Genomic DNA, 576,716 nt, shown 5'->3' on the forward strand with positions numbered 1-576,716 from the left:
GTATGTTGTACAAAAATGGTCAAAAAAGTCATAGGTTAGTATGTCGTCCAAAATCAGTCAAAAAAGTCATAGGTTAGTATGTCGTCTAAATTGAGTCAAAAAAGTCATAGGTTAGTAAGTCGTCCAAAAATGGTCAAAAAAGTCATAGGTTAGTATGTCGTCCAAAAATGGTCAAAAAAGTCATAGGTTAGTATGTCGTCCAAAATCAGTCAAAAAGGTCATAGGTTAGTATGTCGTCCAAAATCAGTCAAAAAGGTCATAGTATAGTATGTCGTCCAAAATCAGTCCAAAAAGTCATAGGTTAGTATGTCGTCCAAAAATGGTCAAAAAAGTCATAGGTTAGTATGTCGTCCAAAATTAGTCAAAAAAGTCATAGTATAGTATGTCGTCCAAAATCAGTCCAAAAAGTCATAGGTTAGTATGTCGTCCAAAAATGGTCCAAAAAGTCATAGGTTAGTATGTCGTCCAAAAATGGTCAAAAAAGTCATAGGTTAGTATGTCGTCCAAAATCAGTCCAAAAAGGTCATAGTATAGTATGTCGTCCAAAATCAGTCCAAAAAGTCATAGGTTAGTATGTCGTCCAAAAATGGTCAAAAAAGTCATAGGTTAGTATGTCGTCTAAATTGAGTCAAAAAAGTCATAGGTTAGTATGTCGTCCAAAATCAGTCAAAAAGGTCATAGTATAGTATGTCGTCCAAAATTAGTCAAAAAAGTCATAGTATAGTATGTCGTCCAAAATCAGTCCAAAAAGTCATAGGTTAGTATGTCGTCCAAAAATGGTCAAAAAAGTCATAGGTTAGTATGTCGTCTAAATTGAGTCAAAAAAGTCATAGGTTAGTATGTCGTCCAAAAATGGTCAAAAAAGTCATAGTATAGTATGTCGTCCAAAAATGGTCAAAAAAGTCTTAGGTTAGTATGTCGTCCAAAATCAGTCAAAAAGGTCATAGTATAGTATGTCGTCCAAAATTAGTCAAAAAAGTCATAGTATAGTATGTCGTCCAAAATCAGTCCAAAAAGTCATAGGTTAGTATGTCGTCCAAAAATGGTCCAAAAAGTCATAGGTTAGTATGTCGTCCAAAAATGGTCAAAAAAGTCATAGGTTAGTATGTCGTCCAAAATCAGTCAAAAAGGTCATAGGTTAGTATGTCGTTCAAAAATGGTCAAAAAAGTCATAGGTTAGTATGTCGTCCAAAATCAGTCAAAAAGGTCATAGGTTAGTATGTCGTCCAAAAATGGTCAAAAAAGTCATAGGTTAGTATGTCGTCCAAAAATGGTCAAAAAAGTCATAGGTTAGTATGTCGTCCAAAATCAGTCCAAAAAGTCATAGGTTAGTATGTCGTCTAAATTGAGTCAAAAAAGTCATAGTATAGTATGTCGTCCAAAATTAGTCAAAAAAGTCATAGGTTAGTTTGTCGTCCAAAATCAGTCAAGAAGGTCATAGTATAGTATGTCGTCCAAAATTAGTCAAAAAAGTCATAGTATAGTATGTCGTCCAAAAATGGTCAAAAAAGTCATAGGTTAGTATGTCGTCCAAATTGAGTCAAAAAAGTCATAGTATAGTATGTCGTCCAAAATCTGTCAAAAAAGTCATAGTATAGTATGTCGTCCAAAATCATTGACATCCTGCAAGGTTTCATTGGACTTTCTAATGATTTAATTAAATATTATAATCAACTTCATTAAACCTAAGTTTCAAAACACAAATTAAACCCATGTCATCAGGATCTCAAAGCAGATCTCGATGAAGCTAATGAGCCACTTGCAGCTTTACAGGTTCTTCAAACATAGGGCCATGTTAAAGACGACTGCTGGAAACACTATGGCTGCACCATGGTGGTAGATGAAGCGATGAGATGGATGCAGCTACTTACTGGTAACTGAGTCTTCAACATGACTCTGCTCAGTTGTCATGGCGATGTTGAAACGTGAAGTCTCTTCAATACAAATGGACACAGTTCCATGTGCTAATGAACATCATGTATTATTATGGTTTAAAGCACTGTCAATGCAGACCCAAGAAATACAGGGCACAGTGGAGAAGAAGCATAAGAGAATGTGAAGCAGTATGATGAGTTTGTCGCTGAAAATGTTGGGGTTAAAAACAGAAAACCCAACATTCAAATCACAGAGCATAGGTCTGAGACCTCAAAGAGAGTACATATTTTGCAAATATCACCTTTAATACATTTCTGTAATAACGTATGTGTGTATGAGTCTCCTTTGAAATGAAATTAAAAACTACGAAGAACACACGGTCGTGTGGTGTTGAAGGTTTCATTTAAAAGTGCAGTGAATTAAACCAACCACTAGATTGAGACAAACACCATCATTACACTCACGCATGTTGAAATCTGATGTTTTATAGTTTTGGGCTCACATGTGACAAGGAGACAATAAATAAAGAAATCTGCCAGGTGAAATACCTGTAAAGGGCTAGTGCCAACCATAACGTGCAGTATTCCGGTTGCCAAAAAGTGATTTTGTGATATAATGTTTTACTTTACAGAGTTAAAGAAAATGAAAGATATAATACAGAACATGTATTTTGTTTGATTAGAGTAATGACACAGTATGGCATACATTTTTACACAGGAAGTATTAGATTTAGTGGCTCTTATTTTATAGAATCAGGTTGATAGGAATTGTTGTATGTAAGATGAACTGAGTGACTGATGTAAAGGAAGACAATAAAGTCTGGTCAGTTGGTTCATGCAAGGAGCAGCTGCGTCTCTTGTTTTTAGTCACTACTCACTTATATTACTAAAACAAAAGACAACAAAACTTTTATTTTCTAATAATAAGTAGGCCTACTAAAACGACATAACAAAACCATGTATTTGTCTGATAGAAGTAACTACTAAAACTAAAAAAATAAGTAAATTGTTAAGACAGGAATTAGACACACATCACACATGCACAGAACAAATCTGGTAACAAATCTGGTAATGACTCTTTTTATATATACTGTATATATATATATATATATATATATATATATAAAAAGTCAATAAAAATAAAAATGTTTTCAGAGGCAATTTGTAAAAAATGTGTGTGTGTGTTTTTAAGGTTCATTTAATCATCTTTTATAATACTTTTATGGCAATTGCAAAATGTATCCTATTCTCTGCAATAAGATGCAGGAAATAATTTGTCCAGCAGGTGGCAATATTTCCCAACATTTCCATTTTATGTTTTTTTTTTTTAAATGTACACTATTTCAGCTGCCATTTTTGATTTGTTCAATTAAGGCGTAGCATTATTAGAGGTGGAGCTACTATTGCACAAAGCAACAATAGTCCATAACTTGCATCTTCAACACAGATGTCTGCGTTACACTGTTAATAAAACAAACAAACAAACAAAAAAGCAGAAATCATCATAATTTGATGCAACAGCACTTAACCAGAAAGGCCTTTACTGAAATTTAATTGAAAAAAGATCAATAAATATTTAAACATGTTTACAAGAGTTGCCGCACGCCCTCTCTTTGCTGTCATACGCACTACACTCACCAAAACGGTTGACTCTTTTAAATCAGTTCAAACTGAATGAACAAACTCTGCTCATAATTGCAGACTAGAAATAGAAAAATGACATATACAATTGCTTCAGCTCCTATTGAGATAACACTGCAAACGGTTAGATTACCACAATATGTGTAAATACAACTCTGTCGTGAGAATACTCTTCTCAAACGTCTACAACATGTTACCAACAGTCTTAAGTAGATGGATTAAGGAGATTATTATTTATAAACCAAAACGTACCTACACAATGGTAGAAATAATGACAGCACCACTCACCTGTTTTCTCGGGCAAGGGCTCGACATGAAAGAGGAAGTCCGTCTGTGTGTGTGTGTGTGTGTGTGTGTGTGAAGATAAAAGCATAATCCATGATCATGTATTGTTTTATCCTAAGACTTACAAATAATGAATGAACACAAGGTAATCATTTCTTAATTGTAACATCTGCATCCCTTCTTCAAATGCTCTCTCATGCACACACACACACACACACACCTATCCATGCACAGACAATTGGCCTGCTTCCTCAAGTGGAAGACATGTGACACAGGGCACAGAGCAGAGAGCTCTGAGTAACAAGGCCCTGTGGGACATAGAAGGCCATGGTAGACCTGCCACCCTGAGTAATGCTCTTCACCTATAACTGTGTGTGTGTGTGTGTGCGCAAGCAGAGGAACACACAAAACATCTGTGTGTGTACAGTACACATACTCTCTCTCTCTCTCTCGCTCTCTCTGCTGCGAACCTCACCTCTCTCCTCTCCTCTCACCCCCTCGTCTCAGGTTTTTGTTTGGGGAACTTATTATTTTGTGACACTATAATGAAGTGAAAACTATTTCATTTGGGGATGAAAGTGCAGCACACACACACACACACACACACACACACACACACACACACACACACACACACACACACACACACACACACACACACACACACACACACACCATATGGCAACGTGTCAGCTCAGACAAAACACATCAGGCAGCTTTACAGGTTATTCAAACATGGCTTCTGCTGGAGAACGAGACAGCTGCAGGCAACATCATGCTTCCTCTGGTTTGTGTTCATACGGCTGCTGCAGAAAATGTTTCCACTCAACCATCAATTGACTATATGCGCGGAGCATAACTTACAACTTCTGCCAAAAAGAGGACTTTTTAAGTTAATGTTACTTAGCAGCAGTATCCTTTGTGCACAGCCACACTTCACCAAACTGAGGAGAATCCGTGCATTGCTGGGCTGGCTTATTGAAAACCAGGATGATGGGAGTCGTGCATAGAGTCAATCCCTCTGCAACCCACCACAGATACTGCAAGAAGCTAGAATGCTGCAGCCTCACCATTATAGATGGACACACTGCTAAAGGATTTCATGTAATATAATATAATATAATATGGTTAAAAGCTCCACAAGAAGTGAGACAAAGAGAAATCACCTGCAGTTGCTCTGCTCTGTTTTGTGTAAAGCAACAGACACTCGACATGTTGCAAAAAACAGTCAAATTGTTACATTTCAGTGCACTATCAAATTTGAATAAACTAAACAAGCACTCAGCTAATCTAAATTGAATTATGGGGAGTTCATTGAGGCTAATTAGCACACACTGATGTTATTTCATGATTCCTGTCTGTGTACTTTCTCTCCAAGGATGTTGCTTTGCAGCAAAACAAGTAAATGGCGACAACGCTTTGAGGCAGAAGAGGGGGAAACAAAATAAAATAAGAGAGGGATTGTTTATGTGCCTGCGAGCGTGCTGGAAGAAAAGAGCTCCTTTTTTTTTTTTTTCCTCTCCGAGACAATAAACATGACAGATTTACTGACACTGAAAAGGCTGTGTACATGAAGTCGACACATGCGACTGATTCACCGCATTCTCCACTTGTGTTCCTGAAACAGCTCGACACTTTCAGACGTTCACGCTGGCGGAATACATTAGACACGGAAAAATCAACGTGGCTAAATGTGAGCTCTAAGATATATTCGGCATGTGCATGATCACAGGAAAAATGAGAAGTGCATCTTGTAAAACACCCACTTCCTGCTCTGCAGCAGCTGCGTGCACCGAGGTCAAACAACGAGGACATGGAGGTTTCTCACTGCACCGACTCACCTGATTTAGTCTTATTTTAAAACAAAGCTGCGCTGATTCAGTCTGTGAGTGGGAAAAAGGCAACATATTGATTGTTGTTTCAAGGTTTTACAGGAGACGGCAGAGTTATGGCGGTTGGGGCCGCATCGGCTCCACGCCAGGAGAGAGAGATCCGGCCATCGTCAGCAATCTGCGCTGCCTCTCCATAAACTAAGTGAGCCAGGTGGTGTTTTCAGCAAGCAAATGCAGAGCTCCCACTCCACACACACACACACACACACATACACACACACAGGATAGAGAAATCACACTACCATGTGGTTTTATTAATAATAACAGTATCTCTTTGACTGAACATTGCAGATACATATTAGAAAATAAATCCGAAACAGGAGAGACGTCTCCAGATTCATGAAAGTGCCTGGAATAACTCTGTGCTATGTATTCATCATTTTCACCATCAAAGCCACTTTGCCAATAATTCATCATGAAACAAAAATGTGAATTCGCCCCATGTTAGAGAACGCAAACATTTGTTTTCACAAAGCAAAAATCAAAGATTGAAGATTTGTCCCGGTAACCTCAGGGGCTTTTTTTTTTATTCTCAGAGAGGCCCTGTGAACGACGACCACTGCTTTCATGAATATGGCTCGATTGTCTTCATCTTAAATCACTTTATTGTCTTGATTATATTTACACAAAGAGCACGAGGCGCTCGTCTGCTCTGAAGCTCCTCTTACGTTTGAAGTGGGTGGAGTGGTGTCTGATCAGAAACAGGCCCGGGCGAAGATCGTTCACTCCACACAATGACCTCGAGTGACCACACCTGCTCGGAAATATCCAAAAAGCAAAAAAAATAAATAAAAAAAAGACAAGATTGCAAGAAGCTAAAAGTAGAAAAGGGAAATAAGTTGTTTTTTATTGTTTACTAATTTAACTTTAATTTGCATATTTTATGGCACTGAATGATTATGACATACATTAGGTGTTGCGTGGCAGATGAATGATTCACTGTAGCTCGCTTTGGTCTGAGTAACTTTTTCTTATTGTGTACTTTTAATATACTCCAGGGTTTAATTTCCTTTTCCTTTTTTTTTAATACATTCTCTCTCTCTCTCTTAATCATTAGTTACATCTTATTTCAAAAGAGTTTAGTTCTAATATATTTTCTCTCTAAAAGTGATGATTATTGGTCAGTCTGTCAAAAAATATAGTTGATTACGTCATCTAAAATATTTGATAAATATTGAAACTGTTGTTAGGTATTTTAAGACTTGTTTGTGGAACGAACCTTTTGGACGCCAAGTGTTCAAAAGTGACACGTGTGTAAGCCCTATTTTATTTTTCTCAGAGCGCAAACACAATAGCAACAAAAAAACAACAACGCAGCTTTCGTTAATTAGGAAATGAGACACAGAGATAACAGTTTAGCCCTGGACAGCCCTGTTTGGTCCTACGGAGGAAAACCTCGGTACAGTAAGTGGATGTTATGTTTTTTTTCCTCTCCTCCGTCTGCACTGACATCATCGATAGTCAAATCAACTGGGAATCGCTGCAATGACAATAAAATCAATGAGCTGCCGAGTTGCCGTCCATTGTTGCAAAACTCTGCATTTAATGATAAAAACACAAACTTTTTTCCCTCTTTAAATGTAAGGATAAGACATTTAGTGAAAAACGGATAGATTTTCTTGAGCTATGCACTTCCATTTAACAAAAAAAATCTTCTTTTCATTACGTCTCCTCAGTTCGTTCTTTCTCAGTCTTTATAACTTTTCGATGCAAATATCCCTCTGTTACAAAAATAGACTTTTCTTTTTTTTCATAAAATAATACACATAACTAAGTTTCAGTGATATAATCATCTGTTAAGGTAAATAACAAGGTTGTTTGTTTTGTTTTTTTTTAAGTAAATGTTAACATGAGAGATGTGAAGCCTAGCACCATATTCTTCATATCCCGCCTTCACAGATACGACTTTTCGAAAATCATTCCGCAACAACTGGTTTGGGAAACAACTCATCTTTTCCTGTCTTTTTCCTGGACTCCAAGTTTTGCATATTCAGGTTAAGTCCAGATCAGATTTTCCAAACCAGCTCATTGTCATCTCACAGAAGCTGCGACATATCAACACCCCCGCACCCCCCCCCCAACCCACCTGAAAAAAACCTAAAAGCTTTATAAACTAAACCAGCCAACATATTAAGATAAAGGTAACACAGTTTTTAACCAACACATCTCACAGGCCATTGCTTCACTTTTTGTACAAACTAAAACGAAAAGAAATAAAAGTGAAAATTAAAACATAAAGAAAAACAAGTCCCAAACACTGATGCTACAAAGAATTAGAAAAACGTATATACAGGACCCTGTATTCCTCGACTCTCCGGGTAAAGTATCATAGGTGTTGGCTTGTGTTACGTAAATGTTTATACAGGCATACAAAAAAGTTCTCCTTGCTTCTTTTTTTTGTTGTTCAGGTTAAATAAAAGCTCTTATTAGACCAAAACTGAAGCAAAAAAATATATATATCTGCCACCACGTCCATTGCCGATGAGTCCAGAGTGTCTCACACCCTGTTGTCCCTCCCCTCCCTCCCCCTGTTGTTTCCTGGATCAAATTCAAACAGCAGCAAGTAGCTTAAGCCTCATTTCCACCAAGCGGAACAATTCAGTTCAGCGTGCCACGGTGTGGTTTGGAACGGTTAAACCCTGATCCGGCAAGTGTATCCAGGGCGGGCTGTGTGGGCCTGATGGTGAGCTTCGTAAATGACCTCATACCAGCGTGACTCAGTGTAGCCCGCCAATAAATTCCACAAAGAAAAACATGATACAGTAAACAATAGTCAACCATAGAGGACATCCAGCATCTCTGTGCTCTTTCTTCTTATCATGTGACAAGCTTTGTCTAAAGCTAGTTTAAAGATGTTAGGTTTTGTGTTTCCACCTACCATCGCGCAGAACTGATGACTCTCTGTCGACCAATCAAAGGACTGCAGTGTGTCTAGCTCCACCTTAGACTGTTATGTAAAAATGGACACAGCATTCAGGTTTGGAAAGTAAAGCCTCCGGGAAGTAGCCACAAGTGTCAGTTAGCCACCAGGGGGGCGACTCCGCTGGTCGCAAAAAGAAATCTACCGCTTGTTTCAGCTCTTCTTCAATTGAACATGTTGTCTATTTTGTAAATTATTTACAAAATTGAGAGGCAAATTTAGCACGGTACAAATGATATTGTCCAATAGGTGACATATCTGAAATGGCGCCGGTCCCATCACAAATGTTGATGCTTAAAATGAAAGTTGATTTGCAACTGAATGTCTACGTCCATCATTACACGCTATCTATTAGCTTTGCCCTTGAGGAGCCATACCACTGTGCTTTAGGGCTGTCACTTTTTATTCCACATTCAATATTATTTGCAATGTGTGATGAAACGTCCAAATTCCAGCTGTAACAACCAGCGTGAAAAGTCTCCTAAGCACCTATTAGAATCCAGCAGAGGGCTTATATAAGGTTTCCTATCCTATCATGGGAAAGGCAGCTGCTGCCCAGGCTCGATGGAGATCATGTTTGGGGACCAATACAAATTGAAACACTTTGGCAAAGGCGGCCACAGCAGCGACAGCATCTTGGAGATGCAGGAGATTCCTCTCTCTGCAAAGAGAAATCCCTCATAAAACCAGTGATTTCCCATTCAAGGATTTTTTTGATCCTTCTGTAATTTGTATAATAATAAAATAATTGGTATTACAGTAATAAAAACTTTGTAGTACTTTGATTTTTGGAAAAAGTGACAGCCCTACTGCGCTCGGTACCCCACAGGAAGGGTGCCAAAACCTGGGACAGTACGGATCGGTTATTTTGGTACCCATTGCAACGGTTGACGATGGAAACACAAATAATTGCATAATGTGCCAAAATGAACCAAACTGTACCACTTGGTGGAAACGGGGCTTTAGTGCCAATCAGGTTCCTCTGGCTCTGGTGTGTTTCGGGGTCTTAGTGCCAGAGGTGAGACCTTCTAGAGTTGGACATCATACAGAACCACAGTCCGCCACAAGTGACCCCATGTCTGTCACCAGATGACGCTGGATATGCTGGTCTCTCGGGGCAGCAGCGGCAGCATGGCGTTGTTGCCGTGGGCCTCCTCCAGACTCTGCTGGCGCGGCGACTTGGACTGTGGCCGCTGTCCGTTGATGAGCGTCATGGGGATGTTGCAGTAGGTGTGCTGGTTGCTTAGCGAGGAGAGCGGTGGGAGCGTGCCGCTGGGTGGCAGGTCGTAGTCGTAGCTACGGTAATAGTGTTTCTGCCTCATCTGAGTGTGGCAAGAGTTGTGGAAGGTGGAGCGCAAGTCTGGGTGTGCCGTCGCCATGGCGGTGGAGGTGGCCGCTGCCATGGAGATGGCCGAGACGGTCTGGAGCTCGCTGAAGGGGCCCTGCTCGCTGACATCCAGCACCTGCTCGTGGGAGATGCTCAGGGGCTCCATGCGCTTGAAGGGCATCTCGTAGAGCAGCTGCTTCCAGAACTTGGAGTTGAGCTTGTTGCTGGGTGCCCCGTGCCACTTGATGACCGTCAGCATCTTGATGGTGTGTTTGAGTGCCTCCACTTCCTGGTAGTTCATGATGCCGCGCAGCTCGGCGCACTCGATCAGAATGACTTTGATCTCGCCGGTCACCAGCATGTTGCGCAGCCGCGTCTCCAGCTCAAAAATGCTCCACCCCCTCCGCACGACATAGCTGGGCGTCATGACAATGATGAGACGCTTGCTTTGGTCCACGCAGCGCGCTACGTCCTCGATGTAGGCTGGACACACAGACACAGACGGACACACAGACCACATTGTATTAATACCACCATGTGAAAAAACACAAGTTGGGTTGGTTCCTATTTGCTAATGGATGATGAAAATGTGATGAAAGGCTATTTGAAGAACTCTCTTGGCCTTGTTGCGTCTGTTTACCAAACTACCACCTTTCATCAAAGTTCCAAACAAACAAAACCAATTAACTTTAGATGAGAAAAGTGGGATTTCTGAGCTTTCCAATTTAGTGGTTCTAAATTAAACATCTGTCAAAGTCCAAAATTCTGCAGTGTCACCACTCATTCAGGGACATGGCCTGAGAAAAATAAAACAATAAAATGTGTTTATATATTCCAACTTAAATAACATCTATAACCTCTGCAGCAATGCACTGTATTTGTACAGAATAATGGGAAAAAAAAGAAACAAGGAGAATAACGTTATCCTTTAAAAACATACAACACTCATCTCTCACCAGCAGGTTTACAATTAATATTTTAAATTCGGCTGCTCAGGTCATTGTTAATATGATTACGTCTTAAACTGTGTGTATATTTTTCTGCTGCTGTTTAAGTAAATATCTCCTCTCTGTCGGCCTCTAGAAGCACAACCTGAGAGTTCATGTTGTTGATAATTGCCTCCCTGCAGCTAAAACTCCGCTGTAGCTTTTCAGTATACGTTAAACCAATCAAGCAAATTTTTATTTTATCACGAGTGAAAAAGAAAGAAAGGAACGAGACTGGATCAACGGACGCTTTATAATTAGCTAATGAGTAGTAGTTTCATTTTATGTTTTGAATTGATTAAACTTGACGTAAATCTGCCCTGCTCTGGCGACACTTTATAGCTTTGTGGATTCCATTCCTCCTCTCAGAGACCTTACAAGTCTTACAATCAAAGTGTAATGGCTGATTCACAAAATCAATGCTAAATTACATGGTACAGGAAAAAAAATCACTCTTGCCCTGATCTAAAAAAAGATGTTGAACCAAAAAAACAAACAACAACAACAAAAAAAAACCATAAAGAAAATGCAATACAGGCATTTTGAGCAGCATTTCTTTGATTTCTCATTTCAAGATAGTTAAGTGAATATACAGTACATACAATTTCTTTTAATAAAAACATCTGAAGTAGCTGCGGGTCTTATTTGTCAGTCAATAAAACGTCGTCTTTACTGTGAGGCTAACATCTACCAGCTAGAAAATCCTTATCTCCAGTTTTCACCCAGCAGAAATCAGCTCAGATTTTCATCAGTGTCAACTTATAACCTTGCATTTTCATCATTTATATATATATATATATATATTTTATATGTGACATTGCTTGGTTTTAAGTTTATTTTCCTGAATACTCCAACGCAAGACCAATAACCACTTGTTGCAAACATGTGGCAGTAAGAAGATAGACAACATATTATTCATATTTCTTTGTCAGCAAAATCTATTCAGCAAATTCTCTGAGTGAAAAAAAAAGTCTATAAGTTGTTTAGGTTGTAGATAATGGCCCTGTTAATGGAAAAATCATAGATCAGTGAAAACTGCTTAGTAATAAAAATACAAATTTAAATGGGCCTGTGAGGCATAAATTCAGAGATTAATATTAACCTATAAATGATGACAGAAAGACAAAGTGTACATAAAATATCGTTTTGTGTTACTGACTTGTTCTGGAAGTAAAAAAAAATCGGGAAAAAAAAAAAGTACCTCTAAGTAGTCGTGTGTCATCCTGGAAATGATCATTGGTGAAACCTGAACATAGATATTTACATTTAACGTAGAATCAAATGTCAAAGTACAATAAAAGCATTTTAAAATAAGAAAACAGTCAAAGTGGGGAGCTGGATCTGGCATAAACTGTATGTGTCCACTGGTGTTTTTGTTCCACGGGCGATTTTTAAACAGTAATCGTCAATACCAGTTTATTCCAGTTTAATATGGGGCATGTAGCATAAAAAGGACAAGGATGTGGCTTTCTATTTCAAGGTGGGTCCTTGTGAGGAGAGTGGTTGTATATGAGGTACTTATACAATCATTTGCGAGTGTGTTAAATGTTAAATGCACTTGGTGAGCATCCTGTGAGGAGAGGCAGCCGAAAGTGGGCAGGTGTGAACTCAATGAAACCTGGCAAATACAACAGGAAAAAAAACAAAACAGGTTTGCCACTTGACTAAAGGGCTCAACCTCATAAAAGCTATGACACTTTCAGTCTAAGCTGTCTTAAAGGTAAAGGTTTCTTTGGTCTTATTAACCAAGATGTCACCAAAACATTACTACGACTACTGTTTACAGCTCTGTTCACAGCCTCACAGCTGAATCTGTAGATTTTGACCAAACACAGCACATATCAGAGAGAGCAGTTGCTCCTATTGGCTGCTCCATTACAACTACTCTGGGCTGCAACAAGTGCGTGTGTTCATGGATGCATCGACGGATCAACAACTCCTTTGCGCACTCATGTACAATTGCTGATTTTCTCTATGGACTTTGGTGTGGTTTTCAAAAAATATTTGGGTTGCTGCCATATTTCTGTCTCATCACTACTGTGTCACACGGCAACAATGGATATAAGTACCCCATAAACACTCCACTTCAAAAATCACAAATTATCCTTTAAACATGTGTTAAATAATCCATCATACTGTGCAATAACTCACAGCTCAAGTGAGGGATTATTGACATAAAAATAACCCTAATGGCCAAAGTGTGTTAATCTATAGCTGAGGATTATGCTTCATCATAACAGCTCCTGAGACACTAACACACTCCCACTGCAAACCAAATGTTTGCACATGGACACAATGCGACAGTGAGCTGCAGTTGAGGAGCACTTTCGTGTCCCCCGATCCTTGAGTTTTTATGCCATTTTCCCATATTACATCAGTCCCCCTGCATCGAGCACATAATCATAGCACGGGATTCAGTTTAAAACCTCGGCACAGCGCCACTGAGGATAATTAGTAATGTCGGCATGTGCAGGAAGACAGGCAGATGCAAGTATCGCAATGACAGCTAATAACATAATGATATTATCAGAGTCATCTGTGTGATTAGTTAATCAAAGATAAGCACGGGGCATGAGGAGAGGCTCCATTAGAAATACACTGGAGCAAAACATGCATTTGGATCCATGCAGGAAGAGCTACGTGATTGTACATCATTACACAGCAGCATGCACAGGTTTGGTGTGTGTTTGTGTGTGTGTGTGTGTGTGTGTGTGGATCCGGAGAAGGACCGTGGATTGTTCTAATGATAGGGCTCCTTCTTTCTGCTAATTATGCTGCACATGTATTAAAAGGCTATTGTGCCTCCCACAGGTTTTTGCACAGTGAAGATAATACACTGCTCATACTTGAGCACATAGAGAAACAACCAGTGACTCCAGACCTCTAGTGAGTATTTCTAAGGAACAATGTATGGTTGTGTTTTTTAACTAAGTTTTACAAAGAAGACAAAGCAGGTCAGTGTAGCTGCAGGAACCAACCCCAGCAGGTATTATTATCCCATTCCCACTGGGCTAAAAAAACGACTCTAATACTGGATTTAAATTGGTTTTTGACCAGGTGTAATGTGTTTAAGCGGCATTAACTGCCAGGTCAAAGTACTCTAATGCAGGTTTTTTTTTTATTAGTCTGGGGTCAGCGTGAGTGACCCAGGTGAACACGCTTATTTCTTTTTCAATTTCTTTATTTTCGGCAGCAATGCGTTATTTCCAGGATAATGCTTAAATGCGTTCAGTATTTTTTAATTTCTTCTTACTTCACTGGTTTTGGTTTCGATGCATTTGTAGCGTCACATTTCACACATGGGTGAAAAACACACCACAGGGCTGACCAACGGGAATGGGAATAGTGTAAATCACCTTTTTTTTTTAGCGAGTACTCTTTTTGTTCTTTCTTCTCATTTTTTTTCTACATTATTTTATTAACTGTGGGGGAAACCACAACTTTTAGAGACCTTAGGGACTTAAAAGGTGTGGAAAATATTTAATTAAAAGTGGTTTATACAATGTAAAAATCCTGTATGAGTATAGGCTAAGTCAGTGTTTCCTAATCCTGGTCCTCAGAATTCCAGGATTGGGAAACATTGGGCTAAGTGATTCTTATTTTGTCTTATTTTCTTATATTTTGGTTGAATGTCCTAACTGAACAACACCTAAATGTCTCCTCTTTGCTTTCTGATGCACGTACGCTCAGCCAATGGTTAGAAAAAGCTCATTTCACAATGACAAACTTAAAAACAATGATGGCCTTGCAGGTCTCGTTATGCCACAACACAGATGCGTGACCAAAAACAACAACAACACAAAAAAGAAGGCAAATCACCACTGCACTGACAACACGAGCAACACCAACTGACAAAACAATTGACACAACGTGACATCGCCGTGAGAGAGAGAGCTTACTTCCTGTGGGGATCAAGTCCCTGTCTGGAATGAAGAGTTTATACCCATAATGCTTCTCCAGAACATCGGGGAGGATCTCCAGTGCAAAGCGCTCCTCCTCACGGGTCTCCTGGCTCCACTGGTCCGGGTCTACTTTGGTGTAGGACAGGTAAGCGTCGTAGTCCTTGTTATCTGTAAGGTAAGGACAGACGTGTGTATTCACTTCAAATCCTTCACATTTTTTTTTTTGAAGTTTATGATCACTGCTATGAAGAAAAAAAAAAAAAAAAAAGCATTTCAATTCCCTTAAATCTTTGCACTACTACATGTGTGAGGATTAGAACGCTCCCAAAACCACTTTGCTTCAATTAAATGTGCATGTTTTATGATTGGAACATAATGTTTCCTGCTTTGGTCAGCACTACTGAACCCCCGATGCTCACAATCTATTTTCATACCGGTGTACAGAGAGCTGTTGGTTTCTGCGGGGAGACTTCACAGAGGCAGAACGCCTCCATTACACTGACTGACCTCTGGGCAACTCTGCCCATCTGAGTGCTTTTCATTACTGCACCGTCCCCGCTGACCAATCATGTTCCCACAACAGCTGCTTCGCCAACTGCGGGCAAAGCAAACCAGACTCCACTCTGAGCTCAACGTCCAACACATCACATAAAGGGCTCTGTCTGAGCAAGGAGACAGACGCCACGACACTGCACACATACTGTTACTGTAGATTTGCTTTTAAAGGGCCATTTTCACCGTCATAGCCATGCAGAGAGACAAAACGGCTAAAAGTAAGCAGACACTCGGTCCGTTTATCATGAAGTTAGGGGGAAAATAAGACTTTTCATTAACATATAATATAATGACGGAGTAAATTAGTATTATTTAACTGGACCCAAACTTGTGTCGGTTCTCTATTCACGCTACACAGTTCCCCTCCAGTCAATGTTTGGACTGACGAAGACATGGAATTGAGCTCTTTCAACTTAAAGGAATACTTCACCGATTTGCATTTAGCTTTGTATTTTTGAAAAATTGTGCTTCCCAACCTCAGTTTCCCCTGAGTTGAGAAATATCTTCACTCTTTTCGTTGTTACGTGCCCACCAGTGACACTTGGTCCTGTTAGCGTAACTGAGTGGGTCTAAAAAGTGTGGTATAAGCGTTGCAGTTTCAAGCCTCAGACCAAGTGTCACAAGTGGGCACGTAACAAAAAAAAAAAAAGGAATGAAGATATTTCTCAACTCAGGGGAACTGAGGTTGGGAAGCCCAATTTTTCAAAAATACTACCCCTATTCTAGTGATACAAAGCTAAATGCAAATCAGTGAAGTATTCCTTTAAAGAATTCAATATTTTGAAGTTAATAGATAGCAGGAAGACATGGAATAGCACTTGGCATTGTACCAACCAGCCACTAGATAAAGTTGTTTTTGTCTGTGATGTAATAGGCCAAGTCTAATATTAACAAGCTATGGGGGGGGGGGGCATGTCACCCAGTGAGACGGAGGCGGACACACTTCACCTTCACTTCGCACCTTTCGCTGGTGCTCGTACACTGGAACAAAAACAGTAGTCCAAGTGAATGATGAGGTCGAACAGATATATTTAAAAACCCTTTAATAAATTATTATATTATTAAACAAAACGTGTGTAATTATTGTTAAATTGTAGCTGAATTTTGTAAATCAACAACCAATCTCTGTGTCTCATGACCTTCCAGTGGGTCCAGACCTGGGGTTTGGAAAATACATGTAAATGCCAGAATTTTGAGACATATGTCCAGCTTTGTACTACAGTTTTATTTATCTGTGTGTGTGTGTGTGTGTGTGTGTGTGTGTGAGAGAGGTATGTCAAACTTTGGGCTATATTGCACAAAAATGAAAAATCTATACTTTTTTTGTTTTTGGTTATCCAAAAAAAAAAGTGTGTCAGAAAAAGACGGGGGGAAAAATTGAAAACTGGGACACATGGTGCTGCAGTGTGAATGCAGCCTGTGAAGTGAACTCATTAGAGACATGAGCACTGTGGGTTCTTGTCTTCATTACGACTCTGGATCGTCTGCTGGAGAAGGAGTTGAGGTTGAAAAAGTTGCTCAGAGAAACAGCAGAAGAAGAGGGATGTCTGCGATAACCCCTCCATTTTGCGCTCGTTCCTTCCTTCCTCCCTCTGGGCTGAGAGACTGTCAACAAGATTCACTCACTTCCCAGTGGGGATATCGCCACTCTTACATGGCACTATGTAATTAATTAAATCTAACTCATTTTTACAACACGCAATTCATTTTTACAACATCAGGGACATGAAAAAATAATTAAAATCTAACCTTACAATCACCTAGTGTTACCAACTCCGAGGCTTATATTCTACTTAATGGGGACATAAATCTGTTTTTCTCTGCACGCTTTTTAAACAAAAGCTGTGTAGGCGGATCAAGAGCTATTTTAGTGGAGCTGATTCACTCGTCTGTAGTGAGAGGGGGAGGGAGAGGCTGAGGGAGGGGAAGGACGGGGTGAATCTTGAAGGTGGAATGACCTTCTTGCATCTTGAAGAGCAACTGCTGTGGCACATTTGAGGATGCACCACACCTACGAAACCGCATGCTGACTTGGGGGTTCACTGATGTTTGCTGCGCGCGAAAGGAGGAGGGTTTCAATGTATGCACACATGAAGAAATCCCACCGTCACATTGTGAACTCTTGATCTTACAGTAAAAAGCAGCGGGAGAGTCGGAGGCGTAATCTCTGGGCTCCGTCACGTTTAATGGCGAGTAGATTGGAACGTAACACGCATACTTAACTCTGAAGCTACAAAAGCACATGGGGCGGACTGCTAATGAGCAGCTGAGCACTTTCATTTTTTTTTTAATCATACCGTTTTGTTTTCCATAATTTAATTCACCCACAAGAATATGGGTTTGCATCTGACAATGGGAAGCAGACTCGTAATTACATTTTGTTTTAAACAATTTGGTCCTTGGTGCTTTGCTTCAGTGATTCTCTGGTTCTGGGGTTTATCATATTTACATGTGTTTGTAAGGTAGTTAAAACAAATCTTCTGCAGTTATTGATATAAATGAAGTACGCTAAATATAAGAAACGCCTCAAGGTGCTGCTGCAGAATTAAGATTTAAGACTAATAAATCACTTCCAGATTAGTCCGGAAAGGGCTGAAACAATTTATCGATTCGTAATCACTGCTAATACTGAATTTAACGCCGACTACTTTGATCACAGATAAAAAAAAAAAAAAAGTAGCTTATGTTCTGGTTTCTTGGCTACACTATGACAGTAAACTGAATATCTGGCATCATGTTTGTGAGGTTTGGAAAAACACAGATTGACTTCTTTTTTTAAGCTTTTGCGGACTTTAACAACAACCTGATTAATCTAGAATGTAATCTACAGATTAATCAACACTGACAATTAGCGCTCTACTCTGAAACAAAAGTTTCCACTGACAAATACATAATGAAACAGGTTTACTTGGATTTAATTTATATTATATATTATTATTTATAATAAGTCGATTCTTAACCTCCTGATCATTTTCGGATATTTACCTGTGAACCTTAAAATGCAGAGGAAAATGGGATCATTACAGTCTCTGTGTATGTGTGTGTGCGTGCGTGACGTGAAAATCATTATTGCTAAGTATTACCAAACTGCACTAAGTGGCAACGGAGCCTCATAATTCCACGCCGTGCTGACAAACGCTGACATCTGTGTTTATGGCGAGCGGCTTGATGAGCTCTCCCACCTCCTCGACAAGCTTGTTGTCATCATGAAGACTATTATTGATCCCACTGACACCCACACAATGTGACAACAGAGTGGTCTTTAACTAAATTGCACTGCTGACAAACGGCTGACAGTCCGTGTTATTGTTATGTAAAGTTTAAAATTGTACATGTGGCAGGCGATGGAGGCGTGCGGGCTGGCGTGCGGGTGGAGAGAGGGCGGTGTTGTTCGAATGGCCGCGATGAAAAGAGAGCACTTTCTTGGCAGCGTGTGCAGAGTTATGCTGCAGAGAGAGAAAAAAAATACATTTCTGTGCATCCAAGGCACTGGCTTCAGGGTGTTACTGATGAAAAATGTGTGTGTGTGCAACTATAACTTACATGCAGCTACTTTCCCCTGTCAGTGCAGTGGTTACCATAGAGATGGGATCTCGGTTTAAAACCTTCTGTCATTGCTTAGCGACTGTTTTGTTTCAACCCTTGGTGCCTTTTTAATACTTCATCCTTTGCTTCATTCCTGCTTTTCATGTTCTTGAGCAAACTATCACTGTGGCCCCATTCAGAACTGATTTTAACATTTCACCCATAGATTGTATAAAAACATGGAGGCTGTCTGTCTTCAAGTTTGAAGGAGCCTAGAAAGTAGGAGAGACATATGAGTCAGCCGCTGAGGGGCGAGGGGAAAATTAGCCTCTATTTCCCCACTTGATTTATATCTTCAGTAAACATTTTCCTGAGGCGTTAATGATCTCAATCACAAATTTTGCTCCCATTTAGAGGGAAATTGATGATAAAAGAAATAAATGAGTGGATACCGGCGCAGTTGACAGCTATTTTTGTCTGTTTGGACGAAATAACCATCTTCAGTCACCCGATTGCAAGGTACAGCTGTTCACACCTGGCATTAAAAAGCATCGTGAATGCGTCTCCTGTGACCGTATGAGATTGGATCTGCCTTCACCCGTGCTGTTTTGAAATATACACCAATGTTGTGTCTGTTTGCGAGACCAAAATGATGATTTTAATGAAGCTGTAATGTGTCTGACGTCAACATGAGAGGAAAAACAGTCTGGAGCTCGAGTCAATTTGCTATAACATTAAACAAGATATAAAAAAAAGAAATCTTGTGTTTATCAAAGTGGTGGGAGCTATAAATTAATCAATGATTGTGCGCATTCAAACCTGTGTTTAGTATAATCTGGATGTGCTTGGCTCTCTCCAGATGGATGTTAATGCCAAGTCTGAAAGGGGCGTGCAACTCATGGCGCAGGTTCTCCACAGTGCACATTTTCCAGAGGCATGTGAGCTGTCTGTGAAGTGCTCTAATCGACTGCGGTGTGGAAGGAAGTATCCGCAGTCTCCTGAGAACTCTGCAGGCAGCCTTCTGTGTCTTATTGAACCTGATCCACTTTATGCTGGAGAACAAATTGAAAATCTGTTCCTATCTTCAAGCAGTCACTTAGGCAACACAATTAAAGAAGACGATTGTTGTTTGGTGTTAAGTTCAAGCCCCCCAACACAAGTGCCTCTGGGTCATCTATTTTGGCAAAGCTTTGGTTTCCAGTGCCAGAAGTCTGGCACAGCCAGAGGTAATGACTTTCATTGAATTGTGTGATGTACAGTAGCAGGTGTCACAGTTAGAGCTGGGGGTGTGCGAGGAGAGAAGCAGCATACGGGACCCCTTTTTTACACTTTTAACACTCATAAGTCTCTCGCTGTCTCCTTTTCCACTACGTACAATCCCTCTGTGTCTCTGAACTAATCTCATTCCCCCTGAATTCATTGCAGTGCCGGTGCTTGAGAGACTCATTACAGAGGAATCAAATTAAAACTTGCTCCTTTGTCTTACTTTGATGCATCCTCAAGCCAAGACTCATCCACCAGGTCCAATCAGGGATGTTTTCTTTTACTGATGGGACCTGAGAGTCGATGCTTGTGTCTGGAGCAGGGAAGGAATGTGTTTTGATTTGTTTTATATGTATGTATATATATATATATACATATATATATGTATATACATACATACAGTATATATATGGAGAGAGAGAGAGAGAGAGCTTGGCACAGTGTATTATCCTTTCCCTCTTAAAGAAGAAACACACAGAGAAGCTTTGACTGTATACCTGCAGAATATCTGTGTCTCTCTCATTTGTATTAGTTTTCATAATATCCATTAAGTTACAGCTTCTCCTCATAGGGTAAATGGTAAATGGTAAGTGAAAGGTAATTGGTTTTTATAAGTATGGATTTATCATTCAAGTCAGTCCTTTGTCCTCCTCATCTGTAAAGGCGTACCTACATTAGATGACACTCACAAATGTTCTAATATAAAATGAACAAGCGGAGCCAAATTAAGCCCACATTTAGTTTGCCTAAATCCAAAGGTTTACACAAGGTTCAACAGAGCTCTCAAAGACAAATTAGACTGTATAAAACCTTTTTAAAAGGCATTGCGGTAAGTGTGTAAGCACTGGTCTTTAATTGCGGTGTTGTTTGTTATACACATACATGGAACATGGTGTGATTTCTGCCTGTGTCCGGTCATTTGATGCCACTGTTACAATTAAAATGTGTCTCATTTTTACTGAGAGTGGCACAGGAATAATTCTATTACACGCTGCACAAGGTAGTTGGGTTTTTTCCATAATAGTGGTGGGGCACAATATTACAACGATGTATCATTGTCCTGATAATCAATACACAACAAATTAGGACCCTCTAAGTCGATTTCCCACAAATTTAAGTCAGCAGTGTCATGACTTCATGACTCACAGTTAACTCGGCTGAAAAAGTTATTGATAGCAGGACAATGGCAGACAAGGGTGAATGGATATCAATGTTACCTTTGAGGATCACTTTGTATACTATAATTGGACAAATATCATCATATATCACTGTATAATTGTCTTGTAATATTTGGCAATATTTCTCATCATCAATCAATCAACACACACACAACACTAAAGAATTAAAATGGTTGAAGCGTTCTCTTTTTTTTTTTTAACTCTGCAGCTTTGTGTCTTTGGGGCTCATAAAAGCAGTTTGTCTTTGTTGAAACTGTTTGAAATTCCAAACTTCACTTCACTACCCATAAGTCACATTTGTGATTAGGTTCCACCAGGACACAGATGTGACTAGTTTAAGAATACTTTGCACGAACTGTTTGATTAAGCTCCTCCAGTGGGTTGTAAGAATTCCAAGGAATTGACTAACTACAGGAGGTTGTTTCTCTATCGCTGACATTTGAACTGATAAATCATACCCATATTTACAGAAAAATAACATTGCCTCACATGCAGGTTTAAGGAATGAAAAACAGCCCAGGTGTTTTGTGAGGAAAAAAAATGTAGCGCAGCACTGATACTGCACAGGTTTGGGATTAAATCCTCAAAAAGAAATCACCGTTTCCACAGTGGCGTTTTGTAAGGTGCTTTACAAATCCCCCACCAGGCAACAACACTGTGGAATCACAGATTATAGGAGATTATGTCTGGCACTTTTTTTTCGTTTTTTACCTCCGTCTATGTCCTCACTGCCAAAGTGGTTCCTATAGAAGAGCATGAGCTCGATTCTGTAGCACTTGTACAGCGTCACCAGACAGATCAGCAGCATGAAGATGGCTCCCAGTCCTCCGGCCAGCTCCACCGTGTACATCAGCTCCGCTACACACAGCAAGAGGGAGACAGAGGGAGACAGAGGGAGACAGAGAGAGACAGAGGAAGACAGAGGGAGAGAAAGAGACAATTACATGCAAAGTTTATATTTAACTTCCAACGAAAAAACAATGTCAAAGCATAAGGTAGCCAAACAAATATGCCATTCACACTGAAAATATGAATTATTTTATGAGTTTCTATACTTTACATTTTCTACTACTATATTTAAATTTCAAAATCATATTGCGGTTTGAGCACAAAACATCAGCACCTGTGAAATAATGCATGATCCCATATGCTGCATTAGTGGCTCCATGTTGTGAAAGGTATTTGCACACATTTGTCTGAAAGTGGCTTTTAATCATCACCCGCAGTTTTATTTGTTTATCCACGTGTCCGTTATTCTTGCTTTTGCTTTCCATTTTTCTTCTTTGCTTATATTGTCAGCGAGTCGGGAAACATAACTCTTACGGGAGTCAAAGCACAACCACTTCTGTAACTGTCACTTAAACGCCTTGGGGCTCAATTGGATAATAAAAACAATCAGATTGAGGCAACTGGCCTGAGAACAGCATGTGACAGATCCAAACTGCTGCACTTATAGAGATCTTGTGTGTGTGTGTGTGTGTGGAGGGGAGGTAAAGCTCCCGGCTGTTTGTCGACACACACTCGGAGCAATCCGTCATCACTGTAGCCTGATGTGAACTCATGAGAAGCATCAGTGGATTCTGAATGCACAGAACGCTGTGAATATATTTCAGGTTTACTACTCATTCTTTTTAACATATTCTGTAGAGGCCAAAGTGGAATTATTCAGGAAGATGTGAGGCGATATTACACCACACGACACTGATCTGAAACATTAGGCTCTATGGTCTGGTGCCTTGCCTTGAAAATCAAGTAATTTGCCATGTTTTTCATGATCTCACCTCCCTCTCAAGGTCTTTCTTTACTTTTTAGTGTGTTTTTTTCATGTCACTCCGTCTTCAGCAGGTTAACATTTCCTCTTGGCTACACCTCACAAAATCAGGGTGGTCAGCCTTCATTGGCTGACTAATGGACAACAGCAAAAGGCCGGACGGCGTTGCCTGGCGCACACATAAACATGGATGGAGAAGTCCTGCGTGCATCGCCATCCATCATCGACGCCCATTTAACCTCGGGGTGCGGGGCGCCCTTCCCACTGCAGCGGCCGTCAGCCTGACAGCACTCATGATAAAGAATGATGTTCTGGAAAGCTAACGAGCGCGGCGCGCACCACTTCATTGTGCCTGTCCAGACTATGACCTTCAGGAAAACTCTCAGATGTACGGACAGACGCAATTATATGCAAAAGTAAGGTGCAAACAAACTGAGCGCAGCAGGAACACAGGCTTCCTCCTCTTGTCTGGCGTTTCTCTTCTCTCCGCGTGAACATCGACCTCACCTAGTTCACTTTTCTCAAACTGGCGCTGCGTCTAACGAGCCGAATCCAAGCTACTCCACTTCTCCTACCTCCCCTCATCACTGTCCATTCTGCCCTCCTGCCTCAGATATCTGAACAGCGTAAATGAGCCAGCTGCTCCTCAAGCAGCAGAGATTACAGTGCAGGGGGCCAATTCTTCTCTGCCTGGCCTCTACATTGTAGCGCCGCTGCAGTGGGACAGATTAAGACAAATTAGCTCCTGACAACTAGAAGGCTGGATTTGATGGAGCCACTTGGCACTGGGTGATTCATCAACCTCTTCTCACCTTCTTTTCCTGAATCTCTGTCCAGGAAAGACAAAAAAAAAGTGAGGGGGGAAAAGGCAGAGAGGGGAATGGATGGTAAACGAAAACACCTGCCTGTTATTTTTAAATAGGAAGTTGGTGTGAGAGTAATACATTGTTGGAGGAAAGTTGGTCACTGGAACCTCTGGACTACAACAGTGTACACACAAGTGAAAACTTATTCTGACTGATGTACCTTAGTGTCATGTCTGCACGTGTGTGTGTGCATGGGACAGAGCGAAATGAGAAAGGAAAAAGCAAAAACATCCTCACGCTGAGACGTCACATCATGTAGCGTTATCTCGACTTCAAGGGACAAGCAAGGTAAAGTGATGTGTGTTGAACACTGGCTCCTTGCACTTTGCCACAAATAACAACATGGAAACAGGTCAGTCTCCCAGAGACATGCACAGCCCTGTGAATCCTAGAGAAATGTTCCCAGAGATTTCATCTATACAGCATAAACCCCTTTAATATAGCAAATGAAGGGGAACTAGGCTGCCATCAAAGCTGGATCCAAAGCTGCAAGCTTAAAAGAGAAGGAAAATATCTAATATGTAAATGTATTCAACATTGACGACGTTAACTCTGCAGAGACCCTCCTCTAGCCTTGCAAAAAAAGAAAAGAAAAAGAGTGTGCGTCGACTTAAAATCATCACAGAAGGAACTTTCAAGCTGTCGTCAGTTGTGAGGTAAAAAGCTCAAACATGTCTGATGGAATAAGGAGACACTGAAAGAAAGCTGGTGATTAAATAAAAGTCTGAGGATGTGTGTGTGTGTGTTTAGTGAGGTCACAGGACAGTTTGTCGGCCATCACCATTAACACCGATGGCTGTCTCTTTCTTTCTCTCATACTAATGCTTCTTAAGGATAAATAGGCTTTCTACTCCATCTATAACAGAGAGGAAAAAACAGGTCTGTTCCCAGAATCCTCCATGTTCTTCGGCTGTGAGTAAAAACCTGTGGTCCATAAATGTTGTTTTTTACCTACGTGAAAATAGACTTTGCAATTAATACGTTAATCAGGTGCTTGTGTGTTTGTGTGCACGTGGGCCCGCTCGCCTTACCTTTCTTTGTGAGCTGGATGTTCGCTTGTCTCCGTCCGTTGCCGTTCTCCACATAGCAAGAATAGTTGCCAAGATCGCTCTCCTCCAAGGAGTCGATGGTCAGAGAGATGGCCACCTCCTGCTCCCCCAGGTGCTCCCGGACTTTCCTGCAGGGGGCGACAGAGAGAGAGATACATCCTTTATTTCCCCTTTAAATGCATTCAGGATTTGATAGACAATATAAAGTAGTAGATTTCAGGAGGTTCTGAATTTAAATAAGACCAGGCACACACTTATATTTTATGGCATTGTGGTGTAAATGAAAGCTACAGATGATGAATTTACAGTGAAGTCAGTTAAAGTTAAAGTCTGCTTCTACACATTTATACACATTTTCAACTCAGAGTTGGTCAAATTAAACCTGCGTGTGGGCTGTTTGATGAAATTTGAACAGCAACAGGACTTCAAATATTTGCCCAAACACAGAGTCCAGCCGCTTTAACACTGACTGTGAGGTGCACGTCAAAGACGCCACCGACAGTCTCCGTTTAAGAAGTCTGTCGGGGAAGAGAATAAACACACAGCAGCGTAAAAACACAACACGAGATGACACGCAGAGCTCAGGGTTGTGTTGTTTGTTTTTTTTAGACCTTGTGTTTGCAGGTATAATCATGTTTGATCAGATGAAACTGTGTTAAAAAAATAACTATGGGTACAGGAGTGAGATCAGAGAGATACGTGGTCATTCCTTTCATGAAAAATATTCCTTTGTTGACATTCTGAGGCTCCTGATGTCAACTGCTTGTGACATGCTGCTATGAGGATAATAGTATGACTGGCACGATGCACTACAGCCTTGACCTATCAGAGAACATTTCGCCACAAGGGTTAGAAAGAGAAAAGAAAGCCCTTCTGATGTTTTTGTAAAACAAGATTCAGCCGTGACACGGAGAAAGACTGGAAGCTGTGACTGTGTGATCACAGCGCATGTAGCATACTGTGGCACTCAGATGCCTCTTTCTCTTCACTGAACACTTGGCAGGATGTTGTCTTCATTAGAAAAAAAAAAATTGGATTTTACCAGCCTCCTCTTCATTATCAGTGTCGTCCTCATTTAAATGGGGTGTGAGAACAGCATCGTGCTGAAGCCAACTGCCTGCCACGAGAAGCAGCAACGCCACTAACAAGCCACGAGGAAAAGCCGGCACACGGGAAAACCCTCGCAACGTCAAGTTGTACCTTTCTCACATTTCAACAAAGTAGGCACTAAGCTGTTCTTCAGCCGAGAACGGAGTACGAGTCTACAGCTGGAGCTCTGTGAAGCATCTGCACATCAGCAGAGATGTAACCTACAAAAACTAAAGCTGTTCCTTCTAATTACTCAGATCCATGAAACATTAAAACATCAGAAAAATTCAAGAAATAGCTACTAATACATTATTGAAAAAAACCTGCACTACCACTTTAAGGTTTAGGATTCAGAGTGGGACAAAATATTGATACATGTTATGGACACACCGGTGCCAAACATGGATATTTTATTGTAAACATATAGCACTTAGCTTAACTTAGCAGCATCACTATGTCATGACTCGTGACAACACGTGAATGAAAGAAAACTGGCTGAAGAGGAACAGCAGGAAAGAAATGGTAAAGAATGGAACTTTTTAGAGGCATTTTTTATTCTATGTACAGTATTTATAGTCATAATTGCAATAAATCAACTGCAGTACTGTAGAAAGGTCTTAGGCCACCATTAGATTTGTTGTTTCAGTGATGGCCTGATTACCATATACAATTATTTCCCAAACTCTTTGTTAGAATACAACCAGAAAGTGCATGAAATATGTATACAGTATTGAAATAACGAAAACTCTATTAGTATTCAGTGCGACCTCCTCTTACATTTGAACAATAGCAGGATCCTGGTTCTTTTAAATGTAAATTGACTGGAAAACTAATGTCATCAGTCAAAAATGGCTGCTGTGAAATAGATATACCATGTCTGGTTTATTCATAACATGTTTGCTGTCATATACAGTATGACCAACTTTCAATCACATCATTCCAAAAATCGAAATGTCTAAGATCTAACATCTAATGTTACATATTTAACTACAGAATCGAAACAGCCACAATTAAAGGTGAAGATGTTTATTCCCTGACTACTTTCACACAATAAATGTGTGAAGGTACACATTGCAAATTTTGCAAAGGTGGCCTTGTGTCAAAAAGGAAGATCTGGAGCAATTCCTGCAGGAAGACTTTTCCCAGGTGTGTTTAAAATGTTCCAGAATGCACTAATGTGAGCAAGGTCGATTCAAAAAAAGTGTAAAATAAATGAGCAGATGGCAAAATAAACCCACTCTTTTGTAAAGAGCCTGGTTAAAGCATTTGTAACAAAAGAACAACAGGACACCTGATGGCTAACGGAGCAGAATCTCTCATGCTGAGCTGCTGTAGAAAAGCAGGAATGATATACGAGCAGATCATCTTTTTAAAGGTAAAAATTGTAGCTATTTCAAACCTGCGTTTAATGATGCATGGGGCTAATAGTGTGAAAAGGTACGCGTGCCACTTGGGCATTCATCTGCTGCCTGCTGCAGGGCATTTGAATATGAAATCTCCTCTAATGCTTGTTGATCAATGAACAGACTAAACAAAGCCGACTGCAAAGTGCAGGCCAGATAAAGACAAAGTATGATACAAGCGCTGCTGCTGCCGCCATGGTAATATCTTACAATAGCTTTACAAAGTGCTGCTAATAACTAGTATCTCACACGGAAAACCGCACGCTCGCGGGGAAATTTATTTTATTGACCATGTAGAATGGGGAACAATTAGAGGTGATCATTTTGAAGATGCATGGAGTAGCCGCTTTATAAAAACATATTAAGAAGTCAGAGTTTTTTAAAACTCATGTTCTGCACACAGAGGCAAACTGATTACTTCATGGAGTAAAACTCGGTCGGCTCAGTATTTTTTAACAGTCATATAAGAAAGTTTATGTTGAAGTGTCATCGGGGGACAATAGCGAGTTACAGATGAGAAAGATGTTTATTCTCTCCTCTCAATGGACGTACTGAGACAATCCAGTCCTTCTAAAGCCTGGTTCACATTGCATGCGTCGCAGATGTGATGCGGCTGCGTTTCACTTGGGTGCCAATGTTAACAAATGACAGTGTTCACGCTGCACGCATGAGATGAGCGTCTATTTTTGAGCTCAGGTGTCTTGCCTATGTCACGCGCACAGTTCCTAGCAATAATAGACAGAGATTGTCAATGATATTGACACTGTAGCAGCAATGTTACATAAAACTGCCCCTTTTACAGTAATATTAGTGTCTAGGCTGAGTCTGAATACACAAAAAACACAAAAACACACTAAACATAGAACATGTCACTAATGTAGTTTGATACAACAGTAGGCCTAATACAACAGTTGTGACTATGGCTTTTACTATTGTACTCTGCTTTTCTATAAAGAATAGAAGTTAATAAAGTAGCTAAATTACACATCTGACATGACACATTCACATCCTGACATGCTCATTTCCACCCTTAACATGTGGATCCCATTACCTGCACCTGTAGATTACACACTTAAAAGAACACACCAGTGTGTGCAGTGTTGACCTTGACTTTGTTTGGATAGGAAATGCAAGAAAAGTCTGTTTGTCTGTTAATTGTGTAACTGTTGAGCAAAACACTAGACAGGCGACTTATCAAGGGTCAGTGTCGACTTTGTTTGGGTAAGAAATTCGAGGGGGCAAGTTTTACTAGTTAGATGAACTTTTGGGGCCTTTACCAGAATGTGAGGAGAAAATTCAAGAAAAGTTAAGTCAAACTTTTTGAGAGGAGGGTGATAAACAGGATCTATGACGCATGAACCCTCCCACAAAAAAACACAGGCAGGTGTTGTGTGTAAAAGTCATACACTGGCAGTAAAAATGCATTGGGATCCTTGGTGCTTTACACAGCAAAGATAGTCCTGACTCACTGAGAGGCTTCGGTAAACAAACACCTCAGAGTCACGTTGAAAACATCTCAGAGTTAAGAATATTAATATCAAACTCCGAAAGAGGAAATACACTCTTATTTAATCACAGGTCTATTACACATGTCAGCATGACTGGGAGGCACGATATTCACTTTTCAATCACGAACAATCAAAAAATGCCTCCCTGTCTGTGTGCTGTGTGAGAGTCGCATAGGATCCTCTCTGCGCATTGTGATTCACTGCAGCTCAGTCTGTTTTATCTCATACAAAGACACCCGGCAGCTGCACTGACACCTGAACTTTTGACCTACACCACATATCACACTTTCTGGCTCTAACTTGTGTTGCTCATCACTTGACAAAACCTCCGAAAGCAGATTTTAATCAGATCATAGAACGATTAGAAGTGTATAATTGTTTATAATAACAGCTCACCCGTCAGGTAGGTTTATATCACACTGTGGTAATAACTTCATAGGAGAAGTGAGAGAGGTGATGCGTCTCACATTGAAATTCCGACTGCAAAACCCACCGAATAAGAAAACATTGGTGTCACATTGGTGTCGCGACGAGAAGAGAGAATCCTGTTCATGCATGTACAAGCGCTAGACAAAAGTTTTCACACAAAATTGATGTATGGACCCTGTGGTTGTGAACCTGACCCGCAAGAAAGCAGATAAATGGAAAATGAGCGTGCTGAGAATTCCTTGCATTTATTGAGGTCAAGGTTCAGCAGAAATGGAGTATACAGTGGAGAAGAGGCAGATGTTAACTTTTAGCAAATAAGTTATACTGCCAAAATACCAGTCGTAATACTGCTTAAAAAACATTTTTGGGATAAATGCTTCTAGTGACATGTCCCCACCAATATTTGGAGAAAGCCATATTATCAAAGAGAGTGTAACGTGTGTGCAAATTCTGTGAGCGAGGAGATTTTACGAGCATCAGTGAATGCATCACAGCCGAGCAGAAATATTGGAGACGAGAGAGTGAGAGCGCAGGTGATGTGCTCTTCTGACAACACAGCGATGAGTTTTTAGGGCCATACATAAAGCACACAGGCTAAGCTTTATGCCTTTCCCTTTCTCTCTGGCCTGCACTTCTTAACACACATATTATTTTATTATTTTAATCACAAACAATGCAGTTTTAAGTTAAGATTATAATTTACAACGAGATAAACAGGCAGAGAGAAACATGGTTTACAACAAAACTAGAATATCAGTGACAATGACTGCACTTTTTTTTTTTTTTTTTTTTTTTAAAATGGTGCAGGAAAAAGGTGAAAATCCAAATCCAAAATCCAAAAAACTGCAGTCACAGTGGATTGACAGTTGGCTATGACCAGCATGAACGACTATCTACGGATACATCAACAACTTTAAAAAAAAGTGCAGTTGAGCGACAACAACAACAACTTGAGCAGCATGTACACACTTTAATACACACACACTTTATTACAGTGCTCCATGCTGCGACTTCACCTCGGAGATCGGTGAAGTCTTGTTCTGCAGCCACAACACTTTACATCTCGGAATCTCAGTGGAGAACACATTGTGCCAAAAGCTCAATTTCATGTATTACAGGCAGCCCTTCAGGGAATACTCCTGCATGATTAATTTCCATTTCAAAGTTAAAAAGCTCACAGGAATGATGTCAGGGAAAAGGGATTGAAGTGGTGCGTGTTCAAATGGGAACAAAAAATAAAATAAATAAAAACACACCAGGGAAGACGTTATCATGTGGCGGCACACCACAAAAATAAACACTTTTATACATATATACTGTGTTCTTTACTTGTCTTTGCACACATGTAGTAGAAACATAAAGCAGCTCAGGGTCGTTGCGATGATCTCATGACTTGTTACCTCATTTGAGAATGATATGAAAGCAGGGTCTCTATCCTCTGTTTTTATTCCCTCTCTCTGATCATTACCATACCGCCTTCCCACTTCCCAATTCCCCCTCACATGCTCCCACCACCACCCACCTAAACCCTCCAGGCACTAATTGGCCTGGTGTCCTTCATAACAGAGTGCGGCTCTGGGAGCTGGATGAAGCGTGCTAGCGGGCTAAGAGAGACATCTTGAAATGCCAGGTCACAGGCTGGGCCACTAACTCTCGTCGCGGCCTTGTCATGCTGTTTACAGTTAACCTTTTCATTAGATGCCATTTGTCGACAACAGGGGATTTTCTGAGTGAATGAGTGCTGCTTCAAAAGATGGGAATAATGCAGGATATGAAAGGGTGAGAGACGCGTGTAGAACAAATTATTCTTTAAACTATAACTCACAGTGTTTTAATTTACATAAATGATTTACCTTGCTAGTAACACTACTGTTATCAACAGTCGTTAATAACAATAAACAATACATGTTAAAGATACTGTTATAATAAAATCTTTCTAATGGAATAACTTCTGTTTCAAAATAAAAGCCTTTTGTTTACACGAGGTGGCTTTTAATGTTAAGCAGTCACAGGACATGCGGTGTGTTTGCAGTTTGACAGATAAAGCAGCTGATGTGTTTTATTTCTTTTTAAAATGATGCTGATCAGAGAGGGTTTCACAAAGACACAAACACCCAGTCAGGTAAACGTTTAAACTTTGACTTTGACGTCCATTCGTCTTTCTTATAGATCAGTCACTCCCAAAGACTGGGTCAGGACTCACGGGTGGGTCGCAGGAGATGTTTTTGGGGCTACCAAATAAATGTGCAAAAACTGTCCAGCATCTTGCAAAAGATTAATTTAAATAACATGGAGTTTTAAGTCATTTATCAAACTTGGGTATCTGGGAAGTGTCTAGTTTACCTATTCAAAATCATAATAGGTGAAATGGCAAAATAGTCAGAAAGTTTATATCATGCTCAAATGTACTCTTGTCATGATATATAAATAAATTGGGTAGCAAAAGTTTGTCTTCTTTAAAAACAGGGACCATGTAAAAAGCTTCAGAAACACTGATGTGGATGAAACTTAACTTTAAAACATTGCCAAATGATGAGATTCCTTACAATTTAGTGTGCCGACCTTGTAAATGTGCCGATGGTGTCGGCAGACTAAACGATCAAACATCAGTGTTCAAACATCTCCCGCTAAATTGTCTTGTGTGTTTAGCTTTTTTATTATTATATTATCTATCCAATATAAGATTTATCCTTTTTTATCAAGCACAGTTCATCAGTCTTGAAAAGGATGATCACAACTGCTCCCCATGTTGTGAGTGATTAGATGAATGAGTGCTTTCCTGAGGAAGTGGATTGATTATTCCTCTACAGAAAGGGTCGTCTCTGAATCAAGATCGGCTCATCATTGTTACAAAAAACGTGGCTGATTACTGTCGGTTCGCCACACTATGACCTCTTTCTACATGTCTGATAATTGGCAGATAATCAATCATCCTGGGAGTTTGGTGACTAATCAAAATTCTCACATTATGTAAAAACTGGTTTGGGTGTCATCTCAACTGTTCCACTGTAAATGTTGAAGGGCATTTACTGTTGCTGATTAAAGGCACCAACTGCAAATAAAGAGACAAAACCTGACAGCTCACTAAATGTAAGGCCAAAATCTGCATTTTAGGTCACAAGCCCCGCCCCCTCCATGTTAGTAGACCGGATAGAGATGAAGACATGTGTTTCAATATGGTTTATGTCGTTTTAGGTCACTGATGATAGAAAAACAGGCTGATATGTCATGATTGATAGCTGAGTGACTCCTGATTAGTCGACAGGAGGTGCATGGGCGGGGCCTTGATGCCACGCTTCACTCCACAGGCACAACTGTACAGACTCTGGCTTCAAAGGAGCTATATAAGTTGCATAACTAAAAAAAAGTCAGCATTGTCTGCTGTGTGTTTCACTTTATATTTCAAGATGACTTTCATGTTCCACTGAACTTACACCGAACAACAAACATCTAAAGCAAGGAGAGCTCCTCCTACCAGCCAATTAGATGGTCATCCAGCTTCAGGCAGTGTGTGTGTGTGTGTGTGTGTGTGTGCGCGCTTGGCTGTCGGTTTCTACCTGCTTTGTGTAGTAAACACGCCACTGTTTCCTGTGATGAGTGCGAGCCAAAAAGATGAAGGTCACCCAAATGGAAAAAAACGGGGCCGACACGGACAGTGGAGATTCCGAGTGCTCTTCACTTCCCCCGTTTATATTTCAGCACAAAGTAATAGCTGATCAGTGATGGAGCAAGGGCTGAACTGTGCATATATATTGTGTATGATAAATAATGCATAGCTGTTTGCATTATTAAACAGCGACATGAAGCATTCATGAATACCATTTAAGTTGTAGCTCGACAGTGAAAGGCTCCTTCACTTCCCAGTTTGTTGAGGTGTGGTCTCACACTTGCGGTGACTGGGTTTAAAGAGGTGTTTACTAGTTCACGATCAATTAGCTCATGAATTGGTGATGTGCTGTGCGAGTTCTGCTCTAATATGAACCAGTTTGAGACAATCCGACGTTAACTCTGCTAATTCGATTTCCTTCTACGCGCAATTGCCAATTTAGAGGGTGCACCCAGATAAAGACTAATGCAGCACAGCCCTGTAATAAATCCTCCCTTAATGACGATTATAATTATAGTTTTTTATTGAATCTGTTCAAGACAATGTTGATTTATTTGAATTGTCATTTTGATGGTTATAATTTGTAACACTGGGTTTCACTCAGGGATATATTTTAGGCATAAATCCTAACAATCATTAACTCAAAACCAGCACGGGTCTAATGTAGAGCTGTATGATATGGTCAAAAAATAATGATGAGATTATTTTTTTACAGATATATGATTAGCACTGCAGAATTTTATCTCGATCAAATAATCGCATCTTATGATTTTGGATATTGTGAGTTTGACTGTTTAGTGATTAACTGTGCAGTAACTAGTCTGATGTTCTTACTTGAGGTCGCTCTCCTGAACCCTCTCCTCGTCCAGATCCTCGATGAACTTCTCTCCTTTCATCCAGTAGATAAGCGGACTGACATCTCCACTGTATCCAAAGAACGCTCGGCAAGTCAGATTGACAGGACTTCCTAGAGAGAGAAAGGAGACAAGACATGAGGTAACACTTGCACGAAATGGCATTTACACTGGACGTATTTCAACTTACAATTCACAATTTATCTCAACATAAATCAAGTGTATGACAGGTATTGGTTTAAGTTAACCAGTCCAGCAAACCTTAGGTATGAACACACAGTCTTACATGTGCATCCTATTATCAAACCCTTTCTTTTTCCTTCATAACAGCCTCCTAAGTACCACAGATCTTCAAGTAGTGCCTCAAACTGCAGGGCCACCATCAGAAACCATCGCAGGCCCACTTTAAATTCTCTGAGGGTAAACTTTAAAACACTCTCTTGAACCCTCATACACATTCTCAACACTTCTGTGCCTCGTTAAAGGCTTTTGTACTCACACTGGCAGTAGCTTAAGTCAGACCCTTAAAGTCTGGCTTCAGCTACTTAAAAACAAAATGACTGCAGACATTCTGAGTGATTTTCACTAAAAAAAAGTATTCACACATCCTATAACACAATTCTTGCTAAATCCATCCTGTTCTCTACATCATTAGCTGGAGTTTCACATTATAAACTCAATTGTACTTGACAAGAAGATAAAAGATGTTTTACAGCAAAGGTCAATGTTTGCTAATTGAAATCCCATGACCCCACATTTTCTAATGCATGTATGTAAAACTAGTTCCTTTTATAAAGGTGCTGTAGCTTCTAGCACACTGTATGTTTTGGATTTACACCATACAAGAGGATCTAAATGCTCCATAGAGTTGAAGGGTTCATAACTAATTCTGAGATACAGTAAAAAACAATGATAAATTCTGCTTTGACATTAGAAAAATAGCAACAGAATAACCATCCGCCTGTTAAAAATTAAAATTGTTAACTCTAGAAAGAGAAAGCCACAGACAGGTGTGTTAGAGTGTTGATCCACTGCAAACTTCAAGACTGAACTCTGAGAACTGCTGATTCACCACCTGCCTCTGTGCATCCTATGCAACTGGAAGAGAGATAAACCCCTTTAAAACTTGCTATTCCTCACTGTCTGAGCCTAGACACATCTCCTTCACTCTTGCACATGCAGCAGCTGGTGGTAAACCAGTGAGTGTGTGTGTGTTCTGTGCTGCGACAGCCTCAACTGGAGTTAAACAAAAAGAACCACATCATTGAAGCTGGGGGAAACAACCACTTTTGCATCAAGGAAGGCAAAAAAAAAAAAAAGAGGGTATTCCGCAGATCTTCATTAACGCTCTTCCTTCCTCATTGGCCCTGTGGCGAGGAATCAGAAGTCTGTGAGATGAGAGATAACTCTGGTGTATAATTGGATACTTGCTAGTTCAGAGATAATGGGCATTTTATTTCACCAAGGCCTGCTCTAATTTGGCCCTCTGGTCAAGTCTAGTGTGCTCAGATGATAGCGAAAGAGAAAATCCAGCTTGGAGATTTGAAAAAAGGCCCCGAGATGGAGAACGTTTTTAAATTTTGTCTTACGAAAAAAAAAAAAAAACAGCCAAACAAAGAACTAGCAAACAAAAAAAGAGTCCACAGCAGTGATAAGGTCTGTGTGTTATGTGTAGGTTTCACTCCTGTTGTGGGGACATAGTATTTGTTTACAGAGTCTTATGGGGTTTATTTATTAGTCTTCTTATCCTTTTGAGGTGAAGACTTGCTTGGATTAAGGTAACTTTAGTTAATTAAAGGGTAAGGTATCAACAATCAATTATTTCAGTGAAAATTCATCAACATTTTCCATAATATCATCAACAAACATCACAAAGACAAACAATGACCCTCAAAGACTACGTCGTACAAAAACAAAGCAAAATAAATGAAATAAATGCTTCTGCAAAAGTGATTTCAGAATCCTCCAAGGAGAAAATCACAAATTCCATAAATCATCTGAGATTTGTCCTGGAGCTGCCACAAATGTACATTCACACAAATGCACACATATTGCTATGCTTCCAAATTCCACCAGGGGTCTCTGTGGTGTTGCAGTGCAGGAAGACTTCCCTGTGCAGGAGGAACGGATAAAACAAAACCAGAAAAGAAAAGACGCATTTTGACAGGTGCAGACAACAGTAAAAGGGAACACGGATCCTTTTGTGTTGCACCTTTGATGTCAAGAGGCATCACCCGTTGATCCAAACAGCATGTGGTATTGTAGCATTGACAGCACCACTACTGCCACTCTCCAAGACTTATTCAGAGGAGCTCTCCCTGCATATGGCTTCATGTTATTCCCCACACGATGGCACAAAGAGCCTTGCAGAGATTTAAGCACAAAGATTCTAACAGTCTAATCCCAACCTGTGGTCTTGGTCAGGGGGGGTAAAGTGAGTCCTAATGTGACCGTCTCCCCACTCTTATCTCCCTGCGCCTCCACAGAATCTCTCTCTGTCACGGTGGGTGCAGGACGGAGACGGCAGTAAAGATTCCTGTGGCTGAGCAGACAGATTGGAGTCTATAAAACCATGAAACCCCGCAGAGCAGGCAGAAACAGTGACAACAGGCATGTATGAATTTCTGCATATGTGTGCAAAGTGACAGTGACAAGAGAGGGAGAGAGAGAGAGATGTGCATGTCAGTGACGATGAGAGTGAGAAAAACCCACGACCTAGACAGAGGAGCAAATCATGTGGGAGAGAACAAACTGTTCTTCGTGGAGGACTAAAACATTTCCCACACGGAGTGAAGAAACCATTATATCACCCTTGTGCACCGAAGATTACATAGATTACACATCAGTACATCCACATGCAGTGTGTGCACCATCCATGTCAGCAATTCCCACTCAGATCAAAACAAGGCAGCTCTCAAATATGAAAACCTGTCTCTCTCTCTCCACTCTCTCTTTACAATGTTGAATAAATTAAACCCTGCAGCTAGTGGGAAAAATATTTCAGATAACATTTCATATCTTTTGGGAGGCGTTTGCAAACTAGCATACACATGTACATGTAATAGCTTCCTGCTTAATGTTTTTAGTGAGCTGGCGATTAATGACAAATAGTGCTGCACGAGAAAGGCACACTTTAGCAATATCTGGTCATCTGCAAGCAGTGTGAACTCACCCACTGTTTCTTATAAGACAATTCAATTGATGCCAATGGTTGAAACACATTGAAAAATAAAGTCAATAAATGAACTTGGATGTGCAGTAACTATGAGGTTTAACAGCAGCTTTTACGATTGAATTTGAACCCTATCAAATGCTTAGGAACACGTCAGTTTGAATTTTAACAACTACATGGTAACTGTGCAAACCCAGTGAGATGAGGAAAACGGTGGGGTATTATCTACAGATACACAACTACTTAGGTGGCCTAGTGGTGATACTGTTTCTGACCATAACCGTTTTTGACCAAGACAAACATAAAATAAAACCATAAAACCATGATTCCAGACTAATATCTCTTCAAAAATGACTCGACTTCCAAAGGTCAAGTACTTTTACGCACCACAAACACGCAGAATCTATTTAAAAAGAGATTTTGTTTCTCCTTTAGTTTCTTCCCAATTTCGACATGTAACAGTAACTCACGCACCCAGTACGCACTCACACATACTTGGCGGAGGCTTCAACCGCAATGTCCATTGAGGGTGTGTCATTTTGCTCAAGCTGTGTGTGGTAGAATTTAAAAAAAAATTCAACTTTCCAAGTGAACACCAGCCAATCAAATCACATAATACAGTGTGTGTTTCAGCCAGAACTAAACATCGATCAATCAGAGCTCCTCCCAGAGTTGGCCATGACAGACGCTGCTCTAATAACTTCCTAAAGCCGCCTCAAGCATCAGGCGTCAGGCCCGACCACTGTCATGAGATAAAAGGAACACGTGTGTGAGGGTGCTGTGTCATATCTAAGCCATTTGAGTCAACAACGCCTTCCGTCTGATTAGGACAAGATAAATAGCCAGAGCTTTTCAAGCATGACCAAAAAAAAAAATCACATTAAAGTTAGAATGACACTCCTGCCACTTCTATAATATCCCTGCCGCTATTTAATTAGTCCTTCCTTTAATGCAAGAGCCTGGGCTTCACATAAAAGCACTTGAAGATTTGCCTTGTGGTTAATGATCAGAAGGATACTGAGCAACTCATCTCGCCTGAGAAATAGCCCAGGAATTAAAATCAGTAGATGTCATGATTGTAGATGGCAAGCGAATGTTTCCCAGATCTGGGCACAAATCAGTTCCTATTATATTTGAATATTTGATCATTTGCTCCAGTAAAACATCCCGACAGTGAAGGGTTAACGCCACTAATTGCAGTGGCTGAGCACCCATTCACATGGCGTCGCCAGATGTGGTGGTTTAATTGTGTCTCTGTTCAGCATTCATTTTGTTTTGTTTATTACAGCCCATGCCTCTCCAATCATAAATTTCAAGGCGGCCATTGACTGAGCTGTGTTCAGTATTCATTTAGCTGCGTCTCCCTTGTGTATGGTCAATCTCCTGTTATTCATATTTGGCATTGCACCTCATTATAGCTAAGCAGGCAAACTGCTACCGCCATTCCCCTTAATTAATGCAGGTAAAGCAGATATCAAGAGACACAATACAATGTTTAAACACTTTTTCTGAATTGTCTAAACAAGTTAACACATGGCAATCATGACAGGAAATGTGTTGTGAATTCACAATTTTTTTTTTTTTTTTTGCCGGGAACAAGCTGTGTCTGGAAATTAAATAAGGTAGCGCTGTTGAATATTACCATGTGTGGGGGGAACAAACAAACAAAGCTGGGGTGGGGTGGGGGGGGTCGGTTGAATTACAAGTCCAATTTGAACATTGTGGATTAGAGCATGACATTTGGAAAGATCAACAGCCACACTTTGCATTGATGTTCCCATAATGCAATGTTCTTTAGGACAAAAATGGCACCTATTGTTGCAGCCAGAGAATAATAACCAATGTTAAAACCTTGTGTTGCTTATAGTCTTGCACAGAGAGTCACAGTTGAATTCTCCTGATGAAAGGCTCATTAGACAATAATGAAACACTTCACAAAGCATTAGATAAATGCCACATGGAAAGGTGTGAAAAAGGTTCGACCACAATTAGACAAGCATCACATTTAGGCAGCAACTACCACATTAGATTTAAAGCAGATAATACGTTCACTATTTGTTTGTGACGCATTCAAAAATGTAAATGTGTACTGTACCCATCGGTTGTTGTCTTGATTAGTCACTTGTAGTTTTTATACAGGCCTCTCTTTGGTATTTTTGTTGATCCAAAAACATTCCTTGCCTTTTCAAAAGAGCCTGCCACTTTATGTTTGAGCAGAAAGTGTTAAAGTATAGAATAAAAAAATAATCTCTGAAATGCTTCTGCTGTTGTTCCCTCACAGTGGGAAAGCAGGGCTTGGATACCAACAGGACCTGAACACTCACAAGGCTTTGGTGCAGGAAAGGGGGACTCCTGTTCAGCTTAACCTGAAAGGAAGAAGCCGTGCAGCGAATCTCTGAGCAGCATCAAGTCCTCTGATAGTAATGGAGGACAAGAGAGCCAGGGAAAATGGAAGAGCGGGAAATAAAAGCTACAATGTTGAGACGAAGAAAACAATGACACTGTAAAAATGATCTGCATCCTGACTAATACTTGTATACATTATCATGTGACCATTCGGTTAGATTGAGCATGTGCACGCTGGTGAAAACAGGAAGTTGATTCTCTCAGTTTCAGAATGTAACTAGTAGCAAGAAACAACAATGGTGAAAAATAAGATTTTTTTTATTTATTAGACTGACAACAATGTGAAAGTCAGTGAAACTGACACTGTCAGTTTTAATGGGAACAGCTGATTGTCAAGTTGTGACCAATAGAAACCAAGCAGTCAGTGAACGTGTGCAACTGCAGTCCCATTTTCTATTTGAAGCGCCACATGGTTAAATACACGGCTTAACTATTGTCCAGAGGATCTAAATGATTTCCTAACTCCAAACAATAACAGATATTTGCTCTGGTGTGCTGCATAACAGCAATCTAAAATATAGTCCTGTGAGACTGCGGTTATTTTGCTAAAAAAAAAACTTGAATTTACTTGTTAATGATGAGATGTTATGACTCACGGCAATTGCAGAGCTGACTCTCAGCAGCTGCCAAATCAATCAAACGCTATTTCCATCTCCAGTGTGGCTCATTCGTGACAAATTACAGCAGGGAAGAATTGTGTTACTCACACCAACACATGCAAATAACAGGTCAAAGGCACACCCACTTAAAAACCTGATGTAAATAAACCGCAAATTATAGAAAATGACCTAGAACAACACACACAGTGTCAGAAACAAAAAATAAGTCTACGGCACAATGATTTGTCAGGTTTTCCAGGGCAGTCTTGCATGATGGAAGACCTGCTCTCTGATTTAAAGGCCCAGGTGGAAAGACAACCACAAGCAGTCACTCACTTTAACCTCACCTGACATGCTTTTGTCACAGCATTGTCATTCAACATTTGTGACCCTCCAAGTGTCTCTGCATCGTCCTACGTGACCAGTTTTGAGATGCTGACCGTGTGGAAATGCAGATCGTATATAGAGACAGTAAAGCTTTAGGCGACTATTAAACATTTTTCTCCAAATTTATGGGTATTAATCATAGACCGACTATAAGTTATGGACATAGAAGTATCTGAGGTTGGAAACTGAAGCCAATGTTGAAGTGCCTCGAACCTGCATTCTCCTGAAAGGCCATCAGTAGTGGACTACATTGGATTTTATGCATGAGAAAAACTTCAGTGCATGACATCCATTTTGTAAATGATGGTCATAAAACCAGGACAAAATAAACTCAAGGCTTCAATGGGTAACATTGCAGTGATGTTTATTTGGTGCCACTCGTCTGCAGAGGCTTTCAGAGCCACAAGCGAATCAGATGCTGAGTTTGGGTTATGAGGTCTGGCTTTACTGCTCCAGTTTGGGTTAAATGGACTTAAGGTGAGGACTTTTCGCAGTTTGTGTCATTATGGATCTGGTTTTGTGCACAGGCGTCATCGCTATGTTCAAATAGCTACAGAACTTTTCCATCATTGTTACAAAGACACAAGCTGTCCTTATGCCCAAGGGTTCATTGATTGAAGGTACCTTGTTGGAGTTGTGGCCTTCATCTCCTAAGCTATCAGTGAAAAGAATCAGTCTCTAAACGGTCCAGTGAAGCCAACTCACCAGGTAAGATCAAGACAGCTTATTGTGCTCAGTGCTCAGAGCAAGAGAGGAAAAGAAAAGAGTGGTGAGCAGAGAGAAAGCAAATGGTGCTATATCTATAACCTCTCCTGGGGAGTCTGTGTAATGAAAACAGGACACAGCAGAGAGGATGGGACCATAGAAGCTGTTCCTAGTGTTTCACGAGACACAATGTTGGATTTCTACAGCGCACGTGAGCTGCATGAACAAAGACAGCTCCTTAACTGAGGCAGCGGTGTGAAGTGAATGAGTAGTGGAGCAGGTCTTGAGGAAAAGCTGCTCCAAGGTATCGTCTCAAATCTGGATGCAGGGGGATGGCAGGAGGGAGAGTGTTAGCGGGGTTTGGAAATCATTGCATCACGTTTCTCCTGAGGCAGCGAGCAAGTAGAGAAGTAAGTTTACATTCAGGGACTGTTGAGTTCAAGTGGAGGAAATACTGAACATGTAGTGAGACACCACTCTCTGAAAATTACATGGGGATCTAATTCATACAAAATATTTGAGAGCCGATATGTGGCTTTCCTTCAAGCTCTAAAATGAGTCTGTTGAGCCCTGCTTCAGTTTGGAATGTTATGTAATTATTCGCATTCCCTTTTTAAAACATTGAGAAGGGCATCTGTACTGTCCTACTAACGTGTTCTCGGAGCACTACATTCTCGTTCAAATCCACATATTTAGATATTTCTGGTTCAAATGGGCTGTGGGGGCGGGGTCTTGTTGCTATACTGATTGGTGTTTAGAGTAATGGGCGTTTCAGATTTCCGCATCTTTGTCCTCCTCCCTCACCTTTCCTTCTTTTCCCTCCTGTCTTGCAGCATTGCCTTGGGAAAGCTTTGTACAAGAGCAGGTTTCTGAAGTGAGTGCCCAGTCAGTACACGACAGACAATGGGACCGTGGCAAAAAAAAAGCCACGAGGAAAGAAAGAGACGGTGCAGGAAGGATGCTGAGGGAAAGGTTTACACTCTGGTGAGAGCAGACATCATCTACACAGTGTCCTGCTGCTTTCTTCCTGTCTGTCATGTTCACACACACACAAAAAAACACAGTATGAGATTCCTGCCTTTGTGGGAGCAAGTGTGTGTTGTGGTGAGATAATTGGGAGTGAGTTGCACCACCTATGCCGATGTTCTTCCAATCTGCATGGACATGTGCGAGCCAGTTAATACATTCATTCAATATTTTGGACACAACTGTCAACAGCATGAAGTGAAAACACGTGGAAAAACTGCTATATGCATCCAACTTGACAAATTACCATAATACTGACACAATCGTCCCTGTGAAAGGAAAATATCTGCTGCGAATGAAATTTACATGAATTCTCCGAGAGGGAACTGACACGGCTGGTTAAATGGTGCCTTTGCAAAAAAAGGCACCAAAAAACGTTGTAAGCTGAGGAAGGTCATCAGGCAGTGATTGCTGAATGTCAAATCGCAATCCGAATACAATCTTATACCAAATAACCTTTGAAGCGTTTACTCCCCAATGACCTGATATAGAGGGCAATCGCATTTAACACCAGTCAATCACAAACCTGCAGAGTCCATCGTTCACCCTGTGATTATTCACACATACATCACAGTTTGAACCGTGGCAAATGTAATTCATTAAGAAGTGACCATACTCTGGATTGGAGGTTGACCACATTCAGAAAGAGTATTATTTTTGGATCACGCCACACAGTCTCTTTTGGAAACCACAGCTAGCAGTGAGGTCATGGTTCTGAACTAACCTTAACTAAAACTCTACCTGATATTAGAAAAGGATGATATTCTTTCCTAAAAGCATCAACATCCTCTCCATACAAAACACACCAGGATGACCTCATTACACCACAACAATAGGCAGCAAATCTGCAAATGTTTGATCTCAAAATGTTGCCTGCTGTTTGGTGGATGTCTTACTCACTATGTTACATGAACAGGCCAGTGTTGGAAATAAGCATTGTAATATCTGAAATTGCACCAGAAATTCAAATGATTGGGCTTTCAATATCCCCATAAAATAGACAGTTAACATTTGCATTTTATATTAAGAGTCATGGAATACTGGTCTCCCATGCAACATAACTTGGTAACTATTTTCCCGGGATCAGAAACCACCCTGATCCTTAACTATATAATTTTAACTGTTATGGCATAACACGTGGGGATTAAAAGGTCTTTAAAAGTCTTACATTTGATTTGGAGAAAACCTGGCAGTGTCATTGGCAATGATCCAAACTGGGCAAAAACCATCTAGCCTGGTAAAGGCCACATAACATTTGCCTCAACATTATAACATATGGCATTTCTATTGGTTTGCAGAGAAGTAAAAACATGTTACAAGTTTTCTGCTCTGAAAGGGCTCCGTGTACTCTCATTTCATAAGACATGAAGAGCGTTGCTACAGTGAGCCTGTTGTGACTCCGTTTTAATTTAAAGTTTTTTTCTTTATCCGTACAGGCATCTCTGTAATCCAAGGCTGTTTCGTCTCTGATCCTCCTCAATGCCAGGCTGAGAATACACCAGCCGGACTGCTGCAGCTGTGAATCTGTGACGTCTCGGATGTCTGTGAAGTTTATTTTTCACGAGTATCCAGCCGTCGCTTTATTGTCGCCACTCCTCCCCTCTAAAGGTGACATTTGCCTAACTGTTCAGTGCAGTTTGGGAAGTATTTAGCTTTATAGTCCCACTTTACAGTAGGTGTGTGCTGAATTTAGAAACCAGATAAGAAAGAGTGTGTCTTGGAACTGCCGGGCACGTAAACCTGCTTGCCATCCACTTAATTAAAAACAATACAATAAATTACAAGCAATGCTATCAAGAGTTGAGAGGGAGGGAGAAGAGGAAGTAACAGGAGGCAAGATAAATTATGACCTTATGCCGGAAAACATTTTAAAGCGGGGATATCATGGTGTGTGCATAAATTCAAGAGTCCAAGTGCTGATCTATCAATCATGCACTGTTCCTTTAGTATACATCCATATTTCATGGTATATATCAAGCTCTAAATACCACACAAATGCAATTTTGTGGATGTTGTGTGCTTTTCTAATACACAGTCATGGATGCGAGACCTTTAACCTAAAGTATTATAGTAGAGATGAAGACATGGTACAGTAAGACAAGAATAATGGCAAGAAAATACACACATACCATTAATAATCTGCAAACCAGCAGGCCTATTCGGAGCTTGTGGGCTTATTCCCTTCATCTACTGTTAAAACTGGCAGCTTCCCCACAGTACCAACTTAAAGCAGCCCTCCCAAAATCCACCGTGTGATCAGACATAATCCACAAACTATCAGCTATTTAAATAATATCAGAAAATGTTGAAATATACTCTGCTCAAGCTCATGTAATCAGTTCACCTGCGGCAGTGCGAGCAAAATGAATGATTAAAAAAATGATTTGTCAGCTTTACTGTGAGGACACTGATATTTGTGAAGACTAGACTTTTTTTCAGATAGGAACTATAGCATGATGTTAAATAAAGTGATAGTATATTACACCAGAGAAAACAAAGCCAACAAACACTGTAGTGTGTAAATACAAATCGAACATTTAGTGACTCAACGCTACAAGTGAAAACTGTGTGCAAATAAAGGGGAGGATCCAGGAATATGTGAGGTCAGTGCAGTGTTACCACAAGTGTGCGTGTGAGAAGCGGGAATGCCGGACTATATGAGAGTGATGGAGAGTTTACATGATTGCATTACTCTGTTATCTGTCCATCTCCATGGCCAACCTTGTGCATCTTGTGTGCTTAAGTGTGTGTGTGTGTGTGTGTCAGGGGTAGGCACACAAACAGCATACTGATGACTTCCTCGCATGCACCGATTCAATTTAACTATACCTACTCTCCTTTTTCCCCCTTCTTCACGAGTGAGTTAATCTCGCCTGTTACCCTGCCTACACTTTGCAATTCCTGATGCATGAAAAGTGGTTATTGACTAATAACCACAGAAAAATGCTGCTTACCACAGCTTTAAATAAACATCCTTCTCTATATTTTGCTCCACCGTCAGGAGTATGATCGACTTGTATCTCTGTGTCTAATTTAGACTTTATTCTTCTGGACGTTTATGGAGGATATTAATCACATTATATTCAGCTGTTGGTGAACAGTCCAGTGATGCACTGATGGGATGAAACGCTAATGTTATTTTTGGGAAAACTTGGCAGTGCACGCTTGTGTTATTTGTCCTTTTCTGGGCTCCACTCTGGCATTTTATTTCCATCTTGGTCATCTCTGTGCTGATATCTATAAAGAGCCAGTAAGTAAAATTAAAAACTCAAAGTGTGTACTTCATAATATCGCTTTTGTTTTTTAGTTCAACAACATCCTGCGCGAGCCTTCTGTCTGGTGGTTAAACTTTACAGCCCAGCTGCTTGTGCCGCTGGCTCACCTCACTCACATCACTTAGACAAATTGACTCCAGGATGATATAAATCAAAACTTTGAAAGAGAGTCGAGTATAAAAAAAGGGACACAAGGAAATGAGACACAGCACTTAGCAGCAAGTATTGCTGTTTTAACACATCTTAATTCAAAGTACTACGGTACTAGTAATATGGTGCTTATCAGGATTCATCTTCTGGGGAACGACAACTGTGTGCGCCAATTGTTGTCCTTATCATCTGGATTTTTTGTACCAATAAAAATGTGCACCTTCCCTTGTTTTAAATGATCAAATATACCAAACTGTCCTAGATAGACCGAAAGTTAATGAGTTAAAGTAATACTATAGATCTAGATACACAGAAACAGGCAACTTGAGAGAGAAGCCATAATAGTTAGGGCTGCAGAATCATTACAATTTGATTGGCGGTCAAGCTTCAGTTGAATATTGATTGTGTTAAAAACTAGATAAAAACATTACATACATTACATTACATAATAATGAACTACTTTACTTGGATGGATGAGAAATTAATGATATGAATTGTGTTTAACATTTATGGACAATTTAGAAAATACGATTAATTGTTCAGCAAATAAAAGTATCCATAAAACATTGATTAAGCTTTTTCAAACTGGTCTAATACCAATGCCCTCCTCTCTGACAACACCAACAACACAAAGGAGCCACTGCTGAGTCTCTGCATGCCCTTGAACCCATAAGTTTGTGTGGAATCAGCAATGATGGCTGCTCTGAATGCAGAGGTCAAACACTTTCATTGGTGAAGCACAGCGAGGTCGATTGACCTGGAGGTCGGTGGAGTGGAGGAGGAGATGAGGTGGAGAAAAGGCACAGAAAGAGAATAAGTGGGCTCAGCTGTTTCCAGTGGGAATTTTAAGAAAAGGAGTGAAAATAATGAGATTATTTGGGCTGCAACAAGTTGCAATTATGTAATCTTTCTATTTTATTTTATTTTATTTAATTTTTATGGGTATACATGAACACAAAACAAAAATGATATATATTTTTAAATCTATGTAAGCCATTTTTAGGGTTTTACCGTTTAAGATTACATAAGAACAATGCACAAATCGCGATATATTGGCGCCCCCCCAATAATAAATAGAAAAGAAAAACACTCAAAGTGAAAATAACAATGGAATATGCATAAAAAAATTCTTCAAATGGCAGAAAGACTGCTGTCAACTTGTGGTCAGCATCTTAACTACATAACAAAACCCAGTGTCAATATTTCCACATTAATACAGTGGTTCAAAGAATTGATGCACCCCATAAAATATTGTGATATTTTAGAGAATCAATATTTTCTTCAACCCCTACGGACCAGGAAGAAACAATTTACTGAACAGCTGGTTGATATGATGTTAGTTAACATTTTCCCGAGGGGTTAATGGACTCAAAGTTTCACATCTCCTTCGGTAGAAGAGGATGTCTATTTTGTAAATTATGATCCCATTTAGAGGAAAACAGATGCTGAGTGGACACCAGTGTGATTGACAGCTGGTATAGTCAAATAGGAGCCTGGTTGAAGGTGACACCTCTGAACTTCCTGTTTCGAAAACAGACATGGTGCCAGTCAAATTGCAAATATAGGAACTTATTGGGAGTTTCCTTTGCAACCGGAAGTTTACGCCCATGTTGCAGCCCAGAGAGAGAGAGAGTGTATGTGTGTGTGCGTGTGTGGAGGGGGTTAATCTGAGGCTGGGATGTGAGGCAGTAATGCCAAGGCTCATGGGGAATTACTGGGGAGATTTGGAGGAAATCTGCTGGCAGCAGTTTCCTTGTCTCTTCTATTAGCCTCGATGTGCAATTTGCTGCTTTAATATCACAGGCTACGTCTTGCTTGTGACTTTAACCCCCATCATCACATAAGGTAGGTGGCGATTCAAGTCCACAGATGCACAGGAACAAAAGGAAATGTGTCACTGTTATGTTTGTTCTGTAATACAACATGTTACTGCCCCTTTAGGAAAATTACTCATTTAAAGGAAGGTTAAAGGTCGTCTGCTGGGACTGAATGTCTCGCTCTTGGGTGTTTGAGCCTTGTGGTCTTCTGCCAATGTCCCTGCTTTGTTTCTGTGCCGCCCTGCTGGCACACAGCTTGTTTGTATGTGTGTGGTGAAGAGCCATATCAGTACAGACCCATATCACCCCTGGGGATGACTGCACATCAAAGCAACCCCCAGGCATGTGCTTTACATGCACCTAAGCACATATTGTCTGTCTTCCTTTCACACTCACATTGTCTCTGTCCAGGCCCACAGGCTCTTTGCTGCTTAGTATGGAAAGCATAAAGAGGTGACTGACTCTGAATATGAAGAGAAGAAGCTCTGGTGTAACTCACAGTTAATTATGAACATCGTGGTTACATTAAAGTGCAAAAGGGTGCCGAAAGGCAGCAGGTTAGAACAGACATGAATGTTTATGGATCATTATTCAAGACGTAAAGCTGCACTGTGTAACGTTTAAATACCAACAAATGTCTGGTACATTTAGACAATTTTCAAATGAGTTCACACAAGATAATTAAGCCTATCAGCTCCACATGACTCCCTCTGTTTTTCTCAGTATAGCAGCGTTAAGAGCTTGTGTTGCCTGGTGACATTCCCGCGCTGCAGACAGGAAGTGATTCATTTTCGAGACAGATGGAGGCACCAGCAACATTATATTAGTAAACTGGTTGAGTATGACTGAAAAGAAATAAGTGCCCAAGAATAGTTTCATAAATGAAATCTATTATGTTTGAGTATTTTGACGCTTCTGGTCCCCATCAGCCCATGCTGCTGCTGCTGTATAGACTGAAACACTCCCTCAGACAGGTCTGATAGTTTTGCGTGAGAGAGCCAGCATACAAATAACGTCACTCTAATTGTTGCTTCTATGTTGAAGTATAAGCTCATGTGTCATTAAACCAGAGGATAAAAAAATGGGTTTCCTTTTCTATATAACTCTCAAGAAAAATGCAACAAAGCAGCAGAGTCACAGCTTATGGCAATAAACATGGCTTTGGCTTCTGATCCTCAGTCAGTTTGAGGTATGGATAGAAATAGGCTATGTCAAAAAGGCATTTACAGTATTAGCTAGAGACACAAACAATACCCTTCTACCTCACCTCTCTTTTAAATCCCAGATCCATCTGCCATTCCACGTTCACAGCACTTTATACACCTTGAAAATCCCATGATCCGCTTGGCAAATTAGCTTTTAGTCTTTTTGCACTAAATAAGTAGAACAAAGCTAAGAACAAATTCAATCTAGACAGAGTTGTGCCTTTAAAACATATTACCTAAGCACTAAGCCTTTTAGACATACACATAGTTTCCACTTGCTAATTTGATTGTTTTTAACTTAAATTATCATTTGTTGATTTAGGCTAAAAATTCCTCTCCTGCATCAGCACTAATTGCCACTTTTATTGGTTTCATACATTTTTTATAATTACCTGGCTTCCCTGTTTGTTATATGTGATTTTTTTGTTGTTTTTGAGTGAAAACTCAGGGTGTTGTTGCTTACATATATATATATATATATATATATATATATATATATGTAAGCAGCAGCAGCGGAAACAGCAGCAGAATGCACATCCATGTGTAGCTCTGAGATAGTGTCAAAATACCGTGCCAGAGGTCTGATTGGCCCCCAGCATCGGGGGGACAGCAGTCGGGCTTCAGTCCAGTGGCTTCGGCTTCTTTTACATTCACATGCATTTTAAAGAAAAGGGCATCCAAATTTGCAGTAAAATGGTGATTTTGTACACACTAGGTTTATAAAACATAGATGAAGTTAGGACTTTTTTTTTTGCCCATTTCTCAGTCAAGCACAGTCAGGTATTTTGTCTCCCTGTGGATCGTACTTCCCTATTCTGAGCTAAAGCCCCCCGAGGGTTCGAGAAAAGTGCATATCTGGCTTTCTTTGGTCAAAATCTTGATGTGAGAGAAAAAGAAAGGTGCCACACCTGAGGGACAAAACTTATGAAGCAGGTGATGAGTGAAGCTGCTTCTTAAAACATCTGGAGCTGTCACTTCACAGCGAGGTGGTGTCTCATCAACCAATATTGGCCAATAAGACAAATAACTGTTTGATCAATGGAAGCAAAGGGAATGCTTCATTATTAAAATGATTATAGACCTTTTTCCTTTTGATCCAAATGGAATAGAAGTCATGATCTTGAAGGCTTGACATGGAATAGTTCAACAAATGTCTGAAGACACGTATCCTTATCCTCCCCTGATCTACGTAGCTTTCGTTTGTCTGTTGACTCCTGCTTTAATGGTTTCTCACACAGGCTGCTATCCATGAACCTGAACGGCTTTAACTGTCACTTTGATGAAGTGACTCATTAAACTGGTGCTAGAAACAAAGAGTTCTCCCTAGTTTATGGATACTCCTTTCCTGTTTAAGCAAGAGTATTCAAATGATATGAACATATTTCAAATGATATCGACTGAACGTGGACATATGTAAATGAACAGGGTTGCAGTGCTTTGCAGAAAAGGATTGTTGGTGTTATACTTCATTTTGTATTGATAAACAATGTGTTTGTGGTATTACACTCAAAACCTGGGGTTGTGCAGCGTATGATTGCTTTTTTCTTCCCATTTCAAAAGTTATGTGAGAGGGATAAAAAAATAAACATGAAGCATCAATACTTTGAGTCAAATTACAACAATGGGAAATCCTAAACTTCCCATAATGCAACTTGGCAGTGGCATTTGTTATACTCTTTGTGAAAATGCTCCCGTCTTGTGATTTAGGTTTGCTGTAATATACGTTACCTCCAAACATCCATCACATCTTTGATTATTTTCTCAGTTCACAAAGTTTATCCAGAGCCAAAGAAGATCTTACACACCTGCGTTCATTGGCTGAAAATGACCATCCAACACCATCCAGTACTACAATCATGCAGTGCATTTATCCACATGCATATTTTCTGTATGCAAAGGGCAATTAACAATCCGTGCAGCTGTCTGAGGGGCGGAGAAACAAGGCAGAGGGGAAAAAGAAACCATGGCGATTCATCACGAGTGAAATGGAGTGGCATGCGGCCTCCCCGCTAACTCAGTGCTGTTGTCCTCTGGTGTCCTGCTGCCACCCTTATGCCCTGATCTGCCTCACCCTCCTGCCCCCTACTGGCCCCTTGTTATGCCCCATCAAGCCGGGGAGACACAGGACAGGCCCTGAGCCCAGGAGACTGTGTGTGTGTGTGAGTGTATAGTGCTAGACCTTGAGGGCGTTTACGCCTCCATCAGCATAGCCCCTGCTGAGGGTGACACCTGCAAATAACAGTTTAATAGCTGAATAATGTCTGTGGCCTCCTCCCCAGCTGTGCCGGGGCAGCCTGTTGGGCCACGAGGCAACTGAAAAGTCGCTGCACTCTTCAGTGTATACATACACATGGACATGTCCATAAACACACATGTATACATGATGTACACATTTTTATGAGCGTACACGCTGATGTGAGCCGATAGCAGTCATGGGGCTGTAAAAAATGGGGCACGAGAATCAAAAGCCGGGCAACAAATGTCTCTAAACATCATTTATCTTTACATTCTCCGTCCATAACACGTGTGTCAGCTCTGGGAATTGTGTCGTAGTGTGCAGTAAAATCTTATGGTTGTAAAACTGTAAAACTCCTGTGAACATTTACTTTGTATTTTTAATCCATACATTTTGTGGGAAATTAGAAAAGGCATCTGCTGGAGGTAAACATTAAATCCTAATTTCCTAATTCCTAATCAAAGCGTTCAATGATTATCCTTGTCAATGCACTCCTATTCAAACAATGCAACTCTTGTTCTTAAGCCTTGAGATTTGTGATTTGACCGTCCTCATGCCAGTTTTTGAAAGCAAAAGTTCACAGACAGCACCTGCAATCAGACTCCAGCTGTCAATCACACTGGTGGCCACTCCTATGTTCCCTATGTATTGTCTATTATCCTCTTAAACATAATTACAGAATCAATATCACGTTCTATTGAAGAAGAGCTAACTTTTTGTTATATAAATCAAGTGGGAATAGTATAGTTCGCCCCCTGGTGATTATTCAATAGATTGTTAACTTCTGGTTAGACTCAGTATGTTTACTTTTCATATAATGTACAGTCTGTGTTGCAGAGGCAGAAAAGGAGCAGGTATGTTCCCCTTCAGGCTTGTGTTTTCTCGCACGGCTGCATTTGTGTCTCTACTTAATCCAATAAAACCAAACTCAAGCATTTATCCCTTATCCTGCGTATGAGGCATATATTTTATCTGCAACAGCACAAAGTTTAAATTACGCTTTCTGTCAGCAGATGAAACTTTGTTGGAAACATTTTTGCTTCGTCCTGACAGGCAGACCAAAACTAAAAGATAACTGCACCTCCAAACGTTCTCGGGTGTAATTGGAAGTGAAGATGTTACAGAGAACCTGCCGGGATTCTGACTGCAAGTAATAAAAAAACTGAACTGCAAGTTATTAAATATATAAAAGCACACCTAATAGCTGTAACAAGAATACACTATTTCCGATAGTTCCACATCTGTGGATGGATAAAGATTGTATAAAACTTTTGAAATTATAATTTCCTGCTGTGCTCCTTTTTCGTTTTTGTTTTTTTTCACAAATACTTTTCCATCATGTTCCTTCCCAATAACGCCCAGCAGCTCATACACAAACCTTAAACACCTGATATTAATCATTACAATATTTAACATTAAAATTACATTTAAGTTGTCATTTGCATTTATAGGATCGAATATAAAACGAATAAACGCAAATGTTGCTCCTTCTTCAGTACGAGGTTGAGTGAATCGGCTCTCTGGCATTTGCATGAATCATTTTTCCATTGTCAAACAGAAACCAGGCTTTAGACTGAGGAGACAAAATGTCAGGTTCACCCATCAAATGCTTTTTGCATAGAGAAAGTCCATTGCGCTAATGGGCAACTTAGCACTAAAACCAGCAATGCACCTCTTTATCTTGATGATTAAACTGAGGAAAGGAAAGAAAGTGGCAGCTGTAAATAATGGGGAAGAGGAGAAAGAACAAACAGAGATAAGGAAAAACATGTCTGACTTCTAGTGAGTGATTTCTACATATCACATGTTAGTGTCTAACATCAGCGGGGGAAAAGGCAGGGAGAAAAGCAATGAGTTAACTGCTGAGGCTGAGTGGCATTCATCCTCTACTCCTCTTTTACTGGTCTGGTCAGTAAATCACTTTCTTTTTTTCCCCCCTTTCTTGCCTTCTGCTGAGGTCAGCGCTGAGCATTCCAGACGTAAGGAGGAGGCATCCATCACTATTTTTACGTCCAAAGCCTCAGCTGCTTAATGCAGCCTGAGATAGAGCAAAAGACAATCCAATCAGCCGGCTGAGATTCACTCCTGCCACGTTCCTGTGATTTGGCTATTTTCGGACTGAAAAGTGCACAGAGCTGCAGAACGGGAGCTTTCGGATAAAAAAGATTCAGGGACGACATTGTGCGCTGCATTCTGTGAGAGTTGGTCCATTTGGGACACACGCGGATAAGTGTAGGCGAGTTACTACAGTGTTTGTTGAGAGGGAAATAATTTCCCAGGAGGCTGCTCTTTTAAAGAGACTGCAATTCAACATAAACACAAAATTGATGAGCACTCTCATCATGTCACTGTAAAGAATTCCCCGAACATTATAAGCTGGAACAAGATAAATTTGGAGCCATTTTCTGGAAACAGCCTCTCGAGACTAATAACACATTCTCAGGGAGAGAATTAAAGTCCACTGCGTCGTCCTCCTTATTGTTCATACCTTCAGACTGTCAAAACAGGAAAAGTGTGCCGGGGTGCTTAAAGGGGTTATTAACCTCAGTTTGAATGCCAGGGAAATGAGAGATAATCTGCAGCCTCACCAATTTTAAACCCTTAATTCCTCAACCAGTTGATGGCTACCAACAATTCCATTTTCCAAAACAGGGGCAGAGCAGCTCCAGCCTGATACCACAGATAAGGAAAAGCTCTGGGAGGATAAACTGGTCCAGGAACTGCAGTTCCCCTACCACTCCTTTAAATGCCTTCTGTATTACCAGGCCAGAAGGTTGTTGCCACGGTATTACCCAAGCTATAAAGGTTGTTACCAAGGCAACCTTCCTCAGGTCGGCTGCCGCCAGTCGATCATGTCAAGTCTTTTTCATGACTGTCAAACAACTCAAAAATCTTTCTTTTACCTTTAAAAATGTGGTCGCTGAGACAGGAAGGACAATTGAATGCTAAACCGATTAGACCCAAACCTAACTGGCCCATGAGTACTATGGAACATGGAGAATTAACATTGATGAAAGTAAAGCAGTGTGGACATGTTAATGAGGAAAACGTCCAGTCAGAGAATGAAATGTGCCATCACATGAAAAAGGAAACAGGTTAGAATTCTTCCTTTAACAATGGCATGGTAACAAATAATAGAAATGCTTTATAAACAGCTCCGTTATTAATGCACTTAAACTTAATAGCTCCATCATTGCTGACACTGTTTACTGGCTTGCACTCTCATAATGCAATGCTAATTGTTTTGAATTTATTGTTTATTTTTACAATGTGCAATTACGAGCGATTTTACGAGCATTAGCTGGCGGATAATTTGTCATCTTCTTTTGCAAAATATTATAACAACCTATTAAATACAGTAAAAAAACTGAAGGTGAATCAGGTGAATGTTAATCAACTTGATCTTCTCTCATCTAAAACACAGCTCAACAGCAGGAATAATATTTTGAAAATGGATTTTATTGATACTGACGAAAATCATATTGTGATAGTTACTGTTATGTTGTTTACTACCCAGCGTTAACAAATAACCACTTAACACATGACTGGAATCAGAGAAAGGTTAAATACAAAATCTTCAAACTAATGTAAGAGCTAAGAGCAGGTGTGGCACAAAAGTCTTTAATTTTATCAAATTAAGCTTAAATAAATGTTGTGGCATCGTGGACCTTTGATGTTATCTTATAGCTATGATAGGCATATATAAATGTTAAAAGTTATGAGGTGATCATGTAATCCCTGACTCACAACGTGTGTGTGCTACACTCACACCAGAGAGAGTTTCTTACTTTGCAGAAACAAGTTACCACACCACATATTGGCGACGAGGATAATGGAGGGGAGAAGTGGCGGTCTGTAGACAGATGTGATTGTGTGTGAGGGGGCGGTGAACAGAGGAAAGGAGTGCTAACGAGGGAGCTTGCAAGAAGAGGATTGACGAAATATGGCAGCGACGATAGGCACCCTGTCGGCATTTGATTCAAAGGAGCAGACCTGGCAAGGGTACTGCGAAATTCAGTTTTTTGAAGCAAAGTGAACTGATATTGGGGGGGAAGCTCAAAAAACATACAATCACTTGACAACACTAATGAAAGAGCACTTTAAACCGAGTCCATTGGTGAATATGTAGCTCGTGGTTGTAACCTCGGCACTACGCTGAAACGTTTTGTGTGCGGATTCAGAGCCTCTTATTGTCTGAAACAGGCATTTGAGAAAGCATTCAGAACTGCGGGGGCCGCGGGAAAACTGCTTGTAAGAATGCCCAAGACCTGCACATGAAAGCACTGTTGACATGGAACAGCATGAAGGTGAAGCAAAAAATGGGAGAGAGTACTCCCGCTGTTTCCATTGTCGCGGCAAACAACGCGGCGCAGCAGAGTATAAGTTTATGGAAGCAAAGTGTCACTGTTGTGGACAAATAGGGCACATTGCCAAGGTAAATTTGGCGAAGGGCAGACACTTTGGGGACCAGACATTCAAATAAAATGAAATCAACATTTACATTTTCACACAAAGCTCAGATTAAAGCTGAATCCTCAGATTAAATTAGCAAAATAATGTTTTTTTTTTTTCTGTCTTTGAAGGTCTACTCACCTTCCTAGTTAGTTGAGTTGATTAGTTTCAAATGTTCAAGGTAAAAAAAAAAAAAAAGTAATACCTAATTTTGCCATACTGTATATTTATGTTGCTTTAGACATTTGAACGGGATTTACAGTTAAGAGTGTTAAATTTGGTTTAGATGTAGATTAAGGTCACTGCATAGTCCTATTTGCAATTATCCAAAAAAGGGTAAAAGAGCAGCATTTTAAGCATATTTAATGTTACATATATGTGGAAGCACAGTTTAACGAAATATTTGAAAAAAGACCACTGATCAAAATTAGAGAACACTTTCAGATAGTGACTGAAACTCTCCGGCAACAGGTTGTCCAGATGAAGGCCGAAGGGATGACCCCATGTGCTACGTTCCTGAATAAACAGTAAAGTGATACTAGAGAGTGTGTCCTGACCAAGTTATCACAAATCTATTAATAAATAACAATATCCATATCTTCCCACATCTCACACAGGACTTCTGCGGAACGACCGTCCAATCACAGACAAGATTGAACAGCGCGTCTCATGTTTCTGACGTCAGCTTCTCAGTACCGTAATTCCTAATATTTGGCAGTTAACTGCCAGATATCGAAATTGAAAACTATCTTGGAAAAAGGGGGAAGAAGCACTCACTCATTGAACATTTTTTGACAATTCTACAGCCATAAAACCAAAATAAATCCAGACAGCCTGATTATCATGATGGTCATAGAAGGGTTAACTTTTCCTCAGTATGACACCTGTTAGTTTGGTCATGTTCGTCGTGTTCTTTTGGTCAGGAATGGTTGCTAAGCAACACTTTAAAAAGAAAGGTGTACGCTGTTGTGATCTAAGTGTTGCTTCTCTCACCACAATACCATCTTTCAGTCAAGTCTGACTCTCGAGCGGGATCTTGAGAGCATTCAGTCGTCAATTCCAAATCATTAATGAAAAGCCCCCCAAAACAAATCAGCACGGAGCAGAGCTGACGTGACGCTTAAACACCATTTCACAACACATTTTATTCTCTTAGCTTAAAAGATCTGCGTTTGCATACCGATGCATACATGCACTTGTTTGTCTGCTGCCACAAGGACGTATTAAGATTCAAATCGTGTCCCCTGCCACTCTTGATAAATAGAAGGAGTCTGCAAAAAACTTCCCTAAATGGCCCTCTGGCATGGCCGGGGAATAAATTGAGCTAATCAAGGGTGGCCTCACAATCACTGCATCCACAAAGTAATCAAAGAGTTGAAAAGGAAACACAGTGTGCATGTAGATGGAGGAGTATGTATGTGTGTTTCCATGATATCTCCTTGCACTAAAAGCCACTTTGCAGCGTTATGATTGGTGCTTTCCCCCCATTAATAGTATATGGGTAACGTCACGTCACATGTAAAAGCCTTTCTGTCACAGCTGTATGGACGCAGTGCCAAGTGTCTGCATTAATAACCACCTCCTTCAGTTGACAGGTCGCTCGGGAAAACACTGCAGAAAAGTAGATGCGTGTTACTGTGGCAGACGCCCAGTAAAACTAAATGTTGACACTCGATAAAAATTAGCTCTTCTACTCAATGACTTCTCTATGCCGGGATCCAAACCACAGCGGAGGCAAACAAATGACTGAGAGGGGGAATGACTTTGCAGAGTCCCAGTTAGCTTAACCCTCCTCCTCCTTCTCCTCCTTCTTCTTCCCCGATACAGTTTTATCCTGTTAATATGAAACAAGGCCAAATAACAATCTGGTCCTCTGGGCCTGATGGCCGTGGAATAAATCCTGGGATTTGGGCAAAACACTGCACCTGCTTTTCTCGCTAATGGGCAAACCCGCACTGCCTCCAAAAAGTGTTTCCTGAAGCCAATTTAGTCACTGGCGGGGATATTCTCAGAGGTGGCAATCGTAGAAAGCAAACAGTATGTGTGTGTGTGTTTCTTTGACCATTTTTCCCCTGTGGAGATAGACCGAAGCGTGATGGATAACCACTTGGCCAAGCTGCTGTTCTTTTCCGTGAGTCTGGGTCCAGTCCCATGAGTCTTGCTGAATAAAACTAGGTTGGAAAAGCAAATTCTACAAATTCAACTTGATAATCTTAAACATTTTGAGCTCCCGACTCTGAATGGTGGTTTATTTCTATCCACAGATGTTTTGCTCATGTAATTTATCTGCAGGCACAGACTAACTTTTAACATTTTGGCATCGTCTGCTGCTGTTTAAAGGCCATATATTAACACTGTCATTGTAAATGCAAAGTGATGCTTATTTCCTCCGAATGAGGCCTTTATGAAACAACACAAGGAACAACAGCCAAAACATTTAAGTGAAAGTGTGCAAAAGTGTATCCAAGTGAGGGTATACCTAAAACTGTAAGGATTGCCAGCAATTTACAAAAATTTACCAATTCTGCATTAAACTCTCTCAAACTCTCAACATGATGAGACATGATGGGACTCATGATTCTGGTCTACCAAAGGACCAGGAGTGATCGTGGAATGTTTACATCCTGTAAACCACAAGGACCTGAGTCTCTGCGGGAAGTATAACAACCCCGAGTGGCCTAAGTGCTCAGTCAGTCTGTAGAAAGCAGCTCTAGCAGCACAGTGGTGTAATGGCTCCATGAAGGGAACATTACTGAGGGGACACAGGGAGGCTTTTTCAAACAACAATGGGCCATAATCCTTCTGTTTGCAACAACAGGGTACAAGTCTGTGTTAGAGCTGCTCTTCTGTCCCCTCCTGTTCTGTGAACTGAATTCTAAATGATTTACACTGATATTCAGGTAGATTCTTAGGAGAAAAACTACATAAATGTTTTGACTTGGCGTGATGATATCCTTTGAATTTGTAGAGCAGTCATGTGTGTGCAGGACGTTCTCACTGGGTTTTAATTCACATTTCACGTAGTAAACACCACAGGACAGAACAACACTAATGGTGTTCATCACCTTTTTTCAGGTTAAAATATCAATATGCATCGAAAGATTTGTCTGTTTACACGAATCAAACAAGTAACTGAATGCATTAGGAAAGGACAAGGGGGTGATTGGCTCTGCAAGTACTAACACTAACACACCTGTGGTATTGGTATTCCTTGCTCTCCCTTGCTTCATCCCTTCTTCAACGACATTCAGTGCATCTTATCTCTATCGACCCATGCCTCCCATGCTCACACACACCACCGCTTCTACTGTTAGGAGGCGGGACCACTGTGAGCGAACAGGCCCTTCCCCTGCACGGTGCTGATAGAGCCTTAATCTGAGGAGCGATGCTGGGGAAGAGGCTGATTAAAGGGGATGGACGAGAAAAGAAGCTGAGCCTTATCATGTCGTCTGAAAGCGTCTCAACTCTCAAGGCTAATTGGCCGGGGAGCGAGTGGCCAGCTGCTGGGCAGAGATTGGGTCACCAGATGGCTTGCCTTTAACACTGTGTCCAGGTGTACTTTTACACATAAGTTTGCTCCCGTTTAATGAACTCAACCTTGTAATCGAATGAGTTCCCTCCAAACTGGGCTGAAAGTGCTCTGGCAAACTTGATCAATCTTTGAAAACCCGAACTCGAAGAGGTTGAGGGGGTGATAGTCCCAGAGCTACAGTACAAGGATGAACTGAGCTTAAAAACAGTGAGCCACTCATTGGTTCTTGTTTACACAATACTGTTTCCTGATAATATTAGAGGAAAACTGCTGAGATAATTTACCAGAATGTGACCAGATCTTCATGCCAGGATAATAAAGAGGGTGAAAATAAAACACCCTCTCTATTATCATCATTATAAATCATGAGGTCCTGGAATGATCAATCATAAGTACTTTGAGTTGGTGAGCTGGGCAGCATTTTCCAATCTTCCCCATTCACATTTATTTCCATGATGGAAATTTACTACAATTCCCATAATGTGTGATTTTTACCATAATATGAAATCAAATCACATTTGTTCCATTTCAATAAGCAACACAACTACAGAGCGGCAAAAAGCCTGCACAGAGAAATAACGAATCCCTAAGATAAAGCACGAGACAGATTGGAGAGTGATTTATCTATGACACTAGCTCATAAAAGTTAAATGTATTATCTAAAATACCCACTTTTTATTCTCAGGAGGAAAGGTTACACTTTAAAATAAAATCCAAAATGCAATGCAAGTTGACTTTAACACGTTAATTAGCATTAATGGTAAATTGACTCCTTACTGCTTTCTTTTCATCTGTTGGAAAGGACATGAGAGCATGTCTCATAATCTCTCCAACCTGTGTACATTCCGTTGTTACTCCATGGCAGCTCATGTATAATTAGGCCTTAAGATGAGCGTTTTGGACATAAAATGAAATAGCTTAAACCGCAAATGAGGCAAGGGGCTCTGCTCTACATGCTACCACTACAAGATGTCTGCCGGATGAATCCCAGTCCCTTGACACTGTTCCTCTCGCCCTCCCTCCCTGTGAACCACTGCATTAGCATAAAACTCTTGTCAGGCAGCGTACGGCTTTCAGAAGGGAAGGCTTTTCAAAAAAAAAAAAGTTTGACGAGGATAGGGGTGTGGGTAGAAAAACTCATTTCCAGATCTGCACCACAAGCACAAGGAATGTGAAGCCTCTTAAATGGGGCGAGTTCAAGCCCATTTCAATATTCGCTCTTCAGCAAATATAACACCTGTGACATTTGCCAGATCCGTGCGTGCTCCAGTGTCTCCAGTGTTAACATCAGCAGGGTGAGGTGACGCCAACAAAGAAAAATTGTCTACAAATGCACAATTCAAATCCACCTGAACGAGAGACCAGGCACTCGACCCTCTTGCTCATACAATTTTGGGCATTAAATTGAAGAAAGAGAGAAGTGATCTCCAAGCTTTTATGCTAATAAAAACACAAAACACTGAGATATGGTGTATGTCAGGGATCACGAGAAAGTGTTTCACTCTCCATAAGTACAGAAAAAAGTCAAAAATAATTTACACATTAACTGCTGAGACAGAATTTCTCCTCGTTATTCTTGTGACATGTTTTAAAATGAAGCCTAACAATCTGCTGGTTGAATCCGAAAAGTGCAAATCAGCAGGAAATACCTGAGGGAGACATCAAAGATGAAACTGTCAGATTCCTCTGATTTAACAAGAGCACCACTGCATGTAGCCTCTCACTAAACTTGAGTGATCGCTGGTTAATAAAAGTGGCGTAAAACACGGGGAGATCCACAGAGGTGTCCAATATGTGTCTGTTCCATATGCACCAAGGAGACTCATCTTCCTCACATTCTAGTTAGACTAGTGCCGGACCGCAGAGCTGCTTTTTTTTTTTACGGTGGAATAATAATCTTTATTAGTCTATAAAGAGAAATGCATCACCTGAAAAGCAGGTAATTATGGTAAACATGACTACTGACACACTCTGCCAGGCTGATAAAAAGTGTTCAAATGTAACCGTTTTGTCAATTTATGCCAAGATGTTGCTGTTAAAACTGTGATTTGTAACTTCTGAATACAGACAAATCTGTCAAATCAGTGACTACATCTCAAACTCAGATGAGTTCACACAACGTGTGCCTTTCAGTTTCTCGGTATAGCAGTGTTTAGATCAACATTACTGCGCTGCAAGCAACATCAACATTGCTCTAGTAAATTGAGATGCAAAAAGGTTGGCGTTTGACTGAAAGCACAGAGAAGCGACTGCGAAAAAGGTCAGGTCAGTTTGATAGCATTGCTTGACAGAGCCTGTTTTCAGATGAAGGAGGCAATATACAAAATAATATGATTTTGTCTCTGTTCACGGAGACCAAACAAAGGCAGAATAATAACTCCAACAACAACAAAAAAAATCACCAAAAGTCAAGAACTGCAGCTTTAGTCTCTTACATTTTCAAATTTCAAGGAACATTTTCTTTAGGAACACCATATTAATTCTGGGTAATTCTGGGTTCAGTAGATTCCTAGCAGCGTGTGAATGCACCACAACAGTATAATCAGCAACAGAGAAAAGCAGAAAATACGATATTAATTAAAATATGTATCCCAAAGCAAGGGGAAACAGTAATCAATGAAATCATGTAAAACTCGATGTGTGTGTCCACATGTGTTCTTCTTCACAGGATTTTGAGAAACAGCCAGCTCAAACTCATACAATCATACTGTCTGACTCTTCCTGATTTATTATTACGTCTCCACTGTGCTGCATGTTCACCTCCAGAACATTAAACAAGGTTTTTTTTTTTTTCAGCATAGATTGAAAAACTGTCCCAGGTCAGAAGTGTGTGGTTTCGTGTATTGTGCGATGAAGGAAGACAAGTGGCAAGAATTACTGGGGCACAGAGACACTGAAAGAAACCGACCTTAAGAGTTAGTGGTACACAGAAACGGAGTGAGAGAGAAAGAAAGGCAGGGAGACAGTGAGAATAAGAGGGAGGCTTTGCATGGTGTAAATCACTAGGCCTGAAGCACGATGCCAGGCCTGCCAAGCAGCTGCTTGGTATGCACTGTGTAAAGCCTGTTCTCTCTTGGAGTTGACGTCCCAGGCAGAGGAATTATGATGAGGGATGATTGTATCATGACTGTAATTGTAAATGTAAATCCAGCAGCGCGGCCACCCTCTTTTTGTGCATAACGATGAGTTGCCCGAACAAAATTTACATTGCACTTCATATGATGCGGTGACTGCATTACTTTTACAAACAATAACCATTGACAAATGAATAACATAAAAGGAGATGATTAACTCCAGGAAAAGCAATCTAGGCAGATAATTTACACTGTGCTCACACGCTGAAGCTTCCCCAGGCGCCACTTGTTTTTTTCTTTACTGTATGTAATGCGTGTGTGGCAGCAGAGATATATATTGCACATTGTTACTGTGTCTGAAAACCCACACACTGTGTCTGTGTGTTGTACGTCAGCTGAAAAAAGTCTAACTTCTTGTGTTATTTAGATGAAATGTCATGTGATGAAACAGCAGCTGATTCTTTAGACCCGTGGTTAACAGACCTGTGATTTACCCGCCATGTATTTAGAGTGAAGCAAAGCTTTCATCACACAGCAGTAACATGAAATCACATTTTAACCATAAGAAAGTTAAATCACATGGCGGTTATTGTGAATGTTGTGGCAGTAGTGGTTAATTGTGTAAGAAAATCTACTCAACATCTGGATCAGATAACGTCACCTGAGTAGGTGGACTCCGGAGGACAGATAGCATTTATGTAGCTCAGGATTGTAGACACACACATCCTCAAAACACCCCTGAATGTGTTTTTTGTGATCAGAACTTAGAACGCATACAGGACAGATAGCATTCAAGCCTGAGGCTGAACTACATCATCTACACTTAAGACTGATGTTAATGCCAGGTATGAAAGGTGTGGTCTATAACCTGCTGGGCAGAACCCATAAGGCATTCATCTTACTAAGGCATGCTGCACTGGTAAGAACCACAATTATCATGCACACGTGCGCTGCTGCTCACTTTCCATTAGCTGAAGAGGTGAACGAGCTAACAGTCGGAGCAAAAATGTGCAGCCAAAACTCATCACTCTTCTTTTCACGTTCTTTGGCAAAGTTTAATCTCGCAGTTTTGTGCCTCTGTAGAGGTCGACTCCGGGCAGCGTCTGATCAGTTACTGAAACGGCAGCCTGCCTGTCTGTTTTTAAATGAAACTTTTAGAAAACAGTGAATTGTATTGGCGTCATTACGATTGCACACACAGCCTCTGCAGCGCTGAGTCAACCTTGTCTCTTTAAACAATTACGTTCAAACAAAAATATTGCATCAGAAATTCTCTGAACTAAAAATGATGGTACTATATACATGTTTCCACACAAGTAAATCAATAAGTTAGAGCTTTATACACATGTGGCATTTTAGGAAAATTACTGGGTTACGGGGTCATTAAAAGAAGAATACATATGAACTAAATCAAACAAATATAATCTGGATGAAAATATGTTCCTTCTAAAACATTATTGAGAATAAAGCTAAAGGTCCAGTCTGTAACGTTTTAAAGAGTTTATATGTTCTTGAAGTGAAGGCCTTGCTTTATGGAGGCTGCTATCTAAGTTTCTACAGCAGCCTGAATGGAAAAAACATAGATGTATTAAAAGAACTTCACAATTTTAACCAATTCTAAAACACTGGCTCTTTAAGTTGTGAGAAGATGTAATTTTACGGCTCTCACTCACTAACTAGCCATGATTCTTGAGTCATGATGCTTCTACTAAAAAGCAAGTCACGCTAAGTCTCAAAATCTCCAACTGCAGATGTGCCACGTCACGTGAAAACCAGACAACACACTCAATTTCTCCACTTTACTTCCTCCCCCATGAAGTGAACGGCAGCCCTGGTTAAATGTGCGACCCACAGTGCAATTACACGGTGGTGGTGTGAAGTATATGAGTCAGATTACGGACCCATCTTCGCAGAAATAAGGACTCTGTCACCACAGAGCTCAGGGCCTCACAGGATCAGCCAACCCTGGCCACAAACCAGAGTGGTATTCTCTCCTCTGTCACTTCTCATTGTTGTGAGGTGGCCACTCGCCATGTGAACAAAGTGACCTGCAAACAGGCGGCATAGCAGAAAATGCAAAGACACAGTCTGGTTTTCTTGCATTGATCACACATACACATACTAAAACATGCTCAGACAGACACATGCACACAAACACAAACACACCTTTTCACTCTCTTTCTCAAGTGACATGCACAAATGCCTATCCAAGCATTTTTTAAGACATTAAGTGGCCTATTTTTAAACGTCAATAACCCAAAATGCAGAGGAGCTCTGTCTCGCATCCCTGAACACAACACCAAGTGAACATATTAATAATGCAGATCCCACTGCAGCAGTTAGTCTTATCTACTCATAGAAAATGAAGCCCTTAGCATACTGCACCAAGAATACTAAATAGCAATTATTGCTCTCAGCTGTGGTGGGCCCCAAATTAATCAAGGAAGAGGGAAACAGCGGTGATTTGGGCAAAAGAAAAAAAAAATCAATTTGTTTACAATGTGTTAGGATAAAAAGTCAACTGTACTCGTGTGGTAAACGCATATACCCAAGTTCGAATATTCTATTTTCAGTAAGGCTACAGCTACAACGTTTTCATTTAAAAATGGCGTTTTCAAATAATGTTGGGGCTAAAATCGTCCTCCAAGTTCCTGGCTCCACTGAGCTCAGGCAGAACACATAATGTTGGGAATGGTGCATATGTGTGAGAGTGTGTTTATGTGGGAAGGATGAGCATTCAAAGGTCAAGGATCAGCCTACATCCTCCTTCAGAGGAAAGAGAGGAGAAGAATGGAGAGCTATACAATGCAGTCGGTGTGGGCGAGTGACTATAAATTCAGCAAACACTGTAACGATATGCTCACTTCCTGTTCACAAACTTCATATTTTGTTATTAACATGTCTTTAATGAAAGTGTGTCCATAGAATGATTACAGCAAATTGACAATTGCAAATCAATGCAACAAAGCCACTGTTCAGACAGTCATATACATTATTATTATTATTATTATTATTATTATTATTATTATTATTATTAATAATCCCAATTCAATGTAATCTGTTTATTTTTGTCAACAGATTGAGTAAAATGTGCCTACCGAAGAACTCAAATTCAGCATTAAATACATCAAACTACACTTGTGATTCCTCCTCATGTCAATGTATGTAAAGCACTTTTTTATTTTGAAAGGGGCTATTCAAATAAAGTTATTATTGTTATTAACAAGTGGGATATTTGTACAACCCCATTCATTTGACAATAAATTGGAAACACGTACTAAACATTTAGAAATTTTAAAATGCTTTTTTATATTAATTTTAATGTTAATACTGTAAAATTATGTGGATTTAGTTGGCGGTATGACATTTATGCTGGAAGTATAAAGAATTATAAACTCATTCTAAATCTCAAATGTTTCGTAGGATAATGTTTTGCCTTACTTTCTATTATGTATTGTGTGTAACTGACTTCATTCTTTCACATTTGGCTTAAACATACAATTTACAACAAACTATAAATAAATAAATAGAGGTTTGTTTACAACAATGAGTCACAGCTTTTGTGTGCGGGTTAATGCTTTAATCCTTAAAAAAAGAAGAAGAAAAAAACTGTTTCCATGTGCTCTGAGCATTATGTGTCCCTGCTGTATTTTGCACCACTGAGATTTAATCCTAATATAATGGATGTGGATAGAAATGTGCAATGGTCCAAATGTTGCTATAAATTATCTGGAGGAAAAATAATATATGCTGCATACTGTAAATATTCATATAATGCATTATGAGAAACTGGCTCTTTACATCAGTAAAAACCTCCGCACACCTGCTACATTGCTTTGCCTCACATCTTCCACCATATTACAATCATTTACCTTCTTATGAGCAAATCGACTGCTCTGTGATCTGTGCAAACCACACTCTTACATCAATGCCACCCTGCATTACCCGGACCCTCAACTGTGCTCTCTTTAAAACATGAAATATAGTCTCATGAAAGTAACACCAGCCAGACGAGTGGGATGTAACAGTTCCACATGAATGCACTTAAAGGCTCATGGTGAGTTTAACAGGTTCAAAGATGTCTGGGAATATTTTTCAGCTGAATCCACGCAACTGGATTCAATAACACATGTCCAAGTAACGTTCAAAGATACATTTAGAGAAGATAAAGGCCCACTTGAATGTAGCAGCTACATACCTATAAGCCTATGCCCAGCTGATGCTTAAGTTTTAGCAAGGAGACCAGAATCCATCCTGCCTCAATTATTTCAGGACGATCAAACAGGTTTTATTAAAAACAGAAAACAATATTAAACACTATTTATACTCCATCTACTCCAGGATCCAGTGAGATTCTTGTCCTACTTGAAGCGGAAAAGGCTTTTGACCATGTGTGGGCTATGTTCTGGCTCTGCCCCAAACTACTTACCTTTTGGAGCTCCATATTTAATTCCATTTCTGAAGCCTTCCACATCACAACTTTTGACCCTTCTCCACTTGACGCCCTTTTTGGCCTATATCCCCTAGGAGTGTTTATCTCTCCAAACGCCAAAAAGATGCCCTAGCCTTTGCCACTTTAATTGCCAAAAAGTCAATCCTTAAAACCTGGAAATCCCCACATCCACCCTCCTCCATACACTGGATGAGGGACCTATTGAGCTGCATACACCAAGAAAAAATCAGGTACACAAAACAAAATAAGGCTCATCAATTCCATTGCTCATATTCTTCCCTATTGTACCCAACCTAATCCTGCTCTGAAATCCACTTTGGAACAAAATACACTTCACACTGGCAAAAACATTAAACTCATACAGTTGGTTGCTATGAGAAGCTGATAGAATTTCAGACAGAATCTCATTTTAACTGACTGTGAGTGGAACGAGGAACGATATCTACCACTGTTAGTGTTGCAATTGAAGTTCACAACGGTTTCAACTGATTTGCAAGTGATGGATGAACTCGGAATGAGCATAAAAGAGGAGAATATCAAGCTAATAAATTGTATTACATTAAAATATATGTGCTGTGGTGGGAGAAGCTATATGTAGGAGAAAAAAGGCTTTTAGGGACAAGAGTTTTCATCTGCTTCGACAAATGATTCACTTGATTTACATGTACTGAAAGAGAAACCTGGTGTTTGTCTGAAACAGCTGCCTGGTTGTGTAACCAAATGGCTCCTGCGTGGTGAGTTTGATAAAGTACAGTTTGTACTGTATACCCAATGATTGAACAAACACACCTGCAAAATCAATAATGCTTTGTTTTTTAATTAGTTGGTCAACTCAGGAGCTCCTTAAACTGTTTGACCAACAACCAATTGACTTTCCTTACAGACATTTATTTCCTGTTAAGTGTTCACAAGCTCCACAAAAGGTTATTACAAGAAGCGTAGGGTAAATTATTGGACTGGTAAAACCCAGTGACCCGTTTGCAACCTGTTTTTCTGTTTGAGCAATGACTGTGTAATCGGCTGCTGAGCAGATTCATTCATTTCCATTTTATCTATCCTCTATGATAAGGCTTTTGGTCAAATTTCATCAAACTGCAGCAGGATTTGTGAACAAGATGGCTGTACCAGAAAAACTGGGTCACTTTGAACTTTTCTAAAGCATTGACAATCTTCTTCAACCATTCTTCAAAACAACACTGGAGGACATGACATTCTCTCTTCTCCTGACAGTGTTGACCCAATGCATGCATCAACATGGATTTTCTTCAAACACTTAATGTCTTAAAAAAAGCTGATCAAGGAAGTGAAACATGTGCATGAGCTTAAGAGCAGGCCAACACTTTGGTGTGGTATTTGAGAGCTATTCCACAAAGACACTCGCGGAAGCTGTTGAGACTTCATCGTATTGATTTAATAAATAATCTTGTGTGAATGCATTCAATTTAGATTGCACTGTTGTTAAAGGATTCAGAGAAAATGTCTCTCAGCCTTCAGCAGCAACTGCACATGCCTCACATCCCTCAACTGCAGCAGTGGAGGTGACCCTGTCTCTAAAAGTCACATTTGAAGGTGTGTAGCTATAAAAAAAAAACAATGAAAGAACCGGCTGAATACAGAGTTGGCCTCACAAATCAATGACATATTTCTGGCCTTACTATTCAGTGAGAGTGAGGAAGAATAACCGCCCAAGGTAAGAAGCTTCAGAAACTTTCATGGAGCTTCTTTTCGGTGATACACGTTCTGTCATATCTGAAGCTGCAGAAAACTACAATTGACTCTTGGTGTAAATGATAGAAAATGTGTAATTTGGTAGAGAACAACTAATAACCTACTAGAACTTATAGAGTGAATCATAACAAACCTCTGTGTTTTTATTTCACAGAAAGAGCCTCGAGTAACAGATCATATTACACACACTTCACAGAGATAGTAGACCAACCTCAGGCTCCGTAGCAGTACTCCTTATCACTATGAATTACTGTGTTGTTATAGTGTAATGCAATTGTAAAGTCTGAACTGCATAAGAGGGGGAAACCATGGATGAGCCATTCCCCTCAGGCTGGAAGATTAACTCTGCTGCTAAACCCGGAGATAATCAAGATTCTCCGTCCATTGCTCCATAGAAAAGTCCCTCATATCCTGCCAATCTCTACCTGTGAGAGACAATTCAGGAGGTTGTGATTAATGGCATTGAATCACCCGGTGACATCTTTGTTTCTTCAGGTGAAATATGGTTGGAAAGAAAATAAAGAGAACCATCGATATTTCCTTTGAACAACACAAACAATTATGTGAACCACAAACGTACACAGGAATGTTTTTATGTCGCTTCAGTGTAACCATGTTAGTGTTGTTTTCAATTCACCCACTGAAAAATGCACACTGGGAAGCGGGTGGGAATGCATGTGTAGATGTTTGACTATGAAAAACATAATAATCAGACCTGCTTTAGAACATCATTTCTCTGAAGTAGGGATTTAAAGATCATCCTCCTGAAACTACAGTTTTTGCTTTGCAAATCTGGATCCGCACTAAAGTAGACCTGATTTTTAAGACTATGATCTTATGAAATTCACTGAAATTTCAAAGTGTGTAATATTGAGGAGGGTTTATTGGCAGAAATTGAATAAAGACTGTTTGGTTTTGGTAGCCTTAGAATAAAGGCCAGCATCTTGTGCTGACATCTATATATATTAGCCCAAACGGACAAACCAGACAGAGACTGTGTTCTGCATTTTGAAGTGGAAGCTTACTGTGAATAAGACCAACCTCCTTTCTGATATACGAAGGTCACCGTAGTTCCCCGACATGGTTGGAAAAGAGTGGTTCCCTGCTCTTCCCTGGAGTTTTATGTAAATCAATTAATTCTGAATGTTGTAAAAGAATTCCTACTAACAAGCAAATAAACAGAGACAGACAGCACTGTTTCTATTACGTACTGTACTGTATATGATGGTAAGCCAGCAGTGACCTTGACCCGAGGCTGGTGACCTGTGGACTGAGCTTCATCTCCCTCTGCTTTACAGGTGCGGCTGGCCTGGAAGCTAAATGGAGAGCTAAATCTGATACAATGTGCATTAACCGTGGTGATGTACACACAGGCAGATACAGAAACCGCTCTGAGGCATCTTTCTCACGCTGATGCCCCCTGGTGATCCGCAAATGTACTGCGAGTTGACTGCATGGGTTTTGATAGAAGTTTTATTTAGAGGTTTTTTTGAAAGTCTCAAATTGTCATGTTCATGTGGATGGATTTGGAGATTTGTGTGATATGTGCTTTGTTTTAAACTTAAACTTAGAAAAGACAATCTAATTAACCTCCCTATTTCTAAGTTGTAAACAGATTTACAAGATTTTCTGACTCTTTATGAAACTAACATCATTTATATAATGTAAGGTTTTGGTAGGGTGTGGCCTTTATATATTGCACATGAAAACAGCACTGCAAATTTTCTGTAGTGCTGAACATTTTTTTTTTTGCTATGATTCACTAAACCAGCTGCAGTTTGTGTCCTACGACATGTGCACCTGCCCAAACACCTTGAATCAATAACCTTGGCAGTGTTTAAGCTAAAGTCACCGAGACTGTAATGATGCTTAACAGCCCATTAAAGTGATGGAGACCTCCAGTATAGTGTTGGTGACAAGTCATGGTTAAGCCGTGACTTTGGGCACCTCTTGTTCAATCCACTGACATATACTTAACATGCTAATACTTTCATGGTCATGTTCTCGCTTTGTTTTGTGATACGTGAACGCTATAACGCCATTGTTACCTTTAAAGCATCTAAATAACAGTAATTATTTTTATTGCAGAGGAGAAAAGGGAATCCTTTCTCTGCAAAGTATATTTAGCAATTCATGAGCACTCCGTGTGTTTCCCTATAGCTGGATTGCCAAACATCTCCTGGCTGAGTTTCTTTTTTATCTCCACTCTATTGTTTCATGACCTCAGTTGTATAAGAGGCTCATTTTCCATTGTTTGCCTCTGCGGTGAAATTGATTAACATTGGGCTGTAATTGCAGCAAAGACTAGGGGCACCAAACATTGGGAGCCATTATCTTTCACACTGTGTGACAAACTAGAGCCGTAATTACCATCAACTGTTTCAGAAAACAACGCAACTAAATCCAGTGGAAGTGCAGTCCATTAAGTTGTACGCACATGTGTAATTGTTGATTGCCCCTCGCTGATCAAAATAGACTTAATGTTGCTGCAGATGGCAATAACACAGGAGGAGGAAGTGATAGAGCCGATGTGTGCTTGTGTGTGTGTGGGTGTGTTTGTGTGAAGCTGCATCAAAACCAAGGAAAGAGTGTGACACTTAAAGAGATAGTTCAGGGTTACTTCTACATAAAGTCAGTGTATTGTCCAGGTGAGGTGTGCTGTGTTGTCTAGATGTTGCCATGTATGAACTTGGATTATCTATTTTAATTTTTGGAGTGATTTATAGTATTAGTACTGTCTTACTACACCACTAAACTTTTTGTGTTTTCTTTTTCCTTCTATTTTCTTTTCTATACGATTTAGTGAATTTCCTCCACATCATAATTCAATGTATTATTATATGTTATTATTATTAATAATGCTTTGTGCCATCGACTGCTTATCCCTGTGAACGTCATTCCCAATATTCGCTTTACAGCTGTGGATGAGAGCAAACATAAAATAATCCATACGTCTCTTAACAGAATCACCTCAATTTAGGTCACACGCACGGATACATTACATACACTACATTGATATACGCAAAACACACACTATGAGATTACACGACACAACGCTTGGCTAATCCCATATGACACCAACAGGCAAATTTCACAGCCTTTCAAAGCTACAGTGATCAGGAGAAACACACACACACACACACACAGACCCAGGATGTTTCTCCGTAGCAGCCAAGCGGCAATATAAATAGCAGCCATTCATTTCAAGTCAACAGACTGTGCATAGCATAAACCAGACGTTACATAAGTGGGGTCTGGATTGTCAGCTGGGAGAGAGGGGAGGGAGTGTTTGCAGAAAATGTCAAACGCATTCCTGCACATGAACACACACACATACACACACACACACGCCAAAAATGAGCTGTAGTGGAGTACCGTGCTGCTCATCATCTTTATACAGGTTGACATACTCGTTTCACTGCTTCAGGCGCTGACCGCATTTTTCGCGACTGCAAATAAAAAATATATACATCTCCATGGCAACAGTTTCCATTCCAGATTGTTGGTTAATGCATGCGTGATGACATCATGAGACAACGCGGATCAGAGAGACCCGCTGGTGTACGTCGTCACACGTCTATCAAAATGTCATTCGCCCTCTCAGACGTGAGAAGAAAAGAAAAAGGAAGAGGAAGCGGAAATCCAACGCTCTGAAGGACGTCAGCCCAAATAGTCAACACTTGTGGGCAACGTATGGTGCATAGTAAATCACATACTGTGTGTTCACCAGTAATCAAGAAAACAAAAGAAATCACAAAGAGCACGCTTGCTGGACAAGAAAAGACTGAGAGGCAAACTCCATTTTCTTATAATAACACTGGGATCCCAGAGGAGTTATATTTGTCACATACAGTACTTATAAAATATAGGTCAAATAGTCAGTGGGCCTGGTTTGATGAAAAAATAAACTGTATCTTGGTCCCTTGGAGAATATTCAAATTTATTTATCCATTATTTACATAATATCTTTATTTTGTCTATACCCACTATACTGTTTGTCGTGACCAGTGTATTTATCTATACATCTTTTGAAAAAAAAGGTGATCTTATTTAATTGCCTTTTATACTTTTATACAGTTGTCTGTGTACTACATTGATTTTTTGTTGTAAATGGTGAATTTCCCTCGTGTTGGGTAAATTAAGCGTATCTTATTTGCCATAAGAAAAACCTTTTATTAACCAGTCTAGTTGCCGAACACTTGATGTACTTGAACCATAGTTTCTTTGCAATAACCATAATTCAAATAAATTAAACATAATTAAGTGTTAGTTTATATCAAAAATAAAATAAATTATCCCGAAATGTGCAGCAATGCACAACTGCATTACCTACTCTATTTTACATGGATCAATAATTTGATTTTCATGTCAGATTATTAGCAGTAACTTGGCTAAAACAGTATTGTATTGCCCTTTAATTTGCAGTCTAGACTGTGCATTATTGTTGACATATGAGAGTTGGGGGTAATTAATGGCTTTGCAGCCAGTGAATGCATTCAACGCCCACTGGTTCAGGATGTTTCCCTGATGACAGAAACCATATTTAGCTTGACCTGGAAAGATCACTTGACACTACAGGTAGACATTAAAGTAATGGTTGTCTAATCTAGGAGGGAAAGTAAAAGAAAAGAAAAAAAGATGAAACTATACAAGGGGGAATGTGGGTAAAATGTAGTGAGAGTGAGAGAAAATAGTGAGAAAGTAGACAGATAGAGAGATGCCATAAGCAGGAACAGATGGCTGAGAGAGTGAGTGAGAGAACGAGACATAGAGAGAGAAAAATCTGGATCAGACTGAAAAAGGCCTTGGGGTCACTTTGGGGAATGCAGTAAGTAGGACAGACAAAACTTTAACTCCAAAAAAAAAAAAAAAAAACAGATCCAAAAATAACCCAAAGGAGAACAAAGCAGTCGAGCCATTGAGCCAGTGGGAGCCTGTGCTGTGTGGTCACTGAAAAACAGGAGAGCTGTTTTCTCTCTCTGATTCATAATCTACCTGAGGAGGAGGAGGAGCAGCACAAAACAGTGGCCAACATCTTAAAGGTAATCAATGCTAATCTGGCGATGATGAACAGGGACTGTCCTTCAAATTAAGCCTTTGATTCATCCCTAAGCAGGTAAACGTGGAGCCATATCATACGGAAGTTTAATTTTATCACGAAAATGATCAATATCAATCGATTTTAAACTTATCAAGATAATGTTTTTGGCCATATCGCAAACCTCTGTCTGTCATACAGCTTCCTGCATCCATTCCAGTTCAGGCAACAGCTCTACTACAATTCCTTCATACCACTTTCATTCCTGTGAACCCAATTAGAACAAAAGAAAGGATGTGAGTCATTAAGTGGGTGAAACCAAAACCATTATACCATGTGCTTAACTCGTCTGTGCGCTGCTCCACTCCATAAACACCACAGGAGGTAGCACACATATTGTTTTTCTCAATCAGACGTGGGACGGGAGGATTGACAGCAGTTGGACTGAGCCAGGGTTGCATTCCCTTTCTATTCTCCAACAAACAGACGTGACAATGTGATGTGTACGAACGCAGCCAACTCCACTACAGCGTGGGTGGGGGAGGGCCCCACAGAGCCCCACAGACACATCTATGCTTGAGAATGGCACGATCCAATTTGATTCAGAGTTTACTGTTCGTGCCTCTGGGGATGCAGTGATTTCGCCTTACACCTGATGAGTCAGCACTTCAGTGGATTTGGAAAAAAAAAAATGAAATGCAGTGGAGTGTTTGACTGTGATGTGGGGTGTGTACACGTCTGATTCTCAGGTTGAAGACAAGACCCAGCGTACGAAGGCTATTCCTGGTTGGTTCGGTGATTGCTTGGTGTTTTATACCATTAAAGTGTGTCACAATCTTGCTGCTCAAAATGTTTTAAAATTGAAAAACAGTCTTACTATAGGGTTTCATTTTGGGCTGTAGAAAATGTGATTGACAAATCATTGCTAACAACAGGTGGTTCATCTGTTCCGCTAGCTTGTGTCGAAACTGTTGAATCAAGAACGGCAGAAGTTTTATTAAAGACCTTGTTTTTGGCAGAAACAACTTAGTAGCCTGCCGTTATTTTTGAGTGAGACCTTCAGTTTGGCATTTCTGGTCAGTAGGTGGATAGCTTTAAAGGGGTTGCTTTAATAGTTGGTTTAGATTTGAATGAAAACGGGAATGTTTTGTTCATCGAATGCAAACAAGAAGCTACTGAGGTGTCCTTTAAACCTATAGAAGGTCATCCAGTATGGAGAAGTGGCTGGTAAAACATTATAATGCTTACTTTTATCAATTTGTTATTTCAGTCCTTCATGTCGTCCTCCAACTCTGTAATATTACACAGATGTGAGACTGACCTGCCTGATTTCCACTTGTAGTTTCGAGTCTTCCCACGACATTAATAAGAAAGCAAACTTTCTAGGTTCTCAGATATGTGAAGGAAACACATACTGAAGAAAAAATAGGAAGTTGGACCCTGATACTTCTGCATTCAAAAATAATGTCTTTCAGGCCTCTGATTAATATTAAACCAAAATTCCAGTTTAAAACAATACTAAACAACTAAAATCCAATCTTACAAATGTTGATGTGTCATGGCCAAGAAAGCTGGTGGTGTGTAGTTGTTGTTCTGTGGTTCCTGTTTTATTTTGAAATTTCTCTCTCCTCTTGTTTCAGGGAACTTGCCACTTCCCCTTGTGTTTTCCTGCCAGTCTGATTGTCTTCCCCGCCCTAATTGTTTCCACCTGTTCCCCATTACCGTGTGTACTTATGGTCTGTGTCTAGTTTTTCCTTTAAAATAGTGTTGTTTTTCTTTTGTTTCTTAGCTTTCTTGCTTTTGTTTTTTCCCTCTTATGAATGTTTTTTTCTTGTTGCTCTTTGAAAATAAGTGTCCGTTTTTTTTCACCTCATCTCCCGAGTCATGCAATTGGGTCCAAGTCCTTGTCTCGGTGTGACAAGATGTGGCTCCATTTTTGTTTTATTTACAGTATATACAGTTCATTTTAATCTTAACTCTGTGCCTGGTAATGGTTCAGATTTCAGTATTTGATTTGAATCGACAGTCATGCATTTGCTGTACATCAAATTCAATTTATTTATTTTCTTTACCCCCAGCATGATGGACGTTTGGCTGACATGAACCACCTTTTAGAAACAAGCAGCAACATTACCGGTAAATGCCAAGTCTAGATGGTAAGAGCCGTCAGAATGTGTCTGTATTGGACGTCCTGTCTGACGGGGGAAAATCAATAACGTAATCAATCATCAGATTCACGGAAAGTAACCAGCTATTGCATGCGTCAGCTGTGACATCCTGCCTTCAGAATACACAACTTTATTTAAAAATTAAAAATGACACAGACTGAGCCATTCACACACACTGGGGTTTATTTGAGTCACCATTGGCTCTTTAGTATTTAACTATAACTAACGGTTGTTGCTGTCGTAACTGGTGAGCTGGAGTCTCCTCACAGTCATTTTTCCTTCTGCACAAGCCATCAGTTTCAGTCAGCATAAGTATAATGTGTCGTTGGTGTTGGTGTGGACAATCCCCCCCCCCAGAAATATCTAAGGCTGCGGACGATGAAAAAAGTCCTTCAAATGTGAGTTTTTAGGTGAAACCTAAGACACAATTCACAACAGACATTTTTTTAACCCAAGTAATTAATACTTTAATTGTGATCAAATTGTGGCTGTGTGTGTGAACAGGGAAACTGATCATAAAAAAACAGATAAATAACCTTAAAAATATGTATCTAATTTCGATCGAGGAGCAGAACTTTGTTTGGAAGTTAAACTGACGGGTGACCTTGAGCTGGAGGTTTTTAACCTCTTTCTCACATCGAGAAGCCGTGCTGGTTGCTGCAATCAAAATTAAATGCAACAGGCCGACCCTTTACCCAGTAATATTGGTCTCCTCATTTATCGTGGAATAATACATATATTAATAAACTTTTTCAATTGTATCTTTCACATATAAAAGTAACCAAAGCATGTGAAAGTATAACATAATAATAATAAATAATAAAAAAACAATAAAAGCTATGAAATAAAAACTAAAAAGATTGATTGAAAACATTAATTCATTAAAGAAATGTGAGGCAGAATGTTGCATATTGGACCAGGAAACTGTGCTGCAATCAACAGCCTGTCTACAAGAAATATTAATATATTTTAGCAAAGTAAAGTTAGTCACATTGTTTCATTGTATCATTGTGAATGGATGTCAGTCAGCTACCAAATACATCAAAACTCTCTCTCTCTCTGTCAGTCTCTGTACAGGTACAGTAATGAAAGCACTACCTCTCCATGGTGCATAACTACTCTTACTCTGTCCTTTGTCTACATTTGTACTCGTGTGAAAAGAAGTGCATGTGGGCACAAGCACACACGTGTGTGTGCACGTGCGCACACACTCTTCACATCCTGCTTTATTAGTTGATGAGTCATAGCTGTGGTCGTTCAAACTGGGACAATACAAACAATACATGCACACAGAGAATGAATACACACACACACACACTCTCTCTCGCTCTCTCACATACACACACACACACACACAGCCGCTGAAGCTCCCTGGTGCTGACAGGTTAGTGCTGTTTTTCTTTCACACCTCCAAAAAAAAAAGGTGTACTGCAAAAAAAGAAAAAAAAATCAGCACCACCTGCCTCCTCCATGAAACAGATTATCAGGGGACAACCTTTTCTCAAAATCACGACCATCACCTGGCATGAGACAAGTTATTGATTGAGCACATATACCTCATAAAGAGGTTTTCATCTAGTATTGATTTTGTTTTGATACTATGAATTCATAATCAATCAGTACAATATGCAACACAACCACAGTCAGGAATGAAAACACAAGAGGTTTGTTGGTGTAACGTTGTGAGTGGAAATGTTTTTTGTGGAAAGCTTCACTACCCATTGTGTCGCTCCGAAAGCCCAAACTGGCACCGGCAAGTTTACATTTCACAGCTAATTTTCTTCCGGAAAATCAGGAAAATTGTGACAGTGATGTTAGGTAGCGATTGTGTTTAGCAATAAGACCGTCACAGTGAGAATAATAAGTGCATGAAAGCACATTGGTTGTCTTTATTTATCTCTAAATATTGGTTTAGAGGGAAGAGAATCTTTTTTTTGCAATATAAAGCCAAACACAGGTGTTACAGGGGGCGACTGTAACCATGACGATCTTTTCCAAATCCTTTTTAATTAGAGTAAAAGAAATAAAATATAAAAGAGAAAGATATCGTGAAAAATCTGTTGGTGTTTTTCCACAGTAGCAGCAGCAGCAGTAGCTAATGGACCAGGGAGCCAGCAATGCACAAGTCATCTGAAAAACACTTTGTCTTAGCTGTGTTGCTGTCATAATTGAAATCGATATCAATACTGTGTCACATTGCATGGAAGGATGTTCAATATCTTCTATCAGATGTATGGTTTGCAGGGAGAGGAAGAAGTCTGGCGCGTATTGGCTAAAAAAGAAAGAAACGGGCTCCTATGTTACGGTTAGCCTGAGTCTCAGAGATTAAACCAAGGTGCTGCCGAGACAGCTGGCAGTACCAGTGATTCCTCTCAGCAAGAAGCAGGAAAAGAAATCAACTTTTTTCTTTCTTTATGCCATTATACATTTTCTGGGCACTTTCGTTTTTATTCTTAGGTACATTTCTGTTCCAATGACTTCAGAAACAAGGTACAATTTCAGGCTGGCAAAGAACATGTCGTGATTCTTACCCAAAATGCTCGAGGTTGCCATGTCCATGTCCCACCTGTACAATACTGCGCTGTGTGCACTGATTGCACTGTGAGCTCAAAACAGCAGTGGAATAAGAAGTGCAGGCAATTACCAGCACTACAAATGCATTTTATAATATTAGCAGAGTATTGAGTATGTTTTAACTGTAACAAATGTGTATGTGTATATTTAACCCTGGATTTAAATGTTTTAGCATAGTATGCTTCCACAAAGTACACATACTGGAAGGGTTTGTTCCTTCTGGCGGCTATAGAAACATGTCAATGCAAGATAGCAGCCATTTTAAAGTGAGGCCCTACCCTTAAGTTTATATAGCAGGTTTATTCTACTATGGAACCCAAGCAATATGATTTTTTTAGACACTTACACAAACATACTCATGGGTAAATTATTCAATTTCTGCCAATGTTACACACAGGAACTTGAAAGTTTGCTGTACTTGTCACCTCCCTTCCATCCTGACCATCAACCTGGCCCTCAAGCTCACTGGCGAGACATCAGAGGATGCTCGCTCTCTCTGTCTCATACACCCTCACTCACAATGACACCAACATAATCAGACCAGCGATGGTACAAAGGGACTGTCGCCCCACCAAGGTCACACTCTGGGTGTAGAGGAGATGCTGTCATCTCCGTCCAACCTGGAAGCACAATCTAATAAATGCAGCCAGAAGGAAACCAACATGGCCACCTGTTTGGCTGGAAACACGGCAAGGGCAATTAGTTCAACCAGACAACACACACTCAGACACACCGACACACACACACCGATACACACACGTGCAGCCAAGTGTTCATCTGGCTTCACAGAGGTTGATCAATTCTTGAGGAATAAAAGAAATGCAAGCTGCACTTTTATTAAACCGGGGGAACTCCACAAACGTCCAGGGATGAAGTAGTACTGTGCATACGAGAGACATTACAATGAAAAGGATCCCCTAGTCACTGGAGCCACAATGTCCTCTTCGCCTGCTCACAATTCAAGTTCTTTAACAAAACAGCAAGGTGAAGAGCTGTGCTGAGGTTAAATTGAGGGCTAATTTAATGGCTGTAAAAACTGTGTGTTTAACTGCGACACTAAAAGGTGCATTTAAATTAAAAGCAGGTGCCTCCTGGGTGCCAAGCTGTCACAGGGCGACGAGTCACAGAGCGAGACCTCCTGCAGTTGGTAATCCATATGCTGTTGTTTAAAAGAGGCGGTTACAGAGGCTACTGTAACCGCTTGATGTGAACTCTGTCAGTGCATGTGCTGTAGAGGCATGTTAGACATGAGTAACAGAACTCCGAATTCAATTATAACTCCGGCGTTGAAACGACCGCTGGACCCAAACTTGGTGGTCCTTCACTGTGTCTGACTAACTCTTCTGGTAACTCGTGTGTTCAAATACTATGAGCCGCGTTACTGGATCCACAGTGGGGCTGGCGCAACCACCAAACCAAAGCAGAAATGTTAATAGTGAATTAACTGGCTCCACCATGTTATCTGGGAAGCCAGAATTTCTATTTCCTTAATCTCTGATGACACGTCAGTCAATTTATGACTTGATATGTATTTCATATAGCACATTTAAACACAAGAAGAGACAAAAACCACCCAGACATGAGGCAGTATTTCTTCACACTCAAGTCCCTCTGACAGCTCTTGTTGCTGTTTTCTGCTTAAGGAGAGCAAATGCCTTCAGCCCTTTTCTCTCAGTTTGCTGAAACAACAAGGCTGCAGGTGGGAGCTGCTGACAGGTAGTAGAGTGGGGAACATTTAAAGTGGGGCAACGGCGCCTTGGCATCAACCTTCTGGTCACACTCCCAATTTCTGCGACTACTGAGTGAAAGTAGCTTCCTTCGGTACAGCGGGCCAATCAGGTGTCACCAAACGCCTGTGCAGAGCGTCGCCTTCATTACCGTACTTATGTAAAACACTAATGGGAGCATTACTTCACTAAGAATCCCATCTGATCACACCTGCTCCCCCCTCCGTCTCTCTCTAATATGACTATCACGATTTATGCCTCTGTGCTGCAGGGCATATTAACCATTTGGGACAGTGTGCCGTCTTGTATCCACTTTCATCTGTAATAACCCAAGGTAAGACACCATCATATTTCATCCACTCTGTGAATCTTAAATGATTTTTTTTTTTCTCCCCTGCTCCAACTCTTTGCCAAAATTCCCCCACCTTCATTTCCTCTTTCATTCAGTTTCCTCCTCTCTCTTTCGCTCTCTCTCTCTCTTCATCTTCATTGTGCTCCGTCTTTTCTTCCCCTCAAGGGCCTGGACTCTTCTGGAGATTTGCCAGGAATGCAAATAGGATCACTTGCAGATGTACAATAACTTGAGGGGAATAAATATGCCCTAATTGAGAGAAATGATGTAATATTGATCTGTGGGCCTCTGAACCTCTGGCATCGATGAAGCGTTCTGCCGAGCCTGTGACATTTAGACGGATGGCTGGTGTGTGTGTGTGTGTGTGTGTGTGTGTGTGTGTGTGTGAGAGAGAGAGAGCGTGTGTATGATATTGGGTATAGGTGTTGCTGAGGATGTGTGAGACTTGAACATTGTTAAAGTGAAAGTGTTGAAGTGTTTTCCTGCCCAACATACAAAGAAAACGTCTTCCACTTCATTATATCAAGTGATGCTTTGAACGGGTGTTTTAGTTAAATCTGCATCTGTACCTGTGCAATTAAACTAGTGAGTATATTTATACTCTACAGCGTGCCAGACTGAGTTTGGAGCAAGACTGAAAACGAGTCTAGTCTGTGAGTCTCTTACTCGTTTCATCGTCGTTATAATTGCAGCATTTATTTCGAAAGTTGTGAAAAATACTGATTGATTTTTCCCAAACCTCAAGATGACGACGTCCTTAAATGTCTTGTTTTGTCCACAACCAAAGACATTCAGTATTTACTGTCACAGATAAGACAATCTGTGACAGTAAATGAGTATAGTATACTCATTTTAAGGTCCAGTCTGTAACAGGTTCGGGGAGTTAATTGAATAAATAAGAAATAGAATATATTACCCATCAGTATGTTTGCATAAGTATTTATCTGCATTAAAATAAAAGTTGCTTGATTTCTGTGTAGCCTTTGAATCAGACCTTGCTTTACAGAGACAGCCATTTTGTGCCGCCACATTTCTACAACACACAAACATGCCAAAACCTATGTATAGTGTTTTGGCACTATAGGGTGTGAAGGCCACTGTAGTTCCCTGGCACATTTTTTGGTGATTGAGGAGTCAGTTGAGTCATTTTGATGACAAACAAAGCAATTCTATTTACATATGTATGAAGGTTAATAAAGTGGTCACATGAATAAGTAACAGCACAACGTACCTGCATGCTGGAGTATCAGCACTTCTGCATCTTCATCTTTTATTGATTTCATTTTTTTTTTAAAGGCTACAAGGTTTTAGACAGGGCATGATTTCTACATCTCAAGTGAGAATAGACAAAAATCAATAACCCATGTGATCATCGTGTCCGTCTGACACTTCCATGTTTACAACCTCTCTCCAGGACCGGTGCTATTTACCTTGAACGTGATCCAGCACATGCTGTGTGCCTCCATCCCACTGGAAATGACCAGCAGGATCATTCACCAAAAAAAACATCATTAACAGTAATTACATACTAAAAACAATGATTCCTGCAATCAATGGTGAGAAGATCCAGAACATGAAGAGGATCAAATCTATACAGCGACAGGGAGGAATGTGTTCCAGGAAAATCAACCCTCATAGACTGATTAAGTCAAGTAAAGGTTATAGATTACATACAAGCATCTGTTGGACTGAGTTTGGCGAGAGCTGACATTTTGTCTGCTGCCTGTCAATGCACTTCATCATGTCTGTCTAATGACATGCCGCGTTACAGATGACGTAAAACACATCGGAACAGGCGAGAATCGGAATTTGTAAGGTTCATGGCAGCTTGACCTGCACATGTTTATCGATGTGGCCAACCTCTTTATTATTAATGAACTGCAAATTCTAATTTCAGGATAATAATGGCTTTCCTCGCACTCTGTTCATGTTATTAGATGATTTAACACCTAAAATCCATGTTGTTAGAAATAATACATTGATTTTATTTTTTAGTTTCTGTATAGACTACTTTGGGGTCAATGTAAGCAGCAATGTTAAAGCATAAATACATTAATCCTGTATACTTAAACATTTGTTTATTCATTGCAAATCATTATATTCAGCAACATTATTGCATTTTTTCCTGATATATTACCAATGGAAGTTTAATTACTCAGACACAAAACGATTGTGGGGATGCAGCATTTATCACAGACTGTCTGAGTCACTATGTCTCAGCAGAAATGTGAATAATTTTTGGCAGATTTTGTGAAAGGCTCAGACACCATCGCTGCTACAATCTCCCACAAGTATGTTGTGGAGTCTTACAGTCAAGTGTCAGGGAATGAAGTGTGACATCCAGACAAATGAGGCAGTTTTAATAGCCAATCAAGATCGCCGGGGGTTTTCCCTGTGACGAATATCACAAACAGAGTGATGTGCAGACAAGTGACATGTCAGAAAAGGGAGCAGGAAAAAGCACAAGGAAATAAGGGAATTAATCAGCTGGTTGTCAGCGTGCTTAGTGTTTACAAATAGGACAAATTAGCACTCGAGCAGTCAATTATTCTGCATGCGCACCGGCTGCAGTTTGCGCTGAACTGTCCGACAGAATCGCAGAGCCACACTGGACATGATCCTTCCCGCAGAGAAAGCAGAGGGAAGTGCACGGCATGTTTTAATCACACGTTTAGAATTCAATCAATTATAACTGGAGAACCGCATCCATTAGCATGAAAGACAAATGGAGCCAACCAAACAGCTTAAGTGTGCACTGATTAAATGGTGGCCATTCATAGATCCCACTGTTCTCCCTGCTCTGTCCTTCGAGTACTACAACGACAAGAGCAGGAAAAGTGTCTCTCCACATTCGCCTCTAACCACTCCTCTCACTTTCTCCCTCTCACCTGCTCAATTAACCGTCAACCGAAGCCATTTAGCTTCTATGTGTCGTTGGAGAGTGAATATTTAAAAATCCACCACAACTAACCGCAGCTCCGAAAGCATCACAGTGGATGAAGAAAAACAACGAAGGAAGGGACGGTCTGTAAAGGCAAATAATCAAATAGCAGCTCTGTGTATGTTCAGTATATATGTACACAGAGGTGGAAGGAGGAACATGAAAGAAATATTACCAATCCTCATCCTCACTGACAATAAAAACACAATCTGACTCACTTTGATAAAGATAGAGAGCAAAACCTGAAAATCCCTGCTTTTTTTTGTACATGCGTGAGGAAAATCATCTGCGGCGATATCACTTAATCGGATGAAAAAAAGCAGCGCTGCTTTTATTCGTCATCAATTCAAAGTGACGGTGATTTGCGCCTATTTTCTCATTGCCACCTTTTACCTCCACAAGCCAGTTGTGTTCATCACCCGTGACAAATCTACTTCAAAGGACGCCTCCATCATGACCCATTTTCTCTTCCACCAACAGCTGAGCTTGCGCCCAATAAGGCACAGCGCAGGAATTTTCCCATGAGGCCCGTGTGCATCAAACACGAGAATACAGCTCTGAGGCAGTAGTAGTGGAGAAAATAGAAAAAGTAATGCTAACATCATACATTTGAAGATAATATGTACAGTTTCTCAGAAGAACAACTTTGATTCATTACTGACTCAATACGTACGGGCAAAAACAAGCCGCATTCACGCTGCTCAAGAGAACCGACGAAAGACGTGACGAGCATGAGCCCAATGAGGAGGCACTCAAGGAGGGAGAGGGAGAATCAGCAGCAGGCACGTCTTTCAAACCCAGTGAGTCACTTTTGTATCATCCACAGATGTTGGGAGTGACTCATCTCTTTTTTCTTCTTCTATCAAGATGAAATGCGAGGTCCCTTCAAGAAAAGAGGAGCTGAGAGAGAGACCTAACTGAAAATCTCTGACTGCACCCAAATGCAACACAGAGGAAACAGCAACAGACTAATTCCTTGAATATGATCTAAACAAGAGTCTGCTCTAGGAAATGTGAATCCTATGTTTGATTGTTTTTTTTTTTAATTTAATTGAAAAGCTTAGATTTTTTGTCTATTATTTCTATCTTGTGTAAAAGCACTTTTTTTTATCATATATTTGTAGCTAACAACCATGTTCATAGACCAATTAAAGCAAAACAGTTTTTTCTTTCATGTTCCTTCTGTCACAGTTGAGCTACTGTCACTTCCTTACATGCAAGTCATCCAACAGCACTTTGTGCATAATCCCTCCTATTAGTGGCAAGCTTTTAACTTGAAATGTGTGACTTTAAACTGACACTGAAGTCATTTTGCATTGTATTTTCTGTTTCTAATTACTTGAGGCAACAGCTTTGTCTTGATTCAAGGTCCCGTTTTAAAGGCTCCTCCAAAATGGTGGATCCTTTGCATCCTTCAAATGAAGCCTTGCAGTCAAGACACAATAAAAAAATGATTCCTATTAATAAAAAAAAAAAAGAAAAAATATTTCTAAAAAGTGTCTCTGAAAATGAAAACTTCATGTTTCATGTTGGACGGTTTTCATGTAAAATATGTGTGGAAGAAGAGACAGCAGCTCAACAGTAACAGAAGGAAACATCAGAGAGAAAAGGTGTTTTGATTTAATTGGTGCATGAATGCAGGATTTCTGGAGTGAGAATGACATTATACGACTGTTACGCTGACAGATCAGCAGTGACTCTCCTCAATTTAACAAGACGACAACGTAAACGTGGAGAAAATGTTGCGTAAACAGCTTCAACAAAGGCTCCTAAATAAATGAAAACACGGAAATTCAAGAGTCGAAACTGTTCTCTTTGCAGTTGTGGTACAACATGAACCACCAACGTACCGTATTTGACAAGAAGGAAGAAATAAAGAAGTTAAATATGCTATATTTTCCTAAAACAAAAGCCGCAGTCGAGAGGAAAAATGTTTGTGTAACACAAGTCTATGACGCCACACGCTCCAGCAACACAAAATACACAATCAGTGTGGGAAATAAATACGTTTTTCTCTTACCTATAGCCATCTCGATGATGCTCATCTGGCTGTCTGAAGGGAAGAGGATTTTTGGCGGCTTGTCTGTTAGTGGCGCTGTGAAAAAACAAACACAGAAAAGGGACATTAAATTCCACATTTTCCCCTACGGAGAGTGGGAGTGTGATTTATTTATTAAAGACCAAGATAAATGGGAACAAATAAATGCAATACTTTAAGCGTAAATATAGACAAAAAAGGGACGAATCATGAATTTCAATTTATACATCAATGCATATCTTCTCAAAGCAGCAGCTGCTTCAACATTAATGCCACTAAGTCTTTGTAGTGTGTAAGAGATGATGTGGCTTTGACGTGGACTGCAGCGCAGAGTGCTGCTGTGTATTGGACAGCTGTGTGACTAGTCAGAGTCATTCATAGCTGCAGTGAGCATGAGATGCTGCAGGGAGAAAGAAAAGCAAAAGCAAAACAGAGCATTCTGAATGAGTATGTGACACACTGTAGGTTGTGAACTGTATCGCATGGAGCTGCCTTCAAATCACCAGCAGCTGCTGAGTAACAAGAGACTTTCACTTAGAAGCTCCTTATTATGATGATTCCCTAATAGCTTGTGGAACCATGGAGGATTTCTGTTTCCACATGATTGGATATACATGAGGCTCGTTTCAGTACGAATCACTTACACATCGACTGGATCGGAACCGGGAAAAATGTGTTGTGTTTTAATGAGGAGCGACTGGACACTGCCGTGCGTTTGCTACACTTCACTTCTCTCACCACAGCATGGTGGCATTTAAATCTCCATTCAGTTTCTCTGCCATAGCTTTGTGATTTGACTTGACTTAATCCTTGACAATGACATTTTCTTTTGATGACTGAGATTGGGCAAGATTCTGCAATTTACATGCATTTTTAAAAATGTGTTGGAATCGCGTTGGTCCGCCTGCCATGATAGTGACACCATATTTTACTTACAGGGTTATTTTAAGTTCATCTTCTCAATCAGGTCGTCTGGATTTGTTTTGATTTTTTGACTGTAGTATTGTTAAAAAATGTTCAAAGAGTGAGTGCTGTGCTGATCTCATCTGTCAAAGGCGGGATCACACCCTGGACAGATCGCAAGTCCTTAGTTTATGAATTTTCTAGTTATCACAGACAGGTCTAGGAGTTACAGTAATGAGAAGTACGCATGTCAAATCCTGTCGGCGACAAAAAAAACCCAAACAAATTTTAACAAAATGTGAAGAAACTAAAAAACCCCACACAGATCTGACATAGTGGGCAGATATGAGTCGCTACCATCCCTTTACACGTGCTAATGAAAAGCTGGTTGATTTTTTTGATGTTCATTCGTTTGACAGAGGGAGAAAAAAGAAACTCATAAAGATCATGCAATTTGTTGAGCACAGTCGGCTGATAAGAAGGAAAAAAGAGCTCATTAATTACATAACCCCCCCATCCCCCCGCAAAAAAAAAAAAAAAAAGGACCACAGCGATTTATGACTTTTTCCTGTGCCTGGTGTGTTTCAAGGCTGTGTAAAGAAATCTCATTACCTTAATTACCTTTCCCTCAGTGAAATATACTCACTGAGCGTTATAGGGGGGAAAAAAAGGAGTCTTTTGCAGTTCTAATGGTTCGTCTTGCATCAAACAGCAGTGAAACTGAAGACAGGAAATAGTTCAGACTGCAAAATGTGACCGCAAGCATTTACATTAGCAGGTACAAAAGCTACAACTTGTACCTTATAGTGATAAAGAAGTAACATAATGTAACCCCCCCAGAAATTAAATTACCTCTATACTGAATATCTATAATGAATCTGATCAAAACCGAATCCATAAAATTGACACCAACTCTCAAGATGAGTACTGTATGAGACATAAAGTCTTTTTGTCATTACTGATCAAAAGTAACCTTTCAGCATAAGAAAAAACTACAGCCACTGCTGATTTTCTGTAGCCATGGTGAAATCTGGCACATATGACGTAAGACTCTGACCAATCACGGGGCAGTTGACACAGAGGCACACGATTGGCTGCAGCTGCATGTTCCTTTAGTGCAGAGGTGTTAAACTGGTGGCCACTTAATATCTCGTTATAAAGATTTTTTTTTTTAATTATCCTCACTGAGTGCACCTTTTAGTTTCTTATAATTTCTTTTTCTCCCCTCTTTGTTTTACCGCTCTATTTAAATGTTTTACAGTCTTTTATTATGCCTTTTCTATCTTTATTCCTGCTGCTGTATTTCCCTTTCTTTTTTATTGTAAAGCACTTGAAATGCCTTGTTGTTGAAATGTGCTATATAAATAAACTTGCCTTGCCCCTTCCTTTAAACACAGTGACGTGACAGAACATAGACAGAATATAACACTCCATATATTTGCTAACAATGTTTTTTTAATACAGTAATAATAAGACAGTGAGTTGTAATTGTCACATTATTAAATGTATTAAATTCAACCTTAAATTAGCTTGTTTGGTGTTTTAATTACAGTTGTCCACATTATTGTTTACTTAGATTTATTTCTCTGTTTTTGATTTTAATATCATAAATATGCTATTATGCATATGCAGTGTACATCATTCCATATAACAAACCTTTACTTTTACTTTGAAATTCAGTGATATTATCATGAATACCTTTATTGAATTATTATTTTAAGGTCATATTGCCTATCAGCTATCGTACAGTTCCCCACAATCTGGCCCCTCTTGAACCAGATTAGATGCTCATTGGCCCCCAGGTCATTTGAGTTTGACACCCCTGCTTTAATGGAACAGTTGATATTTCAGCATTGAGAAAACAACATTAAAAAAAAAAAAATTCACCACAGATGACGTTGGCCCCCTTTTATATTTCTCTAATATTTCCATAGAAAATAGAGTTAGATTTTCTATCAAAATCTTTTGTTATTTCTGAAATTGCTGTATTTTAGGTAAAATTCACATTTTTAATATCTATATTTAAACATGCTCATAAGAGGCTTGTGTTAACATCAGCAGTGATTCATACATTCACATAATGAGCTTATCTGATGATTTAGTCCCACAGATTTGACCTCAAGGTCAATATAGAAAGGAACTTACGAAGATTAACAAAACCTCGCTGAGTCATACTGAACATTTATCCCCACATAATGCAAAAAATAAAACTCTTGTGTGCGTGGGTTATTCAGGGGCTCTGAAAAATATTAATTTGACTGCTTCAGTGGGATCTGTGTGACCAGTCTGTGGGTGTGGACAAACATAAATGGGAAATTCAATAAAAGGCAGAGGACATAAGCACCGCTGGTGAATTATATTTAGTCTCTCCTCCTGCGTCTGTTTAATGTCCTAGCCTGACTTTAAATTTTAATTCTTAAAATAAAACAATGGCACAGTCAAATATACATGCTGACTTGCAGGTTGCACTGAGACAGCTGAAGGTGACAATCCAAACCTGGCAAGGAAACAAAGTTCTGGTGTCTTCTATTTAATAAACACAAAGACTATGAGGTTGATTTTTGGACAATGTGATGTCCTTTTAAAACCAAAGCACACAAAGTATAGGAGAAGGAGCTCAACTCCCAAACTCATGCTATTCCATTGAGTTTATTCCATCTCATAAGATTCACATTAGTTAAACACAAAAAAACGAAACCAACCAAATAGAGCGAAAATATAATAATAAGCATATTGGCTGAATGTTTCAAGGCTTTTACTAAAATTCTCCATTGCATAATATTCCCCAACTATGTTTATATTTCTACGTTTGCTGACGCTGGCTTGCAACTGTTGTTAAAACAGTAATGAAGCCATATCTCATGTTTTATGTGAAATCACAAAATGTTATTATTATTTGTTATTATATGAATCCATTAGATAATAATTTTGAATCCTTTATGGTAAACCCCCCCCCCCCCCCATTAAATGTGAAATTAAATCATTAGATATAGACAACAAAAACATGTATTGAAACAGTAAACATTGATAACCCTCTTTACCTCTTACTTTAAATATGCTTCATCAGTCTGTTGTTTATCCTGTTTACTTCATTCATTTAATATCATGTTTAATTTATTTTTAATTTTTTTAAATAATTGATAAATGATATCTTTCTTTGCATGTTCACCATTAAGGTGCTGTACTGTTGGACCTATACTCTGTTTATAAAAGTAGTAGATACACAAATATGAGACACATTAGTGAAGCGGGCTGATCTTCTTAATATCTGGAGAGGGTTATTGTGAGTGGTGATGGACAGGCTCCTCACTCTGGGGCTACAAACACAACCAGCTTGACCTGCTTCACACACACACACGGACACTACATGACCACACACAAGAATGGTGGAAAGAATTGTGCTGTGTGTAAGCTAGGGAGAAAATCTTTAAGTGTCACTCAGAGGCCATGTGATCTGCTTTCCCTGTGATCACGTGATGATGGATGGGGGGATGGAGCAATGAAAAGGAAAAAAAAAAGGACCTCGTTCTCTCCCATTAACTCTACTAACACCTTCTCTCCATCCCTATCTGTCTGCTGTGTGCTGTGCTTCTCTGTCACTCTGTCTGTCTGTTTCTGTCACTTAAGGGGGTTAAAGCGAGGGAAGATGGAGGGAGGGGATGGAGGGTTTTGGTCCTCTGTTCATACCTCATTAAAGACCAGTCCAGCCGAGATAGCTTAAGCGGATGGAGTGTGTATCTCTGTGTGTAATGGCATTTGTTTGTGAGCAGATATTTTTTTCGAGGAAACCTATTTAAAAACACATACATTAAAGTGGTTTTAGAGCAACATTTGATAGTCATACAAATGCCAAAGAAAAAACACATCATTACTGGACCAAATTGCATAAAGCTAAGTTGATGACAAAATGGTGGTGATGGCGATGCGGTTTTTTGTGCATCGCCATTTTGTGAATCCGAGGGTCTGAAGCCTGAGGGCAGTTTTCCAGTTGAGGATCCAGCTTTAATAAGACCAGACAGGAACATCTTTTGTTTAAACTTTTACCTCCTATTTTCTGCCCTCGGGGTAAGAGTGGCACCATGTACAGCCTCCATAAACTATACTTAAGTTAACAGGAACAGAAACACACTTTTTTTTTTATGTTATTTAAAGGAAGCTAAATTTACTTTTCTTACGTATGGAAGGTCATAATAAAAAGGACTCCTTCCCCAACATAGTTGTGCAAGAATTAAATTAAACTTAAAGATGTTATCGAGAATATACAAGATTTATCGCTTGGATAAATAAATAAGAAAACCAGTAATTGTTGCAGGGTAGATGGTGCGTACTCGACCCAACACTTAAATACAACACATACGTCATTTGTTAGATTTTGGGCAGTAGAACCCAAGATAACATTAGCCTGTCAAAGATGGAGGACATGACAGTGTTGGGCATTGGTCGGGTTTATCCACACTAACTCAGACGCTCCCTTCCAATAGATTTTAAACAAAAAGCAATGTTGCTGGCACAACTTTTCTATCAAAATCTTTTGTTATATCTGAAATGACTGTATTCTAGGGAAGATTCGAATTTTTAACATCTATATTCGAACAGTCACATGCTCATAAGTAAAGAGGCTCGTGTTAAAGTCAGCAGTGATTCATACATTCACATAATGAGCTGATCTGATGATTTAGTCCCACAGATTTGACCTCAAGGCCAATATAGACGGAAACTTACAAAGATTAACAAAACCTCACTGAGTCATACTGAACATTTATCCCCACATAATGCAAAATGCACTCTAAATAACAAATTAATTTGACTGCTTCAGTGGGATGTGTGTGACCAGCCTGTGGGTGTGGACAAACATAAATGGGAGATTCAATAAAAGGCAGAGGACATACGCACCGCTGGTGAATTATATTTAGTCTCTCCTCCTGCGTCTGTTTAATGTCCTAGCCTGACTTTAAATTTTAATTCTTAAAATAAAACAATGGCACAGTCAAATATACATGTACATGCTGACTTGCAGGCTGCACAGACAGCTGAAGGTGACAATCCAAAACTGGCAAGGAAACACAGTTCTGGTGTCTTCTATTTAATAAACACAAAGACTATGAGGTTGATTTTTAAACAATGTGATGTCCTTTTAAAACCAAAGCACACAAAGTATAGGAGAAGGAGCTCAACTCCCGAACTCATGCTATTCCATTTCTTTTATCCACACTCAGACGCTCCCTTCCAATAGATTTTAAACAAAAAGCAATGTTGCTGGTGCAGCTTAAGATAATGAATGTATAATTCAAGGCACAGAAAATGTCTGATGGCTTAAAAAAAAGAATTTCCTGACTTTAAAGCTGACTGACAGCCAACCAAGTGATGCATCTTTTAAGAAAAAACAATATTTCTCATGGTTTATTGGACAGGTAAAAAGTAGCTTGATGTACATCAAGAACAATTATAGTGATGCGGCTTCCACCAAAGGGTAAGGGTTAGGTTTTTTTTTTATATTTATTGATGGAGCTTTTGCATTTGAAGAATTGTGAATTCAAATGTTTTATTGTTGTCATATCAAATACGACCTCCGAATTAGTCTTTTTTTGCATAATTTTACCTTTTAGAATGTAATTAAAATGACAATGCAGCGTTTTCTTTGTGTTTCAAACGGTTTCCTAAAAACTGAACCGAAGGCTGAGGGACCTCCTCAGCACCAGAGGAGAAGAAATTTGTCAGCAGCTGTCAGGGGCTGTTAAAGTTTTGATAAACAAACCGCTGCATACTCGAGGCAGACATGATAAATGCATCAAGTTTCCAGGTGACCAGCCAACTAAAATCCTCAGTTTGTCAAATAATGCTGTTAAATATTACAAGTCCCCCTGATGATCAGAAGAAGAAACACCATTAGTTAAAAATCAAAACAGAAATACAATATTTTCTGCACATTACTGTGCTGTGCTGTGCGTGGAAGTACACAGACGTGGCAAACAAGTACTTACAGGATTTTATTGGTCACTTTTCTATTTTAGTGTTAAATAAATAGGTCAACAGGGTTAATGTGACCTCAGCTGCAGGTAAAGTGCTTTCATTACCACACAATGTACAATTTCTGTTCGACAGAATACAATTTTTCAGCACTGAATGCACAAAATGTGCGGACCAATAAGATTAGTAGGTGTGCCGTAAAGGTGCTGTGTGTATTTTATTTTGCTGGTAAAATAACTGTTATTTTTGACCTTAAACATCACCTGGAAGGTAGTGGGTGAAATGGAGCAGAAGGGAGAAGTGCAGTTCCCTCGATAAGCTCTGTGACAAAGCTTGTGGAGTTCTTCTTCAGCCAGAGAAAAGTGGGGATGCTGTACTTTACTACAAAGGACATATTGGAAACATGAATTAAGATTTATTTAGAAGCTCTACTTTTTAACGGTTTCGCGTGGGACGATTACGATAAATTCTTTTTTTTTTTAAATGGGAGACGCAACAAACTTTATCAATGTTTTAATCCAAAGAAAGACGAAACTAGACGATCCAGTCAAGACGCAGGACCACACACCATTTCAGGGAGGTGATTTAACGTGTGATTTAATGCGCGATGTTTTGTGCTGTGAAACGCAAAAAAAAACTAAGGACCAAGTCAACTTGGCTTGTACAAATTACGGCTTTAAACAAAAGAACACAACATCCATTTCCCAGTCAACTCGCTCTCATTGGTTATTGCAGTTTCTGTTCACGCCCTCTTTGAGCAGAACCCCTGTTTAATAGTTAAATAACAAGGCAATCAGAGATGGCAGACTTCACCCCATTCACGCAACCAGCCTCTGTCGGCCTCTGTTGGTAATTTTTAGTAGTCAATGCTGAGGAAATTATACAGATCTTTTTCCTTATTAGTTTTCTGAGTATTTGGCTGGCACTTGCAAAAAATGACACGCAGAAATGTCCTCAACTTGCACAGATGTTTCATTAAATGATTTGGAGCACAAAATAAAGTTGCTGGATTTGTTGTTGCCTGTCGTTCCTCTTCATCCTCACACCTGGTAGTCCTCCTGCCAACATGTTCTGTTGCCTTCAGGTCTTTATACCGTGCCAGTTATTGGAACAAATTGAATCTACTGTCATGTTCCTGGAGCTACTCTGCGGTGATGAGTGCTTTTTTACATGGCAGGTGATGCCGCTGGAAATATCCACTTACTGTGGCCACAAACTCTCGCTTTCCAATATTATGGGTAAATTGTGGCTTTCAAGTACAGCTCTACTGTTGAATGTACAGTATGGTGTCATCCAAAGCTATGGTTACCTCTCCTCCTCTTTCCTCTCCAATTTTGGTGACGGTGCCAACTATGGTCTTATTTTCTAATTCGGTGGGAACTGTGGAATGTATTGCAATGCTATAGCAGTGTTTTTTAAATGTCTATACTATAATGTTTATCGCTCAACATCTCCACTGTGCTCTTCATTGTTAGTGTACCGACTCCATTTATTTCATGCCACCTCCACCTCTCGACTAAAAAGCACGTGTCAATGAGAACTGAGGTCTGAGGTTTAACAGCACATGTGTTTAAAAAAACAACATACTGTAGTGTATACTGTATAACACCACCAATAATTTTGAGCCATTTTGCACAGCTGTGGCATTAAAACATTTTTGTTTTGCTGCACTTTGTTGAATAGAATTGAGTGGTTCAAAAAAATCTGGCTTGGACTAAATGATGCAGAATAAATGTGTGTCCCAAGGCAGGATCATTTGCAAAAACCCTGTACTAAAGCATGGTTCTGCACACCAGTGTTATAGTATGCTTTCATTAGCACTCTATTATGTTAAACCACCTCTGACCACTTCTACCAATGATTTGAACTTCTGCTAACTGTAAGCACCCCCCTCAGAGACCCCCTCGCCCACTTTGTTTTTACAAAAGAATCAAACCACGCGGCTGAAAGTCTCGTTAAGATGGATATTTTTGAGGTGCAAGAGATAAATCTTTCAAGTGAAAAAAAGATGCTGCTTGTTAAAAACAAACCCAATGCACTGAGAGCCAAAATGTTGGAACTTTGAAAACACTGAAAAAAATGTATTATTGGCAAAAAAAAGAAGAAAGTACCCTAAAGAAATGACGCAGCAACAGTCTCCAAGGATACTTGTTGAAAAATACCAATATAGGAACCCTGCAGGAGTGGAACATAATAAGAGTATATTTCCTTATTGAAAAAGGTGTTGTTTTAGAAGATCCATCAAAACAATTGAATATGAGATGGCTCAAAGGAAGGGACAATACATTCAGGGGAAATCACATAAATCATATAACTGCCAGCACTGGGAATAGCTTCAGCGACTTCACTCGCCACTGAGCGACACTGCACATAATTAGCCACAATGGTCATATATGGTACAGTGTGATTTTTGCTGTAATGAGATGTCTTTTTCAATCTGACACACACGTTGTGAACTCCGTGCCACTGTAATCACTTGCACCACTGAACAAAAAGTGTCAAAACATGGATCATGAGCGGCTAAATTAAACACGGAGGGTTGGGAAAGAGTTGCCTGGTAATTAGAGGCCTGTACTCATTAGTCACTTTTTTTTCTGCAGCAGGGGCCATGCACCCGCCTTGGAAATGTGTTATTCGATAAGAGCGTTGAGAGGAAGGAGAAGAGGGTGATACGTTTCAAGCTGCCAAGCCTAAAATATCCCAGAGGGCAGGAGTTGAGGACAATTCAGTGGTGTTGCTTGAAGTTGCATGAAGAAATGTGTTGTTGTTTGGCTGTAAGGATGTTCAGACTGGTTTAATCATGGTTAACCCACTAAGCTTGTGTCAACGTAGCACAAAATACATTGAAATATGAGCATCTTCCGATAGAAACATACTTATTTTCACATGTTTTCACAATTAAAATTAAGTAAATGAGTGATTGAGAAAAAGAGCAACAGTATCTGTGACGCAAAAAAAGCAGAGAATAACCTTTTGGTGCTGGACATCAATGGTGAGAATGTGATAGACGAAGCATCGCAACACCACAAGACTTTCATGTAGGACGACCAGGCAGAAGGTGTGAGTTTTTTTTTATTAGAAACTGTTTGGCTTTGACGCAAGGCCATGTGACACATGTAACACACGTGACACACTGTAGAAAATCAATCTTTATCTCACAGTACAAACAATAATCTTCACAAAATTGTGATGATTGTCAGAATTACTAGCAGCAGTTTCAGGCAAAAGTGCACTTGCTCACATAAAAAGAAAATCAATGTTATAAAGGCCAAAAATGATCCTTTGTTGCTGCAAAATTTTGATACAAATATTAAGATTCAAATAATCAAAACATTTCAAATGCTAAATTATAGCCCTCAATGAACAGGGCACACATTTTTGCATTGGCTTTCATTTTTTGTTTTATTTTAGAAGAATGTGGTCAGTTTTGGGTGGATTTCACATTTCATATGCACATTAATATTTCTAAGATTTCTAACATGTATGGACACACAAACCAAACCAAAATATGTAACTGTCTAACTGTTATCTTTTCCTGCTTTCCACCATCATCACTATCTTCATGTTCACATTTCTATATTCCCCAGTAACTTCTATGAAGTGGAGTCGACAAAAAATATACTATTGATTCAAAAAAAACCTTCGTTTATATACTGCGTTCTCAGCTGTTTGTCTTAGCTTTAAATCTAACTACTCGACAGGCAGTACCTATGTACTTCCCTGTAATTAAAAAGTGAATTAATCTTGAGCGCTGCCTGTCATAAATCCACCCATTTTTATCCCCTCCCCCCAGATATATTCAGAGAAATCAATAGTGGTATTGCTATGTATATATGGCAGTGGGAATCAGTTTGGCAGGTTGCCTTTGGCAGTGCTACACTTCCTGCTTTGGCCATGTTATTCTCCGCTTCTATATGAGGACTTGGATGTAACGTGTGGGAGTGTTTGAGCAGAGGGCTGTTTCACTGGAATTTAATTTGAAAAAAAAAACTGGAAGACATAAAAATGGCTTGGATTTTCAGCACCTGTTACGCAGAGAGAAGGAGGGAGGAGAAGACATGGGAGAATTACGGTTTATGAGACAAGTTCTTTTGTCTCAAAAAAATTGGAAATGAAGTGAGATAACGTTGCAATTACGCAGATGTGTAAACCAAAGCTGTGTGCTGTAATTAATCATGATTGCTTTAATTACACTTTGTTTTTGCCTTAATGACGACTAAAAAAGGAGACAAACAGCAGAGGAAAATATAGAAAATGATGGATCTTTTGCCAAATGACACTCTGCAGATTTACACTAGCTATGTTGAGATTTCACTGCTGTGGATATTAAAAACGCCAATTCTCTCCCTACGGCAAATAAGTTCTGTCTCATTGCAGTTTCCCCAGAACACTGAATAATTTCTCCGCTCTGTCTGTAAAAACTTGCCTTTAAGTCCATTATTTCCCTATTTTCCATAATCAAAGCCACGTCTGATACAATCTTTTAATTAAGATTTTACAAGTTGCTTCCTCCAGCTAAAAAAATGATTTCTTTTAGTGTTGCCACGTGCTTCACAAGGACAAATTATACAATATCTTGGCAGATCAGTCATCGTGCACATCTTCGCCACAGTGAGGACTTCTTATTTACACTGCGCTGCACGACACAGATGACAGTGAGCATCCAACGTGGACAACATGGTGGAACAGGCAACTTGGCAGCTCTTAATTATCATTTCATTATTATCATTTTTGATTTTATTTTATGTTTTTACACCCTAAGGTACATGCTTTTAAAAGTAACAACTGAGAGGTTGTCATGGCAACAGCTGTTTCATCCACGTTCGCTTTCTAATGTAAGATCACTGCTTATACATGTGCATATCTCTTTTTACATTCATTCAAGGTCATCACTTTTTACTTTGTATTCGAATATATATCTATGTACAGTATATATATATATATATATATATATATATATATATATATATATATACACATATACATATATATACACATATACATATATATGTTTTTTGGTTTTATACCAAGTTTGCTGCAACTTGTTGACCTGCTGTTGCAGCAAATGACAAAGATCTAAGTATAGACTCAACATCAACATATCTACTAGATTAAGTACTATGTTAATGTGTACTACTTTTATTATATATGCCACAGTTACATAATCATATAATTAAATAATTGTGATATGGATGCATTGCACGGTAGCTAAACCAAGCATGGTTTCTGTAGCAAAAACACAAAGGGATTACACGAGCAGACACATAAGCTACATAAAAGCACAAAACAAAAACAAATCTCTACAGCGACCAAGAGACAAAAATCCCACCAAATGAGAAAAGCTGTGTGAGCTTTTCTCGACAAATGTAATGTGTGCGTGAGGAGATTCAAAAAACTGGCAAATATGGCAGTGATAGCGTTTTAAACCGCTCTCATTCAAGGCAAGTGCATAAAAATGTATAAAGCGCTGTCGGGACAGTAAACCTCCTGGGACCTCTGGACAACAGGAGAAGTAATACAGCGCAATGAGCTGCCTTTCACCCAACGACCCACAAGTGAACGTCCATGAAGTTTGCTGCCAGATATAAAAAAAAAAAAAGGTGAGTCTGCAGTCACAGCAGATGCAGTTTGTTTTACAACTGCAACAAAATCCTGCAGCTGCTCCTTTTTGAAATGTCTGTCACAATAACATCGTGTCCTCTAAAAAAAAAAATGGCAGGAGCTCAATCTGGCAGGTGTTTGAAGCAACACTAAACATTTTGTTTCATGATGGAGAAATTAGGTCTGCATTACAGGTTACCAACACTGCTAACCTATAGCACACAATTCATTAATGTCATTAGCCAGCAGCCATCACTGATACTGACACTGACAAATGACGTCAGGAAACTGCCCAATGCAAGAAGTAAAACTGATGTGCACCTCTTCTGATCTGGAGGCCTCTCAGCATAGTTTCCACTTTGATTGCAGCTGTTTATTCACCACCTGTGTTTACTTGAAATCTATACTCCACTTATGGGTTTACTTACAATCGCTGTTTCTCCACAGTCCACAAATACCACCAAACTGCGCTTAAACAAATATGTTTCTTTCTCCTAATGTTCCAGTCAACAAACCGCTCTGATCAAATATTGGCATTTGCCTTTAACTGCCGGGGTTAGATTGGTTGTGTCGGATATTACTGTACCAGATGTTATTGGCTGTAACATCCTGCGGAATATGCACTGAGTGTAGCAAAAAACGCTCTGAATTATTCATCAAAGCTGCCTCCAGCATTCCCCTGGAAAAAAATATGATTAAACCTCTGGGCTTTAGCACTTCCATAAAGAAGGGTATGATCGTCTTTAAAAAATACAAAGCTCTCAAATGGATGTTACATAAGAAAGAACAAATCCCGCGCCAGGCGTATCAGAGGTGGAATAACGTACCCTCACATCTGCCTCCATATGCAGGTAAATCAGAGTTGTATTTATTCCAATTGCAACCTCCATGGTCTCCGACGTGTCACTTTTATAGTGGTATCATATTGCCGTTTTTAAAACTGCATCCTAAATTTATTACACAATTTCTTTAAAGTGTGTGTGTGTGTGTGTGTAAAATATGCTAATACTGTACTAATTCACTTATTTAGATTCACTGCAGCCCCAGCAAATCTAATAAACATCCTCACTTCCAGCCCAAGACACATTTAGAATGAATAAACAAGTAAAACAGTTGCGGATAGAGGCTTTTTAACAAAACTCCTTGTCGTCCTTTCACTGAACTTGCCAACCAAAGTGACCGACTAACCCGGCCAGCCCTCCAAATAAAACGGTGTCTATTTGACTTGAACGCTATTCCAACCTCCTCCTCCTCCTCCTCCTCCGCTTGTTGCCAGCGACCTGTTTAATTCCAGAGCCGCAGCCATTTCTGCACAGTGGGCTCCTATTGCGGAGCTATGACGGCCTCCTCCACTCCCCCCTCTCCTCTCCCACTGCCCACCCCCCACCCCCTCTTCCTTCCTCTCAGCTCTTTCTGCCAGTGGCCCTGCAAATCTCTGGAGGCTGCCAGTGCCAAGCGTTCCAGCTGTTTAAACAGGTCAGTGGTTAGCGTCAGGTGCCAGCGGTGGCTGTGCCATCACATCGCCCCCCCCAACCTCCCCCAGAATCTGTGCCTCAAAGCCCAAACTGTACTGGTGGTGAGGGGCATTTCATCGCCTCACCTTCCTTTGTTTCTGGTGTTTGTGTTCAATGATGCTCAATGACAAAGATCAGAGCTGTGTCATAAAATGGTGGACGACACGTCTGCTCTTTTCCTGAGCAAGGATGATCCAGGTAAAATAATGGTGAATGTAGATGAGAGAGAGAAACCTATGCAAGATTTAAGCCTGTGGAAAACTGGGACGTGACCTCTGCCAAATTTAGTAACTCATTACATGGAAGTCATTTTTAAAATTTAAACAAGACATAGAAAGTGTCAAAAACATTAAAGGTTGAAAGACTCTTGACATAATCTCCGGTCCTTCGTTCTAAAAATGTGTCTTTCAACAAGACGGCAATTCATGAAAACTGAAGGACATGACAAGCGTCTAATTTATTTCAGACTTTAAAATATTAAAAGGACTGTTTCCAGTCATAAAGCTCAAAGTTAAAGTCAGGTTTAATGTTTAGATTACAGCGTCGAGAGCATGGGATGTTTTTAACATGGGTTTGATCATAAGGTATGAACAGTCACGGAGTTAAGATGAAGTGAAATTACACATAATCATTACAGATAATTATCAGCAGGGTGATAAGGAAATAAAAAGATGATTTTTATATTTTCCAGATCACACATGAAAATCTGTTATTCAGACATTTTTATTCCTACAATGCAGAAAATAAACAGGTTCATCTGTTTGGTTCTTCTTAACTTATTGCAATGTGTTTTTATATTATGTAGTTTTTTTCTCATAACAATTAGATTACTAGGAAACATAAAACACCTGAGGCACAAGCTAAGGAAAGCCTGTGGATAAACTCATTGTCTTTGGGAAAAGTTTGTTAAACAACAAAAACAACGTGACTAAACTTCTTAAAGTAGACATTAAAGATCTTATGGAGAACAGGTTAGCGGGTAAATGCCTCTTTAAACATTCAGCAGTAACATTAGCATTCTTTCGGAACATTGATTGAGTCCACTCGATGCATGTTAATTTGAGTTTTTTTTCTTTTTTTTTAGCTTTCTTCTCCGATCCAGCGTGCAAATCTGTTCTACCTGAAGATTATTTGCCATCTCCAATATAGAGTGAAGCTTTGGCCATACTCTAGTTTCCTCCCACAGTCATAAACATGCAGACGTTAATTGAACACTCTAAATTGTAAGTAAGTGAGTAAGTGAGAGTCCGTTTTTTGGAGGAAGGATGCAGCGTGCAAATGATGATAAATCATTTCTGTCCACATCATTTCCTGCCATGAACGTTACAAACTGCCCCTTTAAATGTTCACCATAGTTACGCAAATGTCAGGGAATTATATGTCTATGATGTCACTGATGGGGGCACTTAGTACTAATGACAGGTCTGCCCCTGCATGTAGTCTAAGAAATAGTTCATTGAAATGACTCTCTAATTGCGACTAGCTCCAGATCTGTCACAGACAGAGCTCCGATGGATTAAATCTAGAGAGAGAGAGCTGAATATGAATTAAGCATTATCTGAAGAGCATGAGTGACTCTTTAAGAATGTGGGGGTGGCTCATCTCTCACACACACACACACACACACACACACTTTGCTCTTCTGTCATATCGCTGCACGCAGCAAACACACTTTGCCCACAGATGCAGCTGACCAGCCACCCCTCTCTCCCAGAACCACTCGTCCACAGACATTCCAAATCAAAGTTTATTTCTGGTTCTGTTCAGATGATTGGGCAGAACGTGAGTGAGTTCTTGGCTCTGCTGACCTGTGTGATGAGGCTCACTGTTGCGCACAGTGGACAGTGACGTAGACACGTGCAATCCCCAGAGCTGGGTTGGATGGAGTCTTGAAAATTGTACTCAATTTTACTCAAAAAGTGAAAATATCATTTTTGAAACATTATGTTCTCTCTCATTTTTATGTCAACACAGTCAATAAACCTCCTGTACATTTGTTCCGGCCCATATATGTGTGGATGATAACTGCTGGTGGTCACTGACGGCTGTATCAGCATCAGATTTTAATTGGCTGCTGTAGCTGTCGAGGACAGCAGAGACCTTTTGATTTGGCCAGACTGTCACAGAGCGAGCTTTAATTGGCGTGTGGAGCAAACACATTAGAGCTCAAGTACTCATGCATGCGCCTCTGTAATTTATTACATAGACACTCCAATCTGAAATGTTGATACACCATTAAACTTAACATGAATGAGGTCCTGATTGTGTTATGATGCTATCAAGTGCTAACTGCCTTATGTCTTTTCCTTTGATATAAATTATTTGTTGATTGTATGGCAAACGAGGAGCACAGTCTCACTTGCCGCGTGGACCAAACATCGAAGAATAAATGTCAACAGGCAAAAATACACAATTGCAATTCTTCTGACTGATACTGCGGTGTTATCAAACTTATAAATAAGTTATAAATTTGTAATAAATTTGAAATGTGATGGAGCATTACCACATGGACATATTAACGTCAGTATTAAAATACAAGGATGAAATTCAAAATCCAAAAGCTTAATTTGTTCCAATGGGACAATTGAAAGACTTTAACAACACAATAACATTTAAGAATTATTATGAAAAGTAAAATAACAGATAGAAAACATTTAAGAACAGATATGTATTGTTTCCAACATGTATGTAGTACATTTTCTAAATTTGCATCAAGCACTTTTTGCAATTTTTGAATCTAACTGAATTGTTACAAATTTTAAATTAGGAAACAGATAGAAATAGTCTAGTGTTCAGCACTAGTTGTGACCATTACCTATTGGGATAATTGTGCACATAAATCACAATATTTATGAATCAATATAACCACAAAAACCTCTGAGCTGGCAACACACTGTCTCTGAACAATCATCTCCTTCCCCCACTTGTGAAATTTCCCTCTAAATCTCAATCTTCCCCAACTCAGACTCACATTGTTTACTTTACTTGTGCTTTCTCATAAATAAATTTAAAAAAAGAAAAACGCAAATATGCCCCGAGTCACAGTTCAGCTCCAGCCTTCCTTTTAAAAACTCCAGCATAAGCCTGCTTTAGAGCCATTAAAATAACTTGTCATGACAGTGTAGCCTGGGAGCAATGCAATCAATTTCCATTACATCAAGGCCCAACTGGGCATCACCACTGAACTAAGTGCTGGTAAGCAATCTCCCTTCTCCAGGGAGGTTTGTGTGATGGCGTCTGTGTGTGTGTGTGTGTATTTGTGTGACTGTGCAGCATTAAGAGAATGTGATTCAGTGTGTGAAAAAAGCAATGGTGGCGACATAGTAGGGAGCAGGAGACTTTTCTGCCTAAATAAAAAGCAAGGACTGACAATAATAATGTTTTATTCATGAAGACTCCATGAAAATCAAATTGTAAATAAACGAACAGAAAATTTCCCTCATTAATATCATGTGAAATTGTCGGCAGCTGAACAATTCTGGAGTCATCTCTATGTGGTGAATCTCTCCCTGAAGTGATTTAGAATGCACCTTTTGTAAAAGCCCAATCTGCAACTAATTAACATCAGAGTAATTTATGCCACAAAATTGATTTCTGCTCAGACTAAATTATGCAAAAGCCCTGTCCTGTGTGCCGTCCCACTGTCTTATCTCTGTGGTGGAATCAGTGGATTGACACGTGGCTGAAGTGTCCTTGATGGAACACTTTTTCTGCCAACTGTCAGAGATATCAGAGGCGGGAAAAGATGGCTAGCCTTTGAGGCTAGAGACGTACAGTATCTACTCGTGGCCTTGAGGGGAGTCATGAATATAAAGTCCCTAACACTCCTGTATTGATTCTTAAATGCAGCATTACAGTCATGGAAAATCACTTAAACAACTCTTCTAACGGTTTGCATTGAAGTGGCAAAAACGCGCACGTTATTTTCCTACATCTACAACTCGGATCCTCGGCTCTGCACCAGCGTATGGCGGCGTCACATTAACACAAGTTTAGCACTGATTTTCACATCTCGAAATCTGAGGCACTAAGTGAGCGCTAATTAGCAGAGCGCCATTAATTATGTAACACGTCATCTTAATTAGCAATCCCAGATGTACAGTGTGTCAGAGGAGCATTTGTAAGCACAGTGCACTAATTGATAGATACAGTATTTGACAGGATGTATAACATCAGGCAACCGCAAAGGTGACAGGTTTGGGGATCTTAAATCTCTACCCATAACATTATGAAGGTGTCGAGGGAATATTTAGACGCTTTATGTTAAACATTTGCACGATGAAGTTTGACGACGGACGTGTGAAAAAAGGATAAAGATAAAAGGGGCACAACTGAGAAAGCCATGTGTCAATTCAGTAACTGGACACTATTATGCTCTTAATCCCAGGTTCATATTCTCAGGGATTTTGTCTTTCTTCTTAAAAAGAGCCAGATCAATGCGTGGTAGCAGAAGCAGCAACACAGACATGAGACCACCTGACCTTTTTTTTTGCATTTTTTACACCATCTGTTCAAACCAGCATCACATCTGTTGCTCGGCTTCACCTGCTCCTCGAAGACCTCGTCTCTTAGGCAAAGCTGTTTCTGTAAACATCCACTCCAAACAGCTCTCGGTTCAGATTTCGAAACACAGATTTAATAACATAACACAAAAAAAATGCACAAATGATAAGTTATTAGGGTGAAGAAGGCTTCAACCATGTCCACCTCACAGCCATTTCTGTTGGAATACAGAGTACAGAGGAACATGTGGTGAAAGTCAGTAATATTATTGGTCCAGTAAGTTTAGTTTAACCCAACAACATTTTTAATGCCTTAATCATCCAATCTAGAATCCAGAACGAGTAAAATTGCAAAATCACTTAAACGATTTGATAAATGGAGCAGACATTATTTAGTAACAAGCTTATATAACCAATGTACTGCATAAAAAAGGTACTAATTATGAGTAAATGTCTCAATATCTGGCTGCAACTATAATTGCATAAACAGGATAGTGTTGCTAGGAAAGAAGTTATTTTAAGATGAAGTACATCCATGATCTTTTGATAGATCTATTTATTACAGCCTCCACAGGCTTTTAAAAAAGCCACGTGACATATACAATAAAATATGTTCAGGTGCTTCTTAAGATGGAAATTGTTTATATTTTCGATATGATGAATATCTACACGACATCACGCGCCACATGACATATGAAATGTGGGGGAAAAACAATTTCCATATTTCAAGGTAAAAGGGTGCATAGCTGTGACTAGCAGCCGTCTTGTAGATGAATTAGTGATTGAGTGACTCACTCAATTTTGATTTGACTCCAAAACACTTGCTTGTATGTTAGCACTCTTCCATACATCCTGGCTATCATGTTCTTGTTTTTCATTGCTTATTTTATTGCTATTTGGTATTTGCATTTTATATAGTGTTGAAGTCAAACCTAATTTAATTCAGTCTAATGATAAGTTATTTAACTTGACATTGATTTCCTATTTTGAAGTTAGTAGATACATGAGTAATTGCCGGTATCAAAACAAAAACACTGGGGTTTGTTAAGTCTTATTTTACTTCACGTTCACAGAGATCATGTTTTTTTCGCAGATCTCTTATACTCTGTATAAGGTTTAAAAATACCCTACAAACTTAATACTGTGACAATCTTCCTTCCCATAATTGAATGAATAATGATATGTCTATACAAATACAGTAAATACTGCAGTACACCATTGCCAGTCATCACATGCTACAAAGACAAAACACCACAGGGAGATAAGACCAGTGTTTGCTTAAAACAGCATTTGCGCCCAGAAAGTGCCACCTCATCAAACAAGGGGACGTGGATCAAAGTCATCGTACATTGCGGAGAGCTCGCCAAGTCAAAGTCATTCCTGGAGCTTTTTAGCGCCTATTTGTACATGGGGCTTGTATCTCGGAGGCCAAGGCAAAAGGCAAAAAAACAAAAAAAGCCAATGGCAATTATCTGTCACTGTTTCATGGAAGCAAACAATGTAAACAGTGCAGATGACCTCGGGCTACAAAGGGATTCAAACGCAGGGAGACAGCTTCCTCTGAGCTCTGTAGCTGTGAGTGTTTTTATCTGAGGAATTCATGGTGGAATCATTATGCTGAAGCTTCCCTCTCCCCGCAAGTCTAAAAAACACATTTGACAGTTATACGTGCATTTCAGTAAAATTACAGCCTGTGTCGATGTCCAATAAACACTTCAGTCTGAGGAACACTGCACTCTGATATTTTCTCTCTTGTTTCACCCACTTCCTCCCTGTGCTCCACAATCACATCTCCTGTGTGCTGCTCCTTTGATGGCACCAGCAGGTGGAAGCCCAATGGGATGCTGAGTGTTTAATACAGTACAGCAAACACACAGAGATGCTGACTGATCAGTGTGCAGCATAGAGTTGATAGCGATGGCAGGGGGAATGGGGGATAAAAAAAAAAAGGCCAAACCACAGAGGGAGGAAATGGGGTCATTGCACAAGACAAGGGGTGGTAAGCTACAGCACTGATGGGGGAAAATCTCCTTGATTGACCAATTATTCTGTTATGAGAAGACTAAACCATGTAATATTGATAACCATTTCTGAAATGAGACACACGAAAATTGGCAGGTATACCTGGGACTGTTAAACTCCGGTGAACCGGCAAAAGACGGCGATTATCTTGCTTCCTGTTGAGATTTATTTTGACTCCCGTGTCACTGTGCGTGAAATGTGACGTCACAAGCGACGGAATAAAATTAGCTGGAGGAAGATGAGAACGACAGGAGCATCATAGAGCTCAGCGACAAACTTTGTATCTTGTACTTCAGTCATTATTTGAATTGGTCTTTCATTCGATGCTAATAATGAAATGAAAAATATTATGCGCTTTATTTATATATGAATAATGGTTTGGCTAACGGCTAGAAGATGAATGCATGTCATATTGTTGCACCATAATTTGCATTGATAACAAATATAAAGACAATGAAAAAGAAATCAGTGTGTTTATCTGGATTTTCTGTTCCCAATAATTCTGTGTCGATCACAGCCAAAGCCAATAATGAAGTGAATGCCAATTAAATACATTCCCACTTGTCAAATACCCGTTTATACCTGGGATTTAACCGATGTTTGGACCAGTAGGAATGGATTATGTTGCTATTCTGTTTTTGTAAATACAACTTCTTAAATTCTTTGGTGTTTTCCTATTAATTTAGTTACAAAAACATTTCCTAGTTAAATGCATGTTAGAAAATATGCTCTGTTTTGTTCTAACAGTTTTTTCAGAGACCATGAAAGTATTATTGACTGAACAATGACTTTGTTTCTGTTTTGTTTTGTCTTGCACCTGTTCACAACAAGCTCGATCAAGGACGGCTGAAGGGGCTTTGACCACAAGGCTGACAGGCGAAGGTGGGAGGTATCGGTTGCTTTCTTCACATTTATCCAATTTTTTATTAGGCTTAAGAAAAAAGAAAGAGTCAATTCATATTTTCCCCTTTTTTTTCCTAATACTGTTGCCCATTCCCATAGCAACCAGATGTTTCAGTGACATACTTAATTAATCCAGATGTACTGGGATGCATCCCCAAGTGAGTGCAAGTGAGAATAGCAATCAGTTTCTGGACATGTGAGAGTGTTAAGATAATAATGTATACAGACATTGTGCCACAATGTCTGTGGCACAATCAGTGGCAATTTCTCGGATGAGACTCCCACAAATATATCTCTAATGGCTTTAACTCAAAGATAAACACAAAAGAAAACGTTCAAGAAGTTAACATAACGCTATGGCTACAATAAATAAACTCCTCACTCCTCCAAGACTCAAAGAGTTGAAAAACACAGTCGGCCCCAGCAGGAGATGATGAATTCAAACCACAGCGGACTCACTGAATAATGACACGCTTCATTTTTATTCATAAGTATGTTCTCTAATAGACTGACAAAATATCAAAGGTAATGATATAAAAAGATGCAAAAATTAATAAACCTCATCAAGCACCTGCTGCGTTCACTGTGTATCAAATTCACAAGAAGAAAAGGATTTCTGAATCCATCGAGTGCGTATTCCTCTCTTCTGCAGTGGCACCTTGGCCAGATTAATTATCTTCCATCAATTAAAGGAGCAATTATATTCCAACCTCCTTCATATGCTAATGAGTCAACTCGGAGATTGGAGGGGAAATTGGTAATGGCCACCAAATGGTGCTGGCAGAAGATAAAGTTTGCAGAATAGAGGAGTGAGAGAGGCGGTGGTGTCATATTAAACAGAGGAGGTAAATTGTTTATTAGTATTAGCAGGAACACAGAAGTGTAATGTTCTCTAAATGAGATCAGAGTGGAAATGGACAAGTGGCATTATTTAAACTGTACCTGTTCACTCACAAGCTGCAACTGAAGCAAATGTCACGTTTATTTCTACTCAGCAAAAAACTAAAGTGATTTAGCTGCGCACGGAGAACAATAGAAGTATAAAAAATCAATATGTTTCAGCTGTAACAACATTCATCATGCTGACAGGATTGCATATATTAAAAACAAAACAATGAAGTCAATATTGAAAGGACAACAAACAAAGTTTAGCCCAAAGCCTTTGATGTCCACAGAGGGACTTAAGTTTGTGTTAATGAACGTGTTTGTCGTCTCATCACTACTGTTGTTGATCTCCAAAAACCTAATCTTACTAATACAGCATTGATATGCAGCCTGATTTACATGAACACGCCAAAGGGTGTTTAAGAAAGTAGCACAGGAGACTATAGCCCTTTGCAGTATAATGTATATCTTCTACTATGTCAATATCTCTATATATATCATCAGCTGACATCAGAGGTTTACACCTGGTATTAATGTTTGATTTTTATAACGGTCATTCATTCCAACTGCAGTACGACTCTACAACAACAGTGTATAAATATTATAACGATGTTTATGTCCCTGTTGTTATCACGTTTAATTTTTGGTCTGCCATAACGCCATACATTCATTGTATATTTTTACCACCGAGAGAAACTGCACCTTATTACATATGTATATTTATATTTATATATATATGTAAATAATTTCTTTCCTACTTGTATTACTTACTTGTATATTGTTTATTTGTTTGTTTATTATCTATTGTTGAGCTGCTGTAACGCCGTTTTCTCTACACTGTGAGATAAATAAAAGCTATCTTATCTTATAATTTTCTCTTTAGTCAATAAAGGTCAAGTGTCAGTGTTTCAAGGACACAATCAGACTTCAGACTAGTTTGAAAGACAAAAGCAGAGATATTTTTTTTTTTTTTTTAAATATGATTTGAACAGTTTTTCTTGTTGATTTGAACTTCTCAGGCTGTTTGTTTATTCCTATGCATCCGCCTCCTCTTCATCATCCAGACGCACCTCGCTGCGTGCCGGTACAAAAACAGAAAAGCAGGTTAGCGTCAACAGTCCTGGCTCATTAGCTGCACCGACAGTCTACTCTGCCCACCACAGTTGCTGCTACCTTGTATATCTGTTTTCATCCCTGCTCCTTTAGTCTGTGCTGTTTAATCTAAGACATCAAACGGTGCACATTACAAAGACACCATAAAAGCCCAAATTTCATTTAAAAAAGAATGTCGCCTCCAATCACCCAGCAAGGGAGCTCATTATGATTTTAGCTGCACTCATTATCATGGAATCTGACCTTTTGTCCCATTGCACTGCTTTGAGAGAGCCTGAAGGCTGTTGATAAGAGGGTTTTGATGATGAATTTGAATGATCTGTGGGAGGTTGATAATAAAATTAGACAAAGGTTTATATAATACTTTAAAATTAAGTTCTAAAAAATGAAGATCATGTAGGTGGAAAGGTCAGGCCTGAACCATTTGGAGAACACTTCAAACTGTTTTCCTCAACAGGAATGAGCCTAATTCATGAAGCAAATTCAGTAAATTCCATTCGATTTGTTTATTGATAAGTCTGTTATGAAATGTTAAGAGGAGGATTTCTACGAAATTTAAAAAGACGTAACCTATATGCACAAAAATGCCTAGTCCATGACAGATCTGGAGTTTTTAATAGCATATATTTTAAAATGTTCAAAATGATGTACCAGATATGTACCAAAGATGTAGTAAGATGTAAAGTAAAAGTTTTGTATTAACTTTTAAAAACTTTTCTTCCTATAGAAAGTTTTTAATTTTCAGCTATGTTGCAATGATCTTGTTTAATTGCACATTATTTTCTCACTGGCTGTACAGTGCCTTGTGAAAGTATCCGGCCCCCTTGAACTTTTCAACCTTTTGCCACATTTGAGGCTTCAAACAAAGATATAAAATTGAAATTTTTTGTCAAGAATCAACAACAAGTGGGACACAATCGTGAAGTGGAACGAAATTCATTGGATAATTTATACTTTTTTAACAAATAAAAAACTGAAAAGTGGGGCGTGCAATATTATTCGGCCCCCTTGCGTTAATACTTTGTAGCGCCACCTTTTGCTGCAATTACAGCTGCAAGTCGCTTGGGATATGTCTCTATCAGTTTTGCACATCGAGAGACTGGAATTCTTGCCCATTCTTCCTTGCAAAACAGCTCGAGCTCAGTGAGGTTGGATGGAGAGCGTTTGTGAACAGCAGTCTTCAGCTCTTTCCACAGATTCTCGATTGGATTCAGGTCTGGACTTTGACTGGGCCATTCTAACACCTGGATATGTTTATTTGTGAACCATTCCATTGTAGATTTGGCTTTATGTTTAGGATCATTGTCCTGTTGGAAGATAAATCTCCGTCCCAGTCTCAGGTCTTTTGCAGACTCCAACAGGTTTTCTTCCAGAATGGTCCTGTATTTGGCTCCATCCATCTTCCCATCAATTTTAACCATCTTCCCTGTCCCTGCTGAAGAAAAGCAGGCCCAAACCATGATGCTGCCGCCACCATGTTTGACAGTGGGGATGGTGTGTTCAGGGTGATGAGCTGTGTTGCTTTTACGCCAAACATATCGTTTTGCATTGTGGCCAAAAAGTTCAATTTTGGTTTCATCTGACCAGAGCACCTTCTTCCACATGTTTGGTGTGTCTCCCAGGTGGCTTGTGGCAAACATTAAACAAGACTTTTTATGGATTTCTTTGAGAAATGGCTTTCTTCTTGCCACTCTTCCATTAAGGCCAGATTTGTGCAGTGTACGACTGATTGTTGTCCTATGGACAGACTCTCCCACCTCAGCTGTAGATCTCTGCAGTTCATCCAGAGTGATCATGGGCCTCTTGGCTGCATCTCTGATCAGTCTTCTCCTTGTTCGAGATGAAAGTTTGGAGGGACGGCCGGGTCTTGGTAGATTTGCAGTGGTCTGATACTCCTTCCATTTCAATATGATTGCTTGCACAGTGCTCCTTGCAATGTTTAAAGCTTGGGAAATCTTTTTGTATCCAAATCCAGCTTTAAACTTCTCCACAACAGTATCTCGGACCTGCCTGGTGTGTTCCTTGGTCTTCATGATGCTCTCTGCGCTTTAAACAGAATCCTGAGACTATCACAGAGCAGGTGCATTTATACAGAGACCTGATTACACACAGGTGGATTCTATTTATCATCATCAGTCATTTAGGACAACATTGGATCATTCAGAGATCCTCACTGAACTTCTGGAGTGAGTTTGCTGCACTGAAAGTAAAGGGGCCGAATAATATTGCACGCCCCACTTTTCAGTTTTTTATTTGTTAAAAAAGTTTAAATTATCCAATAAATTTGGTTCCACTTCACGATTGTGTCCCACTTGTTGTTGATTCTTGACAAAAAATTTCAATTTTATATCTTTATGTTTGAAGCCTCAAATGTGGCAAAAGGTTGAAAAGTTCAAGGGGGCCGGATACTTTCACAAGGCACTGTATATAATGGGGATAAATGGCGGGTCATTTCCTGAAGAACTGAACCCTGGAATGCTTGTAATCATGATTAATTGTGAAAATGAATAATAATTGTATGTTTTACAGACAAAAGTAATGAATAATGAGAATCACTGATTAAACATGAGTCATACAGTGATGCAGAAATGTTTATACATTTGGTGGTGTGAACTAGATACAACTTTTTGTCCTGAAACACTATCCTTTCCCTCACAGAATTCCAGTGACAGCATAGATGAAACCACAGCAGCCGTACACACAAATCAACCGCAAACAAAACCCAACAATCCAAAACAGAAATTGCAGAAATCCATGCAAAGCCCAAAGGAAAGAAAATCTTCCTTACAGGAAAGAAACAGAGGCACACATCGGAACAAACACCGTCTTTGAATTCCTGAAGATAAAAGCACTGACATGTTCACACAAAACAATGAGACCTTACATTGCTCTTTGTTGCCTTGAGGCAAAACACACAGTAAAGCCCAGTTCTGAGCTAAACTTATTAGCATCCCAAGTCGTAAATATCCATACACTACAGCAGCACTTCATGTCCCATCACTATCAGACTAACAGCCAATTTCTGAACAACATTGGATATATTGATGGCGGAAACTGTCTTTAATTTAACCTTCAAAGGAACTTACACCATATCCATCATTCATCCATTATCCTTACACTTCGAGAGCCCTTCACAGCATGCAATGAGCATGTTTTACAATGACTGACAGTAAAAATGACGCATAACTTCATCAAGCATCTTCCCCCGTTCTGAAGAGACATTAACAGTATTCTCACTGGCTGACATTTTGAGACATTTCGAGTGTGGTGTGATTTACGACTGAACCCAGCCTTCGCGGGAGTCTGTCTTTGTCTCTTTTAAGGGAAGATAAAGTGTAATCAGGTAGCAGTTAACAACCAACAATTTGTCCGACCCTCAAGACCACAAAACACGGTGGCAGCCGCACTTAAATGTAACAGCGCCTCCCTCCACTTCCAACCTCTTCACTCCTATGTTTCTCTTCAGTCTGCGTCATTGTGCGTTTCTTTGTAGCCTCACACCACTACAAGAAAACGAGCCAGAGAGAGGAGAAGCTACTGTCATTACACTGTGAAATGTGAGGAATATTTTGTAATGGAGCGAATCTTAAAGGACTCTTTGACAAAAGAAAAATGAATTAAAGAGTCTAACAGGCTCAAATAGTAAATAAAACAGAAATAGTAATTTAGTCATTATGAACTCTGTGCTGCTGTTTATTGACTGAAAACTAAAGAAAATGTGTGTAATTAAGTAGTAAATCTCTCGATCCACGGTGCCTGCTGCGTCAACCTTGGCTGTGACAGTGGCAGCAGCGAGCGAACTGTCAGCCGCTTCAGGTGGAGGCTTAAATATTTCAGCAGCCTTAAGAAAAAGTGCTGAATTGGCTCCGCGTGAGTTCCACCACTTAGCAATTAAAGCAGGTGAGCAGTTGCAAAGACAATCGACAAAAAAAGTGCAGGGATCAGCTTTAAAAAGCAGATTTCTTGCAACAACAACCACCAGCCGAGGACATGTTTACAGCACAATCACCAAACGCAGTGCAGGAAAGTGTATGATGAAAACAATGTGTTTTTTTGTTGTTTTTTTAAATTCACAAAACAGTTGTTTATGCTTTAGCAGGGAGTGTAGCGCTCTGCAGCTTTAACGCTGTAAAGAACTAGAGTTGAACGTTTCTTTACCTGTGACTGTCAGCTCCGTCGTTCTCCGCACAACAAAGTTCCCGACCTGCAATTCGCACGTGTAATTCCCAATGTCGTCTTCCCGTACATCCTGGATGGACAGAGTGTCCCTCCGTCTTTCTATGGTTTGTCTCCATTGCTTTGGTTTGCATTCCTTCATTCAGAACAGAGAAAACAAGAACACACAAGAGACAAGAAAAATCTGAATAATCCTCCTTTTGTAATGCTGCAAGAGAGGCGACGTTTCATATTTGAGCTTATCATTAAGCAGAGTGAAGGACAATTTCCTCTGTGACAAAACCATAATGATTCATTATTGAAAACGCAGTCATTATTTGTGCATGAAACGAATCAAATAAGAGCTTACCTTGTACCACACAATCTCAGGCTCCACCCCTGGCTGTATATACTCCTCGACACCTGTGCAGGTAATGTCTTTGCTTTTGCTCAGTTCGGCTTTCTCAAAGAACCTCATTTTGGAGTTGTAGCAAAGGTCTGTGTCGTTCTCCGCCACCGTGAGAGACATGGACACCTTCATGCAGTACGTTGAATTCCTGCCGAGACACAACATTTATGAATTTTGAGATGTTTACCATACTTAAAGTATTTTTCAAACGCAGAGAGAAACAAGAACAGAGACAAACTTTTATCTGGAAAGCAATTCAATTATTTTGTGTTACAAATTGTGTTGCATGTGTGTCAATATGGAATCATAGTCGCTAATATGATCATTGATCTGGACAATTATAGACATTTTTCATTCCATTATTGCAGTTTGAGTATACTTCTAAAATATAAAATGGAAAACTGTTCACACACACACACACACAATATATATTATATGTACAGTGTAAATGTGTGTACAAGAGGCAGGGAGGCGCATGCTAATGTGGAGCGACACCTCTTGAATGTCAACAGAACCTGAAGATTGATTGAGCCTTTTGTTTTCATGTGTTAAGCAGATACAGTGCGAGCTAGCAGAAAATTACTCGCTGCAATTCATGTACTGTAACTGCTCAGGTCATACACATAAAGAACGGAATTTATAACGCAGGGGAACAGAGGTGTAAAATGCAAGATTACTTGTAATCTTTGGAGGCTGCATGCTTCCCTGGGCTCACAGACACTGATGAGCATTCAGCCATGATGGAATAAACATTTCATTTTCTTTCTGCTTGGTACATATCGGTGTATCCCTGCAGTGATTTGTGATGCTCTGGTCTGTTTAAACTAGTCTGGGCTGTGGATCAGAGTGACGCGCCACAGCCACATGAGAGGGACGCACAGCTGCAAAGCTTTTACAGCAATGCTGTTTGGGTCATTAATGAAATGGCGATTTGGAGATTGAATCTGCTGCTTGAATAATTCTTAACAGAACATGGGAATCAATGAACACATTGATTCACGGTGAACGTTGTGCCGTTTGAAAGAGAGGAACTGAAGCAAAGGTCCGTGATGATCAATGAATTCAATGAGAGCAACTTTTCTTTGCCCAAACTGGCTAATAAGACTGTCACAACTGACAAGTGCTGCAGCACGCCTGCAGTAAATCCCTTCTGGTTAAAAGACCAAACAAATTGTCAGTGTTTAGCAAAATCTTATTGCTAATTTTCCAACTAAAGCTGGTTACACAAATTGAGCTGAACCAACAAACAATTACAACCATGTTAAATCCTCACATAATTGCACAGCATTAGCTGCTTCGTGGATTAGCACAACACATGCTGGTCTTCGCTACAGGGTCGAAAACAAACAATGCCTCGCCCCTTCGAACTGGGCAGTGCCGCGTGTGTGTGTGTGTGTGTGTGCGCAGCGTGTGTGCGGCAAGTGTGCCGTTTTCATGAAGGTGGGATGCAAATGTGACATGATGTGGAGATTATCCCAGACAACTTCTACCAGATGGACACCTGTGCAAATGAGATCCCATGGGTGTGCTCTCCTCCCTGTTAAATATTCTGGCCAACGCTGATAAAACTCGCCTGCTGGTGGAAGAGAGGGAGATTCTGTCATCCACTCCGCATGAGTGATCGATGGTGTGGGCCAACACTTTGTCCTACAATGTCTTTCCAACACTTCACATCCATCACAATGCCTTTTGGTGATCTCCTGGCTATTCACTAAGCAGGTATGGCGGATCATGAAACCCATCCGAAGACATACGCAGAAAAGCGATCCTGCTACTGCTGCTCCTCCTGAGACTTAACCCCATGCTACGTACACATTCAATACTCAACTCCACCAGTAATAACAAGTAGGGTGATGCCACGGAATTAATGGAAGAGAATGTCTGTCAAATGTGTCATATTGAAGGGGATGTGCAATGTCAAGAGACTGATACATAGCATCCTGCATACATCAACAGAGAAATGTCAGGATGACAGCTATACCGTATACGACTGGAGGGCTGGCAGCTGCAATATGCAGCCAATGCCGTGAAATTATAGGCAGTGGTCATAGTTAAGCAGACTGCTGACAGGATTATGACCGACACACCATATGGCTAATACATACATTCATGTAGGCAGTCATTGCATCTCCCACAGTTTTTCCTACCTGCCCTTAAACTCAGTAAGCGTTTAGATATTAAATAAGAGGAGGCAGAATTGATTGGGAAAAATCTCCTGAGAGTCGGCGGCACCTGTGGGAAAATTAATGAACTAACTTAATGAGTATCTTAATTAAACCAACTCCTTCGTAATAGAAATTAGATAGCGGAGTAACCACTGATCATTCATTAGAGCTTATGCTCAACTAATTCTTAGAGAATTGTCCCAGTGTAACGGCGATGTCACAAGGTGAAAGGACGTAATGCATAAAAGATTTCATAATTCTAAGTGTTTTGCAACAAAAAAAGAGAGATATAAATTCACAATATAAAAAAGGATTAAAATGCTTTCAATTTACTTTTTTTTTAACTGTCAAAAGTTTGTTCTGTAAAGGTTGTAATTTTTAATAAGGCAACATCCGAATGGTGTCACGAGCATTCATAAAAAAGTTAGAACAAACTTTATCACTGGAGCATTGTTTAAAAAGACAACACAGAAATAGCCTGAACAGAGAGGCTGCTAACATCTGCCACCATTTTTTATATTCAGATTTTGTTTTTACAGCATACAGTTTTGTAATTAAGCATGTAAAATAATGTCAATCCTTTATTTTAGCTTATTGCTAATTCTTTAAATATACTGTAATTTTTAAGAAGTTTTTTCACATCTTTCTTCCCTTTTCTCATTTTAAGTTTTTAAACAGTATTTTTAAGTTTTTGTGGAATTTTAAAAAATGTGTTGTGGGTGGTATATTTTGACTTTGTATTGATTTCTTACAATTCTGGCTCTTTATTGATTTTAAATCAATGTTTAAACATCACCTCAAGTTTTCCTTTGCATATGAAAAGTACTTCATGAATAAAACTGTTTGCTTTTTTTGATTTCTTTTTTTGTTTATTCCCATCTTGATTTTTTGGATAATCGGAACAAGTTTGTGGAAGTGAAAATTTATCTGAAACTGTATTATTCTGCTTGTTACCAGGTACCATTAGCATAATACTCAAGTCGGGATCACAATGTCAGCCGAGTCTATGTCAGGATGTAAAAGGACAGATGTAAAAGTTGCCAAGATTTTTTCCTGAGAGAGCATATCAGACCGATAATGCAGCCAGCCATGATTTGAAGTGATCACGTAGGAGACAGATGAAGCAATGGCTTTAGACAGGCAGGGAAAAATGGGCGACATCCAATAATGGCTGAGACCCAGACAGGTCTGAGTCCAACCTGGCACAAGACAAAGAAAAGGCTGAGAGGGGAGAAAGTTTTTTGGATACTGAGCTTAGAGACTGAAATTAGACTGAAGTATTACAATGTCAACATACATTAAAAGGTCCGCTGCTGTGTCACTGTCCTTTACATCAGTGTTGTACCACCTTACCTGCCCATGCCAATCCAAGATTATCCCAGATAGGACTGGTCCAGTTATCTTAAATCAGTGTTTTATGATCCCTGTTTTATTTATGGCTGGAGCGAAGGTCACAGTCAGCTGTGGGGAGACTGGGTCTCCTACCTGTATCACTCGCTCATAACTCACCTGTCAACTCCTGCACCAAGCCTGGGATGATTAAGCACCACTGCTCCCTAAATCTGAGTGTGGGCCAATGCACTCCTACTTAGCCCCTGTCTGAGAGTGTGGCACTTGTCTGCCATGCTGGAACAACCACCCCTCCTGCCTTATGAACAATGTTTGTCTCCCTGCCTTTCTCTGGACATGGTTCGTCTCTGTCCCTGCCTCCACTCGTCCTTTTCTCTCTCCAGTCATGTAGAACATGATTTCTCAGGGAGGAACACATAGCTCTGCAGGTAATTCAGTTTCTACACTGCACCTGCCCTGACGCATACAGTATGAACTTGGAAATAATGGGAAATACACTCACTTATCAGGCAATTACATGGCATAAACTCAATGCATTTCGGCATGTCGATACTGAAAGGACGCACTGCTGGAGTTCAAACTTCAAAATAACGAAGAAAGATTATTAAAGTGACTTTGAAAACGGCATGGTTGCTGCTGCCAGATGGACTGGTCTGAGCATTTCAGAAAGTGCTGATCTTCTGGGATTTTCACAAACAACCATCTCTAGGGTAAACAGTGAATAGGGCTGTCGAAAAAAAATTGATACTCGGATACTAATCGATACCAACAGTGCCTCTTCTGTGACATTAACAGACAGTGGTATCTAAAAGAAAAACCCAATTGTTGCTATTATATAAAGGGTGAGTCAGCGGATTTGTTTGTTATTTTGCCATCTTTGGTGGACAACCAGCAAATATTTCAGCACATTGCTTTTCAGATGATTTAGTGTCCTGATTGTCTGCTCAGGAGGACGGTCGATTTTCACAGCAAAACAACAACTGTCCTTTCTCTGATCGGCCAAGAGGGCATTCAAAATGGATCTAAGGCCATGTTGCACTCACTGTGCCCTCTTCTGGACCACACGGAAATGATTTCAAAAGGTCTGATGCTCTTCCATTTTGAACTTTAATGCTTGAGTTTGACGTTTCCCCAGTAAGTTTGAAGGATACAGCAGGCACAGCAGCAGATGTCTACAGTGACAAGTGTCTTGTGCACCCAATAAAGTGGTCTATAAGTTTACATTAATACAGCAGGGATTGATTATTTGATTTGATTGTAGACAATGGGTGTCTCTCAAAATCTGTTTACCTGCATTTATCATGTGTATGTGGTGTACCTGAGCTATGCCGGTGTGTTTACGTTTTAGACCCACACACATACTGAAAAGGAAAAAACACAGGAAAAAACAAGTCATATAGTCTAATATTTCACTTAGTGTCTACAGTACAAGCCTGTGGAGGCAGTGTTATGATCTGGAGCTGCCTCAGTCTGTCGGGCCACATTTCAGCAAAATGATGTGTGAGAAAGAGCAGTCCAAGTCTTCCATCATAAATACAAGATCTTGGTGCAAAATCAAATTAAATTAAATGTGACAGTGCATAAGCTTGCTGAAAGGGATCCATGTTGTAATCAAGCTAACAGCAGTTCGATAAAAATATTCAAGTGTGTGACTTTTTTGCCAGAGAGTGTATTATTACCCTTTTGGACAAATAACGCAGTGTCTCCAGGAGACCTTGTTGAGAAATGTCCTGCGCAGCTGTGCAAGATATAACATAGGCAATTTTAAGAACAGGGTCATCGCTCTCTATTCATTCACTGACTTATCTTGTGGGGATCTCAGCTGACACTGGGTTAAAGGCAATACCACAGTCTTGCTGCACTTTACTGTATTTAGCTTAAAAATAAATAAACAAAAAAGAATAATATATATATATATATATATATATATATATATATATATATATATATATACACATATACATATATACATATATACACACATAAAATAAAAAATAAAAAATAATATATATATATATATATATATACAGTATATATTTATATATATAAAAATACCGGTAATAGTTTCCCCCAGTTTAGGAGCAGACTAGCTAACACTGTGCAGAGCAGTCTTGCCACAAAACAGGTGTACAGTACAAAAGATTGTTCAAGGTATTGGCAGACCACAGTCTGTGTTTATGGTGTTTTATATTGTGCCTGAATAATACAGAAGAAAATGGAATAATAAGTTGCTGATTGCTGATTTGGATGCAGAGCTTGCCCTCAGGTGGCAGATTATTCGTTACACTACGTTAGTTAAAACTAATGCTGTCTAATGTAAAAGGCTTGCAATAAATCTTTCCTCATAAATGTTATAGTGTTCAGCCATTGTTGATGTTGACGCAAAGAGGTGTTGATAATAATTTGAATTGAAGTGTGCTGTTACTGCACTGCTGGGAGGTTTTTCTGCTATTGATATAAATTGTGGTGGATAAATGAATAAAACAATTTAACAGCAGCACTACAAGCTGCATCCTAGAGGTAAATCAATCACCATCTATATGGTTTTTGCTGTATTAGTTTCAGCTACATTAATACATTTGCTTTTAAAGCACAGATGATTGGTACAGACACTAGGTTTGATTGTGATAACACCTTGTCAAATCTTTTACAACAAACAGTATCACTAACATTTAAATGAGCTATTCCAGTTTGATGAAATTATAATTAAGTTTTCGGTCTCAAGCCTCAGTCTATTATACTCTCACCCTGAAGATTCAGGCGAGCTGTGAGTTCTCTCCTCTGTAGCACTTTGACTGACAGCTGTGGCACTGCAGATATCTTGCTTGGAGCTGCACTGTTCAAAATCCTGAGGGGAAAGACGGGTGGGGGTGGTTGGGTGAAGGGGGAAGTTGGCTCTGGAGCCAAAGTGATTGTGCTTGGAGAACGGCATTTCTGACATTTGTCTGGCAGATAAAAACCACCATCAGATATGAGGAAGAGAAGGTCAGTGTCTCTGCCATCAGATAGCAATAGTTTGGCATCTTGTTTGATGACTTCTTCAGCTCGGGGGGCCAAGAGGCCGTACATACAGTACGTATGTGCAGGCTCCGCTAAGAATGGAGTTGATGATATCGAAGTATTCGGGGAGATATTCTAGTGTGTTAAATCCAAATTGAAAAAGGTGGAAGCCGAGTGAGAGTGCTGCATGTGTGGGTGAGATTGATAATAAATTGATGTTATGAAAGAAGAAATAAAAGCTGGTCATATATGACCTTCCGCTGGATCGTTCTGGGGATTAATGCAGACTGTGGCAGCTGATTTTACTCAATAGGTCTCTCATAATATAATCTCTGGAGACAACTTCCTCTCCCACTGCTCCTCGAAGCCAGGATCCATTTAAGCTCTGGCTTAATCAAATGGAATCGGGCATGGGACAAATGACCAATCAGAGGGAGCATAAGGGGCATGCAGCGAAATTGGTTGAGACTTTAATGCATGCAAACGGTGGATAAAACTTATATTCCAATTTCTACAAAGACAGCCCTCTGTATTGTATACACATTTATCAAAATAAGCACGTATGGAGCTGCATGTTGGCGGCTTTAACTGCCCCACTGAAAGACTGCAGCCAACTTCCATCCTGCATGACACAAATTATTAATTATATCAATATTTGTTTGCAATATTTGCATGGATTCATTTAAATTACATTTTAAAATACATTTTGGTAACTGTGTGAGGCCTTACTTCAATGCAATTATAGAATGTAGAATGTGAAATAGGGGCGGGAAAAAAAGCAAAGAAGAAAAACAAAAGTAGCACATGCCCCTGACATAATTCCATGTGTGCACTTTTCTCCCACTCTACCATTTTAACATCAGGTTTTCACAGTATCTATCAGGCCACCTTCACACTGGCACCTCACTGCTGAATAAGGCATAGTGTGAAAGGTGGACTGAACCCCAGCAGTAGCCCATACATCATCAGACAATGGCTGCTGGAAAACAGCCCCGGCTAAAGCACACAGAGCCGACTAAAAGCCTGTCCAAACACTGTCTCCACAAAGCAGTCTCTCAGGTGTAAAGAATACTGAATATAGGTGAACATCATCAATGTACTGTGGTGGGTGGTTACAGCAACTTGGCAAATCCATATCACACAATGAACTTAAAAAATAATAAAAAAAACACCTGGGCAATACAAATAACTGCTGCCAGTGATCTGGCATCAACTCTCTTATGAGTAAACTTCTTGAAGGAGTCATGTGAAATTATTCTTTTTAGCTGAACTCTGCTTCAAAGTTTTTTTTGTTGTTGTCAACATGCATCATGTGGACTTTTCTAAACTTTCGAAGAAGCACTCAGATTTTAGGATTGTTCCTGAAAATCATGTACGAACACCAGCAGGTCAATTATTTTGATTTGTTATGTTCTTTGGTTTACAGAAAAATACACACCAAAAAAGAATTACATTTCCATTCACTTACACAAGTAATGGTCATTTTACCATTGGTTAACATTTTACCCTGGGCTGCAAATGAATAATATACATAATGACATATTCTCTGGGTCAGGAAAGCAAAGTGCCTGTATTTTCTAGAATGGCAATCAGGGGGCAACTGATTTGTACAGTAAGTAAGTCAATGAGAAAATGCTTCTCTAAAATGTTTTCTGTGAATTATGTTCCCATTTAGCGTCAAAAAGACGACCTTAAAGGCGGGTATGCTGTAGGGCGTAGGTACAGTGTGATTGACAGCTGATTTCTCACTCTAATGTTCCCCTTGCTTCTTTTTTTCTGGCACTGGACAAACTACGAAACTCATAATCCATGCTTCAATAACTTCAGATTTCTTGGTAAAATGTTGAAAAATGACTATAATAGTAAAGTAAAGAGACAAGGTTGTAAAATAACTAAACATTTCATGTGAAATTCTTTGTACGTTATCTTGACCTTTTGCAAATGACATGGCAGAATAATCTCTGCTATTTGTTAACATTATTGATTAAAAACTCATCGATATATGCCTTGACACGGCACAGGACTTAACTATAAACTCTGTTAACGCACATCCATCAAGGTGTCCCTGTTATAGCACTCGTCTGCAAAGCTTTTGCACAGAGCCACCGCTAACCAACTGTCTCTTGCCAGGTAGCTTTATAAAACAAACACAATCCTTAAATTATAAATCATCCACAGTCCGTGGCAGCACAAGCCGTCTCTGCTGCTCCTTAGTCCAGTGTCTCGCATTGGCTTTGACAGCTGGGCTGGATCAATTGGACAGGCTCTGACTCGGGCTGAATGACAGAGTGTTCCAGACGGCCCATTCTGACTGTCACTTCCCTGAGAGATCACCAGCCACTCCTGCCTACGAATACTAATACAGTCGACATGGCTGCGGTGTGGGAATGCTTTTTAATGCATGTATGAGCTCTCGGTGTGCATGAGTATGCACAGGTGCCAGGTGAGGTGCACTCGCAGCGGTAACTCAGGCAAATGGACGTGCATGCACAGGGACGCACACTCACTCCTTTGTTATCTTCCCCTCCCGTTGTCCTCTGACGGTGACAGTCCAGTCCTGGCAGGGCATGCAGGAAACCCATTAATAAGCCTGGGACAGTGGCAGCCTGCCAACACCGGTGAACAGGGTCAGAGGTGAGACATTAGCTAACTGCCAAGAAGTGGGATCCTCCTGGTGTTGCTACATCTGTCCTTAATCTGACACTGTAATCCCTGCACTTTCCACAGCGATCGATGCATTGTGTGTGGGTGTGTTTGATTAGGAACTCTTGGGTTTAAAGCTTGTTTCTGCCAGTTTGTGTGTTAAAAAGTGTCTATATGTGTGTTAATTTAAAGCCACTCAAGACACAGTATGGCATTTGAAGCAACAGTGTGTTACTTGTGATGATTTTTGATGATGTTGATTATTTTGCAGAGAGCTAACAGTGACTGAGCTGTGCACTGAAAAATAAAATCGAATTTAATGACCTCCCACTTGTGCCTTGTGACATTTCTGCCAGTTTTTAAGCCGTTATTCCTCAAATTCAAACAAGCCATGATGGGGATTAATGGTGTAAACACATTAAAACCTTAATGAGAACTGAAGCAATTAAAATCTGAACACACACACATACACTCAGTCAGGACCACCTGTCACAGACAGAAACTGACAAGGTCCATCTCATCTGATCAGTCCTGAGACCTAAATCATACCTTTTTATAGCTATGAGCATTTGGCATCAGAAGGGAAGTAAAAACCTGATTTATATGCCATCATGTGACACTTTAAGATATAAAAAAATGCAACACTGTCCCGTTATCTCACACACCTGCAGGTTCTTCTCATGTCATGGATATTGTCGTGCAATGTGATTGTTGGTCATGTTCAAATCTCAGACACAGAAGACCCGGGTGATCATGCTTAGTTTGTCTTTATCTGCATGAATTTTGGCAGCAATGCAAATTCTGGCCTCATTTCTAGCAGACCTGCTTTCATCTTCTGGCTGTTACAACCCCATTTCAACATCACTTCTTCTTACTTAATTTTTTTTCCATGTGATTTATAATCATTCGTCATTACGTTTGAAAAGTGTTGTTGTTGTTTTCTTCTTCCTATGAATTGTTTGGTTTCCAGCAGGTCTGTGACTTACACCAGGGGAAAATACACCAGAGGACATTACAACCATTGGCAAAGGGAATAGTGTTAATCGCCTTTGTTTTTGTTGGGATCGCTAGGGTAAAAAACAAACAAACAATCACAGGTGAAAATCCAGCAAATTTTATTGTGAAGGAGGCTATAGATGCAAACCTACCACCAGCGAATCTCCCCCTTTTTTCCATGTTGTTCACCGTGGCAGCTTTTCCTCTATTGTGTCTGCTGTGAGTGAATTAGCAACTCTGTCATGCTAATTGGCTTAGAGACACACTGGCAGCAGTGCTGGGGAGTTAGCGGTATCCTCCAAGTACCAGGGTGGCCCATTTGTGTTCTGTGTTTGTTTTCTGTCACTCTACAGTAAGCGGCCCACTCCACAGCCGCAGATGTTTTTGCTCTGCGTACGACAGAGCTCCTGGGGGTAAAACATCTGAAACAGCTGAGTGCTGACCTGGATTTGACACAGTTGGCAGTGATCACCTCCTTCCCTTCAACCCTGTGACATATGTGGCGTGGGCACTCTCTCGTCATATGTCCGTAATGGGTTTAGATGTGTGTGACTGTGCAGAATTTGTAAGGGAAAAGTTGTGCTGCAACAGTGTGTGTGTGTGTGTGTGTGTGTGTGTGTGTCACAAAAAAACAAGTCCATCAGTTTTAAGGACACTGCTATTGATTACCGAATAACTTTGAAGCGACAGTGTGTAACGTTTGGTGATTTTGTTGTTGACATAATTATTCTGCCTCTGTTTGGTCTCAATAATCAGAGTTGATGTAACATTATTTGTACCTCCGAGTCATCTGAAAACAAGCTTTGTCAAGCAGTACTATCAGATCTGACTGAGGGAGTGTTAGTGTGTATACAGCAGCAGTAAAAATTGTTTATCCCATCAAACTACTGAATGACCATCCGAAATGACCGTTGTTTTAACTCGGCTCAATGTTGCTGTAGCCTTTGTCTGTCTAGACATAAAACAAATCACCGCCTGTGTGGAGTGGGGAAATATGATGATCTGAACACCTTTATACAGAGAAACAGAAAGAGTTATGTGGAGCTGATGGGTTTAATCAGCATTTTGTGGATTAATTTGACTGCGGTTTAAATGTAACAATTGTTTATATTGAAAGTCATGAAGTACAGCTTTGAATTTACTGGTAATAATTGTTTTTAATGTGCCGTAGCCCAATTTTCTTCCTCCCAGCTGTGTATCTAGACTTGAAACTTTGCAAACTGCAAACCTCATTAAGACGTTTGTGTTTTTTCCGCAGTGCAGATGGGTCTCTGTCATCATTTGCATGACGCCACATGGTGACCAAGCTGCTCAAGGAGCATATTTCTAGTATTCTTTACTGTGCTTTCTTTCACAGAGACAATGCACATTGATAAATGTCCCTTGTCTGTGACATTGGTCTTGTTTTGTTTACTTGTAACCCTGCCAATGATGATAGTTTGATTTGAAGACACTAGAGTTGTTTTATTTGCTCACAAAAAGCCTCGATTCTTCTATGAGACCTTGGAATTGCTCTAACCACTTAGTACAACTATGGGTGGGAATTTGATGCATGGCCCAAGACTACAACAATACAATTATTTTTGCAATAATCAATATTACAAGAAATGTCTAATATGTCTCTTATGTCTAATTAAACAATTCAAAATAAATGCCACCGCCAGGAGTCAGGAGATAGTAATGCTGGTGAGGCAAGCAATACATTTTTTGGTATTTTGGTATTAAAACCTCAGTATGTGTTGCCAGTATATCAGTAATCCTATCATTTTGTATTGCGAGGTTCTACAATTGCTTTGACATGACAGTTCTGCATTGCAATAAGACACTGACCTCAATTTTTAAGGAAGCAAGGTAGGAGAAGTTGCCAGTAATGCTGCAGCAGTGTGTGTGTGTGATCACTGGCTGAGGTGAAGCTGTTGTAAAGGTGCCTCATGAATATTCTGCCCACACTCTTCATTTTCGCCTAATGCAAGCACACCTGTTACACACAAGTGGCAGAAATCTCCTCTCTTTATGTGAACACATGGGCTCATATATTGAACACATTTATAGTGAACATATAAAGAGAGGAGCGTCTGTTTCTATATGACTCTAACCATGTTTCCATTCAACTTACGTGGAATTTGAATGGAACGGGAACACTTAATAATAATAATTAAATCAGAATATTCTATTAAAAATACTGTATGTGCTTGTCAGGAGTGGATTAACACTAAATAGAATGTGATGAACTGGTGGCAGTGGTGTCTTCACATTAACAATGGTGTTTAAAATGCATGGCTCAACATAAGAGATCCACATAAATCTTGACAATGGAAATCCACACAATCAATCTGACAGAACTTCTTTGATTGCCCAATAATGTGATGTTTGGTGTCGCGTCACCATAGCAACCTTTTTTTTGTTGAACTATGGCATCACTTAACACATGCTTCTTCTCCTCTATGATGCATATAATATGCTTGTGAAAAAGGTAGAAAGAAAACTTTCTCGAAAGACTTTGAAAACGTGTTTTTAAAGGTGCTGTGTAAATAAAAATGATTATTATTATAATGCATATTACACAATTAAAGATTCATGTGGATGAAGGCCAAAGCTATACATATAAAAGTGATAGCAAAATCATTCTAATAAACTGAGACTTGGATAACTTTATTTGACCTGTGTAAAAGGTACACGACAAACCAAAAGTACTGGTCTGTTTATTTAGATTTCACTGAGACTATAATCAAGGTTTGTATTGACATTATCCCTTTACTTTTGTTAATATCAAAAACTTGACCCTTTTATTAATTTAAATATTCATCAGTTTCATAATAACTCAGTTTTGGTCATCAATTTGATCAATTAGATAATTAGAGTAAATATGTTAATTAGAAGGAAAAGTATCTAAATTGCAGGACAAATTGTTGGTCGTGCATGTAAAGGAAAAAGAAAAAGAAGAATGTGACAAAAGCAAATGTCTTACTGTGGCTATTTAAGATCAAAAGCTTTGTCTTTAAAAGCAGCATTTCAGGCGCTATTACTGCTAAAGTACTTTGGAGTGGCTCCGTTTAATCTCTGACACTGACTCACACAAAGGCAGCACATCACGTGAAAAAAATAATTCAGCATTTTTCATTCTACACCAAATATAAATTCAGTTTTAACCTGAAATATGGAAGCAATATAAAGTTTGTTCCCCAGACACCATTGTCCTGTCAGTCACTGGCACTCATTATAATAACCAAACTCAACAGAACTCACAGTATATGACTCTAAATCATTCTCATTTGACATTTCGATGATTTATTGCTATGCACCGAGTCAAACTTAACATGACACACACCGGTACGATTGCACTGTCCTATCTTTACACAACAGGCTCCGCCCCCATTAAATGCCACATTACAGTATGTCACTGTACAGAGTCAACTAATGAGCCAGTGAAGGGAAAGCAACCTTTACCTACAAGGTTAATAAGTTATGACTAAATAATGAAGCATGTTCAGGTTTTGCGCATGACTCAGCTTTTTTTTTGCCCCTCTCAGCTCAAGTGTTACAAAGCTGACAGTAAACACCTTGTGACAAATTATTCTTATATATTTTTTTTTTTTAGTTCAGTGAATATAATTTAGTGGGCTCATCTATCAACAGAAAAGGATAATAGAATATATATATCTTGTTATTTAAGAAAAAGGCCTTTATAAGACACCAGAGCGGTTCCTGGAATCTGGACCACAATATGAGTTTTGTGTTAAATTTTCATTGGAAAGAGGGATTTTTTTTATTACTTAATGAGATTAAGGAAACAGATTCTGGCTTGTGTATGGGCACGTGGATGAACACCAGGTGTATAGCATTTCAAGAACTTCCTGTGGCAACCAACACTCCCTTTAATTCATAATAAGTAAAATAAAAATGATGGTGTCCTTTATTCCTTAAATTAGGTAAATGTTTTCTCTACAAATAACACACGTCTACATAACGTGGTCCCGCTGTGTTAATCTAAAGAGCAAGATAGTGAAGATTAGAAGTGAACACACCCAGCTGCAATGGAAGCTTTGATTAACAAGAGAAATCAGCAGAGCTGATTCTAGCATCAATGCTGGCAGTTTGAGAATAAAGGTCAGCGTTGTAAATCCATGTCGGAATTGAACAGTGAGTGAGTGGAACACACTTGTCGTGCAAAAACATGGTCACAGCCTGCAGACAGCAGACACAGGTAACAGAGAGAGATCCTGTGCAAATGAAAAGTACTTTGTAATCACAACTTGTGTTATTTATCACCACGATGGCAAAAACAAGTGTTGCTCCTAAATTTGTTTGGGAATGATAAGAGACTGGCGACCGAGCAACTCCGCGTGTCCAAATCAAACCTCATGGTCCTACTTTCTGTTTGATTACACAATAACTCTGAGCTAAGTGATTGTCTACCTCCAGAAAACCATGCCATTGCTGGTGAATAGAGGATTGCTGCCGGTTCAGTGTTAATGGTGTGAAATTATAATCACTAAAACCTCCTAGAACTGAGCTTATTGGGAAACAGGGGAATCTGTGTTGAATGTGACCGCTAAATAGCATATCATTTACCTTGCCGAAAGATGAACGATTCCATGAATTTAGTTTGTAATTTTCACAAGATTACACTCCCGTCTTTCAGTAACATGTGCTTCAAAATCAAAAAAAGAAACACTTATGGGCTCAGTAACAGGAGCTTTGCCTTTCTATCTGGCTGGCCACAGCCAAACCTACATGTTATAATGAAAACTTCTGCCATTATGAGTTTCACAGCCAGAAATTTTGCCCATATTATTGAAGTCATAAATCAAACAATCGTCTCCCCCATCCACCACCTGGCAAGTGGAAAAGAAACAGAGTCCATGGCTTTCTTTTTTACCTTTCCTCTGTCTTGCTGTAATGAATTGCAGTCCGTTCTTTTTCATATCACTCTTACACACTTTTAGAGAAAAGTACTTGCAAAGGCCAGAGAGAAATGGATTGACCAATTGCACCAAATGGCTCACAATCCACCAGAGGAAAATAAAGAAATAATTTAGCAGTTAAAGGCAAGCAGAGGAACCCCATTCGGTTGAATGATGCTCAGTAAATTACCGAGCAGTGCTTTGTCAGAGATGAGTGAAATGAGATTTAGGGCAAAAAGAAATAAAAAAAAAATTATTATGTATACTCAAAAGCAAGAAATACATTATGTGCCCAGGTAACAGTGGCTGAGAGGAGCTTACCTTAATACACAGGAATAGTAGCCTACATCGTCCAGCTCCGCTGGTCGAAACCATATGGCGTCCTCCTCCTTGCTCATCCTTGTGCCATCAAAACTGATGGGTTCTTCAAAGTCCCCGTGTCCCACACTTTTGTACCACATGAGGCTGAGTCCTGCGCTCTGCGCATGGGTGTAGTTAGCCCGGATATATCCATAGAACAAAGCACACTTAATCCGTACCGGTTCCCCCAGAAGAACCTTGTATTTCAAGTAGTCCACCGACCAATCGGTGCAGCCTTCAACTGAAAGAAATGGACAAAGAGAAGGAGAATTAAGCAGAGAAATTATGCTGTGAAAATTGTAAATGGCAACCAGGATAAGACCACTTTCAATCCTGTCATCGGCTCGACTGTTCATGCACTAAGAGCTCTTGTATGATAATCAATCAATCTTTTCCTTCACACTGCACTGATCCGTACAGTGTATCGCTTTTGTGTTTCACAATAAGGCACACATGACACTGTGAGTATTAGCACATACACAGTCTGTATAAGAGCTGGTTATATACGAGGCAAGAGAACAAGCAGGCGTCTTTGTAATGTGTTCATATGTGTTTGACTCATGTGTTACCGTCTCGCAACCCTGCCGAAAATTGATATGCGGCACAATTTCAGTGATGGCACTCATGTACATCCGACATGAGAAAATGAGATACCGCTTGTGTGTCTGTCTTCAATTCTTAAAACTGTCTCAAATAACCTTTCCAGTCATATAAAGATAAATAAACGATAAAGAGGCTTGTGTAATACCGTGCTTGCTGAAGTGTGCACTATTACAGTGGTTCTCAAACATTTTATACAGGGTAACACCAGAGAAAATATTGAGGTCTCCAAGTAACACCATCATCACCAACGTTAAAAGTCATCTTCAGACTTTTCACAGGAGGCAGATTTACTAATTTGCTCTCTCATCATCCTTCTCTTCCTAACATATACTTCAGACGCTGGTATAGAAAAATTAGATGAAGCTGGAGCGAGAGATATGGTGACTAATAGTAATTATTTATTATTAATGTTTAATTTTCAATGCACTCCAGTCAATATTTCCGATTTTCCACCAGAGCAAGCTTCCGCATTACTGGTGGTACACTTACCACAGTTTGAGAACAAAGGCACTATTACATTCATGTGAAACACCAAACATTAAAGCGGAAATCATTACACTTTCTGATCAAACCACTCACTCCCTATGACCAGATAAATTGAAAAAAAACTACATTTATTTTTTTAGCGCACAGTACACAGGAGTTGTTGGTTTTCTTCCACCATCAGTAACTTTGTGTGACTTCAAGTAAATCCAACTCACACAAAACATAAATGAACTTACTGATGGAGGCTGCAGAGGACCAAAAGCTCATATCATTCATTGTCCCGTGTAAAAGCACACAAGGACATGGGGAGAACATGCAAACTCCACACAGTGACTAGTGTATCAATCAATACTATATACAGTCTATGTACATATATATTTATAGAAAGGTTTCATCACATAACCTCGTTGGCTTCAATCGTTTCCTGGTATCACAAAACCAACTCATATTTAATGGGAGTAAATAACCAAGGAAAGCTAAAGAGTGCCGCATGGGACCAGAGGGATGAACAGCAAGTCTGTGGACAAAGGTTTACAATAAAATGACACGGGAGTTAACGTTATTTGCTCCACTTTATAGCCGAGTGAACAGTGATTATAGCTGCAGTATTTGACAGGGACTCTTCAGAGGAAATATACTGTCGCTTCTTTATTGCCTGTCTCTGTCACTGCGATAAAATAAGATTAACATTAGTTGTAGAATGAGCATGACAATCTCATAATAATGGAAAATTCAACATCTAGATTTCAATAACAACTGAGCAGACCTCACTAACACCATGGGTGGAACAAATGAAGGTAATTTGATTTAAAAAAACAAATACTAGATCAACCTTGAAATGAGATCTGTTTTGTTGAACTTGAGTTGTGCGTTCTAACTATAAAGAATTTTGCTTTAATTTTAAAGAACTTTGAATCTTCTGGAAAATAGCACTGAAAATTCTACGTTGCATGTCTACGAAATTAGATAAAAGCTGCTGAGCTTGTGGAGCATTTTAATTAATTAATTAATTAATTAATTAATTAATTATTCAATTCTCCTAGACTCGAAAAACAAGTTGAACTAAAAATGAGTGCTACATCTCCTTTACCTTTCCCATTTTCCCTGTGTTTCTGACATCCTCCTTTCTCTCGCTTCACCTCCCTGCATCACTCTTGCTTTAAAAAACATCTGGCATGCACAGCTGCTGCAGATTCAACAGGCTTCACTAATTGAGCCTCTATAAATGTGTTATTTACCAAAGAAGTGACTTGGCCACCAATCAGTGAGATGCAAAGCATGTGACGGTTGTTGGGGGGGGGGGGGGGGGGGGGGGACGAGTGGTGTTGGCAGGGAAGGATTTAACACGGCTGATTTATGTAAATTCTTTGTGTTTTGGTGTAGCGTGCAAGTCATGCTGACAGAGGAAGCAGCGATGCTACATGCTTGAGGAACAAAGGTGGGGAAAATGCATATGAAGGGCACACTAAATCACTTGAAGAGTGAAAAATGGGGACGCCATAATGTTACAGTGAGATATTGAGAGCAGCTGCAGTGGTGCTTAATTGCCGAAGATCCATCCAAAATCTTGCAGTAACAGATTTTGGTGCCATTCAATCAGAATAACAGAGGAAAGTCCAGTTGTGGGAGGAAATCCATCATTGAGGAGCATGAGAGAGAGAGAGCGAGATCTACCACAGTGTATTGCAGAAATGTTTTGGGGGGGATTTTAATAAAGGCAGTCCATTTTATCCCAAGTGGGAAAACACAGACTTTCTTTCACTTTCTATCACAACCACAACTGGTCTTTTGGGCTGTTTTTGCAGTTCAGCAGCCACACAAGCTGAACTGCAAGCATCAACAGAATTTGACCAATATTAAATCATTTTTTTATTGATTAAAGTTTGGGTCCATCAGTGGCAATAGGGAAAAGTTGGCAATAGCAGGTGAGAATTTGGCTCTGTTCACACCTGGTGTCAACTATTAACATCCGCCCTAAGTGATTCCATTCCATGACTGTTCACACCAGCCATTTAAATGCTTTCTGTGATCACATGACACCAGACCTGGCTTCCCGGGCTTCCCTGTCTTGCACACTCACATCATGTTTGTTTTCAAGAATAAATTATGCAAACTGACTCTCCAGACACGTTCACAGTTGTGTTTGTGTCAGCGCGAGTGATGGAAGGAGAAAGAAAAAAGAGAGGGGATCTTGAACAAATCAAAGCTGTACTCACACTGCTGTAACATGACAGGAGATTAAACAAAAGATGTCATCCTTGAATCCCCGTCCAATATGTTTTTTTCTGATTCAGGATTAATAGGATGCGTTCAGACCTAAACTTAAGTGTGAATGGGATCTTTGACGCCCCAACTCTAACCAACACATCCCACCCATTTCTGTTGGTCCTCTTTTCAAAGCTGCATCCTGAAAACACTGAAAGTCGTTGTCTGTGGCGAAACTGTGAATTTAAGCGGCACGTTCTCTGCCACCTTTCTGTATCAGCCTCACTAACATCTGGCTTTCCTCTCCGCATCAGTGGTTAATGTCTCTCTGGCTTGTTGTGAAGACCCCTTTTCTTTTTTCTTCTTTTTTTTAAGGTGACTTCATGGCTATCAGGACGAGAAGAGGATTTCAACAAATAACATAAAGATATGCTTAAGGAACAAAATACACACCCTCACTGTGATTCAAATGAAAAATATTAATTGTTAAGCCACAAATCATCTAATTTGCCTCCTGTTGTAAAACAGTTCAGCAGATGAAGCAGGTTAAAGAAGAGCACAGCAACAAACAAAATGCTGCAATTCATCCATCACGACACAGATTGTGATAAAAAATACACTATATAGCTTTGGAGTGAGCGGTTTGTGTGTTTTCTTTTTATATTAGTCTTCTGATTTCAGTCTCAGGCAGGTTTGATGGCTCATTTTACTATACACATTATAACAATGTCCGGCCTGTTCACAAGCTCATCCTATAGTTAACAGTAAGTCGTTTTCTTCATTTGATGAGAACAGCATGTTCTGATGCAAAGCTTTGACATGAGCTTGTGCACTCCCTGTTTTATTTCTGCAATTATTTGGGTCTGCCCAGGAGCGAAACAATAAAAAATAATAAAATAAAAAAAACCTACAAAGAGTGAATAACAAGAAACTAAATTAAGCAAATAAAAATGCTGAAGACAGCGTGAGCTCTGCAAGCTACCAAACAGCACAGTCGAAACGACCAGGTCCAAACTGTTACTATGGCAACAATGGGTCAGCCCTTCGCTTATCAAGAACCAGCTAATTAGTTTGTGGACGATAATAACTTGACGATTTAAGGTAAGACTACGACAGCAGAGATGGTTTTATCTTGTAATAATGTGTCCTAATTGAGACTCTGAAGTGTTTTACTCTCACCACTAATAAAAACAGCAGGAGGGTGGAAAAGACCATGCGAGTAGACAGCCACAACAACACAACAATACCTTTAGTTTGGCAAATAAAAACATGAAGCCCAATTTGTTGACATGTCATACCAGACACAAAAACACATGCACAATTAGTCGGTGCTGCTGTGATTTTTACTGCACACGTGTAACAAAGAAAAAACTTTACATTTGTGAGAACATTCACAGATTTAATGTTCTTCTTTCGTGCTGCGCAACATCATTTTTTATTTAAAGCCGTGTGTTAACAAGACTAATGTCCCAATCCAGTGGCTGCCTCATAGCAGGCCACAATTCATCGCTTGACACTTTGGATAATTGTCTCTAGGCAAAGCTTAAAGAGTTGCATAACACTTTAAATGTATGCTCTAGCAGAGGGGTTAAGTCGTCTCTGTGGCAACAAACTACAACCTATTCTCTGGTATGTATCCATATCTTTGCTGTTTTTTCTTTGTTTTGATAATGGACGAGTTTGATGAAGATGTTGACATAATTGTGGGGAAAGATATTTTGAAACAAGAAAAACTGGAGTCTGAGAAACAGACATGGTCAATGTGGAGGTTGAAACAATCATGAGAACTACAGGGATGGAAAATTAAAATGTAATGGTGACCAATTATACTGCGTGACAAAATATTATAGTGGCCACAAAGCAAGGACATTGCTTGTCACACTTAAATACTGCAAACAAATCACATTCCACCTTTACTTGTGGTAAATTCCATTTTCCTCTAATAGTACATGACCCCGTGGGTCTATTTTTTGTATTGCAAGAGAATTCTCCAAGTGCCCGAGACGCCCCGCTAAAATGGTTATTGCAGCCCAAACATCTTCTGCACACACACACACACACAAAAAAGCTAAGGACACATTTACTGAGACATGCTTTCGGTTTGTCAGCACAGACTGGATTTGGTACCAGGAAAAACAAAGTAAATGCATCACCGCCAAACATCAGACAGCCCGGCTCTGTCATTTTCTTTTCCCATCAGTGCTACAAATGAACACTCAGTCCAGTCATTTTTACAGTTGAACATTTTCCCTTTTGCTGAAGAAGAAGAATGTCTCGTGGAACGGCAACAAAGAGTAAACTGCTCTAGACAAGAAATTATGATGTTGTCGCAGGAGCAGGACTTTCTTACCTCAACACAGTAGATGCTATGATGCACATTTTGTTTTTACACAAAACTTTTGGTTCAGCAAAACATAAAATAACAAAAACTTAAATTGGTCTTACAAACTCGGAACTAAATAATTAAATCACATCATATATATCTATAAGTGAACTGTCCATGGTGTACCCCTCCTATCGCCCTATGTCAGCTGAGACTGGCACAGCACCCCTCCTATAGATAATGGATGGATGTTTTTCTGATAAAAACTAAAAATTGAATTGAAAAAAAGTGAAACACACAACATATATATAAATCATATATATAAGACAGTGGAAATAAAAAACGTTTTTGAAGCCACCCTAAGGCAAACAATAAAGATATCCACAGTTTAACTGAGAAAAATAAAAACAGAACAATTCTAAATTAATTTCCCTTCAAGGCTGAACTGCAGCCCAACTGTGGGTTTGCTGTGTTTATCTCATGCCGGCGCCAATATGTGTCATCTTCAACCTATCCTCAAGTCTTCAGACTTTTGACTGAGGGTTATCCTTCATTTCATGAAGTGAGGGTGGGGATTCAACATAATCTCTTGGCTGGAAACAAACCTAATTGAACTCATTAAACATTTCCCTGTTCACCAGATTTTCTTTTTTGCTGGATCACAATTTGTGATGGAATTGGGCAATTTCGCTGAGTGATAATCACATCTCCAAAAGTACTTCAGCCACAGGGACTATCAAGTGTTAGCAGCGTTTGGCAGCTTTGCTGTACATGACTTATAAATAGAAAGGGGGTAATTTCTCGGTCGCCTTCCCCGAGTGTATCTGGCGCCCCAACGATCGCGTTCAGCTGCAAAAATTGTAAAAATTAACTGTCAACTGGCATGTTTTACCGTATGATGGCAGAACAAACGTTTGAACAGCACCGTGTGTGGAAGTCAGGATTTAATAGATACAACACCAAAATGGGGTCCTTTCAATTCCCAATTTTACACCATGCAGTTAAACAAAGACAGGGCTGTTTGTCAGGCCTGCCTTGTTTTTATGTTTGTTATGTTTGTCTCATTTGTGCAACTACATAAAAGAGATTTAGAAAAAAATTCATTTACCTGTGGTTTTATGTGTCTAACCAAATCAAACCATGGACTTGATTCATGTAAGAGATAACAGTTCTGATACCAAATGTAATTGGAGGCATACGTTTATTGTTTTAATATCAAAAAACGTCAGTAAATATCAACCAAAGGCTCATTTATGCTGAATGTTTGACTATGAAACAGTTGGAAACTTCTTCTGTAAGGTTGGGTATTCCCCACAACGTCATGATTTAATATGTACATATATATCTATATGATACATATAGTGATACTTACTTTGGCCATATTTTACACAGAATTAACAACAAAGGCTGCTTAATTAACATTGAACAGCAAGGGCAATGGACATGTTTGACAAAACAGATAACAGATAAAATGGAGCAGCACCCCTGGATGTCACGATGGAAGAAGTAGAGCCAATAAGTGGAGATTTGACTTTTTACAGCCTTTTGCCAAAGATTTATGTGTATATGCTTTAATCAACATGCATACAATTAAGTTGTGATTCATTTATCAAACATATATCTCTTGGAAAACTGTGGTTTACCAATTCAAAAGAATATAAGGTGAGGTAGAGAAGTTGATGTAAACATAATCAAGAAATGTTATAGTATGCATAAATTTACCCATGATTTATGTTGGAGATGGGTCATGATAGCAGCTCCTCTGCAAGTTGTGCTTTATTACGTAATTCACATTAAAATGAGTATAGTTTATAGAAATGTGAGTTTTAGTGCAGGAGCTTGAGCTTGAACAGACACAACAAAGATGCTAGTAAACATGAAAACACAACAATGGTTGTGTTTGTGTTTTAAAGGGCAGCACAATAAACTTTAACAAATGCTAGGTCATTATGCTCCTGGAACATGAAAAACAGGCACTGGCTCTTCCTGCAGAGGAGGTGATGGGCTCATAAACTGGGTTACAGGTCTGCTGAGGGGTAATCGTATGCAGATTGAGTCAAGTCACCATGGACGCTCCCACAGAGCGTCAGTTTTCTCATAAGCACTCAAGGAGATGGTTGGCCACCATTTTTCTCCATAAAAGTGCCAGTGTAATTCAATCAGAAATGTGTGCATACATTAGGGCCTACGCTTGGATTGGACAAACAACACAAGCATTTGTACACACATCAAGACACTCTATGAGGTGACACAATATCAACCTTTACTTGCCCTCAAGGACTGTAGTGTCTTGGCTGCCCTGCATGGCTCAAGTTTCCCCAACGGAACCTATCAACTTCACAGCCCCTTTTGCCAGAGCAGTGAGGGAGGGAGGGAGGAAGGGGAGGAGGTTGGTAGGGAGAAAGATGTCTCAAAATCTTGACCTGCCATTTTCCACCTTGTGAAAACGCTGTTGCAGCAGAGTGGGTCTCAATTAAGAGGAAAATAGCTCTAATGTGTAGGAAAGGTAACCTCTCAGCTGCCGGCGAGCAGGGGGAGATTACAGACGTGACTGAAGTACCTCAAGCAAAAGCAGAATGAGTCATCAGCCGATAAAGAAAATCAGCCGCAGCCCCCCTGCATGTAGGCAAAATACAGTTTGTTCACTCATGCGATAAACAAGACTCAGATCATGTGCTTGAAGAAAATCATCTATTTCTAGAATTATAGCAGGGACAAAAAGGTGCGTATACTGCTGGTGTAATGGCACTGCAACAGGAAGGAAATGCAAACGCTATGGGCCATATGGTGGCATAAAAGAGAGTCTTTAACCACCTGTGTGTGCACAGTGATTTATAAATACCCAGAGATGCAGTGCTGGGGCCCAAATGTTAATAGCCCAACATTTTATGAAATATGCTTATTAAGTATGGAGCTGGAATCAAGAGGTAATTAGCTTAACTTAAAGTTAGCATAAGAACAGGAGGCGAGGGCAAAGAGCTACAGTGAAGAGATGCGTCTGCCAACATCTCTAAAGCTAATTAATCAACTAACCGACACATGAACTCAGATTTTTCTGTTTCGCTCATGGTTTCTGGGGAAACTCGCTGCAGCAGAGACACTGCACAGAAGCCGTGCATGGACTCATCAATTGTTGTTCGGAATCAAACAGCTCCAAGTACATTGTCTCAAATATCAAAAGATGAATGACAAAAATAATGTCTAATTATGTTTTTTATTATCATTACAACTTTTATATAACCGGGGAAGCCTCACAGGCAGCCACAGTACAATTTACAGAGACGCAAGATAATATTCATGAAATATTCATCAATAATTCTGCTTCATATGATTGCTTAAAGGTTAAAAACAAGCCCCGAATCAGTTCATTTCTTTGTGCACGCCATAAATTAACAACTTTATTTAAAGCTTGAAAGCTGCTAATGATAGCTTTTAAGGGATCCAAGCTATAACTTTTAATAAAGAGTCCAACATCCATTCTGCGGTATTCAAATCAAATAAGGAAATGTTATCATTCATTTCTAATCCATGATGTTCAGCTAGTTGAATGACCTAATTTTGATATAGAACCAATCCACTGCTTTTCTTTCAAGGATTTAAGGTTACTGCCCTTCTCATTTTACTATTGGAAAGTCAAAATATGTTAAGACCATTCCATAAAATTTGAAGAAAAGCACCAGCTTCTTGTTGTCAGAAACTAAATGTGATGATTAAATATCGAAGTGAAGCAGATTATTTCATGATTGCAATGACATTTAGCTTTAGTCCTGCTCCATGTTCCTCATGAGAAAAAAAGAGAACAGCTCTGTCTCTCTCTCCACTATACTTCATCTTCATTTGTTGTCTGTCTCTCTCTCTCTATCCCCCAACTCCCTCTCTTCATTGATGGCCACTAGGCTGTCATTTATATGCAAATACTCAAGTGTGAGTGGGAAAAAAAAAAGAAATTGTTTTTTCTTTTTATCGCAAAATAAACATTGCTCACAATCTTGCTGGCTTTCCCTTAACTGTATCAGATTCAGCTCTCCTGATTGGATATGGCCTCCAGAGGGAGCAGTGCCTGCTGCCTCCAATCATAGGTTAAACGCTGACAGGGACAGAAAGCACAGTGAGGAGGCTAATGGGAAGGGGTACATGGCCCACTTCACCAGGTTGGGCCCATGCAGGGAAGAGAATAACGGAAGGGGCATGGGGGGAAATAAAAAAAAACACACACAAAACCAAGGCCAAGTATAAGAACAGGTAGAGCACATGCTGTTATTTCCTATACTGTCACATTTTATGAAGGTATGAATGTCTTCAAATGTGGGCACATTCTTTCAAATTTAAAATAAAGTTCCAGTCTATAAATTATTCAAGGAATGACCCGTTTTGTAACAGCTGTGTCCTTCATGTGAAAACAGACTCCGTCAAGCAAAACTGAATTCCCTCCTGAAATGTTTTCATGGACACTTCTTTGTGTTTTCAGTCATACTCCAACCTGTTTGCAGCCGCCTCGCTTTACTAGCTCAAAGTCACTGTTGCCTCGATCTGTCTCGACACAAAACAAATCACTTCCTGTGCAGGCGGGAAATGTCACCAGGATCTAAACACTGATATACTTGGAAACACAGGGAGAGTCGTGTGGAGGTGAGAGGCTTAAACAACATGGTGTGAACTCATGCGACAATGGTTTGGATGTAATGTGAGATTTAAAAGTTGTGTAAATGCAGTTCAGTCGACTGAAGTATAACGCAACTAAAATACAGATCTGAACAACTGAATGTTTGTGCTACATATTTCACTAAAATATCATGTTTGTGAGATGGTGAAGGATATGCATTCACAGAAAATAGTAGTGACAACAGAAATATTAAAATGTGAGTTATTAAACAAACATTATTATCCAACACTCATCTAGATCCAGTGTCGTCTGTCTTCAGATCACAAGCCTCTGTTGTATCCATATGTTTATTCCCAGTTTGTGCTTATTCCAGGGGAACGTTTGACAGGCAGCAGATGTAAAAGTGATTCTGGCTGTGGTGTCTCATCCACAGAGAGTACTTTATGATCAGAAAATCATCTTTCCTCATCTTCCCCACGGCGCCACTAATCCTCTCATCTAACAAACAGCTTTGGGAGGTGTCGAGAAACACAGCGTCAACAATAGTGACTGGTACTGCATTGCAGACATGACTGCACAAGAGTGTGGCTAAGACTTTCTTTTCCCACTCTCTCACACCTGCCCACACACACACATAGAACGGGCCCCACAATCCATGTTGCCTTCACTGTCAGGCTTGTTATTCTGTGCTGCATCATGGTAGTGTGGGTGTGCAAAGCCGGTGACTCAGGCCCGCTCCACCACAGACACCGACACACCATTTTGGCGTTGTGCTCCGATGCCCACGTGAAATGAGCACTGGTGATGAAAATAGAGCATGCCCAGATGGAGAGAGCAAGAGAGAGAGAGAGAGAAAGAAAAAGAGAGATAAAGAGAGAGAGAACCTCATCACATCAGCTTCTGTCAGCCGTCTGTGAAATGATAAGATGGAAAAATATGTGACAAAGCAAACGGCCATCCTGATGGGCGCCGCTGTCTGCTCTCATACGCCAACTCTGACCTCGTTTTTTTTTGTCTCTCAATTTTTCCCACACTGTTAACTATGAGAGCATCATCACTCTCTCTCGCGCCTTTGTACTCTTCAATCTCTCGACTTTGCATTTCCTCTATCTCCAAGCTATTAAATTCTCATTCAGACGAATGGGAGGGTGAGGTGACGTTCAGCCAGAAGTTCAAAGACAGGAAGAGAATGATGATAAAGATTTGATTCAAGCAGCAAATCTGCAAGGACAGTCAGGTCCCCAACTGCCACACAAGTAAGGTCATGTGCACTCTAACTCACTGGAGGCTTTAACAAATAATTTAGCAGGTGTAGACAATGACACTTTTCTGGTCATAAATGTTTTGAAGGTTGAGATATTTGAAAGGAAGTCAGAGTTACAGTAATCGGCAAAAGTCTTTTGCCACCATATGTTTTGTTTTCCTCTCCATACCACCTGCGCCGAAGGTCATTCAGCTGTTCTGCCCCCCAACTCTGGAATACACTCCCCCACCACAGCCGAAACAATAACGTCACAGTCTACTTTCAAATCCCAACTTAAAGGGATACGTCACCGATTTGCATTTAGCTTTGTATTACTAGAATAGGTTTAGTCTATTTGAAAAATGGTGCTTCCCATCCTCAGTTTCCCTGGAGTTGAGAAATATCTTCATTCTTTTCTTTATTACGTGCCCACCAGTGACACTTGGTCTTGTTAGCGTAACTGTTAGCAAAGATGGCGGACACAGTTTACATTCTGGGAATGAGATCCCATCCCCCTACGAGTGGGTCTAAAAAGTGCGGAATTAGCATTGCAGGTTCAAGCCTCGGACCAAGTGTCACTGGTGGGCAGGTAACAAAAAAAAATGAAGATATTTCTCGACTCATGGGAAACTGAGGTTGGGAAGCACAATTTTTCAAAAAAACTCCTGCTATTCTATAGTAATACAAAGCTAAATGCAAAATGGTGTAAGTATTCTTTTAAAAATTACTTATTCAGATTAGCCTATTCATGGACAGATTCATAATATATAAGACCAACTTTCAGTCACATCATTCCAATCCAAATGTCATTAAAGATAGATAGACAGACAGGCAGGTAGACAGACGGATAGACTATTTCAAACATGTTCAAAATTTACAATGACAACACATTTACATTTCCAATGAAATAAAATAACAAAGCTGCCGCTTCTCTAATCATTTTGTGCAGTGTAAGTGCCAAGAAAAACACAACCAGAACACATTTGCAGACACATAAAAACACAGGCACACAATGCAGCAGGCACAATAAAGTATACACACACACACATACTGCACACACTACAGTCACACACAAGCAGTCAGGAATCTGGGGAAACCCACTGGCCTGGAACAAGAGTAGAGCCAGAGCTTCCCATTAGAGGACATTACTGTCAAACAGTGGAACGAAAACTACCTGCTGTACACTGATTACCAACCAACCTCCAGCTACAATTCAATTACAAACTAGATAATATGAAGCACTGCACTCATTTTCAGTGACAACGAGCCAGTGACATTGAAGTGAGGACAGCAGGAGGGGGTGCTCTGTTCCTTATGTATTCCTGAATCACAACTTTAGTTCTTTTGGGCTCAGTTTACCAACATGTCTTTGCACAACGCAAAGGTCAAGTGCTCAACTCCATCATTCGGATGCTACATAACAAACAGGGTCATGCAGTGCCTGTTAATCTTTTTGTTTGCTTGAAAAGTTGAAATAGGGTCAAGCTCAGACCACAGCATTAAAAAGTGAAGATGCCCAAAGAAGGTCAATATTTAAATAACAGACTTATGAAATGTTTCTCTAAAGTGCTTGTTGTTGTTGTTTTTCGCTCGTGAAAAACATTAAAACCTCAATTTAAGGGTGTCCTCAACTTCAAAAGTAGCAAAATTAATTATCTGGCAACATCCATCCATTTTCCACCGCTTTATCCTCCACAGGAGGGTCACGGGGGGAGCGGTCCCAATCTGAAATAGGGTGATAGGCGAGGTACACCCTGGACAGTTCACCAGTCCATCACAGGGCCACATATAGAGACAAACAACTATACAATTTAGAGGGTCCAAATTTACCTAATCCCCATATTGCATGTTATTGGATGGTGGGAGGAAGCCAGGGAACCCGGAGAAAGCCCATGCAGACAAGGGGAGCACATGCAAACAGGCCCTTGTTTGAACCGGTGCTAACCACTACACCAACCGTGTGGCCCAATCTGGCAACATAGTGATAATTATTAATCTTTCAACACGCATAATAAATCCACAAGATTGCTTTAAGGTAAAAGCAGGAAACCAGCACATTATCTGGTTTCACATAAACAGTAACCTCTAATGACTTGTTGTGGCAGACATTGTTAAGCGGTGTTGTTCCAGATGCCCCAGTGACGCAGTGCCGTAAAAACACTCCAGTTTACAGCATGCATAAGTGATCTGAGTCCATCGAGACCCATCCAGGTTTAAACAGAGATTTCAACATTTTATTCAGGATCGGTGACATTGCCTGGGCCAGCCTGAGTACATGTGTTGCCCTATATTTATTTTCTATGCATACTGATAGTTATCTATGTTGCAGATGTGTGTAAACAGGGCGAAAAAAAAAGCAGTATCCATGGTAACAGATACACGTCAGGAACAGAGTAAGACAAACTCAGTGTGGCTTACATTACTTGAATCAGGTTTGGGCTGAGTTTGAACACAAAAAACATAATTCCTCTTGTGTTACAGTCAAGCTCAACACAGGAAAATATACCTCAAGCCACACTGTAGGTCACTTATCAGGGTTTTGGTGGTGAGGTGTCGTGTTCTTGGTAACTATATGAAGAGGGTAAAATAATGTGGGAAAAAATAAGAAGCTGTTGGTGCAACATTTTTATTTTCCCCAGGGACAATGCAAACTGATTAGTTTATACTTATGTTTGTGAAATTTTTTTTTTTTTTTTTTTAAGAAAATCAAAGGCTTTTTTGTGTAATGAAGGCCATTAGCAGCTGTTCACATATTCTGCCACCAAACCCGTCATTTCCAATTATCACTCCACACTGAAAATGATTAATCATCTCAAACAAACCATTTCAAAACAATTTCACCGTTAGGAGAAGATTCTCCCGACATTACAACTGTAATTATGGCTGTGGAAGAACGCAGGTCTGCAAATCACACATTAATTTACTCATACTGTAAATTGAGAAAGGCACATGAGTCATTTTGTACAGCCAGCCTTTCCATAATGAATTATTAAAACGTAGTGTGCACAGAACTGCTCCGAAATGTCTCCAAAAACTGCCAACAGCCACCAAAACACCCCAGAACAGAGTATTTGACGGCTTTTTCCCTTGTATATCCGAAAATAAATGGAAATATAAAACAGTGCAAATCAGAGGCCTTGTATTTAGGTCAGAATTACTTTAATGAATATAACTAATTGAATAAGAGATGAGCACAAGCCCAATCCACTCAGTTTGAGCCTCTGTTCTGTTACAATATTTAACATTGCAGGCTTACTGTCATCCAAATGCATACATGTAGACACGAACAAGTTTAAATTTAACTCAAGACGTTTGGAACATTAGAGATACTCCCTCCATTGCAGTTTTAGATTATTTTAACAATCTGAAGTCCATTTCTCATGAATCATAAATGGTTTTTATCTGTATTACTATCATTCTATTTAACTACAATTTGTATTTTTAACAATAACCTTGTTTTTTCTTTACACATTTAATCTGCTTCAACTTTTAATTTGTTTTGCAATTCTTCAAATAATTATGTTATGGGTTGTAATTTATTATTATTTTCTGCCTTTGTGTATGAAAATGCTCTATAAATAAACGTGCCCTGCCTTGTCTGGATCCACAAAAAATAAACAGCTCCATCAACACAGTGTGCAGTGTTCTTATCTCTGAGCCAAGCAGCTGATAACAAGCAGTTTGTTTTCCTGTTTAAAAATAAGTTGTCCTGTTCTGCTTCAATTAGAAGCTTAGCAGGAATTTCATTAGCATTTGCTGCACCACGTCTTCTTCCCCGAATGCACCTATAGTTTAGGAAGAGGAAGTCAGAGAGTGGGGGTGGGGGTGGTTCCCGGGGACTATACATAGGTTTAAAAAATGTATTCATGCACAGCGTCAGCAAATTAGAGCCTGAATACAAATTGAATTTACAAAAAAATCCATCTGGAGCACCATGGCATGGAGGGAAAAGAAGGGAATAAGTGCAAAGAAGAGACAGAGAAAGGAAAAATGAAAATGGAGACCTTGGCACCATGAGCATACATCTGCATATACTGTACATGATTAATTAAAGCAGGGGTTCACTTCTTTAGATGGATGACTGTGTGAGGGGAAACCAGGGAGCCAGTGAGAGGAGAACAGTAAGTAAGGTTAAAGAGGAGATTATTCTTATTTCAGCAAGAGGAAGATTCAGCTCATTGCCTCATCATTGTAGTCGGGTATGCGCAGTATATCATGTAGCAAAGAGAAGAAAAAAATAATAAGAGACCCAATCGCCACTTAGCAGCACTCACTCATTTCTGTCTGAAGGGCAAAATAAAACTCACAAATACTACACGGCCCTGCATTCAGAGACTCAGGGGCTTGTTAGCAGGAAACACAGGTTCCGGTGAGGTAACAATGGGATAATCCAATGCATACAAACTATCCACAGAGGTGGAGCCTTGACGGTTCACCTTCATTCCAAGCTCACACGTTCAGCATACTTCAACTTACGCAATATAAACTATCTCTGCCCGTCTCTCACTCCCAATATCACTGCTATCCTGGTTAGCGCCCTTGTCACCTCCCGCATCAACTACTGCAGCTCACTCCTTATTTGTCTTCCCTCCACTCTCCTTAATAAACTCCAAGTTGTCCAGAATGCAGCTGCTCGTATCATTACCAAAAGCCCTTCCATAAATGAATTGTTCCTCTTCTGTTTCAACAGGCTCTGTCACTTGGTAAGTGCTGCCACGGCAGCTGTTGAATATGGGCAAACAGAAAAGAGAGTACTGAAGAATTCACCATATGAGAAAAGAAGGTAAAAAAAACCCATATATTTTCCTTTAAAATTTGCTATTTCATGATTTGTTCTTTTTGCAAAAGATGGTTGTCAAGTGTGGGAGTGACAAGACCAATACCAGCTACATCTATGCATTAATATACATGCATATAACCATGCATTGAACATGAATGAATTAAGTCTAAGTTTGAATTATTATGAGGTATTCTTTTCACAGCTGTACCAATGTCAGTTCAGAAGGTGGGTGTATTTACAGTCTAGCTAAACCCCTAGACACTTTTTTTATGGTAGAAAACAAGAGTGTTTAGCATAAAGTAATGACATTATACATGTTGTGATAAGAATTGGCATATCTACTACAGTTTCCTATTGGCTTTCTTCATCCACTCTTACTTCACTTCACTCAATGCAAGGCTTGTTGTCCCAGACACTCACGTGTGACTCCAGGGCTGCAGGATCCAGATCCAGACCTGATGCCATTGTTATTATTACTGTATTTACATATACAGCACTTTTCATGTCTTGATGACCAACTCAAAGCTGCGTTACACACCCATTCACACAGCACATCTATGTGCAGCACTTTCCCTTCCTTTCCCAGCTATCCATTTCTTTGTTCAGCTGTTATCATCTTTGTAAAGATGGAACATTTTTCAGTTCTTGACCTGCAGAACTATTTCAGCAGATAACACCACAACAGGCTGGAGGTCAGAAGAAAGCAACTCCAACTACAGTACATCTGCACAGAAGCGGCACTAGATAAAAAGCAATGGCTCTGATATTGATCAAATGCTAAGACTGATGCACCAGTACATCAATCAAAGCCAACCAGCCACCAAGAGTAAAATCATGCCTAACTGGATTGCAATGAGACCACATTTCTGTTTTGTTTTTTTAAATCACAGGAAATACGAGGAGAGTTTTTTGTTTGTTTGTTTTCAAAGCATTTTAGCGTTTTACAAAGTAACTGATAAGAAAATTAAATTTTCAGGTTTAAACAAAAGTCCTCAGTGTAAAGTTACATCAGTGTCAGTACAGAGAAAACAATTTGATGCAGTTGGCAAATCCCTATCTTATAGAAGCTCCCTCTGTGGTCACTATGTATGTGCTGCAGTAGAATCTGTAAATATGTATTTCAACAGTGATTCATGGACTACGTTGAGATTACCAGCTACAATAATGAAATTTCTATTTTCAAAACCGATTCTCTGTACGTTCAGTTTAGGGCTGCAATGACTGATTGATTAATTGAAATACTATTTTGTGGATGGACCAAACAACTAATCAGTGAATTGAAAAAAAGAATCAACTGATTAATTGATTATGAAAATAATCGTGACTTGCAGCCCAAGTTCAGTTCAGTAATCTCAACGATTTCTTTTAGCCTAACCGTCACCTCTGAATTCTCTTTATAGGATAACACCCCAAAAAATGTATAACTATGTTTGTTATTTGCTATTCTATCTCTTCCACACATTGCACATTATCTAATCACATGGACATGTTCAAAAGAAGTCCTTCAAAGACCCTTTAGCCTGCCACTGACTCATTTCAGATGCCATCATAAATCCAGAGTTCTGTAATTCTTCCACATAAAGTATGGATGAAGGTGAACTAAATGCATGAAGTGGCTGTTGCCAGTAATGTATGAAAAAAGGGTGGAGGGATGCTAATGCAGAAGTAGAAAGGTGTGTATGTGCGTGGATAGATGAAGACAGACTTGGAACCCATCTACTGACTGTGGGCATATTCATGCAGCAGTCAGTGGAAAGGGTCTCTGTCTGTGTTCTGACTGAGGAGTTTCAGTCAGTCACACAGCAGCCAAGGTCACCACAGATTACCAGGACCATGACTAAACAGGCTGGTCGGTGATTATAGAGGGCATCCTCCTCTCTTTTTCCCCATCAGCCTATCCCTCCGCACTATAAGCCCCTCACCCCACAAACCACCCCTCACCCACCATCCATGTCTAAATCCTATGGCTCATCAGTAATAAACTAACAAGTCGTTCCTCTCTCAGTGATCTGTGAGAGTGGGAGGTAAGCTGAATACATGAATTTTGATAAGGTTGCATATAATACCAGGGGGTGGTGATGATGTAACAAGGCAGAGTTTCTTGCTTCTCCTGCTGCCACCTTCTCCCTCCCTCCCTCCCTCCCTCCTGCACGTGGCAGTAAAAGCAAGGATGACATGAAGCAAGGAGAAGGGAGATGGGAGGTGTTGCGGGGTCAATTCCTGCAGCATCCAAATGTAGACAAGCCTTTGGCCACTCCCAATCTCTCCATTAAACTGGCACCATCATTAACGGGCTATTTTAGGTCAACGTGATCTATTAGCATTGCCTGTGCACACTCATCTGAGCAAAGAGGTTAAGAAAATATACACCAGTAGGTCATGAAGCACTGTGGGAAAGACTTCAGGGTCACAGAGAGAATCTCCTCTACACACACAAAGATACACCATAGACAGGGGAAAATGCAGCATCTCACACACAAAATACCAGAGTTTCTTTAAACCTCCGCCTGGATTAACAACCAAACTTTCCTGCACAGTCTGAATATACGACTCCTCACAAAGAGTAAAGGACACAATCGATTCTGCACTTTGATGATCTTCTAATGAAGGCAGTAAACATGCAGATTAGAGATGTGCCAGTGGCCTTTCTAAATGTCTGTCCTCCTCCTACTCTATCTGCTATCCACTATTTAGGAAACAGTCAAGAAGAATAGTTCTGATGATAAATAGCACTGTGTGTCTGAGCAGGAAAAAAAAAACTCCCTTTCCTGTTAATATCACTCAGTTGAAACTGTATATGTCAAACTCCTTGACTTCTGTTTTTGTAGGTTCTGAACTTATGTGGAGAGGCTGGAGAGGCTAGAATGAGAACTAAATAACAAGTCCTGTGTTGGTGTCCAAAATCTCCCAAATTGAAGGAATTTATGAATCATTAATGGACATATTTATAAAACGCAACCTATATTTCTGATTGCTGCTTATAAAAGGAAAGTAGGAAAGATTTAAGCTTAGTGGCTGAACTTTGTCTATTACTTGTACAAACCACAGTTGATAATTAAACTGAAATGATCACTGATACATTTAGAGTTAAAATACCAGCTTCTGCAAATTATGATAATGTTTTTGTTTTTTTCACTAAGAGACTATAATGAATTTCATTTTAACAGGGTGACTTTTTCTTTTTCATATAACTTTACCACGAGGTCCTGCAGAACATTTTAACTTCATTTCCTTGTAAACAGCCTCTCAGATCAACACATTAACAAGTGGAGCTGAACTTTTTTTTATTGGAATTAATCTGCCTCACAGAATGTTGGAGGAGATAATTAAGCACTGCTTTCATCTTCATTTTAACTGGCATGTTCATTAACGGATTTGCTGTATCCGCGAAGAAAAGACACCTAATGTTTCTGTTAATGAAACCTAACAAATAAATTACTTGGACTACAGGCAATCAAATCTGGCAAGGTTTTGGCAGGGTGACAGGTATGAAGGCGCGCGGAGCCAGCTTCATTAGCTGCAGTAGGGCAATCATGTAAGGATCACGCACAGGCGTTATAATCCTGATAATGTCAACTGGCAAAATAAACAGGTCCCTGAGGCTAAGCTATCAGAACTCTAACACAATTCTCATCTTCATTATTTTCTCTACGTTTTGACATGGGGTGATGATCATCAAATCATTGCTTGAAAGTGGCTACGGCACTGACATTCACCAGCATCTTCCAAAGCCATATATTTCAGGAAAATAGGAACAATGGAACTGTATTCTTCAATATTTAAATATTTGTGAGAGAAGATTTATAATCCAAGAATAAATGAGAAAGTGCTGAAATACTGTGCCACACTGTGTCACATGGTTTTCTACCCACAGTGCCTATACCCAAAACCCAGAACTGGGTCATGGAGTTCAGCTGTCAAACATGCATAATGTTTTTGCCAAGATGGTGGATATATTATAAGTGGGGAGAACACATTACTCTGTCTTTTCTCAATATCTCAATTCAGACAGTGAGAATATAGGTCCTGAAATCTTATTGCATTAAATAATAAAGATGGTTAGTCAGCGAGAGAGGGAGAGAGAGAGAGACAGAGAGAGAGAAAGAGAGAGAAAATCTGTTTTAAAATACCCACCTGTGTGTGGACTAAGGACAAGATTCAAAGCTCCAAAGTAGTAAAATTGTAAGTCTGGACACTTGTAAATAAGAGATTCTGTTTTTTTTTTATTGTTTTTTAATAAAATAAAGGAGTATAGTAAATGTATAGTATATGTAAATGTATATATGTATATATGTATATATATATATATACATATATATATACTGCATATACACACACATATACATATGTACAGTTACATATAGGTCGGATTGATACATACAGATACATAGACATCAGTTGTTACATTATTCATATAATGTGCACCACTGCTGTATTTGCATATGTGGATGATCTTGGTAAAAACTGAAAGGTTTGTATACCACTTTAAGGTTTCCCTGTCACACTTGTCATACAATGACACTCTGAGATACAGGCTTATCTCCCCCTGTCTCATCCCTCTCCCTCTTTTGACTCCCCTTGCATCAGTCCCTCTACTCCTCTCTTCCTCTCACCGTCTCTCCTTGCTCTAGCTCTACACATTATTTGCATATCAGTCGCTGAGGAGCTGTTTCTCTGGTGGCAGCGGTTGTCGCCCTAGAGTATTCTTGTCTGGCATCACAACACAACTCAGAGATCAGAGAGCTGAGTACTGTGCCTCTTAATGGGAAGATCTCCCCCCACAGGCTCCTCTACCGCATTCTCTACTGCTTTCATTTAATCCTCTCTCCTCGCCTGCTTCGCTCACTTTTCCCTCCTCTCTTCTTTCCTCCATGCTGCTCTTTCCTTTTCCTTCCGCTCTCCCCCTTCTGCAATCCTCTCCGTCTTTCCTCCCCCAGTCCTCACAATCTCTCCGAATCCTCTCTTCACTTTCAGTCCGTTTTCTGCTCTCTTCCTCTCGAGTGCTTGTTTTGAACACTCCAGAACCAGGACATTGGTCTCTTGGGGTGCCAGGGCTTCTTATATAAGCTGATAAAAAATTCACATATTGCATGTTCTTATTACGGAGAGAAGAAAAAGAAGAAGAAGAAGAAGAAGAAAGAGGGAGGAGGGATGTGGTTGGTGAGGGAGTGCAACCACAAATTAAAAATAACTCATGAGTATGGAGGGGGGCAGGGGGGAGCAGCAAAAAAAAACACAATTACAAAATAATTTTCAGTGCCATTTTAGCAGCTGGGATGTTGAGTTGTACGTGTATAACTTCTTTGGTGGGTGTTTTGTAATGAAAAAAAAAAATAAAAAATATGATTATCAGTAAATTGATGCCTGTCATGCTGTGGCCCTATTTCCAAATGACCATCATCAAAGTGGAGATATTGTGAAAGCAGTGATTCCGGTGTCCTAATGATGGACCACTTACAATATTTCCCCCATCAACACATATGAAAGGCGTTCAAAACATATCATAACAAAGTTGAGCTTCCCATTCATTTTTTTTTCTGCAAGCTACAATGCTGCGTTGCTTTGAAATTGCACCAACAACAAAGTCTTTGGTCATTTTCTCTTCCATGCAGGCGTGTAGTATAGCTGATTTAAAAGTCATAAAGGCCTGTTTATGACTGCTATTCACACATCATCTGCAGAGTATGAATTATTAATCAAGCGGAGTGTCTCATTCTCCGTCTCCCTCTCTTGCTGTTTAAAATACTGTTCCATAATGTCATGCAGAGGCATTAGTTATTACTCAAATACCTGCAAGAGAGTGCACAGCATGAAACAAGATCCTTGGAGTCTAATGAACATCTGCAAAGTCATGTCAAAGTAGATGGAGAGAGAACATACTCAAAATTGATAGTTTAGGTTTTAGGTAGGACGGGTGAAGTAACTTCATATAAAAAGTGTGTTACATACAGGTGATGGGGTTCAGTGTACTGTTTTGAGAGGAACAAGAGAAGGCAAAGCATTTTAATTTATATGTAACCCTGCTGTGTTACAAAGCAGCATTACAATTGTCTGACAGCAAGGGAAACCACTGAACTTATTCCAGATATAGCTTACAGTAATATTTTACTGAAATTTGTTAGTTAGGCTTTCTTTTACAGGGGAGCAGCATATTTTCTGCTGTCCTCGTACACATGAAATCAATGTGTAATTTTTGTTCTGTTCTCCTAAATCCCTGTGCAGTCAGCATGCTGAAAGCTATACCTTCCCACTCCAAAAACATCCCACACTATCCCTTTAAGGCTTGAAGTAGCTCTAAATGTGGCCTGGCATGCATTTTTTTCCCCAGCAATGAAGCCCTTATGTCTACAACATTAATGAGAAATTATCAGAAATTAATTAAGATTAAAAAAAAAAGAACGAGAAAAAGTCCCTCGGTGAAGGACTTGATTATTACAGGACCATGTAAATCTTCTATAATCCGCTTGGCACAAGAACGTTCCAAACACCACAGAAACTGTGAAAACATGTAGCACAACTACATCGCCCACTCCCATACACGCTCACATGTCCATATATGCACAATGGACACATGCATCGTCATATACACACTGAGGGTAATTGTCTTCTGCTGATTGAACAGGTGAGGAAACAGATGCAAGAGCAGGATAAAACCATGTCTCAAAGGACACTTATTATTTCACTGAGCCTTTGTCAAATGAAGATTAGCTGGTATACCAATTTAACCTGCATAAACCCGCTTAAAAATGTTATTAACACAATTCCCAGTGCCAGCCCTGTGGTGTTTTTTTTCTCTGTGTCACCAGTGCGTGAAATGCGACGTCACAAACACCACTACAAACAAAACGAGTAAACGAGGAAGAGTAAAGTTGTTGAGAAAAGTAAGTTCACCACAAACATTCCTGGCTATATCTATGCTAACGGCCGTAAAATGAGTGCGCATCTTAGCGCTGCACCAGAAATGATGCCAGAATTCACAATAATGAAGCAATCGAAGAATAAATTAAGTGCTTTTCTTGCTTTCCCATGAATGCCAATCACAGCTGAAGCTGATAAAAACCCATGTGTAATACAGTCATTTGACCCAGGAGTGAATGCTGATTAAAAAACATTCCCTCTGGTCAAAAACCAATTTAAACACAGGTTTACCAGGTTTTGTTTGTTTGTTTGTTTGTTTGTTTTTTGACCAGTGGGAATCTGATGTCAGTGATTGTTGCTGTGCGGTGCTGATTTGTTGACTCCTGGACAGAAGCCAACGCCACATTTTTTTTTTTCCATTTTTCCCCTGTTGCATGTATCATATGTTGCCTCTGGCATTGCCAAAAAAGGTCACAGCTTTACAGTTAGACAGACAACCTTATTGTGCCGTTCTTTTTAACTGCACAAATGCACGCCGTGCATCATGTCAGGCAATATTCGTCTGCGGCGGGGGTTCATCATTGTTTAATGATAAAGTGACCCACTGTGTTGGAGCAATGGACACCGGCTCAAGGTTGAACTGCACACAAGAGGGAGTGTTACTCCCATGGAATCAGGGCTACGCATGTTTCTTCGCGACTGGTGGCAGACACCAGCGGAGCGATGTGACAGTTTACATTAAACATCTCTGTCTCACCCATCATGCATCTCTGGGGTACTGGCCAAGTCCCATTGAGTTTTGGAAGCCTGACATAGTCTGCAGCAGCTCCGGCTCTGATCACACAACAGAGTCATCTCTCTCCAACACTGACACAGCAGCATCTCCCATAAAATAGAAGAAACCATAGAGCACAGGCTCAGTGGTGTGTACAAAGTTTGATGTTTGGCTCTCTTATCCATTTTCTTTTTCTATCTTGTTTTTTCTTTTGAAAGTGTGTTGATGAAGTGAAGCAACATCCCAATAAATATATTAAAAATATTTTCTATGGCTGATGTATAATGCCAATTTTAAACTTAAACTGATAAAGCATAACTGGGAATATATGGTTAAATATGAGAGTGTAGGGTGGACATTGTTGGCATAAATGCACTGATAATTTAACATTAAGCAACTTATATAGAATATTTGGTTAAAGTGCTCTTCTCTTCTATTCTACAGTTTAATAATAACACACAATTAACTCTACCTGAATCAAGTCACTCTTTGTCTACTTGTCCAATGTAAAATGCACTTTTTTGCAAGGCTTGATATGTCACATATTTTTTTGCAGTGATTTTAATGAGCAACAAACAGGAAGCGGCACAATGTCACTGCACTGCAGTGTGGCACCAGTGCAGCCCGAAACTGTACCAAACCAGCTGCTGTGACACCCAAAGCCAATAAGGCTTTCATTATGCAGAGGAACATTCTGTGAGAGCGGGGAATACCAGTGCAAAGCATGTTAAGCCTGTTTCTAAAATGGCTGAAAGAAGTTTTTTTTTTTTTTCTTTTTCCTCATTCATTCCTATTTTAGGAAGCAATCTAGTGCTCGGGAATTTGCATTTCTTTGCAGGAGACACTCATTAATGCGGAATCATTGTGGAAACTGTGCCGTTTGTTCCAGTCTTGTGACTTTTAATGCACCAGAGGAACGGGACGGCTGCACAGGGGAATGTTAATCAGAAACCACACTGTAATCCTCTGCCTCTTACAATAAAATCCAGCTGCCGTACACTGGCAGATGTGGATGTATTCGTGCATGTGTGATAGATATACCCAATCATTAATTCATTTACAATGCCAACGGTGTATTTATTAATTGTTTACGCCATTTCACATTTGCCTTTTGTAGCTCCTGTTCTGGCATTTGGTTTAATGAATTATGGATATCATTTATGTTTACTCTGTATTCAAATAGGAAGAAAAAATTATCAGCTGAGACCTAATCAATCATGCCCTAGTGATGAATAACATTTGATTTGAGTTGATGTCCTCCAGTCTGTAGAGCAGGTTTAGTCAGCAGAGACTTTCTCACTCTAAAAGTTTAATTTAACTTAATATATATATTTATTTCTGTATTTTATTGCAACAATATAGCCACATTTTTGTGGGGGGTAAAATAATGAGACATTTGTCACTGTACTGGCCCTGAGGATTTAGTCAAATGTAACAGCCAGAGGTCAAGGACCAACAGATACGTGCTGTGTTCTGCAACCTGGAGCAGGTGTCACTTTTTTGCTTCCGGTCTTCCCTCCAGCAGTGAAATACCGCAAAAGGGCCAATTAAACACCAAAACACAACATGGGTGTGGAGTCCTTGCAGCCATACATGCTGGGATGTGGACAGAAAAATTGCCATGCATGTCTCTCCACTACTGTGTGACCATGGTGAGTTTCTCTTGTTGCATTCAGCATTCAGTTTGTCAAACACAAATATCTGTACTTTCTACTCCTTTCATTCCCAAAACAGGCTCATCACTCTGGATGTTATCCCTGAGAGGGAAATTAACAAAGAAAGCAATCATAATTTGTTTGCCATCATGATTCTGATTTACATTTGGCAATAAGAAGTGAAATCTTCATTTTTATTATTTTAGACACAATTCACAGCCTTTTACTTTACTGTGTATTGCTGTCTCTCCACAGAGAAGTTTAAATTCACTCAACTTTTATTACGATAATTATTAACATCTTACTTTTGCCATCTCTGCTGGTCAACATCAAGTACATCAGAAAATTAAGGCTGAATTTAGGTCTGGTTCATCAATTTGAAATCAAATGTGCAGGAGCACATACGCATTCCAAATCCATGATATTACTTAATACTGAAATGAACAGCTCCTGAGTCGAGCACAGAAGCACACAGGGAATAACTTCACCTAAAAGCAGCAGCAAAGTGTGTCATATACAGCAGGTATGCAAACGGTATAGTCCCAAACTGCAGAGCTTTGATTTTCAGCCTACAGCAACCATTTAATCTTAGGTGTCATCAAAGCAAAGCAAAGAGCCGGGGAGGCCACACAGCGTCCGCATCCAACCAATTTACCCACGACACTACCTGAGCTGAAAATAGCAGCGAAGCACATTTTTACTGCTTAAGTACACAAAACACAATATCAGTTTTTGATAAAGGTTGCACGTTATCAGATTACCTTGGCAGCTTCACTGTAGACTAAGTCACTTAATATTATACAGCAAAACAAATTGAATAATGTGTCTGTTTATATTCATCTCAAGGGAGGAAAATCGATGTATTCACACTGCATTAAAGAAACTCTCTTTGAACACACACACACAAAGACAGCTTTGGTTGTTCTCTGAAAGCTAAGGGAGCCATTGCAGACGGCTCTATTACAACAGCTGTGTAGCTGTAAAGTCGTGTTGCAAAGTCTATAAAAAACTTAATGCATTTTAAAAAGACAGGCCCTTCAGCCACTAGGGCTTGGGGAACCATATAAATGGGAACGATTTTACCTTCAGATACATCAAATAGTGGCTTTATTTTCAAGCGGAACTTAAGATTCCATGATCGGCAAAGGCAGAAATAGTAGTTAAAAATAAGATAACTCTCAGCTGAGCACACTAAAACCAAGCTAAAATAGGAATCAGCCATCTTGCCTTCCTGCCTGACTCGATACAGTTTAAATACATAGTAGGATTTCAGCTCTTAGTGTTCGCCCCGATCCATAATTTAACCAAGAGCACAACTTGAGGACTCTGTGTAAACTTTTATAATTGGTATGCAGCAGAGGAAGATGTTATCTCACTTATTTAAAAAAATGCTGAGTTCATTTTCACATGTTAAAATTCTATTTTGTTGAGTCAACAAAACAGCATGGCCCTTAAACAGTTCTTATTTAGCTGCCCGCCCCTGTTCCCAGCCATGTTGTCTGTGTAGAGCAGTAAAGGATATAGTCCAGGATATAATCATAACTGGCAACAATGCACCAAATCAATACAAAAGCCATAACAGGACACATTAAAATGGCAAAAACAAACATTTGCACCATCTTGAGACAGAAATGCTGAATCAATATGCCTCCTGAAGTGTTTTCTGCCAACTCTGCAGGTGTGTGAATATTATCATTTTCTTTATATAAACCATTTAAATGAATCAGTGTCATGCATGGCCAGCACCATCTAGACTCAATGAATACTTTTGCACATGAAAAGCGAAGGTGGGGAAGAGGTGGCGGTGAATCCATTAACCCTGCTATGTCTCACTGACTCCATTGTTTTATTCTGCAATGCTGCGGCACAGAAATGAGCGGAGGTGATGACAAGCATGATTCTGGGCCACACAGATCCAAATGACGGAGCGGGGATTGGGATTAGTGTGTCCCAGGAAAGGATATGAGGATGTATGTGGGTGTTGAGAGGTTTTCAAGGTGCTGTGTGCTGTAAATTGCACTGTAATCTCATTGAGAAACCAAGCACAAGTCAGAAAATGTCCAGCAGAAAACCATATAAACCTTTACTTTTAAGGGATAGTTGTATATTTTGAGGCAAAGTTGTATGCGATATTAATACTGGAAAAATATACATGTTAAACAAAAGTGTTTTATTGTGTTTACATAATATGTAACAGCTTAAACCCCACCTCAAAAATCCTGAGCTATCGCTTTAAAGAGTGATAGATCCAGGTATTTGTCAAAGTGCACAGCTACAAACTACATTTCTTGCTAAATTGTAACTGTGACATAAGAACGGGGTGAAGCTCAAACAACTTTCACCTGCACATCCTCACAGACCTTAAGCACATGGACCTTCATGCATATTGGATGTCTCTGCAGTTGCAGTTCAATGCCATCAGAGCTGCTGTCCAGTGTCAGTGACTTTTACACAGTAAAGGGCATAGAGTTGACAGTGCTGTAGCATAGACAGTATTCAACTTTAATGCAGGAGGCCAGATGTTTGTAAGCTGTCGAAGGTTTGCTGGTTTTTGTGTCATAGTTTCAAACACACAGCTATAATTATCTAGTACCATATTATTGTATTTTATCAATCACAATTGTTATCATCAGATGTAAAGGCCTTAGATCGGGACATGATTTTGAGCGACACTTCTTTCCTAACCTGAATTTATGCATCAACAGGGAGTTTCTCTCTGATGTGAAATGTTGCTTCCCACTCACAGGTGTCGATGGGCTTCAAATCCACAACAGAGAGATCTCAGAGCAAAAACTGTGCCACAACCACACATTTACATATCCACCCTCGCAGACTGCGACTGTGATCATTAACAGCAAGAGTTTGCAAAGAAAACTCCTCAGTGGGGCAGCCTCATTCTGGCACCCACTGTGGTGGACCACGAGGGATGCTTTTGACATTTATTCTAGCACTGATTGCACAAAATGGCATGTATACAAGAGAAAAGGACAAAGTTAATGATCGCAGTGTGGGGTATCAGAAATGTACTTTCACAAAAATGATTAATTGAATAATCTGTTTGATGATGAAGTTCGGGGTAGTGAAGAAAATAAAAGACATTTGATTAAATTCATTCCCTTGTCTCTATCTACTGAACATCAGTATTCAGGTGTTTGTCATACACACATGAAACCAAATTAAGGCCTGATGGGAAAAGGCAGGTAAGAAGTGACTTGTGGAGTGAAGGAAAGGTCAGACAGAGTGATGAACTCTTCGGGTCAGGCTGCATTAAACTGAGCATCGATCACTCTCCCGTATAGATCTGTCTAATCAAGCCAGTGTTTTTGCGTAACACACCTATTTGTCTTACACATTATTACTGGCAAGACAGAGAGGCAGAATCACAAGGCAATATGCTGTTATGTAATGCTAAAGCACACATACACACACACACACACATCGGCTATTATCCAACCTTAAATGAGGCCTGCAGTCCAACACACTGGATTTTACTGCTGAAGACTGCAGCTACAGGATGGGTGTCGCAGTCCTAAATGAGCCCAAGTGTCCAAATGGGAAAACTGGATCCTAAATGAGGCATTACTAAAAGAATTTGGATTCCTCCCACTGCACACAGAGAGGCTGGAAAATAATATTTTATTTGGAGTTTAATTGCAGCTTGTGGCCCTGAGTGCCCCATCAGACAAACTATAATGGAATCTAAAATGATCGTAATGGTTACGGTCTTCATTCTGCTTCTCTGCGTGATCCTGGAGCATATGGCAGCACAAGCATTTGTCCTGTTTTATGACAGATAGCATTGCAGTGAGCGGAAAGCTAAAAAGACCAACGCTTTGTTAGGTCTGGTGGATTAGCTTAGCCTCTTACCCTAAACCGTGCAATTAAACACCAGTTTACAAGAGCTATAATATAATATAATATAATATAATATAATATAATATAATATAATATAATATAATATAATACAATATAATATAACATAATATAATCTTAATGCTAGAACCCTGTCTGTCTGTCTTTTCCCATTAACTAAGTACAGTGAAACATGCGAACACTCTTATACTAAATTTGAAAGATTTGACAAATTGTGTCCCGTGTTAATTGCTTTGACTGTGACTGGCAACAGGCCCTGCAACCAACAGTGAAGTTTGTGGTCAGAATTGTTCCAGGACATTGACAGCTCTGCTCATTATAGCATGTCTGACTGCGAAGACCCTCGAGTTTTATTTGCAGCGGGGTTTGTCATGGAGCTGGTGTCCACTTGCTTTATTTCCTGCTGCAGTTGTGAAGAATTCATCACAAGGAGTTGACAGCAGCCTTTGTTAGTGTGGGAAGAGGTTGAATTAGAGAACAAAAGGCCAAGCAAACGTTGCATCCTGAAGGCCCGGCAAGGATCCCGACGACAGGATCCCAAATCCATCTAAAATCGAGACCTAAGGGCACTAAGACCTAGCCTTTGCGGTGGCAGCCCCTCAACTTTGGCACATCTGACGTGCCCAGACTACCCAGACTTTAAAAACCCACCTTTTCTCTTTGGCCTTCAATTCAGGTTGAGCTGGACTCTTGTGTTGTGTAGAGCAAGTGGTGCAGTACAATACGGTATTGCACCTCAGTTGTGTTAAACACGCTTCATAAATATTTTTATTTTGACTTGTGATGAAAAGGTCATCGCTACAAAAGCAATATAAAAAGAGAGTTGTTTTGACATGACACTATTTAAAGCCCATCTCATGAACTTTGTTCATGGAGGAAACGATAACAATGCAGTGGGACAAGACCGCCTAAGAGGTGATTATCAGGAGGAGGGAGGCATGCGGCAAATGACGTGACACTTGCAACGGAGATTCTGGAAGAGACAATACACCCACATCTTTATCACCGCTCAAAGAAAAAAAATGTAATGCTCTGCATTTGTAGCACACCCTCCTATTCCTATCTCCCGATCGCCCCCTTGCACATTATCTCTCAGAGTGAGGGCTATCAGAATGAATTTGCCAGTTGACTTTTTTTTTTGACACGCTGCAAATGCGAGGATGAAATTTCCCCAGAGGGACACTTTCATCAGACCAGTTACTGTCTTGACCTTCTGCTACTTGTGCCCTTTCTGCGGTATAAACATGGCTAATGCAAGATTGCCTCAGAAGTCTCGGGGCTAGCGAAAGAGGCATGGAAACACGGGGCATATGGGGCAGTCACAGCTTTTCTCGCTCTCTTCTCTGGACTGACAGTCAGCCAACAGGGCAGACAGATGCAGCAGTGGGCAGAGATAGTGGTCGGTTCACAAGGTTGGTGACAGCTGAGGGGAGCATAAGGAGCTTGCCGGTATTCTTAATTTCGTTGTGTTCCTGATGAACACTGGGTTTGTGAAAGACCTTGTATCAAAGATCATCAGGCAATGTCACAGCTGCAGTGTTTACATAAACATGGTAATGCAAATACAATGATGTCATATTTATGTCTCGTTTACAATTTAAAAATATGAGTGCTACTTCAGACCTGCAGAGGGGGTGACTTTCAAAAATGAACAAATCAATGTTCAGCGGCAAAATCATTTGGATATAAGAAAAAGGAAAAAGAAAAAAAAATTATTTGACACAAACCCTAAACCTTAAATATAACAAATGTTTTTACCAAACAGAAACATCCACCAGCACCGTCATGTGTAAAGGATGATTGAGGGCAAAGGTTTTCCACACAGTTGGAGTACTATGTTTTTGCAATGGCTTATAGCTTGGTGGTAAATGCATCAGCAAAAACGTCTTATTCATGGTTTTGGTATGTATCCGTCACATAAAAGTGGTATACTCTTGAGAGCTGCTTATTTTGGTAAGAATAGTTTAGCCTAAAAAAATATTTTATTCTTAAAAAGTTTCTTGGAAAGAAATTTGTGCAGCTTAACACAGATGTTTTCCTCACCTTCTAATCTCCTCTACTTCTGCACAGTTGCAATTTTCACATTTGCAAGAGGTAAACTCAATGTAGGATACTTTAGGTGTTTGAATTAACTATTAAAACAGCTTTAGTATATATAAGCTGATTTTGTTTGTGTTGATTGTTTAATCTATGTCTTCCCCTCGTAAGAAAATAATATATGTGCAAAGCAAAAGAAAAACATATTTGAGTCCTTTAAACCCACTTAAGATAATCTCACTAACACACACTATAATACTACAGTTGTCTGACAGCTGCCCTTTTACCTTGTGTACAGAATGAGTGACGATACACTGCAATGGTCTCTGCTGCCGTGAACTTTATTTAAGCAGGCAGTTTGACTGACAACACACATTTATTCACTGTGACAGCCAGAGTTAGGTTTGCAGTGCTGCTAAACTGGAAACTGGGGTTAAACGTCTTGCTCAAGAGCATTTTGGAGTTGTGGCGAAAATATGCAGGATAAGTTTTCTGCAGCTCTGTTGTCTAGAATATGCCTCAAATACATTTGCCTTTCTGTTGGGGAATATCGGCACACCAAAACTTCTCTTCAATCTGCATGACAGGAAACCTTCCCCACAGCTGGTGCTAGACTATCTGTGTCTCACAAACAGCTCAACAAGCCACTGTTTGTGCATCCATTTCTCTACGGCTGCTTTTGAGCATGATCTACATAAAGAAACATTTTTATTTTGACATTTACCAAATCATGGCTCTACATATATGATAAAGCAGCATGGCATAATGTGGTGTGGAACATTGCATTTATCCTGGATTCTTTATCATGGAAGTGAAAAAAACTAAAAACCTTTTTCAAAGTCGAGCAAGGTCAAACCAAGACGGCTTTGTTCCAGAGCAGGACTGGCCTCAATTTGAACAGGGTTATCTCACTGAAAAGGGGTCAATTGTTGTCGCTGTGAACCCGGGGTTAGAGTTCAAAGTGACAACTAAATCTCATTTGTATTATTCAGTTAAACTTGTTTGGATTTTGTCAACAAGCCTGTAATGTTTTTGTTGCAGTGGCCATCAAAAAAGGCCTTGTACAAAAAGAGAAACTGCTCATCAATCAACAGCAAACATAGTTTATTAGTACAGGGCATGAGCAAATGAAAAAAGGGGAATTTTGTATATACTGTACGTGTTTGGAAGAGTGCTAGTTTCCCGAGTTAGTTTAAATGCATTGTGGGTTTTAGCTGAGATATCACTCAGATGCAGATTGTCAGTGTGTCTATGGACATAAAGTGAATTAAGAATGTGGAAAGGAACTGAGGTTTAAAAAGGCATTTCATAGATTGGAGATAGAGTCTGCTATTTAAACTTTTAATGGCTGCCTCGAAGAATAAAATCCTCCACCTCAGTCAGTTAAACCTTGCTGAGCCAAAAAAGAACAAAATAAGCTCACTGACAAATGTGAATGTCCCAGAAACAGCTAAATCCAAAAACTATATTTTAAGATTTTGTTGCATTACTAGAAAAAGTGTCCACACAACAGTTATTACCCCCAGAAAAAAACCCCACAAACTTGCTATTTATTGTTTTGTCAACTTAGTCTGGCACACAGTGTTTATTAAAACTGGACCTGCACGTCTTAGAATGCTTTTTGTTGTATTACTTCAAACAGGTCATTTTGAATTTTCAGTCTGGCTGACAAAGGTGAGAAAGGAAATTAGAGATCAATCGAAGTTTACAGCTCAAACCACCGATGAAACACAGTCAATAAAAAAAGAAAGGAATTGGCTTAATAAGAGACAGTATAAATGTTAAGCCTGCAGTTGTGTTTCATTATTTAGTCCAGGGTCACATCAAACTACTACAACCACACATTAAAATGTATGATTTTCTTTTCAGCACCAGCCAAAGTTGGTCTAAAAAACCTGCACATGCATTTTTTTTTCAGTCATGTATCCATGGCGACCCATCTACTACACAAGCAGTGGGGGCCCTTTGAAGTGAAGGCATAAAAACCAAGACTACAGGGGGCAACCCCAAATCGTAAGGATTGATGGATGAACAACACGGCTTTTTCAATGAAAACTGCAATTTAGCAGCTGCTCAAGCTGCTTTGGTGAAAGATACATTTTATCTCAATCTTTAGCATACTGCAGTTCACATTTCCATTCATGTGTGTATTTTTGTCATACTTTTACAAACCGCTTCAAGGTTAGTACTGAAACAAAGCTTTCTATCGTTCAATGTCTTGTCATACACATTTAGACATATTAAAAAGGAAACAGTGAAAGAAGCACCACTTATAACAGGGAGTAACCCTTGTGTGACAGTGATCGTTCATTTCTACAAATTCAATGACATTTAATGTCCGAGTTCTAGTGGACAATTGACATAAAGCAAAAAGATTTATTTTGTGTATTCGCCACCACATAATGGGCACAGATGGTGATGACAAAATGAGACACAACCCCCCACCCAAGTTAGATGTAACATCTAACTCATTATACAGTTCCTCAGATGTGAGTTTTTCTGTAGCCAATGCTGATCTTTAGAAATCTGTGCGGCCAATATGTATTTTCCCCTCTTTCTGATCAAATGTAATATAATGTATTTATTGATCAACCCTTAAGTCTGTCTCTAGGCTCTATACTTTGTGTCTGTATCGCAGTGCACACATGTATTTTAAAAAAAAAATACTGCATGAGCTCATTATTAAAAGTTTTACGAAAGTGTCTGAATACAAAATGTGTAAATTTACATGAATAAATAATCAGTTGGTTATTGAGATGATGATGCAGATTATTGAAAAATTCTGCCAAAATAGGAAAATTAATTGGTCTAATGAACCTCTGCACTGTCCTCATGGTCATGAAAGTGCACAGATGTATCAACTTGCTTCCCATGGTGCTTGCAGCTTTGACGCACTTTCTATTTGTAAGAGCAAGGTGAGGATGTTTGATCCAAATATACCATGGTAGATCATTTGATAGAGGAAAGGCCTGCAGGTTAGCTATGTTTTAAAAAATAATATATCTCTGTGAATTTGACCATGGAGTCCAACGTGCTGCAGAAAGAGCTCATCAGGTCAACAGAGTAATAGCACATCTTACGTCTGGGTGCGTGTGTGTGGATGCATCAATGCAATAACAATGTAACTGTCGCCGCAGGGTAAATGTGTAACGTTCATTTGGACATCTGAGACGAGCCGCCCCCTGATGTTTGCACAGCCACCCACTCCAATATGTCCAGAGAGCTATGACAACACAGCTCAGATTAAAGAAGACAAATACCAAAAAACCCAGGAAAAAATATACATGGGGGCGCAATTATGTGCATTTTTAGGGACGTGCATGAGAAAGCACAAATACGGGCACGCAAAAACAGCATGTGACTTAATTCATCTTTTGTGGCTAGTTTTGCCGATGTGCTTCAAGCATAAACTCATGTATTCCCACTCTGCATTCATCTGACATTTATATACTTTATTATCTATCACCTTCAGCTGCACACCACCTTTGAAAAAAGCACGCTGTTCAAGAAAATGAATATTTCTAACTCAGAGCCATTTATGAGGTATCGCAGATAGTATAAACAACCACTGACCCCTTTAGCTTAATCTAAAAGAGGTTACTGCTTTTAAAGATTGGGGGAAAAAAATCCAAGTACCAAAAACCCCACTGTCAGGACTGACTGAAATGTAGAATATAATGTTTTAGTACAATAAAATTTAATTAATGAGTTCCAAAAACACTTGGATAAATTGGATAAATAAATTGGATGGATTTACTACCTTGAATGCCTGTAAACGTTACACCATTTTTAAGTAAAAAAAAAAAAAAAGTCTCTCACAGCATGAACATGGTGGTCATCTTTGGCACTCACTTGGGAGCAGCATAAACTGAGCAATACCAGTGTCATGCAGACCGTCAACACTTATATTTGCTGATGTACTGAGTACACATCGCAGTCAGAGGAAGCCTTCATCGTCCTTGTCCTTGGATGACCAATCAAGAAACATTTCCAAAACTGAAGAAAGCAGCAGGGGCAGACTTTGTAGAATGTACATACTGTATATTGAATGAATAGAGGTCTGCACAGTGCAACATGGACAAACACAGTACAGTGGAGCTCTGCAGTGATCACTGCTGTTTGAGTACCAGTAACAGAACGAGGAAAAGGGAAGTGTGTGTACAGAAAGGAGAGGGTGACTAATAAATACTTTATATTTTTAGATGATTAATTTTATAATAACAATAGTAATATTTTTTTATGGCTGCCTCTGCCCATCTTGAGGCCATGGTTGCCACTGGTTAGTAGCAACTAGCAAGCCTAGCACAAATTAAAAGTCAAGTACTATATTTGATCATTTAAAGGCCACTTGTGGCCAAAATATAGACATATGTGATTTTTTCTGATGATTATTAACAAAAAATTGTTCACTTTACAGGAGCAGCTACGAGATGCATTCAAGAAACCTTGTCATTTGTATCACTTCTGCAGGTTCCTCAGTGTTTTCCGTTTGGAAGAGCTGGTGCAGTACAAGATGCATTCAAGAAAGATTGGAATTTTCCAATCTTTCATAGCTAGCATTTATAGTCTTTTCATGGATATTGTTATTTCAAAATGTCTTACAATATACAGACACTTTAAAACTCTTACATTTTGAGGCGAGGTTAGGGCTATTGGTCAATTATTTTAACAATATACTTTTGCCATTTATAATTCACTGTTGGTTGACCTCTAGTACAAACTACATGATATTCGTATAAAACTCATGTGCAGAGATAAACAGGACAGAAAACAAACAGGGGGAGGGTGAAGGGAGAATCCTGGCTGTGACTGCAGAGGAGGAACAAGCGTGCACACTGTCCTGGGAATCTGGGTGACAACAGACTTGATGCCAGTTTTGGCAGATGAGAGAGCAGGGGCCACTCAGACGTACCTGCACCGGCACATACAGCCCCTTTGTGCTTCTGGCAAAGGCCTATTTGTCACTGATAAACAAGGCTGTGCACAAGGTTTGAGTTTTAAATGTTCAGCCTCTACAAAAAACGCACAATGCCACAGCCTTGAAAAGCACCACAGAAAAGTCATTTCTCTTTCATTCCTATGTGTATTTTACTGGCAGCTGTCAGACTTACCAAGAGATATTGGCCTCTTTGTTTCCACTCACTGGGAAAATGTCAAATATTATCTTTCACACTGTGTGGATTATTTCAGCTCTGTGCGCTATGACTCACAGCCATACACAACAATATCTTTACAGAATTCTGCTTCTTAACTGCACTGACAGCCATCCTTACAATATATCCAAATTATGAGGGATATGATGAGCTGCTGATCTTAGCAAAACTACTGAGGCATGTCAGCACTTTCATACAATGTTTCCTGTCTGTTGAAGATTATTAAGTATTGAGCAGAGACTTTGAATGTTAGACATTATTAGTCTGTAATATATTCTGTAACACACATTTTATTATCGCAAAATTCCCTGGGGGTCATCTGTTTACTTTTAAGTCCCTCCATTTTAACCACATTTAAAGACTAAGCTTGACTCCGTAATGTTCAGCTGAGTTACACTGTGTGTCTGTGTGGGTGGGTGGGTGGATAGAGCAGCAATGACAGCGATAGTGGAGAAGGAGTATTTTTTTTTTTCCATCATCAAGAGAAGGTAAGGGGTGTCTGAATTGCATCAGGCTACCATTGATAAAGAAATGGGTATCTTAGGCTTTTCTTCAGATTTTGGTGATGTTGAAATATAAAGGGCTAAACAAGTGTTGGATTGAAAACTGATGCTATCTTCAGGAAGAAGTAAACATCACCAACAGTGATGGTAATTTGTCACTGAATTAAATCTACCTCATTAAAACTTTAATCCAAAAATAGCTATTCAACTTTTCACAGTCAATCCAGTGGGAGCTTGTCTTTTTACCAATCATTATTCCACAATTTATGGCCAAAACCCCCACAAAGTGATATTATTAATCTTGAGGAGGAGGAGGAGGGTAATTTATTTTTCTGGCATGTACAGATAATTAAGCAGGAGGGCGGACAGGATTTTAAAATGTGCTTACTTGTTGCTGCCTTACATGTCTTGGCTTCATTCCCAGCACTTAAAAGTTGACGTCAAAATACAATTACTCACCCAATAAACCACCTTCTGTTGTTATGGTGAACACTCTGTTTTTTTTTTGTGCATTTACTAAGATATGAGCACACAAGTTTTCAATATACACTTCAATTTAAATAGTGTGTTGTCTTCTGGAGTTAATCCAAATGTTGCCTCTTTGGGCACTTTTTTTAAACCCTCATTGTCACAGTACCTGAAAACATTGTGAGTTATTTTTTAATATACTGAGAAACACATTAGATTAATTTGTTAAATGAATGTAATATAAAGGTATTTAAGTAAAAGACAAAACACAGCAAACTAGTTAAGTTTAAGTTAACCTGATTAGTTACTAATACACATAAAAGCTAACCAAAAAGCTAAAAGAAAGCTGTACAGTATGGTTAGCATTAAAGTCTGTCAAAGAGCGGTACATCCAAAAAGACCAGAGAAGGCCAGTTCTTAATTCCTATTTCCCACAACAACTCTTCATTGAATTCTCATGAGGAACACGGTCTAATTCTTATCTCAATAAAGACGAAGAGAGGGCAGAGGAGCACAGTGCTGCAGAGTTCAGTATGATTCGATTATTGTCTGCTGAGGGAACACAAACCAATGCATCCTTCACAACAGCTTTAAGGTTTCCATCGTCTTTGTTTCCTATCATGAGGTATCACAGGCTCCATATCACTGTCTGTGGACATGCTGCAATATGTCAGGAGCACTGCGGCCTGCCTGGGGGGGGACTTACCTTCAGCTCTTCCCTGTCATAGTATCCCATAATTGGCCCCCTGCTACTCACCAGAGAGCTTATTCATGTATGTGTGGGCACTGCGTGCTCTCTTGTCAAACTTTCTGGATGACGCAGAGATTCATAGGTGTCAAGGCGCCCTGAGCAGCTATGAAGACATTGTGTGAACTACTGAGATAGTTCAATCTGCATGGTTGTTCACAAGGTTAAAGTTTCCAGGGAAGGGATGTGTCGGATCTGATTGCAAGTGGAATCCTGCAGAAGCAACGGATGTACCCTGTGAAAATGCAATGCACTGCAGTGAGAACAGATTTGGCCACAATGGTGGAAATGGAATACAATTCTGTTATCAGTAGGGAAAATGGGCCACAAAGCTGAACGGAGCACTTCATATCAAGTCGTGACTCTGATTTGATTCAGGGTTTAGGGGGGTATATAGTAAAGAGCAGGGTGTTGTTTGCATGTAAATGGGATTGCGTGAGAGTTTGTGCCCAACATAGGAAATAGGAAATAGGAAAAAGCAGGATTGTGTTTTCATACAGACAAGACGAGAAAAGACTGTTAAACCCCAAGCAGGGCTGAGAAGTCAGCAGGTAGATAAGTAGGTAAGTAGCCAGGCTGTAACATTTACAATCCAGCAGGGGAACTCACATTTCCAGCAGCACAACATCAGAGTAGGGTGACAATAAGAGGTTTTATAAATATAAATATGATGATTATAAAGTCTAAATATTAAAAAAATGTCAGAGTGTGTGAAGGTGTGGTGTCCATGGAACTCTCTTTGGGATCAACAGATACAGTATTTAACTCCCAACTTCTCTGGTTTTAATAGATTATCTATGTTTTCTTCCTTGCCTGATACAGTCTCAAGACATGCTGCAGTGCCAAAAACAGCAAGCATGATTGTGTTTTTTCTTACAACTCCATCGCTGTCTGCACCTATCAGTCCGCTCCCTCCTTCCTCACTTTGCTCCCTTGAGGTCAAACATCGGAGGTGCTGCTCCTGTTGACAAGTGAGCCCTGGGGGAGACGGTGCTAGCGGAGACTCTTGTTTGCTGACACCTGTGATGTGTCCATCCTCCGGAGAGGTGAATCTGACAGTGAGAAGACCTATAAGCGGAGGTGCTGTCAGATTATTCAGTAGCCCCGAGGAGCAATGCATTAGGGGGGTGTTGGGTTAGAAGACTGTGGTTGTACGTGTTCAACAGTGGGATTTGCTGAAATGCTGTTATGCTGGGCTTTTTCTTTTCTTTTTAAATCGAGGTGATATAATGCATTATATAAGGTATCAAAAGGTGGAGCACAGGACTGAGTAAATATGTGTAATCTTAAATTGGGAAGACAAATCCCACAAAAAATCAGACAGAGACAAACGGAAGCAAAGAAGATTGATAGAGTGAGTCAGCGTGACAAATAAAATTACACTGAATCCGAATTAGGTTTTTCCAAAACTCAAGTTTGAACAAATACTACATAACACGCTATTCCTTTGAGGATTTTCAGATACCCCCCTAAGGTTGAGCACATGTGGGCTGCTCATCTGTGATGCCTCCTCTGCCACCTCATTAGGGTGGAGCTAACAGATAAGCCAACAGGTGAGTCAGCAGATTTGTTTCTTTCTTTGTCATCTACGGGTAGCACCCAAAATACATCCACATGTTGTTTTAGTTTATTTTAGATGCTTTAGTATCATGATAAATGTGATCCATTTTTCAGCAAAACAACACAAAATCACTGTCCTACTTTTCTGATCTTCCAAGACTCCCTTTCTCACTCCACTGTCGAAATACTCATCCACGCCTTCATAACTTCCAGACTCGACAACTTTAACAGCATTCTTTATGGCTTTCCCCTCTACCGACCTCCAAAAACTGCAATACATCCAAAATTCAGCTGCCCGGTTACTCACCTGCACTCGCTCCAGAGACCACATTACCTCCATCCTCCAACAGCTCTACTGGCTCCCTCTCTTACAAGCTCCTCATCATCACCTACAAAGCCCTCAATAACCACCCGCCGTCTATGACCTGCTGATTCCAACCTCCTGACCCCCATCACCAGAACCAAGAGCTGAACCTTGGGGGACAGAGCCTTCTCCACCTCTGCCCACTACACATCTCAACTCTGACTCTCCACAGACTTTCAAAACACAAATCAAGACCCACCTGTTCAAACTGGCATTCCCATAGCTTTAACACTCATTACTTTAGCCCAGACCAGGTGTATGCAAGTTTGAAATTGGCGTGGACTTGCAGTGCAGTGTGTCACTGTGTGGATACAAAATGCTGAAATTAGCTATTGATCAAAAATAATAATGATTACAACAATAATCATTATCTACTGCAACATATTCAGCACTTCAAAATATGTAACTTTAGGTGGAGGATTATGTTTGTCAACAGACTAGGTGACATAATTACAAGCTTGAGTTCAGTGCGCAATTATGCACGCGGGTGAACAGTGGAGCTGTAGCGGGCTGCTGAAGGGCAGAGGGCTGTCTCTGTGAGCATGGGGGGTATGAAATACTTACGTTTGGTAAGTAGGTTATTCAGTATGAGAAACACTGATTGAACACCCACACTGATTTCATTTTTGTTTTTCTTTGATGATGCTTTTATCTCTTTTAGTGTGTCATTTATCGCAAATAGATGATTTATGTCAGTTATTACCTGACGATTTTCTGCCTGTTTTTTCAGGACTTCTGCAGGAAGAATCCAGGGTCTTAGATGTGGGGGTGGAGGCCTTGGCCCCACTCTTAGCTATAAGGGGCCAGGAGCCAGCTCCCGTCTGTACAGGAGGATTGAGTGACAAAGGCATGTGAGACTTGGTGTAGGGTGATATTTGCACCTGAATCTGCAACAGTTTAACTGCAAGTTCGATATATGAGGGCCGTTGTGTATCTGGATTTCACCTGACAGTGCTGAATTTTCTTTGTCCATTACTACAAATCCCTAGAGCTGAATAAATCACTGAATGCCACATTGTAAATATTCCACGTCTTCCCATTTCTAGGCTTCAAACTGTCTGGATCCTGCTGCTGAATGTATTTCCCTTTTCGGATGGGTGATGTTTGTAACGGTATAAAAAAAAAACTAACAAAAAAACATCCTGGAGGGATTAACATTTCATTGAAGTGTTTTATGCCTTATCAGCTGCAGCCATATACATTGCCTGCTGGTGCAATCCTGTGGGTGGTTCCTCAAAAGTTCACTGGCTAATCTTTCCAACCCAAAGGTGCCACATCATTAAACCTACCACTGAGTGCTCCTGCATTCAGTGGAGGCAAATTCACCTGAATCATAACAGTATATGTTTTAAATGACCAAACAGTGAAAATGAATACTTCTCTGCAATGCCCAAATCCGCTTCGCTGCACCACTCATGCGCTGAAGGATTATAAATCCTCATATTTTATATAAGATATAGTTTTTATGTATTTTCTCTAATAAAAGCTCAAAATTAAGTGTTTTCATTAAAGATGCATTTGATCACCACCTGAATTTAATGGTACATCCAGCTTTTTCTGCTTCACTGAAAGAGCAGAATTAGAGAGACACCTAATCAGCTAATGTAGGTAAAAAAGGGAATGATTTACATTATGTTTAATGTGCCGTCGATCATCAGAGATAATGTTAGAAGTGTGCAGAAGGAGATAGACAGAGATGTACGACATGAAAGTGGGGAGTAGGCGGACAGAGGGTGATGAGAGCAGAAATAGACACAGCGAAGAAGGGACACATAAAAACAAGATGAGAAATGACAAAGTGTGGAAAGTAAGAGGGAGAGAAATGGAGACTGCACAAGGCACAACTAAGAGTGGAAGCGATGGGGTGAGAGTACATTAGAAAAAAAAAATGGAGGCAGAGATGCCACAGCGGAGATTACAGATTCATACGCAACCACTCTTTTCAGCTGACACAGGAGAAAAGCTACAGTGTGGATTCATATAACGAGACCACTGGACCATCATTAAAATCCAGAGGCCCAAAGACAAACTGAGCCCCACCTGACTCTCGGCTGATGTTGCCCCCCTGAGAAACGTGCCTTGTTGAACCTGCTCCTCTTCTGTCAGCACTTTCATAAATAATTCACAGAGCACTCTGGGGCAAGAGTGCCACAGAGTGTACAATACTTTCCCCCAGTTTCTCCCGCTGCATCATTTTATTGCCCCATATTTGCACCACACTAACAAGCTGCACTCATTTACATACGCCGAGGATACCTGAGAGAGCAGCTCCATTAAAACACTCCACTCAGGGTGTTTGAACATTGCTTTATTCCAGCAATGCAGATTTCAGTTCGGATGTTGTTGCAAGTGATGCAAATGCAAACTGAAGAGGCATCCAGCAGTGCTTCAAATCACTACTTTCTCATTTTGAAGAGAAAATGTTCTGGTAAAGTAGAAAAATTACATGGATACAAAATGTACTTCTATAGTCAGTAGGATTCCTCTTACCCAATACATTTACATTTTATAATACAATATTGCATATTACAGTGGTGTGTTCTAACTCTTTTTTTCTCTCACTTGCACATGCCATCACAAACACACAGACACGTTGACATCACACACAACTGTACAGTCAAACAAGTTAAAAACATTATTTTGTTCATCCAAACAGGCTCAGTGTTGATGTGTATTTAAATAAAAAGGCGTGGGAAGCCAAATCCAATCTCATGTGGCCACAGCACAGCCTGTCCACCTGCCATTGGAACAGTAAGCATGGATGATAATATTAGGTCAGAACATGCCAAAGTGATACTGGAGCAAACACAGAAAATCTCTAGTGCAAAAAATGAAAACCTAACATAAAAGTTCCTTTAGTGTTTACCCTGCATTTCAGTTAACATTAGCATAGATTAGATTAGATTGTTACCCAACTAGAAAACAGCAATCATGGATCTACTTTTTGTTTATTTCACCAGTTCCCACACTGGAAAAGAGTTATTCATACATACAGATTTGGGATTTTATTCCCTGTTTACCCTCAGTTGTAGTTTTATAATTTACCGGTCTATGTGGAAACCTGATCATATGGAGACAGAATGGATTTATCAAATAATATTTTTTTTTTTTTTATCAGAAAAGCGCCATAATCTCTTTTCCTCAATGATTTCCGCACGACAGTTCCTCTTCCTGTCTTATCTTCTTTACTCAATTGCACAGCACATTTTTTACACCATGTTTAACTATCTTTTGTGGATGGAAATCAGTTGGAAGTACAGTTCATTATAAACCAGACAAATCTGAAAAGTGCCTTGATTGTCTGCCTCTCATCTGTTTTTATTATTGTAAACTGCAGTAACTACACATAAACAGCAGTGGACAATGTCAGTTACTTGTTCTTATTTGTTATTATGGCACAATCTAAAAATACTGATTTAATCATAAATACTTGCTCGTACGGCACATAAAAACGACCTAATACCCCACTAGCATGGACAAAGTACATGTACTACCAAGCTACACTGATGTTTGATCTCTGTCTTCAACCTTGGGCTGCTATAATAACCTCCACTCTGTTGGGAGATGTTCATTCAGATTTGAAAAACCTGAGTGCAGGGATTTGCTCAGCCACATGAGAATTAGTGACCATGGCAGATAAGGCGATAAGGGAGATAACATACAAAATGTGTTGGAAAATATAAATGAGAATTCAGCTTTGTAATAAAAAAACACTAAAACAGGGACAATGAAACTGGACTAATGTAGATGGTGTCTAATTTTCTGTGTTGTCTAATATCTGGGACCATAAAAAGGTCCATTAAGCCCATTTGACAAATTTAACTGTCATTTATAATAAAACGAGAAAACAGCAGAATTTAAAACAGCAGAAACAGATCATCAGCATTTACATCTATTTTAGTTGAAGAATCAAATCCACCATGTAAAATCACATTTCTTCCTTGTGATAAACAATCACTGAGAGTGAGGTAAACTGTGATTGCTCAGCAGTGACATTTCCATATTCTTAGTAGCTTTCTCTATTAATCATTTATGAACTTGATGAGTGGTTGTCATATGATGCATTATTTGTATAAACACTCCACAAACACCAAATAAATTGTTTACAGCTGCAACTGTTCAGGGAGAAATAGGAGGGGGGGAAACTAAACATTTTTTTGATGACTGAAAGGTAATTAGCATCTTGGTGTTTGACTGCGTTACGAGTGCGAATTATGTCTCTGCTGCTAATAATGATCTGCCAAATGAATAGGATGCTGTTCGTTTCCAAGTCGCAACAAACACGAGGATTAAACCAAAAAGTCTGAAATAAAGAGTCTACAAGTCAGACCACCATGGAGACCAATTCAAGAAGTAAATACTAACAAGGTCAACACACAGATTCACTGCACCAGTACCCCTATTTATTAGACTAACGCATTTAGACAAGTAGCCTCGCTCCTCCAATATGAGCTCATATAGCCCTGTACTTAAAGCCACAGGGAGCCATTACAGATTACCATGTAGAGTTCAATTCCTTCAAAGAACCACACACGGTGTCCTCTCTCATTAGCCTCCTATTTCCTATCCCACACTATCACCCATTACTGGCTCTTCTCTGTGCAGAAAATTAAGCGCCCGCTTGGCTGTCAGGCCAGAGGACTGTTGAGACACTGAAGACAAACTGTAACTGTGATTTGCGTCTGATTTTACGGTAGAGTTGACAGGCAACTTGTGAAAATCTTTTCTAGTGCATAATAAAGGAGGCTTTGGTCAGTGGCAAGACAAGTGGGTCTCATGCCTTTCGTGCCAATTTGCTTTGAACTTTTTTAAAAACTACTATTACTATTAATATTAAGTGTAGCATCATCAATGGTCTTACTTAAGAGCACCACAAGGATTTTTTTTTTTTTTTTTTTACAATACAGTCTCTTGAAAGCAATTTTATTTGAAAGAACATTTTTGAACTTGACAATTTACTTTTGACTTTTGACAAAATTACACAAACGCCAACCTGACCAGTCATCATCATCATCCTGTTCTGGATTCATTTATTCCTCATTCTCCAGTCTCCCTTAAGCAAGCCTTGAAAACATAACGTTTCCTTTGTTCCCTATGTGATGAGTCAACTTTTGATAGCACTGTTCATATTACACTTTATTCAGAGTACTTGAACTTTGATGGGGACGGTTGAAGTCAGGTATGGCCATTTGTTGTGTGAGTTGTCCTATGCCCTTGTTTACTGTGGGGTTTCTAAAATTGTTTTTGATGGTTATGTACTGCCAACTGCAAAACAAATTAAGTTCTCAACTGAAGTGCGCTGAACAGCTGTGCTGTTTCAACACATGGTCTTCATCAGCAAACTCCACAAGTGATTTCAGTGACACCTCAGCAAAGTCAATCTGCCATGAGACACCATCAACAGCTCCACAACATGTACACAATAAGAACTTGAGTTAGGAGTGTGTAGTCAGTTCCTTTGGGAGCCATTTCCACCCACTACCACTGCTCCAGATCTAATATGCTACGTGCGTTATTTCATTTAGTAAAGAAGAAACAAAAGCTACCTCAGACAAACTTCATACTCTTTCTAGACAACTGGAGTGTTTTTTTGTCCAAGAGGCTAGAAATCCTTCAGGCTAATCCCTGATCCTCCTTATCTCTTCTCTTAGCCTTTCCAACCACGTCTTATCACCTGCTGGACAGTAATTAACAGGAATTACACAGAGCTCCTATCTGCCGAGCCCATGTTGTTACTGCAAAGAAAAGAGGAGGCTGTCTGTCGGGAGATTATCACTGGAGAGGGGATCCTCGATCAAGCAGATGCAAAACACGCTGCAGATGAGTGACTGGGTGAATTCTAGTATTACCTTGCACTCTGCACTCTGCACATGACAAAATGCCATTTTTTGCATGACACACGATTAAGAAATTGTGTAATCAATCATTTCCAAAATGTTTTATATCAGTGGAAATTAAGACAGAAAGTGCACCATTTCAAGTAATATTCCATAAAAAGCACTTCATTTGGACTTTGAATATTAGAGAGATACTGGAAATTAGAGATTTGCAAGCTCTATCATTTCATCAACTCTGCATGTGTTGTTTGGTGAACAGAAATGAACCAAATATTTTCCCACACATAATTTATAAGGGGGGGAAACGGATGAAAAGATGGACAATTCTCTGCAACACAGACCTTCTACTCTTTCTTTTTTCTCGCTGTCTCGGCCCTGCACACTCTAAATGTTTAACAGGATCCTTGACAAAAGCCTCTCTGCTTCTGTTTCCGTGGCAACAGGCATGCATTGGAATTGATGACATCTCCATGATCGCCCACTTACTTTGCACTAAAAACATTCTCATTGAACTTCTCCAATGCCTTCTTTTTTTCCTCTCACCGGAGGTGACGGTGCTTTTCCCTTGTGAGAGGAAGAATGAAAAAGAAAAAAAAAACAGGCTTTTCCTGTTGACAAACATGTCACAGTGACCATGACTTTAAATGATGTGAGACTGACATAGATTTGGGAAATGTGAAGTTTAAAAAGAAATTCAACATGACAGACGTAACAGGATCTCAATAATTCATGGCTGGATGATGCCTTTGCCTGTGGCGTGATTTGTATACCTGTCTTACCTACATGAATCAGGCTCTCAGCATGAATCACTGTCTATTTATCTCCGCCTTCAAGCTGCAAACTTGTTTGAGAGAAAGAGCGAAACTCGCGCCATCGAGTTAAACGTTTTTGTCCAATGCTGTCCCCATACCTCACACTTTCATTCTCTCCCTTAATTAACATAGACGATCAGCGAGACAGCTCCAGAGGCCAGAACCCATAGCAACACTGCTCGCTGTCACCTTGTTACTACCGTAATGGGTTCAGACGAGGTCCCAGTGACACAGGAGAGAGGGGAAATTAATTCATGAAGCCCAACCTCATGTACTTTCCACTTTGCCTTGGCTCCCCTTCACCCTTTCTCCATCCCTACTGTCCTTCCTCCTACACCGCCTTGTTTAAACTGTTGGCACTACACAACAGCGAGAACATATTCAACATAATCACACTGCATGCACCAGCAACCTGATGCACAAATTATTCAGCTTCATTAAAACCGCACACGCGCACGGTAAGGGAAAATTAACAAACACATTCTTTGAGTGTCCATTAAAATCTATTCATTAACTCCACAGCTGCATTTCATCCACTGTTGGTTTTTGTCTGTCGAGTGTTTACAGCTCAACAATAAAAATGCAAACACTCAAAAAGTCTTTGGTGGAGTCAACAGCGTCAAGGCGTCTGTGCCTGCTTGTTTCAACAATAGCGCGACTGCCTTTGACGGCCAAAGGACTGTGGAGGCAGGCCATTCTGTCAGAGAGCTGGATGTCATGAATAAGAGCAAGAGGCAAGACACTGCGCTGTCAACCCAATTAGGCTGCTCGGCCACAGCCTGACTCCATTCTGCGGGCCAGAAAGAGGTCAAGGAACATTTAAAGCAGCCATTCCCTGGCTTGCCAATTGCAGACTGGCATTGTTTGAATTCATTGATGGAGGTGGAGAACAACTGAAAGGCAAGAATGTCCTTAATGCTAAAGTCATTAGGGGTGCATGTGGGCACAGAATCACAGTGGGAAAAATGTCCACACACAGGCTAATTAAGAGGTCGGAAAAACATGTAAAAGGCAACGAGAAGTAATTGTATCCCCCCTGTTAAGTAGCAAAGGCAAAAATCTCAGCTGTCACTCAAGGTCAAAGCTCAAGCATTACGAAAATTAAAATTAGCTCGAAAACAAAGAATCCAAATTCAATGCCAGACACTCTAGGTTGTTTCATTATCCTGATGACACATTCAGCAAACTAATTTGTGTTTGTTAATGCAATTATTTGGTGGCTCTTTCGAGAGATTCCTCCATTTTCCTTTATCACACTGTCAATAACCCTGAACCCCCTGCTGAGCCAGTGCGAGAATCCATGAATGCCCACTGGGTAACAAACAACCCACAAGCAAATGTACTCTGATCAATGGTACACACTCAGCATGGACTTTGAATGGATAATCTGCACCTCACTGTCTCAATGTGTGAGAGTGCGCTTGTGTGTTTGCACATAATCGATATTCCAAAACAACAGAGGTGTGAGGAGCCGGACTGCTGATTTAATAAGAATTGTGACCTTTCAATCTGAGTTCAATTGTAGTAGTTTTGAGAGCATATTGCCGTGCCATATCTTGCAATAATACCAGTATGCATTTTTATTTAATAGGAAAATGCCATATTGCAATAAAATCAATATAGCCTATATTATGATGCAGTGTTTCCCCTACATTCACTCATACAGCAGCACTGCGTCTGCTCTTTTCTCATGTCCCTTTCTCACTCTCTCATGTGGCTGAGGCTTATGACACAGACACGGAGTGAAGAGAAGGCAGATTAAGTCAAATTAACCGCAAGACAAAGTCAGCAGTGGTAGTGTGCAATAAACACATCCCTAAGTGAACGATGAACACATGTTGACCTCTACTAGCTTGTGCAGTTTTACTTGCCGTTGTCCACACATGGAAATTATTCATTTCATTTTTGACTGTTTTTGTTATATTGAGATTCCTGTAGCATCTTAAATATAGGTTTATTGTGCATTGATGCAGTTAAAAAACAAACTCTTCATGGAATATTGTTAGGAATGTTGTTATTGCAAATGTCCCTTTTAAACTCATATTGCCCACCCTTAGTGTATACTAACATTATCATTAACATAATCACATCACACCTGCTGCCGCCCTCTATGTACAGTTTCCACTAAATTCTACAATTTGTTGCTGAACAGTCTTCGTAGCTCCTGCATCTCTGCATCTTATTGAAACATAGGAAGTAACCATGCTTGTAGTGAATTAACAAAAACTCCAAGAGGAGGCTGAGATGCATCCGCATGAGATGATGGGCGCTAAAATCAATCACTGGTTTCCTCTCAGGAGTGTAGAAGAGGTTAAATGCACTAGCGCGACTGTATAAGTAGCTCTCTCACACACACACAGGCAGAAATGATGTCACACAGTAATAGATGTTAGCACTACATAAGCATTGTATAATTTTAATGCTGGGATCATGAATCTGTGATATGATGCTTTTCCTGATCAATGGCTGTGCTTCAAATAAAAAAATAAATAAATGCTGGACTATATGCTGTAGGCAAGTGATCATTTCCTGATATAGATGTATTTATGTCCCCATAGCCCTGCTTAGCTCCTCTGGAAACTGTTTCCTGCTGAATCGGTTAAGTTGGAATCACCTCATGGTAAAATAACTCCCATGCCAAACTGTTTCCTTCTGAAGCTAATCTTCTATTTGCATATTAAAGGCAAAGAAAGGCACATACAGAACCATAATCCTTCGCTGTCCTTGTGTTTTCTCCAGGACTAGGCACTCTGTGCACACAAAAGCAACAGAGAGCCTTAGAGAGTGTGCAAATAGCAAAAGAGGTCCTTTTCATGCTTATATCACACGCTTTAAAAATCGCTGAGGGTGGCATGCACATTAAACATTATAATCAGGACATATTTGAATTTCAATGCCAAGCAAATGAAAGGTGTTGGAATGGGATTTGGGGTACTTTTATTTTGAAACTGGGGTGGAGTGCATCAGGGCTGGAACTGGGACAGATGACTTTGTCAAAACTCACAGCAACATAACCACTTGGCTTTCTTATGCTACTTCACAGCTGTTCTGACAGACTGTTTTTATTAAAGTGGAGTAAACAAGCCGTGTAGATGATAAGCAAACTCGACAGCTTAAAACTGTAGCACAGAACATTCAAACGACTGTGTTTCTCGGTTCAGTGGAGTTTAGATCTCCTTTCACCTGGTGACATTCCTGTACTGCTCACAGAGACTGGTTTATTTAATGCCAAGACGGGGAGAAGCAACAGCAACATTGTACTAGCAAAGAAGACGGCTACAAAAAGTTTAATGAGGGAAAAGTTTCCTGTCCTGCTCTACCCCTGCTCTGTTGCTGTATACACACACATGCTCCCTCATGATAGATCCCATTTCAGATGCAGAGGCTATACACATAATGCTGCATCATTTGTGTTCACAAGCATCAAACAGAGGCTAAATAATAACAACAAAAATCACCAAACGTTGCACACTGCAGCTTTAAAGGATAAAGACGAATGATCACCAATGTCCCTTTTAGTAAATTGTCTTGGCAGGTGTGGTGGAATCTGTTAGTTCAGCCCCGCAGTGAAGGGGTGTTAATCAGTCATCACGCTTTTTGATCCGTCTCTTCTATCATTTGATTTGTTGATGGGAAACTATAACATCTCCACCACTCATTAGCTGCTTTGTGAATGAAAGGGGGGGAAAACATCAAAAAGCAGCAAGCACACTTCATGGTTAAGGTAGGGGCCTCATTACTCACGCTCAGAGAATAACACTTCAAGAATCAAACTTAATTGGCCGCCTGAACATTGCATTTTCATACAGCAATTTATTTAAAGTGGTTTTGATGTCAGATGATATACAGAGGGAAACTTTTGTGAAAGGCTGAGTGGTGCAGAAACATTTTAATTACCCTCTGGCATGATCACACTTACACTAGGCAGAGGTTGAATTTGAAATCCATTTTCAGAGTGAGAAAGATTGTAGGTGTGGATGGACTGAGAGCAGAGTGAGATGGTGGTGTGGTGTGTTGCTTGGCTACTGGCAGGATTCAGAGCTGCAACGCCTACATTTTCGTTAGCAGAAGATGCTAGTGGAGACTTGAAGCTCTGTAAATGCTGCAGCCTCTGTAGTGTCAGTACTCCCCTTATCCATATGAGGCGTTCACATCTGCACTATACACTAAATTTTGAAAATCTCAAGTAAATAAAAGATACCAAATGATGTTAGTGATGTTAACAACATCTATTCGTTTAAATATCCCATATTAAAATAACTAAAACATTTTCAATGCTCCTTTACTTGGAAGAAGGCAGTGTATGACTAAACATTAGTGAAAAATGTGGAAAAAAAACCAATAAATATTGTTCTTCTTTTGGCTTCTCCCTTCAGCAGTCACCACAGTAGATCTTCTGCCTGACACAAATTGTTACGAACAATAAAAATATAAAAAACTACACACTTGAGAACAGGTGAAGCACTGGTCACTACAGTTGTGCATGTTACTTCCAAATTCATAATGACACATTACATTACATTATTATCTTATGTCTCTTATCTTTTTTAAGGTCAGAAGCAAATCATGTGTATCCGCAGGACTGATATGCAACATAGTTTCAATCTCTGTTATTTATGTTTCACACATTAATAGAATCTAATCCTTTTAGAAGGCCACCAGGGCTGTAAAAGCATTTTATGGCCGTTTGATCCACTGCTGATAACTTTTTACATTTACAGAGCTGCCACTATGCAGCATGTCATATAAAAAGAAATGACTGAAAAATACTTCTTGTAAATTACAGATGATGATGATGATGACGACGCCCCCTCCTTCTCTTCTCCTAACGGCTCAGTGAGAAACACGTGCTTCTGACACAGCGTCTCTATACATATTTGTTTCATGAATGCAGTGGAGCTGCGGTGGAGGCTGTGCAGTGCTACGCAGTGCCTTGATTGGCCAATAAGAGCCCAAAGAGGGTTTTCTCCCTGGGAGAGGCCCTAGAAATGACAGTGGAACTTAATTAATATGTAGAATTTATTGATCATTGCACTGCAGGGAAATCAACTGCCATCTTCAACCATTTTTTGGTCCCAGGAGGATTGTAAATAAGCAGTCTTAAATATTTCAACCATGCACCACATCAAACACAAGCAATAAACATGACAGGAAAATATGTGACAGGACTTCACTGTAAATCAAGCCAAATGGAATTACAAGAAAGGGGGTAGTTCAGCTGATTTTCTCCGTTTTTTTTTCTTTTCAAATCGGAATCTCTGTTGCGTTGCAAATGGTGTAGCGCCACAAACAAGATCTGCTGTAGCTTTAGGTCATACAACGTATTTTCCTTCCTTGAGGTAATTCCCGGGTAACTATAATGAAAATGCTAAGCAGGAGAATTTGAAAGGAGCTTGCTTGTATCTTCAGAGTAGAGAAGAGTGGCCTGGAGAATGCTCAGCCTGTTTTTTTTTTTCGTTTTTCAAAAACTCCTGCAGTGCGTCAGTCTCCTGCAACCAAGTGGCTTATTCTTTGACAAGTTAAGTTACATTCTTTCTCTCTTGCAAATAAAATGAAGGACAATTTAAAAAAAAAAAACTTGGACTCCCCTGAGAGTTGCAAGGGTTTACTATGCCGCTGCTTGTTGTAGCAATACGTTGATTGTGCTTTGACCAATCCCTGTTTGACAACAAAAAGAACGGGGAAAAGGCGGAAAAATGAAAGGAAGGAGAACGCACAAAGAGAACAAGAGGGCAGTGTTTTTTTGTTCTTAGCTGTCATTGAGCGATGGGGAGACTGTGCAGAGTATGAACACAGTGAGAGAGGATGTGTGCAAACTTTCCAATAAAGGAGCATTGAAAAAGGCCACACGCTGTGTGCCTGGCTGACGCGACAGAGCTTGACAGCCTCATCACGGCCTATGTTGTTGGGAGAATTCCTGCATTCACAAAACTTCACCGCTCAAGTGACCACAGCCTCATTTGCACCAGAATCTGCTAATTAAAAATCATGCCGTTTCTTTCACAACGCCAAGAAAGGACCACAAACTTCTCAACCAGTGACATCACTGCTACCATGGAGTCCTTGTGAGCCAGAGTTGTTGGTTAAATGGGGAATAGTTCATTCATAGCATTTTTTTCCTTGCGTTAAAATGAGAGTTTCACTCATATTTACACATTTTCATTCCCATAGCACTCACACGGTACAGATCAGTGCCGCAGGTGTACTCGTGGTAAGTTGCTGTGGGAATAATACACAACTCCTTATATGGACATCCTGGGGTGTTTGTTTATAGGTCACATTTTCAGGCTTTACAAAATGCGTTATTTCAAAATTATGATTCATTTTACTTAGAGTTTCTTTTCCTATCATTTTTTTTTTTTTAAACAGGAGTAGCGATAATTGTACAGAAGCGACAGTTTTTCTTTTCTTTTTGTTAAAAAAACGAGCCAAGCAAACTTTGAACTGTGACATATTCCCAAATGTCACAAATTCAATTCTGTTTATACATTGGTGAAAATGAAGGAAAAAAGTATTTCATCAGATTGCCTATAGGTTGTACTGGAAAAAGGACATAAGACACTCTATGTTGCACATTCTTTTAGCCCCTGTATATGTTTTAACATAGTAATGGAAAATGCTCTGTGTTCTAAGAGTTAAAAACCAGTAAAGGACTTTGCATGTTAGCAGTCCCTCTAGAATCAGTGAGAACCCGCCAAGGGTGTGTTGGTCGATTCTTGACAGACAGCTGGATATACCAGTAATTAGATGACTAATTTTTAACTCATTTTCTTTGTTGGGATAAAAGGACACCGGATAGATTACAGATAAAACACAGCAGTAACATTGTCTTGGACTAATCTCATTGCAATTTCTAAATCAGATCAAGGCTGACAAAGAAAAACTCATATAACCAGTCAATTGATTTTTGTTTTTAGAAAGGAAACAATAATTGTTGAAAAAATGTTGCTTAAATTGGTGGAAAAAGGTTATTAACTACACTCTATAATCTATATTTCTACTGAGTGCATGATGAATGATAATAATAATAATCCCTCAGTAAATCTTTGTAATATACAAAGCATCACGCCAAACAGAAAAGTAATACCTGATCTTCATCATTATATTATACAGTTTATGTTCTCGTTTTTTTGTTTACTCTACATAGAAATATTATTCAAATATGTAGTTTCCTGCTAATCTAAGGAAATTCCCATGTTGTATAAACCCCGCTAAACTAAAAACAACAACAAAAGCTCTCTCACTCAAAGCTCTGTCAGCTGTCATTTAGACCAATCTCACTCCACTCAAGCAGATACTGCAGGTGTGTGATTTAAAGGAAAAACACAGAGTTTAGTGCTATTTTCCCCATTAGATCCAGAAACAGAAATCATAGACGCTGGTGCAGAAAACAAACACACAAAAACTCTTGGTTTACAATCTAATGATTATTATGCTATTAGGCCACATTGCTTTAATTGTGCTCGAGGACAACCATTCAACTCCCCAGTGATTGTGTCTAGCTTCCAGTAGAAAGTTGCCAATCAATGTGAGGAATAACCGTCAATTTCTATGGGAGATGCTGAGTAAAAGACATGCAGAGCGGAACAGAAGAGACGGCAGCACAGCAGAGATGAAGGACGTCTTTCTTTGAGAGGAAATAAAAAGAGCAGATTGTCATCTCAGTGGTGACAGATGAGGGAAAAAATATAAACTATGTTTTAAAAAGTGCAATGATTGCTCGACAGATAGACAGCAAGCAGGCGAAAGGCAACACAGAGTGAGCGGGAGAACCTATGGACTAATCATGCAGTGCAGCCCCAGGTTAAAATGTGTGATATTTTTGGGTATAGTCCCATTGCTGCCTGCAGGTGATTTGCATAGAACTGAGAAACTTCAGCTTCGTTTTCCCACAGCGGCTCTGCTTTGTGAGAGCAGAGCAGTCGAAAAGGGAATTAAAATAATTTCCGGGACCATTGCTGTTCATGTTCAAATTGCCCCAATCTTATTACAAATGTTACTTGTTAACTTTTCATTTTCACAATTTTTATGTCTTTATTTCCCCAAAGTCCACTCCCTTAAACTTGGGAGCGAGACTTTCTTAAATTAGACAGTGGCCAGCCTTCTACATGTTTAAATCCTCTTTTGGACGAAAACTCATTATCATCCACACATATAATCTCAGAAATTGAAGCAAAATGCCCCAGCTGTTAAAGTGGGCTGCATAATTTGCTGAGGGAGCCTGAAATTAACAAATTATCTTTCATATAGAGAAATATGAGAATGGAATAGTGCAATACACTCTATTTAATGTTGAATGCCTGCAGACAGTGGAGATTTGAAGATGATGAACAAGAAATAGGTGATATGAAACGTGGAATAAATCAAATGCTTTACATTCATTCATATCTGTATAACTTAACCCTGTAGATGTTTACTGCCAAAATAAACAAGTGCACTTAAACAGTCAATACTGACGAATCAGACTAGAGAAGCCTTTTAAAAAGGTTTCCATTTTGACCGATAGCTGCTAGCCAGATCATCTCTATTGCCCCCAGGTGGCTGGCTAAAATACAGATTATAAATAATGTGGAGGATACATGGCCCAAAATAAAAGATAAAATCATAATTGGGTGTGCTTTTTTATTTTTATTAGATTATATAAAAATGGAATTAAAATCCTGATTGACAGCTAAGACTGACTCATGATTGGTTGAATTGGTGTATGGGCAGGGCCTTGTTACCATGGCACCCCTCAGACTTAAGCTCCAAATAAAATCACAGGTGCAGGATGACTGCGCACACACATCTGACATATGCTCCATTAATTTGAGACATGTCATCCATCTTTTCAGTAGTATTGGATATTTTGAATGATTTTACTCATCAGGTACTGACTATTTTTCTTTTCATTCTCTCCTCTCTTGTTGCTTTGGCAACAGAAACAGTCTGACTTTTTTTTAACTCCTTTATGTGCATTAAATACCCATAATAGTTTCACACTGAGGAAAAAAAAAAGTGTCTGCTTGATTGACAGGCATCTGACCCTTTAAGCTTCACCTACACAACCCAGATTCAATCATCTCGGGAGCTTCAATGTCTATGTGTGACAGTTAATGCCTTAAATCCAAATGCTTCAAATAAAGACAGAAAGAAAAGCTGTAAATGGATACATATTTGATCCACACACAGAAGCACTGACAGCACGCTTGAGCTTTAAAACACCTCAACCTACAACTACACACCACAGCACTCTGGACCTTTTCCTGGCATTTTTCTCAATTGCTACGTGTTGTAACATTATTACAGGTCAGGAAACAAGCCACAGAGAGACTGTTGTGCTAATAAATCAGGTGATTGATCATCATCATTCTCACACCGAGGGCTGTGCCATGCGTCTCCAACCAGGAACACATATCAATAGTAACCCTAGTTGTCTAGAGGCCTGACTGTGGTACACTTGTTGAGCAGCGTCTCTCGCTCTCTCTCTCCCTCTCTATCCCCCCCCCCCCCCCCCGAGCAGCAGGAGGGGAAAACAACTCCATGTGGCGAAGCCATTTCATTTCTAATATCATGTGGGTGATCAATCTCCCCTGCTATGAACGGGCGGTTGCAGTGGAGGCAATCATTCAACATTTGTGGCAGGAATATGGTATTGACAGAGAGAAGATGAACCAGGGGTAAGCATGGACATGTGCTTGTGTATGTGTCAGTGAGGGAGAGAGAGGTTGATATTTTTTTTAAGGTTTTATTACCCAAAAACCCCATTTCTATTCAGCCAATCAGATAAAAATTGTGTATGAACACAATTTATTTAAAGGAGTGTGTCCACTAGCATTTAAAATGAGTACTGCAACCCCTAAATCAAAACATTGTACAGCCTTAGATGCCAAACAAATCTATCGACTATAAAACCTATTTGGAAATGTTTCATATGTCATTAACAGGCGGAGATTGAGTGAAAGTAAACGTGTGTCTGCTCTGAGCAGCAGTGGAGAATTAGCACATGATGAGCAGCACAATGTTTGAGCCTCATGTTGTGCTTCCCTGTCCACAAGAATATGATCTACACCAGCATAATTGTTGCCAATTTTCCCACCACTGTCAGCCATCTATATTTTAGCACACTCCACTGCAAATCTTTATTTTGCATCTCCTGGTCGAGACATTTTTGAGACGGAAACTGAGGCTTTTTAGGTTTTGTTTTGTCTGCTGACAACCCAGATATTGAAGAGCCAAGTGAATATTTAAATTCTTAATTAACTGACTACAAGATTGTGAAAAAAGTTTCAGTATGTGTTGAATCTCTGATGACATACCATGGTCATTTCATGAGTTAATGCACTTCTTAGCCCCTCAAACTGTACAAGAATTATGTGACATTCAGTAGTTTTTATGCATGAAAAAAAAACATCTGTCGCAGCAGAAAGGGTCAGCACTGCAGCTCAAAGTTCTTGCTGACAGCTTCCTGCCATATTTAAAGTCTTTTAATATCAATTACAAAGTCAAGTGGCTTGCCATAATTTAATTTGTGCTGTGCGCTGACGTCCCCTGTTAGGATTCACTGTCTTGTGCAATTATGCGGTGCTTCATTATTGGCCAAACTGTGAGTAGCCCTATTAATGTGGGTGGGAGATTCCATCCTTTAACTGATGTATTAATGTTGACATCCACCCAGAGCTGTGCATTGCAATGGGTGTGGAGACTGTAAATTTAACCGACTGTCAGGATGTCCTTGATACTTGCTGCTGGGAGAAGAGAAAGAATTTGGTGAGGAGAGGGGAAAATACGTTGTGAACCCACTGTAGCAGCAGTAGATAAATATAGAGGGAGAGACGGATGATGAGCGGCTGCTCTCTAATGGGAACCAAGGTCTTGTTGTGGTGTCGGGTTTTATTTACAGCTACTCTTCATCGAGGTGACAAGCCAGGCCCCTCAGTCGATCCTTAATAGTAACTAGAAGCAGAGAGGGGGTTTTGCATTCGGTTTTTCCAAATGGGAACATATGTCTGAGGCCAGTTTTTCACATTTGCATGAGTAACAGAATGAAGTGTTCACGTTGACTGAGTGTTATGGGTTATATATCGCCTGAATTACTGGGGGAGACTGTGGAAAGGTAAGCATCATTTGTCTGGGGACTCATCAATGTCTGACAAAGAAATTGGGACTAATGGCTGTAGAGCAGAGAGAAGTAGAGAGGCTAAATTTGTCTCAATCAATGTCAGAGAACATGATCATAAATCTGCAACTGTCATCAGCGTTCACCGGAGGGATACGTTAACAGTTTTGTTACGGGCAACTTTTAGTGCACATAGAATAAATATACCTCCTGCACTGCGTAAGGTAAAGTTTAGAAACTGAGGTCACCAGCTGGTGGAAGGAGACGCTGCAAAGGTGAGTGTCTGATAGTGATGCTGTCCCTGATTTTCCTTATTAAAATTAAAAAAGAATTAACAGATTTCCCAATAGATTTCGGACTGTTGTGTGAAATATTGATGTGTTGTTTGTAATGACAAAAAGACATTATGGGGACAGTGTATGAGTCATCAATAGACGTGATGTCATTGTCTGAAACTGGATTAGCCACACTGAGGGGCAATGGAGTCAGGGTGAGACTTCCTTCTACGTTTACTGTATACGGTTTACAGTCAGATTTACAACAATGGATGCAAGTGCAATGACTGGATGTTTTCAAGACTAGCAAGATTTTTTGGCTAAGCCTTATTGACTGCTATCTACACATAAAAATAACGCAGATAAAGCCTGCACAAACATGGCAGCGGAACCTATAAACCAGAAGGTTTAAGCCTGATTTATGGACCTCGTCATATTTTGTTGCACAGTGTGACTGGTTGGCACTGTCTTTATGAACTTTATGAACTGTCGGACCAAAACACACTCTCTCTGTTGTTCTCCAGTGTAACCTCTGCATTGACCGCCGCCCTTTCACGCACTGCTGTTTTCCTCTCAGTAAAAGTAAATTTAAACTCCCTTCCTCCACAATTATATCAACAACTTCATCCATTATCAAAGCATGGAAAAAGAATCAAATAATACAAATAAATAAGTGATAAACAAAAGAATAAAATGATCAAGATGATACCAGAGCTGGTTGGAAACTAGTGTGTGGTTGGTCACCATGGAGACGACTGGAACCTTCTACTAGATGATAAACTGAAAACACTGTGCGACTCGTTCATTTTTGTCGAGTGACAGGCTTTACTGCCCCAAAATCTTATCCCTCATCCCTCATCTTCATATATAATTATTTATTCATGTTTGCCTGAATACATTCTCAGAACCTTCTGAAGATAAAAAAGTATATGTCATGTACAGAGGATAAAAGCATAGTTGTTATTTTTCAGAGTATAAAATATACCTCATAGTTAACATTTCAGTTGAGCATTTCATTCTTTTATATCAAGTAAAACGCAGGTATGAGGCACAGAGAAAGAATTCTGAGACAGATAGCTCTCAAGCAGGCATGTTTATGGATTTCTCACATCGCTCCTCCAAGAGCTGCAGTGGTCAACAAGGGACCCGATCGTGCGTTTAAGACAAAAACAGCCTTACTGCCTATTTTCTGAAAGCAGGGCCTCTTTTTTTTATATGACCAAAGATTAAAAACTAAAACAGATCTAGCTCAATAAAAAGAGTTTGTCCATGGATGACTGGAATGCAGAGAAATCATTTTTAATCATAACTAACGACATAGATTTAATCATTTTGTGATACATTTCCTTTTTTTTTTCCAAAAAGCTGAGGGATTGCTACTCTCCACAATAACATTTTTTTCATCATTACATGTCAATATTGCCTACCTCTGTTTTTCCAGGAGCAATTCAAGTACACAAACTGTCCAGGGTGTACCCCGCCTATCACCCTATGTCAGCTGAGATTGGCACAGCACCCCCCGCGACCCTCCAGTGGAGGATAAAGCGGTAGATAATGGATGGATTTCGTTTACAGTCTTTAGCTGTTGCTTTACACTAGGAGGCACAGCTTTGTTAAGCGTGTTGATGAAAGCCAGTTTGACAGGATAGAATAGAACTTTATTTGTCTGACACCAAGGGGTGAATTTTCTGAAAGAGCTTAAAATATACCTAAACACAAATACACAAGGAACAAGTACACCAAATAAAACCTGAGTAAACACACATTGATACTTCTTTTCTCTAATTTCCAAAAATCACAAACACAACTTTTGTATATTTTCATTATATAAACATCTTGGAGTATTTAGTTTAATAAATGATTAAAGAAAATGCCCATCAAATTTGCAAATCCAACAAATGGGGATTTTTCTCTCATGTATGGTCTTTTTTTTGTAATTTTTCTTATTAGACAGATAAATACCCACACATACATAACATACAGTCAGTGGAAAATATCTTCAAGCTTCACTGAGCTACATAATCAAATCGCATGGACTTTATTTCTCATTATTTTTGCACTGAAAGGTCAGAATCTGATCACAAAGGCCAATTTCTACACAAAAACACCCTCAACGCAATGCAGCTCCCAGATGATCCTCATCAGTTTAAACAACCAAACTCCTGGAAGGAATGGACGGATAATGATAGTGATGATACACGTCCAAATATGAGGTTTCACTTCAACATCTAACTTGATGTGCTGCATTAAGCAGAAATACATGTAATTATTCTGTTCGCCCAACCGTTCAGGCCACATCAGCATTATAACAAAGAGGAACCACAGCAGAGGACAAATGGATATGTTCTCCTACATATGCATGCCGAGGATTAGCGTGGCACAAAAGCATTGTATGTTGTTGCACTGTTTCCACATTGAGTACAAATGCAGACAAAGCATTACTCAAAGAAAAGGGTGTTTTATATTTAATCATCTACAGATAATAACAGGCCAAATGCTGCACAGTGTGCTTTTATTTGTGAGCGTGCATATGAATGAAAGGGAAAACAAGTGAGATCACATATTCATTGTCCCCCCGGGAGTCAATCAAGTCATTTAATTTCCTTTGATGGGCTGACACTTACTGGTTTGTGTGCAAAGTGGATTTCTGTTTAAAAAAAATGGTGTGCTCAGTTCGTATTATTAGACAGCCAATTCATTATATCAGCAATAAAAATATAAACAAAAGAAGTACTGTTCTCTCTCTCTCTCCAAGGAAACCTGACCCCTGTAAAATGCTTGTTTAAAAACATATTTTCACACCGAGGAACTACACCTTACTCATTCATTCCATTTTTTATAAAACAATGAAAGCAACTTGATTTCAAAGAGGCTCTCATTGCCCAGAATCCCTTTTTACAATAGGGCTCTAACTTGCAACGAGCAAGGCCTCTAATAAAGCAAAAAGAGAAGGAACAAAAGGACGAGGGTCTGGCTCAAATGTGCTGTTCATTTATCAGCGGACACGTTTAAAATCCTTGCTCCAGGCAATAGCTCGTGAAGCATCTGAGAAGATAGCCCATAGGGACTTGCGCAGGAAAAGCAGAAAACCCTTTGATGAGCCTTGGGCCATTGCTGCACCTGTGTCTAATATGCATAGGTTAAAAAAAAAAAAAAAACAGACGCAAGCAGCCTCTGGGTATGAAAACAGAACTGGTAACAGACTTCCTATGTTCATGTTACGTGCCACTGGATTTCCATCTCGTCTCATTTCCTTTAGTTGGAGAGGCATATTTTACTAGTGGCACCATGGTGTTAAATAAGTGGACACTCCAACAAAAGCCACCATTGCACCCTTAGATCCAGAAAGTAACCGACTCCATCTTCACTTGCACTTGCATTGCCTTGGCTCTGAGAGCTCCAGTTTTGGGAGACACCAAGTTGGGCACCACAGTAATTATTCTGGAATTTTCCACTTCAAAAGAATATTCATGATTAATTACATAGAGTTTGTTGGGGGGCAGAAATAAATTAATCCTAACCATAGGCATGAATGTATGTATGTATACAATTGCTTTAAAATAAAAGAAATAATTTGTTTTTGAAGTCTTAGTTTCCACAGCAGTTTGAATGGACATGCCTTTCATTAAGTGGCAGCTTGAAAGAAGAATGGCTCTGCCAACATAAACCCGATGCAAAAACCAACAAATAGGAAAAGAGGGTGGACTAAAGAGAGTTGTGAAACAGTGTTTCCATTCTTTCTGTTCCTTCATTGTACTCACTGATTGGATATAACAGATAAATTGTATGGAACTACCTGTTTAAAGAAAAAAGTATGGCCATACCACCAAGTTCTAATAATTTGTATGAATGCTCATCAAAATGAGGGAGCTTAGGAGAAAAGAACGGCGAGTGAAACAGAATTATAAAATGCCTCATCGTGCCTTTTGAAATGAAGGACTTCAAAATGAAGGCTTTAGGCCCAGTGTCTCCCAAAGCTGGAGCTCTAAGGGCCAAAGCGATGCAAGCACAAGGGAGTACTCATCGTTCGTTAGAGTGCCGACATTAGTCTAAGGTTGAATTAGTTATGAACCGTACAATTATAATGCCTATAATATATTTTTCCGCTCTTATATAAAACCTTAGCACTACTGTCCCTGTCAATAATGTCTTTCAGTCCTCAAAAGTGAATGTGTGGGCACTGCATTAGCTTATCTCTTTGAAAATAGAGCAAAGAAATTAGCCGTGATGATACTGATCAATTTAGATTAAAAAAAAAAAAGATCAGCTTCACAGAGCAGTAGCTGGTGGCAATGGGCCGTCCACCTCTGATTAGAGGGTTTTTATTGACTCTTTTATCACTAGAGCAGTAGGTTTCAATATGTGCCTGTTTTTTTATTTTATTTTTTTCACCTGTATCTCTTGTAATTCTTATCCAAACGACATCAACACTGCACACACTGGTGCCCTTTGTAAGTCACCTACCAGGTCTGAAGCCAGTCAAGCGACCCGTGGGACAGTTATGCAATTAACAGTCTAAATTCATATTCTACATATCAAATAAATTTCATCGCAGAGATGTGTTTGACGACCTCACAACTCAAAAACCGCATTCAAGTTTGCAGCATCACTTTAAATATTTAAAGTCTGCACTGATTTTAAAGATAAATAATGAAGGTTAAACTGATTAATCATGGGCATTGTTAGTGTATAAGACTCAGTGATGCAGCAAACCCTTCAAGAACAAGGCAGTCACTGTTCGTATCATCTACAATGAAGTCAGCAAGATTACACCATACGATTGATCAGCAAAGATCAACAATGACATTTTCCATCATCACTCACTGTACCTCAAATTGAATTTCTGAGTGTTTGTGGACTCATAAATCAGTCTGTTAAAAGACAGGACAGCTCTGTTTTTCATCCTAACTGCTTGGAGTCTGAAAGTACAGCAGCACAAGGCCACATGATCCCTCCACTGTTGACTTAAATGAGTTTTGCTCTCAGGCCAAAATAGAAAAGACGCAGGGCCTTGAAATCTTTGTAGGTTCCAGTGAATCAAACACATGTGCTTGTGTGATGTTGCAAAGATGCTGTGTGGTAAAAAATCCTGAGTTTTCATTAGAAAATAGTGGTAACAAGACTTACCTGAGCCTCTTTTAGAAACCACTTTCAGGCAATGGACCACAACGGCATGAAGCAGAATCAGGAGAGGAATGGGAGCTTTCATTTTTCCACGGCCCTACAAGGAAACAAATACCTGTGTTAATATAGTACATTGAAGAAACCTCTGAATACAATGAAACAATCCAAAACAGTATATTAATAAAAAACATTTGATTGAGGAAGGAGATGATTGATCAAAGGTGGGGCGTCAACCGATTTGGGTCTTTCTGTGGTTGGTATCGTAAATCAGTCAGGCTGATATATGTTGCCAACCTTAACCCTAAGAATAACAAATAATACACAAGACTGCTTGACTTAAGTAAACAATCATAGAACAACACAATTATAATCTGTCTCTCCAATCAGCATTTTGTGTCTGCACTGCACTTGCATATATTTCAAATTAAAATAAACCATATATTAAATACATGGAATGGGAAGTAAACATTTTCAAATGAAGTTCAGGATTAAAAAATAAAATTTTAGTGACTTGGCAGCAATAATAATTAGATGATTAATCAAAATAATCAAAAATCAGCCGAGGTAATCTGATTAATCAACCTAATTACCTGCCTGATTAATTAATCAGTCTATCTCTAATAACCAAAACCCTACAAGTTTGACAAAACTTTGAAAAACCTTAAAGTCAGGTGGAACTAAAGTTGTGCACCTCCATGAGCAAAAGCTAAATCTTCCTGATTGATTCATACCAGTGTCTCTTACGAGACTGACTGTAATCAGGCTGTTCATCATGCAAACGTCAAGACACATCTCCATCAAAGCAAACTACCGTCAACACGACTCAATTCACAACACAACATGAAATCAGGATCTCTTTCCATCAGTGCACACACCATAGTTACAATTAACAGTGCTTATTCAGACGTTTCCAGTGGTTTACAAAATTTCTGTCAAATATTTGATTATTGGTCCCTTCTTCTGAACTTTTTGATTATTACTAATGTTATTATTTTTCTTTTGTTTGCTTGGGGACAAATTGATCTCCCTACTTGATGCAACTATGCCATTTCTGCTACGGATTTGACAAGATAGCACACAAGGACGCCTGCATTGGCATTTGAGTCATGACAAAGATGCTTCACATAGTTTCCAAAAAGCTGCATCAGAAAAGGCTTTGAGGGGAAACCCTGAAAAGCCACAATAACCCTGTAGACATTCACAAAGGCATGCAAAACTGGCCAGAATCCAGAGATGGCGACATTGCCATGTTGTCAAAAGGCCTATTGTTGTCAAGCTTTTGCTTCCTGCAACCAATGCCACCACAGAAAAGCTTCACACTGCCACACAAACTCTTATCTTTTTAATTAGTTTTCCATGTTGGAAGCAAGTGTGCATCATACGCACAAAAGTGGTGGTCTTTCTCTGTGGTTTGAGCACGGAAGAGAAACGAGGGAATCACCAGTTTGCCTCAAGCTATAGTGATATCCTGGTCATCAAAGTAAACACTGAGGGGTCACATAAGTGATCTTGCCATGTAGGGTAATTATTTTGTTGTTTATAGTGATTATAGTCATGATTAAAATCAGAAACTCATCATCTGTTGGGTAATCATCCATCCTCCGTGAAAACATGCTATTGTGCTTTGCTCTAAGCTCGTGCAGCCACTGAGGGGAAATGAAGTGAGGTTTCACATAGGCTTTTCCAAGGACACTGTTCTCACCATTTTATTTTTGTTCTGTCTGGTGTGTGCAATTTTATTTTCATGGCCAGAGAAAAGGGAAAAAGTAATTATGAACTGTAAAAATTGGTAAAGGTAACAATACATGCACCATCAATGTTCAAGGCAATGTGTCCAAAAATACATGCACTGCAGTGACATTTGAATTCAATATAAATAGTACAAACAGTGAGAAAGAGACTTCAAAGAAGTAGCAACAGTGTATTTATTATTTTACTATTTAGTCATTCAGAGAAAAACCTGTCAGCTAAAAACCTCAGGAAATATTGGCCTGGCTCAGTGGTTATGGTTGAAAATGACATCTTTTCAATTATTTAAATATTCTTTTCATCTTTAAAATGTCAAAAACAAAACAAAAAAGCTACATAAATACAAATTAAACCCAATTTCTATCCCCTAAAGGATAAGGTGACCTGGTCTGAGTCACCGTCTAGAGAGAGATTTAGAGAGATTCAGTGATCAACTGTAGTTCTTTCTTCTTTGAATGACTTTTGAAATAAAATATGATTATTTTCTGCAGGTCAAGTAACCATGCCAATAGTGTAGGTGAGAGCAAAAAGCATTGTTGTCCTCGTCTTCTGCCAGATGAACAGACAGGCTGTCCTTAATGTCCTGTGCCAACGTCTGCCGTCTAGTGCCAGCTCCTCTGTTGAGGAGATCAAAGCGAGAGTAAAAGGTGCTAATCTGGCACCAGAGACTCCTGTGTGTCCATGCAGGCATTCATGCTTTTGTAATCCATGATTGGCTGCCGCATGTCTGTGCAGTTGTTATTTGTGATGAGACTCGACTTGATGCCTCTGCTTATTGGCCCTGATGGCTGTTTACATGTCACTCTGGCACAATCATTCACTTCTTGCCACTCAAAGCAAAGTTGTTGTTTTTTTTTTTTTTAATTGTCTCAGTCATTCTGTCTCCATTTGGTGGCTCTGCTGCAATTAGAGTAGGCTATGATTTCAAGTGACATTAAAGATATTGACCCCCTCCAAAATGATATCGATGTAAGCTTAAGTGTTCACTGCCTTTAGAATGTGTTTACCATTTTACCTTGCAGTTAGACAGAGATTTTAGCTCACAGGACACCGGAGCAATTGCTCTACTGCTGCCTCCATCAGTTGGTTAACGTTGCTTTGGTAAGTAAATGTGAACAAAGGTTTTCAAACACTAAAGTCACAAAAAAGAAAGAAAAATGGACATGGAAGAATAGCGCTTCTTTGTATATTATCAACTTTCTTAGTATTAACAGTGTAACATTTTCTTCAGCTGAAAGATTGCATTATGGGAAGACGTCCACCTGTTTGAATAAACAAGCTTCTCAATGGCTTATCGAGGTCAAACATTCAATTTGTCATTGGTAATCACTAAAAGGTTGTCAATGTGTTATTGTCACTATCATCTTACGTCTTGACACGTGGTTATTAACCAGTGATAAGTGATGCGATTCAGTGCAGCTGTCTAGCTGTCAGAGATATGATCAGGAACACAATAGAGAAGGAAAAGGCGAGATGAGTTATCCCTCTTATGTAAGAAATATGAAATTGTAGTAAAAACAAAAAATAGACCTCCCCTTAAAATCCAACAATGAAAGCTAATCTTGTCAACCATCTCAGCATCCCATTCTTTAAAGCGAAGCTCTTCCAAAAGGTGCTGTCACCTGCCTCTCATTCTTTGATTGTTTTTTTTTCCCCTCAAGCATCCACTTCCTCCCCTCCCTGTTTCCTCCTCAGCAGATTCATCCAAAATTCAATTACTTCCGAGGAGGGTTCAGCAAGAGAAATGGGTCCCTCTCTCTTTCTCTCTCTCTCGACATTCTTGAGGCTCAGACTTACCTCTAAGGAATGCATCACCCTCTCACACTCGCACACAAACAATCTCAGCAATGCTTCCCAGATTGATATTGAAAATATTAAAATGATTTATACAGACTTCTTTCTTCAAGTTTCCATCTTTCACACATTTTCACGGGCTTTTCACACACAATGAGAACCAGGTGCTAATGTCTGAAGCCCTGCTAATGGTGTGTATATATATATATATATCTTAAAACTGCGGAGCAGAACAATGAATCACAATTATCAGAATGAGCTATTTACAAAGGCTGAAATGTAACCGTTTTATTTTGAACATTTACATTTTTTAATTACAGTTCTATATGTCCTTTAAATGACCCCCGGGATACATATACTGTAGCCATTGATAATTTTCATGATGCCTTATTTTAATGCTCCATCACATTTCAAATATTTTACAATGAATATTAAACTGTACTGATTATATTGGAAATTAAATCAAAATAGCAATATCTGTCAGCGAGATGGACAGGGAAATGTGAGGGGGAAAAAAAGCTATGTGAGAAAATGAGCCTATACTTCTCAAGTTCTCAAACTTTTTTTCCTGAGAATTTTATGATCTCAATCACCAGATTCAGGTCATCTTCCTAATTTTGATCCATTCTGAGACCTTAGTCCTCATCCTCTCAGTAAGCCCCCCCCCCCCTCACCCTTTCATCCATTTCTTATTTCAGAGAACCAAAATGACCCTGGACAAACTACAAAACTTTAAAATGCAGCTACCAAACTAATAGTCGACTTTCAATTGTATTGCTTTTTATATATGAGCAGGTTAAGGAGGTGTTTTCCTTACAAAAACTTAAAAATCCTTGCTTATTTTGACCACCTGTGATTCATTTTAAGTCACATATGCAGGATGAAAATCAATAGCTCCACTCCACCACCTCTCCCCCACGTCCATCCTCAGCTATTCCTCCTACCTCTAGTCAGATAACTGATACGTCCTCGGCTTGGTGAGTGTTTGTCAAGAACACTTTTCAAGCCCTTACACCCTCAGCTGACGCACATACGCCCCCACACGAGTCTGTGCTCTCCTCTCCTCGCTGAATTATTCCATTTTAGGTTATCTAATAACCCTGCAGCCGCAAGCCTCCATGTTCCTGACATGCATACAGGAAGTGACAAAGAGAGAAGATGGCACTTCTTTAACTAATCTTTAAACATGTTTAACAGGACAGAGCCATCTCTCCTTTCCTCCCTGTGAGTAACACAAACATTGTAAATCAAGAGCACAAGAAGAGATGAATAAGACACAGTTGAGAAAACAGTGTGTGAAAATTGCCTCTGCATGTGTCGTTTCAGAATGCTGCAGAATCAGCCTGTGAAAGTTATTATTGTGTATTTGTGGTTAAGTGAGTGTTTTATTTTGTGCTGTTCTCCCTTCCTGACTAAAGTCGATGCACATATCAATTCCAATGTTACTGTATCGATATGGCTGCAAATGCTGTGACGGTAGTCTTGAGATATAAACTTGACCTGACGTGCAGTGCAAAATAAAGCCATTGGGTGGCAGCAGGGGTCACTCTTGTCTTGTAGTAAAGTCTATATACGATCAGGTCCCGTGGATCGCAATACGTATCTGTGTGGGAAACACTCAGCCCTCGTGGCAGATGGTTTTGAGACAAAAACTAATGATGTTAGGCAAAAACATTAGCTACCATGATCCCTTCACAAAGCCTTTTTCCCAGTGCCATGGTACACTGCCAAGTTTTGTGTGAAATTGATTGATGACATTGATCTTTCCTGTGCTAGCTGTCGATGTAAATATCTTCCAGGCGTGCAGTCCTGGTAGCTACAGGGTTCAGAGGAGATGTCTGTATGTTCTTATATTTACCTGTTGTGTTTAAATGTAAAGCTGTTTGGACTGCAGACATCATATTTCATTCCTACCACCTTTAATCATCCAGTTATAATACCTCTAGCTCTCATCATGGTGACAGTAAATATCAACTATGTGCATGTTTCCCTCGTAATATTTTAACTGTAAAAGTAGCTCACCAGGTTTATTACGCGATACACCATCAACTTAAATGCTTCACTCACAGTTATGGGGAAATATTTTAAGCTAAGTTTGCTTGGAAAGTCCAGTTCGTTTGGGGAGGTGTGAATGCGGAACCAAACTCTGTTGCACACCAAAGAAGCAAACTCTGGTCCAAGCTAAAAACGTATGTATCAGTTCACTTCAAATTAACCAAATGCAGGAGGTTGAATACAACACAGGGCATTGTGTAGAACGATAGTAGGTAGAAAAGGCTGAGCCCATTGTTGCAGTGTGTCGTATGCTCGCATACAACTAAATGAAAAACCCAAGATAGAATAGGATTTGATGCAGCTCCATGTTTTGCTTTTATGCAGAGGAGTTGGAGGAGTTGCGGAGTTGCCCTACATTAACCAATAGATGAGCAAGTTTTCTTGTTCATTGTTGTCTTATCTTCTTCTTCAGTAATTCTTGATGCAGCACCGCCTCAGGCGAGGAGGGGAATAAGTTATTCAAAAGGTTTGCCTCGTTTCACTTAAAGGAATACTTCACAGATTTGCATTTAGCTTTGTATTACTAGAATAGTGTGCTTCCCAACCTCAGTTTTCCCTGAGTTAAGAAACATCTTCATTATTTTCTTTGTTATATGGCCACCAGTGACACTTGGTCCTGTTAGCTTAACTGTTAGCAAAGATGGTGGACACTGTTTACATTCTGGGCATGAGGTCCCGTCCCCCTACGAGTGGGTCTAAAAAGTGTGGAATTAGCTCTGCAGTTTCAAGCCTCGGACCAAGTGAAACTGGTGGGCACATAACAAAAGAAAAGAATGAAGATATTTCTAGACTCATGCGAAACTGAGGCTGGGAAGCACAATTTTTCAAAAATACTACCTCTATTCTAGTAATACAAAGCTAAATGCAAATCGGTGAAGTGTTCCTTAAATTGCAGTGTGAAAGCAAACTTGGACTGGCTGAATGTTACAACCCCCAATTGAAGTCCCCAATTGAGTCTAGCAGGCTATTGTGTGAAAAAGACCGAATATAGACTCCAGTAAAAAATCAAAGAAAACATTTTTTCCTTCCTCTGGCCATAAAAAAAAATACTGTATATATATATATACATATATATGTTGGGAGCTATAGTCACCACTCAGGTTAACAAAATACCCTTTTATTGGGTTCTATGGACACACACTAACGTGTACCCATACAAACTGTCTTTGCAGTCACGTCCAATCCTTCGTCCCATTTCCTGAGCTGCCTACTAATGAGATTCTTTTTCCCGCCTGACTGTCATGGAAATAAGGATGACATTAAATGAACGGAGCACTCTCTTTGGATATTCCAGGCCAGTGGTAAGAGGACTAAGGCAGAGCCTGCTAGAATCACTGAGAGGAAGAGGTGAAAGGGGAAGAGAGGATAAATGAATGCTCTAACAGAGAGAGGAGAGAACGTGGTGAGGGCAGAGTCTGCGGTAAAGCATTGAAACAATAAAACAAATGATCTACATCTATAAAAATGTGTTGATTTAATTTCAGGGATTAATAGATGTTGATTTTGCAAGTTGTGTCAAAAACTCTTAGTTGCCATTGAAACAGAAGATCTCCAACTGTGCGATGGATGTGAATTCAAAATAACAGTGATGATTCACACTTGGCTCTAGAAATTGTCACATTATGATCACTGGTGGGTTGGGTTTTTAAAATAAACACCTCTTACATGGCGTCTCGGTTCACATTTGGAAAATAATGCTGTGCTTCCCTGTACATGGGAAAAACGTGAACCTCAGCAGAAGTGCTATGGAGTCTGTTTTTAAACTTTAACTCAAGTTGTATCATATCAAATCATCTCTGGAGAGCTGAACTGACTTGGGGCTGAGCCATGAATTATGCATCAGCTGTGTGATGACATCATCCCCCCCAAAAAAGCAACACAAAGAAACACAAAATGCATGCTCTGGCTGGTTTGGGCCCCTGTCTAAAGGCTCATTCTAAGACTACGAAAACCAAACCATATTCTTTTTTGCTTTTAAAGTGATTGAATAAATGTTACACTGCACATTTAAGACCATGAAAAGCTGCAGGTTGGAAAGACTTACAGTTATATACATTTATATACAGAATATAAAAAAAACAAGGAATTGTTTAGGCTAGGGACCTCAGTAAGATCCTCCTACTTCCTATCCTACATCCTCTTCAGTTGAAGTCGAATAAATAAGCAGTTTTCAAAAAAGGACAGACAGATGGAGAGGGATTTCTCCAGTTATTAGTAGGATGCTATCAGCCTCAACACAGACCCTTCTTGTCAACATGTTTACAAACGATCAATATCCCAGATCCAACAGCACACAGAGGGCACTACAGACACACTGACTGTACAAAGACACGGCACACTTACAGATTAAATATCTGATTCATCCAAACAAATTGTATTTTATTCTTCCAGCAGATAAGCTGCATGGAGACGGTGTTGAATTAGCTCTTTCTCAAAGTTACTTCTCTGGCAGACTAGCAGTTAGTTCGTTCAGGACTCTTTTCCCCCAAACTTGATCTGCACAACTGATGTCAATCAAACTCTCAAAAGCGGTCAGAGTTCAAGGTGTGGGGGTAATTCACCCTGAGAGGAAGTATGTTGCGGGAGCTGCTGAGTGACACTTGTAAAGCGTCGTACCACAGGGTTATCTGAAGTTTAGCGTTCGCTACATCTATCTCGGCGCACACTTCACACAGACATTCCCACTGCCGAGGAAAACGAAAAATGCATCAAGCCAAGGTTGAGACTCGCAGCAGTGACAGTGAGATATTCACAGGCTGAAGCGTTTCCCCTCTTTATCTCGCTCAAACACAACCGCGACTCAACACCTAAATTTAAATCTGTGACACTGAGACTGATCTGCGGTTGAAGCTAACTCCACAGTATGCTAATGCTATTCATTGGAGAGCATCAAAGTCGGGAGTTCTTAAAGGACCTTGACTTTAAGAAAGTGAAAAAAACCACAGTGCATATTTTGAAGTGTAACTGTTGATTCTTTTTTTTTTATGTTGTTAGTCTTTAATACATGACTGAGAAACACGAGCAGCAAACAATTATAATTCTTGAAAAATATTAAAGTAAAAGCCTGCGTAAACAGTGAAATAAAGCCCCATTGCAAGAACTGTCGGCCTAAGCAGCAAAACTGTGGGCTGATTTAAGCTGAAATGAAAGAGGATTGTCAGATTATTAACACAAGTTAATAAATGCCTACCCTACAGCAGCTATAATCATTAGTGCTGCTGCACATTTATCTTGCTGATTTTTTTTAATCAACCACTAAAGAATCAACTCCAGCCAAAAGCACAACAAATGCACAATCCGTTCAAAAGCACAAAAACAAGGCTTTGTTTTTGAAGAGTCTTTCTTCTTCTCTGCTTGAAATTGTCACCTCATGGATTTATTGAATTAATTTGTCAGACTTTGTATATTGAGGTTTTTCCACTGCCTGAAAATATTTCATCTTTCATCGCTAAGGAAGCAGAATGCTCAGGATGATGATGGATGTGCTGCTCGTGGCTTTTAAATTATTTAATTGAAAATTACAATATGCTATAGTATGGCAGACGGGCTGTAGGATATAATATTGCAAAGCAAAGCATATTTCCCTTAGGCAGAGGTGAACAAAACGCATTTGGAAATAACAGACCATGTTGTATGAAATATACACACACACACACACACACACACACACACACACACATATAGGAGTTCATGGCAATGTATAAAACTGCCAACATCAAATTTGACTTTTTTCTCTGGGCGTGCTCTTTAAACGTCTAAGCCCTGCAAGCCAAAAAGGTGAGCAGACATGTTGTAGTTACAGCTGAGAGCTTTAACGGCACAATTCAAATAAGCTTTCACACAATAACAGACGACCCACATCTCCATGCTAGGCAGCTGCGATTCAATATCGGAGGACAAGGAAATGCTACGTCCCCAGGCCCTTCTTGTAAAGTGGCCCATAAATCAAGACCCGTGTCTCTGCAGGTCTGGTTCCAGCAGGGAAGAAACACAGCCACGCTCCTCTGGCTGCAAGGAAAACACACAAGTAACCCACTTTGACTTTGAGGCATAAAATTATCATCATCATCGTCAGCCATACTGGAAACTGGCTCATCACTGGAATTGTTATGTTAAAATATAAAGTGTGCAGCCGTGCATGTACAGAAACGGAACTGGATCGCACTGGATATCCTCAAACTATGTTCAGATTACTAGCTATGTGGTTCAAATCCGATTCAATCAAATCTCATTCCATCAAATCAGATTTAATAGATAACATTTGTAACGACACGTTTCTTCCAAACAGGGCTGCACTCTCAAATGCCATGCGTGTGCACAAAAAACCTCTTTGTCATGAACAATAACAGAAAACATCACATTTATGAAACCACTCTCATTTGAAGCAGGATATTGGAAAGATAACATCAGATGTAGATATATTTATGCACCGTATAGCGGAAATTCAGAATTGGAAGCTATTCCAGCAAAGTTGTGGGAGAGATTTAGTTCGAGGGAACTACACTCGATTTTGATTTTGCTGCATTGCCGCTCCAAGTAGATTATATCTATGCTCAGCGCATATGGACAAGACCATTTTTACTCACATGACCACAGTTCGGATATACTGTATATACATATATCTGATCCAGGACCACATACTGAAATAAAACAAATATCCATGTTCACATGGCCCTGAAAAAAAATCTAATTTGTGTCACATCACTGGAAAAAGATATTGGTGCAAAGTTGGCAGTGATTTTTAAAATGCTCATACTGCTGTGTCTGTAAAATCAAAATCAAAAATACAACTTTCTGGCTTTCATTTTATCATGTGAAAGGGTACATTTTAAGAGAAAGACTGAGGATATCATGAATGCTACTGTGATGAGATTAATAAGACCGTATCCCTTTGTGTTTAAGTTTCTCCATTTATTTAATAGTGCTATTTTTGGTCTGAACACATAAAAACTCCCCAGTCACCAATAAAAGCTCCATATTTTACTCTAAAATAAGATGCAAAAAAGACAATCATGTGGGTGAAATCTGTCTTTCTGATCATGTGGAAATAATATGCCCTGTATCTCGTGGAGTGTCTACTGACATTAATGCAGCACTTTTTGATTTCACTCACTATTAATCCTTTGATGTGGTTGTTCCAGTGTCCGGTGCAGAGGGGAGAATGTTTGCACAAATATAGGAAGGATTTATACTGTCTGTGCTTCATTCATGTGTCCAAATGTTGAATATGAGAGCATTTTTACAGTGCATAGTTATTACACTATACTATCTTAAAAAGGCTTGTAAAAAGCTCCACCAAATTCCTTGAAATTCTCATTACCAGCTTCTTTAAACACATGAAAAAATGCTTGTCGTCATAACTGTTGCTGCAGTTATCCCGCAAATGCATTAGCTTGCACAATAATGTAGTCTATAGCTCACCCCCCCGCCAACTGGCATTTTGTGTAATATTTTATCTCCTCACAAATGTATGGAATGTCACAACAAAGCTTTCATGAATGAGTAAGCACAGATCCATTGAAGAGAGGAGGAGAAATGGGAGGAAAAATGGCTCATTTTTGCTTTCACTGGCATGCAATTTCCATCCTTTATCCACATCTCACTAAAAGCTATCTGAAACACATCAACTTCATCTTTCCAGGCTGGATGGGCCTCTGAGGATCACCTACAGACACGACGCGATGACAGTGGGGCTGAAAAGAAAGGATGAAAATGGTAATTCCATCCATGCTTATACCAAGGGGCGTCTCATTCTGATGTCGATTAAAACAAAGGTGGAGAAAAAAATAACGTTGCTTGCCCATAGCTTATAAAAATACTGTATATTGAGGTAATTGATCATGCCTCAGATGGCTGTTTCATCAGAGGAAGTGTAACACAAGTATTTCATTGGCTCTTTTTTTCATTTTAGCTGTGTTACAATTGACCAGAACAACATTAATGCTCTGGGGCAAGCTACACAACAGCTGACCCAGACTACTTTAATTTTCTAGTGTAACAAATGAGAAAATAAACACTTTTTTTCAATTGCATTTGATTCTGGTCAACTTCATGCTTTGGTCACCCCAAGACATACACAAAGTGGCTTATATTTCCAAGCGTCAGTGTAAAGAGACAGTTGGAAATTATGCCATTACCATTCATTTTCATGCTGCTGTGTTGCAGCTGGGATAAGAGCGCCAGTACATGCTGAAAGTAAATAATATAGCATAGCATAGCCGCAGCAGCAGACACGGGGCTCAATTCACATTCATAGATAAAGCCTTTCAGATCAAGGTCTAAAAATAACTGGCCCATGAAAAATCATTTTTAAGGCAGAGCATGCTTTTGATACCTCTGCTGAGTAACATCATTAAAGGGCACACTGAGAGCTCAAGGGCCACACAGTGAATAGAGGGCCAATTTTGCAAGGCCATTTATTATTTCATACAGCCTGGTCTCCCATCACTGAATAATCATGGTTCTGAAACAAACGCAAAGGTTGGGGATCCCACGTCTGCAGGAAACAGTTTAGAGGACAAAATGTGCTACCTGATATATCACATACATTACTGATATGCACAATGTCCTCTCTTGTGGCAGGAGATTACAAATATGGGCCATGCATCGAAAAAAAAAAGTGTTTAGATGATATCATTTAGATGATATCGAAAACCTTCCATCATGATATTATACATGTAGTCTTCCAGTTGCAGAGCACAATTTGACAGATGTCATCTGTTGGACAATACCAGCTGTCAATCACACTGGTGTTCTTTATCACCTATTTTGTCTTGAAATGGGAACATGATTTACACAACAAATATCATTTTCTATTGAAGAACAGTTGAAACTAATAATTGAGATAATTGACTCCTCAGGAATATGTTATTTTTGCAACCAGTAGAGTCGCCCCCTGGTGGCTAAATGCTACTTATGCCTACTTTCTGCTCGGTGTAAACAAGGCGCAGGGTACATGTTGTAATCTACCTGATCTACCATACTGTCAATTCAGATCAAAGCTTGAATGATTGTGATGGAAAATAGAACAACACATGGATCAAAAAAGGAATCTTATCTTCACAGGAAATTGATTTCCTCAAGATTTAACGGAGAGCGTGTTTTTATGTATGTAGTCCACAGCTTCTATAATTCACAACAGTACATAAGTCTGTGCAGCAGTGCCATGCAGGAATGGAAGGGTGCTCAATTTGACAAAGAACGTGTATGATATTTCCACACTGGATCACCTCTCACTTTTTCAATTTCCCCATTTTACAGAATGTAATTGAAGAGCTATGATGATGGTGGCACCTTTTCAACTTCCTTTTCGACATTTCTCCTCACAAATCCTCATCAACTACTCCAATCACTCCTCGCGCGGCGCCAATACTCCACTGTGAGACAATCTTTATTTCCACCACATTAATGAACTCTTTCATTTGAAAGCCTTTTGACTGTCCGCCCCTTGATTGCAAAGCCAAGGCCAATAGGCCTCAGTGACAGCTCCTTGAAAATTAAAAGTATCAATCAACATGGGAAGGAAGGAAAACGCTGGTGATGTCTTCAGATCCTTCGGTCGAGCAAAGAAAGCAATTGGGTCAGGTGCCGTTTGTAAATGTTCACCATGTTTCAATTCAGCTTGTTTTAATCTCAGTAGGGTGAGCCTGCCTCATGAAACATGGAATATAATTAAAATAGGGGGAAAAATATTGATGTGATTTTACATGTGATTTTAAATTAGCAGGCAAATTACAGCCACTACATCCAAAGAAACTGCGTAGGGTACTGAATACTGATCAATAATCAAAACTTGCATCAGATTAAAATACTCATTTGCAACAGTACATGTCCAGATCTGTAGAAAATTGAAAGACACTATGATTCAACCGTATAACGCATAGGCAGCCTACGTTAGCAACTCTAATTATTTAATCAGCAATGAAAATATGGTGCTGCATCAGGAGAGCCACAGAAAATAAACACTTACAATTAAATGATTCTGTATCTTTTATTTTATAACTCTCTCACTACATCTGAGATCAGACAATTATGTTATTGTCCGTTTCGATTCTGTTCGATCTCCATCAAAAATAGTATTTAGTATAGAGTATTTTGCTGCCTATATGTATTGAGTGTATCATTGAAACCATACAAGCAGGCTGTGGATCAGTGAGTGAGAAGGTTGCATATTTGAACACCAGCTACTCCACAGGTCCCTGAGGTCGAAGTGCCTTCATACACTGAATGTTGCATTGAATGGTTGTAGAATCATCGTGTGAAGGAGTGAATGTCATTTAGTGCTTCAAGTAGTTGATTGGCCTTGAAAATAAAAAAAAAAAACTATGTAAATTTATCCATTTACCGCTTTAAATCTACACTTAATTCATCAGAGTGCATGGGGAGGAATTGAATGCCGCAGGGTAAACTTGACCAGCATAAAAAAGTGCCAATGCTGGATGACATAATCTCTGTCTAAATCAATTTCTGTGTGAGAGTACTCGACTCAGCTCAATATGTAGCTGCAGGGCTTCCGTTAAGTGGCCATTGCCAGGTTCCTATTAATTCATGGGATGCTCGTTGCTCCTGTGGCAAAGCTTAACCCAAGATGTTGGAGATGTATAAAGATTATAAAAGCAACATTGTTAAACAAGGTGAATCACCTGAAGCACAGAGTTTCAAAGGGGAAAAACGGGGAGTAGGTTTTGTACAGTTTCTGGAGCAGCTGAAAGGAAAATCAGATGTTATTAATGAGGTGATAATAAAAGTGAAGTGCATGATTTGTAATCGAGAAAAGAAGCATCTCTGCAGCAGATGCCTGACAAGATGCAATATAAAAGGCTACAAATATTTCTGTTCAGAGGATATGGAAGGCAAATGCTTTTTTTTTATTATTATTTCTTCATGAGCCTGCAGCATCTGCTTCAACTTTACATCAGTATCACTTCATGATTCTCAAATATGTTCAACTGGCAAAGCCAAGTCTGGTCAGACGGACAGCGAAGCTCCAACATCCATCTGGACTATCATGAGCCATCATCCATCCAAGCAGAGAACCAGCACACACACTGAGGAGAGTCAGAGAACCAAGTGGCCAAGCAATCATTCAGCAGAAATAATGTGAAATCACTAAGCCTGGTTTCTTCTGACACACACACACACACACACATCATTATATTCCTAATCTTAACTACAACAATTTAATTCATTACCCTAAACTTAACCCTAACCACAATTCACATCTTAATCCCAACTTTAACTTGAGCATCAGAAACGAGGTTCGGTCTCATCAGGTGCAGAAATGTCAGCGTTAAAACGAGAAAATGTCTTTAAAGAGACAACAAAAACGAGCATGCGCATACTCACACACGGACGCGTCGGCTGTGTGCACATGTGCACGACACCCACGGACACACGCGCGTCGTCGCGCACTTCTGCAGGATTACATACACAAACACACAACGCTGATGCACCAGGGTGAAATGCAAATACGCACAGTGTTGCACAATCGACAATGAAGTCGCTGGAGACGTAATCACTCTGATTGGATAATTAGGGTTTTATTAAAGAAGACACTTCCATAGTCACTTCCACGGACTATGGCACTGCAGCTGAACACTTCACTGTAGAGGTTCCGTCTGCAACTACAGCAAAGGCGATTGGAATCATGCGTAACAGGGAAATCATGCTCGCTCCAAATGCGCATTTAAGTGCCGCATATAAGGAGATCAAGCGTTTGTTGAAGCCTGATGCAAATCTGCGCACATTAAATGTCCGCGACGACCAAATTAACCAAACTGTCCAAGGTGATCAGGACAAACATCCACACAACTTTGGAAACGTAAAGACGAAAGGATGAATTTAACTTACCCACACGCAGTTTCCCGATGATAGCGCTCACTCTGCTGTCAATTCAGTTAACAGCCCCGCACCATCACGGTGGAACACGATCTGTTTCAGCGTGCAGAGTAAAGCAATATGAAAGGAAAACAAAGAATCCCACACGTGAAATAGTCCACTTCTCCAAGAAAAAAAGAACTCAGGGTCTATTCCAAAATCACATATTGTCTGCCTCCACCGGCACAAACCACGCCACAGAACAGCCGGTCACTTTGAAAACACCAGCACAGATAAACGCGAAGGAAATATTTGTGCAGTTTTATGAGACGAACGGACGAAACACAGTCAATGAAGGGCAACAATTACAGGAGGCAATTAGTCTGATAATCCCGTTCAATCAGCTGCTCACAGGCGCACAGTCCCGGCAGGTGAGCAGCGCTCTGCGCAGGACTACACACGAGCGCAAACCACCAAAGTGATGTGCAGGAAAAAGACCCCACTGATGCGCTCTCTCTCTCTCTCTCTCTCCCTCCCTCTCTCTCAGTGCCGCGAAAACGAGATGCGTCAAGCGTGCACAACTTCCGTGCATGACATCGGGCACTTCTCCATCAAACTAAAAGCGCACGAGAAGTGTCGTGCGAGCGCCAACATAATTCATTGTAAAATGTAATTTAAATGAGAAACAAGGCTTTATAATGTACAATTGCAACAAGTATAATGCATCACGTTTCCTGTGTATTTTGTTTTCTTGCACTGTGAGTTATACATCCATTTTCATTGAGGTTTTGGACACCTGCTATTTAGAGCAAATGTGGGACCTTTATTTTGAAGACGACGTTGGTCTTATTTCCGTCTGATTTTTACTGACTTGACAGTGGTACCAGGCTCAGACCTGCGGTTCTCCGGAGTCTATCCTCTGCACTCCATGGCTGAAGCCTCCCACACAATCGCGCATGAGGAAAACTCGTCCTCATTACGCAGCTGTCCCGACAGATAAAATTCCCGAGGTGGTTTTTATTTTTAGTGGCAGAGCTTGAGGAGTTTGCATGGACCGGCAGGCAATGCAGTGTTGCTTCAGTGTGAGGACAGACGCACTGCCGCCCAACGGAAATAGCAGAGAGGCTGTAAATAAATAAATAAATAAATATCCTCCTTAACAAGACAAAATTTAAAAAATAAATGCATTTAAACCGTTTATGTTCCTCAAATACGTTTCATCAATACATTTATGACACATTCATTCATAGCAACTAGACCCAGCTCACAGCAAACAGCGTGATTACTGTGAGCCATGAACACAAAACAGTTTTCATTATATTGATCAACAATTAAAGCTGGTCTCTTACATTCCAAATAGGCCCTAAAATATACTCATCTACATCATCACAGCACAGCATAGCATAGTATCATGTTTTTCTTATATATTCAGCATCGACTTCACTCTAAGATGACAAAAAAAGACATAAAAGGATTTCAGTCTGTTTAGCTCAGGTGTTACCAGTATTTATGAGGAACCACAGAGTCACATCCACCAAGCGAGAGACAAAACCCTGAATCACTAAAGAAGATAAATGGACACTGGTCTGCCTTGCCTTTTCTTTCAACCACAGAGGTGCGACACAGATTAAGGACTTGTAGGTAAGTGGGGCCCCTCTGTTGGCCAGTCAAACTCCATCAAAAAGGGACTTTTTTGATTTCCCCCTCACTGGACTCCCCCCTGTCAAGACTTTGGCCTCTGCCACTGTCTCTGTGAGGCGCATTTCGATGAGGAAAACCACCGTCCTCGGACTGAAAATGTGCACTTGTGAGCTTTCTTTGTCACGCAGTGACCTCAACGTGAATAGAGGTCCCTTCATGAGCAACGAAGTGGACAAACACTGCATTGATTCCCCAAAATCCACCCCTCGATCTGAGGTTGTTGTCCGCAAATGGCCTCGACTCGATCAACTAGTTAGTGTGCATCTTTGAGTACAAGTGTCCAGTGAGCGCAGGGCGACAGCCTGTTTGTTAGTGCCACGGCTCTATAATGAAGCCACTGATATCAAAATGACTGATTTTGAAAATTATAAACTCTTTAATGGTAGATTTGGGATATTAACTCCAAAATTTGTCATCTGCAAAAACTTGACAAACCTGAACATTTAAGAAATGAATGTCCACTTAAAAGCAACATCATGAAGCTGTTTAGCAGTCTAATTAAAAAAATATTCTGAAGTTCTGGGTGGAAAACTTGCCAAGAGATAAAATACATGTGAACATATAAAAGTGAATTTTTTACTTCAAAGTAAAAAGAGTTAAGTGAGGCCAGTATTTACAATGTGTATTTGTGTTGTGTGTCATGTTCTCCTCCCTGATGTGATGGAAGAATGATGAGAAGAGGAGAAATTTCAAAAACTAAAAATGTTTCATTACATGTGACTATATTGTGCACATGTTTGACTAAAACCTAAGAAATGCCATATTAGGATCTATATTTGCTAATGGGAGCAGACAATAAACAATGCTGTATTATTGAATGACAAGGTAACATGTCAACCTGCTGACTGGCAGATTATAATTCCTCTCTTTCTATTACTCTTTTGTTTGTATAATGTGTTTTCAATGTAACATCCGGTACTGATCAATGGCAACAAGCTATTCGCAAGATGTGTCATCAGAGAAAACGCAGGGAAAGATGCTGCTGCTTCACTAATGCTAATAGTGAGACTGAATCTAAATAAAATCAGTTTTCTTTTTCTCTTAAATAAGCTCACCTGTCTATGACTTACATGGAATTAATTGATTAATCGATGACTAAACTATTTTGATATCAATTAATCAGTTTAAAAGAAATTAAATAATTACTGTATGTACAGTATATATTTTCTGGTTTCATAAAATTTTGGTTTGTGCACAAAACAAGATCGAGAACATCGTCATTTTGAGGTTTGGCAAACATTTTTCAACATTTCTTTACAGTTTAGGGCCCAAACAACTATTTGATTGATGGGGAAAATAATCAGCAGATTAATTGATTATGAAAATAATTGTTAGTTGCAGCTCGTGTTTGCAGTAAATGACACTGAAACTTAAACTGTGGAGAGAAGCATGGCATAATCGCACATCAAGAGAAACTTGAGACCAAGTGTCAAAAGCCTGTCACCAGCCTCGAAGGGTGAGAAATATCCAATATGTCAGATTAAGGATTAATGACATGATATTAGATTTTCTGACCCAGTGACCCCTAATAATTAAAAGTCTGAAGGAATTCTAAGCATAACTATATCTATAACTTTTACTCTCAATGGATTGTTTCTTATCTTTGTATTTGCTCAAACAAACAAAAGATAACACAGTAAGAAAATTATGCCCACAAACAAATCACCAGTTTCAAATATTTTGTGTAAGGGGTCATTCAGATATGGCATCTTATAACTTTCTATGTTTTGGAGTTTGTAATGCTCTTATCATAAGTGCCGTTTCCAGGCAACCAACGCCTGTGTGGTAGTTTATTCAGCCTCCCTGAGTCGACTTGCTCACCTTAGAATGAAAACTAAAAAAACAACAACCATAAATGGATTCCCAGCACCACAGAATCTATTGCTGTGTCAAACTCAGGCAGCACAATAACCCGACAACCTAACGTTATTTGATTCAAAAACATCTTAAGAAAGTAAATACATGTCTTTCTTTCATATTGTTAAGTAAATAAAGATAGTGGTTTAAATAAAATTCTACAGGATCGCACTACAAGCCACAATACTAAAACATGTGAATAATAAATATTCCTTCTCCTGTTTTATCTAGGACAGTGTGGTGAATTATCTTTGGAAATTTAGTGCATCTTTCTTGGAGCGAGATGGTGTTCAAATTTTCACATCATGTGAGGAAGTGACTCACATCAGTGATTTAAGAGTTGTTGAGTGGGAAAGCAGGCATTATTGCTTGTTGCAAAGTCACAGTGAAGCCCTGCGAGACTAAACAAAGAAGGATGAGATGATCGGAGCGTGATGGATGTCGATTACTCTGATACTAGTCATAGCAGGAGTGCGAGTCCATTTAGTTTATCTTGCATTGTACAATCAACCCCCAGAGGGAAGCATTCAGTGTGAACATTTGTTTCGTTCAAGCCTCCTCACTGTCTTGTTAGTTTGATCTGCCTCTGTTTGCAAAAATCATGATGGAGAGATACTGCACATCCATTGGTCTACAACAAAATTCCACCTGGACCCGTTTTCCTCTACTCATGCAAGGAGGAATAAGTCAGTGAACTGACTTTCCTCTACCTGCTTTCCTAAAATAAACAGATGCACACTCTGGCAGAGGAAAGTCTGCTTGCAGATATTTTTACAGCTTCCTGGCCTACATCTGACAACTCATATCCTAAGTCTTGTCAGGGAGCCATGACTTGCTCTAAATTCAATCTTTTCCTTCTAAAAAGGAAATTTGCAGTGAAAACTGCCTCAGATTGCACCAATTAACTATCGTGAGTACCTGAAAACGTCCCACCCTAAAGCTACGTTTCCACCGAGTGGAACAGTTCATTTCAGTGTGGTACAGTACGTGTTGTTTTGCGTTTTCCATTAGGAATAGTACCAAAATAACTGGCCCCAACTGTTCCATTTTCTGTACCCTTCCCTTGGGGTTCCAGAGTAATGATACAGTATGGTACGTATGGAGGTAGACCCACGACAGTCAGCTGATTTTGGGCGACAAAAAAGCGTCACTCCCTTGCAACCGGTGTTTTTTCAACGGTGGCAGTCTATCCTCATACAAAGCTTGACGTCTTGTTGAGACAAAGAGCGACAAACCAAGCAGAAACAAAGAGCTGCTCTGTTGTTGTCCGTTCTGTTGTCCGTTCTGTTGTGCCTACCTAGTAAAAGGTACATTCCTCAGTCGATATACAAGCCTGACCCAGGTCTTTACCGATCTAAACCGAACTGTACCATGATGGAAACACCGATTACAGCCAGCTCATGTACGGTATATACCAATGACCCTTTTTTCTTTACGCAGTCTTCGTGTATATGCTTGTTTATACTCATCCAAGCGCACTTAAACACTTAAATCCAAATTTGTTTTTCTGCCAAGTAGCAAAACACCAGTGCTACTTTTGTTAATAAGCTGAGGTACATTTTTAATTGAGCTCCATGAGCCTAATGAAATCCAATTACAGAAAAATAAGAACATGGTTATGGTTCAAATTAAAGAAAAATAGCAAAAGCACTATGAGAGACCCACTTCACCCCTATTCTCTGCATGGTGGCATGAAAGGTCTTCCTGCTGTTGAGAAAAAGCTGCTGAGCTTAGCTGGGAACTGAGGAAAGTAATGTTTGTAATCTTTGACTGCAAGAGTCAGAAGCGTTCTTATTTTCTGTTTTTATTTCTACCTCCCATGGAAGTGTACAACAATGGAGTAAAGACCTTCTAGCCTTTGAAAAAGTCAACGAAAAGTTGTATTGTGTGTAATCATTGTAAGGTACAATACGTCACATTTCTGCAATGCATATTTTTAAAAACAATTTAGACAAAATATTTCCGGGGGACCATTTCATTTCATCTTTTAATGATGACTTTACAGAACATTGACTGAATCTATTTGATTCCATACTGCTTTACCACATCAATAAACTAGGTCTCCTGTTATTGTTATGAGTGAGAGACCCCTAGATAGGTTCAATATAAAATTATGTCAATTTGAAGCAGAACCATGGTATATTTCAAATTAATCTTCTGTCAGATAAATAAAAGTGAAATTCCTTCCAAAACAGATTTAGCTAATGTACAGAGGTTGCATGTAAACAGAATTCAGAGAAGTCTGGAGCCCTCTAATCTTATTTTGATGATGCAGCTTAAGAACGAAATTAGGGCTTGCACAGCCAAACATCCACCAGGGAGGAGGGAGTGAGATGCAAGATATCTGAGGCAAGAGATGGAGATATGTGCTTAACATCCTCATTCAAAGGCTATGTGCAGCCTGACGTGAGCTGAAAGTGAAGCACAAATTTATGTGCTCTCAGAAAATGCCGTCTCAGTGGACTCCTTCACATCCTTAAAGTAGGTTAACTCTATATGAGACAGGATTCAGATTAACTGTTTTGTCTAAATAAAGCACATTATTCTATCATAGATTTCTCTTGTTTATAATATGCATAGTTTTCCAGTTTATAGATAAATATCTATATAACAAAATCTAGATAAAAAAAAACAAAAGGTGTATGTGGTGGCTCTCTGTTTTTGCTTTTGTGTATACTTGCTTATGGGCACAAGTGCATCATTATTCATAACGCTGATCATTATACTAACCTCCCATCTTACGTTTACCTTTTTTCTTATTTTTTGCCTTCAAGTCTGATTCTTATCCACAGAGCCTTTACAAACAACTCATATTTATGTTTAAATCTTAAAACGAACAAAGTGGAATATTACAAATTTATTTAATCTATCTATTTATTTATTTATTTATTTAGTTATTTAATAGATAAATACAGTCTGATCAGCTAGGAATTCTCATCTACTGATTGTTATTTTCATTGGACCACTTCTGCTATGTTGTCTCTATTTGAATTTAGGGCTAATTAAACCAAATCTTCATGGTCTATGCAGGATATGTGAAATCATGAAAGTGGGAGCTTTAAAGCCAATCTTGTTATCAGTCAGTCAGTCATCATCTACCGCTTTATCCTCCACCAGAGGGTCGCGGGGTGTGCTGTGCCAATCTCCGCTACATCAGGCGATAGGCGGGGTACGTCCTGGACAGTTCGCCAGTCCATCGCAGGGCCACACACAGATAGAGACAAACAACCATTCACTCACACACTCACTCCTATGATCAATTTAGAGTGTCCAATTTACCTAATCCCCACATTGCATGTTTTTGGACTGTGGGAGGAAGCCGGAGAACCCTTCTCGCTGCACGGCAAGAGTGCTAACCACTACACACCGTGTGGCCCATCTTGTTATCAACCTCAACATAATTCATTTTCATAAAATTATAGAAACAGGACAAAGGTGTAGAAACAAGAACAAAAACATTATAATAAATAAATAAAATTAAATATCTAAAAATTGCAGAACAAATGTTATATCATTTTTGAGTAAAGTTATAATATTGAATATAATATACAGTTTCAGTTCACTGAATGCTCCTCTGTACTCCATAAAATGTCAGGGCTCTTCAGTGTGAAGCTGCACATCTGCAGGTACTGCCAATATTTCACAATAATGACAGGAAGTGTGAGGAAGGGAGGGTAGTCAGTCAGTTGGTGTCACACTAATAAAAAAAGCTGGTCATTTGGGGCGTATGCATCTTTTAAAAAAAGCTGGAAAACAAAGCTGAAGGATCAGTCACTTAATCAGGTAATAAGGTGAGCAGAACATGATCCCACACTAATCCCTGATGTCATCAAACTAGGTCTTAATAACCGATGTGTCATGCATGGGTCACAATGAGCAAAGCCATGTCTTTTCTGGCACCATTTAAAAGCATCAGGTATAATCCAAGCTCCCTGTCCTGCATGTTTCCCTCAAATGTTGTTTTGAGGGTAATTGAGTGATGTGAATAATAAGGAATTCCCAGTGTGTGCTATGTTTGGCTTTGTAGTGTTAACCAGGCGATCCAAGCCTTACACTTTGATTCATGAATGATGCATCAAGAAGTTCAATCAAGACATTCAGTGCGCTGAAACAAAAAGGCCCCCCTGCTTTGACACGGACATCACACTCCATTTAATTAATGGAGACAGACCCAGGTGGTCCATGTGTACTTTATGTCAAACCTCAGATCTTACTTGAAATTATGCACCTTAAAGATAAAACAAGAAATGTTCATTAATACTGAAGAGGAAGGAATGAGCTGCAAGAGGAGTTGTGAATCATATATTTAAAAGGCACTATAGGTGGGCAATGTTCCCGGTGACAAACAACAAAAAAGCCCCGTTAGTACAGGATTAGAATAATGTGGGCATCCCATAACTAATAAATGACCGTTCAACTTGAAATGTATCATGCCTCCCCTCCCACACAGCTGGCAGCAGAGCTAAGTCTTGCCATATCTTTTGCTGCTGCTCAGTGGGACTCAGTATGGAGGAGTACCATGCTCTCCTCAGTGTGTGTGAGGTGTGTAGGATTATCCAATTTAAGATATTATGCAGGGCATATATCACCTCAGTGAGGCTGTCAAAGATGAGTAAAAGCTACTCGTTTCTGTTGGCAAATGTGCGAAGAGCTAGGTTGGTACATTACTCCATCTATTTTGGGAAGACCTTGATATAAAGTGCTTCAACTCAGAAGTGCTTTCTATACTATACTACACTATAGAGATTTTTACTAAAGAATCTCTACAGAGTTTGTATTCCTTAAGCAGAAGATTCACACTGTTAACCAGATAGATGTGTCATGACTCTAGTGGAAGGAGAAAAGCTAAGGATTATTTTTTTCCGTACTTGATTTACTAATGACCCTGTCAACTCATCTATACCACCACTGAAAATTTAAAATAGTTTCTTCAAAATGTTATCCCTGGTTCATTCCTCATCACCTGTGCCAGGCAAATCAATAAAGCAATCTATCTGCCCATCCCCCCCTTGTGATATTTAAAATTGATTCCCCATCAAAAAAAATCAGTCAGCACTAATCTGGCATTATATTTGAGCCCTTAGCAAAGCAACATCCATCCATCCATCCATCATCTACTGCTTTATCCTCCACTGGAGGGTCGCAGGCTTCACTTATTTATCACCAAGTAAGAAACGCTTCCTATACTCAAACCCACAACTTGAGCCTTGTTTCTGTTAATTATAGCTCATGCATCATCATAAAACATTACTGTAACATGATTCTACAAGGCTGAGCACAAAACAGGATGTTGATTTTTGTTTATTCTTTAATGGGGTCTTGGTTAACTTGGTCTTCTACTGCAGTGTTTCTCAATCCTGGTCCTTTGGGACCCACTGCCCCTGTGTGTTTTAGTTCCCCAACACACCAAAGCAACCCAACCAAAAGGTTTTGAAAAGCTCTCTAGTCTGAAATCACACAAGAGTCAAATGTTGTCTCTGCAGCTGGATTTTAGAGGTGAACTGTAAATTCTGAACATCTTGAATTTCCCTCTTTATCTTACTTAGTTTTGTATTAATAGACACAAATGTATAAAAATGGTTTGAATAACCAGACAAAAAAAGTTTTGGATGAAAGGGAGTTGAATCCTGTCCAACAACGCAATGCTATTGTTTCAACCGGCTGCCCTTGAAAAAAGACCGATCGAGTCTTGAATAGCGGAACAAAGCTTTTTACCACAATTCCCAGGGCTATGATTACAGATAAGACTTCCCTCAGGCAATTCAGTGAAGGGCAGATGAGGAACAGAAGCCTAGCATGTGGTCTAAGTATGGGCCAGCTAATTGGCTACAAAGCCAGATTGAAACGTAGGATTTCTTTGTGTAAATATGGTTAAACCACCATTCATACAGACATAGAAAGATTGACTGTCTACAGTGCTTGTGCATATTCGCCACACTGGAAATGACTCAATTCATCACATCATGGCCACTCTTGGCAGAAAACACTGATCGGTCTCTGATGGTATGTATGTAACACAACTTCGCAGAGCCATCACGCTAAAGGCCAGGTTTGTTTGAAGTTCACTTTGCAATGCATCAGTGGTGATGACCTAGATTTCCTCTCTATCCTTCCTCCAAGAGTGCAGAGAGAGAGGGAGAGGGTGAGAGACAGCCTCGTTTCAGCTTCTCCATCCTCTAACTGTGTCAGCCCGCCTGTAAACATTTGGCACAGAGTCACATCGCTGCGTCTCCCCGTTTCCCCACAGACGACTTTCTTTTCCTGGTGTCAACTCATGACTTGCCATGTGTTGTTTTTTTTTTACAAAGCTAAATAGAAGTATGATACAATCAAAAAAAGACGAAAATAAATGCATGGCTCTAAAATCACTTTTCAATTGAAGATTATTCCTTCTCCATTACACCCAACAATCTTTTGGTTTTCATCCTTTCTCCTCAATATTCAGACGTCATGTTTTGTTGATGATTTACCCTTCGTGTTAACTACAGTTGCGTGTTCTACATGAGGATATTAAACATACTATAATGACCCAAGGGAAACACTAATCTATACTATAATCACAGCCTAGATGTCATGCACAAATTGTAAACTCTTCTTTGGCCATGACTGTGAGAGAAAAAAAACATTATAAAGATAACCTTTACTGTCATGACAGATGAAACAGGTATATGTGTATATGCAATATACCCAAATTAATGTCTGACAAATTATCAGTGTAAAGCATTCTCACTGATTTAAAAAATCAGTGGAAAAGCAAGTGATACAAATCAATCCTAAAGTACCATCCCTCTACTTCCTGTTCTGACCAAGAGAAACAAATCACAGCTCAGAAACAAATACTGCCCAGTGTACCTTCCCTCTCCTCCATCCCTTTGCTTTATTTTTCTGTCAGATGCTGAAAAGACCAAAATCACAAAGGAAAAATAACATAATTGGAACCTGACCTTGAGCCTCAAAAAGAAAAAGTATTTACTCTGATCTTATCTACCACTCAGGAAGAAACCATGAGGGTGAAACCATTTCACCCTCTTTTTTTATCCCATGGTCTGACTTCTCCCTCCATCCCACACTCACAGACGGGACTGTTGTTGGTTCCAACAACACTTGAGTGAAAGCACAACAGCAAAAAGTGCTTCAGCTCAACAAGCCAGAAAGAGTGCTGCTGCTACTGCTGCTGCCTTTTTTAATTATGCATGCTGCACAGCATTACGCAGCTCTGTCAGTCAGGGAAACTGCATCTTCTTCAGTACTTCTGCTCCCGTCTTTTGTTGGTTTCCTTGGTGACCACATAATCTGACATCATTAAATGGGGAGAGTATCCAAATATCCACCCTACTCCTGCCCAATCCTGTCACACTGACTGCTACCGCTGACTCTCGTCGTGTTCAACTTCATTAGAAATCCAGTTTCTGTCAAAATTCAGGAAGCCAGTGAAGGCTGTAGAAAAATTAAGATGAGTGGAGTGAATTAATGTTCTTTAATGTAAAATCTGCCGCACTGTAGCACTGAGTGTGTGCGTATGTGTGGGTGGGGAGGTATGTGTGGGTGGGGAGGTAGGGTGTGTGGGGGGGGTGCATGAGTTTTGGCTTTGGTCCTGGTTATTTAGCGTTTCTCTGTGTGCCACAGCAGGTGCAAATGTAAAAGAACACCTCAACATGATGATAGATTGCAGTGCTTTCTCACAGCAAATGAAGAAGCAGGCATAAAAACATCTGTAAAGCAATCAAGTCTGACTTACAGTCTACGCTGCTTCTTATACACTTAACACAGATGTCTGTGACTATAGTTCAGGACGTATCATCATTATTAGGATAAAAAAAATTGGGATTCAAAACATTTGAGCTAAAATTAAAAATAAATAAAAGTACAGAAACTTTATCACAAAACTGCAATGTACTTTAAATACTGAGATTATTTTAACTCATGTATGAAAGACAACATTCCATTATTAAAGATGAAACTGTGATTATTTTGTATCCAACTGCAACTAATGATTGTTTTTTTTATCTTGGATTAATTAATCAGATGAAAATTCTCAGTCATTGTTTTTAATTTTATATTAATTTAATTTGTGTCTGATTGAAGCCAGCTGCAAAAATCCTTCAAATGCAGGTGAGTGATGTCAAAAGTTAATTAAGATTTAAATCATCAACATTAAAGACAAAGTTAATCTACGAGCAAAAACGTGTAATAAATCTTGCATATCTGACATGTTTTAATAATCGACATAAATGAAAGACTACATTTTATAATTTAAAAACCATGTGTGATTTATTTAGAAATCAGTACTCAATGTAATATCTGTAGACAACATCACATTTACTTCAAAACTTTTCAAAATTATACTCTATTGAAACAAAACGTCCTTCAGTGTATTAAAAATAATTAGATGAGCCTCACGAACTGGGGCTAAAACTCATGTCAGGCTTTCCAGGTTTAACAGGAATCAGATTTTAGAAAGGAGATCAGCGAGACCAACCACGTTTTTTTATCTCTTCTTGATCATGACACATTTTCTCCTCAAAGCTTCAGCCTGTGCCGCCTGAACATCGTGTGCAAACTGTGATGAAATATTTAACTGGACGGGTCTCTACAGAGTTTCCCTCCATAACTTAACGAGCTGCATCACGGCACTGCAGTTTCTCATGCAACTCCATGACCTGTTCAAAAGCAACAACACGTTGCAGCTGCAGTTCTGCAGAATTATTTATGTATCGTGTGATTTCTCTTAGGTAACTGCTGACATTTTGACAGCTGTGGGGTGTAATTATCAGAAGTGCAGTGTATGCGCAGCTGCATTAGACCCTCAGGCCTCTGGTGGACTCTGTGATAACATCTCCGCTTCTTTAAAAGCACTGGTGGTTCACTGCTATTTACTGCAGTGAAGGACACTTGAATTTAACTCCTGTCAACATCACAGTCCCTTCAATCTCCAGAATATTATACCATAAACAGACATTGTGAAGGGTAGTACAGTTCACAACAAAATGACATCTTCTAAGGCTGACAATTCATTTGGTTTAACCCCCTCTTTTTATTATAATATATTTATTCATATATAATATATATATATTCCTCAGTATCCATGGTGACTGGTACCAGCTCCACTACGTCAGGATAAAAATCCTTACAATTCACGGCATATAGAAAACCATACAGCAGCTCCACAGATCTTTTTAACCTTGGAAAAAATATTTTAGTCGATGCAATTAACACTTCGGTCTTCCAGATGAAATGCCCCAAATGTGTGTTGGTGTGTCAGCTGAATGCCATGTAACAGACATTGCTATAAAATGTTTGAATTACATGATAGCCTGAACTTTGTTTCCAAGGAGACAGGAACTACTCCATGAAAAAAAACCAAGTCCATTGCAGTCAGCTTTAATGTACTCTGCATGAAGTCAGCCACAGCTGGGAAAAGTCTTGTTAATATGTTCAATAGGTCTGCAACAATTAATCCAATAATTGCTATGGATGATTGAATTGATTGCCAACCATTTTAACAACTGATTATTAGTTTTGAGAGTTTCTGTGATTTCAGCTCCACGAATGAGAATATGTCCTACTTTCTTTGCTACTCTTTTACAGTTAACTGAATATCTGTGGTTTGCTTGAAGACAGTGACATTTTAAAGTTTGGGGAACACTGATCGACATTTTTAACCATTTTCTAAAGTTTAAAGACCAAACAAGACATTTGAGGATGACACGATGTGACGGTGCTGGAAACACAGATCGTCATTTTTCATCCTGTTCTAAAGTTTATAGACCAAAGAAATGATCGATTACTCAAGTAAATGGTCAACAGGTTCAGCTTCCTATGACATATCACCGCACTATGACATGTGTTAGAGACTAATTGTCGAAAATCTTAAGACAGGAATACAGTGACAAAATGATCATTAGTGGGGTTCAAAACTCTGAAAAGAGTCAAGGTATGAAATTAAATCTTTAAGTGTTAGCATAAAGATTGTCATATTGTCAAAGATGTCATATACAGAGCATACAGTGGTGTGTATGTTTGCATTAGGCACTGTATTTTAGAGGTAAGAATTCAATTTTATTTACTCCATAGTTGTGCTTTCAAGTGACATATATACATTATATACACACACTCACTCACTCATCTTCTACCGCTTTATCCTCCACATGAGGGTGAAAGGAAGTTGCATTAGGCACTGCATTTTAGAGGTAAGAATTCAATTTTATTTACACCATAGCTGTGCTTTTAAGTGACAGGTATACAGTATATACACAGTCACTCACTCACTCATCTTCTACCGCTTTATCCTCCACGAGGGTGAAAGGAGGGGTAAACCCTGGACAGTTCGCAGTCACAGGGTCACATATATAGACAAACAACCATTCACTCTCACACCTATGGTCAATAAAGAGAGTCCAATTTACCTAATCACATAGATACTCTACACTATATTAAAAAAATTACAAGAAATAGATGAAACATATTTTGAGCAAGACTTTTTGCAAGCCAGACACCTTTAAACTATGAATACAGAACATGTATGAAAATGTTATTAAATTCAATTAAATTTCATTAAGAATCCTTTTGAATACGTCAAGAGGATCACAGGTTTGGAAAAAGGCCAAGCTGAGCCTGTGGATCCTGTGTTCAGCAGCTCTCGAAAGCTTTTGTTATTTTTATTGCCATTTTGCTGACACAATTCCCAGTACAGCACAGGTACACAGATTCAGCCTCATATCTGCAGATAACCAAGATTCCTTACAAAGCAATACCAGCTCCAGCAGTTCACAGGGGGAAGGCTCTCTAACGATTCAGTATTGGAAACTTTTTCAAACATTTTGAGGGAACTCAATTAAATTTCCATTTCAGATCAATAAACTTAATTTAACCCCACAGAGCAGTTTCCATGTCAAGCATAACGTATGTTGTAAAACACAGACACAAGTCTAATGTTATTTTACAGAGAGTATTACTTAAATTTGAAGGCGCAGGAATAAATTTCATCTTCAGTAATTCAGTGGGAACACACACATACATCTTCTTAGGACACTTCATGGACTTCCATTCATAAACAAAGTCTTATCCCCAAGTTTAACTATAACCAGTTTGACTAAACCTAACCACAATTCAAATCGTAACCCTACATTCAACCATTCATCCATTTTCTACGGCATATCCTCCATAAGTGGGTCGTGGGGGGGGGGGGGGAGCTGAAGTTAACAAACCAGGAGCTCAGAAATTAGGTTCTGCCTGTCTCCATGAGGACTACCGATGCTGATAAGGTCAGTGTTTATGCAAGAGAAGGTCCTTAAGAGAAAAAATTGTAGTAATATGTATTAGCAGTGTAAATATGCCAGAATAATTAAATCAAAACTAAATTGTTCCAAGTGCATATGTGATCTAAATGTCCAATTTATTTTATATCATTTGCCATGGGCATTCTTTGACTTGAAGATACTTACCAGTATTTTCTATGATTGAGGCATGAGTTTAAAAATAGTTTGAGGAGAAAAATATTCAATCCAATCATGTTTGAGCCTAAAGGTAAATTAGGAAAAATGTATACGTCTACAGTATCATATTTTGCAAGATGAGGATTTAATATATAGTTATTTTTTAATATCATGGTTTTCACTTTTTAAAATTGTATTGTAAATAATGTACTTTTAAAATATAAAATCCTTTGGCGGTAGTTGTTTTAATTGTAGTTTTTTGTTTGTTTGTTTTATTTGCAGCACTTGTGGCACTCAGTAGGCAGAGAGCCCCAGAGGAATGCTAAATGTGCAAGCTGCCAAGACAGCAGTGTGGTCGACCACTACGTTTGTCATCTTGTTACAAAACCACTGAGATCCAATGTGAGCAAATAAATCAGCTTGTGTAGCAATGAGAGCTGCTGACTGAGGAGATAGTTCAGTATCTTTATCGGGTAAAGACATAATCTGTTCAATGGAAATGTTAACACCTTTTAAATGGACTATTTGTTGAGCAGAAAGCAGCATCACTGAAAACTATCAAAGATACTTTGATAGACTAGAAATCTATTCATGTGCATTTCATGAACACAGATACTGTACATAAAATCACAGTTATCTGCACAGAGGCTTTGCATTTTCATGAAAACATTCTTAACTCAATTTCAAGGACAAATAAAAACCAGAGGTGAATGATTGTTTTTAAATCAAAATGGCAATTTGAAACAATCCAATTTTGCAAATTGCAAAGGCTACAATTTGATCATTCTATTTTTGATTGTGTTGTGTGCAAGTGTAATGCATACATGTTAGAAACATTTCATATTCAGCATTTAATAATTCAGTTCTCATCCTTAAATTAAAGAATAAAAGCTAATCTTTTGATATATCTTATGTGGTAATGCTCCATCATGTATTAGATCTATAACACAGCAATTCAGAAATGAGACTTAATAATATTGCATTCAATATTATATAATATAATATGTTCGGTCATATCAATAACCTGAGACATGAGTTTAAAGAGCAGATCAATCCGTCATAGATGCTCTTTGTGAAGAATGTAACATCTAACACTCCTTACTTACACCTCATAATAACAGTGTATTTTCTTTAAATGAACCGCTGTGTGTGTGGCGTTGAAATCAGTTACTAGTGAGAAAAAGCAGCAACAGGTGAAATGCTGTTATACCAATTTCAAAGTAGTCCCGTAATTTCTACTGTCGACCTTGAGACATATCCTTGTGGTGAAAACTTGGTCCCCTGTGATGCATAATGAGTGCTTACATGGAAACCTTTCTCCAATAAAACCAGGCAGGTGCAGTCCTGCCTGTAAATGAAGGAACAATACAGATTTTGAAGATTTACACTTTAAATGGCGAATCAATTTATAAATATTAACCCTATAAACTGTGTAACACCATAATCTGAATCGATTTGAGTGCAGACTTCTTTAATATGCAGGTTGATTTGTACTGTTTATGGTGAAGATCCTTGTCACAATTTCTTTTTCCCCCAATTGCAGGTCAGTGACGACAGCTACCCGTTAATCTCCACTGTACAGCATGTATGGAGGGAAGAACACGTTGAGGAAAATACCTAATCATAACTCATTGGAAATCAATGCACTTGTGCCGAAAGCCCAGTGGGTGACTGAGTCTGAGCTTCATTTTTTAAAGGGTAAAACAAAGAGTGAGGAAAACCACTAATCGCAGGAGGAAGAGAAAACTGATAAACAACACATCGACGGAAGGGAAAATTATAGCAAAATATCAAACAGGTATGAGTAAACAAGGACCCACTGGAGCACATGTTGACATTTTTTTTAATTACCGTGTTAGTCTGACGAAAACAGACTAGTGTCGGACCTACGCACCCAGATAATGGGAGTGGAAGAAGAATTACTACAGTATGTAAAAGCTCGACTGGACGTAAACTGGTCTACATGTTATGTGCATATGCTCTGCCCCTGGGCTTTGACACAGAAGAACAGAAGAACAGCAAAAAAGGAATGAAGGAATCCAGACCGCTGCATTTTTGGACTGACAGGGATATTTTGAAGTTAATGGATGTTGGAAAGATTTTGGAATAGCGACTGACATGCTAAGATTTATCCGTCAACTAAAAGTTGACCATTAGTGTTTGTATCCTGGGACAAGGGTAATTAAAAGGATAGTTAAATGGCATTAATTAATATATTTATGGTGCATACCGGCTGTTATGGTGAATGTTAGAACAGATTGTCCTCATGATTAAAATGACTTAGTTGTTAGTTTAAGAGATAAAGTTAAATGACATTTTCAGGTCAATTAATGATGTCCCTTGAGGTTTTATGACTGTTACTTCACACATCATGTTATATAAACACAGATTTGTTTAAACCAAACTTGCAACTCTCAGAAGATAAGGCTGGATAAAAAGAGTTTTGTTGATGTAATTTCATGGGCTAAAACTTGAATGACTTCACATAAATACATCACAGTTTGGACCTAGACCCCTTCAGATGTCCCAGTGTTGGTAATTGGACCAGACTGTCCATACACTAAATGATTTTCTCAGGATAAGACAAAAGTACTGGAATGCATCCTCCTTTTGGTAGGTTAGGTCAAACTGACTGTGACATTCTCCTGAGACTTTCCTGGAGCTGAAATGTCAAGCACAGTTGTGCTCATCTCCAACTCTTGCAACTGCGGAGAGTCTTAGTGCTTGCTGCTTAAGCATATAGGCGTGCTGCTTATATGCAGCACTAAGAACGCATGAATACAGCAATTTAGATGAGTGTAAACTCCATACAAAACGTTTCAAGGCTCCTGATTAGCACGTTATCAGAGACTTAAATGTTATCATTACATTGAGGCAAATTTGATGCATTTATGAATCACAGTGGAGTCCAAACATCTGACACCACTCTCTCATTAACATCAGTAGGAATGTTGTCTACACTATACATGAGTTGAAGAAACTAGTTTTATTAGGATATAATGTGGTTTGTTTTGAAATGATTCAGGTGCTTGTGATGTTTATCAAACAATGTTTTGCATCAATTTCACAAGGTCTCAAACACCGACTAAAATATAATTTGAAATTGTTATGTGAATTCAGTATTGATTTTAACTTGGTTTAATTGAGGACACACACTCAAAGTATGGTTTCACTTTTGCATCAATAAATCAGTGTTTATTGTATTGATAATTTGTTCCAGATAAAAAAAAAAAAAAAAAAAAATGACCCCACTACACCCCTACTAAGCAGAATTTATCTCAACTTTTGAGGAGAGGCTATGGTTGATGTGTGAAATGAGCCTGCTGTATTTACCTCACTACAGTGAAGTATACAACTCATATTGTTAACAAATGGAAATACTCAATATACACCATCTGTATGCTCTACATTATACCTGAGTATGTGTCATCTGCTTAAGGGATGATGTATAGCACAACGTAACCTCCACTTTTCTGATGTGATTCATTTTCTGGACAGAGGCTTTTATGTTTTTATGTTTTTTTTTTCCCTCAATCAGAACAACCTCCATGAAGGGCAGATTATTATTATTCTATTCCTCACCATTTATACAATGTCTTTGTTCCAAGTGTCCATGAGTAAAGTGGAAATACTATCTGACCCTCTCTCCTCTTCCTCAATGGATGGAGCGCTGCTGCCAATGTCAGATGCCAGCATTGATAAAGCCAGAGGCAAGATGGCAACTGTCCACCCTGGAGCCTGCATTTTAAAACTGCTCCTGCCTGCAGCCTTCAGATGGGTACTAGCCTTTTGTTCAGTTTGTATCTTCTGCTTCCAATGGTTTTTGTTCAGATAACATAATGACACTGTGTTATGATAGGAAAAAGTAAAGCAAAAAGTCGAAAACACCAATATCTGAAATCCCAATTTGAATTTATCTCCACCATTTGAGCTGAAGAAACTGTTTAAACTAACAACAAATGACACCACCTAACACAGTCCACACATGAGCCATATGGTAAACACACCCTCCAGAAGTGCTTCACTGTTTCTAGCAATGTGAGATTGCAGATTCTTTATTGGTGAGAAACACCTGTGAACTCAGCCTTCAACCACCTGCATTGGTTATACACACACACATTTATTCATGTTTATTGTATTTTTTGTCAATTAACTGCTCAACATGTAATTCAGTCTCAAAGGTAATACAATGCATTTTCAGAGCTTAAAAACACCAAATTACAGCAAGAATGGTATTGACTTCACTTCCCAGCATGCAAGATGTGCATTTACAATAAATGTGCATACAAATTATGTAAAAAAAAAAAAAAGAATCTAAAAAGAATCCTACGGCTTCCTACCAAGTGCATCCATTTCCTCCAATTTCAATAATCACTTATACTGCATTCAAGAAACCTTTTGAGGACTTAATAAAGTTATTGTGTCTCTTTTCTCTGGTGCTGCAACATCTACTTTTAAAACAGCAGCAGTTAAACTGTAACTATGAGCTTGTCCCCAACAGTTTTATACAGTTTCAGTCCTTTTTCACTCTTCATTCCCTACAAAGAAATCATCACTTTCTTTTTTCCTCATCTTCTCTAATTTTCAAATTTTTGACTAATTTTCTCCAGTCACATGGGGGTCTTAAATGCAGTGGAAATAACCTTTAGTGTCGCTTAATGTGTGTCTGCGATACCTTTGTGCATGTAGTCTGCAGTGTGTATGTGCATTTGTAAGTTTAAACGTGCTTGTCATGCTATGCAGATTATGAATAACAGGATACTAAACCAAGAACAAACACAACAACAAATATCAATTAAAAATCAAATTGAGAATAAAGACAAGGCCAAGATTACAAAGCTGAAAGCTTAACCGGATTTAAACATTTTCTATTGTACTTATCAGAGGAAACCATTTTAAAAGGGTTGTATGACTATGGATATGGGGTAAGATTAGGAATGAATCAAGATGAGGTACGTAGTTCTAACAGGTAAAAACACACTGAGGAAAAACATGGGAAGAAATAAAGCAAGAGTTCACCTGTTAATTTTTTATATTTTTAACCCTCTATAGCAGCTTAATGTGAAGTGATTTTTCATCGAAGAAAGATTCCTGAAAAATGTCTAAACCTTAAGATGTGGAATTAAACATGTTAAATAAATAACTAGTTTTCTATTTATTTTTTTTCTGTGCCATGTTGTGTTACTTCATTTCAAGGTATAAAGTTTTATGGAAGTGACTCACACAGCTTTGAGTAATCAGCAGTGAGACGTGACAAATTAAACTGATTAGTTTTACCTTCAACATATATTGTTTTTAAATTTTTAGATGTGTTTGAGTGCCTTGTTCACCCCCCTCCCTCTTATCTCCGACTTGCAGGCTTAATTACAAGTGTGAGTCCATGTGGAGAACACAAGGTAGAAAGGTGGCACACAGCAGACACTGCTGATTATTTTGTACTTCACTGCTTGTACACAACCCACTGGAAATGTTAGCAAAAGCCGAGATGATTAGGCATCAGAGACAGAGCTGAATTTATGCTGATAACACTGCCTCAGTTTTTAACATGGAACAAAGACAGGAGTGAACGAAGAGCCATCTCACCATAAACATCATCTTCGAGCCACCTTTGTCTTCTGTCATCTCACTTTGTGTCTGACATTAATCAAAGCAATTCCATACGCTGAAATCAGTTTGAAATTACCACCCTCTACATTACTCACTCACTCTATAATAGAACAATAATCAGCAACTACTTGGATAATCAGTTAATCAATTTCTGTGTTTCTTCGAATAAAAACAAGTTCTGTGATTTCCGCTTCTATGTGTGAATATATTCTCGACATCTTTGCTCCTCTCTGACACTTAACAGAATACTTTTGGTTTGTGGACAAAACAATACATTTAAGGACTTTGTCATTTTGAGGTCAACATTTTTTTTTTTTTTTTTTACAAATTTCTGAACCAAACATTTGTTCTCTTGTTTGATGCTTGTGTCACTCACTGCTTTTCACCAACATTCAGATAAAAGACATGTCCTCTAATCTCTCATGCCCTCATTTATTCTTACTTGTCATGCTCTAATTGTGTCCTGTTGTTTTAGCCTCCCTATTTTTCCTTTCTTTCCAACTGCTGTTGAGGACAGTTGCAGGAAATTAAACTTATCTTTTGAATGGCTTTGCTGTCATTTTGGCACTTTCTGGCATGTTTTGTTTCAGCACTATGGACTAAATGTCACAAATGCCACCTTTTTAAACTTTACTTGGGCGAGCAGAAAACTGCAGACGCTGTAAAAACCTCAAATGACTCTTTACAATCCCACAACTTTCTTTGAACAGTTATTAATTACATGCTGTCACGAGCAATGTCCAAGAAAGGGGCATTGAAAATAATAGTGGGAGGCTTTGTCAACAAAAACGATGCACTCTCGTTGACAACCGATTATGGTAATTTGATGAAACTACATGCAGATTTCTTTTAACATCCTGCAATCCCTGCAATGTAGGGTAAGCTGGACATACACATTTAAATATATATAATAACCAGGCTTCAGTAACAACTTACTATAAAGGAAAATCAGCATTTACATTTTACATCAATTGTTTTTAGGAGCTAAAAGACACTTTATACGTGCAGAATTGTTCCCCCATTGTTTACAAAACAAGCACTGCTAAATTAGTCCGCAGATGTGTCTGATCAGTCTGAGCATCCGTCTGTGGGTGTGTGGTAATGACTGGATGTGGGCATCACTGTGTGTGGAGAGTGATAATCAAGGCTGTAGCAAACATGCTACAGCTTTCACCATTAGCAGGGAAAAAGCTTTACAACAACAACTTTCATGACCTGGCAACCTTGAAAATCAAGAGATAGAGCGATGTTCAAATACAAAGGATCTACTGTATTTGCGCGGGTGTGTAATATGTTTGTGAGGAGGACATGAGTCGAAAATGTTACACAATAAGGACATTTAATCCAGTTCTTCCTCTTCCAAGAGCTGTTTCCAAGATAAATTTAGCTGGCAATGTTGTAAGGGGGTACACAAATAAAAACTGTTTTAAATGTTTATATACCTCTTATTTAACTACAGCTAGATATCTTTTCCCCCAGTAAGATAGCCCTTTTGTTATTGTTGTATTTTTTTGTATTGTTGGGTTTTGGACTCCAGGAAGAGTTTCTGTAACCCGGGTTTGCATCTAATGGGGATCCAACAAACAAACAAAAATTATCATATATACGAAAAAGATAATAAAAGTAATCGGGTGAATATGAGCCAGTGTTGATTTGCATTTCAACAGGACTTTACATCTGTGCACACACACGCACGCACGCACACACACAATTTCACTATATATATGTATATATGTATATATATGTGTGTATATATTTATATTACATTACATTACATGTCATTTAGCAGACGCTTTTATCCAAAGCGACTTACAATAAGTGCATTTAAACATTTGGGTACAAATAAGAGCTAGAAGTAAGTAAAATGTATAGGTTGTTTTTTTTTTGTTTTTTTGTTTTGTCGTCGTCATCGTCTTAGTCGAGGTAGAGTCGGAAGAAATGTGTTTTTAGTCGGCCGCGGAAGATGTGGAGGCTTTCCTATGTATATATATATATATATATATATATATATATACATACACACACACACACATATATACATATATACATACATACATATATATACAATTATATATACATATACATATATATACATACACATACATATATACACACATACACTGTATATACACATATGTATATGTATCTGTATATGTGTATATATGTGTATATATATACACATATACAGATACATATACATACTTACATATATACAAATACATATATATACACACATACATACATACATACATACATACACACACACACATTTACATTAATTTTCGTGAGCAATCAATACATCCAGCATGTGCTCCGCTCGTCCCCTCATCTCTTTCTCTGGCTTTGTGTTTCTGGATTTATGCCTGGTGGTACATCAATACCAGGCTTTAGTCATCAACCTGTAACCCATACCAATAATTTACCCCCCTTGTAAGTTTAATTCCCAGCCTTTAATCAGCGTTACCAGCTGGTGTCAGACTTGTATGCCATATGTGGCGAGAGGTGAAATGAAGTGGACTGAAAAGATGATCTTGTCAGGGTTTTTCTTTCTCACTTGTCTGAACTAAATAGGCATTATTCCTCTGCTTTAATAGCCAGTTCAATCAATAATCAACTATAAATAGAAAAATCATTAAAAAAGAGATTCCTGTTATGTCTGAAGATTAGTCCAGAAAGAGTCTATTGAGGTAAATCAGTTTGAAGCAAATAAAGTGAGCCATTACTCACTGTCCAAGAGTCATGAATGCAAAAGCTGTTTTTCTTTAAAAACGCAAGACTGTTTATTCCCTGTTATTAGTTATTCTAAAGTCCTCCATTGTGGGAACGCTCAGTTACCCCTAAGCTCACAAGTGAGTATTTAAATTTAAAAAAGCAGCTATTCTGTATCGTGTACATCAAACCGTCCTCAAATTGTCAAGAAGGGAAACCTGTGGCTAAATCAATATAAATATTTGTAACTACAAATATAGTTATTTGTGCATTCAGTGGAGGCGTGCGTTTGAAATGCAGTCAACCAAAGAAAATCAAGCTCGGCTGAAATTGTTCTTTTCAACCAACTATTCAGTTGCAGAGGAAAGAAAATCTGTTTCACTGCTGTGTAGCCTTAAGAGCTTAACTTGATTATCAACAAGAGTATTTTTGCAGGATATGGAAACATTTTAACATCAAAATATGCCACTTTTGATAATGTCACACTGAATGCCTAAAGCTGACTTAAAGTGCTGTTGTGCACTGTTGTTTACTTTTGGCCCAGTCTACATCTGAGGACACTTTTATTCATTACGTTCCCACATTTTAGGTCAGCAACTTGGTCAAGTGTCAAATGCTGCTAATTTGAGACTGAACCGTTGACAGTAAAATGCTCAAGGACAGTGGGATTTTTTTTTTTTACCAGATTATTCAAAAGTGTAATACTAATGTCACTGCTAGTCCCTGCTAGTTTTGGTTGGATTGGTTGAAAAGCCACATGTTACGCAACAATAAAGAGGAGAAGTTTGTTTTCTCATACGCTTTCCTCACCTTTACTGACGGTTACCCATGTTAACCTGCATTTCTGCAGCAAGGGCCTAACATCTCAATGTGATCTTTATGTGGGTGGCTTCCTACGCCTAAGATGATATGAAATCCAGCTTTGTCAAAATTAAAAATGATGATTTATTTAATATGTTTGCCTTTGCCTTCAGCACATGCCGTACAACTGGTGAGAAACACTTTGTGTGGGCAGCACCTGTTTTCCTAATCTGTTACAATAATTTGTCATGAAAAAGATTTATGTGGCTTCTATGTTTTGCAGTCATCTAAAGGGAAAATGTTGAGCTTTGAATAAATGTTTAAAACGACCTACAGTGTATCTATGTATGATTCTAATGTTATTTATCTATTTATCTCTATCTGTTGAGTTATTAATCAATATTACAGCACTTGAATGTAATACAATACTCATTTATCTATAATTAAACTCCAAATGGTTTTATACGAATACCCTTCAGGTTTCAATGTTCATACAATGTGCTATTACTGTGCCCCACCCCCTCCAGTGAAGCTGAAATCAATAACAGTGAAATCTATGGATATGAATTTCCCCTCTGCTATGATCCTTTTTATTGTGACTCCATCTGTGGGCTACTAAAAATATTCACCCTTTGATTAAAGGTGGAGACATGGCACTATGGTTTTCATTATCACTTTAAAAAGAATTCTCTGACTGTGGAGGAGTAAAATTTATTATTAGGTTATTTACCTATGCAGCCAGGCAGGGGAAGCAGCATATTAAATCTCCTGACTTTGATCAGGCACATTCAACAGGCAAATGCACTCTTGAATGGATTGTTGCTGAGGTAAAAGGGCTATGAGTCTTTCATAAATAACAACTACAAACTCTCTAGACTCGGCAAGGACAGCCACCCAATAAAACGTAAGTGATAGTGGTTTGATCAGAGTTGGAGGCCAAAATGTTTTTTTTGGCAGGGATGCGTTACCTAAAGTGGGCAGAGGAAAAGAGTTTATATTCATGGTATTTTAATTTCATTGTTTCTTCATCCCAAACTTTTCGTAAGGGGACCCACTTCTTAAAGACGACAAACTATCGCCTCCCAAATTTATAACTCGGGACATATTATAACAAATGTGTATAATTTGTGCATTATATCATGTTTCTGACTATTTTATTGCCCATCTATATTATTTTGAAAAGATAAACCAGCCATTTCCAAGAGATATATGTCTGCTAATTGAATCACAGCTTTGTTTTATGCATGTTGTGTTCAATAAATATTAAGGAGAAAGTTTAAAAACATTTCTGCAAAATTATTTGGTGACTCATCTGAGGGTCCTGACTCAGGCCTTGGCCACACAGAAACAGACCGTTCCCTTAAAAAGTTTTCTGTTAACATGATATTGTTTCAAGAAATGTCTTCATCCACATAAAAACCTGCCCAAATAACTCTAAACTTTTGTACATATGCCAGGCGCTGCTACAGAAATACACTAAGACTTGACACACGCACATACAACATGCATGCTGTGTACAAACCTTTAAAAAAAAATACAAAAACAGCTTTCTTTTTCCACTATGCCAGTGGGACTAAAGAAAGAAAATATCAAAGATATTATCATAAAGCTCTGTATAAGAAGAGAAAACCAACAAGATTACAATAAAACGGCTCAATTTATAGGCTGACTAATGCTTGTATTATTGTATTATTGTCTGTTTACATACACAGAAACGTGTAAATAAGACGGAGACAGAATTTTAAACTTGCATTCACAAACTGCCATACACTGAATTTGCTCGTTCTGCTGCAGATAGATCATGATCCTTTTATTCTGCTCGCTGTTCTCCTTCCAGCCATTATTAATCCATTTTAGAGTGAGAGAGGACATGATGACAGATGGGACAATTCTCGCACTCGTGTCTTCCCACTCTGATTGCAGTAACCCATCCATACTGCCCAGGGGGCCATATGTGCTCTACTCCTCCTTGAAGGAGTGCAGTGAAGGGGCATGGAGACACGCCAGCTCGCAGTTGCTCCGTTTCAATACACTGCCAAACATGGGTTTTGTCACATTTCAAGACAATTAACACACAGTTTCTTCTACACTTGACACTTTGAGGTCATGCCCTGGTGTACTGTAAAACCACTATGTATCAGTATCGCTGTTTATTATCAAATGAGTAGGTTTGATATCTGAATCTATTGGCAAGAATCCGCAGCGATTCTGTCACATGAAAAAGAGCTTTTAGGGACCATTTCCAGCAACTGGTGCCATTCTCTATTGACCTCAGTCATGCACAGTCTTCAGAGCTTCCACAGAGCATTGCTTTTGAAGGGATTTTCCCTCAGGCTGGTTGTTATCTCTAATGTCCAATATCTGAGGCTGAAGTGAAAAGAGCGGAGAGAAAGTAAACAGGTGAATCCGGTCATTATTTCTTGTCAAATGCTCAGACAGTTTGAAAGAAGTGAGGAGTAAACTAGAATTTCTGCCCAGTGGTTTTACGCCTCCTCTGTCCAATGCAGTTTCAGTCTACACAATATTATTTTTCCCACTTCAAAAACATGTGCTTTCTGACATGAAAGGAATGTACGTAATGGATGTAGACTATAGGAAGTAGCAGTTACTCTGCTTTGGCCACCTAAAGCTAATCTCCCAAGACATGGCAAAAATAAATAAACAGGGCACACATCTTTAAAAACATATTTTACACACATACACACTTCTGTATATTTTAGATTTAAGTTATCATTTTCTATGAATACTTCTTTTACTCAATGTCCTCCATGTCCAAAATTGTAGCATTACTCTGTATGAAATTTTAAATTATTTTTTTTATGTCATGTAACCACTGCTTCTACATATATTGATCTGCAACCAATCAGTCAAAGCATTCAAAATGTATCTGACTCATAATCCAAACAGCACCATGCGTATTGTTTTTCTTTATTTCTTTCTTTTTAGGTTTTTTTTTTATTTTGCAAGTTACACGTTCACACTTCACAGGGGAAACTCGCCCCTGCTTTGAAGTACAATTTCCAACTATTAAACCAGAACAATAAAAATGAGCCCGAGTGACTTTTCAGTCTCACTTCTTCCACAGTGATATGAACCAAACTATCCAGTCCACTGCCTCCAATTGGCTCACATTTACTTTGCTTTGTAGAACATGTACAGCCTCTGGCGTTTAAAGAAAAAATTAAATAACATATTGTAACAATACAACAAACAACATATAGTCTATTATTGAGGCTTCAATAATAATGACTGCTTTTTCAATGATATGACACAGTGAGCAAGGAGATGGTTATATATTTCTGGTCCAGATGGTGACAGTTATGTAAACGCAGTGTCCTAATTTGTCTCCTGCAAAATTTATATTTTGACAGCATGACAGCCATTTTGGGGGAGTTAGTGTCAACTGTCGGTAAAACTACCTAAACTGGAGTGAGATTCTGTTACACAACATTTTCTGATTCAAATTTTGAGAGTTTTAAAGACCAAACTTAACGTATTATGTGTTTTAACAATTAGTGCGTGTTCATGGTGCAATCTTAGAATATCAACACAAAACAACCAATACAAAAAAAATCAAATCTTCCTACATGTTGGAAATTTTATGTTGGATCAAAATGAGCAAACCTAATCAGCTGCTTAAAATTCGAAGCCACACATTAACGATGAATTGTTAAACGTTGTCATGTTAAATGCTGTAATAAATGTTTTCTTATATATCTTGGTTGTGTTAACGATTGAAATAGATATTAACACTGAAAATAGGCCTTGATGCTTTGTTCTACTCTTTTAAAATGTACTTGGACAGGGAATACAAATTGCCTCATGTTTAGGTGAACAACACCCCCTGCAAGTTTCAACAATTAATTCAATGTTTTTGACAAACTACCCTCTCTGAAATTTTTTGCTGGAGATGAGCCGAGCACAGACAGTCCGTTGAATACTTTTAGTGGATACAATTACTCAGTGCCACAAACACACTGATATTATAACAATGAAAGAACTGTACACTTCATGTTCTATTTACAAACTGTAGAATCATTGAACTTAACATTCACATGAGCTGCCACTGAATAAATGGTCCTGGAGGGGTGACAGGCATCTGACCTAATGATGGCCCTTATTCTCCCGAGCAGATGCAGAGAGTGCAATTACTGCTCACACAATTACTGCTCCTCACAGTGCACAGCAGGCCATCAAGCTCACATTGTGTCCAACACTTTTCTAAAAGAAAAAAAGTCTCTGGAGCTCAAAATGGGGAATGTCAAGCAGGAAAAAAAAAAACTTCGAATACAGAATTACTAAATGTAATTTTCACGTGTCAAACACGTTTTAAAATAAAATGATTCTAGCATTTCTGTTCCCTGTTTCCATTCATTGTTTTTAACAAGGCCTTTGCAGTAAAATATTTGCAGGACCAACAGATGTGAGGCTCCACACTGAAGAGTCCTGAACATTTAGAACATTTAAAGTTGAACATAAAACCCTATGTCAAATATAGCGGACGATGTTATCAAGAGATTATATATTATGTTATGGTTTCTATGGAATTAAAGTGTTGTAAACATAATTTGTAATTTTTTGAAATTTCCATGCAAATAGGTAACATAATGAAATTAATTAAACTTCTTCTAATTGAAATCCTTCTGTTATTGAAAATTGAAGGATTCAGGTATTTTTGAGGTTTTATGAGCAGAGTCTCAGGTGGAGAAAACTCTGGAGGAATGACGCTTTACTCCTCGTATTATTAATCAAACCAACAATGCATCCAGAGGAAGCCACTGGCACAGAATGAGCTTTCTTGCCCCTCAACGACACTCTGCTGACCAATTTCCCTTCACTTGCTCTGACTCACCCAATTCTGAAGCAGCAGCACACTGACTTTATTAACTGCGGCACAAGCAGACAGGGACTCATAAAGCTGACGGCTGTGATAACTCGTCCCTACCTTGTCATGGCTCAGAGAGGAGGAGGGAACAAAGGTGTGATGGGGAAGGGCAGCGAGCCATCATCCCACACTGCACTCGGTGGGTTTTCCCACTGACACCCTGTCACTCTAAATTTAAAGTAGGAGGGAAAGGCCCAGACAGTGACGGCTGATGGAGGGACGGAGACTCACACCGTGGCGAAACACCTCTCTGTTTTACGTCCTGCTGTGCTGATGAGGAGTTTGTCGTCTTGACCCAAAGCTTTTTTACGAGCCGGGTTCAGTGCGAGTAGAGCTTTGCTGCATTCTCACTTAATTTTAAAAACTTTTTAGGGGGAAGAATTCAATTCATTAGTAATTTTAAGTTCAACTCCACCCCTGGCAGGTTGTACTCAATTCCCTTGTAAGTCGCTTTGGATAAAAGCGTCTGCTAAATGACATGTAATGTAATGTAATGTAATGTAAGTTAAATTACCTTAAAAAGTGTTGATGACACATGATCTGTTATTCTCCAACAGGCAAGACCATTGATTTGGTTCCTGTTTAGATGAATACTCATAGCTGAACAGTTCAAAAGGTCATCATTAGTGTATCAGCTGTGTTTTTCTCTGTACGTTTGCTCTGGGATATTGTCGACCTGACACAAACTTATTGTTGTAAATCTCCCTGCAGCCACACACCACCACTCCTGCCCTGCTGCCATGAATATTAAAACAAGCATACAAACATACAACTCTGCTTCATATCATCTTGAATGTTATTGCTCGCCTGAAGACATGTTTAAATTATGCCTTTGTCTCAGTCTGGACAAATGCAACTTTGGATTTTTACATCTTCTATATTTCCACAGTCATATGAGATGAGAAATGCCCAAAAGCTGTTGCTGTATGCTGTTGTTGTTTTTTTCCACGGGGTTACTGGGGACACAGAAGTGAGGGGGTGTATCCACATGAATGCATCTCTGCTCAAAGACAGATGACACACCTCCAGACCTATCTGTTCATTTTACCTCCACAATCAAGATTCACGGCTCTATTTCCCATTGCCCCGTTTGCTGGAGGAGCTCCGTTTTCTTCTGTGTTAAATGAATTAAACGGGCCAGCTGCCAACAGTACTGCTCATGCATTCATAGTAGATGTAGTGTGTGTCAGGTATGTAGTGTGAGACGATTGGAATGCATCACACATTGATTTTGTGTTAGATTTGGGTTTCATGACCTCTCATTTTAAGGGTCAAGTGCTAATATTATGATAATAGGAGATAATGTTAATACTGGCTTTGTGTTTTGTCCCAAACACATTAGATTGAAATGCCAGCACAGATTCCACACATGAACGCACAAAAACTTGCTGAAGAATGTCACTGATGATGAGCACAGTTGTTCTTCTAAATGAGCTGTGATAAGCGGTGTGAGCACAGTGAGCGGCCGAAGGTTCAACCCTGGCTCTGCATGACTGCTGCTGTCAATGGCGGCATAAGGAGGACCGGCGCTCGCCAGGTGGCTGTTACATCTGGACCATTAGCTCTCAGCCACTGCAATGACTCTCCACGCCACTGATGAAATAATATCATCAGGACCTGTAAGTTCTGACGGCCATCTTGCCCGTTGTGTGTGAAGAAAAGCGAGGTACAGCCATGATGCTCGCTTTATGATGTGTCATTAAGTGTTGATTTGGATCAAATTAATTTGGTAGTAGAATATTTTTGATGTTATCTTGTGTTTATACGGCAATATATCTTTAGTTTATCACAGAAGTTAGACTTCGGCATTTTGTACTATACTACATTTTATACTACAGCTTGGTTTCTGAAAGGTTGTTTTTGTGCATATGCATCACCATTTATGACATTAAATGTAATCAATTAAATTATGTAATGACATCAAATCAGTGTTTTTTGTCCATTGGCCAATGTATCATGGATATCAAATGACATTTATTAGTTGCTTTGTTAATGAAATCTGAAACTAAGGTTGACTGTATCCAAACAAAAGGTTGATTATTGTATCTGTCCCTTTAGTAAGAAACATGTTTGTCCCATGTGAGGTGTGTCTCCCTGTCAGGTCACTGTAGTTAACAGGAACAAAGTGGTCAGGTCTTTGGCCTTTACTTTCCAGTCTCCAGTCCCAGGACTCTCAGGGACAAACCTCCAGCTCAAAAGCCATGCGTCTTGCCCAAAGCGCTGCACCAAGTGACATATTCTATCCATCAAAAAGCTGTACTTCAACATACGATGCGAAAAAGTGCTGTGGCTGCAAATTTTTCATGCATATGATATCCAGGGTAAAGCTCATCCACCTACGTTAAGCCAGGAGAGAGACGAGGAGAGGGAGGCGAGGAGGGGGGCTTTGAAGATGGATTACCAGATCACGTCATGAGAAAAGAGGCTGCTTTGAGCAAGCACCAATTTCAGAAGACGGCACTCAGAGAGAAGAGTGTGCAAGGAGAGGAATACAGATACTGATTTGGTATTAAGAGTTTATTTTCATGTCAACCGAAGAATACTGTGTATTAGTGCTGTTAAATGCTTTCACCCCGAGCGATTCTTCGCGCTCATAAATAATCTTAAAAGTGGTAATCACGCAAATGAATTTGAAAATTTGGAATGTTGCCCAGCTGGAACCCAGCTGGGCAACATTTGGCATGTTGAAAATCTTCACTTCGGCACTACTTTATGACTGTAATTCTCTTGTGTGAAAAATTTAATCCATAATTCAACATTGAAAGGGCTGCAAAAATGATTTCACTAAAGGGGACGCAGGCCAGAAATGAAAGAAAATGTTAATGTGAAGATTGTTGAACTCAAATTTTATCTTTTTTCTTTTAAAATAAAAGTGGAAGATATGTGGAATTAGATCTGTGTCAATATTTTAAAACAAGACTTGTCACGAATCCAACAACACTTTTTAAGAAGCAAAAAAAATATTGATTTAATCATTCAAAAATATTGTATTTTATTGTTTGAAAATACTCTTTTTCTTTGCGCTCCCTCACTTGTTCTTTGTGCCATGGTTTTTTGTTTGCGAGGGTGGACCTACCTGCTAATTGGCTACTGAGTTTTGGAGCGACAGCTCAATAGACCGGAAGTCATCAAGGGTTTGTAAATATCTAATGTTTATATTCTGACAAATGTTAGATATTAACAATTATTTTGTCGGACGTCGACGGGGAAAACAATTCCAAACCTGTGACGACTTCCAGTACTCAACCTTTAAGAATCCAAGGTGACATAAAAAAAAAAACGTAGGATAGTACAAAATGCTGAAGTCTAACTTCTTTGATAAACTAAAAATATATTGCCGTAAAGTGTTGTTTGATTCATGAAAAGTGTTCAGGTGTTTATACAAAACTATTTCAAAGTAGTGATTTCTAACAGAGGTTGATATTCTGGTTGCACCTATATACAAGCACAAGTGGAGCCAAAAACAGTCTGGTTTATACATTTTGCCAAGCTGAAACAGTAATATTGTTACTATAGCCTGTTCTTCTGCAGCTTTCTGCAGAATACAACACTCTTCCTTTTACACAGATTGTAAATATCAGCATGAAATTATTCAATATCAAGGAGACTCCGATCTTCTTTCCTACTTGGGAACTGGGACTGCTTCTGTCATTGTCTCTCGAGAGGTCAAAAAGACTTTAAATCTGTCCAATTATCTTCTAGACTGATTAAACTGTGACAAAGAGGATAATTAGTCTGAAAAGAACAGAAAAAACTTAAATTAAATTAAATGTTTTTTGCCCTTAAATGACAAGGTCTTGCTGATGAAGTTGCTCCTAAATAAAGCACCAGGGTGATGAATACCTTCTCTTGCCAAAAGCTGCATTACAGTGCACCTAATTGTTTCACTTGCCTGGAAAAAAACTGCAGGCCTGCTCCCAGCAAAAGTGAATTAAATCCCCACAGAGGAATTATGGAAGGAAACTTCGAGGACCAGACACATGACCCCATTTACAATCCAAAGGCAGAGGTGGCATTATGATATAAACCCCCCCCCCGATACGAACAACAACATCTAGGTGAGCAGTTCTCACTCAGCTGTGTCATTTCCCCTCAAGGACAGAATGTGGGAGAACAACAAAGGAGGATGCAACATATCTGACTCCTTAGCTTCCACAAAACTCGCAGGATGACTACTGTGTCCATTGAAAACATGCCTTAACAATAGACAACTTTCCATGTATTTTCCTTGTGCAGGGTTGGTGTGCAAAATGAGCAGTAAAGGCCTTGATTTAAAGCTGTAACTGGTTGTTTCAATGTGATAAACTGAACAAAAGGCGAGTGAAATTGCTCATGTTAAATAATTTTTCCTGACCTAGAAAATCTCTCAACATAGGTAAGAAAGACAGTCATCACTTGGAACATTATGCTGCTGAAATAAATTCTTATCATATAACATACACAGTTAAGGGAAAAGGTTGAACGTCATTAAGAGATGTCCATTCAACAGCAAAAGAATCAGCCTTTTTAAAATTATTTTAATTATGAAAGAGATCATTAAATGAGACAAAAGTGCCAGAGGCACAAGATAATTATGTCAACCTGCAGCCACTATAGTATTGCGTGTGGAGACATGGGTATAACCAGAAACCTGCTTTTAAATAATTTCTTAAAACCCATTTTTACAGATCAGCCTTTATGTTGTCATCATTTTCTTTTTTTATCTGGGGTTTTAGTGTTACTTTAATTTTTTTATTTTATCCTTATTATCTTATTTGCTAATTTGTTTGATGTCTTCTTGTTGTTGGGGTTCTTTTTTTATATTGCTTGTTTCTGGGTATCCTATTTTTTACTTTGTCTGCAGAAAGCACATTGTACAGTTTTTAATTGCTTTATTGTAGTAATAATAATAATAATAATAAAAAATAATTATTATCATCATTATTATTATTATTATTATTATTATTATTATTATTATTATCACCCTGAGTTAATGGACTCAAGGCCATGTTTCACACACGTGAGGGTTTTTTCATAAGATCTGAGCAGATGCTAAAAGCAGAAGTGAGCCGAAGTGTTTCAATAAATGTGCTAATTTAAAATGATGTTATAAATAGCCGTATGTGACCTTGATCTGTCCTTATTCATGTGTCTTAGTACACTACAAAGAGAAGAAAGGACAAGTTGGAGGGATGTTGGAAGCTGACATCAACCTGGCAAGTAGGAGAAATAGCTGGACATGGACAATGTTTTCTAAAGTTCTCTCTGCCAGAACCCTGTGGTTTGTCTCTCGAGTCAGACAACTACTGCCAGCTCAGCAAGTCAAACCCCTGCAGCTCATTACAGCTCACTGGACCACGATAGTTTGTCCACTGAGGAAGTCTCCTGTAGCTCATCCCTTAAGCTTGGACCATTGTTTAAAAATGTCACCTAAAAATACACCTCAGCCTCTACAACAATGTACAGGAATGAATGCTGGGCCCTCATTGTGAGTCTTTTGGGAGTTCGATCACACCGTCTCCATCTCCCACATGAAGTAACTATTACATTAAAAACCCATGGGACGTTTAAGTAAGTATGGGACTCACCTAAGTCATGGAGCTTCCTCAGGTCAAGTGCTAAAACAGTAGAGCAGGAGTCGGCATCATTTCCACTTCCTGTGATGGATGAGAACTGAATTATTTCTAACAATGTCTCGAAGAGAAAAAGTTTCTTTCCTCCCACACGGAAATATTTTGCAGTCAGGCCTGCTGAAATTATTACATAACCAGCTGATCGCAAAAACACAATAATTTTGCACAACTGTCACAATTGCTCAAAGCAGCTTCAAAAAGCTGAAATGTCACAGTATATTTTCTCTAACACTTCATTCGCACCATTTTTTTTTGACTAATTTTCACCACCATCATCTGGCTGCTCTACTTCTGCTGTGGTTTAATAAAGCTTGACTTAACATTAAGTTGGCTTAAAATAGGAATGCTGTAGGGGCATGCCGGTTAAGCCAAATCACAAAGGAGTGACCAGAAACATGGAGAAATGGTAGTAAAGTAAATACGTTTTCATGAGTAGCTGATGGTTTATCAGAACGTGGCCTGTGCTAGTTATTTCCTCTGCCAAGAAGGTTATGTTTTTTTTATGAGTTTTATGTTTTTTCCATGTGCGCACAAGGAGGAAATGATTACAAGTTTAGGTGGTGATATATAAATAAATAAATAAAAAATAAATTGAGGATTTGGAATAGTGTGCAATTTTTCAAGGCTGCAATGATAAATTGATTATTAATTAATGACTAAATCAATGAGAAATTATAGATTAAATGATTATGAAATTTAGGAACGACCTAAAGAGCTGAGATCAGTTGTTTATAGACAGCGGGATGTTTATTTGTATATTAAAAGTCTTCTCTTCTTCATGAGTGATACAATTACGATTAAACTTTTGTACAATTATGCCATAAGGGGAACAGATAATTGAATAATCCACTGAGATTACTATTTGTTTGGAAAGGACTCATCAAATTTCATGATTGTGAAAGTAGTTAAAATCTCAATGTGAGAAGTCTCCTGCTGCACACTGAACACATGAGGTGTGTGAGTCAAAAATAAACCCATCTACATGCATGTGAACACATTTTTTCATATTCATCTCACAGCAGAGCCTTATGGCAACTTGGCAATGGAGCTGAGCACAAGGCAGACTAGGTCTGTCCCACTGTACACACAGCAGATGTTGCTATGGTGGGACTTTTTATTTCTTTTTTTCCTCCAAAGTGTGATGTGCTGGACAGTTAATCTTTCATTATTTGTAAACGTTTACATTCAAATAGAATTTCCTGAAATTAACATTTTGAATCTGTAAGTATATTTTTGTGATATGTTGGCTTATTTCAAAAGACTTCATGAAAAAAAAAATACATCAACCTAATTATGGGACTCTAATTGATATGACTTTCTTTGCTGCTGGGGAATCCTTTGCTTTAACCTGAACTAGTGTTTGTTGTTTTTTATTTTAATGATTATTCATTGGTCAATTAATTCATATCTGTGCATCAAATTATAGATGACATTTTTACAACAGCCATTATGTTCCACATATAGTTATATTAGTTTATTTTAGAGGAGAGTGATTCCCAATGTGGTGGCCACGGACCCCCCTGTGGGACCACTCAGGAACTGCAAATAGGCTGTCAAAGGTTTTATCAAAATACATTATTAAATTACAGGGTCCATTAAAATTATCATTTATGGACAGTTGACCAAGTTTAATTTTAGTGCCTTCGATACACAAAGATGATTCAATGTTTGTATTTCATCTAATGTCAATGTAAATAGGACAGTGTAGGCTGGATATTATGGATATTAATATACAGATGATGCAAGATACTCTATTTTACTTTGTTTTGTATGATGGTGAGACCAAAGACAATATCCTTACATATAACATATGCTAGTTGATTTGTTACTTTATTGTTATAGTTGCCCAGTGGAGGCATGCAGCTGCTTAGTTGTGCCATTTCTTCTCTGAATTATAATTTTCAGCAGGATGTACACTGAGAGGTATAATGCTGCCCTACTGGCCAATAATTATGACTATTATTATTATTATTATATGTCCTGTTCTGAATGTGTAATGCTAATATGCTATGCGCATGAAAGCAGACACATGTATCATTCATGGGGGAAAAAAACATCTACAATAAACTCTATTCTTATCTGTGGACGTTTCTGCGCCACAGAGAGCCATGATTAAAGTGATTGCTGTCACCTGTGTTTACCTGCTGCATTCAGTATCAATCAGGGCTAATTAACCACACCTGCGTGTGCGTGGCCTGCTGCTTCAGCAGGCTATTATGGTGGAGTAGCACGAAAAATAGCTCTATGATTCATACATAGCACATAATGTACACAATAAAATACAAAGGCAACCGAAAAGCAGCTTTACATTAAACATACAGGACACCTGCAGCTGTGCGTGTAACATATATTCCACAGTTAAACGTTTTAAAAAAAAAAAAAAAAAAAAATCCTCACCTGTTGCTAACGACAGCTAGCTCCGCTGCTCCATCTTTTTCCGTTTTTTTCTTCTTCCTCGATTTTTCCCCCAGGTTATTTCCGCTCCAACTACACTCTTCGTGCAGTTTTGTTGACAATATCACCGGATTTTGTTTTATAATCAACAAGATAAACGCTGTTTCTGCTGTAACGGTAAAAAGTTGACAAACAGTTGACTCGTTCTGTGTCAACACTACTGTACGTAATGACGCACGGGAGTCACACGGTTGAATTAATTAACCAATCAGCACCTCACAGGGGCTGTCCTTGTTTGTGGGTCAAATTATCAATAAACACAATAGGCCATTGTATTAAAATTAAATATATTGATTTAATTATCACCACATCATTACACTGACTTTAAATTAAGTTGTATAAAATAAATAACATGGCATGGTTCAACCTGCATAGTTTTTTTATATTATATAATATGTAATAGTATTACATTTTATGTAGCTTTATCTCTAACATAAGCTGTTACTGTAAGATTTTAAGCCTTAAAGACATAAAACCCAGGTTTTTTTCTTTTGTCTCATTTGAAATAAACTTTTCTTTCATTCATTGCTTGGATGATTTGTGTATCTTGCCCCAGCAAATCATTCAAGGAAATAAAGATGATGACATTCACATGAAGGCTGTATATTTACTGGTAACAAAGGAAGGAAAAAATAAAAATGTGATTTCACATGTCTCTTGCCTTTGCAGCAAGAAGACCCGGGTTCAAGCCCCTGTTGGAAGAAGAGCCTTTCTGCATGGAGTTTGCATGTTCTCCCCGTGTGTGCGTGGGTTCTCTCCGGGTTCTCCGGCTTCCTCCCACAGTCCAAAAACATGCAATATGGGGGGGGATTAGGCAAATTAGGCTCTCTTAATTGACCATAGGTGTGAGTGTAAGAGTGAATTATTGTTTGACTCTATATGGCAAACTGTCCAGGGTCTACCCTGCCTATCGCCCTACGTCGGCTGAGATTGACACAGGGCCCCCCGCAACCCTCATATGGAGGATAAAGTAGGAGAAGATGGATGGATGTTCCAGATGTTCAGATATTTTTATAACTCACTCTTACAAGTCTTTAAAATTACACCCTGGGTGCTGGGATCCTGCTTCAGAGTCACTGCCGCTCAAAATAAAAGCAGCTTGAAGCCTGTAAACTCAGTCTCAGTAGAACTTATCTAATCAGGTTTGCTGTGTTTGTTTCTACAATGATCTGACAATGCAGCAGAGCAGCGGGGCGTCATTTTGATTAAGGAGACGACCCTTCATCTGGAGGATGCTGTGACTGTGATCAGGCCCCCTGTGTTGAAAAAGCACCTGTCCCATTGTTGAGCATCTCCGAGCAGCACACACTGAGTGCCCACCTGCTGGAGGAGGATATGGGGGATTTCCGTCAAGAGTCTACAAACATTTGTGAAATGAGCATGTACTCTGAAAGGTAGATGCAAATGTAACCCAAATTAAAAAATGGATTTCAATTAATTATCATCATCATTATGTTGCCTGAGTTCACAGCTCCATCTTTTACTCTCACACACTATTGTGTACCTTCATGATTATTATGAGGTCAATTTTGACCAATAATTCCCAGAAATAACTCTCTATGTTGAAATTTGAACTGCAGATCTATTTATAATGTATAAATAGCCTGTATCTGATATTAATAAATTAATGATTAATCTTTATTTAATGTTTCAGAGAGCAGGGGAAGCGCATTTTCTTAGCAGAAAATCCACACACACGGGGAGCACATGCAAACTCCATGCAGAAAGGCCCTTGTTCAGACCAGGTTGTGAACCTGGGTCTTCTTGCTGCAAATGCAATAGTGCAGTGATTTCTAATGCCCAAAAAATCCTTTCTGCTGAAGTCATTCAGCAGTTTGACAGGATATACACTTGTTTTCTCCACCCGCCCCTCTACTGCTGCTGCATACACACAAACAATCCCTCAGTTAGGTCTGATAGTTTTGCATGACAGAGCCTTATATCAGCTTAGGGATGGAGAATACAAATAATGATGCACTGTTTATGTTCAAAGAACATTAACAACAACAAAAATCACCAAAAACCCTATTCACTGGATCCAACTATAATTTATTGAAAGTATAAATAACTCTGTTGAACCATCTGTCAATCTACTGCAATTATCAATACTGATTCAATATTAATTGTAAGATTTGGTACAAAAATCAGGGTGATCTGAGTCGAAAAGAGTGATGGTGGCTTGTTAATTCATAATCACCCTGAATTAATGATATAGTGAGACTGAAAGGAGCAGGGCATATGGAAAAGAGAGGGATGCAGATGCTCCCTGCAGCCTGGAGGGGTTTTGAGGAATGGGAGCAACCCAGTGCTGTTTCACACATGAACACGCTTTTATGCATGCCCATGAGCATAAACACACACACACACACACACACACACACAATCCCAACATGAGATCAGCTACGATAAGGAAATGGTTTTAGTTTCACAAAGCATTCAGACCACATCATTTCTTTCAGTTTAAATCTTTGATGTTGACAGCCTAAAGGAGCTTAAATAATGAAGGAGATATATTTACTCCTTCCATTCCTCTCGACCCTACGAAACATATCAATTCAATTAATCAAAAAAAGATGAATTCTTCAATCTTTCTTCTTTTTTTTGATGATTTACATCAAGCTCTTTCTGCTTGAGCCACTCGCCTGTTCACTCTATATCTGTAAACTGGATCGCGGCGTGGTAAACAGGCATAGCAAGTATAGACCACAGCTGAAATGAAAACTGGCATCTCTAAGAATCCCTCAACGCCCCGTGTGAAAAGAAGAGGGCTTTCTTTTCCTTTGACCACAAGGATTATCTGGACAAGCCACATAGAAATCTCTAAGGATTCATTTCTCGCTTCGGAAAAGTCTGCATGTCCAATCTTCTGACGTACAATGGCGCCGAGGGACTCTGGAGTGGGTATCCAGAGTCTGCAGCTATCAACATGTACAGCTGGCATTAAAGAGGCGAGGGAAAAACCTCCAACCTGTGAGAGTAAAACTGAGGATGCCTTGCTTATTTTGTGAAATTGAAAATGCAACCTCACAAAAATACGATAAGCAATTTGTTTACAAACTCAGATATGGATTGGGATTTGGTCTTTCTTGAGTGATTTGTCCTCAGCTGTTTTCTGTAGCATCAACCAGTCTGGTCCACTGGGAAATGAAAACACAATCACAATCGGCAAGTCGTTTTTTTTACATGGGCTATATAACCAGCTGTGATATGCAGTTACCACATATCACCACTAGGACATGCCAAAGCACCATTCTCATGCCTGATACCATTATTTTTAAAAGATTCACTTAAATGATTCACTTAAATGAAAGCACTTATTTTTTGTGTGTGAATTTTGCCCGTCTCACCTTTAAACAAACTCCTCCATCATTCTTTTGTCCGCATAGCGTTCAGTGTTTTTTTTTGCTGTTTCAGAGCAATGTTTTAAGTCTGTAATACCTGTCTGAATCCAGTCTTTTTCGGTGTCACAAACAAAACCTGCCACCAGTGTTTGGTGCTTCTTTTTCCATGATGAAACCGGCAATTAAGCGCTGGTGAAGTTAACACAACTTACATAGAAGCGAGCGGAGGCATTTCCATTTCCGCATCAGGGCGTTAGATTCTGCGCCCCCAGAGTTTTCTTATCTTTTGCACAGCAAGGGGCGTGTCTGTGTGCGTGTCTCACTATGAGCAAATGTATTGATGAAATGATTCATATGCATCATCAACATTTCCAGAATAATTACCAGGATATTTTTGTGCCTAAACCGATACCCTCTGTTGCAACAGCCCTGGTTTTAACCAACTGAGCTCACGTTGGCACATCTGTAAACTTCCAGTATATAACACAGTGGTTAATTTCTGACTCTGCTCGACTACCACTGAGCATGAAGTAGCTTGAAGTGATTAGCAAGCAGAAAAGTGTGTGAACAAGTGGAGGGCAGAGGCAGCCTCCCGGACTGAACTTCCTCTGAGCTTCATTTAGCTGCTATTGAGAGAGAATAATAGAGAGTAATTGGTGTGACTCCATATTTAAACACATAGTTTCAGCCCAGAGTGTCGCAATCTAATCAGTTTTGGTGAAACATGCTGTTGACTTGTCACACTTGTCCTGATTCAAGAGCAGCAGTGAGAAATTGCAATTGTACTGGTGCAATAGTGAGGACTGTCGCTGTAAGTGAAGTTGAAAGTGAAACTTTCATGTTAATTTGTGTCAATACATGCATTTGTTTCAAATGTATTTCCTCAAATTTGATCAATTAAAAACATCTTAATCTTGCACAAGGTTTTGCTACATGGTACTGTGTTTTATTTTCTCTGGATACAAAAGAGATTGTTGATTGGGAGAATTTGAAGAAAAATGTATTAGCTTAGTCACATTAAACTATTGGATATTTTCTCTGTATCACATATGATATCATATGTGAATTTATTTGTCACATATGATATCACAGTAGTAGTTCCTGTCAGTAATTCCATACAATTTCACTTATCAACAGGTGACAGGCACATTACCATGCACCAACAAAGTCAGAGAATAAAGAAAACATGGATGTAAACAATTTAAATGCCAAAGAAAATGTCCATTCTCAGCCAAGTCAATCATTTATATTGGATGTGAAGTGTCCAACTGCAATAAGTCTATGATAATGTGTTTGTGTCTGTGTTTGTTTTTGCCAAGTTTAGGACATATTCAAAATTATATTAAAATGGAAATGGAGACACCAAAATTTCACCATTAGCGAAGATATTAAATCATGAAATCCTCCAAACTTGATCCCAACATGGTTCTCGTAAACATAAATTACCTGCACTTTGTTTTTCCTCTTTGGACCCAAATTCAGAAAACTGAAGATGAAGTCCACATGAAATGTAACGCATCCAAAGCGCCAATAAATTAAAAATGAGTTCTGTAATTTACATGATAGAAACAGACACACAGTAGAAAATTGCCATGATTCAAAAGCCAACGCTATAAAGCTGCTAAATCCAGAACAGGAGGCGGGAATATCAGTCTATCGGTCTGGGAGGTATTTGTATTTATTCAAGGTCTCTTTGTATTGTGGAAAAAATAGAATTTAAATTTTTTTTTCCTAATATAATTTTTGGATCACATGACTTACATGTCCTGTTTCGTGAGGAGTTTTTTTTTTTTTTTTTTATCTCTGCATACCTTAAAGCATCCTTCCTTGGTAACAGTCAATCACCAGTGTGACGACAGCTGGTACTGTCCAATAGGAGCCTGACTGCAGGTGACATCAGTGAGTTTCTGGTTGACAGCAGCCAATTCGCAATTCTAGAGGCTTCACAAACCAACTACCAATGTCAGACCTTAAAGCAGAGGGAAGACCGCACCGTGTGCTACTCCTGAAACATTTCTCGGCGTCATTTGTACCTAATTAAGTGGCCAATGAGTGCATACGTGTCAAGAGTAATTCATAAATCATGGCAGTATGTCTCCCCAAATTGCTCAGATATACAGTACTACAACATTAATTATTTGCCATTGGATTAAAGATAATGTGCATCCATGAATGCATCACCACAGTCTGTAACAGAACAAATGTCATTAAAGCTCATTTTCATCTCCAGTTGACTGTGCTGTTGCTACGACTACAGCTGCTGCACTGGTCTTCACTTCTGATTGATGCCCCTGATCCAAGCTCATTATTACACAAGTGTGCACAGTCCTCTTCTTCTGAGGAAAAAAAACAAAACAAAATGTACTTAAGTCTTCTTCTGGAGAGGTAAACCCACAACAGTACACCGCTGTGGTCGTTTGGCTTGTTTTCCTCGGTGACGTCCCTGCCCGCCTTGGAGCACAGATGGAGATTCATCTGTTGCCTGTTCCCTCTTGACTCGTTTTCGTTCTCTGTTCCTGACGCTCCGTCTCTCCAAACACAAACCTTCCCAGGAGCCTGTCTGCCAGCAGAAGCCTCGTACCTCACCGTGCACTTTATCAGACAGTTTATCCTTTTCCTGTGGGCGCCGTCCTCCATCTGTGGCTGTGACACTCAGGATCCATTCCAGGCCATGATTTAGACACCTGGCCTTGGCAGCTCTGCTTTTCCTTTAAAAAAGGATTTTATATTATTTTGCTAATTTTTGTTATTTGTTTGAGCAGTACAGGTAAAAGACAAAAAAAAAAAGAAAGAAGCAAAACAAAAACAATGTACAAGGAGCAAGAGAATTTATTAGATACTTATTACTCATCATTTATTTTTATATACTCTGACTCTACATTGATATCATCTGTATGATCTGTACCAATTTACACGATAATTTCCAAACCACTTAATCCTTACTTTACTTAATGTCACTTAATTAACTTAATGGTTCGACACAAACAATTGTATAATAAATACATTCAAATCTTCCTACTCCTGGCAGGAAAATTGGACTCACTGTATTAAAGGTAAAGTGGTGGAATGACATAAAGGCACTAATGAATAGGCCCCGTGTTTGCATCCCTCAGTGCTTAAGCTCCCTCCTTTAATAGCCTGACTACAGTCGTATCACTTACAAATGTCCTCAAGAGGCTTCTTCGTTAATATTTTACTCGGTCGAGAAAGTAAATTACAAACAAGGCTTTTTCAGACAACAAGAGCAAACATGGGAGAGAAAGAAAGAGAGCGGACGGCTGTCTCCAGGGCGTCAGCCACAATGGCTTTCTCATTTTTAACTTGTCAAGTCGGCTTTATCTGTTTTATCGCCAGCAGAACTCCAAACGCTCCAAAGAGCCATAAGGCAGCTTGACAGAGCAAATACGGCTGTTACAAATTTTCACTGGGGCAAGCAAAAGGAGATTTGAGAAGAAAAGGTATCCGCCGTGCCTCGGCTGCTCAAAGAAAAAAGTACAACACAAAGTGAAAAATAAACAAGGCAAAAGTTTTTATCCTCTGCTGCAAAGATTTCTGTAAAAACAAAGCTGATGTTGTTTGTTCAGCAAAACAAGAGAGGAACTTTGAGGAACATTGTGGTCCTGGACTGAGGGTTGAAGAGTGAGCTGCCTGTGACAAACAAACGATTAAACCTAAGAATTGATCCAAGGTTGAAGAGAACCTCTCTTCCCAGCACAGCAGGTGAGTGAGAGATAAACATTTGTGCAAAGTTGGCCAGGTCTAGTCAAGCGGCTGCTACTCCTGGTTCATTTGCAGTTGCCAGCGATGTGTTAAATGGCCATCTGCGATGGGGTGAGAGCCCCTGTAATGACTTCCTGTCTGGGAAAGGAGGAGTGGAGAATGAAGGGAGCGCTGAGACACATGCTGAAAACAGCAGATCCCCGTGACGCGAAGAGATACATTTAAAACATGGAGCGAAGATAAGAAATCAATCTTCTCCGTTAGATTACAGATTACAAATAAAAATACCAAGTGGCAGAAGTTGAGAAATGATCAATGGCTCAAATAGAACTCAAGGACACGGTTATTCTCCCCATTGTTGAACTAAGTGCAACAAACAATGTTGGACATTGCAGAAAATACTTACAGTAAGCAACGTTAGTAACTCTGAATTTAATGGCACAGCACAGCACGGTTATTTTTATTTTCCAGTAGCGTAAGTATACCTGGTACCTGGTTCTTTTTTTTCCTTTTTTTTTTTTTTAAGTACCTGCTCTGGCGAGGTTCCAAGCGAGCTGAGCCAATACTATGCGTGACGTCGTCAGAGTGCCGTCACAGGAAGAGGCACAACAATCAAACCGAACAATAGATCAGTTAAAAAAGACTTGGAAATGCGGAAAAACGTGGGTTGATCTCCAACAATGTCTAAAATATCATCATTTAACAGATGATGACTGATGACCCCGCCCACGTTGAAGAGGTACTATATTGTAGAGGCGAGGTGAGCCGAGACCATGTAGTGGAAACACGGCATTTGTGTCAAACACTATCAGTATTTATTTCCTCTAAAACTACTTAACGACCATCATCTCATCTCGTACTAACACAATGTCGCTTTTGCCATCTTGTGAACTCATTTAACAGTGCTTTGCATGTCACAAACATTCGTTTGAATTTTAAAGTTACGTACACTACTGCGTTCAGATCAATATCAGATGATGAGAAAAGTTTGACTGTTTGAAATCAAACCTTTTCATCTGTTATTTCTTCATTTTTGCACAGACATCTGCATCAAAACCCATTACTCCGAATGTTTGTATTATTGTTATCAGTGACATACGGTAAAACGATCATTAAAAAGAAATGTGGGTTTTTTTTTTGGTGCTATAGTAGAAAATAAATTGAGATATTTGTCATTTTACAGTACCCAGTGGAAATGATCTACTTAATGCGGTAGAAAATAAAGTCTGAATGGTTTATCGGTTGAGAACAAACATGGCGAGTTGCGCGTCCATACAGTTCAGCCTCTGAGTAGCGGAAGATCTCTCCTTCCAAGGGCATTTGTGGCTGCATAATTGCCCATAATCATCTTTTCACTCGGGCCTGCTGTGTAATCTTACAGCCTGGCAGCTCTCGACTCTTGTGTTCTACTTTCAGCGCCATCAGCACTCCTGTGTTCAGGTTTTGAGGCGGTAATTCCGCTTTCCCTCCACATCTTCCACGCCTATCCGCGTGACTCATGAGCTAAATTTAAACGCTTCGAGGCTATGACGGAGGAAGATGGACAGCGAGCAGAGACCCACGGTTGTTGGGATTGTGCTACTGAGCCGTTTGCAGGCCATTTACCACATGTGTATAAGAACAATATTGTGATTAATTCAGGCTAAAATAGGGTTCGGTCTTAAATTTTAAGAGACACAAGATAGAAAAATATAGAACAGGAGCTTTTAGACATGACCGTTTGCCGTAGTATTATTGTAAGTATGTAATTATTTTTATTTGTTTGACCTTTGCTTGCATTTTTGAGCGCGATGCATAAATGTAGATTATTAAGATGTCAAATGTAACACACACACACACACACACACACGCCCTGTACACTTTTACCCATTTTATTACATTGTTTGTTTGTTTTGTTCCATTTCTTTAATGCACATGTGTTTAAAATAAAATTATACATCCATTTCAGTAGTTTGAATTTAAAAAAAAGAATTCCATGAAAGAAAAAACGTCCTCTCACAGAGCAGATTTAGCAGATTGAGTTGGTTTACAGAAAAACAAGCTTAATGAACTCGAACAGACGCATGCTGATGAAAACACGGAGGATTTTAACCCCCAGAATTAAATGAACGCCACCACTTTTGTTTGTTATTTTTTAACACGAGTGTTTTGAGAGGAATAAGTAGATTTTGACATGCATGTGGCTGAGTGAGCGGTGGATTCCTCCACCGGGTTGAATGAAGGTGAAGTAAGGACAGATGCAGCTCGTGAGTGTTTTCCACTCAGCCGTGAAAACAGCACTCCCCACACCGCCGCTCGCCTGTGCCACAGTCTGCCCCAATATCAGGCCGGGCTAATGATACATGACCCTGGTCCAGGGCCTCCAGGTTTGGTCATTTCACCTACACCCACCTCTTTACTGTCCATCTCTCTGCGGACACCGGCTGCTCTCATCAGAGCAGCATTCTGGGTAATATACTGCACTTCAGTAGGAGATGACAGAAGGGATTTCTGATTTTCCAAGACAATCCGGGGTTTATAACCTCAAGACATAAAGGTCTGATATGATTCTTGCAGGAATGATCTTTAATGAAATATCCCAAAGGTCCACACTAGATTGGGGAGAAGGGGCTTTCCATGCTTTTTCATATATTTAAAAAGAAAAAACCCTATTATTTAGAACTTTTTGATTATAGATGTGGACTTCTTATCTCAATGATGCTTTCCCAGTTAAAATAAGGTTAACATAATAGTTTTTAATACCGCTAACCAATGTGGCTGAAGTTTAAAAGGTTGTTTGACGACAAGATCAGGGTTTTCACCCCCATATTCCACCATTGAATAGGAAATATCCCTGCATGCAGTGTGTAAATGTAGGATTTACACTAATTTCAAAAATCATAGCCCAAATCATAACAAAGTTCAACTGAAAAGGATTGCGGTGGTTTCTTTTTATGGTTTATTGCCAGAGGTGTATTTTTTTTCCCCTTCTCTGGAGTAGAGACTCAAGGATAGAGAGTAAACTGTGCTGAGCCACTTCCTTTGCCAGGACAAGGCCACGAAAAAAATGACTCCCCTGGAAACAAAGACTCTCAGAGAAAATGTGTGTTTCTCACATCTTTAAGATTCACTTGAACAAAACTTCATTTAAAAGTTTGTTCCTCATTATTTTTTTGAATCGCCCTCCTGCCATTCTGAAAATCTAATTCTTCATCCTTTTAGCGTCTTCGCTCCTTAACTATGCTGTGGTTCACCTTTTTTCTCGAGACCTTTTGAAGGAGCTTTTTCCTTTTGTCTGGCTCTTGAGTCTCTGCCCATTTTTGGGGCCTGGTTGTCTTCAGCGAGAGCGGTTATCGCTGTGAGTGCACAGTAGAGAGCGACTGAAGTCCTGCAGTGCTGCAACTACACTGCAGAGAGGAAAACTACCTAAAACTGTACTGGCTCGAATACAAGCATACAGAACATGTAGTCACAAAACTACATAGGGAAAATGCTCCAGTGCCATATACAGTGAAGCACTCATTCTAAAAGGTAATGAGGTCATTTATTTTATTTATTTTTTTATTTGAAAACATAATTTCAAATGGACCTTTAACTCCACGTATGGTGTTGTACTTGCTTTTTATGTCAGCGCCGTCAAAATAAATGCTCCTTGACCAACTCAAACAATAAAAAGAATTGAACGGAGTCAAGGATGACAGTTGGGACTGTTTAAGAAAAGGTGGAAAAGAGACGAGGAAGGAACAGGATAAATCTACATGAGTTCAGTTTGGTCTCAGTGACACTGTGTCATTACCAAGACTGAGGGGTGATTGATTTTGTTAACCCACCAGCTGAATCCCAATGTACCAAGGACAAAAGTTCACATTATGGGTTCATATAAGTCTTTCTCATCCCATCCTCTACTGTCCTTCCTGCCTCACTACACAAAGCCTCTGAAAAAGAGAAACATAAGACAAGAAGAAACAGGAGTAGATCTCTTTGTGGGGGAAAAAAAAAAAAAAAAAAAAAGAGACATAGAATAACTGTGTTGTGATTCCAAGCCGAACCAACTTTCGGGATTTAATAGAGCTCGCTTATTTCTTTCTGAACTTCTGCCACTGAACAAATTGCTTCACGCTCTTGTAACTGCACACACTCAGCAGCTCTCCAACACAAATACTGGATTCACTCACTGGAAATATCAGCTGTTAGGGAATAAATGTAACGTTTTACCCATGCATAAGTTGAGTTCGACTTCACAGACGCACATGAAATGCAATGGGTATTACTTGTTATATGTGCTCCTCCAAGGAGTGTGTACAACCTAAGGGTACGGAACGTTCGTGAAAACACAATTTCATGTGCAATTTTTGAATGCAGCTGTTTTTACTGGGTTTATTGTATTATTGAGGACATTCATATGAGTCTGAGTCTAATTTTCCTATGTGACACTAAAGCATTGATTGATTTATTTGGTTGATTGATTGATTGATTTGATTAACTAGTGCTTGTTTTGGAACATGATTTGATTGGCTGACACTTGAACATTTCTCAACTTGTGCCAGAAGCAACATGAGCAAAGCATGACAACCACAGTGAGTGTTAAAGTGATTCTCCTGTATTGCTCTTACCTGCACCTTGGAACATGGAATCACGGCGCTCTCTTTGACGCCGGTGAGGGGGATTGAGCTGCGCAAGACCAATTCGTGTCATGTACAAACGCAGCCACTGTGTTCCCTCCCTCTCAATCTCCCCTGGAACTCTCTGGGATTGAGTGTTGCATGGTTTTTTTTATCCTCAGAGCTGGTTAATTACTGCTAATTACACTCACCTGCCATCCCAGGTGTAACGCAGCCTCTTATTAGGAGGTTGAAGAGAAATTAAAAGCAGCGTTGTTTGGCTTCTTGAGGGACACTGATGTAAAGAATCACATCCTAACTGGAGGGATTTATTCACTGCTCAGTAAAGTGAAGTGAAGTTCAGGGAATTGCAGCGACTACTTATGATGAGGGTTTTTCTGTCCCTTTAAAGCAATGAAGAGTCTGTGAACCATAGACTGGATAAAAATAGACATTGTCTTTTGGTTTTGAAAAGTGAAGCCGGGATAATAGGAAAGAAGTAGTGCTGAGCAGCCAGGGGGAAACGAGGCTGATGCCAAGAGGACTCAGTTTGAATGGAAGTGTGTTGATTTATAATGTCAGTAAACATGTTCCTGAGGAGTTAATGGTCTCAGTCGCTAGATTTTAGGTCTTCTTCAAATATGTTCCCATTTCGAGGAAAATTGCAAAACCGTACAGGATCAAGAGCAAAACAACTGCATCTTCCATCTAAAATGCAAATTAACGGCATCTCCTGTAGAGTCTGGGTATCAAACGTCAGCGACAGAACATCCCATGTATCACATAACAATGTGTTGTTATTCAATATCCAATTTCAAAGGAGGGGATCTCATCAGTGTCAGTGAGCCAATAAGCATTTTTATTATGAAAGATAAAATTATAGAATTGTATCACGTAAATGTGTATTGCAATTTTTGTTGTATGTCATAAAATTGATAGCGAGAAAGGTATTGTTTTATATATTACGGATATTAATACTATCCAGCCCTAATCTTGTGACTGTATTATGTTTTTATGAAGATGTATAGAATTCAGCTGTTATTATTATTTAACTGACATCCTTTTTAAGCCAGATACCCAGAAAAGTGTTTGAAGATATATCCTTTCCCATAAGAGAAAAGAAATGCTGTATCTGATGATTAAATTAGCATCTATTAATAATCTGGGACAAGACGTGCTATTTGGCTACAATAAGAAAAAAAACTTGGGCTAACCTAGTAAAATACACTAAGTGCTGCTGATAACTGAGCACTGTTTATGGCACAGGACACATTTAAAGACATTTTAAATTGTATGTACATAACTGTACTCTTGGGTGTGTGAGTGAATGATTGTTCATTTATATGTGTTGACCCTGCGATAAACTGGCGACCTGTCCAGGGTGTACCCCGCCGTTCAGCTGGGATTGGCACCAGCAGCCCCGCGACCCTCATGTGGAGGATAAAGCAGTAGACGATAAATGAATAAATTAACTTTCAATCAATCAACCAATCTTTATTTCTGTAGTACTTTTTAGACATAAAATGCCCCTCAAAGTGCTTTACATATCTTCTTCTTTTGGCTTCTCCTTTTAGGGCTCACCACAGAGGATCAACTGCATATTTAATAAGCCAAATGCAAGTAAAAAGTATGCAAAATAAAATACCGCATGCTTCTCCTGTGTTTGATCCTGTTTCTGGACAAATAAACAAGTTTAGAAATTCATCTGGATCCCACTTTTTTTGGAGGCTGCACCTTCAAATCATACGTAAACATTTACAGACCAGCAGTTTGCTTTACTCATTATTTAACCTGAAAACTTGATATCTAATTTATAAATTCAATAGGCTGCAATATCAGGTTCCTCTGTGGATAAGACATGTCAAATGAATCGGTGTGTAAAAAGCCCTTAAATACCCTCTGCCGCGGTAACCCTTACAATTTAAAACAAGAAAATTGGAAAATGATGCAATTTGGGCTCCATCTAGTGGCAAAACATGGTCAGTTAAGGCACAGAGCTCACACACCATTATATAATCTGACTGTGAGGAGCATTCTAGGAGAAGCAGCAGTCTCCAAACTCCACTTGACAAATCACAGATTACAGAGTACTAATTGACTAATCAAATAAATAAAAGAAAGTTTAAAATACAAATACTGATACTGTGAAATGTGGTAGAGGGAAGACAAACGTCTATTAACACAGACTTAAATATGAAATAAAGTTGCAGTGGAGAACAAAAAGACAACTTCTGTGCAGTATTAACTTGTGACTTTATTTAAATTAAAGGTCTATTTCATCAAAAATCTTCAAGTTTCCAGGACAAAAACAAATGGTGCAAACAGTGACAGACATAAAACAAACAAACAAAAAAAAACACACAAAGCATATCTAAAAGATAACAAAGACAATACTTTCAAGTATGATGAACAGAAAGACACACATAAAGGAACACAAAAGACCATTTTTTTTTTACTTTTTCACATTTCAGCAGTCAACACAAAAGTTTATCTATACACGTTTCTAAAAATGTACAGCTGAACTGAATACTTCTGGTGTGGAGGCGTGTCTGAACAAAAATCAAACTTAAACTGACAAGTGATACATCACAGTTCCCAGTTGATATAAAAATTGTGATTTGCTTCATATGGCATTAACATTTGCAGTTGCTCCCTGCCCTTTGGAATATCACTGTAGTGGTTTCACAAACACATTCTTTGGCCCTTAAACATCCATTTTAAGGTCAATTGTCACTTAGCACCAAGTCAGATAGGGTTATTCGTGTTATTTTGTATCCATGGAGGAGTCGTCAGCACATCCCATCATCCTCTGCAGCTCATGAATACACGGCGTAATTGACTGGCTATGGACCTGAGCCATTTTCAACCTGGAAAGAGAAAAAAGAGGGGGTTATTTGTCAGACAGGTTGCCTCTAAAAAGATGCCCTAAAAAGCTATTGACCATTTAGGTTTACAGCCAAATCGTCAGACAGCAGGAAGTTAATCACCACCATATGAATATGATAACATCTAAACTTCATAGCTTTTCAAGAGGCTGGGTAATTGGCTGTAGCATCAATCAAATGCTTGGCTGGCAACTTCACAATATAACTGACTTCAATGCATACTCAGTCATTGTTACCAGGCTGAAGTGAACGCATAGAGTGAGCTAATGTTGACATGTATGGTGAAGAAAAGCTGACCCAGGACTAAGATGAGTGCACTTACACCCCACAGGTGGCGAGAGAGGACTCCAGTAAGACGTCCGTGCTGCTTTGCTTTGGATGATTATTGATGACAAAGGGAATCACAGTAAACCGGCAGCACCAGGGCCTGCGCTGTAACAAATCTCAGTCCTTTAAATGAACTTAAATGCTCAGCACAGCGTTCAGGTAATGACTTAGTTGAAGCGAGGTTTGCCATCGCCTCAGATAACTCAGTAGTTATTGCTGAGAAGCGGGTAGAAATCTTGGGAGGAAACCTCATACTGACTTTTTGGAATATGAACTTTATTATATAATCCACACTGTGGCTCAACATATGCAATAATAAAACCACAGCCAGAACTGAATTCAACATTATTCTACTGCTTCAATCAAACAGACTGAGGGGTTTGTGTAAAATCCTGAAATATCATGACAAAATATTGCATGAACTATTAACCAACTGTATAAGATGCGTGTTTAAAGGTCATGTGTATAACATTTAGGGTTGAATGGCCAGAAGTGAACATATTCAACCGAAAAGTATATTTATATGAGAGTATAAACGTTTTAAGTGCAACCCTTGCTTTACAGAGGCCACCATGTTTCTACAGCAGCCTGAACATGTTGAAGCAGAAGCTTACAACACAAACTTAGATGACCTAGATGAATGAGTCTTTCTGGTGTTCAAAAGCCACAGTAGTTCCAGATGCACTTGGAAAATCATTCATTCTAATACATTGGATTTTTAAATGCGGAGGCAATACCTTCTGAGGAGCTCACGCCCCCTGCTGGGGTCAGAATGGTAGTGCTGGAGTGCAGCGTGGATGTGAGCTGCCAGAATGCTGTAACACTGTTCTCTCATGGCGTTGTGGTTCACCGTATCCCACTGTGGCAGCTCGCTGGTGTAGCGCCACGCCATCAGTGCATGCTCCAACACAGCATCCCATTCTTCGTTTCTCAGAAGAACCTGGCCCCACTCCTGACATGAAACCTAAAATGGAGGAGAAGATAAGTTTCTTCAAATGTCTAAAGTAAAATGCTGCATAATCAGACTTCATCATACAGCAATATACATGTAAAATGTTTTTTTTTGATATTTTTAACATTTGTACTCACTTTAAATGCAACGAGGTGAGGATATGCCTTTCTGTAACAGTGAGCATCCCTGTTGGAGCCAAAACGCGAGTATGGTATGGACCTGTAAACATTTGCCTTCCTTAGCTGCAAGTCTTCCTGGAGATTCTTCATGTCTGACACCATGTTCCTGGGCTCTTGGCTCTAAGATACAAATAAACACAATTGACTTTACTTAAAGTTCATTAACTACATAGAACACTGTGATGATTAATGCTCGGTTTTGCAAATTAACAAGATGAATACCTGTTCAACTAAGATGAGGGATCTGATTAACTGTACAAGCTGTTGTTTGGAGAGGGGCGTATGCTGCTCATCCATCTTCTCACTCTGCATCTCTAGTCTCCCACTCCAAACACCACCAATGGGCAAGTCCACTGGAGAAAGAAGGAACAGTAAATGACAGAATGACCATAAACCAAAAGGTTGAATTTCCAGTTAATAGTGAGATCGTCAGATTGAAACACACTTTAGCACATCGAACCATCCTAAAACTGTTGCTATCACTCATTTTTGTTTAATTGTTTAATGTTTTCGTTTTCCCTCTGATATTTTGTGTGACGCTGCAACTTAGAGCTGCTATGACAAAATGGCAAGTTTCATTTTGTCATTTTGTGTCTGACGACATTCTCTCAATCTGTATATGTTTGATAATCTGACTTCAACATGTCTCCATCATACACCGAGATCATACATAAGATAAGATAAGATAGCTTTATTTATCTCACAGTGGAGAGAAAACGGCGTTACAGCAGCTCAACAATAGATAATAAACAAATAAACAAACAAACAAATACATTTAATCTATTCATTGCCTGATTCAAATACATCTCTAATCAGGGGAAGATAATCAGAAACAACTGCTGATGTGGCAATATCTTAATCAGTTTATTGTTTTAAAGGTCCAGTGTGTAAACATTAGTGAAATCTAATGGTGAGACTGCCAATTCTAAAATACAAAGGCTTCAACAACATTCCAGTTGTTAGTTATGTAAGGTGCTGCTTCAAAATGACTTGTTTATCCATTCGGGCAGTAGTAGAAAAGTAGCAACACTGAAAAGCTATATGTATCACCAAAATATACACAATTAATTCATTTTAAAGCAATTATACACTTACCAACTCGTACAGAATTTCAGTCAATCAACCATCTTAAATGTTACATACTGGACCTTCAATCTGGTTAAAGAATAATGGAACTCATGTTGCTATTTTAAGTGAAATGAAAATGAAACAAAAAGGGAGACAAATAAAGTACGACTTATGACCAGCTCGCAGTAAATATTGGACGTTAATGATTAAAAGGGAACTTACATGGCTGCACGCGCTTTGTATTTGCTGCCGTATTTCTCCCCCTTGTTAGAGAAGATGGAGCCAAGCGAAGACTTAGAATTTCCAGGTAGGACCTCCTCATCCGAGCTGCAAAAACAAACAAAGCACATAGCATTGTAGTGTCCGTGTTCTGTATGTTGAAGCATCATGCTGCTAAGTTGCTACACCTTATAAATCACCAGCTGTGCACTGGGGTCGCGCGCTTGTTGGATTAGCGCGATAGCGAAACAACAAAACAAACTAAAAAAAAAAATACACATTAAAGTTGTCTGAAGAATAAAAACGTACTACTTTTCCCACTCACCTGCAATTTTTGGCTGTGGAGCTGGTATTTCCATCAACGCTCGTCTTTGCTGACAAACAGCTGCCATTATTGTGACTAAAATACGACGCTAACTGCTCGATAGCAGCCAGGGATGCTACTGCTGTTAGCTGGACTTTAAACACCACCAGTAGCCGCGGAGGAAAGTTTAACTTCACCGCAGCAGAGGGTCACTTCAACTCGGGGACTCCTCGTCACACTGTAGCAGCACTTTCCACGGCCTCTGTAGTTTAATTATAAACATATAAGCAATTTTCGGTATATTCTGCCTCCCTAAGAAGAGGTAAAGTAAGACGTAACTTAAGTTTTTCTGAGCTGCTGCAGGAGCACAATGCTGATGAGGAGGCGCGCGCGCGACACGAGTTACCGCGCGGGCGTGGTTTCCCTGCACACTTTGAGCTGATTGGTCAACGTCACTGCATGCGAAAAAGAAGCGCCCAATATGCAGATTTACAGGCAAACACCCCTACCCCCCACACACTGCCTCATGCAAACACAATAAAGGAACTAATGTATTTTGTTTTACCACTGAAAACGATAATATAATTAAAATAATAAAATAAACCCTCTATGATAACATTAAAAATACTAATGTAAGTTCGAAATTATGAGATGAAGTCATAATTATGAAACACAAAGTTGTAATTATAGGATAAAAAAAGGTCATAATTATTTAAGAGTAAATTATATAATTATGAGATGGAAGCCAAGCATATGAGATAAATAAAAGTGTTTCTTTTCAGATAGAAAGTCATTACTATTTGAAAAGAAACTATTATTTGTGACTTTTCTATTAAATTAAAAATACAATTATTGGATTAAAAGTCAAAAATATTAGATGAACTCTGAATTATAAGATGTTTTCTGTGATTAAGAAAAAAAAACCTATAAGATGCTAAGTCATTATTATGGCTTTAGAAGTCACTAATATGAACACAAACTACGATAGCAGGTAGGGCTATAAAGTTGAAATATGAAACTTTATAGCTTCACAATTATTATTATTATTTTTTAAGTTAAGACCACTTCACAAAAGTTAGACTTTTTATCTTGACTCTGTGTCTATTCATTTTGACTTTAATTGTCATGATTATGACTTTAATCTCATAATCCTCATGTCTCACACTCTTTACTTCACAATAAACCCTTCTTTCCATTGGTGTCCATGTGTTCTATCTACAACCCCTTAAACTTTACAGTTGAACTGAACTTTGGGTCTTTAGCAACACACCCATGTTTAAACCAATCAAAGAAGCAGCTGAAGTGAAGATAAGGCAAAACTAAAAAGACACCATTGCTGATCTGTTGTTACAGGGAAAGGTTTAAAAAAGAAGACGCATTAAAAGAGACATATATCTGTAAAATATTTTAATATGTTGGTATATTAATCTTGTCAAGAGAGTCTTGATACATGGTTTGCAATAATAAATCAGATGAAAAATAATTTTAAATAGATATAACTAACATGTCATTCTGAAAAAAATAAAAGTTCCTTTAATTGTTAATATTGTAGTATTATTATATAGTAGTTTTCATAATTTTATATTTAGCTTATTCAATTAGCAGGTAAATGCAGTGCAACTTCAGCATCCCTGTCTTTCCAGCATTTCTAACTATTTAAGCAAAAAACAAACAAACAAACAAGCTTTGTAAATGCAAAAGGGTTGAAATCAGTTCACTGTTACATAGTCATTGAGAAATTAAGCTGCATTTTGGCTTTATTTCTACTGTATATAGCATGTGAATAAAATGACAGCAACAATTTTCCTCACTGGCACATTTTATTTTAATTTCTACAGGTAACGTTTTAAACTTATTATAAATATCTCTAGTAAAACTGCACTTTGATTGAACTGAAAGTGAGTTCACTCCAGCCCTGCATATTAAATGACCTAAAAAGCTGAATACTTAATGGCCTCTCAAAATTGCTACGGCAAATAATATAATTCTGTTGTATTTATATACATTATAAACATGTTAATAACTTACATAATGCACAGGTAAAAGGGGATCTATTAGGTACATTTAATATTACAAAGGTCTGTGACAGTATGGCTTTGCAAATGTATACACAATATAGTCATCAGAAACAGCAGAGCCCAGTCAGTGGAGTCAGACTGGGCTCCCTTTCAGCATCTTACGCATCAAATTGATAGTTATGAAACCTTAATCGTAAATATGTCCGCATCAAGTCTTATACGTTATAGATTTTGATATGGAGACTGTCCAGCCATATAAATACAACTTTCACCAAGATGCTTAAAGACAGACTAATACTAGCTGTGTAGGCCACACTATAAAGCACAAGGAGTAGTCCCTACTTGCTGAGCAGCGTTTTAAGGGAGCGGGTGAGTGCGTTAGCAATGGCCGACATGGTACTGGAGTGGCGAACCAGGGCTTTCACGCTGTGCTCCCCTGGTGCTCCCACTGTGGCAGCCTCGGCTGCTTTGAGCAAACAAATATAGTTCATAACAACCTCGTCAACCTTTGCCACAACTTCTCTCTGTTGGTGTGGAGCCGAGGCTCCGAGCCCTCTAACCAGACACATGCAAGCTTCACACAGACAGCATAGCACCTGGAAGCTACACGTTACAGCTAGCAGCATTTCCTCTGGGCTACTGTGTGCTTGTGCCATCCTCCTACATGCCCGGCCCAATTCTTTTGACTCAACTGAGAGGAGCTGCTTGTACTGGGACACATCCTGGACCGGCATCTGCGGTCCACGATCACAGCGACCAATGCTGGATCTTACCAGCGCAATAAGCTCACTGGAATCACGGCGAACATCAGTGAAGCCGGATGGGAAGCTATACATGTGGTCTTTGAGTGCATTGATTCGTCCAAGACGGTCACTAAAGCTCATGTTATTGAGGACCTCGCCATATAGCTGCTCTCCAGCTGCATCCACCACTGAGCCACAGGGTGATATGGCTGACACAGTGCCACCATTAATATCAATACTCTTCTCACCACGGCTTCGTCTGGGCCTCTCCCACTCAGTCTCATCCTCTTCACCCTCAGTCTTACGTTTAAAGAAACAATAGCTAAAAGGTCCATTGCATCTCCAGGGACTAGTGTCCAGTTTTTGAGAGCCTTTCATGTGTTTAGTGTCTTTCTGCAATGGAAATGCCACCGATGCCCTTCTATCTAACGTACTGCCTGTAGACCAACATGTGGTATGGGAAGACACAGAACCTTGGGAATAGCTCTTGGAGAGCCTCTTCCTTGTTGGCCTCCGCTGGACTTTGGTGTCACCTTGTTGGGGCATAGATGGCAACAAGGGCTGCTGACTCCTGCTTCGGGTTGGCTTCTCAAATGGAACTTCAACGCTACCAGAACTGGCAGTGACATTGCTGGAGCTGCGTTTGAGCTCCCTACCTCTTTGTAGGTTGTTGCCAAAGGGATCAGTCTGTGGTAGGTTTGGGGAAGGGGCTTGGATGTGGTTCTGATTCTGCCGGGACTGGATGGAATGGATTGGATCTTGTGTGAAGGCTGAATTTCTGGAGCTAGTGTTGACTTGCAAAGGTATAGACAAAGTAGGAGGAGGTGGTGGGGGAGGAGGTGGAGACTGTAGATTGGGAGTTGGAGATGTAAGACAATCTCTCCTTGTAGATGCCTGTCTGATAAAAGCTGATGGGTGGTCTCCCCTTCCCAGTGAGAGGGTGTTGAGTTCTGCTCGTTGACCACTTAGATTGGAGGCAGCTGAGAAACATAGAGAATCATTGGGACGAGAATGAGGAGACCTTGGGTCTGATTTTAACCACTCCTCTGAACTGCCACTAGGTTGGCTTTTTGACCGACGAGGGGGACGGTTACAGGTTGCACCACCATCACGGCTTCCACCTGCGATGAATGCCCCATCATTAGTCATAAAGCCCTCTGTCTTGTAAAGGGACAGAGCGTGCTCTGGGTCAACACCACTCATCTCTAACTCACTCTCCAGGCCAGAGAGGGAGTTTCTTCTCTCTGCAGTAGCGGCTCTAAAATGTAGACTTTCATTTGGTCTGTGAGCTTGCATGTCAGAACCTCTCTTGAGTTTAGCAGGAAGTGTGGCTGAGTGGTAAGACCGTAGACTTCTATTTGCCAGTTGCATAGTTACAGCGTTAGGGTTTACTACATTTGGGTTGAGGAATGGGGATGAAATTGAGGAAGGCATACATGGGCAGCGAGCAATGGTGTTGCCCCGATTCCTCACCATTTCAACAAGCTGAGGGTTGCTTGTGATAAAGCGCCTAGTGTCCTTTTTCACTGCCCCTCCCATGCCTGCACTGTGCAGCTTCCCTCCCTGGTGCATCTGGCTGACTGTCAGATAGTTAATCAGTTGTCTGTAAGCCTCACTGCCTTCCTTCTGGTTCAGCCCTTTAAAACAGGGCTGTTGTTTAGCATGCAGATCATTAAAGGGCTTCTTGTTTGCACTACTTGTGGTTTCTTTATGCTTTAATGGTGTGGCTGAGGAGGGTCGGCCTGGTTCACCCCCAGCAGGGGGGTGAATGTTGGGTAGCATTTTCCGAAGAAGGGCAGGGTCTGCGTGAGGGTGGAGGTCTTTTCCTTGCATACTCTGACCAGGGATGCTGTGAGGGATTCCGGATTTGCTTTCCTCATAGTTAAGCACCCTGAATAACGAGGAGGAGGAACTGGAAAGTGGGCCCCTTTGTGAATGGAGGTGCTTTGATTCAACTACACCCGAGCCAAGTGGTGAGTCAGTCGGAGTTGCACAGGCACTGCTGTTTGTGCTGCCACCAGCATCCAGTGATGAGCAGAGAGAACCCTGGAGTGAACTGTGGGCTTCTCCTTGCAAACTCGAAATCCTTTTGGCGAGGTGGTACTCACACAAACGGGCGACACTCTGCTGTCTAGAAATTGGCTGATGGTTGTTTTGTATGTCAGATCCCTGGTCAGACACTGCTGCTGTGGGACTTTTGGTTGGAGACAACAATGATGCTACAACTAGATGTTCGTCTTGCTCAACAGGCACAGCACCATTGTCTGTGCCACAGTCCCCCAAGTTAACGGCATTTGAGAGCTGATCAGAGGTTGAGGAGGGATGATGGGGAATTCTGTGGTGATCAAGGGGTAGACTGTTTGCTCCAGAATTTTCTGCCACAAACGAATTTTGTCTTCCTGGACTTTCCCCTCTCTCACAAAATGAAGTGCGTTGGTCCAAGTCAAAATGGCTACTACTGCCCCGCTGCCCTTCCCGTGTGCTGAAAGTGTTGTACTTCCCACTGGAATCTGCAGACTTTTTGTGATGCTTGCCTCCTGGTGTGGTGGAACTTGGCCGCTGCAGAGTGGATGAGAGGTTAGTCTGGGATCTCACGTCCAAGCTGTCCTGCCCCGATGAAGTGGTGTCTAATTGAGGACTCCGTCTCGGAGGAACTGCCGGAGGTTGAAGGTGCCGTGCCGGACTAGGTTTCTTCTGTGTTGTCCCTCCTGTCCTAGGTGAGACAGGGAACTCAGTTTTCTCCTCAATTAATGGTTGGTATCCTTCCCTCGTGGCCACCAGAAGGCGCATGTGGCTCTCGCTGAGTCTGTGAGTAGCAGCCAGTTCAGAGATTTCAGTCATCTCTGAGGAGTTGGTCTCATTTCCAGAATCTGAGGATGACCCTGGGCTAAAGCCTCGTGACGTGAAAACACCTAAAATAAACGAGAGACAGGGTCATTCAACAAAAGGTTAAATTCAAACAGAGGATGATGTTTCAATGTCAAAGTTAATACAATAATAACGCAAATTCCTTTTGATGCCACAAAAATGTTTTGACACTTGTTCTGTGAGTGGAACTTTCCAAAACAAATGTGTTAAAACAGAGGAAACACCACTATCATTTTGATAAAAGTATTAAAAACTTGAAATAATATCCCTTGAAATGCCATCTATTTGCAAAGTTAACTATGGACAATCATGTGATTACTCAATTAAATATTTGAATCAATTGACCGCATTTTTATTGTTCACTGCGACACAGAATTGGTATGAGGTTGGTTAGATTTAATTAAAAGGGGAATTAAGGAAGAGTATTTAACCAACCTCGATTGTTACTGTTGGGGGGTGGTGGGGGAGGTGCCTGTTCAGAGACAGACAGAGCCTCCAGTGCCTGTAGAGTGTTTATGACTGAGTTCTCCAGTCGTCTCTCCCCTCCCCTGGTTCCTTCCCCCTCCCCATGTGTTGGTATGGCATCAATTAACGACACTGGGATGTCATCATTGTCCCGCGTGCTTAGTGGTCTTCCCTCAGGTGCGGCGTCCTCATCTGAACTGTCCCGAAAACCCGGTGGTGGAGCTGCAATCGCATGGTTGAGCGTCTGCAGCAGTGTGTCATCTTCGTCTTCATCTACGCCGTCATCTCCCTCGGGAGGAGGGAGTGATGTCAGGTCGATGATGTCGTCGGTGGAACCAGAAAGCGCGAGGAAGGTAGCGGCCGTGGTACGCACCCCACCTTGATTACCACAGTTTTCATCTCCACCTCCTCTATCGTCACTCACTGGTGTCCCCCCAGTGGAGTCTTCCTCACAGGAAGCATCATCATCGTCCTCTGCATCATCTGTCGTGTCATGATAAAATAGGTCTCTTAGGAGTGGCTCCTCACCACCTCCCTCAGTGATGATGTTACTATACACATGTGTCAGACCGCTGAACTGACATGGCGCCATGTCCTGTGGCTGAAAGTCTGTGTTGTTGTGCAAGCAGAGCGGTTTGTGCTCAGGTACCTCCGGACTCTCCAACAGTCGCTTATAGCCTGCGTTCTTAGACGGGTTCAAGGGTTGGTCCCCCCCAAAAATAAAAGACACTTTGGCACTCCGAGGTGAGTCTTGAGGTTTGTGTCTGGTAGCCGGGGGAGGAGGAGGTGGCAGCGGACTTCTCCGGGTCCCTAGGTCTCTATTGTCAGGGTTTTGCAGTTCGTGAAAGTAAGGAGAGATGCTGTTTCTGTTCTCTTTCTGCCTGTTGTCTGGAAATGCAGAGTCTCTGTTGTTAACCTCTCCTTGGCTGAGGGAAAGCTCCTCATTTTCCCCCAGAGATGTGCTGTAGGGCCACTCCAGGACACGATCCTGACCTGCAGGGAGCATACAAGGTTTTATGTTATGTTCTTTTTATATTTAATGTTGATTTTAAAAATTTAAAGGGCCTTGTCTTCACTAGACATTTTCGAGTGCACCACTTCAGGACTGTGAGGCTATGTGCCGCACTGTAAAACACACCATCCAATTTAGCCTTGAGTCGTGCCAGAGTACGAGTGTTCATCAACTTTTCAATTTGTTTAAAGGAGCCCGCCAGGACAAAGGCAGTGACACTCCTCTATACAACATCCAGTGGACAAATGAAAATGTTCTGAAAAAAAACATTCAATTTGGTTTCAAGAGCAATTTGGATTCAGACACATCACTTCTTGAAATTGTCTATTTTTGTGTCCAGTAAATTGATATATCTAGTTGAACAAAGGATTTGTCTAAACCTCTTTATAAAAGACTGGAATACAAGGGCACAAGGCAACACATAATCTAATGTGAAGCTGTAGTTTTGTATATTATAGTATCCCAACACATTTTAATTTAAACTTTCCTGCTCACACACACACACAGTTGTGCAGCTATTCTTCTTACAACACTGAATTGACTTCCATTCATTTGGACAGCCAAAACAAAGCATTATCCCTAACTTTAACTTCACCAGTTAATACTTAATCCTAACCTTAACCTAACCACTATTCTAATTTAGCCACAGACTTAAACTGACTCCTCAGAAATGAAGTTTTGCCTCATTAGGATCAGGTTTTGGTCTTAATAAGGACTACTGGTCCTGACAAGGTCAATGTTTATGCCAGAAAAGGTAGGAGGTAAAGTACAAGTACACACACACATGCAGAGAGAGTGAATAATTAAATACTTGTGTCATCCCCTCCAGTGCTGTTACAGCGGGCCATGCTGAAGATAGATCTCCTTGAGTCCACTAGGAGGCGATAGTAGCCTGCTGTTAGGCAGGCCAGGTTCATTGCATCACTTGACTCCATGATGAGTGTGATGGGCTGTATCAGAAAAAAAGAAGAGGGAGGCAAGTAAAGAGGACAGATGGAGAGGGAAAAGATGAAGAAGGGGTAAAAATGTGATATAAAAGAAATATACTAACCCTGACGTCCAGAACATGTAGCTCCAGCCGGACATTGGTGTCGTCCTCGGTGAGGATCTCGATGCGGTTGACGTGGCTGAAGTCGGCTAACAGGGCCACCAGGTTGGTGCGTGCATTGATGACATGACTGATGCCATAACGTGGGCCCACGAGCAGCATCACCTCTGTCTGTTTCTCCCCTTGCTAGAGACAGAAGAGCGTACGCGTTAGAGATAAAACATAAGTCTGAAACTGAAGGTTCATCTCAAACAAATCCTTCCCGGGACTAATGGTCTCACCAAAAGTATTGATTTGAACTCCCTCCCTCCGTAGAGTCTGAGTTCGCTGAGGTACCTCAGGTAATGTACCTTGGCCTGCAAAGCAGTCAGCTGCAAAGAGAGAAGTGAAATACATTAGCAGGCATGTGAAATGAAATCTCCTCCTGAGGACGGGTATTTGTCTTCTAATGTCAGGATGTAAAGCGTTCTCCAGCCACTTTGATGTGGACTGCTGGTTTTCCATTATGCCATATGATTTAAATCTGATCAAACTCTGAACGGAGAGCTACTCCACTGTAGTGCTCCTTAAGGCTCTCTTAAAATAGAAAGCACCAAAAGTACCAATGCTTTATCTATAGTTTACCCAAAGCATTGAAAAATCTCATACCCTTCAACATGACAAAGCCGCTCAATAAAAATGTCACATAACACGCCGACTTAGAATATTGATAAGTCATCTCTGGTTAATTACAGTTAGTGTAAATTCAAGACCGCAACGAGGAGGTTGATTTAGAGAATCAATGTTTTGATTATTTCCATCTTGGTTCATGAGTGCCACTCGGCTGTATTTCTCCCTAATGAGCAGATTGGATATCATCTGGCACAGCGCATACAAATTATTATACTGCTCGCTCTCAGGGGGAGGAAATCAATATCCTTGTGGTTTAACTGTCAAATGTATAGACACATATGTTAAGTACATTTAACCTCAACTTCACTCTAATTGCATGGAGCTGTAATTAGGATGGTAAAGTTGGATCGTGAAGTGATGTTTTTTTTTATTTCTCAAAGACAGCAGACCATATAAATAACTTATAACTCATTTTAAATATATATAAAAAAGCACTATTTATTGATGTATGTATTTATTTACTGTAAACATTCTATGTTATATTCCCCCTACTGCGATAAATCCCACAAACAGAGCACAACCAGCCTCCCTGTCTGTGGCACACATGTGTTCCTAATGCAGATGTAAATCTTTTTAAAAAATATATTATTTCAGCCAAGATTAATAGACATTTGGCAGCGTACTGAGTATTTGGGGCAGACTCAAAATAAGCTATAGCTTCTGTTCTCATTGGAATAAAAGGAACATGTCAACCAAAGCATATTTTTGCAGCCTAAACATTTATTGTTGCAGTAGAGCGTTAATGTTTTACGCTGTTTAATGGATAAACTATCACTAAATATTTGCTCCTGATGTGCATCAAATTAAAAATCTCCTCATCATATTTGTGTCCCCATTATTAACCATAAAAGGGCCAGAAAATGTCCTGTGACTAAGTTTTTTTTTCCCCTTTTTCCAGAATAACTTTCAATATCTGGCAGTTATTTACAATTTACTGCATGTTAACATATTGTTTTAACAAATTAAAATGAATAATTAATATATATATATATATTTTTTTTTTTTTAAACACTAGTTGTACATGAACATCAGATTATTGCATGTTAAATTTGAAATGTGAAGAGTATAAAACATATTTAAAATAACATTTGTTTGAGTCTCAATGTGTAAAAACAGGCCAAACAATGGAAACTATGTACAGGCGTTTTTACAACTCTTTCCTCTCTGATGACTAAGACTCACTACACTCGGTGTTAAAGGGTTAAAATAATAACATTTTGAGGCTTAGGTGTTAAAGGGTTAACATATGTGTCCTGAGTAGCTGTGCAACTAACCTCATTCACCTGAGAGTTGACAGTAAATCACTAATTAAAGCTGAAGCTGTTGCACAGGTTCACAAGGTTAAAAACACCAGCAGCTGCTTATTTATCGAAACATAAAGAGCTGAAAGGCTGCATATGTGTGTGTGTGTGACAATGAATAGGTTATGACGTATGCACACAGTTTAGAAATGCATGAAAATGCTTGTTATTCACATCATCATCCAAGGTCTGGCTTGACGAAGGGTCCGAGGTTGACAAGGGTGAGAACCTCTACAAGGTCTGTGCCTGGCCGCGATGCTATTTTAAGGTATTGCATCAGAAAACAAAGAAATTGTGTGTGTGTGTGTGTGTGACAGAAGTTTACTAACAAGGGCAAAGAAAGACAAAGAAAGCTGCTTACTTTCTTCCCTGGAGGCACAAGGTTCTGGTTGGTTTTAAGGATGTGTGTCAGAGCCTTCCTGATGTTTTTCTCCTTCATGGTGGTCAGCACAGCAGGAGGCAAGAACACTGGCAGACCCCACTCCTTTCTGTTGAGGTGAGAGATTGATTTTAGAGAGATAAATAAAGGCTAGAAATCGGATGCTTCCTCTCCTACAACCTTATGGTGATGTTGTTGTGAACAGAATGAGAATATCCCGAATTTAAACTCTACATTTGTACAGATGAGGGCAGCAAATCAGTGTTTTCTGCAGAGGGAGCGCACAGACCACACCCACACGTGACACATAAGGTTCTTATTCAAATGTTGCACAAATTGTAACAATTCAATAAAAGAGCATGTGAAATTATGTGGGCTTCCATCCACTGCTGTTAAGTGAGATCAGTGGTAGGAGGCACAATGCAGGTCACCATGACCAGAATACAGAGGAAGGACATGATAGTTCTGTAAAGTCATAAATTACATTTTTTTTTTTATTAAATATCCGTTGTAATCCTTTATTCACTTTTTTAAAGGGCAAATCTTCACTCCACTTCAAAAATACTTTCCCTTTAAGTACTTTAAACGTTTGTCTGGAAAACCTTGGTGTGCAAAAGAAGGAATAATAAATATGGCAATTTATCGATCAAATTAATAATAATGAATGTGTTTTTGAAAAAACCTCATGCTAGCAAAGTCCCACACATAAACTTACTGGATATATTTCAGCGAGACCTTCTGGCTCTGTCGTGTTGTCATGGTGAGGATGTACATCTGCAGTGCAGCCAATCGCAGAGCGGCGTCGTACTTGAGCTCCGGGCCGAATCGCTCCAGCACCACATCGTTACAACTCTAGAGGAAAAGCAGGGCTTTTATAAGTTATATAAGAGTTGCAAAAATCAAGTCTTCGGGCATGTGAACTGCATTTCTAAGCAACAATCCAGCCTCGCTAAGATCAAATAAGTTGTTCTCAGCCTTTGCGGCAACAGATTCTGTCAAAGGGGATCAATTTCCAGTGCCTGTTGAAGAACTTGCAAACCCACAATGGTAAACTGACAAAAGATGATTAGTTTTCCTTCTCTCAGGCTTTTATTTCTGACTAAATATTACAGATTCCAGCAGGGAAGTCATTTTTTATTCTACCAAGACAAAAGCACTTTTACTTAAAGACTTCATTTGCAAATTGTCTTCAAGGAATTCATTCTGTAGAATAACAAGTGACATAATCATTCAGTTCCAATAAAAGATTTTCAGTGTTGCACCCAACTGCACACTTACAAGTAGCGCAGTTATGGAAGGTTCCACAGTTCTCAGGTGTGGGGATCGTGATTGGATATATAAAAAGAGCATCTGTGGAAACAAGGATGGGTCAAGTCCCACCATTTTGTGGCAAACTTCTTTGCCTTCATGCAAATTGATTCATAATATAATTTCACCTGATGATGGAGTGTCAAAGTGTTTTTTTTCACCTTTAGTATTTAGCACTGGCCAGCTTCTTCCCTCCCTTTCTTGTAAACTTTCACACAAAAAGATCTCTGAGCCTCAACTCGTCCGAGTTGGACCAAAAGACAGTTTCCCTTGAGCCTTTTCTCTGTTAAATAAAGGTCCAAGTTCATTTGGAAACGACACATTTTAGACTTAATTGTCCTAACTTTTCTAAAAAAAGGCGCCATGCAATTACCGAGGTAATGAACCCCAGATTTGGCTCACCTGCACATAGAGATATTCAAACGCCACGGCGTCTCTGCGGAGCAGCTCCACCGGGTCCCTCGGCACGAAGCTGATTCTGAAGAAACACTTCATCTTGTCGGAGCCGGATCTCCGGGTCACCTGAGAGTCACAGGAGCAGGCGGCGGAGGTGCAAGTTGGTAAAGGATGCCTCGTGTAAAATGATGTATGTATTATATATTAACTGTGTAATAAAAGGATGAAAATGTTTTTGAGGAATGATTATGTGTAGATAGGAGTATTTTTTTGTTACCCAGTGATGGTCTAAGCCCAAGAGGGACGCTCATGTTTATTAGAGTAAAGAGTGTATTTTATCAAGTGTGTTGAAGAAGAACATTCATCCAACGTTGTGGCACACGCGGAGCTTGAACTGTGTGGTATGAATATTAAAACTGTCCTTTGTCATCCCCGCAACCTCATTAGAATGTAGCGGACACTGTGTGTGTGTGTGTGTGAATGAGAGTGTGTGTGTGTGTGTGTGTGTGGGAGGATAGGTGTAATGTGAGCTGTCACCCCTGGTGTGCCAGTGCTGATAAATTGACACTGGGGTCCAAATGCAGCCTGAATGCTGAGTATGTCTGTGTATGTTTGTGTGTCAGACAGAAACTCGGTAAACACAGTGAATGGGAGGGAGAGAAAACCTGTAGCCTTTACCTGAGTAAGCATCTCCTGCTCGTGCAGGAGAAGCAATTTGCTTCCAGAGCTTTCCATCCTCTGTTCCAACATGAGGGAGAAGTGCTCGATGCATTTGATTGACAGCTTCTCTTGCAGGGTCAGAATCACATCCTGGGAGAACAAAACAACACAACATCAATCGTAAAACAGTTGTCATGTTGACTTTGAACTAATACACATTTGAGCTTGTTGTGCAAATGATGACAACATGATTACAATGCATGTTTTTGCGTCCGCACCTTGATGGAGGTACTGCTGTCGAAGCGGAAAGACTTTGTCTGCCCGTTCTCCAGGTAAACCTTCAAGACGTTTGGCATGAACAGAAGAGAGTTGTCCTTCACTGGGTTCTGGTGGTGGGGGGGGTAAATAAATAAATAAAAGATGCGGCACAGCAGTGCTCACTTCGACAGAAGACGTGTGAAGTAACAAATTCATCAACGTAACAGTGATTAACTTATCTGTCTGTCACACTGAGCTGTCTGTCTTATGAGGCAAGTGGCAACCATCTGGCACTGCCCATATAGGTCATACATATACATGAGTGTGTGTGTGTGTGTGTGGCAAAACTCACTGGAACCTGGCCATTTATGATCACCTCCTCTGCAAAGCGCACTTTGACTGGATTGGACTTGAGCATGGCTTTCTTGGCTGCACTGATGAACGCTGATTTCGGGGACTGAGAGTCAGCCGTCACCGAAAAGAGAGATGAAAATGTGGGTGGGTGGGGTGGTGTGGTGTCGGGTAGAAGAAAGAGAGAGAGAGAGAGACAGATGGCGGAAGACTTGGTCAAATATAGAAGAACTAAAATGATTAAAAACTGAAAGTCATTAGCCCTTTGACTGTCAGAAAGTCACTTTACATTTCCTGAAACTGGGAAAAAAGGAAGAGAAAGAATGAATTTAAGAACTAAACTAAAAGACACACATTATTTAATCTCCCTTTGATGGAAAATGCTGGTGTTTTTCCTATTAATTTTAATTTCCAGAAACATTGTCTTGGAAAGGTGGAAACTAAAAATGTGCTTAGTCATTTTCTGAAAGAGCCAGGCACTGTACCTTAGCAAACAGGTGTACGTATTTACATTAATGTCACATTGACTCACAATAGTCTCCATGGTAACAAGGTCTATCATGGACTTGGTGAACTATTTTTATGAACTATTTGACCTTGTTTAAAAGGATTTATATGTGGGTATATATATATATATATATATATATATACAGTATATATAGATATATATATATATACAAATACATATATATATTTGAATATATAAGTTATTTTCAACACTTAATTAGGATCAGTTCATTGGCTCTTTAATATAATTCTTTTGAAACTAAGGTCAATCCAGAATATCATCATTCTTCAAATGCATGATTTTATGTTTTCAAGGACAGACGGTGTCCTTATGGAGCTGAATTTACTCGTCAGGATAACGTTTGCAAATGGTAGCAATAATAACATACTCAAAATGAGACACGGAACATTACTCATCATCATGACTGTGTTTTTTTTTTTTTCCTCTGGAGTTAATGGATTGTTTAGTGAACTGAGGTAAAAAGGAGATTTCACCATTATCAGCAATTTAAAAAAAAGAAACTCAGAACAACAATAGAGATGGAAAACAATTTTAACTCCAAAACTAGATTTCCGCAATTCCGTGCCGAAATTTCGAGTGTGCCTGCAGTTCTTGCGGCATGTGTCCTCGCGTGCAGGACTTGTGCTGGTAAAGGATTGAGTGGTATTTTGGTGGAATCACCCTTTGAAAAAGAATAACTCATAAACCCCTCCCACTCCCTGATGCCCCCTCCCCCTTCCGAACACCTGCGTTATAAAATCTAAAAATGTGGATTGAACCTTTAAAAGCATTTAGACAGAGTGGTATTTTGGTGGACTCACCCTTTAAAAACACCAAGTTTTAGAGGAGATAACAAGACGGATCAGAGAGGACTCAGAGGCTTTTTAATTGTCTTTATTGGCACTCGTAAACAATTCTCAAGGCAGGTCCTCTTTACTGAGGAAAAACAAAAGCGTGGCTATGAAAACCTATAACAAATTGCGAGCGCAACGCTCTACAAGAGAAACGTTGTGGAACTATAAACGCGGAACAAAAAAATCACTCCGAAGAGGAAACATACTCGGACTAAGGTTATCATGTAAAACTTAAACAGAAAACTCTCCAAACAGAGGAAAACACGGCTCTAAACACTTCAAAACAAAAGCTAACTCAAAAGCACAATCCTAATGATTGGCGATCCTTAACCAACTAAGAATGAGATAAAAAACAAAACGCAATCTAAATGATTGGATCTAACTAATAAAAGGTAAGTCACAAGCCTAGTGATTGGAGTTCCTAAAAGGCTGTGAAAATTAACAAACAAAAAATCTCTCCCAAGGAGGAAAACAAAAGCTATAAATCTTAACTAAGGTATCAGCTAACAGGCTATGATAAGAAAACTTACAAAATAAAGCAACGCTCACCAAGAGGATCAAAAACTTGAGGATTCTGGGGCTGTGACGAGGCGCTATGGTGATCAGGCATGGACGAAAACACACTGGCACTGAAACAGGGGAACAGGGAGTTTTTATAGTCCACATGGCTTAATTGTCAGCAGGTGTGTGTAATCAGGGCCGGCAGAGGAGGGGGCGGGGCAAACTGCTGGAGTGACAGGAGAGAGGGAGAGAGAGAGATTCACAATCCCCTCTGTTTCCCATTCTCACAGAGAAAACAGCATGTTTTAAAGTTGTCATATCTCAAGAACGGTTGATGATAGAGATAAAATTTTTGGTTTGTGAGCGCCAGGAGGCTTTCAGCAGCTCCCATCTCAAGATTTGTGACAAACGGGCGTGAATTGACAGAGAAATCACAGTTTTAAAATCACCCTCATCTTGATTTTCCACAACTCCAAAGCAGACATTTTAACATGGGAGTGAATTGAGACTGTGACCAGAGTTCTCTGTGCTTTGAGGTGATTTTAAGAAAAACTACAAGTCATATGAACATGACAAACACACACAGGGTTAGACGACAACCATGGCAACATTTTGATGTAAAAATTGTCTCTGTAGGTTGGAAATTGTGGGCAGGAGAAGAGTTTGTTTAGAAGTTTTTCTGATTATTTTGCTGGATCTTGCTAGAGTGTGTCACTCTAGCTCACACCTAACGACCACACACACACCCATTATAAAATCAGAAAGCTTTGAAAAAAAGTACAAAACTTAAACTGCGATAGTTCAAAAACCGTAACATGTATCAAAATGTCGACTTAGGTCAGAAAAGTCCCAAGTCTTGTGACCCGTTTAAACTTCCAACCACGTTTCTACGTTAAAGTATGACGACACTGTGATGCTCCAAAGCGGGCTTGGTTTTTTTCGGTCTCCCATCCACTTCAATGTTAATTTTTGTTCAGTTTTTTGTAAATATTATCCCAATGGTTATATGAAAATCTTAGAAAAGTCATAGCACACCATTCCCGGTCAAGGCGCACATTTTGATATAACTTGTGTTGGGGGTTTCTCAAAGATGCAGGAGGAGTAGCGTGCCGAAATAACGGGAGGGCGCGAGAATAAAAAGCAGAATAAACGCGCACGATTACAAGAGATGCCTTGCAGCGCAAGGCATTCTAGTGAGAACCCTAGGGTTCTCACTAGAATGCCTTGCAGCTGCAGGCACTAATGAAGAAGAAGAATGAAATTTGTAAGACAGGATCGACTCACAGGATAGGGCTGGACAACAGTCAGCATGATGGATTCTTTGCAGCTTCTGAAACAAGAACAGCAAATCATGGAGTCAACAAAACCGTCAGCAAACAACAAGAGCGATGAAACGGCAATGGCAGACGAGCAACGGCGGGAACTTGATTAGCTTTGCTGAAATGAAATGACTTGCCTCTGGCAATCACCATATACAAAAAGAATATAATTAAAACTGCTGAAGAAGAACTCTTAATCATATCATCTGAACTCCTTTCAAACGTACTGTATATGTGCTTTAGACATTGTCTGTAGTGGAAAGCATCACTAAAACATTCATTTAAAAGTAATGTATTAATTAACGGTAATAAAACACTTTTTTCCTCTTCCTGTTACGTTCAGATTTTATCTTGTGTCTAACATTTATTTTTCTTTCTTTTTTTTTTTTTTACTACAAAATAACACTTTCTGAACACACTTTTTTTTTTTTTTTTTTTTTTACAATCCACAGTCTGACCAGTAGATATCACTAATTGTTACACACTGGACCTTTAAAAGCACATTATGTTTTAATGCTGAACATGATCCTGCTCCAGGCAATAGACAAGATAATTATTTATAGATTTATAGGTTTCATAAGGTTTATTATATCATAGTCAGTTCACCCCAATGAGTCCAGGAGGGATATCTTGCCATAGATTGAATTTCTTAGCCTTAACTAAGAGGTAAAAACACATATTTTATTATGAGTGAGCTGGCCTTTTAAAGTTTAGGCAGATAAGGTTGTGTCAGCTGTGATTGATGCCAACACCTCGCAATGTCCCAGAGGTTTTGGTGTGTATCTACCTGACCAGGTCGATGACCCGTTCTCTTGGAGCTGAGCTGACAGGCTCATCATTAATCATGATGATCTCATCGCCTGGCAACAGCTTCCCCTCTGATGGGCCACCTACACACACACACACACACACACACACACACACACGTGCAAATAAGCCACAGCTGATCAAAACACTGCTCTTCCAAAGCAGCAGGTTTGTCTGTCAAGCGAAGGCTGTGTGTCAATAAATCACCATGTAACATTAAAATTGTGTGTTTTCCTCCTGCTGCATAAAATGCACAAAATAAGCATTCTCTTTTTTTTGGCTTGACGCTCTAAATAGTGCATTCATTAGTTCAGTTGCCTGCTTGCAATTCAGCACTGATTGATTATTGATATGCCTAATCACTGTGTCTGTGCAGCCATTCGAGCTGACGGCTGACATGAGGACAGAAGCGTGGCTTTGACAGTAATTTAGTAATCAGCCAATTTACCAGAATAAACAATTTGTCCGGGAAAAAAAAACAACAAAAATACTGTTCCGCTAATACAGTCTGCACAGTGTAGTGTGAGCTAATGACATCACATAAAATAAGTATACGTTATTTTGGATTTGGATGGAAAAAAATCTTTATATATAACGAATCACACCTGGTCAAATATTGTATAAAATACATGTGCATAGCGAAACTTTTAGATATAACAGAAAGCAAACAAGGCAATTAAAGAAGATTTTGCCTTTTCTTTTTTTGAAAACTTGAGGATCTCAGACAGCTGAGTGCAAACCCCTACCTGGCGTGACGGAGCGGACCACCACCGGTTTCTCACTGCCCGCCACAAAGCCGAAGCCCAGGACTGGGTCACGTCTCATCTCTACTAGGCGAGGGGCAGGAGGGATGCCATCCAGGTGAACCTCCTCCAGGGAACTGCTCTGTGACACTTGGCTGGAAAATACAGCAAAGAACAGAAACACTGAGGCACAGCCTCAAATAAACAGAAAAGATCCTTCTTATTGATCCCTTTAGGGGAAATTCTGGGGACAAATGTATAGATTTTATGCATATAAATATAGATTTACTCAATTAAAAGTACAGAAGTGACTCACATGATCCAGTTTGTTTACATACAAACGTGTTCGACTTGCTGAATGAAGCTCAAAGTGCACATTCAAATTCAAACAACAACTGAATTGGAAAAGGACTCATAGTTTTAACCTGGATAGAAAACATTAAACCTGAATGAACTATTTTATCTCCATATCTGTTCATAAATCAGAGTGTTGGCTGAGGTTTGGCCATTAGCACAACATTCTAGCCACTTATAAAACGGAGCACAGGTCCTCCATTCATTAAGACTTTTAAATGCGGAACTGATTTGCCTCTTGCATCCATATTATAGTCTGCGTCTAAAGTAGTGACCATTTGAACAAATCGCCAATTTTAAATGTTGAATTTATTGTGTTTTCCCTGCCGTCTCCCTTGTATCTTTCACCTCCTATATGCTCTGTCTGAGGGAGTGATAATAAAACAGGGCAGCATTTTAATATGAGACATCGGTAGAGGTTTAAACTGTCCTTTTCTCTGCCTTATATCAAGTAACTGAGGATGAGAGCACCACTAAAACATAATGCACCATATTAGATTACACCGAGACACAGAGAATGTGCCTGTGCCTGTTAATTAAGAAGTGAAATACACTTTCGCCGAGGTTAACTCACTCTCTTTGTCTCTATTCCTCCCTCCCTCCCTCCCTCCCTCTCTCAAAAAGCTTCCTTGGCAGTCCTTGCTTTCTCTCCTGTGTCTATTGTTACCTGGCCAACAGCCCTCCCGTTTCTTTTTCTGCCTCTGCTGTCCATATGGACGAGCACATGAATTTCCTGCCTCATCTATTCTAACCTTTACACTCTCACAAAATGTTTTATGTCTTTTTTTTTCCATTCTGGCGTCCCTCACTAGACACTGCAAGTAGAAACTTCTTCATGTTTTTCGGCTAATAAACAACCCGTGTAGCCTCACCCCTGGATATTTATCGAGTTTTTACAACAGACATATACCTGCGGCTTTAAATCTGTTCAGATGATGAAAAATGTTCCAACCATCGAGGACATAACGTTATCCCCCAACCAATCCAGATCAGTCTCAATCTCTGCCCCGCCTCCCATCTTCTTTTCCTCTTGTGCTTTCTCATTCTCTCTCTCTCTCTCTCTCATTAATGCATTGCTCTGTATTGTACATAGGACGCAGAAATCTCAAACTAAATCTGTCTGTACTGAAGCGTGTTCCAATCTGCGATGCTGCCGGCTCATCTTCCCCCGTCAGGGTTGCTGGGGTTTAATCCCTCAGGAAGGCAGAGGGTGGATGTCAGAAGGTCAGAGCAAAGCTGGAAACAAAGGGTCAAATGGAACGCAGAGTGCCATCGCTGGGTTCAGGTCGCAGACTGCTAAATGTTAAGGTTTCTACCGTTCTGTTAAAATCAGTCCTAAATGTCATGAGGTGTTTGAAGTCACATGAGAAAAGTTTAAAGCTCAGGTAAGTGATAAATGACCGAATCACAGGGAGAAATGCTGCCACTAAAAATGATCTTATGTAAATATGCAGAACATATTGCAATACATCGAATAATGACGATATCCTGCATATAATTTACTATAACAGCTGCTTTATTAACCTTTAAAAAGTCCAGTGTGTAAGATTTTGTGACATCTAATTGTGAGAGTGCAGAGGACTAATGTCAGTGAATGTCAATGGAACTACGGTGGCCTTCACATACCAGAAAGGATGTCATTTTTCTTTGTTTTCTGAGTAAGCCCCTAAAGGGCTAATAAGGCGACGTAAACCAGGCCTTTTTCTTATTTTAAAGTAATCATTTATTTACAAAACAATTTTTTCTTAAATGTTACACACTTTAAACTGCAAGGACAATACAAGGTGACCTCTGCTGCCACCCACTGACAGTATTCCGTACTGCACCTTAAGCCACGTCTACGTCTCAGGACTACCATCACAGCATCTGCTGCCGAAACGATTCAGATGTACGCATCAGCGAGCGTCACCTCATGATATTCTGCTGCGTCGACTTTTTCAAGCCTTAAAATACACGAGTGTGCCTCCTGGGAGAAATGTTTGGCTCATGCCAGACTTAGTCATTCATAATGAGTCAATAAAGGACTTTGATAAAAATGTAATTCAGTGAACAGAAGCATGTGAGAGTTGCATAAAAAGCTTAGCAAATTTAATCTACTCTTGGCAACCAACCAGAGATCATAAACCATAAACTGCGGGGCACTCTCTCAGATGCTCCAAACGGGACAGAAGATCCAAGGCAATCTTTTCATCTCAGCTCCACCTTTACTACTATATTGTCACCTGCGAGAAGCAAAAATGCTGAAAAAAGTACATTCATATGCGCAAGGAAGACTTGTGACGTGTTTATGCTACTCACCCAGACTATAAAAAAAAGCATCTTTAGAGTTTACAAACGTACAACTTTTCAAACTCTGCTGGGGATAAACAGAATGTATGTGCTTTGAAAGGAAAAAGTAAGAGTGTGGATACACAGCATGTGCTGTGCCTCTTAAAACTTCAAACCCTACACTCGTGAACATTGTTGCTCACGGCAAAAACCATGTCTTTTGCTCATCTCTAAAAGTTTTATTTGAGCACTGAACAAACCCTTGAATTCATGTAACTTAATGTAAACAGACATTCCCCTCACTCACTCAGGAAAAAAGTATGGTATATTGGTATGTGTGTATATATATATGTATATATACACATATATGTATATATATATATATATATATCTGTCCTGTCAGGCGTGTGAGTGCTCCAGCAGAGAGTAGCACTCAGAGCCCCGCTCCATCATATTAGAGATGGTTAGGGGAGTTATCCGTCCAGTGCCGTTAAATAAATCATTGGCTTTACTCACTCTCTTTCCATCTCTCCACTTTCTTTCTCTCTCTCTCTCTCTCTCTCTCTCTGTCTCACAGAAATCCAATTGTCACACTCAATCACGGCCTCAAAAGCCATCAGCTTTTCTCTCGGAACAAAGCCACGGAGCCTGAACTGTCAGCCTTGTTATATTTGACTCCTCTGTCATGAGGGAAGGGGGGATTCTTAATAGGGGAGTGACAAAGAGGAGGGACGGGGCGGAGAAGACAAGAGATTAAAGCTTAAAAAAAAAGGGGGAATAAAATGAGGAAATATTTCCACAAGTAGGGTAAGAAGTCTGTGTGAGAGAGTAATGGTGCAAATTAAAGCATGTCCACAAGAAAATTCACTGTTATTCGATGACTTGAGAGGCAGCATAATAGCAGATTGGGGGAAGTGACGTCAGGGGGTGGAAAGCAGGGAAGAGAATAGAACGAAAGTGAAGAAAGTAGAAGTAGATATAAGGAAGAGTCTGCAGGAAAAGGGAGAGTAACATACGGTAAACGAAGCTGCTGCAGGCTCCTACAATCTGAGATTAGTGCAGGTTCCATAACCACAATACAAGAATATTAATAAGGTTATGGCCACCAGAGAAATCTGCAGAAAGCCTGTGTTTACATGTAGCTGGATTCATAGTGTCCTCTTTGCCAAATCACAATGCCAGGCCAACGTGGGGATTTGCTGTGTTTACCTGGCGTAAGGGTTTCTTCGACACGGACTGCACATGCAGCCCTGACGCAAAATAACCAGGCCGTGGAAAGAGCGAGGCGGATGAAACAAAAAAAACACTGGCTCATAAAAGTGATAGTGATTACACAGCCGTATTTGCATTCCGAGCCATTTTATTCCCATTTCACAGCAGCCTGGAGCTGATTTGGTGTTTGCTGTGTCATGATAACCTAAACTTGAAAAACATGGTACCATTAGAGCACCGCTTTATGAGGAGCTTTCACTATGATTCATAATTATGCTAAACAGACATAAATCTGCACTGTAATTCTCCAGCGCCCCGTGTTCTAACCAGATTCCACTGCAGAAACTGTTTGATTGCTGGGTGTTTACGATCATACGTACTTGGTGAGGCAGTCACGCTCGTCTCTGGTGCTGCTCATGCTGTCCCAGCTGTACGGAGGCCCATGCAGTCCGGCCCACGTGCCAAAGCTAGGAGGTGGCCAGCCTGACGTCTTGTTCTTATGGCTGAAACATCAAAAGAGGGAAAAATAACCTTGATGATCATTTGTGTTAAAGAAAATGACTCGGAATTGTGAATTCACTTGATTCGGGTGTAGTTTTACTTGGTTTCAGGACATACAGACAAACCAGGACCATTCGTTTTCGGAAATCGTCTCCGCAATGTGTGTTCATTTTGTTCGTATTTGTGCTCGTCTTTGGGTACGTGCTTAAGGATACAGAAAAAACCCTTAAGAAATCATATCTCACATATCACAACCTCCTAAACTGTCTCCTTGTTTGTTTTAGGGATGAGCCAGTACAGTCCTCAGAACAGGTATTGGTCAAATATTGGTCAAAAATCACACGTCTAGATGGATATATTGGACAACAACAGTAAAAGCATCATAAATGAAAGTAGTTTTTTTATAAAAACAAGCATTTAAAATGACAGGAAAACAAAGAGGCTGAACAAACGGAACTGCATCAAAGGTGAATTCATGAAATGTTGAACTTTCTGAAGATTCACGAGTGACGCTCTCCCCAGCTCTGCTTAGATTACTGTTGCTCACACTCTCTGCGTGTGGCGCGCAGTGTGAAGCGGCACATGCTTAGTGCAATTGACCGTGGTCCAATTTCTGGCTCATTGGCTCCATAGATAGGCAATCAATGGCTGTGGGTACGGTCAGTTGCTCTGCGAAATTGTGTGCATGCGTGTGTGCGGTGAGAAAGAATTATGATGCCACTAGGTTTTGAGAAAAGTAAAAAGCCCAAATGTGGCATCAGAGGGTGGATTGTAGGAAAACATGACACATTTCCGTACCAGGGATACGAGTGTTCACGTTCATGGAGAAAAAATGAAATCCAAGTTTGCTACAGTAGCTGCACAGATGGACTCTCAAACTAACTTCATGAACATCTTCAGGTAATTAAATAGTAGGTAGATATTCAACACAACTCCACAAAAAACAATCACAAATGCTACAAAAGATCAAGCCAGAGAAAAGAGTGCATTTAAGCATCTGTGTCCTTCCTCCTCGTGTTTCATCAAGACCAGTTCACTCTTCTGACCTCACATCTGTGACAAGCAAGCAGATGCAAAGCTACGGGATTAACAAAATGATTGCCGGGTTATTCGGTGCAAAAATCGGACTAATATTCCCGCCACACAGTATATTCTCGCAGCCTGCCTCTGCAGGACATCGGGAGTTACAGTTTTAAAAGAAGTGAAAATGCATACTAGATGAGGATGTCATCGCCGTAAGAATCCAGCCGATCGATCCCCATGTTCTGCTCTTGATGGGTTGAATACATCACTCATGTCATAGCTTCCACTGAGGGAGAATTGAAATGGTCCTTCAATGCTCACAAAAAAGCAGCTGATATTGAAGTCCTCCTCAGAAGCATTTCAACACTCTCTCCAATTATGACTCCTCTCAATTCTGCCGCCATCCGACACTTGTGTCTCTGCTGATCTTCAGTCATCCACGGAATCATCAGAACAGCTTCACTGGCACTTCAGAATCACAATGAGGGCCACTTGTGATACAAATACAAAGAGACCGTGGTGTTAGCGGACGTGTGGATCTCCAGTGTGTCGCCTGACGTTCATCTGTGTTTGGCATTGTGCTGCTGCTGCTGCTGCTGCTGCCAAAAGCAGCTTTGGTCCAAACTGAACCAAACTGCCGTGGCCTTCCCTCCTTTATCCCATAATCCTTCTCATCACAGAGAAAACAAATCCACGCTGTGTATGTGTGTGTGAAAGAGAGAGAGAGAGAGAGAGAGAGAGAGAGAATATGAGTCCCTGTGCGAGTGTGCATGTGGGTGTGTGTGGAGTAAGAGGATTTTCAGGGAGAAACAACGTGGAAACAGCGCTCCATCTCAGAGCTGGTGTCAAACAGGGGGAAGCAGAAGAGAAAATCGCCTCATAAAGTTCATGAAGGTAGCATTATTATACATTTATATACAATTAGATTGAGATCTGGCGAAAGAAGCTCAGTTCAGTAGAGGTATTGAAGACAACAATCATTTGAAAAGTAAGACAAATGAAGAACTCTCCTCGAAGGATCTTGATGTTTTTATCAAACATTTGGACCAAACCTATGCCCCTATAAGGTTTCATTCATCTTTTGAGAAAAGACACATTTGAAGTCATAATTTATCATGAAATCTAAGACAGTTGTTTCCTTTTTGCGTGACAGTTCTTTGCTCCTTTATTAGTGCATAGCACACGTCTATATGAGAGATTTCTACGCCAATTCAAGCTCAAATACAGGACAAAAAAGAACACTGACTTCCCAACACAACCCAACAGTACAGTTTACGAAAGGTGTCTTCCCCTGTTTTCCTTTTCCCTTTAACGTACCAGGAACGGGGCTGCTTTTGCTGAAAATGTCACTGTATTAACTTTTTTTTTTTCTTTTCTTTTTAAAAAGTACCTCTTTCTTTTAAACTGATCCATATGTGCTTCTCTCCAAAACTCCACCTCTTGGGATGGATTTCTGACAGTCATTCGCTCTACTTCTAATACTAAAGCTATTACATTGTAAAATGGGGTGACATGAGGTTAGGACAAAAGTAAGAGGACACCTTGATGACTTAATGTCTTAACCCTCCATTAACCCTTAACTGTCACTTAAAGCTGCAGTATGTTGAATAAATGAATAGGTTTGAAACACCATTTTTCAATGGTGACGATTTACAAAACAGTTTTTTGATCTATTTATTGTGTATTTTATGTGTGTTTTGTGCTTTATTCGTACAAATACAATCCATATCAATTTCACTCTTTCATTTATTCATTCAAAATTTACAAACAACCATCATGCTAACATTCCCCACACCTGCCCAACACGCTGATGTCTAGCTCCTGAGGGTTTATCCTCTGTGGATCATGAATGTCTGGACCAGATTTTGTTGCAATTCAACCAATATTTGAGGACAGGTCGCAGTTGGCAGTAAATTAGTCCTGATGCACTACATTAAAGGGATATGAGCTGAAGTTATCCCAATACTTGCTTTGTCGATAAAAACCCATCGAGCCAGATTGATTAATCACAGCTCGTCCTTCACTGACTGCCATTACAGACTTTGACCACCCAGTCTGTTTTATTAGGTTGTTTGAAACACACACACACACGCCTCATGCATTCATGAGGCGTTAAACCAGAAAATATTTCCCCACATGGCGGATAAACATCCATCCTTATTTGTTTACATGGTTGGTGGTTACCAGAGCCAGTCAGCATGTTTTTTTGCTGCATCATATGTCAAACCTTGCTATCACAGAGAGCAGTGGAGCCAGCTGGCACTGACGCGGCTGCCCAGCCTCCACATGCTCCACTCAGCAACAAGGCACAGCCCCAAACACTTGTCTCCTCTTGGTTCTCTTCTACTTGCAGCTTTGATTGTGATTGTTAGTGTCCAGTACAACATAATCCACCTCAGAGCTCAGCATATAGGCCTAGGGTACCACATAAGCACTGCCATGTGATTGTTGTACATCAGTGTACATTACATGTGAACAGTAAATTTGACTGTGACTGGCTTTTCTGGAGGATTCGGCAACGGACGAGCGAAAACCTGGCCTTCATCTGACTGTCTTCAAAGCAAGGAAAGCCAGGGGCAGAGCAGGATCTGAGTAACACAGACGCGTCTGCTTTTCAATTCAGAGTATGAATCAGCTGAAATGAGATTTAAATAAGAAGCTGCAGCAGTACAAAAGGTCCTGCCTCAAAACTGAGGCTGTTTAAAAGACAGTCTGGCCAATAAATCTGCAAAATATTAATTCCACTAGAATCATTCATTCATTTTACACTCAGCTACACAGTCGTCATTCCCAGGACAGAGTCAGGGCCCACATATTTATTTGTTTTTCCAGCCTTTTACTCAAGGTTTATTAAATACCACATGCTTAAAATGAATTTGTAATTCATTTGTTAAACATTTATTCGTTGGAAATGGCTGCCTTACTTGTCCAAATCATATTAGGTGTTGGAAATATTGCAGTAAACTGTCTGAAAAGTTAACAAATATTAATTTAACCATAATTCCACAGGAATCTTAATGAGTTTTCTCTCCTATTAAAAGATCAGTCCCACAGTTTGCCGCAAAAGCTGTGGAAACCTCAAAGACGTGCAAGTTAAGTGGTCGGGTGAAGTGATGTCGAGCATAAGTAAAATGTAAATTAGTGTCTGGGTCACCTTCTTCTCCTTCATCAACTTTAACATGTAAATTAAGCCTGCATTAAAGAGCCACACTCATTCTCAGTCTTTCACCATCAGACTGATGTAAGGACTTATTTCCGAATCTTCAAAGTGAGTGTGAGGCCCTATCACCTCGAATACAAAGTCACATACACGCGGAGAAACGCTCAATGGGTCAAGTTAATCTCCAGGTATAATTTGAAGATGGTTTTGACTAATTTGCTGTCAAAATTTGTTTTTTACAGGTGGGTCAGGACATGTCTGACCTAGGATGAACATGATTCCCAACCACAAGTCACTTGAAAGAGTCAAATTTCCACTCACCACAACACATACACTGCTATCCTTATACAGCTAAGTCGACTTTCATCTCAGTTTGGAGGATTATTTGATGTATATACTTATGCCAATATCTCCTAACCACATTCTTCTGAGATGAACGAGCCTGTAAAGTAATGAAAAAGTTAAACACTGCTTCTTCCACAACAATTTGAATCACTGAACATCATGAAATACTGGATGTTAATTTGTCATGAAAAACAAAAATGCTAATGTCCCTGCACCAAAGTGATTAAACAAACAAAAACAAACAAACTAATATGTTATATTGACGTTGATATTTATTGATTACATAACCAAGTGGCTAAATCCATAGCATTTCAAAAGGATTACATCATTTGATGGTTGAGTACCAATGTTCCGTCTGTCATGTTGCACCATGTCTCTGCCTAGCAAAATGAAACGCCCTCACACACACACCAAAAAAAAAATTAACCTCACACTCATTGGTCTCAGTGACACGGAAACAAGCCCACGATGAAGGAGTCAATTAAAAGCTCACCCTAAAAAGCTTGTCCTTACAAAGTCATTGAAGGAGGGAAGCCAGGGAGACGCTTGATTTAGGCTGTCACTCAGCTGATTTCAGCACCACGGTCAGCTCCATTCTTCGTCTACGCGGCTTCTTTCGGGCGGGGGGAACTGAACAGTGTGAGCAATATGCACACAAAATACCAGGCTCTGTCACTGTGTAAAGCCAACTATATCAATCACAGCTGTCCAAGTCACAGTGTGTGCTGCAACTGCAGTGAAGCTCCCACACAGGACGACGGGTCATTAGAATCCCCTCAGAAAAACTTTGTAAATTCATGCACTACAGGCTGCCGGGCACAGACTCACTGTGTCCTAGCACACGCACACACATCTGCACAGTGACTGTCCTTAGCTGCACCATTAATGCCATTTAAAGGAGTGAAACAAGTGCATGTTGAAATGTCACATTTTTCACTTCTGTGTTAAAAGCTTCTTGCAGCGATTATTTGTAAGATACCAGAATAAAATATGCAACCTTTACCAGAAGTGGAAAGTAATGAATTACATTTACTTGCATTACTTTAATTGAGTAGGTTTTTTGTGTACTTTTTTACTTATATATTTTTTGTATATAAGTACTATACTTCACTACATTTTAAATTGCTTGAGGAAAATTTTTTTAAAAATGTTTTTAAAAAATTAAATAAATTAAATCATGCACCGGAAACTTTGGCAGTGGATGATTAAGACAGCTGAATGTCAAAAATGTGACTTTTGACCCATTTTGCCTGATACATTATATGTTCACATAGTTTATTTTGTCAGCACTTTAATTTGTAAAGGTTTGCCTTTAAGTAAGAACAACTCATGTGAGATGTGGGATGACACGAAAAAGAAAGAGTAACTAAGTAACTTTTACCCTGAGTACATTTAACTACAAGCTACTTTTTTTTTTACTTTAACTTGAGTACACTTTAGATCAGTACTTTTACTTGTAGTTAAGTAAAGTAAAAAAAAATCCTTGTCCCTCCTCTTTGGTTTCGCTCACAGTACTGGAAGACATCACTAGAAGTTACGCACTGCTGCTTTAATTATGGAATAATTAATTTAAAAATAAAAATAAATCCATAAACCATTAGTGAAGGCATCTCATATTTGTTCTGACACAAGTGTTGGCCTTTAGAAGCTAGTGTTTGTATGTCACAGCTTTGATCGACAGGATTGCGATTGTGATGAAAGTGCGGGAGCTGAAACAACAATCAATAAGTACCATGACCCCAATAATACTATATGAGGTCATGCTTGTTTAGCTATTCATATTACTTTAGATATACTACCTTTTGCCTTTAAATATTGTACATATGAAAAATGTTTGCCTCATGTAGATGATGAATGTTTCCATCTGTGACAAGTCAATAGGTATAGGTCACGAAAAGCTTCACTCCTATCAAGACAAGATGAAGGAGGAATACTCTCTTCTTCCCTTTCTCTTTCATATTTGTTTACAAGCTGCCAATGTGTGACATACTGTTGGTCTCTGCTGTATCAGTACCAGCATCATTAGGACTGAAACACTTTACAGTGTTGCTCTCCAACCTTTGTGGCACAGCGGTGCGTCTCAGTGGGACAACACAGTCCACGGCACACAGCATTGATTCTCGGTAAATGTCACACAAAGCCCCGCAGTTCCAGCCGGGCTGGGAAACACAAAGGGCAACAGAGCATGTTTTTAAACTGTGTTTTTAGAAGGTGGATGGATGATGGATTGTGTTTATGTTGCTGTGGTTGAAGCAAGGATGTCCAGATTTGGCAGTAGAAACTAACTGCTCTTGGCAAACATACACAGATTTTTCTATTTGTATGATTGTATCCGCCACTGTTACTCTACACTGAACGCCATGAATGAATCTCGGAAACAAGCTCTAATGGACAAGTTAATGCAAGACTACAAATGAATTGATGAATATTCAATTAGAAAATAAATTGTCAATCAGTTTGAGTGTTTTTTTTAAATAATTAATACAAACTCTCAGATTGCTTTAGCCTCTTAAATGTGAGTATTTTCTGGTTTATATACAATCATCACATAAGAAACCATTTAAACTGAGTCATTTTTGTTTTGTGAACAAAACAAGACATTTGAAAGCATCATCAGTTGGAGGTTTAGGAAACAGTGATCGACATGTTTCTGACATTTTATGGACCAAACAGATAATCCACAGATGAATCGATTATAAAAACACTGGTTAGTTAAATTAAAGACATGTGAACCTCCAGGGAGAGTTATAAACTCTTACTCACCATTTATGACACAACATCTGGGAATTAAATCATGGCTAAAATGTTGCTTTTCAGGATTGGGGCTTCTGCCTATGGGGGTTTCACTATCCCTCCATTTCTAGCTGGTTGACTGTACTCGCGCGACGTAATGACAACCAAGCATTGACTCGCTCCATCTGTTTGGTTCAAGTCAACCGGAAAAGTTAAAGAAAGAGCACAGCATATGAACATGAGCAGCATTTGTGTGTGTGTGTGTGTGTGTGTGTGTGTATGCACGCATGAATGCTACACTGCTTTTGTGCGTTCGCTTCACGTCAAAAGATAGAGGCGGGAAAACATCACATTCGACAAGAACATCTGCAGCGAACGTCGAAAGTGTAATTCAGCGGGATATAAATAGCACAGCCGAACAAGCGTCGCTAAACGCTCCTCAAATAAGATTACACAGGAGGATGTGATCATCAGAATAAATGAGGGACCCTTATGCTCTTGTCTTTGCTTCTTGAATCCTAATGTAGGAATGAAATCCTCTCAGTACCCTACGCTAATGCAGCCAAGAAAAGAAAGAAAGAAAGTCACTATTGAGTGTCTTCTGAGAAACTTGGAAAACGTATGTCATGTTTGTACAGAATATACTATTCAAATGCTTTAAATTAAAATGCAACTTTACTGCAAACAGCTGGATGCACCACTTCCTAAAGAGATCTGAGCTCCAATGTGCTTTATATTGACATGTTTCATTGCATCCAAAAACATACAGTGCCGCCCATATGCACAGTATGTGGTTCCCTGCAGACACGTGACACTGTAGCTAACGTGGATAAATTGAAATTCTAGAAAAAGTTATTCATTCATCTGCAAACATGGAACCTGACATTGCAAATATAAAAAATGATGAATAAGTAGTGTAGTATTTTTTTTTTTTTTAGATGGTCACAAAACCTATACAGACCAAATTTGCCCAAACATAAATAACAAGATATAAGATATTTAAGTCAAGGTCCCATGAGATTACTCTCAAAATGAATAGTATTACTATGCAAAACTGTGAAAATACATGGGTAGTTGCAGTATCCCGGTCATTTAGGGGAAACTGTAGGGTTCCTACATTGGAAAAATGTAGTATCTGTTATCTGATTTATCACTTCCCAGTTCTTGATTTGTGAATGGTCATGAGAATGGTGCCTAATCAGGTCCATCAACAATAATAGAGTTTGTAAGCGGGCATAACTGTAGCACGTTTGGTGCCTAGTTATGTTTATGAGGTGATTTCTGATGTCATAACACTGTTCATACTTCCTATTTAAATGAAACAAGTCCAGTTATTTGGAGTGATAACTAAATCCGTGAAAGAGCAGGTTTTAGACTCTTGACCTCCCTGTTTTCAGTTACAGGTTTTTACATGTCTGCCAGTGTGTGTATGTAATTGCTGTAGGCAGGGTTTACAGTGCAGTGTGGCTCTGAGAATGCACAGTGGCACTTAAGTATTATGTGACAGTATCTGGAGCAGAACTAATCCCCCCACTCGCCTGTTTAGCAAACAGATGTATCAGCACACAGACCGTCATCTACATTCAATTTCAGGCACTGTTTCGACCAACTTTCTTCCAGTCAACCCCTCAACTGTTCCTATTGGCAACGCGAGAATGTAAGCGTCTGAAAGTTGAGTTTAGTTTCATTCGCTATCCCCCAACAAATGCAAATCATAAAATCATGTTCTCACAAACACAAACATCGCCGGCAACACTAAAGAAATAAATACAATTTCAGTGGCATTAAAGTTGAATGAAAAGGATTCATGTTTGATTCATTTGTTCCTCCGTGCTTTCTCCCTGCCAACTTTAGTGTGAGAGTGAAAGAATATAAAATTCAAGAGGCAGAAGATATTTTTAACATCCCTTCTGTCCTACAACCAACGATTTGCTCCCCTATATGTTATAAAAGCGAGTCCTCGCGATCAATTATTGAGCGTGCACTTTGGAGAGAAGAGTGTACAGTTTGCGAAACATCCACCTCCTTCATGCATCACTTGTTTTTACCTGAGCGAGGAAAGATTTGAATGTGATTAATTAAAAATAACATAGCTCTGGAGAGGATGTAATGAGAAAAAAGCGAAAAAGGACAAAAGCACCCACGTAGCTTGCATTGTGTTACCAAATGGGGGGACCAGCAGCAGCAGCAGAGGTGGAGGTCAAAGATACAGAACATTGAGACCAGTGATGTCCAATAAATGGAACTTGGTCTGTGCTACACTGTTTTTGTTTTATGAGCAGCAAACTTAATGTTCACATTTAGTTGGTACTGTAGAGACAAATGGTCTTAACTTGGAAAGGTATTAAAATACACAGATTTGTCTTTTTTATGAAATAGAAAAAATGGAATTCATCACATTAATACCATTGCACACACACACACACACACACACACACACACACAGGTTTGCTCATCTATTATTCTTGGGACAATACACTGACTTCCATTCATTTGGACAACATAAACTAGGCTAGGTGCTAGGGATAGGTTTTGGTCCAGGTTTTGGTCTCGGAGGGACTACTGGTCCTGATAAGGTTAGTGTTTGTGGCAGAAAAGGTCCTAAAGAGGTACTTAATACAAACTCACACACAGACACATTCTCTCTCTCCCTCTCCCTTTCATTTTTGCTTAATACTGTAATTCTGAAATATAATGTACCTCAATACTAGAGATGTATGACTGTAGGCAGCTGCCAACTCATTATAGAGTTGACTGTGGCGTTGGTATAAAGTAAAAACTTAGGAGAGACAATCAGTCACAGGAGTGACTCATCTTGGGATACATGGGTGATTTTGGTGCCTTTGTTCTCAGGGATTGTGCAAGGGATTCAACCTCATGCCAAACTCTATTACACGCCCTGTTATGATGAGCAACGAGAGGCGGCCGCATCAGCACATGCAAAACATTTTAAATGAAAACGTCCACGGTCATCGTGTGGTTACAGCGTGGTAGTTATAAGCCTATGAACCTAAGAGTCTTTTAATAATGCACTGCTGAATAATACATGACGAAAAAAAACATGCTTCATGTCAAGTGCACGGTGGTGTAGTGGTTAGTAGCGGTCAGCACGGTTGCCTCACAGCAAGGAGGTGTTCTCTCCGTGTCTGCATGGGTTTCCTCCGGCCTCTCCGGTTTCCTCCCACCATCATCGTTGTGCAATTTGACAATAAAAACAAGAAATATATCATTTTTAAAACATGAAAAGTGACTCAATAAGTCCCCTTTTTATTCGGTGGTGAAATCTGAATTCCAGTGTGTGCCCTGTTTGAGATTCATAAGATAATTTGGAGCATCATTTTGGAGATGAGGCTGCTTGTTTCTCTGTAGTGCAGACAAGGGAAGGAGGTCTGACAGAAACAAAATGGCTTTTTCGCTTAATTTTCAAATGAATCTCGTCAAAAGGGCACAAGGCAAGGAACATGTCGTGCAATGTTTCTGCATTAGCTTGTGTGAGAGATAACTGGAATTATGTGTAATCATGACAACACAGAATATATTGGTCTTTGCAGGGAATGAATTAGTACAGATTGAATGGATGATTGCACTACATTTTAGACCTGGTATATTTTCTCAGACAAGGAGTGAGAACTATTTGTCTTCTTTTTATTCTGCTACTGTGGCTTCACAAGTGAAAAAAAATGCTAAAAACAAAAGTCGTTTATTTTGGCATCCTGACACAGTGAAAACCCACATCAGTGTCAATATAGCAGATGAATCATCTATAAATTACAGGCAGCGGATTGATACACAGACAGGTGGATGGATGTGCTGCTGTCGTACACTATAACAGACAGTGATAAGTGTGATTTCATTTCATAGACTAAATGGAACAGCCAACAGTGTCCTCACACTGTCAGCCCCTCCTGCACTGATCACCCACCAAATCCCTTAGGAGGATTATCCAGACACAAATCAAGAAAATCGTGCAACTTTAAGGGGTTAAGGGCAGAGAATGAGAAAGAGAGAAATGGAGTGAGGGATGGCTACATGTCATCCGTGCGGCGACATAACCCAGTCAGTGACTATTCTGAACACAAGAGACATTTAAGAACAATATAGACATCTAATGTGCCGTTACACGTCCTGTGTATGAATCAGTGACGTCTCATGGTGACACTGCAGAATGGAATAAAAGGAGGCCTCCTCCAAGCACCTCACAAAACCACGGTGGCTTTTGAATACCAGAAAGATGGATTTCTACCGCATCTGTGTCATCGACTGTATAAAAAAAAAGGATGGAGTCTTCCGGTTTACAAAGTGAAGCCTCGGAAGTAGGGTGAAAGTAGAAGTTAGCCACTAGGAAGCAACTAAACAGGCAGCTAAATCATCTAAATCATCAACTAAAATAAACGATACATCATAGCACCATGGTTCTCAAATTGTGGTACATGTACTTGAAGAAAAATCAGAAATACTGTTCTACTGTATATACCAGGGTATGTGCGAGAATTTGGACCGTAGGAAATGAAACATATAACAAAATAAAATTAATCAAATATCTCTGTGTCTCTCCATCTTAATCTAATTTCACTATGCCAGTGTATGACGTATATGTGAGGAAGAGGAGGATGATGAGAGAGCAAATTATCTTATTAGGAATAAATCTGCCTCTTATTTACACCGCTGTATTTTAACGTTGGGTGATAACGGTGTTACTTCGAGAGCTCAATACCTCTATGTGTAAAAGGTTTGAGGCTGACATAGCATGAGTGGACGATAGTTATCATTGTCCAATCGGTGCCTGGTTGCGTGTGAAATCTGTGAAATTCCAGTTTGTCGCCGCTCAAATCTACATTGTATAAGCTTCCGCTTGAACGCATGCTCTGGCTGGTTTCTCCGTTCAGGCTCCGCTTCACTCACTGGCATGCTATGTTTTTAATCGACGGGCTATCCGACGAAGCTAGTTGTCAAAAGTTGTGGCGGACATAGGGAAATAATTGAAAAAGTAATATTCCCCACTATTGGGACGACTTACATTAAGCGGTCTTACATTCCACCGCCACTAAATCTGCTTGCGTTTCAGTCTATTTTGGATCAAGCACAATAAAAATAACCCTTTTTAATGGTTTGCCATGTTTGTTGATGCCCGCAACTTGGTACCCGGCACTGCCCTCTAGAGGAAGTATTGTGTAAATGTCCATACCGATAAACGTAATAGAAGCACAGAGGTATCGTGAAAAATGGAGCCTGAATGGGACTTAATGCTACAAAAACCCTTTACATACTGTAATACTTTGGATATATGACAAGGTTGGTGGGTTAGCATGATAATAACATGCTATGCGACACATTTTCTTTACCACTACATTTTTCAAATTTGTATGTGTTGCAGGTCATTTTAAGTGACGGGGGCCTGCAAATCACAGAGGTTACGACTTGTCAGATGGTTCTCAGTACACAATGGAACTTTGCCCTATAAAGTAGCAGCATGCATTGGCACAAAGCAGAAGGCAATTTGGCATATGTTACTGTAATCTGATATTCTGAGCACAAACAAGCCCTGCTGGCTGACACCGAAGCCAAGATTTTTTTACCCAACAACAAACACTGATGGAGCCTTTGTGTTTAGGATGCACAGAGCGAAATGAAGAAGAGCGGCTGATTTAATGTTTCCAGATCGCAGATGCATCTCACCTGCCGCACCTCTTGCAATGAATGATTTAGTAAAAGCATTAAAAGATGATAGGGATCCATAACTTGTCATTAAACTTTATGATGGAGCTATTCGCAAACAGAGGGCTGCTTAATTGTAAGACTCGTTTAGATAAACTCAAGCCATCTGGGTACAAGCTATAGGTGCTGCTGCGTAACTCACCGGTGTTGCCTGTTAGCAACACTACACCGCTATTTATTTGCACCACGTTACAGTCTGTTGACAACAAATGAAGCTAAATGTGAATATGTGTGAACGTTATAACTGGCTGTGGTGCATAAGGGGAAGGACAAATGGTTTAAAAGACGGGGGATGAGGAAGTCAAATAAGGATTAAAGGGTGACACAAGATATTAATATTTCTTTCTTTTTTTTTTTTAAACGAGAAGATTGTCATGTGACAGGGTTTCCATGAACCATAAATGCAAACACACTCTTTTTTTGGCTGTAAATTGTCATATGTTTGATGTCATTTTGGACCATATGGATGGCTTGTTCCAAACCTAGGATGTAATGGTTTATTCCCATAGGAACACATGAGCATCAGCCGTATTGGACCATTGTCATGGTAACAATAATAAAAAACACTGAGGACAGTTGCAGTACGGTTCTGTTTCTGCGCAAAAACTGCAAGTTTAAGTTTAGATAAAAGACAGTGGTTTGGGGTAAAAATAAGATCTTTTATAGCTGTTGTCGTGGATACAGAAACACATGGTTACATTTGTGGAAGGATGGTGAATGTGATTATTGGTTTTACATTGGAAACAAGCAGCACTGTCCTGTGCCCAGTCAGCCATCTGACACAACTCAGAATCAGCAACCTTATAACCGACTCATTCACATTTACATATAAGCATTTAGCAGACGCTTTTATCCAAAGCGATTTGCAAAAGAGGAATAAGCTACGAAGAAGTAGTCTTGGAAACAAATCCACTAGATAGGAACAGTGGACTGATAGAGGGTGAGAGTGCAGAGGTGGATCCAAGTGCAGAAGGAGAGGGGGGAGGGTAAGTGCTAGGACAGAAGATGCTCTTGGAAGAGCTGGGTTTTCAAGAGCTTTTACAAAACATATGGTTGCAGTGTTTTAAAAGTGTCAACATGAGATTTTTAAATTGTTAAAACAACTTAAATGTGACATACAACATTAAGTGTGACATAAAACTGCGTTTTCTTTTGAAGACTTCCTTCCTTCTTTCCTTCCTTCCAGATGCTCTAACCTCTTAGCGGGCTTAGTGATGTGACCACACATGATTCAAGGATCATACAGACATATATTTATATGCACATGTGGTGTGAAGCTCCACAATGAGCGGGGATTTTTGTGTACAGCCGCTCTCTCTTTAAGTTTTATTTTACATCTTAAAGTCGATGCAGAAACTGGAAGTGATAGCTACTTTTACACGCCTCAAAGAGCAAAGGCATATTTACCTGCAGTGGAAAAACTCTCACATTAATTACTTATCTTGTAATTATTCAATGCCCAAAATGCCACTTCACACTGCTGTTAGTTAAATCTTAATATTAAGTAGCATGGCTTTTAATTGTACAATTAGTCCTTATATATAATGAGTGAATCTTCTGCCTATGTTTAACTGAACTACGTAGTTGAAGTTGTTTTTGAGAATAGACATGGTTTCAGCTCAATTTCACTCTAAGTAGTTGGTAGTCTTTATATCTGTGCTCTCTGCTGGCTCACTTTGTCTTCCCATTCTCTTCAGTAACCATTGTCTGTCTTCCCATCTCCTTATCTCTATCGTAATCCAGCACATTGTCTGCCTGGACTACTTCTGACTCCACTCCCCCTTTAATTTCCCTTAGTCACAGAGCCTCTCTCTTTTTATTGTCTGTATCCAAATCCTTTTAAACCTTATTGACATAATGATTTCTGAGTTACTCGAATACAAGAAGAAAAACCCAATCGGGCCGCACATAAATAGAACAAATCAATGACAACAAGGAACACAGAAATATCAATTAGTATTGAGGTAACTACGGGTCACATTTATCCTCATATACTTTGAAGTCTTCTCACCGAAGCCACTTAACTTCTGGGCTGATGTCAATAAAGGTTTCCATTTCCAATTAGAAACGAGACTCGACTTTTAATTATGCCAAGATATCGTCTTGGATGGACTATATTATCATTGGTCACAATGGGATATGGAAAAAAACTAATAACTATTTGGTATCCACACACTGTTAAAATGAGCACAACCACCACACAGAAGATAACTTATGAACATCATGTCATCATGTAAACGCACACACTCACCCAGACAGCTTTGGCATCTTAGAGAAACCAAACATGTCCATGTGGTTTCACAGCAGAGCGCAACGTCCCACAGCTCAAGTCGTCCACATCAGCATGCTGATCCATATCCACATCCCTTCACATAGACACACATCCACTTTCAACCAGGATCCATATCAAGAGTCAACAAAAGCCTGAGTGATTCTGCAGTATAGGAAAATAAACTCAGACAGCAGCAGGTACCAGCCTTGTTGAATGTCCCGTCCAGTTTGTAGACAGTTCAATACCCTGTCTGTCCCACAAATGTCGTAGGTGATGACAGAGGGAGCGAAGGGTCGCCCTCCACCTCTCTGCTGTCTCTCCACCTGGTTCACTCAGGCTGCAAACATGACCTCTGTGTGCGCTCTCAATCTCAGCGCACGGAGAAGTGCAGTGATCCTAACCGCGGTGAGCAAGGGAGAAGAGTAGGCGAGGGAGGGGGGGGGGGGAGCAAGAGAGGATGGGACAGAGAGGGGAGGGACAGAGCGAGGGAATGACAGATGCTTTCTGGCTCCGGCGTTGCCCTCTGTTATTCAGGGCAGCAACTCTCTTTGCGAGAAAGAGAAGAGGATGAAGGGAGGATGCAGAGCAAGGATGGTTACAAGAGGAGGAAATCAAAATGAAAGATGGAGGGGGGGAGGGGGAGTTAAAGTGCTTTGGCTGTAAAGAGGAAGAGAGAGAGACAGAAGTGGGGGTGGGGTGTGATGGCAGGGGAATGCTGACTCTGCAGAATGGGACGCTGATGAGAGCAAGACCCCGTCTCTCAGGGTTTCCACCCCCCCCTTTTGTTGGGCTTAAGTTAATGAGCTCATACACACTCACACTCACCGTCCACTTCAAATTCAAATCCACCTGTTCAACCGCTCGTCTTGTCAGCCAATGACATGGCAGCATGGTCAACGTGACCTGCTGAAGTTCAAATGCTGCATCAGAATATAAAAAAAAAAAGAAAAAGAAAATGAAATTTAAATGACTTGAATGTGGCGTGATCTTCTGGAACTTTCACGCACACCCATCTCTAAGGTTTTAAGATGAATTATCCAGTGAACAGACAGGTCAGAGGAGAGTGACCAGACAGGTCCTGGATGATAGAAAGGTAACTCAAACAACCACTCATTTCAACCAAGGTATTTGGTCACACGGCAAAAGCAAAAGACCACTCCAGGTGCCACTCCTGCCACTTTATTACGTGTCCTGTGTCTCTAATAAAGTGGCCAGGGAGTGCACACACGGCAGCGCGAGTTCACTGAACTCACCCCGAAGGAATTTCTGTATCGGCTTGCATCATTTTTATGGCCGAGAATGAGACAAGCTCTCCTCTCATGAGCAGGAGAAAACAAATGCTGTCATAAACATTTAGTTACACCGTATTTCAGACTTGGGAAGGGGAAAGAACATCCAATCATTTTTCAAAGCCCGCCATCAAACCCTGAGTCGGCGTCTTCAATGAGAGTCTGGATGTGTATACGTGTGAATGTGTGTGTGTGTGTGTGCATGCACAGATGGTTCAGACTGAGCAAGACGGTGCTCCTGCTGGCTCCATGCCACAGAGGGGCCAAGGACAAAGTTTAACTGAATGCAAAACACCAGAGAGAGAAACATGAGCAATGAAGTACACATGTCTTTCATTACTCTAAGTGCCATTAGTTATTATACAAGTACAAGCTCATGAGCATCACAGTGAGGCTTTGTCGTGAGTTATTTGTTTCACCGGACATGTTGTCCCCAATGTTCACAGGCATGTTAAACGACAATAACCACTAGATTGGATGCTGCAATTTCCTTAAATGTGTGATTCACAGTAGAGGGAGAGGCGTAATGTGAAATGGCACGTGAAATTAGAGAAACGGAAACAGATATTCCAACGATGAGTGCCAGGAGATGTAAGAATTTATAAAAAAAAAAAAAGTCATGCTGATGGTTTAGGACACCCTAATCACTATTTATGAGCATGAACATTTCTCCAGGGGGCAGCGCAAGGCTGCACACTTGATGACATTCAAAGTTTGGGTAGCTGTGACATTTTGGCTTTTTTTTATAGTGTGCTCAAGACTCAAGACAACCTAACACAAAGTTCCATCTTAAATAATCACAGTGTAAATAATCACCTCCTCATTTACACCCATGACGTTGTGGAGATGTGGGGAACTTCACTGTGTTCAAACACATCGCTCCAGGAGCATCGACGATACCAAATGTACCAGGAAACCTTGGCATCCCGACATTAAATTTTTCAGGGGTAAAGAAATCTTTTTAGTGTCTCAAAAATAAACTATTAATTTCAAATTGCATTCATGTATTTTATTCAGTGTAATGACCTGTAAGATTCAATCATTCTATCATGGTTTCCTAGCCTGGTTGTTAGACCACGTACAAAACTTTCTTACCGGCCTTTTTTAAATCAATTTCCTTTCAAACATGGCTGTATAATTGTAATCAATTTGAATGGGAATCGTAAAAACCAGTTTAGATGCACAGGTAAATCATATAATGTAGAAGAAACATAGGTTTTTTGTGGACGATCTTCTGAGTCTCCTGTCTCTACCAGGAGCCGAAGTTTCCTACTTACATTTCCAAAACCTTCTTGCAAACATACACTGACACGTTCGTCGTGTGTTTCCACGCTAACATTTAATCAGGTATTCTCCTCTATCACTCGAGTTGTTTTTGTCGCTTTGATGCAACAACTCTCTGAAATCCCTCCACCAGGAAAACATGTGCATCCACGCACATCAAAAGGGCTTTTGTGGGCAGCAGGATATAAAAGGCCTTGTTGCCCTCTGATAATTTCCCTCTGATCTGATCACAAACCCAATCTCGGTACAATAACAAGACAAATGAATAGGGTCCTTCTGTCTAATAGTACATTCAATTTCCTGTCGCAATTTATTACCGATGCTATATTTGGGACACCGTGCATCACTGAGCGCTTTTGGAAGACGGTTTTCAGGAATGGATTCAGATGCACCTCTTCTGAATCTTCAATAAATCAAATCTGGCAATCTTAAAATGTGATTCCTCTAGATTAATGGACATCTTTAAGCCAGTGCAGCCGCAGAAACAAAACAAAATAGCGAGAAATATTGTGCTGGACTTCAATCAATATTTTTGATATGAAACCATTTGACAGATGAGCACACATTTGGATTGGGGGGCTATAAACTTAAAGTGCAGCACACTAAAAATAAGGCTTGCATGCATCTCCTGTTACTACTTGTTTGTAGCATGATCTGCAACATGTCAATGTCTTGTTGTCACTTCAAGGCATCAAGTACTTCTCGAGTCTTTTGTAGGAGAACGGCATCTATAGGCTGGCTAGAATGAGTGGAGAAGTGGTCACTTCATTTAAAAATGACATGATAAGAAAGGGATGCAGCTTTCTATTGCAATGGAGTGATGCCAAGAAGCTTAGAGGGGGGAGTGATGAAGACGCGTGGGAGAGGAAATGGACTTTTGCCAAGGTCCACAAATTCCCATTTTATTATTATTACTCATTTTGATACGGGATGCAAGATAGGACATTTTTTTTTTTTTTTTAAACAAGTCCACATTCTTAACTTGATGTACGTGATACCTGCTTGTAATAATCCTCCAGTGAATGTCCCACACTGCTCTCAAAAAATGAAAGTTGAGCTCGAGCTTTTTGAATGAATGAGCGCACTGGGCCCCCAGACTGCAATATGAAACATAAACTGACAATACTGAGACAAAATGCGAGTAAAATAAAACATCCAAACTTGACAAGACACTTAATAATTGCAATGTGAGATGCAATGGAGATCTTTACGAGCCACAGAATGGCTCCAACGTAACATGGAGCTTGCCCTTTCCCTATATTTGATCTGCTTTCATGAATCTGTTTTGTTTCGGTCTGGTATGCTGGTGCTCAACTGCGACTACTAGTGGGGCTAATGTTTTACATTTGTCAGCTTTAATTACCTTAATGGTCTCTGAAAGAGTCAAGCACAGAAAGGATTTTTTTTTTTTTTCCAGGAGAGAGTAAGAGAAGAAGAAGAAGTAAAGGCAAACAACAATGAGAAGGAGTGAATCACAGAATAGGTAGCAACACCGCTGGCAATCTACTGCTGCTTTGTGTCCCACAGAGATAAGACGAGAGAAGGCAGAGTCTCTAGCTTCTGTCTACTAATGAATAGCAATACAGCCCAAGGTCACTACTCATGTGTGCTGTCCGAGTAAGAGAGAGAGAGAGAGAGAAGGCATGTGCTCTGCATTATTACACACCACATTGGCATTCTGCACTCGCTCACCTTGTCGTCTCTGACGGTTGACACACATGTGGAGCTAATCATTAACCTATCTGTGTGTGTGTGTGTGTGTGTCTGCAAAGGAACAGGAAATGGCACATCCAACACAATAACCATCATCATAACGGTGATGGGAGTTTCGCAAGAGAACAAATGAAGCAGAAACACGAGGCAGAAGCCAAAGGTGTCTTTGACCAAAGTGCCGGTGGTAGTCGCATTGTTGCAGTGAAGTGGTTGCAGCCTCACTTCATTTATCAACTATGAAAAATAAATCCCAAACAAAGACAAAGCTTTGCCGCGTGTGTGTAACAAAAATGAAAACTTGCCATTTCTGGCTGATCAGTGTGCTCTAACCCTCAAAAAGCCACATAGGTGATATATTTTCATCAGTGCATTCACGCTGCAAAGGCGTGGCTAACTGTCCTATAGCAATTCTGATCATGAAGCATTGTTTCTTTAAGGAGTTGAGACCCTGATGAATTTGAGCCTCAGTGTGATGGTGTTTGTACACACACAGTAAATCACTGTCACCTCCGCAACAGCCATTTATCTCTCACTCCCTCCCTCCGCCCGCCGTACCAGCGTAAGTAGAGCAGTTTGCACACAGCGGTGATTTGACTCTCAATGGCTTTGCCAATTACGCTTGATAGGAAAGGTTACAACACTACAACTAGAACATATTAATTAAAAGTGTGATGTGTTCATGCTGCCACAGGGAGGAGGGCCGAGTGGATCAAACACCGGACTCACAGTGGTTTGCATCCCAAAGCAAAACTTTCATTGTCTTGTTTAAAACTGAATCAAAGGGTGAAAAAAAGGGAACGCTTTGAAATGTATCTCTATTTCTAATGTGTGTGTCCTCTGCTGTAGGAGATCAGGTAGGAAGAATTAAAATTCCTTTCATTGATATTTAGAGAATTTTATCAGGCACTGAAACACTGACATGACATTTCAAAAGCAAAATAGACTGTTCTAGCAATACTCGGCTCTACTCGAGTACTAGTTTGGTATCAGGCACGCCACTTGCCATTATTTCATAATAATTGTTATTTTCACCTCCTCAACGTACGCGACACACACTCACAAACTATGATAATGATGAGCAAAGCAGTTCTTTTCAGGGCAAATGAATCATTAGAATCAGTTAATTAAACAGATTTGTTCACCGAATCTTTCAGCACAGACTCCGTCCGACAGTCACTGAACTAAAATACGGCTGATCAAGCTGAGATTTGGGCTCACGATTACCGGCTTTCAGCAGTGCTGTTGCAGCATACGCCAGACTCTTTTGTTCAATATTGAGATTTTAGAAATTCCCTTGCTAAATGTTGGAGATCAATACACGTTGTCAGGATTTTAAGACTTTTTAACTGATTTACAGTTTGGCATTGTTCAGTCTTCCAGTGACGACACTCCCTGACCAATCAGTGGCCGGCAGTCTGTTGACCAGGTACCAGGTACTATCGCTAATGGAAAAGCGAAGTAGAAAAAGCAAATACAAAGTACTATTTCACTGCAGAATCTGTAACACACAACCACATACTACAGTACATATGGTCACTATTACCAGAGGTACTAGCAGAATTTGTATTCTATGTAAATTAAAATAAAACATATTTGTAGCATTTGAAGTCAGTAGAAATGAATTCTGTGCTTCTATATTCCCTTTTTATTTTACTTCTCCCACAGTTACAGTTCAAAGTCTAATACTGTATTTGTATTTTAGCAGTAAAATATCACTACTTTCACTTCTCCAGGCGTCGTTTCTGGGCCATCACGATCATACATGTGAGAAAGTGGATGACATCCTTCACTCAAAACCTCATAGCCTCAACCTAAACCTAGTTTCACCCAAACACTAACCCTAAAACCAGCTCTTAATCCTCAAAAAGCCTGTTAAAGTAGTTTGGACCAGCCAAAATGTCCTCACAAGGTCAAAATATCCCCACAAAGATTGACAATTGGTCCACACACATGCACACACCAACTTTATGTGACTCGTCTAAACAATGAGATCATAGAAATTCATTCCCTCACCCCCATTTAATCCAGCCTGCAATCTCTCGCGTTCTCTCTCTCTCTCTCTTCCTTATGACACAGGAATAATCTGATAGGGCAGGCAGGCAGGCAACACTGGAGGGAGGGAGCGGCGAGGGTAAGATGAAGGGATGGTGTGAAAGAATGGATAAATTGTTGATTCAACATGGTGGGAACGAGGGACGTGTACGTATAGGGGGAGAGGAAGAAGGTGTGAGGGGGAGGTAGAGAGGAAGAGAAAGGTCAAGGAGGATGAATGGAGGAAGGGAGCGATGGGTACGCGTTGTAGGCTGAAGGGTCTGATGTGGGTGTTGAAGACTGGAATGAAGGATGAATGAAAGAGCTGGGAAACGAGGATACAGAGGGATTATGTGACGAGAAGCGGACGTGAGACAAAGAAGAGAGAAGTGTGCAGTGTGCATCATTTATAAACACAATGGAATTTTATTTATAGTTTAATTAATAATTCAAAATAATGTTTTAAGATTCAGGGATAGGATGCACTGTTTTTAAAATCAGCTAAAAATCTAATTTCAATTGACTCTTTTGCTGTTTCCAGTATCAACTGGTGACAATTTCTATGTTTCTATGTCTGTGTAACATATTTCAAATACACAAGATGAGATGATTTGGTTGTTATCGTCGTGCATTTTGGAACATTTTCTCTCCATATACAAGTTTCCAAAACTTCCTCAAGATCATTTCCAGTAAGAGTTTTTCCACGGGTCCATTAACAACATTAACAACTTGTCTATTGTTCGCAGAACTGCATCTGCTATGCTGCACCAGCCATTTGTGATGCATTAAACTCGTCGACTTCTTCCATGTGGGTTTGAACCACATGAATGCATTATTTTGGCTCAGGTCTGTTTTGTTCTTGCCTTTCCTCCCACTGTCAGCTTACTAAACATGCCTCTTCAATAATGTACCTTGTCGCAGACACTTCGGAGATAAGGAAGAATAGGAAACGACAAACTATTTGTCACCTTGCAGTGTAGTAGCTGCTCTCTCGCTCTCTCTTTCTCTCAGGCAAATATGACTTATGTGGCTTTCACACCCATTTTCCCAACATGCCTGGCGTGCGACTAAATGCTATTAGCTATTCTTCAAGTCCAGCATGGCATTTAATTAATGCTGAAGAGAATTAAGAGCCACGTCTCTTTAGGCAACCAGCGATATTTGGCAGAATCTGCCCAAACACAGTCACATGCACTCAGACGTAAACAAGTATAATATAACATACAGGTACTTAAGTTGTCATGTTGGTGTCATGTTGAAACAAAGGACTATTTTGGGAGCATAACTGTATCTATGAAGCTATATATATATATATATATCACTGAAACGTCGACATTCTTTAAAAATCAAGTCGGTGGAAGTGGAAGGAGCAGCAAAACGTGGCTTTGAACAGTTGCTCCATGAACCGAACTCACCCCAGCCGGCTCTGTCTAACTTCTATCTGTTCCGCCACACTGAAATTGTCAGAGTCATGATGAAGTCATCCATGCAGTTGAGGAGATCCTGGAGGCTTTAGCAAAGGGGTAGCACATCTTGAATGTCAGTGCACTGCGTATTAAAGGAGACCGTTAAGAAAATAAAGTAAGAACACTTTATTAAAATACCCTCATAAGCTTGTGGAATTTTAAGTTGATATCCTTACTATTTCCCTGCAGAATAATACGCTGGCAGAACATTACGGTCCATGGCAACAGTGAAATGAAAGCTTCATCTAAATGGAAAATGAAGGAAATGTTTCAATGAGTGATTTCCAAGTAAAATTGCTTTTGTGTTTTAAAAAAAAACCTCCCGCTCAGTGAATTTAAACACTAAACAGGCAAATAGACTGATAATGTGCGACAGCACAAAAACCTCAGGGCTTCTGGCTCGGGCAGTGGTCCCAGTGTGGCTGAACATAACCGGGCAGTGGGCAGCGCTCCCAGAGACGAGCCGGAAAACAAACAAAACGAGAGTCAGAATAATGCTGGAAGTGCTCTGGGCAAAAGAGGAAGCAATAAATAACAGTTTGTCCTGGAACAGATGCTGAGAAGTGGCATTGTGGGATTGTTTGTGTGGCACTTTTAAACATATTTCACTGAAGTGGGTTTGGAGTGGCGAAACGGGAACAGCATTACGGTATAATAGTTGAAATCATGATTTTGAGTGGCCAACAAGGAAGCAGCGAGGCAGTTCTTTGTGTCAAATCTTAGTGGCTATAAAGTCCACAAATCCTGCAATAGCTTTACCAAATATTTGCTTTTGCACTGTCTGAACATGTATTACCAAACACTGACATAATCTTTCATACAGTATGTCTTAGCAGTGATGAACAGCTGTAGGAGGTGCCAAAAAGCCCATCACATAACGGTGAATCTAGGGCTCTAATATTGTGCAAATCTCGGGGTGTGAGTCTGTGTGAACCTCTAAAATTCATATTGATTCTTTCCGCTAACTGATTCTGATTTAAAATCAATGCCCCGGGTTAAAGTATACTGCATACTGCTTTTCATTAGTTCAATGAACTGCATTATGAAGCAGGGTCACCGTGGAGGTCACTGATAAGTAGGTTAATGTGACGTGTCCAAGTGAAATTCGGGTGTGAGGTTTTTTTTTCACAGCATAACACAATATAACAAAAAACAAAACAAATATGAATCCAAATTCCAATAAACACTAATTCTTGGGAATGAATTTCGCATCTTCATTGGTCTCATGATGCAATTCTGGTGATTATTACCGTCTTTCAGGCACTACATCCTCAACTTTCTAGGTCAATCAGTACAAGTAGTCACATAAATATGAATTTTATTAAAAAAAAATTAAAAATTGGGTTTTAAATGTTCCATCCCCTGAAACAAAAATAATACTAGCAAATCACAGTATGAAATAACACAATTAGTAAATCACATGGGCTGCAATTTAATTCCTCTGTTTTTGATTGTTTCTTCTTCTGTGGAAATTTAAAACTGTAAAAAAAAAAACATTTTAAATCTACTACACAGTAAATATTGACTTATATTAAATTACATTACAAATCACATTGAAGTCGTACAAACATTTTTCCCCAAAATTGTTTAGCCCAAGAACTTTCTGTGCATGTTTTCCTAACTTAATGCCCATTTTATAGTCTCCAGAGAGTGAAACCCTCTATTCAGCTGAGATAATAAAAAGACATTACATATTTGCTCTGAATTAATGGACTTGAAAGTCTCAATGGATATTTCACAAAAAAGAAAAGTTGACCCACATAGTATTTTTTAAATTCATTCATGTTTCATTTGATAGTTCTCAAGTAGTAAACGGTCATACAGTAAATGATGCTACGCTATCGGTGTCGTCTTGACAAAGAACAGTGACAGACAACGTCACAATCCAGATCTTCACCTCGAAATATAATGTGCAGTCAGGTGGCGTAAGGGTTTTTAATCAGTGGTAGTTCCAGACACGCAGAGATAAGGAGATAAATCGTGTGATAACGCAACGGAATGTAAACGTTCATAACTGCCGGGCCCGCAGCAGCGCAGCCACATGTGCGTTTAGTCATTAAGGGATCGCAGCTAGACGTATTGGCTCATTATGTGACATTTATAAAAGACCTCGGAGAGTTTGCAAACAGACGACAGCGCTGCACTGCAAGTCCCTGCGCATCTCATCCACGCACTATAACTCACAGTATGGCTATCATGTGTGTGTGTGTGTCTTTGATACGTGGTATTCCCAGAGAGATTATCACACTCTGCTTCCATTACATCCTAAATGAACAACTCCATCACAAAAAAAAAAAAAAAAATCACCCACAGAGAATAACAAACACAAACAATCTGCTGATGTCTCGTCGATACCTGACGCGCAGGCATACACACTGGAGTAGCAATGGGTTATTGATGGTTCTACATAGCTGATCCTTGCTGTCGTCAGCTTTTCCCCCTGTGGTGCTCTATCTTAATAATAGGCCCGGGATACAGACACACATGTCAGCATAGCTGCAGCAGCACAGTAAATACACTTTGTGCACAACGGCACTTGGCTTTTCGTCATGGATCTGAGGTTATATGTCTTATTCAATTCAATATACAAGCAAATGCACAGGGTAATGAAAAGATAACTAACAAGGCAACAACAACAATAGGTCTGCATGCAGGCCCAGGACTCCCATAGAAAAGATCATGACTGTACACGGCCACATTACCTACCAATGTCATTAGCTCTTCACAACACAATGGAGTCAAAATACAGACAAACAAACTCACAAAATATATAAAATTAAATTAAAGGAAATATGTCGCAACTGAATTCTCTGACAATTTCAAATCAGTGGCAGAAACAGCTGACACACTGTTTCTTCGGAGTGTTGAGTGTTTTTCGGAGTGGGTGATTTCCACTGTGGTGTTTCTGATGATTGCTTCCTGCAGCCAAAAGAGGTGTACATGAATCTCCACGTGAAGACAAAGAGCAGAACAAGTTATGCTTTTATTAGTCATACAAAGTGGGCTATACCACGTAATCTAATTTCCTGCTCTGTAAAAGCCCAATAAGAACTAAAGAGAGGTGGTTTAGACTCACTTTCATTAGTAAACAAACATCAGTTCTCATTTTCATTCATGATTTCCAGGTCTTACACCTTGGCATATTTATTGATCTGATTCTTTCTTCTTTGGTAAGCATCTTTCAGTACAACATGAAAGAGGGAGAAAGGCACAGCAGGTTGACTTGATTTTACTTGTCTCATTCCTTCTGCAGCTGCTAAGTCGACATTCAAATATGTGGGTGATCAATGTTTTTAAAAAAAAAAAACGAGGGACAGCAGGTGAATCATCAGTGCAGATCTGTGTCTGTCTGTCTGTCTGTCTGTCTGTCTGATACAGCAGTGCTCAGACTTTGAATCAAATTTCATTTGTCCTCTTTGATGGCCGTTGACCTCTCACCTCGTGGCTGTAGTCCTTCAACAATGATGCTGCTATGTGGCACTTCCTCAGTCGCACACTCCACTGCTGACTGCAGGGATTTGTGCTGATGTAGAAAAAAATTAAAGAAGACAGAGAAGCAATTTCATGTATTTCTTCGCAAGTATTTACAACTCTTTCTTCAATGCATTTTATTTTCAATTTCCACTCAGCTATCATGATATAAAAACAACTCAATCCTGACCAGCACTGCAGTTACTCATTGCAGTAAGTTGCACATACAGCCATGTGCAAAATAATAAAAATTTACGAGACACACACACACACACACACACACACACACACACACACACGTCCACACTTCCCAGCAGCCAGCTATAGCTAAACCCCTTCAATCCATGATGTAATCTCTAAGTGTGTTCAGTAATTACAAGGTCCCGGGTTCCTCCGCTGCTTGGAGCCACCTCAGCCTTATGTAACGGACAACTCACATGCCATCAATTCACTGAGCGAGATTACAATATGGCTCCCCTAATGCCCACAGCAAGACGGAGGAGAATTACATCCAGCAGCTTCACAAAGGCCACTGTGTGGAGACAGATCGGGGCAAAACCTCAAGGATAAGTAGTAGAGTGGGAGTCTGTGATTCAATTAGGTGCATAGCGAAGTCATTAAGACATCGATAAATGATTATGTAATAGATAAATAAAGACAATCACAATGAAGCGAGTCAATATCCCGCCATTTTATTTCAGTTCATGTTGAATGAAGATGAAGGCTGTGATGTAAATCTGTGAAAAGAGTTTTTAATAAACGCCACAATGCTGTATTTGTGAGGAGACTCGTTTAGTTTTCAAATCAGGATCCAACAAATATATGAAATAAGTTGCATTGGGCAAAAGAAGCTGAAAAAATGTGTTTCAACAAGATAACTTTCATATATTACATGAGCAATATTGATGCAATATAGCACTGACATGATGTAATAATAAAAATGTAACAATACTTTTACTTGTGATGGAGCGTTGTTATTGCTTAGTGAATGTAGTATATACCTCGGCAAACTCGTCTTTTAAATCTGTGCTTCAAAGTAATTTTATCATATATTATGTTTCCATATCTGAACTACATTTTTTATTTCTATATTTTATCATTTAGACATTTTAAACTTCAATGTGTGTTTGTCGTATCACTCTTGTTTTTGAAAGGTGCTGTGTAAATAAAGTTATCAATACAATTCAAAGTGGCATTGTTAGACAAGAGTGTAAAAGCCAACTTCACCTACAACAACAAAAACGTACAAGAAGGACATCTTAAATTATAGAGCATTGTTTATAGGCCCACAACCAACCAACAGTCTCCAGCTTCAGCAACAAAACCCTCTGCGAAAGAGATTTAACGCTGATTAGTAAAAGTGCTAAAAATGCATCTTCATGCAACTCAGAAAATCCGACTTTCCGAAATAATCCCAACACGGCGACAACACAGACTCTAGGCCACAGCAGATAAACAACAGGAAGCGTCAAGGGAGAGCAGAACTCACTGCAGAGAGGTTAATGTCCGAGGTTCATCTTCATCATCGCAGGGCTCCATCCTGTCAGTACAGGGTGGAGAGAGTGGGATGGTCGTCCTGGCTCCACTCACCACCAAAAGGCTCAGAAAGAGCTCCTGTTCTGCTCCTGCACCCCAACGCCTCTACTGAATCTCTTAAAAAAGAAAAACTCCCAAAATTTAATTTTCTATCTGTGTGTGTGTGTGTGTGTGTTTTTTTTTCTTCTTCGCTTGGCGCCAAATGTTCCAGCTTAGCAACGCTGTGCAGCACCACTGGTGATGGATTTAGTCAAGGCATGTGGGCCAGCAGGGATAAACTCCATTTACACACACACACACACACACACACACACACATGGATGGACGCTGGCTGACACACGCATGCACAGTGACATGCAGTGTGACATCGCTGGGCAAAATGTTGGGAAAAACCTCCCCCACACGACTTCATTGGAGAGATGAAAAGATGGTGTGATACACTATTTCCAACACAACACACGCAAAGACACAGACAGCAACTGTACTTTTAGCATTGTGTGTGTGTGTGTGTGTGTGTGTGTGTGTGTACACACAGATGCCACAGAGGGGGGGCACTTCCTAAAGATGGCAAACTCTCTGATACGTGTATCCCAGGAAGTAGGAAAGGTAGGTAGGAAGTAAAGAAGGTTAGGGTTATGGTCTCAATTACTACTTTCAGGTCTTCTTCGAAAGAACATGGTGTCCATTTTTGTAAATTATGTTGCCATTAAGATAAATAAATGATAAAGTATGAGTGGAAACAAGTGGGATTGTAGTTAGTATAGGAGTATATAGATTCACACTTGCAATACTCTCATTGTGAGAATCTCACTGTGACTTTATCGTCAATAAAAAATCAATGAAGTAAATTTGTGCGTAAAACATTTCTGTTTTAATTCGCTTTTCTGTAAAAATCTCATATTATTTTGAAAGGGTAAATCAGCCGTTTTCAAGATTTATATCATCATAAACGTCATTTTTATGCGATTAATTTAATAAGTAAAAATGCTGGAGAGATTTTAGAAAATGTATTATTGTGGATTAAAATAAATATCCCAATAAAATAACACTGAACTTGTTCACGCATGGGTGAACGTGAGAATCGATGTTTGTGACGCAATAGGAGAGGGCAGAGGGTCAACCGAGCCTGAGGGCAAGAGGCAAGACACTAATACAACAATCATGTATGAAAATACGATTAAAATTACACCACATAATAGTGCACTCGTTGCTATTTTGACCCTTTATTGTGTTAGTGTGAATTTGAATTTAGGCGATAATCATGAATGGGGGGGGGGGGGGGGGGGGTATCATGTAAGTATGTTGTCTAGCTCGCCAACATGCAGTCCTAGTGATTTATTGTACAACGGATAACTCTAATGATTCTTATTTTACTTTAAAACGTACACTTACAAAGGCATATCTTTGATGTTAAAAAGCTATATGCTATGCAAAAAATGCAAATCGTCGTTTCCACACTGAGCCTTTTACAGGCGGGACAAGCTCATTTTAGCAGAGCAAATAATTGTTTTTTTTTTTGAAATGATATATATTAACTATAAACTCTTTCAGTGTTTTGTGCAGATACATGTGCCATTCCACTTCAGCAGATGGCCAGTCAAATTTACTACCTCTGAGATGCCACCTGGTCCTGATTTTAGGCCCAAACTATCTATAGCCATGATTACAGGGATGCGTCGAATATAAACAGGATGATGAAATGATAAATACATTTAGCTTGGACTGAAATATCCGCTGCTACTGCATATTAGCCAGGTTTCGTGTCGGTTTAAGTAGACGTCATCCTATATGATTTCGGGCTCAGATATTTTCTGTAAGTCGTGTGTGTGTGTGTGTGTGTGTGTGTGTGTGTGTGTGTGTGTGTAAGAAGCTGGAAGTGACTCCTGGTCAAGTGATTGGAACTCAGGCATGTCCCTGTGGACCAAGGTTATTAAACGAAGACTAATGAAATAACAAAAACTAAAATGGAAAAACACAATTTCCTTCAAAATAAAAACTAGAATTTAAAAAAGGAAATAAATAAATAACTGAAACTGAATTGTGTGTATATAAAAAAATATTTCATACATAACGCTTTTGGGTTCAAAAGAAGAATCTTTATTTTTAGCACAAACAGTTAAAATGCCAGGCAAATGCTCCATATTACCAAAAACTAACACTCAAACTAATAAAAACTAAAATAAAACTAAGCATTTACAAAAAAACAAAAACTAATTAAAAAAAACGAGCAAACCCACTCTAAAAACTACTTATAATCTTGATCTGGACAATGTGTAAACCCACTAACCCTGTTCGTTTACGGGCAAAATAAAACAATGTTTATCACGCTAAATCCAATTTAGGTCACTGATTCAGATCAAAAGCAATAACCCATCATCAATTCTCATAATCAGTATTGATCAAATCTCGTTCACAGCTGGTGAATTTGCTGCAACAGCTGCCTCTCCCTGTTTCTCTCCACGGAGCCAAAGCTATTTACTATTTGATTAAGCGAATAAAAAAATGTGTTGATTACAGCTGACCAGTGCACATAATCTGTTGCTTCTGGCTACTGCTTTATTTTTGCCATATTCTAGTAGCACTAATAAAGTTACTTGGCTGTCTGTCTCCATGCTTATTTAAGGTCAACTGATGAATCTTGTATGCACTGTATAAGAAAAGTCATTAAACGTCACAATGTGTCTCACAAACCGGTGAGTGCACACCAAGACAAAGGACAATGTATTTTAAACCCATGGAGACGTTTTGACATGTTCACAATGTTACAATGGACTGTGTCTGGTCTGACCACTACCGCATCCTCCACTGTGAATAAAATGGGATTTTGATGCCATTTAATGTTGTAATCTAATAATAATAATCTAGTGTGACTGGACCGTAAGAGCCACACTTCTCACTGTAACCGTGTTACACTGATGTGAAAGCGTGGTGATGGTGTAACTGTACACTGATTCAAAATGGAGCCAACTCTCCCAAAGGACCCCGCGTGTTATACGTAGGAGTTTTTAAAGGCTCCACCTTGTATTTTGTTCCTTCAACTGTGTGTCATTATAATTTACTATCAGAATAATATATAAATACTGAAAATGAGTATCTATTAAATATCCCAATTAACTTCCAAATATGAACACTCAAACTGTGTTATTGAATATTGTACTGTTTTGGTACTGTAAACATTTTTGTTTTGAAGCAAATGTGACAAACTCAGAATAAAGAATGTGTGTGAATAAAAGTTCAATCAAAAATGTTGGATGCTGTAAATATTTAATGGTGCTTGTTTTTGGTGTTTGTTTATGCTTTTCATATATTATTTATTGCCTTGACATATATAATATATAGCTTTTTGTGAAGCTTTCAAATATTTGAATACACATTGTGAGTCCGGGATGTCTGACACATGAAGGTGGACAGCAATTTCATTTCATGGACAGACTGTTTCCGCGTTAGATAAACATCACTGAGGGACAGACGAGATTAAATATTATTTACTGCTGGGCAACAGCGGCACAGCCTCAACTTCAAAAAGTCAGACTTTTAAAAGAATCCACTGAATATTGTGATGTCAAATGCACAGAGCTTGAAAGAAGCCGTTACTACAGTGAGATAAGTGTCAGGAATCTGATCAGAGCAGCTCCACCAAGCTGTGAAAAAGTCTGGGTGCCACACACCCCGTCTGCAGAGATGCTAAATCACAACTTACTATTCACAGATGAACTGAGGCGCGAGACGCAGTGAAAGATGGAAATATTCTCTGATAATCTGTGCATGAAATATGAGAAAATTAAGAAAAGGATTTTGCGATCACAGGAAAGAAAGAGGTAAAACTCATAAAAGGAAAGCTGAGAATGCACGCGGTCACCGTCCTCTGTGCTACTGTGCTCATCATTGGACACAGGGATGATAATTAAATACTGTATCTTATCTTACCTCATACCTGCTCTCCTGTCTCTCTGCTCGGCTGTATCCTAACCCGCCAGTCAGCGGGGACAACAAAATAACCACAACTGCAGGAAAATCTCTTCATGCTTGGGGTCAGTGATGGGAGAGGAGATGTAGGATGAAAACAAATATCAGAAGGAAAGCTGGGAATGTGGGACAGAAGGTCCCGAAATGTCAGGTTACAGGGTCAAGTGATTCATCAGCTTTTTCTTCTCCTCCTTTTCTCTCCCCCTCTGCGGTATGATCTCCTCAATCATCACTGAGGTCTTCTAAATGCAATAGCCGATAGGCTTGAAGAACTCTGACCACTGTGTCGCAACAGGAGAAACTATTAACTGTTTCCTTGCACGTTGGTAAGACTAAAAAATCTGCACAAAGAGAAAGAAAGGAAAGAGAATGTTCGACGAAGCTGGAGCCACGAGGCGTTCAGCTTCAGCTATATGTCAGAGGCAGAACTGGGAAAGGAGCAAACGTAGTTATGTCACTGAATCAACTACTATCAATTAAGAACTACTCTGAATATGTAACTTTTGAATAAAAAAAAAAGAGGAGGTTTTTACTCATCTGATTAGGGAACTAATGAAACAAACCTCTTTCAGATGTAGCCCCGTGAGGCAACCGGATTTCTCAACAAGCCACAATGTTGTCAGAAAGATTTATATGGTCATCTAACACCATGAAAACATTTGCTGTCTCTACTTTATACATCGAGAGAAGCACATCTCCTGACAAGGTTTTTCTGTTGCTCAGCTGGTTCGGAAATATTCCTAATTTAATCAGTAACGTTCAGGAGTTTGGGGTCATTTGAAGACAGGATGATGGCTGGTGAGAGCATCGCCCAGTGAGTGTGTTCAGACTTTTGAAAAGGGAACAGAAAAAGATGAGCTTGCCCGTGAGTCCCTGCAGAATTCCAAGAGCAGAGCTGATTTATGGTCTCAATCTAAACTAATGCAGGGGTTGTTTTATCCGCTCCCACAGCCGTACAAGTGGGAATCACACTCCCATTAGAGGAAAAACTCATGATTAAACCACATGAAACAGATAATTATCTCCACTCTGGGCTGAGAGCAGAGTCTCAGTGAGACAACCTTTATTCATGTGCTATCGGTAGACTTCTCGCCCATCCTTTTTTTAGATTAATGTTACACTTCTTTATAAACTCTGAAGCATGAGCGTGAAGTACAAAGCCTACATTGCCAAAAAAAATATTTTTTTTTTAAAATGATGGCAGAGCCAGAGACGGAAATGATAAAAGGACCCAACGGATTATGTAAGTGACTTTGTTGATTTAATCAATCTAAGAGATATGTAACATATATTTTTAAAGCATTATTTAATTATTGGAGCTTGTATTTCTTGTTTATTTAAACACACAGCGTTTGTTCTTGATTACTGTACTGTGCCTTATTCCAAATTTAAAAAATACAATGAATTCATGTCAGAAGCAATTTATCTCTTTTAAGTTTTTTTATAGTGTGCCAATCATGTTTCAAACCTATCAACATAATCAATATTGAACAGAAACTTGACTAAATAAAATTTAAATCCCAAATCAAGATGAAATTGCACACGTGCAAGAAAATCATATGAAAACATGACACATTTTGTTCCATAAATCCTAAAATGTCTCACCACACAAAATTCTTTCTTTCTGCCACTAATTCTCACATAACGATAATAATAATGTTGTACTCACTCATCGTTTCCCAGGAAAGATGTCTCTGTCCACAAAACCTTCTTGGTTTTCACTGCAGTCAAGGGAACCTTGGCCGGAGGAGGTTTCTTCAGGTTCTGGTCCTCGAGCAGTTTACAGCCGCTTAGAGCCGTCACTGGAGTTAGGATTTGGTCCGAGCTGACTGATGTGAGGTCAGTGCTGAGGTCAAACGATGTCCAAGAGGAATCAGAGGAGACCGACGGGCTGGTGTCCACCTTATCCACGAGAAATCTCTCTTCAAGGTCCATGGTGTGAGGATGGAGAGTACAGAATGGGATGATGGAAGCTAGAGACACAAACAAACGAGAAGATGGAGATGGGTGTCAAAGAGAAAAAAAGCAAATCAAGAGATTTGAATGTGAGGATGAACAGTGAGGCGAATGTGTCAAAAGGCAAAAGCTTAGATTACAAGAGCAAGAGGAGCAAAAAAACTGAAAGTGATGCATCTGCACACTCCTAGTGGCTAAAAGCTTCTCAATCTGTTCTCGTTTGTCCCACTGAAGTGCTGAAAAGTGAGGAGAGGAAGGGGAAAGATAACAAACCAATCTGGAAAGAAAAGAGATTGGGGATGGGAAGCCAGGGATTAAAGACAGTGAAACATGGAGCCTTGAGACTGGGATGGAAAGATACTGTAAATGTGCACCCACAGCAAAAAAAAAAACGCAGGGATGAACACAAACAAAAAGAAAGAGGGAGGAAGCAAATGAAAGGTGCGAGATGATAGCTCACATCATTGCTTCCCGTTTTTTCCTCTTGCTCCAAAATTGAATCATGTGGTAAATGGATAGAGACAGCACGGGGTGCGAAATCGATGTGAGATGCAAGGAAAGGCCTGAACTGGTGGCTTCTGTGGCTACATGATAGCAGCAGGTAAGAGAGTGCTGTCTTGGGTTGCACTGATAAGCGGTTCATTACAAGAAGTCTGACCCAATCCAAATACAATTATGGTTCACCACTAAAACCTATTAGCACGTTTATGTGGGGAGGGGGGGGCCCGGTTAGCAAACCTCCCATAGGAACAAAGGGGATAAACTGAGAGTGCTCCTTAATAGACAGTAAATATACATTATAGATGGAAGAAGCATTAAGTTTAAGTCTTAGATTTGTTGTTTTAGCAATGAAACAATTACCATATAAAATAGTTTTCAATCTTTTTTTTGTCCAATTTCATGCCATAAATTGATTCTGTAATAACAATGTCAATCAAGATTGATTTATTCAAGACATGCGGAAGCATTAAATATTAGTTAAATTCATAATTTTGCCACTCTCAAAGGAAAATATAACTTTTAAACGTTGCTGAAACAACAAGGCTTGGTGGCCTAATGCTTTTTGTTTATATGAATGGATAAATACATTAAACCATAGCAAAATAACAATTAAAGGAAGGTATTTAATTTCAGTTAGACGTTTGTTGGCATGCAAATTACCAAGTGTTTTCACTCTTTTAATTTTAACTTTAGACAAGAACATTAACGGCATCCATCATCTTTATGCTGCTTATCCTTTGAGGGTCGCAGCGAGACTGGAGCCAATTCCCGCTGACATTGGGAACGACGCCAGCCTATCACATTACACATTTAGACGTACAGGTAATTTACCCGCTCCAATCAACCTTAACCACAGTCTGCCGGGAGGAAGGCCTCAGCTGAAGTGGGATTTGAACCTGGGATGTGAAAAAGTTCCCAAAATGTCAGACTATTTGTAAAACTGACATATGATTTTATTATACGATGGCCGGGAACTCAATTTACCAATACAAGTCATCTGTTTGTGTTGATCACAGAGCTCTCAGAGGACATAAAGGCTTCAAGAAAATTCACAACAGCCTGTGGGAGTACCTTGGGTGGACTCACATATGACAGCAAAATCTATGATCTCAAACTCTTTAACAACAATAATCGTTAAAAATCATTTATATTCTAGACTTGAAAACCATAGGGAGAAGTCCAAGGCACTTGGGCATTGTTATGTAGACCTGAAAACAGACATCACGCTTTCACCAGGGAGCCATGTCTTATCCACCATTTTAGTTGTTTAAAAGAAAGTTACCTATGTGTTTGACCTGCGATGGACTGGCGACCTGCCCCGGGTGTTGCCCCGCCTTTCGTCCTGTCAGCTGGGATTAGTTCCAGTCGCTCCCCGACGCTCATGTGGAGGATAAAGCAGTCTCCAATTAGCACTATAGCTAAACCCAGTCAAAGTGCTGAATTTTCAATCATTTGGAATCAAACATGTACAAAATTTGCACAACTTTCTCTGCCAACAAGATGCCTGATAATATAAGACTCACTTTCCTGACAAGGGTGCAGAGATAAGATCAAGACTTCAACTTGTCCAACAGTGGCACCATCACACCAGCAGTGATAAATCTGTCCCGTCACTCCGGCTGTTACTCTGGCAGCTTTTATTACCTCTGATTAAATGGTGTCACAGCAGCGTTAAATGTTTATACAAACAAGGCTCGCTCAAATACTTATGGATTGCTTTCAAGGAGTTGAATGACAATCAGAGGAGGGGTTGTTACGCAAGGTCAAAGTGACTTGATTAACATTCAGTGTAGACTGTAGGAGAGTGCACGCAAACACAAAGGTAAACTGACAGGTTTTAGAAAGAAAAAAAAATCTTTATTTAGATATCATCTCCATGAAGATGGAAAAGGAAATAGTGTTTTACCAAACAAAGGGAAACACAGACAAACTATGTGCATAAAGGTTCAATATTTACATGACAATGTATCGACAAATGTTACATTATGCTGTGTGATGTGAGGTCTATTTTGATCCTTGTCAAGTTATAACCAGATTAATGTGCACGCAACAACAGCTGCTTTGTATTTACATTTTCACAACATGACATACCAGAGCAAGAACTGTTCACAAGAACTGTTAACATGTACAGTAAAATAACCACTTTTGTGATTGTTTGGTATTCTTGAAACTACAAATACCAACAACCTCAAGTTTGTCATTTTAGTTTTTCAACTTTCTGTCAGAGGAAACAACAGTGAGAGGAAAAAGGAGAAGAAAAAGATAGGACAGTCCATCATGGAAAACTGAAAACATCCCACTTCCAAAGCAGCAAAGCATCTCCAAGGTAGGAAGAGAGATTCCCACTGTGGCTTTAGAGGAATCATCTACTGAAGAAGCATTGGAAGCATAGCAGAATATGATCTCCAAGAGAGAACCCAGAACAACAGGGTTTTTCAAACCGTCTTCTCCAGCATCTGGCATCTATGAAAAAAACCAAAATATTCCCAAAACTGTAGCCTCAGAAAGCATTAAAGTCCCAGCAGAGAGGAGAAGGCTGCGCTGACTGTTTCTGGTGCCACATCTGTGTGGACCTCTACCAAAAATGAGGCTGCAGGCCAGGTAACAAAGGCAGGCGACAAGGAGATGGAAAAGGGCTCAGATGTAGCCATCTGCTAAGAGTTAAAGAAGCAGTGCATTTGATTCGCAGGGGAAGCTTCACATGCACAGGAAAGTACCTGAAGTAGACAAGTTAGTGGCACAGTAGGAGCAAATTCTTCTGCAAGGCAACAGGAGGAGAAGCTAATGTTAGTGCCAGAGAAGAGGGAAGGGAGATCCAAGAGCAAAAAAGCCCAACTCCAGAGAAAGCTGCTCATATCCATCTGCAGGTCAGTGTCGACTATCTGTAATGGAAGGTAAAGGAAACACAATGGCCAATGTCTCATTCAGAAAACGGGCCTTGGCTGTTTCATGCTGTAGTGGGCCTCGGATGCTGACACATATGCCGACTCAGGAAAAAAGTCCTCATGGAACTCTGCCAGAAACCTAAGAGAGAGAGAGAGAGAGAGAGAGGGGATGGGAAGGAAGGGAGGAGTGCAAAGAGAGGGAGATCTGGTGTTCAACACTGTTCTGTTCACAATAAATATTCAACATAAGCCGTGTGTGCAATGACAAAGTGCACTAACACGTTAGGATTACACGAAGCAACAAGCAACGGCAGCAAAGTCCCAACACAGTTCACGGCTCCCAAGATATCTTAGGCTCATTCCACATAAATCCCAGACCCTTTGGCCTCTGCCTGTGGATATATACGTTCGAGACAAAGCTCCTCATCCATATACCAATAACTATGACAGAAGGAATGAGAACATGAGAACAACGGCCCAAGCATCAGAAAGGGAAAGAGTGAAAAAATCCCACCCTCCTCCTCCTCCTATCTAATCAGTAGCAGGGAAAACTAATCCGGAATCGTCTTAGTATCCGCTATTCAGGCAAATCCTCTAAATCTTGCCATCTCATCTTAGCTCCACTGGCCTTCCTAATCTCAATGCAAACAAATTATCCTCATCAGAGGAGAAACGAGAAAACTTGAAGGGACAATAAAGAAAAAAAATTAATGTTAGAAACCGTTACAGTAACGGTATGCGAGAGCTGAAATTAAGTAAATTTAGGTTAATTGAGCGAAGCCATCACTACGGCCTAAAAGGCTTATTCTAAAAGATTCATTACAAGGCACTAAACAGATTTCAATATGTAATTATTAATCAGAAAATCATTTATTTGGCTCTTTGGAGCCAGAAAATTCCGGCTCGTGCTAATCTTCATTGCTGTTAGATCAGTAATAACGCAAGACAAGCCGCTTTAGGCATACACATTGTAAATCAGCACACACACACACACACACACAAGTACGTCCCACACTTAATCGTAATCATTCTTGCAGAGAAAGAGAGAGTGAGAGATCAACTGTGGCCAAATCCCAGAATGCTTTGCACTTCAGTTTCAGCGACATCAATCAGTTTCTGCATGCTCAGCACAATCTGCCATGAGGCTGAATTCAGAGAGAAAGGGACAAAAAAAAAAAAAAGCAGGAAGGTTTTCCCGAAAGACACCGGCATTTTAGTGTGTGTCCAGTGTCCTGCAGCGTCCAACATGCTGGCCATATTAATTAGTTCCGAGGGGGGAAAAGTAAAGAAAAAACAATGGAAATTATCTTCTCTTATACTACAAAATTAATGTTTTAAACATACGTGTGAATAGAGATGCAATGCAGTGCCACTGAAGTGAATTAGAACGCTTTCTATGACTGACACTGCATTTTATAGATTTATTTTACCAACATATTTCGCATTCTTTCTCTCTGTAGTTCTTTTTCATTCTTTCCTTTTTTCATACAGATAAGTCTTAAATCACTTTTTGCTGGTGCTGCCTTTTGCAGACTTTAATGATACCATTTCTTGTGCCACCAGGAACCACCAACACTGATGAAAACAGGGCTGAACAATTTTGAATAAATATCCAACTGCAACAGGAATTGCGATAGAATATGTGATATTAGAGGGAATGGAATTTTTTACGTCATCGTTATTCTCAGTTTCATAAGAAAAAAACTGTGATATTTCTGTGAGAAACAAAGATGTTCTCTTCAGTCTGTAGAATAAGATGTGTCTAGATCGAGACAATAAGTAATATAAAATTATATTTTGACACATTTTGGCTTTAACACATATTGCGCCACATTTGTCACAAGTTTTCATACTGCAGCCATGTCAGCTATTTTAAGATGCGGGTGGCACCAAGTACCAAGCCCTGATTTATCTTTATTTTTGGTTGAGTGGACGAAAACAGGCAGTTTTTTGTCTTTGTCTGTTCTTTTGCCTACTCCATGGTGCGTTCAGGCGTTGCTCTGTAGCACTCCTCTGTGGCAGGAGGCAGTACTGTGAGTGTTTGATTAAAGAATGAGAGGGCCTAAATCCCCAAGGTTTGGGACCAGCTGAACTGAAGATCGCTCGGGAGGATTTAAAGATTAGGCTCCCGTGTGTGGGTGTTGTGTAACACCCACTCATCTCCCTCCCTCCAACACATTCTCTTTCTCACTCCATCCCACCCTCATATTCTCACTTATTTGTATGTCTCTGGGTGATTTTGAGGCATGAATGATCATTTTTTAATACATTTACCAACCTTCATTTTTTTAATCTATTACTTGCACTTCAGCACATAAGCTTCTGACACGTATGTGCAGCCCAAACCTGGCAGTTAACGGCGAGTCTTAATGCTTAGCTGGGTCAAACCTCAGGTAATGAATCGTGCTGGGTATTAGCAAGGTGCAAATTCAATGATCTGTTAATTCATGTCAGCAATACATCTATTTAATGATTCATCCTCCACGGAAATTAAACATGATTACATAGTTTCTTTACAGCTGACAGCACTATCCGTTTTCCCAGACTGAGATTTAAATGTGATGCCTTAAGAGGGGAGAAAAGCATGCTTTTGGTTAAGTTTTTAATGGATGAAGTTGTTTTTAAAGTGCAGAATTCTACTTTATATTTTGCTTCACCATAAGCTGTTCTTTTAAGAGAGATAAATTGGGACTTTAATGCATTAAAATGATACCTTATCCATCTCTTCCTTGGTTTTAAAACAAACACTTATTGTAAATATTGCACTCACTGCTCTATAAACCTCGAATATAAAAGTAGTACTGTTGATTTTATGATACTGATCAATTACCTGAGAAAAAGTTCCAAATGCTTGACCAAGGCTCTGAGATTCCTCTCAGGGATCTGCATCTTTCCCAGGATCTCAGGAAGCTTCACTGGAAGAAGAAAAGACAGCAAACGAGACAATGCATGTAAGTAAAACAGCTAGACATCCACACACACCACAACCAGAGGTGGATTCATGGAAATAAGTGAAGCTATCATCTACCAAATAGCCGCAGGAGGTGCTGTGACCCATACAGGTAAGACGGTGGAGGAGGCTGGTCATTCATAGGGTAATTATCAGGAGTCAGTTTCCAGCTCAGCACCTGTTTGACAGAGGAAACGTTTTATTACGTAAAACACTTCCATATCATGTTGTAGTCCTTGAGAGTGGTTTTCTATTTTCTCTTTTCAGTGACCATACGTTCATCACCTCATTGAGCTCATTGTTTCTGCGGCTCTCCAGGCCATAGAATGGACCACTTCGCTCTTTGCTTGGTGTCAAAGGCAATGGGGAAGATGAGCCACTGTGCACTGGGGTTTCTGGACAGAGACAAACAGCAGACGGAGGAATACAATGGATGTATGATAGAGTTCATTGCTGCTTGCAAATAGCTAAAAAGAAACCACTAACAGAGAAAGATATTGTAACTTTGATAATTCTTTGGGGCCCTTGAGTGGGAGGATCAATGTGGAGGGGGAAAAGGGTAAGATACCACCATCTACTGGGCAAACCTGGTTACTACACAAACTGTTGCTGTACTGTGACTTCATGAAAAGCTGTTATTAAACAATTATCAGCATGATCAAAAAAAGGAAAAACATTGTCACATATATTTTATGTTTGCTTACTTCTGTCAAGGTTGAGGAAGAACTTGGGCTGGGACGAGACGTCGACCACACGCCGTTTCAGCAGGGGTGACGCTGTGGCACTGCCCCCACCTGAAACATTACATCCATGTTTTGGTTAACATCAGAGAGACCACAAGAAGTTCTCAACTGATAAGCACCAGGTGATTACCTCCACTGCTGCCTTCAGCTGGCCGGTCACCACCAGAAGTGTTCCTGGTGGAGCGTCTGAGTGACTGGGACTGGTACGAGATGCAGTCCATGTCAGGGTGGCGTCGGCGCTTTGGGGTGGGGGCTGGGGCAGTGGGGGTGGTGGCGGAGTTGTCACTCAACGCTGGCTGGCTGTCTGTGGACTGAGGAGTAGGAGGGTTGTGGCCCAATGGGCTCGGGCTGCGCTCTCGCTGGGCACTTCAGAAACATGAGAAGAAAAAAAAATGTAGTGTATCCCAACCAGGAAGCAGCGATTTATCTTGATTAATGGCAGCACACTTACTTGCTTGAGCAGGGGGAGCCCTCATTCATTGCCAGGAAGAGCCTGGTGGAGCTGACCTTTTTAAATTGGGCTTGTTCACAGGGATAAAGGAGGATCATGGGTAAGGTGAAGTCAAATGTGATCCTCAAGCCGTCAACCATTTCCTTACACAGCTCCTCGCTTAACACAAAGGAAAAGTAAGCACACAAGTATAAATAAGTAAAGAATTACCACTGTAAGTATATGAGGAGAGAAGGTGACAAATGACTTACCTCTTCTCTGGTGGGATGGGCTGTGGACTGCTGCTCTGTGTGGTGTTCTGCTGCCGCCGGTACCGTTCATTGGCCATGAAAGCTTTGTTGATGGCAAAGTGTTTGACGTAAGACTCCAGGATGTGCACAACGTTCATCTGACAGGGAACCATCACCAGCTAGGAAAAGAGAAGATGCTCAATTGTTTTCTTATGTTATCACAACTTCCAGAGACAACGGTCTCAAAAAAAAAATGTAATATGCATAATTTAAAAACTTATTCAATGTGAGATGCAAATTAGGTATAGCAATGCTTAATGCCTGCTGTATGCACCTTCTTTCTCTTGTTGATGTAAAAACAGTCATCCTCAAGTTTCTTCTTCAGAATATCAGGGATGCTGATGTCGATGTGGACAATCTTCTCCTCAGTCTCCCTTTTAATGTTCATGTCTGGTTCAACCCTCTGAAAACAGGAGATATGAACTTTCAGACCCACTTTTCAAGGCTTGCAAGTCGTCATACATGACTTTTTCACTAGCCAATCTGTGAAACACACTGGCTTTTTTAGACTAAAAACTGAACTAACTGAGCACATCACCATTTTGTTGATATCCTCAGAGAACGTGCTTTCTCCACTATTTGAAGAGTCAGGGTCAGAATCGTCGCCGTCACTGCTCCCTGAAGATGAAATCAAACCTGGAGACACAAAAACAGTGAAGGATTTATGTGATAGCTAGTGGACAGTGTGAGCAAAAAGGCAGATATAGAGTCCTCACATGCATCATCACTGTCATCCTCCTTGGGGAGAGTCTTGAGAGAAGATTTAGTGCCGGACTGACGACGACGCCTCTTCGACCATCCTTTTCTCTTCCTACCATGAAAACAGAGATGAAATATACACAGTTTTTATTAGATGTGTTTATTAATAAAACAGACGGGAGTAAGGTCAAATTCAACATTAGTGAATAGTGATATAATTTGAGTTTAAGGTGTAAAATGCATGTTAAGGGACAGAATTTAATCCACTGAAATGATATCACTATAGACGTAATATACACTGTTTTTATCAGATGTGTTTATTAATAGAACAAACGTGAGTATGGTCAAACTCAACAGTAGTCAATAGTGATAGAATTTGAGTTTAAGGTGTAAAATTAATGTTAAGTGAGAGCATTTAGCCTACTGAAATATTAAAAAAGTACATATAGCATTTTCATCATAAAATTATTGGGGAATGAGCTGGTATCGCATGCATGTTGTGACTATACTGTATATTTACTTTTAAGGCTAAATTACTGAACATTATATGAACTTACATGCGATCGAGAGCTTTGCGAGCCAGTTTACGCTGCAATGTACGGTTTTCCTCGGTGTCTCTTAGGACATGATCCTCCTTTGCCCAACGATCCCAGCTACAAAAAGAGAGAGAGAGCACAGTTTTAAAAAAAAAGACGTGTTTATTTGCAGTACATCACATAAGCGCCAGTTTAATCTCACCTTCTGTTCCAACCATTGAAGTGAATCAGGTACTTTGGGATTCTTCTTCCATGTTCATCTGTACCTATCAAGACATCAATGACCTGTAATGAGAACACACAACAATACATACAATCATATTCAAGGCTTGTGTTACAGGGAAATGTTGAGTCGAAATTCATAAACTATTAAGCCACTAGCATGGAATAAATAGATGTGACACAAACTTAACTTTAAGGTTGATTAATATGGCCAAAACGGATTTATTGAACTAGTTGATAGATTATAGTAATAGATTACATAAATTGAATCTTGCTTCAAGATGTGCCTATGATTGTGTGCTTCTGTAAGAGCAGAAAACAACAAACTCCTGTTTGAGGAACAAGTCACAAATCTGAGGGAAATGTACTGGATTTTATTGGATTGATACTAACAAACAACATAACAATTAAGCAGGCAAGTTCATAGTTAGCCCTTTACTGTACTGTAGCATTTCGACACGCATTTAGCTGCACGGAATGATTATAATAGAGACTTTTATTAACGCATAACTATCATTACTTTATAAAAAAAAATGCTAATTAGGCAAAAAAAATACCGGGAGCTTTCAATAACAATCCAACTCAATCATGTAGCTTAAATGCTAGCTACTGCAGTAGTATGCTAGCAATAATAACACTGTGGCTAGCTAGCCAACTAGCAGCTAAAACGACAATACGCACTTAAAATAATACTAAGAATCGATTGAAGTAGTAGGGGAGACGCTATGCTACCTTTTATTGACAGAATCCTAATGACATTAAATAGCTGGGAAACAATAACTGGTACATTATAGTGGTCTGGTTTAGTGGAGTTACTGGAGCAGAATTATTGAAGCGGTTGTTTAGTAAATAACGGCATTAAGCTTGAATGAAAGCCACATATTGTCTCATCATTGTCCTTGCATGTATAGGTAACAATAGCATCAGCATCATTGTACTTTGACATTAAATAACAGCCACGACGCTACACATGGTTCACGTTTAAGCTTATTACTATTGTGCTTGAACAATCGTACAAACCCGGAAACATACTAAAAACCCAGAACAATACGGTGTATGTTTTTCCAAGGCCATAGTTGGCTTAACAGTGGATTCGCACACATTTGTGAAACAACCCTGTTTGTCCAGTACAAATTAATATTTTATCCACAATCTTAACCGCCAAATGTCTCCATTAAGTGGCTGAATAAAACGTTACCTTAGCGTCGTACAACACTTTAGCCTTGGTTGGGTCTGGTTCAAAGCACAACACTCTTTCTCCTTTGTGAAAATGATATTTAATTCCCCGAGAATTCATTTGTTCATGGCGACGTGTGGGAGAGAAGTCATCGATCAGGACCCTATCAAATCCTTAACCCTTTCTTTTCCGTACACTTTTTGTGAGCCGTGAAGGGGTCGCCAACCAAACGATACCACACACGAAGGGATAGCTTCAGGTGCGTTCCATGACATCCCGTATTTTTTCTTTTTACGATAGGAGCCACTATCATACATGTATAGCACATCTTAATCGGCAAGTGCTTACACATTTGATTTATATAGGTATGTATAACTATACATGTAGAATACATTCTAATTTATATTCACATGTTTTTGACAGGAGAAAGTCACAACAAAATAAAGATTTTCTCAAACTCCCGGTAACATTGAAGGCAGCACAAAAACGCGAAAGTTGAGGGTGCAATTGATTCTTCACGGACACCGTACGAGTGTTGGAGTTCATATCTGTTACCAGCAGGTGTCATGATACTCTTCATTAGTATCTATGCAGCAATAATAAGAATTAAAAAACAACTCACCACACAATTTAGATTATATTGTTTTGAACGCAGAATATATCAATTATTTATTTTATTTTGCACAATAATATTTTATTGCATTGTTCAAAACACATCGTTCAAGATGGCACTACAACAGTCCACATTATGTTTGCAATTAATTAAGATGAATGAGACTGTATTAACAGTTACAGTTGGTAATATAGTTTCCAACTAAAACAAATGTAATAAAATGTAATTTCACAATAATATTACATTGTGGCACTGTGATAAGCCTCTGGCAATTCCCACCCCAAACATTAGCATTACAAACTACTTTACCACGCACTATAACAACTGTATGAGTAATGTTGTGTTAGGTTTTTGAAACAGACTGCTTGTAATACCCCTCCTGTGAGACATTATCTGTATTTATCCCAACTGTAAACACAAACATTCCGAGCATATTTAAAATATCCACTCTGGAATATAATCCCATCCCACAGGGAAAATATCGGTGTCTGTTTTGTGATCTGTGACCTGAGAATATCAACTAATTGCTGAACAGATACAATTCCTCATTCATATTCTTGTTTCTACAAATCAAGTATCATCCGTTCCATACTTTACAATTTTAAATAAAAGAAAACACACTTTCCCTGAAGGCAGTCAGTACAGTACAGTAAAAAGAAAATTCATGTCTCTATAATATAATCATTCACTATTGGGAAAATACGGATGCTCTTATATATAAAGGCAACAATATGGGGATGTTTTCACAACTACTATTGTTATGTCTTCTTTCCACTGTAAAAAAAAAGATTTTAAATGTTAGAAATAGACTCTTTATTATTGGATTATTGTTTTATCTTCCATCCCAGTGCTTTAATTTCTTTTGTTCCTAACCCACTCGCGTCTCACTGATCCCTGGCACAGGAAGACAGGTCTCTGCTAGTTGTGGCTGAATCGAGACTCATTATGCTCGAGATGGTTTCAGGCAGTATGGCTCTGCTGTTGCATACCAAATACGGACAGTGTGTATGTAACACTGAACATGTGTACGCCTTACTGATTTATTCTCCTTCTCTTTGAGTCTGGCCCTATTTGATGTATTTTGACAGTCAAGTCAAAGTGATCACTGCTCTACATTCAATGTTTTACATATTAGTAACTTGAGAGCAAAAATTGTCTTTGAATGCACCAAATTCAGTCAAGGTTCTTCTTGCAAGGTAGGATACTTTCTTACTGTTGTTTCTGGCTTCAATATGCCTCAAATTCTTTCTTCTTATTATTTTTTTTTTAAATCATGCAAAACGCCACATTTTACCCCGTTATTCCTCCTCCTGTGACTTAAAGGAATACTTCACCGTTTTGCATTTAGCTTTATATTACTAAAATAGGGGTAGTATTTCTGAAAAATTGTGCTTCCCAACGTCCATTCAGAAATATCTTCATTCTTTTTTTTGTTACGTGCCCACCAGTGACACTTGGTCCGAGGCTTGAAACTCCAACGCTAATTGTAACAAAGAAAAGAATGAAGATATTTCTCAACTCAGGGGAAACTGAGGTTGGGAAGCACAATTTTTCAAAAAATACTACCCCTATTCTAGTAATACAAAGCTAAATGCAAATCGGTGAAGTATTCCTTTAACTCTTTTCCTTTTCCACAGCAGACTGTTTTCAGAGGAGTCAAATCTATCTCAGCTGTTATCAGTGTCATGTCGTGCTGTGTTGTGTGTGACTGTGTCATGCTGCGCAGCTTCATAAGCTCCTTTATCAGCCTCTGCTGGCACCCTCCTCTGCAGACTCCTGCTGTCTCTTTTCATTTTTCCCATAGTTTCACACACTGGGACACACATGCTCCTGCTCTCTGTCTTTTCTCTCTCTCTCTCCGTCTCTGTCTGTCTCTCCTTTAAACACATGTACACATCACACGGACCATGTTAACATGCTGAAATGACTGAGCTCATCTGTGTCAACAAGCGTCTGCCATACACACAGGTGAATAAAGAAAAGGGTTCTGGCCAATAATCCTGAGGCTCACTTATTGTATGGCTAATAATAGCACACAGCAGGCTTCACTCATAGGCCTATTATTCCCAGACACTGAGGTGGATTAATGGAGACTAGGATTAATATGTCTATTTTCATCCCTGGCTAAATCATGTCTGCCTGTGACTGTCTGCTTGTCTGATTATTGTAGCAGCAGGTTTCCCAAATTAACCTCTAGAGCAGTGATTTGTAATAAAGCTGCCAAATTAAAAAAGAAAAGAAAAAGGAAAACAGCTTTCAAACGACAAAATTAACCTCATTTGTTAACATGTAGTATGAATTTTATTTTGTATAACTAACTTACTTTAGTGATATTTGCTTTACTTACGTTTGTATTATATGCTTGTTGTTTTTACATTAAGTCAACATACCCTCTCAAATCAACAGGTAGATAAAAAGTAAACAAAGCTAAAGACAAATTGTTTTTTTAATTGTTATTATCAAATGAACTCATCCCATTTTACAGTATGGGCGTGCAGTGAGGCCTGTGTTTGAGTTCAAATGTTTATGAAACAAATAAAATCCAATTTAAGGTTGTCATGGGCTGCAGGTGGCACAGATTCTATCAATAAATGTTCAGGCAAACTCAAGGGGAAAGTAAATAAAAAAACAAAAACATCAAACATTTCTTAAAGGATGTAATGGTTTATTACAATTACTTCTTTATTGTGGGGGGGAAAACGACCAGTATAAGAATCCATCTGCTAAGTTATGAGCCCCCTCCCACATGCATACACACTCAAACACTTCCACTGTCTTCTCACTCAACTCCAGTCATAGCAATGAACGCAGAACACATTGCGCAGCGTCTGCAGCCAAATGCAGCACATCCCAGCTCCTCACCAGCTTCTATTAGGAATATTCTTCAAATGGAGGCGTCATCAGAGTGCTGTCCTGTAGCTGGAGCTGGACACAGACGCACCGAGCACCGCTGATGTGAGATCCAAAACAAAAGAGACATGTCTGCCGCGCAAGGACTTCTCAACAGTGTCTTCTCCTGCTCCTCTCCTGCCTCCAAAGCCATAACTAAAAGGAGGCTCCGCCAAACCCGCAGCCTGGACCCCGCTATAATCAGACATTGTAGCACCGGAGCCGATGAAGCCATGGGAGCACCGCTTTCTGAAGCACCGGCTGCGGATGCAGGTGCGTTACCGGAGCGCCTGGCTGTGAAACCGTCTTTACGCACCAAGATTCCGATACTCAAGGAGCCAATTACCCCGTCCCTCTCCACCCCTTCCATCCCTCTGGATGTGTCTCCATCCTCCAACTTCCACTTTGACTATGATATAGTGAAGCGTGCCAAAAGGAATACCGCAGGGGATTTACCATTTCTGGTGAGGGGCCCCGGTGCCACACCGCCCGGGAGCACCGGGACTCTGTTCTCGCCCCGGAGGTGGCTGCAGAAGAAAGTGCAGCCGTCCAGCTCTCACGCTTACGTCGTGTGGAAATCAGAGGTAAAGTAATATGCTTCGTCCTGAGAATCACAGTTTATGTACAGATGAATAATGGGGTGACAAAAACAAAGAAGGGTCTCCTCCAGTTACTTCCCATCTTGCAGCAAAGAAAGCAACTGCCTGAAGACACATCTGCTCAAAATATCCTTTAGGGTAAAAAAAAAATGCAGATTGTGCAATTGTGATACTGCTGTTGGACTCAGAAAGTTGTCAGTGAGTTTACTGAGTTATGACTTCAAATGTTGCAGCACTTCAGTGAAGAGGATGTCTTCATCTCAAATCTGACATCTGCACCTGGCTTAAACCAGGTCACTCCAGTCTGCGACCGGAGCGGTTACACAAGGTTACCCTGTGTTTCCTTTATCTTGCCGCTGTTGTTCCAGTGATTTCACTTCTCGTGGGAGTCACCACCTCGCACAAAATGCCTTCTGGGACGGCTGAAGAAGTTCTCTTGGTGCTTCTGCGGATTAAATAATTCCAACAATATGTACAGATATGGTTCCGCTCAAAATCCTTTTATTTCCCTCCTACTCTTGGTGTCACTGGGCCGGCGAGGCTCTTTTGTCTTCATAAAGGCTGCAAATTGAGTGTGAATAAGTGGAAGGCAGTTCATGAAATCCTTACCAAAACATACTTGGATGGCTTATTTTTAGCAGGGGTGGGCTTTACAGGCTGCATAGTTGGCACATGTCCACATGCAGTGGTGGAAAGGTATGATCATTTTCCAACTTCTTTTGGAGACTTTCTCCCTCTGCCTTGGCTGATATGTATAGTTACACCAAGTGTGTGTGTGTGTGTGTGTTTGTGTGTGTACGTGCAGCAGCATGTGTGTCCTGATGTGAGGGTCTTAAGAACACATGGCTTGGGACTGTGTTCTCACGACTGGGAGCGGTCACAGGGTCAAACCCATGCAGCCCTCAAACAGCTCCCATCATTTCCTATTACAAAGAACGGCTCCGGCTTCACTCTTTCTGTCTCTGCTGTCCTTTCCTCCCTCTCTTCCTTTTTTGAGATGTTGAGAAACTCTCACTCAGCACAGTTTCCCACCACCCTAACTCTATTTTCCATGTAATCTCGCCCCCCCTCCCCTGCCACGGCCCAGTGAGGATAACATGAGGCTATCAGTGTGGAGTCATTAGTACAACGTGGACCACAAAGTTATGGCACCTCAGAGTGTTTGTAAAAACACTGAGCCAAGAAGTGTTGCTGGTCTGCTGGGACGCTTCACACACTGCTGGACGTCAAGTAAAATCCTGAAATGACTTCAATTGTGGCAGGATTTTCGAAGCAATGCAACCCCCCCTCAAAACCCCCATTCCTAACACAATGAGGTATCATTTTTCATATGTATCTTTAAATTAGGAGACCATTGAGGCTTCATACTGCTGGACGTGAAATTAAATCCTGAAATGACTTTAAACGCTGCGTGTTTTGAGATGAAATGCACCTTTTTTTCACCCACACAATGAAGTGTCATTTTTCACAAAATTAAATTTAGGAGACCATTAAATATTCATGGCCATTTTTTGCACAAATGAAACGCGCATGTTCAGTGAAATACAGAAAGACTGTGTCATGTAATCCACATTCTGGTATTGGTTTGAAAAGCTACAGAGACAATTCTGGAAGACGTGTCTGTTATATATCAGGGGTTTGTTATTACATGGACTTTTTTTTAAACTGACATACATCCAAAGATATCTGTACATAATCTTTACATTAAGCTTTATGTTTTGCTTTTCAAACACAGCTTTGGCAGCTTTTATTACCAGCTTATTTTTTTGTTCTTTTCAAATTCCAAAATGTCCTTGTAGGTTGTCTGTGGTCCCAGTTTTCTGCTTTATTACCATGTGATAACAATAAAACTCACGCTTGTGGTATAGCGACATACAATATGGAGAAAATGCTAATTTAAATGCATTTCTCATAGTTCCATATGAAAATGTTTATTATTAAACAGGTATTCCATGGGATTAAAGCATGCCATTTTCATATCCTGTGTTTTTAAGAGCCAGAAGCACAAGGTATGGCGGGTAAGAGTTAGATAGCAACAACCTAAGGACTCCTCCCTCAACCCTCCCTTTCCCAACTATTGGTGCTTTTCCATTACACAGTTCCAGCATGACTCGGCTCGGCACAGCTTGACTCTCTACTTGACTGTTAGATCAGTTAAAAAAGACTTAAAAATCCTGAAAACATGCGTTAATCACCAACATTTACCACGGACATTTCTAAAATCTCAATATTTAACAGAAGACGGAGGAGTCTGGTGTATTTAGCGACCACACTGCCAAAAGCCAGTGATTGCAAGCCGAGTCACAACCCCTTCCACCGTATTTCAGCTCCGGTCATGCAGGAAGTACTGAACTTATTAACTTAATTTAACTTAAGTTAATAACTTTATTATTAACTGATTCTAATGATTACGTACCCTGAAAAGAACTGCTTTGCTTGTCACTAGTGTGTGTCGCGCATAAAACTGTAATAATAAAAACCATTATAAACCATAAATAAAAACCATTATAAACCAAGTCATGCTGGAACTGTATAGTGGAAAAGCGCCATAAGCGGGGGAACTATGGTGGCCTTCATGTACCAGAATAGAATATTCTTAGACTATGAAAACCAGACAAATTTCATTTTAAAGCAATTATATACTTACACGAACACACTTGTAGGTATGTTTTATTTTCTGCCAATAAACCCTCTTAAATGTTACACATTTCATAAATTGTTAATAGCTCTTAATCATATTGATCATCAGTTTGACAATTTGGACCGAAATGCCCTGAACCTCCACTTTTTTTAGTGTTTGGGAAGAATATGGAGCTTTTGAATTAGTTTCCAACCCATGTTTTGGCTTCAGTTTCTTAAAAGAAAGAAAACAGCAGCCGTACAGTAGCTTCTAGTCTGACTACAAATGATTTGCATGTACCACTGAGCGTATAAGTGTATATATGTGAGCCCATTAGTCCCGTGCTATGCCTTTTTATGGTGGGAGACATGGACAAGAGAGAGACAGAGTGGGAGGGAGAAGCACAGACAGTTGAGATGTAATGGTTTACACAAAAAGCAACGTGTGACAGTTATATTGGCTGTGATCGCTTGATAGCTTTTTTCCATGGCCAGGTTGTTGATGTTGGAACAACAGCGACACAGAGCAATCATCAGTAGCTCGGGTCAGTGACTGACTCTAAATTCAAGCGTCATATCAAAATATAGCGCTGGCTTAAAGAAACTATAGGATTTTTACAGGAATGCTGACACACTGGAATTGGTAAGATTTTGTTGGCATCTGGAACATACGTTGAACATACGCGCTGTTACTGTCTCTCACGCATCACATCACTCACACTTACGCACAAACGCAGGAAGGGAAACAGGGGTTTGCTAATTTAATGGTGGCTGTTCATGAGGCGCCATGAAGGTTGACATTGCACAGTCTATTTTTAGAGCCACTCACTTTAGGAAAGACACAAATCCTTCCAAAATAAGAACCACCACCACCAAAACAAAACAAAAAAGCCCCCACTGTGACTGAAGCTACTGAGTGACAGATGATTTACAGCAGTTCAGAAGTAGATATTTGAGGTCAGAGACATCTGACACTATAATCTGCTCGCACTCACGGCTGCAAACCAAAGTGTCGAAGCCACAAACCAGCACTAACTAGAGTTTGCGGGGAAATGATGGAAAAGAAAGAAACTAACCAGTCTAGTTTCTATAGCTTATAGAGTAATCTTATCTGCAGTAAATGAATTAAGAAAATAAATAATTGTGAGACCTATAGGGGATTATGTTTGCACATAGTGGGAATCTGGAATCTGGAATCTTTATGTTCTCTGAATGCCCCATTCAAGCTTTGTATGCGTCATGACTGCACTATGTCCGGGAACCCACAGCTGAAGTAGCTTCCAGTCTTTTAAATTCCTCACGTTTGCTGTTGTTAAGGCCTTGAACTACACAATCGATGACTCAGGTCAGTGATCCTTGAAATAAGAAGCCAACAGTGAGATACAAACAATTCTTACACCAGAAAGTGTTCCACATTAATTACACATTACAATTTCCGAGCACTGAAAAGAAATACTGCAGCAAATCAAACAAGGCGACAGATTTAGAGTCTTTACACTGGTTAATGTTTGGATTACACTGTGAGATTCAAGTGCACTTGTTACATCTGAATTCTTGCTTTTATAGGCGGTGTATCTGCACAGCTTTAAAGCAGGTACACTTCATTAATTTTCGACTTCCCTTTGAAATCTCTGCTTAAACGTAATTCCAAACAAAACTGACATTACAAAGCTTTGCCAAGTGCATTTTTTGATTGTTTGCTGTAAATCCTTGGGTTGCAGCTACATTCAGCCCTATACAGATTATACATAGATATATATGGATTAATTTGTGAGCTGCAGGTGGCATCATGTTTGAAATGTGTCATGCAACATATGCTGCATCACTATATTTCCTCTCGGCCCTGCCTTAGGAAGCAGATAGAATTGAACTTGTGAACCCGACCATCATCCATTTTGCCTTTCCTCCCTAAATTTCCTCCCTAAGTTCCCTCAAAGTGATGAGGCTGCGTTGGAGGATCAAGACCTTGATGGTTCGACGTGTGTGGAATGCTCGCTCTGAGAATCCAAAATTCACACGTACGCTACCTTGGGCAACTCAGCCAACATTCACAAATTCTCCCAAAACCAAGACACACTTTTTGTTTTGTTTAGCCAAGCGGTATCGCGTTGCAAGATTGCGGCGCAAGTGGGGCCATAACGTAGATCAAGGAGTCAAAGATGTCATCACACTGTTGCAAACACTCAAACTGTGATGGAAGACAGGTTGATGTTTTTGGCTTACCGCTGTAGTTTCTGATTTGGGGCTGTTTTTAAAGCTGTAGTCTAATCTAACAGCATCGTGAATCCCCGCTCTCTTCTGTTCAACAGCTTTTAAATCAACTTTTAATATTTTGATCCCATTTTTTTTTGCACACACGTTCATTTCGCAGTCACGTCAGCCTCAAGCAGATGTTGCTAAACATTCCTGCTTACGGCAAAGATGGTCCCCCCTCCTGGGAGAAGATCTGGATTTATGTCCATGGGTCTGCAAAGGGCTATAGTTTGATTATGGTGCTTATTAAGTTTAATGGGCCTGGTTGTTAACATATACAACCTACAGGCGCACCAGCGTGCTGTCTGCTTTCTGCAAGGATAAAAATACATCAAGTAATGTGAAAAACATGTGATATAATAAAGGCATGGAGGGATCTACATGTTATCACCTTAATAGATTAAGATTATTTTGATTTGGACATATTTAGGGATTATTTTCTTATCTTTTACAAAACCTTAGAACAGGATTTGGGAGCTGCAAATAAAACCAGGTTTCCTTTGGAGGTTTTTCTAAGTGCCTGGTGGTCTGTTAGCCCCGCCGTGCTCACACCTTTGTCACACTCACTGTCTCAACTAATGTAGGACACAGTTAGTCAGTTTGCCTGGGAATCAGTCATCGTGATGTCTTCCAGCTCCAGCTCCTCTGGAGGAAATACCTCCGCATATTGATTTGCTCTGGAGCATCTTTCAACGACAAGTCGGAATATAAAGTTACAGACTGCAGCTCTAATGTAAACTTCACAATCAATCTCTGGTAGGAACTTGCAGAGAGAACATAATCAGGCTGCAGCCAAAGCTAAACAATCATATTCGTCTCATGTTCTTCACATGATTTCTCTACGGACGCTCACGGGTTCTGGTGTAGCTCTTGCAGTTTATGCGCATACGCGAGCAGACACTGCCGACCATCAAGCCATACTTATACATTTATCTGGAAATCCTCATAAGCACAGTGGTCTTTATTTACAATTCACAGGAAGCTACTTTAAATCTGTCAATGCAATGTTTAATGTATATATTCTTTCTTTGCAATTCTGGTTACATTTTCTTTTCTTCACACTCTATTGTGTATGCTTTTACATACACAATAGAGTTTGAAGATTTATTAGAAGCTCTTTAATCATTTTTAACACAGAACAGCGCCCTGGTCTTGTGCTATAAAGCCGGAACACACTGTATATAATGCACTTGAGAGGCCAAGAGGATATGACATCAACCTTTTTTTTTTTTTTTTATGGCATATATACACTGTGTATTTTAAGCTGCCTTTGATTGTTGCACAGAAACGTGATAGCGCACAGGGCAGATTTCTGATAACTTAGTATGGTCGTGTTGAAAGGAACCATATGAAACAGTGGGTTTTGTTTGGCCGTGTTTTCGTTGAGCAATCGCACACAACTCCTTTGGGATGTTTTCTCAACAACGAAAGGCAAAAGAGAGCAGCTTGAAATAGAGACGGCTGAAAAGTAAACATTAATTTCCGCAGCCAGAATCTCTCTGTCTGTTGCCGATTAAACCCTCTCCTCCAGTGAGAAAGCACCAGTGTTGAATTACTTTATGGTGTGTGTGTTGTGATGTGTGTGTGTGTGTGTGTGTGGGAGAGTCCGAAGGCAGTGGGTGGATGATCTAATTGTGCGCTTTAGAGTCTTTAAGGCAAACCTGTCCATACCCTGGTGTATGTTTGTGTATGTGTGTGTGTGTGTGTTTTAGAACCTGTGTCCACTAATGTCCTCCCAAATATGATTTGTCATGGGCCAGAGGGAAAGAGTGGACAGGAGCCGCTCATATATCCCATGCTGTATTAAGTTCACAACTTGGTGGGTATAGGTTAATAGACCAGTGAGTTGGTTATCTGTTTCTTGGTTAGTTGTTTGGTTAGTTGTTGATGGGTTTTTTTTGTTTGGTGAATTCATTTGTTAGTGGGTTGATTGGTTGATTGCCCTCATGAACAAACGATTTGAAACAAGTGCCAAACAGTGTGATTACTTTAGGTCCTGAACATTATTTATACATTTTTTATTGTAGTGGCTTAAGTGATTCACGAGCTCCTGGAAACCATAGGGTGTTCCACTAGCTCGACTTGTGACGTCAAAACCAGGGAAAGTGCGTGACGTCTGCACTCATGCACTGATTGGTCAGAGAGCCGTCACAGGAAGAGGCCTAAGAATCAAACCGAACAATGCCGAACTGTAGATCAGTTAAAAAGACTCAACACTCCTGAAAACGTGGGTTAATCTCCAACATTTAGCAAGGAAAGGTCTCAAATCTCATCATTGAACAGAGGAGTCTGGTTGACCGGTTACTTAGTTGGTTGTTTGTTCACTGGGTTGATTGATTGGGCAATTCATTTGTTGGTGGGTTAGTTGGTCAGTTTATCTGTAGGTTGACGGTTGGAGGAGAGGATTTCTTTGTTGGTGGGTTGGTTAGTTGGTGGGATGATTGGTTTGCAGTTAGAGATTAAGCTATATATATATATATATACATATATATATATATATATATATACATATATATATATATATATATATATATACTGTATGTATATATATACATATATACACATATATATCATCATTAATTTCATTGTGGAAATGTCAGTATTTCAATTATTTAGTGATTCCACAATTATTCATTCCTACCGTTGATTTGCTGCTTGTGTTACATGACCCTCACTTATGTTTTTGTTCTCTGCATCAATTCTTTGCATCTATTTTTGTTTTGTCTGACTTTGTTATGTGAAAACAGTATTATCAGTTGACGTCTGATCAATATGAGCCTCACCCATGAGAGTAAAAATCCGCACAGAGAATCTATCTTATCGTTATTGATATTGGTCTACTGTCCGTGTCTTGGCACAACTGTGCGCCTGGATGCAGCAGTCTTTGTAGACAATAGAAAGAGGACACCACATATTCATATCCTGTCCCTTTGCTAAAATATGAGCCTAAAGGAATAAAATCTAATTTTGTTTTCAATTTTTTTTTTTTTTAATCAAAGTTCAGTCTTCATCTGATTGTCAGTTTGTGAAACTGATACATCTGAGTCCAGTTCAGGACATGGTTGCTTATTTTTCTTTGGGGGATTCTTGCCTGTTTAACTCAGAACAGTCTTCCATTCTTGTCTCTGTTTATGAATTACACAGCGTGTGTCCTCCAGTGTGTCCGACCTCTGTGTCACACTTTCTTTCGCACGCCTATTAATTACTGAGTGAAACTGTTCCATGCTGTAGTTAGTGAGGATTAACTGAATGTTCTTGTTCACACATGCAGGATTTAGGCTACTCTGAGAGCTTAGCTTTGAGAATTAATACCTGTGTGTGTGTGTGTGTGCACTTTTGTGCAGGCACAGATGAGTGTGTTTTAATTAAATATATCAAGTTCTTGGAAAACTAGTTGGTTTTGGTGAAATTGTGCGTTTTGCTTGGTGCACTCCCATTCCTTATACGTGCGTTTCTCCAGTGTATTTAAGTGGGTAGGCCTGGCTTAGGGAATTATTTATTTGGAATTCCAGGTCAGGACTTCATGCTGAGGGCCTGGGGCTTCTATAGTGGCTACTGCTTCAGTGACCCCCAACTTCCTGTCCTCACCCATCTCTTTTCAGCCTGGTTTCACTTGTTTTCATAGAAGCTCATGGCCCACATTCTCCTTCTCTCTTTCCACTGCCAAGTATCCTTCCTTTCTTTCTAATCTCCAATTTGTGGTCAATGCAGCAAATGTAGCAGAAGCATGAAATCACTCCAACATGATTTTACTCAATCAAGGCCTTTAACCTTATTTGGACAGATCAAGCTTTGAAAGTGTGCAGCGGTGCTCTCAATCATAAAAGCTCTTTTGAACTGACCAGGGCATAAAAAACCCAAAAACCTGGTGATATGCTGTAGTTTCCATTCATTTTTTCCCCCCTTTCTTAAGGAAAGAGTTTGTTAATTTAGAAGATCTACTGTTTATATCCACTCACAGGCGGCTGGTCAGAATCTTAAGGGTTACAGTATAGCTAACTCAATTTCTTTTAAACCACATTCTTCAAATGAATTGACAAATAATGACAAAAAATAGTAACACTTTGATCAACTCACTGGGACACAAGACAAAGGAAAACTGCAAATCCTCCTACTCCAACAACCAAAATTTTGTCATTTTTATAGTATCATTTCTACATTAGAAACAGTTTTTGCAATGACTGACTAATTCATTCATTTAGCTTTACACCCTAAACTACTCAGACATTCACACATGTCTGATTTTGCCCTGGGTGTCACTTGAGAGTGAGTCATCCCTTTGCCACTGTCTTATCTCCTCTGCTCTTTCCATTATCTTTCGGGAGTAAACTTGGGCTCAAGCAACTGTCTGACACCGACTGAATTCTGTCGGAAATGTCTTGTTGTGAGTTTTCCCATGACAACACTGATGTAACTCAGCTGTGTTGTGAAGCACAACACAAACAAGGACTTTTACTTCTGGTTTTCATGGTCCTGCCACTCCTTTGTTACCGTGCGTCTTGTCATCCTCAATGAAAGCAAATCCTTGTCATTCGAGGACAAATATAAATATGACTCAGGTTCTGAAAAGTAAACTGAATGACCTCTCCTCTCCTCTCCTCTCCTCTCCTCTCCTGCCTTCAGAATGAGACAGAAGGCATTTTAGACACAGCCGGAGCTCCATGGCTATAAATAGAAAAATAGCTCAGCAGAGGAATGGGTCGACACACTCAAGGAGAAGCGGGGCAGATGTGTGTGGGTTGCAGGTGTGAGCGTGTGGAGAATTGTGCAGCTCACACATGTGAGTCCAATCCAACTGTGGCTGGTGTGTTTGATTAAAGTCAGTCTAGCTTTGTGTCAACACAACTTGATCTTTCAATTCTGAAGAATTGGTTTACCACAAAGGCATTGTCATGAGAATACAATGACGTAATGCCATCTAGTGGACATTTTTATTTCAGCCCTTTATATTATGTATATATCAGCCTTTTTCAAACTGTGGGACAGGCCCCCTTGGTGGGGGGGGGGGGGGGGGGAGACTTTCCAGGGGGGGCGCAAGTCCAAACTAAAGATTAGCAGGCGGAACTTTGGGTCTCGCTGTGACCCGGACTCATTTAAGTGACGTACCACAACAAAATCTACACTGGTGACAAGGTTTGGATTATAGAGAAGTCTCTGACAGGGGCAAAAGGAAAACTGTGCAATGTTTCGGAAACTAACAACAGGCCAACATCAGCCGAACGGAACAATGATTCACGACGACCAAAACCCAAGACGAGAAAATGCCACCAAAGACCTCTCTTTGTGTTGTGTCTCAAAACATTGGCAGGGGACAGCATTATATGGCTAAAACAAAAAAACATTTATTTGCACAGCAAATTATTGATATTGGTAAAGTATTCCTTGTTATCCAAATGTATATATTGTTTAAAAAAATTACACTATTATAGTTATAATTGCACATTTCACATTTTAATTTCTCATGAAGCAGTATTGAGGTTATTTGTATCGCTAAAGCAAAAATGTTATTTGCACAAGAGATTATTACAAGAAAAGTGAAACATTTCTTCTAATATTGATTCAATATATACTTGACACATTGTTACAATACTGTGAGAGTCGCGGGGGCCCCAGGAGATTTCTTCCTCCAAAGGGGGGCCCAATAGAAAATGTTTGAGAACCATTTATACATGCCTGCTTTTATAATATATCATATTTCTTTGTAATTAATGTTAAAATGTGTTGTTTGGGCCATTCACTTGCAAATGTAAACATCAGAAATGATTTACAGTGTCTTAAAATGCTAAGCTAAAGTTGCAATTAGTATGTATTGTAAAAGCTGTGCTTCAGGATGCAGTAAACACAGAAAACATAAAGCAAAATGTCTTGACATTTGAATTATTTGAACGGGAAATATGGAGGAGGATCTCCATTTAATTATTTATGGATTACACTATGTACATAAATGTGTGTTCCCTTACACATCCCTCCACTTTCTTCCTTCTTTACTTTTATTTAATTATCTTATGTGGGGTTTTGCGCATTTGGCAAGGGGTGGAAGCAGAAAACATATTTGTATTTCAGTTTAATATTTGGAAAAAACTAAGTAAATAACACATATTCCTACACACATATTTTTCATATTTGAACCCGATGGTTGCAACTTGTGTAACTAGATTTCCGCAATTCCGTGCCGAAATTTCGAGTGTGCCTGCAGTTCTTGCGGTATGTGTCTTCGCGTGCAGGACTTGTGCTGGTAAAGGATTGAGTGGTACACCCTTTGAAAGAGAATAACTCATAAACCCCTCCCACTCCCTGATGCCCCCTCCCCCTTCCGAACACCTGCGTTATAAAATCTAAAAATGTGGATTGAACCTTTAAAAGCATTTAGACAGAGTGGTATTTTGGTGGACTCACCCTTTAAAAACACCAAGTTTTAGAGGAGATAACAAGACGGATCAGAGAGGACTCAGACGCAGAGGCCTTTTAATTGTCTTTATTGGCACTCGTAAACAATTCTCAAGGCAGGTCCTCTTTACTGAGGAAAAACAAAAGCGTGGCTATGAAAACCTATAACAAATTGCGAGCGCAACGCTCTACAAGAGAAACGTTGTGGAACTATAAACGCGGAACAAAAAAATCACTCCGAAGAGGAAACATACTCGGACTAAGGTTATCATGTAAAACTTAAACAGAAAACTCTCCAAACGGAGGAAAACACGGCTCTAAACACTTCAAAACAAAAGCTAACTCAAAAGCACAATCCTAATGATTTGCGATCCTTAACCAACTAAGAATGAGATAAAAAACAAAACGCAATCTAAATGATTGGATCTAACTAATAAAAGGTAAGTCACAAGCCTAGTGATTGGAGTTCCTAAAAGGCTGTGAAAATTAACAAACAAAAAATCTCTCCCAAGGAGGAAAACAAAAGCTATAAATCTTAACTAAGGTATCAGCTAACAGGCTATGATAAGAAAACTTACAAAATAAAGCATCGCTCACCAAGAGGATCAAAAACTTGAGGATTCTGGGGCTGTGACGAGGCGCTATGGTGATCAGGCATGGACAAAAACACACTGGCACTGAAACAGGGGAACAGGGAGTTTTTATAGTCCACATGGCTTAATTGTCAGCAGGTGTGTGTAATCAGATGAGGGGGCGGGGCAAACTGCTGGAGTGACAGGAGAGAGGGAGAGAGAGAGATTCACAATCCCCTCTGTTTCCCATTCTCACAGAGAAAACAGCATGTTTTAAAGTTGTCATATCTCAAGAACGGTTGATGATAGAGATAAAATTTTTGGTTTGTGAGCGCCAGGAGGCTTTCAGCAGCTCCCATCTCAAAATTTGTGACAAACGGGCGTGAATTGACAGAGAAATCACAGTTTTAAAATCACCCTCATCTTGATTTTCCACAACTCCAAAGCAGACATTTTAACATGGGAGTGAATTGAGACTGTGACCAGAGTTCTCGGTGCTTTGAGGTGATTTTAAGAAAAACTACAAGTCATATGAACATGACAAACACACACAGGGTTAGACGACAACCATGGCAACATTTTGATGTAAAAATTGTCTCTGTAGGTTGCAAATTGTGGGCAGGAGAAGAGTTTGTTTAGAAGTTTTTCTGATTATTTTGCTGGATCTTGCTAGAGTGTGTCACTCTAGCTCACACCTAACGACCACACACACACCCATTATAAAATCAGAAAGCTTTGAAAAAAAGTACAAAACTTAAACTGCGATAGTTCAAAAACCGTAACATGTATCAAAATGTCGACTTAGGTCAGAAAAGTCCCAAGTCTTGTGACCCGTTTAAACTTCCAACCACGTTTCTACGTTAAAGTATGACGACACTGTGATGCTCCAAAGCGGGCTTGGTTTTTTTCGGTCTCCCATCCACTTCAATGTTAATTTTTGTTCAGTTTTTTGTAAATATTATCCCAATGGTTATATGAAAATCTTAGAAAAGTCATAGCACACCATTCCCGGTCAAGGCGCACATTTTGATATAACTTGTGTTGGGGGTTTCTCAAAGATGCAGGAGGAGTAGCGTGCCGAAATAACGGGAGGGCGCGAGAATAAAAAGCAGAATAAACGCGCACGATTACAAGAGATGCCTTGCAGCGCAAGGCATTCTAGTGAGAACCCTAGGGTTCTCACTAGAATGCCTTGCAGCTGCAGGCACTAATAATGGTGTTTTTTCACCACCTTGAGGACATTTAAGTGTAATGCAGGCATTTTCAAAGTAAATGTAAAGATATCTCATAGCCAAAGGAGGGCGCCAGTCAGCTTTTTAATAAATCCACCAGGAGGAGAAAAGACATTTTAGCAGCACTCATGATGCATCGCTGTAAAAATGTGGGTGGGCTGCATTGTGGCCAGTCACAGCTGTGCACATCTGTCTCCTCAGCTTCTCGCTGTCATAAATATCTTGAGAAAACATTACCACAGCTGATACCAGCTGCAGTCAGAGCATATTTCATGGCTTGGCGGCCAAATTAAACTGTTTAAATAAAACTGGACACAGTGGAGACAAACACAACAATTGGAACCTCTTCGCTGAAATCATATGTTTTCTTTTACACAGGACAATTCAATTACCTAGACAGCCCCATAAATAGTTCTCAGTCCATCTTACTGGTACATAAACCAATAACAACTTCTGGTAATTGAGCTGTGTTATTATCACTCACTCCTGCAAAGTATTCTCATAAGAAATCTCCAGTAGAGTGGAGCTGTTTGCACTGTCACCAACACCCACACCCACACACACACACACAAACATAACAATGTGTGTTTGTACTGCCTTCATAGGGAACAGCGTCACTTCCAAGCAGAGATGATATTCTCTCCTGCAGAGTACCTTCCCAGAACATTAGTGTATGTGTGTGTGTGTTTGTATTAAGCATGCAATCTGAGATTATTAGTTTTTGAAATCCCTACAAGATTCAAAATCTTGTTTGTATGTTTAGTGGGGAAAATTTCGTTTTCGTTGATTTTGGGCCTGGTTTAAACTTTATAATAAATAAATTCTTTGTGTATATTATGTATGTACATATATGTGTGTACGTACACGCATGAACAAATATATGAGGAGAGTTTTACTTTTCTTAACACCTGTCATCAAGTCGAAAACATTCCATTTTACATTTCCAGCAGAAAAAAAACCAAATAAACAGAAGAAGTTTGTGGCTGACTGAAGCACCACAGCAGCAAAAGGTTTGAGATTAAAAAAAAAAAGGAGCTCAGGGATTATTGTACCTGCACTTTAGCAGTCACTTAACTTTTACTTTAAAAGCTGCAGTGTGTAACTTCGGGTGATTTCTTTTTCACGTTGCTGATGTTATTACTCCGCCTCTGTTGAGTCTTTGTGAATTAGTTATGTTTAGTTAGTGAACACAAACAACAGAAATGATGCAACACTATTGCCGGGCAACACAAGATCTAAACACTGGGAAACTGAAATAAATCAATCAATGAGAGGTGAGGTGAATCGGTTCATGGAGGAATCGTCTTTTCCAGACTGGTGCTGCTTTTCAAGATTAACAGTGAGGTGTGTCAGTCTGGCTTCCCACTGAGAGCTGCAATTTGCCTTCATTTGCCCTAATTGGAGGAGGATTGCTGTTGCAGAGGTGCCAGCTTAAAAGCAGAGTGTGGGAAAAGGAGACTTTTCTCAGAACTGAGAGATGGATATGGAACTCTTATGAAGAAAATGGAAGATATAGAAGAAACAAGAGGCAGAGAAAGGGGGAGCAGAGGAGGGATGGGGCAAAAACACCTACACACATATACCGTGTGCTTGTGCACACACACCTGGGTCGGATTAGCTGTGGCTAGCAGGGAGGCTGTGTGTTAATGGAGATTTAATAGGTTCTGAAATGACTAACTGCAGTCGTTCAGTGTGTGTGTGTCAATGCAGATGTGCAATATACTTTTGGATGTTTACCTGTGCGTCGACACACTTCTTTGTTTTATGAAGTTATAAAATCTTTCCATGTTGCATTTTTTTGGTCAGTGGAGTCTTCTGCAAAGAAACCTAAAGAATTTTTTCATTTGAGCGCACGGTTGAGCTGCGGCTCTCTTGATGTTTTAAGAATAGACGGCAGAAATAATGGCCAAAAATTTGAATCATTGTTTTATTCACAGTATTTGTAACGGCCTGACTCATCCTCCCTGCACCATAACATAATGTCAGGCTTGTTTTAATTCTGTATATTGGTCACAATACCGTCAATCATGACGCTTAAAGATTTTTAAATGGTTTTAATTTTGAGTTTTTCTTGGAATGATTCAGTTCTACCAAGCCCATACTTTAACCATGCTTGACTATACTTCAGTTTTTTCCATGCATCACTTCCTTTGTGTCTGTAAAGCTGGGTTAAATTGCAGAATGCTGAGCAAGAATGATGCGTGCCGAGTGCCTCAGTTCCTGTTTTGCTTTGTTTCGTTTCATTTTTTTTTTCTCCCGGCATTTCTAAATCCAACTTCTGTGCGCTCTCCTCTTTCTGACTGCCTGTCTGTCTGTCTGTTGCCACGGCAACAACTCAATGATGTAAACACAGCACTGACCCTGGCTGTAGGAGGGAGAACAAAGAAAGCATCCCTCTCCAATGTAAGCATTAAGAGATAGTTTATACGTTAAAAAAACTCTGACGCAGTTGGTGCTCGTCAATGGAAAAAAAAAAAAATCAGACAGAGCTCTGACGGAAATGATAAATACAGGAAAATAGATGTAAAGGTGCTAAAAGGTATGATTCGTCATCTACCTTAAACATCCTGATACTTTTCCTGTGTTCTGTTTTCATTTAGTCATATCCTTGTCACAAACCGAGAGAAAATGTTGTACGTGCAAAAGCCTAAGTCACTTTACTTCCTTCCCATTTGTAACTTAATGTAAAAGAGTGGTATATGACAACCTGATGCAGATTATTTTCTAACGCATAAGCAAAGGTAAACACTTTTAAATCCAAGCTACAAATTTCAGAGAAAAGCTAAATATTCAACATTTTACAATCTAATGCTGTTGGTTAATAACCTGGAAACACACACACACACACACGCACATACACTACTTACAACAAAAGGAAAGCATGGTGTGGAGGAGGCCACATATCAGTTTGACAGGTTAGAACAAGCCACCACTCATTTCATGGTTAAAATGACCCCAAAAGAAGGTAAAACTAGCGTAAACACAGTGTGTCTGCGTGTGTGTGTGTGTGTGTGCGTGTGTGCGTGTGTAGCATGATATGGGAAGGTGGGAGTGTAGGCGGAGCCAACAAGGGGAGTAGAGCTTGGATTCCAGCTGCATTCCAGAGGAAAAAAAAGAGATGGATGGATGGATCTGTCAACCCCCACCTCCTGTCTTTCTTCTTTTTCTCCTTCTACGCCTCCACCCAAACACACACACACACACACACACACACACACACACACACACACACACACACACACTCTAAGTTTGCCTGGTGAAGCTCATGGTAAACCACATGATTATCTACAGAATTAAAGCCCTCCTCAGAACACAACCTATGTGTTTGTGTGGTTGGAGACAGAGAGCAGGGTATGTGTAGAAAGTCACCCTCACATAAATCATCCCATTTTAATGTAAAGAAGTTAGTGTTTAAGCGGTTTAAGCACGAGAAGTCTCCAGGAAGTGAATGCAAGTATCATCTGAAGCTATGGAGACACGTCCGCTTGATAAGAAAAAAGAAAAAAGAAAAAGAAAATCCTCAGTTTATGCTGCTTTTCCAAATTTAGATGTTTCTGTGGTCCAGTCCAAATCAGACAAAGTAAATGTTTAAACTAACAAGCTCCGTCGGGACAAATTGTTGAACCAGCTGATGCATCTATGACGAGAGCATACCACAGAAAGCAAGAGGCAGGAAGAAAACTAGACTTTAATAGATAATGCTTACCCCTCAGCTGTTGAATATGAATCATAGGCTACAAAAAAGTGCAGAGGATAATGATAACGAAGATATACTGAGGCTTCTTATTTCATTCTGCCAGAATTTTATCAAACCAGATGATGTTTCCGGCTGATTTCTTGGAGAAATACAAAAGCTGGAGTGCCTGTGACAAAAGAAACGTTGACCAATCACAGTGTAGTTCAAAGACAGAAGGCCCCTCCTCCTTTCCATGAAGCAGCGCCACATACATGTCCCTTCAAAGGAAAGGTCACTATTCCAGCGGGGGTTACAAGTGCCGATCGAACCAACCAAGAAAACAATGATCTGATCACAAACCCAATACATGTGTCAATATAGTCGGCGCCTTGCAGAGATAGAGATTCCATCGGCCGTTTGTCATGTATGACACGTGTGTGTGTCTGTCTGTGCTCATGTGGTGCGAGGGGGCTCCGGACAGAGAGCTTCCATCCAATGTTTATATGGAACCACCCAAATATTTATTCAACAATTTTTGCTATCACAGATGAAAAATGTGAAATGAAACAATCGTGGAGATTTCTCCCTGTGTCGCTCTGTGGGAGAGGGTCAGTGACGATGGAGGCATGAACTGGACGCTGGTATGTGAGACATATTGCGCCTGTGGGATCTGCCACATCACATAAACGTACTGAAATTGCTGACCGTACAGTCTGCATGCAACATACAGTAGTTTAATAGCTCCACATCCCATACTGTGCAATGTATCATGGTCTCATGACTGCTGAAATCTTAGTGTGAGCGAGGCATACAGATGAGACCCAATCAAGTACTAATAATCAGTTATCATTTTAACGAGCTGCCGTTTAGCGGAGTGGCGAATCAACAGCTTTGTAGAGGGACACAAAAACACGGCTGCCCCCGTCGTGAACAGAGCATTCCTCGAAGGCCACTGTGTTTATACTTCGGCCTAAATATTTAGAGCACGAGCCAAGAAGAATTGAGCCTGCGCAGTTTGCCTTCGATAAAACGTTGATATGCGTCAGGCCAGGTGACAGTGTCGCACTGCAAATACAGCTATTCAAACACATACGAGCCTTCTACGTGCTTCAGCGTATGCACGCCTGGACTGATAATCTGCACACTAGTGAAAAATGAATCCACATGAAGGGAATGTTCATCCAAAGTCACCCGTGCTCACTTGTTTTGCCTATATAACAGTTCGACTGAGTTCATATGACACATAAGGCCTGGCACAGTAACCATGTTGGACAGAGAAAGAAGCAAACTATAGTCGATTCTTTTCCAAAATAACGTTATTATTCCTTCAAACATCCTGTTCCCCTTTTGATATTTGTTCTTCCCTTCTGTAAACGAAGGGAAAAACACAAATCCTATATGGACTGAAGGAAGGTAAGTTTAATGCAAATAAAGAAGAAAAGGAGCGCGATAACACAGATAATAGGACACGACTGCAGAGAGAAGCCCTCCAGTCCTTATTCCTGAATACATCTCCATTTTTGCTGCATTGTAATACAGAAACCTCCTTTTCGTCCTCGACCAGCTCCCCTGAAAATTGAGGCAATTTGATTTGCATTGGAAACAAGCGAAATAGCCGCCAGATTGAGCTAATTATCATGGGAAACCGACTAATAAGGTACCATATAATGTTTCACACAGTTTCGCTATGTCATTGTGTTTGATGCTTTCATTTGAATTGGATTTGCATAAACAAATATGAGATTAGGCAAAGCTCTAAACACTAAAATTGCAAATTTATATGCAAGCAGGCGATCGCACACGCACTCAGCCATCAGCCTGGCAGGAGTCCCTTAAAATCTGTTCCAAAATGAATCAATGAAATAAAAATTAATTTACATTTACTTAATCTATTTTGGAGAGTATTTTTTTTTTTCCTTTTATCTTGAAATAAGTCCACATGATCACTACATTTGTCGCTGATGTTGTGGTCACATGACATCAGATGGTTTTATTCAACTAATAGATCCAGGGATTTTGACCAGTATTGGATTGATAAAAATATTAAGTACTGATGTTGGTATCAGACCAATATGTCATCCCTAAATGTCATCAATAAATGAAGTTTGCAAAAAAAAAGTATACGTAATCCTTGCCAAAATGCAACATAAACCAGTCGTTTCCTGCAGATGACATGGACTGATTGGCTGTCAGTTTTCCTGCGAGTCATGAAAAAATTGGCACAGGAAGTGCAGCCAATTGTTGTCACAGTGTCGACACCTGGAGGAAGTATCTGTGTCTGAGTCAATACGTTAGAATGTAACGTTACACCAATGTGTGGTCAAAGCCAACCGCTGCGCATTAAAAAAAGAGACTTGAACATGTTCATTAACGTCTCAAACGTTCGTCAAGGCAGATTCGGACACAGCAACGCTTGTGTGCTCAACACAGTCACAGAAGGTATTTGGATGAAAGTGCAGAGAGATTCTTCGAGCCAACAGACTCACGCCGTCATCACTTAGTTTATTGAAACTATTCGAAGTGTCTCTGGAGGACTCTTCAACTCCTGTTTCTTCAGTTTTAGTCGGCCTCAACCCTGCACGTCAAGCGCATCTGACAATGAGAAGACGCAGGAAAAAAAAAGGAAGTTTTCGTTGTTGTGTGGATCACTTGACGTATTAAAGCAGGCATGCAGCTGGAGCCTTAAGTGCTGCCAATATTCATTACATTGGCTGATTTTGGAAGGAAAGGCTTCCATGTTTTTATGAGGTTGCAGGAGGGAGAAAATAAGCAGTATGTGTTGAATTTTGCACAAAACCTTTTTGCTTATTTGAACACATTCTGAGGCGTCATATCTTAAGTCATGTGAGCCTGTTGATCGCTCTCTCGTCTGTCATAACTACCCTGACGCATTGACTGTGGTGCTATGGCAACAAGTAAAAGAAATGTTCTTCTTCTCCTTCTTCCTTTCTATGAGCAAATGCCTCAAATGTCATACAAATACAGACACTCCTGTAGCTTTTCCCCCCACATTATCACATCTTATTATAAGCTGACATGTTAACAGAGACACACACACACACACACACACACTCACACTATCAGAGAAATACACATGTTCAAGTCTCTTTTCATTGTGCTGCCCGGCACAGCTGGCAAGCTGAGACTCCATGGCAACTCTGGCAGAAAACAGTAAGGTGGCGTGGGAGCTGGATGGCGGTGTGTGTGTGTGTGTGTGTGTGTGTGTGTGTGTGTGTGTGTGTGTCTATTAAGGTGGAGGACCTGGAGCTAAAAGGCTGTAAATTGATGAAATCATTGTGACACTTGAGGAGCAAACAGGTAGTCGTGCATTACCAGATGTATAATATTCTCTATTCAAATTATAGCCATATTCACTATTCATTCATATTTCTATATTCTATATTTAGTGCATATATTATGAGAGTGTGGTTTTTTTCAGCATGAGACGCAACTGTACAATTTGACTTTCAGGCAGGAGAAAGTTTGAAAGATCCAGGTGAGGGGTGGAGCTTTGGGTTGAGCTTGCAGGAGGAAGAACACCTGAAGACTTGCCAGCTGTGTTCTTATAGTTTTTACATCAGATCCTTTGGATATTTTCCGTAAATAAGGACAAGTTCCAGAAAAGTCCAAAGCAACATATGTGGACATTTGTCTTTCTCTCACTTATCTATACTTTAGTGCCAGGGGCGGTCGCTGGTCTTTAAAACAGGGGAAGCTGATTTGTAGCATGTTTAGTACGACATTCCCTTCATGTCTCTAGAAGATTTGGTAGGAAATGAAATATACCTATAAATAAGTGTATAATCACTTTAAAATAATAAATGATGTACTTTAAGAAGGGGTTTTGCATTACCGTAGGCCATTATCTTGTGCCACCACGTTTCTACATCAACTTACATCTTAACAGAAAAACCAACCAGAGGATGCATTTCATGTATGAAACATGAACTTGCTCTGCAAAAGTTGGAAAAAAAAGAGATCCTTTTTGGTATGTGAAAGCGACCATGCAAGTGGAAAACATACCGAACCTTTAAACAACAGTCATTTAACTAATCAAATGTTTAGCTGCATCAGGTTCAGCTTTCTCATTTGAAAAGCACAAAAACCAGTCGAGCGACTGCATCTTGAATTCATTTATTTAATCCGTGGCAACTGTCAGCGAAGCACAACAGCAGAAAAGAGACATGACAATTAAAGGCAGACATCAGACAGTTTTTCGCAGACATGAGCAGAGTTTTCTCTTAATGTCCACAAACCTCAAGCACATGTCAGGGTTTAAATCAGACGCAGATGCGATCGCGCCACGCCACACGATCGCGACTCATCACTACATCTCCATCTAAACACAAACACCCACAACATGAACTGTGTGTAGAATCTGACACACACTACGCCGCATGCAATGACAGCAAATCCGGCATAAAAAAAAAAAAGTGAACATATACACACCACAACCTGTCAGTCAACCGATGAAGCAAACAAGCTGACAGAGCGGGGCGACAGAGAGACGGATAGAATGGCTGGATAGAAGGGTGGAAGGTCAGATCAGCGGATATTTGCATGTGCACAGAGATGGACGCATGAGACATGAATAAACATACACACAGACGGGTGGAGAGACGGACCTCACGATAGCGAGGCCTGATTCTGTTTTTTTCCTCCGCTGGAGATGATGTCACTGCAAGTCAGGTGATGAAAACACGCTGGCTCAGCAAGGTGCTGACATGACCAACACACACATATACACACACATGCTGGTACTGGATAGCATTTGTCTTGTGAGCAGAAAATATCAGCACTCTGAGGTCACTCTTTGTGGTTTGGCATGGAACTAAAAATCCTAATGATGAAATACTATTTATTTGAATGATTTGGGTTGAACGTTACATTATGTTGGAAGGAAGAAAACATAAAGATATGAACGGTTTTCACCATGTTTGAGTCATTCTAATTTCCATAGACGGTCAAAAACAGGATAATTAAACTGCAGCCTTTGCCATTTGCTCATTGCAGTCTTTCAATTTGTGACTTAAATTTGAAAAGAATGAATTGTTCCGCCCCCTTCTAATTACTCAAAGCGCGTTCTCTGTGATGCATTCTCTCAGTTTTGTGCACAGATTTAAGCAGAAGATGGCCACCGAGTTGTGTATGGTTCCGATGGTTTCAAACAAATAGGGAAAGAATGATGTGTTAAGATGCAAACCATGACATATTTTTAGCTGCCTTCACAAAGAGAATCTCTGCCACTGGTGCAAAGGTGTCAAACAGACTCAGGTGTGTGCGTAGTTACAGCCTGGGTGCGTCCCAGACACACCCTGGCGAGAGGAGGTAAATCCCACTTCAATACTGAGCGGGCTCACTGTCGTGGATTGCACATGCAAAAAAGGTACGAGTATGTGCACGCGTGCCATTGTGTTTAGATGCGAGATGCTTGTAGATCTGATCTGTAACGAATCACATTGGAGCGATGCGGCTTGTCATCAGAACACAGGCCATGAATCACTATAGACCAATAACCGGTGGATATTTTGATCTGCAGCTCAATAAATCCAAGGTTCCAAAACTCAACCAAGTTTCAGCAATCAGACATGGATCTGCCAAACAAAACAACCTTAACTTCCACTGCAACTACAAGTTTAACAGTACCCCCCACCCCCTCTAAACCTTTGTTATTTAAAAAAAAAAGAGGCTAGGCTGAAGTGTTTTCACTGTTCTGGCCTGTCTAAAGGAGGTGGTGCAGGGATGAAAGCCATATAGTCATGCTGGACTAGTACCAAGAATTCTTCACTCACAATCCCACCTGCCCCCTCGCTCCCCGTCTGCATGTCTATTGGCCCTCAGGAGAGAGTATGGAGATTTAGGACAAGTGGGTTGGCCTGTTGATAGAAGCATCCAGATTGAATCCAGACCCACGCTGTCGTCACTTTGTGTGTATGTGTGTGCGAGAGAGAGGGAGAGAGAGAGAGAGAGAGAGAGAGAGGGGAGAGTTTGTGCGTTGGTTCCGCTAAAAACTCGGGTCATCTTTGGAAGGAGACTGGGACAGGACAGCATTTGTTGATGTTTGTTTGGGTGTGTGTGATGAACGAGTGAACCCACATTGGCGGAGAAGCTCTCTCTCTCTCTCACACACACACACACGCACACACAGACACGCACAAAGAGATACACACACATTCCCCAGTTCTGAGGTCATCCCCCAGTGTGCAGCTTTGTGCTTCTCCTGCTGTAAATTCGTTTGCACCGGCCCAGTTTTTAAGTGGCGCCCCCTCTCTCTCTCTCTCTTTTCCCTAATTTTCTCTTACACTGTCTTGAGAAATCAAAGTCAAAGTTCAACATCTGAAAGGAAAGCGAAAACAAAAAAAAAAGGCTCAAAGGCTAAGAAGCAAGGAAACGTGAGAATGTGCACAAATCCGCACACTTTTTTTTTCTCTCTCTCTCTCTCTCTCTCTTCGGCTTTACGCTTGAAATATTGGTTTGTTCACAGTGAAAGTGGATCAGAGGGAAAATCTTGCATCAGCTCCTTTAGTGAAAAACATTTGATGTTTTTGCACGGCCGTTCCCAAACTAATAAACGCAGTGGTCCAGTTTAAATACTGGAAATCCTCTGTGGCCCGCAAAAAAAAAGCTTTAATGGAGAGATATAGTATCCACTGTTATTCAATTAAATCACATGCAGCGCAGGTGCTCGCAAAACCCGATTATGTTTTAACAACACACAAGTTCCAAAGCTGTTGGACAAGGCCATTCTTTTCATTGCAAGTCTTTTTTTTTAATCAGACAAATTGAACAAGAGCCTTCCATAACCTATTATAGACTAGGTATTTATGTGTTATGAGTTAGAATGAAATAAGGATTCTTGACATTCTCAGCTTTCTCCCACTTTAAAACAAAGGCTTCGCAAGCCTTTTCTCTGTCTCCTCCTTCCTGGATCATCTTACAGCACTTTAACAGAAAATTCTTTCCACTCGATGGAGTGATTTCACAACTCAGGTATTTGGCCTGACGGGGGATGGATGTTGTTGCACCTTGATGTAAACATTGGCAGTATACATTAACCATATAGCCGTGGCCTCATTTGTTCTCTGTGGAAATCGGCGTGCATTTCCCGAGGAGTCTTTAAGCAGGGAGGGCCAAGAATATTCACATTTTGGTGTCTTTTTTAAATCAGGAGCAGGTGTACTTAATGCCGGACAAATCATGATGGAGATTTAAAGTGCGATAAATAATTCGAGCTCTTCTCTAGATGGACGCTTAATAGCAGGTTTTTGAGCCAAATTCAACAGTGGAAAATCCTGAGCTCACTCTGAAACTGATATATGGTCTTATGTGCGCTCACCTCAGCATCACTTTCACAATTTTTTAGATGATATGAGAATTGATTGGCTGGCTGAAGGGATCGTGTAGAATCGGGTCATACAAATAATTCATGTTTTTATGTGCAGCGACAGCCATGTTTGTCCTGCCTCCTCCAGCCTTCCCTCCTCCTCCTCCTCCCACAGGCCCAAAATATGTGTGTTTGTGTGCTTAAGGCATGATCACAGTGTGACCATTGAAGGAATACAGCTCTGAAAATGAGGACTTAACATTAATGTCCGTGTTTTTAAAGCTGAACAAGCTTATATCACCGCGTTCCACACTATATCGTCAAGAGCTGGCGTCAAACATCTATTATTTCCGGATCTTGTATAATTTCAGTTCAAAGCACATTTGTTTGGCCTAGGAAATGACACATTAACCATTTAAAAACATATTCTTTTTACTTGTTTTTCAGGGTCACAGCATGAAGAATAACCACAGTGTATCTATTATTTCATCTCATTTGAATTTGGACAGTTGGTGGGTCGTAGGGCTAAATCACAGAGCTTGTTTTGTATGAGACTGATGTCAATGTGCAAAAGATATATTCAACTACAATACCAAAGTGCAAGGATGAGAATGATATGAATCATTTTTAAAATGTATAGGTTGCTTTTTGAATTGGCATCAATTTTGCAAAATTGTAATTTGCAAGTAGCTTTCGTTCAAACTGCAATTTCAATGTGAAAATAATTAAATGCTATGTGTGTATGCAAACAAAAGTGTGAGTGTCTATGGTGCAACGCATGCTGGGATAGGCTCCAACAGCATTAATGAATTCATCTGAACTGAACTGCGCCTCTGGCCAACACCTCAGATGCTTGAAGTGGAATCCAAACCTCGGTTGAACACGATCTGATAAGCAGCCGTCTTATCACAGAGCTATTCTCTGCAAGAACTGGTTTTCTGTCGCCCCGTCACTGTTTAGCACTGCACTGGTTTCGCGATGTGAGATAGACAGTACAATACACAGCATGTGGTTTACGGCTGACTCTGCAGCACTTTATCTGTTATCACCAGGTTTTTGGAGTAAGGCGGGTCTTCCCCATAAACCCTCAACATTCTTCAAATGGTTACTGCTCTGATCTGATAAGCGGAGAAGAATTCTCTCACTCATTCACTCATACTGCATCTGAAAACAAGACTAAGTCATGTTTGTTTTTATCTTTCTCAATAAACCCAATTACACACATGGTTTTCATTAGCTCAAACCAAGTGTGTGGCCGTGTGTGTGTAAGCTGTGAGGCCAGCTCATGTTCTTCAACCACTGTGTCCTCAATAAAACTGGACTCTGCTCCATTTGTTCTGTATACTTGGTTTTTTTTTATTTTAGTCAGATGCAAATGGAGTCTTTTGACACAGATTGCCTAACGCTGGTTCCACATCAAGTATTACACAAACCTAACCTAACCCCTCCCCCACGTGGAGGAGCCTCAAGTGGTGGACTTCACGGTCACTTTTTAAGGTATTCTTTGAAAGAGAAAAGCATGTAAGTAAAGGAAAGCAATTCATTTATTTACAAAGGTTATATCTTTGTATAAGAAACCCTTTATCTTCACAATATATGCAGAGACAACTGTCCCCAATACAAATATGTTTGTTGTTTTTTCCTAACTCATATCTTATCAACTTTGTTACATTTTTTTGGTCACTGGCATGAAAACATTTGATGAGTCCTGCTGTTGATAATCAAAAACTTATCCCATTGCCAGTCCTCCTTCTCCTGCAGCTCCTGTGCCTGTGTCCAGAGTCAAACACCCAAAGGCAACAAACACTTCAAAATAAAAGCATGCATTCATTTTTAAAGGCTGGAAATAATGAGGCAAAAAAGATGGTCTATAAATATAAAAAAGTGGTTCAAAATGTTCACATATGTAGTCAGAATAATCATTATGAGCTTTCCAATTCTTTGTGATCTTTCTTTTAATTTATTTTTGCCATGTAATCACACAGTGAGTCCCCCTCTGCAAAATCAGCAACATCTGAAAGATCATGACTCAGAAATACTACATATAAACAATGCCTTGGACAATTAAAGGCATAAAAGTTGAACAGACTGTAAAACACTTTTGTATTGTTTTATTTTGTAGATTGTCGCCTGATAAAACGCCACAAAAGTCGGCTTATTTTGAAAACGCCCACCGGAAGTCTCATTTTGTGCTGCCTCTACCTTGACGTGAGTCTCGCCAGCCTCCCCTCGTTTGGGTCAGCGCTCAGCAGCATCTGTCTTCACCACAGTCCACAGTTAGAGCGCGCAGTATGGATCCGTTACGCGTTTACGCACCGTGGAGTCCTCTTTGGCACGGATGGTTTCGTGACACGCGCTTCTGACTCGGTGGTGCGCAGGCAGAGACTTCAAGAAATCCTAACCCTCTGTTTGTCTTACATGTAGAAGGAGAAGAGGATTACTGTTACTCGGGGAGACTTTATTTACGCTCCGCTCCGAAGCGCGCACACACTATTTTGGACTTTTTTGTGTGTTTTCTAACAGGATATCATTCACCGCATCTACATTGTGTGTGTTTACTATATGAGGATACTTCTCCGGGACCATGGGAGACTCCGTGTTTCTCGACAGGCAAAATTCCTATCTTGTAAGTACTGCATTAGACTTGCACTGATAAGAGTTGAGAGCTCACATCTATTGTCGCCTGTGAGCGCTTATGTGCGTATGCCTCTCTCTCTCTCTCTCTGTGTGTGTGTGTGTGTGTGTGTGTGCTCAACTGCAGAGCTGAGAGGAAACGTGTGTGTGTGTGTTTCCTGCAAGAATATGAAAGTTTGCATTCATAACACACGCCTCTGCATAAACAATACCTTGACAGATTTTATGTTTGTTTTCTATATTTTTTTTAGTTGTACAAGATCAGTCAGTCACAAATGTTGTCATAAATACTTCCCCCAAATAAAACACAGTGACTCAAAACAGAAAAGGGGGGGAGGGGGGGGGGGGGGCAAACAGCTTCCTGTGATGGAACCTCATGAGTGACATGTGGTGTGTAGGACATGGCATTGGCTCACAAGAAACACACGTTTCCTGGTTGGAAGAGGAGACACTCATTTCTCCCACAAACGCTAAACTCGCATACAAACTAGCAGAAGACTGCAGATCCACAGTCACAGGTGTTGCTTTTGACACTGTACACCTCGATGCGTGGTGGCCACATGAAGGCAAAACAAACAGACATGGGTCAAGGCCAGAGGAGTGGTGAGAACTGTGCTGTCAAAATGAAACCCTCAGCACTTTTGGAGCTCCTGTTTGACTATGAGGCAGTTTTTTTCTCTGAAAAACCTCGAAGAGCAACAGGTTGTTCACAGAACAGTTGGATTCAAGTGGGAATGGGGGTTCAAATATCCACAGATGCTAGTATTTTCTCTCCTTGCTCATTTTTCTTCTCCTCTCCTCCTCCTGGTGAGGAATACTCTCCTGACTGCTCCAGTGGTCTGGCTCCTCTTTATAAGCAGCTCCTCCATGGCTGCCCTCATAAAACTACAAGCATTGATTGGAAAACAATACAATTTGCTTTGGCTAAGCTGGGAGCATGCTGTGGTCTGGATTTGGGCCTTGCAGTGGGACTATGCAGTGTGAAAGCCCATGTCTCAGCATGGTCCACAGCAGTAGGACAGAGCAAGATAAGATAAGATAAGATACGATTAATTTGTCCCACAGTGGGGACATTTGCATTGTTACAGCAGCAAGACAGTAAAGATAATAAGTAATAAACATGCATTACCAAAAAAGAAAATTACAATATACGAAGATTTTAACACTTAGACTATAAAGAATTAGTCTTCTTCAATGAGTCTTCAGTGCAATTCAATTTTACTGAAAGATAGAAGAAGATAGAAAAATAATACTCATAATGACTGGACCTAAAAGACAACATGGAGAACTCTACTGACGCTGCAGCGCCTTTCAAATGCTTTAACATTTGCTTTTGTAAAAATGAATGAAGTATCAGTGAAAATGTCTTCAGATTTACACATTTTTCCAACATTCACAGACACAAACATCCAAAAATGAGTTTGTCTGAGACTTGAGATCAGGTTAAAGAGCTCAGACATACAAACAGATGAGAGCTACACCTGAGGTAAAGTCATAATTAGTTGTGGTTCCTGCTGGACGTAATCCTGTGGAGATATTCCAGTTAAATCCAGATAAAAGGGAGACCCCAGGGCAAACCCAGAATACACTGGGGGATTATATATATCCCTCCTGAATTAGGAATAACACAGGATCCAGTAACAACTGTCGTCTGGACCACAATAAACAGCAGAAAAATCCACATTTTTTTCATGAATGGGAAAGATATGACAAAGATTACCTGAGAAATGTTTGACTTTAGAGGATTCTCCCTATTGGCATTGGCATTGTAGTAAAAATGTAGTTAAAGTTTCCAAAAAAAGGCAAATATTAACATTGGTGAAGCTAAACCTTTGTGATTTTATTGATGTTATTCCACTGATCTCAGTTAGAGTAGTGCTTTATCAGCAATCTGCTCATTATGGCACAGGTTGGGTGTTTGTTTTTGGAGAAACTGATCCAGTTCTCAATTGGAAACCCCTGTTGCTTGATTTTACTAGATCTTTTTCTACTTTCATTTTAATGTTTTTGTTTTGATCAGTATTTATTTATATTTTCTTTAGCTATATGCTTCTGTTTAGTTTAGTCGGTGTTTTGATTTGGTTTGACCTTAATTTGGATTAGTTTTTTCGCCAAATGGCTGCTGCAGTCACTGAAATATCATAATGTCTTTCTATAGCGTCCTCTTTTGCTTTGAGACGGCGCCGTAGGTTATTTACGCCATCTGACGATGAGGACATGGGTGCATTAAAACATCTGCAAAGTTTATGTTGATGCGCGACATTTCACGAGTGAGCGGTAAAAGAAATCTCGTCAAGTAATTGAGTAAAGAGTGCGGCACAGTGACTTTGCCAAGCTGTAAAAGTGGAGTATACTTTGCATTGGAAAATGTGTCTCTAAACACAATGTGAGCCAACTCTTTGCAGCCTTTATAAGGTAAGAAATTCATTCAGACAGCATCTATTGATTGTAAACATGTTAAATCTTTTCTCTGGAAACCTTAAACCACCACTTCATTAAAAAAAAAAAAAAAGCAGCAGGTAAAAGAATAAGATTCATATCCTGACCGTGTGTCATACTTAAATACTGGTGCGCTTTGAGCCACATGGCTCGTTGCCGTCTTATAAATCTCTATCCCTCCGTTGAGCTTGGTACAAGAATGTAGTTAAAATATGACAACGAGGCACTTCCAAGTAAAGATGAAGGCTTGTTAATGGAGTATTACGCCCCTTCAGCAGCAGATTATAAACAACGACGTGCTGTCATCACTCCTGCCAGGGCAGATCGATACGTCTTATTCTTGGTTAGAAGACTGGAGACACCCAGGGATGAAGACTGAAGTGCGAAGCAGATATGGAGGAGCGGCACCTCCCGTTTCCAATGCGTAAACACTGTAAACACACACTCGTAATGACGTGTAATGTGTTCTGCGTACAGCGTCAGGGACATTGTACTCGCGCCATTCCATTTGTGATAACAGAAAAACAGACTTGCATTGATCTCACAGCTCTTGATCCTAGAAGGAATTTGTTTTCCCCCCATTTTGCACATTACAGGATTACGAGGATTATGAGTCATTAATTGGGAGGAAGATTCATAACAAATAATTCCCCATTTCATGGTCTGTCTGCCACAGTATATAAAATCAAGCTGTGTTGGCTTACAACAGTGCTCTTTGGCTGACAGAAGAAAGAATGTCCTCGTAACACATTTGGTGTTCGTGGTGTTTTACATCAGTTGGCGTCTGTATTGTTGCATTACTGGCTTTAACTTCTTTTCCGTTTGCTTTCCTTATTCCTTACTAGTGCCCTTTGCCCACCTTAGATAAAGTAGTAGTTGTGTGTACCAACTTGATATACCAAGGTAACATAAATTAGTAGGGGTTTATGTGTGGATAGGATAACTCAAAGTCCATATGGCTCATCCTGGTTGCTGCTCTATGGATTTTAGGATTCAAAAACCCTAAACCTAAACCTGCAAGAACAACAATGGCCTCTCCCCTCTGTCAGATCAGTGTTGATGACTGAAGCTGGGTCACACATCATGTGCACTGCAAAGAACCCTGCTGAAAGCACAAGGAAGTCTTCCAATACGAGTGTGATGTGAGTGAGCTAATGGTGGTGAGCAGGCAGACGGAGCTGAGGCTTGTGCCAAAAGTCCAGAAATGATCGTTAGTGTCCTGTAGCCATGCCTTGTGTTGGACCAGCTGTTGCAAACTTGCAAACCTCCAAAGTTGGAAAATGGAGGATTTGACAAGCCAGTGCTGCTTCCTTTTGCAAGTGTCCTAAATGTGGGTCCTTCAGATTGTAAAAAGATTGATTTTTGAATCCGCGGTGTCCGTGCAGGGGAAAGAGACACAAAGGGAGTATTGATGGAAAGATCGATTACACTCCCGGACTGGGGGTTTGTTTCATTTTCGACTCCATTTCTCTTTGTTTGTTTGCGTCTGTCATCACTGACCAAACAGAAAATGCTCTGCTTTCCAACGTCCGTGAAGGCACCCATGTGATACCTGTTCAGACAAGCATCACGTCTCTCCCTTTTGTCCGCGCTTTTCTGTTTCTCTTGGCTTTTGACTTTCCCGTGGTCAATTTTTTTTCCAAAAAAAAACACCCTCTTACTCGACGTCTCGTACCTGCGAGCGTGTCATAACGCACTATCCTCTCCATACCTGCTGATATGTGTGACCTTGTTCTAACACGGGAGGTGTGTTTGTTTTACTCCCCGGCCGCTCCCAGTACAAATAGCCCTGGAAGGGAGCAAATTACAAAGCTGGTTCAGATGTTTTACACAATGAATCTTCGTTGATTTCCATGTTGAGATGTCTTCAAAGTCCATACGTGTTGCTCAAAACGCTAATGAACAGCTATGCTTATGCCTGTCTGTGTGTGTGTGTGTGTGGGGGGGTGGATGTTGTCAACCATCCACACTGAGTCATCATCACAAGTTTATTTACATTGATCTCATGTTTTTTTTGGAGCCGATTGAGAACTTTGTAGAAGGAGAAATTGACTTTTCGCGATGCTCAGAAAAATCTGACGTTCAGGTGCGCCGACCGCTTTTCGGACTTGAACTTGTTGACCCCTTTATCATGTAGGTTCCCGTGCTGCCGCTCCTGTACAAGGCACTTGATTTGATTCCTGCTCTGGTGTTTCATGTGGAACATCCATTCCAGGATGGCAGGGGGAGGGGGGGAAAAAAAAGGAAAAAGCATCATGTGTTGCTTGTCATGACAACGCCGCCTGTCCCTCGTTTCTCTTTCTAGATGCTGTCAGGGTAAGGCACTTTTACTATCAACAGTGAAAGAGAAGTCCGCCCTCCTCAAGACTTGTCTTTTTATGGAGACGCACGAAGGCCGAGGGGAAAACAAAGTGGAGGAAACACAGAGGAGAAAGTTCTGGCGAGATCTGCTCAGTGGTTTTCCGTGAAAGATGTGCTTCCATATAGGCAGGAGCTTTTTTTCGCCCCCCCCCCGGCCCTGAACTAAATACGTGCTCTCGATGTTTTACAGATTTTGATTTACAGTTCCAGCTCCTGCCCTGTTTTATTTTCATGACTTCATCCAGAGGAGTTTCTCTCGTTGTGAGGAAAGTTAAGGGAGTTGGTTAGCAGGTTCAGGAAAAGGTTAGACATGTTTCCGAGCTGTTAGTGTCACGGGCATGAGGGCGCGATGTCAATCATTGTGTCTTGCATCATAGTTTTGTTCAAGCACCATAACAAGACGTTCTCCTCCATTTGCCCGTATGCTATGAACTCCGTGACCCACAACAATGATGATAATTATCGTTGGGTGTTTTTTCTGATACGGTATTAAATCCATATGATGGTGAAACCCACATTCACATTAATCAATTAAACCTTACGGTTTATATTGAATTTACAGTAAATAAAGTTCATGTTCTCCTTTATGTAAACAGCTCAGGCACCAACATTTGCATTTTGATTCGGTTGGTAGATACAGAATTGGTGTCATAATAGTATTGTGTTGGTGGTTCCCAACCGTGATGGAAATTCAATGATTCTGCAATAATCCATAATAATTTAAGACACTCGGTGTAATAAACATGGGGTTAAGTGGAGGAATTACATTCTCCTCACTGCTGTTTTTTAAACATTAACATCTGCACTTTCTATTCCTTACATTCTCAAAACGGGCTCATTATTTTGGTTGTAATGCAAGCAAGAGGGGATTGTCTATTATCGTCTTCACACCACCTAATTTCAATCTACAGGGATGAGGAAACAACACAAAACGGTAACAGATTTTCAGAAGCAAGACGTTCCCAACTGTGCAAATCTTTTTTGAGCAGCTAGAACTTTCTTTCTTTATTCCCAGTTATTAAAAGTTAGAAATGACTTTTTTTTAACTTTTTACTTGACTAATAGAATCAAGTGGTGTCTTTACCAACGTGTCTATTCTAAGTAAAGATGAGTACTTTTGCCTCCTTTTGTAAAGTACACATTGGCACGGCCCCACTCCGAAGCACGCGTACACATGAGTCACGCCACATGGAGCAGAATCAGACGCTTAATTATAAGAACAGATTGTGCCGTCCAGCGGAGAAATCCCTGCTTATATCTTCGGCACAATCTCAGCCATTGCTACGTGGACTCTCCAGAGCGTGTTTGTTTTAATCAAGGACACGGTCGTTGCCGGTCTTAAGACAAACAATTATGCAGACTAGAGGCTGCAGAAAAGCCGGCGATAAAACAAGTAAAAAAGAAATTACCCCCAGATGTGGGGTTGAAAGCCTCACAAAAGGTCATTAAGCCAAAGCATCAGTGGCGTTGAGCATCAAGTCATCTGTTTTACTGCTTTACTGTGTCTCTGGAAGGTCAAACATGTTTGTCACATGAGTGTTTTCTCCTTTAACAAAGTGCATATGTTATTTCTGTTGCGATGTGTTGCTCTGCGCTCCACAGTGGTTGAGCTCGCCGCGCACATTTGTTTCAAATAAAAGACATACATTCGGAATGTTCGGAGCAATTATTTATCTAAAAGGGGGTCAGTCATTTTCCTCAACCTTACTGAAAATGATCCACGCGTAAATATTTGTGAGAGAATATATATAGTACCAAAATCAAATGACTAAATTTCCTCACAATGATAAAGATGCTAAAATATTCAGTGTTGCATTGTTGCTACATGAGCACAGAACAAGTTAAGACATTATCACAGATGTTAATGATTTCCAGCTGTGCGCACAACTTCCTTTCTGTCGTCGACGCCTCAGGCAACAGTCTCAAGGCATGATAAAGAAATGCTGCACCTTTTGTTTTGCCCGACGACCGATTCATTGATCGTTATTGGTTTGTACGTTTGCAAAGAATGGAGAAACCACAGGCCAAAAAAAACCAAAAAACGAGTATCTGGGAGACAGATGAGGTGACAGACAGGAAGACGGAAGTCAGATTTCCAGTCTGGTGACTACGCGTCTGGAGAGGCTGCACAAAGGGAATCTTTGGGAGTCAGACAAGGAATAACACAGATAACGCCAAGAATAACAGATTTATATGAATAGCACACTGGAGATGCCATTTGCTGTTTAGGCTTACAGTGTGTGTGTGTGTGTGTGTGTAGGCCAATGCATTAAAACAGTGCGTAAACTGGTAAGGTGAAGTGAGTGGTGAGTGTGGCCCTGGAGTTTAAGGAGCCTTTGACTCAGAGTTGACCACCTGCTCTTCAGGCCACCAGTGGAATGTGCCACTGTTTGCAAACCAGTCTTGTATAAAGTATCTAAAAGGGATACTTGAGTAAAAGTACAAGTATCTTAACAGAAAATGGCTTTGGTATGACTACAAGTCACCTTTTACAATATTCAATAAAGTATATGATATTTGCAGTACTTGAGTATATAAAATGTACTTCAGTTTTAGAAGTAAAGTAGAAGTAAGTCCCTTAAAAAGCATTTTGAATTTGAATTGAGCGTCACACTCTTATTCGATGACTTCCTTGTGCTTTCAGCAGGGTTCTTTGCAGTGCACATGATGTGTGACCCAGCTTCAGTCATCAACACTGATCTGACAGAGGGAAGAGGCCATTGTTGTTCTTGCAGGTTTAGGTTTAAGGTTTTTGAATCCTAAAGGCCATAGAGCAGCAACCAGGATAAGCCATATGGACTTTGAGTTTGATATCCTATCCACACATATTCACATATTCACGGAATTGTAGCTCAGTGGTAGAGCAAATCGTCTCTCAACTTGAAGGTTGTGGGTTTGATTACCGTCTCCGCTAGTCTACAAGTAGATACTGCCACTCCACGTTGCTCCTGTAGTATAAAGACTACAAAAGTGCTATATAAATACAGATATTGCATTACCATCTCTTTTCTTCTGATTTTCTTTAGTAGTAATGAGTAACAGAGATAGTTCCAGGAGTACACAATTTATTTAGGCGTAAAGTACAGATACTTGGATTTAGTACTTAAGCTCCAACAGCATTTAATGAATTATATCGGTTCTATAGAACTGAAAGTCAAGGCAAACGGCCAGACTTCATTTCTGATATTATTTGCCAGAAACACGTCTATCAGCCTGAACGGGATATACGCTCCGAGCACACAGATATTTATGAGTCAGTTTACAGAGATTAGTATTAGGTTATGTTATTAACGGGTATTTGGTGCACGCCGTGTCTCGCTGGGGATGCAAATGGCATGTACATGAGCGAGGGCTCTCCCTCGCGTACTGTGGGCTTGCATCTTGAAGATGCCGTCGCCGCTGCATTTGCAGGTGAAACTCTTGTTATGGTAGATAACCTTACGTGCGACCTCTGCTGGATTCTAGTTTCTTGCGCATTACAGTTTGAATGTGAACTTTTCATCTCATGCTGGTTAATAATATCAAATTTCAAATACAAAGTGACACTCCCTAACACGCACAAACAGACTCCCTCATGGAATATTCACTGTTTACCTTACAGTCTATTAATATTCCTCCTCTCATATTCTCCATTTGTTGCCCCACCATTCTCTCATGGAATAAAGTACCAAACTGGATTTAATGAAATCAGCATTTGGACAAAATTGGAGTAACGTGCTCCCGTTTTGAGTGCATTTTAAGTTGCAGATAGCTCTAAACGTGCAGTAAAGAGGCCCGAAGTTGCACTGATTCATGAAAGCATGGAGATTTTTTTCATAAGAGCAATGTAACCACACCAAATCTTTTGTTCTAGACTTCAGACTTTTAATTCCCCGTAGGCATTTTTGTTTTCATATCTGTACAGTATTGTTTTTATACTTTTTTTTTTTTTTTAAATTACCATATCTTATCATTTGCTGTTTACCCACTACTGTTTGTCTTCGCCATGCTGCTCTTACCTAATTAGCCCTATCAAAGGAATAATTCGGTCATTTCAATTTCAATTAATATGAAAATAGTGAAATAGACTACTAAAACGACAAATGAAGAATGAGTGAAGAAGCTGAACTGGTGTGTTATCACTTCTTTTGATGCTTGTATGTACTCTGTGTGAGTGATGACCATGTTTTTGACACTTCTGCATCATTTTTAATGATAAGACTTATCAATACTAGGTACTGATTATTAAAAACACTTGAGGGAACTTAGAGCTATTGTGTCTCCCCGAGAATGAAGCATGGAAGTATTTAAAACAAACAAACAGTCGTCTTGTCTGTCGTCAGGAAAAGGAAAGAACAGGCAAAGCTCTTAAAGGTGGAGAAGGGTTTTTGGTTTCACCTTAATTTCCTCGTGATCTTTGACAGACTTTGTTTGAAGGTCAAAGTTATGCTTCACCCGGAAACTCAGCAGCAAACATTCCTGTCTGTTTATGTGGTTATTAACTGGTTTACGTAAGTTTGTTATAGTGTCGTAGTGTCTGAAATTAGATTAAAAGACTGCAGAGATGAGGAAGAGTTATGACAGTGTCTACTTTCTATTTTCCGACTTGTTCATTTTTCTTAATTAAACAGTTGTATTTTCCGCACGAGTCGAGAGTAACCTTTACTCAATAACTGACCTCCATCACAAATCATGCTCCACTTAAGTTGGAAATATTACAGAAATTAAAATAATCCACGAGAGGGCAACCAAATGAGTTGTTTGTGCAGTTTGTTCTACACGCGTTACTGGTGTATTCCACTAGGAGGCACACAACAGAAGTCTTGCATTTCATAAATAACAAACGTACACTGTCCACTGAGTAATGCACCCTTATTGAGGGAGCGTCGCATCAACTTCTGAGTTATACATGTGTATTTCCCACCAGGCATGTCTGCCTTTTGTCCAATCATTTCACACTAGACTGAAATACAGCATATCAGCAGTGCTGTCGCTAAATACACCAGACTCCTTTGTTAAATATTGAGATTTTAGACATTTCCCTGGTTGTTGTTGGAGATAAACCCACGTTTTTTTAGGATTGTTATGTCTTTTTAAGTAATCTACAGTTTGGCATTGTTTGGCTTGATTCTTGTGTCAGACGTCTCTTCCTGTGACGGCACTCTGACCAATCAGTGGCCGGCAGTCTTGCGCATAGTACCTACTCAGCTTGTGTGGAACCTATGCTAGTGGAAACGCAACTTAAACATGCCATGTCGAGACAAGCCGGTGGAAACATGCCATCAATTATCTCTGCAATTGGGCGCAGGGAAAAACGTATATATCGGTATCAGTTATCGGCCCCAGCAACCCTGATATATCTGCAAATATTGGTCAAAAGTTTGTTATCCCTAGCAGTTTAAGCCTTTGAACAAATATTATTTCTGTAGACAAGCAGAGATATTACTGGAGAGAGTTGTTTGGGTCATAAAAGCAACAAAAGGTTTTGTCTAACGAGTAAATTTAACCTCTCCCTCAGGAGAGTAAACTTGATTTTGTAGTCTAGTTTCAGTGCTGGGACTTGTTTAGACCTTGTGGTTGCATGCTCTGTTGATCTAATCTCCAAACTCTCACCACCACCACCACCACCACCACCATCAACCCCAGCTGCGCTAAACAAACTTTGAGTTGAGTTTTGATGGCTCTCACAGAGCAGCACCAGTGGAGAGGTGATAAGTCGTTTATCGTGTTCATTAAACACCCCATTAGCACTTATCAGCATGTGCTTAAAGTGCTCTACACCTAGTACTTATTGTTAACACTTTATCACGTTAGTCATTAGTGTGTATATTCATGTTGCGGTCACTTGAAGGTGAGTTGGGGTGTTGGTGGTGGGCGGCGTCACTGGCGCACTATGTTCCTTCCTTCATCACTGGGGAATCAATAATAGACCAGCTGACCCAGATATGACCTGTGCTCCATGTGCACATACACAAGTACAGTTTATACACACACACACACACACACACTGTCACATCCACTGTGTGGAGAGAACAAAGCACCGCTGGGCAGTGACGGGTGTGGCGTGGGTCTCCAGGATGTTACACTCGGCTAAAACTTCCTGAACTGAAAAGAGGCCGAAATTAAAACGTTGATTACTTCTGAAGTGTCTTTTTTGACATGCAGGGGTTCATTGTTATGATTCAATCTTTGTTTTCATAGAAAAAAGTTATTTCCACAACCATTGTTTTCGTCCCTGTGTGGCTGAAAGTGGTTTTCTGTTGAGAAAAGACACTGACCATAGATTTCACCGAAGGTAGTCACATGTGACACACTGCTCCTTTGAAGATTTCTAGATATTCCCCATGCAACATTAATCATTATTCATTTTTTTTCTATTAGTCACGCAAGGTTGAACTCATGTTGCATTGCTCTCGGGTGGAGCTGCTCATTACTTCCACACGCTGCTTTTCAGCTGTTTGGATGGAACGATTGTCCACTCAGAAGGACAGGTTAGCGTGTTTGTGTCCTCCATTTTCACAACAAAACTTAACATCGCTGTCTTATTTTTCTGATGGACCAAAGGGCATTCAAAGTTCAAGGTCATAACGACCTTTGGTAATTACTTTTGGAATGTCTGATGCACTTTTAGGCTGTATATGTTTAAAATGCTCTCCAGTTGTAATTATTATTATTTGCCTCCAGAAGTGAAGCTGCAGTCACAGAGTCTGTACATACTTGGCCTGCAGGTATAAATAAAAGTGTTGTGTCAGGAATAAAGCGGAACGCATTGGCTATGTCGTGTATTTAAAAAAGCGGGCTGACAAACAACAAGGTGACTGTGTTGCTAATGGGCAGCTTTGGCCAGACATGGTCGGGCATTCGTGTCCTCAAGTGCCGCACCATTTTTACACGCTCACTTTTACACGTTTGTATGCAGTCTCCTCAACATGTGCGTCATGTGCGTGAACATTGCACTTAAGCTGCGCATAAACACTGCCATGCGTCTCATCAAGTGACCACGGCTCTCTGCCCTTTGCTCTGTCATCTTCGTCGTCAGATTCTGAGGAGCGGAGAAGCATGTTATAATCCCTGCTCTTTAACTACTGCACAGGATTATCCAGGAGGGGAGGGAGGGGTCCGATTTGGCACCCATGTGGAAAAATAAAGAGTCTTATGGAGACTTTGCTCTGATCCTGCGGTGTTAAATGAATACAGTGGAAGAAGCAAACCAAGGGAATGCGCTCCACTCATGCTCCTGCCACTGGTGTGAAAAATAAACTAACTATGCTCTAATAGGATCAACATATAATCTTGGCGTAAATGCGTAAAAGCCCTCACACTTGAGTAAGTTATATGAACTCTACTGTACACAGATGCAAATTAAACGCAAGCTTCTAACTTATCTCAGACCCCACTTCCTGTCAAAACACCAACAACATCCTACATGTCAAGTCTGTTAGCATTGGGAGGACTTTCAGTGAGGAAATCCACTCAGACAGCCTCAGAGTTTCAAACACCAGCCTTCCACTGAAACTTCTACAGCCAGTCTGTGTGAAATCGAGATTGTCGCGAAATTTGACAAGCTGACATCAACGTCAGCGGGAAAGAAAGTGTTGAGAAGCAAGTGGGTGTTAGAGAAATTACAGACAGGTTGCTCAGAATAACATGTAGCATCTAACAATGCGTCTTTATATGATGTGAAATGGTTGTTAAGCTGTGTGTGATGACGATGCACATGTCATGTTTAAATAAAAAACTGGCTCTTGTATTGTTGTTATGTGACAGTTCAGTGGACCTTCGTTTTCCTGTGACTTTGTCTTCTGCCGAAGTCCAAAGAAAAGTTGCGGTGAACAAGTGAGTCTGGGACCAAATTCCAGCGTTACATGTGAGGCCCGGCCCGTCACGGCTCTTTGGCACAGATGCCAGCTCTAATCAGTAAATCTATTTTTTAGAACATTCCAGGATTGATGGAGTGGCACATTATTTCTCTGGGAGTGGTTGAAGGATGTGTGTGTGTGTGTGTTATCCCGTTCTCACAGTGCTGACATGGCGGAGTGCTCTGACTGCAAAGGGTTCGATGGGAACATAATGCTCATGGGGCCACTTACGCAACCATTTGGACTGACTGACAGATAAAGAAAACACAAACACACCCACAGTACATTATACAGTACGTATTGGACTTCTATCTGTGTTAAATGGAGGGTTAACTTAGCTCTTAACAATTCTGTTCCATTTTGTACCACTATTGAGTCATTGTGAGCTGATGAAAACTGTATTATTGATTATTAAGTACAGGTCAATTTCATTGTAAAATGGTCTGCGGGTTTGTTTTTAAAACTGTGTTCCATGAAACAGAAAATGTTTTAGGTGGTGTTGCTCACCTTCAACATCATCGCTGCCAAACTTTAATGACAAGTTTGTTCATAAGCGTGGTTTAGTTGATACTAACAATGGTTCCTCTACGCAACGTGTTTGCATTTGAGTACGGGGATTCAAATAATTTGTCAGATGTCGTGATAAAGAGTGCAAGACATGTCAGTAGAAGGTTTTGGTTCTTGTATGTACACTATTACAATTATTCCATCATGTACCAAAGTCATAAAAACCCATATCGGTAGACCTTTGGGAATTCAGTTAAGGTTACATTTGCGCTCAATAAACAGCTTTTTTTACTATATACAGTAATACAGAATGTTTTCCTTCATCTGAGAATCACAATCTAAAAATGCCAGCGCTATTTTGGGGCATCTTAATCCCAAACTCTAATTACATTACCATTGTAATGTGGGTTAAAACAGAGCCTCTTTCATCACACTGAAAACTCTAATTCTGTGCTTGTTTGTGCAAATTTGTGACAGTGATTCAATTAGATACAATTAGATTAGATCAACTTTATTTATCCCTTTGGGGAAATTAAAGAATAAACAGACGGAGCTACGTGGACCTGCTGCCTCTCAGAATGGCACAAGGTTGTTGTTGTATTGCATGACACACAGTAATAGTTTACCCAAAAAATGATTATTAAAAAAAAGTCCATTAATAAATACATTTTAGTCAACAGAGAAATAAAAAATGTGTTAAGAAGCTTCCAAAATAACGAGCTCCATGTGACATACAATAAGAATTTTATTTTCATTTTTATGGAGTACAAAATGCTTTAAGGACACATGTAAGGTACTGTATATCTATTGTCCCACTCAAGCTCTTTGTTTCCCATCATGCCTTGTGAGTAAATTTGCATGGCAAATTAGGGGTGAGGACCAAATCCACGACACGTGTTCCAACACAGCTGTTCTCTCCCTCGTCTGGATTTTCCAGGATGTCTACATCACTGTGGTCAGGAGAAGGTTTTACCATATGCCCGCAAATGTAAAGCATCGTTAAAGCTATAGCTGTGTGAGCCGAAGCAGGAGTATTCTGTAAAAACTTAAATGTGGATCTTTATACTTCAGCGGTGACGTTTCATTCCAATCACAAACGCTTAACCTCACATTACGAATGAATACACTCCTGGATCCACCCATTTGTTTGATTACAATGACCCGCGCCAAAATGCAAAGCTCATGTCTGTAACTTGTGTCGGACAAAGGTTTGCCTTCTGACGGAAATGTCTGCACACTACCTGGAAAGATGGCTTTCGTATAATTCAGCACCTGCGTCACAGAATGAGCTACAGGAAAAACCCGAAGCTTAGTGGGTAAATCTCACTAAAGGCTTTTAAACTTCGGATGAGAGAAATGGAGGCGAATTCACAAAAAATGTTACCGCTTTTAGATGAGCTTGTCATGAAACTTAATTCCTCAAATAATCAATAGAATTTTTGGTCTGCTAACCTGGTGGTTTCTCTTGGCCTGGTCTCCTTTGAAAACAAGGTCCTGAATCTTATCTGGGACTTTTGGGGCTGGTTAAATAAAGGTTATATTAAAAAGAAAGCTAAATTATATATATCAATAAACAGTCTCTGTTGCCCTCAGTTATGGCACATCATCGATTACAGCCCCATAACTTAAGCTTGTGGATTCTGCAGATGAAACCCTTCAAATTTATTTGCAAATAAATGTTAAAATCCTTATTTTAGTTAAGGTCTATCTCATTTGTTCCCCTGTGCATTAAAGTAGAAAATTGAGGATGCAAGGGACGAATCTTTGCCGCGAGGTGGAGCGTCGTCTCATACTGGAGCAGTGACGCGAGTCCAAACCCTGATTTTAACGTCTTTTTCCATGTCTTATGACCCACAGTAGTGTTGCTACCACTCAGAAAACACAAGAGGTATTAGCTTCACAACACAGAAGTCAGTCAACGGTGCAAAGAAAAGTGGAATGACTCCGACATAAATCCAGTCTGCCAGTGAAATCGCAGTCGATGTTTTTGGATGGAATCTTCCATCCATAAATCACTCTGAGCCACAACACACACACACACACATTTCACCTCAACTTCGTCTTCTAATATCAACTGCCATGTTGCTACAATACCCAAAATTTTCTTTGCTTACATAACCATTATGCAAGTCCTCAAGGTCGGGCCTCGTTATTGCTGCTGGCCGCTTTGTATTAATCTGTCTTTAAAATGTTTCAAGTTCACCCGATTCTTTAGATGTGCCTGCCAATGATTTTGGGGGAGCACACGGACTCTGAGTTGCTCATTCCTGCGACTGAGTCAGAGAGTTCTCATTAAATGCAAAGGCAGAGTGAAAGCAGCATGATGAATCTTCAAAGCATGCAATTAAAATGGAGGGTTTTTTTTTTTTTAGTTTTAATTTTTACTCTGCATGTCAACAAAAAAAACAAAAACTAATTGAAACCTTAGTTTCTGTATCACAATATACTTTTTCTGTGTTACTTCTTGTTTGGTGAGTGAGCGCATTTTGCTCTATATACTCAAACAAACTTATGCATAATGTATTCCCAATGTTCCCAAAAACAAACAAACTATATGTTCCAATGCTCTACATGACATTTATGTAGATTGTTTTATCATGCTGTAAATCAGGCTTGAACCGTTTTCCAGCATGTGATTTTTATCAGAATATAGTGGAAAAAAAAACACTCCCTTTCTTTGGCTTCTGATATCTGTAAATGGTCATTTGTAGCAAACGTTCACATTTAAAAAGCTGAAAGCAATAAATATTTGACATTTTCACTTCCTAAGTGACCTTTTGTTCCAATATGTGTATTTCTATTCACGGATTCATTGATTTCACGGCAATCCCATTTACAGCCATAACAAGTTTATTTTCCTCGTGTGCACGACATGACCTGCCATTCCATAACTTGATAGCCAACAACCAAAGATAAGCCTGCAAATACTACATTACTTTCACACTGGGTCACACCAGAAGTGGTTTCGGAGAAGTCGATTAAACGTTATTAGTGTGACAGGTGTACGTGCACAGGCCTGCGCTGCTGCAAACTAGTGAGGCTTCCCCATAATTACAAGCAGAAGTGAACCATGAGGAGGTTCCAGGTCAGGTAGAGTGATCCATTACATGCATGCATGACACTGACCTGTAAAAGCCAAGGAAGTGGTGTGTGTGCATTCCACTGGTTCAGCGTCGTGGCACAGAAACTTTGCTCATGGCCCTTAAGTGTCTGGATGCGCCAAGGCTTGTGTCACAGTCCACACAAAAGACTGAGCGAAGGGAGACCGTGCGTTTTTTAACAGAGGATTCTCCAGTTGTGTCTCGAGCTTGTCCTTCTTTTACCTCTCTCACCTAGCAACCATATGCAAAAAGTGGGCAAAGTGAACTAACTCTGATTGAATTGCGATTTGCACACTGGTGTCTTTATCGTCCATTTTTTTGTAATCCTTGTATAGTTTGAAAGGAATGGACAAAATATTTAAAGGAAAGTTGAATTGTGATTTTCCTTGATTGACTCTCTACATATTATTTTAAGCAATCAATCAAGACAATTACACTACGGATGAAAAAAAGATATTGTTTCCAACGTTAATTAATCACATTTATATAGGAAATTATAAATAGAAGAATTCAACGCTAGCCTTTCTGATTCACTAAATGTGTTGTTTCAAATCGCAATTTGAAATTGATTCATTGTTCTCGGATTGTGACTCGTGTGCCGTTTTTGTTTGTTGTTGCCAGGCAGAATGTTTATGCCATTAGCACATGACATTGTCTTGTTGTGAGAAAGAAAAGCATTTATTAAACGTATTAGATACATGTTTTACAATGACTGAAGGGAACCACATGTTATTAAAGGGAAAATAAATGAGGTCATAAAGCAAGACTATTGTGGCGTTTAAGGTTTACATAACAAAAAACACATATTTCACTGTCTTTAGCTTTGGCTCCTGTCATATGGCTCAAACGAGTTTGGGTCATTTGAGTCTTGCAAGATTTTCACCCAGTGGATTAAAGGCTCTCCAACATATTTTTTTTACCTTCCTGAAAAGAGGATTTGGTTCATTGTCTCCATATATGGTTGTACTTAGGATTCTTTTTTTTTCTTCCCTAGCAACACTCGAAGGCAGCATGTGTATGCATATATTTCCTGGAGGAGCTGGGATTGTTTTCTCTTGTATGACCAGATGGGAACCAATAGGTTTTTGTCAGGGCCCGTTGCCATGACGCCCCAGGCCAAATATAGCCACACTAATGTATCTTATATGGAATATTGAGTGGTGGCTGTTGTTGCTGATTGTTATTGCTTACATCAATAGTGTGCTGTGATTATTGCGACGACATGTATGAATATACCATATATGAATATAAATGTACGGATACACATCATCTTGTTAGAAGATGCCGTTTCATGAGTGCACACGTGCTGTTTGACGTAAAACACACAAGGTATTTCGTCGATGTTGTTCACTGAGAATTGGTCCTCATTTATGCAGTGCATCACAGCAACAAGTGTCTCTCTGTGTGTGTGTGTGTTGCCATAGTAATATTTCTCTCACTTCTTGGCCCTTGCAGTCTTCTCTGTATGCACTGCCCCCGCAATTGACGTGTTCTTTTTCATTTTTTTTTCCTCTGTTGCACTTAGCTTTTATGCCATTTGTCCCTGTTTTTCTGAATTACAGCAGAAAGGTTGTGCTGCAGTGCATTAGTCATCCTAACTTCATGGCTCCAGTCCAGCCAGCAGAGTCGTTATTCTTTCAGGGCAACATCTGTGTGCCGGCAACACAGAACAAGAACAAAGACAACAACAAGCACTGACTCTGAAGATTTACATACAGTACACTCTCCAAACCATACATGTCTCAGTGAGCTGCTGTTTGACACACACACACACACACATGATTTATATTATTTGATTAGGCAGAAAAAATAGTTACATTTGTGATCAAATCTGTGCAGCAACAGGTGATGGCAGTTGTGTAGCGACTTAGCAACTGGCCATATTTTGGAGACAGACAATGGCAGCGAAAGGATGGTTACAGTAGTTACAGATTTGTCTCCATACTGCAACACGTGAACCAATTAACCCCAGGGGTTTTGAGCATCGCGTTCACCATTTAGAGCTAACGGGGCACGAGTTGTCACTTCACGGTTGGATTTGTGATGAGTTAAACTTGACTCTAAAGGCCTGAATGGATCATAAAGCAGTGTTTTACTCCATTGAGCTCAAATGTGGAAAACTCTGCGACTTTCCACACGTTTCGCACGTTGCCTTAAACTCCCATTTAACCCGTGTGCCTGAAGCCAACGTCCAGACTAGCAATGTGACTGAATGTGGCTCTTGAACAAAAGAATTGACAAGTTCAAATATCTTATCTCACTGCATAAAATCCAGATACATTTTAATCAAAAATATGTTATTTTTAATTTATCAAGTGTGTCAAGGAACTAGAAACCACAAAGGATGTCATTTTTCTGCATGTGTTGTAAGCTTCTGCTTCATAACACACACATGGCTTTATTAGTATGTTCAATTTCAACCAATAAACCCTCCTAAATGTTACACACTGGATCTTTGAATATATAAAAAAAGAACTTTTTAGCACATGCATTTTAGATGGGGGCAGACTGCTTCCTGGAACTGAGCCCCATCACTCTTCTGTTAGCATTCCACAGGTTCTTTAGGTTGACTCAAGACCTAAAGCTCACTCATCCAGAAATCCTGCTGGGCAGAACCAGCTCGACCAAGGAGAGGCCTCTTATTTTACTTTTCCAACTGTTTGTCTTTTCTTTTGCTGTGTGTGTTTGCATCCCTCAAGCCGTGTGTGAGGTCAAGCGGGGGGGGGGGAAACGGGTTTCCTCCACCAGCGATAAGGAATGGCACACACATGGACGTGCACACACAGAAACACACACTCAGCTGTGCTGAATAAAACGCTCTATTAACGGAGGCAGCATGCAATTTGTTTTTCACTGGAGACTCATTCAAACACACACACACACACACACACACTCAGGTGGCCCTCCAGGCTGCCAGTGTCCACCTTGTTTTACTTCCACGGTTGAATGATGGCTCTGTTGCTTCACTGCACTGAGTGAGGGGCCAAATAACAAGAGAGTCAACAGCGGGAGTGGAGACCTCAAAATATTGTTAATAGAGGTCTTATTACAAAAACGAAAACGTGGAGCTCTGGACTTCAAGTCTTGAGACAAACCACGAGTTGAAGAGTCAACGTCATTCGAGGGCAAACGCGATGAAATGGCATGTTTTTAATGTTATAAATGACAGAGTAAATGGTGCCTCTCCCACTACAGAAGCTCAAAATGAGAGCATGTAAACGCAGACACTTCAGAGTCCACTTGTAAGCCCACTGTCTGGATAAAGCATTAGATAAATTGCAGCTATGTCTCATCTCCAGTTCTTTCTTAACCTCTACCTCCTCCTGACCTCTTCTCCCAGCAGACACACAGGAATGCATGACCAGAGATTCAGATGACTAAAGTGTTCATCAAAGCCAAAGCCCCGCTTCCCGAGTTTCCAGCAATTCCTGACTGTTAGCGTTCACCTCGGCTCAATCAAAGACCAGAGTCAAAAGCTGTGGCATAAACCTGTCTGCTGCAGAAAAATGGCATCAGTGATGCAGTCTATTTTCTATATACTCTGGCTCTGGAACAATCACATCTCCTCCTCCTCTACAGTTCTGAATGCCAGGTGATGTGAGTGGAGCTCATGTTGCAGATCAGTAGGTCAAAGACAGGAATTACGCCCTTTTCAGAGCTGATACATTCACTCATGGCTAAAAGTAACATTATATCAGTGCTTACATTATTTCCTGTCCTGTGAGGATCCCGTTGAGCCAAACCTGACCAGCTGCAGACATGAAAAACAACTGAAAACAAAAAAAAAAAATTATATTTGAGAAATTCAACTTCATAACTATAGTACTGTGCAAAAGTTTCAGGCACCACCAGCTCTGTTGTTTTTTTCTGTCCGTCAAATTCTGTGATCATTGGCTCATTAACTCATGCAACATGTGCATGTAATGCTCAAGCATGTCTTTAATAAACCTGCCGTAATAGACGTTTTTACCAGCAGATTTTTCTTTAAATGAAATAGTAGGACAAACACAGGATTTACCAGTAACATTAATTAAGGTTCCACTCCAGTATTAACAGAGCTGTGTTATTGTTCAAGTGTAAGGGTAGATCACGCTAAATACTTGACACCTGTAGAGGATGTTTTTTTTTTAATGTTTGTTTGTTGTTTTTAAAAAAAAACAATAAAAAACTGCATACATATTTTCTGGATGTGTTCCAGTAAAGTGAAATAGAAATAATTATCCTCTATTGTCGTTATTATAGCATTGCTCATGGTGGCCTAAGACTTTTGCACAGTACTGTATATCAACTAAAACCAATTGACCTGCTCTATCAATGACAAAAGATACATCAACTATTAATATCTAGACACTAGATTAAAAAAAAACCACATTTTTATTATTGTTTTTTTTGGCCAGGTAAATGCGACAAAGATTAAAAATGTTTCCATGACTAGACCAAAATGAGAATCAATCTTATGGTCGTTAATGTTGATCTGTAATTAATGTTTGTGTAACTATGCAAACTTCATTTATACGGTTGAAAAAGTTGTGTTTTTCTTCAGTGCGCTGTATGAAAAAGTATATGGGAAATAAAGGGTCGAAGGCTCAGTGTACGACATGCAATCCCATTTTACTATGCTGTGCTGTATTATCCTATATGACTCTGATAGTCTGAACCTACTCTTTGTGTTAACGACAGGGTGATTTCACCTGGAGCAGCCTGTCGGGGCGGAGCGTGCGTCTGACGCCAGTTGCCATCCAGAGCCTGTCGGAGCTAGAGAGGGCCAGGCTGCAGGAGGTGGCGTACACACGTTTACATCAGGACTACGACCTGGGATGTCAGATCACCATTCCAAAAGGTGCGCATCAGTTTGTGTGTGTGTGTGTGTTCATGCACGTGGTAGACTTGAGTTAAACGGCGTTGCATAATTGTTGGTTGTAAGCACCGGATGGGTGGAATTTACTGCTTTGGCATACTTCAGATAGCATCAGGTTGTTAAAGTGGTGACATTTATGTGACTCTTAAGGCAAAATGCATGTGTTACTGACTCCGGAACTGCTTTATGTTGCAAACACCACTCCCACTTAATCCAGGTTTTACTGTGGAGGCTTGCACGGATACTTCAAGTGTCCCATAAAATAAAACCAAGACTCCATCCTCACATCTGACTCCATCCCTGAAGTCATGCATGGTTTATGTTTGGGGAAGTTGTGACAACACCACATGGATTGATATGTAAACTACACTTCACATCAGGATCAGCTGCTTCCTGTTTCCCCCCCCCCCCCCCCACTTGTCATTATGACATGAAACTCCCTTTCTGTTGCAGCTGAGGCTGAGTGCAGTCACCCCACTAATCAGCATGTGATGTCGCACTTTTTACGTGCCGTTGCATAAGCAGGCTGTATTTGTCGTTGTGGTCTAAACTTAATGTTTAACAAGTGTGTTTTGGTCCCACAAACTGAACCGTAAAGTGGAAAATAGTTTGGAAAGTGACAAAAACAAGATAAATCAAGCCGGATGTAGCAGAAGTGGGCTGAATACACTGGGTTTATTATTTGTGTTTATTATGTCTATTTCTGGGTTCTTGTCACGTGGGATTTGACAATTTGAGGCCAGAAAAAGTCAAATTTACCCTGGCACCCTGAGATAAAAAAGAAAATAGTTGAAGATGTGTTTGAATTTTTATCTTTTTTACTGTTTGGCTGCCTGCCGACATTACACAGGGCAACTAATGTGGCATCATATGCAGAGATGACCGACTTTACACAGCAATAGAAGACAATAGCCCCAAGCTTGCGATAAAGTCAAATATAGTCAATAATGCCGTTTTCATTGCAATGCCTACATAAAAGGAGATAAAATGTCGAACAGAGACATGTTTCCCAACCAGCAGTGGAACAACTGGTCCCAGTGCACGCTAGTTATTAATAACAAAGCACAGCACTCACACACTATACAGTATATTAAACCAACCATGTGGATTTGTGTTTGTTTTTTTATGATATATCAACAAGAAATGTTTTTATTGGACCTATTCATGTATACTCAGGCAGTGAAATTCAATGACTTTAAGGTAACTATGTGCTGGATGAATGTGGATTCTTTTGCACATAATCTACACAGACTCCCTGTTTTCAGATGTTGTGACTTACTTATCTCGCTGTCATTCAGTTAATTGCCTTTATTGTTATAAAGTAGCATATCCAGATCTTAAGCCTGTTATTCATTACACAATTTTGGGCCATTATGACCCACAGAAGAAAACTGCAATATATTTTAAGAGAGTTTGAAAGATTGCCGTTGTTACTATCTTTCGACCAAAGACAGCTTGCAAAACTCAGACATTTTGTGGGTGATGTATATGATTTATGTCTACCGACTAGCCGATTGAATTTGAATATGAAATGACGTATTAAGCAGCACAGCGCAGTCAAACATGATGGAGACCAAACATGAACACACTTGTTTTTTTCTCCGCACACATGAGCAGAACGATTGGCACAATTGATCTTCAGCCTTTTACCACTACGGTGCATGCTAATGGCTTTTCCATCAAGCTGATGACTTGCATCATAGTAGCCTACAATTTAGTAGGGGTCAGCATTGTGCAGTCTGCGTGCATCATACCGTAGTCAAGTTTATTAAATCCATGTTCCACGACTGCTGAACTCTCACAGTCTGTAGAAGTATTTAGAAATGAAGACTGACCAGTCTTGGGATCAGACTGGTCACTACACCTGGACTTTCCCTGCACTGCATGAGAGTGAAGCGGCTGCCATAGCAGCAGTATAGTGCAGAAGGTGTTTTATCCGGGGCCTTGCATTCCAGCTGAAGGTTAAACCTCTCCCGACCATGATTTAATACGTACTTGTCTGTGCTGCTTATGAATTCCAGAGCCCCGAACAGCGGCCGTGTGCTAACGAGGGATATATTTCAACTTGTGTGGAAGAGTGTGAATGTGTATGTGTGTATTTCAGCACCGCTAATGTGGGCTTTGCAGAAACGCCATCAATCATGTTCCTGGTGTTTCGTCAGGACTTAAAATCAAGGCGAGAATAAGAGAGACGAGATGATGAGAGGAAAGCGAGTCACAACTATTTGTAAGGGGAACTAGGAGGTTTTTGGAGGTTCGGGGGATTTCCATACAGCTTCATGAGCCATCTGTCAAAAATCCAGACCATTTCCTATCTCTGCTTCACTCACTCTCCATCACAACATCTGCTTTCTTTCTCCTTCTATCCCCACACGTCCCTTCTTTACGGATTCCCACCTAGATTTCTCTCATGCACCCTAAGACTTCACTTCAAGCTGCAGCACTCTCTCACCTCAGAGGCTGAAGAGGAGCACACGCACATTTCTTGCATAATATAAAACCACATTGGAATTTATTTAATTTGTCCAAGAACAACTAGTTCAGATTTGTCAGAAATGAACACATGGGGAAACTGAACCTTCTCCAGCACGTCAGAGGCCAACGTGACCATTGAGCGCATTGTGGGAGCTGCATAACACTTCCTGAGCCCCACAAGTCATTTGATCCAGCAGGAGGGAACATCTGGGGCTCAGAGAGAGGTTGTTTAAGCAGCAGGTCAAGTCAAAGACTCTGAAACGATCTGATGTGTAAAAACAATTGGTCTTGGAGACCAAAAAGCAAACAGAAGTGTCGCTGAACTATGGCAGTAAAAGTTGCTGAGGTCTTCGTGAACTGACATCCTGGCGGGAGCCGAGGAGTCCGAGGCTTTAAAGTTGCATGTGCCACAGTTTCCACAGTTTCCTGATCATTAATCAGAAAATTCACGACTCATTCATCATGTTGACAACTGTCAAAGTGGCTTTCCACCCCATAGATAAAAACCTGGACGTAAAGCACTCTCTTATGTGAAAAAAACCACAGATCAAATCCCATGATGGTTTGGAATGGGGGAGGCAATTGGTGCAATTTATATACATATACGTATATATATACGTATATATATATACGTATATATATATATACGTATATATATATATATATATAATTTATAAAAAGATCAGTCTCTTTTTATAAATAATTATGCATTTGTCAAGTCTAATAATGTCGATGGATATATGTACTCGTATATGTGCAAAAGACAATATAAAAAACACAGTATGTAAGCAATGTTATTTGTTTTGTTATTAAATGTTTTAATCAACATTTTGATTTGCGACCCTGTCAGAGCAACTTTGCGCCGTGGTTAATTTATGTCTGCATTCCTGATATAAACATATTAGAAGTGAGTGATATAAGCAAGATAACATACAGTAATCATGGTGACCATTTGTATTCACATGATTTACTTTCTTGTTTTTTTCCGGCACAGATGGACAGAAGAGGAAAAAGTCACTGAGGAGGAAGTTGGACTCTCTCGCAAAGGAGAAGAGTAAAGACAAAGGTATGCCGAGTTTCTCTGAGCACGCATGCTGTCGCCATTTCTCCTCTTTTGGTCTATGTTTAACTCTGGGCCAGTCTGAGGGCTCTGCCCCACAGACAGGTGAACAGCGAGGTTATAAAAGCAGTTTTGGTGTACTGGGATTTAACTGTTAATTTAGCCTAAGTGGACTGACGCCTTGTAAGCGGACTGGCCTCCAAGAAGCAGCCGCTCTGCTGCACTAAGGCAAGCATATTTAGCAGAAAGGGAAAATGATCTTAGTCGCAGGAGTCCTGATGAAAAGAGGCAAATGAGATCAAAGAAAAGTGTGGGTGAAGATCCCACGTGTCATTTATTTATTATCTGTTTACAAAAATTCATGTCTGCATATTAAGTAACCAAAGCATCCTGAGATTTTATAAGACACGCACTTTGCTGTAGGCCTGTGTATTGTTTTTTTCCCCATAGCTGCTATGCCAGCCTTTAATTTTTTCCGCTCCAACAAGTGGAAGAAACAGCTGTCAGGCTCTGAGTTAAATATCAGCCCGGCATCACAGCTGAGTCGTCTAAAATAATGTGCACGCTTTGGCCAATCGTGACAAGCATTGTTGGCGACAGCTGGGAAGAAATCTTTTCACATGTAGCATTGGATTGCAGGCGACTTTTCACGACATACCAGGCTCTGCCCCTCCAGAGCCCGGATGGGTTGCATGTATGTCTGGTCTAACTTGCCAAAATAGATTTGAAGTTAAATTTCCTCCTGGGGTTTCTGAATAGCTGCCCTGCCCATCTCTCTGGAGCAGTCTGAGCCTTTTCTCAGCAAGCAACTAAAAGAAAAAAGGGAAATGCCTCTTTCTTTGATGCCTCTAAAGTAATGTGAGCTGCATGAGCTGCAACCAAGGACCGCTGACGGCTGAAGGAGCCTCGGATAGTATCAATCAACACGCCAGTCAAAGCAAAGATCTACTAATTGGTCTTTTAAATGCTTTTTTGGCATTCCGCGCTGTTGTCCTGTGAGGTAAACTGCACCATTAAGGCATTAAAGCTGTAATTTAAAACTTTCCCGAGGCTTTGAGATACTTCTGCACACATCCGGCTAATATAAACACACACGACAGTGAAGCAGCTGAAAAACACGATGCTGTCAGCCTCGAAAATGGAGACATGTGAAAGTCTGACATGTCTTGATGAATGTGGTCTTGCTGTGGGCACACCAATGTGCTGTGAATTATGATGGCAAAGCCCTGAGCAATTATGTGATACAGATTGGTTATGTGTCTGCATATGCTGTATATATATAGTATATGGCTGTGTGTGTGTGTGTGTGTGTTTGGGGGGGTTACATAAGCTCTGCTAATGCCGTTAGGCTGTAGAGCAAAATAAGTTGTGTCACAGTGTTAGTGGTCATGTTGTTCATGAACCACAGTCTTCCACTTGTGGTTGTGGAATGCACTTTGCTTTTTCTCCCCCCACGTCATTTTTTGCCTCTTTAATACACTTTCGCGCTCGCTTGCTCTCTCTCTCTCCCTCCGTCTCTCTCACACACACACACACACTAAACAGCTGGACTGTTTTTCCTCAGCTTTTGGCTCAGGCCTTGGGATCCAGGAAAATGGGATATATAGCCTGTGTTGGCCCCAATGACATCATTCTGCTCTGAAGTCAGCCGTGTTCATATACTCAACAGTTCAGCACAGATTTGAAACCAATTCAGTTTTGTAGTTATGCCTCATTCAAAGGTCTCTGGGTAGAGTATAAGAATTACCCGCACATATAATGGTGAGACTGTAGACTGTAAGAAATGGAAGACTCCTCCTCCATACATCTACTTGGCCTTGGTCTATGGTGGCCTTTGCAGACCAGAAAGGATCTTGTTCAAAGCTCAAAGCACGAAACACAAAATGATTTGTCTGTATCATATAATAAATATAAAAAGCTGATTCTAAACAAACAAAAACCCATTTCATTTTAAAGCAATTATACACATACTTATGTATGGTAAATTTTATAAACTGGACATACATGTGTTTGTTTTTTTGCATTTATTTTGATAGTGACATAAGAAAGTAACAGTAACCCTGAAAGAGAGGAGGGGCATGACATGTAGTAAATGTTCCACCAGCTGGGAGATGACCTGGAGACCTGCTGCTTGCATGTATGTCCATATGGTTTACGCTTTAACCATTCCTTAAATTGCTGTATTAAGTCTGTCTTACAATTTCAATATGGTGCCACCCCCAAACCATTCTTCCTATCCTTCCCATCTTGCTTTCAAATTTGCAAAAATTGGAACAAAGGCATGAGCTTTTTGAACACGATAGCTGTTATAAACATGTGTGCAGCCTCTGAAACTGGCCTACATGAAGAACATGACTCGTCAAAGTTGGGTTATTTTCAAAAGGCACTAGAATTAGCGGTTTGTCTTAGCCAGATTGTTTCCCACAGAGTTCTGTCTGTGATGTCTTATTTCGGAAAACAGCTGTAGTGGTGCTGTCAGCGACAAATTAAGTTTGGGCTGTGACACTCAGCAGAGGTAATAAAGACTAAACATAAAGTTGTTTGATGTTCTACTTTCAAGTTCTCAGCAATCTTTGGCCACTATTAATTATTTCCCTCCTTCCTTTTTCATTCTTATTTTCCGACTCATATTTTCCAACATTATCTCTCTTTTCTGACAGAGTTTATACCCCAAGCCTTCAGTATCCCGCTCTCCCTGGTCATCGCGAATGACAGGACACACCGGCAGCGTCAGGACGGCTATCGCCAGGATCACCCACAGCGCGAGGAGCACAAAGACTCCTCCGACCTCGTCTCATCCATTTTACAGGTCTGTAGAGTTATCTGTATATTCATCCATGTGCTTGAACATGGATGAAAAAGCCACACGTAACTCTCGGATATCATGTCCTGCAGTTTGCTACCAAGCGTTCGTCCAATAAGGAGTTATCCAGCAGTAACTCATCGCTGAGTTCGACATCCGAAACGGCCAACGAATCAACATCACCCAACACTCCCGAAGCTGCACCGCGAGCCCGCAGGAGGGTGAGACTAGATAATAAACTAGGTTGGAGTCTCAACCACCATTAGCAAGGACCAGGATTTTTATGTTTTATTCATTTGAATATGTTTGAAGTGGATGTACAAATTGTCCTGCAGGGAGGCATGTCAGTGGACTCCATCACTGACCTGGACGACAACCAGTCGCGCCTGCTGGAAGCACTGCAGCTCTCTCTGCCGGCCGAAACGCCGAGTAAAAAAGAGAAGCACCGGGACAAAAGGCTAAGCCTCAACCCCATCTACCGTCAGGTGCCCCGGGTGGTTGACAGCTGCTGTCAGCACCTTGAGAAATATGGTGAGAAGCTCATCTATGTCTGTCCCTTTATGTGTCACTGCCGTTACTGCAGTAACAGCTGTTACAGACAATGTGTGTTCCCTCTCCACAGGTCTGCAGACTGTGGGGATCTTCAGAGTGGGCAGCTCCAAGAAAAGAGTCAGACAGGTGAGTGGTCATGGAGCGTGTTCTATTTTTTTCTGTATGAAAAGTTTGGAATAGTTAACTTGTTGGTTAGTTGATTTTGTTGTTTATTAGTTGACTTGGTTGGTTGTGTAGATGTGTAGTTGGTTGGCTGGTTGACTGATTGGTTGGTTGGTTGGCTGGTTGATTGGTTCTGCATTTGGTTGGTTGGTTGGTTGATTGACTGATTAGTTGGTTGGCTGGTATGTTGGTTGGTTGGTTGGCTGGCTGATTGGTTCTGCGGTTGGTTGATTGACTGATTAGATGATTTACAGGTTGACTGGTTGTGTAGTTGTGTGTTTGGTTGATTGACAGTTTGGTTGTGTAGTCGTTTGTTTCATTGATTGATTGATTGGTTGTTAGTTGTTTAGTTGTGAGGTTAGTTGGTTGATTGCTTAATTGGTTGATGGATGGGTGGGTTGGATGGTTTATTGACTGACCGATTGTGTGGTTGGTTGATTGGTTTTGTGATTGAGAGGTTAGTTTGATTATCGACTGACTGGTTGTGTAGTTGTGTGCTTGGTTGATTGACTGATTGGTTGTGTAGTTGTTTGTTTGTTTGTTTGATTGATTGTTAGTTGTTTAGTTGTGAGGTTGGGCGGTTGATTGCTTAATTGGTTGATAGAAGGGTGGGTTGGGTAGTTGAGTGGTTGGCCAGTTGAGTGGTTGGCCATATGGTTGACAGGTTGGTTGGTGGACCCTCTTCTGCCCTGTACATCATTATGGTTTACAGATAAGGCATAGAAAAGTCACCGTCTAGTTGTCACACAACAGACAACAAAGTAGATCAAGTCATACCAACTAAAGGTGGTCCTAATGGCACAAAAGCCTCATCTTAGATTTGTCATCTCATGAACAGTCTTTAATTCAGCAGCCTTACACACAAGCACAAAGACACTGTTTTTGAGTAAACACAGTAATAGCTGCTCCTGTAACTCCTACACGTCTTATTATCTCTTACCTTTGACCCATTGTATGAACATATTTATGAGCAAACACATAAATCGTGGTTAAAAGATACGGGGTCAATCAGTGTGGGTGCCATCATTTTACATAGCCTTTTCTTTTTCATGTTTTTCTATAGCTCCGACTTCTACTTATTTACTCACTGACTGACTATTTCATACACCAGGAAGCACACGGATGCCTGATTGACCTTAGGTTCATGGTGTCCTATATAACAGAGGAGGTGTGCTACCTTGAAAAAAGTGAACATATTATCCAACCTTAATCTTCGTTTTTTTCAGTTTCTCGGGCAAGACACTTCACAATGTTTAATCAGCTTAAACCTTTAAGACTCTCATGGAAATTGCTAATAGATATGAGTTTTAAACAGGTGACATCTTAAGTCCATCTCACATGTCAGTCTCTTAGCAGCGGCAGCATCATGAAGGATTATTCTGCTTCTTAGAGGCAGGGTTTTACTTCTATGAAGAGAAATGCAGAGATTATTCTTATTGAGTATATCAGCTTGAATAAGCAGCTTTTCTTAGTGTTTTTTATTGTCACTATATTGGAACATACAGAAGAGCACTGAAAGAATGGGGAGCACATTCTTGTTGTACATTAAATGTGAAAGTAAAGTTTGTGCTGTGGTCAGATTGACCACTCTCTCTGTGTATGTTTATAATTAGTCTTTTTTATTATTATAACACACTAAATTAAACAGTTTGTGTTCACACATCTGTGAGTGTATGTGAAAATATCCATTTCGCATTCTCTGGTGATTGAGAAGGCCATGTCAGCATTTATGCTGGTTAGCTCCTGCTGTGAACGTAAGGTGAAAACTGGTTTATGCTGCACTCAGATGACTCATACACATCTATCAACACAACAGATTTTTTTTTGTGTGTGGAAGCAATCCAAAGGTCAAGAGGGCAGAGATTAGTTGCTAGTAAAACTAGTTTGAACCGACAGGGAATTACGTCCATTGTTGTGTGTAGAGGATGTTTCTTACTCAACTTCTTCCTCTCCCTCTCTTTTGTTTTCATCCCTCCTTCAGCTACGAGATGAGTTTGATCGCGGCATCGACGTCCAGCTGGATGAAGAGTACAGTGTTCACGATGTGGCTGCCCTGCTGAAGGAATTCCTCAGGGACATGCCTGACCCTCTCCTTACCAAGGAGCTCTACACCGCCTTCATCAACTCCACATGTAAGCTCCACTGTCCTTTTTCTTCTTTCTTGTTTTTAGTCCTTGCTCCTTTTTCTGCTTCTGATTTTCATAGCCTAATCTCTGTTGCAGTGTTGGACCACGATGAGCAGCAGAGTGTTGCTCAGTTATTGGTCTATCTGCTACCAGCATGCAACAGTGACACGCTCCATCGCCTTCTGGACTTCCTGTCCACCGTCGCTGCTCATGCCCATGACCAGCGGGCCAAAGACGGTCAGGAGGTAAGTGAAATAAAACCTTTAAATATTCCCTATATAATATAAACAAAGTGCTTGTAGCTGCAGGCAACACGTGCTAACAGCTTTTGGGGCAGCTGTCTAAAATTCTGTTTGCCTCCTGTTTCCATCTCATTGAGGGGAAATGACCAAAGAAGTGATAGAAATCAGTCTGTGTGGTTGGTATGTGTGTATATTTCTCTGTGGCTGTCACCGTTGATACAGCGCGAGTGTTGCTGTAGGGTTACTAAACAGCGTGGATTTGATTATCGCATCCGACATGATGTGAATGCCTCCATTTACTCCTAATCTGCACTCTCTGGAAGACAGAGGTGATATTCAGCTTTTTTTTTTTCTCCTACTGGCTGTAAAATGCACAAGGAAACATCACATCTGAAGCTCCGAAGAACGAAATTCCTACCTTAATTAAGGGAAATCAGCACAAAGTAAATGTTTCTCTACCTTGGTTGTGCAACAGGAGTGGCTGTGTGAGCAAATGCAATCTGAAACCTCTTTGGTATGGATATAGTCGAAAGTGTTGGTCAACCCGAGCAGGTCATTACAAGGAGTGCCCAAGACAGTGGTTCAGATGATAACATACTCTAATATCAACCATACAGTCTCGTTTTGTTATGGACACTTATGGAAATATCTGATTTGCACATGTAAATCATCTCTTTTCTTGTTTGTTTGTGTGTGTTTTGTCCAGATTTTATTTATATTCATTCATTGTGTTGTTCTGCCGCGGTATCTGTTTCCTTTTGGTCAACTGCTTGTTTGGTTTTGAACATGAACAACTTTGTTTTATTGTTTAGAACTACTAAAAATAGATTCTAAACATGAACAACTTTGTTGTATTGTTTAGAAGTACTAAAAATAGATTTTAAACATGAACAACTTTGTTGTATTGTTTATAAAAGTAGTAAAAATAGATTTTAAACATGAACAACTTTGTTGTATTGTTTATAAAAGTTGTAAAAATAGATTTTAAACATGAACAACTTTGCTGTATTGTTTAGAACTACTAAAAATAGATTCTAAAGATGAACAACTTTGTTGTATTGTTTAGAACTACTAAAAATAGAGTTTAAACATGAACAACTTTGTTGTATTGTTTATAAAAGTAGTAAAAATAGATTTTAAACATCAACAACTTTGCTGTATTGTTTAGAACTACTAAAAATAGATTCTAAACATGAACAACTTTGTTGTATTGTTTAGAAGTACTAAAAATAGATTTTAAACATGAACAACTTTGTTGTATTGTTTATAAAAGTAGTAAAAATAGATTTTAAACATGAACAACTTTGTTGTATTGTTTATAAAAGTTGTAAAAATAGATTTTAAACATGAACAACTTTGCTGTATTGTTTAGAACTACTAAAAATAGATTCTAAAGATGAACAACTTTGTTGTATTGTTTAGAACTACTAAAAATAGAGTTTAAACATGAACAACTTTGTTGTATTGTTTATAAAAGTAGTAAAAATAGATTTTAAACATCAACAACTTTGCTGTATTGTTCAGAACTACTAAAAATAGATTCTAAACATGAACAACTTTGTTGTATTGTTTAGAACTACTAAAAATAGATTTTAAACATGAACAACTTTGTTGTATTGTTTATAAAAGTAGTAAAAATAGATTTTAAACATCAACAACTTTGCTGTATTGTTTAGAACTACTAAAAATAGATTCTAAACATGAACAACTTTGTTGTATTGTTTAGAACTACTAAAAATAGATTTTAAACATGAACAACTTTGTTGTATTGTTTAGAAAAGTACTAAAAATAGATTTTAAACATGAACAACTTTGTTGTATTGTTTAGAACTACTAAAAATAGATTTTAAACATGAACAACTTTGTTGTATTGTTTATAAAAGTAGTAAAAATAGATTTTAAACATCAACAACTTTGCTGTATTGTTTAGAACTACTAAAAATAGATTCTAAACATGAACAACTTTGTTGTATTGTTTAGAACTACTAAAAATAGATTTTAAACATGAACAACTTTGTTGTATTGTTTAGAAAAGTACTAAAAATAGATTTTAAACATGAACAACTTTGTTGTATTGTTTAGAAAAGTACTAAAAATAGATAGTACGGCAGATATTGGCTTTAAAATGTATTAAACATGCCAAGATCCCCCGATTTGTCTAATGACTAAAACATTAGGCCGAATAGGTTTCTGCCTCCGTGACTTCTATGATTGCGACTTTTCCAGCTTTTATTTATTTTGCACAATAAAGAAGGAAGTGACATCACAATCCATTGCTCCTCAGTTCCACAAGCTATTTGGCCAAACTCAGGCTTCTTTGTGGGTTGTGTTTTATCTGCATGTGCGTGCAGATGTGGTGTTGTTGAGGGGAAACATTGAGTTTGTTGTGGTATGTGTGTACGCAGATGGAAGTGTGATTTGTTGCCTCTGTGTCTGAGAATAAAAGGGCTCAAAACACTTTTTTTTTGCTTCTGGACATTGTGGCTCCAGTATCTGAGATCATGACAGGAAGTTAGAGTCTCTCACACTCAGATTGGAACAGCACATCACTACTTTTGGTTGCTTGTGGCTCCAATCTTTCCTCTGGGACTGGGAGTGGAAAGGGAGAAAAGAGGGATAGAAAACGACAAATCAATGTATCCCTAAGATTATTATTTGAGAAATTGAAGGGCATATATCATTAATTGTGCACATCGTCGTTAACAAACTGCATGAGTAATCCTACGAAGCCCCGGACATGACATGGTAAAAAAGATAAAATAAATTGTGCCCATGGAATAGCTATAACAATGGAGGATAAATGTGTAAGTGGGAAGTGGAGGAGAAAAAGAAGAGTCAGGAGGGAGTGATGTCATTTCTGCAACACTTTCTTAATAATGTCTCCTCACAGGGAAGAAAAATACTCCCTCGTGTTGCTTGGAGGAATCTGTTTTGCGAAACACTCTCTCATTACGAGGCTAATGAACATATTGCATGCAAAACTGCTCTTAAACTGAATGCAAACAACAACAGGTGGGGTTTAAAAGCTCTTCTCCCGAGCCATTGTTTATCGTCAGGAGGTGGAACGGACGCTGTTTCCACGCCAACAGCACAGTTTGTGAAACAGACGTTTTGTTTCCTCAGATCACAGGGAACAAGATGACGTCCTTAAACCTGGCCACCATCTTTGGCCCCAACCTTCTCCACAAGCAGAAGAGCTCAGATAAAGAGTTCAGCGTGCAGAGCTCGGCCCGCGCGGAGGAAAGCACGGCCGTCATCGCTGTACTGCAGAGGATGATCGCCAGCTACCAGACCCTCTTCATGGTCAGTCAACTGAGAGCACGTCATCTCACCTCGCTTCCTCCTTTCACTCCTTTTACACCAACTTCCTCTTGCATTCCTGTGAGGACTTAAAGTAAGACTATCCCTCCTGGTTTAGCACACAATGGCTTGCGTCTCAGTTAATAAAAGCAGAGCTTTGCCTGGTTTAGTGGACACAAGAGACGAAAACAAACAGCAAAGAAAGAAAATGACCAAAGAAAATAAGTGTTATGGGTTAAAATGATGCCTGAATTCCTCTGAGTGGAACAGTGGAGTCGTTAATGCCAAAAACCTTTCATCGAAATACTTAAAACAAAAAGACAATTGAGGCATGAAATCCCTCACATGGTGTCAGATGAGGTCACGGTTTTATACGCGCATTACAGCATCGTCAGTTGCTTTTTGCTCTTTTTTTTTTTTTGCTTCTTGTGATTCTCTAAATAGTGCAGACAGGCAGATCGGGTCCTTTCAGGTCCTACACTTTTAACCGTAATGTTTTGTAATTTGCTACCACCGTTCCCCCGAGGGCTCACATTCCTGCAGTAAGCCAATGAAGAGCTATTAATCGCACATAGTGAACTCGGACCGAGTTGCTCGGCGTCGTTTTGTACGCGGCTCAGCTTCTGTGAATGACATCTGAAGGTCGTTTCGTAACCTGCTTATGTCCGACTCTGTTAAAAAAGATCTGGAAACTTTCAGAGCAGCTGAGGATGAGGAGCGGTCTTTCATGTCTGTAGGCAGTTCATTATGGAACACATGTTTGATAAGCAGACATGTCTTAGGTAGAAATGCTGAAAAATGCTCCTGTTTGTTAAGTTCACACTAAAATTCACTTAAACGCCACATGTCCATGTCTTTTTTGGTAACATGATCTGAATTATGAATCCACCGAGCAGATAAAAGTTGTAAAATTCCTTTGCTAATATTTTAGGTGCCTCCTGATCTGCAAAATGAGGTATTGATGAGTCTGTTGGAGACTGATCCTGACGTGGTCGACTACCTACTGAGGAGAAAAGCATCGCAGTAAGTCGCACACACAGAAAGTGTTTAGTCTCTCCTCGTCCACTCTTCGGTCTGTCAACCGCCTTTTTCTTTTTCCACACAGGAGTCCTGACCTGCTACAGTCAGAAGAGTCCTTCACCCTGAGCGAGCGCCACTCCTCCAGTGACTCCAACAAGGTGTCGAGTGGCGAGGTGTCCCCGTATGACAACAACTCGCCGATACTGAGCGAGCGCAGGGGAGAACCGGGCATCAAGCAGCATTTCCATGTGCCAGAGCAGTTCACTGTGCTGGGGCAGGTGGGCAGCTGGAGCAGAGAGTCTGGAACAGCTGATCCATGTGGCACCAAAGGTGACTGATACATTTTGAAATGAGAGCTCTGACTGAGGAAAAGTCGGATAACTCATTCACAGATTTGACCGTCCACGATCAATAACTTGTGTGTTAAACGCAGGCAAAACACAAGTAGCATATTTTCACCGAATCCTCTGAGGATGATACTTCAGCTCATACCTGTGCTTTTCTATAATTTTTACACAGTGTTGTGTCAACAAAATAATTTTACACGTTAATAATCTAATGGTTTTACTGACTTATTGGCTTTTAATTGCATGTTATTTAAAATAACTCACGTCTTTTGCAGTGTTGTGTCACCAACAATATTTTTCTACTGGCTTTTTGGATAGCACCCAGTAAAGAAAATATGTTTTTTTTTATTTATGTGAGTTTTTATTGGCTTTTTATTCCTTATATTCAATAACTCACTGTGCAGTGTCACGGTATTTCACATTTATAGTTCCCCCCTTGTCACACAAAACCATACACAAGTGATTTAGTGTAATTTTGGTGAATTTTAATAACAATAATTAGGAATATATAATAAATAGTTACAATGTTGAATTATTGAAACCTTTTTTTACAAGGGTGGATGAAGCTGAGGAGAGGTGAACAATATGAGGCGGTGGAGGTCGTGGCAGTAGGACTAGCAATTATTTAAAACTACTTTTTACTACTTTGGTTGAATGGAAAAGTACTTTCATGCGCTTTAGTTTATTGTGTGACTTTGTATTTCTTCAGACTCGATATCTGAGGAGCATGCTAACATTTGGGGGACGTGGCACAGCACTCTGAAACCAATACTAAAGGACCAGTCTTACACAGGTAAACAATAACTTTAGGAGCTGTAGTGGTGAAAGAGCAAGGGCTTAATAAAGCTGCCACGGTGTTTTCTGTCACCAGAAAGCAAAGTCCTGATGTTTTTTTTAAGTCATTTAATAGCTTATTTGCTGCCAGGTGAGAGCATGCAGCTCATTAACAAGTTGGGAGGAAAGAAAACCGACTTGTTGACTGTGACAAACAAGTTTAGTGATCAACAAGAATACAAAAGCCCAAAGGTCTAAAACGAAAAAATCCTGCTGGAGCTTTTCCTTTTCCTACTTTTTTTAAGCCAAGCATCTACCAGTGATTTACTCCATTGATGAAGCTGATGTTCTGTTTCAAGGTTCCCATGGCAACATGTCAGAGGGAAGCTCCCGCAGCTCACAGGAAGGTCTCGATGGACTCCATGGCGATGGCAGGCACCAGGCAGCGGTGCAGCCGACTCTGACGGCACCCGGCATCACAGAGTGCAGACCCCACCCCCCCGTCACCAGAGTGTGTGCCAGCCCCCGCGCAGAACACTTACAGCGGAACATCAGCCCATCTGCGACATCACATCTCAACAGCACGCAGAGCCTCCAGCGGGCAGGCGGACACAGAATTAACTCCCGACACCAAGGTGGGGCGAACACTGCCGACGGGGAACCCGGCGCGCTTGGCGAAGGCCGCTTTCCGCCGCCTTATAACGCCCACCATCGACTGGCTATTTCTCAAAGTTCACCTCAGCTGGCTGGGGCTCAGCGGCCCCCTCTGCAGCATGGCAGGTCAAGCACAGTACAGAGTCATTCAGCCTCAGCAACAGACGGCCACATGGTGCCGCAGAGCCCGGAGTGGCAGGACTGGCAGAGGGACCGTTGGCAGATCTGGCAACTGCTGTCCTCAGACAATGCTGACACACTGCCTGAAACGCTGGTGTGAACTCACACCGTGGACTCCCACTCTGCCAACATGCGCATCGTCAATTGACAATCCTCATCAAGCACCCTCCGCTTGTCCCTCGCCTTGCCTTCCACCCATGGATTTCATCCTTTTCATGAAACCTCCCCCATGTGTCTCTGGCATCTATAGCGCCATGGCGTTGTTGTTTACATGTGCAGCTGCGGCCTTATAGCGATTTGTACATCCAGAAGCCACTAGTATTTCTTCTTTTGTGTGGATGTTCAAAGGTTGCTCCTGTTGCCAGCTCGTCTCTTATGTCCATAATGAAAAAAAAAAAGAAAAAAAAAGCCCATCAGAAATACCTCAAAAAAACTCTCTCTCTTTGACACATTTTCAGAACAATGCCATGTCCACTGCTTTTCTGAGAACGTTTGATCCTTGTACATTGGGACGGCACCGTTTCTTCACTTTGTTATATTTTAATGTCGTCATTTTTTTTTTTTTTTTTAAACAATTCACCGTTAAACTAAGATGTACGCATTAGTATTTGCTGCTATGTGTGGACCTTATTATGTGCGTTCAGCCACATCCGTCTCAAATGTTGATTTACTTTTCAGCATCAAATTCTTTGACTGTATATATACATGTATATACACCCAAACTGCTGACAAATATAAACAATATATATGTAAAATGACATGTTAAGTCTTTATTTTTGCCTATCTACCTAAAAGTATGTCAGCCCTTTACGAGACAGCCTCCGTCTTGGCGCTTTCGCTCTATAATATTTGAATGTAAAATGCTTCACTTGTGGCAAAAATGCTTCGACATGATTACAAAGCACTTAGCTGTGAGTTTGCTTCTTACTCCCTGCTGCTCCGCAGGAACAACGTGCCAAAGTCTTTCCTTTACTTTCTTTCTCGAACTTTAAAGATATTTATCGCACAGTCAAGTAAAAATCAAGAGCTTGAGACAACTGTACGACACAAAGGAATTCATCCGTGGGTTATTGTGAGTATCACATTTGCAGCTATTTATAAAACGACTAGACACAGTAGGAACACACGTGTATGTGAATGACACTGACTGATCTGTATCTGTTTTACCTCTCCTGCTAGACTGAACATTCTAACTGGGTGTGGACGCATTTTACGACGAAAAGGATTCTTACGCTTTAAATTATGCCATTGCAATTCATTAAAAAAAAATATATGTATATATATATATATATATATATATATATATATATATATATATATATATATATATATATATGGTTTAACTGAGGATTATATCCTCAAATCTTCAAATGCAGTATTTCTGTAAATCTAAACAGGCTCACCCACAACTAATCTGTCCAAATCCTCACAAATGTCACAGTTAAAGTGGGTATTTGCTGGCAAATATTTCACATTTTCTCAAGTTATGGTGTAATATTTGCTCACCTACAACTTCGTTGGCATCACATTTGGAAAGAAGCTTTACTTTATTGGATCCCCCCTTATGTTTCTCCTAATTTCGAACCCAATGAGGGGAAAAGTGCTAAGAGTTCTAGTGCCATCTATTGTCTGACCATGTGCACCAGCATGCGGCTGCCGATCCCCACACTCCCCACAGCGTTTCCATGGCATCCATCTGCAGCTCTCAATTTAGAATCAAAGCCTGTGGTTATAAGCACCTTTTTGTGAAAATGCAGAAAAAAAACACAAAAACTCTGTGAGGAAATAAATGTGCCAAAAGTCTCACGCTTTAAAGCCTCGACATGCATTGCTTAAAAATGATATTGTGATCCTTTTTTTTGGACTATGTTTCCGTTGAGTGTTGTAACAAATAAATGCAATATATCAATTTTATATCAAGAAGGAAAAAAACAAACAAAAAAGAAAAAAACAAGAAAAGAGGAAATTAATTGTAATGGTCATAGCTTTGTCTCGCTTAACCAAGACTATGTTAAAAGAAACTAAAAACGTGTTACGGTGTTGTTATTGTTGTTTTGATTTTTTAAATTTGGTGGGGTTTACTGGGTACAAGTCATTATGGATTATCTGGTAATTGCTTTTGTACTGCGTGTCATCTTCAATATGCTACTATGGAATTAAATATGGTAAAGTTTACACTGTTGTTGGTGGTGTCCGTCCTTAATACTGAAAGAGACAAAGGAGTGTGTGATGTATCTCTTCATTTTATCCTTTATTACTACACAGTTTGAACAGTTTTATATATTTTTAGTGTTAGTGTTCCCTAACTTGATTCTTTTCTCCTTCATTTTGTACCTTTTTTCATTCATTAAGCAACTTTTCTTTTCCTTTCCTGCTCTGCTGGAAAACAAACCTCATGTGCAATAATAATACAGTAAAAACTAGTGTTATATGAAATGTAATGTCCTAATCACACCCCTAGAGGTCAGCCAAGATCCTTGGATAGCTTTTGGAAATTTCTTAAGTTTCACTTCACAGCATATCTTGCAAACTGCAATGGACGACGAGCGAAATTAGTTTTTGAAGGTGACAAATGGAGACCGAACTAAATACAGACTAAAAATAGAAAGGGAATAATTGTAAGACTAGTTGTTTAATGGCTTGGAAAAAAAGGGGGAATGTAGGAAAAAAAAAAAGGAGAAAGATTAAATGCTTTTGGTTTCAATCATTGCAGTCCTGCCTGATAGCATATTAAATCACCTCACAGACCTCCAGAAAAATGAAATTATCTGCCAGCAGACCATTAGACGTATTGGAAAAGGCAATGGACGAGCATTTAGTCGTCTTATTCTGAGAGAGAGAGAGAGAGAGACCAACGTAGCAATGAGATAACAATCAAAATAGTGACAAGGTGCAGTTGGAACACTTGCTTAAAGTCAATGAAATAACATTTCTAAAAGATTAAAATCCTGTCTCACATCTCGCAGTCAGATACACATATGCCAATCAATAAAAACTCATTTAAATACAATTTTTGTTTTAGATCAGTTATCTCCTCACTCCAGCTTCCATTTTTTGTTTTGTTCCGTTTGTCACATGTTGCTGATCAAGTGTAATAAATAAAGGTGCAGAGGCAGTTTGTGTTAGATACTGTACTCCGGGTTCTTCTCTTTTCTTTTGTCTTTTTTGCCGGCACTGGATGCACGCCTGGTTTTAAATAGAATTTTGTAGAGCGTGACAACAAAACAAAGCTGCTTTATTTCAGTGGCTAATGACTTGGCCCAGAGTAACGTTATCCAGTTGGCCAAGCTTGAAGACAATTTGCCAGAAAAGTACACGGGCACAAAATAACATGAACTCATCCACACAGAGACACAAGAGCCCCACTCCCCATCCTGGAGAGAGTTAAGAAAAGTTTGGTTTTATCACGTTTCAGTGTGTGTGTGTGTGTGGGGGGGGGCATGTGAGGGAATGCATGTTCTATACGCACAACAACTCAAAGCTTCTTTCTCTTTTGATTGCACATGCAGAAACACACGGACACACAGCCTGAGAGGAATTCCTATACCCACAAGGTCCTCATTAGCAGCCACAGTCGCTTTATTCTCATGTGTTACCTCATACGCTATAGCAGACACTGGCCAGAAGATAGAAACGTTAGCGAAAGTCTAATTATCCCATCTGTGACTCATTGTTGAATAAACCACATCACTGTCGGAGAAAATAAAAAAAAAAACGCAAAACATCCACGACTACAGTCCACTCTCTCGCTCGCTTTTCATTCAGGAAAATACATTTTAAAATAAGACAATGACAAGAATCCCGGTGTTCACAAACATTCACTGACCAAATCTGACAACATGTTAGTCTGTCATGGCAAATGATCAATTACTGTAGATAGATTTCTAAAGGTTTTGTGTGAAATGAAGTGAAAGTTAAATAAGCAATGCTATTTTTTTTTTTTTTATCAAATAATCAATAAAATAAAACATCATTGTCTCCACATGAGGATTATTCTCGTGCTACAACAGCGTGACAGCGATCGGAGACAACAAAAAACAATAAAACAGCTCGCCAAAGTCTTGTCACATAATAGAAATAAACTGAGATAAAAACATAATTCCTGCATGAAAAAGTAAAGCAATGCATTAAAAATATAGGCACGACCTGACATTAAAACCTGGTATAACATCTACAAGAGACGGTGCTCATTGAGATTTCTTGTGTGGGGATAAAAGAGATTTAAATCTCTCATGTTTTTACATTGAGGGAATGAATGAGTGTTCAGGCTTACACTCTGACCACCACCCACCCATCCACACCGTGTCCACATGAAGTTTTCAGTTTCACTATCTAATTGCGCTGAAATTGAAATGTTCCTGATTAAACTCAAAATGTTCATTGTCAGAATAAAAGTGCTGCTGCTGAGGAAGACGCCACACAACTATGATTTAATGATTACAACATCTGTGCAACACGACTGCGGCTCGGCCGAGTTACACAATTGCCACAGATTTTTATGAAAATGATGAGAAATTCGAAACAGAATACTGTTCTGTTCTTCTGTACTGAGCCCTTTTTGGTATAAGCCTGATGTGACATGTATCCAGACACTGTCTTCCATCTATTATGCACACACTCAGTCTATGGCAAGGCCTCTTTAACAACCTTATGGTTAAATCCAGTAAACCCTGTGCATATTTTTTGTATTTATTTGAATATTGTATTAACATATGTATTAATAAAGTATTGTTGATGTTTAGTTGTTTTAATTTTGTGCTTTTACAACACAATACTTAACACTTGATGGTTTGCATTGGGGGTGGATGTAACTGCAGAGAGGCAACTGTAAGGCTGATGACACATTTTTATTCAGTACAGCAGCAGTGCAACGCTGCAGCGACGTGACTGGAGGGCAGTGTCCAACCAACCGTGATATAGTATACGGATCTGCCCTCAGGAGCGGAAACACACAGCCATGCTGTACACATGTTCACACACGCACACATCAACACACAGCTTATACGCATAGAGAGTAACGGGGCAGGCCATTGGCCATTGTGGCTCAGTTCTATAGGAGAAGCCTGACGGATATAAATCCCTGCAGCCAGTTAGTTATTTACATTGAAATGGATCGCTGACAAAAATCACACCACATTGTTTGTCAAGCTGCTTGCAGAGGAAATCATCCATCCATCCATTTTCTACTGCTTTATCCTCCACACGCCAGTCTCAGCTGACATAGGGCAGGGGTGCAAAACATGCAGCCCGCGGGCCAGAACCGGCCCACCAGAGGGTCCAATCCGGCCCGCAGGATATTTTCCTTTTTAATTATTTCATTTGAGATATAAAATTCACGTATATCTGTACTTTACTTTGTTATTTGTATTTCTAGCAACTTTTACTTTTACTCCACTACATTTCCTCTAATTATATTTGTTACCCGTTACTACCAAATAAAATCAGGAGAAGAAGAGTTAGTATTATAGTCTGTATTTATGTAGAGCTTTTCTGGTCTTGATGAACTGCTTCACACTACAGTTTCCACCCATCCACACGCTGCAACATGGGGTTAAGTGTGTCATAAGTGATACATATAGACTAGCAGAGTCAGGAATTGAACCCCCAACCTTCCAGTTGAAAGACAACTCGCCCTACTGCTGAGCTCCCATCAGAAGCGTTAGATTTTGAACAGTAAGTACAGTAAATGTCATGTACTTTAAGACTTTTACTGACTTCAACTTCTACCAATGTCATTTTCTGGTAAGATACTTTTACTCACTTATCCCTTTAAGCTACTTAAGATTGGTAAATGGTAAACTTAGGCGTATTATTGTTGAAATTGTACTTATTTTCCTCAAGAAATTTGAGATTTGTTCCTTATTTGTTTTGTAAAAACATACCTCATTAATTCTAAAAATCAGTTTATAGGTTATTATGCTATTATGTTACTGGTTTGGCCCACTTGCGATCTAATGGTGCCGTTTGTGGCCCCGGAACTAAAATGAGTTTGACACCCCTGATTTAGAGTCTCCAATTTCCCTAATAACCATATTGCGTGTTTTTAGACTGTGGGAGGAAACTGGAGAACAGGAAGGAAGGCCCTTGTTCCGACCGGGTCTCGAGCATGGGGGTCTTCTTGCAAAGGCAACAGTGCTAACCACAACACCAACTGTGTGACCGAGCCAATCATTACATAGGAAAAAAAGAACAGTTTCATGAATTCTGTCAGTAAATTGTTTAAGGGGTGACAAAAACAAACAACTAAATACAAAATAGTTTTATCCAAAAGATACGTTTCAAATTGAACACTTCCCGGCAGTCTCGCGGGTGTGTTGCATGACAGAGTCGGACGGTATACTAAAATAATGCCTAGTGAGTCACAGTCCCACAGCATAAATAAAAACTTTTCTCTAAATCGTATCTGATGTTTCTGTGAAACCCTATATTTGAAGATCAAAAAAAAATCTTCCTCTTACAAGTAAAATGTTGACAAAATGAGTTCCCCAAACTGCAATGTTAACCTGCCCTTAAACATAAACAGAACAGACACACAGTACTGTAGTCCCTCTATAGAGAGCATCAGAATATGTGCAGAGAATATGTAAAGCCAGATGTGAAGGACTCTGCTGTCCTGTATTTTCACTGCGTACCCTGTAAAAAATGTTTGACTGGTGAGTCATACTGTAGGTATTTGCGTGGGAGACAGAAATGGTGACTATAAACATCAAAACTTTCATTTGCAAATGTACTTAAATAAAGCAACAGGGCCATTTTGAGGCCGTTACATTACTGAGCCGGGTCTCGGTGTAAATAAACAACACCATCATAATTTATGAGCGTCGCCGTTTACTTTTAAAAGGTTCAGCTGCGTACATGCGTCTCGGGGCGCGGACCGGCTCAAAGTTCCACTTAACGCGCTTCAGGCATTAAAGCTTGAACTCCAGCTTGTTTGGATTCATCTCGTATGCCGTCACAAGTTTTCCCACAGCCCTCAAAGGTGGCGAGACGCAAACATACGCGGCCGTGTGTTGACATTAGCAAAACTGACATTCCTTGCAGTGACGCTATTTATACTGTGACTAAATAAATGCTGTGAGGTGTGAGGCTTTTGAGAACACAGGCTCCGAAAAGACGGATTTGAAAATCTTTGAGGTGCTTTTATGGGATAAGCCATTGAGTTGCCATGGGTGATTTCTGCAGAATCCTGCTCAGTGCCGTGGTGTGTGCAGAGCTGTGATAGCGAGGAGGTCACATCTGTACTTTGTCTCCTGCACATCATCATCGCTGACATTTGGGTTGGACGCTATTAGAGAAATCTCGTCCAAAGCCACTTTTACCTGCTGGCTCCAAGCATGGTCATCCCGGTGGTTGTTTGGCACTGGAAGAGCCATTTGGAAATTCATAAATAATGCAACTACAAGTGACAACTGTTCCCGTTTGAAATTGGTTTGTGTTTGAATAATATACTGCACAAACATTTTTTTTTTCTTGTCTCTGGGTGCAAGAAAGTCCAGTAATTTGTATTTAAGTCTATATGAAAATGAGCAGATATGGCTTTTCTGATAGGGTTGTGGTCTGAATCACTAGTTTCAGGTCAATAGCCTCCAGTATGACATCCATTTTGTAATTTATGTTCCATTTTGATTAAAAAAAGCAGGGTATGATTCGGGGTGTAGCTTTTTCCAAGTGAGACCCATCCCTCACTTCTTCCCAAGCTCCACCCTCTAAAACAGGTAGCTGTGTTTCTGCACTTAAATCTCTGACTGAATCCATTTGATTTCCAGACCTTAAGGTAAGAAGTGAGTAACTGTCGTTCTGTCTCGGCCCGACATTTACAAGCGGCATTGAAAGTCAAGTCACTTCACAGGGTAAAAACACAACAAGAACATAGTAACATAACATAACATATAAGAAAAAGTAAAAATAGTCAAATATTAAAAGAGCAAAATCGTAAAGTGGTAAAAAATCTAGTAAAGTCCGTTCAAATAAAATGGCCAGAGTAAATGAAAATGTTAGATAGTGGGGGTGCATTTAATTTGAATGGGTAAGCTGTTCCATAACATGGGGGAAGCTACAGAAAAAGGTCCGATCTCAAGATTAAATGTCGTGACAGACTTTCCGTCCAGTCAAACTCTTGGTGTGTCTCTTTGTAAAGTCACTGTGAATGTCGCGATCAATGCCCACTGCCCTCATTCTCTTATAATCAATGTGCCATCAGCTCCACGTCTAATTTCGGGACTATTAAGTGTCCAGGTTCAGAAACTGGTCTGGTGCGCAGATAACACACTGACTCAGACTCATCATCCTTTGTTAAGAATCTTTGCACACCCACGTCTAAGGCCCGTGCCTAATTACACATTACGAAAAGACATTACCGCGGAACCTGGTAAAAATCCATGAAGCATCAAATGTCAAGTTCATTAAAAATCTCCTGCCACTATCATTTTGGTAATAACTGCACTTGTTGGGTAATCAAAGGCAGATTCAGTCGTGATTCTAAATAAAGACCTGATGATTTTTAGACATTCAAGACACGGACGATTAGACGATTGTGATGCACCCAAGGCTCGTGTGGAGGAGGATACTTTCTCGCCATCTGGAAATAAAATCCGGATAGTAAAAACTCCTCATAAATTTTTGTTTGCTTTAGTCACTGACGTTTGGACAAAGTAAAAGGGCCTCTGTGTGAGATGTAAATCCGTGTTGAATTATTCAGCGTAGCTGCGATTATTAGGGATGGTACACCGGGACTTCAAATACCACAGAGATTTGAGGATGGAGAGGTGGATGCATTTGAAAGGTTTTCTCATCTGAAGTTTAGTTGGGGAAAGTTGAATCCCCTGTGTGTTCTGCAGGCATCTGAGTCAGGGAGGAGTGAATGAGTGAGGGATGAATTATGCAGGTCAGGATCCCATTGTTTAGTGGAGGCCCACTATAGCTCAGAAGACTTGTGAAATATTGATTTGCCACCTAAAAGTTGTTGTCTGGATTTTGCCCGACTTTGAGGATTCGACTGGTGTTGGTACATTTTTCCTGTACTGAATCAACCAACGATCGCAAAACATAAAAGAAACTGCTCCATGTTATTTGAGCAAGTCTGGTTTTAGCCACACTTAAGCAAAGGTTGCTCAAGACTTTAGAACAAGATCTAAACCACACTGACTGAGACAAAAATGGTACTTGAGGACACCGACTCCGAGGGTAGCGAATGGGAAGATCATGTAACAAAGAGATTTCATAATAACGGATAAGCGACGCGGGGAAAGAAATGTGACAGAAACCAAAATGAAAGGTATTCACTTTCTGTTGAACATATAAAGTGTTAAGTATCCAACACCAACGCTCCGTGACGCTATCCAAGCTTAATCAGTTTGCCTTTTGTCTCATGTTGCACATTCTTGAGGACTGCAGAGGTTTGCCCAGACTGCTGCATCAGATTAGATGTTATGCTAGACAAACAGCCAAGTCACAGGGAGGTCTGTTGTTTCAAGACTGGTTTTCAGACCTTGGCAGAATAGTGGGATATTAGAAAAGAAGAATATACTTCTACATTTCACATGGGTAAGTATATGAGGCAAGTCAGTGGGAAAGAGAGGACAGTACTGAGTATACAGTAATGCTTTCAAACCTTTTTTTCCAATCGTCTTGGTTCAAGTTCAGTGTACCTAATAAAATGGCTGGTGCAGTACTATGCATACGAGTTCTTAGATAATTTAAGGAATAAAGGTATTTTATGTTATGTTTTCTTAGCAGGATTACAGACAAAAACTACTAAACTCATTTTCTCATTAAAATTAGGTTGACACGCTGCACAAAACCGCCGTGACGTTGTTTTATACGTGACACACAAAGTAGTGACGAGCAAAGCAATTCTTCTTGGTGCACAAAGATCTGTTCAGTACTTTCTGCATGACTGGAGCACACGATCGCCGTCTTTCGGCAGTGCTGTCGGGAAATAAACATTGAGATTTTAGAAATGTTCCTGCTAAATGTTGGAGATAAACGCATGTTTTTTTTAAGGATAGTTTCATTCTTTTTAATTGATGTACAGTCCGGCATTGTTCCTTTTGGTTTGATTCCTTTGTTGGACGTCGCACTAACGATTCTTCCTGTGACGACACCCACTGCCAATCAGTGGCCAGTGCCAATCACATTTTAGTATCGGCTCAGCTCACTTGGAACATAAAAAAGCATCAGATACCAGGTGTCGCTAATGGAAAAACGTGAGTCTTGTTTTTGAAATATATGAAAATATGTATTTTTAAAAGTGTTGCCCTTCTTGCATTTTAATAGTGATAGCACACTAAACTGCAATACAGCAACACAAATAAACAGCTAAGCAAACCGTGCTTAAGCTCCACTCTCACACTAACTTTACGAGCTTTTGCCCCGCCTGAGCAGTTGTGTGTGACAAAGCAGTGGTGCCCCTCGCAGTCTGTGGATGAACTCGGCCTGCTGGGTGAGCCGAACAGGCAAAGTCTTTCCCATGCATGAGCACAAACATCAAGTGGCCCAGATATCCTTAAGAGAAGCAGTGTGAGGCGAGAGGAAGAAATGGTACGGAAATGACAGACGACAGAGCAAAAGAGGAGGCCAGGGGAGAGGAAGGCGACTGCTGAGAGGAAGAGCAAGGTTGAGGGGCTTAAAGAGGAGGAATGAGAGAACAGGAGGTGAAGAGGGGAGAGGAGAGGTGAATGCGCAGCTATAATTATAGGCCACAAGAACCTGGCTGTCACTTCTGCTCCTCTTTTACTGAGGGTCTACTCTACTCCTTTTCACCTCTTTGCACTTCAAGTATACTCTGCCTTTTGCTTTTACATAATAAGCTGCATATTATTCCCTCTCCTCTGCTTCTCCCCCTTATTTGTTACATCTACAACGATTAAAAAAACATATTTCACATCTATCAGACGGAAACATGTTGCGAAATAATAGTTTTTTCAAGTATAAAGACACACTGATAACACAGCCAAGTTTGCTGCTGCTGCTGCTGCTGCTTAATCTCTGCTGTGTACGGCATCTATTTCTGCTCTGTACCATCCTCATCCACTTCTGCCAATTCCATCCTACTGTCTGTGACCAATATCAGACAAATCCGTGTGCCAACAAAACAGTTAACATTCCTGCTGAATTTGCTGCTGGTTTCCAGGAGGGAAGTGTCTGGTTTTGCTTTTCTTTGGAGGGGAAACCTGCAGACATTTTCATTGTCCCACAGCCAGCCCGCCTTGTGTTTATGAACGATGAGGAAATTGTATGAAAATGTACACGTATGCAGTTTTAAAAAAAAAAAAATACAAGTGTTTTAATGAGTAATACATACAGTGTAGTGTGAGCAGGGTTTCTTCCACGAGAGGAAATTAGTCTAACAGAGAGGTGCAGTGATGCCATGAGCAGTCTGCATATTAATGTTTCATTGCGGAGCTTTATGTGTTGCCAGTTCTCTTGTATTTTCATCATCTTTCCCCCATCTTTTTCACCACCACTATTTTGGAAAGAAGAAATGGATCCATCATGAATTCCCTACACACACTGCATGAAACCCATGCATGAAAGACGCAATACTCGATACATGGCCGACAATAGTGATAAAAATAAAGAAGTCCGATTCCATGTATGTGGGGTCTGACGATACATTGAAATTTAATTTAAAAAACAATATGCTCCTGATAAGAGCAGGATTTCAACTTCTTTCAACTGCGATCTTTAGCCAGTAAACTTCCATTCATGTTACCCTCATTAATACTAGTGTGGCAGCGGAGTCAAATTAGTGTGAAAGCAGTTTAGAGTGCATTATGTTTTGTCATGTCAATATTTGTATCGCACTCCCATGAACCTGGACAGTAAACTGTTGAATTTTGAAGTATACCTGAATTGTGCAGCACAAAAGCCATGAAAAGGTGCGTTCAAGGCTGCTGGAGGATGACTGAAAGTGTTAGCCTCACTGTTTAATCATCCTCAAGGACAACACATCATCTGTGAATGATAAACGACAAGAAAACAATCCTGTTGAGGCAAAGCCACATATTCTGTGGGTGTGTAGTTAAAGTCAGAATCCTCTACTTTTTCTCTTATGCCTTAAAAGAGTTCCATTTCAAATGCTTCATGTCCTCAGTGAATGGAAATATCCAGTGCAACGCGGTTTGAACAGGGCGTGTCGGCCCACGTCTGTGGTCTTTCACCAAGTCAGAAATAACAGCATCAGCGTCCAGTCCTTTCCATTTCTCTGACGGAGAGAGTGACGGTGTCACTGTTTTCACCATGACCACGATCACATGCGATGACGTTGCTTTAAATATTTCATGACACTCGTTCTGTCGATTGCTGATGGGGAAATCCCTAAAAGGATCATTATTGTCGGAGAGCAGAGCTACTGAATTCAAGTCACATCTGCCATCCATTTGAGTCAGACGTGCTTTTACCCAAAGACTACACTTTGCTGTGTCATTCTGTCTCGGTTTAAAGCACTGAGAATGTCTTTGTGAACCCACAAAGTGAGCAATGTGATGTAAATCTCAAGATGTTTTTCTCTGATAACGCCACTTTGTACCGCAACAAACTTTTGTCAGATACAGTATAAAGAAACAAGTCGAGACATCGGGCAGCCATGCAAACATTTGCAAACCAACCTACAACTGTATATAAAACATTGAAGTAGTTGCATAAAATCCATAAAGTTGTTTTTTCTTGTCTCAGGCAAGTGCAGAATGGTTCAAGAAAACTGTCCACTTTACAAAAGGGAGCAAACCACAACACAAGAAAGCCATTGTGGCGACTTGACTGTTTTTTTTTTTTTTTTTTTATGTTAGTCCAGAAAAAGATGAATCTACTTCTCACTTGATTTATATGTCAGTAAAACATTTCCTAGATTGAGTTTATGTTCCCATTCATGCTAACACTGCTTAGCTTTTTGGGTATTTGAGGTGATGCAGGAAGGAAAAAAAAAAGGAAGCTGCAAGACTTAGCATCATTTTGTGGCATCCATTTATCCATCCTGTGATGCCATGATTGTGTTATGCCAACAAACACTAGGGCTGTCACAATCTTGATTGTAAATCGGATATTGATCGAAGCGTCGTCACAGTCTTGAAACAAAGATGGAATCGAGGATTTAACCAGCAGCTGCAGCTGTGCCAGAGGGAGAAAAACATAGTTTTGTGGTTGTAGCCATTGTAGCACAACTACACCTTACCTCCTCCCACTAACCCAAAGCTGCTTCCAACTAACGGTAACCATGGCAACTGCTAATTTGGGCCGACACATTGACTGAACTCGAACTAAAATATATTTTTTGCGTTCCCAGTGAGTTGACCACGGTGTGTATGCTATGTTATGTGTGTGCAGCAAAGCACAGGGCATCTCTGCGATGCGGCCGTAACTAACACAAAACAACCTCAAAAACTTCCTCAAAATTCAACCCGCACTAAAGTGATGACTTGGCGTGTTGCTAGCATCACACATGCGACCTTATTCAGTGGTGGAAAACCCTGGATTTAAACATTTACTGGTTGTTGTTGTTACATTCATATTGTTAATCAATTATTCAAATTAGACAATAAGGCATTAGCGTTGTACATTGCAAACCAACGATGGACATTGTATCAGTCATGACACCATGTAGACAATCGAAATGGGAATTAAGAAACATTAAATGAGACTAAAGACTTAACGAGACACGTCTACAAATGGCAGACATCTGCATTAAATGAGAAGGGAAAATATCGATAATCGATTTGGATTTGGAGAATCGTGACACGCCCCCAAAAACATGTGTGAATTATCACATCAGACATCAAACTCTGTTTCATTCCTGTCTCCGTCACTATTACTTTCAAAGCCACCATGTACCAGGAAATGTCTCCTTCTAGATTCTGGAGGTGCTGTAATAGAGTGGTGCCAGAAACACTGATATATTCCCTTCTTCATTTGTCATTTGACAGAGGGTGACTACTGGAAATTTGGAGTACATGGAGATAGCATGGCTTTGGACTTGCCAAACAAACTGCTCAAGATAGCCAAAGGCTCCTGGAAATACAGTGGAAACAGTGACTATGGTGGTTTTTGTGTGTTAGTCTGTGTTTCAGATATAAATTCCACATTAGGATCACTCCCAAAAAAAGGATTAAGTATAAAAATCCGATGCACCGAGAAAAGGCTTCACTGGAGACATGACCTTTTGGTTGTTCTATGTTTATTTTTCCATCACATGTCCCGTATTGATTTCCACAAAAGCAAAACACGTTTCTGTTCCATCCTCAGTGTGGTGGAGGAGGACCACGATGCTTTTCTGCTCAGTGGAACAAAAACGATAATGAGCCTCAAATCTGAAAATCAAATCCACATTCATTCCTGTTGTGCTTGTAATTCAAAAGAGGACACATCTGGACGCCTCTGTCCTGTGGCATGTTCACGTGCAAACACTTCAGCCAACGCTCATGCCTGGAGTTAGTTAATGATCGAGATGCACATTCAATCTGCCAGATAGCTTCATATCGAGGGCATCGGCACGAGACGTAACCTCATTAAATCAACACTTCTCAGAGGATTTCTGCAAACTTTGTAGTGGAGCTAATTTTAAGACAGGTTTGTATAGACTGCCCTTTGAACAACCTTCATGTTTATTTTAGGGTATTTGGAGATATTTTAGACGGTAAGATGTGAAGTTTGAGCTCGGGCGCCTGTCATTATGTTCAGTTTATATTATAGGATATAAAAAAAGATATTCCAGGTGGTAGAGAAAAGATTAATGCACTATTTTGTTTTAAAGGTACAAGAATGTACAAGGTAAAAAAGTGTTGATTTTGTCTGTATTTGAACATTTATGAAGAAACAGTTACTGTCCAGCTTACTAGCCTCTTTCTATTAATTGTTTTTACAAATTACAACCCTTTTACAAATGTACATTTTCAGCCACATGAGTGAAGCAATGCAGAAAATGTGGGCCGCGGATAATATGACAGTGATGTGAAGAGCTGTTTTTATCTCTGCCAGTGCAGCGTTTGCACATGAGTACACTTCACTCCGAATATGATAATGTAGTGACGTTGCCATTTCGAGGCGAAATAAGAAACTTCAAATTAAAATGTCTTAAAGGCATCCGTGTGACTGAGCATGTTACAATCGCCGATTTCACACTTTCTAATAGCGACTACGCGCAGCTCAGGTTCAACAAAAAGACAAACACTCACTTTCTGAACTCTGTTTCCACTCCATCAACATTTCACACTGATCAGAAACCTAGTCAAAGTCCCAGTGAGTCAAACCTTTATGTTCAGTCCTGGCGCCAAATGAAAAGAGAAAAAAAAAAAAAACTATAGTGTTTAAGATTTCATGTGGTTTTTGAAAGCCTCTTGAAACCAGATTTTTCCAATTCGTCTGACAGACCTTAATGCTTCGTAAGAGCCAAAGGCTGCATTGTTCAGAGGAGCCGCGCAGGAAAAGGGAGAAATAAGGACTGGTACAAATGTAGAAATACAGTACAAGAATCAGAGAGCATGAAATATACATGCAGGGAAGTGGATGCTGTGGTTTTCATTTGAAAAGCTTTCAACGTGATCTCAATTGGGAATCAAGACAAGGATGATAAAGCAAATATAGAAATGCTATTTTTACAATAGCAAACTATTCCGTGCAGCAGAATCCAAGAGGTGTAGAAGATATATACAATAATCACAATATTAGACTAAAAGAAATTTAAGTACTATGTGAGATTAAATGACACATACATTAAATAATCGTCCAGTGATATATTAGTAACATAGAAATTGAAATGAATCTATCAAAAGAAAAAAGTTGTGTTCATGTTAAATGTGTTACCCGAGTTATTCAAGACTGCACCAAAACAGAGCAGAATCTTAATGTAAGTAGTATTTTCCTTTGTCCGCCGGGTTGTTTTCTTTTTTTCTTACTTTAATGACCTTGTTCTGCCTTGCTTTGTTCACTTCGAAGAACAAACAAACAAACCATAAATTAGCCGACGCAGTCTTTGTTCATCATCCATATTTATAAAGCCAATATCTGCCTTAATATCACTAAACAAAGACTACCGCAGTTCCATAAAGGGCAACAGAATAACAAAGTGAAAAGTGTAATATTGGGTTTTAAATTATTATTCTTAAAATCAACCTGCAACTACGAGGCTGACGGATGATGGCTGGAACTCAAAAAGATGTACTTTAAAATCCCACTTGAACTATGTACAATGATGAAGCAGTGTGTCCGACTGTGTGCTTTAAGCAGGTGAGGAGATGCATAATTCAGAGCACGTGATGGAAAACGAGATCTACTGTGAGGTTGAGGGAGCAATCGCCCTCAACATGCGTCCACGGCGCCACACACACGTGGTGCAAAAGCTAACAAAGCTGCAAATGAGATCTTTTTGTGTCAATAACTGATACTCGTATATGAGGAAGCCAGCTACACACACACACACACACACCACTTAGTTTCTCTGTGTGCGGGGGCTTGTTTTGTGTCTGACCTTAAAACCTTTCTCTTTACTGCCTTAGGGAACTGTCCTCTAGATGTTGACCTTCAGCCTGGCTTCATGACCAATGTATCCTCAAACGACTCTCGCAGACTCAGCCAGTATGTGTGTGTGTGTGTGTACGTGGTGGGATTTCTATCTGGATTATTCTGAATTACTGTGAAATGCAGATTTCTTTCATGCTGCAGGATTTTTGAAAACTGTCATTTCTATATGGCACAAAAAGAATCACATTTCTGTGGGGACAGTTGTTTAGGACTGACATGTCATTAAGTGACCTTATTTTTCAGTATAAATTGACCCATTTATGTCTAATATAATGAATAACATACAGATTAAGTGGGTCTTTATTGCATGAATACCCAAAACAACACATTTGTCACTGACAAACAGCTTCAATGTAAAGAATTCCACATGGTAAGCTTGAATAATCCACTTCATTCATTCATATTGTTAGACTGAGGTCTAAATAATTAAAGTCCTTTTAAAAGCAAAATATCCACAACAGCTCATAATATGAGGATCCGTCTAAAGTGGAGTTTGTGATTCCTTCCTAATTAACCTCATTACACTTTGAACTGTCCTGAGGGACTCCTGAGCCATCTGTGAGCCACAGCCTGCTAATAAGACTCCCAGAGAGATGCATCCATTTCGAAAGCCGTGTCATTTAAACGCTGACATTTGACAGACTCCCTGAGGATTGGTGGCTGAGTCGAAGCCACGATTTCACACACCAGTGTGTGCTCCTGCTGCTTGCCAAAAATGTAAAAAAAAGTGTGCTGAGCAATTGCAGCAGGAAACGGCACATGAAAAGGTATTTTCAAAAAAAAGTATATGTAAATTACCCCTGCTTATCTGCGAAAGAAAATGAAGTTTGAAATTGCTGAATTCTTTATGTGATATTTACTTTGGACTTAAAGTTGACGAATAATTACAGGAGAGAAGCCAGGTTTGACTTTTCAGGTAACGCAAATTAAGTTTGGGGCCATGGGGCGGGGGAGATTGTGCTGAGACACTTCGATGGGGAAAAAATGAACAAAGAGCAACAGAGAGCAGAAGAGTCCCCCATTTTATTAATTGTGTTGGTTCTAGGAGTTGCCCTTTAGAAAAGTCAGTGGACTTAATTAAATTACCCAGCACGCACGATGGAGGAAGCGGTAGGAAACAGGAATGTACAAAAAAGAGCCTTGTGAACATCCAGTCTCTTCTCTAATGAGAAGTAGAGCCAAGGGGATGCTCAAAGGTCTTTAAGTGTCCTCAGAGTCCCTCACTTAGTGTTATAATATCTGGATTTAGTCAAAGTTTTTGGCAAAAAGGCATGGCTGGCATCCACTTTCCTGCACAGCATGGCGATGGGAGCAATATTACCAGCCAGACTCTCCTATAGAGTGCCCTTCAAACCCTCCAGGCCCTCGGGAGCAAAGGAATTCTTTTTTCCAGGTCAGCTCGCATGCTTGCGTCTCACAGCTGAGTCCTGCATACTGTTGCCACAGCACATATAGATTGATGGAAGGGGGCGGTTCGTGGGTCGAGGGACGTGAGCAGGAGAGGTTGGCACGGAGAGGAAGTGGTCATGACATGCATGCCCATCCCCCTACATGATGTCCCAAAGCCCACAGGCACTGACCGATGGTAGTAATGAGTAATATGACAAGTGGAAAAGCCACAGAAGACACTGGGCAGAGTGCAAATGCCAGTTCCTGTTGTGGTGTTGCATTACAGCGGCAGGGACGAAAATTCCAGTGCAACATGAGGAGAGAATGACTCCGTCAGGCAGACAAGAGACACTGAGAGGTCAGGACACAACACAACGTCTGTCTGCACAAGCAGAAGCCTCAACAATTCTACTGCATTAACTTGGTGTTATTACTGTCTCATGCTGCTTAAATCCACTAAGCCTCCATTGCACAGGAAATTCCAGTTTCCCAAAACACCAAATATGTCCAGCTGAATTTCAAAGTTTAACCCAAACATCATACTGCGTATAACAAGATGTAAAAACATGTCTATAATGTTTTATTTGGTAAAATGAAGAATGGAGAGGAAACTCCGTGTTATGAAATACTGAGACAACTTTGGTTCACAACACGCCTGTGCAGAGTTTTCCATCATACGAATGTGAACGTGTTATTAGTATAAAAAAAATAATGTGTTCCGCCACTTTTTCCAAAATATTTTGTAACTGAATCCATAGTTTTCATTACTTTATTGCACCATCAGGAGCAAGAAGAGGATCCGCGTGCTGTGATATGAGCTAAAACACAGCCACTTGTCTCTGATGATACCAAAGGACATTTCATCTTTTGTGCTCCGTCTCGTCTGTGAATCCTGCTTTTCTTTGATTTATAGAGACACAGAAAAGAGCGTTGTCTTATTTTATTGTGCATTCATACGGGAATGATTTGCTATTTATTTAATGACATAATGATATATTTCCAGTTCAGCTGCAATTAAAACAGAACTGGGCTAATTGCAATGTTTGCTAAAATAGGACACTCTGTTTTTATTAAGTCAGTGGTTATGTGTGCTGATGGGTGGTAAAAAACAAAAAAACTTTTTGGGGAAATAGTAACTAGAATATGAGGTTATGTTGGAATATGAGGTGACCTGTATGGCCTCAAACACCTGTAATGTTCATGCCTTTTTGCTGTGTACAGATTGGCTAAATGGGTCAACATATGTTGATTGTGTGTCAGCGACTCCCTCCCGGTGCAGAGTTGACCTAGGGAAAAGCTGCTGACGCTCGCTTTAATGCAGCCTTGACCTGTTTGTTTCACTTTCAAACTGTACACAGCTGGCATTTGTACGAACGGTGTGCCGCAAATAACCAAACATCTCAGTCCGGAGCATACTGATGCTATTAATTATCCTCTTTGATGTTCTTTAGAGGTTATAAACCAAACTCCGACTTTACAAGGGCAGGTTTTTACCTTGGTCATAAACTATAACACTTCAATAGCCACTTATCATGTGGTATAGCTGCACTTTCTCCTTTCAAGTATCAAATGTGTAGCTGCTTGGGGTTAACGTGAGAGTTTGTCTCCGAGTAGAGTCATTCATTTTTAATCTAAGAAATCAGGCATTTCTATGCTTCTAAACCTTCACATGTTTTATTTGCTTTAGCCGTGAACTCTCTTGAAGAGACGAATGCTTCTTTGGTGATTTGTACCAGCATTAATCCTGTCCAAACTGCCAGGAAAAACATCTTCGTCTGCATCAGTCCATAAAGAAACTCACTTTATGATCCACTTTGAATTCAAAAAGCCCCTGTCTGGTACAAAAGACGGTCATCTATCCTGTGTACATGTTCAACCTAAAGCATGTGACGCAGGATCAACAGTTTGGATCACTGGTACACTGGTAACCCAATGAATTGTCCCACTATTTATGCAATACCCTGTGCAAGGAAGGACAGTGTTCGTGATATTCTCCACTGCAGCGAAAGAAAAACAATGAAAACATTTTTATAGAAAGTGCCAGAGGTTGACGTGGAACACACTTGGACTGATCTTCGAGCTCATTGGGAAGATATTGAGACAGCTGCACTCTGAACAAACACTCAAATCACCACAGCTTTGAAAAGTCTTTGAATCTCTCATGGGAGCTTCGCTGTGTATTCCTCCTCCTCCTCCCCCAGTGATCACAACTGTTTCGAGCGCACGACAACAGCAACCCTTAACAAAGCAATGTGCAGCAAGAGAACCATCCGGGAAGTTACCTTTTCAGCAGAGACACCAAAGTGGATGCACGAGCAGAATCTGATTCAGATAACAAAGGCCTGGTTTGAAAGATTACTCCACCACTTCCTTCACAAGCCAATGCATCTCAAGATTATCTCTCTCTGTGTCCATGCGCATAAGCAGAGAGGAGATACCAACGCTAAAAGCAGCTCTCCATCACCTGATTTACAATCTTTACGGAGTTACAGTCACTCAAACGTGCTACACATTGGATATTCACTTATAATCTTATTCTTCATGCACTGAAGCAGACGATCAGGCATGTCGGGTCTCACACTCCGCAGTGGAACTCGCCTTAGCGGCTGACCATGCTCGTACAGCATTGTGTTGACTTCACTCGATGCAAAACAAGTCATTTCCTGTGTGCAGCATGCAAATCTAAACCACTGCACTGAGAAATACAGAAAGAGTCGTGAGAAACTGACGCTGGAACCGTCCAGGGTGTACGCCGCCTATCGCCCTGTGTCAGCTGAGATAGGAAATGGATGGATGGACGTAGAGAGCATCGTCATTCATCCGTTTCTCCTCCTGCCATCCTAAAATAATACGTTTGTCACGCTCTCTGCACGCAGAAAATCTACCTCTCATCTGCTTTGATCCACCAAAACTGTTGAAATAGAAATATCAGTATTTCTTGGGAGGAGACTGTAGTTTAAATACCTGCTTTTTGCAAATCAAATATTTAGTCCATCACTATTTAAAAAGCTTCAGACGGGAGCGTTCAAAGTTAAACTGTTGAGTACGAGTTTGAATTAAATAAAAAATCTGCTGCTCTCCGCTTCTCTTCCCTTTGGAGGGACAACCAGGGAAAGTTAAAAGCATCTGAAAGTACGAGGGGGAAAATTGCAAACATTACAAAAATATTGAGACAGTTTGCATCAGCTCTTTGAGTGAGTGAGAGAGAAAGGGGGAGAGATAGAGCGCGGGAGAGAGGAAATAAAACTCAGCAAAAGAACTCATGTAATCAGCAAATGGCTGCACAGAAAGAGCTTTCCGTTTAATTTAGTTGAGCTAATGTCAGTTTGTGTCTGCACAAGAGTGATAAATTGTTCCATCACTCTTGTTTTGAAGGAATCAACTGTGATAAGGAGTTGCCGCCCATTTGATCGAGATTGTATACACTTTCACAGAAGAATGAAATGCCAGGAAGGTGCAACGGATAAGTGAAGATGCTGGGTATCATCCTGCTGCCTCTTCATCCATCTGCTCTGGATCAGCCACACAGAAGAGGCCAAGCAGCTTGATGCTCCAAGTAATGGAAGCATGAGTTTCCCCAACCGCTGGACAAAGCACTTGGAGTGCTGGCTTCCACAGCTCGCTTCACGCTTGCCTGAGCCTGAACACATGACAAGTAAAACCCGAAGGGTTGGGGGTGGTTGGATGGTGGGAGGAGGAGGAGGAGGAAGGAGGAGGGAGGAGGGAGGAGGGGAGATGCAGGAAAAGAACCTAAGTGTTTTGATTTGCTTGTACGCTGGGTGTGTAGATGCATGAATCGCCGTCCTCTTTCTCACCTTTCCTTTTCCATCTCTTTCTCTCTCCCTCACTTTCTCTCACTGTCTCTCTCTTCACCTCTTTTCAAGGTTACTCACTTGTGTTTATCCAGGGAGGAATCACCGCACGCGTCTCCCCTCCTCTGGCGGAGGACCATGTGGGGCTCATGAATGTAAGTGCCCCCTTTGTTGGTTAATTCACTTTCATTGAGTTCATTCCCTTAAAGGCGATGCGTTCAGGTTTTTGTTTTTTTTCCACCACTTATAGCACATGCACAATGGGGTTGTCATACATCGGAGGAGTGGAGTGGAGTGGGTGTGGGGTGGGTGGAGCGGGGCTATTTTTGGGGGCTTGAATGCTCCATGTGGGTCCAAGCATGGCTGGGCTAAGTGCACGTGTCTGCTTCTGTCATTGTCTGGGGGTTCGCTGTAGTTCTCCACTGGACTTTCTACATGTGGTTCAAGTCATTCGGTGACTTTTGTTTGTACTTTGTGACAATCCTGATTCCGTGTAGCAGTAATGCATTTATACATTTAAACAAGAAACGGCAACACACAACGTCTGTTTTCTTGTGCAAACCGTACGACTACGGTTGATAAGACATCACAAATGAAGCCTTATTGTATTATCACAGTTAACACATTCTGATTGAGCACAATTTAAAGTAGAAAAAAGATAAATGTTGAAATTGAAGGAGAATCAAGGAGAATTTTTTCTGTATGAATCAGAATCCAAACTTTTTCTCCCGTTTTGCATGACAGATGCGTTTAATTTTACCGCTAGCTTGTTAGTGGTATGCCGCCTTTGTTTACTTATGTTTCCTTTGTTTTCCTCGTGTCCAGATCGCACGGAAGTTTTCGCATTCTCCTGAACATATTACACGACTTAATCTTTTCCTAATCAGTGCAAAAAAGGCCTTGTTTGTTTGGACCGTTTGTCACTGTGGAGAATATGCTGCTACGATTTGAATACACAACCTATTTCCTGATTTCTGAGAACATCAACAAGCTTGACAAGTAGCGTGATGTCATGCCTTTCATTACGTTGTGCTGGAGTGAGGATTTATTTATTTACCTTTAGTGTTTGCTCTCAGATGCCTCCGTTGCAGCTCTTCCTCTTTGCACACTCTTTTCTGAAAAACAAACAAAACAAAACCCCATCATGGTTAAAAGTTAAATTCTAATTTATTTTGTTTGACACAAAATTGTGGATTTTCACCATCAAACACGTTCCCATGTTTCACTGCAACCGCAGTGTCTGATGAAAACTGAAATGGACAAAAGTGATGAATAATACAGCGAGTGTATACACTGTCATCAATTATAAACAGCTTGCTCAGTTAGATGGTGAACAAGCACATCCATGGCAAACATGTGACTCTCTACGAGGTGGTTATATTAATGGTTTCCTGCTTGACATGTCACATCAAACTTTGCATTTGAAGGTTTCATAACTGAAAATACTGCCTCAAAACAAACATGCATAGCTCTGTAATTATTGAATTATGATGCTAAAATGCATTTAGCCGCTGATGTGCTTGGTTAGAGTTCCTCGATGGCCATTCTTAAGTGCAAAAGAAAGTAAACATGTCTTTGCTGTTGACTAAAAACTATTGTGAAACATCATTTTGCGCTAAAGTGCTGAATGTGATAACTCTCATAAAGAATCATCTTCACTTGACACATCAAGGATGTTTCCCCCACAACAGCAGCAGCAACAGAAGCCCTGACGTTTTTTTAAGGGATTTGTTGACTTTATTCTTAAGGCCCAAGGCATGTTTAAATGATGCCCATCTTTCCTGGATGAAGTTTTAAGGAATCCTGACCTTTTTCTTAGAGTTGGATGAAACGTTTCATTGCTCAATTCAAACCGAGCCAACAGAAACCTTTTGAAGTGACCTCCATACTGCTGCGTTCATGCAATTTAGAACATCACTTCATCTCTTCATTCTCCATTATGGATTCCACACACTCCACTCCGTTATCAGTACTGACATGTGGAGAGGCAGGTGTTGGTGAATGCGTCAGGATGTGACAGCTGTGCACCTGGAGCTGCTGTTAAAGCAAAGTGAAACAGTGTGTGGAGAAAGATTTAAAGACATGTCACCTTGGTGGAGTTACATGTGAGTTCATGGGGAGTTTGGGAAAGCAAATGGTAATTAAAAAGGGAATATTGTTTCAGTATTCTTGAGGCTGACACTCCACTGTTTGTGGTTTTTATTCCGCACAAACTCCTCTTTTAATGCGTTTTAACTCATATTAAAATCTAACCTCCTTTGCTGTTCGAACCATTTGCATGATACACTTGAATTATTTTCAGTCTCAACACCCTCTTTGCCATAGCTCAAGCTTGGAAGCTTTGGCATCACCGGCTTCCAGTGTGTCCAATCTTTTTTATGTATTGCCAAAACTTCCCCCACACACCTCCCAACCACCCTCACAGTTTCTATAAAATCCCATCCTCTCTCTGCTGACAACTCTGAGAGTTTGGCATTCAAATCTCAGCTCTCCAACAGCCTCAAAATCTGGCTCTGCTCCTTTCCACCTCCTTGTTTACACCGACGAACAAGAAAATGACTTTGAATAGAAATAAAGGACGGAGGGAGGGGGGGGGGGAGTTAGGAACCGATAAAAAGCGGGGTGTAAATGGAAGTCGAGGCTTTCTATTTGCACTGGCCCCCTTTCATCCACCCTGGGGGTATAGGGCTGTGTGAATGAGTCAGTTTGTTCCATGGGTGACCAAACATGGCACTTGAATGTTTATCTGCATAATGACAATACTCGACAGAGCCAAAGACACTTGGAGATGAGATGGACTGTGAACTGGTCAAGTGCCCCGGTCTGTTTCTCTTCAGTCTCTGCCGAACACACACAGAGCCCAGTGATGGTGATCCAAATGTCTTTCAATATGCTGCCTATTTGTGCCAGCCTCTTTGGGACAATAGTGGGGTCTCTACTGGGCTGGGAGCCTCATACTGGCATGTGTGAGAACTCACATTTGATAGCGACAACATTCACCCGATATTCAATGGCAGTGGACACGGTGTGGCCTGGAATGAACTCGTGACTGGAAAAGCTGTACAAAATGTTGTTTGACGCATCTCAGTCGACTCGATCACAGGAGCGCTTCAAGCAACTCTGGGGCCCAGAGCCACTAGCATGGGGAAATGTTAAGACCTGAGTCACACCTTTCATGCCCGTGTGTTCATAGAGGTCCGCTATGGTCTGAGTGACATAAATGTCGTACGTCATGTTCAACTTGTCCACAGACAGATGTGGACAAGTTGTGCTAAGGAAGTCCATTGGTGTGCAGACAACTGAGCAGTCAAAGAATACAAGGGCATCCAAATGAGGATGGACTCCTTGCAAGAAATCCCAATTACTGGAATATAATATAAAACTATATAATGTGAGTTTAAGTATGCATGTGAAATGTGGCACTGATGCTGACCCTTATTTTAGTAGGAATGTAGGTGCGGACATGGAACACAGAAAGTATCACACAGGTCAAAGGGCGTTTCAGAATAATAATCAGGGCCACAAAGATCAATTTGGAAATATTGGAAACTAGGTGCCTTAATCTACAAGTTACAGTGTAGAGACAAATAATCTACAAAAAAAACATTACTAATTTCTTGGCTGCTGCCTCACGTTACCATGACAGACAAAATCAACAAAGCATGATGTGTTTCTATCAATAAACAGGATACAACAGAACAAACCTGATAAATATCAACAAATGTCCTTCTGGATAATACAATAGCTGATACAGTTTGTCTCATCTGTTGTGCAAAGTCTTTGTACAGCTTAGTATCCAATCGATGAACGCAGAGGCTCTGCCTGAACACTGCCGCCTGCATTACATTTGCTCTTTGATTAACTGAAGCACAGAGTCAGTGTCTGGCCTACATGGAAAAGTGGATCGAATCATTGTGCCCTCGTGGAGAATTCATAAACTGGGAAAGTAGTGCTGGGAGAGCCGGTCCCACAGCCGGTGGAGTCTTGTTCTTGCTTTATCACTTTGTCATGATTATGACATCAGCGTGTTATTCCAGGAAACGACGCAAACTAATTACAGGGAGTGTGATTAGAAAGTGAAACCTCAAAGCGCTGCACTCTTCGTTCGTTCATTGTCCCAACATGTTCGAGCAAATGCGGACTCAATTCGACCAACTTCAAGACAACTCTCACCTTACTTGTTAGAAAACGACATAGAGAATGAGTTGGGCCTGTAACTGGAAGGTTTGTCGGTTGAAATTCTGGGGCAGGCTGAGGTGCCCCCTTCGCAAGGTACCCAACCCCCATTGCTCCCTTGGTGCAGATGCATGCTGCCCACTGTTCCTGCAATATGTTTGGGTTTTTCCTACTGGTGTGCAATCAGAAGGATGGGTTCATGAAGTTGTATTCTATTCTATTTTAAATGCAGAAGTAAAATTCACCATCACTGATTGGTTTGTATGCAAATATGAGACATTTTAATACAACTTGATGCGAGGGAGACATGTGCGGAGGCAAGTGAATGACACATGAGGCAATTCGACCTTCATGACTGGATTTGTGTGCTTCTGCCTGAACAAAGCACAACTGTCTATTCGACGTCTGCTGAAATTGAATCTCTTTTTGTTTACATCTGGCTTTAGGGAAAGCCACAAACAGAATGCGGCTCATAAAAGTCGTTGATCACCGGCTTGGCAAACTGCGCCGAAAGCAGGAGAAACAAAGAGCACATTTCTATAACGCAGAGGATAAATGACTTATTAAGCCCAGAAACTCGAACAATATGTTCCTCCGAGGATGCAGAAATTGACTTTGACGTCCAAGCTACTGTGTGTTATGCTATGATCATAAAGATAGGGATATTGACAGTTATGGTTTCATATGCAACTGTTTTTACTCACAATTATAATACTAATATCCGATCAGTCTGGGGAGCTCAGGCTCAGTCACTGATGCATCAGTATTTCATCAGGCTGTATTTCCATAATGTGACAAATATCTTAACCGTTTGATATAAGAGTTGTTGACCAGCACAAATGGGATATTTCTGCATGATTTGCAACTCCGGCTGCGTTTGCTGCAGGGAAACGCACGGCCAGAGCAAAACGGGACGAATGGAATGACCTTTTTCTCGCAGCTGAGAAAGTGGAACTGTTGCTGTCTTGTGTGTGCACTGTCATCAAGCCAAAATGTCCTCGAGACATGTAAAACGAACAGAAAGGTCATTTGGAGTTTGCTGTGTTAATATATGTCGGAACAGATTGTGTCACTGCGATAGGATCGCGAGGAGATGGTGGGCATGGTTTGATGAGACCTGTGGGCCATGTGCCGAGTTTGACTGACGCGTTCACTGTCAGCACCTTCACACGCTGCTCCTGCAGCTTCATGTGTGTTTAACGGGAGGCGTTTGGTGGAGATTGCTGAGTGCAAATATAGCCCATGCTGAAATATGCAAAGCCATGCATTCCAATGCAATATCACTAATGGTCATATAGATTGTGTGGTTTGTTTGCATGGCCATTGTCTCTTCTCTATACACTTTGGAAAAGTGCTGTGGGTGGTTTATTGATTGGCACTCCGAGGTCAGCATATGGGCGTGTGTGTCAGAGAGTGACCCTGTGTGTCTGCGGTTGGCAGTATTTATCACTCCCGATGTTAGAAGACCAAAGACAAGGTGCTGGCTTGGCCTAAGGGGGGGTAGCGTGAGCTTGATAGAGAAACAAAACACGTAGAGAGGCCAAAGAGCCATGTAAGACGCTTTGTCCCCTGGTTATGCACCTCTGTGTGCCAGCCTGTCTGTCTGCCCTACCATCTGCCTGTCTAAATACTTCATTAAGGGTGACTTGGATATTTGTTATGCCTCTTGAACCCTCGCCACGCTTTGAGCAACTGAGTTCTGTCAAGTACAAGGATTTGCCATGGACTGTGAGCCGAACTGAATTATTATTCAGATGAATCCAATGTGGCTCAGGGGTTGGCACTGCTGCCTCCAAGGTTCAGTCCATAGTCTGCATTATTCACTTCCTGAACCCTGCAGTGCCCAGGAAAAGTTAAGTTATGAAAAAAACCTTGATTCTTAGCATATCAGCTAAACTGTTAACAGGTACATTAACAGTTTATTGATAATTTAATCCTTCCAAAGACTTTAATTTTAGTATTATGTTATGAAAACTTTGTTGTTGCTTTGCAGTGTATGCAGTTGTTATTTAATACATGTTTGTGCAGCTACTTAGTTGTACAGCCAATAGGAGGCGCTCTCTTTCTCTCTGTACTGACCTGTGACCAAACCACCTGCACGACCTTGGTTGTCTACTTACTTACACATTCTACACTTTGTGCTTGAATGTACAATAGGGAAAATAATGTCATCAGCATTAAAGCATACACGACAAGAGCAAGTCAGAGGTACATCAATATATACAACTTTTGCAGAGCCGTTCGGCCGCAGTGTTCACTCATCAATCATCCTTACACGCAGCCACTGCTCCATGCCCGACTCCTGTCATTCAAAATGTATGAGAACCTCCACTGAATTATGTCCGCAAACATCATTCAACGTCAAGTCGCTTTATTTGTTCCCTTTGAGGCAAACAAAACAAATCGCAAAATAAAATCAGCCTTGAATGATGGAAGGTTCCACCATTTGGTTTGGATTTGTAAAGGCTGTTAACATTAACATATGTTTGAAGATTTCTGATTACTCAAATCAAACCTGAGAGCCCAAAAGACACGTTTTTAATAATTCAAAGCATTAATGATCCAACTGAGACCATCATTTATTCCATTCATAATTCACACTGTCGTCACACTGCCACCACAGTGTATGAAAAACCCACCTCACCTTCATACAAAATGCATAAGCTTTGATGGATGTTCCCGGTCTCACTGACATGAACTCCATCTGCATCCGCAGTAAGCATCCCTCATTCTTTCTATGGCCACAGAAGATACATATGAGCTTTTAGATTCACTGTGAACAAAGTGAGATGTTCCCACATTTGTGTGTATATGTGTCAGTGGGGATGGCAGGCCCATAAATCAGAATATTCTTACCATCAGGTGCACTACAGTACATAAAAACAATGGATTACATTTCCCACCATCACACACACACACACACACAAACTGCATGGACACTGCGGTGATGATAGCAGGGAAATTGGAGAGAGCCTGACTTTCACTTATAACTTATTCATGCTTCACGCCATCACTTGGCACACCTGGGAACAAGTCGTTTTCTTCTCACAGTGGGGAGGCTCGTCTAAAGCAGCAGCGTATGACTTTAAAATAACAACTTGCTCCTCAATCAAACTCACGTCGAGTTTCCCATTTCGTCTCTCCGTTATCTAAACTGCAGCACAGTGCTGTGCCGTTCCCGGGTCAACAGTGGAACACGGCTTCAGGCACGGCCGATTGAATCAATGGCACTGAAGGGATTCGTCCTAAAAGGTCATAACTGATGTGTGTGTGTGTGTGATATGTGACGAAACCATCAGTTCATCAAAGTCATTTAAGTTTGAATGACTTCCCGCAAACACGATTGGTTTTCGTTCCAGTTAAAGTCGCGGAACATTTGCTGACGAGTCAATGATGTTCGCGATCCATCATACTGATATGGCACAAGTTCAACTGATGGATGGCACAGAGATAGAAGGTCATGCCTGTGAACTTTTTATAGACATCTTTATGGATGATAACGTGAGTGTTTATGCAGCAAAATGACAGATCCACAGAGCTATTCATGAGACAATTTTCCTTTTGGCTCATTATGAAACTAAAGCAGGACAATTTGGATAATGGCAAGTGGGAAACAGTGATTGTATGTCATATACCTGCTGTTACATTGGACATAATTATGATTTCAGTTAAAAAGCTGACTCCAGCGTAATGATCTTCCCTTTTGCCGCAAACTCAAAAAATACAATTTTATTTAAAAAAAAATATATATTCTATCGCTTTATCCTCCAAATGAGAGGTAAAAAGAATTTTTCACACATTCAACACAAGGTCCACTGTTCTCTGCTCTGTGGGAGATTTTTTAAAATACATAATGCAGAGATGTGTGCCGTGTGACAGTAATCACCGGAGAACAAATTGGTGCATGATACTCACAGATTAATTATATGAAGAAACTGGTTCACTTGTTTAATGATGCTTTACATTAAGGAGTATAATTCAGTTGCTGCAGGACTGACTTGAACTTCTAATCATCTTCTGACATCTGTGATATTTTTGTTATTTGTTAAAGACCTGAGAAACCTAATATCTCCTATTGATGATTTGACTGTTGTAGTGTGATGGCTTTGCTTGAGGCCCAGAAGCAGGGACACGAGTCTCTTCATGACAGTTTGAGGACACACTGGACTTGCTGAGAGCTAATGATGATGCCGTCTGACACCCATACAGTATGTGAATATGTGTGGGTGTGTGCATCCTGAAGGATTTTGTGTGTTATTTTAGACACGTGTGCGGGGTTGTGTGTGCTTCGCTGTGTATGGGGCATATTTGCATTAGCCTGGATGATGCTTGCAGAGATTTTCTTTGGCGCTACACAGAATAACCCTGAGCTATTGCTGCTATAGTGAATGTGTCAGATTCTGGCGATGGAGCTCGATGTGTGTCTGTGTGTGAGAGAGTGAGTATGTGTGTGTGCATGCATCATTTAGACATTGGATGCTGTCAACTTAATCTACACCATATAACCTGGCGAAGAAAATGAAAACACAACATCCTACCTGATGTTTCTATCACTTCCACTTTGATTTATGCTTGAAATAAGCCAAGATTTCCACAGCTACTGTTTACTGTATCTTGCTCTGGGTGCTTTGCGTCCGAAATAATCCCAACAGTGGATCAAACACATTTCGGTGGATCAGCTGCCCTCTGTCTGATTCACAATGACTGACAGCGTTGTGATCCGTGTTTCCTATTCCGGTTTTTTTAAAGGATCTTATGGCCTGCACCTGAGGGTGTGTTTGTCAGTTCACATTCAGACAGACACGACCGCAAGCACTCAGATGCACGGTACTTGAACTCTGATGATTCATGCAGTAAATGAGCGATTTTAGGTGATAATGTGTCTCTAATTTAATCAAGTTGGGGAAGGGAACATATTTATTTTCTCATAATCAATCAATTATTCCATTAAAGCCTTTCCCCTTAATGTAAATCAAGTGATCTGGGAGAGAACTAGACTTCTGCACCTCCGCTGGTCTCCATTTACAGCATTTGGGAAATCTGGCCCATAACAGGACTGTTTCTTCAGCTCAGTTCAGAGAGAACTAGCTGTATTACTAAGTAGCCGCACATACATGTATTGTCAGTGGAAAAACTGCTATTCCAGCATTGATAACATCGCTGGAACTATTCCCTTAAATCTGAAAATCGACGGAGGAGCATTTCAGAGATGGAGCGATTGCCTTATGACATCTGTAATCTTGCCTACTACAGCTCTAATGGATTCAAATATTGCATGTTCTATACCTCAAAACCCTCGCTGTGATCCTGCTCCCACCTGTTTCTCCACACTCGGACCAAGAACAAAGCTCCTTCCTCTCAGATCCTGTAATCGGAGAGGAGATGTTGGCTTTTCGTGAACATATAGCGTCCTTAAGCAGCCGTACTGTTTAACCGGGTTAGGTGCATCACTCACCAGCGTGCGTTGTATTTCATTTTAATGGCGCTATTACTTTCCTACATTTAAGAGCGGGAGCAGGGATCTGAGTGAAAGGAGGAGGGAAAGCAGCGGAGGAGGAGGAGTTAAACCGAAACATGTGTACATTTTTTAAATAATAGTTTCAATTTGGAAAGAAAACTGGAGCAAGAGCAGAACTTTGTACCTGAGCACAGACAATTAAAAAAAGCCCTATTTTGGGGTACGTATGTATGGTCATCCATCACTCAGTCTTTATCTCCTCCCCTCCCTTCCTCATCTTTTAATCTGTCTGTCTCACTCCCTCTTCTCCTCTCTTAAAATCCTTTTTCTGCCTTGCCTTAGACTTTCACATATTAGATCCGTTTGTTCACCGGGGTCACCTGACAGACACAGATAACTCACAGACACTCACAGCAGTGTCTCCACAACAGGCCTCTAAACATGCTCACTTCTTTCCTTCTCTCCTTCCCTCCTAATCCAAAAACTCTCCATCTTCTCCTCAGTGATCGTAACCAGCGCTTTACCACACACATGTGAGGTCACTTCATGAGGGTGAGAGGTCTGTTTCGGGGGAAACGCGTTCCACATTTTCCAAGACAAAAGAAAAAACCAAGAAACAACTCTTTCCGTCGATCTAAAGAGTCGCAAACACAATTTTGTGGTCGGTCACGCTTGAAAGTAAACATACGGACAGCTGTAGGGTATACCTCCGAACTTCCCATGAGTCATGTGATGTGAATGCATCTCTAATGCACTGTCCAAGGCAGTGATCAGTGACTGGGGGAGGTGTTAAGGTGTGATATATCGCAGTCATAAAGATGCCTCTGGAAGACAATATGCTGATGAAGCTCATGTGTGTATGGTCGTTTCATGTACTTGCGGGTGCCTTCATGCAACAGTGCTGACTTGCGTTGTTGCCGCATACCGCAGTGTGTTTATTTTACCTGGGCGTTCCACTAAGAGAAGTCTAAAATATCAAAGTGTTGTCGTCACATGCTTGTGCACACATGTGCGCCGTGAACTTCACTAAAACCTCCGGCTACCCACAGAGTCGGTGCCCTCTGCAAAGGTCTCGGTCGTAAACCCTGTCGTCCTTTATCCCCATAATGGGCTCACGTCAGGAGGAGAGGCAGACTCCGTCGCATTCCACTCATTCCTGGTTGTTAAAAATAAGACCGCTCTAAACTCAAAAGCACAGGGCCAGCTCTGCTAAATTCAGAGTAGGGAGAGTTGAAGGGGCAAAAGTGCAGTCAGAAGTTTGCAGTCGCTCTCATTTCACCACAAATGTTTTTACTTTCCTCTTTATCTTGTTCCTAACAACCAATACCTATATGAGACTGAACTGGACGTGATCTTTGTGTGCCTTTGATGTCTTATTGGAGAAAAGTTGCAGAAAAAAAAGTACATTTTTAAGTATAAAAATCAAAAATGAGCCAAATACTTGTTGTAATTGGCTGAAATAAGAGCAACCTATTAGCAAAAATAATAATATAGGAGTTTTGGTATTCTGTTCTTGAGAACAGAAGAAAAATGAGAACACACTGTAATGAGAACATTGAGATTGAGATTTAAAAATGGCTTCCCAACCTAATATACTTTTACTTTGTCCTCTGCATGCGAGTCGCTGCCTGCTGCAGATTGCCCATTGTGCCGAGAATTACTATCACGACCTCAATATCCTCCGCCTTTTTGCACATTTGCACAATGTCACTGGACAATCAGAATACCACCCGCAGCAAGACAGGCACACGCACAATAGTTCAAGGTGAAAAACCATCAGTCCACCTTGCTGCATATTGTGGCAGCGATAGATTGGTGTATAACCATCAACAACAGCTGGTCCCGGGAGGTTTAGTGGAGAAGGAAACTTTATAAAGTCATCCTTAAAAGTGAGGTTGGTTGTGAAAGAGCTGACAAAATAGATTACTTTGTAAAAAAAAAAAAAAAAAAAAAGTCACTGACCTCCGGTGATTTGGGGATCACAGATCCAGATTTTTACTGCTCCAGCCACTTATTCCTTTCTCCCTGTCCTCACTATAGCGGTTATGTTTTCCCTTTTTTCGAATCGCGCTACTAATAATGTGCATATGTAACAGTTGGCGCCGCGGAGAGTTTGTTTTCCTGATGTTACCGAGAAAGACGGAAACTCTTTCCAGACGAACATTCTTTACCAGCCACACTCACCTCAGCTGATCCCTCTAGAAACACACAATTTGTTTAATTTCTGGGAAGGTTTTGGGGTTGAAACTATTTTTTTTTTAATTTTTTTTTTAACCAAATCCACGACACAACCTCTTTGCACTCGAGCTGTGATTCAAGCTCATTTTATGTGTAATCTAATCTAATCTATATCTCTATGTCGATTGCTTGGTGTTTCAGTGGCGCCCTCAGTTTTTTCTTTTTTTTTTTTTTTTTTTCTGGAATTCATCCGACTGAAGAAAGACTGTTTGAATTGATGCATAAAACTTAATTCAGGCTCTGGCTCTGCGGTACTGCAGTCCATGGACGAAGGTTCAGAATTAAACCAAACACTTCAGAGTTAAGAATCTACACGACACGACTCCCCTCCTTGAGGGCAAGATGTTCGGGGATTATTTGGAATAAAGCTGCCAATGAGAAGCTGGGCTCCAAAGCTTTCACATCACATGGTCCGTAAAGATTTAATAGGAAGTTTGAGTTCATAGTTTTCCTCCTTACTGGGCTCCATTCTGCTTGTCATTATTCACAAAGACGAGACTAAAAACTTGTGCATCAGAAATGCTGGAGAGGAGATTTAGTTTAGAGACAGCAGCATTGTTGATCAAAGATTGCGGTTCTGGTGGGGCAGCGTGCCTCGTGTGGGAGGGCGAATGACTGACTTGTGTCTCGGAGATTAATTTAAGCTGCTTTCCTTGTGGGCTGCATTAAAAAGAGGGGGTTTATTAACGTGGAGCGGTGAAAACAGCTGAAGTTTGAAGGTGAAGTGAGCGAGGGAGATATAAAAACATAACTACAGAGGAGGGGGTTGCTACTGAGGGTGTGCCACAAAGGTAAATATACAGTGCTTTTCAGTTAATAAAAAAAAACAAACAAACCCCTGTTTCAGAGTTATATACCTTATGTTCTTATATTTTCTTTAACTCAAACAGTACAACTGAGCTGCATTTGCTTGTTTTCTCCATTCATTCTCATGTCTGCTTCTTGTTATATATGACAGATGATAAAAAAAGTGGTAAAAAAAAAAGAAGAAGAGACATTTACTGGCAATAAAAGAGCATTTCAATTAAAACTGGGTTCAATTGTTTTGAAGCAGCCATATTTGTTTTTGAAATTACGATAGCGGCGATTATGACGTGAACACATGGTAAAGTTACTGTCAGTGATCCGAACATTTTTTCGTGCAGATGTTTCAAATTAAAAGCCTTCCAGCAGCTAAAAGGGAAAATAGTTCCCTGTCTTCAAAGACTTTCGGTGCCAAACTTCAAAAAAATGGGACTGGACGGACGACAATAAGGTAGAATTATTAAAGCTACTTCAGAAAGCAGTAATCGTGGAGAGTTGAGCAAGTATTTGTGAATGTACATAACAATTAACACAATAAACACAAATCAGATATTATGGTGAATGAAAAAATATGAAGCAATGCAGCTTCCATTGGCAGGAATCCTGAGTTACTGTTCGTCTGACCAGTTTGACGGAGGAGTGATCAGTGGCTGAGGAGAAATTAGAAAAGTTGACTTTAAAGCTGCCTTAGTGGCTCGCTAATGTTTGCCACGGGTCAAGTTTGCATTTATTTGCATTATCCTGACTGCATTATCTGGCTGGGTTTGCTCAACTTTGAGAAATTCAATTAAGCACAGCTTCGGTTAGACTAACACAATTATTCTATTCTTTCTAACGTCATGTAATTGCACTTAGTGATTGGCCCGTGCAGTCGGGGGCAGCCCACTGGCAGATTTGAATACAGGGAAGGAGAAGGGGAGGGATGGACAGCGAGGAGGAGGGGCAGGGAGATAAAGAGGTGGGCGGTGCACTCGTTTGCTCTCTTTCTCCCTCTCTCTCTCTCTGTGTGCCGGGTCAGGGTGGAAAGGCTTCCACAGGCAGGGGGAGGAAACATGTCATGAGAGGTGATAACACAGCCACAGAGGACGTATCCACATCCTCACTGACTCCCAACTTCGCTGCTCACCGCTGATTCTGCTGCTGTTTCCCACAGAGAAGAGAGGGAGCCAAAGATAGCCTCTCTCTCCCACTTCTCTCTCTTCCTCTCTTTTTTTTTTTTTACTTTGTTTGTGGACGATGGGATTTTAATCATGTGGAAGGTAAGAGGACGGAGCTTTGTTGGGCTTTATTGTACACTGTACTGCATAATACAGGCCTGTCTCAGTGTGTCTTAGTTACTTATTAAAGTCTGGGAGAGTCTCGAGGGGTTTCCCGCTTGCTCGCTTCCTCCATATGAGATCAGAAATGATTCTCAGTGGAAATTAGGAGTGGAAGAATTGAGTGCCAGCATTACAGGAATGATAATGATAGAGCAGTGGCTTCAGAGATTCAACCAATGAGGGATGTGGAGCCATGTGCATCACAGTGGTGGAGAAACTTCTGCAGGAGCAGTGAGGTTTACCAAAGAGTCTGTTTTTACCATATTGTTTGTATGATTGTGAACGACTTCTTTGGTTTGAAGGCGTCAGTATTTTTAACCAGAGCCACTTCTGCTTCACATAACCTATGATTTATATATTTTATAACTCCTAAATTGTGAAGTTCACTTGTTGGATGTTTGGAATATTTTCGCGAATATTAACCCAAATTCTAAGAAGCCACTATGTGTTTGTGTGTGTGATGTTGCTTGAAGCCCAAGATTCCTGAAGGCAGTAGACGGTGCCTGAGGGATGCTTAAAATGTGTGCGCGTACTTGAGTGCTGGAAGTGAGTGTGAGTGGCTTTGAAGGTCCCCGAATGTTTGGTCTCTTTGCACTTAAGAGGGCAGGAAGTTTGACAGTGTTAGTTAAACAGCCGGAGCAGAGAGGGCACATTTGGCTGTATGGCACCTTTTTCCTCCATTGTTATCTTATCGTGAGTGTGCATGTAAATGTAACACATGTTTAGCCACGGTGAGGTCTACATCTGTGCCATAGCCTGTTTGTAAGAGCCTCCCAGAAGCGGACTTATAACACAGCGTCTCCCCCCCCCACCCCCCCCGTGTGCTGAGGCATGTTAAGCATGTATGGATGCATGTGTGTTCAAGTGAGCATGTGTCTCGTGTGTGTGCCGAGGCGTGTGTCGTATGTGACAGCTGGCTGCCACGGGCTCAGCGCTGCCACTGATCCCGCTCACCTGCTTTGGGTCACAGGGATCAAGGAAATCCAGGTTCAGTGTTCCGAGCTGCGGGACAATGGGGAACCTCGAGGAAGCGAAGCCGCTGTAACTTTTCACATCGTAGTATGAGTTTTTTTTCCCATCTTTGGATTTAAAGTAAAGCATGCTGGACTTCTCTCTGCCAACATCTCTTCATGCCACGCATATGAAATCTATATTCTTTTTAAACACGTTAGATGTGGTGAATGTACTATAGCAAAGACGTGACTGCAGCTTGCATTATCTCAACGTTGTTTTGACATGCTAGGAAGTTTTGTTTGCAGTTGTCACCGTGCTGACCAATATAGCAACAATGGTATTGTCGCCGTCTCTTTTCCTGTTTCCAGTGGTATTGTCAGCCCACAGCTTGAGAGACGCATATTGAACCCCCACCCCCTGAAGATCGACTGTGGGAACCATGTAGAGACAGCTTTGTCAAGTGCCTCTGCATCTTATTAAGATGCTGTTTTAGTCTTGCTGTTCGTCACAAGGAAAAGGCAACGTTGACTTCATCGTCAAAGCATCAGCAATCGCCCACTTCAGACGCTCCCGGGGTCAAACTACTAATTGCTGTCTAAACATTCTTTGAAAGGGCAGACTGGATTTGTTATTTTTTTTATAATTTTTTTTTTTTTTTACTCACACTCACACCCCCTCCTCGTTTCCACTCCAGTTCAGTTCATTTTATTCACCCCACTGCATTCTTTAATGATCAACTGAGAAAAAAAAGACACGTGCAGGGCTGCCATGGGAAATTCAGTCGTCAGAAGTGTCGCTGTTTGAAAAAATTGCCGCGCAGACCTCAAGTTTTACCATTTAAAAGTGTAGGGGGGCAACTTTTAAAAATGAACAGGAAGTTGTTTGCTGTACGTCAAAACAATGGGAGGTAAGAGCAACATTGCAATAGTACAGTGAGACGACTGCAAACAGAAGTGAATTCTATGGATCGAAAAACCCCCAGGTTTTTCTTGTTTTTCTTGCTCGTGATGATCATAATACGATCATCAAAAGTTACGCACTGCAGCTTTAAACTAGGAATATTTGATTATTTCACATGTGCCACTTTCCTTATAATGGAACATGTTTGAGATCACCGCAACACAAACCACCACTTCTTTCCAATCCAATACAGTTCATATTCATATTTCATGCAGTCATCCTGCAATCTCATTACACTTGTGGCCAGAAGTTTAACACAAATTACACTAAGTACAAGTATAAAGTGTCAAAAGTTAAGTGCTCATTAAAACAACAATCACAGCTGTCAGCCATTGCTTGGTTTTGGTTCTTTTTTTCTTCTGTCACAGCTATTTGATACATATAGAAGGTTCTTGGGGTTCATCTGCTGCAGGATGACATGTTAAATGTCAGGTCACGAGCCTCATGTGCAGCGTTCATACTCCAAATATGCAAAAAAAAAAAAAAAAAAAAGAAATCATGGAGTTGTAAACGTCCCCCAGCTGTCCATATGTTAGGAATTATGACACACCATGTGCTCTGTGATGTAGGTGAGCATGGCTCTGGTTAAGTTAAACTCTGGTCACAGGAGTACAAAGAGGCAGGTTTCTGTCACAAAACGTCTGCCTGAAACACGTTCATACACATGTAAACACTCCTTTTGGCCGCTCTCCGGGGCCACTTTTCATGTTTAAAAACATTTCATTAACTCATCAAAGTTGCAAAGATAATTTAGCACCCCCGAGAATAACCCCCCCCCCCCCCTCACACACATTAAACCGCTTTCATCTACCGCTAAACACATATTTTCAGGCAACACAAAGGCATTATGGAATAAGTGTAATTATGGAGAGACGCGCGTTAAACTAAATTTGCAGAGTGTTTAAAGTATCATCCAAACTGACGTAAATCATATTTAGCTGTCAGTTTAATACTGACTCTTGCAATCTTTAAAATGTGTTTTTATTTGAATGCATTCATTGTATTTTGCTGACTAACGCAAGTCATCTTTTTCATCATTTGCTCAGCAGACGCAGCAAACGGTGTGTTGATCAGATATTTCTTTACCACAACATGACGAAAATTAAAGTGATTAATCGAAATGTAGTCAGTAGTTCACATCCTAACAATTGTTCATTTGCAGCCTTTGCACTTTGCTAATTACGTTTCATTGAGGTTCAGCCCTATTCAAAACCTCTTTCTACCCCAGAGGGGTGACATTCTCATCACTGTATGTGTGTACGATGGTGATGTAAAGGCCCTCGACAACACCAGGCTCAACTCCAGCCTCCTAAACATCACATCTAATTTCACTGCAGATAATCCAGGTCACACTGCTACACACACACACACACACACACACACAAAACCACAGTGCTACAATCACAAATGTCACCCTTTATCATAATCGCTAATGGCCTCTACGTCTCAGACTACAACCGACCAACCGTGTTACGTGTGACTGACCGCTTTCTGAACATGAAAGGCCCTGATTGGTCACGGCCAGTGTGGTAGGAAGCGGATTAGGGATCAACATAGCAGGGTGTCTGGAATCAGACAAAGACATTGTGTGAGTGTGGGCATACGTGTGGATGTGATTGGCAGCATTTAGCGTGCGTAACTTGAATGAACTCACAGAGACTGAACGACAAGTATTAGGAGAGGAGGAGGAGGACGGGAAGGGATGACAGTGATTTCTTAATCGAACTCTTCTTTGAATTCGACATCTTTTTTTGAGCATTAAAGTGGAGTTTGGGCTCCAGTTTTGGGCACCATCGTGACCTAAGGAGAGTTTTTCCTCTCTAATTGCTCCCACACCTGCGAGCCAGCAAGTCGGAGATGGCATGAAATGAATTTCTCTCACACAAGTGCTGCAAGATTTATCACACACTTCCTGCGAAGCAGTGGCCAAGACTAATATTTTGCTAGGAAATGCAGCCGAGTAATAATTTGCCTCTGCTGACACGGCATGGGAGAATGTGAGCGCGGTCTCAGTGTAGCTGTATATATATATATATATATATAGATAGTATTTTAATCTTGACAGAGAGAGCATGACCCTGAAAAGACGCCTTGTTTTTGCCAGCATGCACAAGGGTGATGGTTAATCTGTCATTGCGAGCCATTTGCTGTAAAAGCAGATTATGGTTTTGTGAATGGCAAATCTCATAAGTAGCACAGGGGTCTTGAAAAGGTCTGCTTTAGATTCTGGTAAAAATTACGTGTAAGTTGTGTTTCATAACTTGTAAAAATGTCAATAATTGATTTTGTTTATTTGCAATAATGAATAATCAAGTGTCCCTATTGTGAAAGTAGGTGAGCGGCATGTGCCATGTGCAAGTTGCACCATGGCGTCACGTTGTTGTTCTAAAACAAATCAGGGCTGTTGATAATATTTCATTCCTCAGTTTTTGTCTAACAATGTTCACTGGGTGCAGATTTTTGTCCAGAAAACTTCAAAGCCAACGACACATTACATCATGTTTGGCCTCAGTTTATTGCTCACTTCTTAAAAAACGTTTTACTGCGTTCGCTCTTTTCTCTTTCTCCTGCGAGTTAAAAGAGAATTGGAATAGCACGCACACGCGCATTGCACAGCTGTTATTCTTACGACACTGCAGACAAAGCCTCACACCTAACCTTAACCATAACCAGGTAACCTCAACCTTAACCTAACCACATTTCAAACCTTAGCTCTAAACTTCAGCTTCCTCGCAAATTAAGTCCTGCCTTATTAGGACCAGGTTTTTGTCTCCATGAGGACTACTGGCCATGACAAGGTCAGTGTTTATGCCAGAAAAGGTCCTAAGGAGGTAAAACACCCACACACACACACACACACAAGGCAAGCATGATGATTATGTGAGCCAGGTCAGCAGGACTGACCTAGTTCTCAGTTCTACTCCACGGACTGCCACATCTGCTCACATCACACGCCACAAAATGTGTTTCTTTAAGCGACGGGGGGTTAAATAGACTTTTTCAGCTCGCTCAAATTATTTTCTGAATGATCTTGCGTCGACGGCGGAGGAACTTCTTCAGATTGATTTGTCAAGCGATGGCGTAGCCGACGCTGAAAGTGCAAAGCCAAGAGGAGTTTCCTATCAAAGACAAGAAACTTGAGTGGACGGCGCCTATTTCCAATCCACATGAGCAGAACATTTCCAAAAAGAAAGACTCGCTCACTCTTCGTGAATATGTTTTAAAATAAGAGAGAAAGAGCCCCTATGAAAATTTTAGTGGAAAAAGCAAAAAGCATTTCGGACCTAATGTTCATAAAATATTTAGACGTAGAGTCGGGCCTAATATAAACAGGAAGGCGGAGGAATATAATGATAGCGTTATGATTTGTTGTTCTGGTAGATGCGCTTGTTTGTTTTCAAAAGTCTTCAAAATGCACTAAAGCTTGGTTTGCAAAAGGTTATTTCACGGACTTTTATGGATCAGAGACCATGAGGAAAGTTTGCTTTCAAAATAATAATAAAACAAAAGGAGAAACAAGGCATCTGAGAGGAGCATCAGGGCACTGACATTTGTAACTATCGGAATTATAATGCGACTCTTGTTACACGGCCGGAGGCACAGAAATAGCAAACTGTCAGTGGAAGAATAAGAAACAGGGAAATATCAGAACACACAAACATTTCCCAAAAACAGTGGACAGATTTGAAACTTTTGTGTGACTTTTGCAAAGTTTTCCATTCTCACAAGATGTGTAGCCTCATAAGATATGATTTAGTCTTGATTTTATCACAATAAATCAGCAATACAGAAGTCTCAAATTGGTGTTAACATCATCGTGCAAGTCGTATTTTCATGTCTGAAAAGTCACAGTGTCTTCTTGTGTGTTGCTTTATTTTGAAATATTCATTAGATTATGTTTCCAAATGACTAGGGGCTGAAATAGGTGCCACCAGAAACTGTATTAGAATCCTTTATATTTGAAAGTTTTGTAATTTTCGAGAGTGGTGCTGCTATTTTGGTTGTATATACAGATTATAATAATAATATTTGATACTAAAATATAAAGAAATTCTGTGCTTTTGTTTCAGATTATGCAAATTGATGTGCCCGTTTTTTCAAAGGCTATTATCATAATCATGATGTGGTAATGCTTGCAGAGAGCAGGGGCTATTGCTGCAGTCGGGACTAAAAATGACTAACTCCGTGATAGAGAGTGGAAAACAGACAAAATACTGACCAAACTGTCACGATGCCAGTCACAGCCTTATTTAAATCAGCCCTCACGGTTAGTTTACGGCTGTTGCATGAAATCCATTTCTAACATTTGTTTTTAAAAAAAGGAAAACTCCTTGCTCTCATGCAGACACTGCAGGGGGAAAAAAAATGAGGAGCAAGACAGTGAAGGATTGTTCTACTAGTCATTCAGCTTTGTGTTGCCCCCCACTGAAAAGTAATGGTACTGACGCACCAGTGGTGATGAGTGTTTCACACACGGGGGCCTCTGACACTCATGATGCACAAGTGATGGTAGGAAAGTAAACAACTACAGAAAGAGGTCCTCTGTCATGTCTTTTTCACCCTTTTTTTTCCTCCTCTAATTTCTCACTGCACTATTTCGACTCTTTTTCCTCATACTTCCTTCTGCTCTGTGCTCCGTCACGTCTGTGCACGGTTCAACAGTGTCACCTATTGTAGGCTGACAGGCATTTCACCTCGTCTCGCACCTGCTAATCTGGATTAGTGTGACCATGCGGAGGCACAGATTTAGTTTGTGTGTGTGTGTTTGTCTTTGTCAGTGTGTGGTGTGTTTATTCTCTTTTTCCTTCTGGGCCTCCACGTTTCCTTCCTGTCAGACAGAAACCTGTCAGAGCTCCATCAGTGTCCAACGTTCCCAGCTTTGTCAGGAACTTTATTTTCCCTGCTTCTGTAATATAGCTGACAGCTGTGTGTGTGTGTGTGTGTGTGTGTGTGTGTGTGTGTGTGTGTGTGTGTGTGTGTACCTGCCTGTCTATCAAGCTACATTAAATTCAGCTTATTTATCAAATATACAGTTCTTAATAAACTGAAAACGGACAATGTTGAAGCTTCTGTTTTTATTTAAAAAAACAAACAAACTCAAAAAAACTGCATTAACCAGACAGTGGCTAACTTTGTCTGTGTGTCTGCAGGACTGGGTTACACAATGATGAGTATCAAGAATCAGTATCGGTGCGTATCAATAACTAATGTGAATATTTATAGTTAGTATAGTCCAAAAATGTCTCAGGGATGTTATTTTGAGGTTTTTGGTTTCAGTTTATTGACCAAATAACTAATTAATGTATATTGTAATTGAACAAGTAAGGCTTTATAAAGCATGTGTAAAGCAACATACATAAAAATCATCAAAAAGTAAAATACTAATATTTGCAAAGGTCACATCTGAACACGGACTTATTTGTCTATCTCAAATTCAGGCTGGCCCCCAGGATAGCACTTGGTTCAAGGTTATCGTGCGTACTGTCACATGTTTGTGGGTGAAATAAGAATTATCAACAGTGATGTTTTATGATCGGAAAGTCTCTCGCCACCATTGAAACTCCCGCTCAGACTCTAATCCCTCATTTTAATGTCTTCCTGGGGACACGAGGACAATGTTCCGTGTTTGTAAATTGACACGGAGGCTGAAAGTAACGGGACGTCCACCTTTTTTTTGTTGTTGCAAGTTTTACTGCACCATCTACAAGCGTCAGACGATACATCTCTGGAAATACAAGGACCTGAGGGAGGCTCTTTAGTGCTGCTGTCTGTCGGTGTGCGTTTGGATCGATCACACAACCGCGAGTGTGAGTGTGTTTGTGCTTCTCCGAGGATCTGCCGCGTTTACAGTCGTCTTTCAAAACATTTCATTTCATCTTAAGGGTGTGATTGCTGAATCACCTCCACCTGCCCCGCACCGCCGCCCCACCGGGGGAACTGTCCTTGAAATACCCGGCCCCATGTGTATTTCATTTCAGCGTCAGCCTTTTTTCTTATTTGGAAAATAAAAGATCAGAGTCGACTCGCATCGCTTTAAATCTTCCTGTAACCTTCATCGATATATATCACGGGGCTAAAGTGAGGCGAGTTTATCTGCAGCCGGATGAAAGCAAATGATGCATAAAGAGATTGATGCAGAGGGAGATTCTGATTGCATGACTGCACTCACAGACAGCTGAGCCCTCAGCTCAGTAAACAGTGACATCTGCTGAAAGCACACAGTGGGAAGAAGAAGAAGAGAGTTGGATTAAAGCAACTCTTTTCGGGAGGAGGATTATTTTACAAGTGATTTTTAAATAACTGTCACTTACACTAAAATTGTCATTCAAAAATCTATGTTGTATCATCTTATAGATTCCATATGTCCTCATCCATTTTTTGTGGTCAGAATATTTTCCTTATTTTTTTGCAGAAGGCAACCAACGGTTGTTTTATTACAGGACACTGGTTATGATCATAAATGCAGGAGACACGCACAAGTTTATCTTGTGTTTATGACTCTTAACCTCAATATTTATATTTTGAGCAGTATTTTGAAACGTGTTTGTTTCTTTTTTCACGCCCCTCCATTTTTTATGAAGAGGAAACAGTGATGACATATTTATCAACTTTATCAGGTTGCTTGCACCCTTTAACTGCACTGATGTGTGTGTGTGTGTGTCTAAATTGGTTGATGTTTGGTTTGTTTGTTGTTGACACTGAGAATCCGTCACTAAAAAAACAAAAAAAAAACAGGAACATGAGCAGAAATGGGGGGAAATGCACACAACGGTGAGCGAACAGACACCAACGGCACAGACTAAAATACACGAGGGGGGGGGAAGAGGGATAATTGAACACAGGTGAAACAGGTGTGGGGCAGACAATCACAATGGAGGGGAAAACAGGACAAAGACAGGAAGTAACACTTGACAAGGTATACAGGAACAACCGCAAAGTAAAACAGGAAGATACAAGTAAATAAATAAAAAAAAGTAACATATGTATTGCCGTTTTATTAATAATGCTAATTCCAGCCTGATTTATTTGGTAATGGTGTGAACAAAAGGAGATTATATTACAGGTATACCTTGTCATCTCCAGTAATTGCTGATTTATGAGAATTAATACCTCACATGGAAACATCTGTTAATAAAAATCAATAATTACCATATAATAAAGTTGAAATCCATCCTCCTTAATGCCTCCCATATATTCTAGAGTCCTATAGAGGTGTGAATCTAATTCAGTAAAAACAACTACTACATGGACCAACATTCAAACTGAATAAAGACAGTCCAGAGGTCATGACGCTAAAGTTGCTACTGTGCTCAACAACAACAACAACAAAAAAACATTTCTAAGATAAACAACATGTAAGACCAGTGTCCACACAGGTGAGTCTCTCTGTTAAGTGAGAGACCCACAGACTAAATGCAGAGCTGCGTGGAAATCATGACTCAGCTCCTCTCCGGGGATATTAATGGACATGTTCACTCATTAAGAAAGTGACTGCAGCTGTGGCTGCAGCTGTCGCTACTGCACCATCATCACACAAAAACAACAACAACAAGCTCTTTGTCGCAATAAGCAAAATGTCACACAGCTGTAAGCAAGGAGTGTGTTTGAAACTCACGAGTCAGCGGCAGTTAGAAAAGAAATAATGATCATCTTCACCCTGGTCTCATGTCCGCTGTGTTATTTTGACCAAAGAGGAAATGTTTTTTTTATCTTCGGTTTGCCCTTTATTTTAAAATATTCAGCTTTGTCTAAAGACAGTTGACATACCACAGACATATGAGGACAGACGAACAAGTTTCCACATTGTAAGGATCCGTATTTTTGATGACGAAAAACTAAAATCCTTTCAAATCCTTGTCAGTTGATTTCACATATTAAATAAAGCAGTGTTCTGATGGCAGCACACTCGTCAACATTCCCACACTGCACATACCAAGTGAGACAACTGCGAAAAGGTTGGAGTATGACTGAAAACACAAAGAAGCGTCCACAAAAAGTTTCAGAAATGGATTCTAATGCTCAACAAACCCAGTATAATAACACGGACAATGGAAGATTACACACCTCAGCTCAAACACTCTGTAGGTCCACTCAGTTCTCCCCTCCATTAAGATATAAGCCCTCCAAAGAAAGCAGTGAAAAGTAAGCTGTTTCACACCATCTAATCACTAATCCCTCTTTTCCACCATCTCCCTCTCTCCATGTCTGATCTGCAGAAAGTTGAGCAGCTCTTCTGGATTTCGCTGACACTGCGTCTGGTCCCGCCTGGCCTCCCCTGAACAGGATGGACTCTCTGGAGTCGGAGCTGACCTGTCCAATCTGTCTGGAGCTCTTTGAAGACCCGCTTCTGCTCCCCTGTGCCCACAGCCTGTGCTTCGGCTGCGCCCACCGCATCCTCGTCTCGCACTGCACCACCAGCGAATCAGTTCAAAGCATTGCCGCCTTCCAGTGCCCCACATGTAGATATGTCATTTCTTTGAGTCCTGAGCGTGGACTAGAAGGGCTTAAGAGAAACGTGACCTTGCAAAACATCATTGATCGAGTCCAGCGGGCCTCATCTTCAGCCGGGCTCCCTCTACCACTTGCACTGCCTGCACCCCACAGTGGACCGAACTCCCCCAGTGAGGAGGGGAGCAACCGGTTGGCACTGATCCCCGTCAGCGCCGCCATGTCCAGCCCAGGAACGCCTCCCGAGCCGGTCCAGTGCCAGTTCTGCGAGCAGGACCCGCCACAGGAAGCGGTCAAGACGTGCGTGACATGCGAGGTGTCCTACTGCGAGGAATGCCTGAGGGCGACTCACCCCAACAAGAAGCCGTTCACGGGTCACCGGCTCATCGAGCCCATGTCTGACTCGCACCTCAGAGGGCTTCAGTGTCTGGAGCACAAGGAGGAAAAGGTCAACATGTACTGTGTCAGCGACGACCAGCTCATCTGCTCGCTGTGCAAGCTGGTCGGGCGGCACAGGGACCACCAGGTGGCAGCGCTGAGTGACCGCTATGAAAAACTCAAGGTAAGCGCACGTGTTGTTATTTTGACAACACGTCCACACGTGATTTTAACGCCGCTGGTAATGAAACGTTGTTTGGATCTTTCTAACGACGGATAAGGTTAATGAGTCAGCCCGCTCTTTATCTTTAACACGTCCACCATAATGAATTTTAAACTTTAATTCTGTTCCGTTCTGCTGTATGATATTTCCTATTATCCTCACCCTGGTATCTAACTCAATTATCAAGTGAGATTTTATCACCTCACGCCGACTTATTATCTCTCCTGAATAATTAAGCAATTAGCCTAATCACTACAGCATGTCAGTGTGCCGTAGGGTGTTGAGAGACACACACACACACACACACACACACACACACACACACACACACACACACACACACTCGTAATGAATATGGTAAGTGTCATTAGTGACGAAACATTGCGTCATCACTAAGGTTGCAGGTTAATGAGTGATGATTGCCTGCTGGGTGTAGGTGTGTGTAATAACAATATGTGAGTAATTGCCAAGCATGTGTACTTGTGTGTACTCTTTAGGATATTTTCTAGCATGATCACTGACCTTTGTCAGGACCAGTAGTCCCCATGGAGACCAAAACATGGTCCTAATGAGGCGAAAGTGAGGAAAGTGTTAAGTTTAGGGCTGAGCTTTCTATTCTGGTTAGGGTTAGGCATTAACTGGTTAGAGTTAAGGTCAGGGATACTTACTACTCTGTTTTGGTTGTTTACCATTTAGAGAGGCCTAAAAGGATAATATTAATGTAATTCTGCCTCAGATAATGGTTTTATGTCCTTCACATTTAGAGTTTCTGACTGTCTTTGCACACTTTCTCTCTCCTTTGTCACTGTTTCTAGTTATCACACAAGACAATGTCCCTCCAAGGTGCTTCATAACGTGACCTTTGGTGTATAAGTAGCAGAAGAAACTCTTAAAAGCTTCACGAGGGGGTTCATGCATGTGCGGCCCATGTGCACACTGAACGTCATTTCCACTTTCCGCTATTTGATTTAAATGAACTGCCTGAAGCGTCCGCTTGTACGAGTCTAAATAGAGACAAAAGTTTGCACTAGTAGAGATTATAGTTGATGTATAATTTGGTTCACGTAACCTTGACTGATCAAACAAGTAATTACGGATGACAAACATAATGCGCCACGTGATTCTTTAACGCTGGAAATAAATAAAATCATGTGCGGCTGATACAAGACATATGATTCTACAAAAGCAGCAGAAACACGAATACTGTTCTCCTCCGTGCAAAAACATGGGAACTGTAGGATTTTCACTTTTTCTGTAGAATATGAAAAGTAGCACTTTGAGTGTGACTTTTATCAGTAACTGACATATCCATTACATGTGGGTCAAAATGGCCGAGGAGGATGAAACTCACCACATTAACAAATTAAAATGAACATTAACTTACAGTAGAGCTTTTAAAGTCCTCAGCCTCAGGCTAAACCCCCTGTTTTTCATGAGAGTTCACTTCACTGTAGTTCATTAATTCACACGTTGAACGAACACATGCGATGAACACACACACACACACTGCAAACAAATCCTGACAGGAGCCACGTTCACTTATGATTATGCAACAAAAAGCAATGTCAACAATTAATATATATAGCCTTGTGTCGCCTTAAGACGGAGACGGAGTCTTTTAAAAGTCAAAGATTGTAACGTGCAACAGAAACAGGGACAAAATGGAAATAGAGCGAGGTCTCGATCTAAGTTAATTATCACGGGAAACGACGCAGGACTCGTGCATTATTCATACACGACAACACATTTGATTTTTAAGTGAGGAAGACGCAAAAACTTTAAGAGGAACTTAGCGACGGTTCATACTTAAGATGTGACAGACGGCTCTCTTCTTCCTTTTCTCTCACTGAGGTCTTTTTCTTTCATTTTTCTACTCTGCTGTGTAGAAAATTCTTTCGGTCATATTTTACGGACCATTTCAGGCACCGCATTTTGCTGTGGTTGGCTGGAATTTGAGATATCCCCCACCGAGGAATATCAGATGATTGGAATACTTTCCTCTCTTTTTTGGGGTTGCAGCGGTGCCGTGTCTGATAAGAGCTGTGGAGGTTATTGTGGGAACACCCATCCTTTTTCAGCGATAAAATTACCCCCGTCACAGGAAATTGACAGAGAATGAGACTGGAAATAGCTTTTAAAAGTCCTTGACTCTGGGCCTGAGGAGATGGAACCTTGAGGGTAAAAGATGGGGGCTACGCTGTATGAGAGAGTTTTAGTTTCTAAATCACAGGCTCCCTGTATAATGCATTCGCTTTAAACAGCCGTCCTTTAAGGTCCAAACACCATATTGTGAGCTGCCACCGTGCGTGATGAAATATAAGCAGCAGATAAGATCAATATTTACCTTAATGTCTACTGGCCGCCTCATCCTTGTTTTATTATCCTCTAACTTGCTTTCTCCTTTCATGTTGTCAGTGTTATTAAAGATTTCATCCCTCTGGCTTGGTCAATCTTCAATTACAGTGAATCAATGACGAGCAACAGTTTATTTCTGACCTCCGGAAGTGATGGACCAGTACAACGGGACATCACATCACTCCATGCCGTACGGAGAAACCAATGTCTTGGCCTCTAAAATTCTATTTTAATTCTATTCCATTGGGTATTCTGTTAATTGGGTATCTGCTTTTCATACTCTTTGACATGAGGACATTTTATTTTGAAGAGAGGGGAAAATGGTTGTCATTATTTGCAAAAAATCCATTTCCATACGTGAAATGTTTCATGAATGACCTGCATTCATGTACATATTGTATTATTTGAGAACGGTAATGAGGTAATGTGTCCCTATTGAGTTGTCCAGCGCTAAGAGACGGACATCTAAGTATTTTGTCTCACACACACACAGCGCGCTGATATTAATTTAGCGAGAACCATGTCATTAGTAATCCTAGAAAACACCAAGATTATACAAGCGATGTGACCCATTGTTGATATAAAACAAATGGTCTGTATTTATATAGTGCTTTTCTTGTCTTTGATGACCACTCAAAGCTGCTCTACACTACATTTTTTGATATTTACGCATTCATTTGTTTCCCTAATGTACCATGAATGTACCTATACCAGCTCCACATCTCAACATACGGACGAAGAGCAGAAAATGGGGAAGATAGAAAAAAGCCTCCGTCACTGTGGAGAATAATCATGACTCACATTGTAGTCACATTGCAAGAATTTACCCCCCCGGTGCACTATTTACACAATCTGGATGTTTCCATCTTAACAAGCTGATGAGGATTCCCTGAATGCACCATCAGTTTTTAGTTAAATCATTAAAGAACCACCACCATATTGAAGCCTGTCTTTAAAAAAAAACTTCTTTATTTGAAGTCGATATAACATAATCTGTCAGTATAAAGTGCAATGTGCTGTTTACTTTCTTACATTCTATACTGATGTTCCCTTTGCTCGAGGCCTTCTCCCCCCCCCCCCCCCTCTCAGATTTAATGTCCCTTCCCTGTTGTGTTTTCTCAATTCTCTCTGCTGTGCTTTGCTTTTGGAGTCCGCGCCCACACACACACACACACACAAACAATTCAATCCAATTTACAGAGGAGAAAACTGTGTGCTGAGCAAAGACGCCGCTGCCCTCCAACAAATACAGAACACCCGCGCGCGATGATGACTTCGAAAATAAGACATAAACGCGGTGTAGATGTGTGCGAGGCGACGGGTGGACACAGCAGCAAACCAATAAATGAGAAATCTTGTCTCCCTTCATTTTTTTTCCTCGACTTTCAACTTTATGACGAAAGTTTCTCTCTCACGCACACGCCCGTGTGTATGCGAGCGACAAGGAAATAATTGCAGGGGAATTCTCTGTCAGTTCAGCGGAGTTTCACGACATCTCCACTGGAATTCGGATTCTTACCTGTCTGCATGTGTTAGTAGCTTATCAGCGCGACTTTGGGAGGATTGAGTCCACACACAATAGGGGTTTATATGCAAATACCGGGCCGCGTTATGTCTGTTTGATGAGGAAAGTCAAAGAAACACGTTCGGTGTGTGATTTAAGAAGATTCTGGGAGGATAACCGAGTCTGCTGCAGTGATTCAGAGCAGATGTTTTTGGAAGGAGCCATCTTTTCTTTGTAAAAGAAAAAAAAGAAAGAAAGAAAGAAGAAACTGGCTCTGATTCTGTCAGTTGACCACACTCAGGAAAATAAATCCCATATTTAGAAATATATTTACATTCCTAGTGGTCTTATGTTCCTCCTTAGCCGAGTCTGAGCCTGAGGAGACCTTTGCTTCATGTTTACATCAGTTTCATTTCATTTTTGGGCTCTTTTATTAAAAGCAGCTGCCAGATGTTTGACTAAAAAAAAACAAGAAAATTGATTTTATGAGTCCACTTTGAGAGCAGCTACACCCATTCCCCATTTAATCTACAGTGGAGTTCATTGATTACTTTTAACTCACTTTTAAAACTGTTCTCCCTGTAACGACCCTCCCTGTGTTTAGGTTTAAGACTTTATCTTATTGCTTTACTTTATGGATGTTTTACTGGTTCCACTTTGGTTATTTTATTGTTATATCGTTGATGTTTATGATTAGTTGGATGCAGGCTGTAATATTGGCTTTGAATTTGAATTGTACAATTCTTCCATGATGATGTTGGTTTAGCTTAACTCAGTGGCATGGCCCTGCACAATATTCAGTGCCCACATAAACAATAACCTCAACTTTTAATTGACGCTTTAAACTACTAACTATTATTTTTCAAACAACGTTTAAAATGTACATTTGTCCTGTAAAGTCATTATATTCTCAATTATGATGTTTTCTTTGCCTATTCTCCTTCAATGTTGTGCTTTTTCTTAACCCTTTAACACCGAGGGCATCACAGACGACCTTGCATTACCGTAATTACATGACTGTTCGTGGTTTCTGAAAGCTGAGAAGTTGCAAGTCAAAGTCAACAAGTGGTTATAACGGTAACACTATTTATTAGTGTATTAAAATAGTTAATACACTATTTTAACATGCAGTCAATTGTAAATAACTGCCAGATATTGAAAGTTATTCTGGAAAAATGGGCAAAAGCACTTACTGACATCATTTTCTGATGCTTTTATGAGTAAAATAAGGCTTAGGTGTGAAAGAGTTAATATTCTGCACGTGAGTACATGGACTGTAAACATAATTTTATATTCAAGAAAATATCCTAAACTACACATGGGAACGAGATGCATAACTCCTGGCCATGCATTAATAATTCCTGTTATTTTTATAAGTGGTGATTTTTTCCAACCAAAGTAAGGTAGAAAATCAGCAACAACATGTTGGAACCAGGAGGTATAGGATGGATGGATGGATGTTTTTTTTTTTTCAAATAGTAGTTTAATCTACAGGAAATAAGTCTGTAGTCATTTTAATAACGAATAATAGTGAATAAAAACAGCCAGAACAATTTCCCTGTGGAGGAAACAAAGTGTTTAGTCATTTTAGAGACACTACACTGGATTATTCATTCATTCATCTTCTACTGCTGCTTTATCCTCCACATGAGAGTTGTGGCAGTCTCAGCTGACATGGGGTGGAATGAGGACAGGTCGCCAGTCCATCACAGGGCCACAAACAATCATTCACTCTCACAAGAGTGTCCAGTTTGCCCTTATCCCCAAATCTGCATGGAGGAAAGCAAAGAAGACAGAGAAAACCTGCACGCACACACGGGGGAGAACACATGGATTATAGTGACGATAGTGAACATTTGCTTTGTCAGGACAGAAGGAAGAATCCACACTTGTGTCACAACAATAATGCCAACAAAAACATACTTTCTTTGTTAGAGTATGACAACTGAATTGTCAATACAGCTATTAAAGAAACAAAAACCCATATATAATGCATATATATGCATATATAATGCATATATATATATATATATATATATATATATATATTTATATATATATATATATATATATATATATATATATATCTGATACCACACATTATAATATTAATGTGTGACTGTAAAAAAGATTATCTTTTCATAGTCTCGGTTTACTTTCATTTTTTTTTTTTCAAATTTTGTCTGTTTCTGGACTTAACCTAACCACAACTCAAATCTAATCCCTTCATAAATTAGGTTCTGCGTTGTTGGGATCAGGTTTTGGTCTCCATGAGGACCACTGGTTCTGAAAAGGTCAGTGTTTATGCCAGAAAAGATCCAAAAGAGATAACATAAGAACAAACACAAACACACACACGGAACAGAAACTGACAACTTATTTTAAATCCCTTACGATGTTTTCATGTCATGGTGTGTTTCCTGTACTGCATGTTCAGTCTGTGTTGTGTACAGATTGACGTTATGTAAACATGACTACAGATGTTATTCTCATTCCAGTTAGGTATGCGTCCATTAATGTTCGCTGCACGTGAAGCAAGTCGTGATTCCTGCGCTCATCATCATCCTTTAAGAGGTTTAGTCTATTTTTATCTCTGTGGATGATAATATAATACGATGGCAGCGTTGTATTCCAGACTTTCATGCTGCTTTTGTGTGTCATCTGTGTATTAAGGCCATCCATTAAGCCCTGCAGTGCCACAACACACACACACACACACACACACACACACACAAACCGCCATCTCTCTGTGTGTTTACTGTTGTTGCTTATTCAATATTCCCTGTGGGGTACCTCTTTTTAATCCACAGCACTGCATCACACCGGCTTTGTTTACACTGCTGCAAAACAGTGTTGCAGGTCAAGACAAGTTAGGCGATAATAATATTAAGCAATTTGCATGTTAAACCAAAGTAAACTAAATTCAAAGCTGTATCCAGATACCCGTGTCGAGGCTAAACTCTGACATTTCGCTGACCCCGGCCTCGCCGCTCACAACTGTTTCTGAAATGTCAGCATTCGTGAAGACTGTGTATAAATTCGTCCGGGAAAGGGTTTGGAGCAGGACAGTGGAGCTGTGCCTTCAGAGCAGCTTAATCACGCTCCGTTTGGCAATAATATGATCTCGGAAGAAAAAAAAAAGGAGACAGCTTGCGCCCAAGCGGATGAGAAAAAGCACCAAAGAACTGGGAAGAAGTGGGAGGGAAGAAAATAAAAACGGGGAGGGGCATTAAGGGACCGCGTTGATGTGCTGTCACCTGTTTACCGGTTCGTTAGCCTGAAGCTCTGCTGCTGCCTGCTCCATGTAGGGAAAAGCTTTTGCTGCCTAATTTACCGCTTGGCCGGGTTTGCGCATGGCTTGGTGCTCAGTGGAGTGGCTGTCCCACTCGCATCCTTTGCCAGTGTAGGCTTCTCTGTCACAGGCTCAGACAGGAACGAGGATGAGGAGGCAGTACAGAGATGAGCCGGGTTATCACCCTCGCTCAGAGGTAACACAGGAACTGAACGCACCCCCGTCTTCAGACGGGGAGAAGAATGATAGGGGTGTCTGTGCAGAAGAAGAGCTGAAGGAAACCAAACATTTGATTTGTTGCCTTCTTGAGGATGTACTTGTTTTACAACTTTTTTTTTAAAGCAAGGTTTTATCTCTGGCAGATAAATCTGCTCACGGGCAAGAGCTGTGCACCTTTGATTTGTTTTCCAGTTTTTGTGTGTGTGTATAGATGTTCCTGCTTTACATATGTTTCCTCTGTTGTCTCACTCTCTCTCTCTCTCTCTGTGTGTTGTTTCTTTTCTTTGTGCTACAGCAAGCGCTGGATTCCAACCTGAGCAATTTGATAAAGAGGAACAATGAGCTGGAGTCACTCATGGGGAAGCTGATTCAGACTTGTCAACATGTGGAGGTGAGTCCACTGTGGTCTGCTGAGGTCACCACTCGCCTATAGTATCTACGGCTGGTTTACATGTGATCTGTTTTTGGAATGCGTGTAATCAGATAAAACAAAAAGGTTTGGATATTTACTTCCAGTATTTCTTGAGGAGTAAAAATCCCCTTTCACTTTTCAACAACTTTGGAGTGATTCATAAATAAAAATGACTTAACCGTTATTTTACTCACCCCCCAACGACTTCTACTGTTGAAAATATATGATCACATTCACGTCGAGGTCCTTTAATTTTGCATAAATCAAGGTGTATGCTTGTATTTTGAAGGATTTGTTGCTCAATCAGATTTTCCCTGATGCTTGATCACTTATTTAAGTGATTCCTTAACTTTTTAATGTGATCTTTTAATGTATAGACACATTTTGGTCTCTGACAAGTATGTAGTGCTTGTGACTTATTGTAGGTTGTGCAGAATGCATGAGTTGACATTACCGTAAGTGTTAAATGTGTATTTTGACAGTTTGTTTCTGCAATGATTTATCATCATAACCTGAAAACACAAAACCTATGGCTAAGGAAACCGTTTTCATGTTAATATGACGGAGTTAGCAGAAGTTGCTAACTTCAGTGTATACGTGTGTGTGTGGCTTTATTAAGCGATCGTGTGCTCTGCAACAGCCACAGGGTTAAAATGTAGTGACATCATTATTTAAGTCACAGCACAAGCTCAAAGGAAAGAAAATTGTGATTCATTTTGGAGCGCTTATTCATTTACTTACTTATTTATTGCCAAAGCGCTTGATGCATGTGCCGCGTCGTCAGCATCACGCACACAGATGTTTTTCCGCTAGCTGAGCCGGAGGGCAAATTCTGACGACGCAGTCATCAAAAGATTTTAAGAGAGAAACACTGTTTCTTTTAAAGAGTGTTTTTTTGGGTTTGATCACTGTTTGATCCTTTTGATTGCCAACTGCAAAAAAAAACAAAAAAAAAACACCTCACTTCCCAGCGACGAAAAAAACGTGACCTATTTTTCCTCGGTGAATTATGCTCACACACGTGGTGCAAAGTCGTGGCATATTTATTCACAAACGGCACAGCTATTGAAGTGGTGATCACAAATAATGCACCCAGTCGCTCACGGAGGGATGAATGTGAGAGAAAGGGGGTCACACAGGAAAGGAAAAGAGCTTGACGTGCTGTGGATTAGGCTTTTTGAATATTTTACATGGGATTAGACTCTTTTTCAGAGCTATACTCTGGCAATGGCTGTTCAGATGAACCAGACTTTTTAGATGCTATACATACAGATACAACTGTATCTACTGTACGGATGCATACAAGCGAGACGGATTTTATTTTCTATGCACTACATTGTGTCATATCTCTAATATAATCTAATGGGAGAAGAAATCCCTCTGGTGCCTTTGGCATCGATGAAACGTACGAGTGTCAGTGAATGCATCAGGCCTGTAAAGTTTTAAATCACCTCTCCTGCAGAGAGTTTGGATGATGTACATGTGTGTGTGTGTTTGAGGTTAAGTGAATCACTTGATGTCCCAGTCGGGGAGCAATCTGTCACGCTTATCATGTGCTCCACTAGATTCTGCCCGCAGCGTCCTCATGCTCCACATCTTTACATAACACACACACACACACACACACGCACAGACAGAGCTATTATTATATTAATTTTAATAAAATGTTATTAGTGTATTTACTTAAATTTGGAAGATTAGCCACAACGGAAATACATTTTCACAGAAGTGAGTGCAAATTGGAGCTGTCACAGTGACATGGAAGAAACCAATAAGTAGTGTTGAAAAGACAGATGCACATTAAAGCTCTGCTAAGGTTTTCAGCTCAGCATGTCTCACACAAGCAGCGAGCTGTGATCCAGGTGGGAAGCTGTTTGTTGGCAACGCGGTGCCAGAAGACACATAAATGCTGTTTGGGCAGGGACGTTGAGGATAGTGAGGAAGTCCTTTTCAGCCTCATTTGGCAAATGACTCTACATGATGTCATAATTAAAACACCTGTGGGTCGGAGGAAATGTGCGATCGTGGTTGGCTTGGCAACACTCGCAGCAGACCCCTCTTTCATTGCTCCCCGAGCCACCGCTTCACCGCAGCAAGAACACACTTTATAAGGTGCCGAAAGTGCCGCTAGGAAATGACCGCAGTGAGAAATTACACATTATGTTAGGACCTGCAGTGTTGTAATTGGAGTTGAACAACTTTTAGGGCCTGCTGAGACGGAAAAGGTTCCAACTGCAAATTGAATTAAAAAAACTATGGCGCTGGACGCCCATTTTTCCTCTTAACACCCATATGTGTAATCAACGGCCTCCACTGCAGTTTCTCTCGCCAACTGAATTAGTGACATCTGCAGATTGCAAGAAATGGAGGACTCTTCTACTCAGCCCTCCCTCCTCCAAGCTCCTCAGAGAACTACAGTGGCCTTCACATACCACAAAGGATGTTGTTCATCAATGTTTGCATGCATGCTCGGGCTGTTGCCTCTTCAAACCGAGGCCTTTGACTAGAGTGCATATAAAAGGCTTATTCTAAGGCAACAACAAATGTCTTTATACAACTTATATTGCGTTACACGTAAACGTTGCACACGGGAACTTTAATTTCCTTTCAAATCACTTCTTTGTTGAAAGATAACATCTTTAAATGACGTTGTCCAAACACTGTGGACTCCACGACTGGTTCAATGGCTTATATGGTGGAGGCCAGGAAGTGAAAATAAACAAAATAAACATGTGATTCCATGGTGTGTTTTCCTGAAGCTCAAACGAAGAGAGAAGGAGAGGAAAGAGAAGTCGTAATTGACGATTAAAACCAGACGAAAGCAGCAATGCAAACATTACAGATGGAACCTGGTGGACGTGATCATCCCCAGCGAACCATGCTCTGTTAAAAAAAAAAGACGAGCATTCTTGCCTCCTTTTGACTTTTTTTGGTCCCGCTTATTCATTTAATCTGACAGCATTATTTTATAAATCACAAATGGCCGTCGCGCACGGAAGGAGAAACCGCCATGTTGCCGCTATAACTACAGTCACTGAACAGTGGAGATTGTCAGCAGAAATCAAATGTATGACACACTCGGAATGCAGAGACTTAAATATAGTGCATTGCTGTAACATGGAGCTGATTTCACACACAGAGTGTGTGTGTGTGTGTGTGTGTGGAGTGTCGTGTCTGCTTCTAACGAGTGCGGGGCCTCCTGCTTATTTTGCCTGTCACTCAGCGATTAAGCCAGCAGGAGGCAAAAAAGAAAATGCCTGAATCTGAATGTGCCTCATCTTCCTCAAGAGTCTGCTCTCAGACAGGATGGCGGGCTGATGGATGAAAATGACATCCCGCACCTCGGTCAACGCCATGTGGAAGCAATAAAGATAGAGTCCTCCATCTTTATTTATCTAACATTGCATGTGTGTGTGTGTGTGTGCATTGGTTCTCAGGTAAACGCTTCCCGTCAGGAGAACAAGCTCCTGGAGGAGTGTGACGTCCTGATTGACATCATTCAGCAGAGGAGGCAGATTATTGGCAGCAAGATCAAGGAGGGGAAGGTGAGGTTCGACATGCAAGAGTCAAATACACTTCCTCTTCTCCTTTATTTATTACTAGTCAAACACAATGAGAGCGCACACTTGGAAACGGCTCAGAATGCAAAACATTCACAGATTTCAAACAGACGGCGAAAGCAGTGAGACTGGCCAACTGTAGATCCCACAGCATATGGACAGGGTGTTCTCTAAACCCACATAAAAAATGTTTTAAACGGTGTCTAATGAGACTTGGAACACGACATTATTTTATTTATTTTTTTTAGGAATGCAGAGATGGACAGGTTTTTTTAACTGTTTCTTTAAAGTGCTTGATCTTAAATGACAGCAATCAAAAGGATAGTTTATTTCCGCAGCTCTCCGCCTCATCTAATGTGTGCTTTAACACAACGATGACTTTGTGTTTCAATGGATTATTTTGGCAGCGATTAAACTCTTTTGGGTTCTCTGCGAGGGCAAACTGCTGATGAAATCTTACTTGACCTCAATCCAGCCACTGGCCTCAATCAGTCTCTTAAAATCGCTCCTGAAATTTCCATCCATCCATGTTCTACCACTTTATCCTCCACACGAGCTCAGCTGACATCGGGCGATAGGCAGGGTACACCCTGGACAGGGCTACATACATATAATTATTTTAATATCATTTGTTTTATGTGGTCTTTTTTTCAAAACTTCTGCTTTTAAAAAAACAAAACTCTAACATCAGCTGAGGTTGATGGATGCGTTCATGCCTTTTCAAACAAATTTGCCTTCATTGCTGGTCGTTCTAATTAAAAGAACATGCAGAAAAATTGACCTCTGCATGTAAAAGCCCATATATATGGGTCATTTCAGCTATGATTATGTTCTCATACCCAATGAACTGCAACTGCAACACCTTAACGTGGAAGAAGAGTATTTTACACGCTCTTATTTTGACGATCTGATCAGTCCAAACTGAGCTGCTCTCAGACTTCCCTTATTTTCCGCTTTCTTCCAGGCACATAGGGTTCGGAAGCTGACCCAGCAGATCTCGAACTGCAAACAGTGCATCGAGAGGTCGTCGGTCCTCATCGCGCAGGCCGACCAGACGCTAAAAGAAACCGACCACGCTCGCTTCCTGCAGACCGCAAAGGGCCTCAACGAGAGGTGAGAAGGAATGATTCAGCTTAGCAGCATGACGCCACGTATACGCTGTTAAATCAGGTGTTGACTTCATTCGGATTTGAAGCCTGTTCATCTTCGATTGGTCGTCATCTAGGGTTTCGATGGCAACGGCGTCAACCCAAGTGCTGATCCCCGAGATCCACCTGACGGACACGTTCGACACCTTCGCCCTGGACTTCACCAGAGAGAAGAAGTTGCTGGAGAATCTGGATTACCTCACAGGTAAATGTTGAACTAAACTGTTTTAGCCTCATGTTTTAAAACCTAAAAGGACTTCTTTTAGTCGGCATATTGATTCACGTGAACAACAATCTTACATTTCTTCGTTTCCTAAAGCTGGAGTGCATAGAATTGAAATAAATGTATGTTACATTCAACCTGTTGTTAAATGAGTTCACACAATCAAGTGTCCAGGAAAAGTAGTTAAGTTGTTGAGTAGATTTTATTGTTTAAAAGCTTAGGTTACAGCAATAGAATAGAAATGAACATTGGCTGCAAACTTTAACATTTTAATTATGGACTGAATGTCATTTTTTTGTGGACTCTTTAATTTACTCCTTCACTGCCCATAAAACTTCTACATTGTTTCCAGCTCCAAGTACTTTTTTTATTCACTTAAAGTCTCCAGTGTCTTTGATTTGAAGGAGAAAGCCCCAGCTTATCAACTTCAAAATTAATTTTTAACCTTAATTTCCATTTCCCCACTGATGAGGACCTATTAGAAAGCCACTGCAGCACATACGGGGGACACAAACAAGGCATCGGGCATATAGTGGATTTCAAAGTCTGTGAAAATGCCTGCCTCCTAGTTATTATTTTGCAATGCACGAGGGCTTTGCTGGAGGCTGTTTTCACGAAGTGAATCAGACAGAATCACTCCACTCGGTGCATCCACTCATGACAGAGGGATGAGCAGAAGGAGATAATGGCACCGAAGAGGAGAGGAAGTAGCTTTAAAATCAATTGAAGCTTTTGTATCTTTGTTACCCGACCTCAGTCTGAATACAAAAAGGGATTTATTTTCTATTTTTCTATTTTAATAGAGCAAAAACAGCTTGTAATACCCTTACGATTGCCCATTAATCAATAAACAAGTGTAAGATAGCCAAGTCAGGACCTCTAGTTATTTAAGCCCTCACTGCTAAAAGATCAAACACTTATCCTGATGATAATGTGAGCTGCTTTTGATCCGAATAAAATGTTTTATTTCTGTCCTTCTTTACTTATGCTTAACCGACCACTCGGCTGAAAAGAACATCTTCAGTCTAGTGTGTAATGAAACCTTTACCCTCGCGAATTCGGCCAAAATGTGCACATACGAGGTTAAGTGGGGCACGTGTTTGTTACAGCAGCTGAAACCCCATTGAATGCTATCTTTTTTTGATTATACTGAATACTTTTGTTTATATCCGCACAGCTCCGACTGCTCCGTGCATAAGGGAGGAGCTATGCACGGCTTCCTATGACACCATCACCGTCCACTGGACGTCTGATGATGAATTCACAGTCGTGTCCTATGAGCTCCAGTACGCCATCTTCACCGGACAGTCCAACATTGCCAGTAAGTAGAACTTGCATACGTTGTCAAATAATTTAAAAAAAAATAAATAAACTCACTTAAATTATATTTGAAAATACTGTATGCATTCTAAAGTGCAACAGATGAAGCAGAGAAGCCATGGAATATCAGCAGAATTAATCAAGTAAAAATAATTATTGCACATAAAACTATTAAGTGTGGAAATGAAGAATAAATGACACGAAATGAGGCTCTGCTGACCTGATATCCAGGGGCAGGATCATGGGAAAATCTTCTCAAATCAAAATTCAAATGGTCAAATCGACCCAAAGCTGTTCGAGTTCATTCATTTAAAAACAGGACAAACTGTTATAATAATAATAATAATAATGTAATGTAATAATATGACAAGATATGACATACAACTCATGCAAAGTTCCAAAGTTTAATATAGGGGCCCACTTTTTAACGATGAAAAAACCATTGCGACCCCTTTCACAATATAAACTACGACAAGCAGATTTGTGCCTAATGTGAAATTCCTAGAACACATCTTATTGTTTTGAATACGTTTGATTAAACAGCGATTCCACTCCAGAACTATACGGACCATGAGTATGCACAAAATCTTTGTATGACCCGCGTCTCTGTTCCACTTCCAGTAACTTTAGCCGACTATTTACGGACCTGAGATCCACTTTATACAATCACTGGCAGCCACTCGTTTACCCCAAAGCAAGCTGCTAGAGCTCAAGTACTAATCTAAAGGCTGAAGTGGAAGAGGAACCCTGCAGTTTTTGTGCTACGAACGGCCTCAAACTTGATCAGATTACTGTTGCTTGTGAAGAATGAACACGGGATCAAATTTAACAATTGTTCAGCAAAAAAAAAAAAAAAAGATAAGATTCTAGTGCATGTGCAGAGATGTCGTGTTTATATGTGCATGGTGTTCTGGTGGATGTGGCTCTAATGACATAAGGGATGAAAGCCAAGACGGAATCAAACATGCACTTAGTGACACAGCGTCTTGTTGGACAGCAACAGACTTATTGTTTAGGCTGACACACACACACACACACACACACACACACACACACACACACACACACACACACACACACACACACACACACACACACACACACACACACACACACACACACACACACACACACACACACACACACACACACACACACACACACACACACACACACACACACACACACACACACACACACACACACACACACACACACACACACACACACACACACACACGGCCCAGAAAATCCTGAGCACAGTCGAGTGAACAACAACCACAGGGAGGAAAATGGGGTCAGGACTTCTAAAGATGAGCTCCCATGCTCCCTTTCAATCAAACTGCCTTTTCTCTGTCTTTCATCCATTCTGCCATTCTTCTTTTTTCTTTTTTGTGTGTGTGAATTCATATAGATCTACCTCACATCAAAAAAAACCTCCTCACATTCTGCCTCTTTCTTCCCAAGGTTAGACCTCGTGTGTCATCACAGTTCACAGCTTGCTCGCAACCGACAGCGATTAACTAATGTGACACTTGCCCCCGTTTTCTTTCCCTTCCTCTTTCTGTTTTCATATCTGATAATGTCAGAAGTGTCGCTGTGGGCATAATGAGTCACATGGCAGAAACCCCCCCCCCCCCCCCTGCCCCCAGGTCCATTTGAGGTGAATGAAGGACACAGTCTTACGTTAATGCAATGCCAAAAAAACAACAGCATTAGCCTTTGCAAATGGATTTCCTAGGGGGGAAAGTGTATGTCAGGATGATAACTTGCTGTCTTACAATGAGAGGCTTGATCAAGTTAGTAGCAGTAGTTACCTAACGTCATCTGCTGTCAAAATGTAACTTTTTAAAAAGCGCGGGGGGGGGGGGGAAACCTGAAAAATAACGAACGAACAAGCTAAACTGTAATGTGTCTTTCTCGTTTTCTCGTCTCTCCTCCCAGGTCTCTGTAACTCACTGGAGAGTTGGATGATTGTTCCCAACATCAAGCAGAACCACTACACGGTGCACGGCCTGCAGAGCGGCACCAAGTACATCTTTGTTGTCAAGGCCATTAACCAAGCAGGAAGCAGGAGCAGTGAACCGGGAACTCTCAAGACCAACAGTAAGCCTCTGATGACTGAAACTTAAAACTCCACATGGCATCAACCTTTACAGGCCAACACATGAGCAATCACTCACACCCACAGCTCAGTTTGTTGTTTCTTATGAACCTTACCAGTGCTGTCCAATATCCAACCTAATGGCTCAATAAATACAGTAACTCAGTGCTACTTCTCAAATCCAATATTTCAATTTTCTTTGTTCTTCTTTGCCCAGGCCAGCCTTTCAAGCTGGACCCCAAATCTGCTCACAAAAAGCTGAAGGTGTCTCACGATAACCTGACAGTGGAGCGGGATGAAACCACGTCCAAGAAGGGCCACAGTCAGGACCGGTTCTCAAGCCAGAACAGCTACGGCGTGGTAGGAAACGTCTACATTGACAGTGGCCGTCACTACTGGGAGGCTCTGATTGGAGGGAGCACATGGTGAGACATAGACCCTGATGTGACCTAATATTACCATTTGTTATGAGGTTGAAAATGTGGGTAACAGTGGGTAACAGAATCTCCCACTCCTCCTCAGGTACGCTGTGGGCATAGCCTACAAATCGGCCCCCAAGCACGAGTGGATCGGCAAGAACTCGGCCTCCTGGGTGCTCTGCCGCTGCAACAACTCCTGGGTCGTTCGCCACAACAGCAAGGAGCTCGCCATCGAGCCTTCGCCACACCTGCGGAGAGTCGGCGTCCTCCTGGACTACGACGCCGGTTACCTGACATTCTACGACGCCGTGGGCTCGCAGCACTTGCACACATACCACGTGTCCTTTGTCCAGCCCGTGTGTCCCGTGTTTAATGTGTGGAACAAGTGTCTGACGATCCTCACCGGTTTACCAATCCCTGATCACCTGGAGGCCGTGGAACCGAACAACTGAATGGCGCTGAAACGGGCCTCGTTACTCTAAAGCTGCGCTGTCCATGACTAGTAAAACGACTCGATAGTCTTTACGATCCGCTTATCAGTTGAGCAAATTAAATCGCGTTCACGTGAAAAATGACATCACGTTCCGCAATAAAAATTAATTCATATTTGTGAAAAGTCACCCAGTGCAGCTTTAAAGTGCAAAGACAAAAGTGTGAGGTGCGTTTTTCATCAAACCTCTCAGATATGTGATCTCGGTTGTTTCGTTTTGGCTTTGTCAAAGCAAAACACAACGCTGGCATATGTTGTATTGACTCAAAAAAGACTTGTTCGAGATGGATGGCAATAAGCTGGAGTCAGTACAGAGGAAACCAGGACAAATGGACCTTTTTCATTCTCTGAGGCACTTTGGGCTATGATTTGTACCACGGTACAACTAGGAAAAAAAGCCACAAATCAATTTCTAATTTTCTTCTTTTCCTTTACACCTTTTTTTTTTTTTTATTATCCGATATAGCACTTTGAAGATCCCTTACCACGTACACACACATACACAAAACATGAATGCAAACAATACATACATTTAACTAATCATGCTGAAGGAGCATTGTGACATAGGTATATTTTGTAAATTCAGAAACAGTCCCCCTTATCTTCCCCTTGTTGATTAAAAAAAAGGAACCAAAGTAGCCATTGTTGTCCATACATGTGTCTTTACTTAAAATTTTACACTTAATAAATGCTGAATTATTTTTGAAAGTTGCAGAGAATTAAAAAGAATTATTCTAATATTGAGAGTAAAACATTCCTTTAAATGTAGATTCTTTTTTTAGCACATCATATTTAATTCCTGGTCCTGTAGCCTAAAAGTCTTGTTTATTTTATTTATTTTTGGTGCAGTTACCATGCATTCATATTGGCAAAGTGTTGCGTTGTGTTTGACATATTGTGTTCATTTTCTTTTCTGGCAGCCAGACAAGTCCTGACATTACAAGTAATCTGTGAGTTGTGTTACAGTTGGAGCCCCAGGTTATTATTGGAGCCAAGTGATGAAATGCACAATTGGGTGCGTTTGTTTTTTCTTTTTTATTTCTCTAACAACCAGTTTAGTGGGTCATATGTGTGTGCCAATGCTCCAGAACCAGAACTTCCCAATTTATATTCAACTTTGTGTCATTTGCACACTGAGGTTTCAAATCGACATGCAGCAAAACGGCTTGGAAATATTCAGTTTAGTCAAATTATTTGCCATCGTATTAAAACACCATAGCCACTCACGTGACTACGAGTTTTATTTGGATCTTTTTTTTTTTTAAAAAAAGGCCTAAATGAGATTTAGCCACTGCTGTTTTCACTTACCAAAGGGATTTTGCATCTAATTCTCAGTGTGAATACAATACTCTGGTCTGATTTCTCAGTGTTTCATTGTTTTAATACCCAGTACACTTACAAATGTGGAGGATACATTCTGTCCAATTAACTCTGTATTTCATTGGCAATAAACCCAGCTGTATGTTTACTTGTATCCAGTATGAATATATATATATAGTGCTTAATTTAATGTCTCCATTTTAACTTTATGACCACGGTGTATTATGTTTTGTCTCGATGGACATTTTTATGGAAAACAGGATTGAAGCGCTTGCATCACTGTCGAGTTAGATAAGTACGAGAAGGTCAAAAAATAAAAGTTCCATTTCACTTTAAAGTGTAGTGTTTATTCCCCCCCCCCTCCCCCTTCAAGTGAAGTTATATAGCAATTTGAAAATGTCATGAGCTGCAAAGTAGGATGCAGTGAAATGTCAAGAGCCATTTCACGCTTTTTTTTTTTTTTTTGGCTGATGTAGAATCACAGATTTTAAGTAAAGTTCATTGTTCATTAATAACCATCAATACTGTATGTTATTCCAGTTTCCTGTGCCAATCTCAGCTGAAATAGGTACACCCTGGACAGTCCGCCATCCCATCACAGTTCGCCACATATAGAGACAAATAACCATTCACTCTCACACCTATGGTTGATTTTAGAGTGTCCAATTGACCTATATTGCATGTTTTTGGACTGTGGGAGGAAGCGGAGAACCCGGAGAAACTCGGGGAGAACATGCAAACTCCATGCATAAAGGCCCTTGTTCCAAAGTATCCTTTCTTTTTAAAGTTCTGAACTTCAAATCACATTATTTTATGAACTTAGACAATATGATCAAAAACGGAGACTAAATAGAAATGATACATTTGACATTATGACTTTGCTCTGAAAGTGAATTTGATCATTAGTGAATGTTAAACATGGGTCCGTTCTTGCTTTATTTGAATGTGCTTTCAGGATTCAGAGAAGGTAAAATAAATAATTTCCAGATGGAAATAAAAAAAAAAAGTGAGGAATGTTCTGAATAGTCACAAAACCACTTTTACTATATTTTCCTTGGATATGTAAAGGTTGGACTCAGCTATAGCTGATAAATGTGATTATCATTTTTATAAACACATTATAAGGAGCTTTAACGACCATCGCATCAAACGTTCTAGAGCACCTGAACTTTCTGTCCAATAATAAATCATTCAGGCAGATAAACGTTAAATGTCAGACTATGCTCAGACCTTAACTCGTAGAGCTGAATTGAGGTCGCGAATCCCTCGTGGAAGAGGAAGTTGTTGAGTTAATAAGGTGAGCTTCCTGTGGACATCAGCGGCTCTTTCTTGTTTTCCGGGAGCAAATTGTTCTTGGAATAGAAAAGGTCACGGAGACAATTTACAGGTCATCAGATGTACAGCAAACATCTGAGGCATGCGCTTATTTGTCTAAAATGCGAATGTCAACAGGTTTAAATTAAAATAAGCAAATAACCATGGAAGGGGGAAGGGAAACCATTTATTTTTTGGTATATAACTTAAAACATTACCCAACTAAACTCAAATAAACTATACTTAATGAGTATTTTATTAAGTTGTCTTAGTTTAATTATGCCGCCTGTCACATCTTGTTTAGTTTGATTCATCTCTTCTTTCTACATCACATTACCGGTTTATTTTCTTGTGTTTATGTTTATACTTTTTCCCCAGGTTCTTACGGACTAAATTAGTGAATAAAAGGTTAAGAAAAAATTGATGATAGCATAATGGTTGTTTTGATAAATAACTTACGCCCAGATGCAGTAGGCAAAACAAAGGACTCAGAATTGCACTTTGAAGTCACCAGAAAAGATATTTTGAATGAATAGTCTGTTTGACAGTTTGGTCACATTAAGACAGGCTAGTTTACCCAACATGGTGCTTTTTCTTTTTCCGTGTCTGAATTCAGTGCAAAGATATATTCGTACAAACTCAAATAAATACATAAATAAAAGATAGCCTGTTGAAGGACGGTTCAGTCTATCCATCTATCTATCTATCTATCTATCTATCTATCTATCTATCTATCTATCTATCTATCTATCTATCTATCTATCTATCTATCTATCTATCTATCTATTCCATGGCTCTGTACTGAGGTGATACTGGCTTCTTCCATGACAGGAAATACATTCTACACGTAATTGACTGCACACCACACGAGGCATGCCGTAACAGCTTTCGAGGCCATTGTCCAAAAAAAATAAAAATTGCATTTTCTTTTTGTTAAAATAAAATTTACTGGTCATAAATTTTGACCTTTCCCTCCAATGTAATACAATTTGAGCCAAGTTCAGCAGATGAACGCGCTCACTGACCCTCTTGTGTTCTCATACAGGACGTCGTGTGACATTTCAAACAATCGATACTGTAACTCGTAACTGTGTCCTGGAATTTTATTGCGGTGCAAAAAAAACAAGTGCAACTATTTTATTAACCTTTGTGAAATGAAGGACTGGCTGAAGTATTGTACTGTTTTTCCTCAAAACGTAATGCAGCTGTATTCACACTTGAGGACTGATGTGAAAGAACAGCTCAGGTGAAGTCGTCAAGGCCATCGTGAATACATTTTTTATCTTTCAGAAACTGCAAGTCACTCAGGCTACATCCAAACTACTACAAACACACAAATTGCACTCTGGAGACAACGGTCGTCCATATTGGTCGAAGCATCAATTGAAACTGTACTTTTGAATTATGAATGAAGTGACATCAAGCTTCCCGACTGCATTGTGAGTCTGTTGCTTTGTATTGTGTGCGTCAGAATCTGAGAAATGTTCAACTACTTGCCACAAAAGAGAAAATTAAGAAAAAAAAAACCATCTAGTGTCAGTTTTTCTACTTCAACCGGTTTTCCTGACCTCTCTTGACAAGACCACTTCGCTCTGCTTTAGGCAAACACTGCCTCACTTTTGTAATGATAACCAGGCCAGTGTTGGTGTCGCCGTGTTTCTGTTTGTTTTCCCTACACCACAACAACTGCAATCTTCAGTTCTCAGCAAGTCTCCAGAGAATTTTTACAGGGAAGCCACAACACACACACACACACACACACACACACTCGTACACACACATAGGAGACTCCAAAAGACACCTCTGAGCTCTCCCGAGGAAGCTGTGGATTTTTATAGGCTCTAACCATGCCTGAGTATGTGTCAGTAGCTATGTGCTGGTGAACATTGTCCATTTCAAGCAAACAGACAGTGGCAGTATCTTGGAGACATGAGCAGAGACATCATAATAGAAACTCCCCCCAGGACCAGATGTGAACAATGGCACACAATATGAAATAACGGATTGGAAAGAGCAGCAAAATAAATACAAAAAATAGATTTATACCTGTGAGAGTCAACACACCCAAGCCACTGTATAAGGTTATAAGGAGAACTAGATGTTTAATTGTTATATATATATAATTTTTTAATTCCAAATTTGGTCTTCTTCTTCACATTTGTGGAAGGCAATGCAAAAGCTTCACTTTGTCAATGCTGGAAAGGAACATAGTCCTTCAAATATCCAGCAGGTGTCACTGTTAAGATTCAAGAAAATCATGCAAACACGCTCCATATGGAAATATCATTGGACAATGAACAGTAATTTATTGTTCTTGTCTAACTTTGTCTATTCCTCACACCATATGCCTGATCTTATTTTAACTTTATGACATTTAAATGAGAAAATCAATGAATGGAATGCAGGTAGTTCTTGTACAGTAACTCGTTTTAGTGCTCCATTAATTTTCTTTTTCTTTCCTCAAGTCAAACCATTAAGTCCTTTGTTATTCACAAGTCCCTGCACTATTAGACGACTATAGTTTGGTCTAATTTAAGGCAGGTGCAGAGCAAATGGGCAGGAATAAGTCATAAGGCCTCAACCGCAGCCATAATGTGAAGAGATCAATATGCAATCAGGAGCTTGTCGGTCATTTTGTGGATTTATAAAGAGGATTAAGCTCCCAGACTGTGTGTTAGTGTCCAAGATGTGAACTCAACATTGTTTTGGCAAATATATAGAGTATTACAGAAGTATCAGAAGCACCGGAGCTGATAGAGAAAGTGAACATGTCACCGAGAGGAGTTAAGAAGATTTCTTTGCTTAGATTCAGTCTAAATGACTGCAGGTTTCCTCGAACAGGTCAAGGACACCAAGGCTGTAAACAACACCTGCCTCAACTCAGAAAACAGCATCCCATAGAAACAACGCAGGCTAAGGAGTCGTGTTGTTCTCAGTCAGAGACATTTTCCCCTATATATAGTGACAAAATGTTGCTCTGTGGATCGTAACATGTCATTAAACATTCAACATTAAATGTTAAAGGTAAAATTATTATGATTGCAGTTATTTCTAACAAACATGGTCCGACCAATCATGAGAGGCCAACTAGAGAGAGGGATGAGCAGCTTCGAGATCTCCATAATAGGCATACAATTGTCTCCATAAATGGAAATCAGATTGTCTTGTGTCTACCATTTGACAGCTGCTGAAACCTTCCGGTCAAGCTTCTTGACACCGGGCAGAATCTGCTGCCAGCAAGAGCCCGGCTGATGCCTGCTCAACCGCACTGACGCTTCAGGACTCAGTCCTTTACTCGTGCCTCTCTTGACTTGGTGTGAGTTCGTTCGGGAGGATGCTGCAAAGCCTCCGTCGAGGGACTCACCTGTGAGTATAGGTGAGGGAGCCGCAGAGGACTAAATGCTGTTTGGGCAGATATATCTGCAGAAAAAAAAGAAATCCTTTAAAAAGGGCCCAGAGCTGCCTGGCTGGCTTAATTAATGTTAAAAAGCTAAACAGGGTCTCCCACTTCTTTAGCCCGCAATTAGCCTTTCTGCAGTCGGTACTAATTGCCGGCCAGCTGCCGGCGGGATTTGGAGGGAGCAGGTATTCTACTGTTTCCTGTTCATCCTGGCTTTCAGCACCACCAGGCCTTGTCACCAATTAAAGCCAGTCTAATAACACATTTGTCTTTCTTCTTCCAAGCGTGAAACGAATAGACTTAATAGCAACTGTTAGTGTGTGTGTGTGTGTGTGTGTGTGTGTGTGTGTCTCCCACCCAACTCACTGCAGCATTTTGCTCTCATTCCTAGGCTCACGAACGGAAAGCTGACGGATCTACAGTCGTTAATGAGAGTCAGCATCTTATCAGGACTCAAGTGACCCTGCGCTCCCTCTGGAAAATGCTCAGACGTTCTCCCGTTTGCCAAAACCTATTTTGAAACCAATTTGGGCTTGGACGCCTCATCTTTTCTTTATAGCAGTTGGCTTTAATCACTTGTGTAGTATGCCAGCACCAGAAAAAGGCACAATAAACTTTAGTCTATTGATCAAATAAAGACAATGGCACAATTAACACCAGAGGAAGCTACAGAGCCTTGCCAACAAGGGTTAATATGGCTTTGGAAACTTTTTGAAAGTAAAAAAAAAAAAAACAACTCCCCAACCATTGAACAATAAAGTTCATCACTAAAATAAGTAAGCTCAATCTGTGTGATCGTGATTTTGAAAACTGCACCTTTATCTTCTCGTTCTTAAAACTCACACACACACACAGACACACACTGCATTGTTTCCCCACCCTGTCTATCACTCACTCAATCCCTCTTTGATAGTCTAGCACTTCTATTACGACAGCCAGTCAAAAACCCAATTAGTTTGTACCTCTCAATCTTAAAATCTTCCGTCAGGTTGAAACAAACTTGGACAGACATGCTTTTACCGCCTCGCTGCCTAATTGAGAGATGATAATTTATTGCACTCCAAATGGGCGAGGGCTTTTGTGCACTCAAGTAATTGGAAAGAAAATATATAAGGGAGACAAGAGAGCGGGGCGACCAAGCGTCGAGGAACGATAAAGGCAAGAATTAAAGGGTAGATGACACGGGCAGGGTGTGAGCGCCACCTCTGCTCATTTCTCCCTTGACTAAGTCCTAAGTAAGAATTGGACATTTTTTCCAGGGCATCTAAGGACTCAGGGTGTATTTCATCTCTGTTTTTAAAATTCAAGGGAGAGCTCCGATTGTATCACATCGTCTTTCATATTTTCTTTTTTTTGTGTGAGGGAAGTACAACAGGGGATCTTTGACCTGGGAAGGTGGAAGAACAAAACAAACAAAGCTGTGCTTCTTTGTGTGTGTGCGTGTTCTTGTAGCCTTGTACTTAAAACATTGAGAGTCGCAAGGTTTCTGAGACACGAGTTGATTCTGTGTCCGATCAAAATTTCAAGTTATACACTTGGAGTTTTTAGCACAAGCTCTTCCTTAATCAGAATTCAAAATATTACAAATAAAATATATCATTAAAAATAATGATCTTTTGATCCATTGGAGGGACATCTTAATTCACACCTATAGTGACCTATGCTATGCAATATGGAATACATTTTAATGAATTTATATTACTTATGTGCCTCCTTAGAATTGGGATCAACCTGAATTACCTACTGTGATTTGCACATTGAAGTACCAATACAGGTTTGCATAAGGGTTGAAATAACTTCCATGACGGTGGAGGTATGTACGTAAACCTTTAGTCCACATTATGGGCCAAAATTAATTAAAATACAGTATATTAAAGTTAATAAATGCCAATTATACTGTAAAATAACATGCATATTATGTCAAAACACATTACAATCAGATACCTTTCAGGTTAATCTCTGTAATTTCACAGTATAGATTATTTATTTTAGGAAACTGCCAACAGTAATTTCATGTTAAAATACAATTTTTTCCCATGTAAAATAACAAAATTATAAAGTATAAAAACAAACTACGTTCAAAAAACTAAAGATAAATGTCTGCAAATTTACAGTATTAATCTGTCATGTTAAAAACAACCATTGGACAGTGGAAAAACAAGCTAAATACATCAAAAATAGCTACTACTACTGATTAACACCATTACATATACATATATTACATATTCTCATTGGCAAGTGCATGATCTTAAGTCACTACAAAAACAAAGTTATAAAAAGTAGGGGTTCGCTAAAATTACAAATGGCTAACTGGCAAAATGAAGCAGCCAAAGAAGACATTAGGTGGATCCTGCATTGCCACTAACGCTGATCACAGCCACAGCCAATAAAAACCTGAGTCAGGAGGAAAGGTGAGAGGAAAATGCACATTTGCATGAGTTGGTTCGAGTGTGTGCTCGTGGCAGCAAGTGCATTTGCAGAGAGCAGAAACGGATATGACAGGCCTGTCTGTTGTCTCCCCCAGAATAATTGCCTTTTGATTACCTAAGGCGGGGCCCCACTGGAGAAACTTAGAGATCACACTCCCAAGTGACTCCATGAATCATGTTCATATCCAGTCTGAGCAAGGGTTTGATTTTGCTTCACCAGATGTGTGTGTGTGTGTCTCGTCGTACACCACGTCCCTGGACGATGTGTGTGTGCGCACCTGTGTGCGTCTGTTAGTGTGTTTGTAGATCCAAGGGGATAGGGTGTCCCTTTCATCTCACTGACTCCCACATAAGCAATACCATGGCTATCTCTCTCTCTCTCTCACGCACACACACACAGTCACAGGTCATTTCTGGGGAAACAACATAGACTTGAATTCATTTCCTGAATTGATTTAGTTTTCATTATGAACCTGTCCACAAAGAAAGTCTATGCCAGAGATGCACACAAACACACTCCACACTCACAACACACCCATTACATTAATAGTTTGCTGTCAAAATTCACGATATCCAGTCGCTCTGTCTGTCCGTCCATCCATCCTCACACCTACAGTCTCCAATTCAAAGTCTAGTGTTGTAACATTAAGGAGGGTTTATTGCCAAGAACTCAATATACTATACCCATAACAGTTTACTATGGCTTAATCACTTTTGGTTTCCATAGCTTCAGATTTAAAGTCTTTTACATGTACTTTAGGCAAGCAGAGCCGGAATGAGTGAACTCAGGGGCCCCCCCTGGTGATTGGGTGTGGGAGAACAAATATTTTATCATTTGAAGGAAATGTAGATGTCTTTAGATACATTTATATATCTGAATAATGTTCATCATATTTTTTTTTTTCAATTAAAGTGCAGTTTCACCACACATAGTGTTTCACTTTGAATATGAAAGTGCAAATTATAACGAGGCCATGTGATCTTACTCCCCTCTAATGCAAAAACCAAACAAAAGTGACACTGATTAAGAGTAAATAACACAGCTATTTATTGGGGTACATTTGCGATGATGGGAGGGCCCCCTCCAAATCAAATCAGCCTAGGGCCCCATAACGGCTTGGGCCGGCCCTGTAGGCAAGGGACGAGCATTACGGAGGAGGCACATATTGTGCCAACTTGTTTCTACAGCAGTAAGAACAGGGAAACCAGCCAGAGTTTGGGTTTTACAATTTGAAGTGGAAGCTTAGGATGAAAACAAACAAAAACAACAACACATTTCCTTTTTCCTTAAGGTGCCAGGGAAAAGGATGGGGGGAACAGAGGAGTCCCTGGTTTGTTGCAACCTTGCAGTCTTACTATAAGATGTCACCAATTCTCATACATTGGACTTTGAAGCTGATGACACTGCATGTCTCTGCACAGCGGGAAGAAGCCTGTGGTTGTGCGGTTGAACCAAAAATCTAAAACAAGAACCTGCATGCTGTCTGTGAGACACCAGCTAACCCATTAGGTTTGTGTGTCCCATTAAAACGTCAGGTGCATCAACGGAAGGGTGACCCTTCTATGAACCACGAGGGCAGAGCCTGACGAGGAACCCTCGAAGACAATTTTAAATATGTTGGGTAATTAATAAGAGCCTCCGAAAAACAAGCCAAACCAAAACTTTAGGCTCCTTTCTCACCTTCAGGCTCCTTTTTAACTTCCATCCATTCATTTTAGCTCCAAGCGCACAATTAATTCTTTATGATGCAGTCTCATTAAGATTAAATTAAAATTCCATGTAAGGTATGAACATTAGCATATCGCTGCATGGACCCCCAAATCCAACTGTGCCATTTCTGTGTGCTATCGCAGCCAATATTTATGGTCAATGGGAGGGGAAAACAAAAGTTGTCGCAGTTTTGTTTTTTTTTCTTTTATCACTCTGTGTTCAGCTTGTTCTCTGATTGATGGCAAATTAGGATTTCACACAGTGACATTTATTGCAATCAACACTTACTCGGAGAGAGATTCCCATATCCCCATGTTTAGAGGACAGTAGAGGTCATTCTACTGATTCACACAACATGCAGCACAACAATAACAAAGTGAAGTGAATAAAATCAACACTTTGAAATTGAACAACGGAAGCTGATTGCAAACTTTCATTGATTGATAATGAAATGTGTCCTGAAGAGCTCTTTTTTTTAATAGAGATAATTTAATGGACTTAAGTGCCCCTCAACTGCAAGGTGAGATGAGTAAGTGAATGAGGTTTGTATCAAAAGCCAGCCCTCATTTACTTGAATGGCTTTAAAGACAAATCCAAGGTTTTCAGGCCCACTGCAACTATTACAAATCTCACAGAAAAGGCGGAAGGACTCTTGCGATAAATGGAGGCACATAAATGTTCTGCAGAAAACTCTTATTGTCACAAAAAAAACAACCTTCACTAGGACAGAAAGCGGTACTCAATCATTAGACAAATCCAGTCAGAAACACCATTAGTTTGCTCACGTTATAATCTGAAGAAAACTCTTCAGCTCGCTCAACACCTGACAGTCTTGTTTATGTCAGTGATCCAGTTAGCAGTCAAGTGATTAAGGTTGTGTAAACCTAAAATGGAGAAGCCTCGTGATTAAATGAAATTAACCTCTTGTTACAACAGGACAGGCAATCCGACACAAGCTGTTACAGCTCATCTCCTCACATCTTTTTTTTATATTCCTCTTGCAGATTAAACCGAAAAGCAGAAAATCAGAGTGCTCGTTCTCCACACGCCTGCTGGATGCCTTTCAAGCTCATGAGTCTGGTTTAGTTATCTGATAGAGTTTTAGGAAGCTCTGCACAGTGCACACCGCAGGTAACATTCAATTACAAACCTCTCTAGACACAGTAGGTGCTGAACCGTGGCGAGGCTGCAGTAGATGAAGGAAGATGGGGGGAAAAGCTCAAAACTCAGGAGTCCTTATGTTTCACACTGTGTTGTGCGGTGAAATAGCTGTATTGCAAATATAAGCTGTAGGTCTATGTCAGTCTCTAACATCTTTTTATGAGCATAGTAGCAAGTTATATACATTGAAATCTTTCGCTGAAGACCTTATTTGCAACTGATATCTTATTTTAACTGTTTGATTGACCTTGTTTTTGTAGTTTTCATGCATTTGGCATTCAACATTAACCCTTGAAGGTATTATAGGCTAGAGTGTTTGGCATTCTTGATCCATAATTCCATATTTACCGTTCAGATAATGATCCATGCATCTCTTCTGGCCTCTGTTAAAAGCCTTGGGTAATTCTGTTCCATCACAGGAGGCTTCGAACAATCACAAGGCAGTTAAGACAGAGAGCGCTACCCTGCTTTCATTTGCCTTTAGTGGAATAATTGCTCAGCACCGGCAACAACTACCTACTTACTAAAAACACATTGATTTAATCATTAAAAATAATTATATTTTATATGAGTTTTGGAGTAACAGCTCAACGGACCGGAAGTAGACACAGGGTTGGAGGCACTGTCCTTTTGGAACTCGAAGATAATCTGACAAATGTGAGATAATTATTACATTTACAACTCTAATAAGTACCTCGTCGGATGTTGGCGGGAAAAACCTGCAGGAACCACTTCCAGATGTGTCTACTTCCAGTTCATTGAGCGGTCACTCCAAAACAGTAGCCAATCAGGCAGCATCCAAATACCCAGGTAACTGGGCAAGTGAAATTCAGATCATTTTCACAAAAAGTGTATTTTCAAACATAAAATACAATCATTCTGAATGATTAAATCGTTATTGAGTGTTGTTTGCTTCTTGAAGTGTTGTTTGATAATATGACACACATGAGCATCTGTTTGTACTCATGTGATGAGAGAAGCTTCAGATAGAGAATTTACAGAACTACAGATGCTATTTAACAATCTTAGACTTAACAATTAAAGTGTCCAATTAACCTGTGTATGTTTTTGTGCGTGGGATTTCACCGGCTTCCCCCCAAAGTTCAAAAACATGCAATATGGGGATTAGGTTAATCGGACACTCTAAATTGACCATAGGTGTAAGTGTGAGCGTGGATGGTTGTTTGTCTCTATGTGGCCCTGCGATGGACTGGCGAACTGTCCAGGGTGTACCCCGCCTATCGCCCCATGTCAGCTGAGATTGGCACAGCGCCCCCCGTGACCCCCGTGTGGAGGATAAAGCGGTAGATAATGGATAGATGGCTTTTTTTGGACTGTGGAAGGAAAAGCAGAGTACCCAGAGAAAATCAACGCACATGCGGGCATAACTCCATACATGAAACCAGGTGACAAACCCAGATCGTTTTGCTGTTAGGCAGCAGTGCTATAGCCACTGCTTTATTGTATGGCCATGTTTACAGGTAGCAATGTTTACAAAGCATGTTTTACATATTCTCATATGGGGACCCACTGCTTGATGATAAACCATTGTGACCCAATTCACAATGTAAATCAAAACAAAAAAGAAAATTCTTATAAAACACATTATTATTTTAAATAGGTAAACCAGCCATTTCCAAGGGATTCATGTCTGATTAATTAATTAAATTGAATCTCCCACACAGGTCCCAACACTGTCTCTGGGAATGACTCGGTTAATGCCTTGTTCAAAAGAAACTAGTGGGGGAAAGTGCCAGGTGTTTGAAGAAGCTGACAATAATGGCAAAGATAAAAAAAAAAAAAAAGACAATATAGGATAGTCAATGGAGCCGTGTGGGTGCAGTTTATATACTTGGCCAGCAGAGAGCAATACACACACTATAATGCAGCTTCCCCAGACTGCAGCTTTAGGGAGAAGCTGGAAGCTCCCCTCCTGGAACCATCATAGAAGAGCTGAGACCACAAGTGTGTGTGTGTTTTTCCACCCTCTGTGTGAGTACTAAGCTCCAACTCTCTCCAGCACACCAACAGCCAGAAGCTGCTGCCTGACATTCGCAAACAATGGCCACGCGAGACAATGCAAACAAGATGCCTGGGATCACTTCCCTGTCCCCGTGTGAAACAGCTTGTAAGGCTCTTGCCTCCTCCACTCACTCCTCTCTAGCTACGAAATAAGACGTCACCCCAGGTGTGGCTATATGTAACTACACTGATCCCCATTCGCCCAAACGGTCACCCAATAATAATAATAATAATAATAATAATAATAATGAAAAAAGAAGAATTCAAAAAAGCTTTGATAGCTCTTCTTCTATTCTAGAAGACATGGTGGAGCAGGACTGGAGTGGGTGAGAGCAAATATTGGTCTTTGGGAAGCTCTGCAATTACTGCGGGTTGATTTGAAGCTGACAGCAATTTGCAGAACAGAATAAACATTTTTTGGAGCGTTGTTTGAGTCAAACATCGATTTGGCTTAGTAATGTTATGGGTCAATTGCCCACCAGAGGAGGAGCATAAATACCTGCCTGTCTTCAGTATGGGCAGTCTGTGTATATGCGTGGGCTTGTGTGTGTTTTTTCGTTTTTATATCGAAGCAAACGCTTCTGAGTTGTTGCCATGCAGGATTAAAGGCCCAGTGTGAATTTAAGGTGGGGATTATATTCGTGTATAATGACTTTAAAATAATTGGTTTGGTTTCTGTAGCCTTTCAAAAAACCTTTATTTAAAGGGTTTGTTTCACCAGGACTGAATGAACGTAGTTTTTATAATTTGAAGCGGGAGCTCATTTTATATATTAAAACCAAGACTTCACCCACATAGACCAACAAAAGAAGCCTGATGTCTGTTGCACTCTGCAGTCTCACCATTAGATGTCACCAATACTCACTAATGCTTACATACTGGACCTTTAAAGCTTTGCTGGAAACAAATGAGTTTCAGTCAGGCGAGTCCAATTATTCCACTTCATTTTCACATAAACAATTCAACAGAGCGTTCGAATAATCGCTGATGACTGCGATTACGCCCGCCCGCATTACTGCGCATGACACAGCAGAAGCTTATTCTACAGCGGCAAGATATCCAGGTGTATAGAACCATTTCAACTGCACAGCTGCTGCCTAATATACGGCCATTACGGCTGAATGTAATCTCCGGACGCTTACATAAATCCGGTCCTTCAACAAATAACTCCTACATAGCACTTACACATCTTTAAGTAGCCACAGTTAACAGTTATAACAACACTCTTTCCATTATGCTTCTTTTAACACTGACTCTGACACAATCTCATTTACTTGAATGCCTTCTGGATTTGCTTCACTTTCACATCAATGCATCATTTTATTTTTTTGGTTTCTGTTTGGCACGTTCATTGTTTTGTGTTTTTTTTGTACAGCAGAGAATCTGCAAACACTTTTGTTACTGAAACTAAACTGAATTACGTCCTTGTTTACTGAAAGAATGTAAAAAGTAATGGGTCAGTGGTCGAGGTGAATGTCATTTTTAAATCAATTAATGTTTTATTGAGTTCAGACCTGCGGATCTGGATGTTTTCGTGCAGTGTGTCTGTTGACAGTATTTAAATGTGTAATTATCCTCAAATGATATAAAATCTGATGAATCATACACCTGCGTCTAATAGAACTGAAACTGGAAGTAGAAGTGCACTATTTCCCACACACATCCAACACGCACTAATGCGAGAAATCAGTGCCAACTGAAGTTTAGACGTTTCCTGTTGCACTTGTCACTTATTATTTCTACTCCAGAAGAATTAAAAATGTGGAATTTCGGATTGAAAACTCTCGTCTGCCAAGCCTTGGAGAGTTGGAGCACAGGATGAGTGCTGTGGAAGTAATCCAGACTGAAGGCACATTTCAATCTGGTGAGTCAGAGTGTTTTGAGGCAGAAGCGATGCCCCTTCCATGCTTTGCTTCGTATAATAATGGAATTATCGCCCAGATGGCTTGTTGCCCGCGCCGTGCGACTCGCAGCCCTGTGGAAGAGCATTTCAAGGTAGAGATTTGGGAGCATCTGAGGCTAAGAAGTGGAGGGAATTGTCATCTGTGTAATGATGGTAATATTATTACTTGGGGGGGAGACTAAATTGCAGCAGGAAGTTAAAAAGTGTGGATTTTCTAAAAGGCAGCAGTGGAGTTAATTTAAAGTAATTTCAGGCACAGCTTTATGAGCAGGCACTTTCTTTCACTCGTCCTTCAATTAGTGAAATAAGTTCATATAATGTGTCATTTAAATATCCTGAAAATAAACTATGACTTCAATTCAAATTTAATGATAGTTAATATGGCACAGTTATGTATGGCTGCCTGCCGTTACGATCATAGGCTTTTATTTAGGATTCAGGCGAAAGGAAGTGCAAAGTTCATAAGGAATGGCATGGCAAGATATGGCAAGGCTGCGCGTTTGCCAAGTTGTGCAACCCTGGCATCTCCTTGGATGGCATGGAGATCGTTTTCTGGATGAGAACCCAACCAGTCAGGCTGAGAGCGGAATAGGGGCGGGGGAAAATCAGATCCTTTACTCCAATCAGCCCAGTGGAAGGAAAGCCGCATTCCTGCTATAATTCACTCTACATAGCCAGAAAAAAGACTATGTAAGGATTTCATCTCCTCTGTGATACCTCACAGCTTGTAAAACGTGCCAGACGCAACCTGTTAAATACTCATGAAGCATGAAGAGCAGAGGAAAAAAAGACCAACAACATGGCCTTAGATCCAGTTTATTCACCATCTCCCCTGGTGCCTCCATGTCTTTGAAGAGAGGCAACTATTGCCTCCACTCATGGATAGTCTCAAACACAGGAGTGCCGCAAGTTTGGAAGCCTTAGAACTTTTTGAGTTTTGGAATCCACTTCTTACCTGGATACATCATTTATTTGGCCCCCCTTCTCTCCCATGATATGTTTCTTTTTTTTCCCCTCTAAAAATTAGTTTATTCAGCCCCAGAAGAGCTGTGGCACACAAGAGGAATATTTTAGGCTTTAAAAAAAGACACGGGTTCAACATTTTACATTTGTACTACCTTCATAAAAGGCTACAAAACCTAATGTTGATCATAACGATGACATAATCTCCCCTGCTCTCTCCATCTCCCCTGATATATTTGGTCTTTTTACCTTTAAAACTAAAGTTTTTCAGCCCCACAAAAAAAAATCTTCCACAGAGGAAAAAAAGTAGGACATTTCGAGGCTTGAAAAACAGCACTATTTGGAGATTTTCATCGAGTAATACCATCACAAAGGCTGCACAATGTACTATTGATCGTAATGATTCCATATGGTGACAGCATTATGTAAATCGGATAAAAGAAAATAAATATCTGACGTAAAAAAAATGGATGACGTTCTGAAAATCCCTGTTTGTATAATCAGCTCATCAGCTAACATCATTACGCATTCACTGGTAATATGATTGACTTTCTTGTGTCTCATCACAGGAGAACAAGCACCACTACACACCCTCCGATGCCACCGTGGCCCTTCAAATGAGGACATGCCACACAGAGTCAAATTGGAGGTCCAATTTTGCCTCAGCTCAGAATGGAGCAGGTGGATAATCACCAATGCCGGACAAAAGCCAGCTTTGATTCTATCTAATGATCAAATCTATGCAGAAGCCATTAGCCTGCTATTGCACTGAAACTCCATCAAAAGATCCCGTCAGCGCCATGTGAATATAATGATTTCAATTACTGTGGTTAGATTTATAATGATGTAGAATCTCTGTGTGTGGATTAAGGGCAGGATGCACTTTTACAGTCTTATGATGACGAAATGGCACAGTAGCCATAATTCTTCAAATAGAACCATTAATGGATTCCTAGTAGTCAATAGTCCACAACACCTTTTCTTAAACTTTTTACATAGTGAACTTGAAATGTGACAAATAATGACCCGATTCACAATATATAATGAAAAGCGCACATTTTACACTGATATGTAGACTTTTTAATGCCACCTCTGTACATTATTCTGAACAGGCAAACATCCATCTTTAAAATATGTTTGATAACTAATTACAACTTAATTCATAAATGCGCTGTTCAACGATGTTTGACTAAATGGCGGGAAAACAATTCAGCAAATTTATTTGAGGAAACGGGAGAACATAGAGGTTTTACTATTTTAAGAAAAAAAAAAACTGCCGCACCTTAAAGCACTCCCTACTTTACAATCTGTCCAACTCTAAATCTACTGAAGTCGAACTGAAACTAGTGTCCAAAGACAGATAAACAGCTCAGGAAATGTTTACTGACTTAATAAAAAAATTCAGGTTTCAAGCACTTCCACATTGGCTTCACATTCTGGACTCGGAGACTACATCTGTTATTTACAGCACAGCAACAGAAAGATACACAATGATTACAACGAGTGTAAAGGCTGAAATAAACTATTAGTTCAACTCAAAACTATCACAAACTACCAAAAGAAAAAAAGAAATACTATAAATAACTTGCAAGTATATGATTTAAATGAGTCTGGACCTGAGACTGTCCCTCACACTTGATCTATACTCCACAAATAAGTGCAATTCTTCATATTACATAGAGGCATGAACCCCATTCCTTATTACGTTGTGTCTTGTGATTTTCAGTTTCCAGCAAATTCGATAAAGGAAACAAAATGAGCTGCTTCTGTTGTTCCAGCCTCCTGTTTTGCCTCCTTTACAGCAGCAGGAGACGGGTATGGTGGGGAAGATCATTTGGACAGCATCTGTTCCAGTTGAGACTTCCCCTTGCTATTTTCAATCAGACTTCCTTCACGCAGTTGCCAGCTCTTCACATTAACACCCCTCCCTGCTCTCCTGACCCCGTCTGTACCTCCAGCTCTCCATCGCCCTCATCCCACTCGCCTCCAAGGGATCAATTGCACGACAAATTCAATGAATTCTTTGGCCTGGGCCTGTATTTCCTCCGAGAGCACCAGTTGCTCTTGAGCTTGGAGAGAAAAGGTGACGGAAAAGGGAAAGATATGGAGAAACGAGTGAGTGCGAAAGACAGACAGAGGTAGCGATGGAGAGAAATGGGGACGGCAAAGGAGGAAAGAAAAGCCTTTTCAGGCAGCTGCATATTCAGCACCAGGCTTTGACAAGATATGGCACAGATGAAGGTGTGGCGACGTGGCGTCTAAATGAAAGGAGCCAGGCGGAAATGAAAGGGGGCAAGGGATAAGATCAGGAAATACAATAAGGAGCCGTCTTGTAAACATGCCTCGATGCCAAAAATGGATAATAAAAAAAAAAAAGAAGAGGCTGATGAAGCAGTACTTTAATTTTGCTTGACAGCGTGGTGTGACCAGGTCATTATCTTCTGCGATAAGTTTAGGGAGCGTTTCCAGCACTCTGCTGACTCTCACATTATTTGTTTGCGGCACTAACCAGCTCTTTGCTGAAATATCCCCTCATTCCCTCTTCCCTCCATCGCCTCCGTATCCTTTTATAATCTTTGAAAATGGTGAAACTGCAGAGAAGAGGACCTTATAACATAATCAGAGAGTCCTTGTTATTCAGCAGTGTGCTCTGAACTAAAGGATCCCTCGGAGCCAATCACGCACTGAAAAACACCAGCTAATAACATTCATAATGCATAGGAGTAAACAATATGTAATATGTCGTTTTTTCAGTGTTATTGACTTTATTCATACATTCTGTTAAAGGCCATCATAACAATTAATTAGCTTTTGTTGGCCTTATACATTATGTATCTATTTTTCCAATATAGAACAAAAGAATAGTTGGTGTTTTTAAAAAAGAAATATGCCTCCAAATGCAAAACAAAAAAAAAAAACAGCAGTTCAAGGGATAATTATAGGCGCTTTTCTTTTGAAATTATGATGTCATTGAACTTTTTTTTCCCCCCACAGAGGAAAAAACTAAAATGACAGGAAACAGGGTCTGGTCAAAGAACATCATGGATACCAAAGATTGTTCCTGCAGCTCACTAATGAGTTTCACACAAAGTAAGGAGTCACAGAAAGACCGAGTGCACGACATGGGGAGATTGTTCTAATTGCATATCGTTACAGCGTGGCTGCAAATACTCTACATATACGTGCTTTAGTGTCTATGAACTCTATAGAGTAAAGATCGTGTCGGATTCACACTTTATGAAACAATCTCCAGGTGTTGCTGTGGTAACAATGTCGGCGCGCTTAACAAGAGCTGTATCTCATCCCCCCTGGGCGCCCAAGAGATGTGTTGCTCCATCACTGCAGACAAGATCGGCAGCGACTGATACGCAAAGAGTGCGTTTTGCATTCGTGGACGGTTGGCACGGAGCGCGATAGCACTGTAAACGCGGCCTTTCATTTCAAACGTTATTAGCTGCGTATACGGTAACTCTGGGGATTGCGGACCTCGGGTGAGCTGTAGATTAGAACTCAATTAAATACCCTATGGATGGAATTAATTACATTTAACCAATTAATGGCCTTAATTTTAAAATGGGTGTGATCAAGAGCCTTCATAATTGGAATGTTGTGTTATTTGTAACGCTTTATAGTAACCTGTGAATGTAAAACATTTGAGTTAAAAGGACAATTTATTGACAGAAAGTGAATATACTACAATGAGTTTGTTGGTATGGGTGTATAATTGCCTTAAAATAATTTTAGGGTATGTGAAGGCCACCGTACTTTCCTGATATACTTGGGAAAGGCCAGCGAGATGTCTCCAGTGCTTACACACTGTGCCTTTTAAATCCTGCAATTGTCCAATCCTTCATTGCTTAATGCACCAAGTGCATTTTCTTTGTGGGAACAGTCCATCAAGTGCCTCGTACACAAAGCTGAATTTTGATGAAGTGGACAACGAGCACAGTGAAATCAATCAATAGAAAATCTCCTGTTAAGTCAATATTGTATTCTACAAGAGAAAACACAAACATAAATGCAGGGCCTTTTATTCTAGGGCCTCAACCATGTATAAATTCTACGAGGCTCACGGTATACTGAGAGAACAGGGGAACTACTTTGCAAACACTGCACAACGCGGGCAAACAAATCAGAATACTGAATTTGAGCGGAAGAATAGTTTTATTCATGCATCCCTCCTCATCTGTGCAGGACACATCTTTAAAGGCAGATAAAAAAAAAAGAAAAGATATTTCTCTGTCTACCTTTTTGCTGCTTTGTTCGTCTGTTTCACTTCACTGAGTCGTCTGGCAGCATTAAAAAGAAAGTCCCACATTTTCCGACAGTTTGACTGTCACACACATCGGATGTGTCTGCGCACAACACCGAAACGTCCCGACAGAGTTGAGCAACCAAACGGGTTTGAATGACGCCTCATTAAAAGACATTAACAGGTATTTATTTTGTTCTGAAGACTGCATCGGAGGGAACTACAAGGTCACCACATATCCCTATGTTTGGGTATAAACCGAAGGTTTAAGCAAAATTTCACATGACAATGCAGAAATGTTGCAACATTCACATCACAAAACCATCTGAGAGACAGATTAGTTAGTTTAAATCAAAGATAAAGTCATAGTGACAGTCAGAAAATTGAAATTGAGTCTTACATACCTGTTTTGTTTTACTTGACTCCATGATGTCTTAAATGTAAAACATATGTAGATGAAATACTTAGCTTTTCCAGATAATGGCATCATAATAAATGTCTTTTCTAGTGCATGTTCTACATCTTATAAATGTTTTAAAAAGGACAGCATGCTACACAGAGATAGTTACACACCCTGCACGGCGTACTGATGTTACACTCTTTGTGGTATGTCTTTGAAAACAGCTGGGTTCTTCCGCCGGTAGAAAATGTATAGTAATGTGCTTTTTTTTGTTTGCGTCATACTGATGAAAGATGTATTGAATGTGACACTTCCCCGTTTGAACCGAGTCCCAATTGTCTCAAAGGAGACGATTGAAGGGGCAATTACGCTAATAAACCTCACCCTAACCCCTCAGGCAAACACAACGGCGCACGCAGAGACGCTACAGGACGGGGAGCACAGAGTTGTGCACCCTGTGCCGAAAGTGGGTCCCGCTGAAAAACAACGTCTGTGAATGCATGGTGACGCCACAGCGGTGACAAATGAAGCAGCGCACACTTAGCTGGAGAGCTTGTCATGATGCATGAACCTCATCGCACACTACAGGCAACCACATTTATTGCAGATTTAATGGTGTGTTTAATTAACCTTTAATCATATTAGATTTCAACCTCTTCTGGGAGAGGGAGTACACCTGGATTTCTGCGTAGAGGCATTAGCTAATCATTTCTGATGACATTCCTATGGTAAGATTTAAAGGTCCAGTGTGTAAAAAATAGCAAAATCTAATGGTGAATGGTGACTGTAGATTGTTCCAAACGCTCACCATGAAAGATGGTTTGTGTAATAACTGTCTTCAAAGTGCAAAAGGTGTGCAACGGTTGATTTGTCTGTTCGGACTGGTGTAGATGGAAGAATCTGTAAAGCAAGGCTCCTGCTTAAAGTACAGTACGTATAAAAGGTTCATTCTGGGGTTATGTAAAAGCAAATCTATTTTATTTTAAAGCGATTATACTATTTTACAAACATGCTCATGGGGAATATGCTCGATTCCTGCCAATAAACACGACTAAATATTACACACTGAACCTTTAAAAAAAAAAAAAACCCTAAACCAAGCCATTGATGCCTCTACAGGCACCTCTGCCCACTTAGTGCCAACCATCTGCTTTGTGACACATGGTCCTCAACTAAAGGCAGGGGCTAGACCACCATGCATTTTTAATTTGCTTTGTCTCCAGGATGTGTAATACAGGCAAGGTGTCGACAGGAGATAAACGTCACGCTCTAGAGGTAATTACAGATTCTCTAACCAAGACTAGGTCATTTCTCTAAAGTCTCATAGAACAAAAAAAAAACAAAAAAAAAATATCTTTTTTTTATTTTTGTTTAATTCAAGTGCAGTGTGTCCTTTGTTAGAGAGGCCGTTAACTCCCCAAAGTCACTTTCCTTGTCTGTTAGGAATGGAGTTAGCAGATTTGTTTCCACCTCATTTCCCAGGCAACCTTTGAAACCGACTCCTGCGTCAGGCCAACCTTTGCTGACAACCCCCTGCTGGACTTCTCACACACACACACACGCAGTCGCACTTACATTAGCTGCAGGTGGTCTGAAATCCAGCATGTCGTCTTGGATCGTCTCCTTCTCTTCTCAAATGTTGATTGACTGGCTGCTGCTCACATGTCTGTCAGTCCGCCAGGGTCGTTTACGCCACTAAAAGACAAAAAGAGATGGCAGGAAGGAGAGCCCAAATGAGGGGATGGAATAAAAGAGGCTATTCTCATCTATAGCTGTCAGAAACCATGCGTTTTGAAGCTGGAAACCTCGCCTTTTATCCCCCTGTCATCCTCAATTTATTCCAGGAAGCTCCTTCTGGGATTTTGTCATTACTTTACTTCTACACAGAAAAGTTCGACTTGAGCTGGAAGTTGAGCCAGAGCCAAACTCGAATATGTTGCATATGGATATGACTGGACGTAGATTTCAAGGTCAGACAAATTATATTGGTAACGGTAAAAATGAAACTTTGATCTTTTATTGTTTGAAGCTCCTAATGGACTTGAACACAACAGGAAAGACTATTCAAGTTTTCCATTTCAAAGAATACAAATTCCAGGCATTTTCACATCGACTTTACTTTCTGGACCTACAGAAAATGTCCATGACTGACATACGGTGTAGAGCTGAAAAGTGAAACAGGTGTATTAGGACACAAAAGCAGATGGGAAATCAGATGTAATGGTTTGAACAAATGAATGCAGAGAACATTACTGGATAAAGACTTCTATAGTTGCCTGAAAGCTGTTGGGACAATGACATCACTCACTACTGTAGTCTTTGTTGTTGCTGGTCACCCAAAAATAATTGGCTGTTGAGTGGAGATCGATGCGGGTGGCCAAGCTGTGAAGGGTCACATTGGATGAAGTGGAGCTCACAAACAATGATCAGGAGAAACGTTGATCAACAGTTTTCACTGTTACTGTACTGTAAATCTTGGACGAAGAGAGTTAAGAACAATCTGATGAAGAGCGAGAGTGTGGCAGTGGCTCTCATGCCGGCCTGATTGCAGATGAGCTGCAGCTGGGGATCCAGGAGAGTGCTGATGAAGATGAAAGTCACCGGCAGATGAATGTGTAGCTCATGGACACAAGGTCATGCACCTGTGCACAGTGGTTAACATTGCTGTCTCACGGCAAGAAGGTCGTCAGTTCAGATCTAGGTTTGACCATAAGTGGGTTCTCACCAGGTACTGCTGCTTCCTCACACAGTCTAAACATTTTGATGGACAATGACATGCTAGGACAGACTAGGATCATACCATTATACGAAAGAAGGAAGGGGGCAGATGCTCCAAAGACAGCCAGTGTATGGTGGTACAGAGAAGGATCCAGATTTAAATGAAGCTTGTGGGGAAAAAAATCAAAGAAATGAGCGAAAACCATATAAAATGTTAATAAAAATAGTACCTAGTATTTTTTGTAATTAAAATAAATGTATATGTGACGGAGCCGCTCTCTCAGCCCCGTCACACTTGGAATAGCTCACAGGAAGACCAGGTAGGAAGGCGTGGCCATCGTTTTAGGCCCGCCCACCTCAGACTTAAGCGCCTCCATTTTTTTTCCACGACAGCGCCACTTGGCGACTGGGCGGCGCAATGGCAGCAGTTTCAGGCCTGCAGTTCTAGGATGCTACCAAATAGGATTATAACATTTTCAATCCAATACTTTAGACTTTATTCCACCCAAATATTATTTGCTGAAGGCTACTTGTAATTTAACTTGGGTGTTAGGAGTTGAATGTAATGCAATTTGTGAAATTTGCACGAGTTCACTGCCAATCTCACCAAAAAGACCAGAATTTTTTTTTTTAAAGAAATAATTCACTGAGGGGCCTAGCTCTGCGCAGCGCAGATACACAAACGCACCACATGTCCTCTCTCTCTTCCTCCTTTTTTCTGTCACTTAACTGGTACCACAACCCACTCTCCGTATTTGGGCATCAAAGGGTGCACACTTCGAGGCTCAGCCTTCCAACCATTTTGGACATTTTCGCTGTTAAATCACACCACCAATCCATTCCATCTCCTCCCGTCAGTCTGTCAAACAGGATCATTTCCACTTCTGCACTAAAATAGTTTTTAAAATTTGTGGTCTTTTTTGGACTGTTCCATAAATATCGTCTCGGAAAGGTACGTTACATGACTTTAGCTGAGTATTGTGACCAAGTAAGAGGCCTTTAACTATGTACAATAATTTTTTTTCTTATTTATTTTTAAGCCTGATGGGCGGGGAAAGAGGCTTCAAAGGGGCTGCTAAGAGCCTTGTTAATTCATTCATCCATTCATAATTCATAAGTGAGACTAGTGAAGAGCTGTTTGGGAGTCTAAAGGAGCCGAGCCAAAAGAACCAAATCTTTGAAAAGAGCTGGACTTCCCATCACTAGGATGTATCTTGCCTTTTGCCCTGTGGATTGACTCCCCCTCCCCGCAGCCCTCATGTGGCGGTATAGAAAATGGATGTATGGACATTAAGTCCTGATTGAAGAAGCAATACAGTGAAGGAGCTCCCTCCTTGAAGTCCTTCTGCAACCTCCTACTATTGTGTTCCTCATCACCTTGAAAACATGGCGCCTCTCAGCATACACCCTTCTCACAAAGGAGCCTGTTGCGCTGGGATCACTGCTTGAGCAAATCTTTACACTCCTCCCCGGTGAAGGATGTCTCGACATTATTTTTATCTTGAAGGTCTCAGTGCTTCCGTTCGGCTGCAGTACATGCTGAGAGTAGACACGGGCTGTGTTCAAAAACAAGTATGCATCAGTCTAGCGGTGCGTTCAATCAACTGGGGTTGTCCTTTTGTTCTTTTTCTGTGACCTAGACTGTACATTTTGCTAATCTACCGATATTTACTCAACAACAGTGGATACAAACGCACATAAAATGTATCGTTCAATCTTCTGTAACCAGATTAATGATAATTTTGTTAAAATGTGTCATCCGTGTTCATAAAACCCGTGCTACAAGTGTGTGTGGGTCAGCTGGGGCCGCTGGGGAAGATAGAGATTTCCCATTATGTATCTCAGATGTCGCAAGGAAAAATATCCTCCACTTCATTTTGTTTTTGCAGTTTCACAAATTTCAGTAATCTCATTTACACAGCTGCCACAGAGCTGAGATAGAAAAAAAAAATAAAAATATGACGCAGGAGAGAGAGAAGTGCTTTGAGTGATATTACAAGGAAATAAATCTGTCAGCAGCAAGAGTGAGTGCACAACACTACAGCTGCTGTTATTTCAGGCTTGTTGTAGTGCACAGAGACAAAGAAGTGAAGAAATACCAGTCTGGGTCACAAATATAAATGCTAAATCATTTGCCAGCATCAATTTTGATGGAAAAAAAAAAAAAGGAGCGTGAAGTCACCGTACGCCTCCTTTTACATCGGCTCTGTTTTATTTCCTCTCCTCTTATTTATCATTCCACACCAGTGTCCTGCCAACTGTTCCACGCTCTCTGGGAAGACAAAACAAAGCAAATCAAACAAACAGCGTATGGTGAAGATTTGCCCGCATGTGTTTCCTCAAGGTGCTCAGCCCGCGGTTGACACACAAACTTGTCTCACTGGCATATTAATAGTCTTCCAGGATTCAAAGAGTATTTATTGTTGGTGACAATACACACTCGCGCGGCTCCCACGCTACTATTCATGAACAGCCTCGCTTGGATCTCCTTTGAAAAAGCCATATGCACTTTTAAGTCATCAGGCAACTTCGCCTGAGCTTCATGCTCATTTACTCTTTCTCATTTGGCCTATCTGAAGAATACAGTCACTCCATTAAACTGTGAGACTTAACACAGTGCATACATTTGCTGGATTAAGTGTATTCTCCCGCTTCATAGGTATTTTACAATGTACTTTATTCTCACTTAAATTATTCGGAATTTGGCAACCTCGGCGTCAAATAGGAACATGGCACTGAAAGGAGTGAAGGGATGATAGTGAGGCAGGCGACGTCTTCTTAGCAGTTTCAAATGTAACATGAATTCTCATTAGGCTCGGAAGGGGCTGTAATCCTTGGCAGACTTACTGATATTTCCAAACCAACTAATGCGTCAAGCACATTTGGGGATGTGGGAAAACGTGTGTGGCTCTCACTGGTGGTTAGGGAGTAGGGACGCCCGCAGAGAGGAGTCGACACACACATACACACACACTCCTCAGCAGTGTAGATGAGACACACACACACACACACGCGCATTAGAAGCTGGATCATCTGCCGAGCTGTGATTTGTTAATGCAAATTTAGGTCCAATCACACCCACGCTGACTTTGTTTAGGGAGAGGAGTGGTGACACAGCGAGGACGCGGAGCATCATGAAAGATGGAGAAGAGACAGGTGGAGAACAGACGTGCAGGCGCCACAGGAAACGAGACCGGACAGAGACACGAGTATTATAAATAATAAAATCACATGCTTCCCTAGATGTAAGTGACCATTTTGACATTGCAATTATTACACAATAAAACTGTTATTCGTCTTTGTTTAATTGTGTTATATTATACCTTCTTAGAAAAAAGAGCATGCATGTTTTAAACTGCAGGAGCACTTAGCCTGTATGTGTGTGTGGGATGCTATTGTTCGTTATCCTTTAACCATGTATGTATACGCTCTGTTAAAACAGTGCAGTGAATTGCTTGTGCACGTAATACAATGACAATCTTCTCTTATCCTACAGTAAATGCAGTCATGGAGTGAAGTCACGTGTGATTATTTTTCTTCCCGCATTTCTGCATGAAGGTGTGTCTGCATGGTAAAAGCAGGTGTAGCGTGAAGACAAAGACACGGTGCGGAGGACTTGGACGAAGAGGGATTTTGTTTTTCCGCACGAGTTCCTGCATTTCTGCTTTATTTGTTTCTCTTCAATGTTATGATTCAATGACGGGAAAAACAGACGTGCGGTTCACAGCCAAGGTTAGCGTTTGGTGATGTGTACTGATTACATGAGTGGCTGCAAGTGTGGCGCAATTTAAAATGAAGAGGTGCCGCATGAGGTTTCTGAGAAGTGGCAAAGTTTGCTGTTTGTGCTATTTGATTCCTATATAGATGCTGTAAAAAAGCCTCTTATATTTCCAGGATGTCGGATAAAGTTAACATTTATATATTTCATACCTTTTCACAGTGGCTCCTGTAATAAAAGCATGTGTACATTTCTTTTCCTGGTGCATATCTGACCTTTTATTGAAGATATACAGTCAGCTCTTAGTGTGGGGCACTAAAGTCTGCATCTGTGGCTGGGTAATATGCTTGTCAAGCAGTGGGACTGAGAGAAGAAGATTTTACAGTCGCTTTGTCTGAGCTGTTGTAGCCTCTTGTTTGCAGATAAGACTTTATTTCTTTTTATTTATTGTTTAATATGATTCAAAACACTGATACACTGCTCTGTATGAGGCTGCTGCTGCTGCCCCGAGGACAGGATCTCATAGAAACATAACAAGGTATGTAAGACACAAAGGTGACTACTGCTGATGTCTGAAAAGAGAGGGTGTCAATGTAAAGCCATGAAACAGATAGTATATTCTATTCAACAAATGCATATGGGTCTGAATGGGGTCATTGTGAATTTTAGTTGGAAATAGAAGCTTAATGTTTGAATAGGTCGGTGCAGTTTTATTTTTTCTTTATTTCCAAACAGCGAATTGATGCTTTTCAGTGTCAGCATTCTGCAACAATGGCCAGGATTTCAGAAAAAAAAATTCAACTGACCAAGTATCTCTGTTTTCTTCCTACCAATTCATTGCATTTGAAAAAAATACAAGACACATTTTTGCATTAAACAAGAGAAAAGGGCATAAGGATGAAAGGACCGTGGCATTTCCTGTCGTTGACATGTTGTCCCCTACAAAAGTCATTCATGTATCTGTCTATATAAAGAGTTTATTGTGAGATACTGGCTCCAGCTATCCCCAAGTCCCTCAATGGCAAAGAAGCAGGGTGAAGGACGGATTGAAAAAACAAATGGGAAATTCAATAAAAAGATCAAAAATCGATAGATATTCGGCTTTCATGGATTCTAAAACGATAGCAGGATAGGCTCATAAAGCATGACATAGCAGTTTTCTTTTTTTCTTCATGACTGCCCCTCAAATGTGACATCTACATTATTTCAAACGCAGGCTCACAGAAGACAGAGCACAGTTCTGTAGGTCACTGTAACAAGATGTGAGACTGATCTGCCTCCATGAGCTTTTCTTTTTTTCTCCAAGGACAGAGAATCGGAGCACAGCCAGCTCGCCGGAGCCCACTCTCTCCTCCCTGCGCCTATTTGCAATAAAAGCTATTGATAAGAAGCAGCTCCACCACCCCCCTCTATACGGGTGACGAGTGCACAGAATATCTGAGTTTACATTTGAATATGGTCTCATATATCTTCACCCAATGCAATTTGTCTCTCAGACACTAAGCCAGCTTCAAAACAAAGACATGTCACAGGCAGGATAGAGACAGAGAACTCATTCTTCATGTTCACTCGTGCAACCACAATTTTCCCACTCTCTAAAATCGACTACTCTCTGTAATTGTCCAGGGAAACGCAGCCGTTTGCTATGCTGTGTTTACCAAAAACAAAAAACAAAAAAAGTGTCTGCCATCCCTCTGCCGTCTCCTCCACTTTTCCTTGTCCACATAATCATCCACAATTCCTCTCTTACCACTCCATCAGTTTTTACTCCCCGTATTTCTTCCCCTCGCTCTCTTTATGTCAGTGCTCGAGTCATCTATAGAATGTTAAAAGCCTCCAACAGTGCGACGTCCCTGCAGAGCCCCACTGTCCTGAGCTGAATGCTAAATGGATCGCTGCACAGTCGCGGACGCTTGCCGCCACTGCCACCGTATCCTGTTTCGATGCACAACCCCATGTCCATGCCTGGTGTGTGTGTGTGTGCGTGTGTGTGTGTGTGTGTATAAGCAACATATTGGATGTGAAAATAGGTTACATATGTGCCAGTAAATGGAGAGTTACAAAGGATTACAAAGAGGGCCTGCGAAATGAGGCATTGCCCTGGCCTCTCCTGTGAGCCATGTTAATGAAGATGAGTGCGAGGACTCCGACTGTGCTGTATCTAAAAAGAGAAACAGTAAGGGAGGGTTAAAAAAAATGAGTTTTTACCCTCCCTCCCTCTTACTGTATATCCTCACGTGCAGCTGGATGCCGACATCAACTATTTATCCATAAAATCGAGTCAGCCCACAGTCAAGCTGTCATTTTATGACTAGGAATAGGCAGCGAATCTGTGCTGTGATCTGTTCTGCATCTGCAGCCTTAATGTTTAAACGCCCCATGTCTGATCTGCTAGAACATGACAATAAACCACGGTAAAGTCAATGGAGAACAGTATGTATTTGTCAGGATTAAATACAACAACACAACAACTTTATCAATCACATAAAACTACGCGTTTTCATTGCACTGAAAAAGTTTAACGAAGGATTGATTTCGTTATTCAGTGGATATTTTTCTTGATAATTGTTTCCGTCCAAAAATCAAAAAAAGCGAATGTTTGATATTTCTGCTTAAGAAAGGACTTAATTTCTTCATCAAAATAGCTTAAATGATAAATCTCCCCCAGTTACTGTAGCTTTGGAAGTGTCACACAAACCTAATATCTCTGGACTCGTACATCAAGTCCTTCCTTTCTTCTGTAATGTCGACAACTTTGACGGCAGAGTTTGAAAATCCTCCTTTATCCTCGTTTATCAAGTTTCAAAGTCCTTGATCCTCCATCGCGCAATTTACGTCGGAAATTGTTTATATCATCTTGACTGCCTGGCAAAGGTTCTTCATCATCAAATGCCATGGCCCTGTCAGCCATTCAAGATTTCTCTTTCTTTCAGGGCCGTTATACAAAACACTGCAGTGTACAGATGGCCTTGTGATGAGTACAGTAGTGATATCAAAAAACTACCACGCCAAAGGCAAGGATCTTACAGATATATATATATATAAAATCAGAATTTCTTTAAATAAAGAATCCATAAAGCATCACGGTGCTGCAGTGGACAAATGCACGTTATCAAAAATACATTCTCATCTTTTGTTCCCCCCTCACTCAGACACACACCAGCGACTTTAAAAAGACTTTTCAAAATGATGCAAATGATCAGGAGCAGCAGCTGGCACATGAAGGAAATCTTGAGTGGACGGCAAACAGAGAAGAGAGGAAAGCGGTGGAAACACCTGATGTGCAAATAATGTGGATTATGTGACGATCCTTGAAAACGGCACAGACTTCCAGGCTCAACTTTGAGGAAGAGAGACAGAAGATTTGTTTTGTGGTTCAGAAAACGCCTCATGTGTGAAACAACATCTGAAAACCAGACCTCCCAGCTTCCACTGTGGCATCCAAAATGATTTAGGCCTATTTCAAATGTACAGTCACAAGGATCCGTGTTTAACACTTGATGAATTATACTATCCACATCATGTCTTTAAATTAAAAAGTAAACATCTGTTTATAGAAGACGCGGGTTCGAGCCCCGGTTGGAACAAGGGCCTTTCTGCATGGAGTTTGCATGTTCTCCCCGTGTGTGCGTGGGTTCTCTCCGGGTTCTCCGGCTTCCTCCCACAGTCCAAAAACATGCAATGTGGGGATCAGGTAAATTGGACACTCTAAATTGACCATAGGAGTGAGTGTGTGAGTGAATGGTTGTTTGTCTCTATCTGTGTGTGTGGCCCTGCGATGGACTGGCGAACTGTCCAGGGTGTACCCCGCCTATCGCCCGACGGAGCTGAGATTGTCACAGCACCCCCCGCGACCCTCTGGTGGAGGATAAAGCGGTAGATGATGATGAGGAGGACATTTGTTTATTATTCTAACATTTTTGTAACATTTTGAAAGAAAGAACATTCACTCTGGTGTGCGAAGGCCATCATATAGTTCCCATAATCTCACCATTAGATGTCCTTAATAGTATCACACACTGGACTTTATAAAAAACACAAGCTTTATAAATCAGTGTGCAAAACTGAGACGTATTTGTTGGATTTTCTTAAACGATGACCAAATATCAAAGGAGGATTCTGGAAATACATAGCCTTGGACCCTGAGACTGAATAGAAAATGTAAGTTAAGTGCTTTTTAAAAGGAGGAGAAGTCAGTGACAATGCGTCGCATGCACTCTATGGACAAACGGAAACTTCCTCTACCCCACGTGCACACACACACACACACACACACCTAAATGAACAGCTGCTGTGTTAAGCATTATCTAAACACAATCAGGATGCACTCACCAACAGCACAATTTGCATCTCTCTCACTGTGTCTCGGCATTTTGCCATGGCTTGTCAGCACTTTAGTGAAGGGGCTTTTCACAGACAAACACAATAAAGCCCCCAACAGGCGTCTCAGGTGGGCAGCAAAGCTGTAATCCTCTTTCCATCTAAGCACCTTTTTACTGTAGGTGGAGGAAAGAGAGAGAAAGATTGTCAAATATATATTCTTCACTCAGCTGCAGGTGCATTTGCTTAGCAAGGTGTGAGGATTGATTTAATTGGCTGTCGTGTCTTTTCCAGGAAGATGATGCTTCAGGGGACAAAAAAAGAAATGGGGAAATGTGGAGTGTTGGTAAAAGAAACAAATATTCACAGCCTTTCAGATAAAAGTCCCTCTCTTTCTGTGTGTGTGTGTGAGCATCTTTGTGTGCGAGCGTATTCACGTGTGCATCTCTGACAGGAACGAATAGGGTTTTCAGAGTGAAGCGGCGAGGAGGCCCGAGACAGGAGCACACACTCTTTAGCTGAGAACACAGGCCTCATTTAGGTTAGCGCGGGATTAGCCACGCCGTGCCGCACAAGCACAAGAATTAAAATGCAAATGAGGACGAGGATTGCACAAGAGGCGCGCGACAAGACGAGGATGAAATAGCACGGGGTGAGGATGGCTGCAATGTGTATTGTTTGTGTTTTAATTGCAACTGTTGTGGAGATGTCACAGCAGCTGAAGCAGATCGAAACATGTATTATTTGAATAGGACTTTAGAAATCAGGCATTGAAAATAAATCTTTTCATAATAAGCATACACTGGCGGTTAACACGGTTGTTGTACACAAAGGAGAAAGAGAGGGATATACAGTGGACTGGTACTGAGCACTTTACAGCTTTATGAAAGACCACGTATTCCTGTGTATTTTCTGTCAAAGCAAATGTACGAAAGCGTGAATCTGTTTTCTTATCAGCTTGTCAGTCTCTTTGAATGTCAGGGCATATGACATTTTCAGAGGAAAAAATAAATAAAACTTAAATTATGGACAAAAATCCTTAGAAATACCTTACTATACACATACTACACACAGGTAAGAGAAGTGAGTTTGGAACGTTGCTTTTAAAGCACTGAAGAATGACATTTTCTTGGAAACTCACCAATAAGACAGAGTATTTGGAAATGTAAGTGTATAATTTTCCGGTCACTAAATCTTTCTTTAAAAGTTCAGTTCCTCCGACAAAAGTGGAAGATTATCTGTGTTCCAAAACCTATTGTGAGAAGTGGATCATTTGAACAGTAGAAAAGTCTTTCTTACCAACTCTTCTTACCAACCATGTTGGTGAAATGAAAGCCTTAGATCAATAATAACAATAATAATTATTAATATTATATATCTTTTTAATCTTTTATCTGATTAAACATCTTCTAAACAAGGTATTAATAAAAAAAAGAGGGGTGGGGACTTCGGGGAGGGTCTCTGTCATAGGCTTGACATTGAGAAGGTTATGGAGTACTGAGGCAATTATAAGTTTTTCTCTGCTTGTATCTGCCCTCCAGCTAAAAACACAGTGGCAAATTAATCATCTTAAAATGGCCAAAACTAAAGGTTAGCCATAATCCTCCACATCATTGTCCATACGCGCACACACACACACACACACACACGTACCCCGCCTCGTCTCCTCCGGTGTCCTCTGAGTAGACATAATGAAAGTTAATGAATAAATCCATAAGTTAAATTTTAAAAAATGGGACTCCCAGTGTCGGCAGGGAAAGACATCGCTCTGAATATGTGCATAGATTTTGAAGAAGGAGAAAGACGCTGCTTCTGGAAAAAGGGGGGAAAAGGAAGAAGGCAGTGAAAACAGCTGGAAGGCGCGGGGATGAACACACTAAACACTAAAAACAACCACCTAACCACTTTTTGTGTCTGTAGGAAATGGTTTCCTGTAAGTTTGATTAATTGTGTTTCAGAGGGCAAAGATTTTCCTCCCTTTTTCCTTTAACAAACAAACAAACACGATTCTGTTTGCCCACTGAGCCTCCAAAGACTGAAAAACATGGACGCAGATTATAAATCATGCTGAGCAAAGCCGTATCAGTGTGAGCCGTGTTTTCTGGATCATATGCATTCGCCAGATATTTTACAAAACCTTGACCTGCTCTTTGAGCGTTACAGTGGGGAAAACTGTGAAAGAAGAGGAAAGTCCACTGCGCTTCATTTAGGAGGCATCTGTCTGATTTAATACTACAAAATTGTAAGTTGTGCTACCTATACCTTAGAAGTGAGGTCAGTGGAAGACCAGAATATCAAATGAAAAAGCAATATTATGAATCAGTGTGATTTACACTATATGGACAATAGTATTGGGACACCTGACCAATACACCAACAGGAACTGTAATGGAGTTGGTCCAGCGTTTACAGCTATTACGGCTTCCACACTTCTTGGAAGACTTTCCTCAATATTTTGAAGTGTTTCTATGGGAATTTGGGCCAATTCATTCTGTAGAGCATTCATGAGGTCAGGCACGGACAGTGGACGAGAAGGCCTGGCTCGCAATCTCTGTTCCAGTTCATCCCAAAGGTGCTTGATGGGGTTGAGGTCAGGGCTCTGTGCGGCCAAGTCAAGTTCTTCCACACCAAACTCATCAAACTCTTTCTTTATAGTCCTGTTGCCACAAAGTTGGAAGCATTTTTAGGAAGAAATGGTTGATATTCTTCCTGTTAACTCAGAGTCAGTATCAAACTATTATTAAAAACTGCCCTGTTTATTTTATTTTTTTATTTTCAGATCACACCATGTGAAGTTATGAGTCTTACTTTCTCGCTGTTCTACCTTCACTCATCTCTGGCTCAGGTCAAAACGCTTGTCAGAATTCATTATGGTGGGATTGGCTCAGTCTTGTCACATGGTGTTTGATTCTGAATATCCGGAACCTCTGGTGCCGAAAAGGCTTAAAAGGCTGCACAAGTTAAAACACAAATGCTTCTTGAAACCATGGAAATGAATGGTTTATAGGTAGTTTCAGACAGATCCAGACAGTGGCCAATTTGTGACTTGTGCCTTAGAGTGAGGTCTGGTATTTCCATGCTTGAGATTTGCAGTTTGTCCAATGCCAGGTCAGTTTTTGAAACTAAAACTTTACAGACGTCACCTGCAATCAGGAAGCTATTGGATAATATCAGCTGTCAATCACTGTAGTGTCCAATATGTGTCTTGCTTTACCATCTATTTTCCTCCTAAATGGGAACATCCTTTACAATTGAAGAAGAGCTTAAACTAGTAATTGAGACTTTTAATTGCTCGGGAAAATCATTCTTCAAAGACTGGGGAGGACATTTTTGGTGCATGTGCAGAACGCCAAGTTCGACTCCAGCACTACTAAGGGTATGCAGGAGTAATCAGACTATGTTAGTCATTAGACATTATGTTAGTCTGAATACGACTGGCTCAGTTTTAGTATAACATGTTGACATTAACAAGACCTTATTCTTGTCTTAGTCTGACTAAAATTGGACTTTAACATGCACAATGTTTGTTTTGCTAAAGGTACTGGTTAAAGTTTTAAGACACAAATGGCCTAGTCAGACATTTTAAAACAATTGTATAGGGCTCTAGTAAATTCAGGACTTTGTGAATTATGAGTTTCTGATATGTACACATCTACACATGATATCTGCAACAACAAAAAAAGGGTGACGGGTCAATATCAATATCAATCATCCAGTCATGTGTCCTGGATTTTACATCAGTGTGAGAGTTCTTTTAATAGATTTTGATTGGTATCTACTGCAGCCAAAAGACTGACACATGTGCTGTCCTGTTGTAAGCAAGTGAGATTTATGACGGGCTTATTTGTCAGCGCTGGCCTATAATCCGGCGTCTTTTTTTCCCCGAATGGTGGCTCGTCAGATCGACCGACAGACTTTTTCGCGATAGGCTCGCTTGTCAAATTGCAGTCACAAAATCAGGTGTTTGCACACAGTGAGGGGTCACACACCCAATCAGGTGTACATAAACACACACACAAACACACACACACACACACACACACAAGTGCAGAGCAGTGTAGTAGTTTGATACGGCGCTCAGAGCGTGATGACAGTATCAGGTCCTTGTGTGATTGAGGTGATGGAGGCACAGACAGGATGGGGCCTGTCATCATCGGTGAGTGACAGGAAGCTGAGGTGGGAGGGCGGGGTAGCGTGGAGGTGGTGGGGATGACAACTGAGTTCAGGACATGCAACCTATCCCTATGTGTGTCTATGTGTTTGTCTCATGTGTTTGAGACATGTGTGCTCTTCTTTCTCTCCAGCCATCCATCCATCCATCCATCATTCATCCATCTATCCATCTTTTTCTCATGCCTGCCAGCCTCCTTCAACATTTCCATCTTCTCCGTCCTGTTGCCCGACTATCGTTTTTTCTCTCTCTTTCATATATATGTGTATATATATATATAGCCTTTTCATTTTCTATCCAGACAGATGAATTTCACCGTCTCTCTCCTCTCTGCCTTTCCAGTCTCAGACATTGCATCAAGAAAAACAACAGAGAACCATAAATAGGGTTTAGTGAACAATGCACCCAATTTACTTTGACAATGGAGGGACGTGTGTGTGTGTATGTGTGTGTATGTGTGTGTGTGTGTGCTTGTATCTGTATTGATAGACATTGTCAACCAAGCAAAAAGACCAGTCACCATTAATTGAGAGTTACAGTGATGTGCAAAAGTCTGAGGCTCCATTAGATTTGCTGTTTTAGCAATGCTACAGCGCAGTATAAAAACAGTATCATGATTTCTCAATTTTAACACGTTTAAAAACCAAAAAAAACAGCTTATATGGGTTAAACTGTCAAATATTTTGTGTGACCTACTCTTACACTTAACAATAGCATGACCCTGGTAAAACCTGTGTTTTCTTCATCTGTCAAGCAAAACTATCAGTCTTGACTTGGGGACTGTGTGTACAGTGCAGAGCAGGGGTAGGTGGGAAAAACAAACATTTATCTTGTCAAACATCTTAACGACAGGATGTTTTTGAGAAGAGGAATTCACTTCTGAAACTTTTTTTTATGGATGCTTCTTTTTTTACGTTTTCAATGTGCTGCAGTTGCCTTTCTCCGTCTTGACATGAAATGAACCAATTCCTTTGTGCTGCACTGGAATGTCAACAGGCATCACGACATCTAAACACTATAGTGGACTGAGAAACAGAGAGGGAGGGAGTAAAATCTATATTTATTTCTAACATGAGCATTACAATGACCTGGAACCTTAGAAATGTAGTGCCTGTATTTCAACTACAGTACATATAACCTCACAGACGGCTTCTCTAAAGAAGCTTTCACGGAAAATCTCAAATTTCATTTAATGCCTTCCTCAGTGAGAAAAGTGTGAGTGTGAATATTGCACCTTTCTTGCTGCCGTATGCAGTGGTATTCAAATTCATAACAGTCAGCAGTTAGACAAGTTAACAAAACGCCTGCGTGATATCTCAGTCTCTCAGCAAGACTACAAAAAAGTAGTAATTTTTCTCTAAATCAGGCCTGTTTTCTTGAACAGCATGTGGATAATAAATACAGTCTGTATCTTCCAGTTTCCTCCACGATATAAGAATATACAGTATAGAATAGCCACTGGGGGGGAGACTCCACAGACAAGAGTAAACATTTTCCTGAAGAGAATATGGTCTAAATGGCTTATTCAGAGTATTATTCAAAAGAAAATGATGTCAATGTTGTAAATTATGTTCCCATTGAGAGGAAAATGGACAATAAAGTCCGGCACATGAGAGGATACAGCTGGTATCATCCAATAGGAGCCTGATTGCAGGTGACGTCTGAACTTCTTTTTGCATAATGCCAATGGCTTCAATGTCAATGGGGTCAGTCATATTGCAAATGTGAGGTTAATACAACATGCATGATGCCATGACCACAAGCCTAATATCACTCATAAGCTCCAATCCACTGCTGACTTGCGCAGATTTAACGTGTCCAATCAGGCCAACTACTATTCTCAGAGCCCCGCTGTCATTTCTGTCAGCATGGCCTCCTGTCTTGTTCTCAAAGATTGTGCGATGAGAGGTCATCTTTCCTGACAGTGAGGGCGGTCAGCCCCTCTGAGGTTGTCATACTCAGCTGCCTTCAACATCTTTTGTCGAGGTGCGAGTTCCAATGCGATGTGATAAGGGAGGTTGTTAAAACGGCTGCCCAATTTTAGCCTCTGCTGTGTTTCTGTTGTGTACATGTAAGGGGAAGGTGGCACCGTCCTTGCCCTCCTTAGACATGTGTGTGTATATTTACAACTTAGAGTACAAAATCTTCAGTTTTACCCAAATTAGTTGATGCAGAAAGGAATACACCCCACAACAAAAACTACTATGTCTAGAATTTTGTATGACCTCCATCAATTTTAAGAACCAAGCACCAAGTCTTCAAGGCATGGAATGAATAAGTTGGTGATATATATTGGGACATCTAACTTTTTCCATTCATCAAGGACGACCTCTTTCGGAACCTGAATGCTGGATGGAGAGTGATGCTCAACTAGTCTCTTCACACCTGGCCACTGAATTACTTTCACCCTGTTCTTATTCAGATATGCAACATCGGCCTTAGTGTGTTTTGGATCTTTGTCATGTGGGAAAAGTGCGTGACCAAGAGCTCGGAGTGATGGTAGCTTTTATAATCAACTCTCTGGTGGACATCTGGTTAATGAATAATTAGACTCACGTGTGGTTGAATTCTCGTGAATTCGGACTTTGTAGTCTATATAGATTTGCTCCAGAGACTTCCATTGTGGTGCATTTGTTTTTGCAACATGGTCTTGAATGAATATGTGAGGAAAGATACTTATTAAAAGCACAAATTAACACATTTTGTTTGCAATCAATGGCCCGCAGTATTTTGTAGTATAGTGTCCCATAGAAAATATTTATTCTAAAAGTGTTTCAAACAAATCGGTTGGGGTATACTCATTTTTGCTGAGCATACATACTTATACGCTATGTATATATACATACATAAATAAATATAGATATATATATATATATACTTATACAAATATAGTGTGTACAGTGTAATCACACCACATTAGCAGATCTAACGTCCGCTGACAGGGTGTTGACCTTTGGATATAAATAATACTTTCCATTCGACTCGTGAACAGAACCAACGCTCCCTTCCCTGATCGACTGTTGGTGGCCACGCTAATTGCTTTAGTGTGCTTGTCTCGTTGGCTGCCAAGTTGCACTCTGCTGAGCCACGGACTTGGCCTGCGCATGAGAGAGTGTTGGACAACAGGGCTCTAAAATATGCCAACATCCATTTGACTGCTTGGCAGTAATACAAAGGCGGTGGAGAACGGGAGGGGTAGAGAGTCGGCGAACGAGGAACTGTCAGTGACCGGTGAGGTATCAGAACCGAGAGAGGCAGAAGAGAAAAAAAAATAGTAGACTGAGTGAATAGTGGATAATACCCCTTCTTCTCTTTTAACCTTTTGAATCCTGATAGCCCATGACTAACGGGCACTCCTCTGCTGCATCAAAATTTACATAGAAATCAATACCTATTGACTGGCCATTAAATTCATTCCCCTTTCCCCTCAACTATTTCCTTGCTTCCTCCTCCCCTTTCTAACTCTTAATGATTGCTTTTTTTTTCCTACTCAGCAGGGAATCCTCTAAAGCCTTGAAAATATATTTCTTCTTGCTCGGTTTGCATCCACTGCACAGCAGTTCACGCAAACCCGCCTGTCATCCGAATCAGGACAGAGTTGAGTGACAGCGTATCAAATCCAGATCTGTTGAGTTTAAGAAGAGAAAAGCTGATGAAAAGGAAAGTCAGTGGAGTCAAGAATCTTGGCATGCTAGCAGAGGTTGATTTGTGTGTGTGTGTGTGTGTGTATGTTGTCTCAGAGACTTGTATAATGGCTTTGACACTGAGCCTTCTCATGGTGACCATCAGCCTCCATCTTAGGTCACCTGCAATGTTTCTTCTTTGCTGGTTATAAGGCTACACCCGCACCGCCATGTTTACATTTGAAAAGGGTGTTTTCCAGATAAAAAACGATCTGTGTCGAGACAAGTGTTTTAGTTCAGTTTCAGATGCAATCTGCATTTAAACTGATGAGCCATCACTCATTTGATTGTGTGTATTTGTCACTATCAAAGCTCTGTGCTGCTGAAGCCCACTCACTCATCTTCTACCGCTGTATCCTCCACCCCTCCCAGCTGACATAGGGCAAAAGGTGGGGTACACCCTGGACAGGTTGCCAGTCCATCACAGGGCCACACAGAGACAAACAACCATTCACACTATAAGTGTCCAATTTGCTTAATCCCCACATCTGCATGTTTTTGGACTGTGGGAGGAAACTAGAGAACCTGGAGAAAACCCACGCACACATAGGGAGAACCTGCAAATTGCATGCAGTAAAGGCCCCTGGTATACTTCCGCACACATGCCAAGCGCGCCGTAGTGTGCGTCGCATATCCCGTATACTTGCACTTGAGGGTCCTGTAGTATCTGACTTCACCATACGGGGGCAGTACAAGTCTGGACGCAGGGAATGAGACACATTCCTACCAAAGAAGAAGAGAACAATGCTACAGCTTCCTCTATGTGTGGTTCAAGAGGCTCATCAGCTGAAAGGTCCATCGGGCAGAGGAGTCAGGGTGTCAGCCGGTGGCTATCAGGTGACTATCCTTGGCGACTACTTGTTCTGTGGTCGAAATGTTTGTCCTGCTCGGTGAGCGGGGCTTAATGCTCAGAAATTGACTTTGCAAAATCTGGGTTTGCACTGGCAGCCTGCATGCTGCACGTTGATGATGCAAATTGCGTCATGCACGTAATGCACGTTGGTCCTTAAGGCCCTGGTCTAACCTTGTGCTGAGTGTTCTTGCTGCAAAAGGAAACTCCATATGTTCAAAAGAAAAAGGAGTGATATGGACGTAACGTGAATGACCATGCATGCAGTGCAATGCCCTAGTGAGCACACATTTTGTCAACAAAAACATACATTTCTTGTCTTTCTCTTGTAAGAGTGATCCATATCATATCTGTTATGAAACACAGTACTTTGAAGGCATAAAGCTACAAACACCAAAGCTACCACAAACCCTGAATCAATATAATGTAATCTCCAACAACAGCCTACAGTTCTTTTTGTGATGATCAGTAAATGAGTGTGCAGTATTTGTTCTTGTGAACTTCTGAGCATCTAAAGGTTCTTTTGATTGTGTTGCTGCAGAGAAGAATCTTTCCATCCGTCTGAATTAATTGGCTACGGAGCTCTACATTGAAGAGGCTCTCAAAAGCCAACAGCTACACTTTTAAAGTTTTTTTCTTTGGCAAAACTTTAGCATCAGTCTTGTTTTTTGTTGAGTTACAGTAGGAACGACAAGGCTGCAGGGAAAACTATGCCATGAAGAAAAACATGACTATATCTCTAAGATATATCGAGCTTGCCATGTCAACAAAGGATTATGTTCGCAAATTTGACAAGGTTTGATCGACACAGTCTTTCAGAGGGTGCCAAAGTGTCTCTGATTAAATACATCTTTTTAGGAACTGGACAGTGAACACTGCTGGGTGAAGCACTAGCCAGAAGCCAAGATCAACATGAGTGGGGGGGGAATGTCAATTAATGAATCACACAGCATCAGAGGTCACTGCAGAAAGGTGAATTGTTGGCTGGAGGGCTCAGTCGCTCTATTAAAACACTGTTTCTGTCCTGCCACTGTCCTACATAGTAGTTTAGTAGTCATAGACTGACAGTAAAAAGGGAACATCATCTTACGAGCACAAAGAAAGTCTCACATTGTCATGATTTAATCAGTTTTTGAAACCACACCAACTGCACTCAGGCTCCTGTTGGATGATACCAGCAATCACAATGGTGTCCGCTCTGTGCCATGCTTCATAGTCTATTTTCCTCTAAACTGGAACATAATTTAGTCATGTTCTTTTGAAGAACACCTGAGACAAATGATTTCCAATGTGCTGCTCATAAGTGAAGGCCAGTCATGAACAGTGACGTGTCAGATTAAATTACAGCACGGCAAGTCCAACAAACAAACCCTGCCATTGTTTTTTTAATGACTCACTGCTCTTAAGCCATGGACGAGCTGTGCAGGTTTTTCATCCAAGCACAGCGTATAAAAAGCTGATTCCAATAATGAGATCTCTCCGCTCTGGCTGAAAGTGTTCGTCATTGAAATTAAAAAACCCACAGTCGACCGTGGCCAATGACATATGTACATTGGTTTTCGAAAGCAACATTGGAATTAATGTTTTAGTAAATCCACAGTGAATCAGAGATTGGAAGGTGACCAGAGGGGAAATATGCTTGAAAATCCAGAACCTTAAACCAGGCCTGAAAGATTATGGAAAACATTAAATTGAGATATTCAGACAGATATTGGAATTGTGATGTAATTTGTCTTGGTTCACTACAATATTCATTGCGTAAGCGATTTAAAATAATAATACAAGATCATTTTGGAACCAAAACAATATTTTTAATTATTACAGTAATGTCATTTAATAAGACAAACCAAGCAGATAAGTGGGCATTTTAAATGCATTTTTTTTTTTTTTATATTTTGTTTAATCATTTCAAATAGACGGAAATCCATGTCTCCAATGTATCACTATAAATTTACTTTGTAGAAAACGGCCACTGTATGAAGACTCATTTTTCGAGAAGAAATGCAATACTGCTTCAACAAGCAGTGGCATTTTGTGGGGGAAATTGGTTTGTAAAAATGTATATTATGGTACATGCCATACCCCAGACACAATATATGCCAAACAATTACACAATCAGGCCACAGTCGTTTTTTGTCCTGCTTGATTCAGTATGAACTTACCCTTCAACACAGATGCTGCAGCCATATTAAATGCCATATGACCCAATCCATCATAGTAACATGGCATTTCAGCGCTTTAAAATGGTTAACAATGCTGGATGTACATCATGCCCAGTCTGCGATAATAACATGCTCGTACGACATGGGGGAAATGTGACGGTGTCCTACTTAGTTTCTGGATTGTGGAAATCTATAGAATATAGGAGCATTGGTAATTGCTAGTTTATCAAGCTTTTTTTTTCGTTCTTTTCTTAAAGGACTAGCCATTTACTCAAATGTCACACACTGCAGAATCTGCTATAACAAGATAAGTGCGGAACTTGAAATTGTGCGAGGGTCCTCATCTCTTCTCACCGGCTGATAATAGTGCTGTGAAAGCCGTGTGCTCATTACGCTTGTCTCTGTTGTTTTTATTGCACAGCTCGGTTGATTTTTTTTTTCATGAGAATTCATAAGGATTAATGCTCTCCCTTGTTCTGTAAAGAAGAGCTGCCACTGTGGTTTGCTAACCCCGGCTAAAATAAATAAATAAAATGCATAAATGAATAGTCAGGAGAGTGTCTATCTTTAAAAAAAAAAGAAATTGCAACGCACCTTTCAATACATGCTCATACATTTAGCCACTTGGAAAAAGCGCTAAGACTGCACCATGACTTGAATAAACACTTCAGTGACTGCTGCTCATCGTGTTAATGGCAATGGCCTGGACCAATGAAACTGCAGCAATGTGAGGGAGCAAAGGAGTGAAGATAAACTCCGCATTCATTTTCCTTGCATGGGAAAAGCTCTGTATGGGACTCTGACTGCTTTGGTTTCCCATTATCTGTTTGAAAAATACAAGATTTAACACAAAACTCTGCAGCCTATCTTGTGGAGATGCAGATACACAGTAGACACAGTCTAAAGCCATATGTCTTTTGAGGCAGCCCTCTTTGAGTTGTTTCATTCTGCACAGGCAGTGAAGTGGAAAAACATTTCCCCCTTTCTTAAAAAGGAAAATTCTGCATTGAGTCCTCTCCTATGCAAAAGCAGACCACATATACATCTCTGTATTCCACAACCAGTAGACGTTTACAAAGTAACACCCAGAGGAGTAAAACTGTTCTTCAAAAGATGTGTTTTAACCAGTTTGTATGCGGCCCTGTGATGGACTGGTAGTCATTAACTGTCCTTCACCCACATCCTACAGATGTGTCATCGACATCAACAGTAGCTCCGCCAGTGGCTATGACTCACTGAACAGCTCTAGTGAATCAAAAGACAATAGAGATACATAAATGACAAGCAAGCAAACTACCAACAAGAGGGCATGCACCAATATACTGTTTATAAGCCTACTTTCGATACCTTCCTTATTTAATTTGGACACTCATACATGGCCATGAGTGACAAGATTAAGAAATGTTGCAGTTTATATGCACTGTCATTCAATAAGTCTCACAGTTTACCCTTTTCACTAACAAATACAAACTACCGCCAACTATGTGGTAATGTTGCCAGGCGACACAACACCGTGTGTCGTGAGTCGTGTGGAGCTGATATACTAATGATATGGTTTGAATCTAACAGACATTTGTTCATGGTCAAAAGTGGCACACTATTTTGAGGCACCACACAATGACTTGAACAGCCATCTTATCCCTCAACAGTCACCGTGGTATCTGGTCTGCCTTGACGAAGCAGCACTGCTCAGCCTCCACATTATGATTCCTTGCATTGTAAACACAAGGACGACTGAAACTCTTAGTAAAAAAAAAACATCCCTGTCGCCCACTTCTTCCTCAAAGCATGTTCTGCAGCATTACTTTACAGGTAAACAGTGAAGGACTGAAAACCAAACTTAATCCCTCAGTGGGAACTATGTCAAAGTTGGAGAAGGGATTTTCAAGGCTTGTGTTAATAACCATATTAATTAGAAATCCTCTGATGATGATGAGGAGGACTAACATGTTCAATAATAAGTCATATTAAGTTACATAAAGAACTACTTACCTCCTTAACGAAACAAAATACTCTGAGCATTATCGGTTGTTAAGTGTGTCAAGGAGTTCCACTAGCATTATTACTGTAGTGGCTAAGGAGGACCTTCTTGCCAGAAACCACTTACACAGCTAATGCACTTTTACTTATTTCTAGTGAGCATGGGCAACTTTTCTGAAGTAACACAGTTTAAAATGAGTATGTTTTAGAACATAAGGGACCTGATGTCAGGATATAAAGGCCTAAGAATGAGGCAACGGCATCTTGACAGAGTTTGGTCAGATTGTACTTGGGGAAAATCCTATTTTTGATTAATAAAACACAGTGAGCAATGGGGTCAGTTGGGTTGCTAAAGTCCTGATCATATTACACCACATTTCTTCTGTAAGATGCCCAAAGTTGGAATCACCCGATCTACTCCACAAGAACACAGGTCAACGTTAATAAAGATTGGAGGCACATGTCAAGTTTTGAATCTCACTGGAGTGCAGGACATAACCCAGTTTTTACAGATTTCCTGTGGCACATTTCTGAAGAAACAGTAATGATTTGATGATCTATTGCAACTTCATTATAATGCTTTTCTTAGCAAAAGCTTGCTGATGAGGACCACCTAATGTGAGTGTACTCATAACTGCAGACTTGACAATACTTCACACTATCATAGTTGAGCTGTCCCTTTTTACCTAATCCCCACCAGTTAAGCTTGGTGCAGTTACATTCAAATTGTGTGAAAACTAATAATTGAGGCCTTCTGTTTTAAAATAAAACCACTAGTAAAAGCTACATTGCGAAAAAAAGACATTGTTAGAAATCAGGTGGTACTGAAGTGTTAAGTGCACAGGCTTTAGTCCTTCATTGGCAGCGCAGATATTATGCATCTGACTTCATGCAAAACTGACTCTTTAGACAGGATCATTGAGAGTCAAAGAGAAAATGTTCCAAAACAGAAGTGCATTTTTTTTCCTACTACCTACATTTCTATCCCCACATCACAATTCCTCACCTCCAAATCCCTCCCAGTCACCAACCCGCTCCCTTACCTTGATCTTTCTAGAAGTACGAACAAGTGATATAAGCCTGTGAATCCCTAAATGACTGGGTTAAGAAAGGATTGTGCCAAAGGTAAGGACAAGAACAACTAAGCATTATCCCTACTCCATAAACGCTACGAGCAATCTCATCTTATGAGTTCCTGTTATGCACAGGGGAATATAAATGGTGGCTGAGAACAATGGGTTCATAGTGAAACAGTCGTTTTGGTTCAGTAGTTGCACCTTTGATTGTAATTGCTCCTTTTTTTCTGGGTCTTTCTTCCTTTTAGTCTACCCCTCAGTCACTATCACACCCACTTTGCTGCTCTCACGCAGTATGCAGTGAGATTACTCCTCTCCGGGCGCATTAATACCCTGCAAAAACTTCCCCATTTTGGCCACAGGGTGTTGCGACCAAAGTAGCAAAGCTGCATGTGTGTTATATGTGTGAGACAGTGTGTGTCCTTGTCTGTTTCTGCAATGTGTAACAGGGTTCAAAGCCATGGATATGGCATGTACTCTTTCCAGGAACAAAGTGGACAATCTTGTCCCTCTCATCCGTCTGTCTCTTTGAGATTTAGCTAGGAGTGTAAGGCATGACCAATCAGTCCCAGATAGCCTCACCCCATCTCCTCTTTCCCTCAGTGCCGCCCAAAACTCAAAACGTAATAGTGGCTGCCTTTTTTTCAAAACTGCACCACTGAATTGTGTGGGGTATTGTGTGCTTTTCTTTGGAGAACAGGGCCACATTATGACCTAGGGGTAGAGACACAAAGGGAAGGGTAGCAGACAAAAACCAATGATTCCAGGAACTGAGAAAAAGAGTCTTGATGCATCTCATAATGTCAAGTAAAATTCCTTGGGCTATACTTGGAAGTAAAAGGGCCTTCAGAGTGAAAAACATGACAATTTCAGCTACTCCTGCCCCTTCAAATGAGACCCACTGTACTTTTTGCACTACTTAAATGTGGAGCTCCTTTTTGCCGTCTGTCAGATCCACAGCGAGAAATCTCCAGCAATTGACAGCAAATTGATTCTTCTTTTTGCTTGATTACGAAGATCAGAGGACTGAAAAGAAGAGCCCTGCTGTTGACTGCAAGAGCCAGAGACAGACTTGTCACCACGCTGCTCCAATCAGGGCGCAAAAGCACATTATTGATGACGTATCATTTTGTCTTAGTTTGGAGTGCTGGTAAACAGTAAACAATAGAGATTTTACCCTGGTTGACTATCGTCCAAACGGAAAAAGAAGTCGCATACCTTGTCATCTCATTCTCCTGCAGCTTGTTTGACGGTTCCACTAACTGGCACCAGCAGCCAGTGATACACACACATTAAAATCCATCAAAATACACAATTTTGCACTGATGTGTGTGTTCTGTTTTACTGTAGTATTTATACTGCATTTGTTTCTCGAACTCGCTAGCACAGTGGCTTTAAATCAAGTTCATTGATTTAAGAAAAGTGTTTGCTTTAGTCTGTATCAAGAAGAGGACTTCAGTTTCTTTTGTCTCCACATTTGGCAAAGACATTGTGGCACATTATTTGTTGTAGTGCGCCGTCTATAAGACTGTATGCCGCAAAACTATTGATGAAAGAGGTCGGGAATCAGTCCTCGTGTGGCAGCAGCTTGAGGCGGTCATGAGAGGATGGGTACTGCTCACATTAGAACAAAACGGACATTTGTCCACATAGCTCCAAAGATGCCAAAGGACCTGGTATTAACATCCATCCTTTGTGATCAGATCACCAAGAAAGGTCACAGCCTCCTGAAAGAATCTTCTGTGACCACGTGAGAGATGTCGTCCTCAAACCACCTTCGAATGTGTTTTGTTGTTGTTGTGATCAGATCTGAGGATGCATTCAGGACGGATTCTAAGTGTTCAGACCTGAACCTAGCATGATCTGGATGTGATTAAATGGATTAAATGGACATTTTTGATTTATGAATAACATTCAGCGAGGGGTGGATGCTCTTTAAGTGCCAGAAGGAAGGCATGGGCTGCGGTTAAAATCAATCAATCAATCAATCAATCAATCATGTGTATAAATTCCCCTGAACAGGCTAGTATTTGTTTCTGTGTAAGAGTGAATTCAAGTTTGTGTAAACACAGTGCACACTTCCTATAATCTAAGCAGCAAACCTGCATATAAACACACTTGGCACCGCTCCTGGTCCACCCTCGCTGCCAGAAGCTTTGACGACAGTTGGTGACAATTAGACACAGTGGCATGTTATATAAATGTATATTTATAGAAGCCGGGGTAACTTATTGATAATTCATATATAATTCATTAGGGCAATCAACCTATTCTCCCCTCCACCACGAGCCAGAGCCACACAGATAACATCTCCATCGCCTGGTGTTGCTTTAATTGATGGTTGACGTGACCCCTGAGATAGAGAGAGGAAGGAAGCAGCAAGGTGGAGATGAAGATAAGGGGATGTGTGTGGGTTAATGTGTGCTGACTCAAGCTCGGTTTTAGTGTGGCATTAAGAATTTACTGTTTATGGATATTACAAGGGTACTGTACTACAGACTGTGCAGCTTGCATCACATTAAAGTCTGAGTTGCCCTGAGAATTGTAAAAGACAGAAAGTTATTTATGGCCTCATCTCATAAAGACTCCAAAAAAAAAAAATCTTGCCAAAAACTTTGAGGGGAGATTGTTGCTTATTTAATGGGAGACAGTGTGTTGTTGTTTTTTGCATATGGGAAATGTTGAGATGCGAACTCAAAAGAAACTTTTGCAGTTTTGATGGTTGATCTTATAAAGTATAAAATAGCTAGATGAAGAATTATGCAAGTTCGATTGTGGGTTTGGGCATTTAGCTTATGTTTAGCTTTGTGTGGTTCTAATAAAATCAGGGTAACCGTTTTATTCAAGCCATGTTGTCAATAAAACAACATTTTTATCTAAGTAGTAGTAAGGAAGGTTGTGTGGATTGCACACAAATTTTTATTTCGCGGCATGCAGGAAGGGCTTTGAATTTCTGCACGATTAGTTTTCATGCGTGGCTATGATAACTTCCTCTAAAGGGAAGTGCTGCAGGTTTTGCTTTTAGGAGTCAAACAGTATCATCACCCAAAGTGGTATACTGTGACTTCCTGTTTGTTGACTTGATGTTTCCCTGGGAAGGGCCTCATTTACTCTTCTGGGGACTATTATTATATTCTTACTTGCACATGTAAATACAGTGTATGTATGATTTTGTTATTTATGCATGACTGGTTGCTCCCCTCAAATAGCTTAGTTTAAATCAGTTCATTTACAGGGAGGGACAATTAGGACAGCATGCAGCCAATATTGTAACATGTTGTTGGTGTGTTTGTGCATGATGTTTAACTGTATCTCAACTATCTCCTCAAAAAATGTCACAGTGTGTCGTCATCAAAAATATTATGTTATTGAAATGTCAGTATAATATGGCATAACTACTGATTACTGATAACTACTTCAAATATACTTACTTATAACTAATTATATCACTTATAACTACCGGTACTTAGTTGTTACTACTTATATTTAAGTAGGTAGCAGTGCTATATTGACAATTATTTCTCAATCACTATTTAGAAAAATAACCTATACTCACTTATAAATCCTCATACTTAGTAACAATTGCTAATAATTACTCATAATTATGTATATATGTACTTGCACACCTTGACCTACTTCCCTTTTTTTCCCCCCATCATTGCAGTTCCTGTTGAAGTGGGTTGGTAAAGAAATTGCTCTGAGACAGTCTATGGTCCTTTCTTCCAAACACAATGCAAGCTCAACTGCCTCCTAGGCTCCAGCTATGGCCTTGAACTGAGACAGTTCAAGATAGCAACTGATAATGCAGCTAAACAGATTCATTTTAGTCCATTTCTTTATATATAAAGAATCAAGTCTGTTTTTGTTTGCATGCTTTTAGTTTCATGAACCATCGCAATCACCCAGAGTACCAACCCTGAACATGACACTGAATGTGCCACTGTGGGAATTAAATGCTGCCATGAGTGTCCATCAAACAAAATGGCCTCCAGATCTATATATGTGTGTGTGTGTGTGTGTTGGCTTTTATGAAAGTGTTATTCATATCTTAGCAAAATCTCCACTTGAAGAAAAGCTGCTTTGCAGTAAAACTCTGTTTGATTTTTATGTTACAGGACAGGGTTTATTGCTTGAAGATTGCAGCAGATCCCCCAAGGGCCTAATTATAGCTATCAAAGCAAATCTAATGGGCAAGGTATCAAACTGAAGAAAAAAAAAACTTAATCGAGGGCATATGCTCAAAGTGAAGGTCAAATGTCCTGCCATGCATCATCTCATCACCACTCTGACCATAGCATGCATGCTCCATATTACACTATACAGTGTGTGTATGTGCTATGTCCTGATGTGTGTGATTGACATTCTCTTTCTATCTCTCTCACACACACACACACACATAGGGCATTACCACCGTCCCCATCCACCCACCCACAGCTGTCTCCACCTTAGTGCATCCAGCGCAGGACAATTAGTAATCCATCACTGCTGTTTACAGTCTGGTTGGTGGTGCCCAGGAGACGGAGAAACGAGATGAGGGCGATGGCGATGGGAGAAGTGGCGCGAATGTGAGAAACAAAAGGAGAGAGGTCACACAAAGCTATGTGAGCAGGAACACAAAAAGCAGGACGTAAACAAGGGCAGGAGGACAATTGGGACAGAGACGTGCAACTTTTCCTTTCGCTTTCCTTCGTCTGCGTGCGTGTTTTGAACTGCTGCAGTGCGAAATATAGAGAAGTGCATGTATGTGTGTCTAATGTATGTATATGTGTGTATCTTAAAGAGAAAAACAGGATGGAAGAGTAATTGTGAGATGCACCAGGAGGGAAAGGAAAGAAATCAATAGGAAGAAAGGGAAAGGGAAGGAGGGATGAAGAGATGGGTGAAACAGGGATCCACTAGATGGCACTGTTGTGTGGTGGATTTTCTGGATTTTTCTCCATTCTCTTTCTCTCCTCCCTCTCTGTTTATTTCTTATGTTGTCTCTTCAACTTCCCCTCCAGTTCCCTCTCTCCATTTTTTTTTCACCTCCCTCCCCTGCTCTCTCTTTTCCCCTTCTTTCTGTGCCCAGCATGTACGATGGAGCCAGTTATACAGCTGGGAATTGAACACACAGAACTGTAGTGTTCCCTGAATGCAAGCTAGGTGCTCAAGAAACACCGGAAAGCTCATCCAAGAACAGTGTTTGTTTAATTGATGCCCGTTTTTTTGTTGTTGTTTTACACAAACACACAAACACACACACTGCTGCACTTCCAACACATTTGGACGCAAATGCAAGCCGCGCACAAACTTCTCAAACTCATAAAGACATAATTGATATTATAGGGTGCGGTGTGAGGAAACGGATGCATGTGAGTGGGTGAGCTGTCAGCGTAAGGTGGTGCGAGATCAGTGCAGGGGTGGATCACTGATGCCAGGATTAACTCTGTTTTTTTTTATTCTTTTCCTTCCTCCTTTTCTTGACATTTCTTGAGCACATCAGGCAACTTGATGATAATCAGCCCTCCCACACAATGTTTGATCCAACCCTTGTGGCGGGGGCTTTATATAGCACGAAAGCCAGCAAACATCAGTTGGCGCGTAAAGGCCAGTGACATACTTGGTTTACTGATCATTTAGATGGAATTAGTATAAACGGCACACAAACAAACTGAGTGGCTACTTCACAGTAAAGAGATACACTGGCGCTAAGATGCAGAAAGACAGTCAGGTTGCAATTATGTAAAAATAAAAACCAAACTTGCACAAACGAAATCTTCCTCAAGCTCCACCAATTTTAAACAACTTTTGTTTTTTGTGCATTACTTTTTGCCCTTGGGCATTTTTGGTGCTTCACCCCTTTTTCTACTTGAAGTTCTGCTTTTGTTTAACTCGAGTTTTTCCCTCATTCCTTGTATCCTTTCAAATGTTACTGGAGCTGCTAATCAAGCCTCTTTTCTCACCTATTCTAAATGCTTTTTTGTGCAATTTGTTCTTACAGCCAAACTGTACTTGTTAGTTCGTTAGATGCCATACGGAATGTAAAACATGAATAAATAAATAAAGTGGCTTTATGGAAATTCTTAATAATAAGGACACCATTATCTGCACATCAAGGCTCAGGAAGCATATTTGCATGCCTGCTGCTATGTAAAGTTAAAGTGTTCCAGCACTGAAATTCTAATTATGTTTGATACTCAAGGTCGTCACTCATTTCTAGTCATGAGCAGAACTCATGTTGGATGTTTCCCATTTTAAACATCTCCCAAGAGCATTAGAGCCATTATTTAAACAGGTAATAGCAACAATATGCATTACTGTATCTAGAATGACCAATAATTTATCCCCTATAGTACAGTATCGTTATTGTTTTCCCCCACTGGGACATATCTGACAATAACATCCCACAGCTTATTGATTATGTGGTACTGTATAGATGATTATGTCCTTTTCACTCCCAGAGAGAGAGGCTTTACATGACTTGAGCCACCCACTCCCAGGAAAACCCTGCAGATAGTATCCATTTACACCCACATTCATTTCTTTCTTGCCTAGAATCCTTTTCTGGGACTCTATCATTTTGATAGAGGATAAGGGCTGCACAGAACCCCTTGACGACAAAGCAGAGTAGTCCTTTGGCAAACTGTATGTCTAGACATCTAATTCAAATATGACCGTGTGAGTGATGGCTTTGCCAGTGGAGGAGATGGAGCACAGGGGGAGTTCTTTTTCCTGCTCTCCAGAGAGCTAAAATTGAGGAATAGGGTCTGTGACAGATTAAGATAACATGTAAGAGATAATGTCAGCACCTCAACCTGGGCCAGAATCAATACCTCAATATGTTTACCTTTTTTCCCCCTGATATTTGCATTCTTAAGATGATACTATTAAGCCCACATGCCTTTCAAGCCTCTCTGTTTTGCTAGCTCTGCTACAGAGCCAAGAAGATTATCAGATTGTTTATAAACTTTAACATTCACCAATTTTTTTTTTTTCTGAATCACATAAATTAGGCCAGGGGAATCATGCATGTAAATAAAACCAACCACTTCCTATCTGCTCTGCTTTGAATGAAATTTGACTTCAACTTGGCGTCATCTCCAGAGCCAACCAGCCACTGTGTTTACTTCTGTTGCTTCACTAGAGTGATTTCAGCACAAAACCTCTGCTGAAAACATGAACACAGTATGTGGGTTGCTGCTAGGTTTTCAGTACTCGCAAGGAAATGAGATAACAGGAAAACTGGTGTAATTTCAGCTCCTGTTGTATAGTTATTTTATAGTTATTGCACATTGTTTTTCATGATCTGACTAATGATTTTCATTTTTAATTTTATTCTATAATGATATTATATTATAATATTATATATAATAATTATTTGTATTTATTTATATTTTATATATTTTATTATATTTATTTATTTATATTTATATCATATAATTATTTATTTATTTATTTATTTCAAAATTATAAATTATTATATTATAATATATATTATAATTGTAAATATAATGACATTTATTTAATTTTATTCAATTTAACCCTTAGTGCTCACAGATCTGTGCCGTAGGTGCACCGTTGTTAAATTGCCATGGGAATAATACACAACTCCTTATATGGACATCCTGGGGATGTGTGTTCATAGGTCACAAATTAAAACATTTTGAGTAGCTTTTGCTCAGCTTTTTTTATATAATTGGTGAAAATACATATATTTTTTATCAGATTGTTACACATTCTTATAACCTCTGTATATACTGTACGTTTAAACATAGTAACGGAAAAACATGCTCAAATTACTCAATTTAAGCTACAATGTAAAAATGTAAAAAGGTATCAGCATTAACCATTAAGCAAAGGTAAATGCTATTGATTGACTTGCCAGCAAATATAACAGTACAGTGATAATGCCATTGTAAAATCATTTTTGCAACATTATGGATGCCAACTGCTGTAAAACACCAGAGAAAAGAAGGGCAAACTCCAGTGAGGATTTCAGCCTCAACAGAAATGCTGAGTCAAGAGTCCGCCAAGAGTCGGACACAAGGATAGGTTAGGTGTGCAAATAAGATGATTTCAGTATCATCATTCACATGTTCAAATATGCAAATATTTGTATTCAAAACATGAGAAAAATGTGATAATTTTTAAACTTGAGCTGAACTTTTTTTTTAATCTTCCACATGTTCTTTGTTTTTTTCAGCTGAACAGCAATCATAAATATGTCTATTTGCCATCATACTGTATGTATATTAACAGGAAGGGATGCATTGTGGATACTGCTGAAAAAAATGAAAAGTGGGGCTACATGTCCACCAGCAGAGACCCATTTATGTCCCACTTTGACATCAACTTTGACACCAGCTGTAATCTATTACTCGTTTCTTTCTTGCATTAACACCAAAAGCAGCACGGAGATGACAAGGCGAGTTCATTAAACGGCTCATCAAGGTCAATTTGTATGGACACCAAACTGCCGACTCAAAGTGTTTAATATATTATGATAAAAAGAAGAAATCTGTTCACGTGTCCCGACCCTCTTATCTGCTTTTCTGATATTAGCACACGATATTGGCTTGAAGCCCAGCCCTGTGATGAGCCTGTCCGAGTCCATAACTCTGTGAAATTCACCTTCCTCCTGAGGTTACGAGCATTTCCTTCTCACTTGACACTCTTCATGTTAATGCAGCCGACCTGAACAGAGAGTTACTGCTCCTGAAAAAAATGAGGCATCAGACACCACGGAGGACACAGCATGGGACGCACACACGGTCCTATAACTGGGTCACTTAATCACCAATGTAAGCTAATGAATCATGTCCGCCAGTAGAGGGTTATAAGATGTTGGACTGAAAAGTACATTTGTATATTTATAAGCACATTTGAATCCTGTACATGTCTCGTTGAATTGGATTGAGCCTAACAGCACAGATGCAGTCAGAGGTGAAACATCCTGGAATTGCAAATGAAGGGATGAGCAGATATATCAGTCATTGCTGCTTTTGCACATGTCTACTCCCCAATGGGTTAAATACTCCTCTCTCCACAGAGTTGTAAGTAGCCCGCATGGTCACCCTGGGTCAGCCCGGTTTGTTGACTTAATCCTTGTCTGATGTTGTCTCAGCTCATAGCCGGGGCTTGAACAACTGCAGCGGCAGCAGAGCGGGGCCCTCTCTCCATTCAGCTGTCAGATAACACCTCTCCTCAGAGTCTACCACTCTGATCTGATCTGAAAGCTGATGAGACGCAGCCACGGTGAAGGTACCAGTGTTTACCGGAGATGCTTTAGGATCTAGCATCCAGCTGGGTGGAGTGGGACGCACTGAAGTGGAGCGAGGTTTGAAGTGGAGAAGAGCATTGATTTGTGACATGGGTGATGTAAATAAAACGACCATCTGAAGTTCAGAATGGGAAAGAAAGTGAGATAGAAACTGTCCAGGAAGTGGCAGTTGGAAACAAAAAGCCTTGCTGATGGCAAAGATGGGAAGAGGGGAATGGACTGGTTTAATATGACAGTAACTCGATAGAAAGGCAAGTAACAGTAACTCTATCAAACAACTCAATAAGGAAACCGGTTCACTCTGACATGTTGATCTTTGGTCTTCCATATTTCACACTGTTTACAGGTTTTCAGTCCCTTGTTGCTACTGAATTTTAGAGTCTATATTTCAGGGGTCTCAGATTTGAATGACCTGGGGGCCACGTCACTGAGTTTCCAGTTTGGTCCGTAGGGGGCGGTCAAGTGTAAAAAAAAGTTCAACTTTTAGAGAAAAAGACCTCAAAATAGTAACATTTATAATGATATTCCATGGATCTTTGTTTTGATATGGAATGATAAATGGTTTACAGAAATAACGCAAGTTTGTGCTTTTTTTTCAACTTTGTATGTGTTAGCGCAGGTGAAAATGTTATTCATGTAATTGTAATTTATTTTCTCTGTTATTTATAGTGTGTGAATTATGTGTTCCGTGCAGGCTGTTGTGCTGTGTGTCGCGCTGCAGCTGTTATCACACTTTCTCCAAGTGCAAATTTCCTTTTTAACCAAAATGGAGTGGAACCCTAATTAAAGTTGTTGGCAACACTTGCATTTGTCCTACTCTTTTAAGTGGCTGTGAAAAAGGCCTATTACGCCCATTTATTCAACTATTGGAGTATTACTGTTGTTTGAGTTCAACTCATTTGAAGTTTGCTAACACATACGACAACTGCCGCCAACAATCAATCCATTCAAAATGCCAAAGATCTCAGAACATGACAGAAAATCACAATTTTGTATTAGCAAGGCCAACAACGAAGCTCGTGGTATGCACAGTATGCATGATGCTGACAAGTGGTGTCATTAGCTTGTGCATGCTGCTGCAAATACATGAGCTCTGCCTCTCTGATTACAAACGTCCCCATTCCCCATTATAGATGGATGTTGGCGTCATGTGTGACTTTGGGGAAAAAAATGAAATCGCTTCTGTAAAATGATTCATGTTGAGCTCAAACAACAACATGCGATGTGGCTTCATCAGAGCAGATCTACCGGTCGCCGTTTGGATCAAATCGGATATTTGATTTCTAATCCAATACGAGTTCAACGATTCACCGTTGGCCAAACTGGAGAAGATGATTAAATGTCATCCTCGGTGGCATCTCAGCAGACACAGTCGTTAAGGGAGGACAAGGCATTTGTCATTCATTCTCTCCGTCCAGATTTTACCAGCCATTTTGTGGATCTGTACCGGCAAAGACACCGGAGTATATTAAGATATTTTTCAAACCTTCAGTCATATCTGTCATTAATCTGTGCAAGTGCATGAGAAAAGGCTCAAGTTCTGTTTATGCATGCATGTACCTCAATAAGAGTGTGTGTGTGTGTGTGTGTGTGAGAGAGAGAGGGAGGGAGAGAGCGTTAGTGTATAAGTGAGTGCGCGCATCCCTTCATTTTGGTAATGGAAATGCTGGGAAGCCTTTAGTAGTCGTGCCACTGGTAATGGAATGAGAACATATGTATAATTTAAGGCTCTGCTACAGGCTCCACTTGGAGCCAACGCACAAGCACGCGCGCACACACACACACGCATACACAAAAGCAGCGTAATCACTGGCAGTGTTTCTTTATCTGAGTGAGTGAAAGTGGCACTAATACTAATACGGCGATGTAGTTTCAGTTCTTCTCAAGTCCCACCAATATTCCTCCCCGCTTATTAGGCTTCAACTTGGCCCTGATGAGTCAAGACTACATTGTGGTAATTTGGAGTGAAAATGATGGTTCACTTTACCCGAGAGCAAGGGAACATTCCGGGAAAAGAGAAAGTTCAGGATTTGCAAACGACTGATCAGCGAGACCAACCCTTCTCCCAGTGTCAAACACACATGTTTCCATGCCCCGCGTTTGAGTCACAAAGACATTTTTTACCATTGTTAACAGGACCAGTGTGAGAGAAAGTGTGTGTGTGTGTGTGTGTGTGAAACAGCAAGGTTTCATGAAGACCTTTATCTCCAAAATGTCAGTAATGCCTCGTGGCTTCAAGCTGTAAAGCTGTGAGTGAGAATGTTCATGACGCTCTCCCTCCTCTGCTGCTTCTTTTTTTTTTCCAAAAATATGATGACATTGTTAATGAAACTTGCCACTGTAAACTATATAACCACAAACTACATACTTAATCAGCACTAAACAACTGCGATGGTAAATATTTCCCTTGAGAGCTATAGAGGCTGCCAAAATACCTATACATTCGAATGTCAAAAAAAAAATAAACGATATATGTAACATTTCTGCACTAAAATATCTAAAAACCACAACATTAATGTCATATATTACTTTGATTAGTGCACTTACATGAACCAACATGTCTCAAAAACTCTAAATCCAAAGAAACCTGTATTTCTATTCAAGGTAACAATTAATTAATGACGTCACCCGCTGTCCAACATCATCAAACAAGTTGTATATTATTTTGATTTCGAGGGCCCTCATGGCAAAAATTATACTGCATATGTGAATGATTCAGTAACTGTCATATTCACTGGGAAATGGAGTCAATAATTAGCATTGGCTCAAACACAACAACCAAAAAAATGCATCATGTGCAGAAACAAGCCAATCTCATGACCTTATTTTCAGACGGTGTGCTCACAGCCAGCTGGGTGATGTTGAGGATAAACACCTGACAGCTGGTAGGAAGCGAAACGCAGCGGGAACCTTTAAGTTAAGCTTTTAATCTCATTCTTTTAAGCTCATCAGGTTAATACAACTCGGAGAGCACCACCATTGTCTTGCTTTGCACAGGCCTGCGGATCAACGTATAGAAATACCAGGAAGTGACCAATTTCAAACTGAACTAGACTAAAATAGAAATTATATATATATATATATATATATAATATCAATGAGTATTAAACATGTTGTCTGCAACATTTTTAAACCAAACAAGCTCTCGTCACTGTTGCTCCTTTTGCCCTTTAATTGGTATTTGCAAAAAAGACATTTGAAAACACATTTGACTGTTGTATCATTAACAGTTCATGCACTCACTTTCCGTCTGTTTGTGTATGCAATTTGCATTTGATTTGCACCATCAAGCTATAATTTACGTGGGCCACATCCTGTTTGTGTGTGAGTGTGTGTGATTTTTTTTTTGCAACGTGACGCAGGCTGCCAAGCGATGAGTCAGTACTGTGTCGCATTTTGGAGAATGGCCCTCTGCTCCCCCCCCCCCCGAATCCAAACAGCTCCATTGTGTCTCCAAACTCCTGCTTGTCTCCTACATTACAGGCAATTCAAATTCCAAACAGCAGCCATAATAATAAAAAAAAAAAAAAAAAAAAAAAAAAACAAAGGACAGCATCTGCGATCAGTCACTTTTCTTTCAATTTTTTCCTCAAAATGCGGAGTAAGAATGCAAATATCAGACAGGGGAAGACAGTTTGTAGTAGTTCTGTCCGTGCATGTCTAAACGGAGCTCTGCCAGACAATGAAGGGAGAGGACACAGAGATAAAGACGCGCATGGAGATGAGAGGGAGGGGAAAAGGATAGATGGAAGATTATACAAGCAAGGGAGTGATGGATGATGGGTGGAGAGAGACTGAGGGTGGGGAGAAAGCATCTCTTACACTGCCGTGGCAACCCCGACGATGTCATTCCCCTCTCGCTTGTGCTAGTTGTGCTAAACGACCCCCCACCCCCTTGTCCAAAAGCCTGCACACACTCCTCCCACCCTCATTCATACAAACACACATACACTCCCCTTCTCATTCAATTTATCTCCTCCCTCTCTCTCTCTCTCTCTCTCTTTCTCTCTTCCGTCCACGTTAGCATCAAGTCCCTCTCAAGACTGATTACAGAGGTGTGTGTGTGTCTGCAGCAGAATCGGTGTGTGGTGCGTGCGTCTGTGCATGTGTACGCGTGTGTGCATGTGTTTCTATCTCCAGTTTTGTATTTCTCCCATTTGTCCCCCCCCCTCCCCCGGCTCATTGCAGACACTTGCTGTAATAAAGTAAATGAGGTTATGATATGGCAAGACTCAAGGTGATATTTCAGCAAGCCACTCCCCGGCAACAACACGCTGGTGGAGGCAGGCAGCTAAGCATGTGAATGAGTAGTGTGCGTGCGTGCGTGTGTGAATGTGTTGGTGGTGCATTGTGCGTCCGCTGGACATGATTGTAGAGTTTGCACATAGAAAAATGGACACTGTTATACGATTTGAAAAGGGAAGCCTTGGAAGTAGCAGCTAACCACCAGGGGGCATCTCTGCTGGTTGCCAAAACCAACTCTGTTTGACTGGGAAAATGAGCGGCGTCTTAATCCTCCAATGAATTACAACACCTGCCTTAATCGCTCGTCGCCTCTCGACGGAACATTATGTCCATTGTGTGACTTAACAAACTGAGATCAGCCAAAGAACTCAAGAGCACACGACTGACCGCTGAATTATCTATACTGCATACTCCATATATCTTCAGACAAGCAGGTAGACTCACGCCAAATGCTAAGTACCTAGTAGCTGTTGAATAATAAAAAAAAATATTGAAGCACTCATGCCATGGCATTTCCGGTGCAGTGAGCCAGCTGACGTTTATTATCGCTCTGCTGAATGGCTGCAAAGATGCAGGGTGAGTAAATGCCAGCAGCAATAGCAAGGTCTGCAATTGAGGGGAACACATGCATCCACGTTCAAATCTCTTGGGATTTTACGTGAGATTTAATGATGGAGCGTACCCAATATCATACATCGCAATTCCTTAAGGCAGTGGGTCTCAAACTTTTTATGTTGGGCCCCCCTTTGGTAGAAGACATTTCCGGGGGCCCCGCGACGCTCACAAATTTGTAACAATGTGTCACATATATTGAATCAATATTAGAAGAAATGTTTCACTTTTCTTTCAATAATCTCTTGTGCAAATGAAATGTGCAATTATAACTATAATAGTGTCATTTTTTTATACAATAAATACATTTGGATAACAAAGAACACTTCACTTCCGTTTGGCTGACGTTGGCATGTTGTTAGTTTCTTTTTGCCCCTGTCAGAAACTTCTCTATTATCCAAACCTTGTCACCAGTGTATAGATTTTGTTGTGGTACGTCACTTAAATGAGTCCGGGTCACAGCGAGATCAATAGTTCCACCTGCTTAACTTTAGTTAGAACTTAAAAAAACAAACAGAACTCACGCCCCCCCCCCGCCCCACAGTTTGAAAAAGGCTGCCTTAAGGTAATGATTTTTAAGTGCTTCTTAATATAATTATTTAATTTAACATAAATACTGAAAATGGATTTGTATTTGCTCAAAACTTCAATATCTTAAAAAAACAACAACATCATTTTACTTCAGCTCTGGTTTTATAAGCTGTAAATTGGTTATTGTTCAACAACAAAAGGAAAAAAAACAACAACAAAAAACTACAGACCATCACAGATTATTAAACTATCTTCATAACAATGCAGCATTTTGTAGTAAAGTACAGCAAGTACAATGAATGCAAAGCTAAATGCACTATGTACGTAGATGCCCTTGCAACCACTGCCAACGGTGCACCTCGCTACTCTCCTGCTGATTGTTTTCTTTCAGCAGGCAGTTACACAAACAAGGAGACAACAAAACAGCAACTATCACAATGAAAGGTCAGCGCCCGCCTGAGTCTAAAATTAGCCCGCGCCTGGCAAGTCTCGCTTTCCTTTGCCATGAGGCGAGGAAAGAAGTGAATGAATCTCACCTTCTCCTTTTTTTTTGACATGACTTGTGTAGTTGTTTGCATTATAAATAATGCAAAATGTTATTACAGTGACTTTTCGGAAATTAGATGATGAACTTCGATGAACCCGGGCCACACGGTGGTGTAGTGGTTATCACTCTCGCCTTGCAGCGAGAAGACCCGGGTTCGAGCCCTGGTTGGAACAAGGGCCTTTCTGCATGGAGTTTGCATGTTCTCCCCGTGTGAGCGTGGGTTCTCTCCGGGTTCTCCGGCTTCCTCCCACAGTCCAAAAACATGCAATGTGGGGATTAGGTAAATTGGACACTCTAAATTGACCACAGGAGTGAGGGTGAGAGTGAATGGTTGTTTGTCTCTATCTGTGTGTGGCCCTGCGATGGACTGGCGAACTGTCCAGGGTGTACCCCGCCTATCGCCTGATGTAGCTGAGATTGGCACAGCACCCCCCGCGACCCTCTGGCAGAGGATAAAGCGGTAGATGATGACTGACTGACTTCGATGAACCCAGCAACGAAAGTAGGTTGGTTGCCGAGGCATCCAAGGAGGAGGGACACGCTGTACGCAAAAGTACTTTAAAGCTAAAAATCTAACTTTGTCAAATGGGATAAATTGCCTCTGCAGTGTTGACATATAAACAACAGTTACTGTTTCGATCTGTTTTTCCAACCTGTGGCTGAAATTCTGTCATCATTTTACTTCTTACTAACACCGCAACCGCAGCAGTGTGTGTGTGTGTGTGTGTGTGTGTGTGTGTGTGTGTGTGTGTGCGTTCTTAAAGATTATATAATGGTTTGTGATTGTTGCACCCCTGGCTGCTTCAGATGACGAGCTCTCGCTCAGAACTATACGCTCTGAATTCTCCCCCCACAGACGACAGGTTGGCTCTTTTCAAACGCATTTTTAAGAGTCCTGCGTCCTTCTCTTCAATCCCAGACGGACCGGTTCACACACAATCCTAAAAATGTGGGTTAATCTCCAACTACAACTACCAGGGAAATGTCTAAAATCTCAATATTTAGCAGAGTAGTCTGGTGTATTTCGCGACAGCACCGGCATCACAAGCCCTGCTTAACAAGTCACTTTGCGTGTAATGCAGCCGTGCATTGATGACTCTGCCCACATTGAGTAGGTCATTTTTTTGTAGTGGAGATGCAACCCAAACGTGCCGAGGCGAGACGGACCGGAACCATAGTGGAAAAGGGCCAATAGAGACACCTACGGTCAATTTAGAGTGTCCAATTTGCCTGATCCCTAAATCTGCATGTTTTTGGACTGTGGGAGGAAGCCGGAGAACATGCGATGCGATGCAGGTTAAACACGGCAGTGTATGAATACTCTTTTTACGACCTAAGGCCGAACGCAGAGTGCATGTATCCAAAAGTTTGTATTTTACGTGTTCTGAAGTTAAAAGACACCCCATGCCAGGCAAACCCTCTTGTCTCGTCATGTTAAATGTCCATTGTGTGTCACGTAAAGTGCATGTACTACTTTGTATAGTTTGTACAATATATGATCACTTGTAGCCTGATAAGTATACTTTAGGCACGGGCAGAAAGAACAAACCAGCCAGGGGGTTAAAAAGAAACAGCTTACTATGCAAATGGGGGAAGAACATCATCCTTTACAGTTACAGGAAGGCCAGCATAGAGACCTGACACACCTGGGAAAAGTGAATGAAGTGAATGAATGAATACATAAATATGTAAATAAAAATGTTTACCAAGAGACAAAAGACAATGGAAACAACCTCTTTATTGGCAACAAACCTCACCTAAATGTCAATAAACATAAAGCACCTAACATATAGCTATAGCTCCTATAGGAGGAATAAACACAACAGATATTCACTACTGCAGTTTCTATGGCCCACTGCTTTGAGAGAAACACCAGTATTGTGCACAAGCACAGAACAAGAATATGCAAAAATGCAACTATCCTCAATTGTGTCGCAGATACACATCCCTACACACATGTTGATATGTGTGCTTACATAAGTACAGGCGCACACACACACACACGTTGACATTTAAACTGACGCAATGACGGAAGGGCAGCGCGTGTCAAGTACAATAGACTTCCTCGCGCATTCGGGCCTAGTTTCTGATGCATAGTGACACATTGCGCTGCTCCGAAGGTACGCCATTTGTAAAGATTAGATTGTGATTTGGATGGGACCACGGGGCACATCAAGCAGAGCGGGGAACGATGTGACAGACAGGAGAGGGGAGAAAGAGAGAAAAGAGAGACTGAGGGGAGGAGAAAGAGTCAGAGGCAGAGTAAGGGATCATTATTTGGTCCGGCAGTGAAGCAGGCAGCCTTATTGTGTTTTCTGGGCATGCAGCTTCCACTGTTTCGCTCAAAGTCCTTTTCATGATGTAAATGTCCCTCACTAGCAGGTCCATCTCCTCTCTGTGCTTAATTGTTTTTGGCCTGTTATGCCTTTGCTCCCTTGCATCCGGGTCTGAGACCGCGAGTCGCTTGCTGCTGTTGGAGGGTGTGTTGACTGTGTATGCCTTGCGTGGATTTCGCATTCATTTGTGTGTGTGTGTGTACGCACACATTTGAAAGTGACAAGAAAACTTAGTGAGAGAGAGAGAGAGAGAGAGAGAGAGAGAGAGAGAGAGAGAGAAAGAAAAATGAATCATGACAACAAACTTAAAACCAGCACGAGAGGCATTTGAAAACAGCGGTGGCAGGAAAGGAGCGGAGTAAATGAGGGGATGACAGAGAAAGCCTGTGAAACCGGGGGGGTGGATGGAAACAGACTGTACCAAAAAACAGAGACAAGGCTGCATGCAGCTGTGAAAGTATAATAAGGAGAACAGGAGGAAGAAAATCGGGGAATGGGAGAGTAAAACAAAAAAAGGGGCGGGGGGGGGGGAGTTAAGAGGGAAAAGAAAGTGTGTGTAGTGAGAAGGTAGTTTATTTGTTTGGCTTGTGTAGCACCACCCTTCCCGCTAAACACACACACACACACACACACACACACACACACACACACCACTAGTTCACACTGGACAGACAGGCCTCCCTACGGGTTGTTAGCCATGCTTGCAGAATTACAGCTTCATTTCTGTCGACAGCCGGGGGAAAAATAATTGGCCAATAACAACTCATCAAAATGCAGGCGATATGTATGATTTTCTCACCCACTTGTATCTGACACACTCAGCAGCAACATAAATAAGAGAAACAGAGGCATAGTTTCATTCCTGCAAGGCTACGTCTGAAGGAAAATTGGGATTTGCCTACACTGGCATTGATATATATATATATATATATACTGTATATATATATATATATATATATATATATATTTATTTATTTTGAAATGTATTTCAAAATAAAGCTTTGTTTAAAAAAATTTTTATAAAAAAAAAAACATGCTGCTTTTGTGACATATGCGACACAAACAGACCTTGAAAGTGTCTATAAAACATTATGTCAATGTACAATTTCTACAATGATTGAAATGATTCTAAAATGAGCGATAAAAAAAAAACATGTTTGGCCTTGTCATGTTCCGGGAGTATTCTAGGCCGTGTCTAGAGTGTCAGCCAAGATTTGCTCCAGCTACTTCCCAAAAACCTCAAAGGATAAGTGAGATGGATGGATGTTTCCAGAGTGACAGTTGAGATTTGGAGCTAAATCCAAATAACTTCGAGTCAGCAACAGCAAGTGTTTTGGATGACTCCCGTACGGCCGACTGCTGTGAAAAGCTTTTTCATTTCTCCGGAGACTGAAGCGGGGATGTTGTGGAGGTTTTGGCCGCGCAAATTGGTCCCATTTGTCTCCATAATGAGATGATAATAACTCTAGCTTCATGTTTGGGTGAAACCTGAGCATCTGAAGAAAAGGGGATTCTTATTCTTGATATAATTTCCGCTTGTTTACAGGGTCTCATCTGAAATCTGGCGGGGTGAGGAGATTAGCACTCCAACCACACACTGAAAAGTCAAAACTGGTTGAATGTTATTCACATTCGCACTCCCACTGCATAGATGACTCAGCCTAGTATCATCTGACCAACTGAGACTTCGCTAATCAACAGCTACAGAGCCCAGAGTCTGATTTACAGAAATGTCTTACAGCTCCAGGAGAAAAGCAGGGCCTATTTTTTTTTTTTTTTTGCAACAAAGTCAGAATTCTAAATTTAGAGAGGCCGAGTGTATGATTGAAGCACATCACTCATAAGTTGCAGGCCTTGCTTGTTCAAATGTGTCAACGCCTGTCAAGTTTTCTTCGTGACTGGACAGCGGTTGCTACGGTTTGCATTTGAATTTACCGACCAATTATCCCTCCAGTTTATATGGTCGTGGTGTCTCTCTCATTAGGAACAGCTGCTCCATCCAAGAGGCTGCGATAGTTCTGTTTCTCGACACCGTCTTTATATTTAAAACCGATATATAGCTACAGGAATGACTAAAAAAAGATACATTATTACCCCTCTTGACTTTATCCTTTGTGGGTCCTTTGGAGAGGAAATTACTCTTAGTTGCTAGGAGTTCTGTATCACCTTGAAATCTTCATCATTATATCAGTTCGTTAGTGTCACAGAAGCCCTTGAAGTTACTGTATTATGCATCAAAACCCTTACACGTAACACATGTTCAAAACTATACCTTTGTGGAGCCGACACCTCCCACCGGTTACCTCTTCCATCACTTATTCATGGTCATTTACTTTGCCTGTCTCATAAATAAAAAAAATAATATAACCAGCTCCAGTTCTTCTGATGGTCAGTAGAAATATTGAGCTGCATGCACGTCTAAATCAAGATGTTATTTTGATATTCCTATTTGGATTCTACGTTGTTTTCACGGGGGACTACAACTCCAAAGATAGCATGACGAACATGTTCTGTAGATGATAAAAAAAGTATTTACAGGAAACCATTTACAGACACTAAATGTTGTGGAACTGCAGCGGCAATTCCTTCCAAAGTCAACAGAAATATCCACAGGCTAACACAACAGACTGCCATTGTAAATAAGACATTGTTGTGAATGTCTTTGCTGCATTTGAACAAATCTGGCGCCAAGATCCAAAGTGGTCCCGTGGGTACAGTCTTCAGTGTACGTGCTGCAGTATGTGCACAAGGCGGTTGAAAGCAACAGGATGAAGGGAGCAGTTAGCCACCAGGGGGCGACTCCACTGGTTGCATAAATAACTCAATTTCAATGGATGTCTATGGAAAAAATAGCTTTATCTATAACATATAATTTCTGAAACATTAATGTATAAGTTTACAGTTTCAGCTCTTAGAGCAAAAGCACTGCACTTTTGAGTCGGCCTGGTTGCAGGTGGCTTCACTGCAATTGACGTTTGTGGTATCAATACTATGCTTGAATGGTTGATAATTAACACAGAAAAGGAGAAAAGGGAAACTTCTGTGAGTGTTGGACTCCGCAAAGAGCAGAAAAAAACCTCTTTAATTTCAACAGACAGCCCACATAACACAAGCAATAACGATCCTCTCATTAAGTGCATTTCCCTTCACCGGTTTTCACTTGACTATTCAGTTTACACGCCCCCCCCCCCAAAAAATGCCGGAAATTTAAATAGAATATCTTTTTCCGCTTTTCTCGGAAAACATGAAACAAACACATTTTCCACTGTGCTGAGTGGAAGAGACTCTTAAAAAAAAAAAGACTCCGTTTGATTTAAATAAAAGCACTTTTATGCTAATTCACAGTTACGCCTGCAGATGAAGCGGATCAGGAGAGACTCACGATGCGCTGCAGCACCTTATCCATAAGTCAACTCTCAACCATCACTGTCTTTGCCTTCCCTCCATGCCTATAACAATAGCTGCGCTCGTGCCTGATCCATGACAGCGGTGTTACTGCCAGCGGTGGTCATTTTTGAAGCATCAGCACTTCCCAACAGCGGACAGTGCAAGCCGAGCTCACCTGCCGGGCATCCCTCAATTAAGTGTAGCCATAGGAGCGTGTTGTACGTGTGTATGAAGTGTCAGTTTGCAGCTCGTCTCTTTGTTTGACTACACCGCGCCGCTCGGGTTCACACCGAGCTCGTTTCCCCCCTTCACTCTGTGTGAAGGCTATCTTCAGAAGAAGTGAGGGAGCACACATAGTGGATGGTGAGGAAACAGGCCGAGAAATAAAGCCCCAGAAAAGGAAAGGGGGAGGGGGGTGGCTGTTAAAAAGAAAGAGGAACTGTATGAAACCTATAGCCAAAGAGAGATAAAGATAGTGAAAAGATACTTCTCCCGTTTCCCGTGTTAAAGTTATTTGTAGTTTCGGGATTATTTTTCCCGCTCTCATGATTGACTGCCGCTGTAAATTTTACGATCTCGTCACGCCACACAGACTCGAACACTGCGAGAAGCAGAATGTAAACTTTACAGCGCTATTTATATAGCAAGACAGACTCACACACTAGCGAGTCTGAGATTGATTCCCCGCACGTGTTTATGGTCCTGTTGACAAACACACTTTTAGGACATTTTCCCGCTTCCTGCTCCATCCGTCTTCACAAAAGCCAGTGCTGCAGAGGACAGGGGACACCATGGATCTGTAACGCATCACAACAGGCCTGTGCAAATAAACAAATTGGAGAGAAGGGCACTGCACAAAGGACTTTCCGGAACTATTTATCAACATTTCCTGTGGGCTAAAAGAAAAGCTTGTGCCTCTTTTTATTTGTTGCAGGAAATAATGCCCGAAAGACACAAGCTGACACCGGCAATATATAGCTTTCATGGAATTATAGGCCATGCTGTACTGTACTCCATGACTTTCACCAACCTGTCAGTAATAGCTATTATCTCGTGTGACGGCAGCAATGTCCCTGCTCTAAGCCACGGATAAGTTCCAATATAATTGACCTCCATTTTGAGGTTATATCTTTTACTCTCCCCTACACTGGCAGCTCGTCTTGTCTCACTGCTGCACATCGGCGGAAACGTATATGGACATTTGTTACCATGGCAGCAAAAGGCTGTTCCTTGAGTGTTTAATTACTCGTTGGGGATAAAGAGCGCTCTACATCAGGCCCTTGTCTCTGAGTGGGTGCCTTGACAAAGTGTCCACTTCACCCCTGTGCCTCTGGAAGGTGTGTACAAATGTGTGTTTTGTTTTATGCTTTATGAGAACACTAAAGAGAAATGCTATTCTTATGTGATCCGATCACATGTATGAAGGTGTGAATGTTTACACTCATCCCAAATGCGTCCTCAGATCTGTTCCTGACTGATTTGACCATTCGACCGAGTGCGATTTGTGTGCAATTGGATCACTGAGGAGTGATTTTGCAGTAGGGAGGTCATATTTTTGTCTGCCCTGTCATTGCAAATGATAATTGGTTTTCAATTGACTTACTGGTAAAATAAAGGCGAAAAAGCAGAGCTAACTCTTACTCTGATGAAAAAAAATCAAAGAAGGCTAATCGCGGGCTGAAAGCGCGATGGCCAGAGCTGGAGGAACGAGTCCACAAATGCGTTCTTGAACAGCGTGCTGCTGGAAGGGGCTTATCAACGGTGCAGTTAGGGTCTCCATGCGCATGTAGTTGCCAAGTAGATGAAAATAAAGGATTTGGCTGGCAGGCCTATACTTGGTGCTATCGCTTCATGCAACGCGACCACCTGTCAATCAGAGCACGGACCCCGATGTGTAAGAAACTGCCACCGGACTTCTTCCAAGACAAGGTCGACAGTGTCCGTGCATTCATTGAAAAGCAGGCAACGACACAGCGCGTGTCACCGGACCATATAATTAATATGGACGAGGTCCCCTCACGTTTGACATCACAAAAAAAAATACGACTTATGTTTATAGTCCGTAAAATACGGCAAGTTCATTCTTCATTTGACCAAGTGGGAAAATAAATGGGTGAACCCGCCCCGTTAAGTCAGCATTGACTAATTGTGGTAAATACAACACTTTTTTTTTAGCAGCGATGAAAACAACAAATTTGGAGAAACTTGAACTCTTTGAAGCTGTAGTATAGTGTTTTCAATTAATAAAGAAAAGAAAACCCAGCTCGGTGGGTGAAGTTTGCCTGGAAGCAGCCGTGCATGGAATGTTTCAAGCAGACTTCGATGTACTACAGCAGCAGCCAGTGCCGCCCTTCCCCCATCCCCTCTACACTCTGATAGCTCCCACCAATCTAAATGAAATGTGTTGTTGTGTCCACAGCCATAGGCACTGGCCACTCAGTTGGAGTAAACACCTGTCTGAAATTGGCTGCAATTGGTGCTATCCAGGGCGCACAATCATTACACCAGCATGTGATCCCCACGAAACACCTTCTGTGTTTGTGTTGCCAATTTCATTAGGGCTGGACGTGCTCTCTTCATGTTTCTTTGACAGCTCCTCTCAATTTTTTTTTTTTTTGTTTCCCCCCCCTTCTTTCTTTCAGCTCCATTTTATTTATTTGGTTTCTCAGATGGAGCTGGACAGGCTCCCTCCAGAGACGGCGCACTCAGTGTGAGGACTCTGAAGAAGGCTCATAATAGAAGCACGATGGCGCTCCGCCCTGTCACTGGTAACCGACACACGCAAATACACACCCACGCATAAGCGAGGGCATCATATAGTGCTTTAGCTGTATCCATAAGCCCACAATCACAGTGAAGCTGCACTGCCAATGAGAAAGCTAAAATAATTGGTCTGTAGGGAGAGTCCCATTTTGTCTGTGTCAGTACAAACAACTCCGTGATAAAAGGAGAGAGAGACACAAACAAATCAAAATAACTTTCTTTTTGACCCTTGAAGTGAACCGACAATGTAAACTGGATGGCGTCTCTTTCAGAACGGGACCAATTATCTCAGAGAGCAGCAAAATCTTGTGTTGCATGTGCCACATATTTATGATCAATAAATAAAGCTATTGTTGCTCTGAAATGTCACACAGCTCTCCTGGCTTTGAGGTAATTAGAAAATCAATCTTCATCAGTCCCTTTTTTTTTTTTTTTTTCGAAAATGGGGCATTTCTGGTTCATAACTGTCTTGAACACCATTCAGTAGTAAGTTTGTCTGACTTAAAACAAACTTTTAAAACACATGTAAACGTGTTAGTCGGACTGAAAAGGGGCTAAAGATGCTCTTTCATCAGTCACAGTTCGCTTTGGTACACCCGGTACGGTTTGAAGCGGTAAAGCCCTAGGGTAAGGCTTGCGTCTCGAGGGGGAACAGTACCTTGACTACGTAGCTTTACTACGATGATGCCAAGCTTTATCGGAGAATGGAATGGATTAAAGAAACACCAGTCGCAAGGGAGTGACACGTTTCTGTCGCCCAGTCAGCTGACTGTTATAGTTCTAGCTCCACCCATACCATTACTCTGGTACCCCAAGGGGACGGCTATTTTAATACTATTCCTAATAGAAATGCAAAAAAAAACAAGACGACAACAGTGAGAAAAACATGGGGAATCCAGACCTGTGCATTTTTGGACTGAATATGTTGTGTCAATGAGAGAAAAGCTCAGCATGGAGCTCCACATTCAACCAACTAGCCACCAGCTAAAGTTGTTCTACTCTGGGCAATGGCAATGTAGTAGCTCCACATAACTATTTATGGAAACATAGTGACAGTGACCGTTGGGCACGAAGTTGTGCGATTATGTCCAATTGGATCCTCGGTACTCGGACGTCCTTTAAATGATTTAAATGATCATCTCCAGTCCTGTCGTCCTGAAGGGAAGCTTCAGAGACCACGCTGACAAGAGGAACAAACCAAGCCGATTTGCATCTGGATGAAGGATGTGCAAATGCGGGGATGTGTACTCCTGCGCTCCAGTTTGCTTAGACTCCGAGTGTTTGATCGCGCAGAGACAAGAGAGCGAGGCCGTGAACGGAATCGTTGGAACACTGTGCACATTTCAAGTCTGAAACGTCTGAAATGGGAAGTGAAAAAAGAGCCACCTACTCCGGGAGTCAAGCTGAGGACAGAACTTTTCCCTTTTTGTTTTCTAGAAGTTCGACAAGACAACATGATTACAGCACGAAAAAAAAAAAAAAAACGCAGAAGCATTGATACAAAATGAAACCCAACAGATGGTAAAATGCTGCTTCTTTAGCAGGGCTCATTACAGACGGCCATGCTCTTTCCTCCGCTTTCCTCTCCTCTTCTTCAACAGTTTCTCTCTGTGTGTCATTTACTCTTTTCATCACCACCTTTGCCTGTAGTTTCTGCGCTCTCCATTCCTACTTATTTGTCTCGACTTTCCCCGCATCCCCGTCTTGTTTCTTTCTGCTCTTTTGAAGGTTAACACAGCGGAAGGTTCATGGAGGCTGACCCCTTGGACCTGGCCCTGCTTGGATGAAACTAAATGACTCAAATGTTTGGCAGTGAATAGCGGGTCTTTAACACATCTGCTCCTCTGTGGGTGTTGTGAAAGTTCCGTCTGGCCTTGTGCAGCGGTGGGAAAGTCTCAAAGCAGAACCTCATTATTTAAAGGTAGTGCAATCAAGTACGACCTTTTCCAAAGCGTCCACAAAAAAAAAGAATGTCCAATCATTAGTTTTGGAATGTCACTTCGATTTCAGCCCTAAGTAGGGACCGGACAAGACATACAGACATTATTTTCAGCTTTGACAGATGATGTGTAGACAGAAGACAACTGAGCCCATCTTTACTGTGGATCGTTGGTGCACTTAAATTGTCATAAAGTACTGCAAAGGTTGTAAATGCAGGCCAAAAGGTTGACACACAGCCAGTAAACAACATCAGGATTCCACAATCATCTGTTATTTTCACCATCTCTATGTGTCTTCATCTAGTTTCACAATGGATGCAAGTGTCCTTTTTTTTCTCTCTCTCCTTACTTTCCCTGAAAAAGCGTAGTCCTAGGTATTTATTGGACAGACTTAACACTTACACCATCAATAATTGGATTTCTAAGTCTGGTTTTTAGGGTTGGATTATCAAGAAAGTCCTGAGATAAATCTGAACATGTGAATTAAATGTTTCCTGTCCAGGATGTTAGGTATATTAGTACGGAAGCGCATTGCATTCATTTGAAAAAAAAAAAAAAAATTGTTTTTTTTAATCATTTTGACATTTTTTTTATTCCTGTTTTTCTGTCTAATGTTTTTCTGAGTAATTATTTTCCTGTTTTAGGGTAATTTTCTTTCCTGTTTTTCAGATTAATTTTTCAGAGAATTAATGCTTTTATTCTCTCAAATGCTCTCTAAACTCAGAAGAAAAAAAAATCAGTAAATCAGAAAAAAAATATTCAGAAAAAACAACCATGAAAAAAAAAAAATAAATAAATAAATTACTCGGAAAAACAAACCAAAAAAATAAATTACTCAGAAAACAGACCAAAAATGAATTACTCCGAAAAACAATCTGAATGCAATGTGCTTCCGTACATTAGATCATTAATCTGTAATCCACATAATTACAGCAATGTTGTTCTAATTTCTCTGGGTTGATCACAATCTGTGTGGATCACAATGGAACCAAACTGAACTTCTTGTTCTGAACAGAGCTGCAAAAACATGCAGACCTCCACACCCTAAATGTATATAGTCATTTTACAACCATTATAAAATGCTGGGGCATTTGACATTATCACTAATTATTAATTTCTAGGCCACTATAACTGTCACAAATCCTAAATCTACGATATTTAATTCTGATTTGACGAATCACACGAGCACCACTGTTAATCACTGACACTACAGTGGCAGATATAAAGTATATGAAAACCATTAATCTCCACACGTTTACATTGAAAAGGAATATAAATCAAATATTATCAATGCTGTGGGAGAAAGGAACAAGAACCAGCTTCCCTCATTTCGTGGAAAAGTTGACTTTTTTTTTTTTCTGCTGAGAGCTGCTCATCAATCATAAAGTATCTGGCTTGTTCACGGTGCAGTGAGAGTTGAAGCTACGGGCTAATGTGTCACCAAAGTCTCACTGAAACCCCAGAAGCCAAAAAAAAAAGAAAGAAAGAAAGAAAGAAAGAAAAAAAAAGACCCTCCAGTTCTGCTCCCCTGCCATCATTTTCCGCCCGGAAACAGAACAGGTGGCACATGATTCCCTGGAGATGTGGTGACAACCAGGAAAACAAATGTTGAGCTGACTTGAGTGGTAGAGTCTGGCTGGATAATAATATGCTAGGGCTTAATTTCCATGATCAATGTGGAGTTTCAGGGGGAAATCTGCATGTTAGAGAGTAAAAATCTGCAGTTCCCATTAGAAAGTGTAATGGCTGTTGCAACAAACTGTTGTCCCCCCCCCCCCCCCCCCCCCCACTGAAATGGTTGTGCTTGCAGTGAGTCCCAGAAGAGACGTTTGTGTTTGTGATCCTTGGTAAGGACTACTTCCAAAGTCGAGGCAGATCAGTACCGCACAAGCTCATTTGCAAAACATGCGAGTCAGGCAACCTGTTCTCTTTTCATTTGAAAGTCTGGCTGCACGTTGTAAACAGCCTGTAAAATATGCAGTGATTATAGGAGCTGCAGGACCGACTTTTATAAATATGTGTCTTATTACATTCCTTTGTTGCTTATCAAGGGCATGCTAGAGATTAATCACTTGGTATTTTCCTCAGTAACTCATTATGCCATCTTTTTGTGACAGCTTCCCCAATTATATAAAATGGGACCGAAATCAATGAAATGGATTAAAACCAAAATTTAAATTTCCTTTGCCTCGTTCCATAATAAACACACAGCCCTTGAGGAAATAAAACATGAATGTATGTTTTATTTAAACCCATGTTTTCTGTATTAATGAGGTGTGGATATACAAAAAACTGAAACGTGTGGATTATAAAAAAAGCGAAAAACTATTGTTCTGACACTACAAATTGACATTATATGTATAGGCAGCTCCATTTTAGCGCGAGCAGTTGAGGTATTATATTCCCAAGTGATTTTTGTCCTGATTCTTTTTTCTTCATTCTTCCCCTGAAGAAGCCTCTCAAGCTCACAGGCAGACCTTTTATAATTGGTGTCACTTGATGATGACACTGATGCTTGTGTGGAGAGTGGATGCGACACATACGGCAACTCAAACCTGAATAGTTGAGTTCGATTGCTTATTGTGGCGTAAAAACATGTTAGTAATCGTCTGATTAACTGATTTATGCAATTTTGTTAATGCATTATTATTTTTTTGTGGCAACTAAGCTGTAGATTTGCTCGACAGACTTTTAGTGTTGTTGAACAGATGCTCATTTAAATGTGTAACTTATAAATACTAACACGTCTGGTACATTCTAACTATTGTCAAATGAGTTCACACGATGTTAATTGAGGCTGTCAGCTCCACAAGACTCTCTCCCTGTGTTTCTCAGTATAGCGGTGTCTAGATCTTGTGTCGCCCAGCAACGAGCCTGTGAAGCCAGACGTTTGAGTTTAACTGAAAACTCAAAAAAAGCACCTCAGAAAACTTTCAGAGGTGAATTCTACACTCAACTCTTCTCCTTGTCCCCGCCTGCCACTGCGCAGCCACTGCATACAAACTAACGCTCCCTCAGTCAGGTCTGATAGTATTGCTTGACCACTGCCACTTTTAAATGAAGGATAATGTTACGTAAAAGACCAAACAGCGGCAGAATAATAACATTAACATGACAAAAATTGCACGCTGCAGCTTTTAGTTGATCACTTATTTTTTATCCAACTTATATTTTATCAGATAGAGAAAGAAAACCGGCCAAACATAAAAGCTGCCATGGTTTTGATATAAAAACCCATGCATAAACCCATCCTATAATACAGCATCACATCATCACACATTAAAGTTATACTACTAGGTTTCCCATCTGCAACCCCACAAGAAAGAGTCGACAGTGGTGCTGTTCTCTCACACTCGGGTTTGCTGTTAAACACGTAATAGGTGTTTTTGTTTTAGCGGAACGCAAGATAAGTGAAGGCGCAGGTGAGATTAGATTTTAAAGATTACAACCACACGATTTTAAATGTTAACACAACAGCGAACAGCTGTTCCCGCTGTAAAGTGCTGCCTTCTCCAGATGTGTGTGTTCATGTTCAAAAGGGACTGACATGTTAAAAAAGTGAGATGGAAACAGCTGGAAACAGCTGGAATGGAGAAATGCAGCTGGACTATACAGTATGCGAAGATTTGTGTCCCATAATAAGCTTGTGATGCTCCAAATGACTATTTACCCCTTAAAAAAAGGAGCATCTTTGGTCATCCACTTAATTTTAAGTGGATCTAACTCATGTTAAGTTCTACAAGTGTGACATTGTTTGAGATTTAAGTCCATCATCTTCTTGAAATAAGATTAGAAAGTGAGATTTTGGGACAATATGTCTGGAGCTATACCTTTATGTGCCATTATAAGGACTAATGTGGCTCACTCACAAACCGTGCAGCGAAATGTGGATACGAAGCATTGGATCTATCATATTTCTTTCAGTCTGCACGCTCAACCTGCAATCCGAGGATTAATATACCTATATACCTATAGGACGGAGGTGGTAAGATCACTTTCACATTGCATCAGTGTCAGAGCGGTGTTACAGAGCTTTTCTGTAGTTATAGGTTCTATCAGTGATACAGAAAATTCTAAAGGTCAAAGCCAATATGTTAGCTCAGGGCAAGGGCTAAAAGCCTGCTTTGTAACCACCCGCTCCCTTGCAGAACATTTCCATCTCTCCAGCTCTTCTGCTTCTACTCGGCTCCTTTAATTTAGTCTCAGTCTGAGGTGCCACGTTCATTGTACATCCTTGTTAATTTCCCGACAGATGCTGCACCAATTTCCTGCTGGTTGGAGAGGTGAAGGGTTTTTTATTTTTTTTTTCCAACATCCAATCACGGAAGGTAATCCTCGTATTAATTCATTTAACCCCAACCAAGTGTTGTGAATTAAATATCTCCCCAAACACACCAAAAATCATTCCACTTCTAAATTTGAATTAATCACTTCTAATTGCACAATTATGCATTTATTCTGCTTTGCAGTCAACCAATCAAGGGCCAATTAGCAAATTAGCACAAATATATACACATTTGTGGAAAGGAAATCATCTTAAAAACATTTTTTTTCACCGACATCTCCAGGATCTAGTTTCCAGTAACTTTTGAACACTTCAGCTAAAAGCTTTGAATGACTAACGACCTCACGAGCAACAGGGAAAATTATTCAGCACTGATTCAGCATCTTGTAATTTTAATATCCATATATAACACATTTGCCTTCATGCCAGCGATAAATTAATCATCCGAGTCAATGGATTTTTTTCAAATGTGTAGATTTTGCATTTTGAAAGAATTAGTTGAGTTTGTCCTTTATCACAAAAATCAGTCCTGTCCCGCTTCCTGTTTGAATCGTTTACTTTTTATTTCTGTTTATAAACTCTGTAATGTTAATCTAATCCCCCAAACCAAAGCATGATCCATCAACATGATGCTCAGGACTTGACATGTAATGTTTCTTTCCTTCTTCTTTTTTTGCCTCATTGTTCTGAAAAGTCTCCACATTGATAATGAATTATGTGTCTACAGCCTCCTGCACATTTTAATTTGTATAATACGACGATAATGTTTAGGCACTGCTACGCTCCCTCACTGTTTGACATGGGTGAACATTAACACTGCTAATATTTCCACATGCAACCCGGTTGTCAGATTTATTTATGTATTATTTACGTCGTGTTACATCAAAGTTCGACTCCAAGCTTCATACTCAAACAAACAGAGAGAGTTCAAAATGAATGTGCAGTCTGTACCTGAAGGGGAATCTTAGTCCCAGTCAAATATTAAACATTTTTAAAGGACTGCAGGGATCAGAGACAGAACAAAATATGTGAAAACTGATTAAAAAAGACTCTACTTCTTTAATGCAGGAATAGGCTGGTGCAAATGAACCTTTGAGGATCTAAATCTAAACTAGTAAACTAAGGGAAGATCAGTTGCAATTGGATCGACTTTGTGCTATTTGTCTTTTGCAAGGACCATTTCGTGCCCGTTTTGTAATGTTAAATTTAAAAGGGAGCATTTTTGCTTAAATAAGAGCAATCGAAAGCATTGCTTTCCCCGGGTGACGAAGACACCCGCCTCTTCCTGACTGATGCTAAGTCGGACCAAAACCAATCCAAAAACATGTCACCCAGCAACAATTTCACATTACTTGGGAGTCATTTAATTGAATGTTATATCAATACATACTGATTAAAGCAGCTTTAGGTGAAGGAAAACAAAGCGAGCCAATCCAAATCCAATAATCCAGGGAAGGGCTACAGCTGGGGCCTTGTAAGTTGGACTAATCAATGGGAATTTTGAGAGAATCACAAGGTGGGCGAAGAGGTCGGAGCATCTCAAGAACAAATTGATTTCCAGGCTCCTTTGAAAAAGGTTAGTATTAGAAGTCGACAATGTCAACAACACGAGGTAACCCCCTCGCGGTGTTAATACCTGTCCCTCCTTCTGAAAACAAATGGCATTGATTATACATTCCGTCCAGTAGTTATGCAGTTGGCTATTGACACAGCCACACTCGTATAATCTTTTCCCGCTGTTTCAATCAATAATCAGAGCTTCTTCGTCCTCACTCCCTCACACAAACAAAGGGATAAAGGGGCTCACATGTTTGACATTTCAATTTAAGATTTAATTTAACAGGAGAACTATGTAAGTCTGTGAAGTTGGTGTTAGTTCGTAGACACTAGTACATGAATATATGATTATCATGATTGATCGAGTCTTTTTTCACAATACTGACAGGATGGCCAGGGTGTTTTATTAGTTAAACTATTACACAGTTCTTAATAATGTGGTTTTTTATTGCGCATTTTGCATTTTTTCCAGCAAGTTTTATAATTTTGGTGCTGTACGAGTTTTTATAGTTACACCACTTTAACATTTGTGTCTCCATCCTTCAAATATTCTGTCAAATTTGATTAGAAATAGGACTATAGGCAAGTCACTTGCAAAGCCATTTATCAGTTTATTTTCAAATACATTTCCACATTTTTAAATTTAACTAAATCTGATGGATTTAGTTAAAATATCTCTCTCTCTCTCTGTACTTCCACTCTGTCATCGTCGTGGTCAGAGAGAAATCACCAAATAGCACATAGCTCCCACTGGAGCGCTTTGTTTTCTGTGACACTGGGAAAGTCGTTCGTCATCACGCAGCTAAAGAGTTATCCTGTAAAAATAGAACCAAATACATCTTCACAGTTCCTGGTTTTTTTTTCCCCCAATCTGTCATTTTTTAAACATTTTCCCAGTGCTCCGTCCTTCCTATGCCAATTCTCTTTTACTAATTCAGTGCATGATCTGAGGTTTTTGATGCAAGTAGCTTTAAAAATAAATCAAGAGCTGGATTAAAATTGGATTAAAAGCAATTTGGTTTGTTCAGCTTCATTCATTTTCTGCCTAGCATGATGTTGCACCGGTATATTTGAGTTGTAGGAAACCTGGTTCAACTCAACACTGCACCCTTCACCCGCCTTGCTGTGATGGACAATTCACCAACTTTCTCTAAGCTGCTGCACACAGTGTTTTTCCTAATAGTTATTAAATGACTGACAATGACTTCACAAACAAATGCGAGGTGCTGACTGGAGAAAAAAAATAAAATCACCCCATTCATTTGTTGCAAAAACGCGGTTCAGATGGCTTTTTAATGGGTTTTTTTGTCCTCGTATTTCACCCCTCACACCATCTACCTTATTTTCCCTCCACGTCAATACATACTAAACGCTAACCTCTACAAGTAGCTCACTGTATTGAGCCATGGTGCTGCCATTGTTATCCTTTTTTCTTTTTTTTTTTTAATTGCACCAGTAAAGGAAATACCAGCAGTATAAAAATGCCAACATCAGCTCAACTGAAAGTCTATATGTGCTTGGTATGAGTTATAGTTGTAATGATGTAACTTTGGGTCTGAATGCAGGAAAATAGCATATGGTAGAGTGTAGGTAAAAATAAATAAATAAATCATTTTAATGATGCAACAAAGGGTTAAGAAAACACATGACTCCAGCAAAAAATAATCCAAAAAACACAAACAACACATACGAGACAATCTAGCAGAATATGTCGTGAACTGAGAAAACGATAAACAAGTACTACAACACGGATGAAGATAATCAACATATGAGACGCACCGGGAAAACAAACCAGAATGAGACAAAAGCACGAACACAGAACTCATCAGGAAGTTCAATCAACAAAATACCCAGGGAGAAAAAGTACTGGATATGACACCAACACATGCAGGGCAAAAACAAATATCCAACAAAAATAGGATAATAAAAGTCCAAACAAAAACTAAAGGTCCAGATAAATGAAAGGCCACGCTCGTGATATTTTTACGCTGAGATCTTAAAGCACATATGCTTCCAGATAAACAAACACACAGCTATTATATGACGTTCAGGCTGGGAAGTTTTTCGCCAAAACTACAAAATAAAAGTGCATAGAAATAAAAATGTTTTCACAAATTCAATATAAAAAGAGAAATAAAGCACACAAAAAAAGGAGCAGGTGTTTAGTGGGATTTAAGTGCGTGGTTTTTTTCCCCCCACTGTTGTCAGTGTTGAGGAAATGTGCTGTTTTTATAACGCGTAATGATTTTCTGATTGCTTAAAAGCTCGATGATTACATGACAGATAAAACACAATTAAACCTTCAAAAATGCAAAAAATTAGATGACATGAGGCACAAAAGCAGAGAGGGGAAATGAAGTGTACACAAGTGGCTGCCATTTTGACGCAAATTGGCCTATGTTATATTACTGACTGAATATCTGTGGTTATTACGATATCTATTGTAAATAAAGGAAGTACGGCAACAGTGTATGTACTTTCTGGCAGCTTATATAATAAAAATGCAATCCTGTAAATTCACAGCTGTTGCAGTGGAGGAAGTCAGGAGCCAGGCATGGTGATGTCGTTATGTGCTCGTATACTGGCTGCACACGTGTGCGCTAATACTCCGTGCTGTCATGAAACCAGACTGGTGTCTTTCAGTCATCCGTTTGGCACACGGCACCTTACGCCTTCTGACGGGCTGAAGTGAAGAAAATGAGAATTTTCTGCATAATTAATCTGAGTGATGGAGCAATAATGAAGTTCTAAATTGCAGCGGCACGCGGCGCACGCAGAACGTGGGAGTGTCACAATGGATACAGCTGTGGAATCTATGCGAGCGAGCGCAGGACGGAGAGTTTGTGCTGTATGGATTAAGCGGCTTGAATCTATAGAGTCAAATGAGTTCCCATCGACTGAATGCTCGCTGATTGATGGTTCAAACCCTGACACAAACAAAATCCTGTCTGTGGCTTAATTATTGCATTTTCCTTTGGGCGCTGTGTGAATGAAAGATATAGAAACAAAGCATTTAGTTATTCCAAATCTATACATAATTGATCATCTTGCCTTGAATTATTTACCTTTTATCAGGACATAAATATTGCATGCCTCACATAAATAATGAATCACTATCAAATTCAATTTTGTGTGGCTTTGGACTATTGTAAGCACTTGGCCATGGCTAATTGCATATTGACTGAGGGTTAAGCCAAATGTTTGTCAAACTGTGAATAAAACAGACTGAGGCTTTGGTCTGATAAGGGATAATTCTCTGTGTTTTTGACTGCAGCTGGTACTAAATGTTATTACTCACCCCATAAATAGTTTGTCAAAACTTGCACCAAAACTAATTATAGCTGTTTTCAGACACGCAACAAACTTCTGCGCAGAAGTCGCTGCATGGCGAGTCTGAAGTGATCCATATACAATTTTTTCTCAGATCTGATTTTCATGCAAGGAGAGTGTGTGTGTGCATATGTGCGCCATTTCAGAGCAGACACAATACACTTGTCATGAAAGCTGATCTGTATTGAAAAAGAATTGGATAGGAATTGAACAATGTGGCGGGTAATGTGAACGCAGCCAGAGATTCTGCAGATATCCACCAGCCAACTGCTTGGTATAATCTCCAGCTAATATAGGAGTGAGCTCATGTGAGAAAGCAGCAGTAGAATCTTTGGATGATCCACAGCGAGTGAATGTGCAAGTGTTCTTCTTCTTCCATGCTTAAAGCCTGAATCCTCCACAAATTCTCCTGCTGTTGTGTATCTGTAGCTCACTAAAACGATCTCCCACTGAGTTCCTCATATGTGTATGCAAACGCTGTGTTATGTCCTGACAAATTTATGGACATCACTCGAGTTCATGTCGGAAAACAACTTCAAATGTTTGCAAAAATCCAGGATTATTCCATTTAAATCAAAAAGGATTTCTCAATCAAAGCGTTGTGGTGCATTCACACCAAACACCTAATCTGCGGCATGTTAAGTTCATTTGTGTTTACTCTGAGCAAAAGCTTCCCATGCACATCAGATGTGCGTTAAAATAAAATAAAGTCATACCCCTTATTTACTGTAACTCCATTTGTTCATATGAACCCGTGCAACATCCATTATCTAATTTGAAACTTGCTTCAAGCTAATTCAAGAAAAGAGCAAGGCTCAGTGGAAGGTCTAATATTATCAATAACATGCGACTGCTTCCGCCGCCCCCCGACATGGAATAATTCAAAGTGGACTTATGTTTGGACTTAATCTGAGTTAGGGATTCACATTCGCTCTTGGGACCCAAACAATGAAATAGCAACAGAATTAACTCAATATGAAACTACCCATGATATGGATCCAGATCTAATCAGGGGCTCGGATCCGGAAAGCGCATACGATGTACTGTACTCTATCAAATCTGTGTCATAAAGCTAAAGCTGCTGCGTCGCGCATGTATGGATTAACATTTAATAAAAGAACGAAACAAATTGCTGCATTTGTGGAGATAGATTGTGTCAGTTTTGTATGCAAGTGGGAATCGTCAATGAGGTGAGTCTGTTTCTGTCAGTCACTCCCTGCCAATTAAAGTGGGTGTGTGGATGTGGGAAGCAGCAGGAGCCGTGCCGTTCCTCATGTTATTTATCCCGAGGGGTGATCTAGGCTATACAGTCGTCCCACACATTCCACATTAATTCAAATTCACATGGCATACATACAGACTGATGTGAATGCTAATACAAAGAGCTGGACAGTGAATGCTCAGAAGTCATAAAAAAAAACACTGCAGAACCGGAGGAATATTTTGGAGGAATCGCTTATTTTCTAAAGCCGAAATTAACACTAGTGAACAACTCATTCCTACCCTATAAAAACTAATTCATAGGGATGCATTGTAAACTTTGTTTTCACCAATGTCAACTCAATATATGGCAAAAAAGAAAATCTTATTCTCTAACCAAAACTAATGAAGTGGATAGTGTCGACTGTGGGTTTTTTTTCACACAGGTGTGCTGATTATGACACAATACAACACTGGATGTGACAAATTATACCTTTAACTTGTCCTTTTGAGGAAACTGTGTCTTCACTATAATGATCAAATGCATAAAAACAACCCGAACAACCCAGACAACCTAATGATGAGTCACTCAGTGTGTTTACATGCATGTTAAAAGTCTGATTTTAGTCAGACTAAGGTTTTTCTTAATGTTGTTAAAACAAGTTAGTCCAACTATAATTGAGCTAGGCTTAATCGGACAGACCTAATTAATGCAATCATAGTCCGATTACTCCTACAATTACGCTTAGTCGGACTGGAATCGGACTGGAATCGGACTGGAGTCGGACTGGAGTCGGACTTGGCGTTCTGTGCATGCACCTCCCCAGCCTTTGACCCAGGAAATCATACGGTGGCGGCATACATACAGAACTAAATCATGCTCCATCTCGCCGTTCGCCGTTTGTTTTTCTGTGACATAAAAGGTCAACAGGAAACTGATTCAATACGCACTAGCTTATAAAGAGATACAGTGCCACCTGCAGAGGTGGGGTCAGACATACACAGCCAATAAAAAAAGATTTTCTCCTCTGCATGTATACTCAGCAAGTTGTCCGATTGCCTGTCTTAGTCAGACTATGGCCTTAGGTCGATTAAACTGTGCATGTCAACTTTCTGACTGAAGTTGTTCTTCCCCGTGACAAATACTATAGGAGATCGTGAGTGCTGTAATGTGTCAGCATTTATCATAAATGTACATCACAGCATCCAATTGACTTCTATATATTAATATAGAATATTATATTTCTACATTGAATTTAAGTTTTTTTGCACAAACGTATGTGCTTATACAGCTGCTTCTCTGGGAGCAACATTTTTGTAGTACAATGTAAATGTGCCTGTTTTCCCATTGTGGGACTAATAAAGGTGGAAAAAAAATAGAAACAGCTCTTTAAACACACCTCCCCTGTTTGTTTTTGTCACGAAAAAATAAAAGATCATTGGCTTTTAAAGTTCACATGTCAAATTCAGTCGTACACTATAGTTGGGGTCTTTGGTATTAGGTCCAGGATGTTCAGGATGCAGAATTCGTTTTAGTCTTCACCTAAACCTGCCCATGCTCACCTGCCAACTGCCAAAGCCTGGGAAAATGATAAAAAGTCAGAAGCTGTCACCGAGCCTGTCAATCTGAGAAGTGACTATGTTTGGTGGTGCAGTGAAACTGCGGATATGGAGCTTGTTTTCAGTGAGCCTGCCAGTGGTGGCGCAAGTGAAGCTTTAATACTTTTAATGTATTTAAATTTAAAATTTAATTTTAATTTATTTTAATTTATTTTTTTATCTTTGCAGTAACTGTGACAAAGCTGAGTTGAGTGTCTATTATTATTATTATTCCTTCCCGTTTTAACAACATCGTAGTTCTAATTATAACACAGTAAATACCAACATCACCATTTTATCTGACTGTAATTTATGATTGAAAAGATGGATGTGTTTTGGACAAAGGTCATTCTGGATTTTTGATTTCTGCAAAGTGCAAAATAATTAAGGCAGTTAGCAAATGTACTGTTTAATGAATCGAGCACCGATAAACAGGACAAAGACATTAGGTAAAGAAGAATTATTTATTCAGCCAAGTCCAAACTAGATGAATTAACATTGCACCATTTGAATACTGATGCACAGTGTATGGATTAATGCTTGAATAGTTATGTATGAAAATAAAGTAGAAGGAAAATTGACTTTAAAAGATCAATGAATGCCAGTCTAGTAAATGCCTTAGTTACAGCATCCAAATAGCAGGATTTATTAATGTTTGCTCTTCCGTTTGAAACGATAAAGTTCTTAATCACTTGGTAAAGGCTGCATTACTGGATTAATATTTAATGTTGTTTTGACTATTTAACATTATTTGACATGTGATAGGGACTCCGGCGATGCTAATTGCATCCATAACTATTACAATTCTTCCATTTAAAATGACTGCATACAGAAATGATAAAAAAAGAGCATTTATTTCCCCCCCTCTTATAACACGTTGTGCACTTGTCAGTGTGGATCTGTTGTGGCAGGATATAATTTAATTCAGAGAGTGTGTTTGTATCTCCGGCATCAACAAAACAACAAAAACATTCATCTTCAAATGTAATTTGCAGGTTTCAACCAAAATCCTTGTCACAAGTGATGACAGTGCTCCCTCTCCCCTCTTTAATATATTTTTTTTGCAGTATTTCTTTCTTTTTTTTTCCTTTCCATAAATGTATGTTGCCACACTAAGGTCGCCGCTCGTGTTTGTTGTTCGAGTGATGATAAAGCTCGTTTTATAGTTTCGGCGCAGTCCCGAAACGGCGCTTTGACTTTTCTCATGTTTTCAAAGTCAAATCAAAGTTTCTGCTTGTAAGTCACCGTACACTGTGTTTGCATTTGCTTCACATTAAACCCAGGCCAACTGTTACTGTGTGCAACTATGCAGAAAGATAAGCAAGTAAATATTGCCGTTATGAGCAAAAATTATGCACTACAACGCCCAGAGGAGGCCACTTGAAGCGGTGCAGCACTGTACCATCTACTTCCTGCCAAACCACAAAGACAAATTGTGTTCAAGCATTTGTTTTGACACACACACGTTTATATTGTGTATTTTGCAGATTTTCTTATAGTATGAGCTCAGAGTGCAGGATGTGCATCGCCGGAAAAGTGGTACTATGAGGGTTTCAGATTAGATATGTATATATTAATGCCAAATAGTCTGCAAAAAATAGGGTGAATATTTAAAATATGCTGATCTCAAGTTCAGCGATTCAGGCGAGGGAAGGGCCTCATGCATAATTCACGGGGCCGCAGATACACTGACAATGGACGTTTATGTAAACCGAAAAGTGAGATAATGTGGAAAAAAAAAAAGCGATTGCTAATTCACCTCAGTAACAATATGAAGATGAGCATTTGCATATGAACCACTGTATCAAAGGTGAGAGTGGGAACGGAGGGGAATTAAATGAAAATACTCTCTCGATAGGAAGATAAACTTCATGAAGAGAGTAGATCCGCGGTGTCGTTTCCTGGGTGATGAAAGGTCACCAAAGAAAGGACAGACATGATTAACTCTGTGGAGAGGTTTCTGTTGGAATTCACTTATTTGTGTTTAATGTCCGCTGTGTAGTTATTTAAACGGAAGCCATGTCGGGCCGCTTTTATGTTTAATGGCACGTTGAGCTGAGCTGCTGGTGAAAAACAAACACACAAAAAAGGCTTGGTACCAATGACAGCAAGAACACAAACTTGAGGTGACTAAGAGGAACTGAGGACTACATATAGTGTAGTGTCAAATTGACGGGGGGTCAGAAAAGGTCAGTCAGAAAAGCCATGCAGGCAGCTTTAAGCACTCATGTTAAATTCATGTTCTGACATGGTCAGGTGGGAAAACGAACACATCGCGTTTCCGGATAAACGAGGCATAATTCACACTTACCCCAATGCTGACTGAGAGTGTTATTCTGAGGTGTGTGTGTGTCACAATTCATCACAGCCCTGATGGTAACACACTTCTTGCTTTCATGCAAAGATGTTACAACAAATACAGAAAATACTCCATTCCTTCTTTCACAATGTGATGATTTTGAAAGAGAACCAATGAATGAACTATTAAATATTTATTTGAGTCAAAGACAAAAACTGAATTCAGTCATATATTCTACAACATATCCACTAAAGGTCTACTTCAGTAGGGGCTGTGCAATTAATAATCAAAACAAAACAATTTTTACAAAACGGGGGCATTTATTCTGAAAATAACACCTTTAATGTCGTAATGGTGTCTGACTTCCTGTTCCACTAGATTTATTATTTATAGTTATTTTTAAGGTCAATTCAAAAGGTTAATTCAAAATGTAATGGGTTTTTTTCTATTTGTTTCCAGTTCAAGTCAATGAGTAATCGTTTGAAATAATCATGGTTTCAGTTTTCCATAATCCAGTAGCCCTACACATAAATTAACTTTATAATGAACAAATTAAGGATTTGTTAAGATTGCTTTCACAGATTACACAGATGTAAACAGATGTTTCCCTCACGAAGATAGTGATAGAGCAATGAAGTGATAACTATTTTCACTATTTTCCAACGAATTACTTCTCACATGTCTTGTTTTGTATCCAATAAAATAAGGTTTAAACAAGTTAATTATTATATTTTAACCATGTTACTATCAAATGTTTGGAAAAAATTCCTGTTCATTGATGTTCTATTTTGGAAAACATAACCATAAAAGAATATTTCTTTTTTAGGAATTCTCTTCACGACTGCGTTCCAGCCAATTACCAGATCCACATCGTACAGGTGGACACCTGACGAGCTGCAAACACCACAAGAGACTCAGAGTCTGTGACAGACAAGGAGAGAGAATGAGCAGATTTCACCTTGAATGTCCAAGCTTTGCATTGAATTATGGCGAGCGAGGGAGACCATTTAACATGTCAACATGTATTTGTCACAGGCGTTGGTGTCGCTCATGGATTTATGGGGCTATACGTTGCTATGGGGGCACATTTTGCATGTTCTTCTCACACACACAAAAAAAAATGACTCTGTCACCTGTTTGTTCATTAACAAGCTGCATGCGCTTTAACTGTATTCATCACTTCACACGCAACCTTAACTCCCTGTCTTTTCTAATGCATTTCATTCAAATGCAAATCTGTCCAACATATATCTATCGGGTCTCAGAGCACACGCAGACTCGCACACCCTCACATATTCATCCGTCACACAGACCTCATCTATCTCACTTAATTTGCACCAACCATTCAACAAATGTAGCCAACTGTGGGATTAGCTTTTTGGGTGCCTTATGTACATGCATGTTCCACAGCATGCAAAAACCTGCACACGTGTGCACTTGACACGTAAGAAAACGGCTTCTCTGTGTGCTGAACACTCCTAATGAATCACCTTGTCGACTCTCATGACTCCTGCGGAATTCACGGACCCCCCCGAACAATCAGGCAACCTCCTCTCCTCGGGAGCTTCCGTTAAAGAGACATGGGGAAAAGGCAAAAGTGTGCCGACTTGGAAAAGAACTGGGAGCATAACTGTGCGGAGCTCTGGGGGGGAGGAAGACATATTTGATATCAAAGGAATGCTGCTGAGTTACAGTTATGTGTGTGTCTGTGTACGTGTGTGAGAGAAAGAGCACATGGGGCACAGAACGCCTCCTTCTCTCAATTAGGAACATCCACCACTGGCAGCTAGAAAAGGCCTTGAGGCTAACTAGGCACCGTCATACTGTACATACACACAGACACACACACACCAGGCCATGCTGCGGTGAATTCATATAGTAAATGTCAATCAATATCAGCTCCACAATACTTTAGACAAGTAAAGTAGGGCTTTATTCTGAGCCACAGTCAAACAAGCCATGCAGACGAAGGTCAGTTTAATCAACTTTCCTGCACCTCTGGAGTCTTATCTTAGGAGATATGGAAAAGCATAAATTGCACAGCATCTATACTGCACGGTAAGAGGTCATAGAATGGTCAGCATTGCAGGAGGAGAGAGTTAAGTCCACATAAAATGTTGACCTTTCGTCATTAATCCTCCCATCTGGCCTTGCGGCTCCAACAGATAAATCAATTTAAGAAAGATCTCTGTATGCGCATGAACACATGGCCCGAGACACAAACAGGACTCACATTTTTCCACAATAAAATGTACACACATGTGTAGTCAAGCTTCCCATATAGCCTACGGGAGGTAATCAAAACCCTGATATGCTCTAACCAGATCCATTACTGAGCTAATAAAGGCTCTGGAGGAGTTAATTAATGACCCCCAAGAACATAATCTGCCTCCAGTTCTACGGCTCAAACTGCTGTCTGTCTCACACTGAGCAAATCCCAAATCAAAACACAAACAGCCGTGGCTGGGTGTCATTTAGGTGGATTTCTGCCTGTGCCGGTGTCGTGAGGAGGACCGACAGGATGGCAGATTGAAGCTCCACTGATGTGTGAGTGTGCTCGTTACCACGTTTGCCTACAGAACCCCTCACAGACACACACACAAAGAATGGACGCTAATATGAAAAATAGGAATAGAAATAGAAACAATCAATCACTAAAAACATTCACTACCTTATTGTAACTTCACTGCATTATTCAAAAGAAAACCATATGACATTTCTCTATTTATATCTGACTGGAGTACATGCTCTTAGAAAATAGGCTTGTTTCTTTTTTTTTTAGCAAATAAAGAAATGTCCCCGGCAAAGATGTGCCTGACAGTTACTTGTTTTCTGGCATCTCCAGATATTAGTAAATCGTAACAAATCATCATTACCAGAGACCCGTATTTCAATAAATTGATAGCAATTTTTAAAAACAACAACAAATTGCCACCTACTGTATATGGGACCTATGTACGAGCCCTGTGGTACACCACAGCATAGTGGAGGGAAATTGAAAGTTCTTGAGAAACAGGACAAACATTCTGCTCAAACCTGAAACTAAAAAACAGAGCTCAACTTAACCCACACATTTTAGTGATCTCAGTAATTGAATATGCAAATTGCAGCAAATTATATTTTGTACACAATACTTTTATTCAACTCCCGTATGAGGTTTTACTATTTGCCCCTCATTTCCTGTGTGCATGGCTTAATTATTGTCCTATAGTGGCACCATTTCTATTGTGTAAGATGGGGAGCGTATAAAAAAGGCAAATTCATTAAACTTTCAAATGTAAAATGTTCACATTTGCCACCACGGCTCTATAATATAAAGCAAAAAAACAAAAAAAAAACGACTTTTAAAGGGGACATATTATGCAAAATCAACTTTTTAACCATTTTAATACTGATATTTGGGACTCTGGGGGCCCTACCAGTCGCCAAAGTGTGGAAAAACAATACTCAGTCATGTTTTCGTGGTTCCGCTTAGTGTAAGTATAGGCGATAAAACGCTCGATGTTGAATTCCCTGCGCTTATGACGTCAGCATGCGCATTTCACCGCGAATGTTACCGCCCCACCAGTACGTTTACTTCGCAAGCTCCACCTTAGCTCCACCTTGTCCCTGCCAGAGTGCAGGCGAGGGAGGAAGAGCGGTATTATGTCAACGTGGCGGGACAAGTGTGCTGTTGGTGGCTGCACAGTGGAGCACAGTGTTTTACAGAGGATTTTATATATGAAGCTAATGTGCCGGATAAAGTCAGCGATCGTGTGTTCGTGTGTTCGCACCACTTCACATCAGACTGCGGCCAGCGGTTGCCGTATTTAGTCAGGGGACGTATTTCACCGACGTACAAACACACAAATTGTTAAGAAAAGATCACATAGAGCTCATAACTGACCATTCTGACACGTCCTAATTAAACATATTTGTTCAGTACGTCCTCCATGACCGGAGCACAGACTCAGTCTGATACAATCACATAAAGCAGCTGTTTATGCAGCTCGCCGCTGACGATCAGCGGTGCTGCACTCTCTGTGCAGCGGTGCTACACTCTCTGTGTCACCGATAGCCTAAACTGCCGCTGGCGATCGCTGATCGGCAGCGGCGCGCTGAATAAACTGTATGTTGCTGTATCAGACCGGAGACTGTCTGATACAGCGGTGGCGCGTTACACGGTGATCGCCAGCTCGCCGGAGCACCGGAGGTGGTCAGCGGTGGGGAGGTCTCCGGAGCACAGTCTCCGGTCTGATACAGCAACATACAGTTTATTCAGCGCGCCGCTGGCGATCAGCGGTGGCACGTTACACGGTGATCGCCACCGCTGATCGCCAGCTCGCCGGAGCACCGGAGCTGGTCAGCGGTGGTGAGGTCTCCGGTCTGATACACCAACATACAGTTTATTCAGCGCGCCGCTGGCGATCAGCGGTGGCGATCAGCTGATCGCCAGCGGCAGTTTAGGCTATCGGTGACACAGAGAGTGTAGCACCGCTGCACAGAGAGTGCAGCACCGCTGATCGGCAGCGGCGCGCTGAATAAACTGTATGTTGCTGTATCAGACCGGAGACTGTCTGATACAGCGGTGGCGCGTTACACGGTGATCGCCAGCTCGCCGGAGCACCGGAGCTGGTCAGCGGTGGTGAGGTCTCCGGAGCACAGTCTCCGGTCTGATACAGCAACATACAGTTTATTCAGCGCGCCGCTGGCGATCAGCGGTGGCGCGTTACATGGTGATCGCCACCGCTGATCGCCAGCTCGCCGGAGCACCGGAGCTGGTCAGCGGTGGTGAGGTCTCCGGTCTGATACAGCAACATACAGTTTATTCAGCGCGCCGGTGGCGATCAGCTGATCGCCAGCGGCAGTTTAGGCTATCGGTGACACAGAGAGTGTAGCACCGCTGCACAGAGAGTGCAGCACCGCTGATCGTCAGCGGCGAGCTGCATAAACAGCTGCTTTATGTGATTGTATCAGACTGAGTCTGTGCTCCGGTCATGGAGGACGTACTGAACAAATATGTTTAATTAGGACGTGTCAGAATGGTCAGTTATGAGCTCTATGTGATCTTTTCTTAACAATGTGTGTGTTTGTACGTCGGTGAAATACGTCCCCTGACTAAATGCGGCGACCGCTGTTTGCAGTATGATGTGAAGTGGTGCGAACACACGAACACACGATCTGATACAGCAACATACAGTTTAACTGTTTAACTGATTTACAGTTGGACAGTGTTCGGCTCGATCCTTATGTAGGACTTCTCTTCCTGTGACGGCACTCTCGCTGACATGTTGATATTGTCAGAGAGCTAGTGGAGGGAGGGGGAGACGAATAGAGCTGTAAAGAGGACAAATCAGAAACCCCCTGGAAGAAGTGGGTGTGTGTTTGCCTGTGTCTCATTTGCATATAAAGGGACCTTGCACGAAAACCGAGCGTTCTGAAAGGGGCGGGTTTAGCAGGGTTATTGAACTACTATGATTCTTCATCCTTATGGTATTTTGACCAAAGCATGTCACTGACATGTTCATTAGGACACCAGGGAACTATTTTAATGGGGGAAATAGGGTATAATATGTCCCCTTTAATAGAAATCCCTCTCCTCCTTCAAATGTGTGTTTCTGATTGGATTCTTTTATTGCTTTAACTTTATTGGTTAGTTTCCCGGTGCCCTGAGGTCAGAGATAAATTGATTCAATTACCAGTACATATCTGTGACCCTAAACCTTGACCCCAGTAACTTATAGATTTGAACTAATTGTGTGAAGGTTCGCCACTACAACAGAGTTATGATAGAACACTATCTCATACAATACACACCAGGGCTTTCTTACACCGCCGTTTTTGCTTCCCCCCCCCCCGTCTTTCTTGACATTTTGCAATGTGCGAGCGAAGCAGACAGTGCTTGCTTGTTTACAGGGTTGTTAACCATTTCTCAGAGCCTCTGCACCAAACAAATGTGGTGATTATGGTCCACAGAGAGGCTCGGTTATATGAGATGAGCGACAAGAAGTTGCTGCCGTCACCAGTATCACTATCATCACAAAACACTGATGGCATTAAAAACCGCAACTGCAGACCTTTCTTCTTATTTGCCGCTCTTTCATATGCAGCCTCAGCCTTTACTTATGGTTCCATAGACCGTAAAAAAATAATGGCACTAATTAATTAAGTTGGCATTTATCTGACATGGCTGGGGTAAAACTCTTAGTGCATTCACATGTGCACTTATCAGCTGGGTGGGTCCTATTTATCCTTCACTGACGTTAGTGGTCACCAGGTTTGCTCAAGTGTTAAAAGGTTCCACATAAGCATGCAAGCTAGAATGCACACATGCACAGTTACAGCTACAGTAGGCCCAGAGGGAGATTAAAAGGGGATGTAAAGGAATAAATTACAAATCCGTTTATTTTTTTCCCATGTTTGGAAATGTATTCCTAGTCTTGCTTTGGGGGAAATGATGAAGCTTTGAGCTCTCCCATCTGTATTGCCTTTAAAAAAAACAAACAAAAAACAAAACTCCAAAACTGAAAAAAGAATGCCTGGGCCCCTGTACCAAGCCTAATGCCTCACCATGGATCCTGAGCACAGTCTACCTTTTCTGGGCAAGTGGGCAAAAAACCGCAGAGTAGACCCAGAACCTACTGGGGGAATTGTATTTGTATATCTCATTGGAAACACATCAAGCCAATCCCAAGTGACAAGCGTCACAAGGAAAAATAAACACTGGAACACCCTGTTAAGTCTACTGCCACCATGTCTTGGACTATCATAAGCGGAGGAAATTTGATTGATGGATGGATGGATGGTTGGATGGATGGATTAGGCTTATGACAGCACAAAGTCCTGCTTCATTATTTGGTGACTACAAGGGGGAAAAAAAACTGAACACTCAAAAACTGAAACATTAAACAAAAGCAGCAACACAATATACACATGTTAACCACACACAGGCTCTGTTGGGGACCAGCTCATTCAAGATGGAGTCAACATGCATCATGGATGGAGACTACATGGCCCTTTGACAAAAAAGACTGCCAAAGAGTGCCATGAAACTCAGTCTCTAAAGATCCCTTATCTGTGTGTGAAACTCACCTCAAAAACCAGGTTTCCCCCTCCTCCTGTAGCTCTTCTCTTCTCCATCTCACCAGAGGATACCGACTCCCCTGTCCTGGGTGGAGAAACGACACAGACATGAGCTCATCAAGTGCATATCCCTTCAGTACAGAGCTAAACAAGCACCTATAGCAGCAAGAGAGCCCTCTCTGCGAATCTCCAAGCAGGCATGCTCGAAGCAGCCTGTTATCCTCCCATGAGAGGCAGTGACACCAGAGCATGCCTGAGGATCAACCAAGGATCCAGAGCCAAGCTGGCTTCAACTATAGCTCTGTAAGGAGGAACCTGAGCTGCAGTTCCTGTCTGGACCTGTCTGGTTCCTGACTGTTTAACCTTGTGAAATGCTGTATTGAGCTTACTCGCGTACACACAGTGTTATTTCCGTGCTTCCTACATTAGCTTTCCGCTCTAGATGTGCATGCTTCTAACCTCTCATCTAGCCCTCGCACCTCATCCTTACAAAAGTGGTTAACAAGAAGGTCAAGAAGCCATCTTCGATTACGCCGTCTTGTTGTAGTTTCTCAGGACTTTGTGCTGATGAGCACAACAGCTTTCTTTGTTTACATTCTTTGTATAACGTACAATATAATATGGATAATGAATTATCATTTACAAAAAACATAATCCAAAAAATTGTTTTGAGGTAGTAATGTAATATTTGACACAAAAGAAAAAATAACAAAAAGCACAAACAACAAGGTCTTGTTGTGTTTATTGTAACCTAAAACTATCTTGTTAATCTAATGTATTGTTAATCTATTTTAAATGAAAGAAAATTACCATTCTGCAGTTGTATGTTAAAAAAAAATAAAAAAATAGAATAATAAAAAAAGAAGCCCATTGGCAGTAAATAGTAAACAGTATTTTATGACAGTTTCCTAGAAGCGTTATTGTTTTGTCAATACTCCACAAGCTCCACAGTAAATTTGAAGGTCACTTTGGCAAATTAAAACCCTCATCGCTGCAGTAACTTTACTGTTGAATTTCAAAGCCTTTTTTTTTTTTTATTATTATTATTATTGTTGCACGTACAGGGAGTGAAATGACAAAGATAACAGTTAAAATCTCTGGCCCTGATCCAAGAGTTATGCACATATTCCAAAGCAGCTGATTGGAGTGTCTGTAGCCAAGTCCCTTTATAATTATCTCCATGATATGTCAATGTTATCGCCACCTCCTCATCCTGTTTTTGTTTATTCGTTACATCCGAATGCAAACAAAGCGCTGCAAGCTCTTAGCACGGCACCATATGATGCGGTAACCTTGCTACCCAGGAGACGGTAAAATACAAGCAGTGATTGCATTATTCAGCTGCTCCGAAGAAAAATGTTACCGGTCCAAATAGATGTTTTTAACCTCCGTCCCAGCTCCTCAGTCTCCAAAACTCTCCGGAGTTTGTGACGCTTGACCTACTCTGAGGGACAAAGTTTATATCCGGATGTTTTGTTGTCCAGGGTCACTGCATTTTACTGTTTCATTAACATTCATGGGCTGTCCACCTGAGCATCAGCGCTGCAGCTCTCATGATAGTTGGGACTGAGAACATGATGCATAAACATAAATATAACCACAGGGGGTGATGCCTGGTATGCAGAAGCAGCATTTTAGCATGGTCAGTCAGTTTAAAAAAAGGAGGCTGTTGAATAAACTTGGAATCATTTTGGGACTACGGTTGTTTAAAAGCATATATGTACCTGTTATAGATGCACATGCATGTACTGTATATTGAGTGTTTATTATAATGCACTCAACAGACAAATTCAGTTGAATTTAATTGAATTCACTCAATTCAAAATACCCCAAAGGGGCAATTTATTACAAACGGGTAGTATAACATTAAAAACAGAAAACAGATGTTAAATTGACAGCACTGACTACTGTGTAGACAAAATTCCAAGACCAAGCATTTGAATATACTTTTTCAGAAGTACCTTGACACAAGTTAGTGTCCTGTATTTACCAAGCGATTCCCCTGAAAGCTTTCATGTTTTGCAGGAACTCTTTGACAAGGAATAACGATATTTGGTCATTGATTGTCATTGAACACAAGCAGAGCAAAGAAAAAAACAAGAGATATGTGTTGTTGTTGTTGTTGTTTTGGTTAAGCAGCAATTTTGAATACAAAAATAGGAAAAAGCAAATTGGCCTCTGCTTTCGTTTGGACAAAATTTTACTCTCCTACGTTTATCAGTGCAAGTATATTTTGAAGGTATTGAATAATTAATCATTACAATGGCATTGTTTCATATCCAGTAGTTATATTATTGCCCATACGCCTCCCACAGTCACCCTTAATGATGCTATTTGCGATTTCTCGGCCTCATAAATATTTAGTAACCACTGTATCTAGCTAAATATCAGCATCAAGGTTTCAAAATGATATGAATTACTGGTAACTTTAAGCTCACTGTTTCAATGTTCTACTTCGGGCTTGTGTGGATATAAAAGGGGGAAGAGACTTTCCACTGTGTAAAGTATCTCTCTGGTATAAATAAGTAAAAGAGACACCTCTAACGCATGCACACACACTCGGATATAGTAGGCACAAACATGTTCCCACACTGCAAACGCCTGATTTCACTGCACATGGGGATATACTGTCTCTTCCAACTCCATTTGCAAAGCATTGCTTCAGCACACACAGGGAAGAACAAGGAGAGTGAATCTTTAATCTCCACTGTGGTATGACTCAGTGTACTGCATAATAAGACGTTATCATGGGGAGACGGAGGATGTCATCCCTTATGACCCCGCTGGTCATTATTTCAACTTGTGTAACTTCATGCAAACTCAGTTTATCTCCAGTCATTTCATCCACAGCCAAACACACAGCGAGGTAAACAGGGAGCACACACGCACAGGCGGAATGCTGAAGCAGCTATTGCGGCTATAATTCTGGGTTTACTACCGTTTCTTATTTGCTGGTTTATTTTGTCGAAACACCCTTGCCTTGATATGCAGCACACTGTGGTAAGTATTGGGTTTTGATGTTTTGATGTTTTGATGTTTGACTTAAACCCATCATGGGGATGGAGCACAAGTACCTTTTTCAAAATTGTATTTATGCCAGTAGCAGAATCAGGGGGGATACAATAATGCCAGGGGTTATTCAGGTCTCCTCTATTCTTTCCAATTGCGGAAAAATAAAATTCACATTCACATAGGGGAAGGTCTAGGGATGTAGTATGTGATACTCAGACACAATCATTCAGACAATGATTAAATTCTGTTTTGTATTATTCTTAGTGGAAATACAAACTAATTCAACTATTCCTGCAGTAACCTCAGTCCTCTCAGCAGCTCCCAAGTTGCGGTTGCTTAGTAACGGTTTTACTTAGAAGCTACATGAGAGCGGCCACTTTTATGAATCGGATCGTAAAGGATCGACAATAAGTTTGGTTCTTGAGGGTCACTGAGAATTGCTTTAGCTGTCATGAGTGATGTTTATCAGAATAATACTGTAACTTTAATACTACGCTACTTCCTATATCTGCTGCTGTTGCTGCCCACATGCAGTGATGTATTTAAATGAGGCTTCCATAGATGTGATCAGCCAGGTGCGGGTGGTTGGAAATGTCCCGGAAAATGGAAACTGAAAACTCCAAGACGAGGGAAGCCATTTTCTTTACAGCAAGTGCACAAATCACACCTTCACAGTCATTATTCGCAGTGAATCACAAAAAAAGAAAAAGCGCCGGGAAAATGTCTGACAAATGGGGGAGCGTTCCCACCTTGGGAGTCTCAGCCCCGGAGTCGTCGGGGTGATGATTGAAAAGACACTCAGACGGCAAACGACCTCCGAACATTTATTGTTTTCTTCCTGATTCATTATACACATATTCTCGCAGTGGGTGCTACAGTACGTGCTCTGCTTACACTTGTTCAAATGCAAGAGGCAAACTTGAGTCGCAAACTTGTGCCATTTTTGCCCCCGAGAGGCCCGCAAAGGACAAACATAAATCTTGTAAATGTATGATCCGTGTTACAGCGTGGCAGTCGGATTATCTCTGTGTGTGTCTATGTGTGTGTGTGTGTGTTGGATGTGATATAAATGAATAGGATAAGGATAGTTACAGGGCAGAGAATTATTCTGACCATAAACAAGCAACGCTCTAAAGGTCCATGGAGTCCAGGAAATGGCTTATTTGCAGCTTTATTTATTCAGCCATCCACTATGAGATATTAACAGCAACACTATATTTGAATCTGAGCCTGATTTGGCTTGAGGAAGTGAATGAGTAATACTTAACAACTGAGTTGGCACCAGTCAGCGAAACACTGGAGTGGCCCCTCATGCTTCATTACAGATGAACAGTGGCCAACAGTGGAAAAACTCTGTATCTAAAGGGTGTGTGTAAATAAAAATAAAGCAGCAGGGGGAAGATAGCAAACACATATTGCCGCATAAATGGATCGCTCATTTGCTTTCATGCTTTAGATGATATTTCACTTTATAATGGTGATAACAAATCAGACACGAATGTAAAAGGTCTGAGTCCCTGTTGTTTTCTGCCTTTATGTAAAGATATAAGACGTGGCATTTCTGCATTAAAAGATCAAAAAAGGTATGACGCTAATGTTGTGTATTTTCAAATGTGTCTCCAATGCTCTTCAAATCTGTGTTTCTATTCATTGTGGTCACCTTTTAATGACACCATCGACTGTCTCTGCTATAACATCTGGGGCAAAGAATTGGCACTACGAGTTAGCCAGTGTGTTGTGTTTATTTTGTGTTTATCAGTACAACGGATCAACATGTGCCAACAAAGCTGTCCATGCAAGGTGCAAACACACAGGGAAACAATAACGAGACGAGACAATTTCCATGATCCCTTGCTGCTTCCTGTCCTCAAACTAGCTATTTTGTTATTGTTTTGATTGAGTCGCCTGGAGTGGCAGAAATTCCACACTGTGAGTTTAAATCAGTAATTCCAGCTACTATTGTTTGAAATGTATCTTGCAAAAAAACAACTTTACTCATGAACAAAAAGGTAGAGGACTTATTCATATAGAGCACTACATTTTCAATATTACATTACACTACACAAGTGCCTCGTTAATTATTTATTATTTCAATTATTGAAATGTGTTGGGCAAAGTATTACAATCCTCTCCACTGTTTGCACTGAGTTATTACTCCACTCAGCAGGAGCGGTGTTTTTTTTTTCTGTATTAAAAGAAGAAAAGCAAAAAAAAAAAAAAAAAAGCAGATGGAGAAAAACATTTCTGTTTGAGGGTGTGAATGGTACAAGTGGGAGTAGCACATTGTGAGGCATGCAGAAAAATACCAACAATAAAACAACCATGGAGCACTAACAAATGGTGTTCTCGAACCAGTGCTGCTCCTTGTGTAAAACACTTTTCCTCCGAACACTCTCCTGGGTAGAGACAAAATACCAGACAGCACACAGAGAATAGTTACTGCAAGGAATAATAACACACGGGGTGGTGCTTGTCACGACTAAGTGTGACGACATTTTCATACAAAATGTCACCTAACGACTCAACGACTGAATAAACCCATGGTAGCGGGGAATGGGCTTCTTTAAAAGTTCTCTGCAAATGCATTACTGATGCACTTTGTCACACTGCGTGTATGTGTATGTGTGTGTGTGCGAATGTATACAACATGTGACAACATAAACCCTGGCTCTCATCGTGATGTTGGTCTGAGAAATAGAGGAGCTCAACAGGAAGAAGGGTTTGACAACATTCGCACGGCTGTTAGGTATTTTGGCAGGTGCTCGCACAAACGTATGAGGCGCCGTGTGGGAGACGCAGTATTCCCTCAAGGAATCCTATAATTCAGTGTTTCTCGGTTGGAGGCGTTTACACTGCCATCATCTGCATCGCTTGCAGGTGAGATTCAAAAAAAAATGTTCTTTCCTCTAATTTGATGCTTTTACCTGTGCACCAACAGTGGGGTCAGGCTCACAGTCACATTTGCATGCACAGTTTAATCGAGCAAAAGGCAATTGGACAACTTGCCAAGTCCGAGTATGCACGCGGAGGAGAACATTGATTGATTGGCCGTATGCGTTTGACTCCACCTCCGTAGGTGGTGCTGTATCTCTCTATAAGCTAGTGCGTATTGACTCACATTCCTGTTCCCGCGAACGGTGAGATGGATCATCATCTGTATCTTTGGTACCTGCCGTGTATGTTAATCGTGACACAAATGATATCGAGCATGGCTCTTGTGGTTGCTGTGTTGTCCGAGGAAAGACAACCAACACTGCAGTTTATGTGTTGTCGGTAGAAGTCCGACTCCAGTCTGACTATGCGTATGCATGCAGGAGTAACCGGACTATGACTCGCATTATCCAGGAATGTCGGTCCGACTAAGACTAGCATGTACTTTCAGACTTAATCAGACTTTTAGCATGCAATATGTGATACCCCTATAATTGGTTGGAATTAATGTATGTTGATCTACTGGGATGTTAAAGGAATACTTCACCGATTTGCATTTAGCTTTGTATTACTAGAATAGGTTTAGTGTTTTTGAAAAATTGCGCTTCCCAACCTCAGTTTCCCCTGAGTCGAGAAATATCTCCATTCATTTTTTGTTACGTGCCCACCAGTGACACTTGGTCCTGTTAGCGTAACTGTTAGCAAAGGTGGCGGACACTGTTTACATTCTGAGAATGAGGTCCTGCCCCCCTACGAGTGGGTCTAAAAAGTGCGGAATTAGCGTTGAATTTCTTAAGCCTTGGCGTATTCGTAAGTATTCCTTTAAGGCAAGTGTAAAACTTCCAAGTAGAGAATTACACAACTTGAAAATGCTAAAGTGACCCAGAATTTGTATGCTTGCTTGACAAGCTATAGCTATACCAAGTATAACAACTGAACCTCATGTGGTGCAACAATGCTCGTATTTTTAGTGCAGCATGTGAACTTCTGTATTTGATGTTTAACCACCTTGAATGTGTTGCAATGCTTCAGTATACAGGCAATTAATGAGCAAGCACCTGTTCATTCATCAGAGACCCGCTCACTGATCATTTGAGTGAGTAACATCTTGGTAAAAAGCAGATTCTGGTCCTGGAGCAACTTATGCTTAATATGCACAGGCTGATAATGCAGTACTTGCATCCCAGACGTGCATGTTTGTTTGTTTTTTTCTTTAAAACCACACCAAAAAATGGCTGACTTAATGCATATTTCTACTGTATATGAAGTGTAATATGCCTAACCAAGGTTTTACCATTTACTTTTGGCTCCAGTATATCTTCAAGTGTACCCATTTTAATTATCTATCCTTCCTAAAACTATATTTCATACCATATACTGCACTCCATGGCACACTCAGCAACAATTGTTTATCATTCCAAAAACGTACAAAAAAAAAAAATTGATCAGACTTGCCTTTAAACATAAAGATCTTTTTGACTGGAGCAATCTGCCTATACCTTTAATAACAATTTAATAAATCAATGTTTCGTATGTTTAGTGTCGGACCCCCTCAAAAACAAAGTGATTCGTCTCAAGGGGCTATCATTAATAAAATGTAATTAAATTTTATGTTTACAGCTAGGAGGTGCCATCCTGTCCCAGCTTTGGGATGACTCTCTACTCTCCAGCTTTTATTAAGTCTTAAAATTTGCACACTCATGCATGAACATGTCTGCTCCAGCGATACAAATGCAGCGCCGCGAGCACACGCGCACGAGTTTAACCTCCCCGACTCACTCGCTACTGCTCAACGCGCTCTTTTTTGGTGACAGTGGCTGATATTTCCCCTCTTCTGATTGATCACTTTAAACTGGGTCCCCAGCGTACATAAAAGTGACACACAGAATGAACAGAGTCAGCGAGCGTAAAACCACACAGGCAGGCAGGGGAGCATTTTTACTCAGTAGCAGAAAGTTCTCAGCACTCTCACTCAACAAGTTTCTTCTTTCCGTCACTAAACACTCCTCTTGTCCTCGGCATATGCAAAAACCACCCACGTGTGCATAATGAACATTACCAAGCAAAAATCACACGGTCTTGTATAAAGTACTTGAAAGTGATACTTGAGTAAAAGTAGCATCTTACCAGAAAATGACTTTGGTAAGAAGTTAAAAGTATCAAAAGTAATCTTCTAATATAAAATGTACTTAAGTATTAAAAGTAAAAGTATTTAAACAAAGTGAGCAATTACAATTTTGAATATATCATTTATTGTGGCTTCTTAACAATAAAAGCATAATCCGAACAACTTCAAACAACATAATAATTCACCTTCTTGTCATGTCTGCTTGTATTTTTGAAACTTTTTGAAACCTTTTAAAACTTTTGGAGTCTGTGGAGCTTCTAGACACACTGTGTTTTAATTCCACTTGGAGACGAAATCTGCGGTTTATCTGCGTGAGCTCGCTAGCTCGCCGGGTGGCCGCCCAGCTGACAGCTGAGAGCTGAACCAGCGGATAGCTGACACCCGGCGTCCGGAGTGTACAACAGAAACCCGGAGACCTGAGCCTCGGTGCTGGGCACGGTAAACACCGAGCCACTGGTGTGTTTTAAGTCCACTTGGAGCTGAAATCTGCGGGTAACAGCTGGTGCCGCTAAAAACAACTAGCGACAACAAACAGGCGTTACGTCACCAACTGAACTTTTATTTTGTAGTAATGAAGATGGTTAAGGGAAATGTATCGGAGTAAAAGTAAAAGTTGTCAAGTTGAAATACAAATAAAGTAAAGTACAGTTACATGTGAAAATTCTACTTAAGTACAATAACAAAGTATTTGTACTTGTTACATTACAACTAAATAAATACCATAGCGCTCATCTAGACATAACTTATGTCAACACAGACTGTTATCCTAGGATAAATCTATCTTAAACTTCAAAGTTCAGTCTCTCCGCACTCGTGCCGTCCCAGGAATCTCCTCTTTTTACAGATTCATGTTGTAATAAATTATATTGAAATAAGGACAACCGAGGCTCATCAAGTTCATCATTTCTTTGATTTGCCACTGTGAGTCATATGAGAAAGAGGTTGCAGGTGCTCAAAGTGAATCACATCATTTTCCCCGGAGTCATAGGCTGGCTTGAATTAAAAGTCCCAAAGCAGATGGTTCTCTTATGATTACAACACGCTTCTTTATTTCTTTCTTGAGGACAGCAGAGGCAGCATGGACTGATTTACTTAAGAGGCTTTCCCCTACAAAGCCAAGCACTGTCACATTTGCCTAAATATATTTCTCCTCATATTCCAGTGTCATTAACTGAAGTCTTGGTAATAAGCCATGTGATATATCCCCTTTAGTTGCAGACCCTGGCATGCAAATGACAAGTGGCAGTGGGGGTGAGAGTGGTGGGGGTTTTGCGTCTGAATTTATCTGAACTGATCAGAAACACAATTATGCCTTGCTCGCTCATAATAAACCACGGTTAAGTGGGTTGGAGAATTCATTTATTTACATTAACTCTCTCGCCGTGCGACAGTAATGGATGCCTTTCATTAATGAATGAAGGATCTTGCTTGGCCCCAGATCTCTGTTTTCTGAAGTAGATTAGAAGGATGAAGTAGAAGAAGAAGAAGAAGAAAGGAAAGAAAATTATTGATGAATGAAAACTTTTAGCGAGATTGTATTGAACGGTTCGGGAGATACTGCCAAGAAAGAAACTGAAATCCAAATCTTTTTTTATCTCTCTAACTTGTCTACATGAAATTAATTTCTTTAGTAATGTGCATTGATTTCTAAAACTGAAGAGGGTGATAAATTCTCATCTACACTCACAGGCCACTTTATTTGGTACACCAGTACCACCCAATATGTTCTTCTGCTGCTCTTTTAAGGTTTGACGTGTCATGGGTTTAGTGGTGGTGTTTTGCACACCTTGGTTGAAATGAGTGGTTATTTGTGTTACTGATTTGCTATCACTTTGAACCAGTCTGGCTTCTCTCTGATCTCTGCTATCAACAAAGCATTTTTGCCTGGAGAATTGCAGTTTATTCGATATTTTCACCTTTTTTTTTTTTTAGGAGCATTCTCTGTAAGACCTTGGCAGCTCAGCAGTTTATAAAACACTCAGACCAGACGGTCTGGCACCAAAAAGAAATAATACCGCATTCAAAGTTGCTTAAATCATGTATCTTCCTTCATTCTGATGGTCGGTTTGAACGTCAGCAGGTCGTCATGACCATGTCTCCATGGCTAAATGCACTGAACCGCTGTCATGTTGTTGGCTGATTAAGGGGTGACAGGCGCTCAGTGGTAAAGTGAGTCGTCTTTCAATCTAAAGGGCTTGGGTTTGATTCCCCACTCTGATAGTCTACTTCCCGATGTGTCCTTGGGTGCTGTATAAACGTGCGAGTGAATGGGTCTGAATGGGTGAATGGCTATACTGTAATGTAAAGCGGCTTCGAGTGGTCATCAAGACTAGAAAAGCACTATGAAAAAAATACAGATTATTTAGCGTTTAAATATTGATGCTAACGAGCTTCATTTGAAGCTAAATGTACAGTTTTAATAGAGTTGTGTTGGGTTCTTTCACACAGTGAAAACAACTCGAAGCTTCACTTTCAAACTCTTCAGTGACACACTGCCGACCACAGTACAGCTCGATCACATCATCGCACCGTCTCACACTGCACCATATATCATTACACCACAACCCCTTTCTTGCTCATGGTAAACACTACACACCTTATTATTGTCCAGAGTAGAGCAGCTGGCGGGTGTATGTGAAATCAGACGTATCTATAGTGTGGACATGTCTCTGTGCATTATTGCCAGCTGCCTCAGCACCACCCACATCGCTCTCTCTCTCTTGGCCTGGTGTTACAGACAGATGTCGCCTTATCTCCGCTCCTGCCAACCGCTCGCCCACCCCACTGCTACACTGTCTGCCCCTCACTGAGCGCTAATCTCCGATTTGAATTAAAACATAATTGGAAATCATGAATGTTACACTTTTTCATGGACAGTGCAGGCAGAGCCCTGTCAACTTGATGCACTGCCTCCCCAGTATATTTATTAAAGGCCTTTTTAACGCAGCCTGTGATGCACATATGGCAGAGATGGAGAGGATGGGCCTCAGTGCTGCGTGCAATGTGTTAGTTAATGGTGATTCACATGCCCCGGGCTAACAGATACCTTGACATTGCCTTATGAAGTACTGCTTGTGCTTTTGGAACTTATATAAGCATGTATTAAACATGGATTATCCAAGGCGAATGGCTCCTATACTGCATGTGGTGCACTGTAATGCTCTTGTTGAAATCTGGGAAAAGGGAAGATGTAGATTTGTAAATTGCAGTCGCCCTAATTAGCTTTCCTAAACATCCACCGTTGCAATCCTCATTTTAATTTCTAACAGATTAATAATTTAGACTGACGAGAAAAAAAAAACTGGACACTAATGAAAACAGTCTCTCAAATTAAAATGTGCTCTCTTTCAAAGTGATATCTAAGAGAGGAGGACTACTTGAAATCTATTTCCTGAATATGCCTGCAGCTAAAAGTGTCCATATGACTTTGAATTGCCTTCAAAACTGCAGCTATATATATTGTACCTCTGCAAGTATGGCGTTCACAAATTATTCTTAACTGCAAGTTTTACGCACGATGTTTGAAACTTCAAGTGGAAATTGATGAGTGGAGAGACGCGGCTTTGACAAATGCTGACACTTAATGTCAGGTTGCATTGCTTCCATCATATCCTAGCAACAGTGTGCCGATCTGTATATCACCTGATCTATCGCCAATCAAGATGCTCTTTCATGTCTCCAGTCTGAGTGACAAAAAGCTGTTTCTCACCGATCTGCACTGATGAACTCATATGCAGCACTGATGTATGTATTGTTACACTTGTAGAATATGGCATATTTCAGATAAGTTTCACCACTTATAGGCAAAAATAAATAAATCTTTAGTGACACTGGGATCTAACGAGGCCCTGTGGTACTTTAGGCTAAATGCTAATTCACAGAAACAGCACTCTGAACTGAGTTTTAGCAATTGTAACATTCATACTTTTACTTGTGCTAATTCGCACAACACAAAACTTATTATTTTATATTTGCACAAGCACTGGCCAAATTGAAAATGTACCTGATATTGCTGGATAGGAAAAAAAAAAAAAGGTTCTTATGTAATTTATACAAATAATATGGAAATCTATCTGCAACTCTGTTTCCTGCAGATTATATTTAAATAATGCATGTTGCTTGTGCACAACAACGATATCTCTATTCCAAGCTCCTGGCAACTCCACTGGACCAGAAGTAATACAACATTACAAACCCTGGAGCTGCAACACCAGTACATCATCATTTAAAGTTATTTAAAAGACACAATATGGATTAAAAAAAATACCATAATAAATATGCTTCCATGGTAGAATGCCTGCTCTGAATTTTAAATTACCATATAGTGATTCTTGTGTTCTTCAAGTAAGTGTAACCATGTCTGACTTCATTTGAGGCAATTGGGTACAATGTCTCCTGTCAGACCCTCCCAACCCTCCCATGACAGTGCTCCAGTGGAGCTTGGGTTAGCTTATATTTAGATTGTGTTACAAAAATGCATTCAAAATACATGTAAACATGTTCTAAACATAAATTATTACATAAATTCAGCAAACTAACAACTTGAACAATCGATAATTATGTAAAACTGAAATGTCATCATAGCGTCTTCATTTACAGTGTACGTGCAAATGAAAAAGCAAATAATCCACACAGGACTGAGGCAGAAAAAGGCTTCGCTGTTTAGCTGTGTATGTTTCTGCACAGCTGTCAGTCAAAAACTGGTTCTGCCTTTCAGACAGTTCCTCCAATCACTATGCAGAAGCCCAGCATCCACACGCATCCACTCTCCCGTCAACTGTCATGGAAGCTGAGCTTCCCTGGAAGTGACGTTTTACTGCATTTGTCCAATCACCATCGACCTCGTCGCAGTGAAAACCAATTCCGTGCCGTCCCATAGAGAACAGTTGAAGCTGAGCTTCGAGTGGTTTTAATGCGGAGGCTGCTATGGGGAATACGAAAATTACGTGAGACGAACCGTCGTCCGTCATGAACTAGTGACACATTGTAATTGTCTTCTTGGGCACGATGAGTATTGAAATGTAAATATAACACAGTACATATTTGACAACATTTTAGAGGTAGCTGAGCTTCCCTTGAATTCTTAGAGCAATCACCACTGGTTGGGAGTCAGATTATTATTGAATATTCAGTCCAACACAAACTGGCCCTTGGGCTTTGACCCAGAACTTATAAAAGAAGCCAGTACAGAAAAAGAACAGCAAGACCAACATGTTGAAATCCAGGCTGTTCCATTTGTTGGACTGATTAAAGACCAAGTTTATGCTCGACTGAAAGATGTCAATGTTTTAAAGTTGGTGGATGGTGACCGACATGGAATGGCACTTAAAATGCTAACAACTAAGACTGTATTGGTCAGTGATGTAATTGGTCAACCGGACCTAACGAATATTAGGGAGTACTGCAAAGTCGGACACGCTTCATTTCATAAATAGATTCCCCACTAATGGTTTTTATACTGGGACAAGGACAGTAGTCCAATTATCTGGTGTGGTTTAAACTGTGCATGGACATGTGCTGAGTGTGATTGATGGAGTGCTAACCAGAACTTCTCTACCACACTTTATGGCTCACTAATGTCACACACGCTAGCAGCGAACACTTTTCTGTGACTGCAACAACGTGCTGGTTCCTCTCTCTCACACACACACACTTCACACAACACATTAATCAATCGATTCATCATTTAGGACCAGCGGTCACACCGACTCCACAGCGAAACTCTTCATCCACAGAAAACAATGACGACTGAGGCCAATGGCCAGTTAAGGGGAAAAAAAAGAAAAAGCCACTAGCAGATACTAGCAGTTAATTTTGGATACTGCCTCCCTTGATCATATAAGGAGAAAATAGATATGTTTAGAGAGTGTGTGGGCCTTGGTGAGATTATTGGCTCAGAGAGTGTGGGTGGTTGTGTGAAAACTGCCATGTCTTTGTCAGTACTGACTCACAATGGCCTCAAGTGAAATATGCCCTGACTTTACTTTATGAATCCAGACACGGGCGCGTTGTTTTTGTGCAAAGCAAATGATGAATTAGAAATGCAATGAGAACATTGCACTGCGCGGATAACAAGGTTCCTTCAAGGTGGGTGCGCTTTGCGTGAGAGGGACAGAGTGGGTGTGTGAGATCTGTTTTTATGATGTATTGGAAATGCAAATCAACACATGTTCAGCTCAGGTAGAGCAGATGGTACAGAGGGGAAAAAAAACAACAAAGATAAACAAATTTGCAAGCATGCAACTCCAGAAGTGTGATTGTTTGTGTCTAATATTACTGTTAAAGCTATTTAAATAACAGCCGATTTAAAGAAAGAAATGACGGAAACAGGAAATTGCTGTCTGATTTTAAGTATTCATTTAGAAATGTTGCCTAATTTTACTGAAAAAAATTAAAAACCATGCTCATAAACTTAATTGAGCCATTCACTATGTTTTCATATCCTATTATTTGCTCTCTCATTGGAGAGATTGTGGTGGTGGTTGTTTTATTGTTATTATTATTATCAGTGCTGCTTTCACTCATACATCACAGCTCCCACCTGGACATTTTAGAGACCATTTTGACAATTTCTCCAAAGCAAGCATTTTATTTGATTTGTTCTGGGATGTATAATTGGACTGACTTCCCCACAAAGCAGCAGCAGTTAATATTTAAAAATATAATAATAATTCAAAGAAAGTCAAAGCATCCAGCTGCGTGTTGTCTTTGCTGGACCTAACCGCTGTCTTTTAGTTTGTGTATGTGTTGTTTTTGTTATATATATATATATCTTACGTCTAAGGTCTCATCTTTTAACTTAAACTGAGATTTTACCAAAGCTCACACCAGATACAGAAGGTATTGGTCTCCATGGTAACCTTGGTAGCATCTGACTCGTCATTAAATTCTAGTTGTGTTGAACACCACCAAAACTATCAACTGTGAGCAGTGGAACACGTTCCTCTCGAGAGTAAGATTTTGTGTCTTGGTGGGATTACGTGTATAAATGAAATTATATACACCATTTTCAATAATCATTGATATGTCCTGACTTGTGGGCTATGATTATGGATTATGGACACACTGAAAAACAGCACTCAACAGACTTGTACTTTATCTTTTCTAGAGTTATTTTGTACTCCTAAATCAGATAGTGAGATAACGTAACGTATCCTTACATGATTATAATTTTTGTATGCAGTATGGACTATCACTGAATCCCTGTATCATGATAGTATGATAATTACAACAAAAAGTGAGTCGCACTATTATTCCCACCCCATTAATTATGACCTTGTAAGCTATAAATTGCCAAATAACACATTTTAAGAAAAACATGGAAGTGATCATCATGTTTTGGTTTTTTTTTCCCTGCTAACATCAGTATGATTTTAAGCATTGCATAACCCTTTCAGTCCAAAGCGGCTGAGTACAGCTCTGCAGGGACACTAACATGGTTGATAAGTTGTTTTATTTATTTGAGTCTCTTTGCGGCCGTAAGTCGAGCAACCTGAATTCTCAGCTCTCAAGACAGCGTGGGACTGGATGCATTATAGATGTAGATCATATCAACCCCATCAACACCCAGCAATGCATGGGAAAATGAGGCAAACGTGAGTGCACTAATTGGCATTCTTTCATGTTAATCCCATTTCCCAAATTCCAGGTAGAGAATTAAAGAGATTAAGAGAGGAGACGTGATACCATGTTTTTTTTTTAACACAACACATTCTGTTGTGTATGTCTGGATGTTTTTTTCCCCCTTCTTTTATACTTTCTGAGTGTCCTGTGAAATCAATAACTGAGTGACTTGTAGAGAGACATGGGGAAAAACCAGGAGAAAGCATCTAACTTTCAGCACCCTTTTGTGATCCAAAGGCATGAACATGTCAACTCTTCTCTCAATTAAGCCTTTTCAATTTAAAAAAGTTCACTGTAGCTTCCAAGTTCAAGTTGCTCCAGGTACAAACATTCACCAAGACAAGCCCCGTCATCCCTAATACCTTTCTTTCTCTCAGGCTTCAGTTGTTCAGTTCAGTTGCTTTTCTGTGTTCTGTTCTGCCCTTGTAGCCCGCTGCTTACAAGGAAGGAGTAAGTGCTTCACTAAAGCCACACCCGTGGCTTGTTGGATTAAAGTTATTGTGCTAGACGAGTCCGGAAATCATGCATTATCATTATCCTGTGTACTTGTAATCCCTGACGAGCTTACCTAGAACACACTTTCCCGAAATAAACTTGGATGTTCCTGTGGAGGTTGCTCGACGTTTTATTCTAAAGATTTAAAAAAAGAAAAGAAAAAAAAAAAGCTAATTTGATCCTTTTGGTGTCTTGACAAAAAAGGCTGCTCCATGCCTAATTGGAGGCTGATTTCTTCAAGTCACTGTGTCTCGAAATAAGCCTCTAGCATCCAGGAAATGCTTCCCCGTGCTTCAGTCTCGGCATCTTGGATCTCAGGTTCTCATGTGCAAATTCTCCCAGTGTCATAATTTATTCAAAGTCTGTTTTATGGTGCGTCTGAAATGTTGACGGTAACCGCTGCAGGATTTCATCAGGAGCACATAAAATCACGTTGTTAATGCTGTGTGGTCCAATTTATTCCTGACAATGTATAAATCTGAGCACGTACAACAAGAGACTCAAAGAAAAGAAAAGGAGTAGTTAAGTGCTGAGCTTTTGCTGGAGTGACAGCAAATGTATTTCATAGCTCCAGTATCATGAGATCTGCCCTAAATCTTTTCCTTTTAAAACCCAAATTGAAAAAGGAAAAAGTCACATGCAATTATTTTGCATGGCAGACACAGATACACGGAAATATACAGGCAGTCAAATGCCAGTAAGGATTGCTGGTCAATAAGATATGACATCGCCGTTGTCAATGTTTGTGGAAAGCCTGTCAGACGTGCTGCTCTGCCCGACCCAGACGAGGTCACGTGACTTGTCAACTTGTGGCTGATTTGTCATCCCAGAAGCGACAGGGTCAGAGGGGGATGTTGTATGTGTGTGTTTCTCTCTTCTACTGTGAATATTGCACATTTCATGTCTCTTCACGCAAACACGAGTCTCCTGTCAGGAGTGAAAGCGATCAGACTGGAGTGAAAAGAACATGGTTTTTTTTCTGTGACTGTAGGCCTTTGCATTAACCTCACACAGACCCAACATGAAATCGGCCCACGGAAGACCTGTGTAACTGCTTTTTCTGAGTTGGGCGTTTTTTTTCAGGCTCCTTCCTAAGTAGAGCAGATACTTCCACGTTGGGAATCATACAAACACGAGACAAAACTCCCTCTAGGCATTGTGGAAACTCGCTTGCAGCAAGTGAGAAGTTCTTATTTTTTGAAGTCTTTGTTTAAAAGTTAACAAAAAAATAACACTCAAAAATAGACATCGGACAATGGAATCAATTAAGACTATACTGTATATGTACATATTCTTCAGTGAAGTTACACATTTTCACATTTTTTCTGTGATGAAAAAGTAACAATGTTTTACATATATATACACAAAACAGTGTATAACTTGTATATTCTTGTGCATTTGTTTACACAAATAATATGATACTTACTAAATCATGAGTCACAAACTTCAAAATGAAAGCAAAAGTACTATTTTCTTTACCCAGTTCAAGAAGAACATGTGGTTTTCATTTAACTTATCACAAAGGATTGTGGGTATTTCGTAGAATTTGAAGCATCATTCACACTGGAGCAGCCCTTTCGCAAAGTCAGCCATTTGACGATGCTTCCTTGACTTTGAGAAACACCTAATGACTTAAGTGCTAACTTCCATTTCCACGAATAATGCTGACCTGCCATGAAGATGAGACAATATTCTGACGTGATGGACGCACAGAACATGGCAGTAAGATTTATTTCCCTATCGTTATGGCAACACTGATTACTTGTAGCCACCATTTGGAAACAACTTGCATGTAGGTCATAGGCCTTGGGGGATTTTTTTTCTTTTTCTTCACCACATGTGATGCAGATGAGTATTGGAGGAAGGAGGTCTGGAAAAGTAGGTATAAAGGAGCCAGGTACTTAAAGCCAGACACGTTGATAGTGGGAGGTTTGCAGTTTTAGTGTTCAACACACCTTTTGTGTGAGGCTGCCTTTTCTTATATCGCCACTTTCTGTAGTTTTCTTTCTGAAGGGGTTGGATTTAAGTGCCACACTCGAGAATGACACTTTAAAGCCCTGGGTATGTTCAGAGGAAAATGTGTATGAAATTCAATATTTTCTTCTTTTTTTTTTTATTTCTCAAACCAGACCGAACTTTCTGTGAGTTTTCATTACGTCTATAATATGGCACCAGTCCCTTCCGCTGTCTGTGACTTGTAGCCTTGTGATTATACTGGAGAGAAAATTGCAATAAATGCAGGAAGCCTCAACCATGTAGAGAGACCCACCACCGACTCTGCCACCTGTCCCTCAACACAGCTCCTTTCAGGTAATTTATTTTTCTTTGCATACAAAATGTGTCGCTCCAAGTGAAATATCAGCTGCTTCTCAACTTGCCCAGGCCTGGGTCAGGTTTCATTCCCGGTGAGATATTTCCTGCATAGTAATTAGACTTTACAAGGGTTTACACGACTCTAATTCTTTCTTTCACCAAGACAGTGGGGAGTGGGACTCAATTTCATCGTGAATGTGAGTGAAATGGAGGCAAAGGCAGCGATAAAATAAATAAATGAATAATAAATAAACAAAGACAATAGTGGGAAATCAATGCTTGTTTCACGTCTGTTGGGGTATAGGATAAATATAAATATAATATATATATAATATAAATATATATATATAAACATTTACCAATTTTTTTTTTGCAGAATTAGTACGTGTTAACCCACTGTGAATCCACCCAACCCGGAATCCTCCAGTTTTATCGGCTTCATTTTTATCTATTTTGACACTTTAAAACCCGTCGTATCACTGGCGGCACGTTTGTACTAGTGCACGTTGCATTGCAGTGCTATCAGAAAAATTCTGTTTCTGAAAGCTGAGAAGTTGCACATGAAACAACATGCGGTTAATACAGTAATTTCACTCACACTGTTGCAGGAAGCCGGAGAATCGGTGTCTTAGTCACCAGAGAGGAGAGAGTTGGAAAAACGCCTGTACATAGTTTCCATTTCTTGGTTGTATGCTGTTCAAAATTCTAATTTTAGAAATCTGTTTACATAGAACTTTTCTGTATAAAACGTTTTGTTTTTCTTCATTTTAAATTGTCAATGCACTAGTTGTACATGCAGTAAATTGTAAATAACTGCCAGATATTGGAAGTTATTCTGGATAAATGCGCAAAAGCACTTAGTCACAGGGCATATTTTTGTCCCTTTTAATGGTTAAAATAAGGACCGGATGGACATTTTGAGGGTTAGGTGTTAAAGGGTTAAAAGAAGGGACCGTGTTTGGATGAAAGAGTGAAGCGTTGGTCTTACTGAGAGCATGAGGCCCAGCAGGTCTTTGAGCTATACGACTATAAATAGAACAATCGTTTTAAATAAAAATCGACATCCTGCTGTAAGGGGACATGAAACTGAGACAAAAAAAAAAAAGAATAATCTTGGCAAAACAATCTCTTCTTACTTTCTACTTTCTTTCTTACCTCCCAACATCAACCCGCCAAGACAATGATGCCCTTTCATACTTCATCATCCGTCCGTACACTGCTGTTTGTGCTCTCCATCTTCCCTGCAGCAGTCACCTCTGAACGTTTCCCCCCTGACACACTGATGGAGAAAGTCACTGCAATCATTATACCGAGAAAAAAAAAAAAAAAGATCGCAAAAAAATTCCCGGCTTTAACAAATTGTCCTGCTGTCAGTGAATTTCACTTAGCGTTCTTTTGTGATAAAGAAGACAAATAGTTTCTTTAAATGCAAAAAAAAAAAGAGGCAGAAACAAAACCATTCCCTTTGTCCTCCATCTTATCCAGCTTTCACTCCTGGATTTCTCTGTATACGCTTAAGTAAAATCATGACCTTCTCTTTCTTGGAACAGTGATAGAATGTAATTAAGTTGCATTTACGGCACGTCAAATTAATAAGTCGACCGTCTGACTGGCATTTCAGGATGTAAGTTAAAACATCAAATTCAAACATAACAAGACAGTGCTTTGGGGTACGATCAATACTGAGTGACACGTTTGAATGTCTGCATTTCCATTTTTGATTTTTTTTTTTTTCCAAACATTGCTCGACACTTGCTTTACTCTCATAAAGGTTAAATTGATTGATAACACACATCAGCCACACGAGGTTAGGTGAGGTTAATCCGATACCGTGCGTGCGTACGTTTTCTGTGGACTATACAAGTGCTGGTCCACGGAAATATCTATTCATGCAAATATTATATCACGAGTGTATTGTCTGTGGTAATGACACATAATGGAAGGATTCAGCCTGCTTTAAAAAAAAACTACAATTATTTCATTTAGCACTACTTTTTTTACAGGCTACACTTTAATAAAGCCTATTCAGGTAGCTGAATGCGCACTAATTATCTGCAATCAAGCCTTTTATTGTGTCGCCACCACCGGGCTTCATGTGTTTGATTGGGAATAGAATATGATACTTAAAAAAAAATCTGTATTTTCACTTATATTAACACATTTTCTTCACATCTCACAATCCTCACGGAGGTGAGAGTCATCAACAGCCTTGTCAATTCAAGGTTTTCGCAGCCTGGGAGCTCTTTTTTTTAATTTTTTTATTTTTGTTCGATAGACACAATGACCCGTACATTATTCATCAGTCAAGAAATGGTAACACCAGTGGAGGACAGCGAGATTTGATGTTCAGCTCAATATCTTGTTTACATGGAGGAATAAAAGGAGGAAAAAGGTAGAAAAAGAACTTGTGATTGAGACAGAACTGTCTTTCTGGGAATCTTAAGATGACTTTGTGTGTTAGATTTACTCCGGATGCACAATATTGGACTTTTTTTTGCCAATATCCAAAATGCGGATGAATTGGGAATGCTTGGGACAATACAGTATTTTTGGATATTTACAGTGTAGATATGATATAATACCTTACAAATGCATGGCATAAATTTGTTCTAACATCTGGGGAGACGAAAGTTGACCAGCAAACTTTTTTCTTTTACGTTAAACAGATACATTTTATTGGAATACCAAGTACATAGAATCATCAAATAGAAAAATAATCAAAGCTGGTTCCTTAGAAACTGCATATTCTAATTACTTGGTAACACACAGGTTTTACTCGGTAATAATTCCTTTGCCAAACCAGATTGAAACCTCACTGCATGCCACTCATTTTTCTTCAGATTTATGATTAACTGTATGAATAAGCATTTCATCGGGTACTATTTTTTCCTAGCTCATCAGGGCTTGGTGAAGGTCTTGATTTGCGATAGGTGGTGCGTAATGACACCAGCAGAAGATGAAGTCGCATTACAGCTGTCGGCTGCGATCATCCGTCATCAGAATGGCGCCATTAACAAAATGTGGGCAGGTATCAGTCACCTGGCCAAGGCGCTTTCGTCCTTGTGACACCAGTGAGTCTGTGTAATGTATGACAGAAGAATCCAGCTCTTCAATTGAAGGGAAAAATACTAAATTTGATGTATTTTGTATTTAAGGCAGTGTACATGCAAAGGGAAATCAAAACTCCACATATGGATGGCACAAGAAAAAACCCCCACAAAGTTTCATTAATTAAAGTCAACACTGAACTCCTGTCTCTTCCTAAGTTATCTGTCAGAGAGGTGAAACATAGTGCATTAGTGAATAAATCATGGAGGGGAGTGGAAGTGGAATATGTGTTTTTCTTCATTCTATCTTGTGTGAGTAACAGGACTCCGACACCTGCTGGAATTATTCACACCACTGTGTGGATTGTGTCTTCTCCTCGTGGATGTGGGCAGGTACAGTCACTCACTCGTGGCATTTCATCTTCTCTGCGACATGAGATTGTTTGGGTGTGACACCAGACTGATGTACCGGGAGTGATTGCAAGCTGCAGCTATACAATTTAATAGAGGAAACCTCTTGCCAAAGGCGGAATTTTCCACAAATTATATCAAATGGAAAAAAAAAAAAAAAAAAAAGGTTGTGTTGTCATGAGGAATGTTAGTCCTTTAAACTCCACCTATACCTGCTTGTGTTTGGCAAGATTGGAATAAAAAGGCTTTTCCTTCACATCCGTATAGCTTACAGTTTTAAATAGATGCCAAGAAAGAAAGAAAGTTTAACAGGAAATGCAGATAATAAAGGTCTCCAGACACCTCAATATTCAAGGGTGATGTAATTGGCGGACTAAATGTCAGGCTTAATGCATTGCTCAGTGCAGATGGTAACGCCACTAAGGCAAGACTTTATAAATGTGATTATTTAATGCCACACTTGTTCAGTGGGCACAACGGGGTTATACAGGTCACTGCTTTGAATCTATAAAAGACTTAAAAATGCCTCATAAATGGATGAAAGTAATAAAAAAAAAAAAAAACTTGACTGCAAACTGTCAAAGACGCCAGGCACAGAACAAACAGAACTTCCCACTGAAAACCTGACAGACAGTAATACTATGTGTTTTTATTCCAGCTCTTCTCATGAGGTGTTACAAATAAAAAGACACGTTAAAAGACATAAATGAATAATACTCAAATGATGAGGAATAAAAAGCAAAACCAATGATGATGCAAATTATTAAAATGCAGAATGATTTATGTTCTAAATTTGAACAAATGCCCTTCAAATTTCTGCGCCAGCGTAAGATTTTTGCCATCTCCATGGTAACCGGACACAAACTATCCTCTAGCTGATTATCATTTTATCGATCATTATTCTCGCACATATACAGTTCCAAATTACATTTTATTCCCAATTCAGGAGAACAAATGTATTGTGTGCGTTTTACAATTTCCCCACTCTGCGCCTCACACTTGGAGAAATGCGGGTGTAATGGAAGAATGTGGGTGATCAAGCTGACATATGGCACATCTCAACACACGACACCCACAGGTCCTCAGCGGCACCTTGTGTATTTCCAGGAGGCGACCTGTCATAAAGCCCTGCCCATCAGGAATATGTACCATTGTCACTGCCTCTGCCAGTGTGCAAAAAGAAACCTTGTGGGCAACCACGTTGATGTCTTCATCTGTCAACATGTGAGTCATTAAATACCAATGTGTCCTCGCTCTTTGGCTTCCACTTCTTTTCTGTTATTAAGAAGCAGCTGTGAACACAAGCTTCGCCTCGGCAAGTAGTTTTTTTTTCTTTTTTTTTTTTACACCAGTCGATGTTGACAGAGCAGCACATAAAAGACAGCCCCCCCGCCGCGCTAATCTTTTGTGGTGAGACACGCTTTCAAATGAGGACTGACTCTGGGGTTTGAATGCCACAGTTTGCGTCGTACAAAACTCACACTGTTGATTAGAAGCAACGGAAATGCACTGTGTTCTTTGCTGTGATTACAGAGTTTAAAAGCTGCGAGATCAACCGATGAGTTATTTCCGTTTTGTTCAGTCAGACAGAAAAATAAGGGCCGTTTCTCAAGTACGTACTTGGGAAGTACGACTCGAGTATATACTCGCTAAGCACAGGAGTACACAAGTACGAATTGGAACAGCAGTGTACTTCCTTGTTTACTGTTTGAATGGCAGGTGGAGCAAAGCACTTAAGCTATTATCAACAGAGTTGATAAATGAAGTATAATAGTATATGCAACAACAGTAGTAATAGTAGTGGTAGTAGTAGTAATACAAATGGATGATGAAGTTTCAGGAGTACAAGTGTAGGAGAAGTATGCATATAGACAACCTGTGCAACTTGCTCCAACAGCAGTGGGAAACTTCAAATTTGGATAAAAACTGAATGCGAACTACACAAGCCTTTACCTCATGACGCTGTCAGCATCATCAAGTAGCGGAGTTTATCAGTGGTGGAGGTAAATAATTACAACTACTCACATTACTGTAATTCATTGTTGAGTACTTCTTAAGTTTGTAATTTTATATTACATTGTCATCTGCTTAGTTACTTTTAAAAATAATAATTTGCTACTGAATAGGCCTATAATTTGAATTAATCTCCAGACCTCTCAGCTGCAAAACGCTGC

At 40.2% G+C, this 576,716-nt stretch overlaps 6 protein-coding genes across 15 annotated transcripts; 2 read left to right on the forward strand and 4 right to left on the reverse strand.

Moving 5' to 3' along the window:
* Nucleotides 1-5,917: 5,917 nt before the first annotated feature.
* LOC131448985 (interleukin-1 receptor accessory protein-like 1) lies at nucleotides 5,918-244,374 on the reverse strand. 3 transcript variants are annotated; one of them, XM_058621857.1, is made up of 13 exons: nucleotides 244,173-244,374; nucleotides 241,731-241,799; nucleotides 191,758-191,851; nucleotides 128,333-128,612; nucleotides 112,915-113,101; nucleotides 112,548-112,701; nucleotides 84,962-85,036; nucleotides 33,905-34,037; nucleotides 25,017-25,162; nucleotides 22,060-22,206; nucleotides 14,825-14,995; nucleotides 12,127-12,171; nucleotides 5,918-10,422 (listed from the first exon to the last, which is right to left on the reverse strand). In XM_058621857.1, exons 3-13 carry the CDS (start codon nucleotides 191,837-191,839, stop codon nucleotides 9,695-9,697), a joined length of 2,148 nt encoding a protein of 715 aa, XP_058477840.1. In that variant the 5' UTR covers nucleotides 191,840-191,851; nucleotides 241,731-241,799; nucleotides 244,173-244,374; the 3' UTR covers nucleotides 5,918-9,694. The 3 variants fall into 3 exon arrangements, with proteins under 3 accessions (XP_058477840.1, XP_058477829.1, XP_058477850.1); XM_058621846.1 differs by lacking the exons at nucleotides 241,731-241,799; nucleotides 244,173-244,374 and adding an exon at nucleotides 207,202-207,673; XM_058621867.1 differs by lacking the exons at nucleotides 12,127-12,171; nucleotides 241,731-241,799; nucleotides 244,173-244,374 and adding an exon at nucleotides 207,202-207,673.
* A 13,825-nt stretch (nucleotides 244,375-258,199) lies between these two features.
* On the reverse strand, nucleotides 258,200-262,182 carry LOC131448997 (uncharacterized). The gene is made up of 6 exons (XM_058621891.1): nucleotides 261,826-262,182; nucleotides 261,504-261,608; nucleotides 260,436-260,566; nucleotides 260,172-260,333; nucleotides 259,820-260,046; nucleotides 258,200-258,737 (listed from the first exon to the last, which is right to left on the reverse strand). The coding sequence occupies exons 1-6, from the start codon at nucleotides 261,890-261,892 to the stop codon at nucleotides 258,635-258,637; spliced, it is 795 nt and encodes a 264-aa protein (XP_058477874.1). The 5' UTR covers nucleotides 261,893-262,182; the 3' UTR covers nucleotides 258,200-258,634.
* Nucleotides 262,183-263,225: 1,043 nt separating this feature from the next.
* On the reverse strand, nucleotides 263,226-320,546 carry LOC131446397 (FERM and PDZ domain-containing protein 4-like). Of its 3 annotated transcripts, XM_058617591.1 has the most exons (17): nucleotides 320,094-320,546; nucleotides 318,024-318,327; nucleotides 284,230-284,352; nucleotides 280,019-280,170; nucleotides 279,253-279,355; nucleotides 278,431-278,476; nucleotides 275,285-275,389; nucleotides 274,953-275,060; nucleotides 274,693-274,824; nucleotides 274,021-274,140; nucleotides 273,026-273,162; nucleotides 272,293-272,419; nucleotides 270,240-270,329; nucleotides 269,962-270,144; nucleotides 269,722-269,860; nucleotides 267,869-268,891; nucleotides 263,226-267,477 (listed from the first exon to the last, which is right to left on the reverse strand). In XM_058617591.1, the coding sequence occupies exons 2-17, from the start codon at nucleotides 318,287-318,289 to the stop codon at nucleotides 264,161-264,163; spliced, it is 6,171 nt and encodes a 2,056-aa protein (XP_058473574.1). In that variant the 5' UTR covers nucleotides 318,290-318,327; nucleotides 320,094-320,546; the 3' UTR covers nucleotides 263,226-264,160. The 3 variants fall into 3 exon arrangements, with proteins under 3 accessions (XP_058473574.1, XP_058473590.1, XP_058473582.1); XM_058617607.1 differs by lacking the exons at nucleotides 318,024-318,327; nucleotides 320,094-320,546 and adding an exon at nucleotides 299,578-299,966; XM_058617599.1 differs by lacking the exons at nucleotides 318,024-318,327; nucleotides 320,094-320,546 and adding an exon at nucleotides 285,566-285,980.
* Nucleotides 320,547-320,646: 100 nt separating this feature from the next.
* LOC131446415 (male-specific lethal 3 homolog) lies at nucleotides 320,647-329,013 on the reverse strand. 2 transcript variants are annotated; one of them, XM_058617620.1, is made up of 14 exons: nucleotides 328,786-329,013; nucleotides 327,568-327,650; nucleotides 327,387-327,482; nucleotides 326,847-326,941; nucleotides 326,669-326,766; nucleotides 326,405-326,533; nucleotides 326,092-326,249; nucleotides 325,841-325,999; nucleotides 325,520-325,755; nucleotides 325,351-325,440; nucleotides 324,932-325,041; nucleotides 324,725-324,824; nucleotides 324,527-324,611; nucleotides 320,647-321,835 (listed from the first exon to the last, which is right to left on the reverse strand). In XM_058617620.1, exons 1-14 carry the CDS (start codon nucleotides 328,882-328,884, stop codon nucleotides 321,736-321,738), a joined length of 1,638 nt encoding a protein of 545 aa, XP_058473603.1. In that variant the 5' UTR covers nucleotides 328,885-329,013; the 3' UTR covers nucleotides 320,647-321,735. The 2 variants fall into 2 exon arrangements, with proteins under 2 accessions (XP_058473603.1, XP_058473613.1); XM_058617630.1 differs by having other exon boundaries at nucleotides 327,568-327,631; nucleotides 328,786-328,911.
* Nucleotides 329,014-332,174: 3,161 nt separating this feature from the next.
* Nucleotides 332,175-397,645, forward strand: LOC131452205 (rho GTPase-activating protein 6-like). Of its 3 annotated transcripts, none has more exons than XM_058622362.1 (14): nucleotides 332,175-332,850; nucleotides 380,489-380,648; nucleotides 384,136-384,207; nucleotides 386,862-387,010; nucleotides 387,097-387,225; nucleotides 387,340-387,535; nucleotides 387,627-387,682; nucleotides 389,700-389,850; nucleotides 389,941-390,089; nucleotides 393,210-393,389; nucleotides 394,318-394,409; nucleotides 394,492-394,736; nucleotides 395,463-395,546; nucleotides 395,887-397,645. In XM_058622362.1, exons 1-14 carry the CDS (start codon nucleotides 332,356-332,358, stop codon nucleotides 396,459-396,461), a joined length of 2,733 nt encoding a protein of 910 aa, XP_058478345.1. In that variant the 5' UTR covers nucleotides 332,175-332,355; the 3' UTR covers nucleotides 396,462-397,645. The 3 variants fall into 3 exon arrangements, with proteins under 3 accessions (XP_058478345.1, XP_058478347.1, XP_058478348.1); XM_058622365.1 differs by lacking the exon at nucleotides 332,175-332,850 and adding an exon at nucleotides 359,152-359,554; XM_058622364.1 differs by lacking the exon at nucleotides 395,463-395,546.
* Nucleotides 397,646-418,082: 20,437 nt separating this feature from the next.
* LOC131455437 (E3 ubiquitin-protein ligase Midline-1-like) lies at nucleotides 418,083-461,728 on the forward strand. 3 transcript variants are annotated; one of them, XM_058623058.1, is made up of 10 exons: nucleotides 418,083-418,229; nucleotides 442,200-442,993; nucleotides 450,698-450,793; nucleotides 454,252-454,359; nucleotides 455,339-455,487; nucleotides 455,570-455,727; nucleotides 456,923-457,066; nucleotides 459,010-459,171; nucleotides 459,387-459,594; nucleotides 459,692-461,728. In XM_058623058.1, the coding sequence occupies exons 2-10, from the start codon at nucleotides 442,268-442,270 to the stop codon at nucleotides 460,038-460,040; spliced, it is 2,100 nt and encodes a 699-aa protein (XP_058479041.1). In that variant the 5' UTR covers nucleotides 418,083-418,229; nucleotides 442,200-442,267; the 3' UTR covers nucleotides 460,041-461,728. The 3 variants fall into 3 exon arrangements, with proteins under 3 accessions (XP_058479041.1, XP_058479040.1, XP_058479042.1); XM_058623057.1 differs by lacking the exon at nucleotides 418,083-418,229 and adding an exon at nucleotides 431,754-432,009; XM_058623059.1 differs by lacking the exon at nucleotides 418,083-418,229 and adding an exon at nucleotides 431,754-432,009 and having other exon boundaries at nucleotides 455,600-455,727.
* The last annotated feature ends 114,988 nt before the right edge of the window (nucleotides 461,729-576,716 follow it).

The sequence above is a fragment of the Solea solea genome, chromosome 2 (genome assembly GCF_958295425.1).
Source record: "Solea solea chromosome 2, fSolSol10.1, whole genome shotgun sequence".
Lineage (NCBI taxonomy): Eukaryota > Metazoa > Chordata > Actinopteri > Pleuronectiformes > Soleidae > Solea > Solea solea.

Excerpts from the sequence above, each read along its gene's own strand:
- LOC131446397 (XM_058617591.1), bottom strand. The coding sequence starts at position 318,289 with ATGGACCTTGAAGAGAGATTTCTCGTGGATAAGGTGGACACCAGCCCG. Across the intron at positions 274,141-274,692 it reads AGCAGGAGATGCTTACTCAG|GTGACCCGGAGATCCGGCTC; the intron begins GTAAAGGCTACA and ends TGTGACTCTCAG. Across the intron at positions 267,478-267,868 it reads CCCCAACAGTAACAATCGAG|GTGTTTTCACGTCACGAGGC; the intron begins GTTGGTTAAATA and ends CGTTTATTTTAG.
- LOC131448997 (XM_058621891.1), bottom strand. The coding sequence starts at position 261,892 with ATGGCAGCTGTTTGTCAGCAAAGACGAGCGTTGATGGAAATACCAGCT. Across the intron at positions 261,609-261,825 it reads TCCACAGCCAAAAATTGCAG|CTCGGATGAGGAGGTCCTAC; the intron begins GTGAGTGGGAAA and ends TTGTTTTTGCAG. Across the intron at positions 260,567-261,503 it reads TACAAAGCGCGTGCAGCCAT|TGGACTTGCCCATTGGTGGT; the intron begins GTAAGTTCCCTT and ends TTCTTTCTCCAG.
- LOC131452205 (XM_058622362.1), top strand. The coding sequence starts at position 332,356 with ATGTCTGCCGCGCAAGGACTTCTCAACAGTGTCTTCTCCTGCTCCTCT. Across the intron at positions 332,851-380,488 it reads ACGTCGTGTGGAAATCAGAG|GGTGATTTCACCTGGAGCAG; the intron begins GTAAAGTAATAT and ends TGTTAACGACAG. Across the intron at positions 390,090-393,209 it reads GGGCCAAAGACGGTCAGGAG|ATCACAGGGAACAAGATGAC; the intron begins GTAAGTGAAATA and ends TTGTTTCCTCAG.
- LOC131455437 (XM_058623058.1), top strand. The coding sequence starts at position 442,268 with ATGGACTCTCTGGAGTCGGAGCTGACCTGTCCAATCTGTCTGGAGCTC. Across the intron at positions 442,994-450,697 it reads ACCGCTATGAAAAACTCAAG|CAAGCGCTGGATTCCAACCT; the intron begins GTAAGCGCACGT and ends TTTGTGCTACAG. Across the intron at positions 454,360-455,338 it reads GCAAGATCAAGGAGGGGAAG|GCACATAGGGTTCGGAAGCT; the intron begins GTGAGGTTCGAC and ends GCTTTCTTCCAG.
- LOC131446415 (XM_058617620.1), bottom strand. The coding sequence starts at position 328,884 with ATGAATTCTCGGGGAATTAAATATCATTTTCACAAAGGAGAAAGAGTG. Across the intron at positions 326,767-326,846 it reads GGATGACAGTGATGATGCAT|GTTTGATTTCATCTTCAGGG; the intron begins GTGAGGACTCTA and ends TTGTGTCTCCAG. Across the intron at positions 326,250-326,404 it reads ACATCAACAAGAGAAAGAAG|CTGGTGATGGTTCCCTGTCA; the intron begins GTGCATACAGCA and ends CTCTTTTCCTAG.
- LOC131448985 (XM_058621857.1), bottom strand. The coding sequence starts at position 191,839 with ATGAAAGCTCCCATTCCTCTCCTGATTCTGCTTCATGCCGTTGTGGTC. Across the intron at positions 85,037-112,547 it reads GACGGAGCTGACAGTCACAG|CGCCACTAACAGACAAGCCG; the intron begins GTAAAGAAACGT and ends GTTTTTTCACAG. Across the intron at positions 14,996-22,059 it reads CAGTGAGGACATAGACGGAG|ATAACAAGGACTACGACGCT; the intron begins GTAAAAAACGAA and ends CTTACCTTACAG.